This window comes from Odocoileus virginianus, chromosome 14 (genome assembly GCF_023699985.2).
Source record: "Odocoileus virginianus isolate 20LAN1187 ecotype Illinois chromosome 14, Ovbor_1.2, whole genome shotgun sequence".
Classification (NCBI taxonomy): Eukaryota; Metazoa; Chordata; class Mammalia; order Artiodactyla; family Cervidae; genus Odocoileus; species Odocoileus virginianus.
In genome coordinates, this window is record NC_069687.1 from 65,717,204 (window position 1) to 66,293,919 (window position 576,716).

The window sequence follows — 576,716 nt, forward strand, 5'->3', positions numbered from 1 at the left end:
CTTCTCACAGTTGGGGTCCAGGGTCCAATAGTTCCCTTTGCCTGGCACAGGGGCAGGAGAGGGTAAGTACAGAGATGGAGCCAATACTCTGCTCCCGTTCCTCCCTGTCTGTCAGATGCTAAAACCAAAGGTAACAGATGCAGAAAGGCAGAGAAGAAGACAGGAATGCCGCAAACTCACCATGCATCACACCACACGGATCTTTCCTCAAGCACCCACCTCACACCTCGGCACACTCGGAGTGCAGAGAGGCCTGACCCACGAAGGAGTTTACTGTGTGGGCTCTTCTAGAGATGCAAATACTGGGGCCAAGGCGAGGGAGGGGGTTCTTCCATTGCTGATGGGAAAGAGAACTCAGGGAGAAACAGAGGGCTTCCTGAAGGTCCTGAGCATGAACTCCGAGGGTGGACTTGAGTCCCAGCTTCAGATAGGGGCCCTGGGATGAGCCTGGGTTTCCTAGTCTGAGAAGTGGGCCCACTGGGCCTGCCCCTTCTTCCTCAGGCTGGCTGTGAGAGAGGGCTAATGCTAGACATGTGAAAGGGGCTTTGTCCCCGGGAGGGACAGTCTGCACCCTGCCTGCCACATCTCTCAGCCTAAGGGTGAGGCCAGCATTGGAGAGAACGCTCGCGTTCCTCTGTAGGACCAACAGTCCTGCCCTCACAACCCTCAGAGTGGGTGAGCGTGGGTTTCCTCTGAGAGGTATGCTGGCTTCCTATGGTGTGACGGGAGTGCACTTTGATTCTGGGAAATGGATACATGAGTATTTAATATATTACTCTCTGTACATTTCTATGGGCTTCCCTGGTGGCTTAGATGGTAAAGAATCCATCTGTGATGCCAGAAATCTGGGTTTGATTCCTGGGTTGGGAAAATCCCCTGGAGAAGGAAGATCACCGGGAGAAGTAATCTTGGCAGGAAAATGCCATGGACAGAGGAGCCTGGTGGGCTATAGTCCACGGGGTCATAAAAAGCCTGACATGACTGAGTGACTAAGCACACACAAACTGCTCTTTATAAAGGAACAGCTCACACCCTGGTGTGAGAGGGGCCTCCATTCAGACGCTTGCCCCCACAGTCACATCCTTCTGTATCACCCTAGGCAGGGGGCTTCACCTCTGGCTGTTATTTTCCTGAACCGATAAAATGAGGATAATAAGAGCCACCCTGCTGGGCTTGATTAAAGAAGGCTATGTAGCCAAGGCAGGCAGGCGGCGTAATGTGGCCCCGAGTGGTTGTCCCACGGATGTCTGGTCCCTCCCCGGGGGACTGGAGCGCACGCAGCGTTGTGTAGTTCCAGCAGTCACCACCCCCACCCCCACAGGAGTCTCCCCACGCTGGATGCTGGGGTCTGAATCAATGGTCACAGTCACTGCAGTCCATGGAGCTTGTGTCAGCACCAAACACCTCGTGTGCATCACCTCACGAGCCCACTGCCCACAAGCCTGGCAGACTGACTATTATCCTGGCCCTGTGTTTCAGATGGGAAAAGCGAGGCTCAGAGGTCACTCAGAGGTCAGCGGCACATCTGCCTGCAGGGTCCACCTTTAGAGCGGACTCCTTCTGCCCACCGCCACTCCACCCCCGGCCTCGGGGTGGGGCAGGATCCCTGCAGGGCTTCCTAGAATGGGGTGTCGGGAGGACTGAGCCTTCCTCGGGGGACGACCCCACACCCACAGCCCCCTTACCCGGGTCATCCTCGTCGCGGGGCACCTTCTTGAAGCAGTCGTTGAGAGACAGGTTGTGGCGGATGGAGTTCTGCCAGCCGGCCTTGCTCTTGTTGTAGAAGGGGAAGTTGTCGGCCACGTACTGGTAGATCTGGCTGAGTGTGAGGCGCTTGTCGGGCGCCCCGTGGATGGCCATGGCGATGAGCGCCGAGTAGGAGTAGGGCGGCCGCACCAGCTTCATCAGCTCCTCCTGCGAGGGGAGCGGCAGCCAGCCCAGGTCGCCGGCCCCCAGCGCGGGCACGCCGGCGGGCAGCAGCTGCCTCTGCACACCGCCGTAGGCCTGGGGCAGGAAGGGGCTGCTGCCTGGCAGGTAGGGTGGCGGGGTCACGGCTGGCCCATTGAGCCAGAGGTAGGGGTTGGGGGTGGCCCCATACTCCCCGCCACCCTCGAAGGAGGGGGGCCGCTGCGGGCTGGGCGCGCCCTGGGGGTGGAAGAAGTTCTCGTAGTAAAGGTTCATCTCGGGGGGCTCCTGGCCGAGGCTGGGGAACTGGGGGCTGCAGCGGGGCGGGGAGGGCGCCGGGAGGTCGAAGGAGCTCATGCTGGGCCGGGCTGGCCGCCGCCACCTGCCGGGGAGCTGGCCCTGCCAGGTGCGGGCAGGCCCCGCTTATACCGGCTGGCCCCACCCCGGGGCGTCGCCGCCGGCCCGCCCCGCCCTCCTCCCCCGGTGGCCCGAGGGCCCTTCCCCGCGGCCACGGCCACGGCGGGCCGAAGGACACGCTCGGCCGGCTTCCCGGCTGCTAGCAGCGAGGACACAGGCGCCCCTCTGCCTCCTTCCCTCTCTTTCCTTCCTTCTCCTGCTGTCTCCCCGTCTCATCACCTGGCCCCTGCGCCTCCTCCTGTCTGTCTGTCTGTCTCTGCTGCCCTTTCCCTTTCTCTCCTTCTGAACTGTCTGCCCTGGGCTTTCCTGGGCTCTCCTGTATCCTCTCAGCAAGTCACCCTCGGTTCCTCCCCTTCTCTCTGGCGTGGAGCTGTCGGCGTTTCCCTCCCTGGCAGTCCCTCTGTCTCTCTGAGCTTGCTTCCAGGTCTTTCTCCCTCCATCTCCTTCCTCTCAAGTCCTCACCGTCTCTGCTTCTCTCTGCTTCCTTTCCTCTACGTGTCTGTCTGTCTGTCTGACGTCGTCTCTGTGTCTCTTCCCCTTCCCCTCTGTCTCCCTCTTCTTCGCATCCTGACCCCTCACCCAGACTGGAGGAGACACTTCATCAGAAGCCACAGTCTGAGGTTTTCTGAAGTGAAGACACATTTTCTGGAGTTTCCAGGAGAGAAGCTGGCCTTGGAGAATCAGAAGAGCCTCTGGCCAGGTTCAAAAAGGGCAGTCAATTATGGGTGACCTCCCTACACACACACACACACACAGACACACACACACACAGACACACAGACACACACACACACACAGACACACACACACACACACAGACACACAGACACACACACACACACAGGCAGAGAAAAGGCAGGCAGGCAGAGAAAGGCCTGGGGATTCTCCCAGAGTGGCAGCAAGGCTCATAAAAATAACAACAAAAGGAAGAGTATATGAATGGGACCACAGGAAAAAGTGAGAGAGAACTTGTATTCTCCTGGTTTCTTTCTGGCTGCAGGGACAAAGCAGGCTCTGGCTCCTTATCTGATCCAAGTCCTTTCGTGTTTCGGCTTGCAGAGTCCCCCAGGACCCGGGGGCTGGGGCCAGGAGGAGAACCCTGTTTGGGCCACTCTTCTTCCCCAGCCTGCTCTGCCTCGGGCTCCAGAAGTAGGGGCCCCATCCACACTGGTTCCTTTGCGCTTCGTGGTCGGTCCGTCCACCTCCCTGGGCTTCGTTCTCCCTACGGTGCTTGAAGGGGACTTGTCTCAGCTGCTCCTTCATCCCGGGGCAGGCCCTCAGTTTGGGGAGTGAGTGGGTCCCCCTTCTCAGAGCGCAAGAAGCTGCCCCTGAGCAGTTCTAGCAGCACCTGGAGACTTCTCTCCGGGGTCAGAAACGGGAGAAAAGCTCACGTCGATCTCTCTGGTCACCAGCTCCCTCCGGCCCTCCTGCCTCTACATCCTTCTCCACTTTCAGCTTCCTCTCACTTCCTGCAGACCCCATATGTCTTTATGGCCAAAGAGAAAGCTGCTTTACTTGCTTGCTTTCTCTCTTTTCCGGCGGTGCCAGGGCTTTCTCCAGCTGCGGTGAGGGGCTGCTCTCGTTGCGGAGTGTGGGCTCCAGAGCGCAGGCTCAGAGGCTGCACCTCAGAGGCCCGGGGCCCGCAGCACGTGGGATCTTCCTGGACCAGGGACCGAACCCGAGTCCCCCGCCTTGGCCAGTGGCTTCTTAACTCCTGGATCCCCAGGGAAGCCCGTAGAAGGCTGCTTTCTGCCCCAGCCGCAGGGTCCTCCCTCTCCTCCACATCAGGTTCACTCGGAAAACCTAAGTACCATCGAGTGAATCTCATTATTGACATCTTGGTGCCCAGAGGACGATTTGGGTGCCTGAGTGGGATAGGTCCTTCCAGGCTTGAGGAACCGCTTGTCCCCACCTTGGACAGTGAATGAGGTTTGGGTCAGAAAGGGCCTGATTGACCAGGCGAGGCTTGGGAGCAGCACGTTTGTCCTTTCTTTCTGGAAAGCAAAGAGAAGGAGGCTACAATTTTGTTTCGAGTTTCTCTACCAGGTTTGCTGAGGGCAAGGCCCTGATTTTTACAGGACAGTCACACTGGAGCCCACTAAGACAGACCCAAAGCCTGGCAATGAGCCTGGCGATGTCACTTCTGATCATTCATCCTGCAGAATTAAACAGAGCAAGAATTACCAGCACAGCATTATTTATAGTTGTAACAAGCTGTAACTAACCTGAATGTCCAACCATAGGGGATTGGTTTTTTAAAAAAATGAGTATTTTCTGAATGATGAAATAATATGCAGCTATGAAAAATAGTGATATGGAAAATATTACATTCTAATAATTGGGAAAACAGGCTGCAAAATAGTATGATTTTTTGGCAAAAATACATATTATGCATGTACATGTACTATGTAAATATAAATATCAATCTGTCGATTATCATTTCAAGATAGGGAATTAGATGTTATTTTGTTGTTACTTTCTGTAGTTCCTAATTTACATGATTAGAGCACAGGTGACTTGCTTTGGAGGTTACATACAGAAGGCCAGCATAGGCGCTAGAGGAGAGATACTGCAGGCCCCGGCGCTGAGGCAGAAGGATCTGGGTTCAAATCCAGCCTCGCCACTGAATACCTGTGCAGCCTTGACATGTGATTTAACTTTCCTCGGCCTCAGTTTTTCCAGGTAAGAATGGGAGCAATGCCATGAGTTTATGTGGCTGCTGTGAGCATTCTATGACATAATCAATGTAAGTTATTTCACACAGTGGAAAGAGATGCCCTCAAATTTTACTTATTATATAAAAAGTCAATGTACACTTGATACGTACAGTTCAACACTGAGTTTGCTACCTTTCGAGCTGTGTTCTCAGCAGTGTGTGGGCTGGAGGATGGTGTGGCCGGTGGGGATTTACAGAAGCAATGAAGGGTGGAATACTTGGTGGAGATACCAACTCTACAGCCAGATCCCGCCATCGGCAACTGATGGTCAGAGGGTCCCCGAGGCGCGTGACAAGCTCACGGTTGAGCTGGGTTTGGAGCCTGTCTCCCAATCCCTTAGTCCACCCTTTGCCTGTTGTTGCGTCTCCTTCCTTAGAGGTGTTTTTGAGGAATACTCATCTGAGCCTCCCCTCGCACCTGTGCCCCAGTTCCTTTCCCGGGAAATCGGAGGAAGACGGGCATGTCACAAGGCTTCCCCCACACAGAGGCGCTGGCCCAGGCATCCGGTGGCCAAGGAGCCAGCCTCTCTCACCCTCCCATACCCCGCCATGGGGCCAGGCCTTCAGGCCCAGGGCACTCAGCTCAGCCCCAGAGTCTTCATGCCTGACTCCACAAGCACTGCCTCAGCCCTCAGGAGGGAAACAGGAGCTGCCTGTAGGACTCTGGGGGTGGTTTGGGGCTACATCTGGGAAGCCCCCATCATCTCGTCCTAGGGTTTCTGGAAAAAGAGTCAAGCGTCTCTATAAACAATGGTCCTTTTGAAGATGAAATTATTTTAGGCTTTTTGAGTTTTCCCAGAGGCGAAAATCCAAGCCTGAGAAGATATGGCTGCCGTGCTTCAGGGAAAATAGTAAAAGGTTGGACAGGCGGGCCCTGAACCATCTAGGGATGTGGAGCTGCAGTTTGTGACATATTTGCATATTGTGACATATTTGCACATTGTGACATATTTGCTTATTACATATCCAGAAGGAGGCCACATATTCTGAATCCCAGATTGAGATATTTGGGACAAGGCAATAGGACATGAAAAACTTGGACTCAAGTTGGGTGAAGCTGGGATCAAATCCCTGACTTGCTGTTTGTTAACTGGGTGATCTTGACCACATTTCTTGATCTCCTAAGGCCTCAGTTTGCTTATCTATTAAATGGAGCTGCACACAGAACCTGCCTCATATGGATTTTGCATGAAAAACAGCGTGGTGTGTGTGTGTGTGTGTGTGTGTGTGTGTGTGCGCGCGCACGCATGTGCACGCGTTTATCTGCCCAGGCCGTGGCGGCACTGCGAGGAGGAGGATGCTGATGCGCGCACCCGGTAGGTAGGTAGCAGAGGACGGCTCTGACAGCGAGGCTGAGCAGGGTCTCCCCTCTCCAGCCAGGCTTTCCCACTGGCTCTCCCCTTGGGCAAACCTCGACGCTGAGGGCAGTGCCGTGGAGGGGGAAGGCCTCGTCCCTTCTGGAGCACGCACCCAGCGGTCAGCCCTGTGCTCTGGGGGCCGGGAGCCCACACGAGCCCAAAGCCGGCAGAAAGTGCGGACGTGCACAGGCCTCACCCAGCGGGGACACCGCCTCTGGCCTTGACCTTCGGGGGGGCGGAGGGACGTGTGAGGAATCGGGCCAAGGAGGGTGAATAACCGAGGCCCGGGGGACGGGGGGCAGGGGGGTGGTCCTGAACCCGCATCACAGGGCAGGGCAGGGAGCAGGCTCAGGCTCCAGAGCCAGGCTTTTGGGTCTCAATCCTGACGCCCCTCCTTAGGCACGGTAATATCTCAGAGAGCTGCCGATTGTTCTGGGCCTCAGTGTCCTCATCTGTAAAGTGGGGAAAGGCAACTCCCCCCTCCCCCAGGGTTCCTAGGACTACGTGCGGGGCACATAGCACGTGCTCGGTGAATGTGAGCGCTTGTCAGGGGCTCGGGAGCCTGGGGTGAGGGGAGAGGCCCCTGGTCCGGCAGCTGGGACTACACGACCCTCGGCCCGTGGACTTCCCTACCTCTGGATCCTCTTTCACAGGCCTGGCTTCTAGGGCTCTGCTCCTCTCTGCACAGAAAACACAACAGCTCCTGAGTCCCAGGGTTTCTGGGAGCCTGACGGGGTGAGGATTGGTCAGGGTGGGGACTGGGCTTCCAGCCTGAACCTTGCGCTGCCGTTTCCTCATCTATAAATGGGGACAAGAGATCAGTGTTCTGCCGGGGCAGTGAGCTGCTTTCTCCGGGCCTGCTGTCCCGTCCCGCAGCAGTGTTCACCGGCGCCGTGTCGCAGAGCACTCTGGGGTTTCCCACTGCTGGCTTCTCCGCCCCCGCCCGAGCATGCTGGTCCCCTCTCTGCAGCTCTGGTCCTGGTGAGCGTGAGGCTGGGGAAACATGGGCCAACACCGCCCTCTGGTGGCCATCTATTTAAAAGCAGGGAGCCGAGGGCAGAGACTGGGTGACCTATTGGGTCAACGGCCCAGGGTTTCTGAGCCCTTTAAATAAAGAAAAGGGTTCACAGGACCAGCAACAGCTTCAAAGAGGAAACATGCCCCCAACTCTGGAAAAAAACACTTTAAATCTACTGCGAAAGAAATAGAACTGGGTTGGCAATGGGGCAAAACGCCTTAGAAGGCAGCTGGGGCAGCGGAGGTGGGGGGAGCAGTTGGACTGATCTGAATTCAGATTTGACTCCTCCAGTTATATTTCCTGAGTGCCTTGCTGTGGTTTAATTTCTGAGTCTCCGTTTGTTTGTATGAAAAATGAGCATAACCAGGATTACCTCCCTTAAAGAGCCGTTGCGAGAACTGAATGAGATAATATAGGAAATGCCTCTCAAGGGATGCTTAGCAATACTAGTTCATTCTTTCACTTATTAGAAGACACTAACCAACTGTCTCCACAGCAGTAGTTCTGGGTGTGTGTGCAGGACACTGTCGGAGTCACACAGTGTGGAGGCTTACAACTTCCTGATTTTCCCATCTCTATGCGGTGTCTGCAGTTTCAATTACTTATAATTTTTAAATAAGCTCTCACATTTCTTTTTTTTTAGCTAAATAAAGTTAAAGATAAGTTCCATATGATTTATGGGAATGGTTTATCAGAAATCAGTATCATTTGCCATAAATAAAATAGGGAGAATTGGCATTTTTTAGAGCTCACATCATACTGGGCACAGCCCGAATCCTTACCTTGTCATCTCATCCAGTCCTCACCACAATTTTGCTTTTTTGGGGGGTGTACTATAATTATCCCCATTTTATAGATGAGGAAACTGAGGCAGTACCAGCCTGAGCTTGTTCACTCTTTGCTAGGATGTGAGATCAGCAGGTCTTAGAGAGGTGATGAAACACACCAGCCAAGGACTTTCTCATGGAGAAGGCAAAAGCGTTGAAGATAATTGAAAAGGGAGTGATTTTTCTCATCATGTGTGTGACAGGCAGAATAATGACCCCTCTCCAATAATGATTTCCAAATCTCCAGAATCTGTGAATTCTTCCAAGATAAAAGGGACTTTACAGAAATGATTAAGTGAGGACCAGGGAGAGTGATTGTCCTGGATGACCCAGGTGGGCCCAGTGTAATCAGAAGTGTTCTTCTAAGAGGGAGACGGGGGAGATTTAGTCACAGAGCAGGAGGTGTACCAGCGGAGTCAGAGACTGGAACCATATGGCCACGAGCCAGGGAATGCCGAAAGAATGCCTTGTCACCTTTAGAAGCTGGGAGAGGCAAAGAAACAGGAGCCAGGGGAGCCTCCACAAGGAACTATCTTGTGTGTTTGTGTTAGTTGATAGTCGTACCTGACTCTGCGACTGCACGGACTGTAGCCCACCAGGCTCCTCTGTCCTTGGGATTCTCCAGGCAAGAATACTGGGGTGGGTAGCCATGCCCTCCTCCAGGGGATCTTCCCGACCCAGGGATGGAACCTGGGTCTCCTGCTGTGCAGGCAGATTCTTTACCATCTGAGTCACCAGGGAAGCCTACCCGTCATTTTGATTTTGACCCCAGGACTGGTTTAGGATTTCTGACCTCAAGAACAGTAGTAGACAAGTGTGTGTTGTTTTAAGCCACTAAGCTTGTAATCGTTTGTGACACCAGCAACAGGAAGCGAGTATAAATGTACGGGAAGCTGTGACCGCATCCACTGGACACCCTCTCTGGTATCACCAGTGGCCTTTGTGCCCCACCTGGAAAGTCTCCTCAATAAGGAGTCCCCTCCCCCGCCCCCTCCCCCATCTCTGGGGGGAGGGCACCGGTTGGGGGCAGCGGCTCTGGCTGGGCTGCGTCACGCATTCCTTTTCCACTCAGGACTCCGTGGGCCATGTTGGCCACTCTAGGCCTCAGTTTCTCCGTCTAGCAGATGGGGGGCAAAGCTGTGTCGTTTTCCAGGTCCTGCTCAGGTCTCGCCTATGGGTCCCGCCTAGGGGTCCCTCCTATGGAGCTTATTAAAATGCAGTCTTCCCAGGCCTGTGCCCCAGAGACTCTGACGTGTGAGGCCCAAGTGGCACTGGGCATAGCCCTATTCAGGAGCCCCAGTGCACACCCAGCTTAGGGAGCCAGTGGGCTGGGGATCAGGTCATGGCCTGCCTACTATCCTTCGGAATCATGCCACTCGACAGCCTGCTCCTCGGAGCCCAGAACGTAAAGTCTCTGCTCTGCCATTTCCAAGTTGGGTGACTGATGCAGGGCAAGTCCTTCTGCCTCTTGGGCCTGTTTCCTTAACTTAAATTGAGACTGATAATAGCCTGTATTTCAGAGGGGGGTTGTGAGAGTTCAATAGTTACTAAGTGCAAATTGCCAAGAGCATTGCCTGGCACATAGTAGGTACTTAAGCGTGTTGCCTCTCAAAGTATCAGCTGCCCGGCCTGGCATTCCAGGCCCAGCCCGCACGGCTGAGCTCTCCTGTCCCATGGTCCCCTCGGCTTGTGGCCACGTGGCCATCATGTGCCTGCCGGCGGCGCCTGCCTCTCCTCTCCACCGGGACCGCTCTGCCTCACTTTCATCCCACGGGAAGACGGCCTCCACGGCTGGGCCCTCCCACCCGGCCCGCTTTGCTGTGGCGCCCAGTGTGCACCTGACTTCCCTGTGGGGCCCACAGCCTCCAGAGGGCAGGGATGGCGCTTTCTCCAGAGCTTTGGACCAAGCACGTCACACTCGTGACGGGGAGAATAGGCTGTGAGTGCTCATCTTTGCTGTGGTCTGTGCTGTAGAAGTCGGGGCCACAGCAGTGACTCCCCCATGCGTCCCTGTAAATCAGAAATCAGCTCTCACAGTTCTTTTTTTTTTAACTTGATGAATTTATTTTAAAGATCCAGAATCAGTCTCCCAATGCAGGGGACACAGGTTTGATCCCTGGTCCAGGAAGATTCCGCATGTTGTGGGGCAACTAGGCCTGTGGCTGCATGCTCTGGCGTCCATTGCAAAGCAAGAGACGCTGCCACTCCTAGAGGGTAGCTCCCACTCGCTGCACTAGAGAAAACCTGCTTACAGCAATGAAGGCCCAGCACAGTGAAAAATAATTTAAAAAAAATCAGCTGACGCCCGTGTGGCTGGCCCGGGGATCACCTGCCCTCATCTCTTTGTCCCATGGTCAAGGCCGGTGTCAGCATGCTCACTCAGAGTCCAGCTGGATAGACCTTCATGTGACCCATTCTGAAGGCAGATCCTAAGACCCCTGGAAACCACACCTACTCAAGTGTAAATGTCGTCACTTAACAAAACTAGGCAACACCTGTTCATGGAAATCTAACACTTTCCCAAGTATTACTTTGGTGTAATTTTACATTGGTATAAATTTTAGATTAGATTTTTTTTATTACACGTAACACCAAATACGTTATTTGTGTTTAATTTTAAACTCTTTTTAAGGTTTGTGTGAATTTGGGGAGTCTGCCACTGGGACATATTTTTCATAAAATCTACTTCCTTTCCCCCCAATTTTATAAATAGTAAAAAATAATCAAATCCAACTATCTTCAGAATTTTCCCATTAAAGTCATTAAGAGTTAAGTCTAAGAAAAACAGTATGGTTAGTCGTGCTTATTATTATAAGAGTTTGGGTTCACCGCTCCAATCACTATAAGGGTTATTTATTATGGTCGGCTCAGTGAACAGCAGACACTAGTATTTTATGGAAGTCTTCTTCACGGCACCTGCTTGTGGGTTTGCTGCAGTGCCAGCTCTTGCCTTTCCTGCTCTCTGTCCTGACCCCCCGCCCCACCTGTCACAGGGGAAGAATACTTTACCACCGATCCCTCTGTCCCTCACCTGACCTCCTCTTCCTTCCTAAGTCCGCCTCTGGCAAGATCCTATGAGAAACTGGCTTTGGGGCTGGCCCTTGTCTCTCTTGAAACCCTTGTTATCACACCCTGAAATGTCTCTCATTCTGGGTCCCACCGCGCCAAGGGTCTTCCTTTACACGGAATCTGCTTCTCCACCTGCCGCTCACAGGCGTGAAGCCATGAAGATGCTCAGGCTGGCCCAGTCCCTCTCCTCAGGGACCCTCCTCTGCTCACACGCACGTCCCTGCCCCTTTGGAAAGTGAACCCAGCCTGGGCAAAGCTCTGGGCGCTGTCTCACCTCAGGGAATTCACAGCGCAGCCTGACCCCCCATCACCACAAGGACAGAGCTCGGTGGGGGCCTTGTTGAGAAGAAGCTGGACCAGACAAACAGGGTGGGTCTTGGAGAGGGGAGGTGGTGGCTACAGGAAAGGACTGGGGTGGACACAGGCGACAGACGGCCTGGACGTGAAGGTGTCCAAGATGCAGCACCAGGTAACAGCTCACTTCCGGCCCATTCATTCGTTTATCTTTGGCAGTGTCGGGTCCTAGGTGCAGTGTGCGGGATCTTTTGTTGTGGTGCACCGGCTTCTCTCTAGCTAGGGCGCCCAAGCTGAGTAACTGCATCATGTGGGCTTAGCTGCCCCATGGCACGTGGGACCTTAGTTCCCCGACCAGGGATTGAACCCGTGTCCCCTGCATTGGAAGGCGGACTCTCAACCACTGGGCCACCAGGGAAGTCCCCAGATAGCGGTTTGATCCCTCTGTTCCATGTACCAAGCGTGTGGTCTTAGCTCACATCATGTCTCTGTGTCTTGGTTTCTTCATCTAGATAATAACGTAAAGTAGAAAACTGTTAACCAAAAATAAAATATATTTAAATGAACTGAATTCTTGGAGAAGATTCCTGGGGGTGGTATGAACAAGGCAGGCAGATTTTCACTGGGATGGGCTGGAGCCAGGTTTTATAACATCACTGGAGGGCCTGGGCCCGCCTGTCTCCTAAGTGTCCCCAGGTGCTCCCAGTCCAGTCCTGGGCCTGAGGCGTTCGGTTGATGGATCTATGCACTGAGGCTTGCTTGAGTCATGGAATCATTTTTATTGTCAGTAAGAAACAGTAACACTTTGGAGATGGTCAGCTAGAAAAGAGACTGGTTGTATTAAAAATATAAAGTACAAAACTGTTAACCAAAAATAAAATAAAAGAATATTTAAGAGCTGTTCTGTTAAGTGCTAGGACTTAGAAAATGAAACACACCACAAAAATATAGCTCCTTATATCTAATAAACTGGGTTGTAAAAACACATGCCCAGGATGATGGGGAGATATTCTGGGAGAAGGCATCCTTGGTGGTTCCTTGTGTGGCTAAGAATCCAAACGGGGCGTCGTCACCCAGCACCTGGGTGAGTGGCCCTGGTGATGCTGGGTCTATCACCAGTGACAGTGGGGCCCGGAGCAGCCCACTCTCTCTGTGTGAGTGCAGGCCACTGATGGATGGGCTCCCCTCTCTTTGAGGCATCAATGTCCCACTGCCTGTCTCCAATTCCAGAAACCCCCACCCCCGTCTCCCCAGGCACAGCCGTGGTCAGCAGCATCTCACAGGTCGGTGGACATGGAGTCGGAGGTCGGCTTGCCTTCTTCTGCAGGTTTGCCAGCCAGCTGCATGGGAAAAGAGGATGAACAGACACAGCCCGAGATAGGGTTCCCATGAGCCCCAAAGCAGGGCTCCCCACCCCCCTCAGAAAGGCCCCTGAGCTGACCCCTGCCAGGGCCCACTGGGCCTGAGCGGCTGTGACCTCGGCTGACGTGACAGAAAGGCTGTGCCGTGCAGTGGTGAGAGCACAGGCTTTGCTGTTTCTGGGACCATGTGAACTTGGACGGGTTGCTTACCAAACTTGGTGAGCCCGATAAGGGATAGAGGAAGGTCAAACGGGATCACGTTTGGAAAGGGCCTAGCCTGGGGCCTGACTCCATGCACACTCGCAGGGCACGTGCAATTATTACAGCCTCGGGGTTTGGCTTTAGTGGCATCCTGAGGATCAAACTGCTGGGGTGCCTTCCTTCATCTGGAGCAGACTGACAAGCAACAATGGAGACAGGACTTGGAACGTCAGGGTTTGGAAACTAACTTTTAGATAGGATTCTGCATGTAAGTTGAACAGGAAAGTTCTTCCAAAAGAATTAAAACTTAGTGTTAGCTGCAAGGACAGCTGGCTGCCGTGGCTCTGACAGGAGCAACAGAGGACAACTCAGGCAAAGGACAACTACAGGCCCTGAGTTCCCAGGAGCCCGGCGCCGCCCCTGACACAGTCCTGCCGCCCCGCGGGGCCCATCCTGCTCCGGCGCGCCCCCTGGAGCCCACGAGGAGAACGGCACTCTGGGCCTTTCTGGCCTCCGTCCGCACCCTGGGGGCCCGGCCCCCTCCCTGGAGGGGACCCCAGGCGTAGCACACACACGCACCCCGCACAGGTCCCCGTCCCTGGAGGGGACCCCATGGGTATAACACACGCACGCGCACACCCCGCACAGGTCCCCGTCTCCTCCTCCGCCCGTGAAGCCCTCTTCCCTTCCTCCTCCCACAGCCCGGGGCTCACCATTGTCTTGAAGAACTGGTTCACTTTCTTCCTCTTGAGCGTCTTCTTGTCGCCATCTGACAGATGCAGGAAGGTCTGGCTGAGGCGAGGGGATGCGCTGGCCTCGTCCGTCCCAGGCACGCCGACCACCGAGAGCGTGAGGGCTGCAGGGGAGCCGAGAGCCGCCGTGAGGGGTGGGTGCAGGGAGGGCGACTGGGGGCGCGTGGAGCCAAGGGGGGCAGAGACAGGGTCCCGGGGGAGATCGGCCGCGGGACAGGCGGGAGCCGTGTGCGTCCCAGGGCCGCGGAGGCCGTCCGTCTGCTTCGCGGAGCCCTGCCTGACTCCGCAGACAAGGGCCTGCGTCCTGGTTCCATCAAGGCCTCATCTAAGGTCTTCTGGGCTGGAAACAGGGGGCCCAGGGCTGGGGGGAGGCCCCGGCCACTGGAGCCTTCACTTCTTCATGAGCAGGCCCTCTGCCCACGTCAGGGAGACAGTATGGGCGCACGCGTGTCTACCGACACCGACAACGCGGAGTTCCCTGTGGGGAGAGCCTCTCCGGTCAAGGTGTCACCTGGTGGTTAAGGCTCCCCAGCTTGGAGTCACAAAGGCTGCTCTGATCCTTGGCTTTGGCCTTGGGAATGTGGGGGTAAGAGCACAGAGCTCAAGGGAGTTGTAGGCCTTCTGAGGGGACGAGAGTGGAATGACTGCAGGGGCATCCTGCCCAGGTGCTGGGCACCAGTGGGGGCACCGTTCCTGGGGCCTCCACTACTCAGAGAACGGCCTAAGCGGGAGTGAGACATTCTCCAAGCCTCAGCGTCCTCATCCGTACAGTGGGACTAATCACGCGACCTATGTCACAGGTTTGAGAGGAGGCTTAAAGCAGCGGCCCCCAACCTTTTTGGCACCAGACACCAGTTTCATGGGAGACGCTTTTTCCACGGAGTTTTCAGGGGGAATTGTTCAGGTAGTAACGCAAGTGATGAGAGGTGGCAGATGAAGCTTTACTCACTTGCCTGCCGCTGACCTCCCACTTGCAGCCTGTTTATAACAGGCTGCAGACTGCTTGGGGCTTGGGGACCCCTGGCCGAAATGAAACAACAAAGGAGGGGCATTCGGCACGGAGCCTGGCGCAGAGCGGCTGACACTTGAGACTCGCCACGTGCCAGACAGAGCGCTCTCGAGCTGGCCGCATCCCCAGTTAGGGACCCGGGTCCCCATCTGTGAGTTAGCAAAGGCCTTCTATATGTTGCTGATGTCCTCACCAGACAATGAATGAGTGATGGGGGGAAACTGAAGCATCTGTGCATCGAACACTCTGCAACTGTAAGATGTGATGGCAATTTTTGTTAAGTTCTGGAAATAGTCTTCCAGGCCCCAAAAGGAAACACAGGACTGACAGACTTACCAGGCACAGACTTCCGGTCCCTGGAAGGGCCTGGCTAACTGAGAACCCAGGCCCAGCTGGCGTGACATATGGATTCTCACTGAATCCTGAGGTCCAGAGTGACGGCAGGCCTCTGCCCGCTGCCCCAGCCCTGGGCAGAGCCTCTTTGGATGGCGTCGCCCACTGGCGTACCATGAGCGGGGCCACTTCCTCCGGCGTGCTTAGCTGACATTGCTCTGTGGTTGCGGCTCCCACCCATCCTCACCCCTGGCACCTCTGTACCCCCGTGCTGGTGGTGGAGGGCACATACCTGGGATGGTGGGCATGGACTGACTGGCAAAGCTCATCTGAGAGAGGATGGATGCCCTGGGGGCGACGGCCACGTGCTCCGAAAGGTTGGTGTCACTCATGAACTCATGCTTCCTGGAGAGCTGGACGAATACATCACGCACATGTGTACACACACACACACACACACACACACAGGCTAAGCATGACACAGTTCTAAGCTCTGAAAAATCAGTGGTAAGGGATTGGCATGGCTTCTAGAGGCTCAGCCTAAAGTCCATTTATTCTGTTTTGTGTCATTCTATGTCAATCTACACCATAGGCTGAATTCTTTACAACTGTGGTTGTATACACAGTTACATACTGCACATACTATGCAACTGTGGTGGTGGCATTCATTTAGACTATTGTGTGAATGACACCCCCTGGAATTATGAAACACTGTCTTACCTCCAGCCTTTTCCCCCTGGCAAGAGTAGTCTCTGAGGCCTACTGAGAAGTTTGGGGATGATTCTTTCGTCACTGGAAGGGATCTCAGCTGGCCCCTGCCCTTCTGTCTGGCAGCCCTCCCTTACCAGAACGCTAAATCCCTCTTCCTATTCCAGGCTCCCAGAATGCTTTCAACAAACTTCTCTCTTGGGGGGAAGTTGGGGTTGAACCCAGGGCTGTCTGGCACTAAGTATCATATTAAATAGTTATTAGTTTATAAGACAAAAATTCTCCAAGTCAGGGCAGTGAGAATTTCAGCTCTGCATGCCCCTCTGGGCTCTGGGTCCACGGGAGGAGCTTAGGGGAGTCTGAGATGTCAGTGGTTAGACTGGCCCTGTGGCTGGGGACAGAGAGCTGAGAGGTAGGAACACCTGGGCCAGCCTGGGAGGGTGACTGTCCCACACAGTGGTGGACCAGGAGGCTGCTGCTGCCCACTCTTGCAGAGTCTTGTGAAATGGTAGAAAGGACACAGACTGGGTCAAATTCCACTCTGTCACATCCAGGCTGCTGGGGCACCAGCCAGCATGTCACCTCCCCTCAGATGCCTCATCTGTAACCCCATCTCACTGTGAGGCTGGAGCAAGCCACGTCTCAGAGCCCCCAGCACTGCGCTGGACGTGCAGGGGAGATCTGCCTGTGGCATCAAGAGGACCCTGCCCGGCCACTCACCCGCTTCAGGTCTGACTCCGCTGGCGGCTTCTCGTCTGCGAACACCACACTGCTCCTCTTGGCTCTCTTCTTGGACCTCCGCAGCTTGACCTCAGGCAGAGTGCTCCCTGGGGAGATGGGTTCCTCCTGCTCCACTTTTGGAGTCTTGGGAGGTGCTATTTCCAGGTCGAAGCTGAATGGCAAGAAGGACGGCAGTAGAGACTGCAGTTAGAACTTTAGTGGAACTGTCTTGCAGGGACCCAGGCTGACTGACCTGTCATTACAGGGCCAGGGCGTAGATCAGCTCATCTGGCAGAGGTTGGGGAGCTGCTTAATTTGCAAACACTCCAAATACAGGGTAAAATAAAATGGAAGGCAGTGAGCCATAAGACTGGTGACAGGAAGAGAAAACTGGTTAAAAATATGGATCTGGATTTCAATCTATGCCACTTTTGAGCTGAATGACTTTGGGCAAATCACTCAGCCTCTCTGAGGCATGACTGTCTTTTATTAAATGGGGTGTTTGCAGCAACGTTGCAGAGTAGCCGAGAGATGAGACCCAGGAGCCCTTAGCACAGTCTCCTGGGGAGTGCGCCATCACGGGATCTCGGCAGTGCAGCAGCTGAGCTGGGCTGGGTGGAGCAGAGGGCTCAGGGAGGTGGGAGGGCGGAGACCCCGAGTGGCTGAGCAGGGAGACCTGCACAGAGGTGCGGGCAGGTACAGGAGGAGGAGCTGGGGGAGCGGATGAGGAGCCCAGCTGGCTGGTGGAGACAGCCGCGCGCTATGGGCGAGTTCTGCAGGGCGCTCAGGAAAAGCCACATTCCTCTCCGGGCCTCAGCTGACCCCCTAGCAAGGGCACTGAGCCTTACGGGGTGGCTGCGAGAGTTCTAGGTGAGGGAAGGCTTTGTGAGAGACGGGCAGGAAGGTAGAGCGGAAAGCCCTGGGGCAGAAAAGGCAGAGAGGCTGTGCTGGGGGCTGGGCTGGGGCAGGGCTGCATGGGGCCACCTGGGGCAGGCACTGACCTCTCGGAGGTGGCCTTGCTGGGCGTGCTGCAGTCCGAGTTCAGGGAAGCCATGGAGATGATGGACATCTGCCTGTAGGAGCGCAGCATGGACCGGGGCCGACCCACACGCCTGTCCTCGAAGTCGGGCTGCGGGGGCAGGGGGCGCAGAGCAGGGGGTTAGCAGGCAGGCCTGATGTTGGGGCGGGGCACTGGGGTGAGGTGCCCTCCACAGTCCTGCTGCCTTTCTCCTCCACCTGGGCGGGTGGAGCTGTGGGCAGAGCAGCGCATGAGGACAGAAACTTTCTGGGTGGCTGAGCCTCTGGGTGGTTTAATAAAGAGTTCGTCAGGCCTTTACTGCTGGTTCCTGATAGGTGATGTCCAAATCCTTACAATTTCCCCTCTGACACGAATGTCTCTGTTTTCCACCCCTTTTACACTGAGGGGGGGAAACAGGATGGGGGCTGGCCAGACAGACCAACCTTGTGATTACAGGGCTGGTTCTCCAAGCCAGATAATGTCAGCTCGGCATCTGGGGAGAGAAGGGGAACTGGAGATGGATTTCAGTTACATGGCCCAGGATTCATTCAGTCATGCCTATGTAATGAAGCCCTAATAAAAACTCCAGACCCTTAGGCTAAGGTGAGCTTTCCTAGCTAGTAATCAAACATGGATGTCCCAACAGGATAAATATTGACTATGGCCCTTGACTGTGTGGGTCATAACAAACTATGGAAAATTTTTAAAGAGATGGGATATCAAACCACCTGACCTGCCTCCTGAGAAATCTGTATGCAGGTCAAGAAGCAACAGTTAGAACTGGACATGGAACAACAGACTGGTTCCCAATCAGGAAAGGAGTATGTCAAGGCTGTATATTGTCATCCTGCCTATTTAACTTATATGCAGAGTACACAGAGTACATCATGAGAAATGCTGGGCTGGAAGAAGCACAAGCTGGGGAATAAAGATTGCCAGGAGAAATATCAATAACCTCAGATATGCAGATGACACCACCCTTATGGCAGAAAGTGAAGAAGAACTAAAGAGCCTCTTGATGAAAGTGAAAGAGGAGAGTGAAAAAGTTGGCTTAAAACTCAACATCCAGAAAACTAAGATCATGGCATCCGGTCCCATCACTTCATGGCAAATAGATGGAGAAACAATGGAAACAGCGAGAGACTTTATTTTGGGGGGCTCCAAAATCACTGCAGATGGTGACTGTGGCCATGAAATTAAAAGACGCTTGCTCCTTGGAAGAAAAGTTATGACCAACCTAGACAGCATTTTAAAAAGCAGAGACATTACTTTGCCAACAAAGGTCCGTCTAGTCAAAGCTTTGGTTTTTCCAGTAGTCACGTATGGATGTTAGAATTGGACTATAAAGAAAGCTGAGCACCAAAGAATTGATGCTTCTGAACTGTGGTGTTGGAGGATTCGGGATTCAGTTCAGTTCAGTCGCTCAGTCGTGTCCAACTCTGTGCAACTGCTGAAATGCAGCACACCAGGCCTCCCTGTCCGTCACCATCTCCCGGAGTTTGCTCAAACTCATGTCCATTGAGTCGATGACGACATCCAACCATCTCATCCTCTGTCGTCCCCTTCTCCTCCTGCCTTCAATCTTTCCCAGCATCAGGGTCTTTCCCAATGAGTTGGTTCTTTGCATCAGGTGGCCAAAGTACTGGAGTTTCAGCTTCAACATCAGTCCTTCCAATGAATATTCAGGGTTGATTTCCTTTAGGATGGACTGGTTTGATCTCCTTGCTGTCCAAGGGACTCTCAAGAGTCTTTTCCAACACCACAGTTCAAAAGCATCAATTCTTTGGTGCTCAGCCTTCTTTTTGGTCCAACTCTCATCTCTCTACATGACTACTGGAAAAACCATAGCTGTAACTAGATGGATCTTTGCTGGCAAAGTGATATCTCTGCTTTTCAATAGGCTGTCTAGGTTGGTCATAACCTTTCTTCCAAGGAGAAAGCATCTTTTAATTTCATGACTGCAGTCACCCTCTGCAGTGATTTTGGAACCCAAGAAAATAACATCTGTCACTGTTTCCATTGTTTCTCCATCTATTTGCCATGAAGTGATGGGACAGGATCTTAGTTTTTTGAATGTTGAGTTTTAAGCCAGCTTTTTCACTCTCCTCTTTCAGCTTCATCAAGAGGCTCTTAAGTTCCTCTTCACTTTTTGGCCATTAGAGTGGTGTCATCTGCACATCTGAGATTATGGATAACCTATGTATAGTCTTTGGTGTAATTTAAATCATTGCTAGATTACTTATAATATCCAATACAATGTAAATGCTATATTAGTAGTTGTAAATATAAACATGAGGTTAATAGTTGTCAGCATAGCAGATTCAAATTTTGATTTTTGGAACTTTCTGGATTCTTTTCCTCAAATATTTTTGATCCTCCCTTGGTTAAATCTGCAAATAGAGAACCCATGGATATGGAGGGAGGGCTACTTCTTGAGTTGTGTGAAATTATCAGACCTGAAGGGGTGGTGAGAATCTCCAAACCTATAACCAGCTAGTCAGAGGTGCAGGGAACCCTAGTGTCTTGGTGAGGGTGTCTTGTGAAGGACTCTGCCCATAACCTAAGTATGTGGCCTAAGTCTGGGTGGTTGCAATCAGAACTGCATTGGGTATCACACAGTGTTGGAAAACGCAGCCTGTGTCATGGAAAAACTGCTGGCGTGAAGACAAGAGACCTGAGTTCACCTGTGTGCTTTCTAGTATCTCACTTCCTGTCTCTGGGCCTCAGTTTTCCCATCTGTAAAATCAGAGGGTTGGACCAGATGGCCTCTGAGAGACTACACAGCCTTGACATTTTATGATGATACTTTCTGGAGAAGAGATAAAAGAAGAGGTTCTGTGAGCACCAGGCTAATGGCCTCTTGAGGAGACAGAGCTTGTCAGTGGCCAAAAGTGCAGGCTTTGGAGGCCATCAGAGCCAGGTGCAAACTCTGAGCCTCACTTACTTGCTCTATGTTGTTGTCATTAGTCACTAAGCCCGACCCTTTGCAGCCCCGTGGACTGTAGCCCACCAGGCTCTTCTGTCCGTGACATTTCTCAGGCAAGAACACTGAAGTGGGCTGTCATTTCTTTCTCCAGGGGATATCCTGACCTAGGGATGGAACGCGCATCTCCCGCTTGGCACGTGGATTCTTTACCACTCAGCCACCTGTGAAGCCCCATTTGTTATATAGCCTCTAGCAAGTCACTTAACGCCTTGGAATCTTGAGAATAGACACCAGGCTTTAAGAACCACTCCCAAGCTTGTTGTGAAGCCTAAATGATCTAAGTGCTTAGATCAGATCAGCATATAGTAAGTTGGTGCTTCATCAGTGTTGCTTTTATTATTAGCACAATCTCTTGATTGTTCAGGACTCAATTTATAACTGGCATTTATCTGAGATGACGTTTAAGGGACCAAGTTTCCGGAAGGTTCTCTGGATTGGCTGTGGCACTGCTGGTTCTCAGGTCCCTCTCAAGGGCAGGCACCTTTGCTCTGGTCTCTTCACCCTCCCTGCCCCACCCCACCCATCTCACCCTCCCTGGCCTTGGGGACCAGCCGTACCATCTCTCTGACACCATATTCCTTTTCCACCTTCACTTTCAGGTTCTTGAAACATTCCTCCATCCGGTCGTGGAAGGGCCGCAGATTTTCTGACACTCTTCTCTCGTGGATCTTAATGCCAGCTCCCAGGAAAGGGATCTGAGGAGAAAAGTGGTAAATGATGAGCCAGAGGTTGGCCACTTGGCTTCAGGGAGGGCGCTGAAGTCAAGTCCACCTGCTGAGACTGCTGAGGGCTGTAGGGTCTCGACAACCTTTAGCTGGGGTCACCAACCCTGGGAAATGGGAAAATTGCATCCCTGAGGTTTGAAAGACCTCTGACTGTCTTGTCATGGAAGGGTTGCACCCTCTCCTCCCTGCCCCTCCCGTTAGTGGCTGCATGCTAGGGAAAGTTGGCATCTGGTGAGGAGCAGAGTGTGAGACCAGAGGAGTGGGGTCTCTGTTGCTTTGACTTAAACCCTTGTCCAAGAAGTTCTCGGAGATGCAAAAAGGAGAGTGTGACTGTTCAGAGACTGGGAGATAGGAGAAGGGAAGGGCTGAACAGAAAAGGCGTGGGCACAACCGGGTCTTACAACATGTATCCAGTGATAAGACCAAAGAAAGATAGCCGAGTGTTAATATCATGGAGCTAATGAGCCAATAGGGAATTTTTAAAGTGAAAGTTAGTCACTCAATGATGTCCAACTCTTTGCGACCCCATGGACTGTAGCCCACCAGGCTCCTGTGTCCATGGAATTCTCCAGGCAAGAATACTGCAGTGGGTTGCCATGCCCTTCTCCAGGGGATCTTCCTGACCCAGGGATTGAACCCAGGTTTGCTGCATTGTAGGCAGATTCTTAACCATCTGAGCCACCAGGGAATGGAATATTTTTAAAGTGATGTAGAAGTCCTGGGAAGATGAGGGGAAGAGAGGACTCATGAGGCAGTCAAGCCCTTACTTATCAGCAGAGGAGGCCAATCCACACTGCGTGAGTGGTAGATCCAAGGACAGAAGCCAGGCCACAGTGGCTGCTGTAAGCTGAGAACAGCTGAAAAACTTAGCAGTATGATCTCAGGGAAGCATAATGAGGACTGCAAGGAGTACAATACAGATCACTTCGGAGAAAAACAATGTTTTGATGATGATGACCCAAAGACATTTCTGCCTCCTTCTCTTGGAGTGCTCCCCCAAATGGCAAAGTAAAGGAGAAACTGAAATTCAGTAAGACCAGGAGACACCTATGAACCTGGCCCAAAACACGTCAGGTGGAAGGTGGATGGAGGATGGTAACTGACCTTCCAGGACAGAGGAGGAGATGTGGTAAGAGGACAATCTGCCTCTGGGAAGCCAGGAAAGGCTCAGGGGTTAGAGGCACCTGGTATCTCAGAAAAGCTAGAGTGAGTTGAGAGGCTGAAAACAGGGATGGATTGAAATTCTGTGACAGGAGCAGCTGGATGACCAGGTACCTGCAGTTTCATCTGGTAGCGTGTTATATTTTCTCATTTCTTCAAGAAGCAGGAGCTTACCTCTAGAATAATTAGAACAAAGAGCATTGAGCTAAGGGGTACCAGGCACAACAGAGGGCAAGGATGAGGAGTCAGACAGGAAACAGGGGGTTGAGGAAAAGTCTGCATAATGATAAAAGCAAGACCTTCATTTTTGTCTCCAATTGCCAGCAGCACAGAAGCCAGGAGTTGCTTTGCAGGCAATAGCTCAAAGCATCTGTCCTGGAGAAAGTGAACAGCCCGGACGTGTGTGGATTACTCAGTTACCGTATGTAATGCCATCCAGGCGACAAGACCTTCTCTCATGCCCACAGATATTCATTCATTCAGCTTTTTACTGCCCCCACTCTTAACTAGGAACAGATTGCCAAGGATCACCAGGTATTGAAGGAAACTCTCCAGTGTGAAAGACAGTGATCAGAAACAAAAGACAGGAAAGCAAGCAAACACGGAAGAGGAAGGAAAGAAGTGGGGGAGAAGGGAGGAAAGGAAGCATGAATGGATTAATCCGGAAGAAACAGAGAACCAAGAGAGCCTGCTGCTGCTGCTGAGTCGCTTCAGTCGTGTCCGACTCTGTGCGACCCCATAGACAGCAGCCCACCAGGCTCCCCCGTCCCTGGGATTCTCCAGGCAAGAACACTGGAGTAGGTTGCCACTGCCTTCTCCGAAGAGAGCCTAAGAAAACATTATTTAAAAAAATAATTAATGTACAAATTAAGAAAAGATTTTCTATCCATGAAACAAGAAAATTTTATTTAAAAAGAAAGGAATGATAATGGAACTATTGCATAAAACCTACTGAGATAGTGTTGTAAGTGGTGATAAATGTATAGTTTTAATTTTATTAATACATTTTAGAAAAGATAGAAAATCAATTAGCTAAGCATCCATCCCAAGATATCAGTACAAGAGCAGCAAATTAAACACAAAAGGGGCAAAAGGAAGGAAATAATAAAAGTAAGAGTGAACATGAATGAAAAAGAAAACAAACTGACATGACAGAGGATTGACAAGTCCAAAAGTTGGTTCTTTAATAGACGACACTGATAAACCCCTTATAGGGCTAATCAAGAATATACCAGCAGGTACCAATAACCAACATCAAAATTTTAAAAAGGAGTGTCACTGTAAGAAGTATAAGCATTATAAAAAGTCATAAGAGGATATTATAATAACATTTATGTCAATAAATTTAATAGTTGGATAAAATGGACAAATTGTTAGAAAAATACCACTTACCAAAAAGGACACAAAAGAAACAGGAAATCTGTGTACTTTAAAACATTCTTGGCCTGTGTGACTTCGCAGACAAATTCTAGCAAACATTTAGGGGATAAATAAATGCCAATTTTATAGAGACTCTTCAGAAAGGATTTTACATGTGGAATGATTTTCAACTTACTTCTTGAGACCAGGATAACTGTTATAAAAATTTAAGAATATTATTAGAAAGGAAAATTATAGGTTATTATCTCTTTTGAGCATAGATTCAAAAATCCTGAAGAACATATTTTCAAATAGAATCTGGCAATAAATAAAAATGATAATACATTATAACCAACTGGGATTTATGTCATTCATGCAAGGTTGGTTTAATATTCCAAAATCAACCAAAATAATTCACTGAATTAGCAGGATAATGAAGAAAAAAATATGAGTATCTCAATAGATACATAAAAGGTATTTGATAAAGTAAAAGCCCATTCATGACAAAGCAGCAAACCAGGCATACAGTGGGACGTCGTCTTTAAAACACCGCACTCGGCGAGATACTGACTGTCGCCCTGATGCGGGAGACAGATGTCCTCCCTCTTCTTACGCTCATCAGTGCAAAGAGTGAGAAAAATAACTAAACCGTACAAGACTGGGACAGAATGAGTGAAACATTTTATATTAGAGATGACATGACTGTATCTGTAAAACATCAAAAAGAATGTACAAACAATTTGACTTACTAAGTGAACTTAGTAGGATTACTGGATACAATATAAACATGTTAAAAAAAATGTAATTATACTGACAAACAGAAAAAAGTTTAAAAGCAATACTATTTATAATAGTTAAAGATATCAAATCCCTAAAAACAAGTCTAATAAAAATGTGAAATATTTTTACTATGAAAACGACAAAACTTGCTGAGTGAAATTAAAGAGCTAAAGAAAAGGGCAGAGATCCCATGTTCGTGTATTCGAAGAGTCACTATCATGAAGACAAAAATTCTCCTCAAATTAATTTATATGTTTAACATATTTTAATCAAAATCTCTGTGTTTTAGGGGTGTTTAAAATGTGGCAAGCTGATTAAAAAATTTATATGGAAATATGAAGGATAAGAAAGAGCAAGACAAATTTGAAAAAGAAATTGAAGTTCTCACCACTAGATCTCAAGACCGACTCTACAGCTATAGTAATGAGAGTGGCATTGGTGTAAGGATGGACAGACAGACGGATGGGACAGAACAGAAGGTCCAGAGACAGATGGACACACATGTGATCGCTGTTGTCAGAGTGGGGGGAATAACAGTCTTCTCAACAAGTGGCGCTGGAGGGGTTAGAAATCCGTGCAGAAGACTAAGAAGGCCCTTACTGTATGTCAGTCACATCAGTCACATACGGAAGAGCCCAGCATGAAACCATGAAATGTCCCCATAAACACAGGGGAAGGTCGTCATGACCTTGGGGTGCTCAGTTTTCAAGTGGACACAAAAGTGATAATTATTAAAAATTTCATGAATTGGAGCTCATGAAAGCCACAAACTGCTCTTCTTCAAAAATACATTTAGAAAGCAAACAGACAAGCCACAGACCAAACAAAGATACTCACAATGTGTCAAACTACAGTATGTCAAATGCATATATTTGACAAAGAACTCATATCTAGAATATATATGAACTGTTCTGAATTATTAACAAAAGACAATTCAGTTAATAACATAAGTAAAAGATTTGAACAAACATTTCACAGAAAGGTTATTCAATTAGCCAGTAAACACAGGAAAATGCGATGAATGCCATTGCTCGTGAAAGGAAATGCAAATTGAAACTAAACCGAGATGCCCTCACAACACTGGGAAGACTAAAGCTAAAGAATCCCAGAGTGCTGTGTCAGTAGAGTGTGGAGCGATTCGGGCTCCCAGAAGTCGTTGGTGGGAGTGTAAACTGGCTCAGCAACTTTGGAAACTGTGTCTTGGCATCCAGTCAGACTACAGATGAACGCATAACCCAGCACGCGCACTGCTGGCCTGAGGCTGAGGGCGCTGAGCACCGCTGCTCACCGACAGACCAGCGAGAGTGCTCGCACCACGGTCTGCGCCGCACAAAGCCGGAGGACAGCCGCCCTCAGGAGGAGGCTGGACACACACACAGCGAGGGGCTGCTACGTTGTGACAGGCACACAATGGCGAACCTTGGAAACAAGAAAGAAAGCTTCTCTTGCAGGCAACAGCCTGGATGGATCTCACAGACATTACACTGAAAAAAAAGCAGCCAGACACACAGCAACATACTGTATAATACCATTTTTATGATGTTCAGAAACAGGCAAAGTTTCAGAAGTTTGGCATTATCTATTAAAACCAGCTGAGCGCTGAAGAATTGATGCTTTTGAGCTGTGGTGTTGGAGAAGACTCTTGAGAGTCGCTTGGACTGCAAGGAGATCCAACCAGTCCTTCCTAAAGGAGATCAGTCCTGGGTGTTCATTGCAAGGACTGATGCTGAAGCTGAAACTTCAATACTTTGGCCACCTGATGCGAAGAACAGACTCACTGGTAAAGACCCTGATGCTGGGAAAGACTGAAGGCAGGAAGAGAAGGGGATGACAGAGGATGAGATGGTCCGACAGCATCACTGACTCAACGGACATGAGCTTGGGTAGACTCCAGGAGTTGGTGAAGGACAGGGAGGCCTGGCGTGCTGCAGTCCACGGGTCACAGAGTCAGACACGACTGATCAACTGAACTGAACTGAACTGATTAAAGCCAGATATTCTCATACATTATAACCAAGCAACTCCATAGCTAGGTATATACCTGACAGAAATTGAGCATGTGTGTGCTAAAAAGATACATACGAAGCTGTTCAGAACAGAACTACTTGAGATAGCCTCAAACTGAAATCACCCCAAATCTCCATCAGTTAAAAAATAAAACAAAGCAAAATTTTATGGCATAGTTATACAGTCCAGCTGCATAGACTATTATACATCAATAAAAATGAATAAATAATGGTCTTGTATAATAAAATTAATCAATTTAAAAACATAACTTTAAACAAAATGTTAGACACAGAGGAATGCATACTGTGTGATTCCATTTATATAGAGGTCAAAAATAAAGAAAAGTTTAGAAATGAGTGCTTGGATGGTTAAAAAAATACTGTTAAAAAGTGAGTAAATGGTGATAGTAAAGGCAGGATAATGGTCAACCTTGGGGAGAGCTGTCAGTGACCACAGGAAGGCACAAGAGAGGCATCTGTGTGCGAGAGGAATTCTGGGTCTTCATCTGGGGGTGGCCACATGGGTGTACACTGTGATAAATCCACGTGCCGTGTATTTTTGTCATGTCTACTTCTCTGCGTGTAATGCTTCATAACCTGTTTACAAGAAGGATGTACTATAGACATCTTTCCACGCCGCTAGAGAAAAATCTTTACAAAGCAAACAATTAGGAAGCGATCCATCTTGAAATCCATGAAATCTTTAACCCATCATATCCTGTGCGCTTCTAGCTCCTGTTGTGTTGCTAGAGGTACGGGTATAGCTCCCTTTGAATTCTAAGGATCTTGTGTTTTGAGAAAATCCAAAGTGAATCTGGCTTAGCCAAACCAAGAGCCAATCTATAATTAAGCTTCAAGAGGAGAGGCAGGGAGTGGGTCCAAGCCTGGCACACAGTTGGAGCTCAATATATATAAGTTGCAAGAATGAATGGAAAGAAATGAAGGAGGAGGAACTAATCTGCTGTGTGCAATGTTAGAAAGGCCACCCTCACCCTGAGCAGGGCAGCGTCGCTTGAGAATTTAGGATGCCAGCCTCTGAGTGGGAGGGACGTGGTCCAGGGCAATCCTCCTTGGTGGGCTTCCGTCAGCAGTGTGGCAGAGAGGGCGGGGTTGGTGCTAAGGGGAGGGCATGCGCTCTCCACTAGGGGGCGCTGTTGGAGGATGCCTAGCCAAGGGCTCTGAGAGGCTGTAACATCCAATACATGCTTTTAGTCTCCTTTCTTTGCTTGTGGTGCCCTTTACTAATGGAAAGATTTTGGAAAACTTTCCTTAGAAGGCACAGCCTGGTATCAGCCACACTGTGGGGCCACAGTCCAGTCCATACCTCGGGTGCAGCGGATACGGCCCAGAGGGTCCCCTCCCTGGGGATAAGGCACGCCCAGCAGCGAGGCCAGGGCAGTGACATGGATGGAGAATGAGGCCCGACAACCAGACACATTTGTGTGGCATTTTCGCCCTCCTTGGGGTGCCCCAGAAAGGACGGAAGCAGGAAACCAACCAAGGTTGAGACTCCCTGCTTCCCAAGCTGGGCAGGGGGAGGGTGGGCATCATTACTTGAGCATTAAAGGACATGGTGGCCTCAAAAGCTGGGGCCCTTGGGAATGACAAGAGGCCCAAGGTAAGGAGGGAGAGAAAGTTGCAGACACAGAGAATGCACTCAGGAGAGGGCACTGCACAGCCCCTGGCGGTTCATTTTTAAGGCCTCGCTTTTCATAAATTGGCAGAGGCAGAGAAGGACCTGAATTAGGAATTTTTATTTTAAGAAAAGAGGCTGCACCCAATGCTTCGCATTCCTGATTTCCCTGGAGTCACAAAAACTCCCCACCACAGCTCGCCTTTCTTTGCGCTGTGACTGGCAAGAAGGGAGGGCTGGCCGTGATCGAAGCCCCCCAGTGCGCCCTCTGGAGCCCACCCTGGGTCCTGGGGGCTGGGCGGGCCTGGAGAGCAGGGACGTGTTGGGAGGGGGTGCTGCAGGCCCAGGCTGGGAGCCTGGTCCTCTGATCACCCCTGGGGAGGGGTCTGTGGATCGTTTCTTCTCCAGGGAGTGGGAGATGGAGGGAGAGAAAACCCAGGAGAGGGAGCCGAGAAAGAGCAGAGAAGGAGGGAGGGCAGTGGAGAGAGAAGCAGAAGGGAAGCGAAGCCAGGAGTGAGGTGTGAGGGGGAGCAGAGAGGGCCCGAGTAGAGAGGGAAGGGGAGCAGAGAGCAGTTGGGAGAGAAATAGAGGGCGGTGCAGAGTGAGACACAGAGGAGACGCGGAGGGAAGGGACGGAGGGACAGGGTGCAGGGAGGGGACAGACAGACGAAAGACACGCAGGGAGCTGGGGGGGGTTGCAGGAAGAACAGTCTGTCCGAGGCCTGGGGCTGGACTGCCAGGGGCTGACCAGCTTGTGTGGAGGGCAGGCCTTTGACCCCAAACCAACCAAACCAAGGCCTCGATTATGTTTGAAAGCTGTTATCCATCTGAGCATAAACTGCGATAAACTGGGTCAGCCTTAGGAGGAGGGGAGGTGGGAGTGGGGGCTGGAGTCTCCCGGTATCTGATTGGAGGGTGCTGGCTGCAGGGGGTGGTGGTGGGAGGTGTGGGGGAGCCTGGATTTCATCTCGGCCCCACTGGGAGAGGCCACCTCCTGAATTCAGCTCCCCACAGAGCAGGCCCAGCAACGCACACAGCGCAGCACGCCTGCAGAGCGCCAGGCGGCATCCCAAGGCAACGCCCCGAATCCACTCCCAGGATGTGCCCACTCAGGTGAAGACAGTCAGAAGAAAGGTCCAAAGCCAAGGGCAGGACAACAAGGAAAGCTAGGCTATGGCCGCCAGGGGCCGGCGGAGGGCAGGCCGGCCAGCAGGGCAGAGGAGGGTGCAGGGCCGGGCCCCCAGCCCAGCTCTGCGGTACCTGCCAGGCGATCAGGTCCTTGAGGCGCGTCAGCTTGTCCTGGTCCTCTGGGTGCTCCCGGGTGTACTCTTCAGTGAAGAAGGCCTGGGGGGACAGACCGGACATTGGGGGTTTCCTGTGCCTTTGGTGAACCCCACCCCCCATCTCTCTGGCTGGGAGAGGATTCCATTTGAAAGGGGCAGGAGTGAGGCCATTGCTATGTAGATGGGCAACAGTCAGGGAACTCGGGGATTCTTGTCTCCTATTCCCAGGGCTCAGATCAATAGCCACTGGGAAAGGGTCACAAACCCCAGGGAAACAGTTGTTAAATGGGGGGTGGGGACGGTCTCCGACCAGTAGCATCACCACTGAACAAACCCCACCCAGGCTGACTGAATCAGAACCTCTGGTGTGGGGATGGGCTGGGGGCACCCATGTGTGCAGGGGCTTCCACTGCAGTTCAGTGCATCGTCCCCCAGGAAGAACCTCAGTAAGGAGTTTCGCCCGACCGGCTTTCCGGCTCGCCTCGCTGTGGTGTGCACCTCGGCAGCCCAGCTGTTTCTGGGCTCCCGTGCTCAGTATGTGCACAAGCATACAGACGCGTCTTATCACCCTCAAGCGTGTACAGAGGGTTACCAGTGAGGGCTGTGTGGGGTGTCCCAGGGTAACTGGAAGGACTGCCTGGAATTACTGTCCCTGAATTACACTAGAGTGTCGTATTCCTAGTCTTACCTCAATGGATGATACAGAAAAGTTAATAAGAAATTCATCATGAGATTTTTGAGAATGAGTTGACCATTTCTCCCTCAGCATCCCATTAATGTGTGGCTTAGGTGAAAATCAAAGAAGTGCTGGGAAAACCTGTGCCCCCACCCCCACCCCATCCCCGCTTACTGAGTAATTATTTTCCTCCAGTGGAAAATGTGACTTTTATAACCGATGACCTTTCCCTATGAGGCTCAAAAATGAAATCTGTGGCCGAAACGTGTGGGGATTTCTAGAGGGACCTTATGACCAGAATATCTAGATAATAACTCCCTCTTTGGAGTTGATCTCCCATCCCTTCTGGATTTTCACAGACTCTGGGTTTCACTTCTTCCCCTTTGTAGAGGTCATTTCCATCATCTGTAGAGGAGATGGCTTTTCACAAGTGGCGTGGACTTTGATTGGTGGATCCTGACTTTCATGGTCTGGATTATGGTCATCCCAGAGTCTTTCTTTGGCAGAGGCACCTGGATGTGCCCAGCGGGATAAGGGACCTCTATGACCGCTGCTCCTTCCTGCACCACACAGAGCATGGCCTCGAGGGAGGGAAGGAGATGAGGGTCAGGCTGTAGGAACTCTGGGAGGGGCATGAGGTCCGAACCACCTGCAGTGTCCTTCTGAGGGACAGACAGCTGCATGAGGTGAGTGGCCGCAGCTGTCTGCCCGGGACCCTCCTGCCAAGGCTCTGTCCCTTCCAAGAGAGGGGAACCCTCACCTTCTCGTACTTGGCGAACCCTCCCATGACAGCAGGGTCCACGATCCCATTCAGGAGCATGGAGAGCGGGTTAATGGGGAGGGTCTCGTCACTCTGATACTGGTTTATCATCATCAGGATCTTCTCATTGGCGGTGGACATGGTTTCGATGGCATTCTCCAGAGGGCTAATTGTGGTCTGTTGAAAACAAGATCACCAAGAAGAAAGGGCCTGAGCAGGCTGCTTTAAAAACAGGTTTAATTATTGGGATTGATTTCCTTTGGGGTTGGAATTCAAATGAAGCAACGTTCCCCAAAGGGCTGTAGCAGGCTCCCATGGTAATTATTGAGCCCGGGGGGCTGTCTGCTGTCTGGGGAAGTGACAAGCTGAATATCTGCTTAGTGAGAAAAAGATTTCCTTGGGGAAATGAAGTAGGCAGTGGCAGGCACTCTTTGGGGTTTCAGTGGTTGGATGTGCTCCAAGGAGGCTTTTTGTTCTTATTACCTGGTGAGAGACACTCCCATCCAACCCATCTGGTACTGGATGTGCACCTACCATGTGTGAGCCCTGAGCTGGAGATGAGAGCCGCTGATGATACACTCACCAGCCTGGCCCACATCAGGTCCTGAGACTTGTTATATGCGGGGTCACTGCTCCAATGTAGGCTTCATTTAGTTGGGAGATAAAACTAAACACCCTTTCAATACCTCTTAAAAAGCAAGAGAAATAGAATGCTGAGCTTCCCAGGTGGCACAGTGGTAAAGAATCTGCCTGCCACTTCAGGAGACACAAGAGACAAGGGTTCAATCCTGGGGTCAGGAAGATCCTTTGGAGGAGGAAAGGGCAACCCACTCCAGTATTCTCGGCCTGGGAAATCCCACGGACAGAGGAGCTTGGCGGGCTACAGTCCACAGGGTCTCCAAGTCAGACACCACCGAAGGACTGAACACAGCGCAGCAAACAGAATGGCATTAGGTGCTAACTGGCAAAACCGTGGTTCCCACGAGCATAGGATCTAGACAAAACAGTAAATAAGAAGTCTTCAGACTTTCTCTGTGACAGAGCCAGATGCTGTCTGTGGCAACAACTCAACACCATCATTGTAGGAAGAAACTAGTGTGAGAATCAGTGAGAGTCTTTGTTCCATGAAACTACTTACCAAAATAAATGCAGGTGGGATCTGGTTCATAGGCCATAGCTTCCTGACCCTGAACTAAACTAAGCAAATTAAAAATGAGCGCAAATCTCAGCCAGTTTTTCTATCTGTGTGACCTTGGGCAAGTTTCCTAAACTTTCCGAGCCTCAGTTGACTTTTTGGTAAAATGAGAAGAAAATCTACTTCAGAAGGTAGCTGATGGCTGTTATTATTACCTCTTGTAGACATTAGGACAAGGCACAGCATCTGTCCTAAGAAGGGAAGACTCACTGGCAGGGCGGGTCGGGGCTGGGGGGAATGGTCAGGAAGCCTGAGAAACGTTCCTGAAGGAGGGGGCCCTAAGTGTTGCTGTCTGTTGAAATGGTGGTGTTAGCGGGCCTGCCTATGAGTGCACAGCGAAGAGTAGCTGAGATAACATGACACTTGACTCACAGCAGCGCTCTTTACAAGGTGCATCGGCTAGTTACCGTCACTGTGACTGTACGAGGGGGCAAACCCGGCATTCACAGCCTTGTTCTTGGTCATCTTTTTAAACTATTTCCCTAAATCCCTGGGAAATCCTAGCCTCCTCACCCACTTTCCTGGTCTCTGGGCATTTCTGAAGATGGCTGTCTCTTCAAAGGTCCTGCGAGTAGGCTGTCCCTGTGTGTCATGGTCACTCTGCACACGCACACACACATGTGCATGCACACGCACACGCGCACACACACGGGAGTGGGAGGGGAAGGCTGCTCAGCCTGGTGGGGGCAGCAGCCCATGTTCTACAAGCTGCAACCCATGGCCCAGTGTCTGTCTTAGGAATCCTCTGAGCTGCATGATAGAAGCATTATTATTACAACTTAACACTGACCACTGGGGCAGTTCAAGTTCCATCTTCGGGCTTTAGCTTTTTCATAAGCAAAATAATTCCAATGGACGGAAACTAGGGATGTGTTTGCACATTGGAGATCTGTAGGTCAAACTGGGACTGGGTCTGTCATTTAGCCAGCACATGGGTTCTAAAGTTTTTAGAAATTAATTCAGCCTGAAAGAGTTTGCTGCAGCTTCTCCCACTGCCTGTTGTCTTAATGTGACCATTTCACATATTTACAGTATCTTCTTGATCTCTGAAGGTATTCAGATTTGTAGCTCTTGGATTAAATGACTTTCAGTGTCTTTCAGCTTGGAAACTCCATAGTTTTATCTTTTTTTTTTTTTTTTTTTTTGGCCACACTGTGTCTTGTGGGATTTTAGTTCCATGACCAGGAATTGAACCTGGGCCCTTGGCAGTGAAGGGTGGACAGCCAGAGAATTCCCATGAAATTCCATAGTTTTTTTCATGTCTATTTTACAGATGATGAAAACTATGGCCAGAGATATGCTGTGTTTGTCCAACATCATATAGCCTCTTAATAACTAGGTTGAATTTGGCTCCCTGACCCCCAGCTCAGAACTTCTTGTAAAGATTAAGTATTCTCAGGACCAAGAACAAGGAAAGAACTCTCAATAAGCAATCCCATCAGAAAACACCTCTCTGTACAAACTGTACTATAGTCATGACAGTTCATGAAAGAAACCACCAAGAACAAGATACAAACTCTATAACACAAAAACAAATGTCTGGAGAGGAATTCACTCAGCAGGCATGAAATTTTTGTGTCTAAAACATCCTTAATTCTCAGTAACTCAACTGAGAGAGGTTAATAGAGATAAATTTCCTCTGGTCAACTTTTTGGAGGCTTTCCCAACCACTTCTGTCAGGGGGGGATCAGTCAAAGTTGACTATTTCCTTCCTAATTTCAGAATCATGAGTTCATAAAGTAAAGGAACCACTTCAGATATTATAGGCTTCTGCATATTAACTGAGTGACGGGTTGATGAATTTACTTAATAACTATTCTTGAGCACCAATTTTGTGTCTGGGACTATTCTTTGCACTCAAGAGATATGGCCAGGAACAAAATGGACAAAAACCTGTCTTCCTGGAGCTCACAGCCTAGTGGAGCTTATATTCTAATGTTACTATATGTAAAATTATAGACATTAAAAATAAACACACAGGCAAGCTATGTTGTCCATCAGGAGATGAGACGCCCTGGCAGAGGGGCCGGGGCACGTGGGGAGCGCAGGCAGGGATCCCCTGTTTGCCGACAGCCCCGCGGGGACAGTGACGAACAGAGGCACCTCTCTGAGCCCACCAGAGGAGAGGGCATGGCCAGGGCCAGTGGGTGGAGACCACAGCTTAGTGGAAAGTTTCCAATTCCTAACCTCAAAAATGGGGTTAATCATAACAGCGTACTTCACAGGGTTTTGTGGGATTAAATAGAATAACGCTATAAAGCCCTTGAGACAGCTCCTGGAACACTTGTCTAAGCTTATCATACACCAATGTGTCCCTTGAATAAAGGTCATGTGTCGTTTCTTCCTCTCCAGGGCACTAACTCTGGGGAAGGCTGGGGACACACTGAGGAAGGAGAGAGTGACTCTATTCAGATGCCTGATATGAGCAGTTACAGTCAAACGTCACCTCTTTTATTTAAAAAAAAAAAAATTGTCAGTTGATTTATTTCTGGCCATGCTAGGTGTTAGTTTTAGCACTTTGGATCCTCAGTCACAGTTGTGGCATGTGAACTCTTAGTTGCGGCAGGCATGTGGGATCTAGTTCCCTGACCAGGGATTGAACCCAGGCCCCCCCGCACTGGGAGCATGGAGTCTTAGCCACTGGATGACCGGGGAAGTCTCAAACCTCATCTCTTTTACTAACCTTGAACAATCCACTAGCTCACTCAGTACCTGGGTTTCCTCATCTATAAAACGGAAGAATAATAATATCTACCTTGCAGCCTTGTTGAGGGGTTTAAATGAGGTCACACCTATGAACAGTTTAGCACATGCTCAGTAATGTCTGTTGATGTTATCATCTGTCATTCTATTTTCCTAAGGTCTAGGCCACGCCTGTGTAAAGGCGATTGGAGGGTCACCTGGCTTCTAGGGGTGTGGGCCTTAAGGGCTGAAGGGGGACGGTTTAAATGCTGGTCAAACAGCAGCTGGAAATGTCAGTCAGACCGTGTGCCTCCTGTGCGTGGAGCTCCAGTTCCCCCAGTGGAAAAGCCTGAGACCTCGTGGTGCCTACAAGGTCCTACAGCCCTACAGACTGCTGCTACTCCCCCCTCACTCGTTCTAACTCAGTTGCAAGCTTGTTCTGCCCCAGGGCCTTTGCAGTTGCTGTTCCCTCTGCTAGAAGGGATATTCCCTCTGCTTCTCTTGGGTATTTGCATAGATCACTCCCTCACTTCCTCCAGGCTTTTGCTCAAAAGGCATTTAGCCAGAAGACTTACTCTCTCCATGCTGCTTAAAATAACCCCCATTTATTACCTTTCTCTTTTATTTTTCTCCAGACTAGTTTTCTCCAGCTGACATAGAGTATATTTACTCAGGCTTTTTTAGTGTCTTCACCACTAGAATGTAAGCTTGACTGTAAAATCTCCAGGTGCCTGACATGTGTTAGGAACTCAAACATTTGCTGAATGAATAAGTGAATAAGATATCCTGAATACGCCCCTGCTTCTCAAGTTTCCCTAGTCTTCCCTTTGCATGCTGGGAGCTGCAAGATCCTTAGCTATCTGAGAACATAGAGACCCTGAAGTGAGTTAAGAAGCAAAATACATGTTATATGTGGAGCAAAATACATGGAGTTCATACATTTGCATTGTAGTCAGAGCTTTGCCTCTGCATGATTTCTCCGAGCTTTAGTGTATCCAGCTCTGAAACAAGTTCATAGCCAGATTCTGCAAAGGGGTCCCAAAGAACTGCTGTGGGGGAGGATATGAGGAGCTGAATGTGTCCATGGAGTTCCAGGCCCTCTGCTTCACCTGTACCAGCCACAGAAGCTCCCCGCTCATCAGGTTTATTACTGGATTCTATGGTACCTTTCATTTTCCGGGGAAAAAAGTTATCGGATGCTAAAAATTAAAAGAAGGTAAATTCGATGCTGCTTCAGGTCCCTTCCTGCACTGGAATTCCTGGAGTGCTCCCTGGCGGCTCAGACAGTAAAGAATCTGCCTGCAATGCAGGAGACCTGGGTTCAATTCCTGGGTCAGGAAGATCCCCTAGAGAAGAGAAGGGAATGGCTACCCACTCCGGTATTCTTGCCTGGAGAATCCCATGGACAGAGGAGCCTGGCGGGCTACAGTCCATAAAGTCGCAAAGAGCTGGACACAACTGAGCAGCTAACACTTTTTCACTTTTCCTTTCTGCAGCAGCTTTTAACAAAGGCATTGCTCTCTCCTGGTCCCAGGAGACTCCTGAGGCCGGCAGACTCACCTGGGACATGTGAACCACCTCAAACCAGCGCAGGATGCCGGGAAGCTTGTATGCGGTCACGAAGGAGGTCCTCTCAATCCACATCGACTGTCCCATTGGAGGGAGGCAGGGGCAGGAAAGCAACACACTAATGAAACCTGACCAGCAGAATTGGGACCCAGCCAGGCCCCCAGGCCTCCTATCCACCCGGAATCAGAATAAAAAATTACAAGATCCAGAAACACACTCCCGTTTTACCCTGAAGAATCCTTTCCCAATTTGAAGTTTATATTTTCCCTAGATTTAGGTCCAGTATGTTTTAACCTGGGTCTCTGAACAGGCATAATGTTTAGGCACAATTGAATGCATTCACCTGCATTTTCTGGGTGTGTGTGTGTATAGCAATCAATCATCATATTCTTAAAGAGGCAGAGACACCGCCCCCCCCCCCGCCCCGCCCCCCCCCCCCCTGCCAAATATGAAGAATCACATTTGAGGGGAAAGAGCTGAGAGAGACTTGGAGCTGGCCCCTTGTGCCAGCCTTGGCCCTTGGGAATAGCAGACAGGTCCTGGGAAACAGGGACACTGGGGACTGTGAATCCCCGAGGCTGACAGCGGCTCTCACCAGGCCTGGGTTATATGGAGAGTGGAGATGCTCAGGAAATGAGACGACAAACCCAAGTAAAGAGCCTGGAGAGCGGGTGTCATCATAGCAACAGAAGCCAGGCTCCTTCCTGCGGGTTTGGGCCAGAGGCCCTCCCGTTATGCTTCTGGCAGGAGCAAGCTCAGGCTGGCACAGAGGCCCAGGGGAATGACCGAGGCTGCCGAAGGGGAGAGGAGACACTTACGGCAAACTCATTCTCGGGATCGACGGCCCCCCTGCGCACTGGCCGGGAGTAGTGGAACTTTTGCACATAGTTGGATTTGTAAAAGCTGCAAAAGAAGAAGAGGCTGAGACCCCTGAGAGCAAAACCTGACCTGAGCCTGCACTGTCCAGGGAGGCCCTCCGCAGTAAACTCTAGGTCTGGTAGAGCCCTCGCTGTAGCGTTTAAAACCAGGCTTTCCTTCGAAGATGATTTAGAAGCTCGTCAGTCGTATGCCCTCATAAGAACATAGCAGCCCTCAGGGTACCCCCAAAGTTGAAGTTCTATCATTAATACACATATTAGTGCCGGGTCATTGTTTCTTATGATCTAGATGAAGGATCTGGATACATCAAAGGTCCTAGACTAATGGCCCAGAGGTATCTTCTAAGGATTCCTTGAGGTGTCCTGGTACCCCCCATCAGTCTTCCTGAACCTCTAGGACTGTTCTAGCATCAGGGCCAGCAGGGCATGGTGCTGGCTGTGTGCTTGTCATCCCGTGCCCGAGGGGGCCTTACTGAGATGGGGACGGAAGGCTGAGATGCAGGCTGAGCTACATCTGTCCCCCTACCTCCCTAGCATGAGACCACTTCTCCCCCAAAGAGCAAGCCATTCCTCTCACAACTGAGCTCCCGCTCGGACAGGCCCTCCCAGAGAAGAAGCCTCTCCTAAGGCACCCAAGGTGTGAAACCAGGCACCTGGGCTTAAGGGTGGTGAGCCAGACGGCTTGCAGTGGGCACCCTCCACTCACCCTGGGAGGCACTGTTGGAGTGGGCACCACCCACCCTGCCGCCCAGAGATCCCACAGACCTTCTGCTTCGCCGCCTCATTCCTGACCTTGGCTTCTGGTATTAAACTGATCACTCTTGTCTTCATGCTGCTACCTCCAATGCCTCCTTTATTTTATTTTATATTTTAAATTTTCTGGTTTGTGGGGTCTTAGTTTCTTGACCAGGGATTGAGCTTTGGCCCTCGGCAGTGAAAGCACTGAGCCCTAACCACTGGGGGAACTCCCGTGATGCACCCTTTCTAAATCGTAATCTAGACACATCCACCGTCAATGCCCAACCTTCAAAACGCCTAAAAGATGTCCCTCTGGAGAAAGCGCTCAGCCCAAGCATCATGGCCCTATTGCCCACACTCTCCGGCTGTGGATTCCTGGAGCCGCTCCGGGACCAACCTGAGTGACAGGCTCTCCATGTCCCACTCAGTGAAGCCCGCTGCTGCTTCCTGAGGACTCCCCGGCCGCAGGGTGAGCCGCCCTCTTCCTCCCGGCCACCCCTGGTGTCAGCCTTCCAGGGGCAGGGCCCAGAGGGCTCATGGGGGTGATGCTTCTTCCAGGAAGGAAATGGAAAACAGGCTAAGATAGAGGGGTACCAAGACCTGTCCTCCCACCGGCTCTGCTTGCTTGGCAGCCCCACAGAATGTTCCTCCCCACGTTCCTTCCCCTGATCTGAGGGGCTTACTTTATAATCTGGTCAGGCACCGGCTTATTCTTGAACCTCGGGTGTTCATCCAAGACGGGCTGGACGGTGAAACACTGGATGTCTGCCATTCCTGGAGTTAAGAGCTCACAACGTGCTGGTCAGGGGTGGGGGGCAGTTCCAAGCACAGCAGGTCCCAGCTGAGACCCCCTGCCCCCCAGGACAGTCCTCTGGGGCCAAGTTTTTAACGAGTGACAAACTTCAAGATGCTAGGTCCTTATCAGAGCTGCAACCCCGTCCGAGGGCTCAGCCTCTGCTAATGGTTGGTTAGTATTAATAGTCCTTAATGGCACCCCACTCCAGTACTATTGCCTGGAAAATCCCATGGATGGAGGAGCCTCGTAGGCTACAGTCCATGGGGTCACAAAGAGTCGGACACGACTGAGTGACTGAACTGAATCTTTGCTATACTATTATCATGAACAAGAGTAACACCTAATGCATTTATAGGTCTTGACTGATTGCAGACAATGTCTCCCCTTGGTCTCCTTTCATCTCTCTGGTTCCATTAACCAGTGCTGTTAACGTAAATTATACTTTCCAGAGAAAAGGACATCAGGGTCAAAGAAGCTGAACAACATGGTGAAGGTCACACAGCTTGTGAGCACAGAGAAACAGTCTGTATTTGGGTCTGTAACCCTAAGCTCAGGGTTCGTTGCCTATAGTTGGGGCTCCCCTCTGAGCAGCAGCATCGCCATCGCCTGACGGCTTGTTAGAGCCGGTGTCTCCCAGGGCCCACCTAAGATCTAACGAGTCCCAGTCTGCGTTTTGTAGGATCCTCAGGTGATGCACATGCATGCTGCAGTTTGAGAAGCCCTTCTTTAGGACAGGTGAATACATGCCATCTAGCACTCTGAGAGCAACTGCCTGGGGCAGGAATATAAGGCCATGTCCAAGTTCAGTGGGAAAGAGCTCCATGATTGATTAGTGATGCCTGCCATGGGCACAGGCTACACAAGAGTTACGACGTGTGCCAGACTTATGTCACACCTGCTCTAGACCTTTGTTCACTGTCAGTCAATAATGTGGCAAACCAAATAAACAAGGTCAGTCACCACTGGTCCCACCCCCGAACCTTACTTCCCTTCCCAGCTCCCGTGGCTTCCTTACCTTCCTCTCGTTTTCAGCCCTCTGGTCAAATCCGGCTCACTGCCTGTTATTGTACGGCTCCCAGCTAAGAAGAGCTTTTATAGTTTCAATATTTGAAAAAAAGAGTCTTATGTGACATGTGATAACAATATTAAATTTTCAGTGTTCATAAATAAAGTTTTACTGGGACACAGCTACACCCATCCATTTATGGACTACCCATGGGGCGCCCCGAGCACAACAGAGGTGAGCAGCTGTGACAGAGACCAAAATGTGTCCCATCTGGCCCTTCATGGTAAGTCTGCCAAACCCTGTACTGAAGGAGGTTCTAAGCCACGTCAGCTACTTGGTCCTAGAGGAGAACCCAAACCTGTCCTGAAGAAGCCAGTGACATCACCCTCCAATCACATCCAGTAGGCTGCATGGCTGCACCCTCCCCCCATGTGTTAAACGGCAGAGGGGTGAGTGGGGAACAGGAGACACTGACTTACGAGAGCTTTGCTTTCAAGTGTCTTCCCCTACTCGGGTACTGCTTGTCATGCAACACAGGAAGGCAACAGAACACAGCGTTAAGAGCTCAGAGTTTGCAAACATCCAACGTGGGTTAACTCTTAGTTCCATCAATTTCTGAGAACTTGTGGAAGCTGTTTACATTTTTGAGCCTCATTCTTCTTATTTTTAAAATGCAGAGAGTAAGAATACCCAACTCATGGGATTATTATGAGGATAAAATTAAACAATGGATGAAAATGCCTGGCATGCCATCACTTTACAATAGTTAATAGAGAATACTGTTCATTAATCTTAAATGAAAACGATGGCATTATAGAAAGAATGCAGACTTTGAGGCAGACCTTGGAGTTCAAATCTCAACTCCATCATTAACTAGCTTTGTACTCTTAGGCAAACCACCTTACCTCTCTGCCTCATGTACTTCTCTATGAAATAGGGACAATTAATAACCACCTAATAGAGTTTTATTGGGATTGTTACTGTTGTTAGTCACTCAGTCATGTCTGATTCTTTTGTGACCCTATGGATTGTAGCCTGCCAGGCTCCTCTGTCCATGGGATTCTCCAGGCAAGAATCCGGGAGTGGGTTGCTATTTCCTTCTCCAGGGGCTATTCCAGACCCAGGGATCAAACATGAGTCTCCTACATTGTGGACAGATTTTTTTTTTTTACCACTGAGTCACCAGGGAAGTCTATATGGGGATTAGAAAAATCTAGTTACAAGACCTTCAGTCTTATGCATGGCATGAAGAGGACATTGAGCAAATGTCAGCCCTTTCCCTCTCCGCCTGACTCTTGGAGCTGAATCAGAGCTGCGTATGATGACACAGCCCAGTAACACACGCTTTCTCCTCCCAGCACGAGTTAAAAGGCCACATAGTTGTTCAATACCAGGACATCCACATAGCAGGGCCTTAGACTAATCCCATGTCTCGCCTGTAACCAAACTCACATGTGTAACCAGTCAGCTTTGCCACTGGTTACATTTCCTCCTGCAAATAACCACGGTAGAGCAGGCATGAAGGGCAGGCAGCATAATGAAAAGGTTACAGATGAATATGTATCACCCGAGGGGAATATGTTTGCATTAAGGTTCGGCAGACTTAGCAGACCAGCCGTGCAACCTGTCGGCCCCATTTTAAAGGCTGTAACTTAATTTGGGCTACAGGGCGCAACACGGGAGCTGGACTAGGTTCACGCAGCCCTTGCAGCATCAGCTCCTGACCTGCTGAACATTATGCTTCGCTGCACTGGAGCCTTGTTCCCACCAGACCTCCCCAGCCGCACTAGCACCATCTCCTGTCACTTCGACCTTCTGTGTGCCCCATCCATACCTCCCTCCCTCCTACCTTTCTCTAGCTCCCCTTCCTTTCCCCTCTCTCTTGTTTTCTTTCTCTTTCTGATGGCCAGCAAGTGTTTTCTGAGAGCTGCCTTTGAGGATCACTGCAGCAAGCAAGAGTATGGGTCTCTGCCTTCCTGGAGCTTCTGTGATAGTTCTATCTTTTTTTTTTTTTAATCCTTTTTATTGTAGAAAAGACCCTGATGCTGGGAAAGATTGAAGGCAGGAGGAGAAGAGGATGACAGAGGGTGAGATGGTTGGATGGCACCACTGACTCAATGGACATGAGTTTGAGCAAACTCTGGGAGATGGTGAGGACAGGGAAGCCTGGAGTGCCACAGTCCATGGGGTCGCAGAGACAGACATGACTGAGCAACTGAGCAACAACTGTGGTAAAAGTCACATAATGAAACCACGATGTTTTACCCATGTTTAACTCTGCAGCTCAGGGGCACCAAGTGCATTCACACTGCTGTGTGACTCTCAGCACCACCCACCTCCCGAACCTTCCACCTTCCTCAACTCTGCCCTCATGAAACACCAAGTCCCCACTGTGCATGCGTGTGTGCACGCCAAGTCACGTCGGTCATGTCTGACTCTCTGTGACCCTGTGGACTGCAACCTACCAGGCTCCTCTGTCCATGGGATTCTCCAGGCAAGAACACTATAGTGGGTTGCCATGCCCTCCTCCAGGGGATTTTCCCAACCCAGAGACTGAACCCACATCTCCTGTGGTTCCTGCATTGCAGGTGGATTCTTTACCATTGGGCCACTGGGGAAGCCCAAGTCCCCATCGCCCCTCCCCAAACCCCACTCCCTGGCCCCGGCATCTACCAATATACTTTTTGACTCTATGAATTTGACTATTCTAGGTACCTCGTATAAGTGGAATCAAACAGCATTTGTCTGCACCTACTGTATATTGGAATTTATTTTTAATGTTAACTTGATATATATCCTGGACTTCCCAGGTAGCACAGTGGTAAAGAATCTGCCTGCCAGTGCAGGGAGATGCAAGAGACACGGGTTCAATCCCTGGATTGGGAAGATCTTCTGGAGGAGGAAATGGCAACCGACTCTAGTATTCTTGCCTGGAAAATTCTAAGGACAGAGGAACCTGGTGGGCTTTGGGGTCACAGAGAGTTGGACACTTCTGAGCACACACGTATACAGCATATGCCCTATGAACAGATTGCACCTTCTTGTTTTTTTTTCTTTCCGTGGTATTCAGTTGACATATGTACACTACGATGTATGAAGTAGTTTTACACTTGAAATCACAAAAGATAATGACAGATTGAGATCAGTTTGCTAAACAAAAACAAACAGGGGTTGAGACAGCAGAGTACTGAAGTCTTCCAATAAGGTGACCAAGGAAGGCCTCTTCTGGGAGGTGACCCTGAGTTAAGGATTTGATGGGTGAGAAAGGAGCTGAGGGAAAGGCATTCCAAGCAAAGAGAAGAGAAAACACATAGGCGCAGAGGCAAGAACAAGCTGGGCATGTTTAAGGAGCAGAAACAAGATCCGTGCGGCAGAGAAGCATGAGAAAGGGAAGAAAAAGTTGGGGGCAGTGACGTGGGAGACACAGGCAGGGGCCAGAGGAAGGGTAGCCTTGCAGGCTTGTTCAGGAGTTCTGATTTTGCTATAAGAGCAATGTGGCACCATTTCAGTTCTTGGAACCTCAGGGCCTTTGCACACGATGCTCCTTCCCTCTGTCTAGGACATTTGCCACTTCATCACCCACCTTCAACATCACCTTCCTCAAAGAAGACTTCCTTTCCCTCCCAATCATGGTAACCAGCAGGGCTTTCTTATAACACTGATCACATTTTTACAAATACCTATTTAATGATGCTGTAAATGTCTTTCACTTGCTAGACTGGAAGCTCCCTGAAGGTAGGACCACTTTGTGAGTGTAATTTCTGGTTCCCTGTACAAGGAAATGCTTGGAAGAGTCAGAGCTTGATGGTTATCATCACAAAGAAAGAAGGAATGAGTGAGTAAGTGAATTTATCAATGAATGCAACATTTAGTTTCCTGAGATGGGTTCTTTTTGGATCCCGCACTGGACACTGAAATTGGCACCACTGCAGTGATTCTGGCAGCAGTTCCCAGCTCTAGGAAAGGGCTCTGTGGATTGAAGTCCTGGCAGGGCTGCCCATGCCCGGCCCTTGGCAGGGACATTTGTTAAGGATACACTGGCCTGGGGCGTTCTTCACATCATCCCCAGGAGCAGAGGTTGTGTTCATCTTCTCCGCGTTGGGAAACTGGCTCATCAGCTGCATCTGGAAATCTTCTCTTCGCTCATACTCCTTCCCTCGGTAGATGAACACTTTGTTCTGCAGAGAAAGGACATCTGTCAGAGATCCCAGGGCCCAGGCTTGGAGGAGACGGTTGAAACCAAGCTGGGAGGCTGGTCAGGAGCACAGGCCTGTGGGGACAGCCTAGAGATCTCTCCACTCTCTGTCTCCCCTCCAGGGAAAGGATGGAACCTCAGCTCACACACTTCTAGCTGGGCACACCACTTTTTTTAAAGGACTGGTTCTAAAGGGAGAAGAGATCATGGATGCTGAGAACATTTTCTTCCAACCATCCCATGTGCAGCCTCCAGGGAAATTCCTCACTCCACTTTCACACCCACTCTCCCATCGACATGGCCACAGTTTCCCTCCTGCCTTTCATGGACCATATGGGCTGAACCTGTGAGCTGGAAGGGACCAGCATGCGGGTTCTTCATCACCAGGCCTCATGGAAGCACACTTTATCCTTCCCTGATGCGTAAACTTCTTCTAGACCAATACTTTTTAAACAGGCAGTGATTTGCCTCTTAAGGGATGCTAGTTATGTCTGGAAACAGTTTTGATTGTCACAACTCCAAGGAAGAGCACTCCTGGGACCTAGTGGGCAAGAATCCTTCAATGCACAGGATCGGCCCATAGCTGAGCATTATCTAGTCTAAAATATCTACACAGTTGAGGTTGAGAAACCCTGTTCTAGACCCTATCTGTGCCACTGTGCTGCCTCTAATGATCTCTAAGCTCTTCTGTCCAAAGCCATGCCTGTATCAATGCTTCCAAACCTGGATCCTCATTTCAGGCTTTCCTGATAGCTCAGTTGGTAAAGAATCTGCCTGCAATGCAGGAGAGCCCAGTTCAATTCCTGGGTCAGGAAGATCCACTGGAGAAGGGATTGGCTACCCACTCCAGTTTTCTTGGGCTTCCCTGTGGCTCAGCTGGTAAAGAATCCACCTGCAATGCCTGGGTTTGATTCCTGGGTTGGAAAGATTCCCTGGAGAATGAAATGGCAACCCATTCCAGTATTCTTGCTTGGGAAATCCCATGGACAGGAGCCTGCTGGACTATAGTCCATAGGGTTGCAAAGAGTTGAGCATGACTGAAGCAACTTCAAGTCAAGTCAGGATGGGTTTATTCTTGTTATATTTAAATAAGTTGTTTACCCTTCATATTCTGTTAACCCTCCATCAGTTCAGTTCAGTTCAGCTGCTCAGTCTTGTCTGACTCTTTGTGATCACATGAACTGCAGCATGCCAGGCCTCCCTGTCCATCACCAACTCCCAGAGTTCACCCAAATCCATGTCCATTGAGTCGGTGATGCCATCCAACCATCTCATCCTCTGTCATCCCCTTCTCCTCCTGCCCTCAATCCCTCCCAGCATCAGGGTCTTTTCAAATGAGTCAGCTCTTCACATCAGGTGGCCAAAGTATTGGAGTTTCAGCTTCAGCATCAGTTCTTCCAATGAACACCCAGGACTGATCTCCTTTAGGATGGACTGGTTGGATCTCCTTGCAGTCCAAGGGACTCTCAAGAGTCTTCTCCAACACCACAGTTCAAAAGCATCAATTTTTCAGTGTTCAGCTTTCTTTACAGTCCAACTCTCACATCCTTACATGACCACTGGAAAAACCATAGCCTTGACTAGATGGACCTTTGTTGACAAAGTAACTTCTCTGCTTTTTAATATTCTGTCTAGGTTGGTCATAACTTTCCTTCCAAGGAGTAAGCGTCTTTTAATTTCATGACTGCAATCACCATCTGCAGTGATTTTGGAGCCCAGAAAAATAAAGTGACACTCTTTCCACTGTTTCCCCATCTATTTGCCATGAAGCAACGGGACTGGATGCCATGATCTTAGTTTTTTGAATGTTGAGCTTTAAGCCAACTTTTTCACTCTCCTCTTTCACTTTCATCAAGAGGCTCTTTAGTTCTTCTTCACTTTCTGCCATAAGGGTGGTGTCATCTGCATATCTGAGGTTATTGGTATTTCTCCCGGCAATCTTGATTCCAGCTTGTGCTTCCTCCAGCCCAGCATTTCTCATGATGTTAAATAAGCAGGGTGACAATATACAGCCTTGACGTACTCCTTTTCCTATTTGAAACCAGTGTGTTGTTCCATGTCCAGTTCTAACTGTTGCTTCCTGACCTGCATACAGGTTTCTCAAGAGGCAGGTCAGGTGGTCTGGTATTCCCATATCTTTCAGGAGTTTCCACAGTTTATTGTGATCTGCACAGTCAAAGGCTTTGGCATAGTCAATAAAGCAGAAATAGATGTTTTTCTGGAACTCTCTTGCTTTTTCGATGAACCTCCATAACTAGTACTAAATAGTTAACCTTTCATATCCTCAGGATCTTATTCCATGGATTCAACCAATCATGATTCAAAAATATTTGAAAAAAAAAATCTAGAAACTTTCAAAAAGCAAAACTTGAGTATGCTGCATTCTAGCAACTATTTACAAAGCATTTACATTGTACTTAGTATTATAAGTAATCTAGAGGTGATTTGAACCATTTAGGAGATTATATGCAAACACTATACCATTTTATATAAAAGACGTGAGGATCCTCAGGTGTTATTCTCCCCACAGGGTCTTGAAACCAATTCCTGGTAAGTATGAGGGGACAACAGCATTTTAAAACTGTCTCAGTTTTAATTCTGGGTGTCATAAATGCAGATAGATAAAGTCTAAAAATACAGAAGTTCTCTGGGGACCCTGATCATATTTTTAAGAGGCAAAATGGCCCTGACACCAAAAGGTCTGAGAACTTGTGCAATACAGTTCCCGCTGGGCAGCAGAGCTCCCCCGGCCTCTCCAAGAACCTCGTCCCTGGGATGGTGTGCTCACTGCCTCACTAGACAGCCAACGCCGCCGTGTATGTAAGGAAACACAGCAGGTGGCCGAGGAGCTGTTCATGGAGGGCGACTGGGGAAATGCAGGCGAAGGGGACAGCACGTGGACACCGGAGGGTTAGGGTTAGGGATCTGAGGGTCGGGATCTGAGCTCAAGCAGAGCCTCAAAGAAGAGGGAGAGCCGAGAGGCCAGGGCCCCGGGACCCTGGCCTGTGTCCGCGCCACCCACAGACTTACCCGGAGGAACGAGGGGAAACCCTGGCCGTAGTACCCAACAGCAAAGTAGTCTGGCTTCGGTCTGAGGATTTTCATGATGTTTTCATAGAATTTTGCCTGCTGGATCTGAAAGAAGAGAACTCATAGCTTGTAACAACACAGATGTGTATTAAAGGCACATTCAGCTCCAAGGGGTTAAGACGTGATCATGACACCAGAACAAATGTGCCAAGTGCACATATTTGCATATTCACGGAACTGTCATCATAATAGTGATATATTTACAATATACCAGATACCCTGTTAATCATCCTACCTACAGTAACACGCATACTTGCATCACCCTCATAACAATCCCAAGGAAGTGTATCTCTGCTTTGCCGATAAGGAACTGGTATCTCAGGGCATCCAGTAAGTAGGGAACTGAGCCCTGCCGGCTGTTCAGAGCCCCTCCAGCATCATGACTCTGCTCCCAGCGGGAGTGTGTCTGGGGCGGTCTATAGATGGAGAAGTGTTTCTGGATATGGATCTCTTCCTGTGTAGGCACACCCAACGTACTTCACCAGTTCAAAGAGGTGCGTGCTTTTATATTTTAACATCTTTGAAAAGAGTTTGTGTTTTACTTTACACCTAATGGCATCTTCCAATCACTATTAACTGGAGAGAAATCATGATGGGGCATGTAGAATAGAATGGTGCACTCACAGATGACAGCATTTCACACTGAACACAATATGGAAGATAAATGTGTGTGGCCCTGGATGTGAACCTGTGTGATATGGGCTGATGTGGGCCTGGTGCACAGCCGAACACGTCCACTAGTGGATGCGTGAATGTATACTGGCTGTGTGTGCATGCATGGTTGTGCATGGGTGGTGGTAGTGATGGTCTAGTCGTAACACAGGAAATATGTAGTTGTTAGTACAGATTATTTGTTTGTTTTAGTTGCTAAGTTGTGTCCAACTCTTCTGCGATTCCCATGGACTGTAGCCCGCCACGTTCCTCTGTCCATGGCATTCTCAGGGCAACAATATTCAAGTAGGTTGCCATTTCCTATTTCAGGCTCTATAGGTGTGTGTGTGTATGTATGCATATGTACTGCATACATTAGAAAGCATGTGTCCCTCCATACCTGCAAACATCTGTGTGGGCAGACTCAGGCAGACTCTTGGTGCAAGTGGTGTGTGTGTTGACATCATAACCAAGAACACTATATTCCATACTCATCCCCCCGCCAGAACAAGCTATCAATCCTTTTCTAGCACTCTGACCGTCATTTCACAGTTCCCTAGAAAGAGGTGGACTGACTAACCTCTCGAAATGCGCTCAGATGGGGCCCTGGAGTCCTGGGTCTCAGGCCACCAAGACATCGGTGTGGGGAGAGCAGCCTGGGCCACCTCCCCACCAGCCTGGGTCTCTGCTTCCCCCTACTTCCCACTTTCCCCTCCAAATCACAAGCTTTGAGGAGCTAATGGGAATGGCCAGATGGGGAGCACTTTAATGTGATTTATCTGTTAATCAGAAAGCATGAATTTGCTTTTTTATCTAATTGATTTAGTGATTTGTGCGAATTTCACAGCAAATGCGGCACAGTGCTTATTGGGTGTGCACCAGCGGCGGCAGCCCCAGCACCGGGCAGGTACTTAGCACTCCATACGAGAAACTGTGCCTGATGAGCTTTCCCAGAAGACCTCCCTTTGGAAATATTCCCAGTTGGGAGGGAGATGCTCAGCACAGTTTGGCTCAGCTCAGCCCAACTTCAGTTCCTTTCCCGGTATCCTAACCCCACATGGCCTCCTGCCTTGGCTCCCCCTCTCCCCAGCCTCTCTGCCCAGCCAAGGCCCCAGCACCCAACCTCCAGGGCAGTCAGCTCCCCCTGGAGACTCCTTACCAAGTTCTGGCTCAGCAGCTCATAGTCAAAGATTTCCATCTCATACTGTTCTGCCAACTCCTTGCACAGACTGATGGCCTCTTCCCACATCTACAAGGAAGGTCACGGAGACAAAGGTTAGAAGGGCCTCCCAGGCTTACAGAGCCGTTGCTGAGGAAGGCACTGGGGCAGCTCCACACCTGGGACTGAGCCACAAGCCTCCCTGTAGCCCGGCCCCAGCCCCGGCCCCACACCCAGGGAACCAAATGCATCCCAAGAAGCAGGCCTATCCTCTGCTTCTCACCCTGGTTTCCTGATAAATAATGGAACACCCACACACTAGGCTAAGTGCTTCATTTACATGCTCTCTGGATCTTCACAACCCCTCTGAGAGGTGACAAGCAGCACCTGCATTTTCCAGGTGAGAAACAGAGTTCAGACCGGCAGAGCATCCACCCCAGGTCAAAGCCCTAGCCTAAAGCAGGGCCAGGAAGTGCACTTGAGAATGACCCTTGACCTTATGCTAAGCTTTGGTGGGCCAAACTGAGGAAGGAGCATTGACAAACATATACACTACCGTGTGTAAACTAGGGAGCCAGTGGGCAGCTGCTACACAGCACAGGGGGCCCGGTCCAGGGCTCTGTGGTGACCGAGAGGGGACGATGGCAGGAGGGGACGGAGACTCGGGAGGCAGGGGTATACGCGGTGTGTGCACGACGGGTTCACGCAGTTGTGCAGCAGAAACCAGCACAGCGCTGTAAACACTGCGCAGCAACTTTCCTCCAGTTAAAAAACAAACCCCCTCCCTTAGAAAGGGAACGTGCCAGTCCCTCAATCACGTCCAACTCTTTGCAACCCCACGGACCATAGCCCACCACACTCCTCTGTCTGTGGGATTCTCCAGGCAAGAATACTAGATTGGATAGCCATTCCCTTCTCCAGGGGATCTTCCTGATCCGGGGATCAGAGCTGGGCCTCCTGCATTGCAGATGGATCTTTACTATCTGAGCCACCAGAGATTTCCCAGAGAAAAATGGTTCACAAAGAAAATAAGCAGGCAGCGAATTTCTGAGGATAGAGCTGGAGCCAGATTTAGTTCTCTTGATGTTTGCTACTGGGATCTTTTCACTCTGCCAATCCCATCACTTTCTTTTTCCCTTTGGCCAACTTTCCTCCCTTCCTCCCTTCCACCCTTCTCTTTCTCTCACTTTAAAAAACAAATGTGGTAAGAACACTTAACCTGAGATCTACCCACTTAACAGGTTTTTAAATGCATAACACAGAATTGTTAACTATAGGCCCAATGTTGTACAGAGATGTCTAGAATTTACTCATCTTGCATAAATAAACCTTTATACCATCACTTCTTAACTACATTATTTAGGGTGAGTGAGCAATGGGCGGCGTGGAGGTGGAGGAGGTAGTAGTATTTAAAAGAGTGATGAAAACTTTTTAAACAGGTCTTTTGCATCTTTAAAAAAATTCTGAAAAAAATCCTCTGGACAGAGGGGGTCATTTCCATCTGTTCCATTTTAATTGAAACCAATAGATCATCCTTCCATCCTAGATCAAAGGGGTCAGGAACCTCTACAGAGAGGCAGAGGGAGGTGCTGGGTGGGCTGGAGATCTGGCGATCTCAAGGGACACCCATTACATTTTAAATTTGGTTTCAAATGGAAGATGCACCTAAATGGAGAAGTTGGGGGAGGAGGGGGAGGAGAGGGGGAGGTTGCCAAAATGCAGTGTGTGCTTTGTCGGAGAAGTGCTCTCTCTGCATCCAAGCATAAAAATAAATAAAAGCAAGTGCTGAGTGGAGGAGCCACGGCTGTAAACCCATGGACAGCTTAGTGAGCAGCATAAAAATGTTTTACATGCCAGGAGGAATCAAGTCCACAGATGAGTATGGGCTGGTTCTTTCTCCTTAGCCCGAATGAGAAGATGCAGTTAAAGCCCCGGGACTGGGCCAGGGGGCTGTTTGACTCAAGTGGAGGTCTTTGCCAACTTTCCACCATACTATGCCAGAAGTACTCCCCTATGTGTTAAGGGATCAGTGAGGGGCTAAGAAGAGAGACAGGCAGGGAGTCGAATGCCTGGAATGTCCTTCAGGTCTGCCTGCGTGGTCACTGGGACCTCTGCCGGTCACTGATCCCTGAGCCTCTTACACTGGTTACTGAGTACCTGCTGGCTGCTGGGCATGGTACACAGGGATGGGACAGTGATAAAAATGGACAAGACAGTCTCTGCTTTCATGAAATAGGAGTGGGTAAAGCGTACACATAAACAGATGTACTAGTTGGGTTTGAGGGATGTGGAGGAGTCCATCAGGTAATGACAAGAGGACTTAAGGGGCAGAAAGTCATTCCGTGTGTCTAGATCAAAAGTCTCCATGAGGGGAGGTATGGGGAGAGGAAGTCAAAGGGATGCTGAAGAGTCTGGGCTTCACTCTAGAAGCCCCCACAGCGGAGGCACTAGAGGGAGCTACCCCCATCCACTCCCTCCTCTCTGCCCGTGAAGCGCTTTAGTGGCACCCTGTTCCCGCCCTCCTCCTCCCCATTATCGCACAACACCAAGGGGTTACGTGCAAAAAAAGAAGGTGATGACCTGTCTGTGGGCTTTGCCGACTAGTAACACGCCCCTTAGTACCCGGGCTTACACCTTTTTCCTCTCTGCTCAGCGAAGGGTTGGCTGAGTCGGATACGGGCAGAGGACAAGGCCTGACAGGTCCTCTCAGGGTTTTTCCACTGTGACGGACTTAATCAGCCGATAAACCAAGAGTGAGCTCAGACTCGACGTCCAGCAGGACAGGAGGCTCCAGAGAGGGCCGAGTCTCTGCCCTCAAGAGGCTTAGGACCATAAATTATAAACACAGTCTTCTCCAACCCACTCAACGCCTGGGAATTTATAAACCCTTCCACAGACATTACCTCATTTCATTTTTTCAGGGAAGGTGGAGAGATCACACTAAGACAGATGCAATGAACTGCAGTGACAGAACAGGCCAAAAGTAAGTGTTAAATTGTGCCTGATGAACTGTAAGAGGCCTAGCCATTCAGAGGAGAGGCAGGGCTGTAGGTAAGTTGGAGGACTCAGGGAAAGCTTGTGAGAGGAAGCAGGCAGTCAGATGGTGCCTCAAGGGCAGAGAACTGAGTCTGCACACTGCAACTAAGGGTCCGCACGTCACAATTAAAAAAAAAAAATCCTGCATGCTGCTACTAAGACCTGGCACAGACAAATAAATAAATGTGCTCATGCTCAGTCATGTCCGACTCTTTGGGACCCCATGGACTGAAGCCCACTAGGCTCCTCTGCTCATGGGATTCTCCAGGCAAGAACACTAGAGTGGATAGCCATTCTCTTCTCCAGGGGAGCTTCCCGACCCATGGATCAAACCTGGGTCCCTTGCATTGCAGGTGGATTCTTCACCATTTGAACCACCAGAGAAGCCCTTAAAAAATAAATATTTTAAAATATTTAAAAAAAACTGAACAAGTTAGTAGTATGTACCAGGTCTCATAGAGAAGGCAATGGCACCCCACTCCAGTACTCTTGCCTGGAAAATCCCATGGACGGAGGAGCCTGGTAGTCATGGGGTCAGTCCATGGGGTCGCAAAGAGTCAGACATGACTGAGCGACTTCACTTTCACTTTTCACTTTTATGCATTGGAGAAGGAAACGGCAACCCACTCCAGTGTTCTTGCCTGGAGAATCCCAGGGATGGGGTTGCACTGAAGTGACTTAGCAGACATGACTGAAGTGACTTAGCAGTAGCAGCACCAGGTCTTATGCTAAGTGCTTTATATCATTTTCTCACCTAATTGTCACAGTGCAGCTAGAAAGTAGGTACTATCAATATCTCACTATTATGGATGGGGAATTGGAATCTCTGAAAAGCCATGGGGATTGTAGGTGGTAAAGGAATGAGGCTTGAAACCCAGATCCTGAGCTCTTACCCACCTACTATGTCTCCTCCAGCATTTGAGCTGGTGCTTCCTAAAGGGTCAGTTGGAGGCTGGAGGATGGACAGTAACTGGTTTGGCCAATCTCCAGACAAAACATGACAAATCACCCTGTTCTTGCTGTTTAGAGATCAATGATGACACTATGATGTCATTCATACATTCAATTAATTCATTGATTCAACATATATCTTTTGGGTCCCATACGTTAGGGTCTGTGCTAGCTACTAGGCACTTGGCAATGGACAAGACAAATATCTATGCTCTTGGCCTTCTAAAGTGGAGAGCCAGACAATGAACAAGTGAAAACAAAGTGATCCAGGTGATGTCTGACAGTGGTAAGTGCTTTGAAGAAGAAATGAGTATGACTCACAGCAGGGGTACTGCCGTGTGTGGTCTGGGAAGGCCTCCTTCAGGACATGACATTCTTTGCTTGGGCAAAACCCTGAGCTGTGAGAAGGAACTGGCCATGGTAAGATATGGAAGAGAAATGTCCTAAGCTGGGAAAAGCAAGTGCATAGGCCCTGAGGTGGAGAAGAGCTTGGCACAGAATTTGCGAGCAAGAGGGAGCCTGGCAGAGCTGACACGGGAGAGGTAATCAGAGGACAGTCACATACGAGGGAAAGATTTTAATTTGATCTAAGCGTTGGGATGGCTGTTTGAGATGACTGTAAGCAGGACAAAGGGATATATTCTATGGGATAAGTATGTTCTATGATCACCATTTTCTATATGAAGGATGACCTGTTGCAGGGGAATAGAGGATACAGGGCTATTGCATAGGACTCAATGTGTCCAGGTGAGCCATGCTGGTACCTTGTACATATGTAGTAGGAATGGGGATGGAGAGAAATGATCAGACTTAGGGTTGGGCAGGAGAGCTGACCAGACCTGCAGATGGGTTACATGTAGAGTATGGGACAGAACAGTCCTTCCCAGTAGCTCGGGTTCCCACGGAGAGAGGAAGGGCAGCGACCAATTACCTTTCCTTTGTCAAAGTAGCCTATGATGATATCATAGAGTGTCTCCTTCAGCTGCCGGTGGGTCTGCGGGTGCTGCTGGCCTGTCTGCATGACCTGCGATGCACACTGCTCATCTGACCACTGCAGAGAGAGGACACACAGTCACCGGGGGCAGGTGTCTCCCTTACTGCCGAGGAGTGGGAGGAGGCCCTGCAGACACCCCCGCCTGTGTCCTCGCTGCCCTGCGTGTCAATCAGAGAGACGATCTTGGCCTGCAGTTTCCACAGGAAGCACCTCTCCATTTCTGTGGATTCACTCTTATCGACTCTCTGGGCATTCTGTTGGTTCCTGTGTATGGATTGTAGGATTTTCCTCTGAATTCCTGCAAGACATGGCCCCAGCTCTTCAAAACCCAAAGGAAATCCTTGAGACTTTGTCCTGCTCCAGCAGCACTTTCAAGAGAAGGAAAACAGCTCACAGGGCATGCTAATGATTTATAGTTGATGCTTGGATGTTATATAAAACAGTTTGAATGTTATGTAAAACTTCAAGATACATCTCAGGGGGTTGTTGTTGCTGCTAAATGCGAAGGTCACTTGAAACCTTATGTGACCAGACAGAGCAGTGCAGAAAAGTAACCTGCCAGGTTTAAAGTCTGGGGACACAGGGCAAAACAAACTTTATTTGGCTAATTTTTCTTTTCTTTTTTTTAAACTTTTCAACTTGCTGTGAGGGCTCCACGGGAATTTCAGCATGAACCCCCTTCACTGGGAGGGCAGTACCTTGAGAAGCCAGGTGTGGAGAAGGAGTGTATAGGCAGCCTCTGTGTAGTTGTCACAGTCCAGGTGAAGGTCACGGAGTTTGTACAGGTACCTGTTTGGGAAATATGTTAGATCACCAGATGCAGTAATAAGAATGCAGGTGGTAGGGCCAGGCCAGAGAGAGCAGCTGGATACCTCTTGGATTCACAAGGGAGTCCCCGACATTCAGTCCCCTGCATGAGTGACAGCGATAGCACCTAGAAGTTGGGGGACATTGAGGGTCTGACAGGGACCATGCCAAGTATTTAAGTGCCTCTGATCATGTAAGCTCCCTGACACTACCATAAAATGGGTCCACTGTGAATTTTCATTTATAGATAAGAAAGCTCTGGCCTGGAGAAGTTAGGTATCATTCCAGCCAGTATTCAACTTCATACTGAAGACTCTGGCCAACGCAATATGACAAGTAAGGGAAATCAAGGAAGGAGAAGTAAATGGCTTGTTGGAGATCATGTGCTAATGAATGAACTGGAATATGATCCTAGTTTAACGGCCTTCAGAGACTATACTCTAATCATTGTACAACTCCAAGGGCATGGGCAAGTCTGTAAAGGGGAACCTCTACCCTCTCTTCAATGCTCTCAAGGTGTAAAGGAAGTGAAATTTCTGGTAAGTAAAGAAAGGGGTTAGAAATTAGACATTCAGGTGGAGGCATGGGGCTGTCAGCAGAAAGAATCTACAATTCAACTGTAATGACATTCCCATCTCCTACCCTTCTGCAATATGATGATCTAGTTCTGAACCCTAGGATGACTAGGGCTGAAAGATGTTAAGAACAGGACAGGATCAGAGTAAGGGAGTGTCAATCAATTATTTGATACATAATGTGTATTAAGTGAATCAACTTCTCTGTGCCTTAGTTTGCTCATGTGTAAAATGGTGGTGCTCACAGAACCTACCTATAGAGTTTCTGGGCCTACAAAGGGCCAAACAGACCCTGTAGGAAAGGCTCTGGGAATGACAGCCAGCATTGCTACTAATAAATGCCAGTATCCACTGGAAGTGATTAGCCCGTAGCCAGCATTGAGCAGTGACAGCTATTATCTATTATCATTGTGCATCAGGTACTTCTACAAAACATTCTCTCCTGCCACTGTTGGAAACAGAATCCAGAGCCAAAAAGCCTCTGCTCTGGTGACTTGCATGTCATCAGGAGTATTTTTTAAGCCCGACTCTTAGTAATTTGGTGAAGGGAAGATGCTGTGACGCGATGCCCTTGATCCTTCCTCTGAGAGGAAACGCACTATCTGTAATGGTGCCAAAATTCTGCCTTGGCTATCTAACTACAGGGAACAAAGGGTTTCTCAAGCATCTGCACTCAAATCAGGTCTCAATGCTCAGGATTAGACTTCCTGTTATAAGAAAATTTTCTGCACAGAATGTCACCCGAGGAGGAGCTAGGGTTTAACGTCCTTGGCTACATAAAGCATGGCCAGTGGGCCAAACAGAGGCTGCCTGAACTCAGGGTGGGGACTGCCAAAGATTCTGAAGGGGAGAAAGGGCAACTAGTGGTTTCTGATACCAATGAGTGAGTGACCTTTTGCTCATTTATTTATTCCATCAGCAATGTTGAACTGAGCACACGGGCTGTGCCAGGCATGAGAGATAAATGGTGGCAAAAGCAGACCCCATTCATTCTCAGAGGTTAGCATTTATAATTTAGGAGAAGAGACAGGCATTGACTAAATAACCAAAGAGGTAATTGCAAAAATACAATTGTGACCAAAGCTGGAAGGAGAGGTCTACAGTTACTATGAGAGCAGGTGTCATCCAGGTGGGGCTTCTGGAAAGTTTTCCCAAGTATGACACCTGGGTTGGGATCTGAGGATAAGAGGACAAATGGCCGGGGTGGGGGGGCATTCCAGAGAGATAGTATATCCATCCCTTCCACTAATGGGTGCTTTATATATAACATCAATTCATCCTCTCAACAATTTTTCTTTAGATAAGAAAACTGAGACAGACATTAAAGTAGATAGAACTAGAAATAGGTAGAAGCAGGTTTTGACACCAGCTGTTTCTGCCTTTACAATCACTCTTTCCCACTTAACTTTCTGCTGATCAACAAGCTATTGTGAATGTGCAGTGCATGCAGCCTGCACGTAAGGAATGTGGAGCTGTGGTCAGCTTTTAGAAACCCCTGTGTCCACAGTCACACCCTATCCTGTGTCTACCTGCTTGTGCTTGGTCTGTGACCCCTGATGACTGGGTCCAAAAATCTTGAGGAAACTGGTCCGAGGGAGAGCTTCTCTGCTGCTTTCAGCTCCTTAACTGACCGAGATACTCCCTATCCTTTGTCAACTCAAGGGATCAGTGATCAACCACAGAGCGCAATGCAAGACACTCTGATGGGCCTGAGTTGGAGGGGGTGGGGGATCCAAATGCAAACAGATGGCAGAGGGGCAGCTTGAGTGAGGTGGAGGGGATGAAGTCTGCTGGGGAATGGAGGCCATGGGACGCTGTGGCCAGATCACGCCTGTCCCGTCCACAATGCTCCCACCTACCTAGGCGGTGGGCGTCAGGATGTGAGGGCCCTGTGTTGCCATACCTGTCAAGTTTTTCAGAAGAGGGAAATTTTGACTTTTATGTAACATCTCTAGATTTTTAAAATTTGGCAACCAATTAAAAATGTTTTTAAATACTATGCCTGCCAAACAGGACAGATTTTCAGACTATATCTTATTTATAATGTCTGGTTTAGGCAAATATGGTTTTCCTAGATTACTATAGGATTCACATCTATAAAGCTTATGGAAATCTGGGATTCTCCATCTGTGTTTCTAAAATGGGAAGAAACGAAAAGAGATTGGGGAGGGAATCAAGTGCCAGGCACTTTACCTGTAGCATCTCATTTAATCCTCAGAACAGAATGGAAAAATTCTACATGGGTAACCCTAGCCCAAACACATGGAATGATTTTTCCAAGGTGGCAGAGGATAACAAGTAAAGCCCCAGGTCCTTTGGACCCAAAGCACTGACACTGAGTCATGTCTATTGATGTTATAAATACTACCCAAGCTCAGGACAATCCATGGAATTATCTTTTTTCCAAAAGATAGTTCCTATTTCTGGAATAATGCTTAAGTACCTAAAAATATTTGCAGTAATAGCAGAGTGAGTTTGAACATGGAGTCTCTGGTCTTCAGCAGAATGTGTCAAAAACCTCAAAAGGGCCTTGGCGTTAATCGTACAGTCAGTTCCATGCCGCAGGCCTTTGTCTCACAAGGAGATGCATAAAGATATGTCTCCAAGAATTTTGCCATTGTGATATTTATGATAAAAAAAATTGGAAACAACCTAAGTGTTCAACAACATAGGACTGGTTATATAAATTATGGTATATTCTGGAATGAGAATTTTATAGTTTCATTAAAAATTATGTTGAAGTACATCTGTTGACATAGAATTCTTGTCAAGCAAAGAATAAATTATGAGCAATATGATCCCATTTTTTCCAAAAAATAGGCATGCACAGAATTTGATCTGTATATAAATATTAAACGGTCTGGGAATATGTATAGATTATGGTTATTTAAAAAGAGTTTTGTTAACAGAAAAAGAGACTCAGATGTATAGAACAGACTTGTGGACTCTGGGAGAAGGCGAGGGTAGGATGTTTCAAGAGAACAGCATCGAAACATTTATATTATCTAGGGCGAAACAGATCACCAGCCCAGGTTGGGTGCAGGAGACAAGTGCTCGGGCCTGGCGCACTGGGAAGACCCAGAGGGATCCGGTGGAGAGGGAGGTGGGAGGGGGGACCGGGATGGGGAATACATGTAAATCCATGGCTAATTCATTTCAATGTATGACAAAAACCACTGCAATGATGTAAAGTAATTAGCCTCCAACTAATAAAAATAAATGGAAAAAATTAAAAAAGAAAAAAAATAATAAAATTTAAAAAAAAAACTAAAAAAAAAAAAGAGTTTTGTTTTGCCTCTCCATATTTTATGAGGATTTTGGGGGTAATAACTATGCATTATTTTTGTATGAGTAAAGTAATTTAAAAAAACTTTGAAGGAAAAAAATGAGATTCTAAGAGGCACTGACAAGGGAGTTCTTTGCTTCAGGTGAATGTCCCCCTAAAATCCTTCATGTGATTTTTCAAATAAGTGTCTTTCAAATGCCTACAAAGAAGCTACCATCATACATCTTGGTAATTTTTTCCCTTTGAAGTTGGGCTGGCCAATGATCTAAGTATTTGCCTTCCAAACCCTAGACTAGGGCTTCACACGCCAGTCTTGTAACAAATGAAAGTGCAATTCACCTGCACAATTCACAGCAAAACAGCATGGCAGGTCAGAGAACTCCAGGCGGATCTGGGGGGCTGATCGTAGGAGCATGCAAAGAGTCGAATCCACGAAGATGGATAGGAATCAGAACACAGAGGGTCTGAGTGTCAACAAGGTGTGCTTAAATTCTGCTGAAGGCAGTGGGGAGCCATGGATGGACATCTAGTAGAAGAGTGACACAGCAGGTTTGGGTTTTAGAAAACAAAAATCTTACCTTATATACATCTCTTCCCGATTATTATCTTTGTAGAAATTCTAGATAAGGGAGGAAAAACAGTGATGAGTGTTTTTCTTTGCAGAACAGCAAGGGTGGAGGGCATTGTGATGAAGATGAGAGAAAACTGCTATTTACTATCTGGGATAGTAAAGATGAGATGAAAGCAAGAAATTTACTTTCCTGAATGCACCAAACTGCTTATTCTGACTTGAAAGTCGCTTCCCTGATCCTTAGACTATAAAGGGACAGAGGAAGTATCCCAGCCGTCACATCAGGAGGTGCAATCCAGCTACTTGCTGCATTGAGAGATAGGCTTTTGAGGAGACTGGGGAAGTTTACTTTGACAGGGTCTACTATGAAAGGCAGCCCAGCTTGATCTTTAAAAGCTCAGATCCTGCACTGAAGAGAACTTGAGTTGGAATCAGAATAATAGCAATAGTCAGAGTAACAGTAATAGTAATCACAACAGATCCCAATGATGATAACAGATTGTAACTTTTGACAGTGCAGAACTATCAAGAGTTATGCTGAGATTCTACGGTCAAAAACATTTAAACGTGGCAATACCTATTCCATCTCAAGGCTCACGTAGACCAGTGGTTGTTCTGGAATCACATGCATTTTAAAACAAGTCCTTACAGATTTTGAGTCAGGAGATTATGATCTCACACATGAGCCACACTTGGAGAAAATCCAGGTTTAATTCAATGCACCCATGTATACCTAAGGCTCTCAGAGGGTGAGATGGTGTGCTCCAGGGCACAGTGGCTGGCAGAGTCCCACTAGACCTCCAGACATGCCCACCCCATCCTGTTCTTCCTGATATTGTGTTTAAGCCACACTCCAAAATCAACAAGATCTGCTTAAATTCTATGCTGGGCTAAAACTGCTTATAGACATACCTTTCCCAACTTCCTCCCAGGTCAGATTCTGTGAGTGGAAGGCCAGTTTCTTCAGCCAACGTCTACCTCTCCAATGACAAGAAACTGCTAAACTCCTAGAAAACCCCTCCTTCGTGCCCTTTATGTGAAGCAGGCCATGTGGAGTTGTCAGCAATGAACTCCTTTCTGCTGTAATCAGGAATTTTAACTCCCCTTAGCATTTCAGAAAATCAATGGCAATATCTAGGGTGTTTAAAGGGTCCACTTAGGGTAAACGGAGGACACACAACAGAACTCTGGGCACACAATTTATATTTCTGGAGCGCTGGAAGTGTCGGGGGGACTGATGTACTAGATGCCATGTGGTCCTTTGGCCAATCTTACTCATTTTAATCCCTTTAGGGTGGGTTGACCTGGTGAGTATGAAGCACTGTTGCTGCTACGAGCTGTCTCATAACCACATCACAGGACATCTGAGAGGGAGACTGGGAGCTGGCCTGTGGCAGGTCGTGTGGTACAGAGGCGAACAGTCTGGGTTTGGAAGTAACTGCTCTAGTTAGCCTGTCCCACAGTACTTTTCCATAAATCCTAGTTATGAGTAGTGCTTCATTCCACAAGATAAGGAAACTAACACACAGTGAGCACTTAACCATGGGTCAGAACTGTACTCTTGTGCCTGGAAAATGCCAGGGACAGAGAAGCCTGGCGGGTTACAGTTCATGCGGTTGTAAAGTCACAGCTGAGTGACTGGGCCCACCCTCACAGGACTGCATAACCTATGAATTAGGTACTATTATTTTCACCATGTAACAGATAAGCAAGCTGAACCTTCAGAAAATTTCCTTGGGTATTCTATTAATTATCCAAGAGAGGGTGAGAATAGGCTGTGTGACTCCAAAGCTCATACTCTTAACCTCTTTACACTGCTGCTTTCTTTTTCTGTGCTGCCTTAAGTGCCAAAGGAGATACTGCCATCCCTTGATATCTTCAGAGTAACGGTGCCCGGACCACCACAGATACCAAAATACAAGGATGCCCAAGTCTCTTACATAAAATGGTACGCTAATAGTATTTGCATATAACCTACACACATCCATATACTTTAAATCATCTCTAGATTACTTGTATTTACTAAAACAATGTAAATGCTATGTAAACAGTTGTAAATCCAATGTAAACGCTATGTAAACAGTGGCTAGCATTCAGTAAATTTAAGTTCACTTCTTGGAACTTGGTGGATTTCTCCCCCTGGTGCTTCCTGTCTGTGGTTGTTCAGTCAGTGCATACCAAACCCCTGTCCATGGGGTTGGAAAAAGTCGGGGAGAGCTGACTACACTCATCCCCATTTCATACAGATGATAGACTGAGGCACAGGAACACAACAATGATTGACTTCAAGTCACAGAGCTGGCAGACGTCAAGAGAGGGGCTCGCTCTCCTGTTTTGCTGATTTCTAAAGCCCTGAGCACGGCTTCCCATCCACAGCAGCAGCAGAACCCAAAGCCAGACCGGCCCCCGTGACTGCTCTGACTGGACAAGGGGAAGCCCACATACCAGCAGGTTCACAGTGCAGCTCATGCGGTTGTCTTTGCTCTCATCCGTCATGACGCCCCGGTAATCCAGCAGCTTCTCCAGGAGGCCTTTGACCAGGTTCACAAAGTTCTCCACCGACCTGGAGATGGTCGGGTGCTCCGCAGCACACTCCATCAGGCTGCCGCACAGACGGGAGGATGGTGAGCTCAAGGGCAGGGGAGAAGGCACGCTGGGGGCGGGGCGGGGCTAGGGGGGGAGGAGTAAAAGCCAAACAACTCTGTGACTCCAAGTTCCCTTGGTTCACTAGGTCCTTCTCTTCCTTTATTCAGTCCTTATTTATACACTTATTTGGGGCTTCCCATCTAGTCAAAGCTATGGATTTTCCAGTAGTCCTGTATGGACGTGAGAGTTGGACTATAAAGAAAGCTGAGCGCCAAAGAACTGATGCTTTTGAACTCTGGTGTTGAAGACTCTTGAGAGTCCCTTGGACTGCAAAGATATCCGACCAGTCAATCCTAAAGGAAATCAGTCCTGAATATTCATTGGAAGGACTGATGCTGAAGCTGAAACTCCAATACTTTGGCCACCTGATGCGAAGAATTGACTCATTTGAAAAGACCCTGATGCTGGGAAAGATTGAAGGCGGGAGGAGAAAGGGACGGCAGACGATGAGATGGTTGGATGGCATCACCCACTCGATGGACATGAGTTTGAGTAAACTCCAGGAGTTGGTGATGGACAGGGAAGCCTGGTGTGCTGTAGTCCGTGGGGTCGCAGAGTCAGACACACCTGAGCAACTGAACTGAACTTGGGGCTTCCCAGGTGGTGCCAGTGGTAAAGAACCTGCCTTGACAGGTTCAGCCATAACAGACATGGTTGGAACCCTGGGTTGAGAAGATCCCCTGGAGGAGGGCATGACATCCTATTTGGGTATTCTTGCCTGGAGAATCCCATGGACAGAGAAGCCTGGCAGGCTACAGTTCACTGGGTTGCAAAGAGGTGGACACAACTGAAGTGACCTCATGGGCACGTTGACCATATAGTGTAGAAAGTATTTAAAAATTTCCCCCACTGACAAAATGAGAAAAAATAAAAATAAAATTCTAGTGTGGGCAATGGTATGGAGAAATAGTTACTTTTATAGACCCATATTGGGAGTGAATCAGTATAACTATCTGGGGTAGCGATTTTCACAGTATCTGTAAAAACTGTAAAAATACATATCTTTTGATCCAATAATTCTATTTGGGGAATCTATTTTACAGAAATAATCCCATAAGTAGATAAGGGTATATTTATAATACTTAGTGAAGTGAAGTAACTCAGTTGTGTCCGACTCTTTGCAACACCATGGACTGTAGCCTGCCAGGCTCCTCCATCCATTGGATTTTCCAGGCAAGAATACTGGAGTGGGTTGCCATTTCCTTCTCCATACTTAGAATTTGTGTCTAATAGTAAAATAGTTGGAACCATTCTAAATGTCCAATTAAAGTGTATTCACAAAATATGATTCTATGAAGCCATTAAAAAGTATCAGAGATCAATGTTTTGACATAAAAAATCTCTATAAAATACATAGTTGAGAAAATAAAATCTCAGAACAAAATTTGTTTTCTTATTTAACCATCTTACAAAGAACCTACCATGTCCTAGGCATTATTCTAAACATCTTACAAATTTTAACTCATTTAATCTACCATCACAATCTTGTGAAATATTTGCTGATGGGGAAATTAACACACAAAGAGGTCAACTAACTTGTCCAGGGTCACACTGTTGGTAAATAGTAGTAACAATAGTCTAGCTCCAGCAACTGCCCTCACGCACCAAATGCTGTATGTGAGTGGAAGCATGTGTCTACTTAATGTGTCTTTGTGTGTTTATAAATGTGTCCATCAGGAAGGATAAACACCAAACTCTAAAGGCACATTGCTTCAGACAAAGGGTCTAGGTGGAGGAATAGAAGAGGACATTGTTCACTTTTCAGTTTAAACGTTCCTATGCTATTTGAACACGTTACATTTGTTGTAATATTAATATTCTAAATCTTAATAACAAAAAATAGAGTGGTGACATTCCTAAAGTAACTATTAGTGCTAGGCAATATGCTAGAGTGGGGGTGGGGAGAAAGATATAAATATACATGAAAATATAAAGAATTAAGCCTGCTCTTAAGCAGCCCACAGGCTAGGTAAAGAGAGACAGATGGATTAAAATTTTGATTAATGATTACTTCTTAATCACTTATTCTGCACCATGCGTACATGCTCAGTTGCTAAGTTGTGTCCAACTCTGCAGCTCCATGACTGTAGCCTTCCAGGCACCTCTGTGCACAGGATTTTCCAGGCTAGAATTCTAGAGTGGGTTGTTATTTCCTTCTCCAGGGATTTTCCCAGCCCAGGGATTGAACCCACGTCTACATCGTCTCCTGCATTAGCAGGTGAATTCTTTACCACTGAGCCAGACACTGTCTAATCACCTTTTCTTAAGAAATAATAACGGTCATTCTGATAAGTAAAAATGATTCTTCTTATTTTGAAGATGAGGTAATCAAGGCTCAGAGAGGTTAAATGTCCTTCCCAGTATCACTCTGCTAGTAAGCGGTGACCTTGGGAATCAAGACAATCACTTCAGTATTTCTTGCAGAGAAACACTGGTGTGTTCTCAGGCATCTTAAGTAGACAAGCACTTCTCAGGCTACATCTGTTTCTGCCTACTCTGCCCGCAGCAGTTTAGGTCCCAAGAGTTCCTAAGAGGGGGAAAGGAAGGAAGGCAAGGACTCTGGAGGGTCATTTTGCCCAGAAGCCAAACCAGACTGCAAGGAGATGGCATCTCAAACTGTGGCTGCGATCAGACAAATCCATCTTCGCTGTAGGAAAAGCACCTGTTCCCTGCTCTCAAGGAGAGATGCAAATTGCTCTGTGATGTAGCCCTGTCTGCCTCAGTCACAGCTGTGCCTCACTCCTTCTGGGATGGTCACTTCAAGCCTTGTTTTCAATCTTAATGACAGTGCATTGACATTTTGTCCCAGTGTTTGGGGTATGATTTCTCACAGCCCCTCTGGTAGAAGACATCTGAGGGTGTGAGCCCGGCCAGATCAGTGGCTCCCTGTCCTGGCTCATGGTAGAGTCACAAGGGAGCTCCCACAAAACTCACAGTCCACCCCAGGTTGATGCCTTTGTATCCCTGGAGAAGGGAGTCAGTCAGTGAGCAGTATTTTACTTCTTTTCTCTAGGTGATTCTAATGTGCAGCCAATATTAAGAACCATTGGTTTTTCTCTGCTGTTTTGCAGACTTAAATATGCATGGGGGTCACCTGGGCACTGCGTTCATGATTCTGACTCATCGGATTTGGTTTAGGGCCTGAGATTCTGCATTTTAACAAGCTCCCAGATGATGCTATACTGCTGGTTCTTTGAAAAGCAAGGGTTCAGAAAATACAAAGTCTTGGGTTTCTGACTCTATTTTTCAGCCATAAGGTAAGAAGACTGCTCATATGGTCTAGGGTTGGTGAGACGGATGGGCAGGTTGGTTTGAAATCACTCATCCATCCATCATCCATCACCATCCATCTAGCCATCTGTGTGTTCAACATGAATTCTTCTGGGCACTAGGGATTTGGAGATCTCAGAAACAGAAATTCACTGACCTCCAGGAGTTCATGGTCTAGCAGTGAAAGAAGATATAGAAATAAAAACTAGCCATAACCAGCTAAGCTGGCTTTATTGATTATCTTGTTCAATGCTCACATGCTCCTTGAAGTAGGCATCATTATCACCCTCAATTTGTAGGCTAGGTTCGAAGCCCCCATGAGGCTAGGTTCTAATCTTGATCCTGCCAAGGTCACGCATTTTCCTTTGAGTCCAACAGTGGAGTGAGTAACAAGGAAAAACAGCTGCGAGACTCTCAAAGTGATGCAGTAATCCTTCAGTTGGTGGAAGGAGGGGTGGCAGGACACTGAGCACCCTGGCATCTGTGCTCCTGCCTTGGTGGGGATTGAGGGGGCTCATGCTCCCCCCAGAATGGTTTGCATTCAGTACGGACGGTCTTCAGAGGGAGGAGCCCAGGCCCACACCCTTTGTCAGTGCTGGACTGGACTCTCATTTATTCCTTCAAAGACTATGTGTGGTATGCTTCTTATGACAGGTCCTCTTTCGGCTGAACTGGTTTGAGATCTAGGCCCTAAACACACCTTTTCTGTCCCCTTCAGGCTTCTGGCCCCCTTGCCCCTTCTAGAAATATTCCCAGGCAGATGGAATACAGGAGGGTAAAAGTGTCTTGTTATTCCATTTAATGTGGGACTCTCACTTTAAGACAGATGTAGACAAATGGGATTGGGCTCCAAAGACAGCTCCAAGGATGGGGAGGGGCAAGATACTGTGTAAGGCTGTGTACTGCACAAGAGCCTAGGAATACTGAAATTTAGCACCACTGCACACCCTAACACTGGTGCCCTGATTCAGGGTTTCAACTGCTACCAGAGGGAAGCCACGTTCTATTCATAAAAGTTACCAGGTTGTGTGGCCGCCTAACTGTGTCTGCTCAGAGTGGGTCCTGTGTATTAGTGGAGGCCCTGAATGGTGGGAGCAGCTGGAAGAGAAATGATACATAGGCTCATGGCTTCAAATCATTATTTGACTGGGCTTCCCAGGTGGCTCAGTTGTAAAGAAACTGCCTGCCAGTGTAGGAGACACAGATTCAATCCCTGGGTCGGGAAGATGCCCTGGAGGAGGAAATGGCAGCCCACTCCAGTATTCTTGCCTGAAGAATCCCATGGACAGAGGAGGCTGGTGGGCTACAGTCGATGGGCACTAAGCGTCAGACACGACGGAGTGACTGAGCACACACATGCATCCCCTAGATTAAGGATAATAATAGCTACTATTTCCAGACAACCGACAAGGTGTCACAAACTGTAATAAGTACTTTTCATGACGTGTCTTGTTCATTCTCAATAAAAGCTCTAAGGCTTGGATGGTATTTTTATCCCTGATTTGCAGCTAAGGAAACTGAGGCTCAGAAAGTCAAAAGGAAGGAGCAGGGACTTGGTCCCTGGGTGTTCTGATGGGGTGCTGATACTGTGGGTTGGGCTTGATTAGCTTTGAAAAATCATTCACACCTCTCTTTCAGGAGAAAAATAATGAGCTGTTTTTAATTTCCTTGACCTCCAAGGACCCTTTTATAAATAATCACTCAGGAAGGATTTGAAAATCCTGCTGATCATCTGAAGACTGGCTGCAGGGCCCCATCCGCTTATTTGAATGGAAATTGCCAGCACCAGCCCTGGTTTCACTTCTGGTCAATATTTAGATTTTCCTTCCTTGAGCTTTAAGAAAAATATTAACACAGGCAAAATGTCGCCTCCTCCCTGGACAATCAGTCTCAACACCCAGCGAGGAGCAGAGGAAGGTCTCTCCTCCAGGTGAGTGGCCTTTGCTTTCCAGGTTGTTTAGTGAGGGCTGTGCCTGGCGACCGGAGGCGGCACGGCCAGCTGGGGTGGCGCTTCCTGGGACTCAGCTCGTCCACTGGGCTCTGCCTGCTGGGCCGGGGAGGGAGGGTCATGGCGAGGGTCAGAATAAGACCTTCAGTGTGCTTTTGTTGTTGAATTAAAAGCTTCCTAAGAGGATTGGGGAAAGAGTTCAAGATTGACTACATATCAGAGAATCAAACAAATCAGGGAATCTACAAATAGGAGGGAACTTGGGATGTGTGAGCCATATTCCTACACCATAGGAGAAGCCCTCACTTCTCATGGTATCAGAGATAAAACACTGGGAGTTAGGAAGCGGATCAAACAGTATTTATTCAGCTTCTACCTTCTGTGTCCATTCTTCAATATAACCACAGGAGGCTTATTATCCCCATTTTACAGATGGGGCACACTGGAGCCAAAGCTGTGACATGACTGGTCCAAAGTTGTGCGGCTGCTGAGTGGTGGAACCAAGACGAAAATCCTCCAACAGCATACATATGGTCAATGTGCACATGAAAAGATGCTCAACATCATTAGCCATGTAGGAAATGCTAACTGAAATGACAATGGATATCATTTCATATCTGCTAGTGAAGTGAAAGTCACTCAGTCATGTCCGACTCTTTGCGACCCCATGAACTATATAGTCCATGGAATTCTCCAGGCCAGAATACTGGAATAGGTAGCTTTTCCCATTTCCAGGGGATCTTCCCAACCCAGGGATCGAACCCAGGTCTCCTGCATCGCAGGCAGATTCTTTGCCAGTTGAGCCACAAGGGAAGCCCTCGTATCTGCTAGGATGTCTATAATGATAAGAAACATATGAACAGAGGGATATGGAGAAACTGGAACCCATGTACAGTGCTGGTAGGAATGTAACTGGTATAGTTACTTTGGAAAACAGTTTTATGGTTCCTCAAGAGGCTAAATATATAGTTGCCATATGACCCAGAAATTCCACTCCTATTTATATACCCAAGAGCACTGTAAACACGTGTTCACACAAACGTTTGTATATGAATGGTCATAACAGTATTATTTGTGATAGCCCAAAGCAGAGACAGTCTAAATGGTCATGAGCTGATGAATGGATAAACGAAATAGGGTCTAGCCAATCAAAAGAAATGGAATACTGACACAGGCTACAGCATGGATGAACCCGGAGAGCATGCTATGAGAAAGAAGCCACTCACAAACGATTGTGTGTTATATCATTCTATTCATATGAAGTGTCAAGAATAAACACATGCATAGAAACCGCAAAGAAGGGGGACCGGATGGTGACGAAGGGGTATGGGCGTTCTTTCGGGAGGTGACAAAAATGTTCTAAAAGTGATTGTGGTAATGGTTGCACAGCTCTGTGAATACACTAAAAGCCACACTGGCCATTTGTATGTTGCTGGAGGATTTTCATCTTGGGTTCCACTACTCATCACTTTAGGTGAACTGTCTGCTATATGAATTATATCTCAATAAGCTGCTAAAACATTGTCCTGAGCCCAAGTTCAGTGCTCCTAGGTGCTGTCCACTGCCCACTGCCTCACTGGGCCTGTGAGCTGGAGTTTAGCAGAGCTGGGTTCAGTCCCAGCTTGTCCACTTGACTAGCTTGACCTAGTCTCCTTGGACAAGACACTTCCCTGAGCTTTAGGGGCATTGCTATGAAATGAGATCAAACAGAGAAAACTCAACTAAAGGAGACAATACAGAGAGATCACTTAATGTGACTCCACAGATCGTATGTGATCCATATCTGTTGACTGTGATCAATATGTGTCAAAGATTAAAAAAGAAAAAAGGAAAAGACAGCAAAAATTATTCCACAGATAAGAGATAACAAAAGTTAACATCCTGGTGGATTATCTCCCTCTCCCCTACACAGCAAAGCTTCTTTTATCACCTGTTCCACCAATATCAAAGAAATAGCCGCTGCAGAGAGATGTGAGATTTCTTCCCAAAGTGGAGTTTCTCCAACACCCATGAGCCTCCAGACTGGTCTCCAGGGGAGGACAGAGCCCCTGGGGTCCTGCACCCTTGGGCTTCAGGCCTGCCCTCCTGGGTCCTCCCGCTCTGGGTCCTAAACTCACATTGACTCCAGCAGCTGCATGTACTGCTCGTCCCCTCGGCCACCTTCCACTTCATGGTCCAGCTTGAGGATGATCTCGTTTTCAAACTAAAGAAGTAGGAGATGAAAGTCAACAATTACAATGTTAGAAGGCTGAATGTTGAAATTAGTCCATTCAAGACTTTAACCAGGGCTTCCGGGGGCTTTTATCATCTCCCAGGCTTCCCAGGTGGTGCTAGTGATAAAGAACATGCCCAGCAACACAGAAGTAAGAGACTTGGGCTCAGTCCCTAGGTCAGGAAGATCCCATGGAGAAAGGAATGGCAATGCACTCCATTATCCTTGCCTGGAGAACCCTATGAACAGAGAAGACTGGCAGGCTACAGTCTATAGGGTTGTGAAGAGTCAGGCATGACTTTGCAACTCAACAGCAGCAGCAACTCCCAGGTTTAGTGCTGGCAACTGGGAATGCAATAAGAAACAGGATGCTACACTTGCCTTTTAGGAGTTCCTTGGGAGTGGAGAAGAGCAATAGATGGTAAGTGCTGGAGCAGAGGGATAGGCATATGAAAGACAGACAAACAGGAAAGTCTTCAGGGAAAGCACATAGCCCATGTCATTTGACTTTGTTCTCAGGTTTATGTTGACATTTTTCAGGAGAAAGGAAAGAGAAAAGACATTCTAAGCAGAGAGTATGGGCAAAGGCTCTGAGGTATGTGACAGAGCACTGATCTTTAAGAGACGGTATGTTGGCATGATCAACTATTATTTCTGCATGCCTAGCATTCCTTTTTTTAAACTTGGATAATCACATCAGCCTTAATCTCAATTTGTGGGACTTAGGTGGGCTGAACACATCTCCCTAGCTCCAGGTGTGGATACACGACATAGGCCAAGCACCTGATCAGTGTCTTTCATTATCCAGACCCTACAGTTAAGAAGGGCCCTAGCCAGTGAGATTCAAATCTGAGGTTTCACTGGTACTCTTAGCAAAAAGAAGTCTTTCTGCTTAACTTGAAGATTTTAAGCCAGAGGTTGCTGGGGAGGAACACAATGAAGGAGTCTGCCTAAGAATGACACCAATGTAGTGGAAATCAGAGAGGAAGAGATGGGGAGAGATTGAAACCTGGTGATATTTTTGAGCTCCTGAATCAAGCCACACCTGAAGCTAAAATATTTATGTGAACTGATGCCTCAGAGAGTCAAGACTGGTGACAACTATAATAGAGATCAGACTAGCTAAGTGAGGGCTTCCCAGGTGGCTCAGAGGTAAAGAATCTGCCTACCAATGCAGCAGCCACAAGAGATACGGGTTCAATCCCTGGATCGGGAAGATCCCCTGGAGGAGGAAATGGCAACCCACTCCAGTATTCTTGTCTGGGAAATCTCATGGACAGAGGAGCCTGGTGGGCTACAGTCCATAGGGTCACAAAGAGTTGGGCATGACTAAGCATGCATAGTTAAGTGACCTGAAGGCACCTAGACACCAATTCTTGCAACATGGAAGCCAATGTGTATTTTGGCTCCCATATTCAGTGTCAAGAAGCATCTCACCCAGTTGAGTTTAGGGCTTATTTAACATTTTGAAGGGCCATTCAGTGTCTCTTATATGGCTAAAATGCAAAAATGGTTTGCATACTGTATTAGTATCATCCCTTGATGAGTCCATCCAAATCATGCGATCCAACTCCTCACTCATTTTACTGCTAGATAAGAAACTGGCACTTCGAGAAGGGAAGGAGGCTCCTGGTGAAGGTCACTAACATTCAGGGAGCCCTTAGGCATTCCTGGGTCCTAACTCTGCCTCTGTACCTTCAGTCCTCACAATAGCCCCATGAGGTCTGTAAGTCAAGGATCACTTTAAACGCTATCATGCATTGAAAGCAGCTAGCCCCTGCTTGGCATCACCCTCAGTAAGTGTCAGTTTTTAGTACAGATGAAATCGAGGCTCAGAGAGTTTAAATGGCTTGTTTAAAGTCTCAGATGGAAGCAACCTAGATGTCCATCAGCAGATGAATGGATAAGAAAGCTGTGGTACATATACACAATGGAATATTACTCGGCCATTAAAAGAATACATCTGAATCAGTTCTAATGAGGTGGATGAAACTGGAGCCTATTATAGAGAGTGAAGTAAGCCAGAAAGAAAAACACCAATACAGTATACTAACACATATATGTGGACTTTAGAAAGATGGTAATGATAACCCGGTATGCGAGACAGCAAAAGAAATGCAGATGTATTGAACAGTCTTTTGGACTCTGTGGGAGAAGGCGAGGGCGGGTGATGTGGGAGAATGGCATTGAAACATGTAAATTATCATATGTGAGATGAATCGCCAGTCCAGGTTGGATGCATGAGACAGGGTGCTCAGGGCTGGTGCACTGGGATGAGCCTGAGGAATGGGATGGGGAGGGAGGTGGGAGGGGGATTCAGGATGGAGACACATGTACACCCATGGCTGATTCATGTCAGTGTATGGCATAATCAATACAATATTGTAAAGTAAAATAAATAAATTAATTAAAAAAATAAAAATACCATGTAACACGCAAAAAAGTAAAACTGATAAAGAAGTAGAAGAAAAAAGAGACAATATATTTATATAGTTCTCAGAGGATAGAAAACCTGAAAGCAATATAAATGGATATATCTAGCCATTCAAGAATAGAAAGTTTCTATAAGTTAAAAAAGTCAGTATTAGCTCATATCATTTGTAGTTCCTAAAAAAAGTATAACCAATTTTCAACTATTAAAATCTGCAAAGATTAAAAAGAACAATAGCAGCCACTGTTGTTAAGGGGACACTCCAACAACTCTGCTGTGAGAGTAAATTGATACTACCTTTCTAGTGAACACCTAGGAACAATTTATCAAAATCACTAAAAAACACGTATATCATTTAATCAAGTAATTCTACTTTGAGGAATTTAGCCCAAAGAAACAATTAAAAATAAATACAACCATTACATGTATGAATCTGAATCACTGTGCTATATAGCTAAAACTAACACTGTATATCAACTATACTTCAATTAAAAACAAACAAAACAAAAAGTCTCATATGGATGGCAGAAATCTTTAGGCAAGTTCTTCCCAGTGCACAAAGGATCAAGCCCAGTTTAGTTGGTTGGACTCCTTTAGGTGATGGAAGACAGGGACCAGATTCGCTTTCTCCTTGGTTCACATATCGTCTGTGGGATGTTGTTCCCTCCCTTTTGTGTGCTGAGGGCCAGTGCAAGGACCAGAAGCTTGTGCTCGTAGTTTGTGTGGAGGAAGAATCTCCTATGTTTCTGCAGTTGAGGAAGATTTATGGAAGGAGATACACAGGTCTGGAAAGATGGGTAGGACTGTGATAAGCATGAAAAGGAAGGGCACTCCAGACCGGGGAGGTGGGGATGGACTGAGCAAAGGTGTGGAGGTGGGAATACGGAGAAAAATGAGGAGAACAGTTCAGCTGGAGCATAGAGGTCAAGAAAGTGGAAATAAGAACAGAGACGTAGGTATGGAGGCCAGTGAGGTGAGGCTCTGGGCTGCCAATCTATACATGAATCATGCCCCTTATGTGATGCATTCTGTTAAGCCTTTTGTCTATGTCAAGTGTCAGCCAAAGTCAGGCTAGCATGGTTAGACATGTCTACTGTGCTGAGCCCAGGGTGGGAACAGAGAGCCAAGGGGCCACAAGAGCAGGTGCTGATGCTGGGGCACGGGGGTAAACAAGCACCCGCTTTAAACGTCTCCTCCATCTGCTTCACGTCTCCGGAAAATGAGTAGGCCTTTCTAATCCTCAGCTTCACAGTTTATGTCAGGGCTCAGCAAACGCTTTCTTAAAGGGCCAGTTAGTAAGTATTTTAGTTAGGCTTTGTGGGTCAGTCTCTGTCACAACTACTCAACCTCCCTGTCGTGGTACCAAAGCAGCCATAGCTGATATGAAAACAAGTCAGCATGAGTATGGTCCCTTCAAGCTTCACTTACAGAAACAAGTGGCAGGGCAGATTTTGCCTGTGGGGTCATAGTTCGTTGATTCCGACTAATAACAGGCATAACTGTGGTACCTCCTGCATGGGGTAGTTAGGGAGACTGAGGACATGTTATTTACAAAGCACTAGGGGATTTTGGCAACCCACTGCAGTATTCTTGCCTGGGAAATCTCATGGACAGACGAGCCTGGTGGGCTGCAGTCCATGGGGTCGCAGAGTCGGGCACGACTGGGCGACTGACGCTCCCAACGCTTAGGGGATTGCACAGGCTCAAGGGTGCGCTGGGCTTTCTTATCATCTTATGATTGCTGCTAATGTTATTATTATTGCTGAATGTTACTGGAAAGCAGCTCTCGGGGAGAAAACCAGCTTTGCTGAGCTGTTCAGTGGTAAATGTTGGCATGCTTCCTCCTCGTGAGATGAACTTTCCTTTGGAGTCGAGAAGTGGATGGGGTAAATAAGCACTTGTCTCAGGGTCACAAAAGAACCCAGAGGGAGGGAAATTACAGGGTGCCAGGAATGTGCAGAGCTGAGGACGCCAGCCACGCCTGAGGCCTCCGGGGCGGGGTGGAGAGGGGAGGTTTCAGTCAAGTGCATCCCAGGGCAGACTCTGGTCCTTTGGGCTGCTGGGACCAGCGGTGGGCTATGCTTGGGAGTGGCTTTGACCACAACCTTTGGCATCAAACAGACTTGGTTTGGTTCCCAGGTGGCACAGTGGTTAAGTATCCACCTGCCAGTGCAGGAGATGCAGGAGACGGGTTCAGTCCCTGGGTTGGGAAGATCCTCTGGAGTAGGAAATGGTAACCCACTCCACTATTCTTGCCTGGACAATTCCATGGACAGAGGAGCCTATGGGCTACAGTCCACGGGGTCACAAAGAGCTGGATATGACAGCACACACACACACACACAGGCTTAGTCTGAGTCTTGCTCCGACTGTCTCTCCTACCACATGACCTTAAGCAAGTCAATAAGCCTTTCTGAAGCTCAGCTTTCTCATATTTTAAATGGAAATTTAAAGCAGCGCCTATTTTATAGTGCTGATGCAGAGATATCAATGGGAAACACATGTGAAAAGCCTGGCCTGGCATTTAGCACACACTAAGGGCTTGATATTTGTTAGTAATTGTCATCATGACATCATTGACACTGTCCTCATCTTTAGCATCTTAATCTCATTTAACCTTTACAACAGTCAAGGGAGATGGGTATCATCATCCCTGTTTTATAAATGAGGCAACTGAGGCAAAGTGGGACCTTTGTCTTGGGTTTCAAAGGATGATGTACTTGACTTAGGGTACACCCAAGGGGTGTACCTTACACTCCCAAACATATACTACATTATGTCACCGTGATAGGCCTTTTACCCAACATTGCCACTGTGTAGAGGTTAGGGAGCAGCCCCGGCTTCTCCAATCCATTTCATCCACAACTAACAAGATTGCATCACATCACTGATGCCTCACCCACCCTGCAAAGTGGATATTTGCTAAGGAGCATCTGCAGGTTACTTTTGCAGAAGTTAGATGCTACAAGGGACTTCCCTGGTGGTCCAGGGATTAAGAATCTACCAACCAGCGCAGAAGATATGGGTTCAGTCCCTGGGCCAGGAAGATTCCACCTGCCGAGAGGCAACAGAGTTCACACCCTGCTGAGCCACTGGGCCACAGCTGCTGCAGTCCGCGTGCCCGAGAGCCCGTGCTCTCCAACGAGCAGCCACTGCGGTGAGAAGCCCACGCGCCACAGCTAGGCCGCAACCCTCACCAAGCCGCAACCAGAGGAAGCCTGCGTGCAGTAAGACCCAGCACAGCCAAAAATGAATGAATGATAAAAAAAAAAGTTAGATGGTACAGATGCCCAGCCTGAACCTTCAGTGCTGAGGAGAAAAGAAATGAGCTCTAGGAGCTCGGCTCCCTCTTGTGGCAGGGGGACCTCACACGGCCTCACGCTTGCATCACGCCTTCCCGGAACGGCTTCCTCTGTCTCTCCCGACTGCTTTGGAACCTCCTAGCTATTTTCATCATCTTGTTTGCCTACATTTTTTTGATAGGAGCCCAGCCCCACCAAAGTGTGAAATTTAGGGGACAAGAGCTCTTCTTCAAAGGTAAGGTCCTGACTGTGACATGGGAGGGGTCAGAGACGGTGACCAGCTAGGGTGGCAGAGGGATAACAAAGAGGAGAGTGGCATCCATGTGCCAGCCTGGGGTCTTCTTTGCTGCCAGTTGTCCTGGGGTGGGCAGAGCCCACCTGGGAGCAGCTGGAAAGGACAGTGTCATGTGAAGGGGGGATGCTGATGGAAGTCAGAGAAGCTTCCTCGTTTTCTCTAAGCTGTCTCATCTCTTCCTGTTTCATTTCATCCCCCATGAAGCTTGAGTTTGGTATTATGATACCATAATAATGGTATTATTATACACATTTTGTGGATGAAAAACTGAGGCTGAGAAAGTTTAAATAACTTGCTCAAATTTATTCAGCTTATAAGCAGCAAGTCTGCCTGGCGCCAGAGCACACTGTCCAGAAGACAGTAGGTGCTCATTACATATTTACTGAATTGGTTTGCTCTTTTCCACATGCTGTTCTAAGCCATTTGGACCACCAGCTTATCCCGTGCCAAGACTGAGTCTCAGCGGAATCTGCCGAACCGGTATCTTTGAACAGGCAATGACTGAGTTCCTGCAGGGTCCCAGGCACTGTCCCGTGCATGTCCTCTCAGTCACACCCCGCTCTTCGTGACCCTACGGACTGTAGCCCGCCAGGCTCCTCTGCCCATGGACTTGTCCAGGCGAGAACACTGGAGTGAGCCGCCCAGCCCCTCTCTAGGGAATCTTCCTGACCAGGGATCGAACCCACGTCTCTGACGTCTGCTTGCCCACTCCAGGTGGGTTCTTTACCGCAGTGCCACCTGGCGAGCCGAGGTGAAGGCACCGCTTTAAGTGCTGCTGTCAAATGCTGTTGTCTCTTCCTTCTGAGAGAGGGATTCCCTCCTTCCTGCTGAGAGCTCAGACACTCAAGACGATCAGTACATAATCCTGCTCTACAATCTGCCTCATGGGTAGCCATTCTACTCAGTCTCTGCATCACAGGACCTCCACTCCTTCCCACAGCTCTCATCTAAAAAGACCATAGCCTCTCCCTCCACAGAGAATTTGCCAGCAAGACAACTGGTCTAATCATGCCCCTGGGGTTACTCAGGCAGTATGAGCTACCCTCGTTATCCTACATTATAAGAACATTCGCTGGATGTTCCTCTCTACCAAGACTTCCTCTGAAACGCCGTGGGGTGGGGGTCTAAGTGCCTCCATTCACACTGAGAACACTGACGCGGCTCCCATTACATTCACGTCAGGCACTTGACAGGTACTGAGAGTCCCGGGCCTGAGGGAACTGCTTTGGCCCTTAGAGAGCGCACGGTCTTGAGATGGAGGCAGACCTGTGAGCACGCTGCCATGCTCTGGGGCAGAGGTGTGAGGCCTGAGCCCTTCGCAGGCAGGGTGAGATGCATTTCACTTCCACTGCAGCCACAGCGTGGCCAACTCGAAGCCCCTCTTGCTGAAACGTCCCAATCCAGTGGATGTGAATTCCAGTTCCAGGTGAAGACAGAAACCCCTGAGATGGGCTGGGGTGAAGTGATATACTCATGAGGGGTAAAGGGTATCAGTCAAAAGCATCAGCTCTTTCATTGTGGTTAGAGGAGAAGGCAGGGAAATTTGGTGATGAGGCTGCAGAAGGAACTCTGCTCAGACAGGCTGCCTGTGAGCCTCCTCCTCCCACCCCAAGCCCCTTCCTGCCCAGTCCCACCGTGCACCTCCTGCTGGGGCACACCCTGTCTCCTGCATCCAGATGCCCCACTGCCCCCAGGAGGAAGGACAGGCTCCCTCCAAATGGCAGGCCACAGCTGAAGGGAGACTAGGATTCGTCAGGCGAAGAATCAGAGGAAGAGCCCCGCAAAGGCCTGACAGCAAGAGAACTATGAGACACTGGGTGTCAGGCTAGAGGGCCTGCCGTGAGGGGGAGCAGAGGGCTGCCGTGAGGGGAGCAGGGGGCCTGCCGTGAGGGGAGCAGAGGGCCTGCCGTGAGGGGAGCAGAGGCCCTGCCGTGAGGGGGAGCAGGGAGCCTGCTGTGAGGGGAGCAGGGGGCTGCCGTGAGGGGAGCAGGGAGCCTGCCGTGAGGGGAGCAGGGGGCCTGCCGTGAGGGGAGCAGGGGGCCTGCCGTGAGGGGAGCAGAGGGCCTGCCGTGAGGGGGAGCAGGGGGCCTGCCGTGAGGGGGAGCAGAGGGCCTGCCGTGAGGGGAGCAGGGGGCCTGCCGTGAGGGGGAGCAGGGGGCCTGCCGTGAGGGGGAGCAGGGGGCCTGCCGTGAGGGGAGCAGGGGGCCTGCCGTGAGGGGGAGCAGGGGGCTGCTGAGTGCTCCTCTGAGCGCTGCTATTTCCTCTCACACCACATTTTAGAAAGGGAACCCTGTCGCTTTCTGGGCACCTGGTTCTTCTCTTACCTACTGGCATCGGGCACTGCCACAAGGCCGCCCGGTTTCAAACCCCAGGTCTGGGGTGTGATCTGGGTCTGGCCATCAGGGCAGCGTGGAGCTCAGGGGGCCTGGCTTCCTCCCTCCCCTGGGGATACCATCTATATTTGCTTGCTCTGAGCCAGGCAGGGACACCTGGGTCTGCTCATCCCACAGCTGGGCTCTGGCCAAGCACACAGCTGGTGTTCACACGGGCAGCTCCCCATTAGTCAGCCTGATTGTCCTGTCTCTTTTGATAAGGCAGCAATGAGGAGAAGCAACTGGGGAAAGAGTTTACAATGAACACAGGCCTGGAGCGAGGAGCCAGGGGACGACCCCGTTCATGGAGATTAGGCGGCTGCATGCCAAAGGGGTGCCTCAGGATGGAGTCCATTAGGGCAGGACAATCACACCACAGGCAAGCCTCAGAAGCCATGAGGCCAGCACAGGGCTGTGAGGCTGTCACGCAGGAAGGACCCGGGCTAGTGCCTCTCTCAGACACGGTGCAGCCTCAGTACCTGGAGTGTCTCTTTGGCACACCTGCTCCAGGAGCCCGCTGGGGCCCACCCCCCCTGGGGGGCCTGAGGGGAAACACAGTGCCCTCCGTCCCACCCAGGGGGCCCCTCCCATGTTCCCAACCTTCACGGACTTTGCCTTAAAAGGTGGCAGACTCCAAACAACCTTCAAACATCCCTCTGTAGCTGTGCCTTCCACCCTCCCCCACCCCCCAGCCCAGCTGGCTGGTTGTGGTCTCTTCCTCCATCTGCATTCTTCACCTGATTTCTTTACAGGCTCCCTGCAGGTGGGTGGCTGGTCGCCAGCCTCGGGGACCAGACAATGCCTGCCAGTCCCTGAGTTGGAAGTGTACCCTTTTACACCGGGATTGTCACAGCTAACTAGTCTCTTTCCTCTTAGAAGCTCTTTCCTCTTAGAACTTTTCCAAAGTGATTGGCACGTCTGATAGATGTTTCTTGCAGAAATGAATCTGAGGAATTCAACAGGTCTGTTTACTGGGGAATATCTCAGTGCCTTGGCTCCATACGTTATGTACCCTGGAAATCTCCAAGAGGGGTTCCGACATGCAGGGGCTTCCTGAGGTATCTACCCTCCCACCCCTCTTCCCTGGAGCATCTGGTGGAATCGGTGCTCCGTTGGGCGAGGAGGCATGGCTTCAGAGGGCACCACCACCCTCTCAGTCAGCCGCATTTACTGCGATAGGGCCAGTGGCTGAGCAGTGCAGAGAACGAGGCCTGGCTTGGGATCCTAGGGACCTGTGTGCTGCAACCTCCGCTCTGCATCTTTCTTGTATGGCTAAGGGTAAGTCACTTCTCTAGGCTTCAGGCTTTCCATCTTAATATTGGGATGGGAACTTTCCTGGTGGTCCGCTGGCTAAGACTCCGCATTCCTAATGCAGGGAGTCTGGGTTCCATCCCTGGTCAGGGAACTAGATCCCACATGCCACAACTGAAAGGTCCCATGTGCCGCAACAAGGCCCGAAGATCCCGCACGCTGCAATGAAGACGGCCCAGCCAAGTGGAGAAATATATACATGGGATGATAATGCTGCCAACCTCCCAGGGTTGTAATAAGAAGATTGCATGAATTAACATATGGAAAGCACTCACAGGGACTGACACGGAGTCTACCCGGTTAATGGCAGTCTTTATCTTCATCATCAGCATCACTTTTTTGACATGAAGATGAGGAAGAAGCAGGAATGAGTGTAGTGTAAGGCAGTGTCTAATAACAATACTTCAGACAGCTAGAATGACAGAGGAATAGAGGGCAAAGGTCTCTTAAAGGATGAGCTTTGGGGAGGGCTTTGCAGGATTCAGAAGCACATAGACGGTGCTGGCAGGCAGGACCATGAATGTGGCCGAGAAGAGGAAGAGGAAACAGGAAGAGGATGCTCACCAAGGCAACACAATTCAGGTAACAGTAGGGATGCCTGGAGAACAGGTGAGGCGGTGGACAGAGTTGGAGAAAACGGCTGGAACACTGGCTGAAGAAGAGTAAGGAGGACCTGGAATGTAGGTGACAGGGTTTGGACTTCATTGGATGAGGATTAGGGAACCAATGAACAAAGGAAGAATAAAGTCAGACAGGATTTTAAGGAAGAGCAGTTTGGAAACTGCTGCCCTTTAGAAGGCACTTAGATACCTATTTTAAGGAAAATTTTTTGGTGCGGGATGTGGTACAGAATTAGAGGCAGGAATGCCAGGGTGAGAAGGGAGTCCAACTAGGGGAGCACCAGAGGAGGAGGGGGCAGGGAGGACAGAAGGGCAAGACCTGAGGGCATTGCATCGCTCAGGCAGACTTGACAGGACGTAAAGACCAACCTCCCTAAACTGGGCCTGACTTCTGAATGGACCCAGGACCCCGTTGTGGAAACCAGTGCTTACTTCACTGGCACAAGTGTCTGGAGTGGCTGGGCCCATAAGAAGGGCCTCATTCTTCCAGTCCAACGGAATTTTCAATGAAAACATTTGACTATTGGCCCCTGCATTTGCCCCAAGTGGCTCCATCCCTGCATACTGGGGAAAGCCCCACTTCACCCTGTTACAGCTCTGCAGGGCCCTCCTGAGCGTCGGGGCCTGCGCCTCTGCTTGCTGGCAACCTGACACGTGGCCAAGTCTGACGTTCACATCTTCTGTGTTACTGCAGAAGCCGAAGTGCTGGACCAAGGTGGGCGTCCGATGTGTGCAGGGGGAGAAGCAGCCCCTTGGGACTCACCCTGAGGGGGCTCTTCTGTAGGGAAGTAGGATTCCTATACTTTTGAGAAAGGGACCACGCTGATAGCTAGCAAGAAAGTGTATTTTAATCTCGGCCTCTGGCGGGAAAGCATGATAGAACACTGACCAAGTCCGCTCTGCCAGCTCATTCCAGGCATGTGAATCAATGTCCCCAGCCTCCCATCAAGCCTCTGAATGAAGCGCAGGCAGACGGAATGAAGGTATTATGGGGAAATGGGCTGGGGATTAGGGCTGTTGGCCTGAGTTTCCAGCCTCATTTTTTACCTTTTTGAAATCCCCACTCCTTTGATATTCACACAGCATCATGTCGAAGAAGATTGGGATGGTGGCTTTCCGGAGCTCAGCCTCAGGGATAAGAGTCATCTCTAATATGGGTCCCACCATGCCTGGGATGAAGCAGATTTTGTTCTGGCCTGAAAGAGAAGAGGGACATGGGCCCATGAGACCATTTTCGTGATTTCATAGGAGAACCAGACCAAGCCTGGGAAAAGAAAAAAGGGAGGCAGAACAGTAACAACAAAAGTTAACACTTATACAGTTGTTTACCTGGAGCCAGGCACCATTTTGGACACTTTACATATATTAACTCTTGTAAACAGCGCATGCATCATCCAAAACAAGCTCCGTTGTTAGGGATAATAACCCAGGCGTGTGGAAGGCACGCTGCTGTTTACAAGGCTTTTCACCTGCATCATCTCCTTTGCAAATAGGGCCCTGATGGAGTATGTTAGTGATGGCAAATCACAGGGATACTTGAAATGATGTCTGTCTGCAGCACAAGCCATGTTTCTGAGATTGGAAATGTGCTTTTTTACCAACTGTTTTGTGAAAACAAGAAAAGCAAAATTTGCTGCCAAAAACCTGTTATAAAAGTATGGTCAGTGTAACAGTGGGAGTTAAAACATTTTTATGGTCAGATGAACCACAGCTTCGTGTTTCTCCTTCCTCATCTCTAGGCACTCCTGTGTCCCCGCCCCGACCCCTGGCATTGCCGCCACGCTGGCCTGGTTCCAGGGTCACCAGCTCACCAGCCGCCTCTCCACCAGGCCTGTGCACATTGTGCTTCTTTGTTGACATAGTTTTTCCTGCCCGTTCCTCAACATCTGCCCATTACCACCTGGCTTCCCATGGATAGATACACTTTAAAGAAGCTCTGCCACAAGCCCACCCCACCCCTGGCTACATCAGATACCCTGCCCTGGCTAGTGGTCTGTCTCCTTAGCCAACTTGATAACGATGACTTTGTTTGATAGATAATGGCCTCTCCCATGGAGAGCTTCATGAGAGCAGAGAGCATGGCTGTTCTTATTACATCTGTAGCACTGAGCTTGGAGCATACTATAACCTTAGGAAATGTCCACTGAAGGAGGAAATAAATTTGTCTAGCTCCTATACTCACTGGCTATACTTGACTTGGAGATGTGTCATAAATATGCAATTGCAATGCCCACCTGTTGAGAAGACCACATGAAAACATGTCTGTGTATACTTCGTGTGGGCTTCCTTGGTGGCTCAGGGGTAAAGGACACCCCCTGCCAATGCAGGAGATGCAGGTTTGATCCCTGAGTCGGGAAGATCCCTTTGAGTAGGAAATGGCAACCCACTCCAGCATTCTTGCCTGGGAAATGCCAAGTCCAGGGAAATTCCTGGACAGAGGAGCCCAGCAGGGTACAGTCCATGGGTTTGCATAAGAGCTGGACATGACTGAGTGACTAAACAACAACAATAACAGCACTGAGCACAGAGTCTAGGATAGTCAGCCCCAGGGCAGGGGCAGTGTGGCCAAGAGGTGAAGGGCACTGAAGTTAGGTCTAGATTGCCTGAAATATGTAAATATATTCTTCCATCAACCAGCTGTGTTGATGGTAGGCAAGTTGGCCCCTTGAGGCCTCTGTGTCTTCACCTGTAACATGAGAGAATAATAGAGTTTATTTCATAGGGTTGTTGTGAAGAAGTAATGAATTATTATTTATCAAGCACCCTGGACAGTGCCTGGCGCATGGCATACTTTGTATAGTGTTAGCTGTCATTGCTGTGATGTTTGGCCAAAATGAACCATGAAAGGCAGCCTTGTCGAGCAGAATTGAGCAGACTTCTCAGAGCACACACATCAGACGTGGCAGAGAAAGGGAAAGGGAGGGGCGCTCAGGAACTGCGGGGATTTCCTGGGGAGCATGGGCAAGCCCATCCCAGTAACCCTGCCAGTGAAGCTGACACCCAGGTGTTTCATCAGCAGCTGCGTCTTTCTCCTCCTGACGCTCAGAGCCCAAGAAGCCCATGCTGCTTTTCCCCACTGCCAAGGTGCACATTGCATTGGTGGTCTTTGCCGGGGGGAGAGCGCTCCTGGGGTGCAGACACTCAGGCGGCATGGCATACAGCCGGGCACTGTCGCCTTCATCAAAGCTGAGCAAAGGAGCCAAGAGGGAAGCCTGCGATCAAATGAGTTTTAATTCAGCCTAAACGAGGCTTCATGTTGGGGGTGAGTGTTTCCCCAGAATTCAGATAAAAGGGCGTCATCCCAGGAACATCTTCAGTTAGTGAGGATGAAACAGTGAAGGCAGGCAGAGAGGTGAGTGAAATATGAAGACGCTTTTCCAGGATACCAGCTTCATTATACGATGTGTTTGGATTATACTTTGCATTGTTCCAAACAGGAAAAAAAAAACAACCAAAAACCTAAACTAGCTTTCTTGCAGATTTATAGTAACTGCTAATCTAGGTTTCTGATTTTGTCCTTCAAGACCCTTTAAACTCTCAGTGGGGTTTTAAAATTCAAAGTCGAGTGTAATAATAAGTAGCAGGTAGATGGGAAACTGTCAGATAGGCCACCATGGAATGGAGAAATTGCTTATGTGACAAAGGCCTTTAGAATACTGGAGGGCATTGGGTCTGATAAAGATATATTTGAGATGGTTTAAAATAAAGAGCAGACATGCCATAGACTAGGGATTTCCTAGGCACGTCTGACCTGCATTCTTTGTAGTCAGTTGAAGAGATGTTCAGAAGAATAGGGAAAGAGGAGAGAGAGATAATGATGATTTCTAAATGCAGTGTGATCTCAATGGCCCTTACAATGCTCCATAAAAAATTTTATTCATTTACATCAGAAATGGAATTTCAGCACATTGGATTTTGTGTTCAAGTAATCTGAATGTGTGCCTTTATATACATAGATGTGCACACAGGCACACACACAGAGAACATATTTGTGGCTAAATGAATGTGAACTCATTTTGGAAAAAAAAATTCTCATTCAAGAGACATACCTGCTATTGTTCTTGAAAAAAGGCAAAGAAGGGAATGGGTGAGAGGGTCTTTCTCACATAATGGAAACTGAATCTCACTGGGAACAGATACCAGTTAGAAAAGGCTTTTCAAGTCCCAACAAGTCAGTGGGATGAACCCAGATGCCGAGTTGCCCAGGCTCTGGGGAGGCCCTGGCAGAAAGGAGAGCACAGGGGGGAGCTGAGGCGTGTGGGTGGAAAGCCGGCCGCCGTGCTCGCCTTCTGGCCTATGCCAGGCCTCGCAAGAGGAGAGGGGAGGTTGCAGGTGAAGGTCTGAGAGCACTCGGAAGGCAGCCTGACAGAAAGAAACAAGGAAGAAGGGCAGGGAGAAGGAAGGGAGGAGGGTGGGGAGAGGGGAAGGGAAAAGGCGATGCTGTGCACCAGGCTGAGGATGAAGGTGGGAGATTCCCTGACCTCAGGAGGCTGACAGGAGACCTGGGGAGCTCGACCCGAGAGCAGGAGACCCTCTGAGACCCTGAAACGAGCAGGATGAGGCCAAGTTACCACTCTCTGGATTTCAGAGTCCTGCAAGCCTCCTGGGGACTCCGAAATGAAGCTGGGTTGATCAGAAATGACCCCGCTCATTCAAAAGAGGAAGAAGGAACACTGACCTCTGCCTCTCCGTCTCAGGCTTGGAAAATGCCCCTCTTGGTACTGATCTAAGACAGGCAGTTGAGTCTCTCCTTGTGGCCCAGAACGTGCCTCAAGTTCCGCCACTGGCACTCCAGACTGTGGCTTTGTGAAGAAGTGAAGTGTAGCTGCTCAGTCATGTCCGTCTCTTTGCAATCCCCTGGACTAGAGCCCACCAGGCTCCTCTGTCCCTGGCATTTCCCAGACAAGAATCCGAGAGTGGGTAGCCATTCCCTTCCGTGTGGGATCGCCCCGACCGGGGGATGGAACCCGAGTCTCCGGTGTTGCAGGCAGATTGTCTCACCCTCCGAGCCACCAGGGGAGCGTTGTGCCTGTCACTTAATGTCCCTGAGCCTCGCTTCTCTGGTGATCCAGTAGGGAACATTCCATGCTTCCAATGCAAGGGGTGTGGGTTCCATCTCTGGTTGAGGTGTATCAATACCCCACATGTCATATGGCAGTGGCCAAAATAAAAATAAAAAGATTTAAAATATATTATCTCATCTATGAAATGGAGATGTAATCATAATCCCTGCCTGAAGAATTGTTGAGAAGCTTAAAACTAAGGGCTCCATACAGGGTCTGGCTCATTAGAAAGGCTCAGCAAATGCTGATGTCCGGTGGGGGGAGGCCGATGCTGAGCAGCACGATCTCGGCCAAGGGTGAGTTGTGGGAAAAGCAACGTAAGAAGTCACAGTCCAGCCCCATGGCGCCCCCGGGGCTTTTCATGGAACGTCTCAGGCTGGTCAGTTTGTTTTCTTCTAGAGTAAAGGGCTGGCACCAGAAGGAGGTTGGATCATATGTATCTTGTCGCCCACAGCTGACATTTACCAGCCTCCAAACCCTTCTCTATCCCATTGAAACATGCTCTTATCTCTCCTCAAAGATGTCTGACAACCCCAGACTGATCATGTTGGCCACAGCTACAGTCCTTGCATGGGTCCCTTGGTCTGCAAGCCCATTTGGCCTGAAGTGCCACCTCCACACCCTGCCTTCCCCTCCTCAGCCTGCACCCCACCCCATGCTGCCCACTATGTGCATCCCTCCTGTGCCCGACCCCATCCGAGTCCCACCACTGCTGGCCCCATAAGTAAATGCTACTTGTTCTCTATCCAATATGGAGCCCACTTGGCCACATGTGTCTTTGAGCAGCTGGAATAAGGCTAGTCCAAGTTGAGATGTGTGGTAAGTGTAAAAAGCCACTAGATTTCAAAGAAAGAGTTCTGGAAAACAAACCAAAAGAGGTAACCTATCTCAGTAACATTTATGTTGGTTACATGTTGAAATGGTAACACTCTGGAATATGGGGTTAAATCAAATATACTGTTAACATTAATTTCACTGCTTTTCATCTTTTTAAAAAACGTGGATGCTAGAGCATTTAAATTTAGACAGGTGGCTCACAGGCTAGTTGCTTAGGACACCACAGCTCTGGGCTCAGAGCTCCCCCGTCTTCATTGAGGCCACCTTGAGCTCCCTCAATAGGCAGGAGTCCTTTACACACTCTCCAGGTGCCCCAGCTTCTGCTCTCCAGCTATTTTCCTTTACACCCATAATTAAACAGCTCTGCAACCAGAAGGTCACTCATCAGTGCAAGTCCACAAGGCTGTGGGCTGCATCCCTCACTACAGTTGTCTTCGGTTGCAGCCTCAGCCACTATCATAGGGCCTGACCTTTAAGGCTCCTTGTCTTCATTTCCACTTGCTGCTGTTATAAGTCACCACAGACAGTGGCTTAGCACAACACAAACTAATCTTACAGTTCTGGAGGTCAGAAGTCTGAAGTGGGTTTCTCTGGGCTAAAGTCAAGTGTGAGCGGGGCTGAGTTCTTTCTGGAGGGTCTGAGGAAAATACCGTTTCCTTCCCTTTGCCAGTTTCAAGAGGTCACCCGCATTCCTCGGCTCATGGCCCCTTCCTCCATCTTCAAAGCCAACAGTATTGCTTTTTCTAACCTTTCTCCAACTCCCCTGCCTCCTTTCTTCACTTCTAAGGTCCCTGTAATTGCTCTGGGTCCATCTGGACAGTCCAGGATACTCTTACCATCTTCAAGATCCTTAATCATGCCTAAAAAGTCCACTTTGCTATATAAGGTAATTTATAAACAGGTGCTGGGGGTTAGGACTTGGACACCTTTGGTGGGCTATTATTCTGCCTATCACAGTGCTCAATATTTGTTATTAAATGAATAAATGGATGTTTGGTTGGATGGATGGATGGGTGGGTGGATGGATGGATGCCTTTCTAATCCCATTTCCTATTTCTGCCCAGCAGCTTCTCCCCAATTTAAGGAAGTCATGTTTGCTTAGGCTGGTTGTTCGCTTGGCATGGTTGCTGCCCTTTCAGCTCTGACCACCCTGGGGTCTAATTCAAGAGCCGTTGACTCAGTAGAGCCTTCCTCCTCTTTGCCTGAGCTCCCGAGTCTTGACCACACATTTCACATTAAGGAACGTGCTCTTAGTTCGTTCTTCAGACTCTCAGTTTGTCCTATGTTAAGAGCTCATGGTGGGCTTTTCCAGGGAGGGCAGGGACCATGCCTTATATGTCCCCAACTCTCTTATCCTTCCCTGGTGCTTAGTAGTGGGCTGGGCCCTCCATAGATGCTGAAAAAGTGACGGTTCAGTTGCTCTCACAGCTCTGCCGGGAGCAACCTCCCCACATGTAAGGCCATGATGCCAGCCACTCGAATTTATCTTTCTCTCCCATGAAGACTGTTAACGTAGCAGACCAGCATTAACCCCCGCGAATATGGGCCGGTTAAGTACAAAGTCATTTTCACAAAATGTGCATTGCTTTCCTCCTAGCGGAAATCAAATGTTATGATGCTACACTATCAGGGAAAGTCCATTGTATTTGGCATTATCCCAGGATGCAAACGTACAAATAGCATTAACCCTTTAGTGGCTGGAACCTGGTGTGGATCCTTCTCTCTATTAAGGCTTCCTGGCATGCATCTTCTCTCACAGAAGTGCGCGCACACACATACACACACACAAACACACTTGTCTAGACTTTTCCTTGAATAGTCTTCCAGTCTGAGATGATCTTTGCAATTAGCTATCTTATAATCACAGGGCTGCTCAAATCATTCTTGATGAGAAGAAGATGATGATGCTGATGATCATGGTGATGAAGCCCTGATTGCTTTGGGCATTAAAACAAAATTTTAAAACTTAACAGGCATTATGATTTACTCATTATCAGTAGTCTTTGGAAAACATAGTTTACTATTTCACATCCTTTGAAAATATTTTGCATATTCTGGAAAAAAAATATTACTAAGAACACTGGACTTCAGGTCGAGTCTGGCTCTTTTGTCTCATCTGAGTCACTGATTTGCTGTTGACCTTGGGAATGTCCTTGTAACTCTCTGGACCTCAGCGACCTCGCCTATAAAATCAGGGCACTGAATTAGATGACACATCAGATAGGGTTGTAGCAGAAATCTGATTACCACAGCTAAACTGAGTAAGCTCTGTCTAGTTTTCTTCCTTAAAAAAAGTCAAAGAGAGTTAGTCCAGAGCTGCTTCTCCATCCTTAGGGTGTGACTCTTCATGGCTTCAAGGTGGCTACTACACCTCCAGGCATTTTATTCTTTCCCAGAAAGGAACAAAGGGAAAGACTACAAGCAAAAAAAAAAAAAAAAAAAAATGTGTTACGCTCAAACTGTTATGCCCTCCCTTTCATTTTAATTAGGAAAAAAAATTTTCCCAAAACCCCAAGAAGTTTATTTCTGCTGATTCTCATCAGATAGAGCTGGGTGGGTCACATGGCCATCACTAGCTACAAATCATTGTTAACTGGACAAATCCTGATCATGAAAAAAAAAAAATCAGGGATCCGTTAGCCAGGAAGAAGGATGGAATGGCTATTACATGGGCACTCAGCCAGGTTTGCCACCGATAGCTCCCATGTTTCACTCTGTCTTGGATGTTTCACAAACTGCACTTTAGAACTCATCATTACCCAGTGTAGAGTTCTCACTGCATTGGTCCCCCAGGTATACAGTGCTTAGTTCTGGTTTGGATTAGCAGATTAACCTCATTAGCTTGCTGGAGAAAGCCTGCTAATGCCAGCATCTGGCAGAAGACAAAGTAGGATGGGACTGGGGAACCATCCATTCACTCTGCCTCCTCTTTCTGCTCCCCATCCCTGAAGCAGACAGGCAAGGAGAAGGCAGCCAGGTTACTAACAAGCAGCAGGAAGAACCCTTCAGGCCAATATACCTTCCTCTTCCAAGGAGTCCAGGCTAAGAGATGAAGAGATGGCCATCCTTGCAACGGAATTTTTTACTTTTTGTTTTTTCTGCAGTGGACAACTGTGTCTTTGTTTGACTTCTCCATAACTCCGCGAACATTTTATTTTGGGAAACTCTGCCTCCCTTGATGGATGCAGGCTTGGTGGGGGCACTGATGGAGCGGTCACCCAAGGAAGAACAATAGAAAGGTGTCTCCTGGAGACTGGACCTTTAGCAGAGTGATGTAAGGATAGAACATCCTAAAGGCAACATCACACCACCTGTCCTGGATCCTTGAGTGACTCTAATCCTACCCTTCATAGCCCATTTTCCCTTGCCCTTCCAATTAGTACCTTCTCCAATTAGTACCTTTGCCAATTAAGGCAGCCATAGTCGACATCTCTTTCTTGCAACCCCCAAACCCTAACAAATATGTCTTTGAATTCCACTAATTCACCCTCCAGGTACTTGGATACAGCAAGGGATCTGTGACGCTTCTAGATGGACACTTACACCAGTGTACTCGTCCTGCTGCTGTTCGCTGTTCCATTGCTCAGCCACGCCCTACTCTTTGCAACTCCATGGACTATAGCATGCCAGGCTTCCCTGTCTTGAATCCGCCTCTCATCCACTCTGTGATGCTGGACACACACTCCCTGCCTCTCTGTGCCTCAGTTTCCTCATTGGTAAAACAGTGGGTTGGACAGACCTGTAGCTTCAAACTATTCTCTGAAGTGCTTCAGGGTTTCTCCCAGAAAATCTGCAGAGGTCTCCATAGGAGCTCAGGAGAGTAGCTCTACCCACTACCCTCCACCTGCCCCCCCATCCCACTTCAATTAGAACAGCTTGGCTTTCATCCAATTTCTGTACTGAGCAGGATATATATATTTTTTATTGGTCCTCAGCTAAAAATAAATGTTTGAAAAATGCTGGACAACATGCTCTCTAAAGGGCCCTTCCAGTTCTGATGTTCTGTGATCCTAAGCAGGTAGAGTATTTGGTAACATCTTTTCATTCATCAGCATAATTGGGAGCACAGGAGCTCCTGCCAAAACATAATCTATATCTAAATAAAAACTTCTGTGTGCAAAACAACGGCAATGAAGGACATTCAGAAAAGCGCAGGCTGTGCGGAGGAACTAGAAACAAACAAAGCACAGATCCCTGTTTTGCAATCCTGGCAACACTTGGGATGTAGATCTGGGAGAGGAAGCCCAGCAGGGCTTTACCTTGTCTTTGCTGTTGCAAAGCAGGGAATGCAAACTCATCTGCAGACTGAGTCTGGGCCCCTTGTTTCATTGGACACTTTGGTGCTTTTAAAACTTTCAACTAGTTATCATCAATATTCATAAATTAAAAATGCATTTAAAAATTATGTTTCCTGGCTTCTTTTGATAAACTAGAAGCTGTGACAATGTCAGCCTTGCATCCTAATAGGGCAGCACTCACCAGGCAGGACAGCAACTGCTGCTTTCAGCTGGGGTGCACCTGCCTCAGTCTGCTGCAGCCCCAGCCACTCCCTCCTAGACTCCCGCCCCCGAGGCCAGATGCTGGCTACCACTTGCACTGTGCACATTTTTCCTACGGCAGGGTAGTGGTGAATGACATACAAAATATTTCTTTTATCCCTATCATTATCCAAAGTAGAGAAACAAAATGCTGTTCTAGAAAAACAGGGCAGATATGGGATTTCTTTTTGGTAATGGCTTGCAAAAGAGGGGAGTTTCGTACACACACACATACACATATACACATGAACACATACAGAGGATATTTGGTAATGTCTAGGGTTTCCCTGGTGGCTCAGAGAGTAAACAATCTGCCTGCAATGCAAGAGACTTGGGTTCGCTCCCTGGGTCAGGAAGATTCCCCTGGTGAAGGGAATGGCAACCCACTCCAGTAATTTTGCCTGGAGAATCCCATGGATAGAAGAGCCTGGAGGGCTACAATCCACAGACTCATAAAGAGTCAGACATGAGTGAAATGACTTAGCACACACGCATATATTTTTGGTTGTTACAACTAAGGAGGATACTGTTGCAACGGGGTGAAAATGATGACAAAACTCTTCCATGGGTGTGGCCTCCACGGCTTCCCACTCCCAGTGTTTGCTCTTCTGAGCCTCGCAGACAGGCTGGGAGACGGCGCTGTCTCCCCAAGCAGGGCCAGGGTCACTCAGGCCCTGCTCTGAGCCTCACAGTGTGTAAATGACAAGGCAAAGCCCCCGGCAGAGGTGGAGTCTGTTCTGGGCCCGGATGCCCTGCTCTCCCTTCAATTTTGGGAACCAGTCTACGACCCTCTGCTACCAGCATGTGCTCTTGACCTGAGTGCAATGCTGCCAGCAAACACAGAACCCAGGTGGACGTCCACTCTGCTTTCCCGACAAGGAATGAACCTTGCTGGGAAGGGTGAGCAAGTGCTGTCCAGGAAGTCAGGTGGGACTGATAGACACCAAGAGGTCTGGGGAGGTGATTTAGGTTGAATCCAAGAGACAGGCAGAGCCCTGCAAGTGCTCTACTGAAGATAGTCCACATCTAAGACAGCACAGAGCAGTTCAGCGGCGGAGTCACGGAGGACGCACAAAACAGGAGGTGAAAAGAGCTCGCTACTTGTTACTATTTATGCATCGTCTACCCATTCATCCTTTCTGCACAGATTTATGGAGCAGGATTCAGGCCTTGGGCAAGGTATGCAGCCCCCATCCTCGTGAAATCAAAACCAAGCTCTGGGGCTTGCTTCTGTTTCATCTCAAGCAAGCTCCTTCCCTCTGAGTTCCCTGATTGATAAAATGAGGGGGAAATGTTTCCATCTTGCAGGAGGTGATGGAAGATTAAATAAAATCTCCTTGTACAGGGCTGACTCAGACTCTCAATAAATGCTGACTCCATCTCCCCTTCCTTCCTCCCATAGGTACCACTCAGCTTGCCCAGGATTCCTGTAGCTCACTGAAGCAGGGACAGCTTCTGGGGTCACCTTCCAGCTCAAATCAGATCACAGGAGACCCTCATCTACCACAGAATCAATTCTCCCCCATGTGTTTGGAAGGCCTTCAGTAGATCACAACATCACATAAGAAGCAGGCTGCAGAACGTGCACCCATCAGCAGGAAGCACAGGTGGCAGGGGAGGCCATGCATTCCCACAGCAGTCATGCTTTCTCCTTCTTATAAATTCCAGTTTGATTTCTTAACCCCTCATGAGCATCAAGGAGAAGCAGATCCACAGCTGTTTTGGGGGTGGGAGGTTGGGATGGGCACCCTCTCTCATCAGGCACTTATTAAGGACCTGGGGTGTGTACAGTGATAAACTATTATTTCAAGCTTCCTCTGCCGAAACCCCCATGGCCCTCTAACAGATGGTCTTCAAGAAGGAGCCTGGCATGTGCAGATGTGTCTGTCTGAATGCCGGTGCCTACTCACCAAGCTTGTACCACATATCACGGATGGAGAAGCCAATTAGCCGTCTCATGTCCCCGTACCTAGGAGAAACAAAAAAAATGTCTGCTTCAGGCATCACCTCAGAGATTCTCACGAACCTCCCCCCTCCTTTTCAGGAGCTCCAAATGCAACCTACTTATTCAGGATTTTGTTGTATTTGGCGTGCGAGAACTGCTCCAGCTGTAGAGAATCCTGAGTGATAAACGCCACCGCCAGATGAAAATAGTTGTTCCACAGCTGTAAGTGAAAGCATGGAGAACCGTCATGGGGAGGGCTGAAGTGGGGAGCATATTAAACGCTGGGTGATGTGAATAATTTATGAAGATGGCAGAAGACAGAGGCAGAATCAGTTTAATTCTGTGCACTGCAATTTTCTAACTGGCACTGACTCTGAAATTAACATTCCAGCCAAAGGAGGACAATGGATGGAATTCTCTAGGTGCTGACCATGTATGCCCTCTCTCCGACAATAGGATTTGGGCAAGAAGAAAGATTTTAGGGCTGCTCTTTTTTATTGCTGTTGTTTTGCTTCATTTTGTTTTTCTGGAAGATGAATATCTCCCAGTTGGGTGCCCTGGTGAGGTGGTTCTCTGCCCTAGAATTAGGGGGCGATAAGGGATAAGGATTTCAGAGACTCAGATCAATTTTAAAGGAAATCAACCTTGAATATTCATTGGAAGGACTAATACTAAAGCTGAAGCTTCTGGTGCAAAGAGCCAACTCATTGGAAAAGACCCTGATGCTGGGCAAGATTGAAGGCAAAAGAAGGGGACGGCAGAGGATAAGACTGTTAGATAGCATCACTGACTCAATGGACATGAACTTGAGCAAACTCCAGGAGATACTGAAGGACAGGGAGCCTGGCGTGTCATAGTCCACGGGCTCACAAAGAGTTGGACATGACTTAGTAACTGAACAACAACAGCGTCTCTGGAAGTCTTTCCTAATTCACCCGGAAGCAGAGGACCAGCCTGCCACCTATTCCATCTTAGAATATGTCACCTTCTCCTTCCCTTTAGCTCTATGGTTTTGAAGTTTAGTCCTGGACCAGTAGTATCGACATCACCTAGGAACTCGTTAGAAATGGAGATTCTCTGGCCCCACCCTGACCTACTGAATCCAACCCCAGAAATCCATGTGTTCACAAGCACTCCGATGATTCTCATGCTCATTTGAGTTCAAGGACCACTGAGGCCCAGCTGATAAGTAGAATTTCCATAATTTTAACATTTACATGATCTATTGGTGCTAAACGCAGATACTAGAACCCACTCCACCCGCTCATGGTGAAACAGGTCCAGCAAAGTGTGCAGCAGAGGGAAACTGCTCCAACGATTAGCAGCAGTGACAGTGACATTGATGCAGGCTGCAGAACCAAGAGATCAAGACTCAAACCAAGGTATTGTTGAGACTCAGTGAACCCCCTGCAAAGGGGGGGGGGGTGGGGCTTACCTCTGTATCCACTGCAGAGGACTGTGGTAAAGATGACGAGGTTAAAGGGTAAGGATCTCAGTAAGAGCTCCAAAGCTCTGGTTAGCCTTATTATTCTTTTCATTATTCTGCTGACTTCTTTGGTACCAAAGCAAATAATAGTACAAGCTGGTGCCTTCGGTGCTAAAGGGCAATTATTACAAGATGCATGGCTCTGAAAGGAGCAGGTGGGACAGCTTTGATGGACGAAGCCCATCCATGTCCAGCATCCTCTAAACGCTGACTAGCAAGATGGGGGGTAACACCAGCTAGAGAAATCACCTGCCAATGAGGCTGTCATCCTTCACTCAAAGATGCTCACTGGCGGTTTCCAATGGCCAAGACTAAGTGAAAAGCAGCTATACCTTTGGTAATGTCCTTACTGCTGTTACTTTCACATGGGTTTGTGGCTCCTGTTTCAGGAAAAGCAAAACAAGCCCTTTGCTTTACCACAGGCCAGACGCTTTCCCACACATCCCTCCCTCCATCTCTCAAAATCTGGCAGCCGTTATTAGACTCATTTTATAGATGAGAAGAACAAGGTTTAGAGGGGTGAAGTTTTTTGAACTTTTTGAAGTTTTGCCTAAGGTCACACAGCTTGTTATACATATAGCAGAGCTGGGATTTAAACCCAGGCTTACTGATGGGGCTTCCCTGGTGGCTCAGATAGTAAAGAATCTACTTGCAATGCAGGAGACCCAGGGTCAATCCCTGGGTTGGGAAGATCTCCCCCTGGATAAGGGAATGGCTACCCACTCCAGTATTCTTGCCTGGAGAATTCCACGGACAGAGGAGCCTGGAGGGCTACAGTCCATGGAGTCACAAAGAGTTGGACATGACTGAGCGACTAACACTTTCACTTTACTTTTTCACTACTGATTGATACTCAGGCCTCTTTCTACACGAGGCGGTCTGTCTTCGGCAGAGACTACACTGACACATATTCACAGAACGCCTTCAGCGGGCCAAGCATCATCACGTGGGGCTAGGGCAGTGGGTGTGCAGACAGCAGTCCCTGCCCTCATGCACCTTATACTCTGCTGAGGGAATAGCTTTCCTTCTTCTACTTGAAACTTTATTTCTCAGAGTCCAAAAGACCAAGTCTTTCTGGGGTGCAGTGAAATGACCTCCTGGCTTGTGGCCCCCATAAAATCAACTCAGCACACAGAGCCCAGAAGGACAAGATCCTGTCCCTCCCTTCCTCAAAGTCTTCCAAAGGTGGCCCATCACTCTGAGAATCAGATCTCAAGCTCTTCTGTTTCCATGGTAACCTCGCTTCCAAACACAGTGAAGGTCAGGGTGTCTCTCAGCCACTCCAGCTGCCCTTCCTCCTGGTGACCCCATGACTTGCAAGTTCTGACAATGTGTTGCTTTGTTTGCTCAAGCCCAGAGCTCACATCTTGTCCTGTTTAAGACCAAGATATGAAACTACGACCCAAAGAAAGGGAAAACCTGGTCATAGGACATGGAACGGGTTATATTTTAGGGTGAGAAATTCCTGAAATTTGGGGATTTCAAAAGAGCAATCAGGATACAACAGGAAATAGATGTGTAACAAGGTGAACTGAATTGGTATTGCTTTTGAGAAAAATTCCAGAAATCTCACACCTAACATGTTTGAGAACACCTGAATATGTCAAATCTAATGAAGCTTCTTACTAAGTTCTACCTCTATTATACCTGACTTAGTCCCTCAAAAATGTTTTATGTCACCCTATTCCTGATGTTCTTTTAGTTAAAAGTTGAGATATAATTCATATATCATAACATTAACTTTTAAAAGTATACCATTCAGTGGGTTTTACCATACTCACAGGTAGTAAATCATCACTACTACTTAATTTTAGAACATTTTCATCATCCCCCAAAGAAACCTTCCACCCATTAGCAATCACTACCATAGTTCCATCCCCCTCGGCCCCTGGCAACCACAAAGCTACTTCAGTCACTGTGGATCTGTCTCTTCTGACATTTCAGAGAAATGGAGTCATAAAATACGTGACTTTTTGTGTCTGGCTCCTTTTACTAAGCATAATGTTTTCAAGGTTCAGCCACATTGTCACAGGTGTCAGTACTTCATTTATGTTTATTGCTGGATACTATTCTGGGTATCAGTATATACAGATAAACTACATTTTGTTTGTCCAATATGGACATTTGGTTTGTTTCCACCTTTTGGCTTTTAGGGCTTCCCTGATAGCTCAGTTGGTAAAGAATCTGTGTGTAATGCAGGAGACCCCGGTTCAATTCCTGGGTCGGGAAGACCTGCTGGAGAAGGGATAGGCTACCCACTGCAGTATTCTTGGGCTACCCTTGTGGCACAGCTTGTAAGGAATTCGTCTATAATATGGGGGACCTGGGTTCAATCCCTGGGTTGGGAAGATCCCCTGGAGAAGGGAAAGGCTACCCACTCCAGTATTCTGCCCTGGAGAATTCCATGGACTATATATAGCCCATAGGGTTGCAAAGAGTCAGACACATCTGAGCCATTTTCACTTCGCTTCATTCTAAAACTGAAAAAAAAAGTTACAGGAGGAAGATTAAATATTCTTGGGGTTCCCTGATAGCTCAATTGATAAAGAATCCACCTGCAATGCAGAGACCCCAGTTTGATTCCTGGGGTCAGGAAGATCCACTGGAGAAGGGATCAGCTACCTACTCCAGTATTCTTGGGCTTCCCTTGCAGCTCAGCTGGTAAAGAATCTGCCTGCAATGCGGGAGACCTAGGTTAGATCCCTGGGTTGGGAAGATTCCCTGGAAAAGGGAAAGGCTACCCACTCCAGTATTCTGGCCTGGAGAATTCCATGGACTGTTTAGTCCATGGTATTGCAAATTTTTCAGGGCTTCTCTGGTGTCTCAGAGGGTAAAAAGTCTGCCTGCAATGTGGGACACACGCAGGTTTGATCCCTGGGTTGGGAAGATCCTCTGGAGAAGGAAATGGCAGCCCACTTCAGTATTCTTGCCTACAGAATCCCATGGACAGAGGAGCTCGGCGGGCTATAGTCTGTAGGGTCACAGAGAGTCGGACATGACTGAGCAATTTCATTTAAGCTTAAGCTTTGGCTTTTATGGATAATGCTGCTCTGAACATTTACATATGAATTTTTGTGGATGTATGTTTTTGGTTCTCTTGGATACGTACTTAGGATTGCACTTTATTTTCTTTTGATTTCCCTCGTTGAAGATCTTTGTGAATCACGAGACGATAAGTCCAGTGCTTCTTTTTCTCAGTAGGTCAGAAATTATGCCCCTCAGCCTGGATGGGAGGGAGGTTTGGGGGAGAATGGATACATGTATGCGGGCGTGCACGCTGTCACTACAGTCATACCCTATGGACCATAGCCCACCAGGCTCCTCTGTCCATGGGATTCTCCGGGCAAGAATACTGGAGTGGGTTGCCATGCCCTCCTCCAGGGGTCTTTCTGACCCAGAGATGGAACCCATGACTCCTGGAGCTCCCGCACTGCAGGCAGATTCTTTGCCGCTGACCCACTGGGGAAGCCCGGGTACATGTATATGTATGGCTGAGTCCCTTCACTGTTCATCTGCAATTATCATAACATTGTTAATCAGCTACACCTCAGTACAAAATAAAAAGTTCAAAAGAAAAAAAGCAGTAATGGTGCCCCCGAGTGTTTCACCCACAGCCCTGTCCAGTTCTGCCCGTGAGGCTCCGTGGGGCTGACCCTGGCGCTGAGGGGAGGCTGTCCTGGCCAGCGGCTGCAGGGAGGGCCCGGGAGTGAGCAGTGGCGGCGACTAGCCACAGTTGGACACTCGTAGCACCTCCTCTCGGCACCTCCCTGACTCTTGGTCCTGAACAGTCAGAACCAAATGAACTAATCCGGCACTCCAGGCAGTTTCCAATGTTTCCTCCCGCAGCAAACTGCCTATTCCAGGGAGGGGGAGGAGCTGGTCTGTTCAGACTCACAGATACAGTGCGAGCATCTCGGTCCCTGTGGCACTGTTCATGGTGGTTCTCACACCTGCAGCAGCCAAGTCTCATCCTCTCATCGAAGCCCAGCTCAAGACCCACCACCTTCATGAGGCCTTCCCAGCAGGCAGAACTCATCAAGGCTGCTCAGCCCTTCCAGATTTAAGTAGTGCGAGTAGGTGCAACCACAGACGTGATTCATCCACCGTTCCGCACACGAATTTGTGCCCCACTCACTTCCCATGACGTGATGGTCCAGTGGTTCAGAGCATGGGCGTCAGTACCTCACAGACGAGGGGACGAACACCAGTCTCTCTTACTGGCTGAGCTGTTGTTGGCTAGTTACTGGACCTTTCTGAGCCTCATTTTTCTTACTTATAAAATGGAAAAAACCATGGTAACTACCATAGAAAGTTGTTAAGTGCTGGATGAAATAGTATGTGCTTAGAGACATCCACCAGTGCTCCATAGATGGAGCGCTGGTGTTGGCCATGGTGCTGGTTCCTCTGTAAGGTCCACCAGTACCAAGGGTCCTGGCTTCCACTTACTTATATCCTTAATGCCAAATTCAGCACAATGGCTTGAATATAGTGCTCCGAAAAATATTTATTGATTGATCTCCATTTTGCTAGAGAGATTCTCCAGTTGTTTCAGAAGATATCAGGTTTTTCTTTCCTCCCTGCCCCAAGCTGCCTGGTGGCATTTTATTAAGAGCCCAGCTGGATGGCTCAGGGAAGTCACAGGATCTTTGGCAAAACACACAGGTTCCTTTTCCCTGGGGAAGAAGTAAGGTGATTTCTGATTGGGAATTTCATATTTTGAAACCACAGGACAATAGAAGGTTAAAGCTGGGATAAATTTCCAGGTCATCTGATCCAATTCTATTCACAGATGTAAACAGTGAGATCCAGATAAATTAAACAACCACCCGGTCCTACTGCTATTGGGTGTAATTAGAACTCAGCTATTTTAATTAACTCTCAAAAAGTATAAATGTAACATGCACATAGTAAAAAAATTAAATGGTTGAAAGGTTAAATAGTAAAAGTTATTTATATCCTAACTTGGACCCTAGTCTAATTCCCCAGAAGAAAATATTGTTAACAATTTACTAGCTATCCTTCCAAAAATTTTTGTGTATAAACAAACATATATATAGACATCTTTTTTAATAGTCTGCTCTACTTTGCTTTTTTCTCTCATCAATATCACTTGCAGATGTTTCCACATTAGCATATACAGATCTGGTTCATTCTCCTTTATTGCTGCATGGTCTGCTGCTTTAAGAATGCATTTCAATTTTAACTGGTTTCCTATTTAAAGACATTTAGCTTGACTCCAACTTGTCTCTTCTTTAGTATCCATGCTGTAATCAACATCCTTGTTTATACATCTTTATGCATGAGAGACTGCTTTGTAGTATATGTTCCTAGAGGTGGAACTGCTAAGGCCCAGGGTCTATGCAGATTTTGTTATTGTTTGTTTGTTGTCTTTGTTGTTTGTTTTCATAGATACTATCAGGTTGCCTCCCAGAATTCCAATCCAATTACCAGCTCCCTTGTCATGGACAAACTATCCTAACCTTCTCTTTCGACAGTATCTAAAGGGGGCATCCCAGGTGGTGCTAGAGCTAAAGAAGCTGACTGCCAATGCAGGAGATATAAGAGACATGGGTCCGATCCCTGGGTTGGGAAGATCCCCTGGAGGAGGGCATGGCAACCCACTCCAGTATTCCTGCCTGGAGAATCCCATGGACAGAGGAGCCTGCTGGACTACAGTCCATAGGGTTGCACAGGATCAGACATGACTGAAGTGACTTAGCAAGCATGCAAACTACTACCCAGTTTTGTGATCTCAGTCCAAAAATCACTTCCTGGAGAAGTCTTCCCAGCTCGCTTGGACTAAAGTAGATTGACCCTCATTTCAGTCTGTTCATAAGATTCAGGACATATCTTAAGCAGAACTATTGGGCTGGCCAAAGAGTTCATTTGGGTTTACCATGTTACAGAAAAACCTAAACGAAACTTCTGGCTAACCCAATCATTTATTTTGTCTCCTCTACCAGATATAAGTCATGCAAGCAAGAACCTCATCTTTTTATCTTCTGTTATACATCCAGTGTCAAAGATCATGTTTAACCCAGCATATGCTCAGGAAATATTTATTGAATGCATTCATTAATAAGCCCAGCACTTATGCGTGTGTCCTTGTTAAATCCTCCCCAGAAACTGCTATTTGTATTATGGTTCTCCCCATTTTTAGAGAACAGGAAATTGAGGCCCAGGGAGGTTGAAGAACTGGCCCAAGGTTACACAGTTATAAAATGGTGAAGCTGGCATTTGAATGCATTTGAATCCAAGCGTCTGTTTCTCCAGAAGGTCTAGGCTTGAACTACTCTGCTCTTCTGCTGAAATTGCTTTTCTTCTTCTTTCTTGATATCCCAGTAGCCTTTGTTGTTGGTTGAGGTTCATACACTGGTTCATCAGATATCTTTACAGCAGAGACATCAAGAATCCTTGATCCTATGATTCTTTCTCAATGGTCTTGAATTATTATTTACCCCAAATTCTTAATTTAAAAAATAAAGGCCCAATACCCAGGATTGCTAAAATGCACTCAGCGTGCCCTCCCCTGTGGTAGGAAGACTCAGGTGCCATGGCCATTCCGAAGATGCCACTGATTCTGGGAGTGAAAGTTTCCAATTACAGATTCAGGTTGGGAGCATCAATTAGAGGTTGTCTGTGGCCCTCAAGCTAAACAGGCAGGACCACAGAAGCTGTCGCCAGGCACGTGACCACCTTCCTGCCTGGAAGAGGTGTCCTGCCGCGGCCTCCCTGTGGGGAGTGCTAGGGGCCGCTTCAGGGCTTCAGCGAGGGCTGCACTGTGCTCCTCCGCTCACACTTTTTGCCATCTCTGGTTACACTATGATAGAGACCAAGCCCGTCCTCAATCTTCCACAGTGGCTGGGGTATTCTGGAAGGTTTCATTTCACAGGGTCTCCAGTACAGGTTCAAAAATGACCCCAAGATATTTGCTGCCTGGAAGCTGATCCAGAGATGCCTTAAGACTAAGGCTGGAATTACTGAAAGTGAGAGTGAAGTCGCTCAGTCTGTCCGACTCTTTGCGACCCCATGGATGCAGGCACCGCCATCCATGTAATTTTCCAGGCAAGAATACTGGAGTGGTCTGCCATTTCCTTCTCCAGGGGATCTTCCCAACCCAGGGATCAAACCTCAGTCTCCTGCATTGCAGACAGACACTTTACCGTCTGAGCCACTAGGCAGAGCCAATTAGAGCTTCCCAAGTGGAGCGAATGGTCTTAGTAGCAAGCAGATACCTGCCTAAGATGGGGAAATTTACCTGGAGCCAAAGAGCACATCTGGTCCACTGATTCCTGGGCCAGTCAGAGTTTTCAACATCTAGAGGCTAACTCCTGGAGAAGGCAATGGCACCCCACTTCAGTACTCTTGCCTGGAGAATCCCAGGGACGGGGGAGCCTGGTGGGCTGCCGTCTATGGGGTTACAGAGTCGGACATGACTGAAGCGACTTAGCAGCAGCAGCAGAGGCTAACTCCATAGCCAACCACTGTCGAGATCTCCACCCCAGGGCCAGGAAGAGCTAACACGAACCCAGCCAACCACTGTCGAGATCTCCACCCCAGGGCCAGGAAGAGCTAACACGAACCAACAGTGTTTCTGGAACTACCTAGAGCTGTCTCTTAGGTCCAAAAGGCACCCTATTTCTGAGAGATAGTACAGAAGAGTGAAAAGACAGGCCTGGGGTGGAATTCCAGCAGCCCCACTTAATAGTTAGATGACCTTTAATAGGAAAATCAATCACTTCTCTGAAGGTCAGTTTACTCACCAGTAAAATGGATATTTCTCAACATAACAGGGTTGTGATAAGGTTCAAAATGCCCTAAATCAAGGTCTAACAAAAGTTAGTCATCTTCTTCAAAAGCTTGGATGCTAGAAGATGGATTTATAGTGTGCTATTGAGACTCCAAGGTCGTTGAGGGCAGAGCAATGTTCTGCTTTGCTTCTGAATTTCTCGAAGCATACTCTAATAGTCTGGACTCATGAAAATTGCTCTTAAACAAAAATTCTCACTGAGTTAAACTGGAAATCCTCTCTTGATCTTCCTTGACCAGGCAAAGAGATGTGAATGTCAAGGCCCAGTATCTTGAACACGCCTGGGAATGCAGTTTTTTTAGCCCCAAGCAGGAAATGTCATTTTTGTAATTCCCAGGTCTAGTCACCTACAGAATGGCACCCACAGAGCTTGCTGCCTTTTTGCCCTCTGAATCATAAAACCACAGTTACGCAAAAGATACTCAGGCTAATCTCATTGTACTTGCCCCCTCCTCTGGACAGCAGCTGCCCAAGCCAGCAACACTTAGTGATGGATGCTGTTCCTGCTGATATTAAATGCATAATTAATGAAACCGTAAGAAGGAAACAAGGAATGTTCCAGGCAGGGTACAGAGAACAAATCCATTCTCACATGAGTGGGGTGAAGGTAGAACAAAGATAAGGTTGAAGAATGATCCTCTTCTTGAGTGCTTCCCAATAAATATCTATGGACGTTTCATTAGGAAAAGAGACTTATTTCATTTTGTAATGTTGGCCACTTTCCATTTTACAAATCTCGTGGGTGTGGCGGTCCTAGGCAGTGTTGTGGTGCCCAGAAAGGTGGCTCCCTACGGTCCGGTTTGCGGAGGACTAACACAGGGTTCCCAGACCTGACATGTCCAGGGGCATCACCACCATCACCACGGTCATCATCGAAATGATAAGCACTGTAAGGATAATGAGTTAATGCTTATTAAATAGCCACCACGTCCGTGGCATTGTTCTAGGTATTTTGCATAAATTAATTCACTCAATCCTCTCAACAATTTAATAACATCACTACTATTAGTGCCATCATTTGATATGGAGGACAGTGAGGCACAGAGAGATTCAGTAATTTGCCTAAAGTCACAGAGCTCTTAAGTTCAAAGTTTCCAGGTATGAAACCCCCACTTCTCTGGGCAACTTTTAGATGCAGATTTCCTTTCAGGAAAGCTGGATAAAACCTAAAAGAAAGGCATGAATCTGAGCTTCTCTTGGAAAGTATCCCCTTAAGACTATGGAGGAGAGCCAGAGCCAGGAAACCCAGTCTGGGGCTGCCATTACCAACGCCCACGGAAGGAGACGGGCAAACCAGCCGGTGGTTTTACGGCACAAACACGGCCTTGCCGCTGGCCCCGAGGTGTGCTGTCCCCAGCTGCCCTGCAGAAAAGCTGTGGCCTTATTAACTTCCCGGATCACATGCTCATAACTGGAGCCTGCAGGCATCTGGGCCACATTTGGAAGGGGATCAAACACTTCTCCGGATTCAAACAGCCGAAGTGACATGTTTTGTTTCCATGTCAAGGATTTATACCTCTCACCCAGCCTCTGCCAAGCAATCAACCCCAGTGTGGGGGTGAAGCTCCAACTCCAGCCTGTGGCCGCAGTGATCTGCAGGCTCCGGTGCCAGCTGCCGCCGTGTGTTCAGGCCACCTCTGCCCTGACACGCTGTGTGACGCCAGGCTGTCTGCTCATCGCCTGGGAGCCTCGGTGCCCACATAACCCCGGCAGGGAAAATCACAGCCGTGTGACTACCTTGCAGGGCAGTCAGAAGGACTGAGAAAGATAAGGCATAAAGTGTGAGATCCTGCAGGTACAACACTGTCAGAAAATGGCAGCTGTTCTTTTTATCATCATTATCATTCTAGTTCAGTTGCCTGATTTAAATACAAGGTAGTGGGAGAGAATCGTATTCAAAGATAATGTGGTGATTTCATCGCTAAGTCGTGTCCGACTCTTGAGACCCTGTGAACTGTAGCCTGCTGGACTCCTCTGTCCATGGATTCTCTAGGCAAGAATACTGAAGTGGGTTGCCATTTCCTTCTCCAGGGAATCTTCCTGACCCAGGGATCAAACCCAAGTCTCCTGAATTGCAGGCAGATTCTTTACCGACTGAGCCATGAGGATAATATTATTCAAAGATAGCATTTATTGAGTATTTATAGGGTGGTGCTGCCTAGCAGAGTGGATCTCACAGACCTCAGCCCAAGGGTCACCTCCCCAGTTGCTGTTGTTCAGTCGTGTCCGACTTGTTGTGATCCCAGGGACTGCAGCACGCCAGGCTTCCTTGTCCTTCACTATCTCTTGAAGCCTGCTCAAACCCATGTCCATCGAGTCGGTGATGCCATCCAACCCTCTCATCCTCTGTCACCCCCTTCTCCTCCTGCCCTCAATCCTTCCCAGCATCAGGGTCTTTTCCAATGAGTTGGCTCTTCGCATCAGGTGGCCAAAGTGTTGGAGTTTCAGCTTCAGCATCAGTCTTTCTAATGAATACTGAGGGAATATTCACCTACCCAGGGAGACCTACTATGTGCCAGACACAGAGAATAGAGTGTGGCTCATACTCGCAAACTGACTTTCTGCCAGAGGAAAGAAAGAGAAAGGGCACATGGGCAAATGAGAAAGGCGGCAGCAAGCGCCGTGGAGAGGTGACGGCAGGCGCAGGGGCGGCGCGTGGTGACCGCGGGGCTGCGGGGCCTGCGAGGGATCAGGGAGGGGAGGCCTCCTGCAGGAGGAGGTGCTGGGTCAGGAACTGCCGCCCTTCCTAACAGGTGAACTTCCCAAGCAAGCACACATTTCCATTCTGAAAAAACCCCTTCAAAGTAGCAAGGGGAGGTGTTGTGAGCATTTTACAGAAGAGTCCGCTGAGACGTGGACGCAGTCCAGGCCTTGCCTGAGGCTGCTTGGTGGGTCAGAGCCCAGACAGGAACTGAACACCCCAGAAGAGCTGGCAGAAAAAGCTGTTGCCCCAGTTTGCTGGCTACTCCCTAAGCTTGTGCTTGAAGAGATCCCGGGGATCCGGAGCTTCCCTGGAGGGGGGAATTCCCTTTTAAGTATCTTCTCTCTCACACCTCAAGCCAGAAATAGCAACCTGGACTTGTCCACAAGCCTTTGAAGACCTGGTTCTTCTTGCCTGGGCCATGAGCACACGCGTCACTCTGTCTGCCCAGGACCTCTGAAGCTCACAGAGGTCCCAGGTCTCATCTGTGTGCTAAAAGTGATTTCTGGAGGTATCAGAAAGTCAGAGTTTCATCTTTCAGTATCTAAGAATGGCTGCTTTTCTAGGTACTGGGGAATTAAAAAAGTTTAAAAAAAAAGTGATAAATTTTTAAAAGGTAGCACCCACTCTGACAATGAATGAATGCAAGTGTCCTCTTTAGCACAAGATACATTATACAGTCACATTTGCATATGCTTCTCAGTTGATGACTATTTAATCAAGGACTGGGTTTCAAATGCTAAGTACTTCCCTCCCTCCCCAAACCCGCACCACTCTATGGAAACCCCCCGAGGCACAGGCATAGCTCCCAAGTGTTTCAGGATGTGTCTGATGGGCCAGGTTGCTGGAACAGCCCTGCCAGGACAGTCCTAGGCACACCCAGTGCCTTACACTCACCTGGAACTCAAAGTTTGTGTTTTCCAGGAACTTCTGGTTCATGGTTTCTGCAAACTTGTTGATAGCTCTCAGGAAGACCCTGGAAGAGAAGAGAAGGTCACCAGGCCATCTAAGCACGCTACCCTAGATGTCCCTCCCCTGGGCTTCAGCCTGAAGGTCCCTCAGTGAGCCTCCCGAAGGTTGAAGGAAGAGGTCGGCTGACCCACATTAGCACCTGCTCACACTGCGGACCTGGGGCCATGTTTACCTGGCCCTGTCTGGCTTCTTTTAGAAAATTTGTATTGTCTTTTGTTCAAACTGTTACAAGCTTGTGGCAGAAAATTCATGTCATCCAACAAGATAGGAAGAAAAACTGCCTCCCCCCAAATAAATAAACAAACAACACACCAGCCATCCTATCATCTAGGGAAAACCATCCTTGACATTTTGATGAACAGAATTTCAAAGGTCTTCCTAGACGTACATACACAAACCATATTTTAAAGATAGCATTTTGATAAATGGGGTTAAACGATAAATGCTGTTTCACAGCCTCTTTTACTTGACAATAAATTGTGTGTTCCTTTCATGCCAATGAATTCCGATATATATCATTCCTTTTAATCACTGAAGAACATTCCATTGTATGGATGCATCACAGTTTCTTTCATCAGTCTTTTACTGATGGACCTTTATGTTGCTTCTCAACATTTCCTGTCATAAACAGTGTTTCACTGACCACTGTCTTATGTAAGCTTGCGTCTTCCATATATACCTCTTCTCGGCCCTTTTCTTGGAAGTAGTAATGCTGATCGAATCTTATGCTTATTGAAAACTTTTGTACCTGTTGTCAAATTGTGTCTTTTTGAATGTCTTGCCATCCATCTCTTCCTCTCCTTTCCCCCTACTGACTGCCCTCATAGCCTTTAACTCTTGCCCTTTCAACCTCTAGAGTGCCTTGCCCTGTGGGATATCCCCAATCCTATTGATCACCCACTTCAATGGCTCCCCAATGCCCACAGGATAAGTACAAGCTCTTTCTTTTGACAGTGAATGTCCTCCATGACTGCCCCCACCTTCTTTGCTAAGATCATCTCTCATGGTTAATCTGTGCTTTAGGTGGTTTTCTGAATGTATAGCTGTGTTCTTTTGTATAGAATGGCACCTCCTTCTAAATGCTTTAGGACACAGTCTGTTGCATCTTTCAGAACTCCAAAAGACAGTCAGTGCAACTGCCTTTCCCAGACTTGATCATGGTCTACGAGAAGTTATCTGTGTGATTCAATAATGACTGTCTCCTCCACTAGACTGTACTTGCCTTGAAATCAGAGACCCACTCCATAATCTCATCTACTCTCCAACACACATGCTTCTGACTCCCTAATTTGATATCTTCATCCCTGGCCTTTCTCCTGAGCTCCAGCTTGAATTCCAGCTCTCAGCTCTGTGCTCTGACTTGGATGGCTAACAGGCATTTCAGACATACATGTCAAACGCTCAGCTCCTATTACCTGCCTCTTTCTCTTGTCTTCCCATCTAAGTTAACAACAACTCCATTCTTACAATTGCTCAAGGGGTGGGGAGGACTCAGCATCCTTAACTTTTCTTTCTCTTACATCTCCACTTGACCTGTCAGCAAAACCTCTTAGCATCACTTTCAAAAAACATCTAAATTCAATTACTTCTCATTACCCACTGCCCACTGACCTGAACCAAGCCACCATCATTTCTCTCCTGGATTTTTGCAGCTTCCTTCCAACTGCTACATGCCTCACTGTGGCCAAGTCTCCATGGTGCATGTGTTTGCAAAATCTAAGAGGGCAGGGTCCAGACCTTACCTGTACTATAGCCTATAATTTTTGATTAACAGTGGACAATCAGTAATTTCTCTACTGAGTGGCTGGTCCAGAGGAAATGTTTATTTGGTTATCCATGGGAAGCCAGAAAAAGGAAGTGTTTATTAGGAGGTTATTGCTTTGTGTACTAACTGGGACTCAGTTCTGTTTGGGAGCTTCTGAGAGACTGTATTGAACATACCAGAACATAGTAGTATCCTGGGCTGTTCCCCCATTAGTGCCAGCCCATCACTGGTTGAAAGTTGCTCCTAGAGACTTCATGTCCCTAGCACTTCTTGTCTACCCTACAGGTGGGCTGAGCACTCTCCTATAGCCAGAGAAAGCCCAGGGAATGAAGGAAGGAGGAAGCTCTCAGGATGCACAGGCAATGTCCATCTAAGTGGCAGATATATTTTGGGTGGGCCGTGAGTGTGGGAAAGGCAACTATAGCTACATCAGGCATTGTTTGTGTTATATCAGGCATTGGTTGTAAAGAAGCTGGGCCAGGTGTTCATTAAATACTAAATGTTCACTGAACAAAGAAGGTAAATGCATCCTGGTATCAGGATCACGAGATTTGTACACACACATAGACGCACACAAAATTGGATGTGTTTTCTAGCTTTGGTACTTCTCAGCAGTGTGGATTTGGGACATGTTAATATCATGCTTGACATTTAAGTGTCCTTGCTTGTGAAACGGCAGCAGTGTAACCTTCACAGGGTTTCCACAGGGTATAAAGGCAGATGTACGGTCAGTGCTGCGCGGAGCGCGTGCCACAGGGTGACGAAAGCAGACCCCTCTGTGTGACTTCATTCTCCTGCTGGCAGGGACCCCTGACAGCAGAATGGACTGTCAGAGGACAAGCTGCAGCCAGCAGGAGGACATCAAGACAGGAAACAAACATCCCGCAGAATCCTCCACCCCATCAGGCTGCCAAAAGTGAGATCTCCTCGGTGTTGTTATTCTGTCATTTGCTAGTATGCCTTTGCAAAACCACTTACATTTTCTCCTTAAAGATTAGTATCTGATTCCCCAGATGGAAAGGCATTGAGTGGCTGTCATGTTATGTATAAACATCTCAGACTGTCTAATATGATACCAAAATGAGGGGTTTTACGCATCTGCAGCAGCAATGAAACTATCAGGAGTTTCAGTAACAGTTATTATTTTGATTGTCAACCTAAATCTGTCTCTGCCTCGCAAAGGCCAGTCCAATAACCAGGAGTTAATTAGTCCCCTGTGCAGATGGTGGGGACTACTGGCAGATAGGGGCTGAGAGACAGTAAACCAAGACTCCTCCCTCTTTCTGGATCCTTCTGCAGCCATCCTTTGGAAGTCAGAATGTCACTTGACTTTGATTTCCCACATATGGGTTTGGAAAAGCATGTCTCTTGTATTCTCTAAAAAAAAAATTGTGCTTAAAGCCTAAGCATTAATTTGTTGAAGTGGGTTGTAATGAAAACACACTCAATTCTTTCTGTTACTTTAAAAAATGAACTTGAATTGTTGCAAACAAAAAGTTCATAATCAAATATCAACCTAATATTTCCTGCATTTCCTTTGAGATGCTTAGCAGGCTCTAAAAACGTTAATAATAACCACAGTCACAGGTGCCAGCAAGCACCAGTCTCCGCACTAAGTGCTCGGCATGGATCCCTTCCTGTTTGTTTTTTTCTTTTCATTTTTGATTCTTACATTAGCTCTCTGAGAGAGATAACCATTTTCATTTTAGAGACATGAATTCAGTTAAGTTTCCCAAGAAGCCAGCTAAAACATGTAAAAGTAGGATTTAAACAAACGTACAGTAAAGGCTAATAGAGTTTTGCCAAGAGAACGCACTGGTCATAGCAAACACCCTCTTCCAACAACACAAGAGAAGACTCTACACATGGACATCACCAGATGGTCAACACTGAAATCAGATTGATTATATTCTTTGCAGCCAAAGATGGAGAAGCTCTATACAGTCAGCAAAAACAAGACCGGGAGCTGACTGTGGCTCAGATCATGAACTCCTTATTGCCAAACTCAGACTTAAATTGAAGAAAGTAGGGAAAACCACTAGACCATTCAGGTATGGCCTAAATCAAACCCCTTACAATTTATATAATGAAAGTGAGAAATAGATTCAAGGGATTAGATCTGATAGACAGAATGCCTGATAGCTATGGACAGAGGTTCGTGACATTGTACGGGAGATAGGGATCAAGACCATCCCCAAGAAAAAGAAATGCAAAAAAGTAAAATGGCTGTCTGAGGAGGCCTTACAAATAGCTGTGAAAAGAAGAGAAGCAAAAAGCAAAGGAGAAAAGGAAATATATACCCATTTGAAAGCAGAGTTCCAAAGAACAGCAAGGAGAGATAAGAAAGCCTTTCTCAGTGATCAGTGCAAAGAAATAGAAGAAAACAATAGAATGAGAAAGCCTAGAGATCTCTTAAGAAACCTGGAGATACCAAGGGAACATGTCATGCAAAGATGGGCACAATAAAGGACAGAAATGGTATGGACCTAACAGAAGCAGAAGATATTAAGAAGAGGTGGCAAGAATACACAGAAGAGCTGTACAAAAAAGATCTTCACAACCCTGGTAATCATGATGGTATGATCACTCACCTGGAGCCAGACATCCTGGAATGCGAAGTCAAGTGGTCTTAGGAAGCATCACTATTAACAAAGCTAGTGGAGGTGATGGAATTCCAGCTGAGCTATTTCAGATCCTGAAAGATGATGCTTTGAAAGTGCTGCACTCAATATGCTAGCAAATGTGGAAAACTCAGCAGTGGCCACAGGACTGGAAAGGTCAGTTTTCATTCCAATCCCAAAGAAGGGCAATGCCAAAGAATGCTCAAACTACTGCACATTTGCACTCATCTCATACACTAATAAAATAATGCTCAAAATTCTCCAAGCCAGGCTTCAAAGCATGTGAGTCATGAACTTCCAGATGTTCAACTGGATTTAGAAAAGGCAGAGGAACTAGAGATCAAATTGCCAACATCTGCTGGATTATTGAAAAAGCAAAAGAGTTCTAAAAAAACATCTATTTCTGCTTTACAGACTATGCCAAAACCTTTGACTGTGTGGATCACAATAAACTGTGGAAAATTCTTCAAGAGATGGGAATGCCAGAACATCTGACTTGCCTCTTGGGAAATCTGTATGCAGGTCAGGAAGCAACTGTTAGAACTGGACATGGAACAACAGACTGGTTCCAAATAGGGAAAGGAGTTTGTCAAGGCTGTATATTGTCACCCTGCTTATTTAACTTATATGCAGAGTACATCATGAGAAATGTTGGGCTGGAAGAAGCACATGCTGAAATCAAGATTGCTGGGAGAAATATCAATAACCTCAGATACGCAGATGACACCATCCTTATGGCAGAAAGTGAAGAAGAACTAAAGAGCCTCTTGATGAAAGTGAAAGAGGACAGTGAAAAAGTTGGCTTAAAACTCAACATTTAGAAAACTAAGATCATGGCATCCAGTCCCATCACTTCATGGCAGACAGATGGGGAAACAGTGGAAACAGTGAGAAACTTTATTTTGGGGGGCTCCAAAATCACTGCAGATGGTGACTATGGCCATGAAATTAAGACGCTTATTCCTTGGAAGAAAAGCTATGACCAACCTAGACAGCATATTAAAAAGCAGAGACATTACTTTGTCAACAAAGGTCCATCTAGTCAAGGTTATGGTTTTTAGAGTATGGTTTTTACAGTATGGATGTGAGAGTTGCATGATAAAGAAAGCTGAGCTTCAGAGAATTGATGCTTTTGAACTGTGGTGTTGGAAAAGACTCTTGAGAGTCCCTTGGACTGCAAGGAGATTCAACCAGTCCATCCTAAAGAAAATCAGTCCTGAAAATTCATTGGAAGGACTGATGTTGAAGCTGAAACTCCAATACTTTGGCCACCTTATGCGAAGAGTTGGCTCATTGGAATAACCTTGATGCTGGGAAGGATTGAGGGCAGGAGGAGAAGGGGACGACAGAGGATGAGATGGTTGGATGGCATCACCGACTCAATGGACATGGGTTTGGGTGGACTCCGGGAGTTGGCAAGTGACAGGGAGGCCTGGCATGCTGCAGTCCACGGGGCTGCAAAGAGTTGGACACGACTGAGTGACTGAACTGCACTGAACTGAAGCTGCCTTCAGAACCTCAGTATTTAACCACCGTGCTATTTGGTCCACCAGGAAATCTCTGTAATTCTGTTCAATCCAGGCTGTAGGCTCAGTTCATAAATAATGACAATGATGAGGAGATTGTGGTTTCCACGTGTGTACCCTGTGCCACCTGCTCTACAGACATTGTTTCATTTAATCCTACAAACTGAAATAGGTGTTATGGCGGCACCCAGTTCACAGAAGAGGAAACTCATCCCTGGAAATACCAAAAATTTTCCCTACATTCACACAGCCAGTAAGCACCGGAGTCCACCCAGTCTCAGGCTTGCCTTTCTTCAAAGTATCTGCAGTTAGCCTCAAAGATCTTCTGGCTCCCCTGAAGGCCAGCCCGCGTGCTCTCTCAGCACTGGCACGCTCCACCTAGCGCCCACAAGGGAGCCCTTCCCACTGGGTCCGCATCGCCCTGCTGCTCTGCCCACAGCTGCCTGGGCCCCGAACCAGCAGTGGACTCAGGGAAGCTTCCACAGGCTGGCTAGAAGCCCGGGGCTGATCATACGGGCGCAGTGAGGGCACCCTAGCCTGGATGGTAGGAGATCAACTCCTTTTAGGCAGTTGGAAAGCAGAGCAACCAGGGAGAATGCAACGGACCCTGGCCTGAGTAGCAGCCATGAACAGATGATTCTGAGCGCAGCGGAAGCCAGGTACAAGAGAAGTCAGCTGCTGCGAGTAGGAAGAAGCTGGCAGAAAGCGAGCCAAGCTCCAGGCTGGTATCCTGAAAACTGCTCCACACGAAGCCTCTCTGTAGCCGCTGGCCCAGGTTCCCAGCTTCCTATTTCCCTCCATGTATCAGAACAAATCCTCATTCCTGGAGACAACCGCAAGTCCCTGTGGGTCTCATGTCCTGAATAAACCTATGCACAGCATGCATTAGTCCTTGTACAGGATGCAGTAATGGAAGGTGCATGCAGACTCCTGCAGGAGCTGAGCAAGCCTGCATGGGCGCACATTCCCACTCTGCTGCCCTTCCAGGTTGTGGCCTTGAGCGGGCTGCTTCCCGTCTGGGACCCTCAGCCTCCCCCTCTGTGTGATGAGCCGCATGTGAAGATGAAATGAGATGCAGTGCATGAAGCTGGGGGCCTCAGTGCATAAGGGTCCTTAATAAGTGCCCATTGCACTACTGTCATCATCCTGAGCTGCCCAGCCACGTTGCAGCTCGGAGGCAGGAGGACCAGGGATGAGAACGCTCCAATGTGACAACCAGCCCACGCACACTGGTTGTATGATGTGAATATAAGAGGCAACTGGAGGTGGACATGCCCTTTCCAGTGAGAAAGCCCACGGCAGAAAGGGCTTCCCTGACTCCCATTCCCCTTGGTGCTGTGGTTCATGGGATGGAATTGATTCTACTGGTCAAAATTTGAAGATGGAGATAAAAGAGCTGGCCAGGGAAAGGGAGTCCTTCTTCTTCCCCTAGTAGCAGTGAGAAAGCCGTCTTCCCAGAGCCTTTATGTGGCTTCCTGCACAGCACACAAGTTCTTCACAATATTGTACATAAACAAAATGTGCCCAGGAACCTCTTTTCCCCTCCTCCAACTACACTTCGATCTAGGAATTAAATATTTGGGGGTGAGGGTGAGGGGTGGTGTTTGGGGATTTAGACACATCCCTAAAGCTTCTCTAAATGGACTGAATCAACACAAATATATTCCTGGGCATCATGGAACCGAGAAGTTAGAGGGGATCAGAGGATCCCAGTTCATGGTCAGGGCATGGCCCACTCCAAGGGCCCCCCGATGGATTCTGGATTCTAGTTAGGGGTGCAGCAGTCTCCTGGGACTGGAACCCAGTGGTCCAGGTTAGTGTCAGGATTAGATGTGCTGTGCTGGCTAAAAAACCCATGGAGAAGCCTCCTTCTGGGTGATAGGTTTTGGAGTAGGTGGGATCTATAAAAAGGAAGTAGGTGGCAAAAATTAATGATGGTAGGAGACAGGGGGAGTGGGTGTCAGTGATTGTTAGCAAACTGACAGGAGCGTCCCGCACACAGTGAGAACTTGTCTGCTCAGCGTTCCAGGGTCAGCTACTATGACCCCACTGTGTGCCTAGTGTATGCTGGAGACGATATGAGATCTCAGAATTTGTCACTGGTAAGGCAGATGAGATCCAGTCCAGGTGTATCTCTTTTGTGAAATACTGTGGCTATTCCCAGACCATAGGGATGTGAGAGCTAAAACAGTAGCTAACATTTAGGAAATGCTTGTTGTATGCCAAACACTCTTCTAACTACTTTATACATATTATTTCATTTTGATCCTCACAAAAATCTTTTGTGATAGGTCTTATTATTATCCCATTTTACAGTGAGAAACACAGAGTCCCGAGTGATTAAGTAACTTTACCTGAGGTCATGTAACTATTAAATGGTCGAGGCAGGATTTGAACCTGGGCAGTCGTAAATCCTGACTTCTCTGGGCCCACTCTGTGCTCTGAACTCACTATAGTGGCTGCAGCATTTGGTCATACTTCCATGGGCATACTTACTGTCTCACCAACAAGACTGTAAGCACTCTTGCCTTCTGGCACCATGGCGTGGATAGGCCTGTCCACCTGCTAGACTCTGATGCCCAGGACACTCAGTATGTTTGTGTTGATGGACTCCATTTAGAGAAGCTTCAGGGATCTGTCTGAATCCCCAACCCCCACCCCTCACCCCCACTCCAAATGTTGGATTTCCAGATCAAAGTGCAGATAGGGGTTCCTAGGTATATTTTGTTCATTTACAATGTTGCGAAGACCTTGATCATTTAAAAATTAACCATGCCACATACATCAGATCTTACTGAATGTTGCATTGTACCAAAAAGAAAAATTCTCTCACAGGAGGTGCTTCTTGCAGTAGACATGTCACTCTGTCTGCATACACAAGCAGGACACAGTCGAGGAGACATTTAGATCCAGAAAACTCCATTCCCTCCTCCAACAAGCAGATAAATCATAAACGACTAATACACACATACATAATAAGCAACAACAGGGAAATTAGAAAAGCAGAAAATCATAAAAATATATAAGTAATAGGGAAGAAAGGAAGGAGACTGCTCCCCTGGTGGCTCAGATGGTAGAGAATCTGCCTGAAATGAAGGAGACCTGGGTTCGATCCCTGGGTTGGGAAGATCCCCTGGAGAAGGACATGGCAACCACTCCGGTATCCTTGCCTGGGAAATCCCATGGACAGAGGAACCTGATAGGCTACAGTCTATGGGCTTGCAAAGAGTCGGACACAACTGAGTGACTAATACTTGAATTTGCCTGAAATTAAGGAGACCTGGGTTCGATCCCTGGGTTGGGAAGATACCCTGGAGAAGGACATGGCAACCACTCCAGTATCCTTGCCTGGGAAATCCCATGGACAGAGGAACCTGGTAGGCTACAGTCTATGGGCTTGCAAAGAGTTGGACACAACTGAGTGACTAATACTTTCATTTTCAATAGGGAAGAAAGGAAGGAAGTAAAGGAGGAAGGAAGGAAGAAAGAGAAGGAGGGAGGGAGGGAAGGGGAAAGGAAGGAAGAAGGAAGGAAAAGAAGATATTGTAACATACAGGGCAACCAACATATGAAGTGTGCCTTGGCCATATGAATGGATGGAGCTTAGGCTGCATATTTTTAGTGAAGAAAAAATGACAGTCTGGGAAATACTGATCTGGGTTACGTCATGGTGTATTTTCCTTTTGTCCAATTTATGTTGAAACCTTCCACTAACTAGCTGCATGACATTGGGCAAGTCACCTCTTTGGGCGTCTTTAAGTTATCTGAGCCAATAAATAAGCAGTTTGCACATATTACAATGTATTTCATAACACAAGCCTCTCTATTTCACAGGGTAAAGCAGTAGAGACTAAGAACATGGGCTCTTAAATGAGAAATTAATATTAAAATGAGAAATTAATATCAAAAATACTTTAAAAACTCATGTATTTGGAAATTAAATGTCCACTTGTAAATGATGGGTGTATCTAAGAAACCACAACAAGGAAAATTAGAAAATATTTGTAATACAATAAAAATGAACAGAGAATTTACCAGAATTTGTTGCAAGCAGCTGAAGCTGCTCAATGCAATTAAATACAATATGATGTCTTGCATAAGGCATAAAAATAAATAATGGACACGAACATAAAATTTTGTGAAATTTGAACAAAATCTGTACCTTAGCTAATAGTACTGTATCACATGTTAATTTCCTTTTTTAAAAACAACAACAACAGTATTTCAGGTCTACTATATCCTTCCACTTATCTCTACATTCATTCTGTTCAGTTTTGAGAGTTTGATATTAAAACTCCATCTAAAAGTCTCAATTTATCTACTTAAAAATAATTGTAATATGTAATAGAACTAAATATAAGTTTGTTCTGTATTTTCCAAGTCTCCTGTAGATGTGATATTGTATTTTTATAACTTACAAAAATACAATAAGGAAGTAAGCAACGAAAAATAAAAGAACACAGACACATTGCCTGGTTTCGCTTGTTTTCACTGGTAACACAACACCAAGTACTATAATGCTAATAACATCTATTCTGTGTTTCAGTTTCCTCATGTATAAAATGTGGGTTACAACATTTTATCATATCATAAAGTTGTTGCAAAGATTAAATGAGTCAACACATCTAAAGTATTTACAATGGGAGCGTAATAAATCTAGGGATACAATCTAGGTGTGTGATACAGTTAAATACAATATGGTGTGTGTTAGCTATTATAACACTGTACAAAATGCAAAAACTGTGAAAAAGTTTCAAGTGCTCTGTAAATGGAAAGACTCACCATAGTTAGAAGATGTAGGAAGTCTACAAGCTGAGCTATGTGCCTGCAAGAGAAAAATAGTCCTCTCTTCTGGTTGACACCAGGCACAAGCTTCTCTAGTCCAAGGCTATATTTGTTGTCTGCACCTGGAGATGGCAATGCTCCCATTGCTTGAATTCTTCCCAGGTACCAGCAGTGATCTAAGGAGTAACTAGTCTATCCTCACACACACACACACAAATGCCATGAAATGGATATTATAATTATCCCTACTTTGTAGATCAGAAAACTGAGATGCCAAAAGGTTAAATTACTTCCCAGGAAAGAGAAGGTGGCAGAACTAAGTCTGAAACCCAGGCTGTATTTCTCAATTCAACTTATTTTATTTATTTATTTATTTAATTGGAGTATAATTGTTTTATTACTTTGCCAACAAAGGTCCATCTCGTCAAGGCTATGGTTTTTCTAGGAGTCATGTATGGATGTGTTGGACTATAAAGAAAGCTGAGCACTGAAGAATTGATGCTTTTGAACTGTGATGTTGGAGAAGACTCTTGAGAGTTTATTAGACTGCAAGGAGATCCAACCTGTCCATCCTAAAAGAGATCAGTCCTGGGTGTTCACTGGAAGGACTGATGCTGAAGCTGAAACTCCAATACTTTGGCCACCTGATGCAAAGAGCTGACTCATTTGAGAAGACCCTGATGCTGGGAAAGATTGAAGGCAGGAGGAGAGGGGGACAACAGAGGATGAGATGGTTGGATGGCATCACTGACTCAATGGACATGAGTTTGAGTAGGCTCTGGGAGTTGGTGATAGATAGGGAGGCCTGGTGTGCTGCGGTCTATGGGGTCATGAAGAGTCGGACACGACTGAGCGACTGAACTGAACTGATAATTGCTCTATAATGTTCTGCTGTGCAAGGAAGTAAATCAGATATATATAGACATATATCCTCTCCCTCTTTGCCCTCCCTGCCACCCCTCCCCCCATCATATCCCTCTAGCTCATCACAGAGCACTGAGCTGAGTTTCCTGGGCTTTATAGCAGGTTCGCACTAGCTGTTATACACATCATAGTGTATATGTGCCAAACCTAATCTCAAATGTAGGAATTTAAGTATGCAGCAAATCCTTCAGAGATGCAAACGTTTCTACTCAGTAGACGACTCCAGTTTCTGAGGTTCCCTTGCCTGCCTTTCTGCTCAGTTGCCCAGTCCAGGATACTTGCATGTGCTCCGCTTGGCAGAGCATGCTCTGGTTGGCCTGGCACACTCTTCTCCCAACTCCCACCCCAACACTTGCTTTTCATCTCTCAGAGCACAGATATAGATCACATCTTATGGTTCTCTTAATAAAGTACCTCTCTTATATAACCCTGCCATAATTTTACATTATGAGATTACTTGATTAGTCTGTCTCTTCAACTGGATCACCAAAAAACAGTGACAAGCACCCTGAATGGTGTTATCTACAAGTATATGTGTGTGTGCTCAGTCGTATCTGATTCTTTGGGGCCCTATGGGGTTTAGCCCACCAGATTCCTCTGTCCATGGCATTCTCTAGGCAAGAAGTCTGGAGTGGGTTGCCATTTCCTTCTCCAGGCAATCTTCCCAACCCAGAAAATGAACCTGAGTCTCCTGCATTGGCAGGCAGGTTCTTTACCACTGCGCCACCTGGGAAACCCTAGGTCCCTTAGAAAACTATATTCTAATTTTGCAGGTTTAAAGAAGAAAGGATATTGTATTGCCTCTAGGATCCTGTCCCCCCTCAAAAGACTAAAGTCTGTGGCTAGCTGGGTCTTCAGATAGGAACGTTCCTTCAAAGCACTTCCGAGTGTTTCCTCTGGGGTGACTGTTGGCAGCTCAGAAGAGGCGGCTGGCCTGATCAGGGAGGGCCCCACCTCTCTGGGCATCCATCCTCCTGATCCTGTATCAGTTGCGGATGTCTGTGCATTTGTTTGTCTGCTCATCATCCATTTCTGGTAGTAACTCTCAGATTTTCCTTTGAAGAATTACTCCCCCAGCTGCCCCCACCTTTGCTCCCAGACTTTGTAGTTTGGATAAAACTAGCCACAGCCTCCCCACTTCCAAAGCTAAGTCATATGAACCAAGCCTGATGAAACAGCATATTTCATTTTACTGGCCACAGAGTTTTATGGATTGGGATGCAGCTTGAGCCGGATCTTTGAAAATTATCCTGGGAATCTTGCTGTGCCTCCTGAAGGAAAAGCTGCTTCTTTCTACTGGGGCTGCTAATCCAACAAGACATATTTCTGGAATTTCTGCAGCCAGGTTTCTACTGCAAAGAGAGCATCTGCCTTAGAATGCAGCCAACAGAGAAAAGAGCAGAGATAGAGACACAGATTCCCTGCAACACTATTTGAGCACCTAGATATATCCATGCCCACAGCCACAACTCTGGGCTCTTTAAATTGCCTGAGCCCATAAATTCTCTTTCTGTTTGGCAAATTTGAATTGTATTTCTTAAAAAAAAATCCTAATCAGTAAGTACCCATTGTTACCAAATGGGAAACATACTGGTGAGGGATAAATCAGGAGTCTGGGATAAACACATGCACACACAACCATATATAAGATAAATAATCAGCAAGGACCTGCTGCATAGCACAGGGAACTCCACTCAATACTTTGTGATAACATATATGAGAAAAGAATCCAAAACAAAATTAATATATGTAAATGTATAACCAAATCCCTTTGCTGTACACCTGAAACTAACGCAGCACTGTAAATCAACTACACTCCAATACAATTAAAACATTTTAAAAACTTTAAAAAAGTAATACCCACTGGATATACAGAGCTTATTACAAAGTATCAAAAACAGAGCTTATTACATCCATGTTCATGAATGTCAGGTTCCGTGCCAAAAGTTAGAAATGCAGAGATAAGCTGGACCTAGTTCTTGCCTTCGAGAAGCCCTTCTCTGGTGGAAGAACAGTCACAAGAGACAATGACAGTGCAGGGGGCAAGTGCTATAACGTGGGTGCGTGTGTAAACAGAGAGGGGGGAACATGCTCTCCTACCATTCAGGCGGCCCAGAAGGCTCCACAAAGGAGTTACATGGACAAGAATTTTTAGAATGTTCTTGTGTTGAGTTTTGTCTAAAAGGGGGAAGAGTCATAGTTTATGCAAAGTCATAGGAAGTATGAAACAGTATGTTACATGAACAGTTGAGTCTCTGAAATGTAGGGTGAGTCAAAGATGACTCACCTGGATGCTTCATGAAATTTGGCAAAACCCCAAGACATTACTGACCAACTGGCAAAGAGTAAAGGGATCCAAACGCAGTTTGGGAGCTGGCTTCTTCCAAACACAAATGAGTAGATGGCCGCTGCCATGCAGTACTGCCAGCTGCATCGTTTGTTGAGCTCAGTGCATGGTGAAAATGCAAGTGTCCTAGTCCAAAAGTATTAAGAATCCACGATGGTGACAGCAGGGCCCGTTACAGTGCAGGGTCCTCTGTAGCTACACAGGTCGTGTGCTCAGGAAGCTAATCCTGCCACAGGGCTGCGGAGAGACCTGCCTGTCATCTGTGATGTGGCCGGGCCTAATTCCCATCAAAAGCACTGTGAAAGCCAGACTCCCACCTGAGTGATGTGAACAAGGAGAATCAGTGCAACATAAGCCCAGGCTAAGAATTATGACATTTTTGTTGCTGGGCTGATTGTCCTCTTCCCAGCACAAACACCGATGCAGAAACATTTATCTCTTTCTGCCTTGACACACCTCTCCTCCCCTTCACCAGCCCCTAAAGCTGGCCCTAAGAGCAAGTGTGTCTGCAAAGTCACTTTGCTAGGCACACAGGCATCCAGGTAACAGAAGAGCGCTTTGCAGAGGTCAGAACAGTAAGGGGTGGAAGCCGTCTGGGACTGGAGTGAGGTCCTGGGCAAACATGAGATAGAAACTTCAAGACTACAAATTTGAAATTTGTATCTAGTGACAAAATTATTAATGTTTATATTCTTTCCTCATTGCTTCCCACTGAAGAGATTTCTGCCTTTGCTTCTTTAACGTCTCCTCTTCTTCCATCCTCTCAGGACATTTCTGTCTTTGCCAGCCAATTCTTGGCCCTTGGGACACAGAACAAGAGCAATAGGTACAGAAAGACAAAACTTCTTGCCCGTGTGGAGTGGGAATCATGCGTGTGTGCTCAGGTGCTCAGTCCTGTCCGATTCTTGGCAACCACATGGACTGTAGCCCACCAGGCTCGTCTGTCCATGAGACTTCCCAGGCAAGAATACTGTAGTAGGCTGCCAGATCCTATTCCAGGGGGTCTTCCCGACCCAGGGATTAAACCCACATCTCCTGCATCTCCTGTACTGGCAGGCAGATTCTTTACCACTGAGCCACCTGGGAAGCCTTTCCATGGGAAGCACCTAAAACAAATATAAGAGGCCAAAGGAAAGACAGCAAAAGCAGAGAGAAGCCTAGAGGACCCCAGTTTTAAAAGAGTTTGTGGGTAGGAATTGAGAATAAGGTTGTGAGAGAGACTTGAGTAAACCATGAGATAGGAGAGATACAGGAGAATGGAAAAAAGGGAATATTAGATAATATTGCTGAGTTCTATGACTTGAACTTCATTTTGATGAAATGAAACTATTTGAGAGAAAGCATTAAAGATGGAAATTGCTCCCAGTTACTCTTGTCTGTTGGGCTGGACTATGCGGGATCTGAGTTAATCTTGGGTTACACTTGTATTCTATGATATATTAATAAGTACTATATACACATAGGGAGACATGAATACATGCACACCAAATGATTCAAAGTGAAAGTAAATCTGTGAAATGCTGTATCCCATATCTTCCTCTTAAAGAATCCCATAGCATCCCTTAGCATCTTCCTCTTAGAGAATGCATTAGCATAAAGGCTCTGAGAAGTCCTGTACCACAGAAAGCTAATCAAAGCTGCTTAATCCAATGCTTCCTAAACTTATTCTATCATATGTCACAGAACATATTTTATTGTTTTGAATAAATTTAATATAGCACAATTTTAATAAGGCTGATCTTAGGCTCTCCTGTCTCAAGGTTTAGAGAAGGTGTTGTAGATGAACTATATTTTAACTAGTATTGGAAGGATGGGGAAGGTAGGGAGTAGACAGTTCAGTATATAGAAAGGAATGAAGAATAATGAACAAATAGCTCAAGACTGGTGAGCAGTTCCCTGGGGTTTCAATGCAGAGAGAAAGGATCTGTTGCACTTCAACTTATTTTCACCAGGGAGAAACTCTCCCCAGCTCCTGCCTCTCCCGGTGCGATGTCACATGAGTGCTGAGATGCCAGGCTCTCTGGAGGCAGGGGCTGCTCACCTGTTCTGAACCATGCTCATGGCCATCCAGTCCACAGGGTACACATTTTTCCCAATGAGGTCCTTGAACATGATGAACGTCTCCATCAGGAAGTCCTACAACAGTAAAGCAAAGCACACTTGTCATCTTGCTTTATAGGAAATGACTGGAAGGACCCAGATCTTTGTGAGTTGTTCAAACGTTTTCTTTCTTCTTTTTTGGAGGTGCAGAAAGGGAAGGGGGCATAGCCTTTCATTATGTAAAGGCACTGAAACCAATAGAGGTGGATTTTCAAATGAAATCTTACAATTGATTACCAGGAGACTGTTTCACAGATATAAGTGGAACATGAATACGGAATGTGAAAACCCTCTCAAAATAAAGCACTGTTAATTCTGTCTTTGGGAGTAAAGGAGTAAATGTATTCATTGATATGGCAATTTTATAATCATCTTGCCAAATATGTATTTGAGGAGGAAATAATCTACACTTATGAATGCATCTCAGGTCACTGAGCAAACAAACTATTATTAAAGTGAAACATCTAATTGCCCTACTGTAAACACAGCTAATTCCTGCGTCACAGGCATGTGCGTGAGCAAGCTAGAGGAAACAGGACAGGGACGCTCTCCCTCTCCTTTGAGGAGGTTCAAAGTGGCCCTCAGCATGCCCCATCAGGCTCTGCGGTGGGGCAGACTTGTTCCCCACCTCTGGAGAACACAAATTCAAGGCAAATCCAGATAGCAAAGATAAGAATCACTGACAATGGGAGGAAATGAAGCTATCCCATCTGTTTGCTGTGTGTGTGTATGCAGAATCGGTCAGTTGTGTCCAACTCTTGTGAGCCATGGACTGTAGCCTGCCAGGCTCTTCTGTCCATGGGATTTTCCCGGCATGAATACTGGAGTGGATTGCCACTTCCTTCTCCAGGGAATCTTCCCAACGCAAGGATCGACCTGGCATCTCCCACATCTCCTGCATTGCAGGTGAATTCTTTACTGCTGAGCTGTGCATTTGCTATAGGCAAAATTTAAGATCCATAGGAAACCTGTTCAGAGCTCTTTCCTTAAGCCAGTGGTTTCAAATTAGTTTAACAGCAGAATTCTTTGTTTGGAGAAAATCTTACTTGGAACCTAGTGTATAAAACAGATAAAAGTAGAAACAGCTCTGGTTGAAGTATGCATGTATGTATGTGTGTGTGTGTGTTTATGGCAGAAGACAGTGAGGTTGGGAGAAATATGATTTGAAAATCACTGCTTAAGCTCAACTGTAAAATTCTAGAAATGAGATTGGTTCCTTTCCAGCAATGACTGCTTCTAGGGAAATTTACCTCAGAGACTAAAGTCCCAGTTTCCACATCAGCAGAATGGGGATAACTTCTGCCTCAAATGGTTGACTAAGTGCACACCGTCTCTAAGATGCTCCACATGGAGCCCAGCCTACTGTGAATGTTCACTAGATGCTCAGGACAATGGTGAGTGTAACTGCTCATCCTCGGGATCACCTGGGGAGGTGTGGATGTTGCCATAGGCACAGTCCCTTCCTGTGGGAATGGAGAAGACCTCTGTCTCACAGATGGAAAGCCTGGCTTCTGATTGGGAAGGTGCAGCATGGTGTAGGCTTTCCTACATCCTAGCAGAAAAGATGGTAACGACTCTGCCTGAAATGTGGGAGGCCCGGGTTTTGTCCCTGGGTCACAAAGATCCCCTGAAAAAGGAAATGGCAACCCACTCCAGTATTCTTGCCTGGAAAATCCCATGGACAGAGGAGCAGGGCGGGCTACAGTCCATGGGATCGCAAAGAGTCAGACATAGCTGAGCGATGAACACTTCCTTACTTAGCATGGTGTAAGGACTGGAACAGAGGTTCAGATCCTCCCTCTGCCATATACTGCTGTGTGACCTTGAGCAAGCAGCCTGGAGACTTGCAAAATGTGACTGCTAGCACCTCAGCCAGGCTGCTGAAGGGATGGTTAAGAGGTGTATAATTCAATATATAGCCATCTGTTTCCTACCATCCTTTCCACCCTTTCTTCCACTGAGGATCAAAAGTGAGGAATCCATTCTGTCTATTTCCATGTCCCATGACACTGAGGAGGGAGAAAATCTTAGGTTATTTAGATTTCCTTTTGCTTCTTCTTCTTCTTCTTCTTTTTTTTTTTTTTTGTATAACCAGAAAGAGGTTCCCTTTCTTGCCAATCTTACTCCAGGGAGGAGTCCTCAAAGCTAAATGGCTGAAGGGACAGGACATTAGTTTCCTATTGGTTCTCCACTCTGTGCACTTGGCACAATTCTGGTTCCCTTGTGTCCTTCAAGGAGAGGTAAAAATGAGCCCCTGGCAGCAGAACCCCTGAAGCTGGCAGTAATAAGGAGACAGGGGCGAAGGTTCCACACTGAGGGTAAAGTGACTGCTGCACTCTGGGGCAGCTTGGGCTGGGCTTTCTTTTGATGACACCATCTGCCGCAGAGGAACAGCCCACCCGCCACCCGCCACAGCAGGGCCCTGTAGCGAATGGACCCCGAGAGGCCAGAGGAGGAAAAGGCTCACTGTGCGTGTCTTATTCTAGTACAATGGTGGCCGCCTTTTACCGGGCTCCTACAATGTGAGAGCTACTGTGCTCCCACTTAATCCCTTCACAATGCTGTGACATAAATGATATGACCCCCACTTTACAGATGGGTAAACTGAGGCTTAAGCAAGGTTAAGGAGCCCACAGTCACAGCTAGCCAGTGACAAATCCTGGATTCAAACCCAAGACCGTGTGACTCCAACAGTCATGTTCTTGAGCCTCAAAATGTCTATGATTCATCAACAAATATGGTTGCAAGTCCTATGTAGACTAGACACTCAGTGCTCACACCTGACATGGGCTGAGATGTATTTCAGGACTGATATATACAAACCTAAATGGGAGTGAGAAACAGGGAGGCACACGAACATTTCTGCAAACTGAGACCCACACACGTAAGTTTCATGGGGAGATATTCTTGCCCTAAACTCTCAAGAATCTAAAGAGCACAACACGTCTCCCAACACTGCCCCAAAGCATTCTATAGACTCACCACGAGTTCAGAGCTGGTCTGGAAGGTCTCAATGTAGAAGGAATAGTGCTGGTCGCCCATCTGGTTTAAGATGGCTGTCATACATGCTACAAAGTGACTCTGCAAGAAATAAAAATTCCATGAAACAGTGGAGAGGTGGACCATGAGATTCATTTTCTCCGTTTACTTGACTTCAGGCTGGAAAACATCTCTCCATCCCAGGCTAGTATAAACCCTCTCCAGCCCACCCCCTCCAGGGGTGGAGAATTTCTTCTTAGCAGATGAGCATGTGAAACTTCTCTAAGAGTAAATGTCTCTTTATGGCTTATTCATCAGCTCATTCATCCAAAAAAAAAGCATTTATTGAATACATATTATGTGCCTAGGACTATTATAAGAGCTCCAGATATAGACAATAAGGACCCAGTTCATTGCTTCCCCAGTTGCTTTACATTGGGAAAAGAGCACTGTATTGATGTCAGGAGATCCAGCTTGTATCAACATTCTGAAGACAACTGATTTTCTGGTAAATAATTTTACATGTCTAATCTCCAATTGTTCCATCTGTAAAGTGGGACAATAACCCATCCATATCTAACCCCAGAGATGTATCATAAGGATCAATGGCTTCTATGGCGCCTTGAGTACACTAAAGTTCCCTACAGGAGCATCAGTGGTTGGACCATGAATCAGCCAGTGAGAAGCCAGCAGCTGTCAGGGCTAATGTCTGCAGGCAGAACTGACGGGGATCTACCCCGGGAACCTGGTAAAGGAAGAACTGACCATACATCTACCCACTGGGGGAAGGCATCAAGAGAGTCTCCTTTAAAAGTCCACTAGGCTCCCAACTTCATCAAAGAGAGCTCCCTGTCAAGGGCACGCCTGTGGAGCATGGGAAGCTTGGGGTGATGCAAGTGTCTCCAGGGATCCCCACTGCTGAAGGGTGTCATATATAACACACAATAGCTGTGGGTCTAGAAGTGCTGTGTTTGAACCAAGTATTATATCTGTATCACAAACTACTATGTTTGTTTAAAAAAACAAAACAAAACCTCTAAAACCAAAAAATGAACAAACTTCTGCCTCTGTTACAAAAATACAATGTGGAAAAAACTCCTCCCAACTGCAGGTTCACACTGCAGGAGCCGTGACAGAAGGAACAGCCTCGATGTCCCCAGGAAGCTCCTTCTGCACTTCTCCACAGGAAGTCTTTTGGGCAACTGAATGTTCTTCAAGTTCACGTTCCCAAAAGTAACTCCCAAAGATATGGATTCTCAATTGCTTCGAGGTTCTTTCCAATTAGGACCTTAGGGAGAGCATGCTTTCCCAGTCAGCAGGACTAGCTACGTAATTTGTGGGGCTCAGAACAAAATGAAAATGGAAAAGTACCTGTGAAAATTCCTCAGAATTTAAAGAAGCCACAGGGCCCTTCTGAGCACCGGACCAGGTCATACACCGGGGAAGGCAGCTCTGCCTATGGGTGACCACCACACACACGCATCCTAAGTGTTCAGACCATGCAGAGCTGGCAGAAGTGCAAGGCCGGGACTCGCAGGAGCGACGTCAGTGATACTGCTGGGTGCTGGAACCGGGAGCCTTTTCCCTGGGGGCCAACTGCCCTGGCCACCCTGGAGTCAAATCCTCCTGCCTGCTGAGGCCCCCAGGGGGTGATGGTGAGTCTGTGAAATTATCCATCCCTTTCAAACCAGACAGAACGCCACCATCACTGCTAACTTCACTAAGTTCCACGGAAACCAAGAAACAAGTTTATTATTGTTTATCCCTCTGGCCAGGCTGGATGCAAGAGGGGATGAATCTTCCGAGTTAGAGGTGTGTGTGTTGGGGGGGGGGCTGGGCACACACGCGTGTATCTACTCCCTCCATCTCTTGTGTGAGGAGCTTCCTCCAAGAATTCAGCCAGTGGCCACTAGAGGTCTTTCCTTTTCACATGGTAGCTGCCGTGCAGTTTTTTCGGCTTTTTATTTATTCCTACGTGAGCAGACCCACTACACTTCTTGCATATAAACAGTGAAAATTACAACATAAAGGACTTATTATTTCTTCTTTTGGAGTAATTCTGCTGCTGGCCAAAGCCTGGCTCGTTTTGCAAAGAAAGGAAGGACATTCTCTGCAGGTAATTCCACTGCTTCAAGGTAAGAGATCTGGGTAGGTTTTATTTTTTGTGATCCATCATCCTTTCGGAGCAAATGCTATCATTTCTTGGACAATAGTTTACTTTTAAAGCTTGGGCTTAAATGAGCCCTGGGATTGTGAGCTTGTTTGTCTGTGTGTCTGTGTGTGTGTCTCAGAAAATCCACCATGGTCGGAACTGCAGGCTGCCCCAAATGCACAGATACAGATCCGGAATGCTTGTTATTTCCAAAGGCTTGATTTGAATTTGAAGGGGGTGGGGGAAGCAAGCAACAAACCTCAGAGGTCAAGTTGCCTGGAAATTATCTTGAAAAGGCTACTTGTCTTAAGCATTCCGGACAGGAACTTCCATGCTTCATTTTAAATGAAAATAAAGGGGAAGGGGATTCCCGTGCCCGTCTCATTTGGAGAGAGTGATTATTTTATGAAAGAAACCACTATCTTTTTATAAGGACTTGTTCAGTTCATTGATCAATCAAAATTACTTTTACCAGCTTGTTCATCTCTTCATTCTAACTACCCCATAGAAAAACCTGGCTGAGTGCCTTCCAGTAGGATCTGTAGTGTGCTGTGACTGAAGTTTGGACAAGTTACCTGCATTTGGCTGTTAATGAGAAATGACAGTGCTTTACTTCCAACTGGAAGCTTTCCTTCTCTTCTGCTATGGTGTCTAGCCCACGTTAGTATCAAGTCTGTCCGAAATCACCCCCATGTGACTGACTGACTTGTGAAATGGCATGAGACACCAGCAGCAGGTTCGAATTCAGTAAAGGCTCCTGTCATTTAAATTAAAAGCCAAAAGCCCCTGTTCATCATCACGTTGTGTCTCTCCCATATGTATCCCCTCTTCAGCAGAGCCCTCAGCTCAGCAAGCCACCTCTTTGCTCCCTGTCCTCTTCCCCTTTCACAAGTTTGAGACCTTCCGTATCCACCATGTCTGACTGTTTAGAAAGAGCTGTAGGGGCTGGGCGTGGGGGAGAAGATCAGACAGCATTTGCTATAGCAACTCAGACCTTCCTGATGTTGACACTGCTCAAACTTTACAGTGTTGGAGCCCAAACTCCCAGCCCTGCCAGCAACATGGAAAAGCCTGAAGGCAGCCTAGGGAACAGAGGGGTGGACGAACCCCCTGCCGTTCAGGCTGACGAGAATGTCCTTCTTGCCATCCTTGGTGGAAATTTTGTGGCCAACAGATATTTACTACCAAGGCGTGAGGCAGCCACTCATCCATACCCGAGCAGCATTCCAGCTGCCTGGATAGGAAATTGCTCTTAAAACCGAATGGCAGGGGGACCTGCATATTAAATTCCGGAGAGAAATGGTATCTGAGATGCCGGCACAAACCAGGCAGTCACCTCAGCTCCATTCGGGGTGGCTTAAAATGTAGCTAATGAACCACAGCGTGAAGAGACACGGTTTGAAACTAGGTCAAATGTGTAAAAATAAATGCAATCATTGCCGGCACTTGGCTGATGAGGGGCTACTTAGAGCCTTGAGTGGCAGGGCTTATTTGCCATACGGAAGTCTCCTCAGTGATCCACAACATTCAATCCTCTTAATTAATTCACCCCATCAGTAAGCAGGGAGGTCTGGCACACCTGGGAGAGAATTGAAGCTCCAAAGGAAAGCAGTCAGGGTCTCTTAGCTGTGTGATGGCAAGAGAAAATGAGAAACCCAATATTGTGTCATTAGTATTAATTAACTGGGATACTGGGTGATTGCGATCAGGAGAGTAGCCCTTTCCAAATCAATTTACTCCTTTGTGTAAAAAATCATCATTGTGATCCTCATATGACCATCATCATCATCCTACCCTTATTGATAAGGCCCATAGCTTTGGTGCACGATACTCAAACACATCTATCTAACCTCTTCTAAAGCAAACACACCTACACACACGGTTAGGACCTGCAGGGCTGAGTGAGCCAGGAAGAGGCGATCAGTCTGCCCTGCCTTGAAGAGCTAACAAAACACGGGGGGAGGGGCATGGTGGGTGTGAATGCACCCCCCTCCCCACCTGAAGTTAGTGGGAGTGATAAGATCTCAGAGGGAGGGAAGAGGCAACTTCGGGAGCTTGCTACCTACATGCCAGCATTACTATGTGATGCCAGCTGGTGACACGTTGCCATAGGAACTTCAAATAATGTGCTCTACCAAAATGAAATAAAATACAGAGCGCCAAGGAGAGGAAACAAGGGAGGAAAGTTTGCATGCCGAGGGAGATGAAAAGTTTCACCTATGGGGCCATCCATTTCATTTGGAGACTAAGAGTAGCCGGATGCCACACTCGGGTTGCTTCTCCATTCACCCGCACATCTGCCATGTGGTTATATAACAGATTTGATTTTTGGGTGCAATTGGTACTGTCTTTGTGATAGATCCAGGACTGGAGGTGGGAAGCTACGGTATCAAGAAAAACAAGGGCTCTAAAAGCCCTTCATCTTAGCAATTTGTCAGGAAGCTGAGCAATCTTTGGGGAAAGTAGTGTATGCAGTCTGTCTTAGCAACCATTACGTGCTGGGCACTGTGTTAGGTACCCAGGTGCAGCAGTGAGCCGGATGGATAACGTTTTCTCCAAAGAGTCTACATCTGGTTCTGCCACGATGTAGAACATCAGATGGAGACCTAGGAGCCAGACTGCCTGAGTTCAAATCTCAGCTCTATCTATTACTAAGTGTGTGACCTTGAGCAGGATCTTGCATCTTAGAGTGAAAGGGAATAGAAATAGTTCTTACTGCATATGTTTTTGGTGAGAATTAAATCAATCTGTAGAAAGCCCTCAAAATGATCAGCCATTAGTATTATTCCTGTTGTTGCTGACTTTGGCCCTGAAAAACTGTGCAGATTGACTAACTGAAATTTCTGACCTGGACAGATGAAATGAGGACTCTAGCTACCCCTGACTGTCTGTGGATGCATCAAGCACTCAGTCGTAGTTTGGGACACGTGGCTAAGTGTCCTTTGACTCTGAACATGGTTTTAGTCAACAACACATCCAAAGAAAAGCTGTTTAGTAAACAGAGCGTGTGTCTCTTTGAGCAGTGCATGATGGGAGGTTCTTTTTATTTGGGACAGTTGCTGGCAGGTAGGAGAGGATGAATGACAAAAGTGCCCAAATTGCTCAAAAGCCTGAAATGCAGCCGTCTTCGTCGGAAGCTTAGCACTCCAGCCGTCTGGCTTTCGGAAGGGCCTCTCCTTGTGCGCAGGGACATTCTTTGGTTACCCAGGAATCCTGCTGTGTGACAGACTAAACCAAGCCACCTTCCTCCAGGGAGAAGATTCTGAATGGGCACAGATCCAGGGGTTTTGTGTAGCCTGTTCCACGTCAAAGCGCGACATCACAGGAAGACAGGAAGGAGCCTCTTAGCTGCTGTGCCCTCTTGTGCAGCGGGATACATTCTGTCTGCACAACGAGCAGCATTTGGAGCCAGCTCTGTGCACCCCGCCTGGCGCTCTGGGCATCGATGATCAGCTCTCCAGAAACACTAGGGCCAGACAGAACCGCAGGCACAGCGTCTCAGAGAGCGCTTCTCACTGATGAAGAGCAGGTGGGGAGAGGCAACAAAGCCACTTTGAATCCAGGCTGGAAGGGCAGAGTGAACTGGCCACACACTCTTCCTTTGAAATGAACACTTTCTGATCTTGGCTGGAGCCTGTGCAGGTGGCTCTGTAGTGTGGGGTCACTTTAAATCTTCCAAAGGATACCGTGAGGTGTTTAATCACAAAGGGAGGTGGAAGGCAAGCAAATTCTGTTCATTCATTCCTTGGGCTTAGGACTCTACCTTTATCATCTCATTGAGTCATCTCAACAGCCTCATGAGGTCAACTTTATGCCCGTTTTACAAATGAGAAAAGTGAGATCCTTAAAGGTCAAGCAGTTTGCCTAGACAGACATTTAGAACAGGATAGGGCAGGAACAAAAATCTGTGTCTTTCTGACTCAAAAACCTGTGTTCTTTTCGTAAACCCATGATGTTCCTCATCTCATCACTGTCAGCTCCACCTGGGCAGAGGATTCTGTCTTTTATTCACTGCCATATCACCAGAATCTAGAATTGAACTTGCACATAGTATAGGCTCAAGAAATAGTTGTAAGATGAAAGAGTGAACTTCTTATAGCATTCTTCATCTTTCAAAGAATGTTACAGGGATAACTCCCCCAAACTCTGAAAAGTTAGGGTTGTGTGTAGAACATCTTTGCCTTAGGAGAGGACAGAAATGAAAGAATTTTTGCTCTACTCCTGGATTATTATTCTTATTCCATCTAAAGTTATGTTTAATTAAGCCAGAGTGAGATCATGGTTTCACACTTTCTTTAATTTAACAAATATTTCTTGAGCACTTACTATGTTTCAGACATGGTTCTAGGTGCTTTGGACAGTCATGAATGAGACTAACAAGGGATTTGTTCTTAAGGAACTCACTCTCCCACTAGGTAGAGGGTCAGGGATGGGGAAACACACCACGAGCCAGTCAATACATACGTAAGGTCATTTTAGGCAGTGATATCTGCTGCTAATGAAATATTACAGAGAAATGAGATAGAGATGGGAAGGGACTTGTTTTCAATAGGGGAGATGAAGGTGGCCTCTTAGAGAGCTGACATTTGAGTGGAGATCTAATGATGAGAGTTGGTCATGTAAAAATCTGGCAGAACAGCATTCCAGGGCAGTTAAGTAGCAGATGCAAAGGCCCTGAGGTCAGATGTGCTTGGAGGGCTGGAGAATCCAAAAGAGGGCCAGAAGGTACAAAGTGAGGGAAGGCAAGGAGAAGAAGATGAGGTCAGAAAAACATCCTGAAGGCCCCTGAAGGTCAGGGGCAGGGGCCTGGGTTTTCTTCTAAGTGCAAAGGGAGGCGATTGATTTGGGTTTTAAGAAGCTCACGCTGGCTACTGTGTGTTTCAGGAACCTCCCTTTGAAGACGCAATTTGTGTGTCTTCCCACACTTTTCCAAGATGCTGGAGTTGTTTCCAGGTGTGACCATGTCCTCAATGTCAACTCTCCTGGTTTGTGGTAGCATCACACTTCTCAGCAAGCATTTCTCACTAAATGACTATTTTATAGCAGACTCTTGACCTTCCTTCGGCAGGTAAAACTCTAGTTTTACGTGGATCTCAATTGTCTTCAAGTTCACTGGTTTGTCTCCCTGTCATTTAGAGCTGAATGAAAGGGAGGGAGCCTGCTCCAGCATCTCCCAGTCTATGAGAAAGCCATTTGAGCTCATGGAAGTTGAGAAGGCTGCTTGCCAGGAGAGGGACTATCATTTAGGACACCTCAGTTTTTAACTGAACACAAGATGATTTTTCTAAATGTTTCTAATTACATCTGTGGAGGTGTGGGTGGGGAAGTTCACAAATGTGACAGAAAAAGGAATTGTTTCAGGAACAAGGATTTATTCTCAGCACACACAGCAATGATGGCCTTCCAAGCTTTACACTGAATGCCTCTGGAAGGGCTGCACAGAAAAGCTTGTGTTGAGTCCTGGACAGAACAGTACTGTTCTCGCCTCACATGTTCCTGAGAAAAATCAAAGCCAGGAGCACCACTAGGATGCAGGCTCTGCATGAGCACCCTAAACAGCCTCTCACCTCTCCTGCAAACATTTGTATCCCAGTTGCATAAGACACGAAGGTCAACCTTCAGCAGGAAAAATTGTCATAAAAGGATATTATGACTCATAAAGAAGGTACTGTGGGCTGAACGATAACAATAATGACTATAACCTCAAGGGCTAAGTGTGTGTAGGGCAGTGTGCTAAACCCTCTGTTGATCCATCAGTAAGGACATTTTATAGGACTGTGGCCAGGAACGGAAAGAGCCAGGAGAACCAGCATCGAACAGACACTCCCACGTCAGACACTGAGCTAAAACGTATGCCGATGTCGCAGCAGCTACCGTGGCTGAGTGCTTACTATAGGCCAAGCACTGTGTGTGCCTTACCTCAACGAATCCTCCCAACATTCAATCAAAGTGGGTAAACCTATGTGTACTTTACAGATGAGGAAATCAAGGAGCAGGGTGGTGACATGACTTGGCTGGCCCAGCTTAATTCCAGAATATTGTTTTATAATCATTACATCATCTTATTAATATGAAAAGCAATACCTCAAAATATCATGAAGAAAGAAGTGCATGATTTTTCACTCCACCATGCCTTCTGCCTGACCTTGAACACTGTGTGTGCATCTGCTCAGTCATGTTAGACTCTTTGTGACCCCACAGATTGTAACCCACCAGGATCCTCCGTCCGTAGGATTTTCCAGCAAGAGTATTGGAAGGGGTTGCCATTTCCTTCTCCAGAGGATCTTCCTGAACCAGGGATCAAATGTGTCTCCTACACTGACAGGCAGATTCTTTACCACTAGGGCTACCTGGGAAGCCCTAACCTTGAATATTAAGAATATTCAATATTAATCTCAATCCAATAAACATCTAAACGTTAAGGACATTCTAAAATCTCTTATGCCTAACTAGAGATAGAAGGATGGGTGGAGAAATGGATGGATGGAGCTAGGCTGGCAGATTACATAGGCAGATAGACTAACTGGTAAGCGTTGTCACATATTTATGTAAACAAGACCAGCCCTCTTAATGACTTTGCCCTATGGCTTATCAGTCTCCATGATTTTAGGTTCAATTGAGGATAACACCTTCATTTTCTGCATTGTTGGGGTTTTGAAGGCCAAGAAGGGTTCAGTAAGGAATGCCAACACCAAATATTAGGAAATACACGCGGTTTCTCAGAGAAGCAGCTTTCCTGGAATGCACTGGATATACTAGGTACTGGGATCAAATGCCCGCTCTGATCTTTGGACAAGCTGCTTTACCTCTTGGAGCCTCAGTTCTCTGGTCTCTGAAATGGGGATAACAGTGCGGACTATAGGACTGCTGTGAGGATGCGGTAGAAGGTGGGTGCAGCGGGTCCCTGTGGATACTGGCAACCCCAGAGGAACTCAGAAAGCCTTCCTGCAGTGCTCAGCGCCAGCCCTCTTTGCGGTTCTCCAGGGATGGTGAGTTGGTCAGCTGGGGAAGTGTGGACTTAGCTTCTGGCTGACTCGCGGAGGATGATCTAAGCCACCCTGTAGACCTGGGGAGCTGCACTGTGGGTGACGATTGATACAAGCTTTCCCTGCCCTCTTTTCCCTGCACAGAGACTCCAGGTTTCAAGGAGCGGAGGTCAGGCAGACACTGTGCTCACACAAGAGGTTTCAGGAGGGACAGTTACTCTGTGCAGTAAAGGGTGTCTTTAGCTGACCCCTCCTGTTTCCTTCATGAGGAAGGACGACAAGTGAAGACAAGGGAAGAAGGTCTCACACATCGTGTTCTAAACTTCAAGCTCAACTTTTCAACCAGGTCCCTCCTGGCACCTCCCCACAGGCCTAGCTGTCCCTGCCGCGGGCCGCGGGTCAGCCCTGCGCACTCAGCCATGCGGTCTGACGACCACCATCAGGTGTGTGCTGAGGCGGCCTCTGTGCGAGCTCTCCATACTGCTCAACTCAGCAGTGCAGAACGGAGGCAGAGACACCCCTTCCCAAACAATTCCTCATTCCCAGTCAATCAGTCAACTAGCAAACACTTAGCACCTATTACGCGTAAGGAACTATATCACATGTGATCACGGTTCTTACCCTGCAAGTCTCAAACTCATAGGGAAGATTCTTTTTCTTCTTTTTTTTCCTTTTCTTTAGTGTTTTTTCTCCTTTCTCCTCCTCCTTCTTCCTCTCTCTCTCTCTCTCCCCCTGTCTCTCTAATACAGTAGTTCTAACCTGGAGGCAATTTTGTCCCCCAGAGGGCATTGAACAACATCTGGAAACACTTTTGTCTGTCATAGAGAGGGAGAGGGGGAGGTTGACATCTACTGCATAAAGGCTAGAAATGCTGCTAAACATCCTATAATTCACAGTTCAGCCCTAACAACAGAGAATGATCCAGCCCAAAATGTCACTAGTGCTGAAATGAGAAACTCTGATCTGCAGAGAGACACACGTGATAGTGCTGAATGACAGATGCAAAATGAGAATTCTAGTTTTCTCTAGGCATTTAAGAAGTGGGAATAACCTTTGTAGTTAGGAATGTTCAGGAGAAATTTCACAGAGCATGTGGGATTTGAAAAATGACAAGAGTGAAGAAGATGAAGCAAAGAATGGGAAAGGATGACTGCGATAGGAAAAACATTTCATTTGATGATTTGATTAACTTGATTGATTGGTGGTAACTGCCTAAAGATCTGTGAGAGGAATGATTTTAATGCCAAGTTGTAGCCCAGCAGTAGCAATCGATTAGTGATGTCTGCTGTAGTCAAGGGAGGGGGAGGGATAACATTATTACATGTGCTGAGGAATGAGTGCTCCACTTTGACATGGAACGCCGGGAGGGAAGAAGCAGAGGGGAAAACAAGCAAAGTGCTTTGGTACAACAGAGGTTCACAGAGAGAGATTACAGGAGATGCGTGGAGGGCAGACCGGAAGGACCTTAAATGCCAGGCTGAGGGCTTTGAATCTCGATCTGTTGGTAATGGGATGTCATGCAGGTACCTGCCTACTGGGCTGCCTTCAGGCCAGCTCTGCTGACAAGGTCTTGAGAACTAAAGAAGGCTACCAAAATCCTTGCTCTTCATTTCTATAAAGGGAGGACTATTTCATCTTTTAACAGTAAAAACTGGCAGAATTATCATGCTCTGGCTTCTATGAAGCTGATCCCAATGATGAAAAAAATCCTATGAAGCTGAACTCAGAGATAATTTTTGAAAAGCTGACTCCATGGGTTCACATTAATAAGCTCCTGTAAAGCCCTCTTGGATAGAGCATTCCTTCTGATGTTATTCACACAAGAAACAAAACAAAAGAAAACCTCAAGGAGGAGGGGATGGAAGGGAATGGAAGTCCACTCCTGGGGCTCATGTTCCAGCTGACCCCCTGACAAGGATGAGGACACTGCCCTGCCTCCTGGCGTTCCACCTCCTGTCAGTCCACAGCTCCCCAACTGGCCGGCTCCTCCTCAGGCAGTTTCCTCTCGGTCCTCGGAATGATACCTCATTGATTTATTGGTTTGCAATTTTCCAAATGACATCATACTCCTTTTTTTTCATCCTTTCCCTCTGCTCATCTCCCTCCTCTTAAATTCCCATTTGTCCCACTTCCACTTCCCTGTCCTTTGGAACGGTAACAACAACTCCCAATCACCATCCTCCGCAGTCCTCATTAGCTGTCTGCTGGCCCCCTCTCCTGTCATCACTAATAAAGGTGGCACTGCAGCTTGGCATGAGTGCAGGTCCTCCCCCCCGCCCAGCCCTCCCCTTACTGGGAACAGGAGGCTCCCTGGCCATGGAGCCCCTGCCTCTGACACTTTCCTCCTGCACACATCTCCCATCCCTGTGTTCTGCTCCACACTCAATTAAAAATCAAGGGGCCCCATGAAAAATGCCAACCAGAGAGCTGGCCTGCTGGCACCCAGATATCAGATCAACTTACTATAGCCCCGTATCTACTAATTCCATCTAGAAAAGAAAAAAGACGTCGCAGTTGTCTGGACGGATTTGTTCTTTAAAACCCCTGCTGACTCTTTCACCCTGGTAGACCTGGAGAGATCCTAGCAAAAGTCTAATTGAAGTCAAAACTTAGAATTAAGAGAGTTGATGGGAAGGGTGATTCTTGGGAGTCCTTGTAAGCAGCCTCCTTGTAGCACAAATGGGAGAGCCATGGACCAGAGAGGTTAGGTGGTTTCCCCAAGGCCACACAGCCTCTGGAAGTGGCAGAGCTGGTTCTGACCACAATGCTGAATCAACTATACCATCACCTACCAAACACCTCCAAACACTACCCCTTGAGTCTCCAAGTTTCCCACAAACAAAATGACTGTTCTTTCCCACTTTTATCTCAGTCAAGGGGTTGTACTGATTCCCGAATAAATAGACCTCAGCCAAGGCTGATGTTTGAGATAAGCATTCTTCTTTAACTTCTTTACCACTTTGGGGAAGAACAAGCTACTGAGCTAATTTCATCTTTCAAAAAAATTGAAGGGGTGTCTCTATTACCACTGTTCATCCCTACTTTGATCTATTACATTCTGTGCCCAGCATCCAAATATGGTTAAGAACATCAAATTAAAAACCAAAAGATTGATCACTGAAGTCACTCTGTGTAATGAAAATTGTCTGTGCGCTGAAGCGGCCTCAGGGCAGGAACAGGGCTGGCTGTGGGGGCTTTGCTTATGTCACTGTGCCCTGAGATCCCCAAACACACAGCCCGCAGGCCTTGTGTAGCTCATAGAAATGACTTGTTTGGCCGGAAAGGTGGTTTGAGAACAACTGACTTTCTGTCAACATTTTAAAACTAGAAGCTATTGCATAAATTCTGGATTTTCAGCTTCTCCTGGGTAGTCGGCAGATTCAAAGATAACCATTCTCCACTGTGCGCTCCCACGTGGCAACACGGGGAGCTGCCTCCTGAAGTGCAAAGGGCTGGGGTGTGGGGGTGGGTACGCACTTTCCAGGTAGCCACAGCCTGGCCTCACTCAAGAGTGACCAAGTCATCCTGGTTTGCCCAGGACTTTCCCAGTTTTAGCACAGAAAATCCTGTGTCCCAGGAAACTTCTTAATCCCTGGCAAACATCCTACCTAGTTCCTCTTATATATACCTGCCTGGGTCCTATGGGCACTTGCAGGCAAGGCCTCTTCCCTGCTGCTTCCTTCATGCCCCGCTCCTGTCTCCTCAAAATGACATTCAAGGCTCCCACCATATGAATCCTGTTTCTCTCCTTGCCTCTCTCTCCCACTTCCATGCCATGCACTCTAAACTCCTCTTCACTCTCCTGGTGTTTGCCCAAGCAAAGGATGCCTTCTTTGACATACCATGAAGTCTAGTTCGTTTTTAAAGACCTATACACGTGCCATCCCCTCCTCCAGGAATCCTTCTCTGATTCCACCTGATGCTCTTCTGTACAGACAGAACTAGGCACTTCCTCCCTCTGCTCCAATAACACTCAAACCTTTCTCCTTTCATTGGCCTTATCACCATTAAAACAGCATCAAGTGAGTAGAACCTGGGGATGACTTTTCCTAAGGACACACGGAGAATCAGAATTGTAACAAGATAAAAAAAATGTAAAAGTTGTAAAACTTACCTTGAAGTCCAAGTTTGTGGTTGTGAGTTATTCACCTAAATGAAACTTGGAAACCATCCCATGGTGATATTTAGCATTCCAAAGTCCATGAACATCTGGGTCTCCTGAACACTGATACACAACTCTCCTCCTGCCTATAACAGGGAACTGAAATCATACACCCAGGCATCTGTGTTCTCCACTAGCTCTGGAGACAGTGAAAGGCAAGGATCTTCTTCCACATCCTGTACCCTCTATGATGCCTGGCACATAGAAAGTGCTCAGTTAAAGCCTTCCCAAATGGGTGAGTGAGTGAGTGAGTGAGTGAACTCCCGTCAAGAAGACAGGATGACTCCCACTTGCTGTTTTTTTAAAGAAAAAACTCTTCTTGGCTGGCCCAGGGCCCACAGGGCCCCTGTTGGGTTAGCTGATTGCCCTGAGCCGTATTATGAGATAGAACAACCGGTCTATGATTGGAGTCAAGCAGTCATTCTTTTGGTCGTTTCTCATAAGATCATAAGATTACAAACTGCTGACAGCTTTAGGGTCACTTTTGATAAATAAAGAGAATTCCAACAGTCTAGCTTCACACTGAACATTTCCCCTGGGACACGCTATGGGCAGCTCACAGTAAACAAGTCAGCACCGTCCTTCCCTTCTCAGACTCCTCTTCCTCCTCCTGATGCACTCTGTCTCCGAACCACCCACGAGCTCAAGATGACACTCCAGCCCTAGTCCTTGATCCTGCTCTCCACCCCACCTCTACCCCCCCAATCCATAAATCACCGAGCCCTGGAGATCAGACATTTGTCTTGAATGCGTTCATTTCTCTGCGCCCAGTCTCATTGCCTGGTTGAAGCTATACTGTTATCACTACCTGGATTTTACTGCAGCAGCGCCCTATGTGGTCCCCTGCCTCTGACTTTGCCCCCTCTAGTCTATTTTGCAGTCAGAATGTGATCTTACTGAAACAGAAATGAGACCTACTCTCCTGCTTAAAACCTTCAACAGACCCTACTGACTCTTAGAATACAAATTCAAACCTCTTAGCACAGGGTGCTGTTCCCTGCATGATTGACCCCTTTCAGCTTCATTTCTTCCCCTCTTCCTACTCGCTCCTTTAAATTCTACTATGAGGCCACACAGAATGGGTCTTGATTCCAGCCTCAGCATGTGCGTGCGCGCACACGCGTGTGCACACACACACACACACACACAATTTGCCTCATCACCTCTACTGAACTTCATATTCTCATATTTGAAATCACTTCATCCAGAAATGCTTTTGGGATTCTCTGCAGCCCCAGCTGGGTTGGAGGTCCCTCTCTGAGCTCTCATGCCCTGGAATCATCACTCTGATGGCATCGGTCAGAGTTTTGGGGAGCCCTCTCCTCATCTGTCTATCTCTGTTGTAAGACTCTGAAGGCAGAGACTGGGGTAAGGTCCTACTTTATTCTTATATCTTCATCTGCAATATAGTGCCTGGACTTCCCTGGTGGCTCAGATGGCAAAGAATCCACCTGTAATGCAGGAGACCCGGATTTGACCCCTGGGTTGCGAAGATCCCCTGGAGAAGGGACTGGCTACCAGCATTCCAGTATTCTTGCCTGGAGAATCCCATGGACAGAGGAGCCTTGCAGGCTACAGTCCATGGGGTAGCAAAGAGTTGGACATGACTGAGGGGCTAGCACTTACTTACTCACTTACACACGGGTCCTCAAAAAACGTTTGCCCAGTGAATGGATATACGGTCTCAGATGGAAGAGTGAACTGAGACATGGATTGGGAAGGTACCTAAGTGGTATGTGCTTATTTAGATCTGCTTTGAGGGGAAACACAGATGGGTAAAGACCTCTCTTCTAATCAAATGGGTCCCTTGAGGGAACTGGACTAAAGTCTTGTGTCATGGAAAGTAGTTTGCTGACATCACACTCGAGTGTGCTGGCTTGAGCCTGCGGGGAAGGTTCTGGAGTCCTCGCTGTCCCTTCCAGCCTCCTGTCCACAGATGCAGTGGCAAACAGCGCTGGGCCCAGCATCAGGAGACCCTGGTCTCCGCTCCAGGCCCGGCGCTTGCTTCCTGTGTGCCCCAGGGCAGGCTGCTCTTCCTCCCTGGTCTTCATCGTGAATCCAGGCTAGTGAATCAACTCCTTTTCCTGAGTACGGTGTCTCAGGGTCAGCCACAGCTGAATTTGTACCCTGGTTTTCCAATTACGAGCTGCGCAGGCCTCCAGGAAATGCTGGCTTCTTGGGATATTATGTGGATTAAGCGTAATTACACTCCTCAAGTGGCTGCTGCAGTACCGCGCACAGCATAAATGCTCAATAAATGCTCACAATTAAGAACACAGGCACCCTCACTTGGCCAACTTATCAGTGGTTATAAGGTGGCTAAATAGAAACACCTAATAGTTGGGCTTTTCAACTCTAAGTCATGTAACACAGCCCCCACAAAAGGGCCAAGTGCACATATTTATAGCCCCTATATCCTTCAGACAAAGCATTCAACAAAACTGACACTGTGTCATGATTAAGATGATAAATGGTTATTACAGTGAATCAAGCCACAATTATGCTTCTACCCTAGTGGGGTTACATATTTCATTTCGGAATTTTAAACTCCTTGCAGTTTCAAAGCAAGATCTGTCTCATGTGTGTGTGTGTTCTCAGTCATGCCCAACCCCATGCAGCCTGCCAGACTCCTGTGTCCACGGGATTTCCCAGGCAAGGATATTGGAGTGCGTAGCCATTCCCTTCTCCAGAGAACTTTCCCAACCCAGGGATGGAACGAACCCATGTCTCTTTTGTCTCCTGATTGGCAGGCGGGTTCTTTACCACTAGCGCCACCTGGGAAGCCACTCTGTCCCAAGCTGTCACTTAGGATTGGTAGGATGTTGTCAAGGAAAACTTCCCTGTCCTGTGAGGTCAGATCATGTTCCCGTGAAGGGCCCCAGGTCTCGAGCCGCTGAGGTTCTGGCTCCTCTACCCAGACGTGAAGATGGCTTTCCACTGAATACCCTGTGTTCCCGGCATCTTCCTCTGGCATTGGAACCATGTAGGCTGTCACCTTTGCAGCCGGTTAGAACAAGGGGATGCACGGAAAGTGGAAGACAAGAGGTTGAAATTCTAACCCTAACTTTGCCATCAATGAGTTTGGTGATCTTGGATGAATTTGTTAACCTTCACAGGCAGTCATGAAAGCCTATGACTGATACCTAACATTAGAGAGATTGCAAAATAAATCCCCTTCCTTTCTTATTACTTGGATGAGGTCTGGGCCTGGAAGTTGTGGTTCCCAACTTCTGCTGCACACTAGAATTACCTGCTATCCACTTGCCCACACCTTGGGCAATATAAATATAAATAAATATTAAATATAAATATTCTGGGGCAATTCTAAATGTACAGTAAACTTCAGGAATCACCACTCATAGGGAGTCAGGGTAACTCAATAGACAAAAATAAAGCAAGCCACCCTGATTATGGACTGGCCAGTTGTCTCAAACAATTACTCAGTTCCTATGAAGTTACTTTTCCTCATTTCTAAACTCATAAGGCTTTTATAAGCAATAAGAGATAATGTATGGGAACCTAGTGCCTTGTTGTTCAGAATGTGGTCCATCGACAGGCAGCATCACAGTTACCTGGAAACTTGTGAAGAAATGAGGAATCACAGGTCCCAGTCCAGACTTGATGAATTAGATTCTGATTCTAAGTAGATTTCCAGGTGGGTAGCAGGCCCACTGAAGTTTGAGAAGCATAGCTCTAGCACTCACTGCTACCCAATAAAATGTCTCTTTTGTACATCTGCACCTTCCATCAACCCTCCCCTTTCATTCATTCATTCATTCACTGGCACACTATGTGCGGCCAGGCACTGGGCCTTTCATCCAGTGACAGGCACATAGTAGGGCATCACCAGATATTTGGCAATACAATGAATGGATACAAAGAAGAATCAGACCTGGCTCCTGCTCTCAGGGAGCTTGTGGTGCAGGAGGAAAATTAAGACATGAGCCCCAATATTCTAGGACAGGATAACAGTAATGACTGATGAAGGTTCCCCTTTATTTCCACACTTGTTATGTGGCAGATACAAGTTAAGCTATTTATAGGTATTATCTCATTGAAGCCTCACAACAACTTTGAGGTTAGATGCTATCATCAATATGATCTGCTTTTACAAGGGCTTCCCAAATGGCGCTAGTGATAAAGAACCCGCCTGACAATGAAGGAGATGTAAGAGACACAGGTTTGATCCCTGGGTCAGGAAGATCCCCTGGAAAAGGACATGGCAACCCACTCCAGTATTCTTGCCTGGAGAATCCCGTGGACAGAAGAGCCTGGCAGGCTACAGTCCACAGGATCACAAAGAGTCGGGCATGACTGAAGTGACTTAGCATGCACACACACTCACACACCTTATACAAATGAGGAAACTGGCACAGACAGGATAAGCGGCTTGTGCAGAACGACACTCAGCTAGTATGACGCACTGACGAGGCAGGGCAGCCCGAGCCTCACCACTCTGCACCGGTCACTGCGGGATGAAGCACAGGGCAGCTTCTGCCTTAACAGGGCTGACCAGGCCCTGTCGAGGGCAGCCCCCGCCGCCGGTGCTGTGGGGGCGGCTGCAGGCGGCCCTGCAGGCAGCGGTGCTATACGCGGGATTTCTAGTCCCAGCAGAGGAGCTGGCCAGAGGGCGGAAAGCTCCTGCAGGCTGCTTCTCCGACACAGTCCACCACAGCCAGCTGCCCCTCTCCCGGGCCTCTCTCAGGTCACTCAGACATTTCACTTGCAAATGCATCCTGCAGACGATGCCAGGCCTCTCAATGACAAGTCCAGGCAACAGAAAGAAAAATCATCGTCTGAGCTTGTGAGGAGGAGGGAGTAACTTTCAGAAAACTGGCTGATGAGGAGTAGAGGCTGGGAGTCCCACATCAGGGGTCCTGAGCTCCAGGCCAAGGAGGAGCTGTGAATGAGGACAGCCTGTGGTCATCGGGGACACGAGATATAGTGTAAGTCCCCGTGGCCTTTCTCACCAAACAGAAGAGTTGCCAAAAACCTGCATCTAAATCATGTTCTGGTCAATATAATTTTATCATTCAACAGGAGGTGGTCGGTGGCATGGGAATGAATGGAAATATTTATCTGTGTTGCAACTGTCCTGTAATTTTCCATACCTTACTCTTCCCCATGCCTGCATTTCTGTTGGGATGGGAAGCTAGGAACTTTGTTTTCTCCATTTGAAACAATGCTATTACAATGTGGATCAGGCTCCTGGGCGTCACCTGGGACCTTGCTTGAAATGCATATTCTCAGGTTCCACCCCAGACCTGATGAATCAGAACCTCGGGAGTGGGCCTGGGGAGGGGGGATCCGCGTTTAACACGGTTTCCAGGGGGCTCTGATGGGAGAACTGCGGCCTTAGAGGGTTGTGGGCCAAGCAGCTCCAGTGAGCAACTGATATCAGGAGAAAGGAAGAGGGACACACGATGCTGAGAGGGAGGGGAACGCAGAAAGAGAGGGAGGGAATGGTGAAAAGACTGCTGGGACTAGGAGCGGGGTGGTGAACTGAGGTTCTGAAGAGCAGATATCAGTAATTCCTGCCCTTGGCTGTGCCTTTGGTGGCTAGAGCCACGGCCCCAGCAGGACTGGACCCGAAAAGCGCCCCACTCTAGGGACGTGAATGAGCAAGGCTACCACAGCAGCAAGCAGGTGCACTGAGGACCACTGCGGTCTCTAGGGCTGCTCAGTGAGGCTGGAGACCGCAGGGGCTTTTCACTGACTCTCCGGGTGGGGAGGGAGGAAGCTGAGTCTGAGTCACTGTCAGTGCTAAGTCAGGTCAGGGCTGCCCGGGTGAGATTATGTTCATTTAGAGACATCCAAGGGATGATCATCTTCCATCTCATAACAGTTCAGAGATATGAATGTATACCCACTGTGCCTGGACAAACTTAAGGAGGCACTTCCTGGAAGACCGTTCTCAGTCCTTCTCAAACCCTCTCTAGGCAAAGGGAACAGTGCCTCGTGAACACAGCACAAAGGGGTGAGATGATTTATACCCCATACAGACGTTGCAGGGGCGTCTAGGGGAAGAGGCTGCGGCAACTCCATGTTCTGCCTCTGTTCTCCCTGCTTCTAGAGGAGCAGTTTCTCCAGAGCAAATCAAGCCAAGACCCTTCTCATTGTTGGCTTCCTCATGGTGGGTAGCTTCTCTCCAGACCCTCATTTTAACCACCGCAATGCCAATTCTCACACCCTTGGGCTGAACCCACCAGGAGCTCAGGGTCTAGTACCCCGCTGCCTCCCAGCCCTCAGCTGGCAGGTCCTGGTCAGGGAGCACCCCCCGGCAACTGCGGTGCTGATGCCTTCTCTGTCCTCGGTGATGAGAAGTCTTCCTCGGCCTCGGTCTGACCCCCACACCCTCTCTCCACACTCTGAGTTCTCCTTTGATAGCCACTGTCCACTACAGTACCTCAGCGGGAAGCTCTTTCCTTCTCTTTTCACATCATACAGTCCTATTTCTTTCTTTCTCTGATGGTTTTGAAAATCACTTCCAACCCTCTATTGCACTATTTCATACTGTGTCATTTTAAGTCATTTTTAAGTTCCTAGATTTAAGAGGTCAGAGATCATGACCTACATACATCTTTGCATTATGCTCACTCCAGTGCCTGACACAGATCAGGTTTTCAGTAAATATTTAAAGAATGACTCTGTATACACAATTGCCTATTTGACAGCCTCAGGTGGATATCTTACAGGCATCTCAAACTCAAGAGGCTCAACTTGACTGCTTGATCTAAACCTCTTCACTCACCTGAAGTCTGATCCCCTTCCTTATTTTAAGAAATAGCCTCTCCATTTTCCCAGTTGCCTTTATGGATAGCTTCATGCATCTCTGACTATCTCTCTTCCTGGCCACGTCCAATTTTCAGACAAGTTCTTTCCAATTCTACCTATGAAATATGGCTAGACTCTCCATTTCTCTCTACCCCAGTTCAATCCACCACCATATCTTCTTACACTATATCAATAGCCTCCTAAGTGGTATCTGCTTCTAATCTTGCTTCCTCCCTTTCAGGAAGTTACATTTTAAAAACTCCAATTCTCAAATGAAAACAAACAAACAAAAAACAACTCCAAGTCTCATTATTCATGTCTATACTTAGCCACAATAAAACCTAAAATCCTTTCTTTGGGTCCATCTCCCACTGCTCTGCTCAGACACACTGGCTTTCTCTAAGCTATAAAAATTAGTTTATTCTTCATTTTATCCTTCTTAACAAAAATTAATACTTTTTCCCTTCTTAGCACTTGTCACAATTCTTAATTAGGTATTTATGTATGCACTGACTTATTTAATGCCTGTTTCCTTTCCTAGGTGGACCTTCTTGAGGGCAGGGACAATATCTACCTAGTTCACCACTGTCTTTCCAGTACCAACAGTACCTGAATACAAGAATACAAGAGGTGTACAATAAATACTTTTTAGACTAAAGCATGTTTAAATTCTAAACATTATGGTCAACAGGCTATGCTTACCCTTGTTCTGTTGTTAGAGTTGATTAGCTAACAAAGGTGAGACATTCGCCTGATGTAAAGCAAGACCAGACAATTCAATTTATTCCTGCTCAGTGCAGTTGAAGTCATTTCAATTATATTCAATTCATTTTAATTTAATTCAACAAACCATCACAAACACTAGAAATCTGACAGCCTTATGCTAGTAGTAGAGAAATCAGTGATGAAAATTATTTATTCCCTGCCCTCAGGGGGCTTCCCATTTATTGATTCACATCCCAAATCCAAAAACAATTACAAAACATATGGCTGAACTTTCCATTAGGAAATTACAAACAGACTACTGGTCAACCTAAACTGGCTCTCTTTGCCACCATATACCAACTAATGCATTGGGATATCTGATAACAGCTGCAGAGGTTTAAACACTGCACAAGACTAGTGGAAGTGAATAATGAGATGATGACCAAGAATGCTGAATACAATGACTCACCCTCCATCACTGGTCATCTTCAGTGACAGAAATTCTCCAATCCATCTTGAAAACCTGTCTTAGGACTTCATGTTCCTTTTCAATTGATAATGTCTCCCTTTTATTCTATTTCATCTTGAATATATGAGATTTTAGCCTACTCACTTCCCAAAAGATGTGACATGAATGACATTAAGACGTAAGATATATTATCAATGCTGTGAAGTGAGTTCATTTATTACAAGAAGCAGAGATAGTGATTTTCAAGGCACCATCACTAAGCAGATGTAAATACTCAAGGATCTGCCTCTGAGGTCTCTGGAAGTTAAGGCAGAATAAAAAAAGGAAAGACAGCAATTTACACAGTTTTAATTTCGTGACACCGAAGGCAAGTATGTCTTTCTTCAAGGAACCACATTATTATTTCCTCTGTAACTATCTACTGGCAGGAATTTGTTGTGGTCCTTTTAAAAGGACTTAGAGAAGCAGAGTAGACCTTAGCTTAATCAGTTTCACTAAAGCAACAAAGGCAGCTCAACCTGACTGTTCTCATATACACACTAAATAAAGGCTGTTCTTTGAGAGATCGATAGCATGGAATACAACAGTCTGCTTTTGGATGATCTAGCTTTATGTTAGTTTAATATAACTTAACCTCACTTACTCTTATCTGGACCTCAATAGAAACCAAAATATTATTTGCCCTCCTTCCAAGCATCTTGCTCCCTGAGATGTTTGTGTTCTCTCTTCCAAGTCAAATCTTTGCCATACTGTTATTCTAGTTCCTATTTTCCCCTCTGAGTATTCTGCCTAGTCACCCTAACTTGGGAGACAATGAAGAGATGGGAAAACAAGAGCAGGGCAAACAGAAAGTCTGATCAAGTCCTTCTTGATCTTTTTAGATCTATGATGAATCTTAAGATGTAGGAAGCACAACTAGGATAGTATTTGCTAATAAATACCTGACCACAAGTAAAAAACGTAAAGTCAGAGGAGCTCAGAACTGGAAGGACTCAAAGGTCATTTAGTCCAGCCCTCATCCTCATGCCAGATTCCCTCTGAAGCAGCCCCAGTAAGAGATCCAATGACCTCTGCTTGAGTAACTCCAGAAAGAGAGAAAGGTCCACCCAATTAGGTATCCCTGCCCTGTGGACAGTCAGAACTGCTAGAAAGTTCTTTCTTATGTTGGGATGTAAACTTCTTTTTTTATCACATCAGACACACACTGAACATCACTCAGACATTGAACCACTTCTGGAGAATGATCATCTGCTTCCCCTAAAATACACTGAGAAGTTAAAGCTTTCATACAGACTCTCCCCCACTCACTGAAATATTCTGCAATGCTACTTAAATTTTCATATGTTGTTTCTGCCCTGTCCTAGGCTGAAATACTTTGGAAATCAGAATTTTATTAATGGAATCTATTTGATCTGGATTCTAGTAACTTAGTATCATTCTTGACCAAACCTACGAGGAGCTGGTCATGCTGATAAAAAACAATCATCTGAGGGACACAAAGCAGGCTCTATATTTTCCTGACTGTCTTAAGTATTTTTGGCAAATAGAGAAGTGTGAAAAGGTGCAAACCATTAGCCTGAGTCAATTATGAGGTTGACTGGTGGCTGACAAAGGACAGCCCCTTCTGCTCTCTATGGCCGGGCATTGATGGCACAGCAGTTTTGTTTTTTCCTGGCTTTAATACTTATTTAGCAATCTTTAAAAGAGCTCTATGACTAATGTTGAATCTTTAAATGTGACATTGTTCTTATAAAATGAATATTTAAACCACATGCTGCAAATTCATACAAAAAAAGGGAATAATATCCTCTAGTTTAATCATCAGAAGGAAGGGGTGGAGGGATAGAAGAAGAGAACAGTCACCCAGGGTGTGTATAGGACGCAACAGTTTAAATAAGCACATCAGGATTTCAGGGAGAACATTCTTAACCCTCAGTCCTGTTATTCGGATGGTGGGTTTTTTAGACTTTCTGTTTGCCCATCTCTGGGGCTCTTGATTGTCAAGTCCAAGCTTTGCCTGGCAAAGGAAGGTGAAACGGTACCGGTACCTAACAGTCTCAGAGGCGTCTCAGTAACAACAGGAAGGTGGGCAGGGCCAGGGGCCTGCTCCTGTCAAGCAGAGTTTCCGGATTATCTGTAGGTCTACGAGCAGGACTCCTTCCCTGCTGTGAGGGCAGATGCCCGAGCTGACCAAAGACTGAGCTCTGTCCATCTGTGTGCGTGTGGACACCGGCTTCCCATGTGCATGCCCCCCCGCCCGCTCGGGCAGAGAGCATCCACCAGGTGAGCTGTAATGTGCCCGCACTGCTCTGATTTTCAAGAGTGCGACACACAGCGTCCAGCAGAGATGAGCTGGCAGAGCCTGCCCTGGCACTGTGGCCACTCAGGATGGACGCTGCAGTGGAAACCTTCCCTTCCACTGCTTAGCTCAGCAGGTCTCTGTAAGCTGGCCTGTTTGAGGAAATAATAAATGGCAGTGACAGCGGGGGGTCAAGGCGGCAAGGAAGACAGCAGGACTAACTGGAGTCCGGCCAGACCTGGAACTAACACGACCAGCCTTCACCCCACAAGGCCAGGCCACTCTGGGAGCCCAGAAAACCTAAAAGACTTCCATATGCTCCCCAGTATTCTTAGAGCACTGCCTCTGCTGCTCCATCAGCAGTGGAAAGAGACCCAGTTCTACCCGTGACCTCAGTCTGAGCCCTGAGAAGCAAAACTACAGAGGCAGTCCCTGCCTGCATTGCTCTTAGTTTCATTACTGAAACAAACAAAATTCAGAGTAAATGGAAGTGGATCAGAACTCCAAGTTCTATTAAAGCCCCCGTGGGATCCAGGACAAGATATTCCTGGTGTTGCTCATTGAGACATGCTCAGGGAGATGGTGTTGGTTCTACAGATCCCCCAGGGACAGAAGCCAGGCATACTGGCCAAGGCAGAAAGGTCTTGTACATTTTCCTTATGTTTGATGCAAGCCCAGACTTACAGGTTTGCAAGGAACCTTGAGAATGAATTTAATTCATTTCTCTGCCTCTGAGAAAGATTACATTTACACTGTTCTTTGCCAGAGAGCTTCAGCCAGGGAACCTCTTATTTAAAAACCTGGTTAAACAAAGTTTGTATTTACAAACAGGTGAATTTAAGGGCATTCCAGTACCTTTAAATAGTGAATACTCCTAGTGCATTTTAAATAAGATTGATTCAATGCATTTTCTTAGCACACAGCTTTTCAGGAATGCAAAATACACCTGTGCCCAACCTCTCAAGGATTCTCAAGATAGACAGTGGGTTTCTTCCTTTTTGATACTTTCTCATACCATTTAAAGCATTTAAATGAAAGTCTTTCCTTAAATCCAACCTGAACCTTACCTGAGATGATTAAGGCCACTTGAGTGAACTTTCTATCAACCCAAGAGAGAGGGACTTGAGGGAAGAGGGTGGGTCTGAAGTAGATCACAGCCTTGCATTGAGGACTGCCAGGAAGTCTGGGAGAGCTGCTTGGATTAATTAATAGCATCATTTGTGGCTATGTCCTGGCATCATTTTCCTAATTCTGTCTAGCTGCTCCAAGAAACTCAGTCCCTCTCTGAAAATCCTTTCCTTGGAGACACATAGAGCAGCATCTGTAATGTGTGCCGGGAGCAGCTCAGGAAGGGTCTTAGAGATCATCAGGTTCTGCCCTCGCAGAGCAGAGGAGGAAGTTGAGACTCTAGGGACCAAAGTGACTTGACCCTGGATGGGCAGCAAATTTGGCAAAACTGAAATAATCCACACTCCAGCCCCATGCCTAGTGCTCTTTCCATCACAAACCTGAGTCTCCTCCCCTCATCTAATTCTGCTTCTTTAAAGCCCAGAGCTGTGTCTCATGCTTTCCTAGGACCCCCACAGTCCATCCAGATTTGGGCATATTACTACAGCTGTCTGAAGCACATGCTGCTTGCTTTGACTTGAGTGGGTTCAGACAAGACCAACCTGGCCATGAGACATGAAGGGGAACAGAATCTATGGAGCCTCTGTGCTTGTTTGTAAATACAGACTTTGTTTAGCCAAGTTTTTAAAGTGAAGTTCCCTGGCTGAATCTCTCCAGAGAAAAAGAAGAGAACAAATGGGGTCTCCCTCCATTCTTTTTTTACACGTTACTGAATATGCTCAATAGGTGTTTGAGCCTAGACCCTTCCTATTAGAAAGAAGGCCCATTGCTTTTGAGCCAGACGACCTTCCGCCCCTAATAGTCATGGGCAAGGCATTCCCCCTTCCTCTCCTCCAGGACCACGTGGAGCTCTAATCAGAAGGCGGTAGCCTGGCATTTGTGCCCTGCTCAGGGACAGCCATGAGGCTCCTCAGCATTCCATCCTTCCTGAATCTCAGCAAAGTTGTAGGCTTCCTGGCTCTGGATGGCACAAAAGTGCTTAGCGCTGCCCAGGGTCTGCTCTTGGAGGTAGGGTCTTGCTACTGCTCTTTCACTCCCTGGAGCACTCACTCGGAGGTTTTGCCAAGTCACTGTCTGTGATCGGTATCTCTGCTAAGTTTTAACAACTGGTAAAAATACCTGCTTATATTTCATGGACACTCCTCTGGCTGGCGGTTTGTACAAGCTGATATAATTTACTCATCGTGGTGCACACATGTTAAGTGCAGGTGGGCTTGTCCAAGCTTTCTCAGGCACTGACGACCTTGACCATTCATGAAGTCATTCCCCTCAACTTTGGGAGCTCACCCTTAAAAATGTGTTTAAAAAAAAAAGAAAAAAAACCTCAGGGAGGCCCAGGACTCTGGTTTTGGGCAAGTCGCTCCCTTTCTTGGATCTCAGATTCCTCATTCATAAAATGGGAAGACGGGGACAGATGGGTTCATGGGTCCCTTCTGCATCCAGGTCCCGCCTGACTGGGGCTCCATAGCTGTGAGCGGGGAGGCTGGAGGAGTCCTCCCGCCTGTGAGCTGACAGCCTATCACCATTACCTTGCCTGGGGGCTGAAGATTTTTCTTTGCCTCAAAATACAAAAAAAGAAGACTGCAAAATCAAAATGAGTGAATAGTTAATTAAATGTCACATAATGTAACATTATGTAAATGCCATTAATTATTAAACTTGATATCATAAACATTTCATTACATTTTAAAACAATTTGCTTCTTAGAATTTCTCACTTTGAAGGAATTCTCAAATATTATGCCTGGTGATGGCTGAGGGTTTACAGTCATGAGTTACTCTCAGCCAAATCCTTTCCACAGCCAAATTATTTTTTAAAAATTCCTTTTAAATATGTTTCAGCAAAAATATGTGGCTTCCCAGGTGGCACTAGTGGAAAAGAACCCACATGCCAATGCAGGAGACATAAGAGATGTGGGTGCAATTCCCGGGATGATCCCCTAGAGGAGGGAGTGGCGACCCACTCCAGTATTCTTGCCCTTAGAATCCCATGGACAGAGGAGCTTGGTGGGCTACAGTCCTTAGAGGCGCAAACTGAAGCGACTTAGTATGTGCACAAAAATACTAATGTAGAATGTGGGTAACTTTCAACCTGTTTAACAAGATGTGAACTGAAATCTTCTAAAGCAAAAATTTTAAAAACTCTGAAGTCGCTCTAGAACCACTTTTATAATACTAAGAACTAATATTAGTAAGTATTTACTCCATACCAGGCTCTCTTTCTAGCCTTTTGCATGCATTATCCCATTTAATCCCTGAGACCATCTTTGGGGTGGAAACTATCCCCATTTTACAGATGAGGAAACTGACATAGAGGTAAGTCGTCTTTACAAGGACACAGACAGGATGGGAAACCAACAGCTCCAGGGAATATGCTCTTAGCCATACTACCAAACAACACGTGAGACACCCCTGGTCTTTCCAGGGAGGGAAACAAGTGCTGGCGGCGCAAGGAGTAAGGGGTGGTCGCGCACAAAGGAGACGAGCATCGAGCAGAAGTCACGGCGCGGTTGGCCCTGCTGCTACTGCCACCTTCTCTGCAGCTCTTCTGCTCACAAAAGTCCTCTCCAGCTAACTCTCAGCCTCATCTACCTGCTGTTGATGATGGGAAAAACAAAAACCTTTTTAAAAAAGCTGATAGCCATTGACAGCTCAGTCAGTATTTTATACAGCACCTAATTTCATTCAATCCTCATAACAAACCCCATCTTATAAACAAGAGATTTGGGGTTTAGAGACTTGAAATACTTTGTCTGTGGTCACATGGCTTTCTGAGATAGTGGACGTGAGGACTTACACTCTGGTCTTACTCTAAAACCTAAACTCTCTTTTCTGTTAGGCATATACGTATATTGTTCAAGCAATTTGATTGATAAAAGCATAGTGAGTAAAAATGTAAAGCCCTCCATTTCCCACAACAACCTTCTCCTCTTCTCCCGGTGGATTCCCTCTTCCTGTGTTCCTCTGTGAATAGTTTGGTGGGCATTCTTCCAGACTTTTGCTATATATTTATGTATCTATGTAGGAATCTATTCATCGACCCATTCCTTCCTCATTTACTTATTCCCGGGGCTTCACTCTCTGCAGGTGGCAGCTCCCAGGATGGGAAAGGCAGTGGCAACCCCTTATCAGAAATGCTGAAATCCCAAGGGCAAGGCTGCCCGTGATAAACACCCATGAGGATGAGGAAAAGCAGGTGGGGTGTTCATCATCACTCTCCCCCGACCGCTTTACACAGCGTCTCGGGCTCACTCACCAGCTTTGTCCACTCCTGCACGTCTCGTGCGCTGAGAGGGCCCTCGTCATTCTCAGTCCGGGAGCTCTCCGGGCTCAGCTGGCCCATAACCCACACGTGGGGAGTTCTGTGAATGGGCCATCTGAGCAAACTCCAGGCCAGAGTGAAGGACAGGGGAGCCTGGCGTGTGCTGGGGTCGCAAAGAGTCAGACACGACTGACAACCAAACAACAACATCCGCATAAGGCTAGTGGCAAAGGTCTGCCTCGTGGCTGCTTCTCTGTGCTTCGCTTAAAGGGAATCTTAATTAGTTTATCCAGAAGAGAGAACCAGAAGATAGGCTGAATGACTGGGGGACAGGACCGTGCTGCATCGCTGTGTGCATCCCCAGCGTCAGCGCGCAGTAGGTGCTCACAAAATGATTACAGGAAGCAGCTGGTAGAGAGGGAAGAGGGCTTCCTTGTGTTGCATGCGGAAAACTTCTGTTACAGTGAATTTTCTATTTGCAAAGATGAGCAATTTGTAGTCCTCTGGTGTATTTTTTCCTTTTATTTTCACAGCCACAGTTCAGGGGCAAGGAAAAGCTTTTATCTCTCTGAAAGAGTAGGGGAAGCCCATGGGGTTTGGGTAACTTAAACTAGAAGGCTGTCTCTTTCACTTGGTGCAAAGATGAGAATATTTAATAACTGCACCAACAGTGTCGTCTATAAAAGGAGCGACTTCCTGGCTGAGAGATGGTCAAGATAACACTGTACCTCAGAGTGGAGGCTGGGTAGTCTATGAGCTCAGGGCTTCATCTGCATCTGGGCTGTGTGATCTCAGGTGGGTTACTTAACTCTTGTTTTCAGTTTTATCATCTGTAAAATGGGGGTCATATAGCACCTACTTCATGAAATGTGTGGGAAAGGATTAGACAAGATGATATAGGTAAAATATTGAACACAGAGGCTGCTATATGTATATATGCACGTGTGCATGTGTGTATATAATAGGAGCTCAAAATTCTGCTAGCGTTACTAACAATGAACTCTAGACCTTCATCATAATGCTATTCTAAATATCTAAGAACTTGGTTCCTATTGACAGCCATCTGTTGAACAGATGAGCGAATGCACTATACTGAGCAGGGTCTGATGCTGAGCAGGCGTTCCCCCAAACCATCCCTGAATCCCCAGAGATGAGCAAGTGACAGAGAGCAGTCTTCCCATGTGAGTTACCCGAATGTTCCCAACTGAGAAGCCTGAGCAGTGCAGGAGACAAGGGCTCTGAATTTTCACCCAGAAGATCTGGGTTCAAGTCCCAACTCTGCCATTTGTCATCTTACGTGAAACCACTAAGAGCCCTTCTCTCAGTCTGGGGCCAAATGTGCAGCTTCAGAGGGAAAGTCCACAAAACAAACAAGAGACTTAGAGAATACAAGCCAGAAGGGCCTCAGATTCTGTCCCTCACGGGGCGATAAGACCCAAGTCTTCCCATTTTTGATGAAGACATGGGCATAAGAAACACTACTTTCCTGTTCTACTCTATTCTTGGAAGAGTGACGATAAATGAGGGAAGTTGGGGACGCGGGAAGGAGCTGGGCCGAGGACTCTGCCCGTCTAAAGCAGGCCTCTCTCACCAGCCTTAGCCAGTCTCCTCCAGGCAGGAAGGCCTGTTAGTCAAGCCAGTGAGTCTGACATGTGAGTCTGACTTCTGAGCAGCTGAAAATTTGGAGAGTCCTGTGGAATCTTCCAAACTTTGTGTCAATCTAACTCAAAATTAACTTCATAACTTTGAGTGGGCCAGCACCATGAGGGACAATCAAAACACCACGGGCCAGATTTACCCCGGGGGCTGCAAACGGGGTAAATTACCCATAACCCTAACTGGCGCCGCCTACGATGTAAAATATCCAGCACAGAGGTTGGCGATGTATATCCCAGAAGCCCATATCATGTGAGGAGCCTGCCATGCTGGCAGTTAGTCACACAGAGTCAGGGGTGGGATCTAAGCCCAGTACTCCAGCCAGTCTGAAGAGATCAAGTAATACTGTGGCAGAATGTGGCCAATATAAGGAATAACAATGAGATGTCCAGAAGAACGCAACACTAGACAAAATGCTTCATAGGTGAAAATAGTACACTGGATGCTTCCTGTCATAGAAAATCCACAGCCGACTCCGGGTGCGTGAACCAAAACCAAAATAGAAGCTTACATAACCTTCGGGGAACGATTCGTCTGCTACAAGACAGAGCCAGGTGGTGTGCCCCCAAACTCAAGCCTTTCAATCCTGGTCACAGAGCAATTTCCACTCCTGACGACTCAGGCTTGTCTTCGGAAAGCCTCTGTTGTTTTAAAGTCTGAAAAGGCTGTTGTGCTGAGATAATCCTAATATTTAGTGAGCTCTTAGTACACGCCAGACACTGCCTAAGCTCTTTGCATATATCAGTGCGCTTAATCCTCAAAAAAAAAAAACCCATGAGGAAGGTTTACTAGTTCCCCTATGAGGGCGTCGAGGCCCAGAAAGGTTAATAACATCCCCAAGGGCTCAGAGCTAGAAAATAGTGGCTCTGGGGTTTAAACCCAGACAGGCTGACTCTGGAGTCCAAGCTTATAGCCACCACCCATGACGGTTCCTACCTAATCTTATGATACCAGGACAGAGAGAGGGTGGGCAGGATACCACCACCTACTGAGAATCGAAAGACAGGTTATAGGATTCAGTTTGGCTCCAGTGTGAACATTCTCGGGAACAGAGCACCAGATCCCCTAGTGAACACTGTCTGTGATCCCCAGAAGGACAGACCCTCCTCCCCCAAGACTTTTATTTCCCCTTGTGAATGCGAATTCTGCCAGAGGGTAATCTAAATGACTATTTGTTCTTAAAAAAAAAAAAGTTGAGAAAGGAGGGTAACTTGTTAAGTGATGTGAGGATGGATGGATATTCAAGAGTCTATTTGCATTTCCCACTTCAAAACTGAGACCTCCGGCTCTTTTATCATGATGTCTTAAATGACAAGGCGATATCCTCCTCCATTGGCTCCTTTAATTAAGTGAATTCTGAGTTGTTGCACCTCTGTGTACACTCAGAAGCTCTCCTACTCTGTTTCCTTTCAAGCTCTGTAATTTATTTTAAAGATCACATTGAACGTGTTATTTGCTCTGTGAGACATGACCCAGAGAAATCAAATTCCAACATGATCACAGCATTCCATTCCATGTGGCCCCCATCATTAAAAAGGTGCCATGCCACCCCACCCTCAGTTACCATGGCCTCTGAATTAAGTGTAAACTCAGTCTGCAGTCCCAGGCTCCAGCCACCTTTCCCAGTTATTTCCCACTTTCATTAGCTCATTCTCCTCCCCTTTAGCTAAACTGGGCTGCTGGTTGTGATCTCCTTCCAAGACTATTTAAAAAACTAGCCCTCAGGCAGCCCTCCAGCACGGGGGTTCTCACCTCTCCTGGGTCTCCCTGAGGCCTCCCAGGCACCTGCATTTATAAGGCTACTGACGTCAGAATCTGCACTGCCATCAACTCCCTCCTGGGAAGGATAAGCAACAGAAGGGCAAGGATGGCACTGTCAATGGTTCCCTGGCACGCGGCACACATAGTAGGTACGCAGCAAATGCTTCTGAAGTTGGTCATCTGGGAAACTGCTTCATGAAGGGAACACTCTTGACCTTTTGTGTTTATGCAAAAACTACCACAGGCCTCTAAACCTTTTATCTGCATGCTCTGGTTTTCCAGGAGTGATAATCCTGTCGGGAAACTCTGATGCTGAGATAGGGAGGGACCTCAGTGGCTTCTAGGGCACTCTGGAACTGGACGCATATGAAACCAGGGACGGGGACATCTTCTGATTTGGTAACTTAGCACACACTTACGGGCGCGTGCTCAGCTGCTCAGCCGTGTCTACTCTTTGCGACCCCATGGACTGCAGCCTGCCCAGCTCCTCTGCCCGAGGCAAGAACACTGGAGTGGGTTGCTGTTTCCCATTCCAGGGGAGCTTCCTGACCCAGGAATTGAACCCAAGTCTCCTGCACTGTCAGGTGGATTCTTTTCCACTGTGCTACCTAGGAAGTCCAGCAAACACCTGTAATGCCTGCCTTATGCTGAGCGGTGTGGAGACCCAGAGGAGGAGCCCAGTGCCAGTCTCTGACAAGCCCCTTCTCAGCAAAGGAAACAGACAAAGGGCCCTGAGAATCTTGCCCTGAGTGGGTGGCCAACATTCTCTGCAGAAGGAAGGAATAATGCAGTGGGGAGGAAAGGAGGAGGGCAGGAGACCCAGGGAGAACACAGAAATGCACGCGCGTGTGTGTAGGTAGATGGTAGACAGGCGGCAGGCAGAGGGTGGATGGTGCGGGTGATGGAGGGACGGGCAGCTGTGAAGAAGGTGAAGAGCTGTAAACAGTCACTTTCCCCCTCCACCCTAAGTTTCTCCGTACCATTATCCTACTTTAACTGTTTAATGGCACTGATCACAACCTGAAATTTATTTACATGTTTGTTCATTTTCTTAAAAGAAGAATTCTGACTATTCCCTACTAAAAGGTAAGGTCTGTGAAACTAGGGATCCTACCTGTACTGTTCTTCACAGTCTCCCCAAAGACCAGGCCAAGAGACAAATGACTATTTGTTCAGTGAGTGAAAAAAAAAGCAGCTGTCAGATAGCATCTTCACACCTAGAATTTAGACTGGAAAGTAAGGAGGGTGGGTGTCGAGTGGCGTCCTGACTCCTCTCTTGGTGCCATGAGGGGAGCTCTCCAGGCCTCTCTGCGAGCGGGGTCAGTCCCGAACTCAGGAAACAGGCGTGGCAGCTGCTGACCCTGCTTCTAGCAACTGCGAGGACTCCCCACCTGCTCTGAACCTGGGCACAATTTTTCAGAATGCTGCACGGCACGGCTCTTACTTTTTATTTATGGAATTGCGTGTGTGCTGATGTCAACCCAGCAGGCACCATGACACAGGGGGACCCACCCCTGCCCCCCTCCTCTAGATAACAGGCAGTTTGAGGGATAATACAGGCATGCCGACAGCTCCCTCCCCACAAGACAAATGCACTCAGTCTTAAGGTTTTATCATAGGGGGCGATTTTCATCTCCCTTTTCAGATGAGGAGAAAAAGAAACAATGAAACAAAAGGAAGCAGTTTAATGGGGAGGGTTGGAAAAGCCCAGGTCCCTGGGCAGACAGACCTGAGTCCTAATGAGGACATGCTCCTGTTAGCGAGTGGTCTCGGACTTATGCATCACCCCTCTGAGCCCAGCTTCAGCACCCTGAGAGGGGTGTGCTGACATCTACCTGAGGTGGGAGGGTGGTGGGAAGGATGATCGATGACGGAGTGTGTGGCCTGGGGCTTAACTCCACCTGGGCACCGTCAGCAAATGCCAGCTCCTCCCACCTCCCGTTGGAAAATGCTCAGTGCTCGTCCAAGGTCCATCTCCTTGTCCCAGTCTCAGCTCGGTTTGTTGATTCAAGTGAGTGGGTCCTCAGTGACTATCTCATATGCCAGTTCGAATCTGGTTTCATTCTGAGGGGGTCCAGGTTCAAGTCCTGGCTCTGATCCTCGTTTGGCATGTGGCCTTGGAGAGCTGTGTCATCTCTCCGAACTCCAGTTTCTGCAGCTCTAAGAGCGGGCAGTGACAGGGCCTCGTGGAGTTGTGTGAGAATTAAGCGGATGCTGCAGGTGAGGCGTGTGGACTGCTGCGGGAACGTGACAAGCGCCTTCTGTGTGAGCACACTCTCTGCGCCCTACAACCTGTCTGGCCTTCTTTCTGTCCTAGCAACATGACAAAACATGCCTACGCCGGCCCCTCTGCCTGGAGGCCCATGCCCCCAGATTCCCACATGCTGGCTCCATCTCCGCGTTCAGGACCTGCCTGAGGGCCCTCCCCATGGTGTAGTCTCTGCTGTCCCCTCAGTCTTAGCGAGCCACTCTCAGCCCTGACATTCTCTATGACAAACTCCTATTGTGTGACTTTCAGAACATCGATTGCCATGTGAAGTTACTTTTCCTATTTGGTTTGCTTTATTATCTTTTCTCACCCCCACCACCCACTAGAAAGTAGTTCCATGAGAGCAGAAACCGGCCTTATTCCTTGAAACAGTGCCTGATGCTAGTGAGTCTTCAGTAGATTTGGGAGATGAAGAAGTGAGTGAATGGATGACAGTGAATGAATGAATGAATGTGCCTTCAGGAGAAAGGCAGCTGGATCACCTGATGCTTGGCAGTGTTTTGCTGGGGGTTGGCTCACGTGATGCCCCACACAGGAGCTGTGGTAAGGGCCAGTTTCCAAAACTCCTCTGTGCTCTCCTCCAGATAGGAAAGCTAGCTAATGCTGCACTTGATGAAGCCTAAAGATAGCTCCTGGGAAAGCCCTCTGGGGCTTCCTGGGACTAACCACCCTCCATCAGGCAGTGAGAGGAGCTCACCCTCGCCTCCTGATGCAAAAGATCAAGCGGGATGGGGGCTGGGACACGTCTCCCCCACCCACTGTCTTCCAGAATGACCCCATGGGGCTGGAGACTGCTCTTCTCTTCAAGAGACAAGAGCTTGGGTCTCCTTCTCCCTCAAGAGCAGGAAAAGCGTACAGTTATGCCTTTCTCACGCTCACTGCCGCTGAGATTGCCTGTGGCATGATCCGGGTCCTTCTGGGTGAACACAGCTTTGGGTCCAGAGAGCCTCACTTAGCTGATGGTCGGTGAACAGACGGTGGGCAGGGGCAGGGAGGGGAGGGCCTCAGGGCTGCACCACGGCTGGAGCCTGCCTGCCTGGCTGGCCCATGTGGCTTCTTGGAGCTGGCAAGTGGGGAGATGTTCACCTTTCTGGAAAAGAACCACATCAATATGCTGGGTGACTCTTATGCAAATAAGGACAAATCTTGGGGCCTGAAGCCAGGAAAAAAATAGGCCACACAAAGGACTAGGGAGGTGAGCCCATCAAAATAAAAAGCGAACACCAGAGGTAAGGCTTTGGGGACACAGTGGGGGGAGGAGAGGGTGGGACGGATTGAGAAAGTAACATGGAAACATACATATTACCATATGTAAAATAGACAGCCAGTGGGAATTTGCTTTATGACTCAGGAATCTCAAAAGTCAGGGCTCTGTGACAACCCGAGGGGTGGGAGGCAGGAGGGAGGGGACGTCTGCACACTTATGGCTGATTCATGCTGATGTGTGGCAGAAACCAACACAGAATTGGAAAGCAGTCATCCCCCAATTACAAACAGACAGACAGACAGACAGGGGTGCTGGCTGCTGGAGAAAAGGCTTGAGACTGAGGCTTCCAGACGGCAGTTTCCTGCGGGGCAGGAGCACCCCCAGCGCCCTCGCTGCTCCTTCCTAGTGTGCCTGTAACAAGGCTGCTGCGGGCACAGCCCAGCTCGCCGTGAACTGAGAACCCTGGGCAACTTACTTCACTTCTCAGCCTCAATTTCCTCACCTGCGAAACGGAGGAATAATACCTCCTGATTCAGTAAGAACCTATGGGCAGATTAAATGAGACAACACGCACAAAATGCTGGGCACAGAGCAGCAACTCAATAATGGTGCCGATTATGGTGATTTCAGTGGCACTAACCCCCACAACTTTTCCACACTAAGACACACAAGAGTTCAAATGGGTTTCACTCTATCCTCCTGATCTTTCTTGCACAAAATAGCATGCCTCCTCGAACTGGAGGAGGGAAGGGAACTAACACTCATGATGCACCTGCTATGACATTACTAGGGGATTACTGCCCCATTATATGGATGATGACACAGTCCCAGGGAGATGAAGTGACTTTCTCAAGTTCACATGGCTAGTAAGTAGCAGCCAAATGGCTGTCTGGCTTGAAACTGTTTGCCATTATTTGAACAATGGCAAAAGGTTCTTCCTGAGTCAGAAGAAAGAGAGGGGGACTACAGAGTGTTCTCTGATCTGGGAATGGAGGGTCCCCATGGAGGTGAATGGTTTTTGTCCTGGTTATGTCAAGAAGACATAATTATAACTCTGAAGTTATAATTGAGATCTAAAGCCTCCTAGAGTCATTTGCCAGACATTCTCAGGGAAGACAGACCCCAGAGAGGAGGTCTGAAAGGAAAAAAAAAGAAAAGGGAACATTTGACTGATGGAGACACAGCGATGAGACAAGACAGCTGGGAAGTGAAGGGCTCTGAGCGAGTGGGGCCCACGGGGCTAAGTGAGAGGAGACACCCTCCCGTGGCTGGGGACTGCTCAGCCTCCCCATCGTCACAGCCAGCACCACATGCGCTTCCAGAGCTGCCCAGGGAGGGCGACGATGCCAGTGCTACTGATTGCCACCCTGAGCCTTCTATAAACCTATGTGCTCATTTATCTCTCTCGATCATTGTGAAGCAGGGATCACTGTCCCCATTTCACAGACAAGGAAACTGAGGACCAGGGTTGCTGAACGTTCCCCTAGGGTCACACTTCTAGGGATGGAGCCGGGGTTCCACTGGGGATGGGGCAGGGGCTCCAAAACCTCGCTGGTGTTCACTTCCCTAGGCTGTTTGTGCTGCCTCCCTCCAAGCCTCCTTACAAGGAGCGATTCCTCCAGCATTCCTCCTAGCACCACTCCCTGCTCCTTTAACGGGCATGGGAAGGCCACTGCTGCTCTGCTCTGTTCTTTATCATCTTCCCTGCTCGGCAGAATACGCCTCTGCCCGCCTTGCAGGGTCAGCCAGCTTTGTTCTGAGGTACCGGTCGCAACACTGGCATTACCTTTCACACCTCTCAGGCAGGCATGCGCCAGGAAGTCAAGGGCATGCCAGCTCTCCCAGTGACATGGAATCAGGGTGCTCTGTGGCAGGCACTTTGGCGTGTCTTCTCACTTTTCTGTGCCTCGCTTTTTTCTCTATGAAGTGGGTCCACAAAGGGGCCATGGCAACAAGCAGGACTAAAGAACATCATCCACATGAAGTACAAAGTCCAAGTCCTGGGATGCAGCAAACACTCTATAAACGCTACTTAGTCCACACACACGAATAGTACAGTATCGCTCTGTGCCGATGCCAGAAGTCTCCTAGAAACTAGTCCCTGACCCTCTTGCTTCGCAGAGAAGATAAATACAGTGCCCCAAAGTAACACAACATTGCTAACGTTTCACAGCCAGTGGCAGAGATGATGTGAAAACCAGTCAGTCCCTTCACACCCAAGCAGGTGCTCCAGGGCAGGGGTCACCAACGTAGCCAGCATCAGAGTCACCAGGGGATGGGCTGAAACACACCTGGGCCCCATCCCGCACCTTCGGGTTCAGTGAGTCGGGGCGGGGCCTGATAATGTGCATTTCAGTCAACCTCCCGCAGGATGTGGGTTCTGCGGGTCCCGGGACCCCACCTCACAAAGCGCTGCAGCAGGGTCTGCAAACTCTGATGCCTGGCGGGGCCGGGTGGGTTGGCTACCTCACCAGGCGAGCTGGGGGCTTGGGATGACTGCAGACCAGGCCCGGTCTGGTGAGAACGGCTGCTGCTCACCAACACAGGATGGCGCTGTGCAGAGATGTGGGCCCTGTGTTCCCAGACCTTCTGTTTTCTCAAGAGAAGCCACAAATCTGTCCTTTCATGTCAAAACTCCCAGAGCTTAAATGTTAGCAACTATTTTGCATTTTTAAAAACTGTTTCAACCAAGGAATCACATTCCTGTGCTGGGGCCTCGATGCATTGCCCTGCACAGGTCTCCTAGATCAGGGGGCGGAACCAGACCCACTGAGAATGGCTGTCCTCTTTCCCCTCAAGGGAAATCTAATCAGAATTTGTGGGTTATACCCCAAGAGGGAAGGTAAGAATGAAGAGATTCTAATCCGTTGACTCCGTTCACAGTGTCCATGCATTCTCCAAAGCTGAAACTTAACTCCGTGTGTGTACATCACTGAGCAGGAACATTTGATCCGGTGGTTTCACTTGTTCCTGAGCCCACGTGGTCTCCCCTATGCAGAGGGAGGCATGTCCTCTATTTCTCTGTTCCCCTTCCAAAGCCAAGGTCAGCCCCTGGCTGCCTTGCATCATCAAGGCACAAGAGCAGAAGATGGTGGACCCAGCGCCATCTTGGCGACAAGTTCCTCGTCCTCACCGGAGAGGGAACTTGGGGAAGAAAATTACACTTTTCTGTAAAATGTGGAAATAGATGCTTACAAACGAGTTCAGATTTATGCTAATTTCCCAATACCTCCAGACTTCCCACTTGAACATCTGTGTGGTTCATGGGCGAGTGCATGAACTGTTGCTAATCAGAAATGAATTGTGTCAGCTCCAGAGACCCATATTTCTTGCATTTTATGAATTCTCTGCTACTGTTCAGTCTTCCTCTAAGTTAATTAGACCTTGGGAGAGGCATGGATGCTCTTCCACGATTCAGAGTAGCCAGAAGTCACCGGGGAGGGAGAAGAGACTAAGGAAAATAGTGTTTTTCTTGCCTTAACAGTTGATTTTTTAACTCCCTTCTCCATCACACATACTGCCATAAGTAAGATATACTACAGACTTTCTCAGATGTCAACATCTTAATGAGAGAATCTGCTTTCTGACACCTTGGAAAAGGTCACTAAAGGAGAAAGAGATGAAAGACAGGCCCACATGCTTCCATGTCAAACTCCCCCGCTCACGCAAGCGGCAGCAGCGGGACCGCCACGCTGCAAGTGCAGAGCAGCTGCGAAGCCAAATGATGCGGCAGTTTCATTTTCGAATGGTGCATATTTTTAAACTGGGGGAGAGGATGGGCTTGACATTTACGGGCGACAGAGTTCCTGTCGCACAGAGACCCCGCTGTTGAGCACAAGCTGAAACAGGCGGGGCTCTGCTCCGGAGGGGCCCCCCCCGCCCCCACCTTAAAGTCTGCTGCTGCCCGCGGCCTCGTGGTCCTGCCAGGCTTCTTCCCCACAGCAGTCAGAGTGACCGTTTCCAGCCCGGTGGAATCACGTCGCTCCTACTGAAGACTCCATGGTTCCGCCCATGGCTCTTACGATCACGTCCAGAATCCCTGAGAAGGCCAGGAGCTCTTCTTGGCCTGGTCGCCCTCTCTGTCCTGCTTTGCGCCCTTGGCTCTCTCCACTCCAGGCCCCAGGCTTCACACCGCCACTCGCCCGCACCCCCGGGGCCTCTGCGCCTGCAGTGCCTGCTGCCGCCTTCTGCAGCCTGCAGACCGCAGCCTCGCCCCGCTTCCCAGACAAGGGGCCCTCCGCACAGTCTTCCTCGACACTGTGTGCTTCCCCTTCAGGGCATTTCTTCAGTTTGAAACCAAAGCCTCTGCTGTGGGAGCCCTGAGATCTGCCACCCTCCTCAGCCATGACTCCGCAGGGGCTGGTTCTCTTCTCTGAGTTTGCTCCCCTCTGAACAGTTGAGACTTGGCATAGCCAGGGTTCCTCAACCTCAGCATAACTGACATTTTGGGTCAAGTGATTCTTCGCTGGGGGTGTGGGGGCTGTCTTGTGCATCGTAGGATCAGCAGCAGACCTGCCCCTACCCATTAGGTGCCAGGAGCATCCCTGAGGTGTGAAAACCCAAAATGTCTCCAGACTTTGCTAAATGTTCCCTGGGGGCAAAGTAACCCAGCTGAGAATCACTGAACTAAGGTCTGGTGCATAGCTGGCACTTGATAAAGATGCATCCATTGTCCACAGTCCTTTGTACTGTCCTTTTTATTTATGTATGTATTTAATTGGAGTATAACTGCTATCCAATGTTGCATTGGTTTCTGCTGTACAATAATGTGAATTAGCTATATGTATACATACACCATAACTTCATGGCAAATAGATGGGGAAACAGTGGAAACCATAACAGACTTTATTTTCTTGGGATCCAAGATCACTGCAGATGGTGACTATAGTCATGAAATTAAAAGGCACTTACTCCTTGTAAGAAAAGTTATGACCAACCTAGGCAGCATATTATAAAGTAGAGACATTACTTTGCCAACAAAGGTCCATCTAGTCAAGGCTATGGTTTTTTCAGTGGTCATGTATGGATGTGAGAGTTGGACTATAAAGAAAGCTGAACACCAAAAAATTGATGCTTTTGAACTGTGGTGTTGGAGAAGACTCTTGCGAGTCCCTTGGACTGCAAAGAGATCTAACCAGTCCATCCTAAAGGAGATCAGTCCTGGGTGTTCATTGGAAGGACTGATGTTGAAGCTGAAACTCCAATACTTTGGCCACCTGATGTGAAGAACTTTTTTGAAAAGACCCTGATGCTGGGAAAGATTGAAGGTGGGAGGAGAAGGGGACGACAGAGGTTGAGATGGCTGGATGGCATCACCAACTCGATGGACATGAGCTTGAGTAAACTCCGGGAGGTGGTGATGGACAGGGAGGCCTGGCGTGCTGCATGGGGTGGCAAAGAGTCAGACAAGGTTGAGCGACTGGACTGAACTGACACACACACCCCTCCGCCGTGAGCCCCATCCCGCCCCCTAGGCTGTCACGGAGCGCTGGGCCGAGCTTCCTGTGCTGCATGGCAGCTTCCCACCAGCTATCTGCTTTACACATTGTGTGCTCGGTTGCTCAGTCATCTCTGACTCTTTGTGGTGCCATGGGCTATCCTGCCAGGCTCTTCTGCCCAAAGAATTTTCTAGGCAGCAATACTGGAGTGCGGCGCCATCTCCTACTCCAGCATTTACACATGGCAGTGCATATATGTCAATGCCACTCTCTTAATTCGTCCCGTCCTCTCCTGTACTGTCCTTTTTAAAGTAGCAGATCTCCACCTAAAAATCAGTAAGATAACTGAGAGAGAGACCGGTGGACCAGGCTCTGCTCCACGGGAGAGATCAGGGCCCTGGGACCCGTCTCCTCACCTCTCACCCCCCAGCAAAACCACCCAGGACTGGAGAACACAAACCCCGGGGACTGTAAGAGTATAGGTTTGGGGGCAGACATAAAATCAACTCTGCTGGGTAACGCCGAGCAAGTCAAATGCTCAGGACCTCCAATTTTCCACCTGTAAACCGAGAAATGACAGTGAGCACCTTACAGGCTCGTGGTCAGCAAAGCATCTCACTCAGTGTCTGATACACAAGAGGAGATCGCCATAGGTTTACTTTTTCCCCCTTCCTTCTGTCCTTTAGGGATCTTACCAGAGAGCTGAGTTCCTTACAAAAACCTTAAGTATCTTCCTAATTTTGTATGAAAACAAATACTTGGACATGGAGATCCCAGAAAGAACCATTTATTTTAATGCAAAAAAAAAAAAAATCCCCAAAAAAGAAAAACAAAGAATTTGTTTAAAATGGCAGTCACTCTGGGTAGCTCTGTAAATATTTCTAGGAGAGACAGTTAGCTTTAGAGATGTAGGTTTGCGTCTGTAGGCATGGCCTCCATGGCTGGTGAAATACAGGCACACAATACTGTCAGTTGAATAAATAGACATCTGGCTATTTCAAAATCTAACAGTTCCTGGGATCTCAGAATTTTAGTCAGCCTGAGTTTTTACTACTGGAAGTCCATGGTGATGCCCCTCCTTCACACCCCACTGCAAAGGACAAGAGAAGCTGGTCTGAAAGATGAAGAAGGGAGATTAGACTGGCAAAGTGGAGAAGGGACCCTCCACCATGTCAAAGAAGAAACATTTGATTTCATGGTCATGAGTGACGGAGAGTAGAATGATTGACACCCCGAACCTGCTGGTTCCAAGCCCCAAAGGTCCAGTGATAACGAGAAGCATTCACATCTCGCCCTTGAACAGTTTACCACGGGTTCAGGAGCTGCTGCTGGGCAAACGGAGTAAATACAGGAGGTAAAAAGAAGAAAGTTCAGAAGAAACAGAAGAAAAATAAGAAAGTAGTCTTTTTTCATCTGCAAAATCAAAATACTTATAATAGCTACCTCCTAGAGTTGCAGGAATGAAGTGACTTGATATATTTAAAGAACTTAGAACAGGATCTGCCACATAGTAAGCACTCAACACAAGTTACTGTTATTACTATTGCTACTATTAGCTTTAGCTTTTTATTGAACACCTACTATGTGCCAAGTACAGGTAAACATGTGTCATCCTTCATTCTCACAGCCTCAAGAGACAGAGTTTAGATTATCTTCACTTTGCATTTAAGGAAACTAGATTAAGGGAGATGGGAAAGGCCTTTCTGATGTCACAGCCTCCGGGGACATGGATCCCGAAAGCAGAACCAAGTTGAGGGCTTGGCAAACTTTTTTTTTGAGGTTTTTTAAAAAAATTTTATTTATATTGTTTACTTTTGGCTGTGCTAGGTCTCTGTTGCTGTGTGCTTGATTTCTCTAGTTGCGGTGAGTAGGGGTTTCTCTCTAGTTGTAGGCTTTTCCAGTCTTCAGGCTTCTCATTGCGGCATCTCCTCTTGTTCCCCAGCACAGACTCTGGGCAGATTTGCTCAGCAGCCGCAGCTCATGGGTTCTAGAACATGGGCTCAGTAGTTGTGGCACACAGGCTTATTTGCTCCTTGGCATGTGGGACCTTCCCAGACCAGGGATCAAACCTCTGTCCCCTGCATTGGCAGGCAGATCCTTAGTCACTGGACCCCCTAGGGAGGTCCCAGCAAACATTTTTAAAGGGTCAGATTTTTCTTAAAGGGCCCAATAACAAATCTGGGGGCTTTTCAAACCATAAAGTCTTTGCTGCAACTATTCAACTCTTCCACTGCAGAGGGAAAGCCTTCGTAGGCAACATGTAAACAAATGGGCACAGCTGTGTTCCAATAAAACTTTATTTTCAAAACCAGGCAGCTGGTCAGTAGTTTGCCAGACCCTCTAAACCACTGCCATTTACAGTGTCTCAAAAGACACTTCCAGCTGAACCTCACAGCCAGAGCTGTTAAGACTGACATAGGGCCCAGAATGTGGGCTAAGGCATGGCCTTAGAGAACCAATTCTTCTGCCCACTTGGCAGCCCCTACTTCATGGTCAAGTATCACACCTCTCCTCCCAGAGTGTACACGTTGTTGTGTCTGCAAAGCAGCAGTGGGTGAGGTGGTAGGAGATCCAATCAGTGATGGAGAAGCTTTGTTTGATTTCTAAGTATGTTTGAATTATTAAGTGTCAGGCTCATTAAGTGAAGGGTTCTGTTATAATTCTATTGCAGGAAACAAAATTGCTATTTAAATTGAGTTTCGCCAATTTAGCTAATTTAGTAAGTGGGCCTTGCCCCATCTTAATTATTATCCTCAGATCACAGATTATTCATGGGGATGACACAGTGTTGGTGCATCAAGTCTATATCCTGGAGTGTACCCCCATCGGAGGTTTAAGCACCCTGGAGGATGTTCCTTCCTGTTGTGGACTCATTCCTCCAATGGTGCCCAAATATTTGCTTATTCATAAAGATAAGGAGTCCCATAATTGCCACGATGAAGATCTGCTTATTCTCCCTACCCCCTGACAAAAACACACAGAGGATGGAACAGGTGTCACTGCTGGCTGGGTTTCTCTCCCTCTGTCCTGGGTCTGTTCCTGAGCAGCCATGAGAGCTTTGATGGGTCACTGCGCCTCCGGGCTTCAGTTCCTCCCTGCACTTGCAGACAAGTTCAGAGTTGGCCCTGAGCTTGCCCCAGCCTCTCTCTTGTAGCTTTCTTCAAAGTTGCGCTCTGGAGCCCTCCCTTCTGCACCCTCGCCCCAGCTCTGCCTCAGATGCACAGGCATTCTGTTTTCTGTAAAACGATGGCCCACAGCCTTATCATTCTTCCATCTCTTAAAAAAAATAAAAATTCTGTGCCTCTGTGGATTAATTCTTTGTGTACAGTCAAGATGCAGATTTTGTTCCTTGTTTTCTACCTCCAGAAGGACAGATCGGTGGCTTTGTAACATTTTCAGACAATTGGGGAACTATTTAGCTCTTACTTGCAAAAATACTTAGGAAACACAAAAATGCTTCCTTAAAGTTGCTTGTTTTTGTTTTTTTTCCTTTGAGAAAAAATTCCTGCTAACCTTCTAAAGGCTGTCTGCTTGGCCTTTTTATTAGTTTTATTTAGAGGTGTGAAGCTATTGCCATTTAAAGATGTAGCTGATAGAGAATGCTGTTTTCTGCATGCTCTGCTGAGTAAATGTCATTCCTAATTATTATTTATCTGCAGGACTTTTGAGTTACAATGTCTCGTTCTACCAGAATCTTCTGATTTTCCACATTTTAAGAGAAACCATTTTTTCTCCCATGAAGTTAGTATACTGTGCACAATTTGACAAGTTTTAAGACAAAATTAGCCACTGGAGCTCTAAGCAAAATAATGCGCTGATGAAGGATGACTTCCCCCATCTGCAGTGTCCGTCACTGCCTCACTATGAAGACCTTCATTTCACTGCCAAGTAGGCAGGCCATCGTAAAGCGCTGACTTCTCAACCAGCATACATTAGCGTCCACTCCTTAATACAGTCTCCCAAACCGTGACCTGATACTCAAATGGCTGCCATCCAAAGGTGCAAGTGGCTTTAGAAACTGGCCCTCAATCTAAACTTATCCACCCAGTTGCCCTCTGAGCACACAGCAGACCTTGGTGACTTAGCAAGAAAGAAGGGAGAGAGAGCAGGTATGGTCCAGTCTTCCGTGACAGCTCAGGAGGATCAGGACACACCCGACAGACATGCAGTTTCCCTCCTGGCATGAGAGTCAAGACCATCTCCCCTGCTGGTTTTGAATTTTGACCCAATAATGCATGGGAGAAGAGACGTTGGCTGTGACTCGCAGATCCCGGCTCTTGCAAGCGGCGAACAAACGCATCAGAAGTGGCAGCGGCGCCAGGAGCCACAGCCAATCAGAGGGCCCCTCGTCCCGCAGCACAGCCCCTGCGCAGAATCTCTGCGGGCTTGTCTTGACGGCGGCTCAGCCGTCCACCCGACAGTGTGCACCCGCTCCAGCGCTCTTTCTATTAATGACTGGAACCCCACGAGATTACACTCCCCGTCTCAGAGGCCAGTGAGCCCGCAGCCAGGCCCACATCCGGCCCACAGGGGCCGGCTTAGTGCCGCGCAGCGCTTCCACTCCACAAGCCACTTTCCGTTTTTGTTTTGTTTTGTTTTAAGTCAGAATTAATATCAAAGCCAGATGGTTAAAGCTGTTTTGGCAAAGCATCACACTTTATTTGCCTATTTGCAGATGATGTTAAAATTAACTTATCACACATACAATAATGAAACTAAGAATGAAAACAACGGCAGGATAACTAACATTTATTGAGTCCTGATGCTGTGAGTAGTGATGAGCAAAAACTTTACATCCACTACCACCTTTAATACTCATTAGTATCTGAATGTGTAGGAATTCTCCAGGCAAGAATACTCGAATGGGCAGCCACTCCCTTCTCCAGGGGATCTTCCTGACCCAGGGATCAAACCCAGGTCTCCTGCATTGCAGTTAGATTCTTTACCATCTAAGCCACCAGGAAAGCCCTGATATCACTAGTGCCACTCTAGAAATGAGAAAGAAAGCTTAGCACAGGGTCAGACAGCTTGGAAGTCAAAAGCAATATTTAGATCCAGGACTTCCCTGGTGGCCCAGACAGTAAAGCGTCTGCCTACAATGCAGGAGACCCAGTTTCAATCCCTGGGTGGGCAAGATCCCCTGGAGAAGGAAATGGCAACCCACTCCAGTATTCTCACCTGGAGAATCCCATGGACAAAGGATCCTGGTTGGCTACAGTCCATGGGGTCGCAGAGTCGGATGTGACTGAGCGACTTCACTTTCTCTCACTGTGGATCCAGTGTGCACGCTCAGGTCAGCAGAAACGGGGATGCTGACAAGCACCGGGTCCTGACATATGTGTCAGTGTTCACTCCTGTGTGACCAGGGCGGTGACCGGCTGGGGCCCCTGCCCCTAAGGGTTTGTGTTTAGTGGGCCTGGGACTGGTGAACCCGTCGGGACAGCCCAGGGATACTGCCTGTGACCTGCTTCAAGGGCAACTCCCAGAGCATCTAGGAGCAGGGGTGAATCAGCCCTGGTCTAAGAGGCCTTCCTAAGGAAGGATGGCAAGGGGTGGGGGTTGGGAGTCATTCTAAGGGATTCCCGGTTCTATCCCATTTCTACTAAACGTAAAGTAAAGCATGTGACGTAGCCCCTGCCCCAGTTCGTGGCTATTGCCACCCTACAGCTGGCACCCACTAGCCCCCTGCCTGGGCGTCTCTCAGCCTCAGAGATACCCACACAGGTGAGACAAGCTGCAAGTGTGATCACCGATCAGTGTGCAAACGAACAACAGGAAGACCGAGGAAATCTAACGTCATTCACAGACTCTGGTCACACTGCGTGAAGAGAAGGCCGCAGAGCGGGTGAGGTCCGTAAGTCAGCATCACTAAAGATGACACCAGAAAGATGCTCTGGAAGTGCAGGCACCCCCTGAAGCACACTTTGCTCATTCTTCTCCGCAATAGCACAAAGTCTGGACTCCAGCCTCCCCCGCTTCATTTCTGCCTCGTAAATCTGCATGTTGAAGAAAATCCAAGAAGGGACTGGAAAGGTTGGCAACTGCCGGGAAGCTGGACAAGTGGAGGGCTGACCCCAGCACTGCTGGAAGACCAGGGCACACAGGTGCTGCTCCAGTGTGGCCGTATCTCCAGAACAGAGGCCAGCAAGGTCTCTTCTTGTCCACATGCATTGCTCATCAAGAAGATAAAAAGGGAATGAATTGGACTACAGATGCCTTGTTTCTGAAGGTGGACAAATGAGCAGATTGCTTCCCCAGCTGAATGTGACATCAATATTAAAATATAATGCAGTGCTGAATTCATTTATGCTGACTCCTGAGTCTTAGGATAATGGCAAATTTACCAGAACAGGGAGAAGGGGCCTACAGCAGTGGCTCTCAACCTTTGCCTGCACATCAGAATCACCTGGGGAGGCCCGGCTGGCACACAAACGGATGAAATCGTTATTGTTGGGGGTGCAGCCCCCAGGTGACTCCAGCATGTAGCCAAGGTTGAGAACCATCCTACGGGCTAAGACTCCACACTCCAATAGCAGAAATTGCTAGTAAACGGAACCTGGTTTCCATGGCAACGTGCATCTCAGCCCCTCTCCCTTTCAGAGCACACGGAGAGGTGAGTTATTTAGTCTCCTGGTCCCATCCCTGCCCTGTTTCAGGTGACAGGGCCTCAAGTGGCAGGGCATCTTTCTTATTCAGTGATCGGAGTATTGGCTAGGGGCCATGATATAATCTTGACAGTAAACGTCTGCTGGAGAAACCATTTCTTTGTGAAGAGTGTGGGCTCACGTGGAGTGTGTGGAGGAGTGGTTAGGACATGATGCTGGGGGCAGGGGGGAGGTTTTCAGTGAGAACTGCTGTCTGTAGTTAGTCTGAGGATATAGCAGCAACACAATAATGTTCTGGTTATCCTTCTTGGGTTTGGTCCCTAGAGAACTATGACATCAGGGCTCTTATTTAAAATAAAAGAGAAGGAATTTGGTCCCTGGAGAACTATGACATCAAGGCTCTTATTTAAAATAAAAGAGAAGGAAACTGCTGTTTATTTTTAAACACTAGGCATGTGCAATGTTTGTATGTTTATAACGAATGATCAGAAAGGGTACACATTTTACTTTTAATCCGGATCTCACTTCTGGAGATTGGATTTTGGGAAACAGTGAAAGGGATGAGAGCTTTTTACTTTACACTTGTCTATAAGGTTTGGGTTATTTAAAATAAAGAGCATAGAAATGCCGGCTCTTTGAGCCAAACAAGTCAGTTCCACACCAGATCTAAAAACCCCAACATCTAACTGCAAGAGCATCAGCGAGTTATGCACATTTTTGCTAAGGACTTCATAAGCAGGCCCAGGATCAGGTCACATCACCTGGGAAATTTATGGCACCTTCCCTCTCTGGTTCTCTGCATGTCTGCCCATGCAGTAGCCACCCTGCACCCGTTCTTTCTCCTCCCGCTCTCCAATCCAGCTCATTCCAACCATTTCCACTTCCTATATCTGCTCCCACCCCCAGTCTCATCTCTTCACGTTCTTTGTCCTCCTCTGTCCTTACTGTGTGCATGCATGTGGCTTTGTGTGCAAGTATGATCTGAAAAATCACATACGAGCTATGAAACTTCCATCACCTCCATCAGATCCCTTCAGCCTACTTTTTCTGTCCATAAAGCACTGATCACCATCTAAAGTTATGTCTTAATTTGTTTATTGCATCCGTGTCTACCTCCCCACTAAAGTATCCTGAGGTCAGGGCTCTTGTTCACTGCTGTATCCCTAGCCCTAGGAGCAATTCCTGGCATGCAGAATGCTGTCAAAGGTATTTATTGAATATACGAGTGAATGAAGAATGAGCGAACGAATGATATTGCTCTGATCCACAATAAAGAAAGAGGAACAAAAAAAAAAGGCAAGGCGGGAAAGAAATGATGGAAAGATAGGTTCCCTGGAGGAAGTTTCCGGAGCTGTTTCTGGGGCTAGCTGGGAATTGTCTTTGGATTTCTCGGCTGTATCTGTTGGAACCACAACTCTGGCCACCTTACCACTTACAAGCCACTGTACTAGAAACCTCACAGTTTTCATGTATAACCCTTGCCGCCACCCCATGAGGTGGTATTAGCTGCTTTACAGATCAGGAAATAGGTTCAGAAATGTTTGTTTGTCTGTTTGTTTTTTCAGAAATGTTTTGTCACTTCACTAGTCTAATAGCCAGTAAGTGACAGAAATGGGATTAAAACTCCAGTCAGTCTGATCCCAAAGCACTTTCCACAAAACCACACCATCTCATAAAATAACCAAATCTCACTTCATATGCCAAGGTCTTAGTATACACCTGGGTGGGTGAGAAGGGAAGCTTGAAACCTCAAGAAACCGAGTTGGGAATTCTTTTATTGTTGGGAGATGGCAGTATCGAGCCAGGCTGGTGGGGCAGCTCTGGTGTTTATGATGTTCTTGCGGTCCCACTGTAGGTGGCACGGGGCTTTGGCTAGCAATAGGGCTGAGCTGAGCCAAGTCATCCTCACTCTCCCCAGATCCCCTTTGGGATGCATTTGTGGAAGATGGCTGTCCAGGACAGGGCTCTGCTTTAGGGAGTCGTGGCTGAAAGCATCCCTGCCTTCTCTGTCGCTCAGTGGTGTCTGACTCTTTGCCACACCATGTCCATGGGAGTCTCGAGGCAAGAATACTGGAGTGAATTGCTGTGCCTGCCTTCAGGGAATATCCCTGACCCAGGAATTGAACCCGCAGCTCCTGCATTGCAGGCAGATTTTCCACCTCTGAGCTACTGGGGAAGCCCCATGCAAGGCTTAATCCTGAGATCAAGGACGTCAGCAGCACAGTGACCACCAAATAGGCCCACCAGCCAAAGCTGCTTTATCCTTCTCAGGAGAGAAATGACCTCCACGAATTCACTTTTCCAAGCTTATGTACTCCCTCTCTATGCCATGGCTGTGCAGGGATGCTCATGAAAGAGACCTGAAATTAAATGATACTTTCTCCCTTGTTGTACTAGCACTTATTTATATAGCTAATTTGTTGCAAGTGTGGGAAGCAAAACAGAAATGGAAACTTTGATGAAGAACTGAGAGCAGAAGAAAAGAGACCAAGAGAAAAGATTGTTCAACAAATTAGGAAGAGAAGCTCACCCATTCAGTGCTTCCCACTGACACTGGAAGGGCGAGGAAGATGTAGATTTAAGAGAGAGGAACAACACTTCTCGAAATTAATAATTCAAGGCAAAATCACAAAACTTAATTGCTCCCTGTCAGCCACAGCTCATCCCTGTCTTCCGTTATTTTGCACAAATTGATTTGGCAGCATTAAACAGTCACCACATTCATTTTTAAAGGACTTTCTTGTTATCTATAGCCTGTTAATATGTTCATCCTTCAACCCCTTAAGTAATTCCGGGCAGATTTTTTCTCATTTGGAGTGAATGAAGCTCTTGTTTGACAGGAGGAGGGAAATCGTCCAAGCTGAAATGTCATCCCAGAGGAGCCGCATCACCCTGAGAGGCTCCGAGGCCCCCTCAAGCCCAGGCAGAGCCCCAGACGGAAGTGCATAAGGAGTGGAGGATGGCCCGCGTGTCTTCTCAGCCTGGGCTTTCTCCACCGCCCATGTGGGCTGTGTAAATTTCTATTAATTAAATTTCAGAGAGGCTAACCTTTCTTTTTTTTTTTTTGGCAGTCACATTAGCTCCACATGCTTGATACACATGTGTGGCTAGTGGCTACCATGCATGCATCAATGCTGAGTTGCTTCAGTCATGTCCAACTCTTTGCAACCCTATGGACTGTAGGCTGCCAAGCTCCTCTATCCATAGAATTTTCCAAGCGAGAATACTGGTGTGGGTTGCCATGCCCTCCTCCAAAGTATCTTCCCAACCCAGGAATGAAACCTGTGTCTGTTATGTCTCCTGAATTGGCAGGCAGGTTCTTTACCACTAGCACCACCTGGGAAGCCCAGTGGCCACCATATTGGTAGCACAAAGCAGGATTTCTGTTATCTCAGAAGGATTTATTGGACAAAGCAGGTTCAAAGCTTTCAAACTCTGATAGGCCTCTTACTGTTTTATCTCATCCCACAATCAGATAAACTACTAACAGCCGCTCTGCCTATAATTGACCACAATCCACTTTGCGGAACACCAGATGGGAAAAGTTAGGGGCGCTGTTTCTGCTCTTACTCACGTGGGACGATTTAGTTGGTGTCAAGAGTGCAAGGAATGGGGCATGTTTATCATGTAGCCGAGGGGGGATGAAGCAGAGAGGGGGAGACATGGGCCTTGGCTTGCGAACGTCTCCTGCGCAGAACTGAGAGCATCCCTCACCCCCCTGGGCCGCAGTGCCATTCGCCCCCATGTTGCAGGACCTCCGAGCCTGTGGGGTCTCTCTGCATAGGCGCCCAGTGTCCTTTTCAGAGCAGAGCACAGAGGAACCTCTGACGTTCGGGGCCAGTTTTGGACTCAGGTTGACTTTGAGCACTCCATCTACTCTTCCCTGGGCACAAAGAGAAAAGGAATACATAGAGCCACCATATTTGGCCTTTAGTCTATCTCCAGGCAAGCCTTGGCCCAATTAATAGTGCAGTTATCTGCCAATTACTGCACTATTCAAGCGGGACTAGAAGTACCCGGGGCGCAGAGTGAGCATCCTGTGCACGGTTAGTCATTTTCAGCACTCAGTTACTCGTGTAGTATTTAATCTAATAACACTAGATGCACATTGTTGGGCTCTGATTGCTGTTTTCTTCCATCCGCCCACTCTTGTATAGCTATTCTCTATGAACTTGTCATGGTTTGTTGACAAATCACATTGGGTTCTTTTTCCTAATTGCTTACACTTTTCAATAGTTTGGATGTATCTGGGCCTCTCCACTTCTTTTAAAACGTTCTCTCCTTTGGCTTCCTTGACACTGTCCTTGCCATGACATCTTGGCCTCCCCTGTAAGCTGGGCCGTGCTTCAGTCACTCACTGCTTTTGTCTGCAGCCCCGCAAAGCGGCTCTAGCAAGCTGAATGTGGCGTCAGCAGCATCCACTGGTGGGGGTGGGGGTGGGGAGAGGAAGCCGTGCTCTGGTGGAAGGCAGGCTGGGAGGCCTGACTGACTCCATGCACACAGGAAAGCGTTCTGGGGTGGGGCAGAGCAAAGGCAGACCTGCTTCATGTGGGCGGACAGAGGGTGTCCCGGCTCAGGATCACTGGTTGCAAGAATTAGTTTCTTTCTTTGTTTTTTCACCATAGGATGCAGAAAGTAGACTCCAGTCTTCTACAGGGTAACACAGAGAGGGGATGGCAAAATCAGCTGGCCTATTTGCTGGTGAACTGAAGCTGCTGCTAGTCCTGCTTTGACTGTGGGCTGGCAAGTCAGCAAGGTGGATGGCCTCAAGTCTGCAAGGGGGAAAGTTTGACTGGGAAGGCCTGAGGGAACCCAAGGCTGACAGTCTCATATTCCTGCCTCTCTGCTTCTTCCCCTAAACTTACACCCTCTCCACCATACCCACTGGTAAAAGTCATGAATCTCTGAATTGTGCATCCACTGAAACCTATGGAAGAGTTCTGCTGGACACGCCGTCTCATTGTCCAACCCCAACTAAAGAATTTTTCCTACATATTCTATCTCTGATCATATGGGATTGTACTTCTATAATTATCTTTGATTGATTCCTTTCCCTCTTGAACCCCACACTCAGCTGGTTGCCAACCAACTTCTTCCAGTTCTTTTAAATGTGTTTCTGAGACGCTTCTCACTGCCTCAGAGCAGCGGTTCTCAAAGTCTTGCCTAGACCAGCAGCATCAGGACCACTTGGGAATGCCTCTGAAATGCAAATCCTCAGGTAACACCATGAGAATCAGCATCTCTACGGATGGGCCCGCAACCTGTCTAAGGTGCCCTCCACAACTGATTCAAGTTCGAGTTTGAGAACTACCACCTCGCTCACAATTCAACCTCCTGACTGTGACTTCCAAGGCTCTAGATGACCTGGTCCCTCCCTACTTCTCCAAACTCATCTGAAGCCACTCTGCCCCATCCTGACTTCCCAGCCACAGTGGCCTTCCTTCAAGTCCTAGAAAGACCCAGGATCTTCCCACCTCAAGCCTTTGCAAATTCCTCCACCTCCAATGTTCTTATGCTCTGTGCCCTTCTTTCTACTTTTCACACGGAATCTCCTTTTAATCTTTTCATTCTTAGGAAAAATGTCACAGAGATTTGACACTGGTCTCCCCACCTAAAGTGCCTAATTTACCTGTATACTCTCCTTTACTGGTTCCCTTCCTCTGCTCCTTGGTTGGTTGTTTTATATCACAATTTACAATTGTTTTTCTGTTTACTGGTCTTTTTTTTTTTTTTTTTTTAATTTAGAGCTAGGAATGTTCATCCTTGTGTTTCTGCTTCTGTTCACCCTGTATTTCCAGCATAGAGTCTGAAACACAATAAAAGCTCAATAACTAACCAGTTGTAGAATGAATGCACCCAACCTGACATTATCTCTGCTTACAGAGCTGCAAGCCTTGGGGGCCTTGGTTTGTTTATCTTCAAACGATCTTCAGGATCCCCTCTGGCTCTCCATCACAGAATGATTGGTGAAATATGATATAATGTGATGTACCCAGCATTATTTGCTCTGATTAAATCCTAGTTCCTCCTGCCTTGGTCAGCCTTTGAGTCAGGTCACTGCTCCCAAAGGTCAGCCTCATGCAGCAGCTAGATTCATCTTCCTCAGTCATCATTTTTACCATGCCTTCTTTGGACTTGGCCATCAGAACTCATAGAAGATTAATGTGGACCATTCCCATTCTGAGGCTCATGTGATTAGGAAGAAATGCATATTTGTTAACAGTAATGCCAAGGCTTACATGGCAGTTCAAAAAAAGTTGATGATGAATGGTTCATTTTGCAGATACTCATCATAAGTAAGAAAAGTGCCCTTGTCTGTGAAGTGACAATGTTCTTTTAATATCAAAAATGGAGCAGGCTGCTAGGACAAGATTTGCATGTGGCATGTGTGGGACCATGAGATGTGTGACCTCCCTGTGGTTCCAAATCAGGGCCCGAGTCCACAGCGTGGCCCTAGATCCCCGTGGCCCACATGGATTTCCAGACTCATGTTTTTCCAGAACATCCCATGCGGCTCTCAGATAGAGATTCCCTTTGCCAAGGTCAGCTCTAAGCAATGGACCCAAAGACCCGAGATGAGGATGCCCTGCGAAGGCATGAAGACCATGGTGTAGGCACATGGTTATGCTTACAAAGCTCCTTCAGGAACTTCATAGTTTGTCTTTGGGGACATGTGAGACCTAAAGCAGGCCTGCTGGCAGGGGAGACCTCTTTCTCAGGGACAGAACTTGCTAAATCCACGAAAAGCAACAGTAACAAACACAGATAACATCTTTGGAGGACTTATTCTATCAGTTTGGCAGTCTGAGGAGCACTTTACATGAATGATCTGTTTTGATCCTTCCAACACAACCCTATAAAACAGGTGCCACTACTGCCTTGCTCTGTAGGTGAAGCAGCTGAGACACTGAGGTCCCCATGGGTCATACAGGCAGTCAATGGCAGGGCTGGGATTCCACCCAGGACGGAGGCCTTAACCACGACCCCCCCTTGCAGCATTCCCACTCCCTCTCATGAGGTGGGTCTGCACTTGTCCACTTTATAGAAAAGGAAACCGAGGCTCTACCAGAGCTGGCTGCACCCGGGCTGCACCCAGGCCCTCATCTCCTACTATAAAGTTCAGTGTTTTCCCCTCTTTGCCATATGTTAAGCTTTTTTGGCCTTCTGTAAAAAGACAGATGGATGAAGGGCAGGGGAGAGTAGTAAGAAAAAAGTTATCACAGAGGAAAAATATTTTAAAAATTGAAAAGAGGGAGTCTAGTGTTACAGGTCATTAAATTACTCAAGCAAAAAAACAGTCTGAGAGATAATTAAGAGCGACTTGTTAAGACTGAAGCCCTTCCAGGAGGCTTGGGAGGGAGTAAAGTGCCTGCACGTCGACTCTTCATTTTCAGTTCTAGAGGAAGTTCTGGAGGAAGCAGTTACTTGCAAAGTCCAAAACTGAGGAATTCAACCTGGCCCTCAATAATATGTCTACCTACCTATACGCCAGGCCAAAGAGAAGATCAGAATCCTCCAAACTGATGAAAAGAAAAAAAAGTTCAGAAATATGGTTTTGTTAATTATTCACTTTTCGGCCCTCTTCCGGAGAAGCATCTCCAGTCTGCTGTAATGGCAGAGAGGAGGCTCCCCATTTGTTGAGCAGGATGGGGTTGCTGATAAGAATTCTCAGTCCCTTCTAATGAACTTCAGTGTGACTGAATGGAGCTGAAGAGATGAAACAGGTGTTCGATGAGAATCCAAATTGCTATTCAAGAGGCAGCTGAGAAATCAGCAAGATTTTCTCGTCCTAATTCTTCTTGGGAACAAATGAATGAGAAAAGTCTGCCCATACTTGAGACAGCACACAGGGAAATCTGGACTTGCCAACAAGATGGTTGAAGGAAGCAAAAATGGGTCACTGGGCACCAAGCAACGACAAAACAGAGGTTGGGTTTTGGGGAAGAAGAGGTGGGAGGGAAAGAAGATGGGGGCAGAGAGCTCCTATTTTATTAAAACTATTCCTTGCCCAAAGCCTGATGTCTTATAGGCCTGACCTCATATCCTCCTAGCCCAGGGTGCGGGGCCAGAGCTCATTCGGATGGATGGTTTAGCTCTCAGCCCCAGTGCTCACTCAGTAGATGGCTGCAGCCCTCTGGGACTTCACGGACACCATGAAAGGAGCAACGCGGGAAGAGTACGCAGGTGCCTCTGCTTCTGAATTCAAGGGCCACAGAAAGAAGGGAGAAAGAGGAGAAATGGCAGGAGACAAGGGAAGGTCAGCTAATTACCCATCACCAAGCCCTTTGCAAACACAAAGGCTCCACCTGAATGATAAATGTTATTACTGCAGCTTCATTTTGCCAACTGCAATGTTTCTACTTGCAAATTTAGAGAATTCTCCAAGGGAGCAGCAGATTGCTTACCCCACAAAACTTCCACCCTAGCTCACATCCTGACTGGCTATGGCTACAGGGTAAAATTCTTTCTGGCACACTCCAAAATACACGTTGCATAACATCTATGCAAATAATGGAGGATGGAAACTTTTGGAAACACCTCATACATATCTACCTGAACAGACTCATTTACATTTTATAGCACTTTGAAACTTACAAAGTGTGTGCACATCCAATGTCTCACTTAGTGTTTCTATTCTTACAGGAAGTAGTGTTATCTTTCGCTTATCAGATGAGAAAACAGCAGCTCAAACATGAAGAGATATGCCCAAGGTCACCAAAGGAATGTGTAAAAAGGAATGAATAGGTGCTTAAAGACAAATTTCCTGGTTCAAAATTCTCCTTGTATGGATGTGTGTTCATGCCTGTGTGTGTGTGCATGCATGTGTCTGCTCATGTGTGTTTGCCAATACATTTTTCATCACCTAGGATAAAGTTGCAGCCTTATGCTAGAGTAATGTTTCTTATATATGCTTTTTATTATTATGAAAGGAACAAACCAATACTACTGAAATTTGGCAAAGATATGAAAGAATGCATAACAAACTAAAAAAATCTGTTTAAGCTTACCAGCTAGGCACAGCATGTTTAGAACAAAATATCTGTCAATCACTCAACCTGATTTTCCTACCCAACCCTACACTTGCACAAACAGGGGAGGTGACAAGAGACGGTGTAGTGATGAAGAGCACAGACTCTGAGGTCAGAGAGCCTGTGAGCAAATCCTAGTTCTGATAGACAGTGGCTCTGTGTCCTCAGGCCAGTGACTTAGCCTCTCTGATTGCAGTTTCCATGTCTATAGGTGCACGCTAAGTCACTTCATTCATGCCGAACTCTTTGTGACCCCATGGACTGTAGCCTGCCAGGCTCCTCTGTCCATGGGATTCTCCAGAAAAGAACGCTGGAGTGGGAAGCCATTCCCTCTTCCAGGGGACCGTCCCGACCAGGGATAGAACCCAGATTTCCTGCATTACAGGCAGATTCTTTACCATCTGAGCCACCAGGGGAGGCCTAAATAAAAGGATTACCCAACCTCAACATACTAATTCCAAGATCCTTTCCAAATGATTCTCTTTGAAAAAATCTCAGGAATGCGTCAGATACTCAAAAGAGAGAGATTATGTCCAATCAAACAGCTCTGCCTGAGAAGCTCTGTGGAACGAAACAATACAATTTAAGGATGACACAGTAGGTTATGTTCTGTTTCCAGTTCTGCTATGTATCAGCTGTGATACATACACAAATCACTTAGCCTCTCTGAGTACATAAATTTGTAAATTGAAATAACTCTGCCATCCGAGGAAATTAATGTAGGTGATACTATAAAGTATAAAATCCTTAATGTGAGGGGTTGATTTTCTCATTCCTGTTATTATAAAAGTAATGGCCAATATCAACCTTGTTGAGATGATTCAACATATCAGGCCTGGTTGCAGATACAATACTAAGGGCATTAAGAAAGCTCTAACCTTACCAGGTGAACTAGTTCCAGGTCATCCAGCTAACAGATGTAGTTTGTGGACATTATTGATATTATCTCTACTTGTTAGCGTTATTTCTAGGTCTTCTAGGTGAAAATTAGTATGGTTCTACCTGCATAAATTAGGCCTCATCTTCTCTGAAGCTCTACCTCTTAATCCATAAAATGACAGGACTCACTCTTTGGAAACAACAAATAGTGTAGGCAATACAGATACTGTACTAGAATTTTCTTTTTCGAAAGCTACCTCCAAAAGCTGCACCCCAGCTAAGCAAATACTGAAGAGTGATATTATTGCAACTTGTGCTAATGTTTTCTCTCAAAAGTAGAATGACATTAAAGCTAAAGAAATGAGTGAAGTGAACAGAAAGGTTGTTTGGTTATGCCAAAGCTCTCAGATCACAGTTGCCTAGTCCCAGCATGTACGTGGAATTCTGATTAGACCCGGAAAAATTCTTCCAACTCCTCTGGGGCTTTTTTTTTTTTTTGAAGATCATTTTTCCATCCACAAGGAGGTATTTAATATCGCAGTATTATTAAGCTCCTTGCAGCAAAGGGCAAAATACTGTGGTTGTGCACTATCCAACTGAGGAACTTACAAGTTCAGTAAAGATCTTGGGTAAAGACTACCATCAATATTGTTTATAACCTGCTCTGAACCGTGAGCTCTAATTGTCAGCAAAGGCAGTCATCTCCATGTACACTGTGGGTGAGGAGATGTAATCCTATTCTCTGAGGCAGCTTCTCCTGAGGACTTCTTCTCTACGGGGCTACGTAACAGCTATGATAAAATGAGTCTGGAACATACTGGGTTAAACAGGCGTCTTTACTGGATGTCAGAGTTCTTGTCGCTCTTTTTACTTTTTGAGGAGGTGACATTTTTAAATTAATTAATTTATTTTTAATTGGAGGGTAACTGCTTTACAATACTATGTTGGCTTCTGCCATACATCAATATGAATCAGCCGTATGTATTATATGTCCCCTCACTCTGGATGTTGGAATTCTCAGAGCCTTTAATGTGTATGTCAAATTTCTAAGAGAGGGATAAAAGAGGCAGAGTTTCCATGTGAACCTGATCACAGAACTGTTGATCTGTGGGCCTGGGTTTCCATGAACTGAATATGGAAAATTTGGCTTGTACATAAACCTCATTTTGAAAAGACACTGTAACAGTCCTCAATGACTCAAAACTCCGGGCTCACTGGTTTTCCTGGGTAGCCTCTTGAAATGATTTTAAGAAAGCAGAAAAAATAAAGACTATGTGGTGTTAAGGCAGGTGGTTAGCTTGGTCCACTAGAGCAGCATGCTTACCAAGTTCCTTATTAGGAAGTGATTCTCTTCAATGTCACAATCCAAAACCTCCCATCAGAAGCAATATGGATTTAGTTCAAATCTCAAAGATGGTTTCCCGAGTGCTTCCCCTATTTCAGACAATTTTTTTACTTATATTGCATTCATTTCTGTTGACCATTATCTGACATGCTTTTCCTTTGTGGCAGTGAAACACTGACACTGGGACTCTTTTTTAAATATTTGTGGAAGGAACTGGAAAATAAAAATAAGAGGGATAAATAAGATACTTGCAAGGTAATTGAGAAAGTGTTTCTACGGTCTGAGTGAAGACCTAACAAAATGAGTCTTAGTTCACTTAGCAAACTGTTTAACTACATATTTTGACAAGAGCTGCCAATCTCTAGGAACAACAGCTTTCTGCTCCTGGGCTCGGAGAAGCTCCAGGAGTCCTCGGGTGTCAGAAAGCTGAGAAGAGCCTTCCACGTAGATCACGGTGAGCTATGCCTTTCAGCTCTTTTGCCATAAGCCCAAAGGAAGGACTAGTCCCAGCTATATATTAAATCTGTGGAAACGGGAGCAAGAACAGAGCTGATGCGCTCTCAAGGGTTACACTGTCCGCCACCTGCCACTGGGGCTGGGCTATCTCCTTTTATGAATTCTTCAGCTGAGTTACAGCCACAGCCTCTGACCAGATTCAGTTACTGTCAGTTACTCAGTAAGTGATGTATGAGGTTCCTGAGTGGTGTGGATAGTGAGGTCTTAAGTTAAAATATGAGTTCCAGCCAGCCAACTGTGGCAGCAAGAAAGAGGGGGCACGGGAGGCACCTTTCCAGCTTTGCCCAAACCCACCCATTTTATGGAATTCTACTAACAACTCTCAGAGAAGGTGGCTGTTCCCCCCTTGGCATTTCTGAAATCAAAGTATGCAAATGAGTCCCCACACAGCTAATTCCATATAAGTATCTCTTACACAATATTACACTTTATTGTATTACATTATGTATTTTGTACAATCATAATAATTACATAATTGTTACCACAGGGCCGCAATATGGTCTGATGGTGAAGAGCTGAAATCAGAAGCGGGATTTGAACCTAACTCTATCTGCTACTCTGTGATCTCCTCCAGGTTGCTGAACTTTGAGAAAACAATCTTTTTCTCAGTGTTCTAATCAATGAAGATAAAAATGTCCTCTATCTCATAAAGTTATTTTGTGGATTAAATGACATAATTCACATAAAGTGTTGGGTTCTAAATTCAAGAACATGGATGACAATTATTACCAGGATGCATATTCATGATTAACAGAAAGTATGGTCATTTGGTGTAATTTCAGGAAAATTAGGAAGGCAAAAAAAAAAGTTCAATAAAATCCTTTTCACTAATCCTTTCCATTAATATTAATCTGCTGGTTAGTGTTTAAGCTTCTGCCTTTAAAGCACCATCAAATTTAACTTCAGGTCCTGATCTCAGTTCACATGCAAACACTTGAGGGAAGAATCCTATTTCAGCTGCTTTCAGTTGCCTACATGATAGCAGGTGTCACCAGGTCTCAAAGAATTGCTGGGGAGGGAAAGACCACTAAGCATACTGTTGACCTGGGGAAAGATGATGACATGAGCCAAGGTGGGTGGCCCTGTGGTATTTTTTAATCTGGGTGAGAACTTATTCTCTTGTCACTGGAGCCACACCTCAGTTTGCAAAGGGGATATTTCTGTCCCATGTGTGCATTGAATAGCTGTGTCCCTAGCAGAATGCCTAATTGAGAAGGAAGTTAACTTCATTTTAAGGACCAATGCTTTTACAGTTCAGGGCCAGGCCTCTGAGCAGTCTTTTCCTTCAAAACCCAGGGAAAACAGCCCAACTTGTCAGCTCCACTTCTTGGCCTCTTGGTGCTGCTCTGATTCTTCTCCAGTAGTACGATCTGGCTAATTGTGGATAATCTGTGCCATTACACCAAGCTGTCCAACCCTGGTAGCTGTAGAAACACACCTAAGCTATGTGTTTTTATTTATTGTAGTAGAAACACATCAGAAAAATCCTATTTGCCATACATTTGCCACTTTCTTGAGCCATTAATGACCATTTTAATGTTTGTATCAAACCATCACATGTTGGAAATGAGGGTCAAAACACAGCAGAGGGCAGACTCCACATAAGAAGTCAGGTAGCTACCAGTCAGGGCTAATGCTTATGGGCTTAGCAGCACTGGCTGTTACTTTGTAGTCTGGGCTTAAGAGGAAGTAAAATTTGATGAGCATGGTTAAGTTTGTGTCCAGTCATTCATTTCCATGGAGTTAAGTCGATTTAGTAAATCTTCATCAAACTTGGAGGCAAGCATAGTCCAGTCAGAGAACAAGAAACAGGATGTCAGGAGATTCATCTGGGCCTCAGCTCTGCACCATATTTATAGTTCGTGACCCTGGAAGATGTGTGTGGCTTCTCTGGCCCCCAGGTACCTCAATCTCAAACAATGGGTTGAGTGACATCACCTCTAGAATATTGCTTTAAGTTTAAAATTATATTTAAAATCAATGATCAGTGCCACAAGAGATACGAAATTATTGTATCCTTGTGAAAAAACTGAAATGTGACCATCAATGTCAGCCCTAACCACCATTTTAAATGCCAATCTATGCTCCTATCCAGCTTAACCCGTTACTAGTTTGATGAATGTCCTTTCATTTTCTGTCTTTACATTCTCGTATGTGTGGCCTCTACAATATATTTTAAATTATAGTTTGCATTTTTAAAAATAATTATCATATTGGACTATATTCTGAAAATTGGTTCCCCCTTCCTCCTGGAGACATATTAAGGAGACCTATCCATTTCAGTACATACAGATCTAGCACATTCCTTTAATTGCAGGATGGTGCTCCCTAGGATGAATGTCATTTTCCTCCTAGAGGGCATTCATGTAACTTTCTGTGTTGTAATATCACCAACAGAGCTGCAAAGACCTTGTGCATATATGTGAGTAGCTTTCTAGATTTGATATTGAATAGAGGAATCACTGGGGTATACTCAGAATATTATTTATCATTCAAATATTGATATTTTTAAAAGATTTTAATTGGGAATTCCTTGGCAGTCCAGTGGTTAGGACTCTGATATTTCATTGCCGAGGATGTGGGTTCAATCCCTGATTGGGAATCTAAGATCCCACAAGCCATGTAGCATGGCCAAATTTTTTTTTAAAAGATATTCATAATTATACCAGAAAAACAGGCAGAAGCTGGGACTACCCCTCCGGCAAACCAGCATGTATGATCTCCCTAAGCAAGGAGCTTGGATTTTTTAGAGTTTTAATAAATAGTGACAAAAGCCATCAAAAGCAAATTGAATGAGATATTTTTAAGCTTTCAAATTCTACTATCTAAGGTTTGACTTTTTTCTCCAAAATGAAGGATAGAATATCAAAAGCTTATGCTAATCCTCAGATGCCAGCTAAACACATTTCCTTGCTGAAAGGCAGAATTCATTGAGAGGACATGCATTAGGGCAGAGTTCCTGTCAATCCTAGGCCTGATCGTCTGCAAGCCCTCTGCCCTGGAATACAGTACCATTTTTCATTTAATGTCTCATTGCAGTTTCCAGAATGAAAGTACCAGTGGAAGGGAAAACTTGGCTTTATACAATTGTTCCTTAAAATTATCAGTCTTATCTTCACTGCAAAATCATTTTCTACATTGTTGGCCAGGATAAGGCCCTTTCTGAGTCTGGCATTATGGTTCCTGTCATCTTCAATGATTTTTCCTGTGGCCTACTCCATGAACACATTCTCTTTTCTACTCTTATTTAAGCATATCTGATTTCTTTGGTACTTTCTAATCTTTCATGACCACTAAAATCCACCAAACAATCAATTAAATAACCAGTAAACAATGCTCAATTTTCACCTTATCCTACAATTACCTTGATGGGAAATCAAAGATTATCAGCAGAGCCTCACACTCAAGAGCTTTCTTTGCAGATATAAGAGATATGATGGTTTCATTATCAAGTAATTTGCTTCATTGATATTCACAGGAATTAGAGAGCACTAGAGCTCCAACTTTGCATCAAAGGGAACTCTAGAATGCCTTCCTTGACTACTGGAAAAATCTATAAGCAACAAGGATTGTTGCTATCAGGGAGTAAAACAAATGGAACCAATTCATTTACTGGTGTTCACTGAACTTCAGTGTCCAGCACTTATGACTGTCGTGGGAGATTAACAGTTGTACAAACATGGCCTAGTCTACCAGGAGTTTATAATACAGTTGGGAAGACAACACCGGTGAGAACAACTGAAAACAAAGTGTTAAGAAGCACCTGGATAATTGCTTTACAATACTGTGGAGGCTTCTGCCATACATTAACATGAATCAGCTAAAGGTATACATATGTCCACTCCCTCCTGAGACTCCCATCCATCCACCTTCCACCTCATCCCACACCTCTTGGTTGTCACAGCACACCAGGTATTATCCCCCAATTAAACATTAAAAATAAAAGAATCATGAAAATTTGAGAAAAATACATTATTTCCTAGTTGTATAAAAGAAAACAAAGCTATCTAAGAAGCCAATGGCAGTAGAAGTAAAATAAAAGCATAAACTTTCACATTAAAAAAAAAGAAGCACCTGGAATCCATAGCCAAACTGGTTGCTGTGGATTTTCCTTTATTAGAGAGGCTCAGTCTTCTGTCCAAGGAAGAGCTGTGCTTTGATGCTTGACTATATCAATATCACTTACTTTATAATAAGGTAATAAGGGAACAATACACGCACCCATCTTATGCCCAGACTCCCAGAATCTGGCATTCCTGCAATGGATAAATTCAATCTTGGATTTGGAAGAGTAAGAACAAAGATGGTTTGCATAGCTTCTGAGGAAAGAGCATGGTTCCACAAATTGAAGTCTGCTTTCAAGACCTGGTTTCAAGTTTGGTTTCCATTATAATCTGGCTTCCCATGCACCACTAGTGGTAAAGACTACCTGCCAATACAGGGAACATAATAGACGTGGGTTCGCTCCCTGGCTCGGGAAGATCCCCTGGAGGAGGCATGGCAATCCACTCCAGTATTCTTGCCTGGCGAATGCCATGGACAGAGGAGCCTGGAAGGCTACAGTCCATAGAGTCGCAAAGAGAACACAAGTGAAGCAATTTACACACACACACTTAATACTCTGTGAAAAGTGAAAGTGATTCTGTAATTTGGGCATATTAATAACATTTCTACCTTTCACTTTTCTCAACTGAAGATAAAGATAAAACAGTATTATCCTGTATCTTCTGTGTATATTTCTCATATTTTCTGAAGATTAAATAACCTAATGTAGGCTAAATTGTTGAACTGATTCAGGCACATACAAGGTCTCAACAGCCTCGTTGTTATTATTAAAACCAATATTTCATACTTCAGAATGTTATTTAACAAATTCTAACCTAATTTAACCCACACGGTACTGGGTATTATTTTAAGCCTTTTAAATGTACTGATGTTTTTGATCCACTAACAATCCTACAAGAGAGGTACTAGCATTTTCCTCATTTTATAGATGAAAGAACCAAGGCACAGAAAGACTGCCCAACGGCTAGCTGGGGGCAGAGCCATGGTTCAAATCTCAGGCTCTTCACCTCTGCACTATCCTGCTCTCAGCACTCAAAGGGGCACTTGGGAAGGTTTTCCCAGGTCTACAACAGGGATAACTGGGAGGGTCAGGAACACAGTGTGACCACAGAGACATTGACCAAAGGCTCTCTCCCAAGAGACTGGTCCCTTAGATCCACATGTATGCAGACATGGATCATAAATAAAGGGTTCCGTTTTGACGAACGAAACCTAGAATTATTTCACTCCACACCTGGGCATCAGACAGCTTGTTTACAATGGATTCTTTGTGACTTAGCCTCTTAGAGGACACTCTCCTCAAAATTTCAGCAGCTTATGTCTCAGCATGGCAGAGTATAACATGAAAGTCAGAAAGACCTCAAATCCAATTTGAATTTTCATTTACTGCCTGGACAACCCTCTGTTCTGCCTTAAGAACTTCCCATGGTATATTTGAGTATAAATAGGAGAAAATAAGGGAGAATCAAAGATGTTTTTTAAATATTTCTGATCTAGTGTGACATGTTTTTTTATAATTTTAGAGAACTCAGCAAAAACATTTTTTGGAAAGGTAAGATTTGCCCCAATAATTGTTTTTTTTTAAACCAGATTATATTCTTTAATCAGTTTACTATGAGGATCAAATCTCAGATCACTAAACTTGCCATTTCTTGTATTTACCAGCTCACTTTTGGTGTATCATCTAGTTCCCTGTGTGAATTCTTAAGTAAAACACCTTGATCACTGTCCCTTGGTGGTTAAATATAGCTGAATTGATCAGAATGAAAATTTTTATTAAATATTGAAAATAGATCTATTTAATGAATGCAAGTAGGGAAAGAATCTGCTCAACTCCTGACAATGGGAGTTCTAGCTTTGTCTGTAGAAGTTGGACACTAATTGTGTGTATGTGTGTATCTATGTGTTTGACCTCTGTCAATCCCCCACATCATTTCTCCATATGGTCAGGCAAGTTAAGAAATGAATCAAAATCATTAAGACATTCGAGTGGCTCAATACATTAGTTAGATGACCCTGGACAAGTGATTTAATTCCTTGGGTCTCAGGTTCCCATCTGTAAAATGAGAGCAGTGGGTTAAATTAAAGGAGGGAGACAACACACAATAGGACTGAAATTGGTATTAGCTATTGTTCCTGTTGCTTTTGCTACTGATTTTGAGTCAAGGTTTTCAAAGTGCCAAAGCCAGCTTTAAGAATATAATAGTCAATATTAGTTTTCTCAAATATTATGCAGCCTTTATTTGCTTGTGCTCAACAGCTCTCTCTTTATTCACTTCTGATTCATCTGGCTCTTACCTGAGTAATTTCTAATTTTCTGGTTTTGTTGGTTTTTTAACTTGCACTAAATCTCCTGAAAAGTTCAAATAGTGGGGCCTCAACACCAAGGCCTGGAAGAGATAGTAAACAGCGCCGGGGTGGGACAGCTGGCTGCTGTCTGGAAACTGATGTGCTCTGGGCTCGCCCTGTGATGGTCCAGTCTCCTCTGGGTCCAGAGAGTCTCTCTGGCTGGCTGCTGGCTCTAGTTCAGGAGAGGCCACAGTGGTGCCAAGGCAAGCCAGACAGTCACAGCGGTGCCAGGATCATTTTCTCCAAGGCCTGTAACATCTGAGATGTCTACAGGGCCCAGCGGATCATGTGAGTGAGTCTAGCCTGACGGCACGAGAAGGTGTGGTGGAGGCAGGGGTGGTGAAAGGCCCCACCCCATCCACGGGGGGGCAGAAACGTTCGTGTCCCAGGGACTGTGGACTGATGCCTCACAGGGATGTGGGCCCAGGCCACTCCCTGAGATGCCAGAAATCCAGATGGTTTTCTGTGTAGAATCTCCTGGTTTGAAAATGTTACCAATTCATTTAATTTTTCAGACACTGTATAGGCCAAAGCAAAAATAACCATTTGACACATCTGCAAGTTTCCACATTCTGATTTAGCCTTGGTCTTTTGAATTTAAATGCAGTTCTTTCCAGGAAGGTCTCCCCGACAGTGTGGGCTTCACAAAGCAGCACCCTGTCAGTCTGGCTCACTGCTGTGCCTCAGGAGCGGTTCCTGACTCAAGAATGGGTGCTTGAGTTCATCTCCTTTCAGAACGAAGGAATCAATGAGATTAATCTAAGAAAGGTGGGGAAGAAAAAGCCATCGATACAGTTTATAGAAGAACCAGAAAGGATGGCGTAAGGTTACTTGAGCTTTAGAACAGCTTAGCATGAGGGAAGCAGCAGATCACGGACGTTGGAGGAAAGCAGGTGAGAGAGAACAAGGATCTTGGCTGAAGGCAATTCTTGCTTCAGAGGACCGCCCTCAGGGGGTAAAACCCAGAAGACACCCCAACCACAGGGCTTCTGAGAAATGAGGGCACACATTTGGTGTTTTCATTCAAAAGCTTCATTTGAAAGGGCATCCTCAGAAAACCTAAGACGTCAACCAACCTGTTGTGTGGTAGGTTGGTTGTGTGATATATATGTTTTCTGAAACTATTTCCTCATCTGTAGAAATGGACATGATCCTTCTTACTTTATCATTTGGCAGTCCAAACTGAGGATTAAAAGATGATGTTCTCAGAGCTACTTGCTCAATACACAAAAAGTCCTTAAATGGGATCGACATTGTGGTTATTATTTATAATATCTAAGCATCAAATCCCTCAATGTTAAAATGAGACAGTGAAAGCAGTGACATCATTCCTAGACCTATGTTGGGGCTAGAAAATGTCTAAGTAGAGACCATGATAAGACCATGCCATCTGCACTGAACTCAAAACCAAAGTTAGAAATATCTCTGCTCATAAATTAACCACTCCCAGAAAAAGCCACAAAATCATAGGGAATTTCAATATGCTTGCTGGTTTTTGTTTTATTTCAAATTTTCTAGAGCTCCTTTTAGGCAATACATTTAGGTGCCATCTTCTAAACAGTCAAAGAAACTGGCTGGAAAGAGGACCAAACTGTACTCTCTGTCAGGGGTTTCCTTGGCAAAGAGGTTGCTCTATTCCCAGGGAATTTTGAGGAAAATAAGAGGGCAGAGGAATAGTAACCAGGTTCTCCCGAGACTCTGTGCTATCCTGGCCATACATCAAACTGATAAACAAGACTTAGGAGGAGTGGAATTTAAATGAAGCTACTTTGTATACAACGAGAAAGGTTATCTCTACTCTTAGGATGAGTACAGCCAAGTAGTTCCTATCAGGAACTGCAAAGCTCTGTAAACTTCAGTGGCACATTCCAACTCCCCTAGCACACCAATGAAACCGTACAAGGAGAGCTGTCCTCTAAATGTTTGCGTCTGAAGTGACAACCTGCTTCAAAGGACAGGAAATGGAGGACAACATTTTAATGGGCATGAAAGCTTCAGAAAGAAGCCTGGGTGTCTAATGAGAGTTGAGAAGGCAGCACAATTGAGGAACAATTTACTACCAAGAAATCAATTTGAAAATTCCATACAAGATTATCACCCATTAAATTGTCTTTCTTCAAAACTGCAGGCCCTAAAATGCTACTTCTGGACAAGGAATTTTACAAACAATAAATGCTCATTAAGTAATCTATTCAAGTGAGTTGATTGAAAGAAAAAAGGAATTACCTCCCGTGGAAAAATCTCAACACTCCAGTTATATTGTTGCTGTTGCTGCTGCTTTTGGTCTTCCTTTCTTTACAAAAAAACTAAGAGACACTGGGCAGTTAATGGACCACTCCATTTCCCAATCACCTTCCCACACTATGGATGTAATGTAATGTGAATGACTATACACACACACACACACACACACAATCTCCACCACACACAGTGGCACATAAACAATTCTGTTTCTGATGTAAGAATTTAAGTAGATAGAGACAGTTATATAGCATACTCCATAGTTAAAAAGGTGGAAGAGAATCTTGACATCTGAAAAACATCCAATATAAAAACACATACTCATCATACAGTGTAAGACAAATTTGTGTGGGGCTAAGAGTAAGACCCTTGCCAAACAGAGGAACAATCCTGAAAGCCAGCAGAAAACAAGATTAAAAAAGGGCGTGGAAATAAGATGTCCCCCTTCAGCCAAGGAAACCAATAGGTTTTGTGACCAAAAATAAAGCATGGCCTGGCCTACAGCTAAAACAAAAAGACATGGAAGCAGAGGAAAGCATAATCACTTTTCTCAAGTCCAGGGTCCCTCATAGCAAGTCTTTCAGTAGATGCTGTTTTCTAAAAGAGCGGGGTGTTTCACTTAGTTTTTCCTCAGCTTGGTGCACATGGGTCCCCAGCTGGTCAGGCCTTCTGATCTCAGAGACCTTGGATGATCACACCAGACTAGAGAAGACTCCAATTCTGACCCAGAGAACAGCATGGGAAAGAAAGCAAAAAGACCTTTAACAGCCTTGTTGCTCCTTGGAAGTAAAGACAACGGGGCATTATTTCCCCACCAGCTGATGAGAATGCACAGCCCTCTATTTCCTTTCCTGGTGTCTGTGCTTCCTAGGGCACCTGTGGATGGAACTGGTGACTCCAAACACCTCCTATCTTGTGTTGGTTTTGCCTTTAGGCAAAGGGCATGAAGTTCATTCTTACCAGTTGTGTAGCACCCACTTCTTGGCTAATTATGGGAACGTTTCACATTGTGCCTTTTTACTTGAAGATAGACAGAGAAGGATTGAACATGAGCATTGATTTAACATCACGGGAAATTAAGCCTGAAGGACATTATGTCCTCATAAAGCATAATTACTCCTAAAGTTTTATCTCAAATTGTCTCAGAGGAACTTTCACCAGCAGGTCATAAACAGACTTGGAATGGCTATATTAAATATCCCCTAGTCTGGACAGGGAGGGCAATTTATGCACAACTAAGTGGGGTAAGACCAGCTCTTGGTTCTCAAGGCTCCATGGCCCTGACAGCTTGTGAGCACCACAACATGAAGGCGGAAGAGGAGAGAGGATTCTCTGATCAACAGGAGTTTGTATGAGATCTGTATGTGTGCAGAATGCAACATAGCTTAATAAGGATCTGAGAAAGGCATACAGCTTTTAAATTAATAATAATCTTTCTTTTCAAATCCTTCACTTCTAAGCATAGTACATGCCTGACCTGTTACATAAATTAACCAAAGAGGAGACATTTTGTCCGTGTAACATAAAATGAAACAAGAATACTAAAGTGAAAGTGAAGTCACTCAGTCGTGTCCGACTCTTCGCCACCCCAGGGACTGTAGCCTAGCAGGCTCCTCCATCCATGAGATTTTCCAGGCAAGGGTACTGGAGTGGGTTGCCATTTCCTTCTACAGGAGATCTTCCTACCCAGGGATCGAACCTGGGTCTCCCGCATTGTAGGCAGACGCTTTACCCTCTGAGCCCCCAGGGAAGACTAAGGAAGGAATAAATCCAGAAAAGAAATGAATTCACTGAGATACCAGCGTCAGGACCACACCTGCGTGAAAGTTTGCCAGTGAGTACCAAAAAAGGTATAGATTCTCCAGTAGTCATGCATGGATGTGAGAGTTGGACTATAAAGAAAGCTGAGCACTGAAGAATTGATGCTTTTGAACTGTGGTGTTGGAGAAGACTCTTGAGAGTCCCTTGGACTGCAAGGAGATCCAAGCAGTCCATCCTAAGGGAGATCAGTCCTGGGTGTTCATTGGAAGGGCTGATGTTGAAGCTGAAATTCCAATACTTTGGCCACCTGATGTGAAGAACCAACTCACTGGAAAAGACCCTGATGCTGGGAAAGACTGAAGGCAGGAGGAGAACAGGGGACGACAGAGGATGAGATGGTTGGGTAGCATCACTGATGCAATGGACATGGGTTTGAGTAGGCTCTGGGAGTTGGTGCTGGACAGGGAGGCCTGGCATGCTGCAGTCCACGGGGTTGCAAAGAGTCAGACACAACTGAGCGACTGAACTGAACTGATCAACAAGAGTAGAAATCCTTCCTGAGGGGAAGGACCTGAGGGGTTCGCCTGTCACTCTCGACTTCAGGTGACTCCCAATATACGAAGGGCTCAGAGACTGTTCCTTGTCCAAGATTTTGCCCAGGGGACAGATGGCTAAACCACTCTGGATGATCAACACTGTGAGCACCAGACAGGGCCTATGGCCCGAGAAAGAGGCCAGAGACAGAGGGACACCTGGCATGTTCTCTGCTGAGACCCGAAAAGGTCACAGCCATCAGTCCAAATCCCCAGACTCTGCTTGAAACTGCCTCTTCCTCCCCTTAGTACTGTAGCTGGAGGTGTGATGGTTCAGTCTGGGGATGTGGTTATCATGCTCCTCTCTAGGTTATCTGCTGTGAATGTGGAATACAGTTTTTACCCAGGGCTAAACACATAGGCTACAAACCTCAGAGATGTTCCCTAGTATACAGAGGAATGGTGCTGAAAACAGGTCAGTGGTGTTTTATGAATTAGGCCTGAGAAAAAGTAAGCATGTCTCCAACTATAGGCAGCACAATCAATCTGCTGATCTTTTTTAAAAAGTTAAAAGAGTAAGCAATAAATCAACAGTGAGGGGCAAGTACTTCACCATCGAACTCTCTTGAGACGCAATTCTAAATGACTTCGTAGTGACCTTGCCTACATAATTTCAGGGCTCAAAAGACGTTTTCCTCAGACCTTCCAAGCAGCAACTCTCTTGGAAAAGTGTCCCACTTTCCTCAGCTGGCTACTTCTAGCAATCAGATGCCTGTATGAAGACGTTCCTCTATCTTGTAAATGGACAGACTTGGGATATGGATTTTTGATTGTAATTATCTGAAGCTGAGAAAGCCATCTGGGCCAGGAAGATGTATCATTAGAACACATGGTTCAACTAACACTAGGCTGCAGACATGGAGATAAGCGTGGCTCTAGTGCCATTCAAAGTCCCTTTAAGTGTCATCACTGCTGCTCTGTGGCAAATCTGATCCAAATGCTGAGAGAAAGGCACCCTGTAGGCTTGTAGAATCATAAAGAAACAATGCTGGTGCAGAGTTGAGTGGCATTTTATAACTCAAGCTGTACAAGGGGCAATTGTGTGATAGGAAAGAAAAGCACAGAGGATTAGGCCAAGGAAAGAGCTTGGTGATATTTAGCCTAAAATATGTCTTGTGAGATTCCGCTATTGTTTATCCACTCAGTTCCTTCCAAAGCTTCCAAATCTTTGGAGCTTCCAAAGCTCCAAATCTTAACGATAGTAATCCTTGTAAGTGATGATTCTTCAGTGTATCTTATTCAGTGCGTCTTATTCACTGACTTTGGGGTAGACTCAAAGTCCTTAACTTTTATCGAGGACTCATGACATAGAATAGAGTCAATGTATGGGTTTGAAGAGTAGATTTGAATTTTGAGTTATTGCTCTGCTAGTTAGAAGATGCATATGTTGGCTAAGTAACTAAATCTCAGTTTCTTCATCCATAAAATGGGGATAATAATACCTACCCTGCAAGATTGTCATAAAGATTTGCACAAGAAAACAGGAGTTTACTCAAACTCATGTCCACTGAGTTGGTGATGCCATCTAAACATCTCATCCTCTGTCATCCCCTTCTCCTCCCACCTTCAATCTTTCCCAGCATCAGGGTCTTTTCAAAAGAGTCAGTTCTTTGCATCTTATAATATGATATTATCAACTATAATCACTATGTTATATATTAGATCCTCAAACCTTATTCATCATATAGCTGAAAATGTTTACCCTTTGTACCAGCCTCTCCCTATTTCTCCCATCTCCTAAATCCTAGAAACCAATTTTCTATTCTTTGTTTTTGTGAATTCAAGCTTTTAGACTCCACATGTAAGTGATATGATGCAGTATTTATCTTTCTCTATTTCCTATTACACTTAGTATAATGCCCTTCAGATTCATCCATGTTGTTGCAAATGACAATATTTTCTCCTTTTTAAGGCTGAATAATATTTCATAGTATAGACATACCACATTTTCTTTATCCATTCATTTGCCAACAGATAAACAGACTCTTCCCTTACCTTGGCTATTATGAATGATGCTGCTATGAACATGGGAGTACAGATATCTCTTTGAGATAATGATTTTTTTAACTTGGATATATATCCAGAAGTGGAATTGCTGGATGATATGGTAGTTCCATTTTTAATTTCTTAAGGAAACTTGATGTGTTTTCCCTACTGGTTGAACCAGCTTACATTCCCACCAACAGTTCAGTTTCCCTTTGCTCCATATCTTCACCAATACTTGTTAGTCCTCATCTTTTTGATAACAGCCATTCTAACAGGTGTGAGGTGACATATCATTTGGTTTTGATTTGCATTTCCTTAATACTAGTCATGATGAGCAACTGTTCATGTACCTGCTGGCCATCTGAATGCCTTCTTTGGAAAAATGCCTATTCAGATTCTCTGTCCATTTTTTAATTGGGCTATTTATCATTTTGCTCTTGAGTTGTATCAGTTCCACATGCATTTTGGATAGTAATCCCTTATCAAATATGTGGCTTGCAAATATTCTCTCCTATTTCATAGGTTTCCTTTTCATTTTGTTGATGGTTTCCTTTGCTTTGCTCTGCAGAAAGCTTTTAGTTTGATGTAGTAGCACTTGTTATTTTTATTTTTGTTGCATTTGCTTTTTCAATTTTTCAAATTCAAAAAAAGCATTGCCAAGATCAATGTCAAGGAGTTTATCCCTTACGGTTTCTCCCAGGAGTTTCATAGTTTCAGGCCTTATGTTCAGATCTTTAATCTGTTTTGAATTGATTTTGGGGTATGAAATAAGATGTGTGCTTAGTTGCTCAGCCCTGTCTGACTTTTTGCGACCCCATGGACTGTAGCCCACCAGGCTCCTCTGTCCATAGGGATTTTCTAGGCAAGAAAGGGAGGGCTGCCATGCCCTTCTCCAGGGGAGCTTCCCAACCCAGGGGCTGAACCCAGGTCTCCCCCATTACAGGCAGATTCTTTACCGACTGAGCCACCAGGGAAGCCCACGAAAACTAGAGTGGGCCTTTCCCTTCTCCAGGGATCTCCCCGGCCCAGGAATCAAACCAGGGTCTCCTGCGTTGTCAGCAGATTCTAGAAAAAGAAAGTGAAGTCGCTCAGTTGTGTCTGACTCTTTGCGCCCTACCAGGCTCCTCCGTCCTTGTGATTTTCCAGGCAAGAATACTGGAGTGGGTTGCCATTTCCCTCTCCAGGAGATCTTCCCGACCCAGGGGTTGAACCTGGGTCTCCCGCATTGTAGGCAGATGCTTTACCATCTGAGCTACCAGGGAAGGAAGTCCAGGTAGATTCTAACATGGGTCCATTTCATTCCTTTGACAGTGGCCATCCAGTTTCCCCAACACTATTTATTGAAGAGACTGTCCTTTTCCATAGTATTTTCTTAGCTCTTCTGTCAAATTAATTTTGAACATATATGCATGAGTTTACTTTTGGCTCTCTAATCTGTGCCATTGATCTCTGTGTCTATTTTTGCTCAGACACTGCTTTGTTTCCTGTGGCCTTTAATAAACCTTGAAGTCAGGGATTGTGATGCTTCCTGCTTTGTTCTTCTTTATAAAAGTTTCTTTGGCGATTTGGGAAATTTTGCAGTTCCATAAACATTTTAGAAGTCTTTTTTTTTTAATTTATTTTTTATTGAAGGATAATTGCCTTACAGAATTTTGCTGTTGCATTGAACCTTGTAGATTGCTTTGGATAGTATATGCATTTTTGCAATATCAATTCTTTCAAACCATGATCAGAAATTATCTTTCCTGTTTATTTATGTCCTGTTCAACTTCTCTCATCAATGTCTTATGGTTTTCAGCATACAGATCTTACATCACACCCAAAAATCAAGCAGAAGGGGGTGGCAGAGGATGAGATGGTTAGGTAGCGTCACCGATTCAATGGGCGTGAATTTGAGCAAACTCTGTGAGCAGCTGTCATAAAGAAACAATGCTGGTGCAGAGTTGAGTGGCATTTTATAACTCAAGCTGTACAAGGGGCGATTGTGTGATAGGAAAGAAAAGCACAGAGGATTAGGCCAAGGAGAGAGCTGCTGCCACGCTGTAGTTCAGGGGGCTGCAGAGAGTTGGACACAACTTACTGACTGAACAACAACAGCGGCTTCCGGTTTAGCTTGCTCTTCTTCCAGTTCCTTGAGGCGTAAAGCTGTTGTTTATTTAAGACCTTCCTTTCTTCTTAATGTAGCCACTTATCACTATAAAATTCCCTTCAGAACTTCTTTTGTTGAATCCCAGTAAGCACTGGATCAGACATTGTGCTAGGTACTTCCTACCCATCTCACTTCTTATTCTTTACAGTACTTTGAGGAAGTTATTATTGTTATTTATTATTATTATTTACAGATGAGAAGACTAGGTTTCAGGGAGGTTTAGCAACTTGCTCATGGTCATATAGTTAATCAACAGTGGAGTCAAGATACAACCTCAAGGATGTCTTACTCCTAAATCTGTACTCTTAAAACGTCTTCTGTATTGACTCAATAAAATGCACTGGAAGTGGAAAACAAAAACAAACAAAAAAATCACATAAATTTTGTTATGCTGTGTTTCCATTTTCATTTGTTTCAAGATATCTTTTAATTTCTTCTTTGACTCACTGGTTGTTCAGAAGCAATATTGTTTAATCTCCACATATTTGTGAATTTTCCAGTTTTCTTCTTGAGGTTGATTTCTAGCTTCATACCATTGGTGGCTGGAAAAGATGCTTGATATGATTTCAATCTTAAATTTATTGACTTGTTTTATAGCCTAGCACATGATCTATCCTGGAGAATGTTCCACAGGTGCTTGAGAAGAATATGCATTCAGCTACTATTGGATGAAACATTTCTGTATATGTCTGTTAGGTCCATCTGGTATATGAATTTCAAGTCGAATCATAATTTCAGCTTTCAATAAGTTACTCTTCTTAAGGGGAAGCAAAAGCACTATCTAGGACCTATATACTTTGAGGACTTTTTTCCTGTTAGCATATGGGAATTTATTTGTGTTCCTTTCTCTGTTACTTCCAACCTCATCTCATAACTTGGGGACCACATTCAGAAGACCAAATGTTCTGATTTGGGAGTCAATTTTAAAGCATAGAACAGAAGGAGGCATATTCTTAAAGTTTTTATGAATATGTCTATATGTCTTAAAGGTTTTATGAATATGTCTATATGTCTAAATCACAATTATATTTGCAAATGGCACAAGAATCACATGTGCTTATGTAATGTATTGATTTTCCTCAGCTGTTAAAAATACCTTAATAAATCTAGTTGCTATCAAAGGACCAGTTCTAAAAATAAAGCCCAGCTTAAACTAAAGGCGACGTATTAAGGTCTGTCCCGCAGCCCGTGGCCTCTGTGAGCCCTCCCAGCATGAGTGGACTCAGCCCTCGCCTGATGTGGGGCCGCAAGCCCGCTGTGGCTTGCCCTCTTCTGCTGCTCACTGAGAGTTTTCCTGGAGGTGGCCTGATCGAAATCGCTCCACCGCAGGTTCTTAGATGAGCAGAGTAAACAAGGATGCAAACACAGCACTTCATCAAAGATGGGATATTTTACAGAAGCAAAATGCTTCAGAGAGAAGCTACATAAGGGGTGCTTAGTGATGGAGACAGGGCACTGGCATGCACTGACGCTCTCTACAGCAGGGTTTCTCAACTCACGTCTATTGGCGTTTGGGGCCGGATAATTCTTCCCTGTAGAAGGCTGTCCCGTATATTGTAGGGTGTTTAGAATACTCCAGCCAGATGCCAATAGCAATCACCTCCCAGTTGTGGCAACCAAAGATGCCTCCAGACTTTCCAAAATGTCCCCTGGGGTTCAAAAATTGCCCCTGGATAAGAACCACTGTTCTAGAGACAGTCAGGTCTGGTTCAATTCCCCCTCTGCCATTTTCCAGCTGTGTGACCTTGAGCAAGGATTTGACCTCTCTGAGCCTTAATTCTTTCATGTATAATATAGAGATAATTGTACTTTCAATTGTATTGGGTTGCTTGTGAGAATTAAATTAGATAATGCAGGCAAAGCATTTACTATAATGTCTGGTAAACACTCTTCACTAAGTGGTAGTTTGGTAGTTATGATTATCATTAACTACTTTCTAAAATGTTTCAAGCAAACAAGTCAGACTCTAGCTCCTTCTCTGCATGAGCCCAATTATTAGGCACTTGGTCCAAAGAGAGTAAACAAACAAGCAGAACAGCCAAAAGAATCTCCCTCCAGGAAATGCACTGTTACTGCCCCCAGAAAAAAGCAGCCTCTTCCATGATCAGGCTTGTTGATAAGACCTGGACACCCATGATTTATCATCAGGATTCCTAAGAATGGATGCAAACCAAATGCAAAATCAAGTTGCCTGTCAATAAAGCAAAAAATGATTTCATTAGTGACCAAAGTGCCTCAATGGCCATCAGATGTGGCCCCCAAAAGCATTTCCAGCCACATCTTTGGCTTCATTTTTAAAATTTTTATTTACTTATTTATTTTTATTTTTGGCTGTGCTGGGTCTCTATTGTGCATGGGCTTTCCCTAGTTGCGGTGAGCCAGGGCTACTTTGCTTTAAGGTGCACGAGTTTCTCACTGTAGTGGCTTCTCTTGTTACAGAGCACAGGTTCTAGGTATGCGGGGTTCAGTAGTTGTGGCACGTGGCCTAGCTGCTCCTGCACATGTGGGGTCTTCCTGGACTAGGGATTGAACTCGAGTCACCTGCATTGGCAGATTCTCAACCACTGGACCACCAGCGAAGCCTTGCTTCATTTTGATGGAGTTTCTAAAACCTCACATTTACATGTGCACGTCTTCACCTCTGCAGGACTGTGACAGACGGTAAACTCCATGAGGGAAGGGACTCTGCTCACTGCTCTGTTTCCAATGACAAGGACAGTGTCCATCTCAGAGAAGGACCCAATAAATACCTATTGAACGATGGTCTTTCCGCCCAACCAGCATTTGTGTTCTCAGCAACCTGAGCACTGCCCTCTCACACACTGCAGCAGGAGAGAGCTGGCTGGGAGTCTCAGCCTCTAAATCACCTATAATCTTTACAGAGCACTGCTCCTAATTCTTTCAGACAGTAAAGCAAGGAGTTTAGGATGGTTTGCCTCTGGAAGGCTGATCTGGCAAAAAGACAAAGTGTTTTGGTGACTGACTGATCCCAGCCCCAACATTTATTGGGTGTGTGACCTTGGACAAGTTAATGCATCACATTAAAACTTGCTTTCTGGGACTCCCTGGTGGTCCAGTGGCTAAGACTCCATGCTTCCAAAGTGAGGGATGCAGGTTTCATCACTGGTCAGGGAACTAAGATCCCATGTGCCACATGGCATGGCAAAAAAACAAACAAAACAAAAAAGCACTCAATTTCCTCTTCGGTTAAAACTGAGGATGACAGGAGCAGCCCCAAAGGTCGTGGCAATAACTGAGATGAATGATCCCATGGTGGCTAATATTTACTGAATGCTGGCCATAAGTACACACTGCCTGGTGTAGTCCTTTGACTACCATACGCGTTAGCACTGTTATCATCCCCATTTTACATACGATAAAACTAAGGCTCTCTCTCAGCAAGCCACAAAGCCTTTATCTGATCTCAGAACTTTCTGACTATCCAACACCCCTTCCACAAGGCCTAGTATGTGGGAAACACTCAGTATTTATTGAATGGATGAATGAAGGAATTAATTAAGGAAAAGAAGGTCAAATTCAAGCCTGCTTAGTAACTCTTTGTGTGAGAAAAACATCTTCATATTCACTAGCAATTAGTATTCCATCTACTTCCAACGACCCAACGCCTGCTGAGATGTTAAACCTAGTAGAAAAGAAAATGCTTCTGGGTAAAACACAATAGAGGCTTTCTGAAGACAATAGACATTTTAGATATAGTCAGGTTCAAGGGAGTTGATTTTAGGAAAACGATTTGACTCTGCAAGTGAATGTTTAGCTATCCTCTTGTCAGAAAGTAAGCACTCCCTGACTGCTGTAGTTTCGCCAAAGTGTTCTCATTTCATTCAAGTCTGAAAAGGACAGAAGAGCCAAGTCACAGCAGAGGTGGGCATGGCCCCCACGAGTGACCTGGACCTCCTGGGTGTAGACGCCACCATCGTGCTGGCCACCTCCCGAGGGACCCTCTGCCACAGCATAGAACACAGCACATGTGTTCAGTCCCTGCCTGCATCTCACCACTTCAGTCTGATTCTGGACATCACATAAGCCCAAACACAGGACCTGAGCAATGAGTCGTACGATTCTGGAAGAAGTGGGATGTTTCATTACTTCCAACCTGCCAGAGACAGAATTGAGCTCTCAATACACTTGGTGCCTGGCAGCCTGGAGTTACTTATATTTAGAACTCAGTCTCAAGTCAGAACTTGCAGAAAGGAGAACCCAGAGATTGCAAAGGGGCAACTTTCAGATGATTTGGCTTGCCCCTCAAATTATTTAAAATTTTAAATTAGTAACTACCCATTAAAAATTGGAATATTTAGTACTAAATTCTGGCGGCTTCTGAAAAAATCCTTGGCTCTAATAATGCAGGACCTGAATATCATTTAACAATGAAGGCTGACACTGAACAGCAGCTGTGTCCTGGGTGTCATTTTTCTCTCTTCCGATCTTTCTCTCAAGCTGCTTCATTCATTTACCCTGAAGACATCTGAATTTGTAGTCTTTCCTAAAGCCATCACAAAAAATAATAACGATAATGGTTCCTCACATCTACCAAACACTGCACGGGGTCACTTGATTCTGACCAAAGCACTGTGAGAGGGTTATGACTAGTATCTCTGCCTTGTAAATAAGTAACCAAGGCTCAGAGAGGTTCAGTCACTTGCTCAGGGTAACACAGCTGGAATCAAACTGTGTCTCTCTGGTTCCAGAAGCCAGTTCCTTACCTAACACTGAACTGCTTTGGCTGGGAAACAACCCCAAAGATGCCCCGGGCCTTTGAGCGGGCATTCTTACCCGAAGACAGACCTTCATCAGAAGCGGTTTGGGGTTAATAAGCCCACAAATTAGCTCCATAACATGTTGCTGATGGAAATTTCAATGTGGTTAATATACTTCATGCTTGGTGAGCTGAGGCTACCCAAGCATCTGTATCAGACTACTGCTGCCCCCTTAAACGATGGGGAGCTTTCTTAATTGATTGAAGAGCGCTCCCAAGAGGAAGAATCAGTTGGGAGGCTCCCAAGTGAGTGAGAAAGGATGAGGCAAGGGGGTTTCTGGGGTCACCAGCACCCTAAAGGCCCGTGATCCCTGACGACCTTGCCCCGTCCCCTCCTACAGACTCTCCTCCTGCCCACTTACATCCCTCCCCCACCACTCCCACTAAGGACAGGCTGCCCAGAAATGAGACTTCAAGCTGTGTATGTACACACTGGTAGAAACCTCATAGATGGGCAGATGATATAGAGGAGCAAGGAGTTCTTTAAAAAACAAAACACACCTCAACTACTTGGCAAGCTCAGTGTAAAAAGGAGAGACAGGTTCTATGAAGATGCAAGGGAAAACCTTCCTCAGAGTCAAACCACTTCCTGGGAGCCAGATCATCATGTTCTTGCTAAAGATGCTATCAGCACATCACAGTCACCCAAGACTTATACACAGGATCAGACTGCCCCAGACAGCTTCTTATTAATACCTTCTATTCCCCTCAAACCCAGGGGGGCTCTCATAGTCCTCAGGATGCGATCTGAACTCCCTGATGATCCAGTTCCTGTCAACTTTTCTCCAAACTTCTCTCTGTTCTCATGACTTCCCTAAGTGCGTTCTTCCCACCAGCTCCTCTAAAGAACCTGCTGTCTTATTTCTGGGGTTGGAGGGTGTCCTGTATAATGTTTCTGGAAGTGATTTCCCTCCTCACTGCCCCACTGCTGCCCCCCCGCCCCCAGCCCTTCACCTGGCTAAGTCCTACTTTCCATACTCATTTTCCATGCTCATACTTAACGCCCGGTCCTTTGAAGAGACTCCCCTACCCTTAGTATCTCAGACTCAAGCCACCACAAAAGCATATCAGGGATGCCTGCCAGTCCCATGGACACCTACACCTTGTGGCCTCTTCATGCTGGGTACTTATCACGCCATACTTACTTTTTTTTTTTTAAGATTTTTCTTGATGTGGACCATTTTTAAAGTCTTTGTTGAATCTGTTGCAATATCATTTCTGTTTTATGTTTTGGTATTTTGGCTGTGAGGCATGTGAGATATTAGCTCCCCCACCAGGTATCAAACCCACAACCCCTCCATTGGAAGGTAAAGTTTTAACCACTGGACCACCAGGGTAGCACCTGCATTTTCTTTTATGACTCTCCCACTACACTGTGAACTCTGGGGGGACATTTCAACTCACTGCTGCCTCCCAGTACCCATCACAGTTCCTGCAGATCAAAGATGCTTGAAAGGAATTTGAGGAAGGAATCTGTGAACAGAAGGAAGGTTCTCCACTCTCTAAAACAATCAATATCACACTAAGAATCTTAGTTCCCAAATGACCCCCCCACCCCCGCCGCCGCCCCACAGAACCTCAGTAGCATGCAACCTATAGAACAGTTGAGACTCAGTATTTCCTACTTTTCTCCACCCAGGCCATGGCCTCTCCCTCTAGGGAGCCACTCCACCTGACTTCATCACACAGAAGCTAAGAGCATGAGCTCTGAATAGTTAAGTCTCTGGGTTCAAACTCCTTTGTGCTACTTACTGCTGTGGGAGCTTAGCAAAGTCACTCAACTTCTCTGTGTCTCAGCTTCCTAAAACGGGGCTTGCTGTGTAGTTTGAGGATTAATTGAAGCAGCACTCACAGCCTTTAAAAGAACACCTGGCACGCAGTAGGTGCTCAGGGGTGTTATTTATTAGCATGCCTCTTCACTCCTGTGAGAACTGGCCTTCACACTTCGTCAGCTCCATGGTGGGGGAGCTAACGCATGCTTGGACTAACTTGCCAGGACTCTCCTATACTTCCCTGGGTCATTTTAGTGTTCTTGTGGTGTTTGCCCCGATGGATGGCATAATCGGCAAAGGTCAGGAACCACTCCCATTTGTATCACGGCTGCCGCAGCTGCCCTGCATAGAGAGTTGGAGAACCACACGGTTTGACTGACTGCACATCTGGGCGATCCCTGTCTCCTGGAGGCTGATGCCTCAGACGGAGGGTGCGCTGCCAGCACGCATGCCCTAAACACGAGGGCAGGAGTGGACGGCACTGCCCCCAGCAAACTGCCACCCCGCAGAAGAAGGGGGTGACTCTTCTCAAAAGATGTAAGCACACACGGTGGTTACATCATAGCTCATGGCTGAAATGATTCAGAAAATCCTACAAATGTCCTTTGAAAATCCTGATTTGAAGCAGTTAGTTTGTCCTTGTATAAACATTTTTTTCTTAGAACTAGTAAATTTCTTTTAAAACAAAAATGCTATGCTTCTTTCTCCCTTTTTTCTCTGTCTTTCTCACACACACACTGTTTAAAACTCCTGTTTTCAGAATCAACTGAAAGACTTAACACGACCTTCAGCATCAGCATTGCTGCTCCTGCCTACCTCCTCAGGGCTAACCTTGACCCACTCCCTGGGCTCTGGCCATGAAGGACATTCTGGAGCTATTACACAGGCCAAGTACCTCCTTGCCTCTGGGCCAGTATACACAGTATTCTTCTGCCTGAAACACTGCCCTTCCATACCCATCTGCTCACTTAGATAACTCCCCGCATCCCTCCCGAGCTCAAACATCACTGTCTCAGAAAGTACTTCCTAACCCAAATGTAAATGTGGTCTCCCTATTCTCTCTGAGGACTCCATCTTTTCTCACAATACTTAGCACATCTTATAATTATTTGTGTGTTCATCTGCTTAGCATCGACCTTTCCTACCCAAAGCTAAGTTCTGAAACGGGCAGGACCATGACTGTTTGCTATCACAGGTTTATCCCAGGGTGGTCCCCAGTGCCAGACACTGGTGAACTCCTAATCTACTATTTTCTTGTCTTTATCAACTTCCTTACATTAAATTCCAGAACAGGTTTTATGTGCATCTTGATGGTCGGAGATAATCTTTTTCAGTTTTTTTTACCATCAAGATCTTTTGTGTTGCTTCCTCTCTCCCAACAGACTGCATGTATTGAAAGACAGTGGGTAGCAACCTCTACATATTAAGTCATAATTAACTTACTTTACCACCGTACTCATCAAAGGAGTGCATAACTGTTAATTAAAGCTCTAATTAGTAACAGTGGACAAAGGAGATGGCATTCTTGACGTAATTACGGCCAAATCAGAGAAATAGTAGCTCTAGAAGATCTGTTTGTCGATAAAGTCCTTCATGCCCTTCCTGCTACAAGCCAGTCTTCCTGACAATTGCCACATGCCCTTGTCCTGCCAAGTAACTAAGTTCAGGTGGAGGGAACAACATTTATTTCCCTGTCCAGACTAGACATAATTTTTAGTCTGCTGCTTCCTTCATCTTCACCTGCTTGGACTCCTACTCATCCTAAAAAGCTCAAGGATCCCCTCCACCAGGAAGTATTTCCCCATTCCAGTAACAGGCAGGCACTCCAAAGGTACATTTCCACAGTGGAAAGTAAAAGTCACTCAGTTATATCCGACTCTTTGCGACCCCAAGGACTGCAGCCTGCCAGGCTCCTCTGTCCATGGAATTCTCCGGGCAAGAATACTGAAGTATGTACCCATTCCCTTCTCCAGGGGATCTTCCCCACCCAGGGATCGAGCCTGGCTCTCCCGCATTGCAGGCGGATTCTCTACTGTCTGAGCCACAAGGGAAACCCCTCATTTCCACAGTACCCCGACCCTGCTTAGAGCTGGCCTCTTATCATACTGTCTGTAACTTGCCCATCTCATCCTTCAGACCTGAGAACATTAAGGTACTCCTAATGTGCCACACAGTATTTGGCACATAGCAGATGTTTAATAAAAGGAGAGAAGGGAATAAGGAAGGAAGGAAGAAAGAAAAGGAAAAGAGAGTTTATGGTTTCTAGTCTTGGGGGGGAAAGATAGGATCTTTTGGGAAAATCCCATCATCTTAGTGGAGAGAAATGACATAACTGAAAATCAGTACCAATTAGTATATGATTAAGGCAGAGACCTGATAACATTAATTAGGGCTGTTGCAGTCCCGAATATTTTTTCTGGGAAATCTGAGACAAAGAAAGACAAAACTTCTGACATTTTTAAAAATATCACAGTGTGAACATAGGAGAGATTCCCTGCTTAGGAAGTCTTCATGTGTCAAAAAGGAATAGAGAGGGGCACAGTGAGCCTACCTTTGACAGCAATATCTTCCCTGAACAAAATGTGATACGCGGAGACATGCTTTCCTAGGACACTAATCTCAAACAAAAGCAATTTAAAGTCAAAGGGCTTCTCAGACCTGCTCCAAACCCAAGTCTCCAAATAGCTATGCACAGCCCAAGACAAAAGTTCATATTCTCCATTACTGATCTTTTGTCCCCTCTAGCTATTTACAGACCCACTCAAGGAGGGCAAGACCGGCTCATTTCTGACACACACGGGGATTGTGGCCATTGATTTTGGTGCTGACTTAGCATAATATTTCTAAGTAGACGATACGTGGGCTCTCCCGCCGTGGTCTTATTCTACCCGTCTCTTCAGGGAGAAAGCCAGGAATACTGGCTCCATTCATGGATAAGGAAACAGAAGCCTCAGGGCAGGGTATCAGCCACTCTCCGCATCAGAAGCCCTTGTTCTACCTTGTAAGCCATTCTAGGAGGGTATCCTCAGTGGTAGGGGAGGATGTTCAGTTTCCCTTAGTTCAGTTTGGCAGTCACTTTGGCGTCATCATCCTCATTACTAACACTTACTGACATCTTATTAAATGCCTGGAACCATGTCTTACCATCTCTTCTCATCTACACATCAGTCATTTCAGGTAGGTCCCTTTTACTTACAGTTTTGCATTTTATAGAATTGGAAACCAATGCACATAGACCACACACCATTCACCCAAACGAGATTTTAAACTCAGACCTTTCTGACTCTACATCTCGAGTTCTCAACCACTGGGCACTGCTGTTGAAACCACCATAATTCCACTGGGTTTCTCTCCTGGAGTCCCTGTGCTTGCTTAAGCTTTCCATCTGATCATCTCATTTACCGCTTCCTATGACCACAGGGATTGGCAAACCAGGGTCTACATCCCACTCACTCCCTGTTTGTGTAAATAGGGTTTTATTGGAATACCAGCTCATTCATTTATGTATTATCTACAGGTACTTTCATGCTGCAATGGCAGAGTTAAATAGCTGTAACAGAGACCTCCAGAGATGCAGATATTTGCTATCTGACCCTTGCCGGAAATAGTTTGCTGACTTCTGATACAATAGATAAGGCCAACACTATGCCAAAAGCTGAACTTTTATTATCTCTTCAACATACACAATTGTGTGTGTGTGCGTGCACATGTGCACGCACACACAGAGGGTACTCTAATCGATCCCATTCTACAGATAAGGAAACTGAGGCTCAGAAAGCTCATAACTAATAAATGATACAGCTGGAATTCAAACCCAGGCTGTCAGGCTCCAGAGCCTATGCACCTAACCATATGCTACAGCTATTGACTGACTATGTGCCGGGCACTGCAGAGGCACTGGTCATGCATGTTAAGCAAGATATGGACCCCAAAGGAGCCCCAGTGAGGAAGGAGATGGTGGCAGCCCCACTGATGAATGCCTGGATGGAGGAGAGCAGGGCTGGGGCTCGGGAAACCCCAGGGATGTGCATTTGCTTGTGCTGATGGCAGACGGGACACACAGAGGAGGCTGGTGGCAAGTGACGCTGTCCTTTCTGAAGGAGGGACTGTTTCCCCAAACCTGCTGACATTTGCTTGGCCAAGTGATTTCCTAATAGTCTTTATCTCGAGTAATAATTTCAAAAGTGGTTTGGCTGCTCTAGCAGCCTGCTACTGGATTTCTAAGATAGCAGCATTGTAGGAAATGGGTTTTGTTTTAGCTATTAATCTATAGGCAAAGGAGAAAAGCTCATCTCGTCTTTGGAGTATCTACCGCTGTATTATGTAGGCCTGGAAAATATGAAAGTGGCCTGGAATGTAGGAGTCATTTCTATGCTCCCTGACAGAGCCGTGAGCTTCCGCACATGGAACTGAAGGTTGGCCACCCAGACAAACATTTGCAGGGCAGGGAACTCATGACGTCACAGCTAGTTCACTATGTAGTGGCATCACTTGAGTTTGGAGGAATTTTTGTCTTTAGCTGAAACTCAGTTTGCATCCTTGAGGCAGGCCACCAAGGAGTTCTGATTCTTTTTTGAGAATCATCACAGAAATATGTTATCCCCGCACTTGATGTGGTAGTGGCCTTCAATGGAACATCATGCCCCCCCTTTCCGCCCAGTACCCCCTCCACACACACACCCCATTTCTCTTATCCAGGCTAAAGAACTCACATCTCTTCAACCAATTTTATTGTGATAATACCAAAATCTCACTAGAATTATCTTTTCTCCCAGAGGTTAGACCTGAAACTTTAGATTTGAAAAACATTTATAGTGAATATTCTTGATAGATTTTTCTTAGAGCCCAAGACTAAGAAAAAGGCCACGACTTGTAATGAGATGACATATTTTATGCACGAAGTAATGACAGTGACACGTTGCACTTGGTTTCCCCTTTTGGCCGTGGCTTACCAGGAAACTCACACTAGAGTCTGTGCTCAGTGCTTCTCCTCTTTCCTGTGTTCTGCCTCCTGTCTTTGGTTAGTTACTATTGCTTTTGGTTTTACAATATCTGCTTTTTATGATAAACTGTCACAAGCATTTACTTCTATATCAGTCAGTTCTCGAAACCACTAGGTACAGTAGGTAGGAGGGGAATACATACGTTTGATAGATTAAATACACCTGTTTTGATAGATGGGCGTCTGAGCAGCATGACTGGTGAGTGATGTAAATCTTTGTTGTTTCTCAGACTTTGATAATAACAATGGTGGTGATGATGCTAAGGGTACTAACACTATGAATGATAACAGGAGCCCACATGGATTAAGTGTTTATGGCCTGATGGGTAACTTTCCTGAATGCTCTACAAGTATGATTTCATTTAAACCTTACAGCCAACTTATGAAGTAATGTTATTAGCCATGCATTACAGATGAAGAAACCAAAGCACACAGAAGTTAAGTAATTTACCCTGAGTCGCAGATTCAGAAAATGGCAGAGCAAGAATTAAAACCTAGGCAGTCCATTTTCAAAATGTATGCCCTAGTCCACCATGCTATACTACCTAAATGATCAGACCTCTCTAAACAGATTCACATCTGGTATTTCAGATGAGGAGAGTCATCCACAGCAGCTCTGGCCTGTGAGGCTGTGGACCTCAGCCTAGAGCCTCTCAAGGTGAGCTTCGGGGAGCCGCCGTCATCATCCGCTCCCGAGCACAGCAGTGTGTCTGGCTCCCTCTCCCCGTCCCAGCGCACCGGGTGCTTCGGCTGATCCCAGGGCCTCTGTCCAGCAAGCCAGGCTCAACATATGACCAGCCAGGATGGCTCAGGGTGGCTAGGGCCTGGCTGAAGATCATATCATTTGTATAAAGGTCTCTGTGCAAGCAAGACAAGGCCAGGGGATGGACGTGGGGCCATCGCGGGACAATGTTCAGCCCAGGAAATAGGAAAGGAGGCAGGAAGGGAGCCAAGAGGTCTGCTGGCTGATCCTTTCTATCCCTATTATGTGCCAGACACTTCATTACATAAGCCAAATATTCTTTTCATTCTAAAATGAGGAAACTGGGCTCAAAGAGATCATGTGACTTACTCTAGGTCATTCAACAAGTGTGAACCTGCGAACAACTCTTTATTATGAAAAAGGTCTCTCTAAATAACTACCTGTATTCAGTCCCAGGAGATGGAATGCCACCTCACCCCTGGGGCCTGTGTTACACCTGGGGACATGGGGAGAGTGCGGGAGCCCTAGTGGCTGGAGTCTGGGGCACACATGGGGCTCCGGGAAGCTCTAAGCAGGATGGGATAAGTGAATTCAAGCTGCTTCTCTCCAGGGTGGGGCAGGCGTGGAGATTCTGTGGACTGCAGGTGACTAAGAGTCAGCACCCTTGGGCCCGGGGACAGGGGTCTTCCCAGCTCAGTGCTTTTCTCTGTCTCCTGCCCTTAGGGGTAGGGAGGAGGCTTGGGCTGGCACTGACTGGGTGGCTGCCCAGCTCTCTCTGCTCACATGCCCTTCCCCTCACAAGAAGGAAGGGAGAGATGGAGGACGGAGAGGAAGGCAGAGAAGGAAAGGAGAAAGAAAGAGGAGAAGGGAAGACATTTAAATGCAACGTTTTATCCTTTGTGATTTGACCAATTATCAGTAAGTCACAGAGCATCCTTGTCATCAGGCCAACATCGTGGGTCCACCGAGTGAGAGGTAAGAAAAGGTGTCCTCACTGGCCTGTGAGGTACTTGGGAGACAGACGGGGTATCAGAACTAGCACTGGCAGGGACGGTACGGGAGGTCAGACAGGGACGCTGACACCAGCAATGGTCTGAGGCCCGGGGCAGAGCCAGCGAGGAGGAAACGAACAACAAAAAGCACGGAGACATCCCCAGGCTCACGGAGAATACCCAAACCAGAGGAGACGTCTGATGCATATTCTCTTCAAGTTTACTGTTTTTACTTTACTGTATTCCTTAGTGTTACTTAAGATTTGCTGCAGCTCCCAGCAGGGACCCTTACACCCCGGGCTTCTGTCCTCTGACCTCTGTCTGTGCAGGTAGGGACCCAATGCATCATGGTAAAATCATGGTAAAAATGAGAGCAGTGACAGCTGCTGATTTGAGCACCTACTACATGTTGTACACCTTTTGCTTGGCTGCGAATTGAGGGCTGGACTCTTTAACACCTCGGCACACTGCTGGCTGCCTCTGAGTTCTCGGTTCATCTGTGATTAGATCAGACCATTACCTTCCCTCCTTCCCTTCTCCTTGTGAAAATTCTGCAGTGCAGGCAGGGATCCAGAAGCCAGAAAGCGTTCACTGCAGCTGCCTGCCAAGGCTTTGCGGTACAAGGGAGGGTGGAGTGCTGCGGAGTCTGGGGCCTGACAACTGTCTGTTGTGTGTGTCTATGTCGGGGAGTGGGCATCCTCAACAAGTCTATGCTGTGAGCCACATCAGCTGGCCTTCGCCCAAGGTGCCTCTGGTGGGCGCTGGACTTCCTCTAGCCCCACTGGACACTCCCTGATCCAAAAAGTTTTGAGGTTCCCTTTGGCCATACCAGACCACAGTCTTGGTAAACCTCTCCCCTCCCTTCCACAGTTTCCTCATTTGCAGGAATGGGAGGGATACTGCCTGGTCTTGACAGTACTTGGTGTGAGGGCAAAATGGACCAGTACATCTGGAAACTCTTTGAAAACTTTAGCATTTCTATTCAAGGCCAAAGGGTTGTTGGCATCATTCTTATTTCTAGTATTAGTACTAGAATTTTAATCAGCCAAATGCATTTGGCTGGTTTACATGGGAGTATAGGTCCCTTTTGAATGGGAAGACTTTGATTGTTTTATTCATAACATCATCAGACAATTGACAGAATGAGATTACCAAGTGCAAACTCAGACTAATTAAGAAGGAGGCAGGTGCCATAAAACCATAGAAGGTGTTGCTGACACAGGAAAGGCGCTTCCTGCCTTCTCTTGCTAGAACTGAGCCCCACCCCAACCCCATTTGAAACAGGAAGTAGGGACAGCTCCACAGTGAAAAAGAACCTAGATGTGGCCTAAGCCAACTGCTTACCCTACAAATGAATTTATTTAAAGAATGCAAATCATCGTTGCCTAGCTTCTTGCTGGCTTTCCTGGACTTGAGCAGATGGAGAAGAGGATTGAGACCTAACCACTCAACCTGTGCCTGCACTTCCATCTGACACAAAGTTACTCCTCTGATGACAAACACAAAAGGAGAAAGATTCTTCTGCAAGTCTGTGCAGGCAGCTCTCCAGTGTCCAGCCCCAGGAAAAGTACATCAAATTCTTTAAAATTCCAAAGAGTATAACCTTTAAAATGGTAAGAAAATGTCCCCAGTGATGTGGTGAAATAGAAATGCAGTGAGAGAGATCTGGAAAGCTTTCTGGAAAAAATTCAAAATGCTGAGTAAACTATAGAGATGTATCAGACTATGGCTCTTTTCTTTATGAGAAGAAGCTGGAAGAAGTGACTGGCAATTGCATCTGAAGCTAGTAAAGCTTCTACCCTGGAGAGAGCAACCTGGAGGTGACCTTCCAGATGCAGCAGCAGAAGCAGCCAGTGCCTCTAGCTGAAAAATGTGTGGACCAGAGATCTGTCAACCTGCAGGGCAGGTACCCTAAAGTTTGCAGGAGAGGCAACTCCAAGAGATACTGAGTTATCATCCTTGACACTAAACAGCCAAAGGAATGAATCACTGACCTACAAGTTCTTCTTGAAGATGCAAGGGAGAATGAGAAGGGACTGGAGAGAAAGAAAAGAAAAGGAGAAGGGGAGAAGGATGAGGAAGAAGGGTGTAACAAAGACAATGCAAGAGAGTTGAGGAAGGGATGGAGAGGGAGCTGGAGGAGGAGAAGTGCAGGAGAAAATGGAAACAGAGGGCAAGGGTGAAGACAGAAGAGGGGAATAAAAGGAGAGAGGAGAGGCAACCAAGGAGGAAGGCTTCGCTGGATTTGTAGCATTTTCTTTCTGAAGCTAGGTTGGGGGTTAACAGTGATTGCTATGTTCACTATATTCTCCTCTGTGCTGCTTTGCATGCCTGAAACATTTCATAATTTTAAAAAGGAAGAGAAGTGAGAAGAAAGAGAATAAGAATAAAGAAGTGGTAGATGGCAACTCTGGGCTTCACTGATGGTTCAGTGGTAAAGAATCCGCCTGCCAGTGCAGGAGACATGGGTTTGATTCCTGGGTCAGGAAGATCCCCCGGAGAAGGAAATGGCAACCCACTCCAGTATTCTTGGGAATATCCCACGGACAGAGGAGCCTGGTGGGCTACAGTCCATGGGGCCGCAAAAGAGTCAGACATGACTTAGAGACTAAATAATGACAACAAAGACGGCAACCCTGACTTCCCTGCTTTCTTTGACAAGCGCAGCCTGTGGGCTGCAGCAGCAGAAGGGGACTAGGAAGCTGATCTCCTCCACTAGGTCTGTTCTAAACGAGGCGCCAGATCCTGAACCAGATGGAAGCCATGGTCCCTCCATCTCGCTGCTGCGCTGGAGAACAGAGGCCGAATGCCTGGCATCCTGCTCTGTTTCTGCCTTCAGCGTGGTGTCAGCTCCACAGCTGCCTTCAGCAGTTCAGTGGTGCCCCAACAGCTCAACAGATGTGCCCTGGGTTCCTGCTCTGTGCCAGGGACCTTTCTGGGGCCCAGGATACAAACCAGTGACCCTGCATTCTCAAGGACTTTACAGGTAGACAAGAACTGCACAGGGCCTAAGTTTCACCATCTGTACAATGAAAGGCTTTATCTCAGTGGTTTCCAAACTGGGCTCACTTGGAACCCTAGGGTTCCAGGGCATGGCTCAGAGTAACTGTGGGATCACTGCATCCCACATTTGTCTAGAACAGTGTGACTTTATTCTGTTTTAGATGTTGGGCTTGGGTTTCAGCTTGGATTTGGAAATCTGATTCCAGGGCTAGAGATTTGAAAACCACTGAATGAGATGCTCCTCAAGGTGTCAAATTTTAAAGTTTTCTGTGCTATTTCTAAGGTTGTATGACTCTTAAGAATTCATTCACTCATTCATTCAAAAAATGTCTATTGAGGTTCCTCAATAAAAGGGACAGCGACACTCAATAAAAATAATCACATTAATAGCATAGGCCACAGCTGCACACAGGGACATGGAGGATGGAGAGGAGGTGAGCGGAGGCCTCCTGGAGAAGACACCCTTGGACCTGAGGCTTGATGGGCAGAGAGACCAGCCTCAGAGAGACCTGGGGGAAGAGGTGCCTAGACAAAGGAGACAGCCAATGCAAAGGTCAGATAATAAGAATGAATGTGGTGTGTCCAGGGCCAGGGGGTCCAGGCCATAAGAAAGCAAGGGGAAATGTGGTCTGAGATGAGATGGGGTCAGGAAGGTAGACACGGCCAGATAATGCAGGTTTTAGCAGATTTTGTAAAGATTTGAGATTTAATTTAAATTCGGTAGGCTACCTTTGGAGCGTTTCAAAGAAGGGCCTGATGTGACCTGATTAAATTTTATAAAAATGGCTCTGGCTGCTGTGCAGAAAATGGATGGTAAAGGAGACAAGTATGCAGACCTCTCTTTTGGTGGCACAGATGGGAGATGATGGAGACCTGGCATAAATAGCAGAAATTGTGAGAAAAGGTCAGACAGGGCACAATGAAAAATGAGAAAAGGATTTCATGATCACTACAGATCTAGTATCTTTCTAGAGTCCAGATATATGAGGCCTTAAACTGGCTTTTCAGTTCCTAATTCTGCCTTCAAGTATACCTCTGCTTCGTAATTCCATATGGTAAAAGACAGTTAACTTCGACTTCTTAACCATTTGGGGGCAAGTGTAGATTAAGACAGAGCCAAAGTATTTACTGCCCTCTTTTCCTTATGGAGAAAGCTAGTGGGGCAATTTTCAAATTGAAAAGACAAGCAAAGGCTTTGATCACAAACATTAACTCTTTTATTTCAGATAGGTAAGCAGTAATGCTTGCTGACAGATTCACCAACAACTAACTGAATACAGATGGAAGGGAATGGAAACTTTGATAGGAAGAACTATAAGACCCAGGGGTGAGAGATCAGATCCCACAAACTCAGCACTGTGTCTCCTACACTGGAGGATGTGAAGGGAGTGTAAGACACAGTCCTGCCCTTTAAGGATGCATCCTCTAGCTGAGGAAACACGACCAATACATAAAATGGTTAGACAGCCGGCAGGCTAAATGGAGTGTGTGTGTGTGTGTGTGTGTGTGTGTGTTAATAGTGGTGGTGGTGGTAGGTTCATGAGGTCTCCATTAGAGTCCTACTCCTGTGACTTAGGATGAGCCATCTAACTAACTCTTTCGGGTCCGATTCCTCCTCTTGGAAACAGGGGCAATGCTTGTGAATGCTGTAAGGAGGGATTACATGGGATTTGAAAATGCTTTGTAAGTTGTAAAGTGTGGTATAAATAGTAAGAATTATTATTACTGACTCTGAATACAGAAGGAGAAAGGAAATGGCAGCATGTAGGCAAATGGGAGCTTTCTCTGAAAAACAGAAACATAATCAAGTGCCCTTCTCAAACCCACCAATGACTCCACATTGCCTAAAGCCAGGGGTGGGCAACTCTACCCCACTCCTTAGGCCAAATCTGTCCCATTGCCTATCTTGTACATTTCAGTTTTATAGGAACACAGACACAGCCATTTGTTGATATACTGTATACAACTGCTTTCTTGCTACAATGGCAGAGTTTGAATAGTTGCAGCAGAAAGCTTATGGCTGGTGAAGCTAAAAATATTTACTATCTGGCCTTTTATGGAAAAAAGAAAAAACCTGCTGACTTCTGGAACAAAGGACAAAGTCCAAACCCCATCTGAAACATAAAGCACCTTTGGAGCACCTTGATATGGCAGGATTTGAGTACACAAAATGAATCAAGTGTCCTCCTCCAAGTCAACCCCAAGTCTGTACCACTTCCCAGGGATTACTTCCATATAACACGTCATTACCAGGTGCCTTCTTAGTGCTATGATAGAGCTTAGATCTTATTCTTCTTTATAATCTCCACAGTGTTTATCACAGTGTCAAGATCATAACAGATTCTCAATAAAGTTTAACCGAATTGAATGTGAGTCACAAACAGAGCAAGCATAATCTACTAAGGGACATAGTTTATTCATCACAGAAAACTATTGAAAATATATCATTGATAATATATCATTGAAAAGGGAAGCAAGTTAATTTATTTGCTCTTAGTTACACAAATATTTATTCCACGTGTGCATGCTAAGTCACTTCAGTCATATCTGACTCTGTGCAACCCTATGGACTGTAGCTCTCCAGGCTCCTCTGTCCATGGGATTCTCCAAGCAAGAATATTGGAGTGGGTTGCCGTATTCTCCTCCAGAAGATCTTCCTGACTCAGGGATCAAACCCGCGGTTCTTACGTCTTCTGCATTGGCAGGTGGGTTCTTTACCTCTAGCACCACCTGTACTAACTACAAAACTATCATCTGCCACAGAAGCTAAGGCAAATGAGAGCAGTATAGGATTATATCCATTCCTTTGACAAGAGTTTACTCAGCACTTGTTCTGTGTCAGGCTGGAGGCAGGAGCTCGAGTGGACTGTGCCCACTTTCCTTTGTAGTCTAACTGAGGAGACTGAATGTCATCAGGTAGTAGCCGCACACGGAGACGTGAAATGCAGACATGGCCCAGAGAGACGGACAGAATTCCTGGGGATGCCATCCTTGAGCATGCTCTCTTATAAATTCACCTGAAGTTTACTCTCCCACAGGGAAGTGGATGGACCCACATTATTTATATGAGATCAGGGTCTCCAGTCGGTCTCTGTGTTAGAAGCTAACCGCTGGTCATTTTATGTGGTTTATCTCTGGTAATCCTCACAACCACCTATGTGGTGTCATGAAGGACAATCACTTATTTCAGATCAACAGTCAGAAAGTGGAAAATTCTAGTCAAAATCAGTCAGAGTGAAACTTATGCACCTAAGCCTTCACTGTATAGCCTAAATACATGCTAGAGAAGAGACCCGGGAGACTATTTCAGAAAAAGTCTAAAATTGAAGATCTACGGAGATAGGACTAAGTGTCTCTGTACTTATTAAGTTGACACCAATTTCATGCGGAACATCTGATATGATTTGTGTCAGTAAGTCAATAATCAAGAGAAGAGAGAATGAAACATTGCAAAGATCTGCATAGACCTCCAGCCAGCTTAGGGAACAATTCTGGACCGTGGCCAGGATATCCAGTAAGCCCTAACTGCCAAGGCCCAGGCAACCCCCTATCAATTAAGGGCCAGCTAGGGGCCTGAGACCTGAGGGCTACAGAAGGCCTTTCTGTTTAGCCAGCTATCCTCCTTGGGACACATCTGTGCAGAGGTCATGGTGTGTACGGGGGGCAAAAGATGCTAAGTTGCTTCGTCGTGTCCAACTCTGTGCAACCCCATGGACTGTATCCTGCCAGGCCTCTCTGTCCATGGGATTTCCCAGGCAAGAATATTGGAGTGGTTGCCATTTCCTTCTCCAATGTAAATATGCAGTTTTTTAAAGGTGGAAATGTTTATATTTGCTAAGCTTCCTAGGTCATGTCTAGGACACAAGAGTTTTCACTCCTGTGAAAGCTTAATTGTTCACATTGTCACTTTCAGTTTTTCATTCTTCACCTATACGAAATGTAGTATAAAACAAAGAAGCACATGGAAAATGCCCAGTCTTGAGTAAGTCCCACAGTGAGAATGAGATACTCTCCCATTCTATTAGTAATGATGAAAAACAACATCAGAAACTGACCAAACACAGTGACAAAGAGGCTCTGGTGAAAAGGCTTTCTCACACAGCCAATAGTAGGGCTGCCCATTGGTAGAACTTTCTGGAAGGAAAAGAGGTAATATCAATGAAATGTAAAATGTCTTTAATCCATGAATTCTTCTTTCACAAATTTATCCAAAGAAAATAATTAGACAAGTGCTCCAAAGTTCACAGAGATAAAAATGTTATTTATAGGATTATTAATAATATCAAATATTTAGAAACAACCTAACTATCCACAAAAGAATATTATTTGAATAGATCATGCAACAGACAACAGAGTGCTATTAGCCTACTTAAAATAAGGGTACAAATCTATGTGCCATAATGTGGAAACTTCTCCATGTTGTTCAATGGGAAAAGAAAGAAGGCCTCCTCTAAATCTGCATGTATACACTGTGCCTGCTGTGAGTGCAATCACCACACAGCCAAGTGCCGAGAATGCCCTTCTCCAAACCATCGGGCCAGAGTGGCACTTTCTGATAGTGAGATATCAGGTGATTTTTTCCTTCCTTTTTTATCTACGCTATTTGATTTTTTGCAATGAACCTGTAATGCTTTAAAAATAGAAAACTGTCTTTAAAGATTAAAATAAAACATGTCAGGGATGTATACATTTCCTAGAGGAAAAGCAGGGTGAACACCAGAACAGTGGCTGACTTTCAGAAGGAAAATGTGAAAGGACTTCGGGACCTGCCTGACCGCCTAACAAGATGAGCCCTTCCCTGGCTCCGGAGGAGGCGGGAAACCCCAGTGGTGAGGGGCGGACGCTCCAGGGGCAGTCCTTGGGTTCACAGGGTGAGCGACTTGGGACAAATTACTTAACCTTCTGTGCCTCAGTTTTCTCGTTTACAAAAGGCGTGACTGACAGTGCCTGCCTCTAAGACTGTCATGGAAATTATTAAGGACAAAAATAAATGGACACCTATGACAATGCCTGGCACAGAGCCAAAGTTCAGTAGATACTAGCTCTTACGAAAACCAGCTTCAGACAATTGTAGCCTAAGTGATCTGTGACCTGAGCTCCGTGATGAGGACTTTGAATGCACTGTCTCATTATTTCTCCCATCAGACCCACATAAACGCAGTGTCTATGCTCTATGTCATCTCCATTTTACAGATGAAAACCATGAGGTTAGGAGAGAATAAATACTGTCCCAAATCCTTCAGCCAGGAAGGGACAAGGATTTGAGCCCAGAATGTGAGGAGGAATTCTAGAACCTGATGACAGGTTGACAACTTATTAGCATTAGATGAACCCTTTCCTCTTTCAGGACCTGCCACCACCTACACCAGCCTCACGAGATTAGCTGGCCCTCTCAAGGTAGCTGGGACCTGGGTAAGTCAAAATTGCTATAAGCATCATCTAGTAATTCCTGGGAAGAGCAGAACACTGAGAATCAAGGCTTAAGCTGCACCCACAAAATGGGTGCCCCCACCAGCAAGCGGAGAACATCTTGGGAGCAAAGCACCCACGCTTAGAGAAGCCAGAGGTTTTGATCTTTATGATAAGGCTGAGTGCCACAGACAGAATATTCCCTCAAAGACACCCAAATACTGATGGACTATTTTATCCTCTCATTGTCTTTTAAAATCATTTGTTCAACACACAAAGGCTTCACACTTGCCTCATTTCACCTCATACTTGAAACAAACAGATTCACCTGCCCCGGACAGGCCAGGGCACAGTCGCCTGCATCTCGAAGACCTGCACAGGTCTTCAAACTCTACATTCAAATCACTGCCCTGAGTACCAGGAAGATCCCAAGAGGACAAAATCATCACCTTATGGGTAAGAACCTGGACTTTGGAATCACAGACTCCTGGGTTCATCTCTCAGTTCCTCCACTGGGTACTTAATATCTCTGAGCCTCCGTTTCCTCATCAGTCCACTGGGGATCATAAAACCTCATAGTTTTGTTCTAAGGATTAATGAGATAATGCAGTATTGGGAAAGCAGTAGAGTCAGAGTTTAAGAGCACAGACTCTGGTGCCGGACTATTTAAATTCAGACCTTGGCTCTGTCACAAGCTGTATGTCCTTGGGCCCTAGCATATTCAAACTGTAAAATGGGGATTATAAGAGCATCCACTTTTATAGGGTAGAGAATGAATGAGTTATGGCTTTGAAAGTGCTTAGAACAGTACCTGGTGCATTAGTGAGTACTTGATAAACAAGGGTTGTAATGAAATGCAAGTAAAGCCCACAGCACGATAAAAATAAGTGTTCAGTAAGTAGTAACTGTTACTATTACAAGGTACACTTTCCATGGAGAATTTTATGCACATTCATCTCCTAGAAAGCAATTAAAAATGAAAAAAAAAAAAACAGGTGAAAATCTCATTGTCTAGCAAGTGTTTCAGTCCTAGCAGAGAGAATTCACCATCTGATTGCCCTAGCAGAATACCTTAGGATCCCCATCCCCATTCCCGGGCTCTTCTTGGCTGTATTCAGCCATCCTCTCTTTGAGTAAATGCTCATTACACACTCACAGTAAGCCTGAAGGAGGGCTAGAAACACCTAGCAGTAAAAAAAAAAAAAAAAAAAGGCTTTAGCCCCTGACACCCTGGAGCTTATAGGGTAGGGGGGGAGATGCACATTAAATAAATACATAGACAAATGATTATTTAGGGATAATAAAACTTGTGTTTTAAAGAATGTGATACAAATATATTGAACTAAGGGAGGTCCTGATATGATCTAGAACCAGAGGTGTGTGTGAGGGAGGAGTCATTAGAAAGACATTTAAGCTAGAGTTTCATGGATGAGCAGGAGTTGGCTGGGTGATGCCTGGGAATGAAAGGAGGAGATGATCCAGGCAGACAGGCATTCTGCTTCAAGGCCCGGTAGCCACAGGTGCCTGGCTCACTGGGGGATCACACACAGAGGCAGCAAGTTGACTTACCTCTAGTCCACCCACTCAGAAGCCCTCAGCTGGGAGACTGGAGTCTGGAGAGAAGCCCCAGGTCCACAGGAACTGTGTTCTCAGTTGCATCTTTTTGTCTTTTTCTTTTCAGACTCCCTTTGTGTGCTGATAAAGACTACCAGGCCCCTGACCCCAAGCCCAAGTGAACAAAGTTTCGGGCTCAAATACCCAGAGGCTGCTAATGTGGCTCACTTTCCCCACATGTGAACTTCAGCCACGACGGCACAACAGGGACTCTGCCCTCTGAATGCCCCTGGATGTCCGTGTCACACCCCACTGGGTTCTGTGAGGCTATTTAGGAAGTTTTGCTCACAGAAGAGAAAGGAGACAGCATGAAAGAAAACAATGGACTCAAAGGAGGAAGCTTTGATTTACATAAATAGGGATGTTCCATTAGGAGCATCATGTACCAGGAAAGAAGCCAAGCCCCGGGTCACTTATTTCTCCACCTGTTTACATGTGATGGAAAGAAGATGTGTTTAAGGTTCCTGTAGTTTTAGACTGGGAATCGATGCTCCCAGAAAGGAAGCCGTATGTTCCAGACGTAGCAGGTTTCTTTTGGAATTCACACATTGGGAGTCTGGCGCTCTCCTCTAAATGGTACTTTTGTTGTCTTTTTGTTCAAGATCGCAAGCTTCTTACAGGATCAGAACTGCCTGCCAACCTACCTTGATAAACAGCCCACCAGCTCTCATGGTAGATCAGAGGATTAATAATTAGCCTAACTCCTTGTTTATCTAAGTGGTAACTACCACTGCAATGGAATAAGATTTTAACTGCAGGGGAAGCCTTACGGAGAGCCCTCTCCCCTTAAGTAAAACCTACTGGCTGGGAATGGCCAACAGAGCTGCCCATACACAGAGGCAGATCTCTGTGTCTGAGATGCTGTCATTAGATGCTGCTCCAAAGACCTAAGGAAATGTGCCCAGGAGAAGTGTATGGTCCTAATCCTTTCAACTGAGACTCGATGGCCCAGCAAAGTATGAAAGTGAGGCCTGTGCTTCTGAAACGTAACAGTCTAGAGTCTGTGGAGCTGGTGAAGCAACCTCACCACCGCAGGAGCAAATCTCAGCAGGTCCGATTCAAGGAAGATGGCACCAGTAAGACTCCACCTGGCCTAGCTGAGGTGGATGTCCAGACATCCGAGGACCCGGCTGTAATGGGCAAGACTCAGGCCTCCAGGCACCATCACCTCCCCACCTACTCACTCTCCTTTCCCAGGTCCCAGAAGGCAGGGGGCTTTCGGAACATCGCGATCCAAACGTCCCCCAGTCTCAGGAAGCATTTCCCAGTTTTTAAAAGGAAGAGACTCACAGCCAGCAAGTCCCTGGTGGAAATGCCGACAGCATCCCAAGATGCCATCCAGGTGAACGGCAATCTCTCTGAGCAGGACATTGTGTCCTCTGACCTTGCCTACTTACGGCTGGCTCAGCATCTTGAGGATGGGCCTCGAAGGGTCAAGGTGTCCCACCCGTTTCTCCCTAGAATGTCCAAGGTGCAAAGCAATGGGCCTGTAAGCATATGCTTTGAAGCTGGGACATGGAGAGGCTTGGAGAAAGTAACAGCTGCCATTCAGGTCCCAGATGACATTTACCACAGTCCTACCTGGGGAGGAAGGGAGTCTACTTTGAGCCCAGACGGGTCTGCTGAGATTAGCAACTCCATACCCCCTTTGGTTGACCGGCGTCCAGGTGACGGAAGAAGAGAGCTGCCACCAGATTCAGAAAGAAGCCCACCCTGCTTAAATGCCCCCAGGAGAGCCAATCACACGCCTGGCACAGGGAAACTGCAACCCGAACTGCTTTTGCCCAAAGATAACTCCGATGACAAAGACCTTGGCCCTCTGTCATCTAGGTCAAAGGAAAGGTGTGCTCCCTCACATCCATGGACTCACAGCTCCCCTCCTCCTGGCTCCCACAGCCAGCCAGCCCAACCGGGGGGGGCTTCAGACTGTTCTTCATCCAGTAACAATTACCAGGATCTGCAGCCACTCCAAACTAACAGTGAGTCAGAATCTGGCCCTGTGTTCCAGGAGCAGACGGCAAAGAACCCCATCAAGTCAGACATCCCAGAGCTTCAGAACTGTCCAGGAAGTGGTTACCTCCCCTCCTCTCTCCCGAAAAGGGAGACCAAGCAGCAGAGAGTGACTGGGGGGATTACCCCAATTCACCTGGCGCAGGGAGAGCTCTGTGACCTCCAGGGCAGGCTGCAATCTGTGGAGGAGTCTCTGCACTCAAACCAAGAGAAAATCAAAGTCCTTTTGAATGTAATTCAAGACTTGGAGAAAGCGCGAGCTCTCACAGAAGGGTAAGGTGGATTTGGGGGAGCGGGGGCAGGGTGGAATCATTTGGGAGGATAGGGGCAGAGACAGAACCTTGCCTTCCATTAGAAAAATGTCTCCAAAATGTTCGAGATCCTATCATTTCCCCAAGTTATAAGCAATGGTCTCCCTTTGTTCGGACCGGGTTTCATTGGGTTGTAGGCTTTGGTGAATTTCCCCGATGACTGGTTTTTATTTCCAAATGACAATAGACTGGAGAAAGGGGACAATGAAACAGCAGGGTCAAAAGTTACTTTTTATTAAGATGTGGGTACAGGCAATAAATGATAGAGGAGAATGACAGTATGCGGGTCTGCCCCAACCCTGTCCCTGTAGGGAGTTACTACATTTGTGTGGTATTTTAGCTATTTGTGTGCTTGTCCAGAGGACTTGAGGTAGCCACTAGGCTTACTGTCGACCTTGCCCTCCAATAACCACTTTGAAGGCTTGAGCCAGTCCATCATGGACCAGCTAAGTAGGGACTGAAATGAGATCATAATTCCGCAAAGAGAAAGAAGCTCCAAAATGCTTTCCTGGGTGACTCAGCATCCATCTGAGGACAGGAAGGCAGTTATTTGTTTAGGTGTGGGATGCTCCTTCCTTGAAACAGAGCTCCCTAAAGACTGAGAAAAAGGGATAGTGAAAGCTAATCAACAAAAGGGTAGGGAAAGGAAGAATTAATTACCTGGCATTTGCTGCTATGAATCAGAGTCAGCAGTGCCTTACAAGAGAGAAGCACTGTGACGAGACAGGGAGAAACGTACTGACCTAAAGGGATCAGGAGTTTTAATCATCTTCCTCTACTCATTTGCAAAGTCCTTCAGTTTCCTCATTTATCATGTTGGGGTAAGAATAACTGACCCATCTCAGAGGATTACTGTCAGCATGAAGAAAATCCAGATCTCAAAGGGCTTAAACATCTATAAAGCATTCCAGAAACATGAGATCCTACTAATACGGATTTCTTGTTTCTTTGTTTGCAATGGTCATGAAACTTCAGACTTTGGAAATCATGAGAAGGACATTGCTGTGCTGCAGGAAATGAGTCTGTAGAATGTGTGCATCCCAGGGGGCGTTTGCCCATAGATTTATCTAGCAAATGCTCTATTTTGCAGGCGCAACTTTTATCGAACTGGCCAAGATCTCAACAATTGCAGTACCTGCCAGAACACGGCGTGCATCATATACAGGTACCTGGCCACAACTGAGACCTGCTCTGTAGAGCACAGAAGTTGCGGGGTCCATGGAACACTCTTGTAATCTCTCTCAGATGCAGAAAGTCAAGAAAGGGGCAAAGACAGAAGGCCTTTGGATACATAAGACAAAAAAAAAAAGGTTGTTTGACTATGAAATGTTAACATCTGGCTTCAAAGAAGGCATTGCTTTGTTTCCTCACAATAAGGTCTATGAGCAAATCCTTTTGAGATCATCACCCTTCCTCTCACTGAATACTAAGCACAGGCACCTTGCTAAGCTCTGCATGTCCGTTTGTATCTCATTTCACAGTATACCTCTTGAAGTAGGTGTTCATGTCCTCAGGGAAGTTTAGTGGGCCAAAGCCCCACTCACATATAGCATTTTCAAAGAGCTGAAGGGGATCTCAAAATCAAATATTCAGAGACTCAGGACTCAGGTTCATATCTTTCTGATACCAACCCCTATTTATGATCCTGATCGCTGTGCCACGCATCCTGTTCCTCCACAGTAACTACCACATGCCCAGCACTTAGACTGTGTCAAGAGCTGTGATAAGCACTGTATATTCAGTTCTAAGTACATTGTTTCCAGCAAGAGGTAAGGCTGCTGCATTAGAGTGAATGTTTAGAAGAAATAGAAGGGAAACGTCATACAGTGGTAGGAGCCCTAAACTAGGAGTCATAATCCCCAAAACTACATCTGCTAACATGTGTGGTTCAGTCTCCTCGTCTGCAGAGTGGAGACAATTATTCCTCTTGAGAGTTGCCATGAGGAATAAATGAGAAAACACATGTGAATGCCTTTTATAACAGTAAACTTATGTACCAATCAAAGGGCTTATTCCTGTTATTACTGGGACGATCAATGCCCATTTAGCTGGCAGTCTACTTTCAGTGGCACAGTGGAAAAGTGGTCAAAAGCAGTCATTCAGGTGATGGCATCTAATTCTGTTTGATTCTAATTCTGTGTGATTTTCTCTATTACTTTTCTCTCTCGATGAGAAAGGCAGTGAGGGTCTGAGCACACTGAAGCCCGACTGGGTTGCCTGTGTGTGTGTGTTTGTAATGTCTCATTCTCTGCAGTAGAACCCTGAGATTTCACCCTAGCAAGGGATGGGCACCTGGAAGTCAGGGGCTCCCACCTCAGCTGAGGTCTTGGACATTTTCTCATTGAATTGTCAATTCTTTAAACCCAAAAGTCACAGGACCACAAAGTGTTTTCATCAAATACCAGGAGCTTCAGGATTGCTCACAAAAATATGTCCTTTACCTTAGTGTGAAATATCTCCTCTTAAAAGGGAGCTCTGGAAAAGGCTTGGGCATTGGAAAGAATAATTAAGGAGTCTCATCAATTGCTTACCTTTGTTCCTTCTTTTTTTTTTTTTAATATTCCCTATCTTAAGCAAATTTCCTATCACTAGGAGGACAATACTCATTAAACGTCTAGATTCAGGGAGGACAAAATCTTTTCCTTCTAAACAACAAAAAAATATTTTTAAATAACTTCCATTTAAAGTTTGAAAAGTCTCTTGTTCCCAGCAGCCAAATGATATATTTCCTATTATCTTAAGATGAGTTTCTATTTAGCTTCTGTAAGTTAAAGGGACAGATGATTATTTTCCCATCTTCTGTGAGTTTCATGCCCTGGCCTTGGGCAAATCCCTTCTGGCATCTGAGCTTCCTTATCTGAAAAATGAAGGCCTTTGATTAGATGGTTCTTATGGTCCCTTTTGGATCTGACATTCTGGTGTTCTAGGTTGAATTAAAAGTGGTAATATTTGCCTAAACTATAACCTTCCAACCAGTATGAGAATATTTACATTTTCCTAGTACTTACTTCAAATGTCCCAAGCAGACAGTCTAATCCAGCCCTGAATGGGTTAGCAAACCTCCATCTGCACACCCCTTTCCAGGTTTCCAGGAAGGGCAGCCACTGTGTGTGTCTACCCCTCATTGCCGGTCAGAGCCAGACTGCCCTCCCAGACAGCATCTATATCGTTCTATCGAGGCCATTGTGAAGGGACGGGCAATTAGTCTGATGAAAGCAAAGAGATCAGTACAACATCCCTGTCTTAGTAACAGAGGGAAGATGAGAGCTGTCATTTTTTTTTTCTTTTTTAACATTTCAAATGACTTCAAACCCTGTGTTATGTTCTGGACAGTCAGAGCGTGCAAACTAATAAATAAGCAATGTGAAACAGTCATCTCCAGGCTCTGTGCAGCTGCAGGCTCTCTCCCTGATGATGGACGGACGCCCAGTGCACGTCACTGTACATAAAGCACATGGGCGCATCATGGACTGCCTGCGGGGTCTTCTTCCCTGGAGATGTTGTAGCTAAGTTAGCAATCCATAAGGTTTTCTAAGTGGCTCCATCAGCTGAAGGCTATGGCTATGCTACTTGCTTCCATCAAGACAAGAGGGGTCAAGGGTTCCATCCGAATCATTCTCTCAGCTCCAAGCAGAGTCTTCTGCCCACTGCTCCTCAAAGCCTCATTGGCTTTCTTCTTTCTCAGGTTCACTGTGATAGATCCTCCCTTCCCAAGGAGAACAGCACTAAGACGGATGCCCAGAGATCTCAGGTGTGACTCTCAGGACCTTCATACACCAGGAAGGATAAACTCCTTGGAGCCCTGACTGCTGTGGGACCCAAGGGAAGGGGGTAGGAATTGGCTCTATGACTCAAGCTGGCTCCAGGCTGTTTTAGTCCCCAAACACTCTCCTCACCCCTCCTTAGCATTACTCCTAGGACAAGTTACTGAGAAGGTTTCTGAATGCCTCCTGTGGTACTCAAAATTAAATAGCATGGAATTACTTAGTGAGAAGGTTGTTCTCTTTTCAAATTGATTTCAATTCTTCTGATTTACCTAGAGGGAAAAATCTGAGTTTGGTGCTAGAATGTCTTCAAAACCTTTCTAACACTTACTTATCACAGTTCTTTGCTAACAGTGAGCATGTTTCAATTTCATAGCCATGGGCAAGCAACAGTTCCCAACCAGAATGTAATCATTTCTAATTCTTTATGGAAGCTTTTAACTTTCAAAACTAACCCTCCTATATATTCACTGTTATGCAGGTCTCCATTTTCAAAAGATATATTGCCTGTTTTGTACACATGTTTTTAGTCTAAAAAGTGAATTGATTTAAGGAGAAAAAATTAAGTACATAATTGTGCAAGTGGTGTGGGGAGTTTCACAAAAACCCTGGAGGTGATAAACATTGATTGCAATTTGGGAAAACAGTGCCCTAAGGAATCCTCTTCCTTTCCTCTTCTCAAGGTCGTGAGCTCTCTCCAAGCCACATCCCTCCTCCTTCTCTCAGTCCAGTTTTCACTCCTCCAGCCACATCTCCCTGCACTTCATTTTCACAGTCACTTAAAAAGAATCGCGGAGCCTCTTTGGAGGTCTTTGACTACACTGATCATGCCTTTACTTTATGGATGTAGCTCCCAGGAAAACGTCTACCTGGTTTAAGTTAAAATGCCTCAAATGTTTTAAGGGAAAAGAATTGGAAGTTTTGCTCAGAAAGAAAAAAATTTCTCCTATCATCCAGGTGTGTTTCTTAGGAAATGGAAATAAAGAGCAAGCAGCAAACTAAACCATTCTGAATGGGCGAAGGGAAAGACTGGCCACATAAGATGTGAAAGGTGCTAGAGAGGAGATGACAGAAGAGTGCTTGCTTGTTCAGTGGTTTTCCTGGACCGGCTGTCTCCTCTTCTTCTGCTCAGCCTCTGTTCATGGCGTCAGCGGCACTCACAGATTTTAATATCAGTGACATCACCTTCCTCTATTCTTTTCTGAGTGCTCTCTCTTTTATATATATATATATATATATACACACACACACACACACACATATACTACCTATGAATCTTATCTCAAATGTACCTCAAATTATCAAGTTCACCATATACCAAAATACATTTCATATTTTCCTTCACAAAATTCTCTTCCTACATTTCTTATTTGTTCAGCACTGCTGACCATGATTTCATAAAGAAACTGTGGTCCACGTTGTCTCATTCTTCTCCTTTACAACACACATCAAACTGGCTACTGATTCTACCTGCTGTATCCAGCCCCTTAGCTTCATTCCCTTCATCTCTGGTCCATAAAGACCCTCATCACTTAAATGCTAACTGACCTTTCTGCCATAGGTCCCTTTCACTCTGTCCCAAGTAATTCTTCACACAGGTTGCTGCTAACTTACTGAAAAGTAGAATCTGATCATGTCACTGCCCTGTTAAACAATTTTGTCCCACTTCCTGTTGTTTCCTTTAGCTAGTTTTTCAAGGCCCTTTGAATGTGACACTAACCTTCTTAACTGCTGGGTCTCCTATCTCTTCCCAGCCACAGTGAACTACTCAGCTGGCTTCAAATACTGGGTGTTCTATCATACATATGTTTCTTCATTTCCCGGAATGCCTTTTCTGCCCTGCTTCATCTGGAAAACTTGTATTCTTGCAGCTTAAAAGCCAGTTCCTCTGAACTGCCTTTCACTCCTTCCCAAGAAACAGCCCCTTGGCACGACATTCCTCTGCTATACCATTTCTCTTATGACGTTGCAACACAGGTTTATGAGTTTCTTTCCTTCAGCAGAAGACCAGTATCTCAAAGTCATGGCCAGTGTCTAATACATAGTGAGTGATCAGTAGAACCCTCAAAGAAGGGAATAGCTACACTGACTGGGGTGGGGTGGAGGATGAAAAGCAGTGGCAGGCTTGAGACAGCTATTTAGATGGTCCTAAAGTCATAGGGCAGAGAGTGAAGAGGAACTAAAAAGACTCTTGATGAAAGTGAAAGAGGAGAGTGAAAATGTTGGCTTAAAGTTTAACATTCAGAAAACTAAGATCATGGCATCTGGTCCCATCACCTCATGGGAAATAGATGGGGAGACAGTGGAAACAGTGTCAGACTTTACTTTTTCGGGCTCCAAAATCACTGCAGATGGTGACTAATGAAACTAAAAGACACTTACTCCTTACTCCTGAAAGGAAAGTTATGAGCAACCTCAATAGCATATTAAAAAGCAGAGACATTACTTTGCCAACAAAGGTCCATCTGGTCAAGGCTATGGTTTTTCCAGTGGTCATGTATGGATGTGAGAGTTGGACTGTGAAGAAAGCTGAGCACTGAAGAATTGATGCTTTTGAACTGTGGTGTTGGAGAAGACTCTTGAGAGTACCTTGGATTGCAAGGAGATCCAACCAGTCCATCCTAAAGGCGATCAGTCCTGGGTGTTCATTGGAAAGACTGATGCTGAAGCTGAAACTCCAGTACTTTGGTCACCTCACGCAAAGAGTTGACTCACTGGAAAAGACCCTGATGCTGGGAGGGACTGGGGGAAGGAGGAGAAGGGGATGATAGAGGATGAGATGACTGGATGGCATCACAAACTCAATGGGCATGAGTTTGAGTAAACTCCGGGAGCTGGTGATGGACAGGGAGGCCTGGCGTGCTGCGATTCATGGGGTTGCAAAGAGTCAGACACAACTGAGTGACTGAAGTGAAAGTCAAGCTGGGCTTCCCAGGTGGCACTAGTGGTAGAGTCTGCCTGCCAATGCAGGAGATGTGAGAGACTCAGGTTCAATCCCTGGGTCAGGAAGATCCCCTGGAGGAGGAAACGGCAACTCACTCCAGTATTCTTGCCTGGAGAATTCCATGGACAGAGGAGCTTGGAGGGTTACTGTCCATGGGGTCACAAAGAGTTGGACACGATTGAGCGACTAAACAACAACCAAAGTCAAATCAGTGTGACAACTTCTGTGTGTCCCTACCCTTGGGTGGGGAAACAGAAGGTCTTAATTAATCAAATAATATAATTAGGGAAGGAAGGCTTCTGTGCAGCAGGTCTTCAGTAGATCTTTTGGAACTGAATCAACAATAACTGAATGTAGTACATGGACTGCCAATTTTCAAATACCTGGAACACTACAAGATGGAACCTAATCAAGTCTTCCTGTGATGACTCACAGAACTTGATGCAATTCACAAGACATTGAGATCCTTGTTGATCATGGACTTCCAACACTCTTGCCCAGTACTTCTGTACCGACTATGGTCGGAAAGCAAAGTCTGATTTGTGGAAAACTGAAAACTCCATCCAGGCTATCCCATCTCCCTTCCACAGTATCTGAACTACACCAGTGATCTCTTTGGAAGAGGGAACTCAGGCACTAGGTCTGCAGGTCCTCTTAGTAAAATATCAAAACCCAGTGTAGTAGATAGAATAATGTCCACGTGAGATGCCCACATTCTAACTCCTGGACCCTGTGAATATATCACCTCACCTGGTAAGAGGGACAATGCAGGTGTGACTAAGGATCTTAGAGGACAGGATGAGTAGCCTGGAGGGTCCAGGTGAGCCTAATGTAATCTCATGGACCCTTACAAGGGAGAGATGAGGGCAGGAGAGGGAGAGCCAGAGAAGGTGTGTCAGCAGAAGCAGAGGTGGGAGTGGCGCGGCCGCAGGTTAAAGCAAGCGGGCGGCCTTTACAGGCTGATTCCTTCTGGAAATGCCGGAAGGAACACAGCTCTGCTGACACCTTCATTTACAGTTCTGGAGGACTTCTGACCTCTGGCTCTCTAAGAGTAAAATTTGTGTTTTTTTAAACCCACTAAATTTGTGGTAACTCATTTCAGCAGCAGTAGGAAACTAGCACACCTGGATTAAATCCTCATAATTGATAAACTACTCACATCTAATTAGAGGTTGGTTTCTTTGACTTTGATGATTTTTACAACTCTGACAGCTAAGGGAAGACAAGGATCTGTTGGGATGAAAATAAGGGAAAAGAAATGAGAGCTGTCATTTACTGGGGTTTGCCAGTGGCACTACTGTTAAAGAATCTGCCTGCCAATGCAGAAGACATAAGAGATGTGGGTTTGATCCCTGGGTCAGGAAGATTTCCTGGAGGAGGGCATGGCAACCTACTCCAGTATTCTTGCCTGGAGAATCCCAAGGACAGAGGAGCCTGGTGGGCTACAGTCCATAGGGTTGCAAAATGTCAGACACGACTGAAGTGGCTTAGCACGCACACACGCACCAATTATTGGTCATTGTAAATGCCTTTTGTTTTCATATCTGATCCCAACAACCAGATGAGATAGATAAAGACACTCCCATTTTACAGGTGAGGTAACTGAGGTTCAGGGACTTGCACGTTATTCATGTTAGACAGTGGAGACTGAGGGTAAGAGAGGCACTTTGAAGCTAATAATTGGCGATATCAAGGTTGGAACTTCGTCCTCTCTGCCTGTTGGCCAGATTCCACGGCATGCTGCCTTCAGAGGCCAGGCCTGCTTGCAGGGTATCAGGGCTCAGTGGGACGTTGTACGGCTGAGTTCTCCTCAGCCAAGTGCACAGTTAGGGTTTGTGTTTATGATGCAGTATCTAAATGATGTTCTCCAAGGGTGATAGCAGGCCACCTGCAGCGGTCTCCTAGGTATCTGTGAATACTTGTTGCTGGCCTTCAAGCCCCAAACCTGCTGGCTCAGAGAGGTGGGGAGGAGGATGGGAATCTGTAAGTATAGCCAGCCTTCTGGGAAAGTCTGATCCCGAAGAAGTTGGAGAAACATTCAACTAGGTAAAGTCAGAGTCTTGAAAGGAGGAGGTGGCAGCTGATTTCCTAGAAACGCTTGTGACATAGAAAGCTCTTGCTGATGAACTAGCCCAGAAACTAGCTTTTGTTTTAAATGCATCATTGGAGAGATGCTTTACCTTTCTGCTTGGCTTCAGTTACAGGGTTAGTGGTCATGAACAGACCTAACTAAAAGGCGCAGGTGAGGGTGGAGGGAAAGGGGAAGGGAAAGGGAGAGGGGCTTGCTCATAGAGTAAGTGTGTCTTATGATGCCTCCTATTTGCAATGAGAAGAGAAAACAAGCTTCTGCTGGTCCATGTCGGGGCCAGGCTCTCATCTTGCATTATTTAGGGGGTTAATTTGTAGTCTCTCCTTCCTCCCACACCTCCCAGCTCCTCAGGCCTCATCTGAGAGCAGGAACAGAATGGTAATCCCTGCTTACTTTCCTCCTCCAATTAAGGTGCAGGCCAATTAGAGCCCAATTCTGTTCCCAGGCCAGAAGCCTGCACGCTAGGAACTGCCCCCTGGGGTGGGCGTGCAGAGTGCCGTCCAGCCCCACTTACCCCACTTCAGGGAGGGGGAGTCATGCAGGCAGGCTCCTGACCCAGGGCATGTGCGTGAAGCATCCTCTCATTTCCTCAAACTCTACAAACCACAGGCTGCCTTTTTTTTTTTTTTTTAATCATTACTGACTCCTCCACTGCTATGATCCTCCGAGCTAGGCAGAAGAAGTTAGGGAGATACACAAGGAGCTTTGCCACCAACCTCCCTCTGTCCCCGGAGGCCACCATCCTGGTTCTTGCACCCCCTCACTGTTTTGACATTCAGAATTTATCATACGGAGTCTCTCTGGAACACAGGGCAAAGCCATAGAGCTGTGCACCCTGTAGGAGAAAGGCCAGCTAAGGAAAGAGGCTCTGGAGACCTACATGAGTCACCTGGGGTCATGCGGTCAGAGGTGCGAGAACCTGCTTGGGTTTCCTTCGATGGTTAATAGTTTGGCCACTGGGCCTTGGCCTTGCCTGCCACTTAAAGCTATCACCTAACCAGAGAAAAAGACATTTCACTAGAAATGCAATATACCTAGGTCCGTGAATTTGTTTAAGATGCTCTCCCAGCATGGAGCCACGGGAACTGTGACAGCCTCATCCTGCAGCCGCAGTCCTCTGTCTGGCCAGCAGTGAAGTCTGCAGGGAAAAGTAATTACAAAGCACACAGCATAGCATAGTAATGTGTGTTCTTTCTAGTAATCACAGATGCCTGCGCTGCTGTCGTGTCATTGCAGTATGGACTGATCAGTGTTCAATTCAAATGCAGGAACATGAATGTTAATGGCGGCACTTTACAGCACCCTTCAAACAACTGCCACCAAACAGCTCAAGCTGTCTCTTTTGAAAACAGGCAAAAAGTTTGGGGGATGTTGTGGAAACTTCTCTGAGCCTTGACAGCTTGGTCCCCCAGACATTTGTCATTAGCCCCCATTTCTCTTGGCATGTTTTACCCCTTCTTTTCCCTCTAATGGAAGGGGAAAGAAGAGGATTTATAGCATCAGCAATTTGTCTGCAGTAAAAATGAAACCTATTTTAATGTATTAATAGCTAAACAGGCTGAAACATGCCATAAATATACCATCAAGCAAGCTGAGAATTTCACAGGAATAACAAATGGATGGCTGCTGGCGTGTGGGTCACAGTTGACCACAGAATGACCCAATCTTTATTTCTCTGTCAAGTTAATGCTACAATCATTACTATTTGTTGATCCAGGCACTGTGCCAGGCATTTTACTAAACAGTGTACATGTATCATTACTTTTCAGACTCCCAAGAACCCTTAAATATGGGTCTGGTTATTATTCCCATTTTATGGATGAGGAAACGGAGACTTGGGCAGGCCATGTGATTTGTCCAGGATCCACCAGATCTAGGGCTTAAACCAGTCCCTTTTTCAGAAGGCATTCCTATCCCTTCCCCTCTTACCTTCTGACCTTGTACCAACAGTGAGTATTTGTACTACAGTTCTCTGAGATGGCCTTCTCTTTCTGAGGACTTAATGTGAAGACATTCTCAACAGACAGCCACGGCACCCAGAGTGCAGACCTCTCCCACAGATGGTGATCAGAAGGGAGATTTCTGCAGTGTGGCCCTGCTTATTTATGCACCAAGAAGAGAACCTGCAATTCTCCGGGGACTTCTCAGCACAGATGCCCAAGGAGAAGGGGCGTGCTTGCCGGCTTGAAATGGCTGTGATCTGTGAAGCTTAAAATTGTATCCTATAAATAATGAGCACACTGGTCATTAGGAGGAAGTTTTAGGAACAATATTCCTTCCAGGCTGGGGAAAATTAAAAAAAAAAAAAAAAAAAGCTAACTAAAGTTTCTACTTTCCTGGACTGTGATTCATCCCCAGAGACACTTTCCAAAGTGGTGTGATTTATCCAAGTGGACAGGAACCCAACCACCCTCGCAGAACCCATTGATTCTTACAGCTAATTCTTTTAAAAAGAAAGTTGCAGGAGGTCAATAAATCTGTGGTGCACCTGGGTTCTGTGGTGAGAGGAGCCACAGAAACACTCCAACAGAGATGAAGAGATAGACAGAGACCTGCAAGTGGTTTTGTCTTCAGGATGATGCCATGGATCATTAGTTTCTCAGCCAACTTGCTTGGAGTGTCTGGATTTATGGTTCATCACCATGTCTCTAGATAAAAGAGCAAGACCCCCCTTCTGAGAAGGATGAGCAAAGGGCTACTGCAGAACTCAGCAGTCTACAGTCAGACCCGACACAGCGGAGCCAGACACTACCTTGAGTATGCAGCCTCCTACGGGGTGCCTACCTTCTCCAAGTACACAGTCTCCCTGTCAGAGCATCCTTGCAATCGGGAAATACTATGGCAGGGCGGGCTGGTCAACTGGATCATGAAGGATCCTCCAGTGACCCAGCCCACATTGAGTCTTGTGCTGCAGGGAGATGTGAGGTCATTTAGGTGCACTAGGTTGGGGTCACCATCCCATCCCACATTCACTTGGTGACCGGGATCTCACACATATTGAATACTACTGTTCTTTCAGCACTGTGTGTCTTAGTGCACAAGCTTTGGAGCCAGATAGTCTAGGCTCAAATCCTTGCTCTGTCACTTACTAGTATGTGCCCTTGGCAGAATATTTAACCTCCTCTTGCCTCAGTTTCCTCATTTGTAAAATGAAGATAATGCTTATCTCATGGGTCTATGAGAATCACATGAGGCATGAGAATTACTAAACTTGTAGTATGATGTATGCAATAGAGTTCATTCCATAAAAGGTAGTCCTTTTTCTTCTTTATATCCAACGTCTTCTTCATTTAAATTACCATGTGTCCTCACCTAACACGACAAAGGTTCAGTTCAGTTGTTCAGCTGTGTCTGACTCTTTGCGATCCCATGGACTGCAGCACACCAGGCTTCTCAGTCCCTCACCAACTCCCAGAGCCTACTCAAACTCATGCACATTAAGTTGGTGATGGCACCCAACCATCTCATCCTCTGTTGTCCTCTTCTCCTCCTGCCTTCAATCTTTCCCAGCATCAGGGTCTTTTCCAATGAGTCAGTTCTTTGCATCAGGTGGCCAAAGTACTGGAGTTTCAGCTTCAACATCAGTCCCTCCAATGAATATTCAGGACTGATCTCCTTTAGGATGGACTGGTTGAATTTCCTTGCAGTCCAAGGGACTTTCAAGAGTCTTCTCCAACACCACAGTTCAAAAGCATCAATTCTTTAGCACTCAGCTTTCATTATAGTACAACTCTCACATCCATACATGACTACTGGAAAACTATAGCTTTGACTAGACACGACTTTGTTGGTAAAGTAATGTCTCTGCTTTTAAATATGCTGTCTTGGTTGGTCATAGCTTTTCTTCCAAGGAGCAAGTGTCTTTTAATTCATGGCTGCAGTTACCATCTGCAGTGATTTTTTTTGGAGCCCAAGAAAATAAAGTTTGTCACTGTTTCCACTGTTTCCCCATCTATTTGCCATGAAGTGATGGGACCAGATGCCATGATCTTTGTTTTTTGAATGTTGAGTTTTAAGCCAGCTTTTTCACTCTCCTCTTTCACTTTCATCAAGAGGCTCTTTAGTTCTTCTTCGCCTTCTGCCATAAAGATGGTATCACCTGCATATCTGAGGTTATTGATATTTCTCCTGGCAATCTTGATTCCAGCTTGTGCTTTATCCAGCCCGGCATTTCACATGATGTACTCTGCATATGAGCTAAATAAGCAGGGTGACAATATACAGCCTTGACGTACTCCTTTCCCAATTTGGAACCAGTCTGGTGTTCCACGTCCAGTTCTAACTGTTGCTTCTTGACCTGCATATAGATTTCTCAGGAGGAGGTAAGGTGGTTTGGAATTCCCATCTCTTGAAGAATTTTCCAAAGTTTGTTGTAATCTACAGAGTCAAAGGCTTTGGAACAATTAATGAAGGAGAAGTAGATGTTTTTCTGTAATTGTCTTGCTTTTTCTATGATCCAACAGATGTTGGCAGTTTGATCTTTGGTCCCTCTGCCTTTTCTAAATCTAACTTGAACATCTGGAAGATCACGATTCATGTACTTTTAAAGCCTGGCTTGGAGAATTTTGAGCATTACTTTACTAGTATGTGAGAAGAGTGCAATTGTGCGGTAGTTTGAACATTCTTTGTCATTGCCCTTCTTTGGAACTGGAATGAAAACTGACCTTTTTCAGTCCTGGTGCCACTGCTGAATTTTCCAAATTTGCTGGCATATTGAGTGCAGCGCTTTCACAGCATCATCTTTTAAGATTTGAAATATCTCAACTGGAATTCCATTGCCTCCACTAGCTTTGTTCGTAGTGATGCTTCCTAAGGCCCATGTGACCTTGCATTCTTGGATGTCTGGCTCTAGGTGAGTGATCACACCACCATGATTATCTGGGTCATGAAGATCTCTTCTGTATAGTTCTTCTGTGTGTTCTTGCTACCTCTTCTTAATATCTTGTGCTTCTGTTAGGTCCATACCATTTCTGTCCTTCGTTGCGCCCATCTTCGCATGAAACGCTCCTTTGGTATCTCTAATTTTTTTGAAGACCTCTCTAGTCTTGCCCATTCTATTGTTTTCCTCAGTGCATTTATCACTGTGGAAGGCTTTCTTATCTCTCCTTGCTATTCTTTGGAACTCTGCATTCAGATGGCTATATCTTTCCTTTTCTCCATTGCCTTTAGCTTCTCTTCTTTTCTCTCCTCAGACAACCATTTTGCCTTTTTGTGTTTCTTTTTCTTGGAGATGGTCTTGATCACTGCCTCCTGTACAATGTCACGAACCTCCATCCATGGTTCTTCAGGTACTCTGTCTATCAAATCTAGTCCCTTGAATCTATTTGTCACTTCCACTGTATAATCAAAAGGGATTTGATTAGGTCATACCTGAATGGTCTAGTGGTTTCCCTACTTTCTTCAATTAAAGTCTGAATTTGGCAATAAGGAGTTCATGATATGAGCCACAGTCGGCTCCTGGTTTTGTTTTTTTGCTGACTATATAGAGCTTCTCCATCTTTGGTTGCAAAGAATATAATCAATCTGATTTCAGTATTGCCCATCTAGTGATGTCCATGTGTAGAGTTTTCTCTTGTGTTGTTGGAAGACGGTATTTGCTCTGACCAGTGCATTCTCTGGGCAAAACTCTGTTAGCCTTTGCCTGCTTCACTCTGTACTCCAAGGCCAAACTCGCCTTTACTCCAGGTATCTCCTGACTTCCTACTTTTGCATTCCAGTCCTTATGATGAAAAGGACATCTTTCGGGGTGTTAGTTCTAGAAAGTCTTGTAGGTCTACATAGAACTGTTCAATTTCAGCTTCTTCAGCGTTACTGGTTGGGGCATAGACTTGGATTACTGTGATATTGAATGGTTTGCCTTGGAAATGAACAGAGATCATTCTGTCGTTTTTGAGACTGCATCCAAGTACTGCATTTTGGACTTTTATGTTCACTATGATGGCTACTCCATTTCTTCTAAGGGATTCTTGCCCACAGTAGTAGATATAATGGTCATCTGAGTTAAATTTGCCCATTCCAGTCCATCTTAGTTCACTCATTCTTAAAATGTCAATGTTCACTCTTGCCATCTCCTGTTTGACTTCCAATTTACTTTTATTCATGGACCTAACACTCCAGGCTCCCTTGCAGTGTTGCTCTTTACAGCATCGGACTTCCATCATCAGTCACTTCCACAACTGTGTGGTGTCTCTTTGGCTTCATCTCTTCATTCTTTCTGGAATTATTTCTCCACTCTTCTCTAGTAGCATATTGAGCACCTACCGACCCGGGGATTTCATCTTTCAGTGTCCTATCTTTTTGCCTTTTCATACTGTTCATGAGGGTCTCAAGGCAAGAATACTGAAGTGGCTTGTAATTCCCTTCTTTAGTGGATCACGTTTTGTCAGAACTCTCCACCATGACCCATCTGTCTTGGGTGGCCCTACATGGCATGGCTCATAGTTTCATTGAGTCAGACAAAACTGTGATCAGTTTGATGAGTTTTCTGTGATTGGGGTTTTCTAGCTATACTCTCTAGTTACATCATTTTCTTCTTAGAGTAGACCCTGGTAACAGCTAGGCCATGGGCTAAAACATCTGATCTCTTTTTAGGAAAGAGAGGACTAGGAGTCAGGAAAGCAAGCTGAGATTCTGATCGTAAGTCATGATGTGACTCCCTTCACTAACTCACACAGGGAAAACAACATTCCTAGATTCCTGAGCTATCATGAAGATAAAATGAAAATACAGACCTGGTGTGTTTGCAGTTTGAAAGTGCTATATAAAAGTAAGAGGTTTCTATTGTTTATTTCTATCTAGACTTTTATCTTCTTGTGTCTCACCCAACTTCTCTTTGCCTAGCCAAGATGCTATATGCAGAATCTGACTCTTGTTTGCTTTATGCATTTACACATTTACCTACTCTTTCCTTCTCACTAGTTTTTCTTCCAGACAAGCCATGACTTAAGCCTCTTGCTACTTCCAATTACCTAGAAAAACATTCTCCAGCTTTCCACCTGGCATGATGGCTGAAGCATTGATCTGTCAGCTAGATTAGTGAGGTGCCCTCAAGATGGAAAACTTCAAGCTTGCTTGCATTCTTGGTTTACACACATCTCACTTTCTAAATGCAAAGTGGCACCACGCACAGACCTCTTGTCTGGGAATGGCTCTAAGACTGCCCAGACATTGAGCTGGGCAGCCCTGGACAGGGCTCAGGCATTCCATGTGTCCTTAGAGGACCAACGTTACAGACTTTGAAAGCTCCAAACTACCCCAATGGTTCAGGCCTGAGTCCTATATTGTCACAATTTCTTGACCACCATCTGCTACCCACACCCTGCCCCCCACCACTGTGAGTCAGAGTTCTCTACAAACTAAGCACCCAGCACTTCCTGTGGATGGAGAAGATGATAAGGGAGGGAAGGTAGGGAGAGAAGGGGGGGATGGTTGGGAAAGTCATGGGTGTTCTATCTTGATATCAAACCCAAGGCAGGCCGTCATTCCCCAGAATCTGCAGATGATACTCTGCTAAAAGTTTGCTTGAATTCTCTCAAGCAGGCATTTTAATCCCTCTTTCAAGAGGTTGTTGAATATGGTGTGGGTTAGCCAGGTAGGAAGTTGAGGGGGATCTCCTCTTCTCTACCCAGCCTCAAAACGAAAGACAGATGAGAGAGGGCACTGCCCCTACCCATTTATAAGGCAGCTGCGACCAAAATAAAATGTATTCCTTCTCCTCCCTTCTAAACTAAACAGTAGTTTGTCAAAAGGATGGGTAAGAAAAAAAGTGACAATTTTCCTTTATGTTAATAAATTACTTTGGCCTAAAAAACATTAATCAATTTCTTTCCAAAGGACACATGCTTCTCTATACTCTGTTATTTGCCTGGCCTTGAAAAGAAAGTCACTTTCAATCCCCTTTAAATTGTCAAGACCAGTGGGGGCAGTCTGCGAAGCTCCCTAAGTCCCAGTGATTATAATGGAATCCTGTGGTGTTTCCATAGAAATATAAAGAGTGTATTCTTCCCGGAATGTACATGGGGGGGGAGGGGGTGAAGACTGATGTTTCTGGCAAGGTATACAATCACTGAAGGGCCAAAGGCACGAGTGAGGAGGTGAGGCATTCACTCCCTGAGATAGGAAGACAAAAGACTTGGTGGAGTGGGCAGAGACCCCATTCGACATGAGGACTCTCCCCCTGTTATTGTTCCCCTCTGTACAACTACCTGGTAAGGTCACTTCAGAACCTCTATCTTCATTTGGGCCTTAGAAAGAAAAGCAATTTGCCCAAGGTCGCCCAGCCAGTAAGTGGCACTGCCTCGGTTCAAACCCAGGAGAACTGCACGCAAGAGCCCGTCTCTGAGCGCTCCAGTGTGCTGCTTCACCGTGTGAGCTGAGACAGACGTAACATTCCGTCTCCTGGCTCTCCTGTCTCTAGGCCTGCCAGTTCTATACACATGTGAACATACCCAGAGCAGTGTTGTTTTCTAATCAGTATTAGGACACTGTTAGGAGTCTTGACACACTCAGGTGCTTTGTTTTGGCTGTTTGTTACTTGAATTAAGAAGTCAGAGAAATGTCACACATAAGGAGAAGAAGGAAGCTGGTTTGTGTGTATGTTCATATAATTTGGTAGAGATATATGGATGAAGAGCTGGAGAGTAGGGGTTGTGAGATATATAAAAGACAGATTTTAAAGCAATTGTTAGTTTAATCATCTGTATCATACACTGGGAAGCTACATCCACAAAAGCAGCATCCACATCTCTCTATCTCATTGTTGTGTCCCTATAACTAAGCAAAGTGTCAGTCCTAAAACAGGATGGATGGTTGAATGCATGGATAGATGAAAGAAGGGATGGGTGGTGGCTATATGAATGAATAGATGACTGTATGGATGAATGGATGGTTGATGAATAAATGGATGGTTAGATGGCTGGCTGACTGGATGGATAGAGAAATGGTTTGATGCACAGATGGATGGATGATTGATGGTAAGATGAATGGGTGGGTGGAATTTCCTATCTCTAAAAGCTGAGGAAATTCCTAGAATGAGCAGAGGGTGCCTACTTTCTTTGGCTCTAACCCATGCTCTAGAATGAAGGTAATTTTTTGCCTTGGTGAAAGAGGCAGGGTTATTTCAGGAGTCAGGAGAACTATGAATGTGGATGTTCTCTGCATGTGAATTAATACAAGAGAGGGTGAGAATCAGGGTTTGCAATTAACTGTTTTAGATTCCTTCCTTAAAGCAATAAGAGGTTGCCAGAGACAATGCTTCCCCAGCCTCTGACCCCATCTCCTTAAATTCCAACTGGGGAGAGGGAGCTGCGGGTAGTGGTGACAGAAACCCAGCCCAGCTTCAGGAGTGACAGGGGTGCATGCTGGGTAGTACATCCTGGAGGTGGGAGCCTTAGCGTGTGTCTGTGGATACTTCTCTTCACTGATTTGGCAAAATTCTGAGCTTTGGTTAGAAGATCTCTAATAGCTCTTGATATTGGCTAGCATTTACTAAGGACACAGAGTCACTAGTTACCAGTGTGAAGAGGCCAGGGATAATGTCTGTCTGTCTGTCTGTCTGTCTGTTTAATACTCCACTTCTGGTACCTAACTGAGGGCCTGCTGCATGGGAGATACTCAATAAATGTTTGCTGAAAGACTAGCTGAATATCACTTGATGTTTGTTGGTATCTATCTCTGAACTGAGTGTTGTATATGCATTCTATTGTTTATACATCACTGAGATCCCATGGGTAGTACCATGCTTACTCTTCAGTTGAGGAGACTTTGGCTTGAACATGAGAAATGACTTTGCCACAATTTCACAGTTAATCAGTCAGTCATGGAGCTTTGCTTAGAAAAACACGGCCTGCATTACACATCCATTATATAAATCACACACCCAAGAGGATGTCCCTATAGAGGAGACCAGGGAGGCACAGAAAGTGAAAGAATGTAAGCCGAAGAGAAGAAAATCTGGAGGAAGCTTATCAAATATACAGAAATAATCAGACACCCATCCCTGATGGTCCCTAAGCATGGTTGTTAAGCCCCTATTGCTGTTATTATTATCACCACTAATGTTATTACTATTAATATATCTTGCTCTTGGCTTTGCTTCTTTACTTAACAATGAGCCTTGGGGAACCTTACACTTGTGCTTACTTCATATTATTCCTTAATACAGGCATATTTAAATATTCTCCTTTAATGGGCATCTCTTGATCTCCACTTCTCTTTCAGTTACTTTATATGTATATGTTGGAGTGATTAATGTACAGACTCCATTGTCTCATCTGTACACAGGTCTGCGAGGTAAATATGACACCACTGGGGACCAGGGTCCTCAGGGGCTGAGAGAGTCGGAGGCTGAAGAGCCAAAGCTCTGGCTTGGGTGGGTGCTCAGGCACCCCCTGACCTTTGAGGGCCTGGGAATCAGGCCCGTGGGCATCAGGGATGGTCAGCCTCTCTTATAAGTCTGGCTCAGCCTTCTCAGAGCCTGGAGAGCTGGGCCACAAAGACTGACTCCTGCAGACATCTCTGCAGACTGTGTATGGGCTGCCTCTGCCCTTAACTGTCTAGGAGATATACCTACAGAGGAGCTGCCAGAGCCAGAATGCTTGTGAGAAGGCTCTTAAGCTTGTAGCTGTGTTTGTTACCTGGTTTCACACTAGAACTCTCAGAGGCCCAAAGATGAGCAACCAGCGTGGGAGTGTGGGAGGTGGGGAAATGCAGAGTCACAGAGATGGTGCATTCTTGTTTAGCAAGGAAGAAAAGGAAATGTCTCACCCAGAAGAGGAAAAACCCTGTACTGGTTTGTGAAGTGTCATGACTGGTCAAAGCTTCCTACCCAGCAAGGGCTGAAAAGGGGCTGTTGTTAAACAGACACTGAGCTGGTCTGCTATGCCCACATCACCTCCCAGAGACCCAGCATCAGGGTCGGTGCTGCCGAAAAGGCACATCACGATTGTCACATGTGACGAACCAGGCCCCCAAACAGCACCTTGTCACTGGACACCCCAAGGTGGCTCACTATCTGCCAGGCACTGCTCTAAGTCCTTCCTTTACATTCTCTCACTCAATACAGATTTGTTGTTGTTCAGTCACCAAGTCATGTCCGACTCTTTGTGACCCCAAGGACTGCAGCACACCAGGCTTCTCTGTCCCTCACTATATACATGTTAATTCCAAAATAAGCCTTTGAGGCAGGGGCCATCATTAGATCCTCTGTATGGACAAGGAAACTGAGTTGTTAGTTTTATCACATATTTCTCTGCATTACTTAAATATTGTATTATGAGGCAGTTTTATGCATAAAATGTATGTAAAAATAATGAACAATGAGGAGCATTAAATAAATGTCAGAGAGAGGTTGGAACAATTTTAACTGGCCATCTACTATTAGGCTGGAATGTTATGTGCTTCATTTAAACTTAGAAACATCCCTAAGAGGAAGGTATTACAGATGCCAATTCCATCAATGAGAAACTGGAGATTCAGAGAGACTGCACAGTTTCCCCAAGGTCGCACAGCCAGCAGGTACCTCAGCATTTGGGACTTGATCCCAAAGCCCAGGCTCTTCTCTGTCTGTTGGACACTTGGTGACGTTCAATCAGTATGTGCCGATTGGAATTTACTTTCCTTCCTTCCTCTCCGTGTTTTTCAGTGTAGAATATGATTTCCGGCAGCAAGAAGGCAGGTTCCACGAAGTTCTACAGAGTCTGGAGGAAGCGGAGCCAGCTGAGGAGGCCTCTCCCCCACCGAAGTCTCCTGGAGGGCCTCCGGTTCCCGAGAAACAGGACTTAAGGCGGAAAACCAAGAAGGTGAAGAGGAAGTGCTTCTGGTGGATCTGAGCTCTGGGCACCATCCCCCTGCCCTCCCCAAGGTGGGGACCACTGCCCTCAGGCTTTCCCTGCTTCCCAGCGAAGGCCCCGGGCTGCCAGCCACTCCACCTGCAAAACCAGAACGACTTCTGGATGGTTGAGCTGCTGCCGGACACCTGATCACAGTCTCACCTGAGTGCGTGCCCTGCTAGCTGAGGATTTCATGGACCCAAGTTAGCATCTGCCGAGCTTCCTGTCATATATCCTAGTTTTTGAATCTAGATTCCCACCAAGTGCAAAACCCCCACTGCACTTTCCTACAACTCAGTGATGCTCAGCACTTCTTGTTCATCCTGGGTTTATCATCCCAAAGAAAAGAAACAAAAATGTTGTGCAGAGCAGGGAGACAGAGGAGGGTTATAAGCAGATACCCAGAAAAACATCATATATCTAAACTGGCAGTTTTCTAAAATATTGACACTTGTAAGTACAACAGAAGTGGGCAGGACATAACAATGCAAGATCATCTGGTAGGCTGAGTCATTTTCATTTTTGATTAGCCCCTTGATCCCAAAGCTAGGATTTGTCATCGCACGCTGTGTGTACCTTAGAGTCTGCAGCCGAGTAAGGACATCATAGGGTAGAAGGGACTTGTGAGGATGACTGTCCTGCAGCTGCAGCTACTCCAGGGGGTACCTTAAATCACCCTGCTTCTCAGCCTGGGGCCTGAGACTGCTTGGCAGATGGATGGGGTCTTGTTGAGGCTTGAATTTTAAGATTCCACAATTAATTTCTCTGCAACATTTAAGATCATGAAATCCAGCAGCCTGTCTGTCCATTTCATCTTACCAGAAACATATATAAGACTAAGATAAAACACGGCATTGGTACTTGCCCATCCACCCTTGCAGCCTTGTAGATAAGTTCACAGTCTATTAATCTTCACACTGTCCCTTCCTGGTGACCAGACCATGGTCACCTGATTGAAGAAGCAGGACTGGGGATGAGGATAGATTTTTTTCCATCTTAGTATTAAATGCCTTTCCTTCCCAAAGTCTGAATTCCTTTAAAGTCTGGCTCATTCTTTTGATAAGACCCCATACATGTGAGTCCAGTCAAACTTGCATGGCTGAGCAGACTACTGAAATAATATAATTAAGTAATTGCTACACACTGTTGGGGATGAGGGGTGGGTTGGCAGGGCTCCTATTCCTTCTTGTTAAACTCTACCAGCTTGTGGTTTGATTGAGGCTGCCCAGAAAAGAGATGGTAAACTCAGTGAACATTCAGTGAAGAAGGCATTTCATAACCCCGTTTGCTGAAGATTGAGTGTCTGCATTAGTCTTTGCAGAGTGAAGCACTCTGTGTGAACGTGGGCTGCACATTCCCCACTGCAAATTGAGGCTAATTGAGCAAACCACTCCAACAGTTTCACCTTCCCTGTCACTGTGCTGCAGTGCACAAAGCTATTTCAGTGAGAGTGAGAGGGAAATTTGGCAAGGAATCTCGGCTTGCACTATTTAAATCTGGGAATGTCATTCAAGATGTTCTTGTTCTGTTTCTAGTGTAATGTTTAAACCCACAAAATGAGACTGGAACACTTAACATGAAGTTAGAATTAAGACAAATACACCTGTCATACTTAAGAAGCCGCATTTCAGTAAGATATGCTACCACTGGCTGAAAGCCATGAATCTATCTGTATCCACACAATCGACTTGCAGTTGGCCCCAACAACGGAAAAGAACAGCACAGAGGATAATCCAATAAAGTTAAATCACTGGGGTCTCTTATATAATTTTATCTTGTAGTAGAGCTTCCATCTTAATTTGCTTTGCTTACACTAATTTTCAAATTAATTTATGTTCTTGTGCAGCACAATAGAATGGAAATAATCCTGTTCTCAGAATTAAGAGACCCAGGCAACACAGCAGTCTATTCCAACAACCTTTAGCAAATTGTGTAAATTTTCAGGGCCTGTTTATCCAGTCTCAAGTGGAGAGAGAAACACCTACTCTACCTGTTTTACAAGGTCTGTGTACATTCCAGCATCAGACGCGCAGAACCACCCAGAGCTGGCCAGGATCACTTGCCAAAGTTGGCCTGTAATGAGGAAGAGATGTCTGGGAACACAAAATGGACAATCCAACACTTAGATGACTAAGAAGGGTACGTTGTTATATACATATTTTGAGTTGGAACCTCATAAACCCTCAATTGAGTTAGATGATACCGCGGTCAGAAAATGTTGACCTTTCTAGAGAGAAAAATCAAGCGAGGCTACAATGATTCTATACCAAAGCACAACACAACATTGCTCAGGCCACCAACCTGAAACTGGACACTCGGTCTCTTCTGAAAATTGAACATTTAAAATTGTTATGGGGGAAACAATTCAGTAAAACCTTCCTGCTAAACAAAAGTGATCATCTCTGTGTTTAAAAAAAAAAAGTATATGTATACCAAAACTCTATACTCATCTACTCATGTGAAAACTGCTTCTTTGTAAAATATTATGTAACCTCTACCATGATCTCCTACAGAAATGCTGTACTTGAGGTTGTCTGGTTTTATGGAGAGATATTAATTTAGCAAAAGTTACTTTTATAAAATTGAAAGGAAAAAGACTGGTACATCAGCGTAAGTTGCAGGAGTTTATGTAGCTGCTTTCTCTGTAGTTAAGAAAATGTGTACTCACTACCCTTGGAACTTAACACCAGCTCATCTAGAGAGCACCTTCTTAAAGACTGTACTAATGGAAGGTTTTGTAAATTTCTAAACTTTTAAATGGGATATTATCTTTTGCAATAAACTTACATATTTTTCCTAGGTTTTAAGACTCCATGACTAGCTTGGGTTAATTTGGGTTATAAAATTTAAACTTAAGAAGGATGTCTCCATGGTTGTAATGACAGGGATTGTTGCTGTTGAGTCATTAAGTCGTGTCCAACTCTTTTGCAACCCCATGGGTTGCAGCCCACCAGGCCCCTCTGTCCATGGCATCTCCCAGGCAAGAATACTGGAGTGGGTTGCTACTTCCTTCTCCAGGGGATCTCCCCACCCAGGGATCAAACCTGCATCTCCTGCAATGGCAGGCGGATTCTTTACCACTGAGCCACCACGGAAGCCCACTGGCAGGGATAATTCTCACTATAATCGCTTCTATATCTTTCCCAAGGAAACAAATAAAAAAGAGCGGATTCAGAACTTAGCATGGTGGTGATCTGAAGGCCCACATGTCCTGGAAGCCCAGGAGGCATTGTGAATCAATGATGCAATTCCCAGTTTCATTCAGATGGATTTTTATTACTCATGATTTTTATCATTATTATACCCATATACCTGAAATGTAATTTATTTAAGATTTTTATGTAATTACTTTCCCCATAATTTTCTTCTGAAAAAGGCAGCTGTGTATCACCACCAAGAGAAAAACAAGTACGATATTCCAAAAGTAAAAGTTGAAATCAAAACAATTTTTTAAAATCCTTGCTAGAGACTGCTGAGTGTCACTGGTGCTGAGCCTGAGACCAGCTCTCTTTGTTGAAAAGGGAGATTAGGAAACATGTGCTAAAGCCAGTTTAACACAAAATGCATTTTCTACTTGACTAATCAGGATGTCTGAGAGAGGATTGAAAAGGAAACAACATTCCCATCATGTGATTTAATTCTTTTCCCTGTATTGTCTGTGAGCCATCTAAAACCAGCCCGTTTACCAATTTGGGGGGAGGGTGGGGAACCTGGACATAGAATCAGCCACCTCAGGTTTGGTATTATTCTGCTACGCTCTTTTTTTGGGATGACCTTGGGGAAAGTTAACCTCAGTGAGCTGCTGATTTCTTTTCTTATAATGCAGAACATCACCCTTGCCTGACAAGTGTGTCTGACAATTAAGTGGGAGAAAACCTTGAGCATCATGGAAAGCACACTATACGAGCTCAATAAATGTGTATTTATTCCTTTGTTGACTGAAATAAACCAGAGGAGAGGAGGGAAGACGTCTTGAAGGGACTGCAATGGGTTTTCAGAAATAGTTTAAGGTTTTTCAGGGCCAAGAGTAGCGTTAATAAGGAATAAACTCTTCCTGGCCTCATTAAAACCTGAAATCATGGAAATGGATGTTAAGTAACAAATCTGTGATGAGTCAGAAGAACACACAAGCCTATCTAATGCACCATATCTAATGCCTTCTGGGGGATGAAGGACTCTTGCAACGTTGACTCAAATCCCCCAGAGGTGAAAGACACTGCAAGAGCTGGGTGTCTGCCATTTGCATCATGAGGCAACTAAGAAAGGCTAGATGGCATGTCCAAGGATATGTGGCCGTCACGAGGGCAGCAGTGCTGGGAGCAGCGTGGTGGGCGGATGCATCGTGTGATGATCTACCACATACCAGGGCCCAGCACAGTTCCAGGAACCACTAGCGCTAGTTACTTTCTTTCTTAGCTGAGCAGAGGCCTCAATACAGCCTTTGCTTGAAAAGGATCTCATTTCGAGCACCTCAAGGCAACTTGCTATATGCTAAGAACATACTCTTTTTGAGTTCCAAGAAACATTGGTGTTTTGTGATCATTATGCCCATCAAGCATGGCTTGCAATAAAGAGAGTCCAAAGATAAATCCTCAACCAACACTGTTTGCCTTTGATGCAAACCATGTTTGACTGGCTTCTTGCTCATAACCTCTTCATCTCAACTTCACCCCCATTTTCCTTCTACCAGTTTACAGCCTGAATTCCTATTGCTCACCTCTACCACCCCTACTCCTGAGGTTTCCCAAATGTGTGATTTCTTCCCTCTCTTCCAGGATCCTCAGCCTGTAAAGAACAACTTAGAATCTGGTTTTCTCACTGCCAGGCTAAGCCAGGTCCCAAGGCAAGAGTGCCTCTCCACCACCAGCGTTCTGTTCCAAACCCTCATCTCTCAGCCAGCCCCACAGAAGCATGCCATGCACCCTTCCCTGCGCACGCCAGTCCCTTTCATCACAGAGCAACAAAAGCAGTCATTGCTGGATTTACATCTGACCCGGGTCATGCTCTAGCTGTCACAATCTGGCTTCCTGATAAATGTGGGAAGTAAGACTAGGTCTGTGGCTGTGACTCAGAAGGTCCCACCCGGCTCTCCTGTGGAAGTTCTCATCAGAGGCCCTTCCACTCTCTGCTCCAGAGTGACGCTGAGTCACCTTTGTTCCTCAGGACCACCGTGCTCACACTCCTAAAGGGTCTATGCACACTTCTCCTTCAGCCTATAATAATTTCCACTGCGCCCCCACCTCACCAAGTTTCCAGCTCTGCTGGGGTTTCCCAGGTAAGGCTTTCCAAGACCACACCACCACTGCCCCAGATCTCACTAAATATCCCTCTTACACACTCACTTGGCACCAGGGATCCTTCCATCAAAGTCCTAGGCACAGATGACCTTGAACATATATTATGTCATTCTTTGATGAACATATTTCTCTTATCTGTCTGATTATCTTCCTAAGGTAAGAATTCTGCTTAGTTTTGCTCACGTTTATATCTCCAGCACATAGTACAATGAGATTCAAATATGTGTTGCAGGGATAAATTAAAGAATGAATTTTATTTCATGGAGAGACAGGAAGAAATGATTCCCAGTTTTTCCTCTTGTTTATGTACAGGCTCTGGGCTTCCCAGGTGGCCCAGTGGCAAAGAATTCACCTGCCAATGCAGGAAATGCAAGAGACACCTGTTCAATTCCTGGGTTGGGAAGATCCCCTGGAGTAGGAACTGGCAACCCATGCAAGTATTCTTCCTTGGAAAATTCCATGGACAAAGAAGCCTGGTGGGCTACAGTCCATGGGTTGGCAAAGAGTCAGACAGGACTGAGCATGCATGTACAGGCTCTATCTGTGCTCTCAGGAGCACCCAGCCTTCCACTGATGGGGGCCATCAGGAGCTAATGTGGCCAGGGCTTCTAATTCCACTGTAGTCCACACGGCATTCATGACCCAGGAACACCAAGCCACTACCATCCCCCCTCACCCGTTTATCTTGAATGTGGACAGCCCAGTTTAACCTTGTTTCAGAACAAATTGCCATCATAATTAAATCCCAGTGCATTTTGCACATTTTACCAAGATACTGCCTTACAGTATGAAAGAGAAAATTAGTTTTGAAATTAAAGCAGATTGTTAACTATTTTTGCTGTAATATTTCCATTAAAATGCCAGGATTTATTACATGTGACCTAGTCCATTTCAGACAAAATGCAATTTAAAGGAGACAGGATCAGTGTAACTAAAGGAGCATTAGGGGCAGAGCATTTTGTCTTGGCTTAAACCACAACTAAAATGAAAAGACAATAAGCATCACACCAAAGGATTATTTGCTCCAGAGAAAATAAAAGCTTTATTATCATGAAAGGCTTTCACAAACTCTCAGAATCCATAACTATGGTATATTAAATTTCACTCCAGTGAAACCCACATTTTTGTCTCCAGGCAAAACCTCAACATGTGGTTCTTAAATCTTCAGCCAAAACACAGTGACCTCACATCTGAGCTTGGGCCTGGTTTCCCAGGTAGCGCATGCAGTGCTGTGATACCCTGGTTATGCTGATGGAAGGGCCTTCCTGCCGAGCCAAACGGGCTGTGGCATTTTAACTGCTGAAACCATGAAATCAGGAGGGGTTCACATAGCTCTTCCCCCACACGCCCAGCACAGCGAGCCCCACTGAACCTAATCCCACAAGCCGAGCTCTGATATAGGTGATGGATGAGAGAAGTTAATGGTTGTCCTTGTTTTTTGTTTGCTTGTTTGTTTCAAGGTAAAAACAATATGCTTTCTGTAATTAGGGATCAAAGAGAGCAAGATCAAAGGTGTGCAAAGCATCAGCATTTGCAAACTCAGTTCGCTGACTTGACTGGGTTTCTTGGAACTGATCCCTCCTTCTTCGCCACTATAACACTACCATTGACTCCAAGGAAACTTTTCATATGAGCCTCAGTCCATAATCACTTTTTCCCAATAAACAGATATAGATTCCCTTCTCTGTGCCAGGCAAGAAAACTACAGATGCAGCCCTGGCCTCAGAGAGCCCTGGCTTCACCTCAGTGAGGGGTGGGGAGGGATTCCAACAATAAGCCATGTCCTTTTCTGATTTACTACCTGAAGGATATCATCCCCCGCTCCCCACCCCAGTCCTTTTGACCTTCTGAATGCTGTCCTTTTTATTCTTTTGTGATGATTATCTGTCTTGAATTACAGCTATTTTGTTTGTTTTTGCCTGCTTACCCTACTCTATGTAACATCATGAGAGTAGAAATTGCTTTTCTTTCCTTGTAAAGGACATCTTAAGTCTAAGACGTCTTTGTTTAATTGAACTTCCTTGGTGGTTCAGTGGCTAAGACTTCACTTTCTGATGCAGAGGGTGTGGGTTTGATCCCTGGTCAGGTAGCTAAGATTCTACATGTCTCATGGCCATAAAACCAAAGCATAAAACAGAAATGATATTGTAACGAATTCAAATTCAATAAAGAATTTAAGAATGGCCCACATCAAAAAAATATTTAAAAAGAAAAGGAAACTAAAGACTTCAACGTCGTTGAACCCTTGTCTGTTCCATATGAGTCAACACACTGGTCTTCAAAGTTTACTTTCCTTACAGTTTTCCAGCTCCTTTGGATCTAGTCTCCTTCCAGCAGCCTGGGAATCTCTCTAAGACACATATCCAGCCATGCCATTCCCAGCTTTTCTATCTGCACCCCACCACCAGCCAGAGCATAAAACTCCTCCCAGAGCAACAAGGCTCCCCCCCCCACCAATCTGATTCCAACCTGGTATGTACAGCCTAACTTCCTCCCACTCCACATTACTCATTTCCTTGCGTGCATTCATGTGTGTTAAGTCGCTTCAGTTGTGTCCAACTCTTTCTGACCCTATGGACTGTAGCTCGTCAGGCTCCTCTGTCCATGGGGATCCTCTAGGCAAGAAGACTGGACTGGGTTGCCAGGTCCTTCTCCAGGGGGTCTTCCCCACCCAGGGATTGAACCTGTATCTCTTAAGTCTCCTGGATTTGCAGGTGGGTTCTTTACCACTAGCCTTACCAGGGAAGCCCACTTACCTTCTTGATACCTTCTAAAGCACATCAGAGGATATGACATATCAGTGGCTTAGCACATGCTGTTCCCTCTACCTGGGACACTGTTCCATTACGTATTTACCATGGGAAGTAACTTCCATTTGGGAGAATGAATGAATAGTAGCCATATCACTACTAACCATGATAATAAAGGCTCTGGTTTCTTGAAGTTAAAAGGCACTATTATTAAATGTTTGCTTTTGTTATCTTACATATTCTGCAAAAAATTAACAAAAGGTAGGTAAATGATTATTCCTGTTTCCCAGAAGAATAATCAAGGCTTGGAGTGAATAAGGTGAATAAGTAATTTGTTCAAGTTCAGAACGATGTGATGGTGAAGGATGGAGTTCTTTCAAGGTCTGTCAAACTTGAGAGCTTGGGTTCTTAACTTCTATGCCAGACAGCAAGTTGCAATTTAAATGTCAACTCCTCTCTGCAACTTTTTCTGATCATTCCCCGCCCCTGCCATGGGATTAGTCACTCTATCCTCCAAGTACTTGTGGCGTTTTGTACAGACTGCTGCTTATAATATCTGGACATTTCTTTTGTAAATCCCTCACACTCATCTCACCAGGGAGCAAAGTCCCGGGGGACAGGAATTGTCATCTGCATCCCTGAGACCCTCCAAGTGTTTATCATATTGCCTGAAGAGCTGTAAATGTTTCACATGTTTGTTGAATGAATTTAGAGAAAAACATGGAAACATTAAGAAGAGAAACAGTTCAGGCTGAAAAGACCAGAACAAGACCAGGAGTTCTGACTTTAGCCTCTGATTTTCTGCACTATTCTGAACAAGTTCCTTCACCTCCATCCCCCCACCTCTGTCTTCAAAATAAAACCATCTGCTTTTCTGGCTTCACAGGCTGGTAAGAAGAAAAGTGAAATTATATACATGAAAATGTTTCAGTAAGTTTGACTATCTCATTAATTCCTATTTTTAAAGAAATAGTGTTTGAGGGTGTTTTTTTTTTCCTGATTATAAAAGGAAAGCAAAATCATTTTAGAAAGAGCAAAACTGCAGAAATATACAAATCATGTGTCCTTTAAGCAGGAGATACCAATATTGTTTTAGCTTCTGAACAAGGTCTGTGGGTCTGACCTCTAGGAGGTTCAGAGGCTCTGGTGAGGGGTCACATTCCTTACCTGCTTTAACATTCATGGCCCATGACGACTTCCTTACTGTTTTTTTTTTTATATTTCTATAATCCTCTCAAATTTAAATTTTAGAATTTCCTTATGTTAAAAAATTATCAAGAATACGTAATGGCTACATAAATTCATCACTGTGTGAATGTAGCATGAATCTAGGAAAATGGAACTGATTTCCCTTAAGTCACGGAGAAGTCCAGTGCTCTGGGAGGGACAACACAGACGGGGCCCTGCAGGGAAGCCTGCTTCATTTGCGGTTGTTTAACAGCGTTTCTCCGTGAGCAGCTTCGTCCCTCACAACATGCCCAGGCAAGGTGCCTCCATGATGAGATTTTTTTCCTCCCTGTCTGGGATTCGAGACTTTGTGGCAGACATCTGGTGGCTGGTTTCATTTCAAGGTTGAGAGGTGGCTATGTTCACAACCCAGCTGTAGCAACAGCTTAGTAACAGTTCACAGCCCCAGGAGCTATCCCAAGTCAGGGCCATAAAATAACTTGGAATCTGACTCCTAACACTAGAGTCAAAGTAGGGAGAACATATAGCACAGAAGGGGGTGGGTGTGTGCTCAGACGTTCAGCTGTGTCTGACTCTTTGCAACCCAATGGACTGTAGCTTGCCAGGCTCCTCTGTCCTTGGGATTCTTCAGACAAGAACACTGGAGTGGGTTGGCATGCCCTCCTCCATGGATCCTCCCAACCCAGGGATCCAACCTGCACCTCTTATGTCTCCTGCGTTGGCAGGCGGGTTCTTCACCACCAGTGCCACCTGGGAAACTGCAGCACCGGAGGGGGAACAATGGCTCTTAGTCACTGAGGTCTGCTCTGTGTTCCAATCTGGGCTGCGAGCCTTAACACATGTGTCCCAGTCCTCACCACGGGACTGACAGGTGATAACCATTATCTGCCCCGTTTCACCAGGGCTTCCCTGGCAACTCAGATGGTAAAGAATCTGCCTGCGATGCTGGAGATGTAGGTTCAGTCTTTGGGTTGGGAAGATCCCCTGGAGAAGAGAATGACAATCCATTCCAGTATCCTGGCCTGGAGGAGTCCATGGACAGAGGAACCTGGTGTGCTACAGTCCATGGGGTTGCAAAGAGTCAGGCATGACTGAGCAACTAACATAATAACACACAGCCTCAGACAAGGAAAGGAAACTGAGGAAACTCACACAGACAAGGAAACTGAGGAAGCTTAACTGTCATGAGAAGACTTCTTAGCTATGAGATAAGGTTGCCTCACTCACTGAGAAAAAGAGGACCAGTTCCCAGCCAGCAAAATCCTTCCAAACTCCATACCATGTGCCCCAAGCCCTATAGTCCTTAGAAAGCAACATTGGGTGTGAGGGTGCTTATCAGGGCCTAAACGGAAGAACTGCTAAAGTCTGCAAGGTTCGCCAAGGATGAGGTAAGACCAGCCTTGCTTCTAGCACCAGGAAATAGGATAGGCGATATGGTAGAGTCTACCCTTTAAGAACGCACTTAAAAGTACTTATTCAAAATCGGATGGGGCCAGCTCCACTGACAGAAGCCAAAAGACACTGAGATATTTGCAGGCAATTTCATTAGGATAATGATACACCGGTCCTGCATTTCCTAGTACTCCCTGTACTGTTCCCAAACCTGGTCTCTGCCTCCCTCTCTCTGGGTGCTGCCAATAGCAGCCCCTGGGGTGGCCAGGGGAGGCCATAGCTTTTCCAGGGTCTGAGCTCACCTGCCCTGCAGAACCACAAGGCTCGTGTTACTGAGTCACGTGTGAAACTGTCAAGGCAGCAGCGTGTCTATGATCTAGGGGTGCTCTTACCTCCTGGTAGAGGTCTGTTCAATTGGGTGAATCAGAATGCAATGGCTATTTTTTAAAATTTAGGAACTTTTGGTGCTTCTCTGGTAGTCCGGTGGTTAAGAATCCACTTGCCTATGCAGAGGGCACGGGTTCGATCCCTGCTCCGGAAAGAGCCTGCGCTCCACAACAAGAGAGGCGCCACAGTGAGAAGCCCCAGTACTGCAGCTAGAGGAAGCCAGTGATGAAGACCTGGCACAGCCGAAAATAAAAATAAATGAAATTTAGGAAAAAATTAGGAACTTCACAATTCCCATCATGTGACTTAGCATGCAACAAAAGGAAGCTTTGGAAATGAAGCTGGATTTTTATGCTCCGGCTCTCAAATTTTAATTTGTCTAGAAGAATGCTACTACACAAGGCCAATAAAGTATTTGGAATTTTATATATGTACTCAAAACAGATCCTTAAGAGAAAGTCTGGCATGAAAGTAATCTTTTCTCATCTTTTTAAGTCAGAATTTTTTTTAAAGCTAATGATTTGTGCTTTCAGCTAGCTTTGTTCTTTCCATTCATTCACCCTCGTGGCTGAGATGAGCACCTCTACTTGCCATGCTCTGGGCCAATGGGCAGGAACCTCCAAGAGGACAAAGTCCTTTTCCTCAAGTATCTTGGCCCGCTCTGAAACCTAGATGGGTGAAGAGGAAGTTCCACATGACAGGGTAATGCCGCAACTGCAAAACGGAGAGAGGACAATGCGGTCACTCAAGAAAGAGGACCATGAGGAATGACAGAGTTTAACAGACCAGGAGCTGGACATAAGGCAAGAAATGCTGCTCCTCCTTATAATCCTTTGTCTTCACCTGGTCAAATTTTTCATGTCATTGAAGAACTAGACCCAACTTTATCATATCTACTTGGGTAACTGATGTCAGCCCATATACACTATGGGTTCCTAGGTAGTTGAGACCCTAATTCACCTTTTGCATATGTATTTTAGGCCAAGTACTCACTGATATGAAATTACCAAAATCCTGATTAAAGCAAGGCTTGCCTACCCACTGGATACAAAGCCCATCCACATTACCCTACCAAGCAGCATCCAAGCCACCCCTGACTCATGATGTCATATTTTGGTTACCAAATGGAAATTCAGATCTCTTTATACTTTTTTTTTCCCCTTTCTTAACCAGATTTCCCTCTAACACACACACACATAAACATTTCCTTTCCATTTGGTCCAGTTATTCAATAACAATTATTTTTCTTCCTTATTTTCCTAGTTTAATCAGTCACAAAAGTAACAGTAGTAACACTTGTATAAGGGTAATGCAAATAACACATGTCAAGGGGAACAAAATGATGCGTGGTATGTAAATAAAATAGACAGCAGGAATCTTTCATTCCTTCAGCAGGTATTCATTGAGATCCTCCTGTATGCCAGGAAACAGTTGTTCTAGAGATGCCAAAGTGATGAAGACAGGCATTGTCCTGCAGTTGCTAGGAAAGATGCTCTCATGGCAGTATGATGAATACACGAGGCTGGAGAGAGTGGAGGGATCTCAGCTTGAGGGGAATGTGGGTCAAGACCTGAAGGGGGAAGAGGAGTCGGCATGGCCGAAGATCTCGTCCTGAGAAGAAAATTCGGAGGGATTCTTCTAGACCAGGGGTCCCCAACCTCCAGGATCTAATGCCTAATGACCTGAGGTGGAGCTGCTGGAGTAATAGTAGAAATAAAGTGCATAACAGATGTAATGTGCTTGAAACATCCTGAAACCACACCTCCCCCTCATCCACGGAAAACTCTTTTCTAGGAACCTGATCCATGGTGCCAAAAAGTTTGGAGACTGCTGCTCTAGACAAAGGGAATGGCCTTCAGGAGAATGCAGAAGGGGAAAGGAGCATTCTGGGGGCAACAGAGCAGCCCCCTTGAGCTGGCACAATGTGGGGGTCAAGGGCATCAGGGAAAGGCGCAGGCTGCACTGGGTGCCCGAGAGCCATGCTGAGCAGCTGGGCCTTCATCCTGGGAGACTGGGGCCGGCGGTGCTTTATCTCCCAGAAACTGCTGCTTTAGAAGACCAAGTTGGCCACAGTGTGAGGAGTTGGAACAGAACGAGAAAGGAGGGAGTGTGTCTTATTAGAAGCTGTAGCGATGGCAGCAGTGAGAGGCGGTGATGGCCAGACCCAGGCCGGTGGCACCAGCGGGAGAGAGAGACAAGCGCTTCCGTCTGAGAGGCCTTTAGACCAGAATACGCAGAATACGAAGAGCTGTTCGTGGGAGGAGAAGACGCTCCCTCCTCCCAAGGCCCTTTAGAATCTCCTTGTCTCCATTCTGCGGTGTCTTCTGTAAGAACTGCTATTTCATAAGCACCAACATTCAAATAAACAGAAAAATTTTCTGATTTCACAGGTTTTATGGTTCAGTCACCAGAATTGAACAGCTTGATCCTAAAGATATCATTGCCACCATAAAACCACCAATATTTTATGCCATCTTATAGCTTTCTAAAAGTTACCACACAGATCATCCCATTAGGCTCCACGGTCTAGGCAGAAAAGCAGCTGGGTTTAAGGTGCTCATTATGACCTTTAGAGTATTTGATGCCTAAATAGCAATTCAAGGTATTAATAGTGTAGGAGTATTTAAGTATATTCTATTTAAGTATATTTAAGTAATTTAAGTAATATTTAAGTAGATTTTATTTAAGATCAGGGACTCTAGCAATGGCACCTGTTGGGTTCAAATTCTAGCTCTTCCAACAAATAAACTGTGTGGTTATAGGCAAGTTATATAACCTTTCTACGTTTGCTATTTCATTTGTAATATATGAGTACCTGATGCAGATTAAGTGAGGTGAAACACATATGGTGACTTAACTTTCTGCCTGGAACACCGATGTTTTCTCAATAAATGAGAGCTTTAGTATACACATCATTTTTTAATGAAGTGTTAAGTCACCAAGTGAAGGTCAAGAGTCAACTGACCACTTCCGGTCGAGACCCCCACCTCCTCAGGTCCCGGACTGTCCTCAGACGAGCTCTCCACGGGACGGGCTTGAGCGTGAGTGGGGCTGGCACTGCCGCCTGCCCCGCTCAGGCCGCCTGAGTCGCTGGGCTCACAGGTGGGCCATCTGTCATTTGGAAAGCAAAGTCAGAGCTTTGAAACCCTGGCTCTCTGATGACTCAGGTGCTTTTTGAGGGATGTTTTCCACTCTTTTTTTTCCCCTTTTTGAATAAATTGCTCTGAAATTCTGGAGCTAGCCTCATCTCAACTGCATTTACCTGTATTTAATCACTCAGTAGACTCCTCTGCGAAAACTGGGGTAATTAGGCCCAAAATATATCACCAAGAGGCTTATTTTAGCTACCTAAAATAAAGCTAGATCCTAATTTTGACAAAATTACCAGATAATTTCCCTTCCAAGAACTTCTGGTGGTGCTCAGGATTCCTGATTCTCTCTGTGGGATTGTCCATCGTCAGCCCTGGGAGGCCAGAGGCTGGGTACAGCCTTTTCTAGAGCAGTCAGCAGCAGGACTCATCAGCCCTAGAGGGGTTCCCTGATGCCCCCTCACCTGTGTAGGTGAACCTGGACATTTCCCCCCACACTTCAGACCTGGGAGACAACACTAGGTACATGTGGTCTGATGTCAGTGGTCCCTGGGTTCACATCCCATCCCGCTACTAGCCATGTGACTTTTAACTATGACGCTTCCATCTTTGGAAGCTCAGTCAGTCTATTCTCCTGACCAGTGGGAGAGGATGACACTTACCTGTGAGCCTCAAAAATGAACTCCATCACACAATAGGGATTTTCAGTCAAACTTTCTTTATATTTTAGCAATCTTTGAAGATTACAATCAGTGCAATAATAAACCACCTTGCTGCAGTTTAATCGGTAGCAAGATCTCTTTCTAATGAGATCATAAAATCATGGTGCATCTTACACTGGATAAAATATGACTGTAGCACATAGAAACCATTCCCTGGTAAAAATGCACACTCTTGGATTACTGGCTTTTTCCATTGCATGTCTGCTCTTACACTACAACCTTCGTAAAGAGCTAAGAATATGTGAAAGGGAATATTGGTTATAAAGGAGCTTTTGGATTGGGCCGGAAAACACCAGTTACTTCAGTCAATACATATATTTGTAAGAATCTTGTATACATTACTGTTCTCTAATCTTATGCTTATAACAGACATCACTAATCAATTCAGCACTTCTTCCCACTGAGCCAAGATGTAGCCTAAGAATTTTTTTCAACACAGTACAACAGGCAGCCATTGCCAACCCACCAGAGCTGGCACACAAAGTGAAATCTATTTTCTGTCCCTGACTCAGGGCCTCAGAAGGCAGGGAAAGAGAGAAAGAGGATGGGCATTGGCCAAATTAGGAAACTTAGATATATGACAAAGATCTCAAAAAATAATACAGTTCATTGTGCAAGGTCTAGACTGGAAACTTTCTCGACTCTCCCTTATCCAAAAGGTCCTTTCTACCAAACCCTGCTGCCTTTCTCAGCATCAAAGTCGAAATCTTTGGTCATTTAAGTACATAAACATTTATTTATCTGACAGATTAGACTCCAGCAAAGAGGAAGAAGAGAGAGAAGCAGACATGTAAAAATTTGTTTTTCTTTTTGTAAAAATTTCCTTTTGCTCATTTGTTACCATCAACATTTCATTGTTCAGGCAGATGGTCTACAGAGAAAAATCAGGAGTGGCTATTTCCAGCAAATGATAATTACAATGTGCTGCACATGAGAATCAATCCATCCTAGCTAGGGTTTCTGTAATTTTAATAGCTAACACCTTTTATTGCAACCTTTGTACTCCTACAAATAAGAAAAGTCATTATTTAATCCCACATAGTGATACAAGAGCAACTCAGCCTACACCCAGTCGGGCCTCTTGGGATTTCAGAACTAGATGCTTCTGGTTTCTGTCGTAAATATTGATTGTTTAATATTCCCAAGTAATGGAAACTAGCTAATAAAAATCATATCTGGAAAATTTAAAGTGATGGTTGGAATGGCAATCTCGTCTCCTTGTCAAATTTCAATTTGAATTTAAATTGGGCCTTCAGTGCTAAAACAGAAACCCCTGAACTCTGATTAATTACTTTCCAATGTAATTTTCTTTAATTTGGATGAGAGTGTTCTAAGAATTGCTGGAAAGGCCCATTTTTATGAAAATGAAGCTAAATCTTAGGAAAGACCTGTTTATTTCTTTCTTCTAGTTCAGGCCCCTGAAGAAGAATATGGCAATCCACTCCAGAATTCTTGCCTGGGAAATTCCGTGGACAGAAGAGCCTGGTGGGCTACAGTCCATGGGGCTGCAAAAGAGTCAGACAGGACTTAGCATCTAAACAACCACGAGTTCAGGCACATCCCTGTTCCAGTGAGGTGTGCTGGCTACACACCTCTAGTGCCCCTGCGCAGCACTCTCGTCACTGTAATTAGAAGCAAGCCCAAGAGCCACTGAGACTAGTGACACAACAGAACTTCTGCAAGGCTCCGAGCACCAGGCCGGAGTGAAGTGAAGTGAGAGTCTCTCAGTCATGGCCGACTCTTCACATGGACCCTTTGTCCATGGGATTCTCCAGGCCAGAATACTGGAATGGGTAGCCTTTCCCTTCTCCAGGGGATCTTCCCAACCCAGGGATCGAACCTGGAGTGCAGGCGGATTCTTTACCAGCTGAGCCACCAAGGAAGCCCAGCATCAGGCCTGGGCAGGGCAGGGAAAGGCTGAACAGGCAGTTCTTTACACTCTACCCACACTTCCTCAAATGTGGGTTCCTGGTATTCATAAAAAGTGTTCCCTGAAAAAGGAAAGGCAATCTAAATTGAGAGAAAACCATATACAAAAATATAAAGCTATGGTATAGCACCACACTTTCATTCCTTTGCTCAACAAACATTTATTGAGCACCCATAGTAAACCAGCTACCCTGCTAGGTGAGAAGGATAAAAAGGATAAGTTAAATGTGGCCCCTGTCCTCAAGGCAGTCCATGGAATGTATGGGTCATGAACACAGAAATCAGAAAACCTCCTCGTAAATGACTAAGTGTGGCAAGCCTGGTGACTGAGTGCGTCACTAGGGGCGCTGAGAGCCAGGTGGGGAGTAGGGTGGGGAGGGACTGAGGCCAGAGGTGCTGGAAACAGCAGAACTTAGTGAGGGGTTAGAAGTGGCAGCGGGCAGAGGGAGGGGTCAAGGGCAGTGCCTCAGTTCTAGGAGGTCAGTCCCATAAGCTGAGATGGCGAATGCTGGGAGTGTGCAGGAGACTCCAGGGAGTTCGTGATGAGCTGGGTTTGGGATACAGTGAGTGTGAGGTACTTGAGAGGTATCCCATTGGAGGGCATGGTTTTCCTGTAGGCCCAGACTCATTTCTGAGCCTTTGTGCTGAGTATATAAGAGGCTCTCAGAAAATACTGAATGAGTAAACAAACGAATACTATGTAGAAGAAACACATGTCCAAGTGCTCCTCATGTATTACTACATTTAATTGTCACAGCAACTCTAGGAAAAAGGTCTGTTATTACCCCCGTTTGACAGATAGGTCCAAGTCTCAAGTCTTGTGATATAAGAGAAGAACTATAGATGTCAACTTCACAGATGAACATGACTTCAAAACAAAATAGGCAGAGCAAAGGAAACAGTCACTAGATAAATACAGATGAAAACCACAATGAGATGCCACTAGAATTGTTAGGAATCCACTAGAATTGTTTTAACCCAAAGGATTGACAATATCAAGTGTTGGTGAGGATGTAGACAAACACAGAACACCCATACACTGCTGATGGGAAAGTAAATGGCAAAAACATTAGGGAAAAGAACTTGGCAGTTTTTTTATAAAGTTAGACATATACTTCCCGTAGGTCCCAGCAATTCCACTCCTATATTTCTACCCAAGAGAAACTGGCATTTGTTCACACAAAATTTACACGTAAATGTTCACAGCAACATTATTCACAATAGCCAAAAATCATAAACAATTCAATATCTGTCTACTGAAAATGAATAAACAAAATGCAATATATTCATACAGTGTAATACATTTCAGAAATTAAAACGAATTCATACTGAAATACCCTAAAATATGGATAAACCTCAAAAAAACTATTCACAAAAAGAAGCCAGATACAAAGGGCCTCCGACTGTATGATTTCAGCTATATGAAATTTCCAGAAAAGGCAAATCTATAGAGATAGAAAATAGATTAGTGGTTGCTGACCTAGCTAGGGTAGGGATAAAGCGGTAGGGGTGGGCTGCAGAGTTATTGCAAACAGAACTTTTGGGGGTGAAAAAAGTATTTTAAACTAAATTATGGTTATAGTTGCACAACTGTATGCATTATAAAAGCTCATCAAACTGAATACTTATAATGGTTAAATTTAATGGTATGTAAATTATATCTTAATGAAGTTGTTAAAAAAAAAAAAAGATGAGAGAACTGTGTGATTTAGAAGAATGGGGAGATCTCAACCAGGTTGATGAGGTTCGGGCAGCTTTACAGGGGAGTCAGTTTGTGCTGGACCTAGAAGACTAGGTAGAATTTCAACAGATTAAGATGGCACACAAAGAAATTCCAAAGAAAGCAGCATGAACGTGAACAAGTGCTAGGCACGTTTGGGTAACATCAGTTCAGTTCAGTCCGGTTGCTCAGCTGTGTCTGACTCTTTGTGACCCCAAGGACTGCAGCGCACCAGGATGCAGTTGGGGCAATATACTGATACCCATTTTGGCCAAATACTGTGGATGGATAAAAGTAAATGAAAAGGCTGAAAATTTTGGTTATAGCCAGATCACAGAAGCTGAGAATGGCCAGACTAGTGCATTTATACCTTAATTTGGTAGACAGTAGGGAGCCACCGAACATTCTAGAGCAGGGGAGTGTCCTGGCAAACATTAACAGACCAGCAGGGAGCAGCGTGCATTGGAAGGGCAAGCAACCAGGACACAGCACCAAATAAAAGTCTCAGCATGGAACGGGGCCAGACGCGGCCCACTTGACTATGCTGCTAATGTGCAGGGACAGAGAGACACACTGCACCAAATGGGAAGCAAAATAATAACAGACACCAATTATTTGGTGCTTTCTACGATCCAGGCACTGTTTTAAAGACTCACTGCTCTAAAAAAGAGACTGAGAGTTAAGAGCCTGCTATATATGGAATGAGCCAAAGGGACTGTTGATCGTCTTTAGGTCTGGCTCCAAAGAGAAGGAATAAAGATTAGGGAGGTCATAAAAAGCTTATCTAAGGTGCATTACGGGAACCACAGATGTGGAAACTTGTAACGGAATAAAAACTAATGGTGATGCTTTAAAGGTGGAAGGATGGACAGACGGCAGAGAATGATTCACATGGCTCTCTGTGCCAGAAGGCAGGAGCGCCTGGGCCCTGCTGGTGCCCTCCATGGATGTCACCACTCCTTTAACTGTACATACTGCGCAGTAAGGACCCGAGCACCCGCATGAGCAGACAGGACTGAGTGGGGAGAAAGAAGACTGTGACACTCAGCTGCTTCTAAGTGGCGATCAAATACCTGCCCAGCTACTGCTGGAATAAACCCTCAGCACCACATGCTCTGTATCCACGAAGCAAGGCTGTGGTTATCGATAGTCAACAACCCCAAACCTGGCTCACACCATGCTATTTTAAAGTAGAGATCTCAAACTGGCTTTCTGAAAGCTGAATCCAGATGTCTGGGGATCATAAAATGTTTATAAATATTTTTAAGCAGCTGCCGACAGTTAAACATCAGGAAATTTCACATAAAGTATGGGAATTTTCAGCTTCTCTCGAGAAGTTGGGAGTTCTGACAGCTGTATAGCTAATCCCACATTGCCGGGAGCCGGCACATGAGATCCCACCCATGACAAAGTCATGAGGAGAAGACCTGACAAGCAAGGCAGATCAGGACTTCAGGGATTTCGAAAAGCTGCCCCAGCACTCACCTTAAAGATGATCTCTGTCTTTCTGATGCTTGCTATATTAGACTACTCCCTAATTTCTGTGACACAGGTAGAAGGCCTTCCCCGATCTCTTTCCAAACAGAATCAACTTAGAACTTTAATCAATATGTCCCCCGGACGGTGGTATCCTATAAGATTATCCAGGATGAAAGGAGTGTTTCAATTTAGACCCCTTTGCTGGCATTCTAGCCTGCTTGGCAAATGCGTACTAATGCACATGATTGCTCACAACACCTTAATCATGAACAGCATAAAGAACCTGATCACACAAAAGGCCCTAATAGGCACAGAGCCCTTCGGGGGGTGAGGAAGCCCTATTAGAGAACACAAAAATATTATTCCAGAAGTGGTTATAGTTAAAGATTTAGAAAAATAAGAGTTTAGAATTGTTAATTTTAACCAGGAATGCTAAACAGGGGCTGCCTCAGCGGAGCTGTAGAGTCTTTGTGTGGTAAACCTTTTAGATAAATTTAACTGATAACTTCTGCAAAAGGACTGACCTTTGTGTTCATTAAAGAATAGATTACGGAAAACAGCTTTGCATTCAGCTAGGTCATAAAATGTCAATAGGCCCCAAGGCCAGAAGATAATGTACAAGACTCTCACAAAGAAGTTGCAGGAAACACCCTGGTTTCGTGAAGGATAAGCTGATGTAATATTAAACTATCTTCCCCTTAAAAATGTACTAACTTAGAATATAAAAGCTACAGTAAAAAATAAAGATTTGCCAGACTCTGGTGCACACCCCCAGTCTGGTCTCTCTCTCTCTCTCTCTCTCGCCAACGCCGTTCATTCTGAGGGTACCCCTGGATCCTGCTGAGGCTGGACCCCAGCACCACATAGTTTCAGTAAATCAAAGCTGAGTAGTACTTGTCTCCATTAAACTTTATAGAGTTCCTGCCTGGTACATTTCATGTTTTCCTTCACTCATTCATTCATTCAACAAGTATTTATCAAGTACCTACTATATTCCAGGCACTGCTGTAGGGTCTGGAGATGCAAATGAACAAAACAGACAAAGATCTTTTCATTCTTCAGCTCATATTATTACAAGGAGAGCCAGCCAATAAGCAAAGAAATTAAAGAATACACACACACACACACACACACACACACACAGAGATATATATCACTTATATAGTGATAAGTACTAAAAGAGTCCCTTGGACTGCAAGGAGATTAAACCAGTTAATCCTAAAGGAAATCAGTCCTGAATATTCACTGGAAGGACTGATGCTGAAGCTGAAACTCCAATACTTTGGCCACCTGATGCGAAAAATGGACTCATTGGAAAAGACCCTGATGCTGGGAAAGATTGAAGGCAGGAGGAGAAGGGGACGACAGAGGATGAGATGGTTGGATGGCATCACCGACTCGATACACATGAGTTTGAGTAAGCTCTGGGGGTTGGTGATGGACAGGGAAGTCTGGCGTGCTGCAGTCCATGGGGTTGCAAAGAGTTGGACACAACTGAGCGGCTGAACTGAACTGAACTAAGAAACATGAAGGAGTAAGGTGTAGAGATGGAAAGCAGATGGACAAGTGCTGGACACTGTGGACAGAGCAGTCGGGGCAGGGAAGTCTCTCAAAAGGTGGCACCTAAGCCAAGATTTGATTAACATCAGGGCATAAGCAAGAAAGAGATAGGCCAAGCAGAAGGAATAGCAAGTGGAATAATGTTTTATGTGTAGGAGAAACACATAAAGGAACCATCAAGGGGGAGAGGGCATTTCGAGCTCTAGCAGTGGTTTGGGCTTTATTCTGTGTGAGATGGAAGGCCACCGTGAGACTGAGCAATGGAGGGACAGTTGGCCATGCCTTAACTACACAATCTTCGCTCTGGCAACAGAACTTTCCAGCATTGACGAGGACGTTGAGACTGAGAGGCCCCACTCACCTGCTGCGTTCACCTTGGCAGACACGTCTTAGGTCTGCTTTTATCTTAGCGACTCGAGTTAACTCCCATGTTCTCCCAGCCCACACAGCAAAAATCTGACCTCTATAATCCGAAACAAAGCAGCAATTGTTGCTGGGCGTTTCACGTGACCGATGTTCCAGAAAAGTCATTCCTTGACCCCAAACAGTTTGGAATGTTTGACAAGAGGAAAAGATCTACTCACAATCAGAACATGATCCCGCCCCATCGTGATGACTGTCCGGTTCACCGTGCGAAGCAGCTGGACCATGATTTCTTGGATGTGGTGGTAGGTGAAGGCCTGTAACACAGAGACATCTGTGTGACAACCAGGGCACTGTATGAATGCCGGCACACCTCTCCCAGAGGACACACAGCAGTGGTAAAACAGGGTGATCGCCAGGTCCACCGCCACCAGCACCGTCAGCAGCAGCACCAGCATCGCCGTCAAATTCCCCTGCCATCACCAGCTGCTTGGGGCACCAGGAACGTCACTAACCACCCTAAACAATGGTCAGCGATTAAGAACTTAAACTCTGGAATCAGAAACTGATGGTTCAGAGTACTAATCCCGTCGAGAATTATTATATTATATTGGGTGAGTTACCTAACTTCTCTGAACCTTGGTTTCTTCACCCGTGTAACAGGATCTAACCTGGAATAAGAGGGAATCTAATGCAGGAAACTGGTTAGACAGGTGATGAAAAAGCTGAGACACCAAAGAAGGTAACTGAGGGATTAGCAATAGGAGGCAGCCACTGTTACCTGGAGAGACAAATAAAAGAAGGCAGTGTTTCTGTAGCTGGGGCTGGGGTAGGAAATGAAAACAATAACTGTGGGAGAGCTTGTGCAATTTAAAGTGCTTTATCCACTTTGGAGGAAAGAAGTCGACAATCAGCCAGGTTGTAACATTCATAGGGTTCTGCCACTTTAAATACAAGTCCCTGAACCTTGGGTAGGACTTGCTGATGGTTTTTGAGCACATGTTACAGTAGGGAAGTGTTTTATGTATGTTTGCCTATGTCCTCAGATCCCTTTATCAGCACAGACTTAAGGCACAGAGTTTCACTCATGTACACTTGGGAGAACAGTCGTGGCCAAGTGGAAAGGCTGTGGGATTGTAAACTCAGTAGCTCTGGACCTGAGTTCCAACTTTGCCCTCACCTGCTGTGTGACCTCACTTATCATCTTAACCTTTCTGAGCTTCAGGTTCCTTGTTTATAAACCGTGAAACGTTTTCTAACCAGTCTTTCAAGGTTGATGTGAACATAAAAGTGAAAAATGCCAATTCTGGAAAAATTCACTCGCCTAATTCCACTGCAGGAAAAACTGTAGGTCTGAGATAAATCCTGGACACCAGGGATTTCTGAATTGCCTGTGGGTTAGTCTGATGGCTGAGAACCATGACACACACAGTGAAGTGCTAGAAATGAAGGCTTGGATTTGGGAACATCCTGTGACTCCAGGCCCTAACAATAGCCTGACATGGAGACAGTGATAAAGAAATGGTGGCTGAAAAAGCAGATGACCACTCACTCATTCATAAAGCACCTTATATATCGTTGCTGCATCCAGCGTAACTGTGGTTTATCTCTTAATGTAACAAATGAATGGGAAAAAGGTTCACAGTTGTGAAAGAGAGAATAAGAAGACAAGAAGTGCTTATTAAAAAATGCCCTTCCCTCCCCGTGTGCCTTCAGTGACTCTTGGCACTCAAAGATGAATAACCCAGAGCTTGCTTTCTCTCTCTGCCCTACACTCACTTCTACACGCCGGCTAATCCCCGATTCCCCAGCCCCGTGGAGCCAACTTCAGGAGCCCCTGCCACCAGGGCTGCCATCAGAGCATGTGTTTTACAGAAACAACTCTCAGACTCCATTAAGTTCAGCCAGACCTCAGTCTCTGGCTAGGCTTGAGCTCCCCCATTATCCTGCCTTTCCCCACATCTGACGTTTTCCTCCTGATGCTCAGGAGTGGGCAAGAGAACATCTCCCTTTACCTCTTGGCTACAGGTGAACGTTTCTCCTGATTTCCTTCCCCTTTGTTTCTTCAAGCCTTTTTACTGGTTTACAACCTCCTATTTCTTGCACCATGTGAGCATGATGCTCATAGCTTACTAAATCCTGGCACAGTGCTTAAACACATTAGTTCCTCTCACAACGAGATGGATGATATTATGATTTCCATTGTTCAGATAAGGAAACTGAAGCCAGAGAGGTCAAGTAATTTGTCCAGAGATACCGAGCTAGAAAGTCAAGGAAAAAGGATGCAAACCCAGAAGTTTGGCTGCAGAACCTTCCCCTCATCCAATCTCACCCAGACTGGCTGGAACATGGACACAGATCTCTGGTTGTTACTTTGGAAACCTCGTTAGCCTCTCTTCTGTCCATCAAAATGGACAGACTCTGCCTTCAGTTGAGCCAGTTTCCAACTGCCCTCGGTCACCTCTAATCTTTTCTTTCCCTTTAAAGAAATCTTCAGTGCTTTTCTTTTCATTACTCCCTTATCTTCTCTGTATTCCTTTGCCATTTGATCAACTTAAGCCCATTGCAAATTTATACGATAGTTTCCATTAGATGTTATTTTTTTCTAGGATTACATCTCTTCCTTTACCAATACAGATAATAAAACCCTTTTCTCTTGCCCTCCTGCCCCCTGCTTCTTTTAAATAGCCATTTTTCTTAATCCAAAGAGCATCAATTAGACTGCTCAGGAAGTCTGGTATTTAAAAGTGGAAAACTGTCAAATTCAATTCATTTCACTCTGAAAGCTCCCAATAGGGGAAGTTGTGTAGCAGAGTGTCTTGGGATCAGACAGATTTGGGTTTGAATCTCAGTTCTGCTTATTTGAGCCAGGAGACCTGGGGTGAATTACTTTTCCTCTTTGCATTTCAGTTTTTTTTTTAGTTACAAAATGTGACAAACAATAAAAACCTCAACGTACTGTTTTGAAATATAAAGTCCTGCAGGAAAAGTACTAAGGGTCATCACGCAGTAAACCTTCAGTGAGTGGCGGCTGCAACTCCTGTTCTCCTAGGTCTGCAGTAGCATTCTGGCTCGGCTTACAGATTCCCATCACGCAGCAGAAAGTGCAGTACAAGGCAATGCACAATCTAAACTCTGAATGATATCGAAATGTCACCCAAAGAATGTATAGCATATATGCAAATGGAAAACTTTCAAGATGATAAACCTGCGCTAAGCAGGAAAACGCAGCCACAAATCACCCGCCGTTAATTGCTCTGCTGCAGGCAAGAGGAGGGAACCTCCAGCAGTGTGTCTTACAGGCTCCAACTAAACGGTGGCTTGTAATTGAAATGACAGAGTCAGTCTTCCTGTTACGGCCCTGGCAAAGAAATTAATCCTTCCAACCTAAACACATTGCAAATTGTAGTGACTTTTTTTTTTTTTTACTAATCATAAGCTGTGAGATCTGGAAGGAACTTGGAGTCCTTTCTTTAAATGAAATGTTATGCTTAAACCTACTATATCACATAATGAAAGGAGAGCTCAAATGGGGGTGGGGGAGCAGCCCCTGTCTTCCTGGCTCATCCTAGTCCTGATGTCAGCCCAAGGACTCTGTGGAATGAGATTCAAAACTATTGCTTCCCCACAGTGTCTCCAGCATTGTGATAGGGCACAGCATATATGAGACAATTTTAAGTAGTAATACACAAACACAGCATTTCCTAACTTTGTATAAAACTATGTGAAAGGTATCCCCTTCTTTCAAATTTTTGAAATTTTTCAAATATTAGAAAGGGTTACATTAACCCTTTTGATAACACCAAGTAGAAAAATCTCTCTTTAATGCTAATATGTCTTTAACACCCCTCTAGTTCATGCAAGATTCCTTTTTTAACAAAGAGGGTAAGTTTTTTTTTTTTTTTTTTTAACAAAAAAGCTTTTTTAACAAAGAGCAGACAGTTCACAGAAGCATCTAGTGAGAACTTAGTAATATTCTTTTATTTTTAGTGTTTACTTTTAAAGTGAAAGCTTATTTATGGCAAGTGTCTAGGGAAAATATCCAAAACTTGGAAATAAAGCAAAATGAGGATGCATGTTTTTTTAAATACAACATTTCTGACAAGACCGTATTGGAAAAGAGGGGAGCAGTCCTCTTAACATTCTCAAGAAATGTAGTTTTGTTTGATGACCATCCACATCATGGCATCCGGTCCCATCACTTCACAGCAAATAGATGGGGAAACAGTGGGAACAGTGACAGACTTTATTTTGGGGGGCTCCAAAAGCACTGCAGATGGTGACTGCAGCCATGAAATTAAAAGATGCTTGCTCCTTGGAAGAAAAGCTATGACCAACCTAGACAGCATATTAAAAAGCACACATTACTTTGCCAACAAAGGTCCGTCTAGTCAAAGCTTTGGTTTTTCCAGTGGTCATGTATGGATATGAGAGTTGGACTATAAAGAAAACTGAGCACTGAAGAATTGATGCTTTTGAACTGTGGTGTTGGAGAAGACTCTTGAGAGTCCAGTCCATCCTAAAGGAGATCAGTCCTGAATAGTCTTTGGAAGGACTGATGCTGAAGCTGAAACTCGAGTACTTTGGCCACCTGATGCAAAGAACTGACTCATTGGAAAAGACCCTGATGCTGGGAAAGATTGAAGGCAGGAGGAGAAGGGAATGACAGAGGATGAGATGGTTGGATGGCATCACCAACTAAATGGCCTTGAGTTTGAGTAACCTCTGGGAGTTGGTGATGGACAGGGAGGCCTGGAGTGCTGCAGTCCATGGGGTCGCAAAGAGTCGGACACGACTGAGCAACTGAACTGAACCAAACTGAGCACAGTCTGTTGCCTGAACTGAACTTAACTGACCTGAACTGAACTTAACTGAACCATCCACAACTGATTAGAAACCAGAAATATTACAGCTCTATGAAGATGAAAGTTAACTTATAGAAAAATAACCAAATGTGAGTTTTGTTTTTTGCTTTTTGCTAATTTGCTAAAGGTTCTACTGATTTGTAGAATTTTGTCTTATATGTAAGGATGATTTTCTACAGGCATGTGTTCTCCCACACAAAAAAAAAATCAATTATCCTAAATACTCTTAAATCAGCTCTTTCATTGTTCAGCTTGTACCCTAGTTCATCAAATAAAACTCTGCCACTTGCTATCTAATTACATAAGATGATATTAACAGGTATTTATTTATTTATCTATTATAAATAAATGTATTTATACATTTTATTTATAATTTTAATAAATTATATATAATTTTATTTATAAATTATATATAATTTATAAAATTTATTTATAAATTATATATATATAAATAAATTATATACATAATTTTATTTATAAATTTTATATATAAATTTACAAATAACAGATATTTATTAAGACACGCTGCACCACGTCTTAATCAGGGGCTTCCCTGAAGGCTCAGCAAGTAAAGAATCTGCCTGCAATCTGCCTGGGACGATCCCCTGGAGGAGGAAAATGGCAAACCCACTCCAGTCTTCTTGCCTGAGGAATTCCATGGACAGAAGATCCTGGTGGGCTGCAGTCCGCGGGGTTGCACAGAGTCAGACACGGCTGTGTGACTGATGCAGGCGCCACACGTGTGATCTTCAGTCTTCGTTGCAGCATGCAGGATCTTTAGTTGCGGCATGTGAACTCTCAGCTGCTGCACGGGAGAGCTAGCGCCCTGAGCAGGGACGAAACCAGGGTCCCTGCACTGGGAGCCTTAGCCACTGGGACACCAGTGCAAGTCCCCGAAGCTGATGTTTTTAACTGTTTGAGGACTCTGGTGCTGACTACGTAATGACAGTGATATAAATTTCTTATTTTTATCAAAGTCACAAATGTATGTAGTTTAAAAACATTCTCCAAGGCTCATTAAAAAAACAAAACAACAAAACAGCAGTGCCTGATGTTCTCCTCACCAGGGGAACTTCTTTACTTCTCTTAGCTGCTGAAGTTGTTATTTTGGTATTTATGACTGTGTTGCCAAAAACATGCTTGCATGACTCCTTTTTTAAACAAACGTTTTCTGCCTTTTGGTGCTATCTGCAAGTTCTCCACCATATAAGACAAGGATCTCGCTCTGATTGCTGTCTCTCCCCCATTAGGCCCTTGCGTCCCTCCCATTCCTCCTTCCCAGCCAGCTGTAGTGCGTGTAGTTTTGCTTTGATCCATATTTAGCATGGGCTTCCCTGTGACTCAGTGAAGAATCCACCTGCAATGCAGGAGACCCAGGTTTGACCCCGGGGTCGGGAAGATCCCCTGGAGAAGGGAGTGGCCACCCACTCCAGTATTCTTGCCTGAAGAATCTCATGGACAGAGGAGCCTGGTGGGCTACAGTCCATGGGGTTGCAAAGAGCTGGACACGACTGTCTAACACTTTGACATTCATAGTTAGCAGTTCAAAATGTTTTGTAAACTGTAACCAATTTCCATTCTAGTGTCAGCCGGGAAGCCCAGAGCTCTTCCTTAGTTCTCTTTAACCAGTGGTGATATGATCACATTTCAGTGTGGGTAACTCAAAGGCTGGTCGCCAACACGGGGCTGGGAGGAGGACTGGTGGTCTGGAAGCTTGACTGCAGGGTGATCTGACTGGGGAGCTAGTATGAGAAGCTCAGGTATCAGAACACACAGTTCCTTCTTCTGAGCTGGTCTGGGCTGGTCAGATTACACAGACAGGACTTTTCTGATCTCTTGTCTGAAGGGTCAAGGCCTGGCTGCCAGCACTGCAGAAGCTGAGTGGGTGAAAGTGCTGGGCCTGTCAGGCTCCAGGATGCATACTTCATTTTGTTTGTTTGTTTGTTTGTTTTCAGGATGCATACTGTGACTGAAACCTTGATTTGAGTGAGACATCACTCCTTTCGATTTTGCCTGGTGTCTCCTAGTCCAGATACCCGCTGTTTTATCCTCTTTACAGAATGAACGTCCAGTGACCCAGCTGCTCAGAGTCAGGCTGCTTCTTACACAGACTCGCAACCGATCCTCCTTGTTTGAACTTCTCTCCTTCATCCTACCTCCAGGGACACTCGGTACCACCATTTCCTCAAACTGTGGGGGCAATCTTTGCTTTAGACTGGGTGAGTTTTCAGTTTTCTGCACTGCCGGTTTATGAATCATGTCATTTATTACTTTTTCACATGATACTATCTTCCTTTTATAAAACTCCCTTTAATATTTTTTCAGTAGGCTTTTAACAGGGAGCAAAATACATAATTATGTTTCATCTACCACCTTTTCAAAGATGTCTACCCTAAAATTTCATGTTTAAATATTTATAAGTGAGTGGATTTAATTAGAAGAATTACAAGTACATGGGTCAATGTTTAAATAACAAAAAAATGAGATTATATTATATAATACAAATGTCTCAGGTTTCAAAAAGAATTTTAATGTAGCTCCTAATTTTACAGAAAAGAAAACTTCAACTTTCTTGGGAGGGTGGGTGGGTGAGTACTACAAGGTCATGTAACCAGTGACAAGTCATGTCATTAGAGCTAGAATGAAAAATCAGTTCTACCAAGCAAAGTCCAACTGACTGCTCCCTCTGCTCCAGCATGCAAACAGCCTTGGGCCTTGTGTTCATGCCAAGGACAATCCCAGTTCCTCTTATCGGGTCACAGTTACAGAGTTAAATCCAAAGACCTTCTTTGTTTAACAAAAGAGTAATAATGCATATTCTGACCATAACATCCAAGGACACTAATGTTTTTCTCTTCTTTGTGTTCCTATATAAAAAGTCTTTTCAACTTCTTTCTGATCTCAAAAGCACCACAAACACTAACCTAGAAAGAAAACATCCTAACTTCCAAGACAGTACCCACTATCACCTAAAGCAGAGTCATCCTGTCTCTTTGCTCTGGCTCCTGGAGGTGATGTGATTTTCTCATGAGTTTAATTCTGGGTTTAATGCTGTTTTCTTTCCTCCTACATGAATTGGTTTCCATTCTGAAAGACCTGACTTTACCACAGAACAGCTCATTGTGGGAAGCAAGTGAAAGAGTCACCTAGTGATTGAAGAGACATGGGAGTCAGGATCAGTGAGGTTGGGTGGGGGTCTTTGTTGCACCCCATCATCTCTGCCTCTCCTACCCATGAGTAACCCCCACTTTCTGGCTAGGACTTGGGCAATGCCTTCTTGCGGTCATGAGTGTCTTTGCACTATAGGTTAGTTTTCTCTAGAGGGGAGAATTCTAGTTGGTGGTAGAGGGAGATGATAAAGGAAAGGAAGATGTGGGTTCTCACTTTCACACTACTATTACCTGACAACCTCAAGGTCATGCTATAAGACAGGAGCTGTGCATGTAGACTTGACATGCATTTCATTTCCTTATCTTAAAAACCCACTGAAGCTCCAGATGTGAAATACAGGGATCAGAGAGGCTTACACAGGAATAATAATTCCACTTGCTCAGGAATTATCCATTGATTGGTGGCTAAGTCTGAACCCGAGCTCACTTCTGTCTAATTCTATCTCCTTCCATGATACAAAGTATGATGGTGGTGCTGAGGTGGGAAGTGCTTTAAACCCTCCAAAACCTCTCTCGTAATGATTTTCAGGATTCTAAAGATATAGTCTCACCTTGAGAGATTATAGAGCTACTATGTTCCTTCCTTGAGCCTCAGTTTCTTCATCTGTGGCATAACGGCACCCACAATACCAGAATTACCTTGCAAACCTAATGGTTCTCTGTAGGTATTTCCAACACATGATTGCTAACATTTTTTGAGCTTTTACTACATATTATGCACATATTTGCTGGGAAAGACTGAAGGCAGAAGGAAAAGAGGGCAACAGAGGATAAGATTGTTGGATAGTATCACCAGTTCAGTAGACATAAATTTGGGCAAACTCCAGGAGATGGTGAGGGACAGGGAAGCCTGGAGTGCTGCAGCCCATGGGGTGACAAAGAGTCAGACACGACTGGGTGGCAGAAAAACAACATGCATGTATTACCTTAAGGAATTCCGAAAGCCCCTATGAAAAGAGGGAAATACTTTCATTATACAAGATTTACAGATGAGGAAACCGAGGTTCTGGCTGTGGTCACATGCCACTTAAATACTGATTCAAACCCCAACTCAAGTCTGTCTGACTCCAGAGTCCAGGCTTGTAATTGCCACTGCCTCCGTTTTTTAGGATCACAGACACGAATGGATGTCGCAGCATTTTGTAGATGATACATCATTCTGTATATGTGTCCAAAGTAAATAATAACACAGACATTTGTGTGCACAGCTGTTTATAGCATATTGTATCACTTATAATATCCAAATGTAGCAAGTAAGATAAATGTCCCCAAATCGGGATCCTATCATATAAACGATGGCTTATCCACAAGTGGAGTAAGGGGAACATTGATACATCTTGATTTGGAAAGATATCCTTAATGTATCAGTGCAAGCAGACTACAGAGCACCACATATGATATAATTCAACTTGTATTTTGAAAAATATTTTTCTATGGCCAAAAGTTCTGAAGAAATTAATAAGGAACCATTAACAGTGATAATCTTGAACAGGGAGGAGAGGAAGAGATATGAGGTTAAAGGGATAATTTACTTGCTAAGATTTGTTGGACGTTTTCACAATAATCATGTGTAGTAATAAAGAAAGTAGAACTACTGCCCAACTGGAACAAACTGGGAGTCAGTCCACACACCTAGGGCTTCCCTTGTGGCTCAGATGGTAAAGAATCCCCCTGCGATGCATGAGACCTGGGTTCAATCCCTGGGTCAGAAAGATCCTCCGGAGACAGGAACGGCTACCCACTCCAGTGTTCCTGCATGGACAGAGGGGCCTGGCAGGCTATGGGCCATGGGGCTGCAAAGAGTCGGACACGACTGAGTGACTAAGCTTGCTACACGCATGCTCCACACCTAAGGAACCATGTTCACAGAGACTGGGTGGACACACACCGGGGACTGCAGGGCACTGCAGGCAGCTCTGTGCTCAGAGGTGAGGGTGCTCCCCCTCCGGGACAGCACTCACCCTGTGCTCCTGCGGGGGCCACAGAGCCTCGGCGCTCACACGCAGAGGGCTGTTGTCAATGTTACTGAGACAGCGAGGGCAAGAAGCACTGCAAAGTCACACAGGCCAACCCTTCTGCAAAAAGGCGCAACTATGAAATACTTTGTTCCATTTATCAAAAGCTTTTAACCTACATTTCATGGCAAGTAAAACAATCCACTTAAAGCAACAAGAAAAAAGTAACAAAACTATCACCTCTCTCTCACACACACACACAAACACCATTGTGCCTAGAGAGAAATGTTGCTTTTATTCAGATTCTGTAAATTGCTTTGTGGGGGCTTTATTAATACTGGAGTCTCCAACACCACAGCCTAGAGTGCAGAAAGCAGAGCCTCCCGAAGCCTAAGAGTCCCCGTCTTAGTGCTGACGCAGGGGGGCTGGCGGGGCCACTGGTGAAGGTGCGCCGTGGAGATCCGCTACTGTCATGTTTTGTTCTTCAAATCGGAAGGCACTTACGGGGCCTGTGTAAGGAGTAATGAGTAAAGAACACAGCTGACATCTGCTGAATTCACAGTGTGCCGGGCAGCGCTGTGCTCGGTCTGGTTCAGTCCCGTCGCACAGTCATATTTGACTCTTAGCAACGCCATGGACTGCAGCACGCCAGGCTTCCCTGTCCATCGCCAACTCCCAGGCTGTGGGCTTTGTATTTATTTTGCTGCATCTTGACCAAAACCCCAGGGATAAGTGTTATCCTATTTTAAGATGTAAAATAAGGTCCATTCTAATCTAATTATTATTGTTGTTCAATATATGTTGAGTACTTAATATATGCCAGATACTACTACAAGGTCTTTATAGGAACATCTCATCTAATTCACAGAATAATCTTATCAATCTACGACACTGGTTCTCCCCATGTTACAGATGACAGAATTCAGAGGCTTATTAAACTTGTCCAGAATCACAGAATAGGTGATGGAGCTGAATTTGAATCTGTGTCCTCTTGGTTGCAAGGCTCCTGTGTTATGTGCATGGCTCTTTATAGCAATTTTGTATTACTTATAACATATACATGTAACAAGGAAGATAAATTAACAAATGGCCAACCAGAAATGGGCTCCTTTAAGGTTTCCACTTTAGAAATGGGGCTTGTGAGCTATTTATATTTTTTTTTAATTAACAGAAATTGTACACTAACTCATTTTCAGTATTATTACATTGTCTTATGGCAATGTCAAAATGCCTTGTTTGAATAAGATAAACTCCATATAGGAACCCTGTTAAACTCTGTTGGTCAGAGAATTCATAAGGTACTTATATATTACCCATTTGTTTAAATAAGTATATAAATTATTTAATGTTTAATGCATTTTGCTTGTTCGTGAGACAATGTATTTTATGTATCCATAAGAATATGATTTAAAAATATGATAAGAAATGGTGAAAAACCCTGGTGGTGAAAATCTTTGCTATTTATCCAGAAAGTGATTTAAATACGGTTCCATCCCTCTGTGTCCTGATTACCCAGAGTCTCCCCCGCCCCTCCACTCCTGACTTCTCTCTCTCTCCTCCTCCAATGGGAGTCCAACACTTCTTCTCTGTCTCCCCCTGCTTTACGCCACTGCTTCACCAGCCTTCATTCACAACCCTGCAACGGCTTCAGGGAAAGAAGGTGCCTGTACAGACTAGAATGATTCTCCCCCCACAATCCTGCAAGTGATTTCTCAAATATACCTCAACTATTTGTTGGTATTTGCAGTTCCATGAATAAAATGTCATTCTTTGACTGAAGGCTAATTCTTTCCTGTTAAAAGGAGGCCCTGAATGAGAGCATTAGAATACTAGACTACAAGCTCCTCTGAGGTGAAAGTCATGGCGTACCCAGTCCTACATGACCGCGCTTCTGTGGCTGAACAAATAGATTGTGAATCCTCTGGGAGGTCCTTGAGGATAAGGGTTAGACTGTCATTATTTTAGGTCCCACACTCAGCACAAATGCCTGACACACAGTAAGCAATCACATTTTTAACAAGGGGATGTAGAATTCATGTCATTAATTAATTAGAAAAGCTAATGTGAGATGTCACATAACTGTTGTAGAGAGTAAGGAGAGATGCTTAGATAAGGGGATGGAGTAAGAATGTAGAATCAGGAAGCTTCTGGCCATGGAGTTCCTCAATTGTATGGGCCACACAGCTTGGCCTAACACAAATGACTAAGGGGTTCTTAGACTAGGGGAGAGAGAAATCAAAGTATATACACAATCTTCTCCCCTCTTTCCAACAGTGAAAATGTCCCTAATCCTCCAGACAAAGAATATAGGTATCAGATGGCTCATTCAGTGATGATTGATCTAGTTTCCTCAGCATGGTCTCCCAAAATCAAAACTCTACTGTCCAATTTTTTTAAATGGACTCTCTCCCTCCCAAATCAGGCAGACATAAAACTGAGTTCAGAGACAGGTCTCATGAAACATCCCAGGATCCTGTGTCTCAGCCAGAATTCAGAGCCCGCACTTACTGATAAGACTTAAAGATCAATTATAACCAAAAACTTTAGAAAAATTACTACTAACAGGAGCCTTTAAAATCTTACCCTTGAACCTCTGTGCTTTGCCCAGAAGGGATGGAGAAAGTAGGCTAATCTTAAATACAAGAGGATTGGTCAAAAAAGAGCAATAAATCTGAGGAATGAATGTGTATCTTCTGATCTATGTGTGCAGTTATATAGACATCAATGCTGTCTTTTCAGTTAAGACTGGATACAATTAAAACTCTTCCTGGAAACTCAGCTCTATAAAGAAGCAACATGGAATTTGTTCTGCTCTCCATGGTGCTGATAAAATCCTGCCTCCTAAAACAAAGGCATTCTCCTCACCTGGAGAAGTCAGAGTTCATTCTCTCTCTCCTTCCCTCTCTCTCTTTCTCACCTCACTGACCCCTAGAGCGTGTGTGTATGTGTCTGTTTTCATGTTCATAAAGCTTGCATAATTTTCTTCACTGTTCCTTAATTGTAACGATGATTTTAAATAGTTTAAAAGTTCTATCACATATCTAATGTTTACTATCATCCCCAGTCAACTCTTTTCAGATAGGTTTCTTACTATCTCTCTGTGGCAAACCTACATATCTCCAATACATCTGAAAGAGGAAGAACCAGTTCATTTTTCTGATGAATTCCAAAATTTCCAATTTGATATATGGTCTCTGGTTGCTTTCTGGAAAAGAGGAAGGTCTTCTATTTCCTGGTCTCCATAAAATACTCAGCACCCTCCATGTTAATCCACGGCTCTGATCCCTTTCTGACCAGTTGCAAGCAGAAAAGTCTTCTTTCTTCTGAATATTCAGTCCCTTTTTATTCTCAAAGAGTAAGAGAGGGGCATAACTGATTACATAACCAGTCCATCTTGAACTAAATGCATGTGTTTATTCTTGAAGTGCACTGAGCTGCTTTCTGATAGGTGTGCAGCGCTTAGAAGCAGTCCTCTGCTTCCGTGCTTCTAGGTCTGGGGTGATTTTAATCTTCCCGCTGTGTTCATGAAATGGAATTCACCTCACCTTAGCCTTAAATTGCAACCAACTCCTTCAAGGAGTTCAGCCTTTTGGGTCTGATGCAGTTCTGTTTCTCCCAAGTCCTAACCCAGCCACCCTTGGTCAACTCATCCTTCCCAGAGAGGACACAGAATGGTCTGAGAGCAGCCCCTACCTGCGTCTGAGATGCCCTGCTCTCCTTGTCTATCTGCCAATCTCCTACTCAGCAGTCAAAAAACCCAATTCAATCATCACCTTTGCAAAGCCTTTTCTGATTCAATCCCTCTAAACTCCCACTTCACCCCAGACAGTATTAGTTGTCTTTCTTTCTGGGTTCCCACAAAACCTTATTTATACTTCTCAAAACTAGGAAACCACATAGTTCAATTCTGAATTACCAAAGTGCGGCATCTTCTTAACAAAGAGTAAGCACAGAATTCTGTTGTTTAGTTGCGAAGTCTTGTCTGATTCTTTTGTACCCCTTGAACTGTAGCCCTCCAGGCTCCTTTGTCCATGGGATTTCCCAGTTAAAATACTGGAGTTGGTTGCCATTTCCTTCTCTGGGGATCTTCTGAACCCAGGGATCAAACCCACGTCTCCTGCACTGCAGGCAGATTCTCTACCACTGAGCCACCAGAGAAGACCAAGCACAAAATACATGAGTAAATATATAAAGTGAATGTATCAGCAGATGGAAGAATGGTGGACAGATGTATGCAAGGATGAACGCATGAGTAAACGACACTGCCTAAATTTACTTTAGGCCTTCCCTGGGGGCTCAGATGGTAAGGAATCTTCCTGTAATGCAGGAGACCCGGGTTTGACCCCTGGCTCAGGAAGATCTCCTGGAGAAGGGAATGGCAGCCCACTCCAGCATTCTTTCCTAGAGAATTCCATGGACAGAGGAGCCTGGAGGGTTATAGTCCATGGAGTTGCAAAGAGTCGGACATGACTGAGCAACTAACACACTTAAATTTATGTTGCATCTTGTCAATTCAGAGTTTGTTGCAAAATAACAGACGTGCTGTCTATTCTCAAAGAGCAAAGATGCTGGTGATTTCTTTCTTCCTTTTTCTTTATGCAGACACCATCTCCTCTTTTCATTTCAACTTCTAGCCTATAACCAAGAGGATGTGGTGTTGTAATTTGTCTTCTAGAACAGATTTCAAGCAGATAAATATTTAGTCTTCTTGGGACTGTTTGAAAGTTTGGAAGATTATAACTATTCCTCTCCAATCTTCCCTGAATCATGTCATTCCTTGTCCCCAGAAATGAAAACATCCCTTCTGTTCTCTAAAGACTGACTCTACTCACATAAGAAAAACTCTATTTCCACAGAAGTTCCTTTCAGATTCTGCCCATCAGATTTCTAGTGCCTGTCATAAGATCCCTTGAGGCACAGCTGTCCTTTGTTACCTGCCCACAACCACACGGGGACATGTCAAGCCAGAGGGGGACACAAAAAATACCAACTCTGCCTACATTTTACATTTCTGATCCCTCACAGAAAAAATTATGTTAGAAAAATTATGTCTAACAAAATCAACTATCTCATTATCCATTCAGCACATTTCTAACTTACGCAGAGTAGTTTTTCAAGGTTATTATTTATTGTAGAAATACTAGCAGAAACAAACTTCCTGCCCAGCAACATATCTCACTTTTTCTACGGCGTCTTCAAGCCCTCATGCCTGAAAAGCCTGTCTGCAGCTTTGCAGACAATCTGTGCTTTGCTTTTTCCAGTTAACTTGGCATAGCATTTTTATTAATATATTTGATGGCCAAGGGAAGTCAGTTTTTACTTCCTTGAGGAAGTGTAGGGAAAAGTTTAGATTCAGACAGATTGAATTCTGGCTTTGTTACTAACTTTCTATGTAGCCTAAATCTATTGATTAATTAATCTATTGATTAAAATCTATTGATTAAAAGTCCTGTAAGCCTTGTTTGCTCATCAGTAACAGGGGCGTGATAACAGCTTAGTCACAGGATTACATAAGAGTTGATTTCTATATATAAGGTCTTTCACACAGTGTTTGGCTTATAGTAAACATTCATTTATGGGAGACTCACAAATAACAGTAACACTTTTAAAATATGGGTCTATCGTGAATTAAAAAATAAAGCACGCATGAATAATTAAGATAAAACATGAGATTGAATTCAAATAAATTCAACTTTGGGGAACATCTCCAGAATACTGAGAATTTATATTCATTCACCTAAATTTAGAGATACTTAAGTGGAAAAGCTTGAAAATAATTGAAATCCATCGACTTTTCAAAGATATGTTTGAGTGACCTGCTTCAGATCACACAGACTGCCAGAACTAGAGCTAGAGCTGGAAATAGAACTCACATGTCCTCAAAAATGGTTGAAAGGCTCTGATACCAAAAACCACCTTCCTGTCACCACCACCTCAACCAGTACAGCCCAGGAAGCAGACATCATTAATCAAATACTTTTGGGGAGGGGATTACATCAGGGCAAGAGGGAAGGAAAGAAAAAAACATATATTGAGTATCAGCATGGTGGCCATGACTACAAAACGTGGAAAGGTAAGCCAGGCTCAGGGCGGACATATAACGTCCCATTGAGCACGCAGCTAGTGAGTGGTGAAGCCGGGATTTTAATCCATGGTCAGTGTGTCTCCAAAGTTCTTTCAACTAGGATTTGACTCAATGAAAACTAATTTTTTTTTACTATCCAACCTGCATGGGTATTATGTTAGGACACGACAGTGAACAACACAGATGCAGTCTTTGCATCCATGAAGCTTAAAGGACACTTCAAAGGTGAGCAAAATGTAATAAGAGGCAGGTAAGGTGAAGTACGTACAGTCTCTGTGAACTATTCATGTAATGCCAACAAGTAAATATGAGCCTCTGCTCTCTGTCCAGAGTTCATTTACACTATAGGTTAAACAGGCTCAAACAGGCTGGCCTGGAAATTTCACCACCATTAGTCTTCCCCTTGATTTCCATCAGAAAATGCATGCTGAATTCTAAACTGATGTATGAACAGCTTTAGGAGCACAACAATACTCAAAGTTAGTACCTGCTTTTTATATGAAGCTTATTTACAACCGCAGCTGCTTTACCTTTCTCATTAGATTTTGCTGAATACAAAAAATAAAATTAGTGTCAGCATGTATTTCTGGAAAGTAGACTAATTGAAGATGAGCGAATCAATCAAACCACAAAGATTAATTATTGAGTATCTGCTCAGAATTTGGCACTAGCCCAGGCAATGTAGAAATATAGGCAAAACATAAGACTGAATCAGCCCTGTCCATGGAGAGTCTGTAAACCAGATATGGGGCATGTTCATAAGAGCACTTCCAGTAGGTGGTAGTCTACGTCAAAATTCTGGGAGACTGGAGTAAATATATGTCTTCAAAATGGGCTGGAGCAGGGTGGAATGGGGGGAGGGGTGATATCAGAGATGAGGGCAATTAACTGAGGTTTCCAAATAATTCTGTTTTGGATATTCAGAGAGTTCATGATGGCAGTGGGAGAGCTGAGAACCATAGAGAAAGGCATAGGACAAGTGTGCCTCCCAAAATGCATAGACCACTGACTCCCCAGACTAGAGCTGGACAGTCCCAGGAAACAGGTCTCAGACGTAGTAAGTAAGAGCACTTTGTTTTAAGCACCTTTGCCTCCCACCCCTATGCCTAGAACAGTGCCTGACAAACAACAGATGTTCACGTTCAAAGAGGTGGAAAGACACAACCTTCACTGCAAAGAGAAATAACAAAAAACAAAGTGCTGGTCCTGCTTCCACACATGCCAGACAGTCCTAATATGACAAGAATAAACATAACACTGCACACAGCTAAGTGCTAAACTCCAGGATAAACCAGCAGTGGTCAGCATGCTGCAGGGAAAGTGGCCAAGGTTGGGCACAGAGAATTGAGGATGATTTCTTAACAGGAGGGAAACTGGGTTGGGCCTATCAAGGCAAGGTTTGGCTTTCAGATGTCACAACTGAGATACGTAGTGGGTAAGACAGAAACGAACACATGGGAATCCAGACAAATACATCAGGAAACAGCAGGAAGAGACAGGACTGTGATTTGTAGTAAGTAATCTGGCAAGCCAAACAAGACACATCTGTGAGCTAGATTCAGGCTGTGAACCACCAGTTGAAGGCCCTCAGGATCAGAAGAAGGAAGATAAAGAATCCCGAAAGATGGAGGGAACAGGCCAAGGACACAGAGAGACCAAGAAGCAGGAAGGCTCGGTGGAAGCGTCAGAGGGGTCTCCCCAGAACCCAGAATGCCGCTGAAAGTGGCAGGAAATGTGGTTGGACAGAAAAAGCCAAGCTGAGTTTATATTCCTGGTACAGGAAAAGGTAATAAATAGAGAGTGAAAGACAAATTTAGGATGCTATGCTGCTTGGAGAAATTGTGCTGAAATTTAACGCTTTTTCCCTCCTAATCTTGGCTGCTAAATCAACTGTGCTTATCTCTAAGACTAATGTTATCTAAAATCACCCTGAGAAAATGTCCATTCTAGAATTCTTGGGTTGTTTTCTGGAAATTTCCCTGGTGCAGTCACTGGTAGCTGTCCCCACACTGCCTATGACAGCTGGGACTCTATAGACAGAGCTGTAGATCAAAAGCATCTTCAGAAACAGCACTTTCTTCCTCACTTAACACATTTCACTTAAGGATTTACATTTCTAGCAGTTGAGCAAATCAAAGTTATAGTTCCCTCAGTAACTGTAACCTGGACCAACTATAGTGATATTTTTCTGCTGCTGAGCGGTCTTTTAACTCATGCCTCCCAGCTGTGAACAGGAGATTTAATTCAAGCAATATATAAGAAATGTTTTTTGGAAAACAAGTGGCTGGCCCAGAGAAGGTTTAGTGTAAACGGCTGTTCCTTTCAACTTGTGCTTTTATGCAATTGTTCCCTACAGAGAAATCTTCACAGTGTCCTCCACAGTCTTCTGAACAGGTCTGAACAGAAAGGTACCTTCTCTACTCTCGTAAGTTGCCAACTTGCCCATTCATGGGTCAAAGCCCACATTTGCCATTGCAGGCAGCTGGTGTTGACTGAAGGCTCCATGAACAGCCAGGACCGAGATGAGAGAGTAAAGTAATCAAGGCTCTTACCCAGGAGACAACACTGCAAGAGCGTCAAAAAGCTCTTTAATCAAGGAAAATAAAATTTAATACTGTATTTTTAAAAAATACAAATTAAGGCAGAAAATTACATGATGAACAAAATCTTAAAATACTGGTTTTTTAAATGTTGCATTGAAATACAGCTTTTCTTGATTACTGAATTTTGGGTGCCCAATTATACTTTGTCCCTAGGTTCAGGCAAATGCATCACTTGCCCAACCCTCATCTAGGCCCTGGGAAGCAGTTGGGAGAGAACCAAGAGGACATAGTGAATTTAGTTGCAGGTTAAAGTGCTGCACTCAATATGTCAGCAAATTTGGAAAACTCAGCAGTGACCAAAGGACTGGAAAAGGTCAATTTTCTTTCTTTTTTTTTAAATTTTTTTTCATTTATTTTTATTAGTTGGAGGCTAATTACTTTACAATATTGTAGTGGTTTTTGCCATACATTGACATGAATCAGCCATGGATTTACATGTGTTCCCCATCCTGAACCCCCCTCCCACCTCCCTCCCCATCCCATCCCTCTGGGTCTTCCCAGTGCACCAGCCCTGAGCACTTGTCTCATGCATCCATCCTGGACTGGCAATCTGTTCCACACTTGATAATATACATGTTTCAATGCTATTCTCTCAGATCATCCCACCTTTGCCTTCTCCCACAGAGTCCAAAAGTCTGTTCTATACATCTGTGTCTCTTTTTCTGTCCTGCATATAGGGTTATTGTTACCATCTTTTTAAATTCCATATATATGCATTATTATACTATACTGGTGTTTATCTTTCTGGCTTACTTCACTCTGTATAATGGGCTCCAGTTTCATCTATCTCATTAGAACTGATTCAAATGTACTCTTTTTAATGGCTGAGTAATATTCCATTGTGTATATGTACCATAATTTTCTTATCCATTCATCTGCTGATGGGCATCTAGGTTGCTTCCATGCCCTGGCTATCATAAACAGTGCTGTGATAAACACTGGCATACACGTGTCTCTTTCAGATCTGGTTTCCTTGGTGTGTATGCCCAGAAGTGGAATTTCTGGGTCATATGGCAGTTTCATTTCCAGTTTTTTAAGGAATCTCCACACTGTTCTCTATAGTGGTGGAAAAGGTCAATTTTCATTCCAATCCCAAAGAAGAGCAATGCCAAAGAATGTTCAAACTACAATTGCACTCATTTCACATGCTAGCAAGGTCTTGCTCGAAATCCTTCAAGCTAGGTTTCAACAGTACATGAACTGAGAACTTTCAGATGTACAGTTTGGATTTAGAAAAGGCAGAGGAACCAGAGATCAAACTGCCAACATCTGTTGGATCATAGAAAAAGCAAGGGAATTCCAAAAAACATCTATTTCTGCTTCATTGACTATGCTGAAGCCTTTGACTGTGTGGATCACAACAAACTGGTGAATTCTTAAAGAGATGGGAGTACCAGACCACCTTACCTGCCTCCTGAGAAAACTGTATGCAAGTTAAGAAGCAACAGTTAGAACCCAGCATGGAACAATGGACTGGTTCCAAATTGGGAAAGGAGTACGTCAAGGCTGTATATTGTTAACCTGCTTATTTAACTTATATGCAGAATACATCATGTGAAATGCCAGACTGGTTGAGTCACAAGCTGGAATCAAGACTGCCAGGAGAAATAACAACCTCAGATAGGCTGATAATACCACTCTAATGGCAGAAAGTGAAGAGGAACTAAAGAGCCTCTTAATAAGGGTGAAAGAGGACAGTGAAAAAACTGACCTGAAACTCAACATTAAAAAAAACTAAGATCATGGCAACCAGTACCATACCTTCATGGCAAATAGAAAAAGTGGAAGCAGTGACAGATTTAATTTTCTTGGGCTCCAAAATCACTGTGGACCATGACTGTGGCCATGAAATTGAAAGAGACTTGCTTCTTGGCAAGAAAGCTATGACAAAACCTAGACAGCATATTAAAAAGCAGAGACATCACTTTGCTGACAAAGGACCGCATAGTCAAAGCTGTGATTTTTTTCAGTAGTTAGTCATGTAAGGATGTGAGAGTTGGTCCATAAAGAAGTCTGAGTGCCAAAGAATTGATGCTTTCAAATTGTGCTGCTAGAGAAGACTCTTGATAGTCCCTTGGACAGTGAGGTCGAACCAGTGAATCCTAAAGGAAATCAACCCTGAATATTCATTGAAAGGACTGTAGCTGAAGTTCTAATACTTTGATCACCTGATGCAAAGGACCATCTCTTTGGAAAAGATACTGATGCTGGGAAAGATTGGTGGCAAAAGGAGAAGGGGGCAACAGAGGATGAGATGGTTGGATGGCATCACTGAATTGATGGACATGAATTTTGAGCAAACTGCAGGAAATAGTGAAGGAGAGAGGAGCCTGGCATGCTGATGCCCACCGGGTCACAGGTTTGGACATGACTCAGTGATTGAACACCAACAAACTCTTTGTTGGAGGAATACTGAAGAACACCTTGAGAGTTATTTCTAGCTGGTACTGAGTTCTAATCAATCGTCAACAAAAACTGTCTACTAATTTTCCAGGTGGCTCCCCTGACAATAAATGACCCAAAGACCATCTAATAAGTTATGCCAAACCATCTACTTGCTAAACTTGCCAAGCAAAGATCAGGTGACATTCAGGTGCCAAGCGCTGGCCTAGGAATTACCACACAGATAAGGCTGACAAACAACCCGGTGAGTGCTGTCACAGGCAAGGTCCTCGTGACCAGGGCAGGCTGCAAGACTCCTCCATATTCCCAGTCCCCTCAGCTTCACCCTCGGTTAGTGCACACTGATACGGCTGAGTCAAGTAATTACCCAATAACTCACTTTAGGAGGTTCCAATCACCTCCAAACAGATTGGGGCAGTTAACAGAGTGGAATCCTCTAGTAAGGCTTGTCATTTGTCTGTGAGTTTTGTCATTTTGGCTGAAAAAAGCAGAGAAAACCCATTATGTATCAGCAGCCCTTCACACTGGAACAGGTGTACTTTGGGACACTGCTCACCCTCAAAATGCATTCTTTGGAAGTGAGCAATCCTTCCTGAAACACTTCAAAGTAAGCTTATTAAGAAAAATAATGTTAGGCCTACAGAAAAGTTGCAAAAACAGTAAAGAAAATCCCTACATACCCTTCATCCAGCTTCCCTTGATGTTAACATCTTAATGATAGTGTAATCGGAGTGCAACTATCAAAGCACAACGTTTCTGTCAGTCCAGGATTATTAACTAATCACAGTTCAGTTCAGTGGCTCAGTCGTGTCCGACTCTTTGCGACCCCATGAACTGCAGCACACCAGGCCTCCCCGGTAAACTCCTGGAGTTTACCCAAGCTCATGTCCTTTGAGTCAGTGATGCTATCCAACCATCTCATCCTCTGTCATCCCCTTCTCCTCCTGCCTTCAATCTTTCCCAACATCAGGGTCTTTGCAAACGAGTCAGCTCTTTGCATCAGGTGGCCAAAATACTGGAGTTTCAGCTTCAACATCAGTCCTTCCAATGAACACCCAGGACTGATTTCCTTTGGGATGGACTGGTTGGATCTCCTTGCAGTCCAAGGGACTCTCAAGAGTCTTCTCCAACAGAACAGTTCTATTCTAATTTTGCCAGTTTTCCTTCTAATGTCCATTTTCTGGTTCATGACCTAATTCAGGATCCTACTTTGAATTCAGTTGTCACATTTCCTAAATCCCCAGCAATCTGTGACAGGGCCTTGGTACTTCCTCATCTTTCATGACCTTAGGTTCTGAAGAGCACTCACCTGCTATTTTGTAGAACACTCCCTGCTGGGGCCTGAAAGCTTTCTCATTATCAGACTGAGGCTGTACGTTCCTGAAAGGAATCTCCAGGACACCAGTGCTGTGTCCTTCCCAGCACAGCTTCTCAGGATGCACAGGGTCCTGACGTGTCCTTCCTGGAGATGCTCCCTTTCACCACCTGGCTAAGGGGGTGCCTGTCAGGTTCCCACACTGTGAACTTACTGTCTTTCCTTGTGTTATTGGTAGGTGGATGCTTTGGGAGGACACTCTGAGACTATACAGATACTCTGTTTCTCATCAGGCGTTTGCCCATCACCTTTACTATCCATTGGTGGTTCTTCCTTGTAACAATGATAACCGAAATGTCTGCTTAATCAAAAGAGAGCTTTTTATAATCTTTAAGGACCCAAAGACCCAAAACTACTGAGTTGAAAGATAGTATCCTCCCCATCAAATGTGCCTTTCTCACAGCCGTATGGCTTAGAGATCTGGTTTAGGCATGGCACTCAAGGCTTCATCCCCATCCACTACCCATGCAGGGGTCTGGGCTCTCATCCTCACTGGCCCATATAGGCCTTCAAAATTCTCCATACTATAAGGAAAGAAGTTATTGCTAAGCAGTGAGAATTGCCATGGGAAATGAAACAAATTTCTTTATCTCTGTTCTAGGTTGGGTGTTTAGTTTGTCTTTAAATTGCTACTTCCCTGGTGGCTTGGAGGGTAAAGCGCCTGCCCGCAATGCGGGAGACCCGGGTTCAATTCCCAGCTCAAGAAGATCCCCTGGAGAAGGAAATGGCAACCCACTCCAGTACCCTTGCCTGGAAAATCCCACGAACGGAGGAGCCTGGGAGGCGACAGTCCGTGGGGTCGCGAAGAGTCGGACATGACTGAGTGACTTCACTTTCACTAAATTGCTACATCCCTGGAGCATTCTTTCACTGGCCAGTCTCATGAGAACCTTTAGACACAGCAGATCCAGGATCGCTGGGGAAAACAGGACATACACAGGCAGCCCCCCTGAACCTGTGAGATTTTCTCATTTCTTTGAATTTCTTTGAATTTTCTTTGAAATTATCTTTGAAATTTCTTTGAATCCCAGACAGTGGCATGCTGGTAAATGTTTATCAATTGTCTCTCCAGAAAGAGAAAAAATAAAAGTCTGGATATTAAGCATTTGTCAATTTTCTGGAATGAGTACTTCCTTCATGGTTGATTTCAAGCTACCAATAATGACACTGCTGAACACAGAATTGGGAAGAAATGGGCTGCAGCATAGCATTAAATATTAGCATCTGTAATATTAAATATCTGTATGTATTTCTACCATACAGACACAACAGATGTAAATAACCTCAAGCACATAGATAAGAATAAAGTATGGTAAGATAATTGGGAAGTGATATTCCTGAGTATATATTTATTACCTTTGATTTCAATATCATTTATTAGCTACAGATATTTATATAAAATTTTAATGATGGCTGTTATTTAACAAATAGCTCATAAACTTCCTGAAACTTTAACGCTTGGTTCTCACAGGCCGGTACAAGCCAGCTCCAGTACACTGCCCCACACAGTGGCTATCCTGAGCCCCATAGTTCTGGAACACCCCAACGGAGCCCCTGAGGCGCAGGCTGACGCCCCTCTCCAGGCCCGCTAGGAGCCCTGGTGAGGGCCAGGTGCCCGCAGGCGACGGCCCTGCTCCAGCAGCGGCATCTGCGCTTCTTGGCCAGGCCCCTGTGGTGCCTACGAGGGCTCCAAAGCTTCTGGCTGCTGCCAGGGCTGCTTGAGGTCTGCCTTCAGTGCTCATGGCGTACCGAGTTCTCCCTAAGCCTGGGACCTGTTTGCCATTCTCCCAGGAGATCACTTGGCCCTTAACAGTTCTTTTTTTTTTTTTTTCTTTAACAGTTCTTAAAAGAATTACAGGGATGTTTCAGAAGCACCCCAGAACAGTGGAAAGAGAATAGGAGGGAAGGGAACTAGTGAAGGAAGAAGCAAAGCCACGTGGATCCAGTAGAGATTATCCACCGAGTACAATGCTACATGCTTTCATAGATGTTCTTGTAATCCTGGCACACCCACCCAGGGACACTGCAACCCTATTTTTACCAGGAGATCACATGACTTCCCAGGGTTCCCCAGGTAATGAGAAGCAGAGTAAGCACACGTCCCAGCTCTGCTCACCCCTATAGTTTCAGCATGTGGGGTAGCATACATGGTTCTTTCTGTTGTTTGTGGGATGGAGGCATGACTGCTAACTCCAAAGCTCGCGCTCTTACCTCTACCAGGGAAACGACGCTAGTAAAGTGTTAACTGGTGGTGTGTCAGTGAAGCCACGGAAGACACGGTGATGGGTGAAAGTCTGACTCTGGAGTGAGACAGGGTGAGTCCCTGCTGCCTCTGCCTTTACTAACTCTCTGACCTTAGGAATGTCACCAAGCTTCCCACTCTATGCCAATAGAATGGGGATAATAAAACTGACCTTGCCATGTGGTGGCCAGAAACAGAACAACTGTGATGTATGAGAAAGCACTTTGCAGGTTGAAGGGTACCCAGAAAGAAAGCGTCCCATATGCCACTGTCCGTGACACCGCCATGCCATTCCACTGGCCTAGGAAGAGGACATTTAACAGCACAGATGCACAGGAAGAGCAGGAGGTAAATAAAAAATGGCCTTAGACACAGCAGAAGTATAGGATTCTCATCTATTTCAACTTTAAGTTTAGAGCTTAATTGGCTGTTCTGTTTGGAATGCCTCACAGACAAAAGAATTTCAGCAACTCTTGTCTTCCTGCCTTTCATGTGATATATGAGGGAGCAGATAGGTTAGAAGAAAACCCCACTGCTTTTGCAGGGTGGTATTGATCCTGGGCACTAATTGATAATGCAGAGAGCAGCATCAGCCTCTCTTCAAGCCTGCATCAGGCAGGCTGCCTGGGATTCACAGGAGCCCAGAATTCCAGAGGAAGACAGCCAAGCACATGGGGGCAGGGCCTGCTTCCATCACACAGGGAAGGTCCAGGAGCACGAGACCAAGAACATCCCAGACAGACAACTCGCTGTGCCCGCCTCAGCGCCCCCGCCGCCCAGGGGACCTTAACAGGACTGAAGATGCTAATGTCCTTTGGCAGTCAATGTCAGCTCCTCTGTAAAGAAGGGGCGTGCGGGTGAGTGGATGTGCTTGTGTGTGTTAAAATACATGCACCCAGATTCGCACATGTGTATTCAACACAGTAGCTGAATCGCCTGAAGCAGGTAGGGAAGGTAGGGGAGTGGAAGCAAGAGATAAGGGCAAAGGTAAGAAACACACACAGACATGAAACCAGAGAGGGCCTTGCAAAGACCAATGATGAAAATGTGTCATAAACTGTGTGATTAATCAACCTCTGCTTTTGATATCCAAAGGGAAAGTTGCTCTATAGTGTCTGACTTTTTGTGACCCCATGGACTATACATCCATGGGATTCTCCAGGCAAAAATACTGGAGTGGGTAGCCTTTCCCTTCTCCAGGGGATCTTCCCAACCCAGATATCAAACCCAGGTCCCCCGCATTGCAGGCAGATTCTTTACCAGCTGAGCTATCAGAGAAGCCCAAGAATATTGGAATGGATAGCCTATCCCTTCTCCAGTGGATCTTCCTGACCCAGGAGTCAAACCAGGGTGTCTTGCATTACAGGCAGATTCCTCACCAGCTGAGCTACCAAGGAAGACAAAAAGAGGAAGGAGCATGCCCTCTCAGCACTCAGAGTGGAAGACCCGATGGAGAAGTCAGGCTCTGCCCCTGATGTGGACAAGTCATATTCATTCATTTCTCCATTCCTTTAACAGATAGCCAGGCTTCACACAGAATGTGCGAGGGGGAGGGGAGGGCTACACTGGAGGGCAGGGCACTCCCAGTTACAAGACAGATGGGTCCACGGAGGATGATAACCCTGGCATGAGCTCTATGGACCACAAGAGACTGTGGCTATGGAGGAGGGCTAGAGAAAAGTTCCCAGGGAAAGTGACATTTCATCTGACTTCTGAACATGAGGTAGGATTTAGCTAGGCTAAGAGAGGAGGCAGTGCATTCTGACAATGCAGACTGCACACACAGCAGCCTAGCAGAGAGAGTGTGGGCACTTGAGGGGCTGAAAGAATTTTAACGGAGAGGAGGCTGGAGAGTAAAAGTGGAATCGGCAAGGGGCAAGGCAGGAAGTGTAAGCTCTGTGAGGCTGAGGGAGTGAGGCTTGCTCTCTGAACTTTGGTGCTCAGAGCCCGGCAGGAGACACAGCAGAAAGCAGAACACAGAGCAATCAGTGCTGTCATGTCAGTCTGAACACAGAGAAGGACGTCCTCACACCTGCCTTAGGATGAGGGGGAGTAGAGAGGACACGAAAGTGAGACTGCAGACAGGGATTATTACCTGAGCTGAACCTAAAAGGAGTTTGGGATTTTACTTACATAAAAGGAACAGGAATAGGAAAGGACATTTCAAGCATGAGCAAAACCCTTCTCTACCAGTGTCTAAGTTGATGAATAAAGACAGCATAAACCCAAACCAATCATGACTATCAGAGGGCCTTGGTAAAACTACTCAGGTTTAGTCAATGGGCTCAAAAGGCTTTGCTTTCGTTTTGTTTTCAAGCTGATTCTGCAGGTTTTCTGCCTTCATGATGCAGATACACCCAACACAATCCCCTCTTCAGAATCAGGAGTCATCTTTACCCACTTAGTGATCGCTACGCAGGGTACAACATGACGACTCTCCAGTCTGTCACAGAAATGAAACATAAAAATGAAACACCTGATTTAAGTGGGGCAGTGGGGGGGAGGGCAGCCAACTCCTCCCAGGTCTGGCACAAGATTGAATTTTATGAGTTACTTGGCAGCTGGCAAAGCACAGAATGAAGCCAGTTTGAAACCATCTTTCAAAGTAACCTAACTTGACAACTAAACTTGCTCAGGCGAGGGGAAGGAAAGGAGTTAATACGGGACTTAAGGCAGGAGTCAGGCCTTTCCTCATTCACCTGAGCCTGTCCCTCTCCTGTGTTAAAGTGCAACTCAAGCGAGCTGAGTGAGGGAACGTAACAGGATCATTAGGAAACATCAAGGGGCTTCCACGGCGGTCCGTCTGCCTGCCAACGTCGGAAACATGGGTGTGATCCCTGGTCTGGGAAGATGCCACATGCCACGGGACAGCTAAGCTCATGTGCCACAGCTGCTGAGACTGCGCACCCTAGAGCCTGCGCTCTGCAAAAGAGGAGCTGCTGCAATGATGCGTGCGCGCATTCGTAAGAGTAGAACACGCTCGCCACAACTACAGAAAGCCTGCATGCAATGAAGACCCGGCACAGTCACACTCACACACACACACAAATATATATATATATATATATCCAGACCTAAGCTTAGGCAGACAAACCTTCCTGAATCATAAGCCACCCAGGGTTACAGTGAAGAAGGCAGTGATAGGAACACATAGCTTCCTCATGCCAGGCCCACTGTGCTGGGCTGTGGTTACACAAATAATGACAACCTACTGAAGACAAGCATTCTTTCCCATTCCTCAAACACACAAGGTCCCCCAGAAAGGCAGCTCGGCAGCCTGCGCTGTATCACCCAATTTGCACACGTGGCCCTGCCCCTTGGCAGTGGTTCAGGAGGTAGGTATCGCCCATGTTTGAGCTGGAGAGACAGGCCAGTCCATGGTGCCAAGAAAAAGTCAGTTTAAAAATAGATGGCTATGTTGTTATCAACACAGAGGATCCAAGCAACCAGAAGAAAAATCCAGGCATTTACCCTAGGAGTCTTTCTCATTTTTTTCTTCCAAATTTCCAACTTTGAGAAGTTGGTGCCTGAAGAAACCAAAAGCACATCTGATGGTTTGGATTTTCAAAGTCAGATCTTCAGACAGGTCATGTCCCCACTACCACATAAAAATGAGCTGATGAGCACAAATGAATGTGTTTGAAGACTTTGCCATTTTACGGTTTATTAAATGCCGTATTGGAAGAGGAGATGGTTTATAGACTGGAAAGGGCTCTTCAATTAAGAAGCTAAAGAACTGACGATGAGCCCAACTGTTCTTCCATTTCTGGTGAATAGTGAAGATTAAAAAAAATTAGGTCATATTAGAGCAGTGGTTCTTACAGTGTAGTCCTTGGGCCAGCAGTATCCATATCATCTGGGCATTTGTTAGAAAAATAAATAATCAGGTCTTGAAGCAGGAGGTGGATGCCTCCCACCCCCACCAAGTGAGCAATTGGAGTCCATTCCCTGCAGACACCAACTCCAAAATATCAACAGCAGGACAATCAAGGCAGGGGAGGGCAGACAGGTTTCAATCCCTGGGTCAGGAATATCCCTTGGAGAAGGAAATGGCAACCCACTCCAGTATTCTTGCCTGGGAAATTCCGTGGACAGAGGAGACTAGTGGCCTGGAGGACTACAGTCCATGGGGTCAAAAAGTGTTGGACACAACTGAACAACTAAACAACAACAACAGGACAACAACAATCAAGAGATGAGGCTGGGCCCTGCCCAGATAAGAGACCTCATATTTCTCATTCTCAAAGTCAAGGAGACCTTCCCAACTAGAAAGTTCCTTGGAGGTCAAAAAGAGCAGTATGCTAAGCTACCAATAGGCCTCTTCGCTGGAATCCATCTCGGCTGAAAGAGGCATGCATGCGCACGCGCACACACATACACACACACAAGAGGACCCTGAGACAAACCAAATAAGGACTCAGAATCAGGCAAATCAAAATGACTGACCAAAGGAAACCTGGAAGAAATGTCCCATGTAAGTGATTTTAAACACCACAAGGGAGTGACTCTCTCCATGGGTCTGCCTGCATCTATCCGCATGGACTATACTCCTTCCTCCTAATAAACACTTTACTTGTTTCACTACTTTCTGTCTTTGTGGGAATTCTTTTCTGCAAAGCCAAAGGACAAGGGCCTTGTCACTGGCCACTGGCCTAGTGGCTAGGATTCAGTATTCTCACTGCCATGGACCAACCTCACCCTCTGGCTGAGAACCAAAACTTGCTTCAAGCTGCTGCAGGCTGGGGCGACCCGAGATCAGCCCCATCCTCCAAACCTAATGATCAGAGCCCTGTTTTCACAGCTCCTCCAGGTCACTGGGATATACACTCATGTCTAAGACCTTTTGCACTAAGGCTGTGGTCGTCCACCCTGGCTGCCCATTAGCATCACCCCATGAGCATGTTATTGCGATGCTCTGGCCAACGCCAGTCAATCAAACCACAACAACTAGGAGTGGCACCTAGGCACAACTACTTTTAAAGCTTCTCCTGTCATGTAACGGTAGCCAGAGTTGAGAGCTTCCATGTCCTGGAATAAGAGAGATTTACATTAGGTACTTTGGGACTTCTGACTTTTGGTTTAACTCTAATAATGGTTACTGAATGGATCTTCTTTGTGGAAGAAAACGTTTTTGAGAAGAGGAAGGAGAGATTCCTATCCTCATGAGCCGGAGAAGTTAGATGTGAAGCTCACACACTATGCCAACATTGTACCTAACCCAATGGTAGCAATACTATTTGCCCTCTCACCAGCAAACACAGCTGCTCATCCTGGGAAAGAGGTGGGTGAGTCCCGTGTTCAGAAGCCATTACCAAACCAACATACTCAGAGGCCCTGGCGAGTGACACTACATCTCCCACACACCTCAAGTCCAGCTGCCACAAGCCCCCAAGGGGGCCCGGGGCCTCCCACTCACTCTCTGCCTCTGAGGTCCCAAGCACTTGGGGTGTGTGAGGGAGCAGCCTCTTCTCACCAGTGCCTGGTGTTAACCAATGTACAAACTGAGGACAACCTGTCAGGATAGGATTCTAGGGGCCCACTTCCCTGGGACAGGCAGGGCCTAGCACTGCTGCTTAGCAACTGGTTTGTGAACTGGGGCCATCCCTTTACCAAATCAGGAAATTGACAGAACACATGATAAGTGTATGCTCAAACTGGGGTACACTAGCATAAGCCCAAGTAGCTAGAATTTTTCCCTATGAAAAGGGACCTGAGCACTACTATATGAGAAACATTGGAAACTTTTTCAACAGGAAGAAGCCATATTCTTTGGGAAATTTCTGGAGATATAGTGGGCCAATGGTTATATTTTTTTTACATTGTGAGAGTAAGAGCAAACATTCCCTAAATTTTTTTTTAAAGATCAAATAGCAAAGACTGGAATCAGTTCAACAGCTGGCTAGAGAACATGCTGATGAAAACAACACCATCATGATAACGTTCTCACAGAGTGAATTGTAGGTACCCAAGCTTTGGGGCATTATACTCACTCTCCCCACAAAAAAGACAGGATAGAAAAATACACGAGGGAAAAGACCACACTTTTCTATACTTAGTGTCTATAATTATGCAGACTTTGGAGTCTGACAACCTGGGTTTGAATTTTCAGCCTTCTATTTATTTGCTGTGTGGCCTTGAACTTTTAAGTCTGTGAATTTCAGGTTTTCATTTGTAAAATGAGAGTGATAATCTTTAGCAGTGATCAATGTGTGAAAAAAGAAGGCTTGGACTGCATTTAGCAAGTGTTTACAGAACAGGAAATAAAGTAGCAATGGTGATCATTATTTAATTATTCACTTTTGAATAGTGAAATTGAAGCTTTCCTTCTCTTGAGAAGGTTTCCTTGACAAAAATGTTTACACACACGCACACATCTGTGTAGTTCCAGTTCCGAGGATGTGCCTAGATTTTAGTCTTTGTATATGTTGTCACTTTTTCTTTATATATTTATAAGTATTTTCTTAGGAAAAAAAGACATGTCTTTGTGTGCCAAATGCGTGGCACATACCTAGTACGTCATATGTACAAATGAATGAATGAATGAAGCTAGCTACATATCTCATTTACCTAGAAATGAGACAAGAGAAAACAACCAGGATGGTAAAAGTGGAAAAGACAAGACAGAAGAGAGACATACTAGGAAATTGATAATAATGGTTGACTATTGGATATGAGCAGGAAAAAATATTGTTTTGCAGTTTTCTAATATAGTCAATCATCTAGAAAGCCCTTCTCAGTGAATTTGAAGGGAGGAGAGGATGGTCACACAAATACTTAGGGAAGATTTACTGGTTGTTTGGGTCTACCTAGTGGTCTGAAAGCAGCCCTTCTAGGGACAGATACTCCTGGACATTATTCAAGGATGAAGTAAGGTTTGCAAACAAATTTGAGTCAAACCAAGAATGTTTATCTCCATCTTCAAGTCTCAAGAATTCTAGTCCCACGTTTAATCACTGCTTCCCAGTCTTTACTGTTACCACCACTCCATCTTCCTCGTTGTCTTCTGCGGACTCTGCCCTTTGGAAGCCCTCTACTTACTCCCACCAAGGCTTTCCTTTTGGGCTCAAGCTTGCCTAGTCTCTGAATGATGTCAACCAGTATACACTGGCTTCACTGCCACGGCCATCTCCCTAGCACCATCTTACTCCTCAGCCTACCTCTAGAGTCTAGGCCTGAGCAGTCTGTTCATCCAGAAAGAGTCTTAACCATCTCACCACTGTGGGAGGTAAATGAAGAGGGAAAACCAAAGAAAATCAGCCCAGAAAGCAGGTAAGTGAGTTTTCTCACTTGTAGGCATAGAAAAATTTCCTCATTTCCATCCCTACAAGTCAGGGTTTTAATAAATGAACAATTCATCTAAAAAGTCTGCAATATGTCCATACCCACACCCTAAGAAAGCCTATCCAAAAAGAAATATGGTGACAAAATGCTACACGCTTAGCTCTAGTCCCCAAGCCGTCTTTAACAGATGGGAAGTTAGTCACTGGAAAAATAAGCCCGCTGAGCAAGCTACTGACTTTTATCTTTAGACTTCAACTGCTATTCATCAGCATCAATATTTTAGAACTTAATCAACTGAGCGCTAGTCTGAGTTCAAGACGTCTACATCATCATGAAGACTCACCGCGTCCTGACAGCTGAGGACCTCCAATATGCTGTTGAGTAATTCGACACAGTACTTCTTCTCCTGGACCTGGTGTTGCATATCATCCTTCTGCTCCAGTAGCTCCTTCAGTTCCTTGGTGATGACAGGAAGCAGAATGTCCCGGCATTCTGGAACGAAGGCAGTTCAGAGGCATGTGAGCGCCCTTGTTTGTTTTAATTGCTTTTCTTTCTTTTCTAGATAATGTTTCATTACATAAACAATTCATGAATACATCCTTCCTGTAAAAATGTAAATGCTAGAAATTAGGTTACTATTTTCTTAGAAAATTATTCACAATTCTGGCCTTCTCCCAACTCCCACTCTCAAGAGACAACCAACCAGTTATTGTATTCTATACACATGTATGTGTATATACATATAAAAATGTATGTGTGTATATGTGAGTGTATACTGGTATAAAATATGTAGCATCTTTTTGATTTGGCTTTTTATTTAAGTAAAACATATCACACTATGATGATAATCCTTCAAGGTCATTTTTTTATGTTTTATCAGTATAAAAAGCATAGCATCATTTTTGTTTTATTTCCTTTTTATAAAAGAGGACTATACTGTATGTATTGTTCTGTAATTTGATATTGTTTTAGTCACCAACAGTTTTTGGAGCTCTTTCTATATTATTATATATAGGGATCAACATTAAGTTTTTGCAGCTGTTTTACAGTATGGATATATTTGTTTAGTATGGATATATTTGTTCATTTGTTATACCCTTATGGACAGACATTTTCACTAGCATAAATAGTAAAAACAACAACAACAACAACAACAACTACCTCCCACTTCCTTATGCACCATGGCTTTCATTTTAAATAAATTAAAACCTTTGCAAAGAAGGGTAACTCTCTTGGCACTGCTGTCTCAGGAAATATCTGGAAGGTTCTGAAATCCTACACAGCTTTCTTTCTATATTTCTCTTAAAACCAGCAAACCTTGAGGGAACTGAAAAATTCAAAAAATTCCAAGTCATCCCCACCTAGATGCTTCTAGCACTGAAATGTGAATCACAAGCACCGGTTTTATTTTAATTCAATACAGCAAATAAAGAGTTGAACATCTCTGATGTGGAAGGCACTGTATTTCTGGATGTACAGGGATAATATATGGTTCTCACCCATTAGATACTTAAAACCTGACATAAGGAGTCAGCAACAATACAAACAGCAAAGGCAGAAGGCAGAATAAGGTAAAGGCAGGACGAAGAAGACACCATCTCTTGTTCTGTTGGCCCCAGATCCACACCTTCTTCTGGCATAGCATCCTAGTCTCACCCTGGGAGCCAATCTGCAATGGAATATGATCTGAGAGACATTGTCACAAGGCTCCCTGCCTTCCTCTGGACAAGGGTCACGCTCAGTTCAGTTCAGTTCAGTCGCTCAGTCATGTCTGACTCTTTGTGACCCCATGGTCTACAGCACATCAGGCCTCCCTGTCCATCACCAACTCTCGGAATACGCTCAAAGTCACGTCCATCGAGTTGGTGATGACACCCAACCATCTCATCCTCTGTCATTCCCTTCTCTTCCCACCTTCAATCTTTCCTAGTATCAGGGTCTTTTCCAATGAGTCAGTTCTTTGCATCAGGTGGCCAAAGAATTGTAGTTTCAGCTTTAACATCAGTCCTTCCAATGAATATTCAGGACTGATTTCCTTTAGGATTGACTGATTGGATCTCCTTGCAGTTCAAGGGACTCTCAAGAGTCTTCCCCAACACCACAGTTCAAAAGCATCAATTCTTTGGTGCTCGGCTTTCTTTATAGTCCAACTCTTACATCCATCCATGACCACTGGAAAAACCATAGCCTTGACTAGATGGACCTTTGTCGGCAAAGTAATGTCTCTGCTTTTTAATATACTGTCTAGGTTGGTCATAGCTTTTCTTCCAAGGAGCACGGGACCCTATTTAGGATATCCCCTTGATTTGAACATCGAGGAAATTTTAAAAACAGTAATTGCCGACACTGCTAACATACAGAGTGCCTACAATGTGCCAGGTGTATTTTAAGAGTCTTGCACAAACTACCTCCATTAATGTTCCCAAAGCCTACAGGAGGCAGATAGACACTGTCATTTCTCCCCGTGTGCTGATGAGGAAACAGAGGGATGTGCCCCTGCCTGCACGGAGAGTAGGTGGTGCCTGCCGCCTGGCCGCAGAGCCTGCGCTCTCAGCCCCAGGACAGAGGCCGGTACCCCTCCGGGGCTCACCCGTCTGCAGGGAGGCGCCCCAGGAGGCTGCCCCCGCCAGCCGCTGCCTCCTCTCCCACGGCCACTCTGAAGCCTGGCTCCCCAGCGTTTCCTCTTATTCTTGGGCTACTCCTTATTATCGAAACGCACTAATTTTTACCTAAATTTACTAGAATAGGTTTATGTTGCTCACAGCCAAAGATTTCAACTGGCAGAGTTATCAAATGCCAGGAGGGCTTCAGAAGAGAGAAATAATCTATGGCTAGAAGGTGCATAGAAGCTTCATAGGCTCTGACAGAATCACATCGCCTCTCTCAGAGCACCAGACTCAGTTTGTAATTAAGTTCTAACCAGTGTAATTATCCATTCATCCATTCATCCAACCAAAGTGAAAGCTTCGTGACAGCCAAATTAAATCTCCAGTGTCCAACACAGTATCTGGATCATAGTAGCTATTCAGTAAATCTTGGTGGAATGAATGAAAGAGGTGTCTTTTGAGATGGTCACTGATGAGTAAATAATATTGCCTTTGGTAGAGTGGAGATTTAGAGAACAGAGAGTGATTTAGACTACATGGACCAAGATATGGTACTACATACAATGGAATATTACTCAAACATATAAAAGAAGAAAACAGTGCCATTTGTAGCAACATGGATGCAACTAGAGATTGTCATACTAACTGAAGTAAGTCAGACAGAGAAAGGCAAATACCACATGACATCATTTACAAGTGGAATCTAAAATATGGCACAAATGAACACATCCACAAAACAGAGACGTAGAGGACAGACTTGTGGTTCTGTCACAGATGTGTTGAATAGACTATTATATGTAGGACAGACAAACAGCAAAGTTCTACTACAAAGCACAAGGAGCTATACTTGTGATGACCCACAATAGAAAGGAATATTAAGGAGAATGTGTGTATAACTGAGTCACTGTGCTGTGCAGCAGAGGCTGGCACGACACTGTGAATCAGCTACACTTCAGTAAAAACTGTAAAATAAATAATAGAGTCCACGGACCTGGGTAAGTAGAATAGTCTCTTGGAAGTGGAATAATAGGAGATAATACTGAAAAGGAGAATTCTTAAATTCAATGGTAGGCATAGAGTTATAGTGTGTGTTAGTCACTCAGTTGTGTCCGACTTTAGCGATCCCATAGACTATGGCCCGCCAGGCTCCTCTGTCATGGGCTTTCCCAGGCAAGAATACTGGAGTGGGTAGCCATTCCCTTCTCCAGGGGATCTTCCGGACCCAGGGATGAAGCCCAGTACTCCTGCATTACAGGCCAATTCTTTACCATCTGAGCCACCAGGGAAGCCCTAGAATAATAGAAGATAATATTGAAAAAGAAAATTCTTAAATTCAGTGGTAGGCATAAGGTTATAGTTCTATTGAAAAAGAAAATTATAGGCAACAAAATTTTGATTCAGCTTTGTTCAGTACTATAGATGTAATCAAAGGTTACAAGTTAATGGTACTTTATTTGGACTTAAGAAATGGTTGACCTAAGGACTTTTGAGAATACAAGATGTTGAGTTAGCCATTATCCTTTGTTTAGAGAGATAAGAAAAAAGACTGCATAACATCTACATACTAATTACCATAAAATTTAAGTTAAATCTTTGCTTATTCCATATCTTGTCACCATAAAGTTGAAATTTTGTCCAAGTCTCTTTATTAAAATGGCTAAAGAAATTTCCTGCAACATTTATTTAACAATTTTTTTTAAAAGTTACCTTCTAAAAGACGTTAACTTGTAACTTTGAAACTTTTTTGTTTGTTGCAGGAAATTGTATTTGTAAGAATGCTTGATATATTGGGACTTTGCTGGTGGTCCAGTAGTTAAGAATCTGCACTACCAAAGCACTGGTACAGGTTTCTTGCCTGGTTAAGGAACTAAGATTCCATATGTCATGAGGCACAGCCAATAAGTACATACATAAAGGACCACAGAAATGGTGTATCATTGATCCAAGATGTCATTTACCTAGTGTTTGAATGCAGACCAAAACCTAATTGGCATTATAAGCAACAAGAATCAAAGAGTAACCTTTAATCACTATCAATACCCAGAGAAATCGTCTTTAAAATAGAAATCTTCTTTAAAAATAAAAGAACCATGCTATAGGTAAAACTGAGTTCATTTGAAGTTGCAAACTCTTTGTCTTTGGGAGATGGGCCTCACCAACTTCATGAAAATTAACTTCCTTCACTGATGATGTCATAATTAAACCCCACCAGAAGAAATGTTCTTTCTTTTATTAAATGAGGTAAGGATTATAAAGTCTTCCTTTTTGAAAAGTTAATTTTGCTTGTAAAATCAAAAGAGATTGCAATAAAGGAAATCTAAAACAACAAAAATCTTGTTCTTCCACACTTCTCTGGGCAAAGGGAGTCATAACAATATTTTTTTTAAGATGACTCATGTCACTGTGGGCTTCCCAGGTGGCACTAGTGGTAAAGAACCTACCTGCCCATGCAGGAGAAATAAGAGGTGAAGGTTTGATCCCTGGATCAGGAAGATCCCCTGGATGAAGGCATGGCAACCCACTCCAGTACTCCTGCCTGGAGGGTCCAACGGACAGAGGAGCCTGGAAGGCTACAGTCCATGGTGTCACAAAAAGTCAGACACGACTGAAGCAACTTAGAACACACACATTCCACTGTGTGCAGAACAGCTGGAGGCAAAAAAGGCCAAAGAGCAGAGACCAGCAGAGAATACGCTACTGCAGTAGTCCAAGTGATGGCAAATGAGAATAAAACTGCCTGATCCTATCTCTCTGCTTTCCTACCCTCTGACACAACATTCTTATTTTCTGTTGAAACTAAAGATTTGGTAAGAGTTTAAAGAAAGATCTGAAGAAGGAAATGTATGGTCTTGAGTTTAAAGCATAAAAAAACCATGTTTTAAAGCCTAAAACAACAGACTTTTGTGAATCAAGATTCAAAATCATTTAAAACCTCCACATCTGTAAATGGGAATTCCCAGGTGGCTCAGCGGTAAGGAATCCACCTGCCAATGCAGGAGACATAGTTTTGATCTCTGGGTTGGGAAGATCCCTTGGAGGAGGAATAGGCAACCCACTCCAGTATTCTTGCCTAAAAATTCTATAGGCAGAGGAACCTGGTGGGCTACAGTTCATGGGGTCGCAAAGAGTCAGACACGACTGAGTGACTAACACACACACACACAGGATCTACAGAAAGGAGCTTTGTAAAGGTAGACAAAATTGAGACAACTAAGTAACTCATTCCTTCCCTTCACTTAGTCAGTCTGCCATGTATTGAAGGTTCCCTAAGTGCCAGCCTCTATTCTTGGGTGGGAGAGAATGCCCATCAGAGCAACAGAGATAAGAGGCAGACTCAAGCAGACAAGAAAAAGCTGATGCCTTGACTTTCTTGGAATGGCAACAGTCACTGGCCATAAAACAGAGCAGCAAAGTAGTAAAGGTCAGATTTTTCCTTTGAAATTCATTCTGGGAATTCCCTGGTGGTCCAGTGTCTAGGATTCTGCACTCCCAATGCAGGGGGTCCTGGTTCGATCCCTAGTCAGGGAACTAGATACCACATGCCACAGCTAAAGGTCTCGTGTGCCACCAAGACCCAGCACCACCAAATAAATAAAAAGAATATTTTTTAAAGTTCATTCTGCTGGTACTCTAGTTGAGATACTTCAGCCAGATCTCCTTACAAAGATATGAGTGTAAGGGAAAGGGCCAGTTGAAAGATTTTAGGTATTAATGAAGACCTCCTTGAGAAGTACGAGGCTTTACACTCTACTTAAAATGGAGCTAAATTAGTAGCTTCTCATGAAAAAATATAACAGTGAGTTTTCCATCCCCAGAAATATTTTAAAAGTATGTAGCTTAGCTGCTCCTGAGAACTCCCCTAGTGGCTCAGATGGTAAAGAATCTGCCTGCAATGCAGGAGGCCCAGGTTCAATCCCTGGGTTGGGAAGATCCCTTGGAGAATGGAATGGCTACCCACTCCAGTATTCTTGCCTGGAGAATCCCATGGACAGTGGCCTGCCAGGCTCCTCTGTCCATGGGATTGCAAAGAGTCAGGCATGACTGAGCAACTAACACACACATAGCTGCTTCTGAGAAGGAATGATGAAGAGCTATTCAAAGTATCAGATGCAAGGTTAACAGAATGACTGTTAAGGCCTCATCCAAAACTCTATGATTCATAAAACAGAGTTTGAAAGGAAGGGGTGGGAAGAAAGATATCTTTGCTAGGTGGAAAGACGGTGGATGTTTGCCTTGTTTACAAACCACTGGAGCTGTGGGCACTCCAGACCAGGCCGCAGCAGAATCCGTGGTTTCCAATCTGAAAGTCACCTACTTTACCGGCTATCTAACCCAGCAACCCCACAAGGTGAGGCCTTGGTTCTGAGAGTCAGCAAGACTTTAGCTGAGGAAGCCACTAAGAGTGTGACCTGCTTTTCAGAAAGCACTTTGTCTTCTCGTTAACCATGATTTCTCAGAAATGTCTGGCTCCTCTGTTTTGAGATGAAATAATTTTTCTCATTTGTAATTGCAGCTGTGAAATCATATTAGTCTGTAAAGCCTCAGGAAGCAGCATTTCTAAATTGTGACTTGATTGTAAAGCAAACAAACAGAAATGATTTAAAAGATAAATATTGCAGAGCCTTAAATCAATGTTTATATGAAGGGGCAATGAGGATCAGGGACCTGCAAACCCAGCCTGGGAAACTGAGTCCAAACAAGGCTGGAGGTCTGCCATCAGGTGATGACAAGTTCAAATGGTAATTCAGACCAGGCACTTAGGAACCCGCAGAGCTACTCAACTCTGTATTGCCACAGAAAGGAGTTTTCTTTTGTCAAAGTGACTTGCAGAGACAAAAATGCAGTGTTTCTGGGCTCTGAATTCTTCCTTTTCAGAGAAAGTTTTATCCTTTGGCAGAAGGTGCCACTGCCTGAATTCATAAGTCTCTTGAAGTGTGATATGTTTTTGCAATAATTTCACAACTCAGGGACACTTCAAATAAGATGGTCTTTTTCATCGCCTCCTTCTTCCCGCTATCAGCTCCATGGAAATATCAAAATGGATCCTTTGTCCACTTTGGAAAACCACCTTGTGGTGCATCAGGTCACAGATATACCTGTGATCACAGCCACAGCTGCAGCCCCAGAGGAAAATGCTCCTAAGAACAACATCTGAACTCGCTATCTTCCCCCACGAGCCCGCTTCTTCTCCTGTGCTCACTATGAACAAACACACCCCCAGGCACACAGTCAACCAAGCAGACTTGATTTCTTCTTCTATCCCCAACATCTTCTCCATTGAGAAGTCAAATCCATCTAACCCCCAGACCAACTTTCTGTATCCTCTATTCCAAGTCTCCCAAACTGACCCCCTCTTCCAATCTCAGCAGCAGGGATTTCTCAAAACTCAAACCTGACCATGGGACTCCCCTCCATAGGAGCTTCAGGAGAGCCTCTCCAAGGGCCCTCGGCTTTGGCAGAGCTAAAGGCCCTCAATGGGCAGGCATCACTCGCCCCTCCAGCCTCCACCTCCCACGCCACTCCACCTGCGTCTGTTTTCACACATTGTTTTCTTTGCCCAGAATGTACTTATCCCATCCATCTTCCCCTGACTAACTCCTCCTTGCCTCTGAGGGTTTAACTTAGCTGCCAAATCCCCTATGTCAACATTTCTGACACCCCAAGTCTAACTTGGGTAACCCTGTTCTCTGCTCCAGTAGCACCCGCGCTAGACTTGGATCTTCCCATTTCTCATGCTATGTGACCATGTCTATGTAACAGGACAAACAATGAGATTCTTATTAATATCCCAGAAATGAAGCTGAAGCCCAAAGCTGAGGACAGAATAAACCCCACATTCTAAATTCAAATTGTCTCCAGTAGTTGTGGTACACCATCATCTCTCACGTACAGGTGCAGTCAAAACCACTATGGATGGTGACTGCAGCCATGAAATCAAAAAGATGCTTGCTCCTTAAAAGGAAAGCTATGGCAAACCTAGACAGTGTGTTAAAAAACAGAGACAATGCTTTGCCAACACAGGACTATATAGGCAAAGCTATGATTTTCCACTAGTCATGTACGGATGAGAGAGTTGGTCCATAAAGAAGGCTGAGCACTGAAGAATTGATGCTTTTGAGCTGTGGTGCTGGGGAAGACTAGAGAGTCCCTTGGACTGCAAGGAGATCACATCAGTCAATCCTAAAGGAAATCAACCCTGAAAATTCATTGGAAGGATGGTTGCTGAAGCTGAATCTCTAATACTTTGGACACCTGGTATGAAAGGCTAACTCATTGGAAAAGACCCTCATGCTGGGAAAGATTGAAGGCAAAATGAGAAGGAGAAGGCAGAGGATGAGATCGTTAGACAGCCTTACTGACTCAATGGACGTGAATTTGAGCAAACTCCGGGAGATGACGGACAGAGGAGCCTGGCTTGCTACATCCCACAAGGTCACCAGGAGTCAGACACGACTTACCAACTGAACAACAACATTATCCCTCGTGGTCTTTTCAGAGGTACCAGTTCAGTACCAGTCTTCCCTGGTGGCTCAGTCGGTAAAGAATCCACCTGCAGTGGGGGAGACTGGGTTCGATCCCTGGGTCAGGAAGATCCCCTGGAGGAGGACATGGCAACCCACTGCAGTATTCTTGCCTGGAGAATCCCATGGACAGAGGAGCCTGGCGGGCTGCAGTCCGTGGGGTGGCACAAAGTCGGATATGACTGAGTGACTGAGCACATTTCTGTACCAGTCCTATACTGACCTGTGTACACCTCATCTCAGAACTCAGGGAGGGTCTACAGAGGCCTTTGGATAAAAAGCAATGCCCATAAAAAGAAGGCATGACCTCTCCTCTCTGAAGCTAAGGTAGAGGGACCAAGAGCCAGAAAAATCACACATGAACATATGAAGATGAGACTGGCACCTTACAGCCCTACTAGGGACATGTTTGCTGATCTTCCAGCCCAGGTACATCCTGCTTCCACCAGCAGACTTGAGAACATTCAGGAGGCCCTCTCTCTGTGGAGAAAGGTTAAACACACGAGGTATCTATATCTGGGCCTCAATCCCATCCTCAGTGTAGTTACCCCATTTCTAAGTCTGCCTGTGGCAGCCTTCACTTGGAATTTCATTCCACTCAGAGCCAGCCCCTTACTTTGTCACCTGTGTAGGCTAACGGACTCTTCAATCCTGTTTGATTTTTCACAGGCTTTAAGGTGAAATTCGTCCTGCTTCGGTCAAGTTCCTACTGACTGAGAGGCAGATTCAGTTCAGCTCACCCCTCCTGGGGGACCGTGAGGAGCTTGAGGTGGTCAAGGCTTGCCCTGCTCTCGTCCCCTCCCACCAGCCTTTGAGCAAGCAGGGAAGACCCCTAGTTGAAACCCAGCATTTACCCAATTTGCAAAGCTGAGCGGTGCCAGCCCAGCTCCGCTCAGCTGTTTCCCTTCTGCTTGGTGTGGGCAGCATTTGCAGGTGTCAGAGGCCACTTGGTTCCATCAGCTGGACATGCAGGAGAACGACCACACACAGCTCTAGCCTGACAGCAGACGGTTCTCACAGCCTCCCTCCTCTAGCCGCTGCGTCATGAAGAAAAGTAATTCCACCCACTGGGAAATCAATAACCACCCACCAACTTCATATTGCAGATCAGATTACAAGGCTTTTACAACTCTACCAGGCTTGTCCCCCAACACAGTCTTCAGCAGCCCCTCGTGATTCACTCTCCTCACCTTCCCAGAAGCAGGCCTAATTACAACATCAGAGTCACCCCTCACTCTCCTCCAGTCTCCCTCCACCACAACTCCCATCTCTGCTCTATGAACCCTGAGTCAGGCCAAAATCTCTCTCCAGTTCAACACACACAGCCGATTTAGAGAGGTCGGAATTTAGCAACTGTTAACATTCTTGCTGGGTATCTTAGAGGGGTGAAAATATAACTAGGCAGTAAATCCTAAAGAAAAAACATACCTTCAGAACTTTATTCTAGGTATTCACCTGAAGTCCAAACCAAGCTATTGCTTTTGCCATATTATCCTTTATATTTAACATAAAACATGAAAATCTACTAAACCTATATGTGAGTCCCCTGTAACAAGGTAGTGTTTGTCATTCAGAAACATAGTGAGGGCAGGAAGGGTAGGTTGATGTGTAATGGCTGGAATTTTCAAGATGATGTATGTTTATGTCCAAAAAGTGTCACACTGGTTATAAATATAATTTGTAATCTCTATATGAATATATTTCTATCCGTAAACATGTACAGAGATGATTACTGTAACAGGCACTGTTCTCATGGATATTATGTTCTAATGGAACATCAGAAACTATTTAAGAAGATAAGAACTGTCTTAGTTTGGACTCTCCAGAAGCAAACTCGGAGATGAGGTTTGGGTGACGGTGACGCACTTATCGGGAGATGTTTCAGAAGACCCTGGAAGGGAAGTAGGGAAGCGGGACCAGCCAGGGAAGGAGCCAGGAAGGCCGCAAGTGTCACAGAGGGACCTCTGGGGGCAGCGTGGGCCACAGGGTGAAGTAGCTGCAGTATTTAGACATCGGCCTGGGCAGTCCCAGGCACTCTGGCTGTTCTCAGTTTCCAGGCAAAGGAGGCCTGCAGCCAGAGGGCAGCTGGGGAAGGCAGGGCTGGCTATTGGGAGGGAGAGGCCTCCATCACGGCTGCAGGAGATGCGGACAGAGCCCTAAGCACTGATGCTAGAGCAAACAGTACCAACAGCCACCAGCAAGCCAACCAACTGAGTACCTGAGAAAGAGTCTTAGGGTGCAGGAAAGACTATTCCACGTGGAGCAGTTAAGAAAGGTTCTGAAATGGAGAACCTAAGCTGATACCTGAGGGTGAGAAGGGAACAGCCTGCAGACATCTCAGGGAAGACCGTTCCCAGCAGAGGAAACGGTATGTGAAATTCCTGGGGTAGAAATCTGCTTAATATGTTGGAGTAATCACTGGAAATACGTGTGGCCAGATTATGGGAAATGGAAGGCATAATATCAAGCTTTGGCTGGGGCCACGTGTCATCAGGCCCTATGGTCCATGTAAGCAGTTTGATTACTAGGTGGAGATAAACATACTTCTTTTTGTATTTTCAGGCTTCTCCAGTGGCTCAGCAGTAGAGAATCCACCTGCAATGCAGGAGATGCAGGAGATGTGGGTTTGATCTCTGGGTCAGGAAGATCCCCTGAGGAGGGTACAGAAACCCGCTCCAGTATTCCTGCTGGAAAAATCCCATGGACAGAGGAGCCTGGCAGGCTATGGTCCATGGGGTCACAAAGAGTCGGACACAACTGAAGTGACTGAGCATGCATTTTCAATAGAGGATAGGGGCAGGTCTAGAGAGGAGGATGAACACCAAGGAGGCATTTCCTAGAGGTGAAGAAGTACAGTGTTTATTAAGCCCTTACTGTCCACCAGGCATCCTGTCTATGAAGAGGTATTTTACCTATTTCATGGATGAGGAAACTAAAACTCAGAGAGGTTCAGCAACTTGCCTAATATTGCACAGCTAGTGAGTGGCAAAGCTGGGATTTAAACCTAGAAAATGTGATCTCAGAGCCCATTTTCACATCTACTAAACTACCCTCGTTCATTACAATAACAATTAAAGGGGAAAGAAGATGAAAACTTGACTCATTTGTAGTTGGAGAGACCAAGGAAAACGGACAGACTTAGGTTACAACTCCGAGGCAGGATCAAACTTGCAGATGGGTTAGATGTGTAAGCATATGCATTGTGAACATTTGAGTGAGAGACTAATACACTTATTTTAGGGTTTATCAAATTAGGATCTAATCCTGGAGCCCATTTCATTGCCTCAACTAGCAAGTAATGAAAGACTAAGACTCCCATCAACATTTCTCTGATTGTGAGATCTCTGTGGCTGCAGAAGACGCCCATCATCACACCTTCTGGAAGCTATTAGTGCATAATCCGTGTGTCCTGGCAGGTGACCTCTTTGCGCTTTCCAAGATCATCTACACTGCCACTGCGACCAGCCTCCTCCCAACCAATATCCTCATTAAACCACAATCTAGCTCCATAGAAAGTGCTTTTAGGACAATAAAAGAGCAGATATGGCCAGTTGAGTAGCAACCTAAAATTTGATTTGCTCCCTAATGTTTATAATGATTACCTTCATGATGCCACACCAGATGAGTGTAGAAGACTGTCTCACCCACCTCCTAACCCCAGCTAATGGAAGGAGAAGCAAATGAAATGCTTGGGATTGAACCAAGTGGCCTCTACACTGGACAGTCCAGGCAGTCTTTAAAGGAGGATTCTCATCACAGCAATGTGCTCCATTTCAAATTCATGCAAGAGAAGAAATGGGTCATGGTAGCTTTTTAACTGGAAGAGCTGGGTCTTACATCCTTTGCCCTCATTTTACTCCAATTCAGTGACATCTGAAATTCAAATCCATTTATAAGCACTTAGGGAACCTGTTACAACAGTCAGTGCCACACAGAGCCCTCCAGAGCTTGTCCTCCTTGACCCACCGCCTCTCTCCTGCACCATGCTACACAGAGTCTTCAATCCCTTCACTCCAGCCCCGGCTCCCCTGGAGACACACAATTCCCTGTCTCCATGAGTTTCAATCTTTACTTAACTAGAACTCTTTCACCTTTCAGTTTTTCTGAGTTAATCTGTGGTCACATACTCAAATAGAGTTTTCTCAGCAGTAGGAGTCATATTTTAATAAGGGGTAGAAACCATTTGTCTAGAAATCCAATGAGAATGAAAGGGAGCAGGAGAGTGAAGTACCAGGGATGAGAGCTAGGTTACATATGTTGAACTCCTACTGGGTTCAGGGTACCATATTAGAAAGTTACTTAATCCTTACCAAATCCTCTTCTGTATATGGCATTGTCTAAATTTTACAGATGAGAAAATAGGATCTCTAAGTAGCCTGCTCACAGTAGGATCAGTTAGCTAGTGTGACCCCAAGAGAGGCAAGATTTCAAGGCAGACCATCACGTGACTCCAAGGCCAGCACTGTTTCAACTTCACTCACAGACTCACGAGTGCAAATAACTGTTTCCAAATTCTGGACTCCGCAGACTGGAGGCAGACACCCTTTTAATTTGTTAGCTCCCTTAAGCTCGACTTAAACAGAAAGCCCAAGACCCTGGCTAGTTGGTTTGTTTAATGGCTCATTGTTTTGTATGTTTTAGTGAAAGTTACAGTATCTAAGACTAAAGGGACTAACACAAACAAATCCTAATCCTAGAATCATAGATTTAAATAAAAATGAATATCTATCAACTCGGTGATTTAGTCTTCAGCTTAGTCACATACTTCTTTCATATTTTAAAATTCAACCAATCATTTATTCCACTCCAATTGGTTGAGCTTACCCATCTCACTGCAGTTGGCTAGCAGACAGCAATCACAGCCTTCAAACCTCATTCATATTCCCCAGAAAACAGTGAGAGCCTGTGGTGAGTTATCTAATCTTGGTCAAGCCATGTCTCCTGCAGCTCAGAGCACAATGCCTGTCACACGGTAGGATCCTAGTAAGTGTTAGAAGAATGAATGAGTGTTTGCAGATGTCAGAGAGAGAGAGCCCTGTCTGCCTATACCAAGGGCAATTCACAGAAGCAGAAACCTACTTAGCGTTGGGTTATTTCAATATTCATTATCCTGTGCTGTCCTTGAAGAACGCAGATGGCAGTAGCTGAGGGCTGGAGGAAAGGGGATCGGGAGAACAACATGTGTGTTTCTTCACCTTCGCCACGTTACTTGAGCAGCCACTCCTGTAGCATCTTCCCATCTTTGACTTCACCTGATCTCAAAGGCAGGGATGGGGAAATGGGCAGAACTCTGGACTGAAGGTTCAGAGACCTAGGTCTGAATCCCCAACTTACTACTGCCAGGCTGTGTGATGTCAAATATATCATTCTACCTTGCTCCCTTCAAAAATGGGGATTAAAATGCCCATAAGAGGATCCAAATAAAACATACAAGTTCAGTTGTAGCTATAGGTGTACCTCAGAGACACTGCAGGTGCAGTTTCAGACCACTGCAAGAAATCAAAATTCTGCAAGGAAACAAGTTGCATATTTTTTTTTGGCTTCCCAGACATATGAAAGTTATGTTTACACTACACTGTTGTCTTTGGGCTTCCCAGGTGGCGGAGAGGTAAAGAACCCACCTGCCAGTACAGGAGACGCAGGTTCGATCCCTGGGTCAGGAAGATTCCCTGGCGGATGAAATGGCAACCCACTCTAGTATCCTTGCCTGGAGGATCCCATCAACAGAGGGGACTGGTGGCTACAGTCTATGGGGTCACCAAGAGTTGGACACCACTGAGCAACTGAGCATATACCCTAGTCTATTAAGTGTGCAAAAGCATTATGTCTAAAACAAACATATATCTTCATTTTAAAATGCTTTATTGCTTAAAAAAAAAAGCTAACCATTATCTGACAACACCAAGTTACTGTAAGTTTCCAATTTGTAAAAAAAAAAAAAAAAGTAATATCTATGAAGTGCAATACAGCGCAGCACAATAAAATGGGACATGCCTATATTAAGTGTGACGAGGCAGGGGGATCTGATGCTACACCCTAAGAAGTCTTTCAGTCCAGAGCAGGACATATCAAAACTTCAGAAGTTGACATGTACACTTGACAAAACTCCTGGTTCGGGCACACTGTAATAAAATGGACTAGAAGCTATTGTCTGCATCATTCAAACAAAGCATGCTTTTATCTGGAATATCAAGCTCAAAGAATTCATCCCTGAGAGGAGGGAATGAATTGAAATGATTGGGATATATGCCTCAGATTTCCCTGCTCCGTTTTGAATATGGATGGACTAAAAGAGGGCTTGGGCAAGCTTTCTCTGAACACCCTTTTACATTTCTGCTTGTGACTTAGAATAATAATGTCACTTACCAGCAATCCTCAAGCTACATACGAACAATCCTATATCGCTGTCATCACAAATCTCACAGACACCAAAAAGAACAAAAACCAACAGCAATGTTTTGGATCAATATGAGCAGCCAGCATTCCACTTCTGAGAAAAGCACACTCTGAAAGCCTCTTGTTTGCATTTTAAGGCTAACAGAGGGGTCCTTCATTTTCAGACAATTAAATGAGAAAATTCTCCTGTATTCAAACATTAGCAAAACGGAATGTTGTGTGATTGTTTCTAATCATCATCTGATTCTCTCCTTCCCTCACCTTTCCTTCAACAGCTCCAGAGGCAAGAAAACTGCAGTCCCTCTCATTTACAGCCCCACACATTTAAAATCTAGTGTTGTTGATCACAAAGGGAAAAAAGACAAGTACAATAGCTTTCAAACAAGCTGAAGAACAGGAAGCAAACTCCAAAGCAAGAGTGGGAAAAAAAAAAAAAGATTGCTATGGCCCCCGCCCAATCTCCAACCCTGCCCAAATAAAAATGGAAATGGGAGGAGTTTCTCCTTCTGGCCTGGTTTTCTTTTCTAGAAGCACTCAGCTTAGAAGGTGGAGAAGAAAGACCGCCCCCAGGAGCAGGGGTTCTTGCCTGCTTCACTTCTCCACTCATGCAGCAGAACCAACAGAAGTCCCCCGCCCCACCCCGCGCCCCCCCTCCCCCGGGGAAGGCCCAAAGCAAAAGAGTGATTTTAAGAAATGAATCACACACTTAGGGCCAAAATTTAAAGGGGAGGACCAAAAAGATCCTGTTTCGATTCTGAAGCCAACAAAGAGTAAATTGGGAAAGTGTGAGAAGGGAGAAAGTAAACAGAATAAATGTCAGCCAGCAACATGTAACAGACTTTCTGTACAGAGGGAGAAGGATATATGGGCCTCACTCTCAGGGCAGACCCAGCATAAAAAAGAAGAGAACCAGTCAATCGATGGGAACAGTATAAAAACCACGTAGGATGAGATACACAGTGTTTCCAATTGTGTTCAGTTCCTGCAGATGAATCTCAACTTGTACTCCTATGAAACTGACAGTATTTTATTTTAGGCAGTACACCTTGATATAATTATTCTTCGTTATATGTACTCCTTCCTGTGTTACCTAGTTCCAAAGAAATACAAAAAGGAGATGACACGCCAATATAAAAGATAACATAAGTGCTCCAGTTACCAATAAAATGTAGTTCCTCACTTGTGTGATAAACTATCAGGACAACAGTGGAAATCACCCAAGTTCTAGAGTGTGTAAACCTCTGAGGTAGAAGAGAACCAGTTCCCTGAGAGAAACACAGCCTTTTCTGGCAGTATATTTTTCAAGAGTTTTTCCTTTTTTGTATTTTAAGTTTTAATATGAAATGCTCTACATTAAGTTTAGGAGTGAGTACCTGTTTTTGATATCAAATTGTGGAATCTTAGTTCTAAAAAGAACCTGAGCAAAGCTAATTGTTTCATTTGATTACTTGATGTCCTCACATAAAACATGAAAACAGTGAATGGAGGAGGGTTCACGACAGCATGCTTGTCCTTACATGATACCTTCATTTATTAATACTTTTCATCTGGATGAATATTTATGGAGTGCCCAGCAAATGCCAAGCATCATATACAGCACAAAGGTGTATAGGACCAGGACATAATGGTAAAGATGGAAGGGACCAGATTCAGGGCATGTATGGGAGATATTCAAAGGCCTTAGTGATTGACTTGGAAGTGAAAAATGAGGCACAAGAAGATCTGAAGGCTAATTCCCAACAACTGGCAGAAAAACAATGGAAGAGGAGAAGGTTTTCATGAATAGAATGAATACAGTCTTGGAAATGTTGAGTTTGAGAACCTGTAAGACATTCAAATGAAGATGTCAAAGGGATAAAGGTCTGAAAACAATTTCATATAAATGGTAAGCATGAATTCAACTATACGAAAGATACATTGTACATAGCCTCTTCCCATAAAAAATTTTAATAAGCTATTATAGTACATTTAGCAGGGAACAGCCTATTAAAGTTTATTTAGTGATGATCGTGAAGATCACAATGAAATGTAAAGAAAGGAAAAGGAGGGGAAAAATACAGAAGACAAAGATGAAAAGAAGGAAAAGGAACTGGGGGCTAAACAGGGACTGATTGGGGATACATGAACATAGGAAGCTGGGACAAGGGAGGTTAGAGGGGCTTGGAAGCATGAGGGGTTTCCACTTGAAATTTTTAGCTCATCACAAAGACAAGGTTTAGGCAGTCTAGAGATGGATAAGCAGCCACACGGCCCTGGTGATCTGACCAGTAAATGTGTCAACACCGTCACTTTACCAAATAGAGCCAGCTGAGTAGGAACTGGAGGGCAGCGTCCGCAGGGAACAACAGTCAAGCTCTATTTCCAGAGCACCTGCGGCTCACTGGGCTGCTGAAACTGGGGTGGGCCAGTAGCGAAAGCCTGGTCTTTTCCCTTGAGAGCTCTCCTGCGAGAGCATCGTGCAGAGCCTGCTAGCCCAAGACAAGGTGAAAGGAGGAGACGGACTGTGAAGAGGAGGAAAGGAAAGAGCTGTCAGATGTGAAGGAGACTTTTATCTCATTCTTCCAACACAATGAGTACCAGGCCACATGATAAGCCAGAGCAGAGGGTGGACACTAAGACCAAGAACCTCAGTTCCTGTTTGTGTGAGCCCAGACAAGTTATTTAATCTCTCTGCATCTTTGTGGTTTTGTCTGTAAAGTGGAGATAATAAGAGCATATCCGTCACAAGCCTGTGAGAATGAAATGAGCATGTGAAGTACTTAGAGCAGCACACGGGACCCCTGGGAAGCTCCATGAACGCGGAAGCTTGGTGCTCCCTTAGGTCCAATGGCGAAGACGCCGTGCTTCTAGTGCAGGAGGCCCAGGTTAGATCTCTGGTGGGGGAACTAAGATCGCACACCCTGTGATGGAACCAGTAAAAAGAAGCTACTATTATTAAGTTTTAAAAATAAGAATATGTAACTTTCTGGGTAACGGAAATATGCTTTATCTTGACATGGAGGGTGATTGTATGGGTGTTTGCAAATGAAAAAGAAAATTTACTGAGCTGTACACCTCAGACTTGTACATTTTACTATATGTAAATTATACCAAAATTTAAAATATTCATGCCATCAGGCAGGTATTCTTATTTGCCCTGTTTGATAGGTGTACATACTGAGGCTTGAGGAAGTTAAGCAAATTGCCTAAGATCCTGCTCCAGGTCTCACTCAGGCATTCACACTCCAGAGGCTCTGCTCTTAAAGCTTGGGCTTGGGTTCTTGTGCAGTCTGAGCACTGGTCCTCTATCGGGCTCAAGACTGCAGTTACCCAAAGCTGCTGTCCCCAACTCTACACAGAGATCTCTTGCATGAACAGGGAGCAGTTCTTTCTTCCTCTCTCCCATTCTTTCTCCCTCCTTCCACACTCTTCTCAAATCAGTTCAGTTCCACTGCCTCATTAACTATTAAAACCAAAATCCACGCCAAGTAACCTGGTGAGTGAAGAAGTGTGCACATCCCAGCAGGGGAACACCCAGCAGAAGACTGGCAGTGATTAAGGACTGAAGGAAACTCACATCAGCTCTCCAAATTCCTCCAGGGCACAAGATGCCCCGCTAGGACCTGAAGTACACCCACTCTGAGTACATGTGCCATTCTTGCCAAGACAAAGAGCATCAGGCAAGGAAGACTGAGTGATCATAATTTATGAGGTGCTGTAGAAATTAATTTTGTATGCCTCCTCCATTAGCAGTGTGTCTGAATTAACTTTAATATGCAAGTTATCATGTTAATCTTTGATACTAAAAAAGAATGTATCATCATTAACTCTCCTAGCCCTGAATTTAGCAATGCAGCCTTTTTATTAGCCGTAATAGAAGTAGCATATTTCTTGGCATCTGAATACCCTACCACTCTGTATGCAGTTCCACCATCCACTCTGTAAAATCTCTGCTGACCAGAAGCCCATTTCTCAAACATTTGACTGTAACTGCCCATAAGTCACCAGAAGTTGACTCCACCTTCCTTTCTTTTTTTTTTTTTCTCAGATTCCTCTAAATGAGAATAAATTTTCTGCTGAAGGAGCATTCCACAAAAAGCACATAATGGCCAGCAGAAGGAGGCCCACAGCACAAGGGGACACTAAGTTCCCTGTGATACTGATGAAAGGAGAGCTCATGTCAGGCTAGGAGTAACTGGTCTTCTGAACTCCAGCACCTCTGGGTAAATAAATTACAGAAGCAGGAGCTTTTGTTTCAGGGAACGGGAAAAAAATTAGGCAATATTAGAAGATCAGTTGTCAAAAACAACAGGAAAATCACCCAAAGAGTGTAACCTAGTACATCTTTGTCTCCATGTATTCATTTCCTATAGGCAAATTATAAGTGAAAGCTACCCATATTTCCATTTGATGAATAACTTTAAAATTTCTATTCTATTCACCTCATACATTCTACCCTTTAAAATGTGATAATAGTGGGAAAACACTTGATAAACTGCATTTTGCCACCTTTCTCTTTTATTCACACCTGTTCACTAAACAGCAAGGTAATCAGAAATTAAAGAAGTTTTTAACTTTTTAGAAGGGAAAACAAGACAAGAAGGCAGTCTAAAACAGAATTTTAAAATAGGACATCAGTCCCTGAAAAATTAAACCAGTTTCTATTCTCAACAAATGTAAAGTATATACAGTTCATAATTAAAAATATACATAAAAATATATACATGCGCATGTGTGCTAAGTTGCTTCAGTCGTGTCCAGCTCTTTGCAACCCTAAGGACTGTAGCCCACCAGGCTCCTCTGTACACGGGATTCTCCAGGCAAGAATACTGGAACAGGTTGCTATTTCCTCCTCCAGGGGATCTTCCTGACTCAGGGATCAAACCCACATCTCTTATGTTTCCTTCATTGGTATGTGGGTTCTTTACCATTAGTGCCACTTGGAAAGCCCAAAATACATACATACTGATACCAAATTGGCTACCAACCCAATTTTTTGGCTTGCAGGAAACTTATCAATAATGAAATCTTCAATATATCTCTGGTATACGAGTAGTTTTTATGTTCTCCTTTTCAATCTAATAATTGCTTTTCTGGCTGCTACATGGAAAAGACATGACATGAATAAGAAGGAAACTGGGATTCAGCCACATCTCTTTTCAAAAGGCTTAGGGCCTTCTAAAGGACAGAATAAAATATTTCCCAAGATTTAGTTAACCATTATTTTTAACAATGTAAAACCTACCCTGTTACTCCTCATAATTTATAGCCTATGCTGTTGTTTACTTAATCTTTTTCATAAAGTAGGTCCATTCTAATCTGTTTATATTTATTTTAAAAGAAATTTTTGGTATTTCAAATGGAAAACCAGTATTGCTTCCCATAGATAGAAGGTAAGGTGAAAATCAATACTAGGAAAACAAAACACTTTTATTAAATGCTAAGAGGCACTTAAACCTGAGGTCTGTTCCCTCTGTGCTATCAAAGGAGATTAGCAGAGAAAGACTAAAGACAAAAAAGCAAAGGTATACAATCCTTGGCGTAATCAGAAAGATTGAAAGGGACTTGAGAAAAAACAAATGATCTGCTTCTGTGACACGGTACTTATCTGTGCATACTTAAAACTACCCTTCATGCCAAGGAAAATAATTTAGCATGTAGTGATACATATCACACTTTGAGAAACAAAAGTAAAAAGAAAGAAATCAAAATCAGATCCAAGGCTTCCCATCTCTGCAACTGGCCCACGGTGTGACCTTGAGCAGGTCATGTCTACTTTCTGGATCACTTTCCTCAGCTGTAAAATAAGGCAGCTAGAATCAGCAATCTCTCCAAGGAGCCATTCAACTCTACACGTCTGTGTTTTATGAAATTTTTAAACAGGTTCTAGAATATTTCCTCATCATCTAAAATATGTGGTTGTTAATTGCATTTATCCTATTATCTGCAAGTCTTATCTGGAAGAGATAGCAAAGATTTGAAAAGATCAGCTACTTTGGGGCGAAAGAGCCTTTTGAAGTTGTTGTGTTGAAAGAAATCGATAAAATCGACTGCAATCCAAGCACAACTGAAGCTGACTATCCAGGATATAAACCCGTGCTTCAGCTTTGGAAGCCAGTGGCAAAGCATTGCCTTTAAACTGGGCTTACAAACCATCACGTCATCGTTTGCCTAGCTCAAGTGGTACTGTATGCCCAGTGAGTAAAAAGGGTGCTGATTCAAAACACCAGCTTTATTCATGGTAGACTGAGGGGGAAGGAACAGATCAGTAGTTAAGCACCAGCTTAGTAACTGCGAGCTTGCTTAGTAACAAGATCTGGTGTAGTAAAGCAGGTCTCTCCATCTGCAAAAGAATGGCAGCACCTACTTTTATAAGGTTTCCACAAGAAATTATACAACGTTTGACTGTTACCATAATTATGGTAGTACATATGTTTACGTATGTTTCTCATAGTTTTTTTCCTGTCTTGATATTCTGTAAAAATCAATTTAAGCAACATTTTATTTTTTGATGTCTTACTTGGTTCCAACTCTGAACTGATAATAGTGAAAATGAATATAATAATTACAAATGAATAATTAATGAAAATAATAATTATACTTATATTAAGTTTAAGCTATCATTTAGGGAATATTGTCTGCCATCCAGGAACTGCACTAAGCATTATTTAATTTAAAATTCACATCGATCTGATTATTATCCCCATTTTACAGATAAACTGAGAACCAAAGAAGTGATGTGACTCTTCCAAAGTCACTGATGGAGACAACTCAGAGATTATGAAATCCCACAGTGATTATGATCTAGACAAAATCTAAATCTTGACAAGCCTTTGGTGAGGAGATCATCCAAGAAGTCTTTTTTTATACCCTTGGGGTCAAAAGCAAATCATAATAAAAAAAGAAATAAATCAGAGATTCACAAAATTTAGTTAAGTAAATTGAGAAAGGCTGAATATTCACAATTCTGAAGCTCTGATATTTCTTGTGGTTTAAAAAATTTTTTTTTAATTTTGTAAAAATCAAGAAAGACTTGAATGAACATCATTTAGCTCTCCTTTAAAGTGCCATGGCACTTGGCTTATGTCCCCACTGTGGAATGTTCATCTTACGTTTAACAGAGTGCCTCATTTTGTAAATGAAGGCAAGCTCCTTGAGGACATCACCATATTTTTTGCCAAGTTTGTATTTTCTAAATGGGTATCCAATGTTTTGTTTATAGCAGAGGATCAATAAACATTTTCTGAATTGGGAAACCTGTTCTCAACATTGCCTCTCTTTGTTAAAAAGGTGGCCCCATCTATTCTGTATGAATTTGAGATGTTAGAGGGGCAAAGATATGGGTACTGAGGTGAAAGCAAAGACATGGATTAAGATTAAGGTTGGCATCTGTAAGCACCGAAATGCCACTGAGCCACAGAGTGGGTGAATTCCCCTAGGCAAGAGTGGGCAGGGCAGAGCTGGAATGAGCTGAGAACCAGAGCCCTGAGAGCGGCTGCGCAATGAACTGAGCTTGCTCCAGGGCAGTCCTGCTCCTCCTCTCTCGGGCCCCTCGTTCCCGACCCTCTCAGGCAAGGAAAGAAGCAGTGCATCCCTACTACAGTGCACTCTGAGAATGCTCCCATTTCCGGGGACCAACCAGGAAACAGAAACAGTGCACGGCTCCCCAGCGTCGCCCCTAGGTGGGTGAGAGAGGAAGAAAGGGGCGACTGATCAGATTTAGGCATGGGAAGTGAAATCCTGTAAGAAGCGTGGCCACAAGGAAGGAGCCTGAAGGCCAGAGTTGGTCTCTCCCTGGGAACAAGAGCAAGAAAACCATCTCCCCTGCTCCACTCCACAAACCTAGGGGTCCATCTCTTGATGTACACATGGCCCAGATTTCCTGACGAACAAGGAAGAGGGAAAAACACATCTCACACTCAGAGAATTATTTTATCCTTCTCCTGCTGAACCACAGTATGAACCACTTTGCTGTTCACAGACTGGTGCCACCATCTATCAAGATTTATAACTCGCTATAGGCCTCCGAGACAGCACAGATTTTCCTGAGAGATACCTGGGACCTGTTTTCTCAGTACAGGCCTCCAGAAGACAGCACAGCGCTGTACCTCTTGCTACCTGGACTGTAATTGATTTTTAAACCTGCAGCTGCAATCAGAGGAGAGCCCTGAATACCAATAAACCAAACCAAAGAAAACCAAGCCCCCCACTGCACCCTTAGGTTCTGGCAAATCAGGGGCCCTGGCAGGGGCAAGCCTGACAAAAAGCAATTTTTTTAGACCTATAGAAATATTTGCATGGAGAGAAAACTTCAACTGAGCAATTGGATTGCTCCCTCCTTCTCGAGCGGTTCAGAAGACTGGTAAGGCCCGAGGTCCCTCTAGCCAGGAAACACAGAGCCAGTTCATATAAACCTATCAATGTCAGGCCGTGGATTCACTATGGCCTGTGTGGGCAATACACCACCCAGAAGACATCTGAACACAAGGAGTCCATCTGTGTCACTCATGTCAAGCTGATACCAGGACCCTCAAAACCCCAGGATAACTAAATGCTTTCTAAGCAGTGTTAATCGTACCTGAAGTTGCTGCCTTTTTTTCCATGCTGTTCTATCAATACAGACTCGCCCACTATCAGAGATGGACAGGCTACTAGAGGTTCAACTCTCCAATGATACACATGAAAAATGGAGCAGCCTGGAGAGGTTCAGTGGTTTGTCCCAGGACATGTAGGTCATTAGTAGCTTTCCTGGACTAGAGTTTAAATAGTCCAACTCACAGTACAGTGCTTCCTCCAATAAACTATGTTACTTCCTTCCTTAAGTTAAGGTTCCTTCACCCTTTAAACACTTACTGAGGTCTGACAGAATGTGGTCCAGTGGAGAAGGGAATGGCAAATCACTTCAGTATTCTTGCCTTGAGAACCCCATGAACAGTATGAGAAGGCAAAATGATAGGATACTGAAACAGGAACTCCCCAGGTCAGTAGGTGCCCAATATGCTACTGGAGATCAGTGGAGAAATAACTCCAGAAAGAATGAAGGGGTGGAACCAAAGCAAAAATAATACACAGTTATGGATGTGACCGGTGATAGAAGCAAGGTCTGATGCTGTAAAGAGCAATATTGCATAGGAACCTGGAATGTTAGGTCCATGAATCAAGGCAAATTGGAAGTGGTCAAACAGGAGATGGCAAGAGTAAATGTCGACATTCTAGGAATCAGCGAACTAAAATGGACTGGTCCGAAATAAATCACAGCAGGATCCTCTATGACCCACCTCCCAGATGTTTGGAAATAAAAGCAAAAATAAACAAATGGGACCTAATTAAACTTAACAGCTTTTGCACAACAAAGGAAACTACAAGCAAGGTGAAAAGACAGCCCTCAGAATGGGAGAAAATAATAGCAAACGAAGCAACAAAGGATTAATCTCAAAAATATACAAGCAACTCCTGCAGCTCAATTCCAGAAAAATAAATGACCCAGTCAAAAAATGGGCCAAAGAACTAAACAGACATTTCTCCAAAGAAGACATGCAGATGGCTAACAAACACATGAAAAGATGCTCAATGTCACTCATTATCAGAGAAATGCAAATCAAAACCACAGCAAGGTACCATTACACACCAGTTAGGATGGCTGCTATCCAAAAGTCTACAAGCAATAAATGCTGGAGAGGGTGTGGAGAAAAGGGAACCCTCTTACACTGTTGGTGGGAATGTAAACTAGTGCAGCCACTATGGAGAACAGTGTGGAGATTCCTTAAAAAACTGGAAATAGAACTGCCATATGACCCAGCAATCCCACTCCTGGGCATACACACCGAGGAAACTAGATCTGAAAGAGACACGTGCACCCCAATGTTCATCACAGCACTGTTTATAATTGCCAGGACAAGGAAGCAACCTAGATACCCATCAGCAGACGAATGGATGAGGAAGCCATGGTATATATATACACAATGGAATATTACTCAGCCACTAAAAAGAATTCATTTGAATCAGTTCTAATGAGATGGATGAAACTGGAGCCCATTATACAGAGAGAAGTAAGCCAGAAAGATAAAGACCAATACAGTATACTAACGCATATATATGGAATTTAAACATATGGTAACGATAACCCTATATGCAAAACAGAAAAAGAGACACAGATGTACAGAACAGACTTTGGGACTCTGTGGGAGAAGGTGAGGGTGGGATGTTCTGAGAGAACAGCACTGAAACAAGAATACTATCAAGGGTGAAACAGATCACCAGCCCAGGTTGGATGCATGAGACAAGTGCTCAGGGCTGGTGCACTGGGAAGACCCAGAGGAAGGGGATGGGGAGGGAGGTGGGAGTGGGCATCAGGATGGGGAACACATGTAAATCCATGGCTGACTCATGTCAATGTATGGTAAAAACCACTACAATATTGTAAAGTAATTAGCCTCCAACTAATAAAAATAAATGAAAAAAAATTAGGCTGAAAACTAAAATGAATGCACGTATAAATGAAAATAAATAAATAAAATGGACTGGAATGGGTGAATTTAACTCAGATGACCATTATATCTACTACTGTGGGCAGGAATCCCTTAAAAGAAATGGAGTAGCCATTATGGTCAAGAAAAGAGTCCGAAATGCAGTACTTGGATGAAATCTCAAAAACAACAGAATGATCTCTGTTGTTTCCAAGGCAAACCAATTCAATATGACAGTAATCCAAGCCTATGCCCCAACCAGCAATGCTGAAGAAGGTGAAGTTGAACGGTTCTGTGAAGACCTACAAGACCTTTTAGAACTAACACCTAAAACAGATGTCCTTTTCATTATAGGGGACTGGAATGCAAAAGTAGGAAGTCAAGAAATACCTGGAGTAACAGGTAAATTTGGCCTTGGAGTACAGAGTGAAGCAGGGCAAAGGCTAATAGAATTTTGCCCAGAGAATGCACTGGTCAGAGCAAACACCCTCTTCCAACAACACAAGAGAAGACTCTGCACATGGACATCACCAGATGGTTGACCCCAAAATCAGATTGATTATATTCTTTGCAGCCAAAGATGGAGAAGCTCTATATAGTCAGCAAAAACAAGACTGGGAGCTGACTGGCTCAGATCATGAACTCCTTATTGCCAAATTCAGACGTAAACTAAAGAAAGTAGGGAAAACCACTAGACCATTCAGGTATGACCTAAATCAAATCCCTTATGACTACACAGTGAAAGTGAGAAATAGATTTAAGGGACTAGATCTGATAGACAGAGAGCCTGATGAATTATGGACGCAGGTTCGTGACATGGTACAGGACTCAGGAATCAAGACCATCCCCATGAAAAAGAAATGCAAAAAGGCAAAATGGTTGTCTGAGGAGGCCTTACCAATAGCTGCGAATAGAAGATAAGAGAAAAGCAAAGGAGAAAAAGAAAGATATTCCTATTTGAATGCAGAGTTCCAAAGAATAGCCAGGAGAGATAAGAAAGCCTTCCTCAGCGATCAATGCAAAGAAATAGAGGAAAACAACAGAATGGGAAAGACTAGAGATCTCTTCAAGAAAATTAGAGATACCAAGGGAACATTTCATGCAAAGATGGGTTCGATAAAGGACAGAAATGGTATGGACCTAACAGAAGCAGAAGATATTAAGAAGAGGTGGCAAGAACACACAGAAGAACTGTACAGAAAAGATCTTCATGACCCAGAATATCACAAGGGTGTGATCACTCACCTAGAGCCAGACATCCTGGAATGTGAAGTCAGGTGGGCCTTAGAAAGCATCACTATGAACAAAGCTAGTGGACGTGATGGAATTCCAGTTGAGCTATTTCAAATCCTGAAAGATGATGCTGTGAAAAGTGCTGCACTCGATATGCCAGCAAATTTGGAAAACTCAGCAGTGGCCACAGGACTGGAAAAGGTCAGTTTTCATTCCAATCCCAAAGAAAGGCAATCCCAAAGAATGCTCAAACTACTGCACAATTGCACTCATCGATTTCCCTGGTGGCTCGGAGGGTAAAGCGTCTGCCTTCAATGCAGGAGACCTGGGTTCAATCCCTGAGTGGGGAAGATGCCCTAGAGAAGGAAATGGCAACCCACTCCAGTATTCTTACCTGGAAAACCCCATGGATGGAGAAGCCTGGTGGGCTACAGTCCATGGAGTCAAAAAGAGTCGGACACGACTGAGTGACTTCACTTTAACTTCACACGCTAGTAAAGTAATGCTCAAAATTCTCCAAGCCAGGCTTCAGCAATATGTGAACCGTGAACTTCCAGATGTTCAAGCTGGTTTTAGAAAAGGCAGAGGAACCAGAGATCAAATGGCCAATATCCGCTGGATCATCAAAAAAACAAGAAAGTTCCAGAAAAACATCTATTTCTGCTTTATTGACTATGCCAAAGCCTTTGACTGTGGATCACAATAAACTGTGGGAAATTCTGAAAGAGATGGGAATACCAAACCACCTGACCCACTTCTTGAGAAACCTATATGCAGGTCAGGAAGCAACAGTTAGAACTGGACATGGAACAACAGACTGGTTCCAAATAGGAAAAGGAGTACATCAAGGCTGTATATTGTCACCCTGCTTATTTAACTTATATGCAGAGTACATCATGAGAAACGCTGGGCTGGAAGAAGCACAAGCTGGAATCAAGATTGCCGGGAGAAATACCAATAACCTCAGATATGCAGATGACACCACCCTTATGGCAGAAAGTGAAAAAGAACTAAAAAGTCTCTTGATGAAAGTGAAAGAGGAGAGTGAAAAAGTTGGCTTAAAGCTCAACATTCAGAAAACTAAGATCATGGCATCTGGTCCCATCACTTCATGGGAAATAGATGGGGAGACAGTGGAAACAGTGTCAGACTTTATTTTTGGGGGCTCCAAAATCACTGTAGATGGTGACTGCAGCCACGAAATCAAAAGACGCTTACTCCTTGGAAGGAAAGGTATGACCAACCTAGATAGCATATTAAAAAGCAGAGACATTACTTTGCCAACAAAGGTCCATCTGGTCAAGGCTATGGTTTTTCCAATGGTCATGTATGGATGTGAGAGTTGGACTGTGAAGAAAACTGAGGGCCAAAAAATTGATGCTGTTGAACTATGACATTGGAGAAGACTCTTGAGAGTCCCTTGGACTGCAAGGAGATCCAACCAGTCCATCCTAAAGGAGATCAGTCCTGGGTGTTCATTAGAAGGACTGATACTAAAGCTGAAACTAGTACTTTGGCCACCTCATGCAAAGAGTTGACTCATTGGAAAAGACCCTGATGCTGGGAGGGATGGGGGCAGGAGGAGAAGGGGACGACAGAGGATGAGATGGCTGGATGGCATCACTGACACGATGGGCATGGGTTTGGGTAGACTCTGGGAGTTGGTGATGGACAGAGAGGCCTGGCGTGCTGCAATTCATGGGGTTGCAAAGAATCGGACACGACTGAGCAACTGAACTGAACTGAGCACCTACTAGGTGTCAATTATTTGGAATAGAGAAAACACTCTTTACCTGAGCTCCAGAAGGCTGTACTAAGCAAATATAAGGAAAATCTGAGAAGTGTCAGAAGGAGGAGAATCTCTCAGACCAGAATATGTGGATTCTCATTGCATTTGTTTGACTTGTGATAAAGCTAAATGTGAACTAGGAAGAAAACTCCTATGTGGCCAGAAGCTTGCCAGTGTACCAGTGAATGAACGTGTCTGACTCTTTGTGACCCCACAGACTATACAGTCCATGGAATTCTCCAGGCCAGAATACCTTCTCCATGGGACCTTCCCAACTAAGGGATCAAACCCAGGTCTCCCACATGTCAGGCGGATTCTTTACCAACTGAGTCATCAAGGAAGCCAAAGGTACAATGAAATGAAGTGAAGTGAAAGTCACTCAGTCGTGTCCAACTCTTTGAGACCCCATGGACTACAGAGTCCATGGGATTCTCCAGGCCAGAATACTGGAGTGGGTAGCCTTTCCCTTCTCCAGGGGATCTTCCCAACGCAGGGATCAAACCCAGGTCTCCCACATTGCAGGTGGATTCTTTACCAGCTGAGCCAGGACAGAAGCCCACCTTCTGTTATAGTAAAGGTACTATGCTGGGTGCCAAATCCTTCTACCTCATCATCATGAGAGGAAGAGTTCAAACTTTTCCATCTGTTTGGGAGAACCAGCAAAGATTCACTAGAGGAAGATGTGTTAGAATGACCCATGTGTTAGATGTGTTAGAATAAATTAATGTATTTTAATACATTAAAATATATATTATATTTTATATATATAGCTTCCCTCATGGCCTGGTGGTTAAGAGTCTGCCTGGCAATGCAGAAGACACTGGTTCCACCCCTGATCTGGGAAGACTCTACCCTCTGCAGAACACTAAATCCACGTGCCACGGCCGCTGGGCCCCTACTCGAGGGCCTGCCAGCCGCAGCCCCTGAGCCTGGGGCCCAGAGCCCACGCACCGCAGCGAGAGAGCAGCTCCTGCCCGCCGCAACTGGACAGAGCCGCACGCGCAGCAACGAAGACCCAGCATAGACAAATAAATAAATACATCTTTTCAAAAAGTAAAACAAAAAATACACCTTCATTATTTGTAGGGCGGTGGTTAGTGGTGCTTAAAATTTAAAAACCTAATCAGGGCTGACCCTGTCCCTTGTGGGTAACAGAACCAGTTGCAACCAGAGTAGAGAGGCAACTGTCAGGACAAAAAGGGCTCAAGCTGGATGAGAAAGAACAGAAAAATAGTGTAACAGTGCTCACCTTGGCAAGTGTGCCTACATCTTAGATGACCCAGAAAGAAAATTGGCTGTAGCTCTCTTTGGGAGGGAAAATGACACGGGATGGCCTCCTACAGCCCACACTCTCTCTGCGGGGCCTCTAGTCCATCAGCACCCCTACCACACACTCTGCAGCCCCAGGGCACGGCAGAGGAGAGCCTGGCTAAAAATCAGTGAGTGCCTGAAGCAGGCTTAAAAAGAGGAGAAGGGGCAAGGTGGGCTTCCTCCACCATGGAGTTGAAGAGAGTAGATTTAAAGAAGAAGCTGCCTGGGGAAGATGGAGGGTTGGGGTGGGAGAAAGGGACAGAGAGACGGAAACACAGACAGGGAGATGTTAGACCTGCTTGGCTGGGAGCCTGTGGGCAGTGGGGTGGGAACAGGGAGCCTGAATCACCACCTCACCATTTTGTGGTTCCTCCAGATGGGGCCTCAGGAAGTTATCCCCATGGCCAGCTCACAGGGTTTTGTGGCAGGGCAGTGATATTGAGAGCCACCAAAGATAAAGTCCCTCAATCATGGGTACAGGCAATGAAAAGGAATTCATTCCCTTGCCACCTCCATAAGGCACCAACATGTGTTCTTAAACCAGAAAGAAAAAGGACCCAACCATGCTAGAGTCCCACTTCCAGTGATACGGTTGGTGTGTGGACAACTAACTGACCTTGAAAGAACCACTTAACCTTCCAGGGCCTTTCGCCCCATCCTCTGCAAAATAGATGGTATGAGAGGCAGATCAGTTTGTTTGTGTGCTTGTGTGTGTGTTTGTGTGTTTACTGCATTTTTAATACTTTAAAACTAGGCTTTATTTTTAGAGCAGCTTTAAGTTCATAGCAAAGCTGAATAGAAAGCACAGTTTCCGTGTACTCCCTGCCCCACCCATGAAACAACAACCTCCCTCTACATGCTATCAGCATCCCTAATCAGAGCCAGATTAATTTTCCAGAGATTTCTTTAGATATAGAATCTTTTATTTAAGTCAAATAGTCTTGGTTAGAGACAGAGAGGCGGGGAGGAGAGGGAGAGGGAGAGAGTAGGGTGGGGAAGGAGGGACAGCAGGTGGAAGAGGGCTTGGGCGTATGAGAGCGTCTACTGCTCTTAGGAAGGAAAGGGAGAGAGCAGCTAGTCTGGTAGATGCAGCAGGGAGTCAGCCAGCTTGCTGTACATGCAAGTGTGAACCCTCTGCAGAGGTTCTCTCAATTGCTGCATTGGACCATCTCTGGGCAGCTGGTCGTTAAGATCCATTCTAGCTCAGACATTTGATCCACCCAGTGGTGCAAAGTTCTTTAATGTACATGTGCATATATAATCTTTCAGGTAAATCACAAAATAACCCCACCTGCCATGTAGAGCAAGTGTTTATCAGTCTCTATGTTAAATGGAGCTGAGGTATCGGGAGCTGCCCCCAAGGTCTAAGTGTTTACATCTGGGAGGACTGAGTAAAGGAGACAAGTGTGCAGTGTGAGCACTGCCCCACGCTTCACCACCGTCCCTGCTGCTCAGAGGCCTGGAAGGCAGCCAACAAATGCGTTTGACGCAAGTGTACGCTCAGCCACTACCCTGAATGCTGTGACACGCAGGCAGTTAAGTATAGAATGGACCTCAATAACCTCAGATACACAGATGACACCACCCTTATGGCAGAAAGTGAAGAGGAACTAAAGAGCCTCTTGATGAAAGTGAAAGAGGAAAGTGAAAAAGCTGGCTTAAAACTCAACATTTAAAAAACAAAGATCATGGCATCTGGTCCCATCACTTCAAGGCAAATAGATGGGGAAACAATGGAAACAATGACAGACTTTATTTTCTTGAGCTCCAAAATCACTGCAGATGGTGACTGCAGCCATGAAATTAAAAGACGCTTGCTCCTTGGAAGAAAAGCCATGACCAACCTAGACAGCATATTAAAAAGCAGAGATATTATTTTGCTGACAAAGGTCCATCTAGTCAAAGCTACAGTTTTTCCAGTAGTCATGTATGGATGTGATTTCCTGAAGGAAATCAGTACTGAATATTCACTGGAAGCACTGATGCTGAAGCTGAAACTCCAATACTTCGGCCACCTAATGTAAAGAGCTGATTCACTGGAAAAAATCCTAACGCTGGGAAAGACTGAAGGCAGGAGGAGAAGGGGATGAGAGAGGATGAGATGGTTGAATGGCATCATCAACTTGATGGACATGAGTTTGAGCAAGCTCCAGGAGTTGATGATGGACAGGGAAGCCTGGCGTGCTACAATCCATCTGTTGCAAAGAGTCAGACATGACTGAGCGACTAAACTGAACTGAACCAGGAGCCTGGGGTTGAATCCCAGCTTCCTGTCTAAGTCTCAACCTCAGTACCTGCAAAACAGGAGATAACAATAGTGCCTATAAGATGCGGGGACAGAAGGCTCCATGAAGAGGATAATATATAGTTCTCAGCACATGCAGGTCCTCAAATCTCCAAGTAGCCTCTTATCCAAGCTTCTCATTTGAAAGACAAGGAAAATAAAACTCAGAGATTCATTCACTTCTAAGTCAGAGTAGATAGAAAACTGTAGAACAGAGAATTCAAGTCTCCTGATCTCCAGTTCCGTATTCCACATCTAACAGTTCTGCTGTTAGATGATTAAGAATACTGGTAATACTAGTAATGGTTACTGGTGGCAATGAAACTCCATTTATGAGTCCTCACTCAATGTCAGACCCTTCCCAGCCTCTCCCAGGCATTATCGCATGTAATCCTCACAGTAAACCAATGAGATAAATGTCCCAGATTGTTCCGGTTTGACAGATGAGGAATTGGATGCTCTAGATATGAAGTGTCTTGCTCAAGGCAGCAAAATTAGGACTTGCTCCAAGACTTTTGTTTTGAACAACTGCTCTGGACTGTATCTACTTCAGAAATGAGATGTCTCTCCTCGAATACTTTTATCCTCTTTAGCTAAAGCCATAGTTAGAGCCTCATTTGCCTTTGGATGTTTGGTTTCCCTCTTTACTCTGGTGGCTGTCTCCTCTAGGGCAGCCGCTCCAGCCCGCAGGGTGCCACGCTCAGCAAATCCACTCTGGCTGCCAAGGCTGATGCGGGGTCTCAGCATGGCTGCACTTAAGGGCCCGGTATTGAGGAGAAGGTCCAGGAACAGACACACCCCCGACCACCCAGGATGACGGTGGGGCTGTGAAAACATGGCATTCCCAAGTAGGAACATGCTACTGCAGCTTTTTAAGAGGGGACAACATGGCCTGCTTTGCACTGAGTCTACCACACAAGGAGGAAGAAAACTCCTGTGTGTGTATGTGTGTGTGTCTGTCTGTCTGTAAAAGGAGGAAGAAGGCAGAGTCAAAATCTTAGGCAAGCACTAGGTAAGCTGGGTTCATGAACAGGGAAGACATAACAAGCACAAAGGACATCCATTTGTTTACCAAGACAATGAATTCCAATACTTCTGTCTAGCACAAAATTAAATGAACTCAATGTCCCTAAATAGGAAAATAGTGAAGTCAATTATAGCCCATCTATACAACAGAGTGTAAAGTCCTTAAGATGGCATGGGAAAAGGTTCCTAATTATCCTCCATGAAAGAAGCAGGTTAAAAGCCTGGTAAAACATTATCCCAGTTATATATAATATGATACAAAAGAGAGGAAGACTAACAATCATTACTCCAAATCATGAGTTCATAGGGGTTTTTATTTACTTCTAAATGTTGTTTAAAAAACACACAATATTTTGATTATATTAATTTATATAAACAATAAATGTCATTTTTCCTGCACTGGTCCAGCATTCCCAGGAGACAACATAATCGGAGCTCGTGGTGTGATCCGAGGCCCTCATTAGTGAGGGAATATGTCAGGCAGGGATGAGCCTGGGGTTCTCTTAAGGCTTGAAAGGCAGGGGTCTGCAGTGAGACGGTGCTCTGGCCCTGTCTATACAAGGTCTTCCCAAAGACTGCTCTCTGGAGACGGCCTGTACCACTCTCACTAGCCCTCACAACTCAGCTGACACCCTACCTCTTCTTGTCCCCAACATTCCAAAAGCACTACTCTCACTGAATTCCAGTAGTCATTCTTAAGGGATTATTTGTAAATACCCCTATAAATTTATAAAAGTTTATTAAAACCCTATAAATTATTAAAAACCTTGTAAATCATAAATTTACACCAGACACTGCTGTGCTAGATCCATAGGCAGATTTTACTCAGCCTGAAAAATAACATTTAAAAAATAAATCACCAAGTTTTCCATTAAAAAACCATTTGGGGGACTTCTCTCTCTCTCAAAAAAAAAAGATTAGGTAGCACTGAGCCCACACACTGACCTGCTAACAGCCACCTGGCGTTGATTCCCAGCCATGCCATATGCCCAACTACAGGCACTTCTCCAGTCCTCACCACTCCCTACTGCTCCCCACTCTGAGATGAGCGTGGGTTGATCATTTCCACGTGCATTTCCTTAGCAAATGAGTAAGTAAGTAAAGTGGCTCAGTCATGTCCGACTCTTTGTGACCCCATGGACTGTAGCCTACCAGGCTCCTCTGTCCACGGGATTTTCCAGGCAAGAGTACTGGAGTGGGTTGCCATTTCCTTCTCCAGGGGATCTTCCAGACCCAGGGATCGAACCCGGGTCTCCTGCACTGCAGGCAGATGCTTCACCATCTGAGCCACCAGGGAAGTCCCATCTCCATAGTAGTAAAGAAATTCTGTATACTTCTCTCTCAAAGGCGGGGAATGAATGACGGAACAAACGGCACTGTGTTTCAGGGGAAAAAAATGAAAGGAATCATATTTCTTTGTGAAATAAAGTTTCATAAGTTTACTAGGCAAATGGAAAATCTGTTATAAAAAATATAACTGATGATGACATTAATTTTATGTATATATGTATGTGTATATTAATATAATACATTTGCTTAGGTTCTATAAAATGCCATAGTAACTATCACTCTGCACCTTCATTTCTGTTACCTTCATGACCTATGTAGGCTCAAGTTTGAAGATCTTTAGGGTAAGCCTTTTCTCTCCCAACTGTAAGCTCCCTGCTGCTGCTGCAGCTAAGTCGCTTCAGTCATGTCCGACTCTGTGCGACCCTATAGATGGCAGCCCACCAGGCTCCCCCATCCTTGGGATTCTCCAGGCAAGAACACTGGAGTGGGTTGCCATTTCCTTCTCCAATGCATGAAGGTGAAAAGTGAAAGTGAAGTCGCTCAGTCGTGTCCGACTCAGCGACCCCAAGGACTGCAGCCCACCAGGCTCCTCCATCCATGGGATTTTCCAGCAAGAGTACTGGAGTGGGGTGCCATTGCCTTCTCCACAAGCTCCCTTATGGAGCTTATGGACAGAAAAGTTTTTCTTCCAGATGCTATTTTGCACAGAAGTTTAGATAGTTCATGTTGAAATCAAACAGACCCCATCTGGAATCCTGGCCTTTGCCATGCTGCTTGGTTTAAGACTCTTGGCAAGTTTCTCCACCTCTCTAACCTTCAGTTTCTTCACCTGTAAAATGGGGATACTGTTACCTACAGTTTACAGGGAAGTCTTGATAATAAGATGAGTTAATGTGTGAAAACGCTTAGCATAGCACCTGGAACAAAGTAATGGTTAAATAAATGGCAACCATGACATTATTTATTATGTACTTCTTTCACATTTCCCATAGCACAGTCTTACCACATTTTTAGGTTTTCAATAAATATTACTTGAACTGAAATAAATCTGCACCTAGTCTTCAACTGTATCATGGTCATAAGGAAACTTTCTCCTATTCTAGGAAGATATGGAGAAAAAACCCAGCAAAATCAAACAGATCAACATAAAAGTCTGCAAACATTCTGAAACCTGCCTCACTATCATTCAAACCACCTCTAACTGTAACTTCACAATGAAAACAAATAAAAACATTTGGAGTAAACATACAATTTTTTAAAGATTTATATAAACTCCTTCCTTTCCTGTGTTTCTACTTATACAGTCATTGCAAAATTGGAAAATATCCCATGGAACATGAATCAAAAGGTATAAGAACAGTCTGATTTTGCTCTTCTCTAGTTTTAATGAGGGTAATTTTTTTCTTAATTGCAGAAGAGTTGATTTGGATTGTCATTAAAGAAGTGATCTGGGATTCTGGGCCCCACATCCCCGCCCTCAATTAAACTGTATTCCGTAATGTCATTAAAAGCTGCTATTCTAAGTATTTGGGGAGGTTCAAGAGGGACTCTTTTCTTTGATTGTATGCCAACATTTTTTTTTTTTCACTTCAGCAAAAAAAAAAAAAAGAGAGAGAGAACAGTTTAATAAATGTCTCTTGGATTTGTTCTGCAGCTTATTAGATCACTGTCTTCTCTGATTCTGGATCTGAAGGTTTCTTTCTGAGACTTAATTCTGCTATCAGTCACACTGAAAAGGAAAGAGATGTGAGCAGCAGCCCCTTCTCAGATCTCCAAATGCAGAAGAGACACTCTGGGACTGGGGGTGGCTCTGTAACACTGTAGGTGGGAGGGGCAAGCCCGCCTCCAAATGCTCGGAGGAGAAAACCTTAGATCCTCAGAGCTCAGTGGCTCTTTCTTGAAAAAAAATAAATTGGCTCCAGCAAGTAAATTATTTTACCGTTTTCAGGATTCCATGCTTTGCTGTGTGATCTTCAAGGCATCATGCCATTTTCCTACATCTGTTTAACCTTCTATAAAATATCCTCATCCCTCACTTTCAGCTCAAGGAGGACATTTAGAAGTTTTAGGAGCAATATATAGGAGAAGGTGTTTTTAGGCACTAAATGGTATTAGAAAGATTCAGCAGTATGGTCTCTGTCACTCAGGGAATGACTTTTTAAATCATAGATTTTCATGTTGGCAGAGCTCTGAAAAACCTTGTCAATCTCATGATTTTATAGATGTTCTACAGCTCAGTGAGCCATCGGAGATCACACAGCTGTGCGGTAATGAGACAATGCCCATTTGTTGTTTTTTTTTTTTATTCTGACAATGCCCATTTGTGCTTGCTGCAGTGCCTAGTGTATACAAGCACTCACTAAGCCTAACTACAGTCGCCACTAATGACATTACTGCTGCTGCTGTTATTCAGGCCTCCTTACTCTCAGGTCCATGTCTTTCTATCAGATACCTAAAGAAACTTAAAGAAGTTTGCCCCATGGGCCCAAGAAATTTCTTACTATAAGAAAAATGATTAGGCTTCCCTGGTGGCTCAGTGGTAGAGAATCCACCTGCCAATGAGGGAGACATGGGTTCGATTCCTGATTGGGAGGATCCCACATGCCGCGGAATAACTAAGCCCACGCGCCACAAGGACGGAACCTGTGCTCTGGAGCACAGAAGCTGCACCGGCGGAAGCCCGTGCACTCGAGAGTCTGTGCTCCACAACAGGAGACGCCGCCGCAACGAGCGGTCCACAGACCACAGCTAGAGAAAAAGCCAACGCAGCAAGGAAGATGCCCCAAAGAAACAAATGAAAAGAAAACTGATGGTTTCAAGAAACCACCTCATTTTTTTCAAAATTGACAAGGTCCAAACCTGGATTATGTCTGGGTACCTAGTTTGGAAAAGACCCTGATGCTGGGAAAGATTGAAGGCAGGAGGAGAAGGGGATGACAGAGGATGAGATGCTTGGATGGCATCACCAGCTCGATGGACATGAGTTTGAGCAAGCTCTGGGAGTTGGTGATGGACAGGGAAGCCTGGTGTGCTGCAGTCCATGGGGTCACAAAGAGTTGGACACGACTGAGAGACTGGACTGAACTGACAAAGTTCCCAGGATGCTAACGTAACAAAGGAGCCTAACCTGGGGCCTGCTTCCCTGGTGGCTCAGATGGCAAAGAATCTGCCTGCAATGCTGGAGCCGTGGGTTCGATCCCTGGTTTGGAAAGATCCCCTGTAGAAGGGAATGGCTATCCACTCTAGTATTCTTGCCTGGAGAATTTCATGGACAGAGGAGCCTGGTGGGCTATAGCCCACGGGGTCACAAAGAGTCAGACACAACTGAGGGACCAGCACTTTAGGAAGCGGTGGTTACCCCTTTTGCCAGACCCTTCTGATGCTTCCACACTCAAGTTGTGCTAGCACAGAGAAACCGCACACTGTGGACCAGGGACTGAACTCAGCACCCCTGCCTCAAGTCCCCGTGGAAGAGCAACATTGTGGAAATGCAAAATCATGTTGACACGGAGAAAGAAAGACTGCCCAACACACGAAACTAGGAACACTATGTGGCCAAATGGCAAAAAAGACAAAATCAGACTTCTACCTCACACCATACATAAAACATAAGCTCTCTAGATTGACTGAGGACTTGTGTATCCAAAATAAAACTGACTTTCTTAGAAAAATTACAACTGAAAATCTTTCAGACTGGGATTAAGAAGTATTTCTTATACATGACACAAAAATATTTGACTATTAAAATGATGGATAAATTGATATTAAGAGTAAGAAATGAAAAAAATGTTAAGTGAAAAGACAAGTTGCAAGCAGGAAGAACTTTCTCATAATACATAAAATCAGTAAAACATGACTATGAAGAGTATGTAAGATATCCTGCAAATCAATAAGAGAAATACAACCAACCTCCCCCCTCAAAATGGACAAAAGATATGACAGACATAGCATAGATATGAAACACTAAAGGCAAAGAAACATAAGGAAAGATTTTCAGTATCATTGGTGATCAAGAAACTGCAAATCAAAACAGGGATGACATATTTTATACCCATTTTATTGGCAGATTTTTTAATTGGGACTATATCAAGTGTTGAAGAGAATTCAGATCCACATAATAATCTCTCCTGCATTATTGGTGGGAGAGTAAATTAATGGAAAACAGTTTTGCAGTATCTCCTGAAGTTAAATATTCAGATTTCCTATGACCAAGCTGGAGAAGGAAATGGCAACCCACTCCAGTATTCTTACCTGGAGAATCCCATGGACAAAGGAGCCTGGTGCGCTACAGTCCATGCAGTCGCAAAGAGTCGGACACGAATGAGTGACTAACACACATGACCAAGCAAATATACTAGTAGTTCTGTGCCTCAAAGAGACTCTTGAACATTTACAAAAAAATGTACAAAAATGTTCTTAGTAGAAATGTTTACAATTTAAAAAAAGTCAAAACAATCCAGGGGCCTAAAACTGAAGATCTTAAAGGGATTGATGGAATTACTAGTTAGTGTATCTAGGGCTGGGAGTAGGGAATGGACATGGGTATTAGAAGGTATGCCAGGCAGTGCTGACGAAGGAAAGAATCGTGGGAGGGCATGTGTGGTGCCAGGAAAGAGGAGGCGAGAGCATGTCCCTTGAGGAAGAGGGCTTATTCCATACTGCCCTTTCCTTCACAAGAGTCTTACTGCCCAGCCTGACATGGGCATGCCACGTCCCCGGCAGCATGCCTATGCCGCATGTCACTGAAGGAAAGCTGTGCTTCAGAAACCTGCACTGGCATCAGAGTCCCATCTCCTGCTCAGGCAAGGGTCCCGGTGCACAGCGTCAGAGAGGTGCCCAGCCTGTGGACCAGGGGCAGCGAGTGAGGAGGAAAGGAAAAAAGTCTCTCAGGAGGAGCAAGGAGGCACTCATTTCTAACATGGAAAGTGAAGCATTTCAACAAGAAAATGAACACATCTTCCTGTTTATTCACTATAAGAACAAAGCATGATATAGCAGAAAGAAAATGAGCTTTCATATTCAAATGATTCGTGCCCCAGATCCAGCTCTTCCACTGCTGCCCATGAGTAGCAGAGAGAGACAGTAATCAGACTCTGTGTGCTTCCCCTCACTTCCCAGATTCCTTCACAGCTAAGCTGGGAACAAGGGTGGGTTCTGGGCAGTGGGCTGTGGGTGAAATCTTGGGGTGTCATCTTCAGGTTGAGGTTCTTGAGAGTGGCTGTGCTTTCTCCCTCCTCCTTCTCCCTGTTGCAGACAGGTCAGGGGTACCACTGGCATAGCTTCACAAGGGACAAAAGGGGTATGACCTTCATGACCTCTATCAGAATTTGAACAAGAGAAAAATAAACCATTGATATTTGGAGATTGATTTGTTACTCCAGAATCACATACTAATCACATACTAATATGCCAATACATCATACCCTAGGTCTCACTGGGATAAAATTATTTGACTCTCTAGGCCTTGGTTTGCCCACTATAAGACGGGGATAATTATACCTGTGTAACCTGGATGTTGTAAGTATTTAATATATGTTTATGTCCTATATGGGCTTCCCAGGTGGTACTGGAGGTCAAGAACCTGCCTGCCAGTGCAGGAGACATAAGAGATGCAGATTCGATTCCTGGGTTGGGAAGATCCCCTGGAGAAGGCAATGGCAACCCACTGCAGTATTCTGGCCTAGAGAATCCCATGGACAGAGGAGCCTAGCAGGCTACAGTCCATGGGATCACAAATATATGTCTTATACAGCAAATCATGTATCAGTTCAGTTCAGTCACTCAGTCGTATCCGACTGTTTGTGATCCCATGGACTGCAGCACACCAGGCTTCCCTATCCATCACCAACTCCTGGAGCTTACTCAAATTCATGTCCATTGAGTCAGTGATGCCATCTAACCATCTCATCCTCTGTCATCCCCTTCTCCTCCTGCCTTCAATCTTTCCCAGAATCAGGGTCTTTTCCAAGGAGTTAGTTCTTTCCATCAGGTGGTCAAAGTATTGGCGCTTCAGCTTCAGCATCGCTCCTTCCATTGAATATTCAGGACTGATTTCCTTTAGGATTGACTGGTCATCACCTGCAGTGATTTTGGAGCCCCCAAAATAAAGTCTCTAATTGTTTCCCCACCTATTTGCCATGAAGTGATGGGACCAAACCTTCCTCAGCGATCAATGCAAAGAAATAGAGGAAAACAACAGAATGGGAAAGACTAGAGATCTCTTCAAGAGAATTAGAGATACCAAGGGAACATTTCATGCAAAGATGGGTTCGATAAAGGACAGAAATGGTATGGACCTAACAGAAGCAGAAGATATTAAGAAGAGGTGGCAAGAATACACAGAAGAACTGTACAGAGAAGATCTTCATGACCCAGAATATCACAAGGGTGTGATCACTCACCTAGAGCCAGACATCCTGGAATGTGAAGTCAGGTGGGCCTTAGAAAGCATCACTATGAACAAAGCTAGTGGACGTGATGGAATTCCAGTTGAGCTACTTCAAATCCTGAAAGATGATGCTGTGAAAGTGCTGCACTCAATATGCCAGCATATTTGGAAAACTCAGCTGTGGCCACAGGACTGGAAAAGGCCAGTTTTCATTCCAATCCCAAAGAAAGGCAATCCCAAAGAATGCTCAAACTACTGCACAATTGCACTCATCGATTTCCCTGGTGGCTCGGAGGGTAAAGCATCTGCCTTCAATGCAGGAGACCTGGGTTCGATCCCTGAGTGGGGAAGATGCCCTGGAGAAGGAAATGGCAACCCACTCCAGTATTATTCCCTGGAAAATCCCATGGATGGAGAAGCCTGGTGGGCTACAGTCCATGGAGTCAAAAAGAGTTGGACACGACTGAGTGACTTCACTTTAACTTCACACGCTAGTAAAGTAATGCTCAAAATTCTCCAAGCCAGGCTTCAGCAATATGTGAACCGTGAACTTCCAGATGTTCAAGCTGGTTTTAGAAAAGGCAGAGGAACTAGAGATCAAATGGCCAAAATCTACTGGATCATCAAAAAAGCAAGAAAGTTCCAGAAAAAACATCTATTTCTGCTTTATTGACTACGCCAAAGCCTTTGACTGTGTGGATCACAATAAACTGTGATTATAAACATCTGGTCCCATCACTTCATGGGAAATAGATGGGGAAACAGTGGAAGCAGTGTCAGACTTTATTTTGGGGGGCTCCAAAATCCATGGTGACTGCAGCCATGAAATCAAAAGATGCTTACTCCTTGGAAGGAAAGTTATGATCAACCTAGATAGCATATTAAAAGGCAGAGACATTACTTTGCCAACAAAGGTCCATCTAGTCAAGGCTATGGTTTTTCCAGTGGTCATGTATGGATGTGAGAGTTGGACTGTGAAGAAAGCTGAGTGCCGAAAAATGATTGCTTTTGAACTGTGGTGTTGGAGAAGACTCTTGAGAGTCCCTTGGACTGCAAGGAGACCCAACCAGTCCATCCTAAAGGAGATCAGTCCTGGGTGTTCATTGGAAGGACTGATGTTGAAGCTGAGACTCCAATACTTTGGCCACCCCATGTAAAGAGTTGACTCATTGGAAAAGACCCTGATGCTGGGAGGGATTGGGGGCAGGAGGAGAAGGGGACGACAGAGGATGAGATGGCTGGATGGCATCACTGACTCAGTGGACATGAGTCTGAGTAAAGACCGGGAGTTGCTGATGGACAGGGAGGCCTGGCGTGGTACGATTCATGGGGTCGAAAAGAGTTGGACACGACTGAGCGACTGAACTGAACTGAACTGACGGGACCAGATGCCATGATCTTAGTTTTCCAAATGTTGAGCTTTAAGCCAACTTTTTCACTCTCCTCTTTTACTTTCATCAAGAGGCTCTTTAGTTCTTCTTCGCTTTCTGCCATAAGGGTGGTGTCATCTGCATATCTGAGGTTATTGATGTTTTTCCTGGCAATCTTGATTCCAGCTTGATGAAGATCCAGACTGGCATTTCTCATGTTGTACTGGGCATATAAGTTAAATAAGCAGGGTGACAATATACAGCCTTGACATATTCCTTTCCCAATTTAGAACCTGTCTGTTGTTCCATGTCCCATTCAAACTGTTGCTTCTTGACCTGCATACAGATTTCTCAGGAGGCAGGTCAGGTGGTCTTGAAGGTCATCTCTTGAAGAATTTTCCACAGTTTGCTGTGATCCATGCAAAGGCTTTGGTGTAGACAATAAAGCAGAAGTAGATGTTTTTCTGGAACTCTCTTGCTTTTTCTATGATCCAACAGATGTTGACAATTTGATCTCTGGTACCTCTGCCTTTTCCAAATCCAGCTTGAACATCTGAAAGTTCAAGCTGTTGAAGCTTGAACTGCTGAAGCCTGTCTTTGAGAGTTTTGAGCATTACTTTGTTAGTGTGTGAGATGAGTGCAAATGTGCAGTAGTTTGAACATTCTTTGGCATTGCCTTTCTTTGGGATTGGAAAGAAAACTGATCTTTTCCAGTCCTGTGACCACTGCTGAGTTTTCCAAATTTCCTGACATACTGAGTGCAGCACTTTCACAGCATCCATCTTTTAGGATTTGAAACAGCTCAACTGGAATTCCATCACATCCACTAGCTTTGTTCGTAGTGATGCTTCCTAAGGCCCACTTGACTTTGCATCCAGGATGTCTGGCTCTAGAATGATCATATGTCTCTCCCTTTAGGATGCTGTTGATGTCATTGTTATTCTTGTGGTTATCTGTCACACAGTGGATGCAAGAGATGTCTTTATTAAATAAGCAGCAACTGTGTCAGGCCCTCTGGTAGTTGTTTAACATGCATTATCCTAATTCATAGGTAAAGAAAATGAATGCTCAAAGAAGTTACTTGTTCAAGGAACACAGCGAGTAAGTGATCAAGCCAGGATCACAAACAAGGATTTCCTAAATCAAAAGTTCATATTCTAATGCCCACATTCCTACTCACACTTTTCAGATGCGGAACCTGGAGGCTCAGAGATGTGACAGAAGTTCACCAAGCAAAGTAATCACTGTTAGAGTGAGACTTTTCTCTACTCCAGCCCAGTGTTGCTGCGATATGATAATTAGAAACGACAGCCGCCCCCTCAGGGTGCTGGATGGGGTGTCTGCCCCTCCCACCACAGAGACCCACTGTGAATGGGGGTCCCAGCAGCTCCAGGTACTGTGGGCAGCAGATAAAAAGAGGGGGGAAGAAGGAAACCACATCTTCATAAAAGAAAAACAGGATGCTTGAGTTCAGAGAACGACTTCTCAATAAAGTTTTCAAAGAAAATTCCAGTCACTGAAGACAAACACTTGGAAGAGTTTCCAAATGTCTGTCAGATCTCCGTCAGATCTCTGTCTCCCTGTTGGTCTCACTCCCGTCTCCTGGCCCCCGCCCTGTCCCTCTTTGTTTTGGAAATAGAGGAAAGCCAGCAATGTGGATCCCAAAGCAGTTTACACTGAAGCAGATGGCGCATCCGATTAGCATCAGACTAAAAAGACACATTATTTAGAGATTAGGTTCTCACAGGGACAAATCTGTTCCAAAGGCACAGAAGGTTTGGTTTTCTCGCAGACTCCCCTCAAGAGTTTTCTTGGGGCATACCTATTTATCCTTTCTCCCATCATCACCACCAGGCTAGTCTGGAAGCAACAGGAACTTTGTCTCCGTCATTTCCCAGTTTTCCTCCCACTGAATCCTGAAGTCACTCGCACAGGGCGAGCCCCTCCCTGAAAGACCTTGGATGCTGGTGACCCCTGAGGCCCTCACACCCCAGGATAACAGGTCACATTATGCCACTGAGGCTGCACAACAACCCAGTGAGGCTCACTTTGGTTATTCCCACTTTACAGATGAGGAAATTGAGGCTTGAAAGGAAAGGCTTGAAATTTGCTCAGGGTCACAGGTCAAATAAATGTTGAGGCAAATGGAGGCTAGTTGCCTCCATGAAAGAAGGAAGATTTAAAAAGTGTGTGTGTATACACTTGCACATATTTTAAAATAGCCCCAAGGAGCTTCTGAGATGGCGCTAGTGGAAAAGAATCTGCCTGCCAATGCAGAAGACTCGGATCTAATCCCTGGGTTGGGAAAATCCCCTGGAGAAGGGCATGGCAACCCACTCCAGTATTCTTGCCTGGGAAATCCCGTGGACAGTGGACCCTGGCAGGTTACAGTCCATGGGGTCGTAAAGAGTCAGACACGACTGAGCGACTGAGCACACAGCGAGCAAAGCGTCACAGAGGACGGCTGCTCGGCGTCCCAGACCACGTAACTGCACTGGGGCCCGCTGCAGGGCGGACAGCGAGGCGACAGACCACAGACATCTCAGCCGACCCGTGACTCCAGGTTCATACCACCCAGGCCCTGTGCAGAAACACTCTAGGGAAATGAGAAAAAAAACTGGAAAAACCAGTAAAGCCAGGATAGGAAGTGCATACACATCAAGTCCTTATATTCATTCAGTCCTATGTTTCTCAGACCCTACAGAAAAACATACGGCTTTCAGGGGAACAAGGAAACGTAACTTAGGGTTTCGTGACTATCAACTATGAAGGGATGCCCTTATTGCAAAGAATCTGATGGTTAGAAGTTGGAAAAATAAAAGGAGAGGCAGAAATAATATCCACAACACCCGTAATAACAGTGCTCACCTAGTATGAGATATTACATTGCTTTGGTAAGCATTTTAGATGAACTGTTGGTCTCGTCAGTCCACATAACAATCTTCTAAGATATTGCTATCATTTTTCCCATTTTGCAGATAAGTTTACTGAGGAGCAGAGAGGTTAAGTAAATTTCCCACGGTCACCCAGTTGATAAGGGGCTGAACCAGGAATCCAACCCAAGAACCAGAGCCCTTAACCAGTAAACCTTCGCCCTCTTTTCCATAGGATCTTCCTGAAGAAAAGCCAATAGGATAGTCTGCCAACATTTTGGAAAGTGCTTAAAAGCCTCCTGGCTCCTTGTATTGGTGTCAATACAAGTGTTCAAGGCTGTGAGTACAAGCTAACATCACTGACAACACTCCCGGCAGTCTACACATCTGGCAGTTAAATAAGTGCAGGCTCAAGGGAAACTGTGTCCCTGAGGCACAGTGCACCTTCCAGGGGGAACAACAGGAGGGATTTCATTCTAGTTCAGACCTAGCCAAGGAATCACACTCACCTTATTTCAAGGCATAAAGGAGACATTCACCCAAGAGCCACAGACACCCAGTGAGTGTGTGCATATGAAATCAGAGTGTTTTGATTTGGAACCTGAGGACTTAAAGAGCAGCCTGAGCTGAAGTTTCCCTTGGGGTTATTGTTTTAATTTATGCTTACTTTTTAAATTGAAGGACAACTGATTTACAATCAACTATACTTAGTTGTATTATACCTGTATTAGTTCAGGTGTACATAAAATGATTCAATTCTATATTATACATATATCTATATATATTCTTTTTCAGATTATTTTTAAACTATTAATTGATTTATGTGTGTATTTGTTTGGCTGTGCCAGGTCTTAGTTGCGGCACGTAGAATCTTCAGTTGAGGTGTGCAATCTCTTAGTAGTGGCATGTGGGATCCAGTTCCCCGAGCAGAGAGTGAACTAGGCCCTGCATTGGGAGTGTGCAGTATCAGCCACTGGACGACCAGGGAAATCCCTCTGTAAGAGGGTTCACTTAGCAAATAAACAGTGGGAGAGGAGTTACCCTTAAGCTGTGCATAACACCACATTGCTTCCACACCTACTCCAAGGAGGGACTGACGGATCATACATTGCAGCCTCTTTGAGATGGCTCCCAACTGGGCTCTGTGCTCACCTACTTCCAGTCTGTGTGCAGGTAAAGGTGAGGGTTGTGCGTTGCTTTTGTGACTGTGTCCAACCCTGGGGCGGGCCTTCTGTCGCTCAGTGTGAACGAGCGGGTTTTACTGACTCAAACGCAGGGACCCAGCAGGACTGGTGGGCAGCAGCTGTCCAGCCTGCCCTGTGGTTACGCTGATCCTCAGGGGTCACCACCAGCCCAGGGGATGCGTCCCCAGTAAAGGGATCCCTCTGACTCCCAGCAGGCTGGAGCTGACACCATACGCCCAAACCAGGACAGCGCTGCCGCCCCATCTGGCCTGGACGCTGAGCGGGGCGCTGACCACAGCAGCTCCGGACAGTGAACAGGAGCCGAGCAGCTCTGCTCCCTGCTGCCTGGGCAGCACCATCTGGAGCGAGAGTCGCCCTCGTCTCGCCCCTCGGACGGGACTCGATTCACCTCTGCAGTGACACCTGAGAGCCAAGAAGGGGCTGCCGGAAGGGGTAGGCGTATTTCAACGCTTTCAGCGTGAGGGCAATTCATTCTGACGTGGAAATCAGAAGGTGAAACCTGAGAAAGGCTCACTTGAAAAAAAACAAAACAAAACAGTAATACAAGACATATAACTAGTCTTAGCAAGAATAGTTTCCAATCACCTACACAAAGCACCTTGCACAAACAAACCACGTCACACATCATCTAAATGGTCAGCAAGCTCTAAGCATAAATAAACATCACAAGATCATCCTTCTTCCCATGCCCTTCTCCTACTCTTTATGGGATGGGAATCAGGCAGCAATTCTGGATGCGCCATGTTAGCCAGGCATTAGGGGGGAAAAGTCTTTACAATGAAGTGGTTCCTGAGTGTTTCTGTGATTACCCGGCAATTTACATAAATATTCAAGCCTCACTCTGAATAAATCCCAGATAGGTGATGACTGATCCTCTGCTTTTTAAGACTCCTTGTTCCTTGCACAGTTTGATTCTCATTGTATCACTGACACCAGCATGAGCAGAAAGGAATTTCAAACTGGAAAGCCTTGAGATGAGGGTACAGAGAACAGAACTGACCCTCAAAAGTCATCTTTTTCAATCTCACAAAAAGGAGTGGTGTCAGGAAATCATGAATATTGACATATAAGCCCTATGTACTCATAGCTGGAGGATGTGGGGCCATCCAGTTCATCCCCTCAAAAGCAGGGAGCCCTGAGGCTGGGGGTGCTGGCTGGGGACTGATGGTCACCAGAGATCAGTTTGGGTGAGTTCTGACTACGACCGCTGCACAAGTCCACTGTCCTTCCCCGCTCTCCAGGAAACACCATTACATGGAGAAAGGCAACGTCCAGAGTAGCTGTGTAACACGCTCCTGTGAGAGTAATGACATGAGACCAGGAGACTCTATGGTATATATGTGTTTGCTTCCTTATACAGTGAGTGCCCCTGGAAGCAAACACAACAGGAGACCAGAGGCACTGGTGCCTCTGTGAAGGGACTGGAAATTTACCTACTTCCTCTTCTGTAGAGTAAAAACCTCACAGCAAAAGAGCTCCAGATTTGACTTCCTAGTGTTTCAGAGGTTTAGACTCCGTGCTTCCAATGCAGGGGTCGGGGGTTTAATCCCTGGATGGAAAACTAAGATCCCACATGCCACATGGCACAGCCAAATTGAAAACAAAAATTACATGAAAATGACTCCAGATCTAGCCTCTTATTAAACCTTCTCAGGAAAAACAAATAGCACAGCCTATGTTTTCTTTAAATTAGTTTCAATTCTGATATTTAAGTTGTCAGCTGCTTTCTACTCTCCCCCTTCATTCAGACTAAGGGAGTTCTTAGAGAAGAAACATTTGGTAACTGGGCAGCATGTGATGGGCACGTGGGGGTTCAGGCACCCCCCACCAGCCAAGATGTTTCACACTCACCTTGTTTTTTAAAGAGATTGCTCTGGACTATCTCATTCATGGACTGGACTTTCTGCTTCTGCAGCTTCACGGGGGGGATGCACGTGTAGAATTCATAGAGGAGTTGGCTAAGGGCAGGAAAAACAGGAGCACGGAGAAGTCGTCAAACCAAGCCCTGCCACCTCCTGACCAGTCCTCCCCAGCCTGCCGGCTGTGGAAGCAGAAACAGCACACACCTTGCTCCCTTCACCACCCCTCCCCCTGCCCCGTGCGTGATATGCCTTCAGTAAATATGCATAGTTGGTCTTGATGTTGAATACTAATACCAACAAGCACTCAAAAAGGTGTGAAAATCGGAAAATAATATCAAGAACCTCAACCTCAGGTACATGTTTTGCACTTGACATCTATTGTGCCATGGAAACATCACAACTTTATGAGGCAGATCCAATGCTTATCTCAATTTTACAAGTGGGAAAAGTAAGGTTTAAAAAGATTAACTTTTCCAATGTTACACAGTTAAGGGATCAAAGAAACAAGGGTTTAAAACCAGGTTCTAATTTCATTTCCATACCATTTTATTTTTCTAATGTTTTATACTTGGTAATGTTTTAGATACCTTAAAAAGGTCCTAATTTAAAAAAAAAAAAAACTGTGAAAAGTTGTAGATTAGAACAAGTTTGGAATATGAAAAAGAAGACAGCTCTTTCCAAATAAAGTGAAAATAAAAATGCCACTGAAACAAAATTATAACCCCTGTCAGCTTTCCAAAATAAGCTCATTGTGTTCATTTCTTTCAAATCCTCATTAAGCATCTATTTAATATGTGACAGGCAATGTGCAGGACAGAGGGGATAGAATAGAAACAGACTTGGTCCCCGTTGGCATGGAACTTACATTCTAATGAAGGTCAATGTACAACACAAAAGCAAGCAAATCGGTACAGGGCCAGATATGCAATGAAATGAACAGGGGGTTGTAAAGGTGCAGGGGTTAAGGGAAGAATTTAATTTATTCACAGTGTTCAGAGGTAGCTTCCCCAAGAGGACAGCATTGAGCTTGAGACCAGAAGAATGAGAAGCCAGCAGAAATCTTCATGTGAACAGTGGAAAAGCTGATGAGAGCTGAATAAAGTCTGGAAAGCACTGAATAGAGTCATGCCAATGTTAATGTCTTAGTTTCGGTAACTTTACTGTAGTTGTCTAAATGTGAATAAAGGGAGCTTAGTGAGAAGTATGTAGGAATTCTCCATATACTATCTCTGCAGCTCTTTTCTAAATCTAAAGGTATTCCAATATAAATGGTTTTTAGGGACTTCCCTGGCAGTCCAGAGGTTAAGACTGTGCCTTCCAGGGCAGGGAGAGTGAGTTCAACCCCTGGTTAGGGAGATAAGACCCCACATGCCACACAGCATGGCCAAAAAATTTGTTTTAATTTTCTATATGGTATCTTGCAACTTAAGTGAATTTGGGAAAAGGAAGAAGAGGGTATATCTGGCTCAGATGCCCCCAAATGGCATAAGTATATTCAGATAATGTGCTCCTCTCCTGAAAGGAATAGGGTGAAGGAGGAAAAAGTTAAAGGGAGCCCATCTCATTATGCCATTACGTATGCTTCGGTGGTCCTCTATTTGTAACCACAGGGCTTACAGGGCAAAGACTGGAACCCCAAAAACCTTCAAGCCCAGGTGAAAGGGAGACATTTCCACTAAACGTAAGTTTTTTAACCTACATGTTTCATATTCTGTATCACTGTGCATGCACGCATGCTCAGTCGTGTCTGACTCTTTACCACCCATGGACTGGAGCCCCCCAGGCTCCTCTGTCCATGAGATTTCTCAGGCAAGAATACTGGAGTAGGGTGCCATTTCCTCCTCCAGGAGATCTTCCTGACCCAGGGATCAAATCCATGTCTCCTATGTCTCCTTCATTGCAGGCAGACTCTTTTAAGCCACCAAGGATTGATATCAATGATACAATTCTTTATCATTGGTATCAATCAAAAAAAGATGTTTATTTTACAGCTAGTTTTCCCCAAATCTGACACAAACGAATGAAAATACGACAATCCCACACTGAAGTCCCTGGAGGAAGCTCTGCCCACCTGCTCCCTCTGTCCCCATGCTGAGTGCCGTCTGGAATGCCCCACAAGAACCCTCCTCCCTCTCTGCATCCCTGGCTTGGCCACAGAGTCCAGGAAAGGACAGCGTCAGCTCTCACCTGAGTAACTTTGCATCAAAGACGGTTTCTACATCATGGAGGACAGATGGGATGTACTTCAAAGCTGCCACCTAGGTAGAAAGTAAAATAAACATGAGTTATGTCCACGGCCAATGGCTCTGCCAACGATTCTGCCTGGTGGGGAGGACGCTTTGCAACAGGACACAGATCAAGGCAGAAGGAGCCTACACCCTGGGCACTGCCACAGTGACTCAGACTCTACATGTGGACTGAAACCTTAGATGCATGAGTTTCTCCTATCTTCAAGGGCCTAGAAATATATAGTAGAACAATCATAGGTTTGGAAGTTATATACACTTACAGTCAAATCCTGCTCCTACTCCTTAGTAGCCATGTGACTTTGGACAAAACACTTAACCTCCCCGATTTCTCATTTTTCTTGTCTATAAAATATAGGAAATAATGCCTATTTTGCAGGATTGCAAAGATTAAAAATAATATAAATGAGGCATCCAGCAGAGAGCCAGGCACATTTTGGATGCTGTGTAAAGGGTAACGTCTATCATTATTGAAAGACAGTGTGCTTGAGTTGTACTGTTGGTGGTAAGGATGGCATGGACTGAGTTCTATTTCTAATTTCTCTCCTTGGCCAATTTGAGAACAATTGTGGGCACATTTCTGACTCTACTAGCTGGATTAGGAAAACTGGGCATTATGGTGGATGGACTTTTTCCCACTGTGTGAGGTAACTGATGCATCCAGAGGTGGGAACACATCCAGGGCCTCATAAAACAGCACCATTTGCTAAACAACAGAGTAGACTGTAATTTCTATAAAGAGTTGTAAGTCACCTATTTGGAAAAGAATGTTTAAAAATCTGGTAGGTGTATGCACTGTATATTTTCTTTCTTTTCTTTTTCTTTTTCTGCATATTCTAAATGTTCTGTAGTCAACAAATGTCATCCTTTAGGGCTTCCCTGGTGACTCAGTGGTAAAGAATCCGCCTGCCAATGTAGGAGACACGCGTTCGATCCCCCGGTCAGAAGGTGCCTTGGAGAAGGAAATGGCAACACACTCCAGTGTTCTTGCCTGGGAAATGCCCATGGACAGAGGAGCCTGGGGGCCTACAGTCCATGTGGCCACAAAGAGTCAGACAGGCCTAAGCGACTAATACAGAAACAATCACTGTTTTACAATTAAACCAAAATTAAAACAGTGAAAATTATTTTTTTAAATAAACTCTTCCTCCTAGCCATATACAGTTGAGTTTCTTAGTGAACATGGATAACCATTATGACTATGCTACACTGAATGCTCTCAGAGAAGACACCATGCTGTTAGATAATTTTATTAAACCCTATTTCCCCCCACAAGGGACACACTATTTTCATAGATCAGGAACCTCTAGGGCATCAAGATTTAATACCTAGGTCACAAAGTTAGCAAGTGGGAGAGTCAGACAGGCTGCTTACAGAGCCACTCCTTGTAACCCTCAAGCTACACGCCCACCTCACTCAAATAGCAACTCTCTCTCTCCTTGCCTTCATGCTTATTCTTCTTGTTATTTATGAATTTTGCATGTCAGACTTATAATGGTTGTTATTTTAAATTTCAGATAAGTATTAGTAGGAATATTATCCCTGAAGCCCTGTATCTCCATCTCTGCCCCAATCCCTACTGCTCAGCTCAGAAGAGGTCACTGTCAATGTTGCAATGAGTCCTGATCGCTTTCTATGCATGAACATGTGTGTGTCGTATGTGTTGCATGTATGTGCCTGTGCATGTGTGTGTGTGTGCACAGTTCTATAACTTGCTTTTTGCAGCTAACCATGTACCACCAGGATTTTTGCCATCATTTCATAGAGTGCACTCTTCATTTCTCACCACTGCATAACAAGACTCATGTGGGTACGCCAAGTTCTCCGTACTAATGGACTCCATGCTGTCTTGGGCTTCCCTGGTAGCTTAGACGGTAAAGAATCTGCCTGCAATGCAGGAAGATCCAGATTCAATACCTGGGTAGGGAAGATCCCCTGGAGAAGGAAGTGGCAACCCACTCCAGTATTCTTGCCTGGAGAATTCTATGGACAGCGGAGCCTGGTGGGCTACAATCCATGGGGTCGCAAAAAGTCACACACGACTGAGTGACTAACACTTTCACTGTCACACTTTCCCTGCTATCTGTAGTTTCTCTTTATCATAAAATAAATGACAAGAAAATATTAAACACATACATTTGTGTGTCTCTGAGAATCCCAATGGGATGGATGCACTGTTGAAGAGGAGCTAGTGCATCAGATGTATGTACACACATGCAAATGTACACACAAATGTATATACATATATGTTTCAGGAGAATCTGCCATATTACCTTAGAAAGAAGCAGTAATCAATTTCCTTAAACTTGCTAACACTAGTATGCAAATCTGTTTAATTTTGTCACCCTGATATATAATTTGCAGCTTGTTAACTGCAACTCTTTGGGTCTAGTGCAGGCGGGCACCTTTTCTATATTTATTGAACAACTCTACTTACTATTGGCACAGTGGTAGAGAATCCACCTGTCAATGGAGAAGAAACAAGAGATGCAGGTTTGATCCCTGGTCTGGGAAGATCCCCTAGAGAAGGAAATGGCAACTCCCTCCAGTATTATTGTCTGGAAAATTGCACTGACAGAGGAGTCTGGAAGGCTGCAGTCCATGGGGTTGGAAACAGTCGGACTTACTGAATGAGCACATATGCAAATATTTACTATCTACTTGCTTGTATTCTTTCTCCATTTTTATTTTGGGTGATTTTTTTTCTTATTGGTGTGGAATTCTTATATATCATTAATATTAACCCCTTTGCAGTAACATATTTTGTAAGAATTTTCTTTTACTCCCCCTGTAGTTGACTGTTACTTTCTTTTAGCTTTGTTTATCATATCTTTCATTGCACAGAAGGATTTTAATTTGTATGTTGTCAGATGCATCAGACCTTTTCTTTACAGTTATTGCATTTTATGTCTGAAGATATATTCTTTATTCTTTCAAATCAAGATGACAAGAGATAACAAGGTTCCAGAGCAAATGTTTCTAAAACTAGGCTCTATTGGGACACCCTTGTCCTAAAGGATGGTGTTAGGTATTCTGTGGGAGGGAAAGGATTTGCAATCAAACAATTAGGGGAAAGTTTGGTTTAAGTGAAGATAAGCCAGTAAGGTGCATTTTTTTAGTTTTGACACTTTTTTTTTTTTTGGCAGAACTTCTCTGAATTTTAATATGTTAAGTTGCACTATGACATTCCTCCAGGCAATTATCATATACAGTGCCTTCCAGTCTAGTTGGTCAGACCATCTGTATCAGGAAACATCAAGATACAGCAAAAGCAGATGCCTGCAGGGCTGGGCAAGCAGCAGACAGAAGTGAAAGAAGAGCGGGGGCCAGTGGGAAGTGATCAGGTGTGCGGAACCCACACTCTAAAGAATGAGGCATTCTTGCTCTCTTGTTTTAACACTGCTAGCCAAATCAAACACAACTGCGGGCTGCACTTCTCCCATGGGCTGCCCCTTAAAATCTCCCCATCCTAAAGAGACGCCACATGCTGAGGCACATGCCCTGATGAAGGCTGGTCTGAGCATTCAAACAAACTGTTCCTTCCTTCCCTCTTAGGCTGAGGAACATAGAACGTAGTTCCTTCCTTTACTCGAGCCCGCAGGGACCTGAGGTAGGGGGGTTCCCAGTGCTCCGCCCAGCACCTGCAAGCACCTAGGGCCGTCTCCTCATGCCCCAAGCCTCAGCATTTTCATGTGGGGCAAGTGAGAGAAGGGAATGATGGCAAATCAAGCATACCGCGCACCTACTGTGAAGCCCAGCGCACAGCGGGCCTCCAAAAGCTTGTGTGCTCTATCTCCCACTCCTCACTTCTCTGCCACCAGCCAGCTCACTACCCAGCGCCTGGACAAAGAGTACTGTGGGCCCATCGATTAAGAACATAACTAAGACCAAAGCGAGGGAACAAAAACAGAAATGAAATCCGCAGCAAGTCAGGGAAAGCCAGGACTCCGGTGTCTGTGGCAAGTTGCTGGCTTTCAAGCGCTGCAGGTCATCCCAGGGCTCTGGCGTGATTCTCGAGAGCAGCAGGCACCAGGCATGTGTTCGGACACTCATGCTTTGGCGCTTCAGCTGTGAGTGAGGAGCAGCTGGACGGGGACGAGGGTTACTTCGGAAGGAGCCCATCTTCCCAGCCTCCCAGCCCTGGGCTAGTGATAAAGTAAAACAAACCGAGTGCTTCACATCCTGAGCCTCCAAGGGTGTTATCACCTCGGCTGCGGGGTATTAAACTTCATCTGACCCAGGCGGCCTCACAGAGAAGTGGCAGGCCTGTGGTTTTCTTTCCCAACGGGGATGGAAGTTTGCCAAGGCCGCTGTCCTAGTCCTCGGGGGGCCTGCCTACAGCCCTCGCCCTCACACGGCCCCGACACACCTGAGCGTGTGACAGCAGGTGAGCTCAGCAGGCGCGACCACCACGCACCCCGGGGAGGCAGAGGGACTCAGCACGAGTCCCAGCGGGTCTCCATCTGCTGCAAGTCTCTAAGGCCTGGGAACGAGAAACAGCCTGGCTTTCTAGACCCGTTGGCCTCCTGGGACCCAGGTTACTCCCATGTTGTTAATATTTTTCCTCTCGTTAATAGTACTACCACACATAAACCACTACTGTTGTATTATTGCTTTCATCTCACAGTGGCAAAACATGAAAGTGTGAGTCACTCAGTCATGTCTGACTCTTGGCAACCCCATGGAGTGGAGCCCACCAGGCTCCTCTGTCCTCAGAATTCTCCAGGTAAGAATACTGGAGTGAGTAGCCATTCTCTTCTCCAGGGGATCTTCCCGACCCAGAGACAGAACTCAGATCTCCCACACTGCAGGCGGACTCTGCCGTTTGACCCACCAGGGAAGCCCTATCTTACAGGATATCTCCCCATATCATACATAATATTTAAGAAAAACACAGCAGGGGTGTTCTTACGCATAGATGTGTGCATATATATACATGTGTATGAATATATATTAATCCAAGTAGCAAACCATTAGTGGAAACTTTATCCATGCATGATCTCACTTCATTTTTACAACTACTCTAGGAATAAATACTGTCATTCTGCTAGAGAGGTAAAATAACTTGCCAGAATACACACAGCTAATAAGCCACAGCCTGATAGCTCAGTTGGTAAAGAATCTGCCCGCGGTGCAGGAGACCTCGGTTAGATTCCTGGGTCGGCAAGATCCCCTGGAGGAGGGATAGGCTACCCACTCCAGTAAACGTGGGCTCCCCTGGTGGCTCAGCTGGTAAAGAATCTGCCTGCAATGCAGGAGACCTGGGTTCAATCCCTGGGTTGGCAAGATCCCCTGGAGAAGGGAAAGGCTACCCACTCCAGTATCCTGGCCTGGAGAATTCCACGGACTGTACAGGCCACGGAGTCGCAGAGAGTCGGACACGACTGAGTGACTTGCACTTTCAATAAGCCACAGCAAAGATACATACCTGATTCTTCCCAACTGGCTTCTGGCCAGTATGCTCTGCTACTGCCTACTCGGCTTTAGGAAAATTTCCATCTTGGCAAGTGGGGAAGTTCTAATAGAGACAAAGCTGAACTCAGGGAGGAAGTAGATGGAGAAAAGTCTCCCCATTAAGAGGAAAACTTTTTAAAATGCATGTTTATTTTGGCTGCGCCGCATCTTCACTGCTGCCAGGGATTTTCTCTACTTGCAGTGAGTCGGGGGCAGCGACTCCTGTTCGGGCTTCTCGCTGTGCTGGCTTCTCTCACTGGAAGCGGAGCACGGGCTCTAGGGCGTGAGGGCTTCGGCAGTTGTGGCCCCAGGCTCTGAGAGCACAGGCTCAACAGTTGAGCCACATGGGCTTAGCTGCTCTGAGGCATGGGGGATCGTCTCCGATTAGGGATCGAACCCAAGTCTCCTGCATTGGTAGGTGGATTCTTTACCACCAAGACATCAGGAAGCCCTATGAGGACGGCTTTTGAAAGAAGATACCGTTTCTCTGATATGCCTCAAGAGTCCTTCTCACCACATACATGGGGGTTACAAGAAAGGCCCCCAGGAAAACATTTTCCAGATCATTAATTAGTTTATAACGTGGCTCCAAGTGAATCTCCCAGATGAATCACCAGTTCCAAGTCCCTCTGCCAGAAGCCAGGTACAGCGCTCAAGAAGAGAGCCAGACCCGAATCAAGCAGTAGTGATTTTACTGTCCCAAGGGGAGTCATAGAACACTTGTGATGATTTCTATCCAGAAGGACTTCACCAGAGCTGAAAATCCTGGGCTGCAAGTGCTCAGCAAATGTTTCAGAATAACAAGAAAAATCAAAACCACACAGCTGCACTCCCTCAAACTCAAAGGGAATTTATCTTCTGTTTCTAGACTCCTCATCTATCATCCTCTCTCTCCCCTACCCCCTCTGTCTTTCTTTCTCTCTCGGTCTGTCTATCTTTGTCCCCCTCTCCTTCAGAGTAAGACTGCACAGGACTGGTGCCAGGAGACAGACTTCCAGTGCAAAAGAATATATCTTGCAATGATGCAAAGTTATACTAGAACACTAGGCATCTTCCTCATTCAAGAGCTCTGACAATATTCCCATCCCACCAATTTACAATCCTTTTATTTTAGTCAAATGATGGACAGTCAAGGTCCCTGGAAACTGGACAGGCACTGTCACATGGATTCACCATAGCTGACCAGAAGAAGCAGTCTTCTTAGAGATGCTGAGCTGGCCCTGAGGAAAATACATCTACTCTCCCCAGACATTCAACCCTGTCACTGGTCTTTCAGATGGACTTCACCAGAGCTGGTAATCCTGGGAATTATCATCAAGGCAAGGGAAGAGGGACCAACAGGTTCTGGGAGACACATGTCCCCATGCTTCCCGTGACCCAGAGCTGTGCTGGCCCCTGAAGCTTAGCAGGAAGCAAGAGAGCTCAGTGTTTAAAACGGCTGACTGAAGAGGCCAAGGTCAGATCCGAGTGGGTCACTGTTATCTGCCTGTCCTTGGGGAAATTCACTCTCTATGCTCCAGGTTCTTCATCAGGAGACTGAAGGGAATAAAGCCACCTACTTTATAAGATTGATGTGACAACTGAATGAAAAATGTGAGCCATCAGTATGACTCCAGCAGCCCCTTTGGAACAAAATTTCACCTATCCTCCATAAATCCCACATTCTCAAACACCACCTCTAAGTATGCAGCAGACGGTGGAAATAGGACAGCATTCCAATCATAAACAAGTTGAGGGGAAACTCCAGCTCTTGCTATTACACATGAGTCTCACTTCTCCTACTGCGGGCTCAGCATGCAGCCTGCAGGCCACGTCCCAAGAATGAACCACATTCTTCCCTTGCTTCAGACTTTTGGATATTTTACAACAGTTAACAATGAAAAGGGAGGAAAGAAAGAGGCCTTGTTAATTAGCTCGAATGTGTAACTACAGACCAGACATCTGCCCATCTGTACTGCTGTTTATGGAGCTTATTGCTTAACCACCTAGCATTTTGCCAAAAGATTCAATTCTTTAATGAAGCCTTACTTTGCTTGGTGATTAGGAACTCAAGCTCTGGACTATACAGCCTAGATTCAAGTAACCTGCTACTTCTTAACTGTGATTAAGTTACTCAATCTCCCTAAGCCTCCATTTCCTCATCTGTAAAGTAGAGATAAGAAGAGTATTTGCCTAATAAGGTGTTTGTTATTTAAAAAAAATCAAATGAGCTAACTATATATAAAGCTTTTAGCTCAATGTGTCACACATAATAAATGCTAAAACATAAAATAGTGGAAGCTAGTATTCATTCTTTCATTGTTCCAGCTGAAAGGTATGTAAGTGACAGTTACTGCTTCAGGTTCTGGAGACATAAAAGGCAGAGGTCTCTGCTTCCTGGATGCTCCAGTGGCTATATTAGCATGTGTGACAATCAGAGTGGCCAAGGGAGCAGACTCTGCAATTGAGTTGCTTATGTATTTCCACTCATACCATCAAACTGGAGAACGATGAAGAATCACAATCTAAAGGACAATGGGTCAAACGGATCTGCACAACGTCACCAAATGGCCATGACTCACATCTGAGCTGCATCCAGTTCACAAGTGTCAGATGTTGACCATCTCACCCTGCCACCAGCTTTATCAACAATGTTCACAGGGCTGCCACACACGGGGACTTCTGAGCATACCACCCATTCCAGAAAGCCCTGACCATACCCATTCTTTGTGGATTAGAAAATATTAACTTTGGCGTTAGAAGACCTGGGTGGATTGAAATTCTAGCTCTACCACCATGAATAGGTACACTTTAGGATGAATTATTTAACTTCATGAGCCTCTGTGGACAATGAAGACAACGATTCCTTGCAGACCTCTGGCAGGACTGAAAACAATGCATGTGAAAGCTTGGTTCATGCCTGATACACAATAGATGCTCAATCAGTGAAAGATGTTTTTAATGCTCTTTCTACCCTCTTTGGATGGCTGGCTTTAAATTCTCCAGTTTCATGTGAGATACTGACATGCATCTCTGAACAATAAGGAAAACTACAGAAAGCAATTGACAAAAGCCAGATGAGCCTCAGACATGAGAAATAACTAGCTTGGGTCCGAGAATTCACATGGGCAAAGCTGAGACTGAACGTGATGGACCTAACTCTGAACTCAGGCAGGCATGAATTAGGGCTTCCACCTAAGCCACTACCCAGCTGGAAGTGTAAGGTTTGAATGGGAATGTCAATCATTGGCATTCTCCACGCTCTCTACCAAAGCTTATGGCAGACATTGCTAGTAGATTACAGCACTCTTTCCTACTCTACCCCAGGCAGGCTCAGAATCAAGACTCCAGTCATGCTGTCCTATTTCACTGGTGAAACTCTGCCTTCCTTTCTTATTTTTTATAGAGTCAGTTCTTGAAATCTTATCCTCCTTGAAATTTATATCTGTTTCTTGATCTAACAGAATAACTGGATGTCCTAAAACTGCTTGACTTCATGTGACAAGGCTAGGAACACAAATACTCCCTTCCATATTCCACTCTGTTGATAATGCCCTCAAGGCTCCTGTTTTATGATGAAGTAAAGGAGGAAGAGGTATACATGACTAAAAATTATTTAAACTGAACTATGTAACAGGCTTTACCCACCATGCTTTACATGCATTACTTTAATCCTCTCAATAATCCTCTAAATTAGACAGACATTAGGCTTCCCATTTTATAAAAGGATAATTGAAGCCCAGGATACTGAAATCATTTGCCCAGTGCTACGTGCCCAGGCTTGGATGCCCCATTTCCCACTCAGATCTCTTGACATCCAAAGCTCATTCTCCTGTAGTGAATATCAAAGTCTGCAGAAGACCCCTTGTGTGAGGTTTGCTGACATCATATGGCCTTGAACCCTCTCTCCGCATGCCCTAAAACAGCATTTGGTGCTTTCAGATGGTACTGAAAGAACTGAACTGAAAGTTCTTCATACTTGAATATGACTTTATATTCTTCTTTGATAACCTTTCAACAACCATAGGAATAGACAGAAAACATCATTGATTTCATCCTACAAGCTAAATCTGGCCCTTAGAGTAAATTTTTAAAAAGGCAAAGTCCCTTTTCATGGCTCTTGGGGTGGAAATCTATGAGGAGAAATCAGCATAACCTGGCCCAGATCCCAGGGAAAACAGACGATTTTGTAACACAGCTACCCAGACAATCAAAACCTGGGTAAAAAGACTCATGCCAAAGCCATAATAATCCTATTAGCTCTCTGCATTTGCATAGTATTTTATAATTGGCTCTTTTGCAAACAATGGTTATCTGATCTTCACCCAGACACTAAAGTTTATTGATGAGGAAACAGAGACCTTGAGAGGTTAAATCCAGCATTAAATCAGACAGCTTGATCAAAAGGAAATATTTTGTTGACCCAGGTCCTCTCAGAACCAGACATTCTCACTGGCTCATCTTTCAGCTTCCTTTTCCTTTCTTTCCCTGCCTTTGCCTTCCCTTTAATCATTCCCCCCAAATGCAGGTCACTCATCACAGGGAAATAGGTGCTGAAGCTGGAAACGATGGCTCTGGGACGACGCACTCCCCTGTTTTTCTCAAGGTCACGTAGTCCCTCTCTGGGCACCTCTGCCTCTCTGGGGCATCGACTCCTTTCTCCTCCCCACCAAGCAGTTCCTCTGTTTGCCCCTCACACTTCAGCTTCCCTGGAGCCTATTTCAGACCTGATGCAATGTAAGAGCCTCTACAGACCCCATGGACTGCAGCCGCCAGGCTCCTCCATCCATGGGATTTCCCAGGCAAGAATACTGGAGCAGATTGCCATTTCCTACTCCAAGGGATCTTCTCAACCCAAGGACAGAACCAGCATCTCTCATGTCTCCTGCAGTGGCAGACGGGTTCTTTACCATTAACACCACCTGGGAAGCCCCATATCCCCAGTAGGTACTAAATGTGTAGTGTACAGAACAGTATAATGTAGCAGCTCATGGTCCTTAGAGCCAGGCAGGAAGAGATCTGAATCCTAGCTACACCCCTTAGCAGATAGGAGCCCTTCAATTTCCACATATAAGAAACAGAGATCTTAACACCTATTCTGAGGATTATTCATTTCACAGATATTTATCAAGTATCAACTATATACTATGACTGTTCTATATGCTGAGGATACAATGATGAACAAGACAAAGCTCCCCTACACACACACACACACACACACAAACACACACTCTCATTCACACACAGACATTACCAACATTCATTAAATCAAAGGAAGCCATTACATTAGCAGAGTGATTCCCAAACTTCGAAAATCAAATGGGGAGATGTTTAAACTCCCTTTTCCCTGGTCACACTCCATACCAATTCCATTAGAATGTATGCTGGTGGCAATTAGTCATCAGAGTGTATTCAAGATCCTCATGTGATTTCACTGTGCAAAGTTTGGAAACCATCACGTTAGCAACAGACACTCCAAGACTTCTGCTTTTGCATCCTCACCTGCATTCTAGCTAAACACCAGCACCTCATTCATTCTAACCAGAGGCCAGGCAATGCCAGGCATAGCTAGCTAGTGGGCATTTAAGTTCGCAATTAAAAAGATATCTTATCAAAAGAATGGGACGTCGTGTGCATTGACTCACTGGTTTAGATCAATCGCACTTGAGTTTTCTTCTTCACAATTCATGAGGTACTTGTGAATTAGTGCCGTGATAGTTATGAAGGTCAACCTGAAACAGCCTCTTTACTCAGTCTCTTGGTTGCTAAACTCTTTCTCAAAAGTAGGTTTCTCAAAGACTTACAGAGTTTGTAGATATGCGTCATGAACCACCAAATCAGAGGTGGTTCTCTCTCCAAATTATCTCTTGTTTATTGAGGAGACTCTCAACCCCAAAGGGGATCTGAGTTTACAGTGTTGAGATTAAAAAGTGGACAATTTCAGAGACTGACACCTTAACTATTCTCACCACTAAAAATGGATCAGGTTTGACCTATTTCCTTCCAGGGAGCAAAAGCTTCAGAGTTATTTAAGAAGAAGCACTGCTACTTTCATGGGAAACAAACAAATAAGCCTTCTGCTGTCCCGAGGAGCCCTTGGGGTTCATGATCCTTATACCACGTGGCCTGTCCAGGCCTTCAATTAACACAGGGCTGTGCCCATTCAAGCAAAAGTAGGCATTATCTCACCATGCTGTTTTCTATCAGATGACCAAGGGAAAAGACAGATTTTTTTTTTCTTTTGTAGTATAAACCAACCTGCAAAAGGATGGTTGTTTTACATTGACTTTTCATCAAGTTGTTGATGGATTCAAAGAGCCGTCTCATGGATTCTTCAAACTCCATCTGCTCCTTGCCTTCGTAAAGCCTGAAAGAAGACACATCTGAATCATTTCTCAAACCAACAAGCAATACCTTTGAAAGAATGTGCCAGCTACAAACTTGATTTGAAACTGAGAAAGGGGTGGAGATCTGGACTTACGGGGCTGGGGCTGGTTCAGCAGTGGCTGCTTGCATGATCCTCTCAGGGGGAACCCAGGTCCACAAACACAACAGGTACCTTTCAACTAACTTGACATAATAAATCATCCCCCTCCTGCCTTTTATTTAAACCCTGAAGAATCTCAAAGGAATGAAACTCCTCCAAGCTGAATGGACATTAATAACTTCATCCTTCTTGAAGAATCAGAGGGAGACTTGTCATCAGGTTTTCAAAGTATTCTGGAAGCATCGAGGAGAAATATTTTCAAACACGCTGCCCTCCCCCTTAGCCTCTGCCCACTTGTGGGATGCGCACGGTCATGCCTCCTGTATGTCAGGGGATATCATTCTCCCTGCCCTCTCATTTCAGGAGTGTACTGAGGACCTAATTTAAAACTTTTGTTCCTCTGATTATAAACTTCCTACATTGATATTGTTTTTAAAAAAATGCATTACTTATGAAGTGAGATTCCTCATCAACCCTACTCTAAAATTAGCAATTATTAAGGGTGATCCTATCCCTGGATCAGGAAGATCCCCTGGAGAAGGAAATGGTAACCCACTCCAGCATCTGTTGCCTGGAGAATTCCACGGACAAAGGAGCCAGGCGTACTAGAGTCCATAGGCTGGCAAAGACTCAGACGTGATTTAAGCGACTGAGCATGAGCACAAAGGCCGGATACCCTTGCAGAGATTCTCAAAGTCTGTCTGATGTGCACAGGTGACTTTTTACAGAAACAATCCCCTGGTCCTTAGGCCCCCGGGTCTCAGCACCCTTGTGGCCCAACCTTGGCATGTTGTTCAGCCCAAGGCCTCCCCACACAAGCCTTTACCACCAACTGGTGAAAAATCTGCAGCCGAGTCTGTGGCATGCTGGGCAAGACGCAGAGCAGGGCGCGCCTGTCCCCCGCTCAGATAAAGCGGTGTCCCGTCACAGCCATCCACAGCCCAGCCCAGGGCTGCCCGCGGCCCAGGAGGCGCCTGCCCAGGTACACCCGGCACAAGCTGCAGGGCTCTGTCCCCTCCCGCAGCCACAGGCTGGGCAGCCGCCGCCACCTCGCTCTGTCTCCGCTCCACGCTCGCCCAGCCTCTCACCGGCTTTTCTGCAAGCTCCTGTTTTATTTCCTTTCTCGTCTCAAAGTGGGTGTGTGTATTTTTCTTCTTCTGGGTATCATTCGCTCTCTCTGTCAGCCTGTATGTTTATCTGCTTTGCTCTCTCTCCTGACTTCATCACTCTTTTTAGTCACTCTCTCTGTCTCCTTCTCTTTTTCCCTAAGTAGCCCCTTCCTAAAGCCTCCTGAAGTAAGAAGCTTAAGGGGAAGCCAGAATGCTTCAATCCAGCACAGGGATCCAGAAATTGCTGCTAACTTTCTAGGTATCTAGTTCAAGGTCATAGCGACAAGGCTGTGAGAGAAACCAGCAGTTCTAAGGCTTCCCTCCTTCGTGCTCCCTCACCCTCCCCTTCCTCCTCTTCTCTTCCCTTTTGCCCTCTACTACACCTCTCAGTCCTGAATCACAGAGGTTCTGTTATAGAGAATATGTTTTGCAGTCAGTCAGCCTGGGTTCCAATCTCTAATCTGCCCAGGACTAACTGAAGCCCTCATTAATAACAGCAAACATAACAGCGCATCACTCTGCCTCCAGGCACTGTCTGTGTTACTAACTCACACACCTTCATCCCACACTATGGTAAGGGACCCATCCTTATCCCCACTTTACAGATCAATGACTTCAGCACATGCGCAAGGGCTCCATACCAGAAGTTCTGGAGCCAGAATTCAGACCTGGCCATTGGCTCCTGGGCCTGGCCACTCCATCACTTTGTCCACCACTGGACTGGATGCCTCACTACTGGTCTTAATTCCTTAATTCCTGTACAGCTTCTCACCTACAAACGCAGGCTGTACCAGAACTGCGTCCAAGGACTGTGAGGAGACCAGCTCACACATGTGACCTGCTGGGCACACGCTGGGTCCTGGTTAAGTGTCAGCTGCTGTTAGTTGTTGGAATAGGAGTATTGTACAAATAAAGACATGAACTCTCAATAGATTGAACGCTACCCAAATCCCATCAAAGTGGAAAAGATGAGACAGGGTCTGGCAGGAAGGAAGGAACTGTGTGCATAGTAAGTCGCTTCAGTCATTTTAAACTCTTGGTGAGCATATGGGCCATTGCTCACCAGGCTCCTCTGTCCATGGGATGCTCCAGGCAAGAATACTGGAGTGGGTTGCCATGCCCTCCGCAGGGGATCTTCCCAACCCAGGGATAGAAGCCGGGTCTCCTACATCGCCTGCACTGACAGACGGGTTCTCTACTACGAGCACCACCTGAGAAGCCTGGCAGGAAGGAAGGCAGAGTCCTAACTCACAGCGGGGGTACTTTCCTTATGAGATGGTACTATGAGACTTTCTTTGTGCCTAAAGCTAAGCTAACGGATGGTCCTTCCCCCAAGGCTTTTGCCTTGAAACCCCTTACTCTTTCCTCTAGCCACAGCTGCCTGAAAACATTTAATAAATGACATTGTAAGTTCTGTTACTGGTCTATGGTGTCTTCCTCCCACATTTAACACCCAGATGTGGCTGTCCGTGGTGAGCATATCATTATTCACATCATTATCTACTATATATGGCCTCCTTTAAGGCACACGTATTTGTATGCTTCTGGGCGCATGTGTGTGCGGGGGATCCCACCAGGTCCTCTTCTTTGGACCATGTGTACTGCCCACAGCAATGGCCTCCAGCAGCGTCCTCCTGCTGGTGGACCCTGCCCACCCCCACCCCCTCCCACACTGACTAGTCCATGACAGAATTCATCATTTTTAACAGAAAAACACAGAAATGGGCTGTGTTAGGAGTCATACCAGGCAGTGCTCAAGGGGTAAGTTCATGAACTCTCGCTGAAGAGATATTTGAGGGTACCCTGATTCCGGGCATCCCTGTGTCTAGTTATTTAACACATTTTGGATTTTATGAGCTGCACAAACTATTCTTCCAATAACTCCCTATTTTACTTAGATTAGCCCTGGTTGGGTTCTCCAGTCAGAATTCTGCAGGGTGAGAGAGGCATCTGCCTGCAGCTCCCTGGGGTTCTAAACCAAGAGCTGCTGGGGAGCCAACAAGCACTGGGCCCACGCTTCCTACTGTGCAGATGACGGGACTGAGGGTCTGAGTGGGGCAGAGACCCAGCTTTGCCACCATCCTGTAAATGTCAAACAGACTTTTAGGTTGTAAGACGAAGTCAAGGCCTTCTACTCAGATTTCAGCTTTGTGGGAAACTTGAATTTTGTTTCTACCAGCAGGACAGACGTGATCTGCTCAGGGTCACAGGCTGCACCAGTGGCAGGGCTAGACCAGAACTCAGCACTCTTCTCTTTCCACGCTCTGAGACTCTAACAGGACAGCAGAGATGACACAGATCTCACAAGGCCAAGATTGGGGCACCTGCCTCCATGGGAATTTGGGCTGCTCCCTGCTATTCACCTTACAGGTTAAGCACCTTAATACCACGTTCCAGTCGAGTGGAAATACAATCTACAGGTGCCAAAGTTTTACAAAGAATAAGAAACAATCCTGTGGGGAAATGGCTTGCATTTTTTAAAATTTATTTTTGTGTGGAGGATCATTGCTTTACAATAAGATCATTTGCTTCTGCCATACAACAACGTGAATCAGCCATAGATATACATATGTTCCTTCCCTCGAACCTCTCCCCCGCCCCCCACCATCCCACCCCACTAGGTTGTCACAGAGCACCAGGCTGAGCCCCCTGCATCATACAGAAACTTCCCACTGGCTATCTATTTTACATATGGTAATGTGTACGTTTTAGTGCTAGTCTCTCAGTTCGCCCAACCCCTTCCTTCCTCCACTGTCCGAAGTCTGTTCTCTATGTCTGTGTCTCTATTCCTGCCCTGCAAAGAGGTTCATAAATACCATTTTTCTAGATTCCATATATATGCATTAATATATAAAATTCGTTTTTCTCTTTCTGACTTACTTCACTCTATATAACAGACTCTAGTTTCATCTACCTCACTAGAACTGACTCAAATGTATTCCTTTTATGGTTGAGTAATATTCCATTGTATATATGTACCACACTTCTTTATCCATTCCATGTTCTAGCTATTGTGAATAGTGCTGCAATGAACATTTGGGTGGGAGTAAAACCTAAAGAGACATTTCTCCAAAGAAGCCATGCAGATGTCCAACAAACACATGAAAAGATACTCAACATCACCCATTATTAGAGAAATGCAAATCAAAACTACAATGAGGTACTACCCCACACCAGTCAGAAAGGCCATCATCAAGAAATCTACAAAGAGTAGAGAGGGTGTACAGAAAATGGAACCCTCTTGCACTGCTGGTGGGAATCTAAATTGATACAGCCACCACGGAGAACAGAACGGAGGTTCCTTTAAGAAAACTAGGAGAGAAACTACCACATGGCCCAGCAGCCCTGCTTGTGGGCACACACCCTGAGGAGACCATGAACGGCTTGTGTCACACAGGGCTACACCGTCGAGCCAGACCGTCGCAGTCTTATCAGTCCTGTCTGTCTGTGTGCGTGTGTGAACTTTTAAGCCTGGGCTTTTATTTGGTGGGAATGGGAAGAACAGTTGAAGAAAATGACTACAGTTGGGAAGAAGAAAGGAAGTAAAAAACTAGTAAAGAACTTTGCTGCCTAGCTAGACTCCTCCACAGACTGGTCGTGTAGCCTCAGACAAACTATATCTCCAAAACTTAACCTTTCTTGTTGATAAGAGACATGATGCCCATTCAAAGGGTTATTTTGAGGTGAAAAAAAGTGAGATGATGTCTCTCAAGTGCTTAGTATTGTAGCTGGCACTTAATAAATGTTAAGTAAATATCAATAATTCCTGGTGTTGATTTCTGAGCACAGAAGTGATCATATTGGCAAGTTCTCTGATCTGAGTGCACATAAATAAACTTTCTTAGAAAGAATAAGGAAAAATGCATAAAGGTTTTAGATTATAGGGAAGAAATTAAACTGATGGGGATGCAGGGGCAGGGCACATTCAGGAATGTGGGTCCCCTCCTGAGAAACATGAAGAGAAAAGAAAAATAATGCCTCATCTGTCTGCAAGGTTTGAATGTAGCCTTGAAGTCAAGGGCACAGCAGATGTAGTTTCAAGGTCCTTCTTTAGCATTTGTTCTCTGTATATAGCTTCAGGAGGGAAACATTTTTTCTGGCTTCAGAACACCTAGAAACCAGCTGATTCTGCCAGGGAACAAATTATTGAAGGGCCCGAAGGCCCTGACCACGAGAAAAACTGGAACAACCTGCAAGGCGCTGTTCTGGGGCGAGTCTGGTCGCAGCAGGCACTCAGCTCAGGCACTCAGCTCCCAGGGCTTGGATAAATATAGCGACGCTTGACTGGCATGTGACTCGTTAAGGAGACACAGTGCACAGCTGAGCACTCACCACATGCGAGTAGGGCCCCATATGGTGCGTACAATGCCCCGCACCACCTCCTCCACGCAGGTACACAAAGCCTCAGCCGAAAACGGGGATGCCAGCCTCAGGCCAGCAGCCCAGGGAAGTAGAGCTGAACCAAGGCAACCTCAGTCTGCAGAAAGCCAGGAGGAAGATTCAACTTGGAATCCAGGGTGGAGGGTTTCCTGGGCCCTGGCCCCTTTTCATTTCTATACCTTGCACCTCAGCCACTTCCCGCTCATCTAAGCCACATTCCCTGGCATCCTCCTGACTTCCTACACACCGCTGGGAAGCAATATAGACACTTAAGTAAGACTGCATACTTTCAACCCCTGCTCTGCCATTTACCAAGTGGGCGATCTTGGCTAAACTTCTTCATTTCTAGAAGGTTCAATGTTCTCATTAGTAAAATGATACTAGCCCCACACAGTTGCCCTACCTTAAAATAAAACATGTAAAGCAATTAACAGAGTGCCTAGTACACAGTTAACGATAAATACTAGCTATTGTTATGTAGTACCTCCGTTTTCTTCTGGAACCACTCCTTTTTGCTACCTAAAGCCGTAGGAGGAAGAAACCAGAAACTTCATAAAAGCAACTGCTGATGTTCGAGCCCCTACTATGCGCCAGGCACTGCAATGGAGATAAACAGAGTGAGACTCAGTCTCCACCCCTAAGAAGGCATGAGGCCAACCGATAGGTAAATAACGCACTGCTGTGCTGTGAGAGCGACTGAGCGATGAAAGCTTAATGTTACTCCTAAGCGACTCCTAAGGGCCAGGCACTGCGCTCATTTTTTCACGGGGATTCGCTGCTGTGACAGAGGTTATTATTATCCACATCTTACCCAGGAGAAAGAGAGAAATTAAAGAGGCATGAAGAGGGGAACGGAAGCCGAGGAGAGAGAATGGGCTCCAGCGGACACTGAGCCCAGTGGCCTCCTGCCAGAGGCCCTCTCAGTCCTCATTACCCTGCCCCAGCCACGCCGTCGCCACGGCCTGCCTCCCGCCTCCCTCCCCCAGAAGTCCCGGAAAGGCCCAGGGTTAGACCTGCTTCCCTCACCAGGTCACATCTTTTGCCTAAATTTGCTCTTGGCAAGACACACACCTAACTCATTTCACAAGTACCTGGGAGCAGAACCAGATTAATTAGAAGGTTTTTAAAATGAAAACTTTATTTTAAATGTCTCTATGATCTTACATGAAACTGGGCAAAATTACTCAGATGAGTAAAATTACTTAAGCAATGAGGTTTAACACCACACCATACAAATTAAGACACTTGTGTGACCCCAGTGATGCGAGACACATGAGGAATACTGTAGAAGGGAGGCCATTAATGCAGTGAGTTTCCCTAGATGAATGGTATGCACTGCAACAGCATTTAATGCAGACTGCCATGGTGAGCGAGGTTTCCTTGTTCAAAGACGTCATTCTTTATCATTACTATGTGCCAGTGTTCACTGGAATGTAAGACCCAAGCAGGCAGAGATAAAGGCTAAGTTTGTCATCACATCCCCATGACTAGCAATAGGTTTGGAACATCAAACATGAGTTTTAAATACATGGATCAGAAAATGATAAAATTACTAAATGAATAAACCTTAGCACACTCAATGTGGCTATACAGAATGTCATATGAATCCAGGTTATAGCAGTTCAGCTGATTCTAATGGTACCTAAACAATAACTTAAGGATGGTATTAACAGTCAACTTCTGCTACACTGCCTTTATTATTATTACTTTTACCACTAAGACAAATAATGCTGACAGTAAATACCATTTATTAAGCATTCACCATGCACCAGGCACTCTACTAACTCAGCTAGTAAACGGCAGAGTCAGAATTGGAGCCCGAGGGTCTGGATCCAAATTTCACTCCTTTAACCACTAGGCACTGGGCTTCCCAGGTGACGCTGATGGTAAAGAATCTGCCTGCCAATGCAGGAGACACAGTAGATGCAGGTTGGGAAGATCCCTTGGAGAATGAAATGGCAATCCACCCCAGTATTCTTGCCTGGAAAATCCCATGCACAGAGGAATCTGTTGGGCCACAGTCCACTGGGTCGCAAAGAGTTGGACCCAACTGAGCAGAGAGACCACACCACCTCTAGGTAACACTGCCTCCAGGAACAGAGCCAAGTAAGAGCAGGTTTCCGGGAACCTGAATAAGTCACAGTAGACAGGATAGCATCATTCACCCCTAGGATGAGTTCTGGGACTGTCTAGGGAAGTTAGATGGCTGGCTCTAACCTTTTTCTGTTCAAGCCCTAAATCCAAGCTTACCTAACTGATGTCCCTACCCAAGCCAATAATTCAATCTATTGCAGGGGGTGTAAATTAGTGACTCGACAAAAACAACCATTAAGCCATTCATAGTTTCAGAAGAGTAATTACTCTGAAAAATTCACAGCCCTCTAGGACCAGAACCTACCTACCTCTCTGTCTCTGTCTCTTGTCTCTCTCTCTCCACTCCCCCACAATCTGGGATAAAGAAAAACGGCAGGCAAACCAGCGGCTGAGTCTATCTAAAAATCATCCTTGCATTTATTGATCGTACTTATAGAAAGAAATGCTTCAGTGCACTCAGCAGTCACACTGCTGAGTGTGACTTTCAGCAACAGAGCTGAAAGGGGATCATGAAGAGATGCTCCTCTCTCCTATCCTGCTGTTCCCCACATGGTCATCACCACCATCACTACCCCTTCTCTTACCATCAAGGTCTATGGATCTGAACTGATTCATAAACTGCAGATTAAGACATGGAATTTTTGTGTGATGAGCCTGGAGTCAGTTGTCCAGCTCAACAATGACCACGGAAAATTTTGTTCTAAGCGTACCAAAAGTTGAAATGTAAGGAGTTGTTCTCAGAAGAGAAAGAAAAAAGCTGTGTTAGAAAGGAACTCTATGAGGAAAGGCTGGATAACTCTAAAGGAAGGGCTAGGAGTAGGGCCAGGGTTCAACACAAAGTAGCCAGTGTGAACTGTCAAGCAGCTCTGGCGGCCAGAGTATTCATGCAGACTTGACTGAATTGAGTGTAACCAGCTGTCCATAGGCTGGGCTCAGACTGGTTCCTGGTGCCCATCCTTCTGTCGTGGACAAAACTCTTTCTGCTCGAGCTGCTACTTCTCCAGAATCTGACATTTGAGAAGGGACAGCCCCTTAAAGCAAACTGCAGAGAAGTTTCACTGAACAGGTCTCTTCCTGTCAATCACCCCAGGGGAAGAATGATTTGTGGATAAGTGGGGAAAAAAAAAAACAAGCTCAACATGTGGGGATCCTGTTTTGAAAAATGTCTAGAGTGAATGCACACAAATTAATGCAATCACTGAAGAAAAACTGCCTCAGGTAGAAGCATAAACAGCCTAAATTAAAAAAAAAATAGAAGTCAACAATATGGAAGAAATGAAAGAAAAACAATCTATCTAAAACATTCACTTTACTTTTAAAATATGGCAACCCTGTGTAATAAATTAATAGTAAGTAGGTAATAAAGTGCAGGCAAAAGCCTTGAAAAGAACTCTAAGCTATGAATAGAGTGTGATGTGTGCCCTGTGTCATCCTTCATTCTACTGAGAGGAGCTGCAGCCTTTACATAATTTGGCAGAAAGAACTAAGATGCATAAGTCTGCACTTAGGTAAATTTCTCCATTAGCATGGAAAATGGTGTTCAGGGTCTCTTCCCTCAATACAATTAGAAATTGAGTGTTCCCAAAACAATGTCCCTAAGGATAGAAATAAACACACACACACAATTTTCCATGGTTTCAAGACATATAGAGAAAATATACATTACATCATTTACTTGAAAGAGAAGCTAATACTCAGCAAAGTTCTTCCAGCTCTTTCTCTCAGGCCAAGTTGATTTAAAAAGTTTTGGTACTAAAGAGAAATTAGGTCTTGACTGCTTCTGTTACCGTATCCTTCTTTAGTTTCTTAATGACCGGGGAAGTTTTCCTTGAAAAAGATACCTTTTTTCAAAATTTGATTAAAATGTAGTCGAGTTACAATATTATGTTAGATGTACAACATAATGATTCAGTATTTTTTGCAGATGATACTCCATTAGAGATTATTACAAGACAATGGGTATAATTCCCTGTGCTATGCAGTATAACCTTTCTGCGTATCTGTTTTATATGTAATGGTTGTGTCTGTTGATGCCATATCCCTGACTTGTCCTTCCAGCGCCTCCCTCTCCCTTAAGTGACCATGCATTTGTTTTCTATGTCTGTGAATCTGTCTTGCAGATATATATTCACTTGTATTATTTTTTATACTTTACATATAAGTGATAACATATAGTATTTGTCTTTCTCTGAATTATTTTGCTAACCTTACTATTCTCTAGGTCATAACAGAAAAATAAGTTGCATAATGATTATACACATGTGCACACACACACATGCTTAGTAAAGTCTATACATTAAGTTGATCATTTCATTACCTCTTAGAAAAGGAATTCTGTATATCAACAATCCCTTTATACATTTTGATATTATAATCTGATTTTATAACAAGTAAGTATCACCTTTAATTTAAGAAGAGCTATCTACTCTTTGGGGGTGGGGAGGGCGAGTGGAATGTTTCTTGCTTTCCAGTTCCTTTCTATTGTTACAACAAACCTTTTCCCCAGAGTCTTTCCTGAATTTTCTCCTTCTCATCATGGGAACTGGAGATGGAGCAGGAGATTCAGTTCAAGACTACACACTTGGAGGCAGATATCCCTTCACGATCATGAGATCAAGATGCTGATTTCTAACCTACTTCTTGGTTCATGGCATGGACTGAAGCTAGAGAGATACTTGCCTGAGAAATGTCAAGCAGTATTACTCTAAATGGTGATCATGCCAAAACCATTTGGACTTTGCCCTTTTAGTCTGTGGCTTCCCGAGAAGTATGATTAACCCCAGATTAACCCCTGATTAACAAGATTAACCCCTGCTCTTGTTCCACGAAGAGCCTTGACATTTGGTGTGTAGAGTTAAATAGAATTTTTAACATTTTCTTTACTAACGGTGCTGGTTTTAAAAATGCATGTGCAGTAAAACTCTGTTTTGAAATCTGAGAACACCTGAGGAAGTATCAAGTGCAAACACTCCAAGGGTCATGTTCCTGGGGACCTCACTGAGTGGTAGGAAGGCTGAGGGCCGGGCAAGGTGCCAGGAGAGGGCAGGGTGGCAGAAAGGGCTGCTGCCTGAGTCCCCGGACTGAGCTCTAAGCCAGAGACCTTCACAGCTCACTTCCCTCCAGCACTGGGCCCCAGCACTCCCCCCAGCACCACCCTCGTGTGGTCTGAGGAGACCACACGACCACTGAGGGAAACCTCCGGGACTCCTAACTGGCTTCTACTGTCAAAGAGTCAGGATGGGGTATGGCGGCCATCCAAGACCAAGCCTGCTCACACTGCCCAGGCCCCCACGCGGCAGGGCTGTGCCGCTGCCCAAGTCAGAGCCTGGAGGAGGCAGGGGTGGGTCTTCAAGAGCCTGAGGGTCAGTCGGGCACCAAGTGCTGGTTTCTGTAGTTTTACTGAATATAATCAACATATAAAACTGTGTCAGTTTAAGGTAAACAATGTGACAACTTGATACAAGTATATGTTGTAGAAGGACTGCCACAATAGGGTTGGTCAACACATTCACAACCACAAAATTGTGTGTGTGCGTGTTGAGAACATGTAAGATCTGCTCTTTCAAGTATATAATACAACAGCAGTCCCCAACCTTTTTGTCACCAAAAAGAGATCAGTTTTATGGAAGACAATTTTTCCTTGGATTGGGAGGTGGAATGATTTAATTTTCACCCACCACTCACCTCCTGCTCTATGGCCCAGTTCCTAACAGGCCACAGATGAGTACCACCCACGGCCAGGCGGTTGGGAACTGCTGTGATACAATCTTGTTAACTATAGCCACCAACGCCATTTACTACTCTTCATCTTCATCAGCACCATTTTCATCCAAGTCCCCTTTAACCTCTCATCTGTAGAGGTTTCTGAACCACCTCCCTTCCTTCACTCTTAATCCCTTTCAATCCATTTTCTACACAATGGTCAGAGGGACCACTCTAAAAACATAAATGCCATATTATTCTCTTGTCAAAAATCCTTTAATAGCTCCCTATTTCCCTCAGAACATTGTCCAGATTCCATGGCCCGACTTTCAAGGGTTGTCAAGGTCTGTCCCTTACTGTCCTTCTAGGCGATCTTCTGCTACTCTAATGCTTCCATCACTGAACTCTAGCCACTCCACCTTTCCACAGCTCAATTGAGCCAAATCTCTACTGTCTCAGGGGCCTCCTTTGAGCTTTCTCTTTACCTGCCAGTTGCTACTCATCACTCAGGTCACAGCTTGGACAGCACTTCCTCCAGAACACCTCCATGACCTCATGATACGATTTGATTGTTACGTGCTCTCAAGGCATCTCATACACACACCTCTCTTAATTTCACATTCACCACATGGCAACCTGCTTAATGCCTCCCTTCCCACCTGGAGTAAAAATCCCATTGTCTCCATGATTCACTGTCATATTTCCAGTGCTTAGCAGAGTGGTCTAATGGCTATTCAATAAATATTTGTTGGATAAACACTTAATTGCTAATGCAAACCAAACCTTGACCACAAGACACATTTTTCAACAAGATGGAAACGTTCATTATTAAGTCAAGGGCTTAAAAAGAAGAACCAGGTTTTATTGCCCAGCATGGCTGAGACAGGTATAAAATGTGCTGGTGCTGAATGTAAGGAAGAATAAATGCTGAGTTACAGGCCTTTTAGAAGCTGCAGGCTCGGAAGCAAAAAGTTGACAGATACCCATGTACTGAAAACCTTTTTACTGGCTTTAGATTTCCAGGCCTGAGAAGACCTGTGATTTAATAACAAGGCACACATTCCTTCTGCCCCATGGACGCCTCCAAAAAAGGGGAAAATGGCAAAGTCTCAGATTCAGAGAAGCAAGACATGCAGTGCGTGCAGCAGACCAAGGCTCCCCAGACAGGGCCTTCAACATGCTGTCTGTTGGCTTCTAGGGTTTAGGAGAGGCTGCCTTCTAACATTTATTACAATGGAGGAGCCACCAGATTACTACATTCAATCATGTCAGAAGGAGGAAAATGTTGATCACAGAAGAGAGGCTCTGATCTACACGGGTGACCTTTAAAACCCAGGCTATACTGCTGACACAGCTGTGCATGCCTGGCCTAAAACCTAGAGCAGAGGGTTTCAGTTACTCCAGGAAGTAAGTCATTAAAGACGAGGGAAGGGAAAACTAAAAAAGTAATGGAGTCTCTAAAACCTAGAAGGAAAAGTTTTACTTGGCTTGAGCAGGTATTAGAAAATTTATTCAACTAATAAATATTAGTTGAGCACCTACTATATACCAATAGTGCTGTCAAGGAATCTATAAAAGGAAACAAAAATCAATACCCAGATATGTAAAATGGAAGCTGTGATAGGCATTTGGGTGTCAATTTTTATTTCTCTTTTCAAATTCCTTGATAGTACAGTGATCATCATATAATAGGGGCTCAACAAGTGTGTGTTTGTGGTACATACTTGAAAACAAATGCATGGACAATGAGAAAATAAAGAGATTTGACCCAGAGAAGGACAGGGAGAGGTTCCCTGATAGAGTGATGCTTGAGGTGACCCAGGAAATGAGAATAAGAGAAAATGAGGAGAAAGGAAGAAGGGGCATTCCATCCCCAGGAAAGCAGGCACACAGGCCCTGCAGCAGAAGGGAGCCAAGTGAGTCAGAGAGACCGAGTGGGGGCCCCTGAATCCAGAGAGGAGAGAATCTGGGTAAGCTGGGTGAAGCCAGGCTGGCAGACAGCCAGGGACCAGACCCACAGACCTTCCCAGGTCATGTGAAGTTTTGCCTTCATCCTAAGAGCAATGAGAAGAAATTGGAAGATTTTGAGAAGGTGAGCACCTCCATCAGACCTGAAATGTGGAAAGACCATTCTGGCTGCAGTGGCATTAAAAGATCTCCACTTTTGGCACTGTATTGGAGACAGCGCCATGGAGAGCCTCTCGGTGAAAATGACCACCAAAGCCGGATCTTTTAAATGAGGCTGTGAACTGTTGACAAAGTACAGAACCCACAGAGAAGGAACACACTCACAGCAATGAAGGCAGCTTCTGCCTCGAGGCATTGGCTCAACCCTAGCTTCCTTAAACTCCTGTGCAGATGGCTGCTTAGGAAGAAAGGAGTGAGATCAGTCCTGGAGCCTACATACTGGATACCTCAGCAACAAACTGATGTCCCATGTTGCCACACCTTCCTATAAAGAAGGGTGAGAAATAAATCTATTGTATAAAAAAAAAAAAAAAACAGTAAGGAAACTTACTAGTGTTTGGTGGAGAAGGAAAACACATCTCCACTAAGATTTTTTAACCATAAGCCAGTCCTCACCTGGATTTTGTTTATTTGTGGTTTTGCTTTTTCCAAATTCATGTGGCTCACTTGGATTGTCAAGGAGAAATTTTGACTTAAAGAGGTCTCTGGTTGTTAATGCCCCCCAGGTAAACCACGGAAAGAAGTTTTTATTTTCTTTGGAAAAAAATAAAAACTTGAACTCAAGGCTAAAAATACCTAACAACTAACAAAGTTGAAAGGGAAATAAACTTAAAAAAATAGTAACAAGGACTTCCCTGGTGGTCAGTGCTGAAGACTTTACTTTCCAGTGCCGGGTGTGATACCTGGTCAGGAAGCTAGGATACCACAGGCCCTATGGCCAAAAAATTAAAACATTCAGTTTTAATGAGGTAGATGAACCTAGAGCCTATTACGCAGAGTAAAGTAAGTCAGAAAGAGAAAGATAAATATCATATATTAACACATACATATGGAATCTAGAAAGATAGTGCCAACGAATTTATTTGCAGGGAAGCAATGGAGAAATAGACATAGAGAACAGACTTATGGACGCAGGAGGGAGTGGGAAGGAGAGGGTGAGATGTAGAGAGAGAGTAACATGGAAACTTACATTACTATAAGTAAAACAGACGGCCAACGGGAATTTGCTATCTGACTCAGGGAACTCAAACAGGAACTTTGTAACAACCTAGGCGGGTGGGATGGGGAGGGAGATGGGAGGGAGGGTCCAGAGGGAGGGGACATACGTATACCTGTGGCTGATTCATGTCGATATTTGGCAGAAAACAATAAAATTCGGTAAAACAATGATCCTTCGATTTAAAGAATAAATAAATAAAATCAGGAAAAAAGATAAAGAAATAAAGAAAACACAAGCAATATTGCTACAAATTCAATAAAGACTTTTAAAATGGTTTTCATCAAAAAAAAAATCTTAAAAAGATAATAATGACAACAAAATGCACAAGGAATCATGATCACCCAAAACAGAAAAAACAGAATTAGCCTCACAAACACTCTCCCTATAGGAATTATCCAATAAAGAATATTAACTTTCATATTTAATATGTTCAAAATATAGAAAGAATGCTTGAAATACGATCAAGAAACAAAAAAACTTTAAAAATTATATTTGAATAAGAATCCTATGGAATTTCTGAAAATAAATAATATAATGATTAAAATAAAAAATTTCATTCAATGAATCAAACAGTATATTAGATGTTGTTAAAGAGGAAAACTGGTGGACTGGAAAATAAGTTCAAGGAAATTAACCAGAATGAATCCCCAAAACCAAAAAGAATAGAAAATATGAGAGTTTATGAGACATAGAGAATATGAAGTCTAACATACACTAGTTGATACTTCAGAAAGATAATAGGATATATGGGGAAAATACAAAAGTTGAAAAGAATGATGAATGAGATTTAAAATTGGTATTAAAAATACCAAACTCCAGATCCAGGAAAACTAATTTCTAGCTGTGTAAACAAACTCATTCCGAAGCATAACACTGAGAAATACAGGAAACCAATGAAAAAGAGGTGACCTCAAAAGCCAACAGAGAGAAAAGCAACAGGACGCCCATAAAGGAGCGACAGCGAGACTGAGCGGTAGCCCTTAGAGCAGTCACAGTGAAGAAAGAGCCAGAAGTCTACGTCCAGGGAGACTTCCTTCCGAGTTTCAGCATTAAATCAGAGACTCTACCAATAAAATTTCCTATGATTGATAATAAAGGCTTACCTGAAGGAGAAGAAAAACATACGGAAGATCAAAGGTGACAGGAGAAGTGGTAAGTTATTTCCACTGTGATAAGAAACCACAACATGAAATCTGGCACCTTAACTACTTTAAGCTAAAGGGCAGCAGTGTTGATGGACTTCTATCAGTAAAATCATATGGATAAATACTGACTGCTTAAACAATCATAATGTCTAATTTGTGGAGTTACCAGAGAAAAAGGCAAAACTGAAATATCACACAATTCTAGCATAAAATTTAAGAAGGAAGTGGCAGTGTCTTTTAAAATCCTTTATTATTCAGAAGGACTGTGAAGATATTAACTTCAGATTTTTATTAAGTTAAATATGCATGATAGAATATCTAACTAGCCACTAGTAGAATCAGATATAAAATGTATAACTTTCAAAGGGGAAAAGGGGAAAAGCAAGTGAGAAAACCGAAGACAATCCAAAAGAAAGAAAGAGAAAAGGACGGAAAAATCAGAGTCTTGGGAAAGATGCACATCTAAAATGACACAACTATGTTCAAAACATCAGCAATCACAATAAAATGTAACACTGATGAACATTATTGTCAAGTTAATAATAGAAAGGTACTACCTTACACTGATTAAAGGCATCTAAAGTATTTTTTAAATCTGATACATAATATAGATCACCATTTTTATTCAACATTGGTCTAGAATCCTAGTTAAGGCAGTAAGATAAGGAGAAAAAGAATTAGAAAGAGAGAAACAAAGCTTTCTATATTTATAGATATTGTCTACTTAGGAAATTCAAAGGGCTAAAGAGCAAACAGACTCCACGAGGACACAGATGGGAGCAGCAAGATCACCAGGGTGTGCCAACACAGTGACCCAGGTGTGAGGTGATGAGAGCTGTAAATAGGAAGCTGGTAGTGAAGATGGAAAGGTGTGGATGAATCTGAGAGACGTTTAAGAGGGGAAAAGATCAGGACTTGATTGTAGATTATATGGGGGAGAAGGCCCACAAAACATGAAGTGTCAAAAAATCCCGCTTGTCCACCTCAAACAACATGCTGAGCTACTTACTGGTCAGTGAGAAGAAGGGACGTCATGAGCTGGGTTCTGGCTATGCTAACTTTGGTTGCCTTTGAAATACAAAATATACCGAGTAAACTATCAGATACACAGATCTGGAACTTGGTGAGGAGGTCAAGCTGGATTTTCGCGTGATCTGCACAGAAGCTATAGCTGAAGAAATAGGTTTGAATTCAGTCACCTAGGGAGAGGGAGTCGAGTTAAAGCAGGATTGGGCCAAAACGAGCACTGAGGACCTCCAAAGGGTCTGAGACGTATAAGGGATACAGAAGAGTTCTACGCTATAAACGTCAAGGGGAGAAAGGAAGAGAGAGAGGTTAGCAACATAAAAGGCTGTGGCTCATGCTACCTGGGATATTCTGAACTGTGGACATAAAGATGTTACCATCTATGGCTTGTTCACAAAATACATTTATCACCCCTATGGTACCCAAGACTGGCAGCTCTGCCCTCCCTCCAGAATGCCCATCTGGTAGGAAATCAGGAAATAACAATTAATGATACTATTTAGCTCAGCAAACTGTGATTTGGAAAAATATTCTGAGGACAATTTCACCTGTACACAAGAATGCATATCAGTGTAGTGCACTCTGGTGCTCAAATCAAGTGACCGACACTATCTGCAACTTAGGGTAATATGCGTCTCTAGACTCATACATTAACAGATTGTTGAGCGGCGACTATGTATTTTTAAAAACTTGTCCAAAACTGCAACCAATAATTCATGGTTGCTAAAACATATATGGTGTTAAAAAAAAATATTGTGACTGTAGAACAATAACACTTAGCAGAGATGCTATACTGAAACAAACAAACAAACCTGAAGGGATTACTCAAAGTGAGGTCCTATAGGCTGTGTGTTCCCTCACCCAAGTAAATATGGGTAGTTTATGTCTTTGAATCTTACAGGAGGTAACCAAAAAGGGTTGTGGGGGTTTATGAAACACACGTGTTTCAATTTCAAATACGGCATTACTATAATCCAAAACACAAATGCTTTGCAGAACAATAAGCACTCTGCTTGTACTCGGGGTCCTTTACTCCTATCCTGGGTTGTGTGGTTAACTAACTCAGCGATGAGCAATTCTGTCACTCTCCACTGAGCTGCCCGTTTCAGGTGGCCCTGAACAGTCACAGCTCCCTCCACGGCTAGCTCTACACGCAGCCTCAGCGTCCTCCTCATCAGACCAGGCAGCTGCCCCCAGTCCACCCATGAGGTTCATGGCACAAGTGCAGTGACAAGATACGCCCCATCCAGGGTAAGCATGCTACCTCCCATGCAGGCACCTTCAGTTATATGCCTTTTGAGGACTTCGCAATACACTTAGAATGAGCTTTGCGAGGTAGGCGCTGCCTCTCCCTTCAAATTAATCTTTCTCCTAATCTCCCCTGTGCTCTCAATACTTCAGCCACACTAGTCTTCCCTGTCTGTGCCCATGAGTGTATTCAGTTGTGTCTGACTCTTTGCTATCATGTGGACTATAGCCTGCCAGGCACCTCTGTCCATGAAGTTTTCCAGGCAAGAATACTGGAGTGGGTTGCCATTTCCTACTCCAGAGGACCTTCCCCACCCAGGGATCAAACCCGTTTCTCCCGAGTCTCCTGCACTGGCAGACAGATTCTTTACCACCACATCACCTGGAAGTCCAAGTCTTCTCTAACTTTCTGGAAAAAAAAAAAAAGAAAGCACTCTTTGAAGGTGCTTTCTCATCCAAGCTCACTTGCTCAGACTCTCCCTCCCTTAAAGACGCTTCCTTCCCTCCCCGCGTGGCTGACTATCCCCATCCTTGACATCTCAGTGTAAATGTCACTTCATCAGCATCTCCTTCACAATAGCACTGTGAAGTAATCCCAATTTTAGATGAGGAAACTAAGTCACAGAGGTTAGGCCACTGGCCCACAATATACAAGCAGTTATTGGAATTATTTACTGTGGCACTGGACCACCTATCTCAACTACTTATTTAACTCCCTTACCAGCATTTATCACGGTTTGCAGTGACTTGATGTTTAATTTTTTATTTATTTTTTATCCCCCATGGTATTATATAAGGGAAGTACGGGGGCAGGGCTACACCTGTCTTGTTCACCGCGACATACTAGCCTAGAACTTCCAAACAGTAAGACTCAAAAATGTTTACTGAATGAATGAAAAACAGAACTGAACTGAATGAATGTCTTTGCACCTGGCTGCGTTAGGCGAGTAGATCTGAGACACAGAAGAACTAGTTTGGAGATCTGAAGGAAAGTGATCTTATGCACCCCATAACTAAGTCCTTTTTAACTTCCCATCCATCCCAAAGACACAATAAGAAACAACTGAGTAACGTATTGGGTTGGCCAAAATTTTGTTTCAGTTTTTCCACACAATCTTACTATTATTACGTCCTGTTAAGGGAACAAGTTCTATTTGGGGTGACGCTTGCCGTCAGTGTATGGAAGGGATCATGGAGCACACCAAGTCCTTTGACTCAGTTCAGCATGCCCAACAATTAGGGGAGCCTTGTGAACTTCACCCCTCTGGCAAACTAGACGCTTTCTTACACTGCATGTTCATATTTAGTTACCAGGGATTTGCAAGCACATTTCATAAACCTACATATTTACCAGTAAATTGATCTACCACCCAAGTCACTGTCTGAGGAACTGTCAGCCTTAGCATTTGACATAAACAGTTATTTTTGTGCAAATGCAAAGATTCTGTCAGCAAGCCAACTCCTAGACTTCTAACGAGGAGTTAACAGAAAAAGGAAATCTTTTACTGCTTCAACCTGAAAGAACGAAAATGCTGTGTCCTCATGGCTTTTCCTTAACTATCTACAGCATCTTGTTCTGCAAAATTAAACCATTTCAAGGGACAATGGAAGCAAATAAGACCAGCATTTTACCCTATGCTGTAACCAGAGTGTGAGACTGGAAACAAACAGGAAGCAATTGGCTCAGCTTCTGAGGGATGGTGGGGGAAAGGCAGTCCAGAAGTATACCCTGGCAAAGAGCAACCCACAGTGTAAGTGATTCACATGCAGATGCCTGGAAATCAGTCAAAGCCTGATCCCTCTGCCCACAGTGGCCTCCTGGTTGGATATTAAGAAAGAGGCTAAACTCTGGGAGAGGTTTGGCTGATTCACCAAAGATCTCCTAAATGCGAAATACCTTGCTTTGATTAGTTATCAGTTCCCAGGACCTCATAATAATGGTTGATACTACTGACACGCCCTCCTGGAAATGTTCCCTTTCCTGGCCCCTCCCTGTAATGCCAATTCTTCAGGTTTCCTTTCCTCATCCTCCTTCCCCAGAACTCTCCCCTCATCATCCTTCCAATATGCTAATCTCCTGCATTTCATTCTGAGTTCTATAGCATCGCTCACCTTGTGCTACAGCTTCAAATGCCTCTTTCTACTAAAGGAGATCAATTTCTACCAAAACCGTATCTCCATTCTCACTCCCCTGAACTCCAAATCTGTATCTAACAATCTGCTGTGCATTTCCGTCTGGCCATGCCAGTAAATACCACCAGTTTCACATGTCCCAAACACCTCGTCTTCTCCCCCAAACCTCCTCCTCCCTTCACTCATCATGCTGATGAGCAAAACCTGACAAAACGGACCACAAAGTTCAGTGTCAGATGAGCTGATGGTCCTCCTCCATCAATTTCATTCACATGTTCAATCTGTCTGGGCAATCCTGCCATCTGTAAACTCTTACCTTCTTGCTTCCCTTCTTCTCCAGCCTCACTGTGACTGTCTCAGTTCAAGCCCTCTCACCTGGGTTACTACAGTAGCTTCATTATTGATCTCCTTCCTCCCCTCCTCCATCGCCCATGTACTAACCTTGTGCTATGTTGTGCTTAGTCGTTCAGTCGTGTCTGACTCTTTGCAAGCCCGTGGACTGCAGCCCGCCAGGCTCCTCTGTCCATTGGGATTCTCCTGGCAAGAATACTGGAGTGGGTTGCCATGCCCTCCTCCAGGGGATCTTCCCAAGCCAGGGATTGAGCCCAGGTCTCCCACTGCAGGCAGATTCTTTACCGTCTGAGCCAGCAGGGAAGCCCTCGTACTAACCTTCTTCTGCACTAATCCTTCTGGAACATTAATCTAATCATGTTAGCCCCCTGCTTTAGGATGTGACGACTCCCCACTGCCATCAACAGCAGTTTCCAAAACTGTTCCTATGAGAAACAATGTTTAAGCATGATTACATGCCTGTTCATATATAAATTATATCCACCTACTATTCTAAGTCAAGTGTTTATAAAGTTTAACTTCTTCATCTTGGGGCAAAATTAAGAAGTTTTAATATTTTCATCTGATCCCAGGGGATGAGTTTGTACCCTCTCACCCTGGGGTAGCACTCTGCTCTCTGACTAAGGAGAGCAGCATCTATGCCAAACCCCCAAGCACAGAGGGTGATGTCAGACTCCTTTGTCTGACTTTCAAGGTGTTTCATGATCTAGCTTCAACTCCTCACTTCAAACATATCCTCCCTCCTCCACCACCGCAGCTTCACCCAATAGCCATGGTTCCACAAAAGTGCTGTTCATTGGTGGGCACAGGATAAAATAAAGAACTAAGACTTTGATGTCAGATCCCTCCCTGCCAACTGCGTGACCTAAAGTCCCTTTCCGTGCCTATCTGGGTCTCAATTTTCCTTTCTGTAAAATGAATATAAAATTAATATAATAATACTGATACTTTGCAGGACTGTCGTGAGTATTCAGGGAGGCACAGTGAAGAATGATACACGGCCATACACAGAGAGGCTTTATAAAGGGTCCTGAGACTAAGTTCTATATCATACGTTGCTCCTTCTACTTGGAATTCTTGATTCTCCTTTCTTCCATGGGCAGGATTCATAAATACCTTTCAATATCTAGTTTAAAAGATCACTTCCTTGAGAAGAATGACAGACCTTCCTAAGGCAGAGTCTGTCATTCAAACCTGTCTGCCCCCAGGAACCATTTGCAAGCTTCCGCGGAATCATTATCTCTGCTTATTCCAGGCATGCTGGCATTTGATTGCTGGCATGCATGTCTGTCTTGCCCACCAAACTGCCACTACATGAGGAAGTTTGACATTACTTTAAGAATTCCCCACACTTAACAAAGTCCTTAGCACATAATAAGTGCTCAGTAAAAATTTATCAATATCTCCATATACAAAGAAGAAAGAAAGCTGTTTTAAAGTGCATGTATACGTGCAATTTCATGTTATAATAAGGACAATTTACTTAATGATTTTCAAAGTGCTTTCACATATGTTTGTAAGAAACAGGCTGTTACCTCCCCTCTGCCCTGTAGAAACTCATTAAACAGATAATAAATTAAAGAAAAGTAACCGCTTGACGATATCCCTTTGATGACAGTTTTCTCCATTCTGATCTGATGCCAAGTTAATGTTATCATAAAATAATTCCATTAACTGCAATTGTGAAGTTTACTGAGCCATTACTGTCATCAGAAAGTGAAATTATATTCAAAGCTGAAAACCAAAGCTCACACAGGAAAAAATGGTATTAATATTCAAACAAATTACATGCAAGAGAAACAGGAACAGCAATATGACCAGCATGCCGACCCATCCTCAACATAAACAGATGATTACATTTTAATATTTATTCATATGTGAACAATGAAAACAAATCACACTGGCAGGTACCTTTAAATTCATATTTGTTTAAAAAGGCAGAGGCTTATGTATTCTCTCTGACTGCAGGCTACACTGGGCATGCCAGAGCTTTATGCGTACAGCCTTGCTGCCTAACATATTCATGACCTGGAGGATAGACTAGTATATAATATTTACACAAGAAGAGATTGAACTGGTGGAAAGATGAGGTGGAGGCGAGGGAGGAGCGGGGAGGCCAGGACAGGAAGAATGAAGCAAGATGCAAAATGAACAGGCAAAAGAGGGCATCAGGGGGCATGGAGTCATCTGCTGCTGCAGGCAATTAGAGAAGGGCAAGGACGCCACACAGCCAGGCTGGCGGGCGTCTGCTCGAGGTGAGAGCTGCGCTCCTCCCAGCCTGTGTTAACGGCGCCTGCCACGGCCAGCCTTCCCAGGACAGGGGACGGCTGGGGAGCAGGGAGGCCCCTGGAGACCCTGCTGCTCCTGTGAGGATGCTCAGTGCACTCCTCTCTCCCCGACTTGTTCCCAAAGTATGTGCGCTCGGCTGGGCCGGCCCCACGACAGCTTTCCTTCCTTCTTAGGAGATCACACAGACAAAGCCAGGGTAGCAGGGGAAGCTTCACCATGCTGGGGGACACCCATCCTGAAAACTCCTGCTCCAAGTCATCACTCTCTTCGCTGAAGCCCTACTGTGCTTCAGGGTGGTGACTGCACTTATGCCCACACAGCCTTGCGCCTCTCAGCAGCCCCAGCAGCTCACAGCAGCCGACCCTTCCGGCCAGAGCTGCGCCCTGTCAGGACAGCTCCTCCTGGCCAGCCCCACTCACACTTGCATGGTCCAGTTCCAGTTCTTGAATCTGCTTATTCAGTTGAGGTGGAATGTGAAGCCTGCCCTACTGATTCTTGGCTGTGTGACCTTTGAGCTTGAATCAAGCCCTCACTTCCTCATTTGTGAAAGGGGGGTAGATGTGCTGTCCCATTTCTTACTGAAGGAGTACCTCTTATGTGGGGCTTCCCAGGTGGCGCTAGTGGTAAAGAACCCGCCTGCCAATGCAGGAGGCACAAGAGACATGGGTTTGCTCCCTGAGTCAGGAAGATCCCCTGCAGGAGGGCATGGCAACCGACTCCAGTACTCCTGCCTGGAGAATCCATGGACAGAGGAGCCTGGCGGGCTACAGCCCATGGGGTCGCAGAGAGCTGAACATGACTGAGCGACTGAGCACACCTACCATGTGCTGGGTGCTGTGCTCGGTGCTTGGAGCAAAGTATTCAGACTCGTGGAGCTGACACTCTAGCAGGGACAGGGCTAGGATGTCGCAGCTTAAAACGCATTGGTTCCCTGAGGAGGAAACTGACAAAGAGCGGAGTGAACAGGAGGGCAACCAAGACTGCCAGGGGCAGAGGTTGCCACCACACACAGGGGAGTGAAGGACGCATTTGAATAAAGCTGTAAGGGAGGTCAGGGGTGAGCATGTGGCTGTGTGGGGAAGGGTGCAAACGCCCTGCAGTGGGAGCTTGGGGCCACAGCAGGGAGGCCTGTGAGGCGGGCATGGGGTGAGAGACAAGGAGATGAGGTCAGGAGATGAGCATGTGTGTGAAGGCTGATGGAAGTAACGGGGGAAGTGCACCATGCAGGGGACCAGAGCCAGGAGCAGCTGCCAAGCAACAGGCACTGTCCAGCCGCCGGACGCTCGTTAGTTCATCCGTTTGCACAACCACCCTGAAAGGCTTGTTCTTTGTTCAGTGCATGCCTGTTTCATGCACAAGGAAACTGAGCAGATTAAGTAAGCTGTCCAAGGTCATAAACCTCAGTAATCGGTAGTGGTAGGATTCAAATGCAGAATTCAAACCCAAGCAGCCTAGCTCCAGACATGGTGCCTTTAACCCCAGAGCTGACCGCCTCCCCAGCCAACGGTGTGGATGAACGAGGTGAAGGAGGAGCATGTGACGGCACAGCAGCCCTCGGAGAGGGCTAAAAGGAGGAGGAGGAGAAGGAAGCAAGAACTAAGCAGGTCTGTAATGAGAGCAGGAGACATGATGCAAAAGAAAACACTAGCAGAGCAGGCAAGGAACAGAGAGAGCCAGGTACACAGCCGCTTGGGCCAAAGGGGCCTGACCACACTCACAAGGGAAGTGGGAACTGCAGACCCAGCAGGGGCCATGCAAGGGGCCAGCAAGAGATGAGTTCATGGGGCTGTAACTATTCCCTCCACTGTGGTCCTCAAAAAGCACTGACAGCTGGCAAAGTGTCCCCTCTTCCTAAAAGTTAAAGAGCAAGCAACATTTTGTTCGGCATGAACAGTAAAGCAAAGTCTGAGCATGAATCAAGACACAAAACTTCTACTTTCCACTTTAAATTTGAGTGTTTGAAACAAGAACCCTTTCTGTCTCTACTAGGTGAAAACATAATAACAGCTAACAGATTTATTTTGCTTGTGGAATAAATATCAGATACTTATAGAAACTTTGTGCATATAATCTCATTTCACAATCAAAGCACTAGGATAAAGCTGGTTTATCCTCATTCACAAATGAGGAAACTGAGGCTCAGAGAGTCTGGGTCACTCACTAAGGCAGGTGCTTATGGGGACGGAAGTGTGCAGACTAAGCACTGCCCATCACTAAGCCAACACTGCCCAGGACAGAGTGACCATAACCACATCCCACAGCGACCCCTTTGCTCCAGCCTGCAGCCGGGCTAGGCTTCACAAGCAGCGCAGACACGTGGAAGCCAGTGCTATTGTAGACCTGGGCTCCTGATCCTCTTCCGTTTGAGAAGTCAGGCTCACAGGAACGCTGCAGTCTGTTTCTTGTGCCCGGCCACAGGGAGGGGCGCTCTCACGGGAATGTCCATCACGTGCATAAGGGAAGCACAGGCTACTGCAGACTCTAACTCCACAGACTCAGAAACCCTGGGGATCTGCTCAGCTGGCTGTCTGAGCTTCAGGATAAAAGTCACTGCAAGGGGTTTTGTGGAGAATCTCAACGCCCAGAACAGAATCACTTCAGCTCCTTCTGAGTATTCCTCACTATGCACGATACCTCCCAGGGGCTCAGTCGTTCAAGAAAAGCCCAGTGGATACTGGTCACGTTTTTGGCCACTCAGCATTTTTGGACACATTTCCTACAGTTTAGAATTCTCCACATTTTTCCTCTGACAGAAGCTCAAACCTGCTCGGCTGTAACTATGGTACAGGCAGACGCCAAAGACACCCACCCAGACTGACTCAGGAGCTAGTGACACAGGAAGAGGGGACAGGAAAATCATTTTCTTTGGCTGATACTGAAGGTGAAGCTCCAACACTCTGGGCACCTGATGCAAAGAGCTGACTCACTGGACAAGATCCTGATGATGGAGAAGACTAAAGGAGGAGGAAAAGCGGATAACAGAGGATGAGATGGTTGGATGGCATCACCGACTTGATGGACATGAGTTTGAGCAAGCTCCAGGAGTTGGTGATGGACAGGAAAGCCTGGCATGCTGCAGTCCATGGGGTCACAAAGAGTCAGACATGACTGAGCAACTGAACTGAACTGATGTGCTAGAAATGAACAGTCCTTTTAAAAATTCCAGTCCTTCTCAACAAGTTTTCTTCCTCTCTTACCCAACTGCATCCTGCATATTGATACAGGAAAATCCCTAGCCCTCGTAAATGCTCGTGTGCAGTATGCACAAAGAAAAGATGGTAAGAACAACTAATGCATCAGCTATAACTGTGCACATGTGGAAAGAAGACAGAAAGGAATAACAGGAAACACAAACACAATACCAGACACAAGAAACTCGGAAAGCAATAATTATATTAACAATTTCCTACCAGCTGGCTTAGAAATCTCAAAGCACTGAAACAGCTATCTACCATTTGGAAATAAAATGTCCTCCTAGTTTGCAGAAATACCACCATTACTTCCCAATGTCCTTGAGGCCCTGCTTAAGAGAATTCATCATGAAAGAGTCTAGAATGAGCAAGACCTACCTTACCTCAGCATGCGGTCCTAGACACTCCAAGCTGGTCAGCCTATATTTCTGTTCATGAGAAAGGATTCAAGATTATGTCTGGGTCACCTTAGAGACATCTCCTAGTCCCCAAAATGCACTTCATCCAACAGACATTTTTTGAGTATCAATTATGTTCTATATACTCTATGCTGGGAGTACAGCAGAGAGTAACAGATTATCCCTCTTCTTAAGAAGCCAAAAATCACTTAGAGTTCCAATAGCACTGAATTTGTACTGAATCTGGGGCCTCCGAAAGATGAGAGAGCTTCAGGTAGAAAAGAAGAAGGCAAATGTACAAACGCCCTGTGTTCCCCTGGGAGAAACAGAGGAGGACTAAGAGAGGTGAGATAAGGGAGGGAGGGGGGGAGGGAGGGATATGTGTTCCCCTGGGAGAAACAGACATAGACTAAGAGAGACATGATAAGGAAGGAAGGAGGGAGGGAGGGAGGGATATGTGCTCCCCTGGGAGAAACAGACATAGACTAAGAGAGACAAGATAAGGAAGGAGGGAGGGAGGAAGGGAAGAGACATAAATTAAAAGGACAAACTGAGGCATAAGTTATGACACATGGAAAAAATGTTCTTCCTGTAAGATCTAAAGTTCTCACCTGGAGATGGGATAAGATATCATGGCCTAATCTGGAATTACAATGTTTGAATCATTGAACACTTCCAAGACTCACAATTGTCCCCTGCTGTTTTTCAAACACTTGACAAGTATCTCTTGAATTTGGAAGAATACCCCTTACATGATCTTCACCTTGACTATCTGACAAAATAGAGGAATTGAAACAGATCCTTCAATTTTAAAATAGCATATGTCTAAGTGACATATGCTTTGTGACATGGTTTAAAACACTCATCTCTTTCTATTCATCAACTGAAATATCAAAGAATTCTCCTAAAAATGAGAATCTCAAATGATTACCCATTTCAGCAGACTTTGAGTATGAAGCTTCCATAACTCATCCAGCGTCTTGGTCAAAATGATGAGTTACAGACTTCTACTTGGGGGGACACCATCCTCTAAGTAAACAAGTTCATACCATAAGTTGTTTACATGACCCATGGCTCCAGAGGTGGACATGAGACTATAAAGGCACAATTTATGTATTCATTCCCGTGGTCACACTATTTAAGATCTTAGCACATGATCAGATAGTTCTTGGCATAGGATTTTTTTTTTTTTACACAGTTTTTTTTTCCATTTATTTTTATTAGTTGGAGGCTAATTACTTTACAATATTGTAGTGGGTTTTGTCATACATTGACATGAATCAGTCATGGATTTACATGTATTCCCCATCCCGATCCCCCCTCCCACCTCCCTCTCTACCCGATCCCTCTGGGTCTTCCCAGTGCACCAGGCCCGAGCACTTGTCTCATGGCATAGGATTTTGTATAACAACAGGGAACCTAGAATTGCTTAAGCTAGTAGAATATGAATCTGAGGTTCTGGTAGCTTCCACATTGGACAACTTGCCTCAGAAGGCAACCAACAAAAGGAAAGCAGAGCCAAGATCTAGAGAGACAAAGCTGAATGGCACCAAGCATCTGGATCCAGCCATACCTAAGGCCAACTACTCCTGAGAGTTTTCAATAGTGCAAAATAAAACAAAATTGTTTCCCCCTGAGTCAGCTTGGTAAGAATCCAGGTGGTACGTTTCCTGTATGTTACTTCTTATTTCCCATAACACACAGCCAACTTAGTCATACACACAACCAATACCCCGCCCAACTTTGCCTTGTAGCTAGTATGAACATAAATTGTTATTTTGCAGGTCGCATTGGAATGACTCCATCTCTGAAGTCTTTTAAAAGGGCAGCTAACCTCTGTGATACTGACCATCACATATCATATCTAACATGTCAGCTCCCTTTTTGGCCACTAGGATTTCACAGACAGGCAGCTCAACTGCAAATAACAGCTCATCTTCATGCACATCCTTCTAGAGCCAAATAAATGTCAGGTTTTCTGAATTCTGCCTCCCTATCCCCATGGAATATAGATTCCTGGAAAGCTTTCATCATATCTCAGATTAAATGAAGAATGTTAGGTGAAATGCAGAAGAGCCTCATATCACAGATCATATTCACTGGAGGAAACATAACTCTTCAACACATGATTTCTTTTTTTTTTTTCCTCTCCAAATGAACTTGGAACAATTATCACCTATTCATAAATCTCTAAGTTGGATTTTTAAGTTGTTTTTAATCAATGGCTGACTGTAATTTTGTGAAAGTTTCTCCAATGGCACAAATACTGTTGTGTCCCAGAGGAACTGCAGAGCTAATCAATCAATCTTACAGAACAAGTACTCACTGTGAAAATAATGTCCTTGACCGAACAATGAACTTGAATACATATTCCAAAGCTTTCAGTGTTCTTAGGATTGGTTCACATTGCTCTCCTCTGCTGGAGGTGTCCAAGTAAGTCTTCAGCACCGTCATCAATTTCCTGAATAAGGAATTACATTTTCAAAATACATCTCTTTTCAGCCCACAGCATGGTAATTAGTTTGCTTAGTAAATTACAAGGCATTCAATCAAAGGTTAAAGGTGGTAGTATAGACAAGCTCACTCACTCATTTACATCATAAAAATAACTCTGCTTAAAAATATACATTTAATACAGGGAATGAATAAATATTTCCTGCCCATAAAAAGCCAGCAAAGAAAAAAAATCCAATGGGGAAAAAAAAGCTTTTCACTGGGAAAACCAGCCACAATGAAGTTGTGAGTGGGGATGGTGGTGGTTATGATGTTCTTTTCAGTTTTTTCTTCCCACAGAAAATGTTCTTTTAATATCATGGAGCTCCTTTGCTTGGGAATTTCCTTTGTTTCTTTATTACCAGCAGGGTAGACTTGGAACTATGTGGCCTGCTTTTCCAGGCTCCTTCACCTTTTCCAGCATCATCTCTGATCTCTAGCCTTCAGCCCTCTATATATAAGCAATACTGAGTCACTTGCATATACACTTTCTTTTTTCTAGCCTTGAGTATCATAAATAGTTGTTCAATAAATGATAGCTAACTGAATGAATGAATGAATAAGCAAACACTGCCATGTACTTCTGCCACCATAAAATATTCATACCAACCTATGAGTTTGCATACTTTTATTTAATCCAAATAACACAGGCCAAATGGGGTTTTGTCAGAAAATGTAGAACTCACACAGTCTGGTGACAAAAGGAAACTATTCAAGTTTCTTGTGACCTAGGCACCCTAGCAGGATAAGTAGAGGGTTCACAGTTACTTACTTGTAAGCTAGGGTAGCACTGAAATGCTGTTGAATGTAAGCCTCCAGGACGGTGTTGAAATGCTGGAACTTCCGGTCAGCAATGAGACCTATTATGTAGATCTTCAGAAAGAGGCAAGGAGTCAGTGTTTGGGGGCAGACCCAGGACAGGAAGTCATATTCACATAGTACAACTAAATGCCTATCAAATTCTTTTGCCCAGGAATTAGTTCACTAACGTATCTTTAGTCCTTTACATTATGGTAGCATCTCTTCTAAAAAGGGTTTCATAAGATAAAAGGGTTTCACAGCCAGACAAGTTTGAGAAATCTCAAGTTATCAATCTTAGACTACCTTCTTTATTGCAGGACTTATCAGAGCTTTCTACATGCTTTTGTGCACTGTAAATCTCCAAGAGAGTTGGGCAAGGTTCAGCACTTCCTGAGTTCTCAAGTGAGTGTTCTTCAGGAAACATTTCTCCTTAAGGCTAGCTTTGTAGGAAGCCCCCTTGGGAAGCAATGGACTAAGTCACAGTTGTCTCCAAGTCAGTCCTTTAAAAATGTAAATGTCACTGTCACAAAAGGTTGACACATTCATACTTTGTTGGTCACTGACTCTTAATGTGGATGTTTCTTATGTTTATTTTGACATGACACTGAAAAGATGTGAGCTGGGACAGCAAGAAGAGGCAAAGACCATTTCAAACGACGGTAAGAAGACAGATCTGAATGGTGTACCACCCACTGAAAGATGGCCTAGATAGGCAGAGGAGTGTACTGACTGCTAAACTGGAGACAATGAGGAGGAAGAAAGTAAAAGAGTTAGGAAACATCTGGGGTGCTCTACAACCTGACCAAGGATTCGCGCCCAGAATTCACGGACAGCCCAAGCGAATATTCATGATATTCGGCTTTATGTACTTTCAACCAGGGCCAAACCACCATCAACATTTGAACACTCTCATTTTAATCCCTCTGCCCATGCTTTCAAATCAACTCAAAACTAACAAGGGAAATAGGAACTCCTTTATTGGCCTGGTCGCTGAATGTTACCATGCCTCCAAAAAAACTCATGGAAAAGTCCACGTGGGCCATAGTTCTCCATGGTCTCACAGTGAGACACAATATTAACGCCCCTAATGTCACAAAACACTGGCCCCCTCTCTCTTACCAAAGCATCAAAGACGAGGATGTCATACTCATTACTTTGAGAATGCTCCATCATGATGTTGAAGAGTGCATCCAGAGTATCCTGGAGAAACTGGGCAAAATAACAGAGGTCTCATAAGAAAGGTTCAGGTGATGCAGAAGTCCCACCCCTCTGTGTTTACCCAAGAGAATATAGGCACACACCATGTGCCATGTTCAGGAGGGTCAGGTGCATTCCTCACAAAAGCCAGAAATTGGAGCAAGTCAGCTGTCCATCTTCAGCAAAGTAGATAAATACAGGGTGGTACTTTGGTATTACAGAACATGCCACAGCAATAAAAGTGAGCAAACTACTTCTATGTAGAAAGATGGCTATAACTCTTGTGAGCATTTTACAGAGTGAGATAAGTCAGATGCAAAATGCATGTTTATTATCACTCTATTTTTATGAAATTCAATAACAGGCAAAAACCCATCTATGATGATGGTAGTCAGCTTGGTAGCTTAGCATCTACCCTTGAGTGGGTTACTGACTAAGAAGAGGTAAGGGAGACTCTACCGCGCTGATACAAATGGACTCTATGTTGATCCAGGTGGTGGGTACACAGTTGTGTTGCTGTTGCTATTCAGCTGCTCGGTTGTGTTAAATACGTTGTGACCCCATGGACTGCAGCATGCCAGGCTTCCCTGTCTTTCACCATTACCCAGAGCTTGTTCAAACTCATGGCCATTGAGTCGGTGATGCCATCCAACCATCTCATCCTCTGTCGTTCCCTTCTCCTCCCACCTTCAATCTTTCCCAGCATCAGAATCTTTTCTAATGATTCAATTCTTCACATCATGTGGCAAAAGTATTGTAGCTTCAGCTTCAGCAGCAGTCCTTCTAATGAATAGTCAGGATTGATTCCCTTTAGGATTGAGTGGTTTGATCTCCCTGCAGTCCAAGAGACTCTCAAGTCTTCTCCAACACCACAGTTCAAAAGCATCAATTATTTGGTGCTCAGCTTTCTTTATAGTCCAACTCTCACATCCACACATGACTACTGGAAAAACCATAGCTTTGACTAGATGGACCTTTGTTGGCAAAGTAATGTCTCTGCTTTTTAATATGCTGTCTAGGTTGGTCATAACTTTTCTTTCAAGGAGCAAGTGTCTTTTAATTTCATGGCTGCAGTTACCATCTGCAGTGATTTTGGAGTCCCAAAAAATAAAGTCAGCCACTGTTTCCACTGTTTACCCATCTATTTGTGATGAAGTGATGGGACCAGATGCCATGATCTTTGTTTTTTGAATGTTGAGTTTAAAGCCAGCTTTTTCACACTCCTCTTTCACTTTCATCAAGAGGCTCTTTAGTTCTTCTTCACTTTCTGCCATAACGTTGGTGTCATCTACATATCTGAGGTTATTGATATTTCTCCCAGAAATCTTGATTCCAGCTTGTGCTTCATCCAGCCAGACATTTCGCATGATGTACTCTGCATATAAGTTAAACAAGCAGGGTGACAATATACAGCCTTGATGAACTCCTTTCCCAATTTTGAATCAGTCCACTCTTCAGTGTCCGGTTCCAACTGTTGCTTCTTGACCTGCATACAGGTTTCTCAGGAGGCAGGCAAGGTGGTCTGGTAGTCCCATCTCTTTTCCACAGTTTGAATTTTCCACAGTTTGTTGTGATTCACACAGTCAAAGGTTTTAGCGTAGTCAATGAAGCAGAAATAGCAGAAGTAGTTTCTCTGGAATTCTCTTGCTTTTTCTATGATCCAGCAGATGTTGGCAATTTGATCTCTGGTTCCTCTGCAGTTATATACATGTGTAAAAATACACTGAACTGTACTTTTAAGATAAGTGCTCTGTATTCTTAAGATTTGTAGAGTATATGTCTTTTGATAAAAGGAAAAACAGAATGCAAAGGAAGACAACAGAATTGCCTTTGAGATGACTTTTCCAGCTGCCTAAAGGTGACAGACCTTGTAAAAGAATGTCTGGAGAATTTCTCTACCATTGCTGAACTGGGTAGGTGGGTCAATGGTGCACAATTAAAGCATTGATCTTGAAATTCGAACCTTGCTTCTCCTTCTATGGGCAATTAAATGAAACTTGATACTCCCCCCTAAGACATGTGTCGATATTTCCTACAGCCAAAACACAGAGCTACTACATAAAGATGTTCAGAGTTTCCAACTGTACCGAGTTCCTGAAAGAAACAAGATCACCAGGAAACACTTGTCCCAATTCATGATGCTGGAGAGAGGGTTGCTTTAATTAGATTTGTACTTCAGACACTATATTCTCCACCACCATGTGGACACAACAAAACATCTAACATCTGCATTGTTTTCTGCTTGTTTTACTTAAAATGTGAGCATTGATGGTCTTTCCTTTTCTCATGTTTAACACGTAACATTATCAAAGAAGTGGAAACAAGAATACTTTTTATTTCTAACAGCAACATGTAGATAATACTGAGAGATCACACTACTATAGCAACTTATAACAACAAAAGTAAATATTTACTCCTTGTTTAACCTTGTATGTTTCATACGCTTTAGTTCAATTATTGTACATTGTGTGTAAGAGACTTGCTGAGTAATTTTTAAATATTTTTCATCTTGAAAGCTCATAACAACTCTGCCAAATACGTCATATTGAGAATAGTACCACATGAAGTTGGCTAGTGTTGGAGCTGGGATCTATACCAAAGTTCATCTATTTCCAGAAACTGAGCACAGCCATACTTTTCTCCTGCTCAACATTCAGCGTCACTGAACCACATCATTCCCCAGCTTTATCAATAAAGGCTTCTAATGCCAACTTGGGACACTGTCTCCCATTGTCAGAAGAAAATGTGTCCTGCCTCCCTGAACACTTTATCTCTTCCTGGAAGCCACTCATGAGTTAAAGGTCTGTCCCTGGTGGATGAAAACAGGCAAAATGAAGTCCCACTTACCTTTACCACTTCTTCTCCATCAACAATCTTCAATTTTTCTAAATTCTCCTGTAGCAGCTGTGGCTTCATACGCCACTTAAGCAAACCCAGCAAGCCCACTGAAACAGAGTCCAGACAAGCAGAATTACTACTTACTGGCCTGAACTGTCTGTATCAGGACCTCCCCAGGCCTGACCACACATACGCACACGCACACGCACACACACGCAGAGCTCCCAGCGGTTCCAGTACCATTCTGGGTGAGCTTTGTGGAGCACACCAGTGTAGATATGGAGAAGACATCCCGGGAGCTGACAGACAGCCCCCCAACACTGCTGGAGCTTCGACTCAAGGTGGCCCCCTTGTTTTCCACGTGGTGTCGGTAAGAAGGAAGCGTCAGGTAAGAGCTGGCGTCCTCCATTTTCTTGCTGTCTCCCTGGAAACAACACCGTCGTTACTGCCCCAACCGAAGGTACACACCCATTGCCACCAGAATCTGCAAGGCCAGAGTACACGCCGTAGGCGGGGAGGGCCAGAGCCGCGAGGAACGTCATCAGCGGAGCGACCCACGGCTGGTGACGTAGGGCTATTTCTCCACAAGGCGGGGAGAAGCCAAGGTCACATCAATGGGAAAGGGGTTCAACGTTCACAGATTTGAAGGCTCTATAGACTTCATTAATGGCACAGAGGAAATTGAAGAGTCCCAAATAGCATATTTTAGTTCATTCTAAGTTTCATAAGATCTTAATACAAACAAGCCCACCAGCGGGATAAGGAATCAGATTAAAGAGGAAAGGCACTGGATTCTGAAAGTGATGGGATTTAGACCCTATCCTACTATTCACAAGTCTGTGTTATTCTGAATATGTCCCTTTGTCTCTCTGTGTCTCGTTTTTCTCTTGATTAAACTGATTATGAAGCACATTGCCTATGCTTCATAGCAAATTCTAGAAATTTTGGGTGGACTAGATGGCAAAATGCGTACAGAAGACTTAGTGAGATGACAGAGACATAAGTCCCTCGCATGCTGAAGTGAATGGCTGGAGGGAGGCTGTGCAGCAGGCAACAGGTGTGGAGCCCTTACTCTGCATTGGGTGCCGCAAAAAGTGCTCTTCACGCTTCAGTGGACATCATTTAAGCCTCAGAGCAGCTGTTACTGGTGGGGATACTGGTAGCATCTCCAGTTTACAGATGAGGAGACCAAGGCTTAAGGAAGGTGACCAAACTGAAAACTGACTGCAAATGGTACTATAAATCTATTGAGGAAGAATGGCCTTTAAGCCAAGAACTACTTGGATGCATCACAAATGAGAAAACAAGCTTACAGAAGAAAAAAGGAGTGTTCTGGAAAGTCACAGAGACTCAGAGAAGAGTACCATGTGATGAAGATTGGATGAGGCTGTCTTTGCTATCCAGACCAGAGCAAAAGGGCAACCCCAGCCTCCAAGGCTGAGAAAGTCAGGGGCAAGAGTGTGATCTCTGTGATCTCTGTGATCTTTGACCGCTTAGCCTTTCCCTGATCCACAGCCACACCCTGTGCCTCCAGCCAGGTGCCAACAGAGGCATGCCACTGTCATGAACAGGGCTGTGGGGGAGCATGTAAGTCCAGAAGACACCCCCACTCCCAGAGAACAGTGCAAGTCTCATAATGCAAGAACATAGTGACAGCTACACTCTTCTACATGGTCCTTCTGCATGGGTCATCTTATGGTCATAAACATGACCATAACCGTTTGAAAAAGAAAATAAGTCTCAGGAAGACGCATAAGATGACTCCAGGTTAATCAACAGCAGGATTAGAACTCTAAATGCTAATATTTTTTTCCATTCACTATAGTGATGAGTCTCTCAAATATTTCTTGCTGGTCTTCTGAACACCCCACAGGTGTCTTACAGAATCAAAGCCCATTCTGTGGGTGACAACCTTCCATTTACTGAGAGTTCCATGCGCCCATCACTGTCATGTTTACATGGAATAACTCTTGTGATTCTCACACTCACTCACTGAGGGCTCACAGATGAGGACACGGAGGCCCAGAGAAGTCCAGACTTTGTACCAGGTCTCACAACTGGAGAGCCCTGATGCGTGTCATTGGGGTCCCTGCTCTCATTTACCAGGCAGTCTTGCCATATCCCCCTCACTTCGTACACGCTCCTTGCTGCAGAGTTGATCTCAGTTCATGGGCTTCCCTGACGGCTCAGCAGGTAAAGAATCCACTGCAATGCAGGAGCTGCACGAGACACTGGTTTGGTCCCTGGGTGGGGACTAACCCCTGGAGGAGGAAATGGTGACCCACTCCAATATTGTTGCCTGAAAAACCCCATGGACAGAGGAGCCTGGCAGGCTACAGTTCACGGGGTCACGAAGGGTAGAACACAGCTGAGCACAGCACAGAGACATGGTACCTTTAGGACAACCAAGTCATGGCATCCATCATGCAGAGTGGTCCCATCTTCCTTCATCAGCTTCACGTAGGACATGGCAAAGTTTTTTTCTCCTTTGTCTTTAGCTAAAAATGGCATTTTTGAGGTTAGGAAAGAAAAGGGTACCTGGGCCACCCACCCACTACCAAAAGGAGTGATCCCACCCCACTGCTCTTAGGGCCGTGGAGATGCCATTTGGTACTCACATTCCAGGGATGACCGATGTCGAAACATGAATCGCAGGTGGATCCGCTGCATGTCTTCAATAGGGACAGCCACCTCAGCAGGCAGAAACCAGAGCTCAGAAGACAATGAGTTAAATGGCCCTCCCCCCAAAAAAGGCAGCCTGACCATTTAACTGAGAGTGCTGTGTGCTGATACGTCACCCATTCATCAAGCCTGATGAACTGTAAATAAATTACATAAGAACTAGCAATGAAGAGAAAATAAAGTACCAAATGTAATCCATTTGGCAAATTGCATTCCCAGCCAATGAAAAGGGATCTGTAAATTATAGTGAGGAAAAATGAATCTCCCCAAATTGATATAAAAGTCACATAACTTTAGCGCAGGATTTGATGCACTGCAAACTGTACGATGCACATTTTCCTTACACACTCCAGGAGTTCAGGCAATTGCAGCAGGGCTTAGCAAATTAGCAATGCCCATTAGGGGGCTTGCTGGAAGACTGTCATTTATGTAAATTAATAAAAATGTTTGAATCTGATCATATTTGAGACATCCTAGGGTTCATTTCATGGGAATCTTTGGTTAGAGACATGTTCAGATGCTTGTTCCTCCAAGGACACTGGGCCAAGACCATCACCCCTTGGTCACCCAGTTTCACCGTCTAGTGAATGGTCTTTGCTGTATCCTTGATGGAGGTGCTTTCGGCCTGGGTCTGGACTATCCCACCACCCAAAGCTCCACAGCAACCTCTCTATTGTGCATTTCAGGCTTAGCAACCTGTGGGAAATCCACTCAGGCTCTCAGTGGGCACTGCTCCAGAGAATGAAATTTGAGCCCCCTCCAAAATCACTTGTTATGCGTCTCAGAGCAAAAGAACTGAGAGTTACATGGGCAGCTGTTGTTCATTCTTTCACTGCACATTGAATCATTACTACCATTATGTGAGGCACTGGCCAGGCTGACATTAGACAGTGTCCTTGCATCCAAAGAGACTGCAGCCTACACGGGGCAATACATAATTATCACGATGTGATGAGAGCTCACAAAGAGATATAACTGGGGTGCATGAGAGCACAGAGAGGAGAAAGCAGCCTGGTCTGATGGTCTCTGAGCCCAGAGATGGGTGGGCCATTTGAAGAGAATGAGTGCAAGGAGACCCGCTGGGAACACAGAAATGCCGCGACAAGGCAAGTACCACTGAGGCCTGAACAGCTCCCCCAACAAGGGGAGCCTCACCATGTCTTCAGTTTGGGTTCAGAGCACAGGGTGAGCAAAAACTGCTACTAATCACAAGGCAGAGATATCTGAAGCTGTGATCAAGCTTCACTGTTCACTAAATTAATTCCATACCCTATTTTTAACACACACTATTCCCTTCTGCTATAGCGCGACAATCTGGTAATGCAAATATTTGTGGTTGATGCCATTTCCATCTGGGGTACCCTCTCAGTAGGGGATCTTCCAGGCATTAAATAGCTTTTTACAGCTTCACATTTGCTCCCAAGCTCCATCACTCCTCACTGATGAATAGAAGGACACAGCTTGCTGGCTGGTGCACAGTCTATGAGACCATCTGACAACTCCAAGGCAACCAGGTCCTGACCAATGAAGGGTGAGCAAGAGAACTAAGGCACTCACCCACTGGGCCACTCTTTCCACTGCCTGACACACCACCAGACAAAGGATAGGGCATTGTTTCAGGTCTTAGGGAGGTGTCTTAGAGTCCCTAGATTCATGTTTGCAATTATTATCATTGTTGTTATTGTTTATTATTATTATTATTATTACCTTGACTGTTTCCATCCACCGTGGCTGTTTGACTTGATAGTATACAACGGACCGGTATTCATTCATAGGCTTGTCCCCAGCTCCCACACAAATTGCATTCTGACCCAAGAAAAATGAAAAGAGAAAACACTATAGAATTGTCATTTTCTATGCTTGGGCAGTTTTGGGCCAAGGCCAAGGCTGGCCATAGGGCCTGAGATAACCCTTCCTTCTTTAAGCCTTCTGCCAGGTACCCTTCTCCATTACGGATTTACCCATGAATGTGCCTGGCCCTAGGAGTGACAGCTGCTTACTGCAAAGATTCTATCCCTTGCGTTCTGGGAGTCACTGGAGCGCAGTAGGCGCTGACACGGCTGCCCTGTTGTCCCTGGTAACAGGCCTTGGAGTTGCTGCATGCTGCCAGTCTTCTTAATCCTATTTGTTTCCTATATCTGAATTGCACAAAGCTTACAACAGACTCAGGTCAGCCAGGCACCAGCTCATTCCAATGGATTTCTGATGCTCACACATCAAGGTCCCAGCAGAAGCTGGGCAAGCGGAGGGAGATCAACCTTCAGACAGACACATGGGCAGTGGGGGCTAAGGAAGCCCACAGTGAGGGAGCATCTTCCAGACACCATACCAGGCTAAGCACTGGGATATGGGCATGAGTCAGACAGGAAACCTGACATGAGGGCTCACAGTGTGGTGCAGGAAACATCATATGAGCAGATAAATCACTAGGCAACATGAAGTGATGACAGACACATGTAGCCAGTTCCTTGGTATCCTTGGGAGCTTGATTCCAGGGCCCCCTCTTTCCCATTGCTGATTTTAAAAATCCATAGATGCTCAAGTCTCTTATATAAAATGATGTAGTACAGTTGACCTTCCTATCTGCAGATGCAGAACCCATAGGTTTAGGTATGGAGGGCTGACTGTGTAATACTATGGAGCACTGAGAAAGGTCACTTCAGTTCTCCCTAAAGACTCAAAGAATATTTCTTAGAGGTAATGACAGTTGAAGATCTCAAAGAAAGATTCCACAGTGGGTTTGAGCAGAAAGGCAGGAAGGATACTCTGAGAGAGTGAGAAAAGAGCAAGCAATATAGGGTATTTATTCTTTGCCATAAAACTCACCCTCACAGTAACAAGGAATTCTCTTGCAATAGACTATGCACATGTGTATGCTCAATCGCTTCAGTCATATCTGACTTTTTGTGACCCCATGTACTCTAGTCTGCCAGGCTCCTCTGTCCATGAGATTCTCCAGGCAACAATACTGGAGTGGGGTGCCATGCCCTCTCCCAGGGGATCTTTTCAACCTAGGGATCGAACCCACATTTCTTGCATCTCCTGCAGAGGCAGGCAGATTCTTTACCACTGAGCCACCTGGGAAGCCCTGCAATAGACTATGAAAGTGAAAGTGAAAGTCACTCAGTCCTGTCCGATTCTTTAGGACCCCACAGACTAGGCAGTCCATGGAATTCTCCAGACCACAATACTGGAATGGCTAGCCTTTCCCTTCTCCAGGGAATCTTCCCAATCCAGGGATCGAACCCAGGTCTCCCGCATTTCAGGCAGGTTCTTTACCGGCTGAGCCACAGAGTATGCCAGCCCCAATTCTATCTGTGTTCGTTCCAATTGTTTGGTCCCAAAACAAGATCTAAGGTAGGGTCACCCTGAAGAATCTTGAGGTTGATTTTTAAAACAGAACAAGAGATTTTAACCTCAAGTCTTCAAAGATCTAGGGACATGAGAACTGGTTTTGCAGCCCCAAGCCCCCAAATTGCAAAGTGTGTCTCTGGGCTTTTTATGGTGTAAGGATCCATGCTTCTCACTAGATTCCATCAGATCTCTAGTAGATCCCCTACCAGGCTGAATGACCAAAGCTGGCCACATACTTTCACTTTGGGTCCCCTGGTGAAGCAAGCTAAGCTATGGGAAGTTACAATCCTGTCCCTCTTACTTGAGAGCCTGCTCCATACTTCTGAGCTATCGGGAAAGAATGAGTTTTGTTTCAGTACAGACTGATGCTACCTACAGCCAGATTGAAACCATTTGAAAAGGATATAGCAGCCTTTCAAAACTTATCCCTAAAAAACAAGGACAACCATGGAACTGCAAGTGAGGGAAGACACGCAACTCTCTTTTCAGTGGGATGGATCCTTTCAGAACTTCTTAGGTACTGAACTAAAAATATGCTTCCAAAGTTCTCCTGACCACGTAGAGTGCTATGTGACCAGTGCCATGCTGTGCCTTTTATACAGACCGCCTCACAATCACCTCTGACAGCTACTGCCATTATCCCCATTGCAAAGCTGAGCAAACTGAAACCCCGAGAGACTAAGTCACCCGCCCCCAAAGGGGGACCCCCAGGACCACATCTCACACCTCTAACCCCTTGTCCAGTGTTCCCGCTATAACAGCCTAGATGCCTTCTACTTCCCAAGATTTATATCTCATGACATTTATGGGCTTAGCATTTCTGTAGCTCCGGTGAATCCCATGTAGCTTATAAAAACTGAAAACATACGTATATTTCTGGTGAAAGGAAAACTGCTGCACAGCAGGCAACTGAATCCCACGAAATTATCTTGATGATGAAAATTTCTGATTGCCTAAGGCTGAGGAAAACATTATTTTGAGAAAGACCTATGGCAGTGCCCTCCCCATAGACACTTCAGAGATAAACCTGAATGTCACCAAGTGTATAGAGACAGCATGGTAACCAAAAATGGGACCCAGTTTTAGGGAAAATATAGATCTGTATATGTCTCCAGGGAAAATATAGATCTGTGTATGTTTCCATAAAGGAAGCTGAACACCAAAAAATTGATGCTTTTGAACTGTGGTGTTGGAGAAGCCTCTTGAGAGTCTCTTGGACTGCAAGGAGATCAAGTTACTCCTAAAGGAAATCAATCCTGAGCTGAAGCTGAATCTCTTTGGCCACCTGATGTGAAGAACTGACTCATTTGAAAAGACCCCGATGCTGGGAGAGATTGAAGGCAGGAGAAGGGGAGACAGAGGATGAGATGGTTAGATGGCATCACTGACTCAATGGCCATGAATTTGAGCAAGCTCCGGGAGTTGGTGACGAACAGGGAAGACTGGCATGCTGCAGTTCATAGGGTCACAAAGAGTCGGACGTGACTGAGCAACTGAACTGCACTGAACTGATGTCTCCAGTGAGTCTAGACGATAACTTTCCCCCGCTGCCCACCCCCATGGCTCCCAATTAGCAACAAGTGCCCCTAACTGGCTTCAGGTCAGTAGAAGGAAGCCTGGAAAAGTTAATGCCAACTTGTCCTTGGTGGACACGCTGCAGTGGGAGGAAAAATCAAACTCCAAACACAAACGCTGTTTACCTCGTAGGAATCACCTGAGGAACAGAGGACATCAGGGTCTGAACACACTTTGAGCGTCTGAAAGTACTCTAGCCTGACGAGGTCAGTCTTATCATGAGAAGATGCCAGTCAGTGTCCACAAGGTGGTAATCAAGCCTGAGATGGCTCTCAGTTCAGTTCAGTCACTCAGTCGTGTCTGACTCTTTGTGACCGCATGAACTGCAGCATGCCAGGCCTCCCTGTCCATCACCAGCTCCCAGAGTCCACCCAAACCCATGTCCATCGAGTTGGTGATGCCATCCAACCATCTCATCCTCTGTCATCCCCTTCTCCTCCTGCCCTCAGTCCTTCCCAGCATCAGGGTCTTTTCCAATGAGTCAGCTCTTCGCATCACATGGCCAAAGTATTGGCGTTTCAGCTTCAGCATCAGTCCTTCCAATGAACACCCAGGACTGATCTCCTTTAGGATGGGCTGGTTGGATCTCCTTGCAGTCCAAGGGATTCTCAAGAGTCTTCTCCAACACCACAGTTCAAAAGCATTAATTCTTCAGCGCTCAGCTTTCTTCATAGTCCAACTCTCACATCCATACATGACTACTGGAAAAACCATAGCCTTGACTAGACGGACCTTTATTGGCAAAGTAGTGTCCCTGCTTTTTCATATGCCTGTCTAGGTTGGTCATAAGTTTCCTTCCAAGGAGTAAGCGTCTTTTAATTTCATGGCTGCAGTCACCATCTGCAGTGATTTTGGAGCCCCCAAAAGTAAAGTCAGCCACTGTTTCCACTGTCTCCCCATCTGTTTCCCATGAGATGATGGGACCGGATGCCATGATCTGAGTTTTCTGAATGTTGAGCTTTAAGCCAGCTTTTTCACTCTCCTCTTTCACTCTCAAGAGGCTCTTTAGCTTCTCTTCACTCTCTGCCGTGAGGGCTCTGCCTTTCTGCTACTAGAGAACCTCAGTGAACACCTATTGCGTAGGTCACCTCAGCTGGTGTCACTAGGGTAAGCTTCCACTGCTCATCCTATTTTCAGGCAGACTCCCAGGTATAGAGAGATTATGTAACTTGCTCAAGGTCGTCCGGCTGATTCAGGCTGAGCCGGGCTTTCCGCCTGACATCCTGGCCTCTGAGGTTGTGTCTTAACCACCGCACAGCAGTTACCCCCGTAACCTACCTCCACCCCAGTAAACTGGCTGGTCTCAGAGGAGCGGAGGCTTCTCAGCCCAGCATCTGAGCACTTGTACTTAAGCCTGTTTCGGGTATCTACGTTGGATTGTCCATTTGACCCCCTCAAGTCCTTTCCAGGGCCTCAACCTGCAGTTGGTCGCTGTCTCTAAGTGCTACCTCCTTCCTGTTATTGAGTATTTACTGCCTGCCAGGCTTCCCAGGATTGGAGCAGAAAATGACAACCCACTCCAGTACTCTTGCCTGGAAAATCCCATGGAGCCTGGTAGGCTGCAGTCCATGGGGTCACAAAGAGTCGGACATGACTGTGCAACTTCACTTTCACTTTTCACTTTCATGCACTGGAGAAGGAAATGGCAGCCCACTCCAGTGTTCTTGCCTGGAGAATCCCAGGGACGGGGGAGCCTGGTGGGCTGCCATCTATGGGGTTGCAGAGTCGGACACGACTGAAGCGACTTGGCGGCAGCAGCAGCAGCAGGTTTCCCAGGTGGCTCAGTGGTAAAGAACCTGCCTGGAATGCTGGAGATGCAAGTTCAATCCCTGGGTCAGGAAGATCCCCTGGAGAAGGAAACGGCAACCTATTCCAGTATTCTTGCCTTGAGAATCCCATGGACAGAGGAGCCTGGTGGGCTAGAGTCCATGGTGTTGCAAAGAGCCGGACATGACTGGTGACTAAACAACAACAAGCTTCCTTACAGATGCCGTTTTCTATAAACTGCAACCCCATGAGGAAGAGATTATTATTCCTCTTTGGGTGATGGTTTAGTTGCTAAGTTGTGTCTGACTCCAGGGACCTCATGAACTGCAGTCTGCCAGACTCCTCTGGTCCATGGGATTCTCCAGGCAAGAATACTGGCTATTTCCTTGCCATTTCCTTCTCCAGGGGATCTTGCCAACCCAGGGATCGGACCTGGGTCTCCTGGGCTACAGGTGGTCTCCTGCATTGCAGGCAGATTCTTTACTGACTGAGCCACCAGGGAAGGCTTTTTTCCTCTTTCACAGATACATAAACTTGCCCAAGATCACAGAGCTAATTGGAGGGAACGCTGGGATTTGAATACTGGCAGGCTGATCCCAGAGCCCACCCTGTTACCTTCTCTGCCACAGGCCTTCCTGACCATGGTCATTAAGACTTCAAAGTGAGCCGAGGACATGTCTAACATACTCTATCCACTAACCTTGCTCCTCCGACGAGCAGGAAGAGAAACTGATGGCCCTAAAGGGGGTTGTTCCCACAGGAACCCACCAGCACCAAACAGGGATGTTTGAGTGTGCTGTCTGACACTTAATTAGGCAGTAATGTTGTATTTTATTTCAGCAGGTAAAGAAAGAAAGGCTTCCTTAGCAATTTTCAATAGTCAGTCAACTGAACTCCCCCGTAACTTACCTCACAGATGAAACTATAAATTATCACTGTGCCTGCAGTTACCTCGCCATTTCAGTCTCCAAAATATCTGCTTATATATTCATCTTTGATAAGTGCATCTATTCAGCCTGGTTGGATATGACTTGAAAGGGTAGCATAGGTGGAAGTATTGATAAAAATGTTTTAGAAACAAGATAAGGAGCCTGCTTTTCCATTACTGTCCCTTCTAATTTGTCCTCCAGCAACACTGAAGGCAAGTGGATCAGTGTTTTAAAAAATGAAGCTGAGGTTAGAGTTCTCCAACAGGTAGTTGGATAAAAATGACTTCAAAGCATGGTCTATACATTTGTGAAATGCAAATTCCCTTTCAGATAAAAACCCTCTGCTCTTCCTTTGTGTTTCTTTGAGCACAGTGTTTCTTACTTATTTTATTTTTCAGAAAAGTTTCACAATCCAACAAAAAGAGGATGACTTAAATTCTTGGATTTTGGTTAACTAGGTATTAATTAATGGAGCCAATCTTTTCCAACAAAAAGGCAATTGTGAGGATATCTTTAAATTTAAAAAATAATTATAAATCTTCCTAGAATTTGATAGAAGTGGTTATTAGCCTAATTTTTAAACTGATAAATAAATTGGAGACTTTTCTTTTTAATCTATAGGTATTATTTGTTGTTGTCTGCTGTTTAGTCACTCGGTCATGTCTGACTCTTTGCAACCCCATGGACTGTAGCCCACCAGATTCCTCTGTGATTCTCCAGGCAAGAATACTGGAGTGGGTTGCCATTTCCTGCTCCAGGGTATCTTTCCAACCCAGGGATTGAACTTGCATCTCCTGCATTGGCAGGGGAATTCTTTACAACTGAGCCACCAGGGAAACCCGTTTAATAAGAGGGCCTAGAATCTTAAATCAAATCCCATCTCTGTCATATACTAATTCTATGACCTTGGGAAAGTTATTTCACTTGACAAAGGTTTAGTTTCCCTCTCTGTAAAAATGGGGGAAATAATAGTACTGCACCATGCTTATCATATGGTGGTGGTGTTGTCGTTTACCAGCTAAGTTGCCTGTGATTCTTTGCGACCCCGTGGACTGTAGACCACCAGGCTGCTCTGTCCGTGGGATTTCCCAGGCAAGAACACTGGAGTGGGTTGCCATTTCCTCCTCCAGGGGATGCTTACCACAGTCTCTGGCATATAGCAATGCCTCTGTGAATGCCAGCTATTCGTAGGTAGAGGGTAAAAAAATCTGCCTGAGCTATAGGCCCCCAAGCTAAAGCAGAACACCTATCCGTACTCACACCCCCATCTCCTGTGCTATCTGATCACCTACTGTGTCCTAAGAGGAATATTTGCCCATGCCGAAACTTCTGCTGAGAGCTGATTTTATTTTCAGCTAAGTACTCTGAAAGGAGAAATTGAAAAGCAAAACCCTCCCACACACTGGACATAGCTGCTGACAACCTTAAAGGAAATATAAGTAAATAAATGTAAACACACATGACAAATATTGTACAGGACATATGCTGCATAAATATTTATAGCAATATGCTTTGCATTCCTGAATACACTCTGCCCGCCCTCTGGAGACCAATTTACGGGTAAGGCTTTCCACCAGAATGTCTGGCTGAGCACTGGCGAGTTAGATTAAGTGTTGGCAATGTCTGTTTTGAGGACATTCTGTGTCTTCACACCAGCCCAAGGCTCTCTACTGTTCCTTTTTTCTGCCATGTATTTTCCCTGAAAAACTAGCTCAGGTTGCAATGAGAACAGCATTTTGACTGCAAAAAGCTAACATATAAACTAAAGCCTAGCAAGAAAGGAGTAAGAAGAGGTCATGAAAGGAAAGGGACAGACACTGAAAAGCCAACTGCTTTGCCGTAAAGAAATAACAACACACCAGGGCTTATTATGGGCTACCAGGCCAGCCAAACTCTAAAGGTGTATATTATGCTACTCAGCACCACCCCCGAAGGCACCCGGCATTTAGAGAGCAGGATCAAGAATGGAAAAAGCAAATCTTTACGAGCAGAGGCACCCGAGGAGGGCCCTGTCACCCAGAGCAACAGCAGGGTCCCTTACAGGCAGCGTTTTGCCGTCCTCTGCACACACACACATGATCACTTCCACGTTCCTCTGTGTGGTCTTGTTGTACTTGTCAAAGTCGCCTTGTAAGAGAGTGATGTAGATGTCATTCCTGACGTCCCCTGAGGCAGAGGGAGAGAGACGAGAATTGGAGTCTCTGCAGCAGGAGAGACGTCAAACAGAGGGCGCGGGGAGTGGGGGGTTGGTGGAACTGCCCCACCTTGATGTCTGTTAATGACACTAAAATCAGAACTACTTGGAAAAGCATTTTTACTTCATCAGGGAGACTGGAGCAGTAGGTGACAAGAGGATGGAGGAACAGTAGGAAATCAGTTGCAAAAGGGGAGGTGGTCACAATTGGCCATGTTTTTCTCTCCATTAAAAATCATTTAATTTTCATTCTCTAGTGACACCTTCTGGTAAGGCGAAGTAAAGCTTCAGTTGGATTGATCTTGGTGCATGAATAACAACCACGGACAGTTCTCTCCATGGGTCTTTTACTGTGCAGAAGGAGACAGAGTGACTTTCCACATGTGTCCAAGTAACACAGACAGGGTCAGGGACAAGGTAGGGAGGGTCTTCAGGAATTAAGGGGGTGGTGATAATTGAAAACCCTGCAGGGAATGTACAGGAACTGATGTCTTAGTAAAGACAGGCATAAATAAAATATGACTCCAGTGGACCACAGGTCAGCTGTGGAAAGAAGGGGTTAGTCGGTGAAAGCGGTCATGGATGCAAGTACTAGACTCAAGTTTAAGGCAAATAGGCAAGTTTCAAAAGAGTATTAATATAGAATCTCATTTACTTTTTTTTTTATTACATACACATTTGGAAACTACATATAGTCGTGGTTACTTTTGGAGACAAAAGATTTAAGAGAGCTTTTACTGTTTCACTGTATTCCTTTTTCATGTTATTGGACACTTTACTTTTTTATTTCTGTAATAAAAAAAATGGCTTAACAATTTAAGAAAATGACCATATTCACCCCCAGAAAGAGTGAAATTATTTCACATGAAGTAAAGTGGATGTCCATGGTAAATTATTAAGTGATAAGTCAGTCACAGAACACTGTGCAGAGTATATCAAGTAATGGGACAGAAAGTATATAAAGTGTGATTCCATTTGTGAGGAGAAGTGCATGTGTATATATTCATGTATTTATGTTTATAATGTAAATGCATATATTTTTTGATATACAGATGTTTTCAGCAGGGAAAGACATAGAGAAAAGCAGTAGAAAGGAAAGGAGCTGGCTGTTGAAAGACAAAATGGATCAGGGAACCTAGACCCCCCCTCGACCCCTCCCGGCGGAAGGAGAACCTGGCATGATGATCTCTGGGAATCCCAGCTTCCTGGCCACCACGGTGGTCCTGTCCACGAGGTGTGGGTAGTCCTTGCGGATCTGAATGATGTCACCCACGAGCATCTTCATGGTCACCCAGAGGCCTGGAAGGGAGCACTCAAGATGAAGAGCCAACTTCAAGGTGCTCTCTCAGCCTCTCCCTCCCATGGTCTCTCCCCTTGTTCTCTCCCCGGAGGAGATCGTGGAAGCAGAGACAAGTGGCCACAGATGCAATGACCCAGCCCTGGGGGGGGACGGAAGTTGGGATGCAAAGAGCTCTGGAGTGAGACACCTCTGATTTGAATCCCACCAGTTACTTCTAGAGGGCCAGCTTCTGTCACTTCATCATACCCCTCTCAACCCAACCTGTGTAAAGTGGGCTTGATCCCACCTATCTTATAAGACTGTAGGAAGGAAGGAAGCAAACAAGGAAACATTTCAGTGCCTGACACACAGGAGAGAGTCAGGATGCACCAATTCCTCTCTCCCTTCCAGCACAAGAACAGGTCTCCCTTCTGTTTCTCGGGCAGAGATTTCCATCTCTGTAGATCACGAGACACCACTCTTCACAATGGCCTGTCTGGAAGGAAGGCTATGTCTCCCAGAGTCTAGGGGTTTGATCTGGTTGCTGTAGAACCAAGGGAGCCCAAGTTGAAGTCAGGTCTGGCCTGTTTGGCCAGCAGGCACTGTACCTTGCCCTCCGCTGTCCCCCTTGGAGGCGGTGACTTTGCCCAGCAGGGTGTGCAGGAAGTCATTCTCAGCTGTCACCCTAGACAGGAAAAGAGAGCACAAAGTGCTTGCATGATACCCTCACAGGCTCCCCCCTTGTGATTTCAGGGGCTCCAGAAAGTTGCCCAGGTATTCTACACACCTTAGGTGAAAAGGGAGCCTGCCCGTGTCAGCTCAGAGGGTACCTGCCATCAAGAAGCACATCTCTCTCTTTCACAAAGCAATATGGCCCTGAAACTTGGAGAATACCTAGGCTACAAAGTAGAGGCCATTTGTATTCCTAGGAAGATTCTTAAAAAGAAAGGTTCCCCAAGCCCTCAAAGTGCATATCTGCTCAGCAATGTGGCAAAGCTTTAGCTGCTCATGCTAAGTCCTAATCACATGCTAAATCCAAGTCACTGACCTCATTATCTGTTAAAAAAAAATCCTCCTTAAACAAATGAGGACGATATTCTCAAACTTGGGGTCTTATTCTCAAACTTTTTTAGATCAAGGAAAGGACGTTTACCTTCCTCGCTGCCTCCTTTCAAGGCATGGACATTTGTGCCCATGAGGATGAGGTCCTGATTCCCTGTTATAGGCCCTGATATGCTGCTGCTTCATGGTCCCGGCCACATTTGCACTTGATGCACTGACCTGTTGTCACCTACCCTTTAATTCCCCACCGAAATATAAGCTGCATGAAAACAGCCACGTCGACCTTGTTCACCACCACATGCTCTACGCCTAGCAAGTGCCCAGCTCTCTGCCAGCTTTCAATCAAAGCTTGTTAAATAAATAACATCTGATGAATGAACAGGTTAAAAGCTGGATGGATTTGAATGCCGAGGCACTGAGACCATCATTCTTACCCTTTCCTCTTGGAAGGTCCTAACTGGCTATTATCAACTCAAGGAACCAGTTCATCCTGCTTCTGAGTGGCCCTCAATCAGGAAAAATGTGGTTTCAGAGAATAGAAAGTAATGGGAAATCACTCACGGGTGAAAAGGAATGAAGTGCTGCTTTTCCTCATCACTTTCCGCTTTCCCCTTGATGATGTCTGTTATATCCATAACTAGAAAGAGAAGAGAAATGACTTAATGGTTTAAGCCCTCTCGCCCCCAGGAAGGGATGACAATGGGATGAGATAGTAGGGCAGGAAGCTGGGACAGGAAAACTTAAAAAGGCAGGAAAGCCAGCATCAGCCACCTGGCAAATGCCTTTGGGTAAGCTGGGCTGGGAGGATGGCAGCCAGAGAAATGTTTAAGAGCCAGAGGCTTAGCAGAGGCCTAGGGGAAAGAGTCAGAGCCACGCCCATGGAACTAAGCAATTAGGTTTGCTTCTGACATGTTTCTATTAAAGGTCTACTATACTGACAAAATCCAAGCACAGTGACTCCCTGTAGGATCTGAAGAGCTAATCACCCTCTTATAAACGTGCTCATATTCACAGACACGTATCTGGGGATCCTTGAACCCTACATTTCCAGAGGGATCCTGGATCTTCTGAAACTTCTCCTTAAATCAGCCACTGAAGGTCCATAAAACCAAGGTAAAGAACTCTTTCCCCAGAGCAGGGATTATAGAAATGGGGGCAGGGGGAAGAGCATTGAGACTTGCTAGCCAAATAGGGCCAAAATCCTAGTAACAAGAAATTCCTCAAACACTCCAGGCCCCCATCAGGGAGCCAATAAAACTGCCTGGGTAATGATCAACTAGTGACTGTATCTAGATCAAAAGAGGAGTTAGGGAGCTGAGAGAAAGAGGGGAAACTGTTACTTGAACCTGATCAGCATCCATTCTTTCTGATAAACAGACACTCCCCTCACCTATTCTCAGTGAGCTATATTTGGGTAGAACAATCTCCCTCTGGCTCCAGAGTTATAGCCTGGGGGATCAAGGAACCAAATCCCCCTGCCCAGAAAAGTACTTTGGGGATGAGCAAATGACATATATTTTAGCTCCTGGGGCTTCTCCTGAAATTAATGGGCTGCTAAGCAGGTAGGATGCAAACTTGGAAGAGCTAGCCAACTAATTGGACAGCCACCTTCAGAATAAGTCAGCAAAACGACACAGGAGCTGAGAGATAGAGAGATGAAAATTCATTTGAGTTCCTGGATCCAGCAATGCCTGAAGCAATCTATCCCTAAATCTTTCATTTACACCAGATTGCAGTCACTGGAAACCAGAAGAGAAGGCTAGCTACAGCTGGAGACAAAGACACACTTTACAGTAAGGCCCTCGCTGCTTTAACAGGCACGTGGTGAGGTCAGGAGTATCCCGCATACAGAAGCAGAGCATTTAGAGCAGGTCGTGGATCCACCAGGTCCAAGTCCCTCATTTTGCAGATAAGGAAACTAAGGCCCTGGGGATAAAGCTTGTCCAAGATCACCTATCTAGCTAGCTGGCAATAATGCCAGTTTAAACACCAGTTAGCTCAGGATAAGCTCATTTCTCCTATTCTGCCACTTGGCAAGAAGTGCCAGGGGACTTGTTGGAGAACCAGCTGATTTGTCATGACAGAAGATCTGGGTGTCCTCAGGAGAAACCTGAGACATTGGGTTTAGATATGGCACACAGGGATTATAAATGTTACACAACTAAAATGTTGTATTTTAACCAAAAGAAGTAAAACTGGCATACAGAATTGCTATTTCCATGGGTGTCTAAATTGCCTTTTAAGGAAAAAAAATGTACTTTAGCTTAAATAAAGTGAGTTAATTAAAAGAAAATATATTAGGTAAATAATACGGCAAGTGATAGTCAAATATAATAAAAGCCATAAAATTGGGACAAGAATAATGAAGCCTTGGAAACTCCCAGGAGAGCTGAAGCTTGGAGAGAAATGCAGGGGTGATGTTTATCTCAAGCAGCCTCACTCGGTTGTGCCAAACGTCCACGTCCACCTGGACCTGAGCTGTGTGGTTGGTGACTCATCCTGTGTAACTGCACTTCCTGTCCTGGGTTGGTTTTTTTTTTAAAGATGATTTGTTCCTCACGATTAGATCCCGCCCGTATTGTTCTTCCTTTTCCACCATGCTTGGGAGCGAAGATGCCAATGGCTCAGACGGCTCCGTGGTCCCAGCTCTGCTCCAGATGTGGGGATTTCATTATTCACCATCTTTGTCATGATTCTGGACTTAGTCATCAATTACTTTGATTTAATCTCAAGAAATTTAAGTATTAGGGGCTGTCTGGCATAGGTTTTTGAGCAAGGGAGGGCAAGGAGGAGAGCGAAAGAAAACATCTGTGAAGTGCACTCCCCTTGGACACGCGCCCCAGGAACAGGAGGTGCTGTGTGCGTGCCCTTACCTGCCACCCCAAAGGGCCGCCTCAGTCCCTGTGTGCACTTCTTTGTGTTCGTGTCCTTAAGGTCCATCTTCCCAACTCGGACTATTTGACAGATTAAGTAAATTTTGTCCCTGTTGAGGTCTTTGTTTCCAAGATCCTGTAGGGCAGGAAGTGAATAGTTACATATTGTGTCTGATGAACAAAAAGTAGAAAAGAAAACCTAGTAATAGAGAATTTGGGAAGGGGGCTATCTTTTGCACTTAGTATATGTGACATAATTGTATCATACAATTAGTCCTGGAAAATGTGGAAAACCAAGCTATCACATCCATTTCACACATAAGAAAGGTGAGTTTTGGAAAAGAAACTGGTGACAGGACTCTGGTGTTCAGTCCCGATTCTTCCACCTCAAATAGATGAGAAAAGGAGGAGAGAGGTGCAATGTCAGCTATACAGACAGCAGTTCCTACATGCCAGTGGATGGATCCAAAAATAGCATCAGCTACAAATGACTCCATCATGCTCAGCATCTCTGAGGGAGAAGGCAGAAGGGAGAAGGGAAAACCCTAACAATTGCTACTTGCATGCGTGCTCAGTTGCTCAGTCGAGCCCGACTCTTTTGCGACCCACAGACTGGAGCCCAATAGGCTGCTCTGTCCATGGGATTCTCCAGGCAAGAATACTGGAGTGGGTTGCCATTCCCTTCCCCAGAGGATCTTCCTGACTAGCTACCCACTCCAGTATTCCTGGGCTTCCCTGGTGGCTCAGATGGTAAAGAATCTGCCTGTAATGTGGGAGACCTGGTTTGATCCATGGGCTGGGAAGATCCCCTGGAGAAGGGAAAGGTTACCCACTCCAGTATTCTGGCCTAGAGAATTCCATGGACTATATAGTCCATGGGATCCCAAAGAGTCGGACACGACTGAGTGACTTTCACTTTACTTTACTTAATGTATGTAAATCACCCAGGCATCAAATGACCCCAAGATCCCAGAGTTTCTAACACAACAGAGTTGGCTCCAGCTCAGGCTACAGGTCCAGTACAGACGGGCAGGGACTCCATGCACTCACTTACTCTGGGCCCTGGCTGAAGCACGACCTATGTTTCACAATAGGTGTATCTACTATCCCCAGAGCATGGGAAGGGACTGTGGCAAGACACTTACCGGTTCTTAAAACTTCCACCCAAAAGAGAGGCATATCACTTCCACTCCTGTTTCACTGGCCAAAGCAAGGGCCATGGCCATACCTAACTGCAAGGGGGACAGAGAAGTGTACTGAACTGTGTGCTCAGAAGGAGGAATGCAGAAGCTGTGAACACACGGATGTCTCAAACACCGTGAGAAGGGTCTCACACGTCGTTGGCTTCTTTGAGTCTTAACAGCTCTCCAAAGTTCTATCATGAATACTATTTGTTGTTTAGATGCTCAGTCATGTCCAACCGTTTGTGACCGCATGGACTGTAGCCCGCCAGGCTCCTCTGTTCATGGGATTCTCCAGGCAAAAATACTAAAGTGGTTTGCCATTTCCTCCTCAAGGGGATCTTCCCAATCCACGGATCAAACCCACATCTCCTATACTGGCAGACGGATTCTTTACCACTGAGCCACGAGGAAAGCCCAATACTATTACTGTAGTCCAATTCAACATATAAGGAAACCAACACACAAGGAAGATAAAGGTCTTCCCCCAGGACATGACCTTAGTCCTTAGAGACACTGTCCGGTCACTTTGACCCCAAAGTCCATCAATCGAAATGCCACAATGTTTCTCCATTAACCCAGATGTTTTATCATTGGTGCTGTATGTATGGAGAAGTCTTGAGGCTACTGTAAGAATAAGACTGAAAACCAGAGGCAAGAGGCTAAGTCCAAAATCTGAGAACACCAGAGAACTCCTGACTCCAGGGAACATTAATTGATAAGAGCTCATCCAAAAACCTCCATACCAGCACTGAAACCAAGCTTTACCCATGATCCAACAAGTTCCAGAGCAAGACATACCACGCAAATTCTCTAGCAATGCAGGAACATAGCCCTGAGCTTTAATATACAGGCTGCCCAAAGTCACACCAAACCCATAGACCTCTCAAAACTCACTACTGGACACTTCATTGCACTCCAGAGAGAAGAAATCCAGCTCCACCCACCAGAACACTGACGCAAGCTTCCCTAACCAGGAAACCTTGACAAGCCACTCGTCCAACCCCACCCACAGGGAGGAACCTCCACAATAAAGAGGAACCACAAACTGCCAGAATACAGAAAGGCCACCCCAAACACAGCAATCTAAACAAGATGAAAAGGCAGAGAAATACTCAGCAGGTAAAGGAACAGGATAAATGCCCACCAAACCAAATAAAAGAGGAGGAAATAGGGAGTCTACATGAAAAAGAATTCAGAATAATGATAGCAAAAATGACCCAAAATCTAAATGCCACAATGCCTTTCTTTCACCATCCAAAGGTGCACCGGAGGGAAACCCACCAGCACCACCCCAGCATTCTAGTGGCCTGCTCAAATCTGAAAGCTTCAGTGTTCCGGAGCCCCTCTTCCAGCTGAGATTCAGCTGGAGAAGGAGAGTTGAGGCACGTTGTTGGCATCAGAGCAGAGATCCCCGGTTCTGGCTTCACTAGAGAAGGGTTACTTCTGTTCCAAGTTAATTTTCATGCAGGCATATGTTTGGGAACAGCCTGTCTGCTGACATCAGAGCCAGGGCCTGGTAAAGCAGTCATCCCCGGCTTCTCACTATGGCTGGTGTGGGATAAAGAGGGACAGACATACAGCATTTCTGGGAACAAGACATGGCCTCAACATGGTCCACACTTCCTGCTTGGGGGCTGTCACACGGTTACATTTTATGTGTCAACACGGAGAGGCTATGCTGCCTAGCTGCTTGGTCAAACACTAGACTGGATCTATGATGCATTTTGTAGGTCTGATTAGTATCTAAAATCAGTTGACTTTAAGCAAAGGGCATTTCCTTCCATGATGGAAATGGGCCTCATCTAATCAGTTGAAGGTCTTAAGAGCAAAACTTGAGGTTTCCCAGAGAAGAAGGAAGTCTGCCTCAAGACACTGCAATGTACAAATCCCCCCCCGAGCTTTCAGACTGCTGTCCGGCCCTACCGATTTCAGACCTGTGAGCCCCTCACAGTCACATGAGCCAAATTCTTAAAATAAATTACGTATTTATGTATCTTATTGGTTTCATTTCCCTGGAAAACCCTTCACTGACACAAGGTCTGGCCTCTCACAGCTGGAAGAATAGACTCTTCTGAGTCTCCCACTGGGAGGACAGAGAAGGACGGGACAGGCGGCTTTCCAACCACAGAAGCCCCTCCCCTCACTCGCATTTCTTGCCTTGCTCAGGAGGCACCTGAGTTTCAGCTGCCAGTCATCTCACAGCCAGCCAGTGGGACAGCCTCTTCTCTGGCCTGTCTGGCGCCTTCCTCCAACTCACCCTGAAATCCCCCTGAAATTCATCTTTAGAGGCCATGTTCATTATTTCATTTCTCTCCCCGATACAATGGTAATAGCTCTCTATTTCTTACCCTGTTAGTGTTCATTTTCCCCAGCTGATGTGAAAGGTCCTAGACATAATATATTTCCAGCTATCCTATCCCACTGATTCCCCACTATTCTCTGCATGCAAGCACTCTATTTTTGTCACAGAGATTTCTTTATCGCTCCACAAACACACAATGCTCACTTTCAACTCTAGATCTTTCTTCCTAAGCCCCCCGTCTGTACCTCTGCCTCTAAAGATTACCTCTTATTCCTCTATATATCCACATCCTTCCCATTCTTGAAAGCTCAGGTCCTGTTTCCCTCATAATGATCTCCATCCTTAATTACTTCTCCCCTCCCATGAGGAATTTTTTATATTTTGAAATATCTATGTTGGTATCTTTCAGAGTCATTTCAGAGCCACAGAATCCCTGTCACCTGACAGGTCCCTTCCTAAATGTTACAGGATGAATTGTGCCACCCCACCCCCACCCACCACCAAACTCTTACGTTGACCTCCCATGTCTCAGAACATGACTGTGTTTGGAGACAGGGAGGTCAGAGAGGTGATTAAGCTAAAATGAGGTAATTAGGGTAGGCACTAATCCAATAAGATTGGTGTCCTTCTAAGGAACCTGGGACACAAACACAGAAGAACGAGCGAACACTCAAGGAGAATGTGGTCATGTGTAAGCCAAGGGGAGAAGCTTCCCAAGAAACCAACACTGTCAGCACCTAGGTCTTGGACTTCCAGGCACTGGAACTGTGGGAAACTGAATTCCTATTGTTTCAACAAAAACACCACCCAGTGTGGATGTGACTGGTGACAGAAGTAAACTCCGATGCTATAAAGAGCAATATTGCATAGCAACCTGGAATGTTAGGTCCAGGAATCAAGGCAAACGAAGCGATCAAACAGGAGATGGCAAGAGTGAAAATCAACATTTGAGGAATCGGCCAACTAAAATGGACTGGAATGGGTGAATTTAACCCAGATGACCATTATATCTACTACAGGGAGCAAGAATCCTTTAGAAGAAATGGAGTAGCCATCACGGTCAACAAAAGAGTCCGAAATGCAGTACTTGGATACAATCTCAAAAATGACAGAATGATCTCTGTTCATTTCCAAGGCATACCATTCAATATCACAGTAATCCAACTCTAAGCCCCAACCAGTAATGCTGAAGAAGCTGAAGTTGAATGGTTCTATGAAGACCTACAAGACCTTCTAGAACTCACACCCAAAAAAGATGTCCTTTTCATTACAGGGGACTGAAATGCAAAAGTAGGAAGTCAAGAAATACCTGGAGTAACAGGAAAATTTGGCCTTGAAATACAGAATGAAGCAGGGCAAAGGCTAATAGAGTTTTCCCCAGAGAATGCACTGGTCACAGCAAACACCCTTTTCCAACAACACAAGAGAAGACCCTACAAATGGACATCACCAGATGGTCAATACCAAATCGGATTGAATATATTCTTTGCAGCCAAAGATGGAGGCACTCTACACAGTCAGCAAAAGCAAGACCAGGAGCTGACTGTGGCTCAGATCATGAACTCCTTATTGCCAAATTCAGACTTAAATCGAAGAAAGTAGAGAAAACCACTAGACCATTCAGGTACAACCTAAATCAAATCCCTTTTGATGATACAGTGGAAGTGACAAATAGATTCAAGGGATTAGATCTGATAGACAGAGTGCCTGAGGAACTATGGATGGAGGTTGATGACATTGTACAGAAGGCAGTGATCAAGACCATCCCCAAGAAAAAAATGCAGAAAGGCAAAATGGTTGTCTGAGGAGGCCTTACAAATAGCTGTAATAGAAGAGAAGTGAAAGGCAAAGGAGAAAAGGAAAGATATTCCCATTTGAATGCAGAGTTCCAAAGAATAGCAAGGAGAGATAAGAAAGCCTTCTTCGGAGATCAATGCAAAGAAATAGAGGAAAACAAAAGAATGGGGAGGCTAGAGATCTCTTGAAGAAAACTAGAGATACCAAGAGAACATTTCAAACAAAGATGGGAATGATAAAGGACAGAAATGGTATGGACCTAAAAAAGCAGAAGATATTAAGAAGAGGTGGCACAAATACACAGAAAAACTATACAAAAAACATCTTCATAACCCAGATAATTACAATGGTGTGATCATTCACCTAGAGCCAGATATCCTGGAATGCAAAGTCAAGTGGGCCTTAGGAATCATCACTATGAACAACGCTAGTGGAGGAAATGGAATTCCAGCTGAGCTATTTCAAATCCTAAAAGAATGCTGTGAAAGTGCTGCACTCAACATGTCAGCAAATTTGGAAAACTCAGCAGTGGCCACAGGACCGGAAAAGGACAATTTTCATCCCAATCCCAAAGAAAGGCAATGCCAAAGAATATTCAAACTACCACACAATTGAACTCATCTCACATGCTAGCAAAGTAATGCTCAAAATTCTCCAAGCCAGGCTTCAACAGTACATGAACCGTGAACTTTCAGATGTTCAAGCTAGATTTAGAAAAGGCAGAGGAACCAGAGATCAAATTGCCAACATCCACTGGATCAAAGAAAAAGCAAGAGAATTCCAAAAAAACATCTACTTCTGCTTTATTGACTATACCAAAGCCTTTGACTGTGTGGGTCACAACAAACTGTGGAGAATTCTTCAAGAGATGGGAATACCAGACCACCCAATCTGCCTCCTGAGAAATCTGTATGCAGGTCAAGAAGCAACAGTTAGAAATGGCCATGGTTCCAAATCAGGAAAGTAGTACATCAAGGCTGTATATTGTCACCCTGCTTACTTAACTTATACGCAGAGTACATCATGAGAAATGCTGGGCTGGATGAAGCACATGCTGGAATCAAGATTGCCGGGAGAAATATCAGATATTTTAGATATGCAGATGACACCACTCTTATGGCAGAAAGTGAAGAAGAACTAAAGAGTCTCTTGATGAAAGGGAAAGAGGAGAGTGAAAAAGTTGACTTAAAGCTCAACATTCAGAAAACTAAGATCATGGCATCCGGTCCCATCACTTCATGGCAAATAGATGGGGAAACAGTGGAAACAGTGAGAGACTTTATTTGTTTGGGCTCCAAAATCAACTGCAGATGGTGACTGTAGCCATGAAATTAAAAGACACTTGCTCCTTGGAAACAAAGTTATGATCAACCTAGATAGCATATTAAAAAGCAGAGACATTACTTTGCCAACAAAGGTCCATCTAGTCAAGGCTATGGTTTTTCCTGTAGTCATGTACGGATGTGAGAGTTGGACTATAAAGAAAGCTGAGCACTGAAGAATTGATGCTTTTGAACTGTGGGGTTGGAGGAGACTCTTAATAGTCCCTTGGACTTAAAGGAGATCCAACCAGTCCATCCTAAAGGAAATCAGTCCTGAATATTCACTGAAAGGACTGATTCTGAAACTGAGACTCCAATACTTTGGCCACCTGATGTGAAGAACTGACTCATTTGAAAAGACCCTGCTGCTGGGAAAGATTGAAGGTGGGATGAGAAGGGGACGACAGAGGGTGAAATGGTTGGATGGCATCATCGACTCAATGAGCATGAGTTTGAGTAAGCTCCGGGAGTTGGTGATGGACAGGAAAGCCTAGCATACTGCAGTCCATGGGGTCGCAAAGAGTCGGACATGACTGAGCAACTGAACAGACTGAAGTCACCCCATCTATGGTACTTTGTAACAGCAGCCCTAGCAAATTAATACACTAGATAATCATATAAGTCTCCTAGGTTAAGCCCCCTTTTTACCCCTTTTCTATGAGAAAAAAATTCACTTGCTGAAAAGAAGACATCAGATCTTTAAGAGCTGTCTCATTGGAGACCCTTGGTATTATAAGAACAAGTAAAAATGCTTGAACACAAATCATTCCCTGGAGGGTGTAAAAACAAGCCAGTTCAGAAGTAGGCTTCAACCTCTGTTGTCTGCCAATCACTTTTACTTTGGCCTCACAAATCTCAGACATTTGGGGAAACCGAGGCAGGACAACAAGACGGCAAACACGAGTTACCCGATTTAGTAATTCATTCATACTCCTTCAGGGCTTCCCTGGTGGTTCAGAATGTAAAGAATCTGTCTGCAATGCAGGAGACCTCGGTTCGATCCCTGGGTTGGGAAGATCCCCTGGAGAAGGGAATGGCTACCCACTCCTGTATTCTTGCCTGGAGCATCCCATGGACAGAGGAGCCTGGTGGGCTACAGTCCATGGGGTCGCAAATGGTCAGATACGACTGAGCGACTAACACACTAATGTTCACATCGCCATTTGGCCTTGTCCTGTGTGTGTTAGCAGCAACCCCTCAGCTGGGGGAAATCTGAGGAGCCTTGCGTACAGGCTCTTTTTCTCTTACAGAACCAGAGGGTGAATGCTCATGAGGCAGACGGACAGGAAATCCAGCATGTGCCCACCCCATGTGCCAGCTCCTTGGGCTCTGCCCCTAAGGAAGAAACTAGGAAGAGCTGACACCCAGAGGCAAGAGAAATGAGGCCACCAAGGCACATGCCTGCCAAGTCACATCTCATCCCTAACTTAAACATCATCTCAATTCCCAACTGGACATAATTCCCAGTCAAACACCATCACATCACCCAGTTTTAATTATGTGCATTGCATGGATGGCCTCCTGACATCCCTCTTGTTTATTTACTCATGTAATTACTTTCTGAACTCCTCACCCCTTAACACCCTGAGCCCAGGAGCCTACCAGTTCACTTGTTGCTGTATCCTCAGCATCAAGCACAGAGCTGACAGATTGTAGGTGCTCACTGGGTAGCACATGAATCAATAGAAGAAGCTAGAGCACCATGACCTTTCCTGCCCTGAAATGAAGATTCCCATCATTTCAAGAGAGGGAAGCGTCACCAGTTAAGCCAGTCAACCAAAGTTCTCAAGTTCATCTGCTGTGGGAAGAAGAGATAGAGGCACAGGCAGAATTCCACTAAGGCAGGATCACAGTCTCATTATTACTGAGTGACACAAACTTACCAATGCCCTTTTCTGCATGTTCACATCATGAATTGGTTCTCTGCAAAATGAACCACTGATTGATTCCCTGTCTCTCTCCCTCTTGTGAAACATCTGTCTCCTGGTTTAAGCAGGAAGCTCCATGGGATTCTCCTATTTATCAAGAAAATAAATAGGCTCCTCCTTCTAACTAATAATAGATAAAGAGCATTGAGGCACATTTATATATGCCAAGAAAACTTTGTCTAAGCAATTAGGATCTATGATCTTATTCCAGGCCTCTGGCCCATTTTTCAAGGACTAACAAACAAAATAAATCAGCTGCGCTCCAATCTAATTGCAACACAACATAATACATAGAACTTAATGGGCTGTAACTGGAAAATTATTGTGGAGCAAGGTAGGTTAATCTAGCACGTTGGTCACTCCTGGATCAAACCCACAGGTTTGATCAATGTCCAGATCTCTCCCCAGTTCCTCCTCTGTAATCTCCCTTTTTCACATGCAACACAGTGGAAAATCTCATACATGTTCTTCTCCCCAAAGACACTTGCAGAAAACACCAATATTCTTGGATATTTTAAGATCATACTCTAAACACACCTTGGTGTAAATAGGGAAAGAGTGGGTTCCTGCAGGAAATGATAACCCTTATCTCCTTCTTTCCAAGATTTCTCCTTTCTAGAACTAAAAGGCCAGGTCACTCTCAGAGATAAATCATCCAAATAACAACTGATTTCAACATTTCTACCTGCTGAGTATTGGTATTTAGCAGGATGATCCCAGGGAACCATAAGATTCCTAGTCATCTATGACTTAATTATGTTCAGAATATCCAATTTACCAAGGCAGTCAATGTTCTAGAAAGGCCCTTATTAATATGAAGTATTTTGTAAAGGATTTTCAGAGGGTCTGAACCAAAGACAGGAACTCATGTTAATTGTGAATTAATCTGAATCTGTTGTATCTAGTTCACCTAAACATTATTGCTGGAAGAGGTGTATGCTTGTTTACACAGCGCTCTTCACTGTGTGCACACAGGTGATAAAGAGATAGGGAGTGAAGAAGAGGGACCCAGGAGGAGATCCATCTTCCCAAGTTTCCTCTTGGCAGAGACCCCAGAACATAGCTCTGCACCAAGGCCACGCTTCTTCCCAAGCACTGACCAGCCTTGTTTCCAAGACTGTGTGCTGGTGAGTGTGGGATGTGGTACCCAGAGGACTGCACACACCTACCGTGAAGACCACCTTCAGGTTATTGAGCATCTCGATCTCCTTCGGGAAGCCCCTGCTGCCCCATCGCACCAGGTAGTTCTCACTGTGGGAAGAGGAGTGTCAGGCAGCCCATTACTGTCAGGGGTCTCAACAGTCATTCAAGATACCCACTGAGCCTCTGCTGTGGGCCCGACACCATGCTGGTTGCTGAGGACATGAGAGTGTCTGAGACAGCCTCTCCCTGTCTGTCCCTCCCTCCAGGAGATCACAGTCCCATCAGAGAGGCAGACGTGAGACAAGCCGGGCCATGGAATTACTAACATGTGTGTGTTCACAACCTCTTTCCCTCTCCCATCCAGCAAGCAAATTCTAACCCAGCTGCCTAATGTTTTTGAAGAGCATCAGTGTTCTCTGTAGAGGTGATAAAGAGTGGCAGAGGGAAAAGATCCTTTCCTCTCAAGGGAAAGGCTTTTATGTGTTTTGTTGGACATTAAGAATATACTGATGTGCAGCCAGGTCCTTAAAAAGTTAAACATAGAGTTATCATGTGACCCAGCAATTCTACTCCTAGGTATCTGCCTAGGAGAATTAAAGACATATATTCATACAAAAAGTTATACATGGATGTTCATAACAGAGTTATTCATAATAGCCAAAACTGGAAATACCCTAAATGTCCATCAGCTGATGAATGAACAAACAAAATGTGATATATCCATTCAACAGAACTTCATTAATCCATATAAGTGGATACAGTACTGATTGACAATTACTATAACATGGATGAATCTTTAACAGGTTATTTTAAGTGAAAGAAGACAGACACAAAAGGCCACATATTATATGATTCCATATATATTAAATTTCCAGAATAGGCAGGTCCATTGAGACAGAAAGTCGATTAGTGGTTGCCAGTAGGGTTAGGAAGAAGGGAACTGGGAGTGACTGCTAACGGGTACGGGTCTTATTGTTGGGGTGATGGAAATGCTGTAACATTAGAAAGTAGCAATGGTTGAACAAAATTAAAAATATTAAAACCATTGAATTGTATATTAAAAAATGGCAAAGTTTCTGTTATGTGAATTATGTCAATAGTAATAATAAAAAAGAAAAAATCATTAAAAAACAAGCAAAAAGAATATATTAAGAATATGTTAAAATTTCCTGGCAGTCTAGCGGTTAGGACTCTGTGCTCTCACTGTTGAGAGCCTGGGTTTAATTGCTGGTTGGGGAACTAAGACCCCACAAACCATACAGCACAGCCCCCCAAAAAAGAATGTATTTGCCCTTCCCACCCTATTCCCTTTTCAAGACTGAGTAAAGATTTGAATGATTTTAAGTAATCCATTGAGCCCATTGGATGTAGGACCATTTCCCTGAGTGAATGTCACACTGTGATGGGCCCCAGGGCCTTAGCCATTCTCTAACATACACTTAAGTAACGATTTACATGCAGTCATGATAACTATAAGTTTACACAATGATGCTATAAAGAAAACGTTCAGGATGCTGTGAGGATGTACATCAGAAGAACCAGTCCTAGGCTGGGTGGCTAGGGGAGTCTTTGCTGAGGATATGACATGTAAATAAAGCTGGCCAAGCAAAGAGAGTGGGAAAGCAACAACGTATGCAAAGGCCCTGAGATAGGATGGAGATTATGCATCTAAAAAGCAGAGCCAAGGGAAAAGTTGTAAGAGAAAACTTAGAAAGATAGGCCAGACCATGTAGGCCATATAGGATTTAAGGATTTTGGCTTGATTCTTACAGTAGCAAGAACCCACTGACAGTTTGTATCAAGAGCAGTCACACAATTCTGACATCTGATCATTTATCAGCTAATATATTCTAGCAGCAATACATCATACACACAGCCCTGCCTGGCTCATGCTGGTCAGTCTAGCTGCATCAGCAGGGTCAGGAAATCTAGCACTGCTCTTCTTTTTTAATTTATTTTTATCGGAGTATGTTTGCTTCACAGTATTGTGCTAGTCCCTGCTATACAGACAATGAGTCAGCGACACGTGTACAGATTTCTCCTCCTTTTGGAGTTCCTTCCCATTCAGGTCACCGCAGCACATTAAGTATTGATTATTGATTAGTGCCCTGTGCTTACAATAGGTTCTCATTAGTTATCTATTTTATACATAGCATCAACAGTACATATATGTCAATGCCAATCTCCCAGTTTCTCCCACCCCTCCGTTCACCCTTGGTATCCATACTTTTCTCTTTGTTCTCTTTGTCTGTCTCTATTTCTGCTTTGCAAATCTGATCACCTATACCGTTTTTCTAGTACTTCTTTAACTTAGGAGAAGATTAGTATAGTTTGCTGAGTTGATTCATTCAGTTTTTCATGCCATCCAGGAGCATACCGTTGGTTCTAAATAAATGCCCATTATCTTGAATTGGGATATAAACAAAATAAAACTCAAAACCAAGTCAGCCCAAAAGACATAATAAGAGAATTCAGCAAACTTAAAGCAAATCACCTTCTTTTTTGAAAAGTTTGTTCTCTCTGATGTTCTGTTCTTTTCTCTCATTTTACCTCTAGAAGGCTAATAACAGTAGTCTGAGCAAAGTTCATTGGAGAAATAGAACGTATAACAAAAAGAACACAGCATCAGATTAACCAATGGTTAAAATGTAATCAAGTTAAAGGAACATTTTTTTAGTAAGATCTAAAAATTTAAGTGGAATTTTCATCAAAATAACCAAGAAGCCTCCGAGACTCCATATACAAAAAATATTTTATCATTATTTCCCATTGGTTATTTCTGGACCACCATAGTGAAATACCTGGGTATTTCTCAGAACCTTTAATCATATGGGGCTTCCCTGATAGCTCAGTTGGTAAAGAATCCGCCTACAATGCAGGAGACCCTGTTTCGATTCCTGGGTAGGGAAGATCTGCTGGAGAAGGGATAGGCTACCCACTCCAGTATTCTTGAACTTCCCTTGTGGCTCAGCTGGTAAAGAATCTAAAGAATCTTCCTGCAATGCGAGGGATCTGGGTTCAATCCCTGGGTTGAGAAGATCCCCTGGAGAAGGGAAAGGCTACCCACTCCAGTATTCTGGCCTGGAGAATTTCATGGACTGTTTAGTCTATGGGATCACAAAGAGTTGGACATGACTGAGCAATTTTCACTTCACCCCACTTAACCACACATAGCATCCCCAGTAGAGAACTAACCAGCCAGGTCTAAACACCAGGCACCAGAAATTTTCTTCTAAGGGAAATAGAATCATAAATAGGAAAAACAATCTAGAAGGCTGATCTGGCCCCTTCCATCTTTGCCCAGGGAGATCTGAGTGGTAAATATGAAGGCCTACCTGGCATTAAGACAGGTAAGACCTCTTCCATAAGACCTCTTCTCCTCAGGGGAAGGGGGAGAACCATTCCAACTCTTTCTTGAGCTTCTTTTGAAAGTGAGTTTTGCCCTGGCCTGATGCCTAAGCTGCTTGCTTTTTGTCCTACAAAAACTTACCTTAAGTTTCCCAAACCAAATCTCTGCAGACATCCACTGGAATCTCATTCCATTCATCTCAATATTAAAATATTCCATTCATCTCAATATTGAAAGGTTGAAAGTGAAAGCTGCTCAGACATGTCCAAGTCTTTGGGACCCCATGGACATAGTCCCTGGAATTCTCGAGGCCAGAATACTGGAGTGGACAGCCTTTCCCTTCTCCAGGGGATCTTCCCAACCCAGGGATCGAACCCAGGTGTCCCGCATTGCAGGCGGATTCTTTACCAGCTGAGCCACAAGGGAAAAGTTGATCACAGCCAAATTCTCCCCAGCCCACCTCTGGGCCACACTGCTGATGCACTAACTTGCCTGAGGCTCACTGTAGGCACCTCCTCGCTAGGGCAGGCAGGAGTGGGGCAAATTGGTTTCTTAGGGAAATAACAGCTACCCAGCTTCAGACTGACACGGGGAGTGCTTCCCAGGTCCCCGCCCCTTCCCTGTATGGTGCCTGCTCCCTTCTCTCCCTGTCTTCTACCCTTTTTTCCTTCATTCTCTGGCAGAGGGTGGGCTCTACCCCCCATCCCTCCCTCTCCTGAGGGCTCCTCTGTGTCTCCAGCACTCTCAGAGGCATCACTCAGGCATGCCCTGTCGAGCACATCATTTGATGTGGCACATCAGGGAACAGAGCTGCCATCTCACTGATCCATTGCTTCCCTCCCCAGAGCTGGTTCAGGCCATCCATCACTTCGATGAGCCAGTAGGCCAGGCACCCTTGTCAATTCAGCTATGAGGAATCCTTGTGTTTTTTCGAGAGGCAAGGAGCACTTTCATGATCTTTGTCACAGGTGTCTTGCGAGCAGCTGGCAGGGAATAGCAAGGAGCCTATGACATGCCCAGCATCTCAAGGCGGGTGTTAAGGAAGCAGGAACACTTGCTCAGTGTCTGCTGAGGCCTAGCCAGAGGAGCTGGACTGATTCTTTAAATTAGGGACTTAAGTTTGCTATAAAAAATAGCTTTCCACCGTACAGTGCTAAGACCCTGGTGAGACCCACTGAGTATATCTGATACAGCTCTTTCCTTGGACTAAATTGGAAACTAGCTTATATTTGGAGTTAGAGGGGAGAAATCTCACCTCTGCCATTTTATAAATATATGTGATCTTGAGCAAGTCATTTGACCTCTCTGAGACTCATTGTCTCATCCAAATCATATGGAATAATGAGGATTATATAAGATCATATACAGACCTCAGTTTAATCTTCTTAGATAGTCGATCTATGTTTCATAAATGTCTCCAGGAGGGCTATTATTTTCTAAAATGAATTTTGTAAGTTACTAGGAACTGTATGGGGCTTCCCAGGTGGCTCGGTGATAAAGAATCTGCCTGATAAGCAGGAGACACAGGGAAGATCCCCCGGAGCATCTTCCTGGAGAAGGGTTGGGAAGATCCCCTGGAGAAGGAAATGGCAATGCACTTCAGTATTCTTGCCTGGGAAATACTATGGACAGAGGAGCCTGGCAGGGTATATAGTTCATGGGGTCACAAAGAGTCAGACATGACTTAGAAATTTCATCAACACAATCAAGGTAAGAAGATATCACATTCTCAACTGAAGCAGAAGGCTCATGCTCCAGCTCCAAACTATTGAATTAACTGGGATCTCAAATATGGGACTGTGTGTTGGCTCAAAACCCCACTGGAGGGGACAGGCAGTGGTCACCTGAGAGGAAGGATGGACTGAGCCACAAGTAGAGGCCAAGGCTGGCAGTGGGGGCCAGAGGTTTTCTCAGGAGATTCCCAACACTCTTTGGCCTTCCTCGAAATGAGGTGCCCAGAAGTTCCCTTACCTTTTCCATTCCCAAGAACAATTGATTAAAGTGATTACAATAATAGCCACTGCCACGTGGAGCACCATGTGACAGGCCCTGTGCTTCATGTGCTTTTTCTTATTAAAAACCTGTGACCCTGTGCGGTTGATGCGTACATTTTACAAATGGGACACCCAGGCTTAAGAAAGATTAACTTGCCCAAGCCTAAGAAGGAGTAAGTGGTGGGGCCACAGTGTGAACCCACCTAGATTCTAGATTCCAGAGCCCACACTCCTAGCCTGTCATTGACATTGAGGACACGGCATTTTCACCATTCATTTATTAACTCTCTGTTTTAAAAATATATTTTTATTCTATCTAGTGCTACCTGTTTGAATCTTGTTATTTCCGTTGTTTTCCATTAATCAAAAATTGCTTACAAAACCCTATTGTACGATGTGGATAAACCTAGAGTCTGTCATTCAGAGTGAAGTGAGTCAGACACAGAGAAACAAACATTGTACAGTAACAGGCACGGACTAACGGACTGGCTCAAAGTCGGGAAAGGAGCACATCAAGGCCGTATATTTTCACTCTGCTTATTTAACTTATATGCAGAGTGCATTGTGCAAAATGCCAAGCTGCGTGAATCACTAGTAGGACTCAAGATTGCCAGAAGAAATATCAACAGCCTCAGGTATGCAGATGATACCACCCTCATGGCAAAAAGGGAAGAGGAACTAAAGAGCCTCTTGATGAAGGTGAAAGAGGAGAGTGAAAAAGCTGACTTAAAACTCAACATTCAAAAAACTAAGCTCATGGTATCCAGTCCCATCTCTTCACGGCAAATAGATGGGGGAACAGTGGCAGATAGTATTTTCTTGGGCTCCAAAATCACTGTGGACAGCGCCTGCAGCCCTGAAATTAAAAGACACTTGTTCTTTGGAACAAAAGCTATAACAAAGCTAGACAGGGTATTAAAACCAGAGACATTACTTTGTTGGCAAATGTCCTTATAGTCAAAGTTATGATTTTTCCAGTAGCCATGTACAGATGTGAGAGGTGGACTATAAAGAAGGCTGAGAGCTGAAGAATTGATGCTTTCGAACTGTGGTGCTGGAGAAGACTCCTTCGAGAGTCCCTTGAGCAGCAAGGAGATCAAACCAGTCAATCCTAGATGAAATTGATCCTGAATATTCATTGGAAGGTCTGATGCAGAAGCTGAAGCTTCAGTATTTTGGCCACCTGATGTGAAGAGCTGACTCACTGGAAAAGACCCTGATGCTGGGAAAGAAGGAAGGCAGGAGGAGAAGGGGATGACAGAAGATGAGATGGTTGGATGGCGTCACCTACTCAATGTACATGAGCTTGAGCAGGCTCTAGGAGAAGGAGAGGGAAGCCTAGGCGCTCAGTTCTGGGGTAACAAAGAATCAGACATGACAGCAATTAAAGAACAAAAACACACATATACGGAATCTAGAAAAATGGTACTGTAGAGGAGATGCAGAGAACAGACACAGCAGGGGACGGAGAGGATGGGACATATTGAGATGGTATCACTGACATATAGACACTAACGTGTGAAATAGACATAGCTGGTGGGAAGCTGCTATACAGGGACTTAGCTCAGTGCTCTGCGATCACCTGGACAGGTGAGGGAGGGGTGTGTACGCATACAGCTGATACACAGTGTATCTGCTGATACAGCAGTGTAAAGCAATTATACTCAATTAAAAATAAAAATACACATATAATATATTTTTAAAAAATTTTTTAAATCCTACTATGTAACCATAACTCTACTTTTAGAAAAAATGCCATGGTAAGTAATATTTCCACCTGACTCCCACACCCAAAAGAAGCTATGTCCACATTCTCAGTTAGGCTGTTTTTCTACTGGGTGGGAGTTTCTCCACAAGTAATAGTGGAAGGAAAAGATGCTCAGAGCTCTGCCAACCCCCACCTCCCAAATATAGGCAATGCTGAACATACTTACCTTATGACCATTTGCTTGTTGGGGTCATAGAGAGACATGAAGAGCTCAGCATCTTCCCCAATTCTGCACACAAAGTTTCTCACAAAGACATAGAGGCTATGGGTAGGGGATGAGGAGATCCGGGAATACATTCCATAATCAGGCTGATCTTTTGACTGAGGTGGAAGGGATAAGAGAAGAAAAGAGAAAATTAGCCCTGCACCACTTAGGACAATGGAAAGTGGGCCCAGGATATTGAGAACTATGTAGGTTTTGAGCCTAAAGATTTCAACCTTATGTTCAGGTCTTCCACCAAAAGCATCTTTTGTCTAAGTCAAGTCACTTTGACTCTCTTGATCTTGACTTTGGGGAATACCGCAAACAATCTAGCCTTCCTCATAAAATTTAGTGTCATAAAAAGCACAAACTATATAAAAGAAAAAAATGCTTAAACAGACTTTATCAAGACTAAATATTTTTCCCAGGTAAGCACTGGGAGAAAATATATTTGCAGAACATACATTTGATAAAAAAAATCGCATCTGGAATATACAAAGAATTCTTGGGGTTGGAGAAGGGGGTTGAACTGCAAAGAAACGCAAAGAAACTTTTAGATGTTGGAACTATTCTATACCTTGATTGTGGTAGAGTTTGCCCAATACTATATATTAATAAGATTCATTAGATTGCAATTTTAAATGAACTAACTTTATTGTATGAAAATTATATCTCAGTAAAGCTAAAAATAAAATTGCTTTCAAATAATGCACAGTGGTAAAATACTTTAAAAACTATAAATCAGATTAGGTTAACATTGTAAAGATTATATTTCCTTGGAATCTTTTGTTGGCTTCCTACCACAGTTGGAATAACATCTTATTCTTTCCCATGACTCTTAGGTCCTGTAAGAGCTGACTCCTACTACCTGCCTCTCCAAAGTATTGCCTAAACTCTTTCACTGCTCTTTAGGCCCCATCCATACTGGTCTTTCTACTTCTTGAACATTCAGAGCTCAGTCCTACCTCAGGGCCTTTGCACATGCCGACCACCCCACCCGCCCCGATCCTGCATTGAACATCTTATCCCCAAATCTTCCTAGGCCTGTTGCCGTCACATTATACAAATGTCATCTCAGATGTCCCTCCTGGGAAAGGACTTTCCTAATGGTACCTTTTAAAATAGCTCCTGATTCACTCTGTTTCACATAACCCTAATTGATTGCCTTTTAGAAATTCATCCCCATCTGGAATTAATTACTCAGTTACTTTTTTTTACATTTCTTCTTTTTTCCTCTCTGGAATAGAAAAGCCTGGCATTAAACTTCTCATGGGCTATCTGTAGAATGAATCAAAATCTGAGTACAAAACACAATAAAACGCATGTTGTTACTGATCATCTCAGGTCATAGGACAGATGTCCCTTTGAATAATATACAGTCTGGTTAATTAGATTATTTTAAGCTTATGGTGTGCTAAAGCCTGCTTCCTTTGGCCAAACAAAGTCTGTTTCACAAAGCTCACCATCTCTTCTTTAATACGCTCTGTGATTTTATCAGTCGCTTCTTCATGTGCATGGAACAAGCTGATGACACTGGTATTATCAGGGTCCAAGATATTTCCGTCTTCATCTCTGACAATCAGATCAAGCTCAAGGATTCTGAAAAGCAAGAATGTGAGATGAGGATAAATCAAGGGAGGTGGAAGCCTATAGAACATTGGTGAGAAGTTTCCACCAGAAAGTTCACATGATTTCTGACAGTCATAGTCTCCCTTGGGACAGCTCTACACAGATAGCCTTGCGTGCAGACGGGAGACATAGTGATATAGCTCAGCCTTTCTGGGAGGTATTATAGCAGTGTGTACTGAAAAAATGTAATGCATATTTCCTGTGAACCTAGAGATTGAACAAGGATGTGTGTGCATCAGCAAAGCATTAAAAACATAAAACTGACTTAGTTAGCTAGTTAACACTAAAATGTCTGTCAAAAGAGAAAATGGCTAAATAAATCTGTAATGGAATTCGTAATGAAATTCCATGTAGTAGGCTTTAAAACTATGACATAGTTTTGATATGTTTCTTTATTTCTTATTTGGTTGACCCAGGTCTTAGCACATGGGTTCTTTGATTTTCATCTTGGTATGTGGGATATGTGTTCTTATTTTTTAGTTCCAGCATTAGTTGCAACATGTGGGGTCTAGTTCCCTGACCAGGAATCAAGTCTGGGATCCCTACCTCAGGAGTATCGAGTCTTAGCCACTGGGCCACCAGAGAAGTCTCTAGTTCTGATATGTTTAATGATACAGATTACTGGGGGTGAAATCAAGCTTGAAAAGATGCATACAGTGTTTTCAGTGAAAAAAACGAGCAAGGCAGGTATGTGACCTGCGTGCATGTGCAGAGAGCAAGGTATGCACATAATGCACCAACACTGGCAACATGCATGTCTGCGAGCACAGGCAGGGCCCCGGGACCAGGAGGGCTGGAGGGGTCACAGGAGAATTTTGCCTTATCTCTTTTTGTTTAATGCTTATCTGATAGAACATAATGCAGTATGATATGTGATACACAATGCAGGGAAGGTATTCATGTACAATTTATTAATAATATTTTGAAAATAGTTGTTGGGGGTGGGAATCTCAGATATATCATTGTTACCCATGGCTTGCTCTTTAACTCTGTGACTTCAGGGTCACAAGATTTTCCCCTGTTTGGTATTGATTTGTTTCAATTGCAGCTGCCATTCTGATTGGCATCAATGATACTAATAACAGCAAGATACTCACACAGCACTTTCAATAAGCTGTATATTAAATTGCTCACACATATTAAGGTCTTTAATTTTTATAACAACTCTATGAGGGAGGTACTATTAATACTTCCATTTTACAGATGAAGAAAAGACTGAGGATAATTTCTTCATGTCACATAGCTAGTAAAAAGTAATGTGGCAGCTTTGTTTGCACTCTTTTTTATTTTCAGTGCATTAAATTTACTCATAAAAAATTCTAAAACGTACAATTTTTCCTTTTTAACAAAGTATAATAAAACATAAAAAACCCCAAAACAGAACTCTTGACACTTACAATTCAAAATCAAATTAGCAGAACATTAAATATCTACAAAACTGTATGTTTAAAACATAGTTATAGAGAACAGCATCGAAACATGTATATTATCTAGGGTGAAACAGATCACCAGCCCAGGTTGGATGCATGAGACAAGTGCTCCAGCCTGGTGCACTGGGAAGACCCAGAGGGATCGGGTGGAGAGGGAGGTGGGAGGGGGGACCGGGATGGGGAATACATGTAAATCCATGGCTAATTCATTTCAATGTATGACAGAAACCACTGCAATGTTGTAAAGTAATTAGCCTCCAACTAATAAAAATAAAGGAAAAATAAATAAATAAAAATAAAGTGAAAAAGAAAAAAAAAACATAGTTATAAAGTTACATCCAATTTTGTAGAATTGGCATAGAAGAATGGCTCAAAATGCACCTTTATGGTACACTTTCTAGTTAACAGGCTTGTAGAAGCAGTACCGGGTTGGGGGACGGGGTGTACGTGTGCACAGGTCCTAACTTAAAGCTGCCTTGGCACTTGATGCTGACGTGGAGGCACTCCATTGTCCATCCACAGAAAGGAGAGGGAGACTCTGAGAGCAACAGCAGTGGTCCTGCCTAGGGAACACAATTAACTACCATCCTGGGAACAGCAGCGTTTTCAGCTCTTACTTGAGAAGTGGATTGAAAGGCACATCTCTCCTCTCAGCCAGACGCAAACAGGAGGGAGCCAAAGCTCACGCGTTTGTCCACATTCATTAGGAAATTAACTTCCAACTAGATGTGACTCGTAATGCTGCTCAGTCAAGCTGCTGAAGGGGCAATGCCGAAGGGGAATAAATGCATCCAACTGATGCTGAGCAGAGCCTCCCAAGACCTCGGAGAAGACAGACCATGGCCAATACATAATTCAATGCCAAGATCTCTTTAGCTCCTTTCTCTTCAAAATTTATCAAAGTGGATTCGGCTCTAAAAATGTATAAATAAAACAAACTTCTCCTGGGTCCAGCTGTTTTGGGACTTGAAGGATTCATTTGAGGATTCCTCATTCCTTAGATACCAAAGAGCTTGTCCATCACCAGTTTCATCTGAAACCTGGAAGCTTCAGTCACCAAGGGGCAGGACTGAACCAGGGTCAGGAGAGGCTGCTTCCTGCTGGGACCTCAGGCCATTCACTTCGGAGAATAGAGCATTTTGACAGTTTTTCCTTAGGGAGTAAGCCCGGCAGCTCTCCTCTGCTCCAGAAAGTGATCAATGAACCCAGGACAGAGAAGGGTAGGGGAGGAAGCCCTCACTGTATGCGTTTTTCAAAAAATAAATATTATTTTAAGGTGAAGAAAAGAGAAATAACTTTTTCTGTGGCTCCCCATCACTCTCTGGACAAATCTGAATTTTCCTACCTGGCACTCAGACCCTGAGGTTCCAGCCACAGTCATGCTCATCTCTCAGCTCCTCTAAGCTTCTCTCTCTCTCTGAACTCTTCACCTAATAATTCCTACCAGACTTGTTCGATGCAGAGCAAGCGTCACCCCCTGCCCTGCCCCCTCCACCCTGTCACTGCTGCTTCCTCTTCTCAGGAAATGCATGACTTCCTATGCAAGAGTCTGTTTACTTCCTCTTACTGACTCGCATGGTCCTCCAGGAGGCAGTTGAAGACAGAGGTTAAGTGCTGGAATTCTGGAGCCAAGTCACCTGGTTCAAATCCCAGGGCCTCCTGGTCACAATGACCTAACTGACCTGTGGGTCTCAGTTTCTTCATCTAGTAGAAACAATGACAGTACCTGCCTCAAAGCGGTGTCATACGACCTGGCTGAGCTAAGGCCTGAAAAGTACTCTGAAGTGTACCTGGCAGATAGTAGGCACTCAGAAACTTATAATTAGTTCCCTTCCCTTTTATGAATGCTGTGTCCTGAGTGCCTATCAGGTGCTCAATAGAAGTCTGATGACTGAATGAAGGAACAGAATCTCTGAGGAAAGAAACAGGCTGATGCCGACCAGTCCTCCAAGATTCAGAGTCCTGCTCCCTGACTCTCACAGCCTGAGCTGATGGTCCTCATGCTATTCCTGATACTTGGACCAGAAATATGGCCTTTTGGCTTTCAGAAAGGTATCCATCCCATTTCAGAGCTCTGAGCCCCTGAGACATCAGACCTGCATTCATTTAAGGTGCTCAAATCTCTCTCTTTCAGCTGAAGTCGTCAGGGAAGCGAAGCGAGAAGCAAAGGGCCTCAGCTCAGGGCCTCGGCCTCTGAGGGTGTCTCTCACTTCCCCAAAGACAGCTGACTGAGACTGAAAGCGCAGTGCTGGCCGGGGATTCTGCAGGGGGAGCTGATCGAGGGGGGACCCTGTCTCTCCCTTCCCTACCGTTCACCTACTGGGCCCAGGACATCAAAATGGGTCTGCCTTAGAGGAGCTCCCAGCACAGCCCCGAAGGCAGGCCACTACGGAGGTAGTTAGTCTTCAAGGTGTTGAGGGCCCACAAAAGTGCCTAATGCAGCAGGGATAGGTGGAGGGGAAATCAAGGATGGCTTCCTGAGAGTGGTGACCATTTTTTTCCATCCTTGTCAGAAGTCCCCATGAGGAAACATCCAAGGTCACAGGTGCCATTGTTACAAAGCAGCAAAACTCCCTCCATTCCCACATCCCAGCTGTGCCCACGCTCAGCGAAAGATGACACTGTCCCAGTGGCGGCCACAGCTGCAGCGCAGACCCTTCCTGTCGCTTTGGGGTGACGAGTGTGGGCATCGTCAGCAGGTTTGGACTCGCCTGCCAGCTGCCAGCAGCGGAGCCAGCAGAAGGACTGTGCTCTGGGGTGGGAAGCAGCTGTAAGGTGAACCCACTGACTACCTTTGGGTCATCTTCCTAGTGCAAGTGACAAAGGTAAGGAAGCCTGACTGAGAGGAAAAAAACACTTTTTATTCCCACTGCATAGACTCTTTCTACTTCCTCCTCAGGCCCTATGTTCCAGGCTTTGGACCCACTTTGCAGTCTTCTGAACATGCTATGTTCCCTCATGCACTCCCACCCTCCCTTTATTTAAAGCCTACTTGATACTTCTTTATCTTTCAAAATTTAGGTCTGGTCACCTCCTTTAGGAAGCCTTCCTTGACTTCCTTCTTCAAATTGAATTAAGAAGACTCTTGCCACCTAAGCCATCAAAGTTACCACAATACATATCAATACTTTGCTTGTGGCTCACTCTTAACGACTGCTGTGCTCTTAGTGTATGGGAACTTTTATTTCTGTGGCCTCAAAAAACCTGGCAGGAAATCAGGCCAAGTATAGGTGCTCAACGGGCTTCCCTGGTGGCTCATGTGGTAAAGAATGTGTCCACAAGGCAGGAGACCCAGGTTTGATCCCTGGATCAGGAAGCTCCCCTGGAGAAGTGAATGCAACCCACTTCATGCTCTGGCCTGGAGAACTCCATGGACAGAGGAGCCTAGTGGGCTACAATTCATGGGGTCGCAAAGATTAGGACACTACTGAGCAAGTAACAGTTACAAGTGCTCAATACGTGTTTGTTTTTGAGAACAAACACTAAAGAAATAGGGAGGATGTCTGGAGAGTATTCACTTAACCAGGAGGGAGGGGAAGCCTTTACAATTCTCAGATGCTATCCAAGTAGTATAATGGTGAGGTCCACAGACTCTGGAGACAAACTGCCTGGGTCTACATTCTGGTTCTGTCTTTTACTAACTATGTGATTTTGGACATGTTACTTAACTTCTTTAAGTGCCTCAGCTTCTTCATTTGAAAAAATCAGGATATTAAAACTGCCTACCTCATAGAGTTGTTATCAGAATTAAATAAGACAATGAATGTGAAACCCTTAGCTTAAGACTGGTGCACAACAAGCTTAGATTAGGGGTTAGTTATAATCAATACCATTATTAGTGCATTGACCTGCATCAAAAAATTGTAAGACCTTCTCCTCAACTTCACAGCATTCAGAATAACCAATTTCTGCTTCTTCCCCTTTGAGGAAATGCTTTTGTAACCGTGCATTTGAGTTAGCCGACAGCATGTGGCTTAGATAATTTAGGATGGGGGAAGGGACATAAAGTCTCACACTGGGATTGAAGAGGGGGCAGTTGTAAATGCAGGAATAAAATAACAACTAAGCCAAAAGTGAACCAGCATGACTGTACTCCCCAGATCCTTGAAAGTAGGTTAACTGAGTGTCCTAAATCTCTAGCCTGCTAATAACCACTGCATAAGCAAGCCTCTCTCTGCTTGTGTTTCCCCGGGTCCCACAGGGGTGATTACAAAGGCACACAATCATGGGCCTGTTGGTAGCTGCTGCTGCTGCTAAGTCGCTTCAGTCGTGTCTGACTCTGTGCAACCCCATAGACGGCAGCCCACCAGGCTCCCCCGTCCCTGGGATTCTCCAGGCAAGAACACTGGAGTGGGTTGCCATTTCCTCCTCCAATGCATGAAAGTGAAAAGTGAAAGTGAAGTCGCTCAGTTGTGTTTGACTCTTAGTGACCCCATGGACTGCAGCCTACCAGGCTCTTCCGTCCATGGGATTTTCCAGGCAAGAGTACGGTAGCAGCTTCTCCCAAATAGAAAGTGGCAAACTCACCACTAAAAGTGAAACCTAGTTTCTCAGAGGGTGAGAAGGAAGAAGGGGGGTGGGGGTGGGGGGAAAAAAAGCCTCTTTTTGGAGGAAAGAGAGGTTACTTGTTGCCATAGTCAATTTTGGACGTGACTTTCTGCTTCAGTTCCTTTAGCTCGTCCTTGGGTAAAGTTCCTGAGAGGAGCTGCGACCGCCACTCCATCAAGTCGTACATCATGGACTGCACCTGGAGAAAGCGCTCCTTCTTGCTGGCCTAGGAGGAAAAACAGGAAACAATCCACGGTCACCTGCACCAAAGATCTGGGGCGTCTCTGGCAAACTGAGCCAAAGTCAAGCATGCGTGCTCATGGGCCAAGGCATGAGTGCCTGCCTGGCCCCTGCCCAGCGCTGAAGTGGTTGGGTGGTGGTCTTTGTCATTGACATGTTTCCTTCCCTGGGGCCACAGGGGTCTCTCAAAAGCAAAAGTAGCGATCCTAATCACTTCCTGGTTTAAAAAAAAAAGGAGGGGTTATTTCTGACTCTTATCCAAAAAGATGCATGCTGAGCAGGAATGCCATGAACATCTGCTGCAGTACAGATCTCAGAAGCCAGCCCCTTTAAAGCTAAGAACCAGGGCCACTTCTCTGTTGGAACAGGCCTATTTCTAGGGCAGTGTTCCCCCAAGTGTGACACGTGCACAGACCATGGGACATAAGATGGTTCTTGGTGTTACAAAGACACAAGGTCACACGTTAGGGATACAAATGGTGATTCTCCTCTACTCTCCTCCCATCCCTCTGTTTAGGGGATGAGAAAGTTGCAGTTTCTTAGCAATATGTCTTGAACTCCTCTCTCACATTTGTTAATTCCTTTTTTTTCAATGAAAGGAGAGAGACATTCTTGGGCTCAGAGCTTTTAACAGGTACCATAGGAAACACTTAATAACACTGTTTTGTTTTCACTGTATTTACTTGAATAATACATATGACTCTATAAATATAGTCTCTCTCTCTATGTGTGTATATACACATATGGCTGCCCTGGTAGCTCAGACAGTAAAGAATCTGTCTGCAATACAGGAGACCCAAGTTCAATCCTTGGGTCAGGAAGATTCCCTTGGTGAAGGGAATGGCTACTTTCTCCAGTATTCTTGCTTAGAGAATCCCATGGACAGAGGAGTCTGGTGGGCTACAGTCCATGAGATTGCAAAAAAGCTGGACATGACATAACAACTAAACCACTGTCACATATATGTATCTGTCTGTGTGTGTGTATACACACACACACACACATATATATATATGAGTAAGAGTAGGACTTTCCTGAGTTTTGTGAGTTGTTCTAGGGCTCATGGAACCTGAGGCTAGGTTGGAGGGAGTGTCATGGGAGTCCCCGAATGTGCACCAAGTTGGACAGAAATGCAAGTAGCCTGAGGACCTGGCACTAGCAGCTGGCATCTGAAGTGAGGGCAGTCTTACAGAATTGAGCCCTTACACCTGGGTGGTCAGTGTTAGAACTACATTGAATTGTATTATAGGGCATCCAGTTGGTGTAGGAGAGTTGGAGACTTGTTCGAACGAGACAGCATATTGTAAAATTCCTTGTGTAAGTCATTTAAATTTACTGAAAAGGAAGACAATTTAGCTATTAAGTAAATACTTAATGTGCAGTATGCAGATATGACAAGAATCATGGAAGAATAAGAATCACTTTGGTAGGTAAAGGTCATGATGAACTTGCCATTCAAAGATTTCTTAAAGAAAATGTCAGGCTTCTATGGTGTATGTGTAAAAGGCGTGATGGACATAAATAACACATCACTTTAGCCTTAAATCTGCTGTTTGCCCCATAAACTTTCCTAACAACTTTTGGGAAACTTATGGAACGGTAATTGAAAGTGCCCATTACCATACAGTGTGAAATAGCCACATAGGAGTCAACATTCATGACCATAACAGGTGAGCATACAAATAGCACAGAGCGCCAGCGAGTGTACAGTATGCTGTGACAAATATGCACGAAGCCTGGGATGACACTGTCACTCTCAGTTTAATGGTTTTCTTAGCTAGCCACTCTCATTAGGAGTTTTAGAAGCATCAAAGGAGGATTTAAAATTAGATTTACTTCAATACAGGGAAAACCATGCAAAATACGCTCTTAATTTTTCCAGGGTCAAGTTGTCTCTTAGATCTGATGACAATAGTCATTAGTTAATTGACACATGAGAACAATAGTTTTCAAGGTGTTATCAGCAGACCACCAAATCAAAATCCCTAAGTTTATTAAAATGCAGAGTCCCACTGAACGAAGCTTTACTTTCAATAGCATTCAAGGTGATACTTAAGCACATTCAAGTTGGTAACTTTTTCATTAGTTTAAAAAAAGAAAACAAAAACAGAAGGATCACCCCAGATGCCCATTTACTGTGACTCTGTCACTAACTCACTGTGTGGCTCTGAGAGTCACCTAACTTCTCTGGGCTTTGATGACCTCATACTGTTTGTTATACTATGTCAAGTCTACATTCCAAATCTGAACCAAGCCAAAAACTGTAAGCAGCTTCCATCCCAGGTTTGAGCAGGGTTTCAAGTCTCACCACATAGAGCTGTTTCCAGATGCTGCCCCATTCCCAAAGTGTTGTTGTCACTTCTTGTGCCAGAGGAATTTCTGCAGGAATAATGTTCTCGATATTTCTATTTAAGGTGGGAGAGAAAACGGTGTGAAATTGAGACCCAGGTGCTAACATGATAAAATGTTGGCAAATTTGCATTAAGCTGCAGCTGCTGAGAGGGGCCTTGCTGGCAGGAGACTAAACCACTTCCAGTAGCCACACCAATTACATTATGCAAATGCAAAGGGCTTTCTTTTTCTCTGTCCTCCTGCATTGAGGTGGGCCCTGCAAGCTCATTATTCAGGATTAACCTACTTTAATTCAGTTCAAAGGCAGCTGCCAGTGAAAACTTTGATCTTCCAAATGTACTAATACCCCCTCAGAATCAGATGCAAACACGAATCAATTTGCATTGGAGACAAACACAGGCACGAAGAAGACAGATCCTTCATATCTGCCAAGTCAGGTTTCCAAAGCAGACAGGATGCGGGCATCACAAGCTACCGGAGAGTCAGGTCTGGGGGAAGATGGCAAATACCTTTTTCTCTCCACTGTCACATCTTTGATGTAGATAAAGGATTTTGGAAAAATGCCCTGTTGGGGATAAGATAAGATAAGATGAGATTGGATGACTTGTCCCTGTAGAAAAAACTGACCCCAGGTCTTCATGATTTTTCCAAAAGCTACTAACTGGTAAAAACCTCGAAATTCACAAGAATAATTCCAGTTCCACAGAACAAGTGGTGGGTGTTAAATTCACTCATTTAGGCTTAATCCCTCTCCCCTTCTTCAGCAGTTGCTCAGGATCCCACAATAGCTCTAGATTCCAAAGAATGCCCTAACCTCACTGCGATCACTCACACTATCAGATGGGCAAGGCAGGAGTGCTTAAGAGGTTCACTCTAAGGGAGAAAGGTCTTCTGTCTTTCCCCTCTCCTGCCTAATTCTGGGAAAGCAGCCACCCTGTACTGTTAGAGAAGGTCAGGTCCTGAGGAAACAGTGCCCCTGGTTAGCATGTGGGCTGCTTTGATCTTCTCTCTGGATTTATTTGATTGTTCTCTAGAGAGGAGAGAGGGATCACGCCTTCCAATACAGCATGTCAGGGAGGAAGGAAGGAGCATCTACTATTTCCTTTCTCCATAAGCTTGGCTTAGCTGACAAGAGAAGTTGAGCAATAGCTTCATCAGTTTAGCCAACGTGTACACTGGGGACACCAGGTAACTGTGCGAGGTACCGTGAGCTGTCAGGAGATGAGCAAAGCACGTGCATCTCCCATGGAGACGGCGGTGTGGTGTGGGGCTAGGGCAGAGGAAGCCCCTGAGGGCTGAACTGGACCTGTCCCTCCCGAGTCATGCTGGAAACAGGGGAGGAAAGGACGAATGCCCCAAGCCAGCCAAAGAAAGACAGTAGAAGATGAATTTCAGATAAAAACCGCACGAGTCAATGGGACTGGAGAAATCACATATGGCTGGCATATTAGGAAAATTTGCAGGGAGAAGAGAGCTCTGGAAGTCGGCCTTAAAGAAGGAGTGAAGGGGGAACGGATCAAGGTACAGCAAAGAAAACCCTGGACACAAGGAGACAGGCATGAAATCAGTTTGCAGAGCTTTGCAGAGCAACAGTGGGAAGTAATTGCCCAGGGGACTGGCAGGGTCACGCACAGACACCCAATATTGTCCCAAATAAAAACAAAATTGACCTTACCTGTAACATTTTGTGCTTTACAAGGTATCCCCTATACCAATCTGCAAAGAGAAAACAAAGAAACAGGTCTTTCATCTATTCTTACAAGTCCCTTGCTGGGGTTTATTGGTGTTGCTGTTTGTTTTTCACTAGCAAAGAAACTGCAAAGTGTTTTAGACCTTAGGTCGAGATCAAAGCCCTAGGATTCAACTCATTCTATTGAATGAGTTGCCAACATCTCCAAAAAGTGACCCAAAATCCAGGGATTTCAGGTAAAAATGCAAATTTAATCCTTTAAAAAAAACAAAAACAAAAACAGGAGGCCCTGAGATGGTGACAAGTGCTCCCGATGGCTGCAGTTGACTAGCGGTGAGGGGCAGCTAGTCTCATCAGACAAAAGGAGGCGTCTCCAACTCACCAGCCTCTACCCAGCCCCTCTCTTCTTTCCATCAACTGCCTGCATCCTTCTTGTGTTCATACGCATGTTTTCAACCTCTGCTTTAGGAACATAGAAAGGCTGAGAATGTCTGAGGAGTTTGGCAAACACCCTACAATAATGCCCACAGTTCTAACAGCAGCAAATTGTGTCTAACACGTAATCTGCAGAAGTTAGTCATTACAAAACAGACAGGTTCAGGGATGGGTGAAAGGACAGGAGTTTTAAAAGATTCTTCCCTTTGAAGGAATATCAAGAATGATTCAATGAACAGAAATCCAAATTATATACACAGTCCTCGGACAAAATGAGCCTTGGTATAGCAAGTATTGATGACTATAATGAGCCTACTCGCCTTTGAAATGATTCAAGCACAGCCAAGTAGTGGCATTTGTTATCTTTGTAAATAAAAAGCGGCTGCCGGGAGGCTTATTAGCAAATCCTCATTACTGGGCTGACAGATTGCTGTCAAAATATGTTCTCAACAGACATAAGTGCAAGCTCCAAAACAAACATTTAAAATGCAAAGTCACCCCTCACAGTCATGAGCCAGCTAAAGAAAGTTCTAAAGCAACAGGGGCCCAAAGTGGTTCCTATTTTAAGAGACAGAAAGGTAGAGGATGGAGAGAGAGTGGAAGGAATGGATAATGGAGAGAAAGAATCTCAGGTTTGGAATAAAGTATCATTCTAAGTGGGCTTCCCCAGTGGCTCAGGGGTAAAGAATTCGCCTGTAAAGCAGGAGACACAAGTGGGAACCCTAGATCAAGAACATCTCCTGGAGAGACGACCCACTTCAGTATTCTTGCCTAGAGAATTCCAGGGACAGAGGAGCCTGGCAGGCTACAGGCCATTGTGTTGCAAAGACTGGGATGTGACTTAAGTGACTGAGTGTGCACGCGCACGCACACACACACACACACACACACACACATGCCACACACACCATTCTAAGTATCCTTCATATATGAAGCCTTCTAATCCTCACAACAACCCTATAAGGTGGGAAATGCAACTGTCCCATTTTACAGAAGAGTGGCTCTCTGGAGGCACAGAGCAGTTAAGTAACTAGCTCAGTCACACAGCTAATAAGTAGCCATCACACTGGGCTTCTTGTCTAGTGGAGGCCTAATACTGCCACCCTCCCAACATCTGAATCCCCAAAACTACATCCCCACTAAGTACTTCCAGTGGTGGAACACTTTCTGGTTCATAAAGAACCATATTCTAGTTTCACACTCTAATCATTTCCCCATTACTATTGGTAATAATTAACTGTTAAAATCAGTGCTTTTATTAACAATAGGGCTTGCTGTGTGCCAAGAACTCTGGTGAAGCTTTTTGTTTTGTTTTTCCACATTATAAATTGATTCTATAAAGTAGGTACTATTATTGCCTCAATTCTGCAAATGAAAATAGAGAGGCACAAAGAGATGAAGAACTTGCTCATCGTCACACAGCTAGTGAGTGATGCATATAAATGATTTAAATCCAAGCGTCCGACTCTGGAGATGATCCTCCATAATACTATACTAGAACAGCTTCCTTTATTTGCAGTTTTTTCCCATTCAACCAACTTCTCTGTAGCATTACTGTTAATAGCTACCATTTATTGACCGCTAAACGCACACAAAGCTGTGCATGTTTTCTCTCATTTAACCCTCATACCATGCTGTGAGTTAAGCATCATTATTCCCATTCTGTAGATGAAGAAACTGAGACAAATCAGTGAAGATGCTAGGCCAAATCACATGCCAGGGTTCAGGGGCAAGTCTGTGTGGCTCCAAGCCAGCCCTCAGAGTGGTTTCACCACACTGCCCCCACCACACTGCCCCCATGTGATGAGCACAGACACAGATAATGTTCTCTTAGAGTGCACACACAGTCAACGTTCTCTTGGTTACAGTGACCTGAATCCACCTTGCTGGCCAAGGCTACCAGACTCCCCCAGGAAAACGGTCAAGGGACTCCTAGCTGCTCACATCTGCCTCTGCACAACAGAGCCTCCGTCAGGGTCCCCTGACTTCCTCTTCTAGCAACACCACCCTCTTTCACCCTTGGTAACCAGTGACTTGCCACCCCTTGTAGGAATCCCGATTCTCAGAACTTCAACTCACTCCTGAGCAAGAAATTGACTGATGCTTACCCTTAGCATCCACATTCTGACTCCCAGATTTTAAGTTCAAGAAATACTGACTGTGCTCTATTCTGTACACAGCACTGATCTAGGTGCCTTCAGAAATAAATCACCAGTGATCTTTGATGAAACGGCCTTACCACCATCTCCACTTGCTAGATGATGATGAAGCATCAGCTTCATCAGATCTGTCCTTACGACTTTTTCTGACAGTCCCAACTCTGCTGAATTGGTGACCTCTGTGACCTCTGATGTGTGCTCCGAAACCTGGTCACCAGTCACTATATCTGGCTGTATGCCGAGACCGGACAGGACAGATAGCAGTAGTTGACAGGCATAGCAAAATCCATGACGACAGGCACTCTGATCAAAGCCAGGCTCTCGGTAACAGAGCACTGACCACATCCCAGGCCTTATCCCCTGGCTTAATGCACTTTCAGTTAAGTAACAGGGAAGGCTTTTTTGTCTAACCCTATCCATGAGACAGGAACTTTTTAAAAATAGAAAACTCAAAGTACATCCTGGGAAAGATGAGAAAAGGGAGTTTTCTTTTGTTTTGTTTTAACCATTCTTATGGAAAATGATAAACTCCAACTGTCCTCCTTTCCCACAGCCCAAATATCAAAATGAAATGTACCTAAATTCTCCAGTGACCCAGGAGTTGTATGGGGAAGGGGAGAAGGAGGAGAGATTAAAAATATCCCAGCACATCAAAAAAGGATCCACATCCTATTTAACAGAAATCCAGTCCTCTCTCTGCCACCTGAGGGCAACATGATCTTTGGTCATATCACTTAAACTTCATTATTTTCACCTGTCAAATGAGGGCAATAACACCTACCACACAGAGTGTTAGGTGTTAGTTGCAAAACTATTTTTTAAAACAGAATTATGAAGGTAAACACATCTGATAAAGATACAACATCTTAGACTGGAAGAACACATACCAATTTCAGGAGGAGCATCGCCTGAGGAATGGACAAAAAGACAAGAATGGAACAGGGGAGGGTAAGCAGGGGACCTCAACTGATCTAAAATATTTATTTCTTTAAAACGTATATGAACTGAACACACAAAATGTTAACAATGCTTTATTTGTGTGGTGAGTGTCCCAGTGTGTTTCACTTTCCAGTTTGATTGAAATATCTACTAATGTTAAGAAGAATATGACAAAAGCTAGTATCCATCAGTGCTTAAGAGCATGAGCTCTGAAATGAAAGCCTGAATCTGAAAGAAGATCTGCAACTTCTGAGTGATCTCTGGCACATTAGTGTATTTCTCTAAGCCTCAGCTTTCTTATTTGTAAAATGTGAGCAATAATAGCGTCAGTCTCATACGCCTAAATTAGACAAGAAATTCAGTTTGTACAGTGCCTTGCATATGGTGTTAAAAAAAATTAGTAAATGCCATTCTGTCTTTTAAAAATCCATAATCATCATCATCAATCAGGGAAACAGGCATATTTTTCGTTTTACTTCCAGAACCTACAGATTTTGAATATTGTTTGTTTTCCATGCCATTATTTCAACTTATTTTCATGACAACAAAGTAAATGACACATTCTTCAAATTCAACATAATGGAAGTTTATTGATGTTTTAGCTTCACCCACAATCAAAACGGAAGAAAACTTAACTTATAAACTCCCCTTAATGGAACAGCCTTACTTCAGAAAACAGAGCCCCTTTCTTTTTTTTTTTGGAAATGTTCATGACAGCTTTATTCTTTTTTTTTTCCATTTATTTTTATTCATTGGAGGCTAATTACTTTACAACATTGTAGTGGTTTTTGCCTTACATGTCGATGTATGGCAGAGCCCCTTTCAATACCAGCCTGTCTCTAGGCAGACAGGACCACCTCTCTGCAAAGTGGCACTTTTGAAAATACCATCTTAAGTCCTTATAATGCCCCCTTCGTGCCCTAAAACAAAGGACCCGGATGGGTCAAGATCACTCTCGGTGGAGCTGTCTCAAGAGAAACTGCGGCGTGGCCCTGGGTGTGCCTCAGTCTCTAAGTGGGAGATTCCAACCCTTCGTCCAGAGCTCTTTGCAGCTGAACCAAGGCCACGCTGACACGTGTGCCAGCTTAGAAAGAAATGTTTTAAGTGAGAAGAGCAAATCTCAGAACAGTTAGAAAACACTGACAGGAAGAGCCAGGTCTTACCATAAGGAGGTTAAGCTATGCCAACTTCCCCCTCATCCCTCCTCCTTGTTCCATGTTACACGGTAAGTGAGATTCAAAAGTTCCTTGGAAACCTCTGTCTAGAAATCCCATTATCTTCACCACCAAGACTGAGCTCCCGTGGCCTGGGCAAGCGTGCGTATCAGGAAGTGGAAGGGAACCTTCCCTGGTGTTGTGGAAAGCAAGAGTCGGGGAGCAGATAACTGAGAGTGAAGAAGACATGCCCTCTGCAGGGCTTACAACGAGAGTCTAGGTGGCCCAGTGGCTGAGGACCTGCCTTCCAGGGCAGAGGATGAGGGCTTGGCCCTTGTTCGAGTAGCTAGGATCCCACACGATACGGGGCAGCTAAGCCCACACACACTGCGTACCACAGCGAAGATTCCTCGGGCTGCAGCCAACACCGAACAGCCAGAAACTAATTCAGCTAATCATTTTAATATTAACTGATAAAATATTTTCTAAAACAAGGGTCTCAGTAAGCTGGGCTGCCCCCAGGGAACATCCCCCCACCGCAGTGTAAGCAGTCTTTTTCAGAGGAGGCCGCTGTTGCCTTCCGGGGGCATGGTATGGCTTTTACCCCAGAACCAAATCCAAACGTAGGGGTGCCACCCACAAGACTCACTCAGAGACACTGGGGGCATCTGGCTCCTTGTTCTCCAGCTACATGGCTATTCATGCAGGGCTAGCTGACCTTTGGGCTTGTTTGTTCAAGACTACAGAAAACTGGAAAGAAAGCACCCCAAACTGCTTCTACCCTCAGCCTTGTTTAAGCTGGGGAAAGGGAAGGAGATTAAAGGAAGATTAAGTTGGACATGGTATTGGAGTCTTCTGAGATGTTGTTAAGTATCAAGAAAGATGTCAACCAAATATAACTGAAGGAAGTGATGGGAGAAAACCAACACTCCGTTTTTATCTTTATTCCCCCACGAGGAGTTCTGACTGCTCAATGAAGACTTACATGTGTTTTCCACATCTGAGCAGGACATAGAATGTTTATGCTGCCTCTGGGTAGAAGAGGCAGCCTGAGAGATGTAATGTGGATAAAGAAATGAGCATTAGGATGTCTAAGGCTCAGCAATGGATGCCCTTTTGCAATGTTTGTGTTTTTAATCACACACACACAAAATGTTATCTAAAAGGAAATACTAAAAATGCTAGTGTTCTAGTGAAAGGAAATTCATTCATGCCCAAGGTTTCAGCTCAGATTTTGTTTTCTCCATCCATCTGACTGCATAAGTTCAGTACACAGGCAAAAAAGGGCTAGCCTCACCCATTCCAAGACATCAGAGGGCCAGCTTCTGGGTTCCTGGAGCCAAATTCCTAAGATACATACATACTGGCCAATCTCAGTTTAATTCTGTATAATGAGGGTTGGGGAGAGATGGAATCCAACACAAAGCACCTAGAAGCCAAGCATGGTGCTAGACAGCGTCTCTACTTCTCTTACTTTATCCTCATAACCAATCCAGGAGCAAGGTGATGATGCTCCATTTTGCAGGTGAGAAAACGGAGGTTCACCTCCCTGAGGTCACTCAGCTAGTGGATAAATGGAGCAGAGAATAACCTTTTGATTAAAAAATCCATGCTCTCTCTATGTTTGCATCTCTATGCCTGCCCTGCAAGTAGGTTCATCTGTACTGTTTTCCTAGACACAGAGGGAGGAAGGAGAGGGTGGGGTGAGCTGGAAGAGCAGCGCTGACATGTACACGCCACCCCGAGTGAAATAGGCAGCTAGTGGGAGCTGCTGAATAGCGCAGGGGTGCAGCTCATCGCTCTGTGATGGCCCAGGAGAGCGGGGCTGCCGCGGGCTGGGAGGGAGGCTCAGGGGTGAAGGGACATCTGTGCACACACGGCTGATTCACTCCGTCACACAGTGAGACTAACACAGCACTGTAAGGCAACTATGCTTCGACAAAAACAATGTGAAGTCCGTGCTTTTTCTACTTCTTTCTTTTTTTCTTTTTTTTGTGGAGGAGAAGGGAAATTTAAAAATTACTGCAAAATACAAAATAAAAATATTCACATTTCTATCACCTAGAAGTAATCATTGTGATATCTAAAGAAATACACTTTGAGTCTTCAAGATTGTGTCTATTCTATTCCATTCCCCTCTAAGCTTCTCAATTTTATTAGTTTTTGTTGTTGGGGGGCAGTTACATTTTACAGTTTCCTAACAATGACATTCTTTTTGGTAGTCATAAATATTATTATATCTTTTAATACTAATTTTTACTAATCAATTCACTTGGACTCAATGCTTGCCAGTATTTCCTTCTATCGCAGCTTTTCAATTCCTGTATTTTAACATTTTGATTCCTCTATCAATTGGCTGGATTTTATTTTTTTGAGTAAGGTTTCTACAAGTGGGTTACATGGGCACACCCATATTTTTTCTACTGAGTCATTTTGACTAATTTTTGACTAACACTGTGGTTTTCACTTTTTATATATATATCTGCATAGAGGAACAGTTTTCAATTGGAATCCAAAGCAGAACTACCCATCTGCAAAAAAGACAAGACCAGGCCTGATCTCTGAGCCCTTAGCCATCCAAGGCCCTCAGGGACTCTTGGGATCCTATAAATTCCAGTTTGAAAACTCCTTATGGGTATCAGTGCTTGCATGAAAAAGCTAGTCATTTTCATACCAATTCCTCAGATATCTGGAATCAATCTAACAGACTTCCAAATAGGGTATTTTCAAAGTATTCATGAACTGGCAATCATTTGCTAAATTAACATGCCCAGACCTTTCCAGAAAATTATTGTGGCTGCTTATTACAAAGATGCATTAAAATAAGACTGATAAGTCAAAATTTTAAATGAGAAGCCAAAACTCAAAGTTTAGGAGCAAGGAGATTAATCCTCAAAACAAAGGTGGCTTGAGTCAGACAGTGAAGCCTTTTTGACCATCAAGCTCCAGGCCAGGCAAAAGAAATGCTCTGATTATGTACAAACTGTGTGGTCAATTTTCTGCCCTGAAGCACTTTCTCCAGGAAAACTACATGAAAACAAGAGAAACACACTCATCTCAATTTCAAAATGTAGGATGAAGAAAACAGTCTGAGGCTTTTTCACCTCTTGGTAGGCAGGAGGTGGAGGAAAGGGAGCTCGTCTTGACAGGAGTGGAGAGAGCAACCCCCGACTCATGGTGTGATGAGGCTCTTCCCTGAGCCTTGCTCCCTCACCTGCAAAGCTAAGGTCTCTGCCTGTTTCTCAGGATTAGCACTCAGTAGCACAAAAGTGACACTGAGAGGAGTCATTTTGCCTGCTGCCTTTATTTTTATTCTTTGCCCTTGTAGGTTAACCTAGAGTTTGCTCATCTGCCACTAAGCAGAACTGCATTTGTAAAACATAGGGTTGTGCTATGGGAAAGGGAAAGGGTGTTTGTAATCAGATCTCCACCCACCTCCCCCAGTCTCACTCAATCTGCATGTAAAATAGGATCAGATTGGGAACTTTAGAGGCCTGAATACTGAAAAGTTCATAGCATCTAAAATAACAATAATACCAAAGAGTAAATGTTAGGAAGGTGAACAAAATTCTCATTTCCCCCACAATGACTTCTGTTAAGCTGCTTTGAAATATCACAGTCTTTCTCCCTCCAAAAAAAGTTTTCTGTTTGTTTGCTTATTTTGGTTTGCATATGTGTGTGTGCGTGCATGCACATATGCAAGAGTACATGCACCCCTACACAAATATGCAGAGTTGGCTTGTTAATCACATACAGCTAATCTTGGGCTGAAGATGCTACCTGTCCTACAGGTTGCTATGAGGAGCAACTAGCCTAACATGTTATGGGAATAGTAGTTCCGCCTATGAGGTGAGAACCCACAGCTGGCAAGTTCTGTAGGCAGCCTCCTTTCCTCTGACCCTCTATTTCCACTTGAGGGTGGCCTCGTTAACAGGAGCACACCTGCTTGGTGCCCATTTGCCCCCATCCCAGCATGGGACAGCCTAACCTAAGGGATTAGCTGGGAAACAGGGACGTAGCCCACTCTGCCCTTCCTTCTCTTTGCTCTGCCGGGACACAGGAAGGACACGTGGTACATCCTCCACACAGCAGGATTACAGGCAGGCCCACGTGGGGGGGTCAGTGGAGACCCAGCACGGTCCAGTTGGGCAGTGAGGACCAGGAGAACCTGCCTGAATGCAGCCATCATATTAGTAATTTCAATCAACTCTTACACCCATGCCATGGTCCCTATGTCAATTTTATCAGTGACACAGTTGATACATTGATTTCTAATGGTCTTCCTCATGAGTCCAAGGCCATTAACCTTAGTGCAAAGTTTAAAAAAGTACCCACTGCCACCAATACCACCACTATGATACTATGGATACAGCCCAATAGACACGTGGCTTCATGAGAGACGGCACCTCTGTGGGAAGAAAGAGATGCCACCTTGCCCAAGACAGGGCTTCCAGCTGGAAGAAGGGCGTGAACACTGCTCTCTGACCCAGACCACACAGCTATGCACCATAGTCCTCCTGAATCAGGAGGACTGATTTTCTAGACCTTTCAAAACCCTGATAATGCTGATATTTCTTTATAATGGTGTTTAAACTAATAAAGAAGGTGGTGTCACAGTCCCTAACAGCTCCATGGCACAGCAAAAAGCACAACAAATGTCAAACCACCTAGTCAGGCCTTTGCTTCTCAGTATATATTCCTGCAATAACAAAGCACTGTCTTTAGTAAATTTGAATGACTAATATCAGCAAAATGTATTTAAACAGAACACACAGAGTTGCAAGTTCCAAGAAAGGGCTGGAGCGGCTGGGTATGTACTAGGGGTGTCCCAATACCATTAGCCAAGCTCCTGGCGTCCCAGGATCACCTGGGTCAGTGACTCACCTCCACAGGTCTCCTGTATTCGTACCACATCACCGATCTGCAGGGAGAGTTGGGGGGTCCCACTCCCTTGGAAGTTGTATATGGCTGTGAAATGAAAGAGAGAGGCATGGTGAGACCTCTGGATACCAAGAATCTCTGCACCTTCCTTTCTTGACTTTATCTGATGCCCATGAAGCCCTCATGGGCTGAACAAAACCAGCATACAAACCACTTCTTGCCACAGGAGTCAGTACAGGCCCAGTCTGGCTCCCAAAGACGTCTGCTCATCAGTCAAACACGGCCTCTCCCTAGCCAGGCTCTGTGCCCCAGTCTGGTGATAGGAAGGGTGTTTATGTCATCTCCCAAGCTTGACTTTCCACGGTACACCCACTCTATCATCCCCTTGTTCCATTCTCACAGCAATCCTGTGAGGAGTCAACTGTGATCCCATTTCACACATGAGGAAATGGAGGTGCTGAGAGGTTAAACAGTTTGGCCAAAGTCATTAGGTTAAGAAGTGACAGGAAAATCAGTATCTAACACCTCTATTCTCAGCTGCTATCACGGCTACTTGCTGCTCCCCAGTTACTCCACCCCTAGTGACAGCAGCCTAAAATACCAGTCTTTCCACCACTCAAAGACCAAGCAGCCATCACTGTCTAAGAAAGCCGTATCTTTCTCCTACCCAGCTCTAACCAACCTGAGTTCCTCGATCTTAAAATGCCTGTTTCTTGGTCTTTCCCAAAGCAAATCTTTCAGGCAAGTCCTATTTTATCCACGAGGCACTCCTTGACTTCTCCAGGCCACATTAACCACCCACCCCCATCTCCTAATAGTTCGTAGGACTCTTATGAGTACCTAACATTGAAGAGTGTACTCTGATTTCCCATTTACACTGCCAGTTTCTGGGGAGCAGCAGTTGGCTATGAAAACAGAGTCCCCCCTGTGCATCAGAGGCCTCTGACAGCTAATCCCCTGGACTGTGAGATTACACTATATCATTACAGTGCCTAGCCCTTGCTCAGCATAACTTAAGTGAGGACCAGGCCACAACCTTAACCTAGGGATGAAGCTTGTTCAAGGAATACCCAGCTTGGGAGGTCTTCAGGAAAAGAACAAGTGATGTTTGATTTTACACATGAATCAAAATACATGTGGTTTGATTTAAGGAAAGACCCTCAGGAGGATGGATGATCTGAACCTACAAGGCTGGCCTCATTCATTCAGGCAGCAGGTATTTGGTGTCTACAATATACCAGTATGATCTTGCTCTTTTGGTGAAAACACAAATAAATATAAGGTTATAAAAAATGATACATGTGATGGAAGAGACAAATATGGCCACCTGGTAGGTGACTCTCCAGGTGACACAGTTGGTAAAGAATCCACCTGCCAATGCAGGAGATGCAAGAATCACAGTTTCGAACCCTGGGTTGGGAAGATCCCCTGGAGTAGGAAATGGCAACCCACTCCAGTATTCTTGTCTGGAAAATTCCAGGGGCAGAGGAGCCTAGCGGGCTACAGTCCATGGAACCCATGGGTCACAAAGAGTTGGACACATCTGAGCACACACACATACAAGAGAATAATAGGGGGGCACCCACTTTTCCTGGGGTAGTTAGTAAAGGCTACTCCCTGAGCTGATTATAGACGGAGGAATCAAACAAGTCGGCTATGGGGACAATGAGTGGAAGGGCATTTCAGGAAGAGGAAACTGTGCTCAAAGGCCCGGAGTGAGGAAGATACTTGGCACAGAGAGCATCAGGGAAACTGCTAGGTGTGGAGTATGCTGAGAGGAGGGAGAGACACAGACAGGCTGGAGAGGCAAGAATCAGGTCACGCAGGGCTTCCTGATGAGTTTAGGCTTTATTCCAAGAAAATAGGAAACTGAAGAGATTTTAGTTATTTGATAATAGATTTATTCAGATACAGTTTGTCCACTTAAAGTAGGTAACTCAAAGATTTACTCACAAGTTGTGAAACCATCACTAAGATTAATTTTAGAACATTCTCAACACCTCAAAAAGTTCCCCCAGCCACAAGCAGCCACTCATCTACTTTCTGTCTCTATAGATTTGTCTATTCTAGACATTTCATATAATATGTGGTCTTTTGCAACTGGCTTCTTCTGCTTAGCACGGGTTTTAAAGATTCATTGATGTTACAGCAACTATCATTACTTCATTCATTTTTGCTGCTGAATAATACCCCATTGTGTAGAGACATCGGAGGACGGAGGCTGAAAGGGAGTGATGTGATCCCATAACACTGACTATCCCTCTCGCTTCCATGTAGAGAGTGGATAGAGAGGCAGAGTGGATGTGAGGAAGCCCATGAGGAGACCCTGGCTTTGTCTTTCTAATCCCAGAGGTCTCTGGACCAAGGAGAGACAATGCTGATGAGCCATGTGACAAAATGGAAGACAGATTGAACTGAATGAGGAGAATCCTGAGTCCTCTTGGTAGTCTTACCATTGACTCAGTTCATTCCCTCTCCCTTTGGTCCTCAGTCTCCTCACTGTCAACAAATTGCATTCAAAAACTTAGAGCCAAATCAACAAAACATGGTGAAGTAGGGAATTGCAAGAACAGGTGCTTGCAATGAAAATCTGGCAAAAATGGTCAGAACCAACTTTATCAGAACCCTGAAAAACAGTCAGGAGTTTACAGCAAGCAAGCAAATACTTCCTCAAGAAAAAGGAAACTGAAGCCTGGTAATGTGTCATAGCACTTTAACTTATTCTTACCCCATTCTCTTTTCCCCATCTTAGTGGCAGTCTTGAAGACGGTATTCCATGTTCGTGGTGTGGATTCCCAAGGCTGGAGGGAGCAGAGCAGACCTTGTCCCAAGAAATTGTAGTTGTTTGTTTTGATCTGTCTGTGGGCTTCCTGAAGGACTAAAGCCTCTAGTTTGCCTTTATTTCCCTGATTTGGGACTCTCCTAAGGCAGAGATGCAGTCATGCAAAGGGCATTAATCAAAAACATTAAGTCAAAAGAACTACCTGCTACCATAGAGGGCAAAGAAAATAAGTTGGGGCAAACGATAACCCTACCTGTAAGCCCGGGAGGAAAGGCTTAGCATTGAAATACTGTGGAGAATAAGAGCTTTGAAGAGTACCATATATCACTAGGGATCTAGAAGACCACGTAGAGTTGGACACATGTTGAGAAAGGGTGTGAGAAAGCCCACATCTCAGCTCTGGTTGACTGTCAAGCTCCATGCATGCAGGAAATGCAGGCTAAGGCAAAGTTGTAAATGGGCTGGCTAAGAGTTGAAGGTATGTCCAAACACCCACACACAGCTGCAAAGACTAGATTGTTTTCTCTCAGTTCCAGACATTTAGAGACTTCTGTGACCACATGCGACAAACAACACGGTCTTAACAAAATGCTTTAGAAAAGTCATTAATCAAACCAACTGCTACAATCTGTATGAAGGAGTGACAAGAAGCCCCGGCAAGGAGGGAGGCTCTGATGTCCAAGCTAGCACATCATAATATTCAAGATATCCACTTTTCAACACAAAATTATGAGGATTGTAAGAAACAAGAGAGTATAGTCCATCACAGAGAAAAAAGGGAAATTAATAAAAACTATCCCTGAAGAAGGATAAGCAATGGACTCAGGAGACAAAGATTTTAAATCAATTATTTTAAATATGCTCAAGTAGCTAAAGAAAACTATGGACAAGGAACTAAAGGAAACCAGAAAAATAATGTCTCCAAAAATGGCGAATATTGTTAAAGAGAGATAAATTTTAAAAAGGAATCAAATAAAATAAATCCTTTGCCCAAAATGAAACATGAGAGGACTCTCAGGGGACTCAGTTTTCTCCTGCACAAAGATGTCCTGTTTCTCCATTTCCCTCCACACTTGGCCTGACTTCGAGCCCTGCCTCCAAACAGGCTGCTGGCATTTGGACACTACAGCTTTTTGATGCCCTAATTCTGCAGATTCTCCACAGTCTCAGAGGTCTGGCTGAGGACACACCTGACATGGGGCTGGGCAGGGCCACAGAGGTAACTGAGATTTCTAACAGAGGAAAACCATCCATAATGTGTCTCCCTCTGGAGCACTAGTAAATTAGGCCTGTCCATCAGATATTTGAAGTTCAGAGCAAGACTCTTATTTTGTTCCCAGACTGTAGCCTTCCCATCTTTCCTTAGGACTCCTCTCTTCCTCCACCTCTGCCCAGCTCTATCAGGTGAGAAAGTACCAACCAATTGGCTTAAGAAGATATCTTGGACAGATCTTGAAACCTGATATCCAACTTCAAGGTCAGTATTCATTCCAAAGCCTCACATTAGATGAAAATGAAAGTAACTGACATTGCCATTTAATTTATAAATGTATTTCTGCCTTTGCATGAGGACCTCTGTTCTCAAGGCTCCATTTGGGGAAAAGAAGACATTACTTGTCGACAAAGGAAGTGGCTTTGCATACCAATACCCAATTCTGTTAAGTTTTCTAAATGACTAACAGGAAACTTTGAACCAGAATGCCACCCTTTGCTAAAGTTTTATTGCTTATCTATGAATCTCACTTGAGTTGTTTCTGACCAGTGTCAGAACAGGTCATCTTGTCACCACTCCCTGCAGGTCTAGCCACTCTCAAGTTTTAAGTGAGTGATGGAAAAGGCAGAAAAACAGAAGGAACCTACAGGAATAAGTAAGAAGTAAAAATCACTGAAATCATAGCCCTCCCCACTCTGGCCGTGTCCATCCATGAAAGATAAACAAGTGGTGGAAGGATTTCCATAGACACCTATCTCAGCTTCCCCTTTTTTATGAAGTTTCTGTGCCTTGGAGAATATTGGTAAAACCCAACAAAGGATCTGACCTCTCCCTGTATTAAAATACTATACTCAGCAGCTAAGGCAGCAGCTGGTTACTGACAAGCCTAACCAGACCAAACTACTCATGGCTGAGGGTCAAAGGGGCATTTCAAGCACCAGGGCCATCTGAGGTCACTGAACCCAGTGAGGATACTCATGCTGGAAATCCTAGACTGTCAAGCCAGGGGGAGCAGCTACTTTAAGACAGGTGGGACTCCCAACAACCCTGGAAATCAAATCCACTGATTAGCTACAGATTTTACTTAAATGTATTGAAATAGGCTGCTCATCAGGAGCCTAAATCAAGAGATTAAGGAAAAAGCAAGCATACACTGTTACAGCATGCAGCTCACAGAAATGAATAGACAGGGGTCTCTGTGCTTTCTACAGTGTTAGGAGATAAGTACAATATTTCACTTGGATTTATAGATGAGGAAACTGAAGTTGAGAGAGAGTAAACAACTTATTCTATCATTTCTAACTAGTAAGTTGCTGTTGTTTAGTCGCTAGATCATGTCCAACTCTTTTGCAATCCCATCGACTGTAGCCCACCAGGCTCCTATGTCTGTGGGATTTTCCAGGCAAGAGTACTGGAATAAGTTGCCAGTTCCTTCTTCAGGGGATTTTCCTGACCCAGAGATCAAACCTGTGTCTCCTGCATTGGTAAGCGAATTCTTTACCACTGAGCCACCAAGGAAGCCCAACAAGTAAGTTAAACAGAATTACCCAGAAATCTGGACTGTTCCCACTTCATATACAGCTTGGTCCCTCCCCTCACAATGCTAAATATTTACTGACCACATATTACATACCAAGCACATGTTATTTTTCAACAAATATTCACTTGACACCAACAGCGTGCCAGAAACTGCTCTGGCTATCTGGGTTACAGTGACAAATAAGACAGACAAAATCCATTATATATTACTTGTATTAGCTCACACACACACACGTGTGTGTGTGTGTGTGTGTATACTAGACTTGATAATTTCCCGTCTTCTTCAACCTCAGCCAGGGTGGAGACTGAGCCTTCTTGGTGGCCAATGAATTCCCAGTGCTGAGAACAGCATCTGACTCACAGTTGAAGTTCAATCAGTATTTACTAAACTTTAATAAATACTTGTTGAACTGAAGGAATACACCCATGCAGGGCAGGTATGTCTCTTCTCCAAGGTTTTTCTTGCATTTATTGACATTATTTAATGAGATGCTGAGCCAGCTGGATTGCCAATTTTGATGGCAGCCATCAAGTGCCCTGTGACCCTTCAGGATGGATTTGTACCTCATCAGGACCCTGCCACTTGCAGACAGGTTGGAAAACAAAAGCTTCAGCAAACACCAATTGTTAATAGGGTTTGTACAAGCAGCCATGTAAGGGAATACAAACAGTATTGATGAAAAAGAATATAATTGCTTGAAGCTCATTTCTCTAGTCTCTGATCTGGGCTTTGGAGGGTCTCCATTCCAGGAAGAAATAGAATCAGCCAGCAGGTCCACTTTGGATTCAAAAGAAACACACACTTTTATTAAAATATACAAGCAGTTTGCCGGGAATCTCTGGGCTAGGTGTTGGTAGCCTCAACACCAAGGCAACAACCTGACGTTGCATCAGGAGGGTGAATGCAATGACCCAGCAGAAGCTTCCAGCAGCAAGGCCAGAGCTCACACCTGGTGAAAGTTGTCAGTGGATGAGGCAGAAGAATCACAGCCAGAGGGAATCAAGGAGAAGATGTCTTCCTCCAATCAGGAGAGGACAAGAATCACAACCTCTGTGAACACTTCTAGGTATCAGACTTTCCGATGACTTGACCCTAGTCACCCATTTAATCCTCTCACAATTCTCGTGGTGGGTACACTTATTAGCATCTCTATCTTACAGATGAGGTCACTGAGATAGTGTAAGACGAAGTGAACAGTCCAGGGTGACCCAGATGGAAAGGAGACGAGCCAGGATTTCACCCCAGGTGGGCTGTCTTCAGAACACACCGCCTCAACCATTACACCGCACTGCCTCTGGCTAAAGGGTGTGTATTTGGCACCCACTCTCTGTCAGGTGCTTTAGGACCCCTACTGAATCCTCCTAAAACCTTACAGGTTGCCATTGGTGAGCCAAGGTGACATACTCAGCCAACAAGAAGAAAGTAAATTCCCAGGAGTTCTCTAAACAGTGACTCTCAACGGGACAAATATGGGGAAGGGAACACTTGTCAATGTCTGGACACATGCTTGGTTGTCACAATCCTGGGGGTGGGGGAGGCGAGGCATGGGGAGTCGGGGAGCTCCGAGCATCTAGCTGGTGGAGGTCAGGGACGCTGCTAAATATCCTACAGTGCACAAGACAGCCCCATAACAAGAATGATCTGGTCCCAAATATCAACAGCGTCATGGTTGATGAGTCCTGCAAAAACATCATGCTGGGATTCACTCTCTTTTTCCCAGTCCCCCCAGTATAGGTATATGCACACACCCATGCACACACTGTCTCACACTGTTCTGCGTTCACACACTCACATACTAGAGCTGGAAGAGAGGCTTTATGATGAAACCAAGGGCTGATTTCTCAGTCTCCAACCTCCAGTGCGGGAGTGTGGTACACTGCTGGGCTCTGCAGAAGGTTAGAGGAGGGTAATAGAGGCTGAAGCCTGCTGTCCTGGAGATTTCAGGAAATCTAGTTCAAGAGATAAAATGAACACACATGAAATGACAGGCTATCTTTAAAAAAAAAAAGGGGTGGGGGTGGGGGGGGCTAAACTGTGGAGATCCAACCAGTCAAATCCTAAAGGAAATCAGTCCTGAATATTCATTGGAAGGACAGATGCTGAAGATGAAACTCCAATACTCTGGCCACCTGATGAGAAGAACTGACTCCTTGGAAAAGACCCTGATGCTAGGAAAGATTGAAGGCAGGAGGAGAAGAGGACAACAGAGGATGAGATGGATGACATCACTGACTCGATGGACATGAGTTTGAGCAAGCTCCAGGAGTTGGTGATGGACAGGGAGGCCTGACGAGCTGCAGTCCACAGGGTCTCAAAGAGTCGGACACGACTGAGCGACTGAACTGAAATGAACTGAAGCTGTGAAGCACGGCACCCGTGGTCTCTCAGGAGAGAGATCAAGAGAATCCCCGTGAAGGAAGTGAGACTGGAGGAGAGGAGAGGGCAGGACAGGGACAAGGGGGAGAACTGGGGTGAGAGCCTTGGAGAGGAGGGTGGGAAGGCAAGGCCACAAGGGCAAGGAAAAGAGAAGGAAAACCAACTTGATGGGTGCAGAGTTCCAGTGAGTCCTGGGGTGAGAAATGTGGGGCTTGGTGCAGGGATCCAGGTATTTAGAGGAGAGTCCAAGAATGCCTCAGTTGTGTGCTCTCTCACAGGACTCAGCCTTCCGACAGGAAAGGAGCTAGGGGGTAAGGGCAAGAGGGGACAATTCATCTGAGCCTCATGAGGCTACTAGAAAATGTAAAACCTTCAACCTCTATTCCCTGTTCATGCCCCACCTTCTGCTCTCTCATTCACTCACCAACCCATCCATGCATCCCGTCAACTATTCTGTGCTAGGCATTTTGTGCTGGAGAAGAACAAGAAACACAGTACTGTTGCCACGGCGTTTACATTCTATGGAGGAGCCAGACAATTCTACACAAGGCCACAGTGAAATCTGACAGGGTGATGGCAGGAGACATAGTGACCTGAAGCAAGGGGTGTACCCATCTCTAACCTCAGAGATGGGGGCATTAGTATTAGTAACATTGTTTTTTGCTGCCTCAAGCAAAAAGGAGAGATGACTACTACTAGCCCATTACCTTCCTGAGAGCAGAGACTGTGATTTTCAGCTCTGCACCCCAATACTCAGCCCAGGACCACAACTTAGCATGGATTTATCGGACTAAATCAATCTGAATAGGCTATAAAAATAGTTTTCCTAATCTTGACCACTCCCAGATCTAAGAATTCACACTTTGGGCAGGGTGCCTTAGCTGTGTCTATTGTGTCTAGTTACTGAGTACATTTTACCAGGGTCCATAACTGGCTTCCATGAATGGGCCTTAATGAAACGGCAATGCAAAAGTGGACATGCACATGTTTTTGTAGGAATAGGGTTTATAACTTCCACTGGATTCCTAAGGGTCCCACGTCACAGTATCAACGAGACTCTCTGACCTACCACATTTGTGCTAGTACCAGATGGAATCTGGTTCCATCAAGAACCAGACGGAATCGAGGTTGACCTCCAACAGAGCTCAGCCCTCAAACAATAAGCCATGCAGTGGGGGAGATAATGCAGTCACATAAAACTAAAAGGCAAGGTAAAAATGATTTCAGGACACCAGAAGAAATTTCTTCCAGGGATGAGGTGTAAGAAAACTGCTGGAAAGAGGTTGCATTTCAGTAAGAGTTTGAAGCTCTCTGCTCTTCAATTTCCTCATCTTTGAAATGAAAATAAAAGGACTCATCTCTCAGCATGGCTGTGAGGGTTCAACATGAAACCACAGTGCTTTACAAATAGACTGGGTTGAAAAAGTTGACGCAATGTTATTATTTATGGCAATAATGATGACAACTTAGACCAGGGATTAACAAGGAAGTCCTGTATGCAATTCCATTCTTCCAGCTGCTCAGACCAAAAACAACAGTGTCACTCCTGATTACTCCCTTTCTCTCATGCCTACATCCAATCCATGAGGAAAACCACATTTGCTCTACCTACAATACACACACAGCCAAGGACATTTCATCTCCTCCCCTGCTATATCCCTGGGTGCCCCTCCCCGCCATCTCTTGCCTAGATTATTATAATAACTGCTGTGGTGCTGGCTCCCTGCTTCCACATTTAATTCCCTTCTATCTACTAACCATAAAATGTCTACAATGATCCTTTTAAAGTAAGACAGACAGTGGTCGCCAATGGGGAGGGGTGGGACAGGGATAGGCTGGGAGTTTGGGGTTAGTAGATGCAAACAATTACATGTAGAATGGATAAACAACAAGGACCTATTGTCAGCATGGGGAGCTATATTTAACATCCTGTGATAAATCATATTCACTGGAAGGACTGATGCTGAAGCAGAAGCTCCAATACTTTGGCCATCTGATGCTAAGAGCTAACTTATTGGAAAAGACCTTGATGCTGGGAAAGATTGATGCTGAAAAGAAGGCAGGAGGAGAAGGGGATGACAGAGGATGAGATGGTTGGATGGCAATACCGACTCAATGGACACAAGTCTGAGCAAGCTTCGGGAGACAGTGAAGGACAGAGAAGCCTGGTGTGCTATAGTGCATGGGGTTGCAAAGAGTCAGATACAACTTAGTGACTGAACAACAAGTGTGTGTGTGTGTGTGTGTGTGTGTGTGTGTGTGTAACTGAGTCACTTTGCTGTACGGCAGAAATTAACATGTAACATGTAAACCAACTATACTTCAACTAAAAATTAAATTTTAAAAAAGACAAAACATACTGCAATTCTTCTTAAATCCTACAATGCCCTATCCCCTTCCATTCAGACTAAAAGCCAAAGTCTTATAACATGTGCCAGGCACTGCTCAATACAACCTCTGCTCAGAGCACTCATTTCTGACCGCTCTGCCCCTGGCTTACTCTGCTCCATCCACACTGGCCTCCCACACATCAGAGAGGTTTCCTTGGCTGTTTATTCTACCTGGAACACTCTCTCCTGAGACAGCTCCCTTACAGCCACCACCAGGGAGGCAAGCAGCAAAATCCCACTTCCTGGCCAAGTTGTCCAGGTCTAGTTGGCACCAGGTCTGCACCTTGCTGCAGCCTAGCACACCAGTCATGGTCTCTGAAACCTGGCATTGCTAGCGCTTAATCCATCCCAACAGATGCCTGCTCAGCATTGGCTCCGTTCACACCCTGTGCTGGATGCTGAGGCACCTATCCAAGTCACATTGCCCACCTAGGTCCTCTTCACCATCCTGGTTTAGGCTTTGACCCAAGGAGCTCTGTGTTATCAGAGGAATTCTGCGTGCCCTGGGCAATGTCTGGAGAGGGGTTTGGAAAGGTGCCCACACTGTCAGTCACACCCACCACCCGCACAGCTTCTTTAAATCAACGCTGAAGATGACAGCGTCCTAATGGGGTTAGAGGAGCAAGACATGCATGACTTTTTCTAAGAGAACTAAAAACCAAGCAAGACTTCAGAGGTTGACAAACTCAGCCTGGCTGTTTTTTAACTCACATCAATTAAAGAAAATGGAAAGAAAGGAGACAGTGCCTATTAAAGGGAACATTTGTGGTGCCTCCACAACCTTCTGGAGTTGGTTGGCAATAAGCATTAGCATTCCCCATTTGCAGAACATTTGCCACAGAACACAGACTGTGGCCCCCATGTGTAATTGGCCATTAAATTAAAGGCCTATAAACCTAAAAACAAAAAACACACACAAACCCAAAAAGAAGTCCAAAGGTCCAGAAATTAGCAGAATATTATGGTGACTACATTGCCTGTCTCAAAATTCAGCAGTAAGATAAGGATGCTGAACTCAGGAGGAAGCAAAGCTTAGCAAACACATTCTGTCAAGGCTCATTCAAACACAAACATTATAGTTGGGGACAAGCTGGCCACTAACAAACGTAGTTCCCATAAACCGAGGGATTAGGACAATCTCCATAAATGGACTCGAACAGTCAGCCCAGCAGGCACTCTTCAACAATCCCAAATTGCTGAAGCATCAGAAAGGAGGAGGACCAGACACTTAAGAATTGGTGGCAGGAAGGAATTAGATTTCTATTCATGTGTTTTTATTGCCCCAGACTAACTTCTGGAGACAAATCCAAAGATACAGTTTGCTTCCACAGCAAAAATAGGATTCCTCTAAGCATTTCCTTTACAATGTTTTCCCCCATTGCTCCTGAGACCATCCAGTTTAAGATTCCCTCCCTCTAATATTCTCATTCATGAGGCAGGCTCTTTTCTTCACAATAGCACATATCATAATTTGTTCAGTGATATACTTATTGATTTTCCCACAAGGTGCCTTTAATCTTCCTACTAGACTATAAGGTCCAAAAGGGTAGGAAAAATGCTGGCCAAATTCCAGTAATTTCACTATCTAGCACATAGGAAATGCCCAATAAATACTTAAGAAATAAATGAAGTAGGAAGGAGTGAATGAGTGAACAAACTGCTGAGTAAATGATGGTCTCTGTCTTTCCTCTTTTACTATTAAGTCTGGCAATAAGAGCAGCAATAGTGGTCCCTCTGTAGTGGAGTTCTCCCTGGGTGTGTTTGGAATGCATGTTTGACTCATGCCTCCTATGCAAAGACTCTGTCCCCACCCACAACTCCTGCCAGCCCCATCCCCCTAGCCAGAGCATATTGGGAAAGGCAGAGGCAGCATCCTGATCAGAGTGGGGCTCATTCTTAGCTTGGTCAGCATGGCCTTTCTGAAAATGTCAATCGATCCAATCAGATCTTCTCTCTCAAGACCGAACAAATAAACACAGAGAGGAGATTCAGAAGGTACCAGAACTACAGAGGCATGCTAGGTTGAGGCGGGTGGCCTGCTGGGGCCATCAGGCTGGGGCCATCTAGTGCTCAGAAAATCAAAGTCAGGAAGAGGAGGAGAGAACTGAGCTCATAGGCTTAGAGCAGCTGGGAAGCCATAAGAAGACGGGCAGAATTTTCTAGGGCTCCCCAGTCCAGCTCCTTCTGGAGGACTGCTGCTTATGTTTCTTGGATTTGTTTGATTTCCCTTGATACTTAAAACACACTACTTTCCTCACATACACATACACACCGCACACCTATTAACTGAACTCCTTTGAGTGAATTTTGTCCCTTGTAGTAAGAGTATGTGCTGCAGGGACGCAAGCGCCCATTGCCCACTCGGCATCTGTCCATTTCACTCTGGACCACCCCTGTCCAGGGAACAGCATCACCTGCCTCCTGGCTCAGAGAGGGATCTCAAACTCATCTGTATTTCTCAGTCAGGATGCAAAAGAGATCCCATCTCAACTTTGGAAGATCCTGTCCTGTCATGGTTTGAGTTACACCACTCCCCGCCAAACAAATGATACGTTAGACTCCTAATCCTCAGCACCTCAGAATGCAAGCTTGTTCAGAGGTACTCTTTTCAGAGGTAACACAGTTAAAACAGGTCGTTAGGGTGGGCCCTCACCCTAACGGGACTTCCCTGGAGGCTCAGATGGCAAAGACTCTGCCGGCAGTGTGGGAGACCTGGGTTCCATCCTTGGGTTGAGAAGATCCCCTGGAGAAGGAAATGGCAACCCACTCCAGTATTTTTCCTGGCGAATTCCATGGACAGAGGAGCCTGGCAGGCTACAGTCCATGCAGTTGCAAAGAGCTGGACACGACTGAGTGACTAACACTAACTGGTGTTCTGATTAAAAGGGAGAATTTGGAGTGAGATACGCACATACAGGAAGAATGCCATATAAAGACAGACGCAGAGCCTGAGGAAAAGGCATGGGACACCAAAGACTGTCAGCAAACCACCTGAAGCTACTAGGGGAGAGACTTGGAACAGACTGTCCCTCATAGCTCTCTGAAGGAGCCAAGCAGTACTGCCCAACACCGCAAACAGGTATGTAACCATAACTACAGGTGACTTGTGCAGACAGGAGGCTTCTGAGCATAACTGAAGCACCACACATATCCACCCAGCAGGCCCAGCTTCAGGGTAAACAAAGCTTTTCCTGCACTCACCTTCCGAGAGCCCCTGCCCTGAAGCCTTCTTTCACCATCCCTAAATATCACATCGCAGACCACAGGTCAACCAACTGTTAAGGGTCCAACTGCTGCCCCCACTAGTGCTCCAAATCCATATGCTAAGTCCCATCTTGAGATCAGGTCTGTGCAGATGTGATCAGTGAAGCTGTTAGCATGCGGCCCTAATCAGACATGCCTGGCACCCTTCTAAGAAGAAGATGGCTCACACAGGTGGCGAGCAAGCAGAGAGACATGAGCGTGTGAGGACAAGCAAGGAGAAGGCAGCTGTCTGCCGGCCCAGGAGACCTCAGGAGAAACCAACCTCCTAGCACCTCGGACTTGGAATTCCAGCCTCCAGAACTGTGAGAAAATAATTTCTGTTGTTTAAGCCGCCCAGTCAGTAGCTTTTTGTTATGGCTGCCTGAGAAAACTAATCTATCATTCCTAATACCCTTATTTCCCTCCTTGCTTAGGCATACTGGATTTTCAGCTGGGTGCAAGACTGCTTACACTGAAGACTGCATTTCCAGGTTCCCTTGTGGCTAGGTTCAGTCATGTGATTAGGTTTTAGCCAATAGGATACAAGAGGAAGTGTCAAGTGGGCCTTCACGCAAGTGACCTTAATGAAATGGTCACGCCCTTCATGTTCCCTTTGGTTCTTCTTGCTGCCTGGAAGGTGGACCTGAGCTTAAGAAGCCAGTTTGGTTCAAAAGGCAGAAGCCTTGCAAGGAGATCCAACCAGTCCATCCTAAAGATCAGTCCTGGGTATTCACTGGAAGGACTGATGCTGAAGCTGAAACTCCAATACTTTGGTCACCTGATGCGAAGAGCTGACTCATTTAAAAAGCCCCTGATGCTGGGAAGGGTTGAGGGCAGGAGGAAAAGGGGAGGACAGAGGATGAGATGGTTGGATGGCATCACCGACTCAATGGACATGGGGTTGGGTGGACTCTGGCAGTTGGTGATGGACATGGAGGCCTGGCGTGCTGCGGTTCATGGGGTTGCAAAGAGTCGGACACGACTGAGCAACTGAACTGAACTGAACTTGTGCCAAGGAAGCAGGGCAGGAAACAGAATGAGCTACTCTACCACTTCTTCAGAGACCCTTTCTGGGCTTTCTATATGAGAGAGAAATAAACTTTTATTTTGTAGATTTTCTGTCATCGATAGGAATTTGTTACTTACTCTTTTTTGCCTTTCCCTTTTCTGTCCTCTGTTCTCTCTCTCAAGGATAAAGCTGTCATCAATGACAAACGTCTCAGGCAGAGAGGATTAAGAGAGTAAAGGTCAAAAGGAAATGTTAATTATATGTGGAACTCCTGCAGGATTAACCAATCAGACAGTCAGTAGACAGGAAAATTGTCACCCACTGCTGTTCCATTCTGTGTCCAACCCCTGCCCCTCTCCAAGGGGTTAAATTATCTTCTTACAGGTGAGACACCTGCTCAAAACCTCCACTGCTCACACAATGAAGTCCAAACTTATCAGCTTGGTACGCAAAGTCCTTCACAATCAGGCAGCAACCTACGTCTCCAACTATTTGTTTTTTCACTACAGTCATTCACTAAAATCAAAGAGGACTATTTATTGTTTGACCCAAATGCCAATACCTTCCAACCTCCTGCCTTTGTCTATGACATTTCTCCTTCCAGTTTCCCTCCTAGTGTTGTACAGAGAGCCTGGTGTCTGAAGACAACTGAATCTAACGCCCAGCCCAAGCACTTCCAAGTTATGTGAACTCTGGGAGTCTTTGTCTATAAAATGAGAATAATAATACACTGTCTCACATAGGTGTCCTGAAGCCAGACAAAGATATTGCATGAGAATGGGTCTTGTACTATACTTACTCTTATAAAGCATGACTGTCCTGAACCTGGCCTAAGGGTGCATCTGTCTCTCTTGGCTCAGCAACTATTAGGTTAGCCCCTTGACCTCAGTTGCTAACTTTCACTGACCAGTCTCATTACTAAGTGATTTTCAGGTACTACCTCTATTCGACCCTCACAACAGTCTCAAGAGATCCATATTGTGCCAGTTTTACAGATGAGGAAACAGGGTCAGACATGAACTCACAGTGCAAGCTTCTATATCTTACACAAAACTTCTCAAGGGCAGAGGCTATGTCTTTTCTTACGTTATAGCTACACTACCTGTCTGTGGAAAGTCTACCAAGCGTCCTCTCTGGAACTCTGATGGATCGCCCTTTAAAGCTCCGTCAGCAAGTACAAAGAGCCTGGCCAGGGATCTACATGAGGCTCACTCTGGGTGCCCACCACATGGTGAGCTGAGAAAGAAGCCAAGAGGTTCTGGTATGAAGCTGCCGCCAGAAAAATCAGCTCCCCAGACAGACAGACACCAGCAGCCCTCGTCAGCTGGGCCAGAGGAAAAGGAAACCGAACAGGAAAGCAAAGCTCAGGAGCTCCTGTGCTGGACGGGCTGGGACTCCTGAGATGTCCTGGGGACTCCCGAATCCTTATGTGGCTCTAGCTCTTTGTCTTCCTCCAAGCCCCATACTCATGATCTCAGGTGCTCTTCATAAAAGAATGCCTTGAAATAGAAATGTATTAATATCTAGACTTACAGTGAGGAAACTAAAGCACCGACCTGTCTGCAAAAATGACGGTGTCAGAACTAGAACCCAGACTCCTTACTCTCAGGCCACTGTTCTTTCGGCTGGGTGACTCCAGTCCCCTGTCTCCTCATAACCCAAAGCCAAAAAGCCTTGCTTTTTCATTCCATCTACCTGGAGTCTGCAGAGGAGGGCTGGAGAATACCTTTCTTACCTCTGCCATTCAACGGCAGAGAAAAAAAGATCCTCTGATAAATAGATACCTACCAAGTGCTCACTGGCCCTCTTAAAGGTCATTCACCCTCTGAAATCCACACCCAAATAGAATTTTCATAGGTAGGTGTGAACAACGTCAGATATTCCATCAGAAGAAGCCTCTGGGCCTAGAGTCTAACAGAGTTTCTAGTCTCTGAGCACACAGGTGGGGTTTCCTCTGCTAGGGAGGGTGAGACCCTACTCCATCCTGTAGGCCCCTCCCATCCTGTGACGTCATGTCCTGAATTGTGCGCCCATGCAGAAAATAAAGACTAAAAACCAGCATTGATAAACTTTAATGAGGCTCTGTACAGCTGCCATCTAGGCACTGCACGTGGGTTGATTCCTCTTGTCTCCGACAACCCTGAGCAGCAGGTGCTGTTACTGCTCCCGTTACACAGACGAGGAAACTGAAGCCTGGGGAGAGTTCCTAAGTTGTCTAGCTCAGAAGGCTGGGAAGCACTGGAAGTTGGAATCCAAGAGCAGGAACCAGAGTCCATTCTCTTTGCCCTGCAGCAGAGTGCCCACCCTGCAGGCGCACACTGCAGCCTTCAGCCAGAGGGTGGGACTCTTCCACCACCCTCAGGCTCCCTAATTAACTGCCCTGGTTCCCCCGGGCTGCCAGTACCCGGCCGTGTGCACCACCCAGGCACCTTCGCTCTTCTGCCCACCAGTCTCCGTCCACGCTGACTTCAGAGCATATCTCATGTCCCTCCTCTGCTCAGAAGCCCTCTATGGCCCCCACTGCCTAAAACTGGAAAAAGTCTCAACTTAGCATAGCATTCAGAGCTTTCCAAAATATGGCTCCAGCTTAACTTTGTGCACCCTTCCCTTCAATGCACCCTCCCCTCAAGGCAGAAGAAGCTACCACGTTTTTTCTCTGGATGTGCTCTTGTTTTCCTGGATATTCCCTTCATGTCCAGCTTTCGCCTCCTAGATTGCATTGGTCCCTCCACCTATAAGGGTCTGCTCCATTTATCAGTCCCCATTTTCCCCTGAGCTAGATAACCTGAGCCTGATAACCTGAGCTAGAAGGGCCAGAGTTAGAGAAGCTTTAAAGGTGAAAAGTTAGTGAGTCTAGTTCAATGTAGGTGGAGAAATTGACCCCCCTTCAGGGCATGGATTAGTATTTGTCCTCTGGCTGGGGACCATTCACCTTTAAACACGCCACAGCGCCTGAAGCCTAGTAATGAATGGCTAACTGGTGAGCCCTCCAGGACAGTGCTTCTCCAGCAGCGGCCCTGGGATCCCAGCATCTAATCACTCTCGGCCTTGGGTCCTCCAGCATCTGACCTGTTCAGTTCTCATCTCTGAGGGCGGTATCTAGTGTCTGCCTGTGTAGCAAGCCACAGAGAGGTTTTTAAATTCACACTTATCTGAAAACCACACTGAATCTATGGGGATTGCACCACAGGTGCCATTTAGTAGAAAGACTCCTAGTACCTGAAGCTTCCCTTCCCCCAGTCACCACTTCCGCCCCTGAGCTTGAGGCAGAGGCCTCTGGGAACTTAGATGGCTGAAGCTGATGAGGCGGCTTCTTGGATGTCCCTGTATAACCTGGTGCGAGACTTTCTCCCACAGACTCTCTGGGGCTGAGTGGAGGGTCTTGCCCTCCAGTCCTACACCCTAAGGATGCTCTGCCAAACAAGGGGGTCATCTGACCCAGGAGGAACAGGCAGGGGAAGCAGGTGGATGGGTGTCGCTTAGGGCAAGGGTGGCGGGAGGGACATGGGGTCAGGCAAGGCCCAGCCAAGAGAGAGAACGACGCTCGATGCTCCCTCTAAGAGGACAAGTCTCCAGAAAGGGTGAGGGAATCCCTGCAATGCCAGGAGCCTGACACACAGCCAGGTGGCTCCGCGCGCTGCTGGAACCCATCTGGGCAATGCACAGGCACCTAGAGAAAGAGGGCAGCCCTGTGGCGGTGGGCAGGCAGGAGAGGGAGCGGGCTGGGTGTGGCCTGCTGGGTGAGGTGCCCACCTTCTCTCCCCCTGCCTCCCTGCTCCTACCCCGCTGGCCCCAGAGCAGCGGAGAGAGCCCTCCGAGCTTGAGTCGGCGCTCGGAGCCTACGTCCACACCGCTGGCTCCCCAGCACCTTCCGGGACGGCTATCTGGCCACCTGCCCTTCTCCTGCCGAGAGCCCGAGGCCCAGTCTTACCCACTCCATGTCGCTCCTTGTCAGTTTTGCGCCAGGGGGCCATGGCTCGGCCGGGACCTGCAGGCACCTCCAGTCGTCCTGTGGGGAAGCAGCCAGGGGTGGCTGGGCGCGCTGCTGGGCCCCACTTCCTTCCTCTTTTCAAACTCCCTCTGGGCCCGCCCTCCCCTCCTCAGGGCGCCAGCTCCTCCTCCTGCCCTCCCTTTGGGCAGGGGCACAGTAGAAGCGTAGTGGTTAGAAGTCCAGAAGTCCTCCACAAAGCTTAGGGGCCACCCTCCACTCGCCTCCTCCCAGGCAATCGGGCAGTGGCCGAGCAGGTACCTGGGGTCACTCAGGCCATCACAAGGGCAGGAAGCTCCCTGGTAACTGAGCCTGGCGATTAAACCCAGCTCCCGCCCACCTTCCCAGGTGGCTCGAGTGGTAGAGAACCTGAGTGCAATTGTGTGGTAGTCTGAGCATTCTTTGGCATTGCCTTTCTTTGGGATTGCAATGAAAACAGACCTTCCCCAGTCCTGTGGCCACTGCTGAGTTTTCCAAATTTGCTAGCATAGTGAGTGCAACACTTTCACAGCATCATCTTTTAAGATTTGAAATAGCTCAACTGGAATTCCATCACCTCCACTAGCTTTGCTCCTGGTGATGCTCCTTAAGACCCACTTGACTTCACATTCCAGCATGTCTGGCTCTAGGTGAATGATCACACCATTGTGGTTTTCTGGGTTGTGAAGATCTTTTTTGTATAGTTCTTCTGTGTATTCGTGCCACCTCTTCTTGGTATCTTCTGCTTCTGTTAGGTCCATACCATTTCTGTCCTTTATTGTGCCCATCTTTGCATGAAATGTTCCTTTGGTATCTCTCATTTTCTTGAAGAGGTCTCTAGCCTTCCCCATTCTTTTGTTTTCCTCTATTTGTTTGCATTGATCGCTGAGGAAGTCTTCTTATCTCTCCTTGCTATTCTTTGGAACTCTGCATGCAAATGGGAATAACTTTCCTTTTCTCCTTTGCCTTTCACTTCTCTTCTATTCACAGTTATTTGTAAGGCCTCCTCAGACAACCATTTTGCCTTTTTGCATTTCTTTTCCATGGGGATGGTCTTGATCACTGCCTCCTGTACAATGTCATGAACCTCCATCCATAGTTCTTCAGGCACTCTGTCTATCAGATCTAATCTCTTGAATCTATTTGTCACTTCCTTTATCCTTTTGGTGCCACGACCCATTAGGAAATCTGATAAAAGCTCTGGAAACTCTCCTCTGAAAATATACAAGCACAGAACTTATCAACAATGCCAGGAGGTCCAGGGTGTTCTAACAGCCAGCAACAGTGAGCCCTGGGAAGTGAGTCCTAGACTTAGACTAATGGAGACATTTCTCAGAAATACTCTGGGAACAGATTCTGTCAAGAAGCAAAAAGCTCTCTTTGATCCACAATGATAAGACAGAATTAAAGTCTTCCTGAATTTTCTTTCTTTATTCATAACTCTCACTACCCCTTTCTGCCTTGCACTAGAGAGTCAATAAGACAGATTAGGCAATATCACAGCTGACAGACAGCTATGGCAAACTATTAATTTCATTTTATCTAAAGTTATTTCCTTTTCAGTTTTCTAGCAGCACAAATTGGGTAGTATTTTTTATAGAGAGCAGTGAGTCAGTCAGGATTCCACCAGGGAAACAGAATCAGCTGGATAGATATGTGTGTTGATTGAACGATTGATTGCAAGGAATTGGCTTGTGTGAGTGTGAAGCTGGCTAGGTAAGCCTGAAATTCAGAGGACCGACTTCCAAGAAGTGCCAGCTGAAAACTCTAGGTAGGAGCTGTAGTTGCTATCTCTAGGGAGAATTTCTTCTTCATTCAAGGAAAGTATAGTCAAGGACTTTGAACTGATTCATTCCCATCTACTCAGATTGTTGAGGATAATCTCCTTCAGTTAAAATCAACTGGTTGTAGATATTAATTACATCCACAAAATACTTCCACAACACCACCTGGATTGATGTTTGGTTGAATGATTAGGATCTATAGTTTCATCAAGTTGACTCATAAAACTAGCCATCAGAGTAGTATTACAAACTGGACTCAACATCAGAAGTTGGCAAACTTTTTCTATAAAAGATCAGATAGTAAATATTGCAGTCGTTTCAGGCCAGGATGAAAAATCAAGGATATTATGTAGGTACTTCCCCAACAAGAGAGAAAAAAGCTCCCACAATTTAAAAATGCAAAATCTGACATTAGTGACTGAGTCCATTCTTTTGTGACACATGTCTAGTAATGGGAAACATAAATTTGTGGGTTAGATCACATTTCACTCCATTAGAGTTCAAAGTTAGTGTTCTCTTTGATCAAAATTGACTGCAACTCTTCATCTGCTAATGGTGATCTATAATGATATTTTACATTTCATCATTGAAAATGCTTCCCACAGGTGGTATGTAGTAAAGAATTAATTTTGCCCCAGATGTGGTCTGGTATTTGTCCTCAGCTACTGGGAAGTGATCTCTTGGAATGTCATGGTTTGCCAGGGGAAATGGGGTTACACTGGGCAATTTAAAAATATGACTTAGGGTCTAGGTTGACCATTTCAAGAAGACCAACAATGTGATATGTAAGCGGGGTTTTGGGCCACATGGTGTCAGTTGCCCTGAAGGTTGAGATCAACCACAGGGGCAATTATGGAGAACAGTCTTACCTACATGGTAGAGCCCCAAGAAAATACTTGGACACCAAGGTCTGGATGAGCTCTGCCCATTGGCAGTATTCTACACATACTCACACGTTGATGCAGTGAAAGTACAGCATCCTGACTCCACGTGGAAGGGCAACAAAAATGTCTGATACTTACCTGGACTCTGCTCTATGTACATCTCCCCTTGGCTGAATTAGCTCTCCATCCTTTACCGACAACAAATGAGCATAAAAATTTCAGGGAGTTCTGCAAGCCCTGTTAGTGAATTATTGACCCTGAAGGTAGTTTTGGGAACTCTTCCAAACTTGCAATTGATGTCAGAAGTGAGGATGGTCTTGCATGAATTGTGCGCTCTCTAAATTTTATAGCTGGCTAACTCTTGAAGTTGGCTGAAACACTCAAAGGAAAGTACTGCCAAACACTGATATCAATCCCTGTACATAATCTTTTATTAAGCATTTTCATTGCTCAGAAGGCATTTATAAAATTCTATTAAATATTCTCTTGATGTCTGCGTTTTAACACACCATTTATTATATTGCTAGATATAGAATTGCTGAATGGAAACCCTTCAATTGCACAGTTAAATGAATTTGAAATTTAAAAATTACTTTTACACTTGAATTAAGGTCTGAAAACATTGTTAGAACTATAGTTTGAGGCTGGAAAATATATTCATTAAAATTTTTGAAGGAATGGTGATCTCACTTTCTGTTTTAATTTTTGACATCACAGCAAGTTTTATACACTGCTTCATGTTTCTTGTGATTTAAATATTAATTGTCATCAAAATGATTTTATCACTAGGTTCGACATATAATCATTGTTTTTCTCTGTCATTTTGGTTGAATCCATTAAGAAACATTATGAAGTCTGCAGCAAAAGCTAATTTTCCAGGTCAACCAATGTTCAATAATAGTGGTTGAGAGCTGTTTTTAAGAAAAATTTCAATAGCCATCCTGAGCTCAAAAACTCACAGATGACTTATTACTGTTAAGTCATCAAACTGCTATGTAGGTGATAGGGCAAGTCAGAATATTCATCTTCTATTTTTGATAAAAGTTCACAAAACAGATAATAGTTAAGTCCAGAACAGATAATGATCACCTTTGTCACAATTCGTTCAATAATGCACAATAGATTCAAACATATTCCACAAAGTACCTTCTGATGAATATTATAATCAATTAGTAAAGGTTTTAAGCACTTCATGTTTTCATAAGCTTTGTAAATTTGTCCAAAAAGCCTTTTCCTGCTCATTAACAGCTTAACACATCTTAGCAGATTGTATTTCAGGCAGCATTTAGTGTTTCCTCATTTTTCTTAAAAATATTTTTGACCATAGTTTTCCCACACAGATTATTCATAGAAGCTTACTCTTCATTCACTTCAACCTCAACATGAGGACTTGACAAACAAGTGAGCAGTATTGGTCAACTTAATCAAGAGCCGAGGAAAACTGTTAGAGATCATTTGCCATGGTTTGAAATTGATTATTGATGTTGTTCCCAAAGTTTTCAACTCTTCAAACAGCTGTCACCAAAAGGCTAATAGCCTTAAACGATTTTATTTTCTCTAGACACATTTCATCTGTTGCTACAACCAAAACTAATTTAATCAACTCACCATCAATAAATGTCTTTCCTTGTGTGGTTAGTAAATGAGTCACCAGGACACTTACATTGGTTACAGTCTCATTTTCATTTTTCATGGCGAAATTGTGCTATTATGAGATATCTGGTTTAAATTTTCTAATTTTTCCGGCCGCTCCTTCTTTGCAGCTGGGAATGTTGTGATGAGGGCTTACTCTGTTATGCCATATTCTTTTAGCACAGTTGTAGTGTCACTATACAGCAAAGACACTGCTTTCCTGTCCAATTCTTTAACAAAATAATCCACACTCTACTGTGACTTAAAAGCATGACATTTCGGATCCCACTATTCTCTTCTTTTTTTGGTTCAGTTTGGTTGGTTTTGACATGATGGTTATTGTGCTGGTAAATAAAATATAACAGCATTTCTGTAAAGTGATATGCTTGGCACTTGAAACAGTGGTATGATGGCCACATCCCTGAGGTCTGCAGGTTGCTGCAAAGCAATATGAGCACCATCCACAGACAGTCTTTGCTGCACGTCCACAACTCTGCCACTGTAGTGTGCAAGTCTCCATACAAGTGTGTAAATGAATGGGCACAGCTACGTTCCAATAAAACTTTATTCATCTGCATTTCATGCAATTTTCACATGTCATGAAATATTTTTCTTCTTTTGAATTTTAAAAATGTAAAACTATTCTTAGTTCATAGTTCATACAAAAACAGGCGGTGAATCAAATTTGGTCAATGAACCAAATTTTTTGTCTGCCATCCCTTGGAGGAATCTAAAAGATGCTTGTTTTTTCATCTTAGATTTCTGATATACATGCAGAGAAGTTCATAACTACAATGTGATAAGGTACTTGATGGGGGAACAAAGGTAGGTAGTGATTCCAGAAGGTAAATAAGGTTGAGATTTGAGGAATATTGAAATTTTCTCCTCCATTTAGTTTGTGACATGGGAATCTGGATTTTTTAAATAATGTTAAATAACAAATTATTCAACATATTAAAAGAGTTGAAAATTTACTTGTAGTTGAAGGAGATGAAATTTAGAAGGTTATTTTGAGTGAAGGTTAATTAACTTCTTAATGGGATGGTTTCCAATAGAGAAATCTTAAAGCTTCATACTGACTAGGATATGGCTTTTATATTTATTTGAAACATAGGAATTTTATTATAATGATTTTATGACACTGTGGGAAATTTTTGGCAAGAGAGATTGATGGTCAAATATAAAGATATAACTAAAACCACTTAAAGAATTTACAATTACCTTGGTCACACAATTTTATTAAATACCATCTGCTACACACTTGTAAATTAGGTAGTGCACCATTGATGACTATAATCTTGCATAGACTCTGAGAGATGATAGTGGAAAGAAGGACTTCTCCTGGCAAGACCCCACCCAAGGGTCAGGCTCATGTGTCCAACTGCCTCCAGGACCTCCCTTTCCCACCCAACATTAATGTCTTCAGTTCTGAAACTAAACTCATCACCATAGCCACACCCCAGACCTATCACCCCTCTGACTGTTTCTATTAATAATTTATTTAACAGTTGACATGAGTAAACTCTGTGCTCCAACTGAAATGCTAGAATTCCTACTCTATCACTTACATAGCTGCTTAGCTTGGAGAAGTTACTTAACCTTTCTAAACCTCAGTTTCCTGAAGAGAAAAGTTTCTAACATTTATTGAACACTTACTGAATGCCGATCCTTGATTTAATACTTTACACGCATTATCTCATTTAATCCTCAAAGTAGCCCTATGAAGGGCATGCATTCTAAATCATTTCAATTGTGTCTGACTCTGTGACCCTATGGACTGTAGCCCACCAGGTTCCTCTGTCCATGGGATTCTCCAGGCAAGAATACCACAGTGGGTAACCATGCCCTCTTCCAGGGGATCTTCCTAACCCAGGGATCAAACTTGCATCTCTTACATCTTCTGCACTGGCAGTCAGTTTCTTTACCACTAGCACCACCTGGGAAGCCCGAGGTAGGTACCATTATGATCCCCATTTTTGTTAAGAAGTAAACAGAGGCCAGGAGGCTGAGAGTCTTTATTTGTAGCTGTCAACCATTATAACTGCCTGCAAATGATATCATCACCCTCTACTTCACCCTTTCTTTCCCTGCAGATGATCGTTTCAAAATGATCATCTCTTAGATATGTCCCTTCCTCCACATCACTACCTTGCCAAGGTCATCCTCATCTGAAGCTTGTGTGTGAGTTCTCTGCCTCCAGTTTTGCCTTCTTCCAATCTCTTCATCATGTTACTTCTAGGATGCTTTAAAGCCCCAATGATTGTGGCCACCTCAAACTCACAAAGTAAGCTAGAAAATATAAACAAATCAAGTTTTAGGTAACTTAAGAGATTTTTACTACCTTTGTGAAATCAAGATATTGCACATTAAAGTGCCATGCAAAGCCTAAAGTGCAGACCAAAGAAATCCATCCAGGCTCAGACCCATGTTTAGGAAGATCACAGGAACCTCTTTCCCTAAGGCACAGCAGAAGGATAAGACTGTATTGTCCAGCTTTCTCAGAATCACAGATTCAGGACTGAGATTTTGTTACAGTTCACTAGTATGGCTGTGTGTGTGTGTGCAGTCTCTTCAGTCACGTCGACTCTTTTCGACTCCATGGACTCTAGCGTGTCAGGTTCCTCTGTCCATGGGACTTCTCCAGGCAAGAATAGTGGAGTGGGTTGCCATGTACTCCTCCAGGAGATCTTCCTGACCCAGGGATCAAACCCATATCTCCTGCATCTCCTGCATTTCAGGTGGATTCTGTATCACTGAGCCACTTATGGCTGTAATGATTATTAAATATTGAAATATGAGTTGCTCAGGGCTTCTCCGGTGGCTCAGCAATAAAGAATCTGCCTACAATGCAGGAGCTGCAGGAGACACAGGTTCAATCCCTCAGTTGGGAAGAGACCTTGGAGGAGGGCATGGCAACCCACTCCAGTATTCTTTCCTGGAGGATTCCAGGGACACAGGAGCCTGGTGGGCTATGGTCCATAGGGTTGCAAAGAGTAGGACAGGACTGAAGCAACTTGGCAAGCAAACAGTCACCACCAACAGTGCCTGAAGTGCCCTCCTCCCACCCTTGCCTTGAAAAGTTTTCACTGGGCACCGCTGGGGTCACTATGATGGTGCTTCCAGCTTGTCCTCTATAATTTGAGAGGATGGGCCCCCTCCCCTGGGTGCCTCCCTGATTCTAAGCCAAAGGGAGGAGGAGAAGTGGATGACAGAGGATGAGATGGTTGGATGGCATCACCGACTCCATAGGCATGAGTTTGAACAAGCTCCAGGAGTTGATGATGGACAGGGAAGCCTGGTGTGCTGCAGTCCATGGGGTCGCAAAGAGTTGGACACGACTGAGTGACAGCTGACTGCGAGAGATGTCTGGAGGTAGGACTGGTGAGTCGGCAGGTGTCAAGAGTCTCCTGGTCCACCCTCCACCAGCGCCCACTATGTGAAGTCCTTTGAGAACTGCAGCCTCCACAGTATAACATTTTCTATCATGTCTCTCTTCTTGTCTTACTCATAGAGTCACGGCAAATGGCTTCTATGAGTATGCTATAAGCAATTCAAATAGTTTGGAGCTAAAACATGTACTTACCTTTTAGTAACAGGAGGAAACTTTAGGTCCTTATCAAGGCCAGAGATGCTCTAGGGAAGAAGACATGAGTGCCCAGAAGTGATCAGCTGCACTAGGGGAGCAGCATCAAAGACCATCTGTAAATAGAGGTAACTTTTATTTTAAATAACTTTGCCTTAAGGTAACAGTCAAATCTCTAGAAGTGAAGGTAGGAATGGGAGTTGGAGATGAGGAAGAATCAAAAGGTTTCCTGCATAAAAGAACTCACTCTCATCCATTAAATATTAATACCCTCAACCCTTACTGCTAATTAACATTACCCAAGGCTGCCAGGGCGATCTGTCTAAACTGCAGGACTGAGATGTCAAGGCACTAGTTAACATCTCTCAGTGCATCCTCCACACCCTTTAGGATACTAGTTAGCTCCTAAGAGCACTGTACAGAGCCCTCTTGGTCAGATTCTAGCTCTCTGCTGTGCCTTCACTTCCTGCCTCCTGCATTGCCCCTCTTATAGCCACACTCCCCTGTCCCACACACACACTCGACCACATGACACAGTGCTGTCTTGCCACATGGTACTGTTTGAAGTTTCCCGAAAGTATCACAAGCTCTCACATTTTGCTCAACAGCATCACCCCTTCTTCCTCTCTAGACTACACTGTTCTCTAGAGGCAAGGGAAGTCATCCTTGGTAATCAGCACCCCCACCTCCAACTTCCCATCTAGACAAACAGCCCTCTTGGGTACCCACAGCAGCCTGTTCTCATAAACTGCTATCCATATTCTTTAACTGCCTGCTCTGTCCCGAAACTGCCAGAATTCACACTGTGTGCACAGCGGTATCAACCCTGTTCCTTGTTCATATCTGATTAGCACTGACTGATTCCTTGTCTACATTCAACAGAGGTCCAACCCCAGAAGTCCAAACGTCAAATCCAGATGATGACTGATTTGTTTAACAAGCACATTTTATTCTCACAGTGATTTTTTTTTAAATTGCGAACAATGAACAACTGAGAAACTTCACCTAAACTTCTGGTTTTTCTCAAAATAAATGTGAAGATCTGGCAATTAGGTTCTGTGTTTCCACACATGTCCTCCAGACATGCCCTGGAGGTGATTTTAGTGGCTGTTCTCTAATCAGAGCATACATTCTAGTTTGCCACAGTCCCCAGCATTCTCTCTCTTCCCCAAATACTGAGGCCAAGTCTTAACTGCCATTTATCATTAGATTTATACCACTACTTTTCTTAAGATAGGGCTTCCCTGATATCTCAGTTGGTAAAGAATCCACCTGTGATGCTGGAGACAAGGTTTGATTCCTGGGTCAGGAAGATCCGCTGGAGAAGGGATAGGCCACCCACTCCAGTATTCTTGCACTTACCTTGTGGCTCAGCTGGTAAAGAACCCACCTGCAGTGCGGGAAACCTGGGTTCGATCCACGGGTTGGGAAGACCCCCTGGAGAAGGGAAAGGCTACCCACTCCAGTATTCTGGCCTGGAGAATTCCATGGACTGTCCATGAGATCAAAAAGAGTCAGGTGACTGGGTGACTTTCACTTTTCTTAAGATAAAGACCAAAAAAGAAAAACCCAAAACAAAACAAAAAAAAAAAACCATACTACAACTCATGTGCCATCAAAAGTGAGAACACGAAAGAGACCAAGAGGGTATACGTTTTAAGAAACATGAAAGAGGGTCTGTATGTGTTCAAGATGCAGATCTGAAGAACTGTCCTAGATGCAGACCTGCGTCAAAAGAGTTCTTCCTAAGCTGCCGTTAAAGACAAAACAAAACAAAACAAAACAAAAACCACAGTTTATTTGAGATGCCGGCCCAGTTCCTAGAGGCATTTGAAGTGTGATCTTTGATAAGTGTGTTGGAAATGGAGGTGGTTAACATTTTTCTGGTCAATGAGAAGACTTTGCATTGGGTGACAGAAAACCAATGCTGTCAGGTTGCTCTTGGAGAAAGCAAACTTCTAGAAGCAAAGGAGCCCTTGAATAATCTCAGTCTAGGACAAATCAAGATCACAACAAGTATATGGCTTAACAGGAGACAACAGATTCTTCATAAGCACTTGTGTTATGGTTTTTCCAGTTGTCATGTATGGATGTGAGAGTTGGACTAAAAAGAAGGCTGAGCACCAAAGAATTGATGTTTTTGAACCGTGGTGTTGCAGAAGATTCTTGAGAGTCCCTTGGACAGCAAGGAGATCCAACCAGTCCATCCTAAAGGGAATCAGTCCTGAATATTCACTGGAAGGACTGATGCTGAAGCTGAAACTCCAATACTTTGGCCACTTGATGTGAAGAACTGACTCATTGGAAAAGACTTTGATGCTGGAAAAGATTGAAGGTGGGAGGAGAAGGGGATGCCAGAGGATGAGATGATTGGATGACATCACCAACTCAATGGACATGAGTTTGAGTAAACTCTGGGAGTTGGTGATGAACAGGGAAGCCTGGTGCGCTGCAGTCCATGGGGTCACAAAGAGTCGAACACGACTGAGCAACTGAATTGAACTGAACTCTGGCACCAAGCCTCAGACAATTCAGTTGTGTCTCCTCCCTAAGAAGTCCTGTGCACATCTGCATACCATACTGAGCTGTTGACTTACCCTCCATCCATCCCGAGAGGCGGAGTGTTTACTCCACCAACATTTATTGAGATCCCTGCATGTGAAAAGCGATGTGGTAAGCACAAAGGTATACTTTGGTCAATGACACAGACCAGATTCTTTCTCTCATGAACTCTGTAGCCCATGAAGGATGGAAGAAAATCAACAAGTACACAATAAGGTTTAATGAGGATAATAAAACAGAGAAATGATATAAGGAGTGTCTTGGGGGAGTAGAAAAGGCGAGAGTGAGGGAAAGGCTCACTGAAGAAGTTATATTTGAGAAAGGACACTTGGGAAAAGATTGTTTCAGGGAGAAATGTACACAAATATAAAAGTCCTGAGGGGAGAACAAGCTTTAAGCATTTGAGAAATTAAGAAAGAACCAGTATTATGGGGCTGCAGTGACTGTGTAGCAGGAGATGAGCTTGGAAATGAGGGAGGAACTGGATCATGTAGGACCTTGAAGACCATGGTAAGGAATTTGAATTTTACTCTAAATGGACAGGCCAGTAAGAAAGAGACAAGCAGGCCCTGGTACTCACAGGTTGTGGTGGTCTGTTGAACAACAATAATTCCCCAGAACATTAACATCAGACAAGGCTAATTTGTGGCCATGATGGATAAAGACAAAAACAGGATGCAATCATAATGAAACACAGAAAAATATGGATACTGTAAAAATCACAAACATGATCAAATATCTCTCTATCACGGTTAATGTGTCTGCTTTTTTCTTCTAATCAGTTTCAACTTTAGCTTCATTTTATTCTTCTAATCTTTAGATGAGATTTATTAATATATCTAATCATAGAATTAAACTTGCTTCCTTAAATACTACCTTAAATACTATCATCAACATAAGCCCAAATCCTATAACAAAGTCCCTTCTGATAGACTCTATGGCTCCCCATGGTCACAAGCAATAAACTCAATTTGTTCTATTTTATGTATGTTGCTGGTGGTCTTTTGATAAAAGGCACTGAAAAATGTCAGTGGAGGATTTTAGGTGGGAGGTGATATAATATTTTTTTAAAGAAAACTATTCTCATTGGAAAATAAACTCTATAGGTCAAGAATAGAAGCAACAAGACCAATTCAAGGCTGTTTCAGCATCCAGGGGACAATGATGGTACCTTGGGTCAAAGTGGTAAGGCAAAACAGTCAAATTTGATATATTTCACAGGTGGTGTCAGCAGGACTTGCTTATGAAGCGGATGGGTTCATAGAGAAACATAAGTAGACAGTCAAAGACAGAGATCCAAAATAAAATTAGCCAAAACAAGATAGAAACATATTTCTTATCACATAAATTCTCAGTTGTCGTCGCAGATCCATGAATTAGCAGGGATGCAAGCTCCATCCTTCCTACTATCCCACCATCCCTCAGGTTCACAAACATTAAGTGCAAGACCCAAAATTACTTACCGCCACGTCCCCATGCCAGCCTGCAGGAAGCGAGTCGGGGAAGAAGAGGACATATCTGGGAAGTAGCACTCATCAGTTCTGCTCACGTTCCTTTGACCAATATCTGGTTTCACGGCCACAGCTCATTGCAAGGGAACTTGGGAAATTTCTAGCCTTTATTCTGCATGGTTCATACGTCCAACTAAGGTTTCCCTGGTGGCTCAGAGGTAAAGAGTCCGCCTGCCAATGCAGGAGACGCAAGTTCAATCCCTGGGTCGGGGAGATCCCCTGGAGAAGGAAATGGCAACCAACTCCAGTATTCTTGCCTGGGAAATTTTGGACAGAAGAGCCTGGCAGGCTACAGTCCATGGGGTCTCAAAAGAGTCAGACATGACTTAGCAACTAAACAACAATAACATGTCCAACTAAATGGTCTCTTACTGTGGAGAGTAGGAAAACAACTGTGGAGACAGTGTAGAGGAAAGACAAAGCCTGGTTGCAGTTAGTTAAGGAGAAAATATAAGATAAGAAAACAGAATGGTGAGCATAAGCAAATCTTTTAAAGAGTTTTACTGGAAAGAAGAACAGATAAATGAGGTGGTAGGTAGAGGAGACCATAGAATGAAGAAGTTAAAAGAGGTGTGGTGACCATTACCTTTCAAATTTCCCACTGTGAAGAACACAGTTGACTACAGGCCCAGGTTCTGTGTTCTGAAAATCTTTCTTCACAATCGTAAGACTATACTCTTCCATGGGCTGCTCACAACCACTGACCAGGAGTGGAGGGAGAACAAGATAGGCACGTCCCTCCATGACACAAGACTCCTCTGACTAGTGGCTTTAGCCTAAGGACTCCCCCCTGGGGGGTATCGCCAACACTTTCTTAGAGTTGCAGTTCAATCCAAGGCATTTCACTGTCTCTCTTTCCTTCCTTCTTTCTCTCTCACCTGCCCAGGGGTCATATCTGCATCATGATCTGATGGCTCTTCTGATTTTCTTCCCATCTTCTCTCACAGGAGCTCTGTGAGGAAAGTGCCATTACAACTTTTGCATATCTAGTTCTGTCTTGGACTTTGCTTCTTGGAAGACTGAAATGATTCAAGAAGAGATGTTGGAGCATTTTTGTAGCCTTGTGGAAATGAACCCAGCATAAGGAGTCAATGTGCTCATGCTTAAGGGAGAGGAGGTCATTACAGGTAGATGAGATGGAATGGGAAGCATGTTTTTAGATGGGCATGCACAGAATCAACTTCATAATATGGGGAAGGCAGAAGACATGAGCGCAGGTTCAGATTAAGGGGCAAATGCAAAAGAAGGAAACAAAGGCAGTCCTTTCTGCTTTGTTTCAGCATACCACGGGAGGCAGTATTGTGCGGTGGTGACAGGCGGATTCTGTCGTCACCCTGGCTGGATTCAAAGTCAAATTTCTGTCAGCACTAGCTATGTGATTGTTTCTGTTTCCTCATCTTGAAAATGGAGCAACTTTGCAGCGTCTACTTCAGAGAGTTGAGAGAACTACATGAATTAATACTTGAGAACACATGTAGAGCATTACTATTTAACACATAAGCATGAAACAAATGTTAATTATTATTTTCTTAATAAAATGTAATGGTCATCGGCTGAGATAATTAAAGATATTAAAGGAAAAAGAAGTGAAAGTCATCTTGAAGAATTGCAAACAAGCACTCACAGGTCGTAATATTAAAGTGACAAAGTCAAGATGATTGAGTGGTTTTCTTCTGCCACGTTCAGCCATTTGGGCACAGACTTAAATTAGACCAAAGATTCACCACTCTGGCTACAGTTAGAATCACCTGGGGAGCTTTTAAAGTTTAACTCAAGGACTTCCGTTTTAAAACCTGACTCAGGTCCAGTGGCTAAGACACCACACCCCCAGTGCAAGGGGTCTAGGCTCGGTCCCTGGTAAGGGAACTAGATCCCACATGCCGCAACTAACAGTCTGTATGCCACAAGTGAAGATCCTGCATACTGCAATGAAGATCAAAGATCCCACATGCTGCAACAAAGACCCAGCAAAACCAAATAAATAAAAACTTAACTCATATCTCAAGTCCTCTCCCCACCACCCATCCCATTCTGATTAATTTGGTCTGGGGTGGGAGTCTAGCAGACTTAAAGATACCCAGGTGACGCTCATGTGCAACCAGAGCAGAGAAGTACTGAAACAAAGGACGAGTTTAACAGAATGAAACTGACTGGGGTTTAACCGAAGTTTATGGTTTTTCCAGGGGAATTCAGAGGAGAGATCAAGAGAGTGATTAATTATGGATAACAGAATCTAAGTTAGTTAAGGGAAAAATTAAAGACTTTCATGATGTAGAGTGAAAAGCTGGTAGAGTCTAGGGCTTGGAGTTCCCACTGGAGTTGAAGTGTTAGTATGGAAGGGACTGTGAAGCTGAAACAGTTTATGATTACATATCTTTATCCCAAATGCCAAACACACTTACTGCCCTCACGTGTTCTACCATATAAACACCACCAAAATTTAATTCAAGTACACCATGAGAATTATTGTCTTTTTGATGACTCTTTTTCAAAGTCCACTACCAGAACTTATTATTTGAATCTAATTGACCTAAAGTGCTTTTGTTCTAAAAGGATCACCGTGTTGGAAGCTCAAATGTAGAGGACAAAATCTACTCTAGTTTAAGTAGGAAGTAATGCATTACAGAGTATTAAGCACATGATAGAACTGATGAGGGGCTTGAAGCAACAGATACTGGATTTCTAGGAATGACTACTTACCAGAGCTACACTGTGAAACTAGGCTGAGCAATTTTTATAACTGTCAAGGTTGATGTCCTCCGTCTGTGGTGAATCAGTGAGATAAAGAGCAAAGACCAACAAATAAGAGAGGTAACTAACGCAGACCAATGTAATCCTAAATCATTCGCACGCTGCTTCTTAAGTGAGATGGAAAAGTGCTAATAAGTGTTTGAAACTATGTTTTATTGTATAAGATGTCACAAAGTCAAGAAACATGCAATTTTATTTCCAAGAGTTATTGGACAATAAAAATGTTTAAAAATAACAGTTTCCTAAATAAATAAATATGGCAATAAAAGAGTTATTGGTTACTTTGTCAAATAATATGCTCAATATATCTTTGTTATCCTGATAGCTTTTCAGGTTGGGTATCTTTAAATTTAAAACAATGGGTCTAATTGTTAATCTAAAAAAAATACAGTAAATACTATTTTCCTTGTTATTATGCTTCTTTTTCCAGGTCAGCACTTAGATCCATTGCTTTAAATTTTAGAATATTTCACCTGAAATTTTATGGAACATTTTAAAATGTAACTAATATACTGTTTATACCTAAGTTTTTCCTACGTTCCCCAACTTCTTTGGCAGTTTTCATAGTAAAAACAGTTCAGGCCAACTCTCTTCTCTTTACTTTTATTACCCAGAATCAATGTGAAGGTATTTTAAAATGAGGGGGAGGGAAGGTTTCACAACCAGAATCTAGAGAAAATGTGAGTAACAGATTATTCACATTAAAAAATTCATTGTAACCAGCTAGAAAAAAACAAACACTATTTCAAAGAATTATCTCTTCAAATAACACAAATCACTTTTTTTTTAGGTTATAAATTTCACCATACTTATTCTCTTTTGAATTATTCTTTGCATGTGCTTCCTTTTAATTTCTTCTTAACTTTTCTTTGATTTTTTTTTTTCTTAATAGATGTGTCTCAAGGCTTATAGGAAGTACTATTATTAAAAAGAATACTAGAGGTGGGGTCAAATTTTCTGGATTTAAGACTGAGTTTTAAAAGAAAATTACCTTGCCTTATATTTACATCTGCAATATACTTAGAACTGACATTTGGGTAAGGTAGGTAGAGATAGGGATCAAAATTTATTTTTTTCTCTGTATGTTATGCAAATTGAATCAGCTTCAGTTTTCAAAGAGTCTACCCTTCTCCTTTGTATCTGTAGTCATTTTTTTGGCCACAAACCAAATGAGCAAACGTATCTGGCTCTGTTTATGGACTCTTATTCTCTTCCTTTGATAGATGTCTCTATGTTTGCATTCATATTGAAAGGTTGTTGCTGAACGATAAGACGCCGGGATTCTTGGCCTCCGGAGGAGACGAATTCAATGCAGGGCCAGAGACGAGGCTGGATCGCTCAGAGCTTTTGTGTAATAAGGTTTTATTAAAGTATAAAGGAGATAGAGAAAGCTTCTGACATAGGCATCAGAAGGGGGCAGAAGGAGTACCCCCCTGCTAGTCTTCAGCTGTAAGTTATATAGTCACTCGCAATCTGTTAATGAAAAGAAAGGAATGTCTTAAAATTTAGAATGGCACCAGATAATTCATCCCTGGCCATAAAACGATTGACTTGAATCTTGTAGAAGGGCAGATTCCCACACAAATAGTTTCGTTTACATAGATTAGGGAACAATACCTGAGTAAGTAGGTTGGGCCATTTGGTGGAACTTACAGAGTCTGGGGTAAATTAACATATCTTAAGACAAACATTTCCATTAAAAAAATGTATTGGTTAACTCAAGGTTTGAGAATAGTTAGCTTCAGGTGAAATCGGGTGTCGTGGCAACACAGCATTTTAAGAGAAACCTCCTTTTAAATTTGTATAGAGAAGAAAAAAAAATATCACTGGTTTGTTTCTTCCCGCCGCTTAAGAGAGATAAAAATGTCTGGCACTTGCAGCCTATTTCCTCTGTCTGGAGACCCCTGGCCTTCCTGCCTGTTACCCTCTCAATATCACACTGAATTGATTATCATCTTATAACAAATCTCTGTACCTGATAGTATAAGTCCACCACCTTTCTTCTCCTTCAAAATTTTCTGGTATATTCTTGGCTTTTTTATACTTCCATATAAATTTTAGTATCAACTTGTCATGTTCCAGGACAAAAAATAGCTTGCAAGGAATTTTATTGAAACTGTGTTGAATATTTAGATCAAGTGGAGAGAAGTGATGTCTTTATTATGGGATCTCACTGTTTATTTAGATCTTTAGATTTTCTCCATGATGTTTTGTCATTTTCAGTGTAGAGGCTTTTTTACATCTTTTCATTTACTTTAGCTCTAGGCATACGATAAAATTTATGCTATTGTAAACAGTGCAATTTGAGCTTTTTCATTTCTATTTGTTTACCTGGTATAACTGGCTTTTTAAAAAATTGATCCAGTTTTCAGTTATAGTAGTCTATCTACAAAGCATTTTATTTTTATTTTTTTTTGCACATACTGTCATTAACATCTTAAAATAATGACATTTTAAAACCTCTAATTTTAACAATTTCAGACTTACAAAAAAGTTTCAAGAATATTAAAAAAAGTACATTCTTTACCCAGATTTTCCAAATGTTAACATTTAACAACATTTGCTTAATTATTTCCTTTTTGATGTATATACATGTTCTTCTGAACCTTTTGAGAATAAGATGCAAAACATAATGCCTTTTTTCCTTAAATATGTCACCATGAATTTCTTAAAAACCAAAGCAGCACAATTATCAAATTCAAGAAAATAACATTGACAAAAATGTTAATAAATGTCATACCATCAGCTAATCAAATGCCACTTGTCCCATTAATGTTTTCTATTGCAAAAGAATATTTCATGTGGCAAGATGTATTCACGTGTAATATGTATCCTTAGTCTCTTTAAATCAGGTTCAGCTCCTCCACCTTTACTTGCCCTTCATGATCTTGGCATTTTGAAGAATATGGGCCAGTTTTTGAAGAGAATGTCCCTCAGCCAGGCCTTCAGAATATTTCCTCATGATTGGAAGCAAGTTATGCAATGTATGGCAAGAATACCATGATTGCGATGTATGCTTTCCTTACTGCTTTACATCAGGAGGTACATGCTATCAATTTGTCTTGTTACTGCACCAGCAAAACCCAGTGGGTCCCTGGGAAAGGGAAGATGGGATCTAGGTGAGAAGACAGAGTCTACCTCTTCTTTGGGGCTTAGTCCAGTTTCACTTGCCTGTGGGGGGCTGTGTGCACCTAGCCCGTCAGATTAGAGCTCCTAGTGCACAAACCACCAGTCCTGACCCCTGAATTTGGTGAGCTGTGTGTAGAAGCACTGTGCAAGGCACTTCAAGTCAAGATGGCAATGCAGGCAGTGTGCAGAGGCGCTGCGCCTAGCACTGCAGTCTGAGTTGCCTTGAGCCACACAAGTGCACCTGCCTAGGAGGACTCCGGCCACTCGCCCCCGCTGACAAGAACCCTAGGGTGCTGCCCCACCGACGGCCTTTCGGGGAGTATATGTACTCTGCAGTGCTCCCCAACCCTTTGACACCAGGGACAGGTTTCATGGAAGAAACAAATTTTTTTTGGGGGGGGGTGATATCAGGATGGTTCAAGTGCATTACATTTGTTGTGTGCTTTATTTCTAATCTAATGTGAGGCACCAGTCCATGGCCTGGGGGTTGGGGAGCCCTGCTCTGGAGTGCAAGTTCAAACCTCTCATTCTCTGATTAAAGACTAAAGACTTCCTTTGCTTCTGAACCAAACTTGGTCTCATTCTATTGGTTCCAAAGACACTGGGCAGGAGAACCCTTGTTGGGACGGACTTGGGAGTGTCAATGCCAATTTGGGCACCCCAGAAATGACAGAACATGGCCTTTTCCCCTGCACCTATCCCGTAGTCTCTGGGCTCAACTTGCTCCAGCCGGAGAATGGCGGAGACTTTGGGAGGGTCAGATGAGGATGACTGCCTCTGATCTCTGAGCTCCCTCTTGAGGGGAGGAGCAGCTTTATTCAAAGCACTCTGCCTGGAAACCGATGCCCAGGTGTGGTGTATACACAGTGCAGCCCCGAGAGTCACCTGGATTGCGCCCCTTGAAATGGTCACACTGCCACGTGTCTGAGCATCAGAGACTGAAACTCATGCGTGCCTGCCCACTGCTCCTGCTGGCTTTTCCAAGGTCCCAACGCCGGCTGACAGTGAGGGACAGGAGGGAGACACAGCAGTCTTGCATGCTGACTCAGCAGCAGTGCTGGCCTCTTGGCCTCTGTGCAGGCAGGAGAGGCCACGCCAGGGCCGCTCTCCCCACCAAACTCCAGGGCCACAGCAGCAGCATTCCCTTTGTCACTCTGAGCTTGGTAAAGGAAAGGGGACACTGATCCTTTGAGGACTCAAGCCAATGGCACAGGGCCAGTGTGCTTACAAAGAGGACACAAGTTCTTGGGTAAGCTCTCAAACTCAACGAGGGGCCAGGCATCCCAATACTTAGACAGTGCCAAGGTGAGGGGCTGTGTTACCATAAGAACTTTGAGACCAGATCCAAACTTAAAGTTTACAGTCAGACCATTACCCGTGAGAAGAAGCCACAATGCTCCAAAAGAGCCAAAGGACTATGAATCATGGGGGTTACTGTACTTATGGGGGATGCTAGTGACCCAGGCCGGGGGGACTATATACATATGAATATATATATATAAAACCCTGTGTATATTGTCCACAAATACACACAGTACTATATTTAAAACACAGTGAAGTAAGCCAGAAAGAAAAACACCAATACAGTATACTAACACATATATATGGAATTTAGAAAGATGGTAATGATAACCCTGTATGTGAGACAGTAAAAGAGACACAGACGTTTAGAACAGTCTTTTGGACTCTGTGGGAGAGGGTGCGGGCGGGACGATATGGGAGAATGGCACTGAAACATGTAAATTATCATATGTGAAACGAATCACCAGTCCAGGTTCCATGCATGAGACAGGGCGCTCAGGGCTGGTGCACTGGGATGACCCAGAGGGATGGGATGGGGAGGGAGGTGGGAGGGGGGTTCAGGTTGGGGAACACATATACACCCATGGTGGATTCATGTCAATGTATGGCAAAACCACCACAATACTGTAAATAAATAAATAAAAAAAACTGAAAAAATAAAAATAAAAAGGGCTTCCCATCCCATGGACAGAGTCTGGTAGGCTCCAGCCCTCTGGGTCATGACAGAAGTGACTGAACACACGTACATATTTAAAATAGCTAACCAACAAGGACCTACTGTATAGCATAGGGAACTCAGTTCAATAGTCTGTAATAACCCCAATGGGGAAATAATTTGTATAAGAATGTATACTGGTATGGGTATAACTGATTGACTTTGCTGTACACCTGTAACTAACACATCCTTGTTAGTCAACTATACTCTAATATAAAATTAAAATAAATTAAGGGAAAAAAACCCCAGCCTCCATAATAAAAGTAACAGCCACAGTGGTGACAGTGCCCATGACACTGGCCTCAACTTCAAACTGTTAGAAAAAAAATTGATACCTTGAAGTAGGCCAGGCCTTTAAACCCCATACAAAACTCCGCTGACCACCGAACTGCCCTAGATTATCTGTTAGCTGACCAGGGAAGGGGTCTGTGTGCTCCACCAATACATTGTGTGGCTGTTATGTCAGTGCAGCGGTCCTGATTGGGGAAAGTGCAGACAGGCCACTGGAAAAAGCAACTTGGCTAACAGAAGCCCTTTGAACAAACTCCGAGTGAATGAAGCAGGTTCTCCCCAGCCTCAGTTGGTTTCTACATTTCCTGAACTCCTTAATAACCATTGTTCTCTTGCTGATATCTGGGCCGCGCATTTTAAATTGTCTGGTCCTTTGTTTCCAAAAGGATAGCATCTGTAAAACTCCAGATGATTTTTACTCAGGGATGTAAACATTTAGGACTAAAGTCAGTGACGATCCAACGTATCTAACGGTGGCTGGAGGAAGTTCTGTTCCTCTCCCCGGGGTTAAGACTACACCCAAACACAGCAGAAAACAGTAACAGAAGACGGGCCATCACCGCCCCCCAACTTAGTGTCCCCCAAGAATGAGGAGCGGGACACGACGGAGAAGGGGTTTCTCACCAGCAAATCTAGGTAATAAGGTTTAACCTGTTCTTTTGGGCTTAGTCTAGTTTCACTTGCCCGTAGGGTGCCAGGTATGGAGGCCGGGCGTCTAACACTGGATTAGCGTTCTGGGTGTAAAACCGCTGCTCTGGACGTGTGAGCGCCATGAAACTTGCGCGGAAGTGCTGCAGGCCGCGCCTCCAGCCAAGATGGCGGAGCAGTGCGGTGAGCGCCCAGTCAGCCCGGCCCGAGAGCTCCACCCCGCCCTTCTCGGGCTGAGCCTGCGACGCGCCCGCTGAGGGCCTTTCCTCGGAGCGCGTGCTCCAGAGCTGGAGCTCCTATCTCTCCATTCTTGGATCAAAGAGAAACCTTTTTTTCTTTTTGCTTCTGAGCCAAACTCAGTCTCACCCTATTGGCTAGAACACCAGGTAGGACACTTGCTGGGGAAAACTGGGAGGGTGAGTAACATTCCTGGTGATGTTTACACTGATCATTGATTAGGGTGATGTCCTTTAACTTTTCCATGTGAAGGTTACTGGTTTTCCCCTTGTAAATATTTTGTATTTGTGGAGAGATGCTGTCACTTCAGTTCAGTCACTCAGTCATGTCGGACTCTTTGTGATCCTATGGACTACAGCAGGCCATGCTTCCCTGTCCATCACCAGCTCCTGGAGCTTACTCAAACTTATGTGCATGGAGTCAGTGACGCCATCCAACCATCTCATCCTCTGTCATCCCCTTCTTCTCCCGCCTTCAATCTTTCCCAGCATCAGGGTCTTTTCCAATGAGTCAGTTCTTCACATCAAGCTATTGGAGTTTCAGCTTCAGGCTCAGTCCTTCCAATGAACATTCGGGACTGATTTCCTTTAGGATGGACTGGTTGGATCTTCTTGCAGTCCAAGGGACTCTCAAGAGTCTTCTCCAACGCCATGGTTCAAAAGCATCAATTCTTTGGCACTCAGCTTTCTTCATATTCCAACCTACAACCCATAGCTTTGAATAGATGGACCTTTGTTGGCAAAGCAATGTCTCTGCTTTTCAATAAGCTGTCTAGGTTGGTCATAACTTTTCTTCCAAGGAGCAAGCGTCTTTTAATTTCATGGCTATAGTCACCATCTGCAGTGATTTTGGAGCCCCCCAAAATAAAGTCTCACTGTTTCCACTGTTTCCCCATCTATTTGCCATGAAGTAATGGGACAAGATGCCATTCTTAGTTTTCTGAATGTTGAGTTTTAAGCCAAAGTTTTCACTCTCCTCTTTTACTGTCATCAAGAGGCTCTTTAGTTCTCTTTGCTTTCTGCTCTAAGGTGGTGTCATCTGCATATATGAGGTTATTGATACTTCTCCTGGCAATCTTGATTCCAGCTTGTACTTCATCCAGTCCAACATTTCTCATGATGTACTCTGCATGTAAGTTAAATAAGCAGAGTGACAATATACGGCCTTGACATACGCCTTTCCTGATTTGGAACCAGTCTGTTGTTCCATATCCAGTTCTAACTTGCTTCTTGACCTGCATACGGATTTCTCAGGAGGCAGGTCAGGTGGTCTGTTATTCCCATCTCTTGAAGAATTTTCCACAGTTTGTTGTAACCCACACAGTCAAAGGCTTTGGCATAGTTGATAAAGCAGAAATATTCTTTAACTCATCATACTTTTAGTCCACTAGTTTTAGTATCATTTATTGACAGTTCTTTACTGAAACACTTATTATAATAATTACCAAAAAGAGATTTTTAAAAGTCTATCATTCTTTCCACTTTTATTAAATGGGATTCTACTGTGAGAAAAAGCTTTTCCTTCATTATGTATTCATTCATGGATTTATTCATTTATTTAAAACAATATGGGCTCATGATTTCCTATTTTATACAATAGTCTATAATCTATTACTATTATTCATTGAGGGCTCTCCTGGTGGCTCAGTGCTAAAGAATCCGCCTGCCAATGCAAGAGACATGGGTTCAATCCCTGGGTCGAGAAGATCCCCTGGAGGAGAAAATGGCTACCCACTCCAGTATTCTTGCCTGGGAAATCCTATGCGCAGAGACGCCTGGCAGGCTACAATCATGGGGTAGCAAGAGTCTGACACACTTAGTTATTCAGCAACAGTCATTCATTTTGATGCTCAAATTGTCCTAGATTTAGACAGCAGGAGTCATCGTGATGCCCCCATCATTCTGTGACCATTTTCCTACTTTTTCAGAAAAGATGTTTAGGGTGCATCTCATTCATTCTCAACCTAATCCTGAAAGTAGCCAGTTCTGAAAGAAATGGTTCATATCAGTGCAGAATGACATTAAGAAACCAATATCTATATGCTAAATGTGTACATGTGCTTATTGCTACTGAGATGTTATCGCTTCTAGGGTTCAACAGATAGACTTGGAAATATACAAACACTTATGTGTAAGTGTATATGTGTGTGTGTGTGTGTACTTGCATATATGTATGTGTATATGTAATTGCATATCTTCACTCTAATTTTTAAAATCTATCTCTCCAAAATCATGAGTTCATATCGACACCTCCAATTCCAATCCAACATCACAGGTTCACTTTTAGCCTCCTTTTTCATTACTCTAGCTTCCCCCTTCACTCATTTTCACTTCTTTGCCCAACAGTGAGAAATATGTCCCTAATTATCCACAACACATTGTTATTTGTTCAATCCTTTAGTCCTTTTGCAAATGTTTCCCCATTCATCTTTTGTTGGATGATCCTCAAGGAGGGTTTATAGGCACAAAAATCACTGAATTTTAGCATGCTTAAAATTGTTTTCCTTTGGTCTTGATGCCTCAAGAATAGATTCAATGAAAATAAAACACTTAGTTCACACATTTTTTTTTCCTTAAAAATTTTTTTTAAACAATATTGAAACATTTTTCTGAATGCTGTTATGGGAAAGTATTATCTTATCTCTGTAAGTTGATATTTTCTGCTTGAGTTCTGAAGAATTTTTCTCTATTTAAAAACCCTAACAGTCTGTTCTAGATCAGTTTTCTTAGTTTTGAGTGTTGTGTTATACTTGCTTCTCCTTCAAATAGCTTTTGAGAGGGGGAGAACATGAAGTTCATGAAGCGGTCTTGTTTCATTTCCTTCAAATAGATTTTTACAGTTTTAGTCTATGTCATCAAAATTCTGGAGTACTTTTACAAAGTTCCTAGTCAAAGGGTGCCCCCTTCTGTCAGTGCAGTGAAGTTTAAAGTCTTTCATAAAGAATTTTTGTTCTCAGTGATGGAGGAATCGAGAGGAAGTTCTGAATCCAGTAATATTATGGTTGTTCAAGTTGATCAGGCTGAATTTAGAAAATGCAGAGGAACCAGAGATCAAATTGCCAACATCCATTGGATCATTGAAAAAGCAAGAGAGTTTCAGAAAAATATCTACTTCTGCTTTATTGACTATGCCAAAGCCTTTGACTGTGTGGACCACAACAAACTGTGGAAAATTCTTAAAGAGATGGGAATACCTGACAACCTGACCTGCCTCCTGAGAAATCTGTATGCAGGTCAAGAAGCAACAGTTAGAACTGGACATGGAAAAACAGACTGGTTCCAAATCAGGAAAGGAGTATGTCAAGGCTATATATTGTCACCCTGCTCATTTAACTTATATGCAGAGTACATCACGAGAAATGCTGGGCTAGAAGAAGCACAAGCTGGAATCAAGATTGCTTGGAGAAATATCAATAACCTCAGATATGCAGATGACACTGCAGAAAGCGAGAACTAAAGAGCCTCTTGATGAAAGTGAAAGAGGAGAGTGAAAATATTGGCTTAAAACTCAACATTGAGAAAACTAAGATCATGGCATCTGGTCCCATTACTTCATGGCAAATAGATGGGGAAACAGTGGAAACAGTGACAGACTTTATTTTTGGGGGCTCCAAAATCACTGCAGATGGTGACTGTAGCCATGAAATTAAAAGACGCTTGCTCCTTGGAAGAAAAGTTATGACCAAACTAGACAGCATATTGAAAAGAAGAGACATCATGGATTTTGTCATAGTAGCACTTTTGAAAATAACAGTTTAAAAGTTACAAATCTATACTTATTGTGCAAACTAAGAAAATGCAGAAAAACAAAGAGAAAATTAAAAAGCAGAGACGTTACTTTGCCAACAAAGGTCCATCTAATCAAAGCTATGGTTTTCCCAGTAGTCATGTATGGATGTGAGAGTTGGACTATAAAGAAAGCTGAGCACTGGAGAATTGATGCTTTTGAACTGTGGTGTTGGAGAAGGCTCTTGAGAGTCCCTTGGACAGCAAGGAGATCCAATCAGTCTATCCTAAAGGAAATCAGTCCTGAATATTCATTGGAAGAACCATTGCTGAAGCTGAAACTCCAATACTTTGGCCACCTGATGGGAAGAACTAACTCATTTGAAAAGACCCTGATGCTGGGAGAGATTAAAGGTGGGAGGAGAAGAGGATGACAGAGGACAAGATGGTTGGATGACATCACTGACTCAATGGTCATGAGTTTGAGTAAACTCTGGGAGTTGGTGATGGACAGGGAGGCCTGGCATGCTGCAGTCCATGGGGTCGCAAAGAGTCGAACATGACTGAGTGACTGAACTGAAGTGAATATTATGGTGCTTTTGTCTTTGAAGGCCCCATGTTTTACCTTTTGTTTCTTTTCCCCTCATTTTCCAGTCTGCAAAGGGATCCCATCTCCTTTTTAATGATGGGGAGCTTGGCTAACATGACAGAGTAGGAAGACCCTGAACTCACTTCCTCTCATGGGCACACCAAAATGACAACATTTACAGGGCAACCATGGATAAGAAAGATCAGAGTCTGCCAGAAAAGACCTTCTACAACTAAAGAAGGAACCACAACAAGACAGGTAGGATGGGCAGTGTACAGGTAGACTCAACCCATATCTGGGAAGACCATGCACAAACAGGGAGAATGATTACAATCGCAGACATTCTCCCCAAGGAAGAACGGGTCTGAGACCCACATTAGGCTCCCCAGCCCAGAGGTCCTTGACTGGGAAGAAAAGACTACAGAATGCTTTTGCCTTAAAGGCCAGTGGGACTTCCTTTTGAGAGACCCAGAAGGCTGTGGGAAACAGACTCCACTCCTAAAGGGTGCACACAAAATCTCGCATGCTCTAGGACACAGGGCAGAAGCAGTAATCTGAAAAGAGCCTGAGTCAGACTCAACTGCTGATCTTCGAGGGCCTCCTGGACAGACAGGAGGTAACTGGAGCTCACCTGGGGACATAGACACTGGAGGCAGCCATTTTGGGGAACACATTCTACCACATGGACACTGGTGCTGGCCGCCATTTTGGAGTCTTCCCTCTACCTTATTAGCACTGGGACCCAGCCCCACCCACTAGCTTATCCTCAGCAGTACTGTGACACCTCAAGCCAAGCAACTAGCTGGGCAGAAGGCAGGCTGCCTTAAGAGACCCCGAGCCTACAGCCACATCAAGAAGCAACCCTGTCCACCAGAGAACCCAGAACTTGGCCCCAAAACCTGGTGGCAGGCACTAGCCCAGGACCCCAGGGCCCAGCAGCCAGACCTTGGGACCCAGTTCCGCCCCCTAGTGGACAGGCACCAGCCCCAGGACCCACTCACCTCCAGCCCTGCCCACAAGCAGACTGACACAATTTTATAGTAATTTTCAAAAATCAGGTAGTACATGTTGTCCAACTTTATTCTTCATTTTAAGTTTCTCTGGTTGTGTCAGTTCATTGCATTTAGAATCACATTTTAAATTTCTATAATAAAGCCTGCTTGAATTTTCACTGACATTGTATGGAATCCACAGGCAAATTTCAAAATTCAGGTTTTTTGCTTTAGATGTTTTGAGACTCTCTTGTTAGGTGCCTATTTGTTAATTGTTCTACCATCTTGACAGATTGACACTTTTCCCATTATATAATGTCTTCTTGATATGTAAATTCATCTAATAAGGGATCTTGGGAATTTGGAGGCTAAAGTAGAAAAAGATAAGCCCATGAAAGGCAGTAACACACAGTAAGCTTTATTGCATGGCACCTGGACAGGACTGCCTGAGAAAGTTCTCACAGCATAAGACTATCCAGAGGCTACAGGTCAGGAGCCACAATCCAGAAGGGGATAGCAAGGGAACTCCTGGGGAAGAAGGGAACTGGAAAGAGCCCACATGTTGAGATTATGTTGTTAAGCATAATAACATGGCAGCCGTCTGTATGTCTTCCTTAGGAAAATGTCTGTTCAGGTTTCAGATTGCTTTTTCTCTTTTTGTCATTGTATGGTTTCTTTATATGTTTTGGGTATCAGTGCCTTATCAGACATATGATTGCAAATATTTCCTCCCCTTCAGTAGGTTGCCTTTGCATTTTGTTGATGGTTACATTTGCTGTGCAGAAGTTTTTTAAATGTGATATAGTTCCACTTGCTTATTTTTGCTTTTTCAGCATCTGTTGAGATGATCATATAATTTTCATCCTTCATTTCATTAATGTGGTATAGTACACTGACTGATTTGTAGATGCTGAACCATCCTTCCATCCCTGGAATAAATCCAACTTAATTATCTTATGTGATCCTTATAATGTATTGAATTTGACTAGTTAATATTTTGTTGAGGATTTTTGCATCTATGTCCATTAAGGATGGCTTCCCTTATGGCTCAGTGGTAAAGAATCTGCCTGCCAATGCAGGAGATGTGGGTTTGATCCGTGGGTCGAGAAGATCCCCTGGAAAAGGAAATGGTGACCCACTCTAGTATTCTTGCCTGGGAAATCCCATGGACAGAGGGGATTTGGCAGGCTACAGACCATAGGGTCCCAAAAGAGTCAGATAGAACTTAGCAACTGAACAACAACAGCCACAGCCGTCACAGATATTGGACTGCAATTGTCTTTCCTTTTTTCAAATATGCTCTTGTCCCTTTGTCCTCTTTTTGGGATTCCTATCATGCATATGTAGCTATCTTTGATAGTGTCTGGTAGGTCTCTTAAGCTCTGTTCATATTTTTTCATTCTTTTCTGTTCTTTAGACTAAATAATCTCAATTGGCCAAATTTGCTGCTGAGTCTCTCTAGTTTCTCATTCATTATTATACTCTTCAACTCCAGAGCTTTTATCTGGCTCCTTTTAAGGCTTTCCTGGTAGCTCAGTGGGTAAAGAATCTGCCTGCCAGTGCAGGAGACACAGGTTCAATTCCTGATCCAGGAAGATCCCCTGGAGAAAGAAATGGTAACCCACTCCACTTTTCTTGCCTGGAAATCTTCATGGACAGAGGAGTCTGGTGGGCTACAGTCCACGGAGTCAAAAAGAGTCAGACTCAGAGACTGAATAACAACTTTGGCTTCCCAGATGGCATTAGTGATAAAGAATCTGCCTGTCAACGGAAGAGACAAAAGAAATGAAGGGTCAATCCCTGGGTTGGGAAGATCCCCTGGAGGAGGGCATGGCAACCTATTCCAGGATTCCTGCCTGGAGAATCCCATGGACAGAGGAGCCTGATGGGCTGCAGTCCATAGGGCTGCCCAGAGTCACACATGACTGAAGCGACTTAGCACACACACACTTTAAATAATTTTCTCTCTTTGTTGGTAGTTTCTATTTGGCACTGCTGGTCCTTTAGATCTTTGTGCATGCCTTTCATTAGTTCTTTGAGCATATTTTAAATTGTTGATTTAAAGTTTTTATCTAGCAAATCCAATGTCTGAGCTTCCTCCTGGATGGTTACTAATTTCATTTTTCCTGTGTATGGGTCATACTCTTGTTTCTTGCATGTCTTGGGACTTTTGTTGGAAGTTGACCTCTTTGACCCACTTCCTGGGTCAGGAAGATCCCCTGTAGAAGGAAGTGGCAAACCACTCCAGTATTCTTGCTTGGGATATCTCATGGACACAGAACTATACTGTGACCATGCTGGAAACCTGATTCTCCTCCCTCCCTAGTTGGTTGTTGCTCCTTGTTGTAGTCATTGCTCCAACTTTTAAAATGATTTTTCTGAACTGATTTTGTCAGGTCTGTGTTTTTTGCTGTATTTCGCCACTGAAATCTCCATTCCATTAGCTTAGTGATCACCTGGTGTTTCCAGGAGATTTCCTGGAATGCCCAGATTCGGCTGATTTTTCTTTTATTTTTATTTATTTTTATTCGTTGGAGGCTAATTACTTTACAGTATTGTAGTGATTTTTGCCATACATTGACATGAATCAGCCATGGATTTACATGTGTTCCCCATCCCGATACCCCCTACCACCTCCCTTCCCATCCCATCCCTCTGGGTCTTCCCAGTGTACCAGCCCTGAGCACTTGTCTCATGCATCCAACCTGGGCTGGTGATCTGTTTCACCCTTGATAGTATACTTGTTTCAATGCTGTTCTCTCAGAACATCCCACCTTGCCTTCTCCCACAGAGTCCCAAAGTCTGTTCTGTACATCTGTATCTCTTTTTCTGCTTTGCATATAGGGTTATCTTTACCATCTTTTAAAATTCCATATATATGTGTTAGTATACTGTATTGGTCTTTATGTTTCTGGCTTACTTCACTCTGTATAATGGGCTCCAGTTTCATCTGTCTCATTAGAACTGATTCAAATGAATTCTTTTTAATGGCTCAGTAATATTCCATTGTGTATATGTACCACGGCTTCCTTATCCATTCATCTGCTGATGGGCATCTAGGTTGCTTCCTTGTCCTGGCTATTATAAACAGTGCTGTGATGAACACTGGGGTGCACGTGTCTCTTTCAGATCTGGTTTCCTTGGTGTGTATGCCCAGAAGTGGGATTGCTGGGTCATATGGCAGTTCTATTTCCAGCTTTTTAAGGAATCTCCACACTGTTCTCCATAGCGGCTGTACTAGTTTGCATTCCCACCAACAGTGTAAGAGGGTTCCCTTTTCTCCACACCCTCTCCAGCATTTATTGCTTGTAGACTTTTGGATAGCAGCCATCCTGACTGGCGTGTAATGGTACCTCGTTGTGGTTTTGATTTGCATTTGTCTGATAGAGTGATGTTGAGCATCTTTTCATGTGTTTGTTAGCCATCTGTGTGTCTTCTTTGGAGAAATGTCTGTTTAGTTCTTTGGCCCATTTTTTGATTGGGTCATTTATTTTTCTGGAATTGAGCTGCAGGTGTTGCTTGTATATTTTTGAGATTAATCTTTTGTCTGTTGCTTCATTTGCTATTATTTTTTCCCATTCTGAGGGCTGTCTTTTCACCTTGCTTATAGTTTCCTTTGTTGTGCAAAAGCTTAATTGTTTACTTTATTGCTGTGAATCTTTGATTTCTTTTCCAGAATCTAAAAAATTTGGTTCTGACTATCCTTGCCAGTTTATTATCAGATTTTGTAGAGGGACAGGCTTTTGTTGTTTCCTATCCACAAGTCTTCTCTGATATCACCCACTATTTTATCTAAGAAAAAGAATGGAGATTCTATCTACCTACTATCTACATCTGCTATGTAGAAAGACAAAAAAAAAAAAAAGAGAGAGAGAGAGAAAATAAACCATGAAATTTAAATGGTTCCTGGTGGGAGGAGGTAACAGTTATAGAAGCTAGATTTCCTTAAATAAACCTCTTATAGATTTTATTCTGGATCCACATATTTTGTTGTTGTTATTGTTTGGTCGCTAAGTCGTATCCAATTCTTTTGTGCTCCCATGGACTGTAGCCTGCCAGTAACCTCTGTCCATGGGATTTCCCAGGCAAGAATACTGAAATGGATTGCCATGCCCTCCTCCAGGGGATCTTCCTGATGCAGGGATCAACGCCACATCTGTCTTCTGTATTTGCAGGCAGGTTCTTTATGACTAGCGCCACCTGGGAAGCCAGAGTTGTAGTTGTTCAGTCACTAAGTTGTGTCCAACTCTTTGTGACCCCATGGACTGTAGCCCACCAGGCTCCTCTGTCTTTTGCATTGGCAGGTAAGTTATTTATCACTGAGTCACCAGGGAAGCCCCCACATATTTTAAATAATTATAAAAAAAATTAAAGGATTACCTAAACAAACTATTCTTTGAGTCATAAACTTGCTAAAGTCTAACATTTATGTGGATAAGTTGAGATTTCAACTCAAGCAGTTGAATAACAGATGCTACAATAGTAACTATTATTCTAAACTAGATAGTATTGAGAAACACAACACAGGCAAATTACCTAGCAAATCAATAAACATTAGCACCCTTCCACCAATACCTTAGGGGCTTCCCTGGTGGAGCTAGTGGTAAAGAACATACCTGCCAATGCAGGAGACATAAGAGAAGCAGGTTTGATCCCTGGGTCAGGAAGATCCCCCGGAGGAGGGCATGGCAACCCACTCCAGTATTCTTGCTTGGAGAATCCCACGGAGAGAGCCTGGTGGGCTACAGTCCATAGCGTGGCAGAATCAGACACTACTGAAGCGACTTAGCACGCATGGATACACCGATACTTTACTTGAAGCAAGAAAGCATAATTACTTTGTCATCTTTGTTCTAGGCCGATACACAGGGCTTATTATGTCTAATCAGTGAAAACAATAAATCAAGGCTAGGAGTATAAACATCTGACCCTCAAGCCACCTCTGACTAATGATGAGAAAAAAAAGTGCCTATTATTAATAGTTATCTTAGTTTCACATTTTCTATATAAAAATGAAGGTTTGGAAAACATTATTTTCGATCATGTAAACGTACACGAACACTTCCCTAGACTCCCAACTTGGAGACCCCACAGGGACCTGAATAAAAGTGTTCATCAAAATTGAAATACCTTCCACCCCTATTTTCCGTTACCACATAACTGATTCACATGTAGCAGATATATCCCTTTCTCCCAGAGAACCACACCCGCAACTCTTCACCACTTTGTTTCTTTAAATAATATCTCAACTCCAATGACCACTCTGCATTTTCACTATTCACATTTGTTATTTCCTACCTGGTCTACTGAATGGCCAAACTAGTTTTTTTCAGCCTCCATTCTTTTCTAAATTCATTTTCCATTATGCCCCTAGAGTATTTTTACAGAAAATAAATTGAGCATTCAACCTTTTAAATTTGTTCAGTAATTGCTTTGCTTCTATCGATTATTCAGTTGCTTTTTGTCATTTAGTGTGCCGATTTCTCAAAACATTTTCCTAAAAGACTCAAGACTCAGCAGAATCGTTTCAGTCTCCATGGGTGATAAGACAATAGCTGGATGGATAAGGTTCTCGTCATCTCTGTTCTTCAACCTTCAAACACACTTGCTCATTTTGTTTATAAATCTTTGTTTGTAAAACAGATTTCCCTAACTTACACTCTTCATGGTTTTGCTCCTAGCCATATCTTCAGATTCTGTCTACTGATACAATTTCCTGTTACAATTTTCTTCACAAGCCCTATACACCCAGCCATTTCAGTCTTCAGTTTGCTGAATTAAAGATAGTTTCATACCTTTATTGGTTGAATAGCTATTTCTTCCATTTGTAATGCTATTCTCTGTGGCTGAGGAAACCTCTGAAGTAATCTCAGTTTAGAAATGATGAAAATTAAAAAAGCCCCAAGTCAGTTTGTTGTTTTCCTATAGCACTCTATACACACTCGTACAATGTCTACAACTCGTTTCATTATTTACTAACACTTGTAACCTTGGAGCACCAAAGAACTGATGCTTTTGAACTGTGGTGTTGGAGAAGAATCTTGAGTCCCCTGGACTGCAAGGAGATCCAACCAGTCTATCCTAAAGGAGATCGGTCCTGGGTGTTCATTGGAAGGACTGATGTTAAAGCTGAAACTCCAATACTTTGGTCCCTTGATGCGAAGAGCTGACTCATATGAAAAGACCCTGATGCTGGGAAAGATTGAGGGCAGAAGGGGACAAGAGAGGATGAGATGGTTGGATGGCATCACCGACTCAATGGACATGGGTTTGGATGGACTCTGGGAGTTGGTGATGGACAGGGAGGCCTGGCATGCTGCGGTTCATGGGGTCAGAGTCAGACACGGCTGAGTGACTGAACTGAACTGTGGCCTTGGACAAACAACCTCTTTGATACCTTGATTTCCTCATCTGTAAAATGAGCATCAGTAGGGTATAATATCTAGCTCACAGAGATGATGGAAAGGTTAAATGTGGTAATATGTGGAAGGGTTTAAACAAGTGCTTGGCACATTAGATATATTCAAATGTTAGATATAACTATGATTACTAGTAATACCACCAACTACCACTATTCATCTATATGGGTCTATTAAACTGTGAGCTCTGAAGGCTTATTCTTGTACTACTAGCACCTAACTCATGACAAAAACTGTGTTGGAAGGAACTGATCTGTACTCTATAATATGCAAGGAATATGGTGGTCATTCACTAATATCCTCAGGTTAAAATCATTTGTTTTCTAGTGCCTTCAGCTACTTTTTATAAGAAATATTTAAAATGAAACTTCTAACTTCTTTAGAGTATACTTTTTGTGACGAATTAAAATTAGTTTATTATTTATTTAAAAGGGAGGGGCAATTTCCTTTTACCTAATATATTTCAATAGACTTATCTAATTAACCCAACGTGATGGTTAAGGATGTGTGAATTTGGTTGAGCTATGAAGCCTAGAAATGTCAAACATCATTCTAGATGTTTCTGTGTGTGCTTTTGGATGAGATTAACGCTTAAATCTGTGGCCTCTGAGTAAAGCAGATTTCCCTCCCGAATGTGGGTGGGCCTATGCATATAATTAGCTGAAGCTCTGGATAAAACAAAAGGCTAACCTCCCCTGAAAAAGGGAAACTTTTGCAGCAGACAGCTTTTGGACTTAACTGTGACATCAGCTCTACTTTGGGTCTGCTACCTGAGAGGCCACTCTGTAGGTTCTGGACTTGTCAGCCTCCTTATTTTCAAAACACAATTCCTTAAAATAAATCTCTCTTCTCTCAATTAATACACCATCAAATGTATACATGAAATTAAGTTACAGACCAGGCTGTAATCACTTACAGGAAAAAAAGTTTTTATTTGGAAAGCTGAGAATTGAAAATATATATTATGTGTGTATGCATATATATATATATATATATATATATATGCATACACACAAAACTTATATGTACCAGGGAATTAAGAATCCCTGGTTTCATTTTTCTTCCTTTATTCCCTTTGATAACATACTATAATCTATATAGACTAAAAAAACAAAAAGGAGATAAAATTATAGCAGCTTTATTTTAAATTTCAAAATTGTATTTTTCATGTAATCGAAACAAAAATCATGTAGATGAATACAAAGATGAACATACATGCTTTAAACACTGACAAAATCTAGTTACAATATATTTTTAAACAAAGTTTTCTATTTTCACAACATAGTGAAAAACTACATTCATAAAAATGTACATAGGAAAATATAATAATGTGTTCTCTTTTCAAGTATATATGGCTCTGAAGGTACTTTAATAATCTATATACAATGCAACCAACAGATTTATAATAACACTTTCCTTCAGTTAATAGTCTATTCAGTGTGATTCACAGTTCATCACTTAAGGAACTCTCCTGGTTAGAATCACAATCACATTTTGAATGTTTGGTCAAAGCATGAAAATACCGGTTCCTGGCGCAATGAGTAGAAGGAAAAGAGGCTGCAAGAAGGTATCCTCAGATAAAGACAATATTTAAGCTCCAGAGCAATCTTTGGGGCAAGTGGTACCTTATTCTCATAAAGGAAAAGTCTTTACTGCTGAGGGCACTGGGTCTCTGGAGTTGACTTGGAGGATACATATACAATAGGGTGTGATTTCTTACAAGCTGCTTTTTCCAGTTTGCTTGCAGTTTCTTGTTTAACTTCTGTTTGAAGCCTTGATTCAGCAGCTAACCTACAGACATTAAAGCATCCATTCTGAATTCAAATGTGGTCAGGAAAAATTAAAGAAGAAACAATCCCATAGTATAATGGATCTCTTAATGAGACAAGGTGATTTTTTTTTAAGGTATTTAAGAAGAAAAATTACAGTTGACTCCAATACCATTAAAAAGAACTAAATCACTGCCTCACTAAAAACATTTTCTATCAATAGGCTTAATTTTTCAAATGTTTCAAAGAAATATCTTTAAGGCTGATAAAAAGTCATGGCAAAGTCTAAAATAAAGAATTAAAATATAATGATACCTATCATGATAAACATATCTAACAAAATGTTTAATGCTAGAGCACTGTATTAATGTTAACATGACTCAACAAAAGGCAAATGCAAGACAAAAATTAACAAGGAATCCTGGGCTGCATGAATAGATATCTAAATATCTCATTAAAAAACTCTAATTTCAACTAGCAAAATAATAGTTTAAGAAAAAAATAAACAATGAAGAAATATTTTAAAGTGCCTATACAGATATTTTATAGCAAGAGCATCAATTAAATTTATAAAGCATGCAACAGTGAATCTCCTAATAGAAGCCATGTTTATTATTATAATATTACCATAGGATTGTGTGTCTAAATTAATCATGCAGAGGGCAAAAGATTGGAAACATCTGAAGTTAGCAGATGGACTCACACACACACACAAAAACAAATGTTTTGCTATTTTATTTGTTTTTGTTTAACTAGCAAGACAAAAAAATTTCAACATGCTATTTGAGTCAAACAAGTAGCTGAACATTTGCTTGAATAATTTTTATTAAGCAAAAGGCAGAAGAAGAAATGAAGACAACAAAGTAAGATTTGCACTGATCAATTCTGGAAATTCACCTCCAGAAATATACAATGGTCAAGCACACAAACACAATGAATCACATATACACAAGCTTAAGTTGAATTCAATTCACAATTAGTCAAAACCGTGTGTGTGTCAGATAGCATTCATTTAAAGGTACTTTTTTCCTTAAGAATATTAAGCTTTTAGTTCAAGTGACTTACAGGTTATAATGCTATTACATAAAAATTCGAGAAGTGGAGTAATACATTACTCCAATTAACAATCAAAGCTGCACTACTACTGAAATGCTGTCATTGTTGACTACCACATTCAGTAAAACGTAGCATGTCTCGTTTCGTACTTCTCCACTAAGACTGATGCGGCACCTTAAAGACCTAGTAGCACCTGAAGGATCTCCTTTCATAGCAGACAATCTAAGCTAACCATTTTCATACCAATATGCTTAATTTTAAAAATGTCTATTTATTTTAATTCCACTATCATTCCACTGCATAAAGACATCCTTCATCTTTTATCATCCTTTTTTACCTTCTCCATGTTCCTCATTCTCTTCTTTTTTGTCCACCCTTGGTTCTGCTACACACATCAAGAATGTGTTTGTTTTTACACCACCCTAACCTCAGTCACTGTACCTGCCTTTCCCTTCCACTCACTTTCTCTTACCTTCTTTCTGGTCTCTATTATTTTAAAATTTTTTAAAAAAGGACAAGGACCTTAAAATGTTAATTCCTACAGACATGTATGTCTGACACCTCCTCTTTTTAGTCACAAACTCAATTATGCAGAAACTAGAGGCTTTGAAGTTTGGGTGTAAATTGAAAATGAATTACCTTTGATATTTTAAAATGTCAGAATAGGTATTAAAGCACTTGCTTGAAGGCTTAGAATAAATAATTTCAAAAGCCATAAAAAAAATTTACCTAACAGTTTTTTGGAAGGCTGAAATTTCTTAAGCCTAATTAGAAAGCCCTTTTAGGGGGTAAAGTATTTTTCTTTCAGGTCACTCCTGAGCCAGGAAAAAATAACTACGTTTATTCAAAACAACAGACATTCAGAGATGTACTGAACTTGTGACACAGAGAAGTGTTACTGTTTAAAATAATTCCCCTTTTCAGTCTTTTCCCCTTGCAATCATCTTAGTCTTTCTTAAAGTTTTAGAAAATTGGAAGGTAGGTAGATGAAACTGGGGAATTACACTGCATGCAATACTAAGAAAATAGATTAAGAAGCAGATAGCACAGTTCATGCAGCGATAGAGACGAGATGGAGAGGGCTGCTCGCTGCCTTGAAGGAAAGATGACACTGACCTGGGAGAGTTAGGGGTGTTTCCACTTCTTTCACTTAAGGCTTCCGAGTCAGCGGGAACTCCTGTAAGTTTCACACACTTCTTTTCCTTTCTTGGCTGAATATCCATGGGCAGATTTTTGTAAGGAGAGAGAATGACTCCTGAAGTGCTCACAGAAACTGTCTTTTCTAGCTGCAAGTTATCTTCCAAACCATCAGAATCGGCTTGTGCCTCCTCCTTCTGTGGTGGTAACCTATGAACTCCTTCCCCAGCAGCACTGGTAGTACATACAGCATCAGGGGCGGTTACATCCACAGGCAGGACCTCACGTCTCTTTTTGAGTACAGGCACTTCAATTTTCTCTGAGAATAAAAACAATTGAAAAATGTATCTAGTCAATATATCAAAGATAAATCAACATAAGGTAGAACTAGCTATAAATATATTTCTTTTCCTTTGTTTTCCACTCCTGTTTCTTTAAAACTTATTCATCTCTTTACTGAAATACACTGTCTTTAATTCTTTCTTTTTTATGGATTCCATTAACTATATCTTTTCAAGGTTATCTGGCGATAAATTTTTCCTTGGGACCTCAATATATTTGACCGCAGGAATGAACACTTAAATGTTTTCTTCTAGGCATACAAAAAAGATCTTCATGACCCAGATAATCACAATGGTGTGATCACTCACCCAGAGCCAGACAACCTGGAATGTGAAGTCAAGTGGGCCTTAGGAAGTATCACTACGAACAAAGCTAGTGGAGGTGATGGAATTCCAGTTGAGCTATTTCAAATCCTAAAAGATGATGCTGTGAAGTGTAATACTTAATATGTCAGCAAATTTGGAAAACTCAGCAGTGGTCACAGGATTGGAAAAGGTCAGTTTTTACTTCAATCCCAAAGAAAGGCAATGCCAAAGAATGCTCAAACTACCACACAATTGCACTCATCTCACATGCTAGCAAAGTAATGGTCAAAATTCTCCAAGCCAGGCTTCAATAGTACGTGAACTATGAACTTCCAGATGTTCAACTTGGATTTAGAAAAGGCAGATGAACCAGAAATCAAATTGCCAACATCCGTTGGATCATCAAAAAAGCAAGAGTTCCAGAAAAACATCTACTTCTGCTTTATTGACTGTGCCAAAGCCTTTGACTGTGTGGACCACAACAAACTCTGGAAAGTTCTTAAAGAGACAGGAATACCAGACCACCTGACCTGCCTTCTGAGAAATCTGTATGCAGGTCAAGAAGCAACAGTTAGAACTGGACATGGAACAACAGACTGGTTCCAAATAGGGAAAGGAATATATCAAGGCTGTATACTGTCACCTTGCTTATTTAACTTATATGCAGAGTACATCATGCAAAATGCTGGGCTGGATGAAGCATAAGCAGGAATCAAGATTGCCGGGAGAAATACCAATAACCACAGATATGGAGATGACACCATCCTTCTGGCAGAAAACAAGAACTAAAGAGCCTCTTGATGACAGTGAAAGAGGAGAGTGAAAACTTTGGCTTAAAACTCAACATTCAGAAAACTAAGATCATGGCATCTGGTCCCATTACTTCATGGCAAATAGATGGGGAAACAGTGGTAACAGTGACAGACTTTGGGCTCCAAAATCACTGCAGATGGTGACTGTAGCCATGAAATTAAAAGATGCTTGCTCCTTGGAAGAAAAGCTATGACAAACCTAGACAGCATATTAAAAAGCAGAGACATTACTTTGCCAACAAAGGTCCATCTAGTCAAAGTTACGGTTTTTAGTAGTCATGTATGGATGTGAGAGTTGGACTATAAAGAAAGCTGAGCACCGAAGAATTGATGATTTTGAACCATGGTGTTGGAGAAGACTCTTGAGAGTCCCTTGGACAGCAAGGAGACCCAACCAGTCTATCCTAAAGGAAATCAGTCCTGAATATTCATTGGAAGGACTGATGCTGAAGCTGAAACTCCAATACTTTGGCCACTTGATATGAAGAACTGACTCATCTGAAAAGACCCTGACGCTGGGAAAGATTGAAGGCAGAAGGAGAAAGGGATGACAGAGGGTGAGACGGTTGGATGGCATCACAGAGTCAATGGATATGAGTTTGAGTATTGAGTTGATGATGGACAGGGAGGCCTGATGTGCTGCAGTCCATGGGGTTGCAAAGAGTTGGACATGACTGAGCAACTGAACTGACTGAACTGAGGTTATTATAAAAGTTGCATGGGGCTTCAGCATGGAAATTAGGAAGAATATAGTGGATAAGAGTCAAGCTATCCAGGTACAAATCCCAGTGCTAACAACACTCAGCATCTGAGTGACCTTGGAAAAGTACTTAACCTCTCTGAGCCACTGTTTTCTTTCTTTTTTTAAAGTTTGAATAATAATAATCATTCACTGATCAAGTACTAAGTACAAAGCACTGTGTTAACGGCTATATGCTTTTATACTTAATCTAAAGCATGAGCTATGTTTTTGTAAACTATAAAATGGGAATTAAAAGCACTAATTGAGTGAACACTCAGTGTGTGTTATAAGGATTAACATAACATCATTCCATCCCTATGCAGGTTGAGATATACAGTCACAGAATAATGGTCCTAAAACAGTTTTTTCTGTTTTCCAAAACTAACATGTCTTTCATTTTCAAAATCAAAATATTAATTAAGTTGGAGGAACCACAGTTGACTGTGGGGCTGGTGTTCCTGCTCTACAGTATTGCTTTTAAATCATTATTTTTCCTTTCTCTTGCACTGCTCCTTTGAAATCCACGCCATCGATATTTACTATACTTCCTTTTGCTTGCACTGTTTAGTTCAGCAGACCTTTGAAATTTGAAATGGATAACTCTTAATCAGGACAGTCTATTAATCAGAGAAGGGGAAAAAGATGAGAGAAAGAGAAGCCTTTTTAAACTATAAAGAAACCTTATTATTGCTGACAATCTCCCCCCTATTGTTGAGAATAACTCCTGTCCCTGAAATAATGATGAAGAGAGAGTTGTAGGCATGTGAACGGTGTATGGGCAAAAATGGCTGAAAATGTATAACCTAGAACATGTAACAGAACTTTTTTTGGCCTAAGAACAATCACATTCTTAGACTCCATTCTTTTAGGTTTTCTATGAACAATTACTATTAACTAATATAGCTCTTAAACATCGGTTGCCTCAACAAAACTGAACTGTTTGGTTACATAAGATGCTGCAAACCTAAATGGAAAAGGCTCAAATGTTAAGGAATACTCATTTTATTCATGCACATCCAGTACACAGTTCTCTTTCCTACAAATTCTGTAGCAATACATTTATTTTATTAAACATAGATACATAGTCACAAATTAGTTTATAATGAGGTTTGCATAAAGCTGTAGAAAGAAAAAAATTTGATATGATTTCTCAGAGCTTCTCATGATATAAAAGACAAAATATATGATACATTCATACCTTCAGGTTCATACTTCAGTTTCAGCTCATCTAATTTAGCTCTCAGTTTCATATTTTCACTTTGGGAAAGCTGGAGGCACCTTTCATTTAAAAAAAGTTTACGCTCAATATCCAGAGCCCGCTGGCTCTCAAGTAATGCTTTCATTCGCTGGATGGACAATTCACCTTTAGTGTTTTCATTTTCTTTGCTACATTAATAAAAAAAAGAGAATCAAGGAATACTAACATAACACATGGAATACATAGTTTTTAGTACAAACTATTTGTTTAGTTGCTAAGTTGTGTCCAACTCTCTTGTAACCCCATGGACTGTAGCCTGTCAGGCTCCTCTGTCCATGAGATTCTCCAGGCAAGAATACTGGAGTGGGTTGCCATTTTCTTCTCCAAAGGATCTTCCCTATCCAGGGATCAAACCCACATCTCTTGCATCTCCTGCACTGGCAGGCACATTCTTTACCACTGACCCACCTGGAAAGCCCACAAATTGTTTACTATATTATATATTTGAACTCTTAGTAAAACATATTTCCCTGGTGTTTTTTAGTTAATAAAGAAACAATAAGCAAAATAAGATTTAACAATAGCAGTTTCAAATAAAAAAATCTCATGCATTTTTCAAAGGAAATAGACAAAGAGGGGCATACCTTCCACATTTACACATGTATAAATAAACTTAAGTTTTAAATTACGTGATATTTATTCCTAAAAAAATTTGGTTATAAGAACATTTTCTAAAGTTCTTTATACTTGCTAATTTGAAAGGCTTTGGAAAAAACAAAGAACTAAAAACATTTAATTATTCATTGAAAGTATTTGTCTTCAATAACCAGTACGAATTATATCTTGAATAAATATCATTTGCTGTACAGAGGTATTTTTTTGTTGTTGTTCTTTTCTGGAACTTTCTTATGGCAATGTAAAGACAAAACTACCACCACTTATTATTAAGCAAGTGAACAGAGTCTCCGTCTTTCTAAGCACCCAACACTTACTTTAAGTTGTCAAGCTTTATTTGAAGTAAATCTGTGTAATAGGTGACATCTTCCAGAGGAACAGAGTTGGCTGAAGGCTTAGATTCCATACTTTCATATAAACTCTAAAGAAAACAACACTTCTTACTACTTAGATAATAAATTAGGTTAGCATAGGTTTATTAATAATCAGTTACCACTACTAAATGCTTATCATATGGGAGGCAGGCACTGTGCTAAGCACTATCCACTTAACTCACTCACCTTCTGAAGCAGGTATAAGGAGCATTTCTCTCTTAGAGATGAGGGAACTGGCTCACAATACTACAGGCAAGTAGACTGAGAAGAGAACCTGAACGCAGCTCTGTCTCCAAAGCCTATGCTTCTAATCACACCTGTGTCCTCCCTCTGGTTCCTCTCTCCTGGCTTTTAATATGGAAGAAACAAATACTCACTGGGAAAGTGCTACCCTCAGTATGCCAGCAAATGTGCAAAACTCGGCAGTGGCCACAGGACTGGAAAAGGTCAGTTTTCATCCCAATCCCACAGCCTTAATTCCCGCCTTATGAAAAAGCCATAAATAACAAAAATATGAAAAAGAGTGGAAATCCATATAGTTATTTTCGGTGCCCGCTCTTCTGAGATTCTGAAGGAATCTCTGTACAATTTCTCTAAGAAAAAAAATGTAAATCTGCTTAAAAATATGTAAACAAATTCAGAGATTGCAGGTAAAAGTCCTTAATTTAAAGCCATAATTTTCAAAGTATAGTGCAGAGTCTACTGGTGAGCCACATACACCTACCAACTGATGTTTTTTTCAAGTTCAACCAAAATTGCAGTCCTTTCAACAGTTCTTGTAAGAGAAAGAAAATTACATAAACTTAAAATTTTATACTAATAGCTAATTTTATAATAAATAGCTACAATTTAGAATGTTGAAGAGATTATTAATGTTTACAAAGTTTGTCATTTATAAGCTGTGATTAATTCTTTAGTGAGAAGATAGATATCTGTGCTCCCTAAGTTAATTTATAAATTCAATGTAATCCTAATAAAAATGCCAACAAACTTTTTTTTTTGAGCTAGACAAGATGTTCATCGGAAAAAACAAACATGAAAGGACAGAAAAAACGCTGAGAAAGAAAAGCTATGGTGGGAGAAGTGCCTTACCAGACAAAATATAACTATAAAACCTCTAAAATTAAAAGTATGGCACTGATGTGCAGAAAAGTAGGCCAATCAAATAGAATGGAAAATCCAGAAATAGACTCAAGCATATGTGAAAATTTGATATATGATAAAGATGTTATACTAAATCACTGCTATCGAGACTAACTTTTAAATAAATGATGCTGAGACAACTGGCTAGTTATTTGGAAAAGGTAAAATGAGATTTATATCTCACCCTATACACAAGAATAAACTTCAATTGAGATCGGGTCTCTAAATTTAAAATGTGAAACCGTACAAACACCACTAGAAAACATGCATCAGTTTCTCTATATACCTATGCAAGTAAATACACCTATGAAAACACGTTAAAATTCACTCATTATTACAAAAATAGAAATTAAGACTACAGCGAGATACCATTTCTCATCTATCAATCCAGCAAAAATTTAAAAAAATAATACATTCTATTGGTGAGGTGACAGAGAAATGAGCACTATGATACAATGCTAGTTTACTTTGACTCAGCAATTGTACTATAGGAATTATTCAGGATGATACATCTATAATAAGGAAACACACAATACATGCAAAATACACTTTGTAGCACTGTACATAATTGAAAAATACTGGAAATAATCTAAATACCCAGACAAAGGAGAACGTATGAGAGTCCATACATCAGAATTCTCTCTTGCTGTTAATTAGGAAGATCTTTCTAAACTAGATGAAGTGATTTCCAGGTTAAAATAAAAGACTATCTGTGTTATGCCACATTTTGTTCAAGAAATAAAAAGGGAAAATAAAGCCTGCATAAAGCTGCTCTTTTTGCAAAAAGGAACAGAGCATGAGTAAATCAGAAACAAACTGGCTACCCAAACCGGTGGGGTGTAAACAGAGTGGAAGGAAACGGGAGACGGGCAGAACTCTACAGTTCTTACTTTTAGAACCATGTTCATGTTCACACACTGGGAAGAGTACATAAATTCAACAAGGATGGACAAAACCTGACTATTTCAGATGAACAACACACTCATAATTGGTAAGGGAAAGTGCTCCACTCAATATGCCAGCAAATTTGGAAAACTCAGCAGTGGCCACAGAACTGGAAAAGGTCAGTTTTCATTTCAATCCCTAAAACAGGAAATGCCAAAGAATGTTCAAATCATGTACAACTGCACTCATTTCACATCCCAGCAAGATTATGCTCAAAATCCTTCAAGCTTGGCTTCAGCAGTACATGAACCGAGAACTTCCAGATGTACAAGTTGGATTTAGAAAAGGCAAAGGAACCAGAGATCAACATTCGCTGGATCATAGGAAAAGCCAAGAGAATTACAAAAAACCCATCTACTTCTGCTTCATTGATTATGCTAAATCCTTTAACTGTGTGAATGACAACAAACTGTGGAATATTCTTGAAGAGATGGGAATACCAGACTACCTTAACTGTCTCCTGAGAAACTTGTATGCAGGTCAAGAAACAACAGTAAAAACCGTACGTGGAACAATGGACTGGTTCAAAATAGGGAAAGGAGTATATCAAGGCTGTATATTGTCACCCTGCTTATTTAACTGTATGCAGAGTACATCATACGAAATGCAGGGCTGGATGAAGCACAAGCTGGAAACAAGATTGCTGGGAGAAATACCAATAACCTCAGATATGCAGATGATACCACTTAAATGGCAGAAAATGAAGAGGAACTAAAGAGCCTCTTGCTGAAGTTGAAAGAGGAGAGTGAAAAAGCTGGCTTAAAACTCAACATTCAAAAAATGAAGATAAAGGCATCCAGTCCCATCACTTCATGGCAAATAGATAAACAGTAGAAACAGTGTCAGATTTCATTTTCTTGGGCTCCAAAAATCACTGCAGATAGTGACTGCGGCCACAAAACTAAAAGACGCTTCCTCCTTGCAAGAAAAGATATGACAAATCTAGACAGTGAATCAAAAAGCAGAGACATCACTTTGCTGACTCTAAGGTCCATTGAGTTAAAGCTAAGGCTTTTTCAGTAGTCACGTATGGATGTGAGAGTTGGACCATAAAGAAGGCTGAATGCAGAGGAATTGATGCTTTCGAACTTTGGTACTGGAGACAACTGTTGAGGGTCCCTTGGATAGCAAGGAGATCAAACCAGTCAATCCTAAAGGAAATCAACCCTGAATATTCACTGGAAGGACTGGCGCTGAAGCTGAAGCTAAAGCTCCAATACTTGGCCACCTCAGGTGAAGAACTGATTCATTTGAAAAGACCCTGATGGTGGGAGAGATTGAGGGCAAGAAGAGAAGGGGGTGACAGAGGATGAGATGGTTGGATGGCATCACTGACTCAATGCACGTGAGTTTGAGTAAGCTCAGGGAGATAATGAAGGACAAGGAAGCCTGACATGCTGCAGTTCATGTGGCCGCAGAGTTGGACAAGACTTAATGACAGAACAACAACCAAAATTTATGAACACAGTATTTTGACTATATACCCTTAAGTTAAAAACAAAAAGAACTGCAAACAAATCCTGAACTTTAATGAATAATTTCAAAACCATACATATTTTAAGAATGAGTAAATAAGCAAATATATTAAGGACAATAAGAGTCAGGTTTTTCACTGTTGGAAAAAATGGGGTAGGCAATGAACCCTGTGGCACTGGACTCAAACTGGAGCTATTAAGTATGAAATGAAGGTTTTATTATGTGTTTATGTGTATATATATGCATGTAATACACAAAATTGTTTACATGAAACATTCCTACACATGCATATAACACATACATAAATACACTAAAAATATGGACATAGACTTCCAGTTCTGTCTGCTAAAAGAATCCAGAAGTGATGACATTTCAGTAGCAATAAGCACACTCAGTGCCCAGATCTTGGTTTCTAAGTACCCTTCTTCATTGAAAGGAACCTACGTTCCTTGTAGAAATGTTGATTCCAAGGCTAGGAATATTTTGTTGTGCCAGAGTAAGGAAGTACTCCCACTGGTCAAATCTGGGACAGAGTAAATAAGGAAGTTATAGACTACAGTCCATAGGATAAAATAAGAATTTATAAGACTGTGATATAAATAAGGGAGGAGAACAGTTCTTTTTAACTCACTATTCTAACTGAAATTATCATTTGGCAATCACCACAGTAATACCTGTTTCAGGCAAGAATCATCAATGGATGTTTAGTATAAGGGGAAATAGATATATACCTGGCCTAAGTAACTCCCTATGAAATATTTAAGGTTAATATTACATGTTACAGTACAAATAGACATCATGTGCCATCTGATGTGACATATTGAGAAGTATAATAATACTCCTGGAGTATTCCCATCAAAAATACATTGTTGTTGTTCAGTCTCTGAGTCGTGTCTGACTCTTTGCAACCCCATGGACTGCAGCATGCCAGGCTTCCCTGTTCTTCACTATCTCCTTGAGTTTGCTCCAACTCATGTTCATTGAATTGGTAATGCCATCCTACCACCTCATTCACTTCTGCCCTCTTCTCCTCCTGCCTTCAATCTTTCCTAACTTTAATTATATGGACCTTTAGAGACTTTAAGAGATTTGACAATTAAATACAACACATGGTCACAGACTGGACCCTAGAAAGGAAAGCATTTGGTCATTTTTATATTCCAGGAAGGACATTAGTGGTAATTCCTAAACTGTAAAAGGTAGCTCAGCTAAAACTATGTATCAATGTTAGTTTCCTGATTTGACCATTGTACTATGGTTATATAAAAGATAAACTTCAACACTGAGTAACAACTTAAGGGTAAGGGGATACCTGGTTTGCAACTTACTCTCAAATGTTTCAGATAAAAATATATATACATGGAGAGAGAGAAAATAAAAATGCAAATATGGTGAAACTGACAACTGAGCAATCTGCATGAAGGGTATGCGGTAATAATTTTACAACTTTCCTGGTGGTTTGAATTTCAAAAATTTTGAAATAGTTTACTAAAGACTTGTATAAATTCCAGTTGCCATGTAATACTGGACAATGTGACAAAAATCTTACTTTGCATTCATCAAAAAATAAAGGTAGAAAACACCAAAAAAGAATTACTGGTAACACTTGACAGGAGGAACCAATCTCACTGACATAATGTTGAGTGGAAGACAAAAACAAGCGTACGTAATGAATGGTTTCATTTATATGAAGTTCCAGAGCATCTGCACATGTAAAGCTGGTACAAAGTCAGAAGGTAGGAGTACTCACTCAAAAGGGACATGGCAGGACTTTTTTGGAATGCTAGAAGTATCCTATACCATGAGCTGGGTAATAATTTAAGGGGGTATATGTATGTAACACTCACTGAGTTGTACACCTAAGATATGGGCGCTTTGAGTATAAATGAGTTAAAATTTACAATAACAACAACAAATATGGGGGCTCGATTAAAAGAAGCAGTAGTCTAAACCACTGAAAAGCAAAAGAAACTGGAAGAAAAAATTAAATATTGGTAAATCTCAATAGAAACTATAGATTAATTACATAATAAAGAAACCCATTCAAGTTAAAAGTAGCAAGATATTCAAACAAAAAACTGTTATTTTTTTTAAAAGGTGTTTACACATACCTTAAATTTCTCCAGATTCCTAATTTCACCTAAGAGATGTTTAATTTCACCATTCTTCTGCTCCAACATGGCAAGCAACCGTTCCTGCTGTTCAAATTCAGCTTGAGACCCTTTCATTTGTAGCAATGTAGCGATCTGTAACTAGAAAAAAAAAATTCTCCCCCATAAAATTGAGTGGGGGAGAAGATTCTGATAACTATATTTTTGATACAATTCATATTTTGTACTATACTACTTTGGCTTCATTTTAGAAGCTAAACAAATTAGCTGTGCCTAGTTTAATACTCTTAATAAATTGAAAATATTTATTTCAGATAGCCTAGTTACAGACATAACTCTTTAGTACTTATTTCGACTACTTATGCATTGGTATCTGAAGTCCATAACAATTATCTGTAATTCTGTGAAACATAGTTGAACTGTATGGCTGTGGTCTAGAAGTCACCAGTTAAGTGGTAAAGAAACCTGGTGGAATGCCATACTGTACTCACCATATGCACTCTCATTTAAGGGTCTGGTGCAGTTCCTCAAAAATTTTAATGAAATTCAGTAGTATTCAGTGGGGGAAATTATTAAGCTACACACATTCACAAATGTGAGTTTTACAAAGGACAAGGATGGAAAGCAAAGGTAAAGGGCAATCTAAGGATCTTGAAGCAAACTTCAATATAAAGTTATTTTTTAAGAGCAGCCATCAACCTAATTATGACTCCACCTAAACTTGGAGTTGCACAGCAATCAGAAGGAAATTAGCTAAAACCTAAACCTAGCATTCCTTTCTGCCTTTGGAAATTTCTGCAGTTCTAAAAAGTGTGAATTAGTTAAAATACATTTTCGAGTACAGCAATGATATGAAGTTGCAGCTATGGTTATAAGTAAGAGACGAAGACGACTTTTAACATTTTTAAGGATCCACTTTTCGCTCCTGCTTCACACTGGAATTCCCCGGTGGCTCAGATGGTAAAGCATCTGCCTGCAATGCAGGGGGGCCAGGTTCAATCCCTGGGTCGAGAAGATCTCCTGGAGAAAGAAAGGGCAACCCACTCCAGCACTCTCGCCTGGAAAAGCCCATGGACGGAGGAGCGAGGTAGGCTACAGTCCCTGGGGCCACAAAGAGTCGGCCACCGCTGAGCGACTTCACTTTCACCTTTTCACTTTCATACTGGAAGCTAGACACATCGATCCCCCCAAAATTCAGAGCGCTACCTGTGTCTAAAGATAGTTTGGGGTAGCAGAACTGAGAGAGATTAATAACAAAAGCCCAACAAATACAAAAAGAAAACAGAGCAAATATGAGAAAATTTACAAAGAAGTAATACCCAGACGGGGAGAGCCAAGGTGAACCAGACAGCACAACTGAAACCCTCAGAAATAAAAGGCACAGCTCTCGTCTGTTAAGTCAGCACTGTCCTATTTGCCAACCTTGTAAGCACGCTGCTGTGCCTTCACTTAACTCCACGGCGACTCTTAAGAAGCAACTTCCAAAAATAAACATACTTGTCCAAAGTCACACAGCTAACAAGTGAGACTAGGATTCAATCCCAAGTTCATCTGATGCCAAAGTTTAATCACTGATCTTTCCTATTTCTTTGGTAGATCTCATCATCCTTAAAAGAGGCAGGAAACCTTACAGACTTCTATTAAGCATTACCACTTCAGGAGAGCTAGGCACAACAGATCAGGAATCTAAGGGTTAGCACAATACTGGAATCTAATTTCCATATGCTTTTCTGTCACCAGCCATTCGACAAAAATGATGCCCAACAAACCTTAAAATTAAAAGGGCTTATATGCATGACTTGAGAAACTCCAAGGAAAGGAAATTCAAACTTCAGTCTATAAATAAGCCTTTGTGGGAGAACTGAAGAATGGTGAGAGAGCTAGTTTTAGTTGAAGTAGACATTTCAGGGCTACACTCAGAAAGAAACCAGTCCAACAGTACAACAGAAAAATTTTTTAATACTTGATTTTTCCCATTACAAAGAAAGAGCTAATGGCAAGGCTACTGAGCAAGAATTAAAAACTCAAGGCTAGTGAGTAATACTTAAAAACTCAGTCAATCCATTGATGTTACATATACCACTAAAAGCTACACAGAATTAAATGTTTTTAAATAAAATATAAAAGGGATCTCTCTTTCAATTAAAAACATTTTTTCTAAGGTCATGTAGTTCTAGAAATAATCATGTAAGTGTATTACTTGTACAAGTCATACTGATACAAAATAAGGTTTAATAAATCTTACACTAATTGTTACCTTCATTCTTTGCATCCATTCTCTATTAAATGCATTTTGCTTCTTTAGTGACTGATACTTGACTTTCATGCTGATAAGCTGACGTTCCATTGCTGCCCTTCGATCCTCGACCTAGAAAATAATAACATGTTTAATTATGCTTTTATTAAGTGAAATGCCAATTTAATCAATGGAATATTTATATGTACCTCTGCAAACAAAGAGCTGCCTTTACTGTTAGGGTCCAAGGCTTGCTGGAGGGCCTGGTCTAGCTGCACCTGAAGGTCCTGTTTCTCTACACGAGCTTTCTAAATTCAAAAGAGAAAACAATTCAGCTTCTTGAGATAAGATTAGCAAGAAAACAACTTATATAAATTGGAAAACAACTTATATAAATTGGTATTACTATAATCACAATACCTCTAAGGCATTATAGTAAGAAACCGCTTCTTTCTCTCGCTCTTCTTTCTCTCCTTTAAGCCGGTCTACCTGGCGCATTAAATTAGCATTAAGAAGTTCGAGTTGTTCTTGTCTGTACTGCAGTTCATTCACTTCTTCTTGGAGGGTGGTCTATTAAACAGGAATTGAAAAAGAAGAAACTCTTGAATAATCCTTCAGTTAGCAGCAGTCAGTTTATCTATCAGCAGAGGTTAACACTCAAAACTAAAACTAATAACTAGTCAAAGATTATTAAAGTGCATAATAAAGAAAATAGCAAAATTCTGTAAAGCAATTATCCTTCAATAAAAAAAAATAAATTTTAAAAAACAAAAAAATTTTTTAAATTACTTTTTAAAAAAGTGATCAAATAAAAGACTCCAGAGACTGTTTCTTTTCTACAAATTTAAAATTTTTCATTTTTAAGTTAATTTTAGCTTACAATGAAAAAAATTATACTCATGTATCTACTTCCACTGTATGGATAACAGCAAACTCTGGAAAGGGGTACCAGATCACCTTACCTGCCTCCTGAGAAACTTCTATGCAGGTCAAGCAGCAGCAATTAGAACCGGACGTGGAACAGTATATGGGTTTAAAATCTCAAAATTAGTAAGTCAAGGATGTATATTGTCACACTGCTTATTTAACTTATATGCAGAGTACACCATTTGAAATGCCAGGCTGAATGAATCACAAGCTGGAATCAAGACTGCCAGGAAAAATATCAACAACCTCAGATATGCAGATGATACCACTCTAATGGCAGAAAGTGAAGAGGAACTGAAGAGCCCCCTGAAGAAGGTGAAAAAGGAGAGTGAAAAAGTTGGCTTAAAACTCAACATTCAAAAAAACGAAGATCATGGCATCTGGTCCCATGACTTCATGGCAAATAGATGGGGAAAAAGTGGAAATAGTGGCAGATTTTATTTTCTTGGGCAGGAAAATCACTGCAGACGGTGACTGCAGCCATGAAATTAAAAGATGCTTGTCCCTTGGAAGGAAAGCTATGACAAACCAAGACAGCATATTAAAAAGCAGAGACATTACTTTGCCAACAGAGGTCCGTATAATCGAAGCTGTGGTTTTTCCAGTGGTCATGTACAGATATGAGAGTTGGATCATAAAGAAGGCTGACTGCCGAAAAACTGATTCATTTGAACTGTGGTGTTGGAGAAGACTCTTGAGAGTCCCTTGGACTGCAAGGAAATCAAACCAGTCAATCCTAAAGGAAAACATTGGAAGAACTGAAGCTGAAGCTCAAGTACTTTGCGTACCTGACACAAAGAGCCGACTCACTGGAAAAGACCTTGATGCTGGGAAAGACTGAGGGCAGGAGGAGAAGGGGGTGACAGAGAATGAGATGGTTAGGTGACATTACTGACTCAATGGACATGAGTTTGAGAAAACTTTGGGAGATAGTGAAGGACAGGTGTTAGGGAAATTAAATGGTCTTGTTTAGGCTTCAGAGACAAAGCAGAGCAGGCCTCTGACCTTGCTTCTAGCCTGCCTGGACACTACCCTGACTGTGAGTGACGGCCTGCTGTGAGTGCAAGGCATGCAGCACCACAGATAAGATGGGGAAGAATTTTGAGACCTTGGAGGGACCCTGGCCAACCAAGCCCCGGCATAACAACATTCCAAGTTTTACAAGACAAAACAAACAGCATTAACATGAAACCAGGCTCGCAATTTGGTCACAAACTGATGATTATACCAGTTTTCATCCTGGGATTATAAGCGGGAACCCTGAACTGCAATTTTTTGAAGTCTAACCCAAGGAGCGGACATGCTGCCTGGGACCTTGGGACAATTGGGACACCAGATGTGCTCTGACACAGGACTTCCCAGCACCGCTTGAGTCTGGACCTTGGTAAAAAGCCAATTTGGTGACATATCCTCTGTTCTATTTCTCTTTTCTTTTAATGTTAGTATATTGAAAGTAAGCTAGATAATTCTCTAACAAACATTTGTATTATTTATATAGAACAAGTGGCTTAATTTGTTAACAAATCCTTTGAACCTGAGACGAAAGTGAAAACTTTCGGCAAAACAATAGGGTGCTGCAGTCCATGGGGTCGCAGCAGTCAGACCCGACTGAGCAGCTGAACAGCAAATCAACTTCTGCTGGACCAACTTTTATATTGGGCTTTTATGACACAAACTAGAATCAGAATAAATGTCTAAATTCTTCCAGAGGTTCCATTAATCTAAAAGTATTAATAATACTGCCTTACATAGTCATCTAACCTAAAGCTTTACTGTATTTGAAGGAATCCATTTAAAAACTTATTTAATTAGATCAAAGTTAGGCAAAAAAATATTTCAGTCTTAAAAATAGCTCATAAGGATTATTACAAAAACATGAAAAATACACAGTCAGAAAAAGGAGAAAAGTCCATAATACACATGCCATAAAAATTACCTTCACATTTTCCATTTCAGTCAGCTCAATTTGAAGAGCCAGCATCTCTGAAGACATACTTTCATGTACACGTTCAGACATTATTTGCATTTCCTTTGATTTACTAGAAAGGAGTTCCTGCTGATGATCCACTTTGTGCTTCAGCTGCTTTTCACTTAGCCGAGCTTCATCTAACTCAGCTTTCAGTGTTTCTAACTAAAAAAAAGAAAATTCACAATCTTATATAGTAAAAGGTAGTAAAGGTCATCAGAACATACAATTGCAGTACAAACGGTTCTGGTACCTGCAGGACAACTATTCTGGAAGGCAATCAAGCTGAGCAAAATTATTTAACCCCTTTTCCAAACACGTCACGTTGCTTCAGCCTTGGAAAACTAGCACAGGCACGCCTCGTCCTACTGCGCTCTGCTTAACTGCACCTCCCAGACACTGCGTTGTTTTCACACATGAAAGTCTGTGGCAATCCTGAGCCAAGCAAGTCTTTTCAATAGCATTTGCTCACTTCTTGTTTCTGTGCCATATTTTGGTAATTCTCACAATCTTTCAAATCTTTTCATTATTTTATTTGTTATAATGACCTGTGATCAGTGATCTTTGATGTTACTATTGTAAATGCTTCGGGGCATCACAAACCACACTCCTTTAAGAGGGTGAATTGAATTGACAAATTGACTGCTCCCCTGAATGGTCATTCCTCTCTCTCTTCCTCTCCTGCTGCTGCTAAGTCGCTTCAGTTGTGTCCGACTCTGTGCGACCCTAGACGGCAGCTCACTAGGCTCCTCTGTCCCTGGGATTCTCCAGGCAAGAAAACGGGAGTGGGTTGCCATTTCCTTCTCCAATGCATGAAAGTGAAAAGTCAAAGTGAAGTCGCTCAGTCATGCCCGACTCTTAGTGACCCCATGGACTGCAGCCTACCAGGCTCTTCCGTCCATGGGATTTTCCAGGCAAGAGTACTGGAGTGGGGTGCCATTGCCTTCTCTGCTTCCTCTCCTAGGATCTTCCTATTCCAAGACACAATATGAAATTACGTCAATTACTAACCCTATAATGGCCTCTGAGTGTTCACACCTCTCACTTTAAATCAAAAACTAGAAATGATTATGCTTAGTGACAAAAGGCTTATTGAGAGTCGACAGGCTGAAAACTAGGCCTCTTGCGTCAGTTAACCAAGTTGTGAATTGAGAGGAAATGTTCTTCAAGGAAGTTAGAATTGCTACTCTAGAGGACATACAAATGATAAGGAAGCTGAAGAGTTTAGTGCTGATATGGAGAAAATTTTTGAGGTCCAGACAGCAGATCAAACCAGAAACAACATTCCCTTAAGCCAAAGTCTAATACAAACTGTCTTCAATTTTATGATGGTTGAGAGGCAGGTTGAGAGGCAGAAGAAAATTTTGAGGCTAACAGAGGTTGGTTCATGAAGTTTAAGAAAAGAAGTTGAAGCCAATGCTCATTAAGCATTCTAAAAATCCTAGGGCCTTAAAAATTACATTTAATCTACTCTGCTTGTGCTCTATAAATGGGACAACACCTGGCTGACAGCACATCTGTTTACAACATGGTTTACTGAATATTTGAAGTCTACTATTGAGACCTACTGCTCAGAAAAAAAAGAGTTCCTTCAAAATATTACTGCTCACTGAAAATGCACCTGGTCACCAAAGTGAGATGTAGAAGATTCAGGTTGTTTTCGTGCCTGGTAACACAAGATCCACTCTGCAGCCTATAGGATCAAGGAGTAATTTTTGACTATTAATTCTTACTACTTAACTGCTGCAATTTCATGATTAAGTGTTAACAGATGAGGAGTTGCTTCTTATGGATGAGCAAAGAGAGTGGTTCTGAGATGGAATCTGCCCTCGGTGAAGATACTGTGAAGACTGCTGAAATGGCAACAAAGGATTTAGAACAGGACATAAACTTAGTTGACAAAGTAGTGACAGAGTGTGAGACTGGGCTTTCCAGGTGGCACTAGTGGTAAAGAATCCACCTGAAAACGCAGGAGAGGTAAGAGACGTGGGTGGGTTTGATCCCTGAATTGGGAAGGTCCCCTGGAGGAGGAAATGGCAACCAACTCCAGTATTCTTGCCTGGGAAATCCCATGGACAGAGAAGCCTTGCAGGCTATATAGTCCATGGGGTCTGAGGCATAAAGGTTGGACACTACTGAGCATCTGAGCAGCAGCAGCAGAGTTTGAGACAATTGGGTCCAATTTTGAAATAAGTTCTACTGTGGATAAAATGCTATCAAACTGCTTTGATGCTACAGAGAAACTGCTCATAAAAGGAAGAGTCAATTGATACTGTTGACTTATTTTAAGAAATTGCCATAGCCAACCCAACCTTCAGCAACCACTGCCCCGATCAGTCAGCAGCCATCAACATAGATGAAAAAAAAAAAGATGACTTTTTTTTTGAAGTCTCAGATCATGGTCAGTATTTTCAAGCAATAAAATATTTTAAAATTAAGGTATACACACTGCTGTTTTTAGACCCAAAGCTATTGCACACTTTAAAAGACTACTTTGGAAACTAAAAAATTCATGTGACTCACTTTACTGCAGTGGTCTGGAACTTTTCCTGCAGTATCTCAGAGGTATGCCTATATGCGTCACATCCTCCTTACAGCAGGAGGATGAAGCTTTAGGGTCAGGTCAAGGTTTAACTTGTCTCACATTCCTCAAATGTAAGACTATAAGTGATTCTACCTGCGTTGTTGTGCAGCTCTCAACCGAGATTGGGTGGGTTAAACATTCAGCATCACATCTAACATTCACTAAATGGTTTGTTGTTAATAAAAGTCTTTTACTTGATGTCCAGGGTTACCATTATCATCTGTATTGAATTATATTGAATAGGGTCTCAACATTCCGAGACTATATCCTGATATTTACTATTTAAAAAATAAAAGAGACTTCTATTTTCTTTTCCCCTTTCAATTTTATCATGTGAAATAAAAATTTCAGCTGATTGATGTATGTTGATATGTGTATATCCTTCTGAAAAACATCACTGAATGACCCAAACTTACTGTATGATATGACTGGGATTTCCTATTTGGCCAAAGCTAAGCACCTTTTAATAGGCAGTGACGTGCCTTATTTTATAAGCACACAAACAATCCTTACACGTAATCAGAGTAGGTCTGGACTCCTGGCCATGTTGCCGCCGTGTGAAAAATGAATGGCATGACAGCAATAAAGGAAACAGGCTACCTGGACAGTGGTGGAGAGATGATGGTGAGCTGCACTACAGAGTAGCAGAGACAGATATTTTGTAGCTTAAGTTCTTAAGAGCTTGTTGATGTGAGAAATGCGAGAAATAAGTGAAAGAAAGATGGCAAGTAAAATTCCAAATTATTGGTACAAGTAATCTGAGAACATAAGTAAGACTGAAAATATTTTTTGAATGATTTAGTCTTTACCAAAAAGCCATCTCTATAAATGGCCTCACTTTAGACTCAATATTTCGTACATTACTCTTTTTTTGTTTAGGTACTGAAAGTTATTGCTAAACTGAAAATATACATGAAGAAGAAAAAAAGCATCCATATCAGTTATTGGTGTCTCAACCTGCGTAGCTTCAGACAAGCTGGATTATTATTTGTCAGAGTGGTAAGCAAGATGATTCTATGCATTGCATGAAAGCATATTTTGATAGTTATATTTTCCTGCATATTAGGAAAAAAAAATTACCAGCTCAAACATATTTCATTGATATTGTTACTTAAAATTAGAGAACATTTAAAGGAGAGTCTATTTAATGAGAATTAACTAACAGCACAGGTGGTACATATATAAAAATCTTAAAAGATGCTACATGAAACACAATGAAGCAGGCTTTGAAATAAGAGAACTAAAATTTGACTGATAGTCTCTAGTTCTATAATCTTGTCCAACTTTACTCAATCTGTTTAAACATTGGTTTTCTCATGCTATATGGAGATAATAATGGTACCACTCTTAAGGAGTTGTGTATGAACTGGATCATATGTATTAGTTTATCTTCAATAAACAAACTGTAAAATATACATTTTATAGTTGTAAAATATACAACTCTAATGCACATTAATTTACCAAAAACTATTGGTTTCTTTGCAGAAGTATGAAGTGCACCGCAAGTTTCAGGGAAGGCTAGGAAACTAGTCTTTCTGAAAAGGGACCGGTATCCTGAGCACTCTCAAGGAGGCCTTGCTGATCAGAGCTAAAGCTCCTTCACAAATACGCAGTTGCTAAAATTAAATAATTCAATTTAACTACTAAAATGTTATTCAAACAAACCGCTAAGGTAAACTACTGTTTCTCAGTGTTTCCACTCCTCACATTAAGATGATGGAACCCCTCATCTCAGCTATTTTGCATAGATGGTAGTAAGAAAATCTTTCATCATCTAAAGTTTACAAATGATTGCATGAGCATGAGATACTTCTGCTCCAAAATGCACAGGTCACAGACCTTTCTTTTCAGTTCATTCACTTCCTGCCCGTGGCCTCTGCTCAGCGTTTCTTCCAATTTCTCCAGATGCATTTTCTGTTGCTGTTTAACAGCTTCACATTCAGAGCTCAGACTTTCTAACATTCGACTCTTGAGCTCAACTTCTCTCTGAAGAGTGTATTTTTCTTGTTCATAGCTCTGAAAACACATTCAATTATAATTCAGTTACATAAAAATAAAGCCATCACACATAAGCAGGTTTCATCTTTGAATCATTCCTATTTCACACATTTGTTGCTTTCTAAGTAACAACCACATGTTAAATCTGGAATAACTATAGCTAGTATTAATGTAAAAAAAAAACCCCTGAGAGGCGATTTGAGACTAAATTAAAGTTCATGCTGGGGATACAGTAATTGCTTCTATGTCCTGCAAAAGAAGTAAAAAGTGATCTATGGCTGTCAAGTCAAGTAGTCGCTGCTAGGAAGAAAAAAAAAAAATTAATAGCACTTAAGTTTTCCTAGTAAGAATTATTTGGTTTCATAACAATATTCTCTACTTGTAGCTCTAAGTAAAATGAAGAAAATGTCATTAGTTCAAACATCTTCAACAAGCTTAAAAAAATAAGATAAAAATAGATTTAAAAGGAAAAAATAACAATAAGGGTGGTCATTAGTTTTTTTAACTGCCAGTTTAAATTTGGAGATCAAAGTTTAAATACATTACTGAGCATTTTCTAAGTAAAACTGATTTATTCATTCTTTTAATAAAAGCATGTCAGATATTAGGGATGCAGCCGTGAACAAGAGAGACAAAATTCCCCTCTCTCGTGAGGGTGGGGACAAATAACTCAGATGGAGGCAACAGCTCCTGTGGAGCCCATAAGGCAGGACTAATATAGTTAAGAACAGGGGAAAGTAATTCATAAGATAAGGTCAAAGGTTGAGAGAGGTTACGTTACATGGAGATCTACAAACCCAGGCAGAGAATTCAGGTTCTGTTGTAGATAAAACGGGAAGCTGCTCTGTGCTTTCAGCAGAACTGTGACATGATTTTTCATGTGCTCCTCAGTGACCGCCCGGCTGACGTGTAAAGAGTGATTGGTGTGAATGGCAATCTGGGAGACGGGCAACCTAGTCAGGAGGCTATGGTAACAGTCCAAGGGAGAGATGATGGTGGTCTGACCCAGAGCACCAGATGTTCTGTAGGTCAAGTTTTGAGAGATTACTAGTGGATTAAATATGAGAAATATGGGACAGAAAGATATTGAGTAAAACTCCTAGATTTTTGGCTCAAGTAACTGGATAAATGTTTCTATAGTTACCAAGTAAGGTAAAGAATTCTGCAAGAGCATGTTTGGTTAGTGGGTAAGGAATCAACTATTCTGTTTATGTTAAGTCTGAGATGACCATGAGTGGGCAACTGAATACAAAAGTCTAGACTTTAGGACAGAACTAAAGACTTGGTGTAGCATCAAGACAAACCAAAGTCTAAAATTCAATATGGAGTAAAGAAAGAGAACATATTTTTCAAACTCAGAACAGAGAGTCAGAAAAAAAAAAATTAGAGATTTATTTAGTTCATTTCCCTGCAGATGGGTGGGAATTAGATCTAAAATTTTCAGAAAAGAAAAATATTACATTAATAATATTAATGACTACTGGACAACAGCAATCTTCAGTGGCTAAGCACAAGCTGGTGAGCAGAGGAGTCCAGCGTCCTACCTCAGCCAGGGCCGTCATTTCATTACGGCATTTATCCAGTTGATTCTGCAGTTCATTCTGGCTCTCCACTAGCTGTAAACCATACTGTGCCGCTTTCAGCCGCTCTTGTTCAGTCTCTTTGAGTTTGCGCTGAAGATCTGCTATTACATCTGCCTCCATGATTTTCTTCCTGTCTACTGTAAATAGAAGAAATAAAAGTATCTAAACTTAAACAAAAAACTTTATGTCACTAATAAAAGACACAAGTGTGTTGCGTATGTATGTATACATTCAATATGACTGCCACATGAAAACACAGTATCGAAGATTTTCTCTTTGACTTTTAAATGGTCAAATTTGCCTTCTTGTTATGAGTAAGGTCTGACTATTTTGTTACCCAATTTGAGAACAAATCAAATAGAGCAAAAAAAAAAAAAAGAAAAGATGAATACAATTTAATTTTGCTTCTAAGGAATACAGTATTAGGCAACTATTCAGTTGTTGTGTGCTAAGATTTCTTAAATGCTAAGGTAGGATGATCTCATAATTATATCACTATACAGGTAACCAAGTTAAGAGAACAGCAACAGAAATCAAGAAACTTCATAGTAGCGTAACTTCTACTTAAATATAAAAAGGTACCTTTGAATAAGATTGATAAGGTAAGGACTAGCATGTCCACAAGTTTTCACAACAGTGTTAACTTCCTGAACACATTAAATTTGCCACATTAAATGTACTTTATTAAAAACAGACTCACTAGCATTTTGCTAGTTATTCATAAGAACACATGCAAAACAGACACCATGTTTACAATAATTAAAGAACAACCTCATTCTAGATTTTCAAGCAAAGACTTAAACATTTAATATAGAGCACAACCTCACTCATCATTCTTCCCTAACTGGTTCCAGGCTCCTAGGCTAGACTTAACTCAGCTTTGAATTCAAAGAGCAACAAGTCATTTTTAAGGTATTCTCCCATGTCTGCAGTCGATGGGAGTCATTCATTCAACAAACGTTTCTTGAATGCCTATGCGCCAAGCTCCAACCCGGGCACTTCAGATACCTCAACCAGCGGTCAAACGGACCCCGAAAAGGCTCTTCGTTCATAAAACTTACCCTCCAGTAGGAGAAGACAAGCAATAATAATATAATAACTAAATGCACTAGAAAGTAAAAATGGAAAAAAAATAAAACAGGATAAGTGAGCTTGAAAGAAGTGGCTGTATTCTAACTAGAAAGAAATTAAAAATGTGTTGAATGGGGAGCCCCTCAGGTGACTTCTGAACAAAGCCTTGCAGCGAATCATAGAATTAGCCATTAGGGAAAGCATGACTGAAGCGACTTAGCAGCAGGGAAAGCATGTTCCGGGTAGAGGGGCAGCGGTACAGTGGAAGAAGTCCAAAGAATGAACAAGATAGAATATAGGTCAGAGGAGATAGCAGAGGAGAATATGGAGACCAGGCCATTGTGAACAAAAGCTTTGGCTTCTACTCTGGGTGAAATGGGAAGTCACTGCGAAGTCTGGAGTAGAGAAAGGCTACGTTTAAAAGGGTCATTTTGGCGGACAAGCTGACTAGTTGGGAGGGAAGGAAGTTGAAAGCAGAAAGATGAGGTGGGATGACCACTCACACCAGAGTGGCTGCCACAGAAGGTGATGAGATTTAACATGTATTCTGAAGGCAGAGCCAACATGATTTTCTGACAAATGGAATGTGTGATGTGTGAAAGAGAATCTTAAAAGGCCTCCAAAGCTTCTGGCTGAGCAACTAGTAGAATAGATTTGCCAATAACTGACACATCAAAAACTGTGGGTACAGATGTTCTGGAAAGAAAATGAGAGGTTTAAGTTTTAAAACATGACATATGTCAAGTAAGTAACAGCTCTAAGAGTAAGAGAAGGCTATAAGCTGGAGGTATAAATTTGGGAGTTATTAGCATAAATTTTTGAGTTCTCTGTTCATCAAAGTATGAGCATAATTAAAGAGAAGAGGACAAAGGATGGAGACCTGTTATGAGGTGGGAAAGAAGACAGCAAAGGATACTCAAGCACGATCAGTGAGCTAGGAGGAAAAGGAAGAGCATGTGCTGTCTTAGGACTCAATAAACAAACATGTATTAAGGAGGTAGATGATAAACTGCACCAAATGCTAAATGAAATAAGGTGAACACTGAGAACCGGCTGTTGGATTTAAATTCATGGAGGTCAACTAGAAGATGACCCCAAGAATAGTTTTGATGGGGAGACTGGGGCAAAAGCCTGACTGGAATTAATTGGAGAGAATGGTAGAACAGTAGATAGCAAGCACAATTTTGCTGCAAAGAGCAGATAAACAGTGCAGTAGCTGGAAATACAGTAGGGTCTTTTTTTTTAAGATGAAAAACTCTTTAAGAAAAAACAACAGCAAGCTTGTATGACAAAGGAGAGATCACGCAAAGAAAAACTAATGATATAGAAGACATGGAGAACTACTGGAGTAATGAATGTGCAGGGTCTGATTTCTGGACAGGTACATGAATGTTTCATCTGAATTAAAGGAAAGGCTGGTGCACTGGGAAGACCCAGAGGGATGGGATGGAGAGGGAGGCAGGAGGGGGGGATCGGGATGGGGAACACATGTAAATCCATGGCTGATTCATGTCAATGTATGGCAAAAACCACTACAATACTGTAAAGTAATTAGCCTCCAACTAATAAAAATAAATGGAAAAAAAATGTATTTAAAAAACTGGGAAAAAAATAAAGGAAAGTAAAGTATATGGGTACAGACACTGATAAGTAGGTAAACAGTGTTCAGCGTCTGCATGAGTGCCCTTCTGATTCAGTTTATCAGTAAATTAGGAAGGAAGGTCTTTGAGAATGAAGATGGAGGAGGAAATATAGGGTTTTAGAAGAGGGGGTTAAAAAAAAAAAAGAATCCTATGTTATCCAGGACTGGCTATCACTGCTCTAAAATGCAAGACCTCTCTAAAGCCTGTACATGATGGAGCCAGGCATTAATTGTTGAGCTGTTAATAATAATTTGTATTTGCTAAGGATTTAACATTTGTCAGGCAGAAGTGCTTCAAATGCACTATCACCTTTACTTCTCTTAATGGACCTGAGCTAAGTACTACTGTCATCAGTATTTACCAAAGAAGATATGGGACTAGCCTCAAGATATCCCAGCCATTAATGTCCAAGGCAGCCACAAAATTAGCTCTCATTCACTTTAAAGATTTGCTGGAATTCCTACTATGTGTCAGGTACTGTGCTGTTGCTGAGGACACAATGTGACCCTCAAATCAGACAATATGCCTGCCTTCTTGAATCTTACAGTCTACTACTGGAAAGATGTTGAATAACTGATAATGTAAAGTTACAAGAGTGGTAAGTGCAAGAGGGAGAGTATGGTGCTATCTGAGCCTATAACTCATGGCGACAGTCTTAATCTGGGTGGTGGCGTGTGGCCAGGGTCAGAAGAAATAAGGACAAGAAAGATTCCCCTGAGGAAGTGACTTTTTAACAGGTTTAATGAAAGTCTAAGAGTAACCTATCAATCTGCAGAGAAAGGTAGCCAGGGTTGAATAAAAAATATAGCTAATATGTACCAGATATCGCACTTGATGCTTTGCAAACATTATTACTGCAAACTCTGGAAAATTCTTAAAGAGATGGGGATACCAGACCACGGGACCTGCCTCGTGAGAAATCTGTACACCGGTCAGGAAGCAACAGTTAGAACTGGACATGGAACAACAGACTGGTTCCAAATAGGGAAAGGGGTATGTCAAGGCTGTATATTATCACCCTGCTTATTTAACTTATATGCAGAGTACATCATGAGAAGCGCTGGGCTGGAGGAAGCACAAGCTGGAATCAAGATTGCCAGGACAAATATCAATAACCTCAGATATGCAGATGACACCACATTTATGGCAGAAAGCTAAGAAGAACTAAAGAGCCTCTTGATGAAAAGGAAAGAGGAGAGTGAAAACACTGGCTTAAAACTCAACATTCAGAAAATTAAGATCATGGCATCTGGTCCCATCACTTCATGGGAAATAGATGGAGAAATAGTAACAGACTTCATTTTTTTTTTGAGCTCCAAAATCACTGCAGATGGTGACTGCAGCCAAGAAATTAAAAGATGCTTGCTCCTTGGAAGAAAAGTTATGACCAACCTAGACAGCATATTAAAAAGCAGAGACATTACTTTGCCAACAAAGGTCCATCTAGTCAAAGCTATGGTTTTCCAGTAGTCATGTATGGATGTGAGAGTTGGACTATAAAGAAAGTTGAGCACCGAAGAATTGATGCATTTGAACTGTGCTGTTGGAGACGACCCCTGAGAGTCCCTTGGATAGCAAGAAGATCCAACCAGTCCATCCTAAAGGAAATCAGTCCTGAATATTCACTGGAAGGACTGTTGCTGAGGCTGAAACTCCAATAGTTGGGCCATCTGATTCGAAGAACTAACTTCATTTGAAAAGACCCTGATGCTGGGAAAGATTGAAGGCAGGAGAAGGAGATGACAGAGGATGAGAAGGTTGGATGGCATCATCGACTCAATGGACATGAGTTTGAGTAAACTCTGGGAGCTGGCAATGGACAGGGAGGCCTGGCGTGCTGCCATCCGTGGGTTGCAGAGTCTGACATGACTGAGCGACTGAACTGAAATGAAACATTATTTTATTGAATCCTCTCAACAACCCTATGAGATAAAAGGGTCACCCCTCCCCCCAAACCATGGACTGCAGCATGCTAGCCCGCAGTCAGTACATGGGGTCTCAAAGAGTCAGACACTACTTTGGCGACTGAACAACAACCCCCCGCTTTTACATAGGTGCAAACTGAAAGGTTAAGTAACTTGCCCAGGGTTATGAGGTGATAACCTGATAACAGGTGATAACACTGATAACCCAGTGGCTAAGTGAGATGGGAACAGGATTTGGTTCCATAGCCTGGTGCTCCTAACCACTTTTCTGTTCTGCTTCTTAGAACAAAAAGGAGCATGTAGCAGACAGGGAGCTCAGGGGATCAAACTGCTTGAATTGTCACCCCACCTTCAGTACTAACTGGCAGCATCAACTTGGACAAGTTCTCCAATGTCTTGTTTCAGTTCAGTTCAGTTCAGTCACTCAGTCGTGTCCGACTCTTTGCAACCCCATGAATCACAGCACAGTCTCCCTGTTCATCACCAACTCCCGGAGATTACCCCAACTCATGTCCATCAAGTTGGTGATGCCATCCAGCCATCTCATCCTCTGTCGTCCCCTTCTCCTCCTGCCCTCAACCCCTCCCAGCATCAGGATCTTTTCAAATGAGTTAGCTCTTTGCATCAGGTGGCCAAAGTACTGGAGTTTCAGCTTCAGCATCAGTCCTTCCAAAGAACACCCAGGACTGATCTCCTTTAGGATGGACTGGTTGGATCTCCTTGCAGTCCAAGGGACTCTTGAGACAAGAGCCTCCTCCAACACCACAGTTCAAAAGCATCAATTTTTCGGCTTTCTTCACAGTCCAACTCTCATATCCATACATGACCACTGGAAAAACCATAGCCTTGACTAGATGGACCTTTGTTGGCAAAGTAATATCTCTGCTTTTTAATATGCTGTCTAGGTTGGTCATAACTTTCCAAGGAGTAAGCGTCTTTTAATTTCATGGCTGCAATCACCATCTGCAGTGATTTTGGAGCTCAAAAAAATAAAGTCAGTCACTGTTTCCCCATCTATTTCCCATGAAGTGATGGGACCAGATGACTTGTTTGCTGCTGCTGCTAAGTCACTTCAGTCGTGTCCGACACTGTGCGACCCCACAGACGGCAGCCCACCAGGCTCCCCTGTCCCTGGGATTTTCCAGGCAAGAACACTGGAGTGGGGTGCCATTGCCTTCTCCGAGATGCCTTATTTAGTCATCCATAAAACAAGGTCAGTAACAATAGGGTTTTTGTTTAACGTTAAACCAGCAATGGGTAAAAAGCAGCTAGAGCGGAATCCTACACGCAATTTGTCTGAGCAGCGCTGTCCAGTAGAAATACAGTGCAAACAAGACATGTTGATTTTCAATTTTCTAGGTGCCACATTTATTTTAAAAAGTACTGGTGAAATTCACTTTAACAATACGTTATTTAACGCAATATATCCAAAAGATTATCATTTCAATATGTAGTCTTCATATTATCGAGAGTGTAGTCTTTAAAATCCAGAGTGTATTTCACATTTGTAGCCTTTCTCGAATCGGACTGCCACAAGTGTCATACAGCCGGCCGTCATACAGCCAGCGCAGATCCACTGTTCGTTATCCCCCAGACCCAGGCAACGGACCCGACTTTCCGTATTTACGCAGAATTCCCGGGAGAAGTCAAAGCGGCCCAGCGGAATATTAAGGCCGGCTCGGAACCTGGTCTGTAAGAGCTGAGTTCCGCCGAAAAAGCTGCTCCAGCTAAAAGCTTGGGCGGGGACCTAGGCCCCAGGTATTCCTAGGCCCTGCCCTCCTCTCCCTAGGAGCCCTTCTCTACGCCGCCCCCGTGTTTCCCCCTTCAAACGCACCTCGCTCCGGGTCCCTGGCCCCCACCTCTGCCCTCACCTCTTCCCCTGCTGCTGCACCGCTCCGCGCTCAGATTACCGACGTTAACTCCACGGCGGCAGCGCACAATCACCGGCCCACTCACTCGCCGAACACTCGGGTAAGCGCCAGGGCTTTTTGAATGCAATTCCCGCGAGAACTCACGTCACGCGATACTTTCCGCCCTAGCAGCGCGTAAAGGGAAAGGGGGAAGGAACGCCTAAGACAGTGCCACGCCCCAGCCACGGCGTGTTTGGCGCAGGCTCAAACTAGCTCTGTGTTTCGTCAGCCTTACTCCGGTTGGTTTTCTGGATGTTTTTGGGGTTTCTTGGTCTTCGTTTTCCCTAAAGACAGTGCTTTCTGGAGGGATAGTGTCGCTCGAGGGCGAGGCGGCGGGGGAATTCCCTCGTGTGCTGGCTTCACAGCGCGTTGGCCGGTGTGCATTTGGAAGGCTCTGCTCTGTGGTGCCTATCTTAGGGTTCCAGAAATTTCAGTGAGTGTGACACTGCCTAAAAGCATCATAGGCAGAATGACAGTCTCGTTTATAAGACAGAGTGCCAGTTAATTTTTACACAGATCATCACATTTAAGCCCGCCAACAGCCTTATGAGGTGGGTGCGTGCTAAGTCGACTCAGTCGTGTAAGACTCTTTGCGACTCTATGAACTCTATGAACATCGGGCTCCTCTGTCCATGGGATACTCCAGGCAAGAATACTGGAGTGGGTTGCCAGTGCCCTCCTCCAGGGGATCTTCCCGACCCGTCAAGGAAAACTGGTCTCTTCTGTCTCCTGCATTGGCAGCCGGGTTCTTTCTCTCTAGCGCCACCTTGGAAACCCTATGAGGTTCTACAGAGGAAGACAGAGTCCCAAGAAGAAAGATACCTTAAACAAGTGGTAGAACTAGAATTTGAATTAATACAGCCTGCTGTGGTGCTGGAGAAGACTCCTGAGAGTCCCTTGGGCAGCAAGGAGATCAAACCAGTCAATCTTAAGGGAAATCAACCTTGAACACTCGTTGGAAGGTCAATTACTGAAGCTGAAGCTCCAGTATTTTTTGGTCACCTGAGGTGAACAGCCGACTCATTGGACAAGCCCATGATGCTAGGAAAGATAGAAGGCAAGAGGATGAGATGGCTGGATGACATTACCGATGCAATGGGCCTGAACTTGGGCAAACCGCAGGAGGTGGTGAGGAACAGGGGGGCCTGGTGAGCTGCAGTCCTTGGGGTCACAAACAGACATGACTGGGCGACTGAACAACAAGTCTGCTAAAGTCCAAGCTCTTGTGTGTGTCTTTAAACAGTTATTTTATATTTTGTAAACCTGATGCCTATTCATTATTCAAAATTTTAAGCAATCAGAAATAATAATAGCCAACATTTAGTGAGCACTTCTGAATCCATTAGCAACCGTAGTACAGATCAAGTTTTGCTTTTGAGCCCATTTTTTTCTTGCTTACTTGAGGGCTTGGCCATACTTGCTTTTTTCTTCATCAGTTTCCCCCCCCCGGCTGGATCTTCCCTATCAACAAATAAACATGCTGTAATGACTTCCATCTGAAAAATAATACTAACCTTCCTTAACCTCATTGGGCTTCCCCGGTGCTTCAGTGGTAAATAATCTGTCTGCCAAGTAGGAGACGTGGGTTCAGTCCCTGGATTGGGAGGATTCCCCTGGAGAGTGAGATGACAATCCACTCCAGTATTCTTGCATGAGAAAGCCCATGGACAGAGCGTGGTGGGCTACAGTCCACGGGGCCGCAAAGAGTCAGATACAGCTGAGCCACTCAACAAGGAACAGTCAACCTCAGTCAGTTTACCACCTCACTATTTGCTTCCCTTGATAAAAAAAAAAACATTCTGGGAAAAAAGGCTATACTCATTATCTTAATTTTCTTATTTTTTATTCTTTTTTTCCCCACTTTAGGTTTTGGTTTCAACACTCCAGTGAAATGGTTCTTCTCAACATCACCAGTGAGTACTATCTTGCAAAATCCATTTTTCAGCCCTCACTTAACAATTAACAATTGATAGCTCTCCTTGAGTCTCCTTAGGTGTTGGGATATACCACACCCTCCCTGCTTTTCCCTTTTCAATTTCCTTTGCAGGCTTCTATTTCTGACTGAGATAGGCCGCACTAAATTAAGGATTGATCTGGGTTCAAAGACTGACAACAGTGATGCCTTCGTGTTGTTCACAGTATAGCCTAGCAAATGCATTTGGGGCCTGAATTAGCCAGATACTCCTTCATTTGTCATCACCCCCAAGTTCTTGAATAAATGAAACCTGATTTTCGTTTTCATTTGGCAAAGATTTTTCAACTCAGGACTCGGGAAGGTACCATTCTAACTTAGTCCAATCATGACTGGCTGAAATTAGGTAGTCTATAATGTATCTGAACTTTATTTTTCTCCTTAGTTACATGAATACATAGGCCTATGTTTCATTCACGTCTCTTTCAAATTTAATATTTTAGAAATATTTTAAACTTTTATTTATTATCTTGTATTGGAATATCATTGCTTTACAGTGTTGTGTTAGTCTTTGCTGTATAACAACATAAATTAGCTACATGTATACATATACTCCCTCATTCTTGAACCTCCCTCCCACACCCTCTGGGTCATCACAGAACACCAAGCTAAGCTTCCTGTGCTATACAGGAGCGATCTGTTTTACACATGGTAGTGTATGTATCTTAATTCTGCTCTCCCAGTTCATCCCTGTGTCCACATGTCCCTTGGTGACCTCAATGTGTTAGGCAGAATGCAAGGAATTTAGAGAGATGGCAATTGCCACTTGACTCGGGAAGATTCTCACAATGTGGTGGGGGATTAAATAAGAACAAATTTAAATAACCATCGGGCTATGTATGAATGTCATGTCAATGGTGTATACCCTACAGTAAAGACACGTGAAGGGAGGGGTCAGTTTTGTTATGGTGTCCCTTTAATGTTTCACTGTGCAGGTGGCATTTGAGTAGGGCCTTGAAAAACGGCCAAGCTGAGTGAGGAGAAAAACGCTCTAGGGAAGTAGACGGCATTAGTAAAATCATAGTCGCTACCTATATCAAAATTAAAGTCAGTTTTTAGGAGCTGTCTGGATAGGGTGCTGCCTATACCACCACTGGACACTAGATGTCACAAGTGAAATAAATTCTAGATTCTCCCTGCCTGGATAATTAAGATTCAGGGTTCCAGATGCAGATCTGCCTACCCAGGTGAGGTCCACATACCATGTGCTAAATGCCAAGGGTCAGGAAAAAAAAATGCATTTGTCACTTTTTAGTTTAGGTAGTAAGAGATGGGATTTTTGCCTCCTCATGCAGAAAGTGTGAGGAGGCACACATCAAGCATAGCAAGGGAATTTAGATGCTGGAAATCAGTTCTTAATATTACTATAATATTACTTCTTATAATACTACTAATATTTCTAATTGTATAATTCTTAACATTATAGCTATTCAAAACTGGGAAAGACTGCTGTAGTAAACTGGCCATCATTCCTTAACTATGACTGTTTAGTGGAAAAGAGACAACTGGTTATCAAAAATGGTGTAGAAGGGAGTTACATTGCACTGAAAGCTGTGCATATTTTGACATGAACTTACTGAATGATCATGTTTGTTTTGGTACCACAGGTGAATACTCTCTGCCCTCAAGGAACTTAGTGTTTAGTGGAAGGGGCATTTACCAAACAATAAACCATTATTCAGAGTACAGCTTGAGATTTTCTTGTTCCTTCATATTAAGCTTTGGCCTAAGAACTGGGGGCCAAAGAAGAACAATCCCAGGACCCTAAGACACAGAGTTTTGCAAATAAGAACTGGATTAATTTACAAAGCTCCATGACTCATAAGATGGACCAGAAGATGAAGTTTTGGAAGTTACACTTAAGGTTGTGGTCATTAACACATGGAGAATGACTGAAGTCAAGAAAGAGGTTTAGAGAGAGCAGAGAGATCTGTGTGCAGGACTTTGGTCATTGTCCTAATCTATGGAACAGGAGGAGAATAAGGATCCAGCAAAAGAAACAGAAGAGCCATCCGAAAAGAGATCAGGAAATTGAATTGTCACAGATGTCTTATGATGATTTGATATCAAAGTGAATAATTGTACTGGGTGGCAGGTTTGACAGTCTAGTGTTAATACTGACCGTGGCAGCCTAGTCTGCAGTCTCTGTTGACTCTGCTTTGTATAGCACCAGCTTCAACTCTTCATGAGCCCTACTGCTGCATTCCTTTCCCCACAAATAGCTGTAGTCCTCACTCAGGCAAAAGTGCCTCATCCCAATATCGTGGACATTTATTAGTTGAATTTTTAGCATCAATTCCCTCTTCCTTGTCCTGCCCAAAGCATTCTGATTATACTTTGGGTAAGTCATCTTTCTTTCTATTTTCAGCCATGTGGACTGCTTAAAATTGATCCTGTCCTTCAACTCTTGGGTCCCTCTGGGTATAATTGGTTCAGGGATATACATGTGACTAAATCCAAGTGGGTGAAATAAGACGAGGTATTCACTGAGACTGTTGGAAAAAATTGGATTTTGTTAACCCCTTCTGTACTTAGACTTTGTAGCCTAGAGCTGCCAAGTGCCATCTTAGGTCCATGAAGCTTAAGTTGACTTGAAATGGAATCGAAAACAGAGCTGACAGAGAGCGGAAAAAAGCTGCCTGGGTCCTACATCAAGCTTCTCTTGAAGCTAGAGATACCCTTGAACTGTTTAGTTTTTGCTCATATAGCTTCAATCTGAGTTTTCTGTTACTTGCAATATAATAATTATTTACCAATACACTCAGTAATACTTATATCTGAGACTTCCCTGGCAGTCTAGTGGTTAATAATCTGTACTTCCACTGCAGGGAGCACTGGTTTGATCCCTGGTCAGGGGGCTCAGATCCCGCATGCTGTGCAGTATGGCCAAAACAATAAAATAAAATAATACTTATGTCCAAACTTGAATGGACTAGTCAACTTCAACCTGTCAACTTCTCATTCTACATTTAGGAGTTTATGAGACTAAAATTGAAAATTACTCACTTCTAAGGATAGAATCTAGTGTTGGCTCCTCTGAGAAAAATATCTTAGTTGAACCAAAAGGAAGGTTTATCCTAAATGAAGGGGCCTAGTCTAGAGTAAAGGAAAATAAGGATCCAAACAGCTTGTAAGTAATCCCTTTCCTGGCACCACTTCACATTATCATTACATCCCTGTTAAGCTTACTTCTTCAGATGATTTTAACACCTAAGCCAGTTAGAATTAAGATGCAGTTACGGTTTTTACTTTCCAAGAATAGTACCCACTCTAGTTAGTTCAGGGTATATCTGCATATTAAAAAAAATCTAGCGTCCTGATTTTTTATAACCATTTATAGAACTGTAGTTTCTACTTATGACTTTCTATCTTCCAGTGTCTATCACATGTTCCTTTTATTTTATGACATACCTCAGCCAGTTGGAACCCTTTATCCAGCACTGTGAACCAAATCTACATTGCTGAATAAAACATATTCACTAGCTATGATATATATTACTCACTATACTGCTAGCCCAAATTTATTTGGCCTGACTCAAAATGGGATGGTTTAAATACTGTTCTTTCTCTGAGGGCCTGAAACTGTCACACTATTCTGCATGGAAAGAAGTGGTGGTTGCCTTGATGTTGCAATGCTCAATTTAATGTATTTTATTCCTTGGGGACAACTTGGGAATGCACACAAAATACATTGAATTCACCTGTTCAGTGAATTCACTGTGAGCCACCTCCTGCCAATTGCCACTAGGTGACAGTCTTTGAAAATATTTTGTCCTACAGGCCTTTCTGTTACAGAAATTAGATTTTGTCTATAGATACGGTTATTGGACTGCAAGGAGAACCAACCAGTCCATCCTAAAGGAGATCAGTCCTGGATGTTTATTGGAAGGGCTGATGCTGAAGCTGAAACTCCAGTACTTTGGCCACCTCATGCAAAGAGTTGACTCATTGGAAAAGACCCTGATGCTGGGAGGGATTGGGGGCAGGAGGAGAAGGGGACGACAGAGGATGAGATGGCTGGATGGCATCGCCAACTCTATGGACATGAGTTTGGGTAAACTCCGGGAGTTGGTGATGGACAGGGAGGCCTGGCGTGCTGTGATTCACGGGGTTGCAAAGAGACACGACTGAGCAACTGAACTGAACTGAACTGATGGCTATTATGCTAGTTGCAGCCAGAAGATTAGCCAAATGCACATATATATTACAACCTGTACACTTAGTCTTTTGAGGTCATAGTTAATCCCCATCATTCTCCTACCTAGTTTACTCCATACTGTAGACTGAATGGTGTCTCTTACAAATTCATATGTTGAAACCCTAACCTAAACACGGCTATGTTTAGAGATACGACATTTAGGAGGTGATTATGATTAATTGAGGTCATAAGGATGAGACCCTAATCCCATAGAATTGGTGGCCTCTTATGAGAAGAGTTGGAGAAAGAGAGGTGTCCCCTTTCTTTGCACCAAAGCATGAAAGAGCATAAGCTGTAAACTGACAGTAAGAGAAGCATCTGAAGACTAGGGAGAGAGCCCTCACCAGGAAATGAGTGGGCCAGCACCTCAAGCTTGGACTTGCCAGCCTCCAGAACAGTGAGAAGTAAATTCTCTGTTGTTTAGGTGCTTCATTATTGCAGCCCAAGCAGACCAAGATAAACACCATTTCATCTTTTTCACTAGAGAAGCCATGTGACTCATGGTTAAGAATACAGTACATGTTCTGCAGTTAGCATCTGGGTTCAGTTGCAGGCTCTGTTACTTCCTCTGACTGCCTTGAAGAAACTGCTTAGCCTCTCTAGGCCTCAGTTTCCTGGAATATAAAATGGGGTAATTAAAGTGTCTAATTCAGTCATTTGCTGTACAGTTTAAGTGATCCAATACTTTTTAACCTTTAGCATAAAGTCAGTAAATAGTAGCTGTTATTATTTACAGCATTAGCTCAAATGCCACTCCCTCTGTTCTGAATCTTTATCCTCAGGCATGTCCTCTATGTACAGTTTACAGCACCCTGTGCCTATCCTTTGAAACAATTAGAGTAGTTTGTGGTAATTTACATCTGCTTCCCTCACTAAAAGGTAAGTTTGCTCAGAATGGAAATGGCCAATATATGTTTTGCTCCCTATGGTTTCTCCCAGCAAGTGCTTGAGACGTGCTTGTTGCTAAAGTCATGTTTGATGACTGCAATTCATTCATTTAAATGAGGGGATCTATAAACTCTTCTTTGAGGGATCAAAGTCAAATAACTTATTTAAAAATTACCATTCTGAATCCTAAATGAAAAGTGCTAAAAATGTATGAATCAGTTTACATGAAACAGATTACATGTCACAGAGACAGTACACTGAATAAATAGGATACTTGATACCCTCTGAACTTTTTATTGTTGCATTTCCCTATGATGATGTGTGTCCCTCCCTTGAACTAATATTTCTTCATTCAGAATTTATGTATTGATGTAATTTCTATAATTAAGGCATTTTAAATTGTACTAGGGAACTTGGCATATAAAATAACCCTATTGGAGAGGCCTGTAAAGCAAAGACTCCTTGGCTAAAGTAAATGTTCACTTTTGTGTAAATAGAGACCCTCATGTGTTGTTTCCTTAAAGGAAAAGCTGTTCTCGACAAACTTAAAAGTTTTAAAACTCACGTTTCTCTAATACTTTATTATGTCCCAGACAGGTTTATCTATTTCCTGCAAAATATGGCTGGTACATGCTGTCCTATTACCTTTCCCTAATAGAAAATATTAAAAGGAGTGTATGTTTCCAGTAACCTTTAACGTTCTTTGATTATGTAAGAAGACTCAAAAGCATAGTAACAAGAAATGCTAATTATGTGTATTTAAAAGATAATTTTCTGTTTTCAAAGTTCTCTCAAAATACTAGTCATGATAAAGTGGTTTTCAGGCGCTATGTACCTTATGCAGATAGGAAAAGCTCCCTTTCTTTCTATTGCAGTGATAAAACCTTAGGCAGCTCTGATATTAGATGTGATCCTTGCTTTGCGTTAATCATTGTTTTACCAGTTACTTGCCTCTCCATTATCAGGCAGGATACTCAGAGTCTTGCTTTATCACACATGAACCCTATCCACTCCCCATGATGCGCTGCGTGCTGGCAGTATTCAGCTACTTTTGATAAATTGGTCAGTCTTGTAAAATACTTCCCTAAGCTCGAGTTCTGGAACTCGTCAGGTGTCCTCTCTGACAGTCCTGTCTTCCCTTGGCTCTCAGATTACCCCTCCAGCTGGGTTAAGGCCCATATCCTCCCATAAACCGTGCTTCTTTGGAATTCAGATCTATTGGCGTTTGGCACTAAAAAGCAATGTTCTTGCACTTTCTGTCAGATCAGGGCTGAATAATCTCTTGGGGGTGAGTAACCTTTTAAATGTTGGAAGACTAACAGTTTCAGGGATCAGTGTGAGCTTAGCAATTTGTAAGGAAGATCAGAGAAATACATGTCCCTTTTCTTGAATATAGCAAAATCCAGATTATTTTTTCCTTTTTGCAAATCAGTCTGGAGGTTGGCATCACACTCTCCCCGACCCCATGCCAATCCATCAGTCTGTGCATAGAGCAAACCTTTACAGACAGAGGTATGGCTTCTGAATTACACTGGCACTTAATCAGTATTATTGCATATGACTGAAGGCAGGGAGTTATGAAAGTGTCTTGGGGACAGTCCTCCTCCCACCTATAAAACTCCTGGCAAAGGAATTAATAGGCATCCTATAAACAGGCAGAGTTAAGCTCTTAAAAACAGCATATCATTCATAGGGTTTAAATTTCTCAGCCAACATGGAAAAACTAGGTTGAAAAAGTAGCATCTAATTTATTCTTAAATATAGTTGGAAGGTTTGATTTCATTTCTGCTCCCACAAAAGTAATTAGTGCTGCTTCCATCCTAATCAGTTCAGTTCAGTCACTCAGTCATGTCCGACTCTTTGCGACCCCATGAATCGCAGCCTTCCTGTCCATCACCAACTCCCAGAGTTTACTCAAACTCATGTCCATCGAGTCGGTAATGCCATCCAGCCATCTCATTCTCTGTCGTACACTTCTCATCCTGCACCCAATCCCTCCCAGCATCAGGGTCTTTTCCAATGAGTCAACTCTTCGCATGAGGTGGCCAAAGTGTTGGGAGCTTCAGTTTCAACATCAGTCCTTCCAATGAACACCCAGGGCTGATCTCCTTTAGGATGGACTGGTTGGATCTCCTTGCAGTCCAAGGGACTCTCAAGATTCTTCTCCAATGTCATAGTTCAACAGCATCAATTTTTTGGCGCTCAGTTTTCTTCACAGTCCAACTCTCACATCCATACATGACCATTGGAAAAACCATAGCCTTGACCAGACGGACCTTTGTTGGCAAAGTAATGTCTCTGCTTTTTAATATGCTATCTAGGTTGGTCATACCTTTCCTTCCAAGGAGTAAGCATCTTTTGATTTCGTGGCTGCAGTCACCATCTACAGTGATTTTGGAGCCCCAAAAATAAAGTCTGACACTGTTTCCACTGTCTCCCCACCTATTTCCCATGAAGTGATGAGACCAGATTCCATGATCTTAGTTTTCTGAATGTTGAGCTTTAAGCCAACTTTTTCACTCTCCTCTTTCAATTTCATCAAGAGGCTTTTTAGTTCCTCTTCACTTTCTTCCGTAAGGGTGGTGTCATCTGCATATCTGAGGTTATTGATATTTCTCCTGGCAATCTTGATTCCAGCTTGTGCTTCTTCTAGCCCAGCATTTCTCATGATGTACTCTGCATATAAGTTAAATAAGCAGGGTGACAATATACAGCCTTGACATACTCCTTTTCCTGTTTGGAACCAGTCTGTTGTTCCGTCGTAATAAATAGAGGTATTTAAGTTTCAAAGAGTGCCCCCCCAAAACTTTATCGTACATGTAAACACCTGAGAAGCTTTTATAACACCTGGTGCCCAGTCTATACCCAGCACTAATTGAATTGGAATGCCTGGGGGTGTCTGTCAGGCATCAGTGATTTTTAAAGATCCCCAGGGAGAAGGCAATATATGGTAAAGTTTGGGACCCTGAGTTTAAACAGTCACACTCCCTACCTGCTCTTCAGCTTTTCTCCCTTGCTTCTTTATCTCAGTAGTCTCAATCTGACTGCTCGTTAGAATTAGGAGGCATCTTGAAGTGTTCCATCCCGACCCGTTTGGTCTCGGGCTGGGTGTAAGCGTCAGGAATGCTTTGCTGTTCCCCAGCTGGCTCTAATGTACAGCCATGGTGAAAAAATCACTGGGCTGGCCATAAGGTGGGTCCTTTAGCTTTTTTCTTGCAGTAAGAACTTTATGCATATTAAAATTCCTATCCACTTGCTTTGTTGAATGAATTTTTTTCTTCAGTTCACCAGGCTCTAAATTTCCAACCATTTTCCTAAAGCCATTGGTAGTAGATTACCTGATAAAATACAGGACAGCCAGTTAAATTTTATTTCAGTTAAACAATAAATGTGGTCTTCTGAAATTTAAGTTTAACTAGTGTCCTATATTGACTACATCTACCAGCACTGACTGGTGGGAGAGCATGGCTCATTCTTAGAAAAATTAGCAGCTGAATTTGGGGAAAGTCCCATCCTTTGAATCTTCAAGGTTTATGGCCTTTTAGTTCTTATCCTTTCTAGCTGCAGAAGTGGTAGATGAAAGAAAGACATGAGTGATTTGGGAATTAAAAGCTACTTAAGATCTCCCAGTGAGCCAGGAAGACCCACATTTTCCTTTTACTTACAGTGTCATTGGCTGACCAGCAGGCAAGGAGTATCAGAGAGGCTGGGTGTCATGTGCAAGAAGACAGAGCATAGAAAGAGGTGAAGATTTCAATATATGCTTTAGTTGCAGGAACCCTGCTTCTGTACTCTCAAAAGGATTGCCATTTTGAGCTTTTTCTATGACTTTCAAGTAGTTCAGACATGCCTTTTCTTTTCTTTTCTTTTTTTCATGTTATTTCTTTTTAATCTATCTGAATATTAGATATTTGACTGGAGTTGAGATAGTTTCCAGGTGAAACTGTTCTCATAGCATACTGCATCTGAACTAATAGAAGTTTCAGGAGTCCCTGGAAATTTTGTAAGAACCCTCTATAATCTCAAGAGGCTTCCAAAGCAGTCTGGATGCCTTTTAGCTTCATCCTCTGGGACTGTTCACCACTAGCTAATTCGTGAAATTTCCTTCCTCCTCACCTTCCCCAAATAGGCCTTGAACTGTAAATAAAAGTCATAGGTGGCTGCATTTCTTGACCAATAGAAGGCTCTATACAAAGAGAAAAGGAGTGAGATTTCACAAGAATTCCCAGAAAGCAGATATTATAATGACTTTACCAAATTTGAGTCTGACATTTTGATGAACAACTCTTGAGCACCCCTCATGATATCCTCCATGGAAGAGATAGGCCGACAGGTAGTATGTCAAATCACCCTTTGCTGGTCCAAGTTTACTAATGGAAGGAAGTGAAACAGGTGAAGCACATTAACTTTTAACCTGTTAATAATGATCTTTTTCACTAAGCATTAAATGTTTAAAAGGGAAATGCACACTGGCAGAAAGGAGACAAGACAAAGGGTGATAGGAAGGGGCTGAAAGCTGCATCATGGAACATATTTGCAAGCCAGCTGGGCCCACTTTGTGCAGATGTTTTTATAGGAACCAGAGGGAGGGGCAAGTGTTCTGATGTTAAGCACACCAGCAAAGCATCAGACTATTTCCCTGCATAAGGCCCCTTTCTCCTGGCTCAAGAGAGGGGAGGGGGTGGGGCTCAGAGGCTTTGGAATAATTTTATTATTCAAACTGAATTCAAATAAATGACATACATTGATGGTAAGACTTTTTTCCACGTTCATTTAAAAGAGATTAAAAATCATCTTAGGACTCTGAAAACCAAAGAACTGTATGTTTATCCACCTGTGAGTAAAGCAATCCAGTCATCATCAGCTATTTTATTCATAGGTGAGAAAACATGTAGCTGTTTGGAGAAAATACTTCCAAAATGGATCTCCTTGGTGGAGAGGAGAACTTCTTTAAGCTTTAAGGCAGTGTAAATAGATCAAACTCTGTCTTCCACAGATGGTTGGCTTGGCCTTCCACTTTTCGCCTGACTGCTTCTGTAGCATGTCTATGCAGTGTACATTCCAGAATATGCAGGGAATCAGAATTTTTATACAGGTTGGAGGTTTGCAAATTGGTGGCCCACAGTTTTACTGTTTGACCCACATAGTGCAGGGGAGAAAACAGAAAGCAAATTTGAGCCAAAATTAGAAACTTGGAATTGTACACACGCACATGAATCTGGGTTGCCAGCTTCTCTTGAAAAATCAAAAGATTTAACTCTGCTGTGCTCACATTCCTCCTGCCAGTAATCTGGTAGACCTTTGTCTTTTTCTGGACACACTTTTTCCAGTTTGCTGCAGCCCCTCTCTCTCTATCATTGGGTTTATTCATTCAGTGAAATGAGACAGATATAAGGAGACATTTATATTATCTGTTTATGTGGTCCCTACATGCATTTGAGTTTGTGGTCCATGGTATAAGGCAGGGCTAGATTTTGTTGTTGCTCCAGTGTCTTCCAAGCTTCTTCTGTGGACTTTCTGTTTTGTACAAATGGAGTTCTTAATATTGTTATAGATTATCTGATACTTTGCTTGAGGAAAGAACTTGACTATGCTACTGCAGTTCTAAAAGTTGTTTCTGCCTTATTTCAGTTTAGTCTTAGGGCACAAATGAATTTGTGACTAAAGAGTAACTCAAGTTCATTTTCTTTATTTGGTAGTGTTTTCATTGATGGAGAATTAAATTGATCTCATCTATAAGATGAACTCATCTATAAGTAGAAAGCAGAAATTAGTAATTTCATTATCAGAGATGGTTGCCTGTACAGGTCAAATCTAGCAAACAGATGCTCAATTGTTGATGTTAATCACCTGTTAATATCAAACAACCTGAACACAGGAAAGGACTTTAGGGTTTAAAATTTGATCTCTTCACTTCACAATGAAAAAGTGGAATTTCAGAGAGGTTAAGCGGTCTTTTCTTTTTTGCTGGGAGGAGAGCCTCTGTTTATTGTCCAGAGTCTTGAATCGCCCCTCCCCACTCCCCTCTATCTGGTGCACCTGAAACTAACATCTGTCAACATGTGATCCTCAGAGTGTGGGTGGGAATGAAGAGGTACACTTCTTTGGGTGCTGTGCACCTCTTTCTTGCTTTTCCATTTAGCTAAGGCCTTGCTGGAGTTCTTGATGAGATGAATCTGCTGTGAGCCTTTTTCTCAAAGAGCCCCTTTGGTGCACTGGGTGCTCACCTTCCTATATGTAGGAAAGAAGAATAAGGTGATCTTTTACATCACCATTATAGAATCTCAGCTGGGCAATTAGAGGAAATTCAGTATTCCCAAGTAGAGTTATCACAGGTTTGGCTTAAAGCAACCTATTCTTAATTACACTACAGGTTAGTATCCAAGCTGAGACCTAAACCCATTTCTTTTGACTTTAACCAAGGCCTATGTTATTTATATTATCCTTCGTGTTGTTTAGTCACTAAGTCATGTCTGACTCTTGTGACCCCACGGACTGAAGCCTGCCAGGCTCCTCTATCCATGGGATTCCCCAGGCAGGAATACTGGAGTGGGTTGCCATTTCCTTCTACAGGGGATCTTCCTGACCCAGGGATCGAACCCAAGTTTCCTGTATTGTGGGCAGCTTCTTTAACTACTGAGCCACCAGGGAATGCCTATATTATCCTTATTGCTTCTAAAATTATATAGATAGTTTCAGGTTTATTTCTTAGCTTTCATTGGTGCTTATTGTTTATTGCAGTAGCATTATTTGCAACAAAAATTGTATTAACATTGCCATAACTATGTTTATAATTATCAGGATCATGTATAATGAAACTGCAACTCATTTCATAGATATGTTTTTTAAAAATGTGAAGATGGCCCTTAGTAATGAAAAATTTATAATTCATATTTTAATTAAAAGGCTTCTGAACCACAGGAAATGTTACCAGTAGTTGTCTTGCATGACTTTAGATGACTTCTCCCACTTCTTTCCTTTTCTTGTCTGTGTTCTGAATTTTCCATGAGTCTGTATTACTTTTATAATTGCTAGAATTTTTAAACCATTATATATATATATATATATATATATATATGTATATGTATGTATGTATAAAAAGGCAAATCCACTGTGATAAAGACATGAAGCATTTATGTGAAATTAGAATGTTCTCACACCTCATTCATTCCTAAGAATGGAATGTAAAGACCATTTCCTGTGACTTAAATATGCCACAAAGAAAAAGGATTTGACACTTTCCCACAGTGAAAGAAAAATGTCTGGTGGCTGTGATTGTAAGGGACATGCGCTGAGGGCTGAGACCTCGGATGCATTCCGGGCTGAATAACACCAATGTTAAAATTAAAAATCCAGCAGTTCCAGCTTCCTCAGTGATGATCCCCTCACAGTATCTAACTAGTCGACTTAGGCCAATCTTCTGGGATGAACTTTTATTTTCTTAGAAATTCTGAAAGCTGAGAAGAATTCAAGTTTTGATTTACCTTTGTCTAGTGTTGGGGAGCTTAAAGAAGGGGAAGACCCGACCCCTCTCCCAAAGGCTACTGCAACAGCTGCGCAGGGGAAGAGTTTCTTGGATGGAGAGAGAAGATACTTCTTTATAAATAATCTGCTTTTACTACTCCCGCTTCTGGGAAACTTGATCCACACAATGCACCTATGAGTGTTTGGGGTCAAGTTCCAACTGTTTTTATTAAATATTTGACTGTTTTATGTGTTTGTAATTGAGTTTGAGATCCACATAATTAAGGAGCCTGGTGTAAGGAGCTTGCCTCTCTGTCTTTCTTCTCTGTCCCACTCTCTATTTTGAAAACATTAAGTGTTTAAATATGGCTCAGTCTGCTGTCTCGTGTTCCTTAATCTCAGTATTTCAATTTTCTTAGAAGGTGAAGCATCAGAGAACATTGCGTAGCGCATTGCTGATCAATCCTCAGTCCTTTGACATCCTCTTGCAAAGCTGGGGTGCTTGAGGGAATACAGTGGACAAGTAGAGCCGATGTTTTGTGTCTGTGAGTCAGGCACTATTTTACTTACTTTCCCTTCATTCCCTTTTGGGAGGGACTCTACGCAGTGCAGTATTCTGGCCTGGAGAATTCCATAGACTGTATAGTCCATGGGGTCGCAAAGAGTCGCACATGATTGAGCGACCCTCACTCACTCACAAGCCTGTTTGCAAAAGGATGTTTTAGGATCTCAGAGAAACAAGTTAAATTGAAATCAATAAAATACTGCATCAACTTTTTGTATCCGCAGTTAACTCTTAGAGAGACTGCTCCCTTTTAAAAAGTTTGCTGTTTCTAGATAAGTCATGACCTCTGTTAACTTCTAATCAGCATGAACTGATCAGCATGAAACACACACACACACACACACACACCCTCCCTCTCCTTAACCTGCATCTATAAACGTTCCTGTTACAGTTGGGATGTGGCACTCCTGCTACTGATGGAGCTGGAAGATCCCTTCAGACAAGGCCTAGTGATACTTCAGTACTTCACATGGCCTAGGTATGAAATCCCCCTGCTGTTTGTCACTAAGTATTTTGGTAAATTATACTTTCTCACTTCCTCTGAGTCAGGAGTAATAAGCCATGCCTTCAGACTGAGTAGCTGAGGCTCTGACTCAAAAAAAGGGGAGTGCTTAGAAGTGACAAAGAGCACCTCTGTTTAGAAGGGAGAGTAATTGAAAACTCCCCATCGGCTCCCTGTGCTTCTTCTCAGGTCATTCCTGGAAACAAATGTTCATAGTCAACATCCCTCCTCACTCATGAGTCTTTTTGCTTCTCACCCTGAGATGGTGCAGGTGTAAACTAAAGGACAGTTCCAGTTGAGGAAGCTGGTGAGGAAAATTCCAAAGCGGAACTTTATTTTACCACAAGTTTTAGCTTCTTTTGAAAATAACTTTACAAATGGTTGTCGGTTTAAAATGCTAGTTGGTGAATGAGTGAAATTGTCCTCTTTATAGTTTAAAGCACTTAGGGTACATTATATTTCTTAGCAGAAGAGTTGGAAAACCCAGTGGAAAATTGGTTGTGGCGTTTAGTCATATCCCTGGTAGAGTGTGGCATATTAATTGTCAATACAAGGTATATAAATTTGGGAGGAAAAAACTTGGACAGGCAAGGGACTGAAAGATTATGACCAGGGAACCACCCAGCTCCCAAAGTCCCAGGCTGCCACTGTGGAATGGTTAAGTCCTGCCAATGGAGAAAGACAAACTTTGATTCTGATCTCAGCTTTACTTCTTTGTTAGGCAGTGGTCTAAGAGTGGAGTCTTTGGAGCCACACTTTTTGAATCTATATTCTACTTTGTCTACTTATTCTGTGACCCTGGGCAACCCTTTGGTGTTTCTCATCTCAGAATGGAGATTATAATACCACCTGGTGCATAGTGTTTGATGATTAAGGGGTAAAATGTTATGCAATGTAATTGGAAAGGTGCTGGCACATTATATGTCTTTAGTAAATATTAGCCTTTATTACTAAATGTGTCACCTTAGCAAAGGCCAGTGACTGGCCCCTCTCTCAGCGTCCCCATATGAGTGGAAAAGCAAATTATATGGGTTAATTTAGAGCATGGGTTTTGTTAATTTAATTTTAACCTTTTTATTTGAAAAATTGCAAACACACACCAAAGTAGAGACTACTGTGATTTCAATTTCCAGTTGCAAATGTAAGGAGCTTAGAAGTTGTACTCTATCCTAACAACAAGTAACAAGCCTAACACTGAAAAATTAACAGCTAATCTTGGATCTGTAAGAGAAGGGAGGACACAGGACAAACTGTTGCCCCCAAGATTGGAGAGACAGAAGGTGAATACACAGAGGCCTGGCTTCCTGGAGCAGAAACTTGCAGGCAGGTCTGTAACGGCTGAATTGCTGGAGGCTCAGTGGGGACAAGTCTCAGAGTTCAAAACTCCAGAGGGACCCTGGCTTGGGAGAGGGGACAGCATTGTGAGATTTATCTCCAGGAACTGAAGCAGGTTCCCGTAGTAAATGCCAAGGAAAATTCCCCTCATGCTTCCATCAGGGGAGCAGGAAAAAACATACTATGTCATGTGCCAGAGCTCTTTTCTTCTTTAACAAGGCCTGTCCTCAGGAGAAACTAATTAACCAGAGCCTCACCTGTTGGGGTATTATCAGAGCCTGACTCACCTGGGGCTGGGAAATAGTCAGCTCCAGCCTACTATGGCCACCTTGTCCCACCTAAGGGGGGAGAAAAACCTGCAGTCAACTTTCCAATCCAGAGACATAGGCTCACTAAAGACTGAGACCTGATCACAGGTCTGTCGTGCACTTCCTCTCCTCCCACCACCATGTGACGGAAGGCCTATTTACAATGGTGTATTTTACCTGGTATATCGTGTTTGGCTATCCAGAAAATATACAAGGCGTACTAAAAGTAAAACAAAGCAAAACACAAACCTCAGAATTTAAACAGACAGAGCAAGCATCAGAACCAGACATGGTAGAGATGTTGAAATTATCAGACTGGGAATTTAAAACAACTGGTTAATATGCTAAGGGCTTTCATGGACAAAGTTAGATGGCATGTAAAAACAGATGGGCAATGTAAGCAGAGAGATGGAAATCCAAAGAAAGAACCAAAAAGAAATTTTAGAGAGACTAGTGTAAATACAGTGAGCCCTTGAACAACATGAGTCTGTAAGGGTTCACTTATACGTGGAATTTTTAAAATAAATACATACTATAGTGTTATGTCTTCTGAGGTTAGTTGAGTCCAAGGATGTGGAACCGTGGATACAGAAGGCTGACTGTAAAGTTTTACAGAGATTTTTAACTGCCCCTGGGGGTCAGTGCCTTAAGAACTGACTCTTTCAAGGGTAAACTAATCCTGGGTGCCCGTCATCAAGTTTTAATGATGATCTTTTTTTTTGTCGTTGCCATTTTTGTTTCAACTATTGTCCCATCAGTTTTTTTTTTTTTTTTTGAGACTTTTTGAGTAAATTACAAAAATGATATTACTTTAACCATAAATTCTTCAGCATGTAGGTGCAGTAGATTGTTTGCAAGATGACTGCAGTAATTCTGTGTGCAATTTCTTTGTAACATGACTTTGTGGCTCCTCCCATTAGGAGGTGGTCTTGTGACATGCTGTGACTGATGAATGTGCAAAAGTGATGATGTGGGATTCTAAACCTATGTCTTATAATTCCTAGATAAAGGAATTGTTCAGCTGAGTCCAGTCCAAGTTGCTGACCTTACAAAATTGTGAATAAACAACACTGTTAAGTTTGGGGCAGTTTATTATGCAGCACTAGATAACCTAACACAAGGACGTGTTTTTTAAAGTGCCTAATGCAGGTCTGCATACATAACAAACATGTTGCTTTTACCATCCTGACCAGGGGACTAAACTTACAGGGCAGGAAACGTTTTAAAACTCTGAAGGAGAGTGTCAGAATATTAAGGTCAGGGTGGAAATAGTATTTCAAGATATTCATTCAAACTGTGAGCCTTCTATGGCTGAATTGGCTATTCCAACTTAAGGCCCAAGGAATGTTGATACTTGAACAAGCTTTACTGGGCTGTGGTCTCTTGAGTAACTGATAGAACATTTTCATAGGAAAAAAATGCATGGGTATACAGCCCTCTTGTTTTACACACACACACACACACACACACACAAATAAGAGTTTGCTTACATCACGGGGCTCATGAACCAGTTAATGTGTGGATGCATGTGTTAGTTGCTCAGTCGTCTCTGACACCAGGCTTCTCTGTCCATGGAATTCTCCAGGCAAGAATAGTGGAGTGGGTAGCCATTCCCCTCTCCAGGGGGTAATGTGTAGATACAGTTAATGAACTCTGACCTTGGGTGAGCAGACCCCTTACTTGAATCCCAGTGCTAATAATCAGCTCTAAATGCCAAAGAATCTGTGTATGACTATTTGCCAAGTATCATTTCAGTTTCTGTTATGTTGGAGCTACTGATGAATGAAGAGGAATTGTTGGTATGAGTTTCTGGCTTGATTTCAGGTTTAGAGTATGAAAGCTTCTCAACCAGTGCTTAGTTTAACCAGATTTGTTTCAAAGCCTTTCAGAGCTTTAAGCATATTCTTCCCACTCCCAGTCCTGATCTTCCTTTAGCCTGAGTTCTGTGCAATAGAATGTTCCAGAACTTGGCAGCTCCTCAGCAGACCCTCAGCAGCTGCCCCTTCGCTTGCTGCTGGCACTGTCCAATGTGCTGGATGCTTCCACAGGGTTTGGCAGTGCTTTTTTTTAAAGATTGTAGTTGGTAATTTTTTAGGCTTGTGCAGGCTATAAATATTTGCCTTGGTTCTTGTTTTACCACCGCCTGATTATTGTCTTTGCTGTTTATCACACACTAGTTTGTTCATTATCTTATCATAGCAATGGCCAGTCCTTTGGGCTATTGAGTCTGTCCCTAACTGATACTCTGTAAGGCCCAGCCTTCTCCAGGAATAGGCAAGGATGGAAGAAAACAAGGAGATACTGAAGGATAGAGTCAGCCCCAGACTCAGGAGAACTGAGAAACGGGAAGTCCTCTCAAACTGATATTAAAATAATTTTATTGATTATAAGAGAGAGAAATAAAAGGGATTTATTATTAATTAAAGTAATACCCACTCTATATCACTCATCACCCTCTTTCTCCTTACTTTGCTTTATTTGTAATAGCACTTACCACCTTGCCTAATGATACATATTTGTTTATTATTTGCCTCCTTCTGTTTTAATGTAAACTCCATTAGAACATGTAATTTGCCATATCCCTAGGCCAGTGGCTGGTACATAGAAGGTGCTCAGTAGCTATTTTAATTACTTTTTAATGAATAGCTGATCTATTGAATGAAGTGATCTTAATAAACTGACATCTTCTGAAGTTTTTCCAACATTGATATTTTTAAGAATCGCCTCAGGAGAGCTTTTAAGAGTCAACTATTCAGTCTATATCTTTAGAGACTCTCATCATTAGCATGGAAATTGAACTCCAGAATCAAGTATTTATAAACTTTCGAAGTGATGCTGAGGCAAGTGGTCCTAGAAAAGGTCCTAAAAAAGCTGCCTTGTGTGACTTATATTCCCTCTAAAGATGTACAATAGGGACACTTAGTAAAACAGTATAGTTCCGTCCTTTTCCCCTGGCAATTTGGGGCAAATCAAAATATAATCAAAATTTAAAAAATAATCAAATAGGTAGTTCAGTAACTCATTCTCATTTAAAATAATTTCTTCCTGTTTTTTTCCTCATCTTTTTTTCACTGTGTGCCTTCTTATAGGTTTTCCTGAGATATACATCTAAGTTGAAAATTTCTCTTGACCAGATATTTCTTCCATACTGAGAAAAATTTGGTAGCAGGTATTGACAATATAAGAAGAAATGTTTGGAGAATTGGGAGACTCATTTTTGCCCCTGGAGTCCTTAATTTAAAGAGCATATGGGCAGTCAATACCTACAGCAAAAAATCAGTTAAGCCTTGAAGGATATAATCAAGTAATTTATTAAACAAACAAAAGGAACATAAATGGTTAAAAATATTTTTAAGTTTTAAACTTTTTTTTTAACTGATCAAAGAAATGCAGATTTAAAGAGTAATAAAATTTTTCCCTGACCAGTTTAGCAAAAACTAACACCCAGTGTTGGAGACGGTGTGGAGAAACGAGCACTTTTGTGCCCAGAAATACGCACTTCTTCGTGGCCAGGAGCAAGTTTCCTGAAGGGCAGCTTGGAAATAAGCATAAAAATTTTAAATGTGTATGTCATTAGCCCCAACAATTCTATTTGATAGACTGTATCCTTCGAAAATCATTGGACATGTGTCTGAAGATGTACCTCAAGGATATTAATGGATGGGCCATTTATAAAATAAAATATTTTAAAACAACTTGTTCACCAATTCAGAATGATAAAATTAGTTGACACATACATTAAAAGTAACTGACATTTACTGAGCACTTACTATTACATATTATTATATATATATAATTATAATATTTTTAAGTTTTAAAAATAATTTGTAACATTGTAAATAATATGTAATAATTATCTATACTTACTATTACAATTACTATTACTATACTATTACTATATTACATATAATAATATGTAATTATTATTATACTTACTATTACAATTACAATTATACTATACTTACTATTACATAGTAAGTGCATTATACATATTGCTTGCTATGTAATATCACATATTACATAGCCTGATGCTATGCTAAGTTTATTATAGGGGTTAACTCTTAATTTTCACAATGATCTTCTGTGTAGATAGTATTATTGTCTCATTTTAAAGTTGAGGAAAGTGAGACACAAAAAGGTTGAATTAGTTGCATGAATTAGTTGCATGTGCAGCTGGTAAATAGTAGAGTTGGGAATGACACCCAGTCATTCTGGCATGAGTCTGAACTCTTAACCCCTATGTGTGGAATGTAACTAAACAACTATGTGGAAAGGAGACAAGATATGTTCAGTAGAGGAAAGTAGATTTCAGAAGAAGCTGGCTTAGTTACAGGAGGAATAGAGTGAGGAAAGAAGAATATGTGTAGAATGCTTAGGAAAAACATTTGAAGGGGCGAACGCCAAATTTATTATATCGGGGTTACTTTCAGGTGATTTTCATTTTCTCCTTTACAATTCCTTACAACCTAAGATTCTTGTTCAATAAGCTTATATTTCTTTTACAGTCAGAAAAGATATTTTTTAAATATTGGCCAACTTTAATCATAATTAGTTTTTATACATGTTGAGACATTCCTATTTGACTCAAATGGTGTTGGTTTTCTCTTCTAATGTTTTCTACATGCCGGTTCCTTCCTAAATTTAATGTATTCAATAGTTTAATGTTTGTTTCATATCTTTATTTTAGTGGAACCATTGATATAACTATCCTGAGAGCTATAATTAAGGAGATACATAGGGAAATGAAGTTGTTAAATTGGAATGATTGTAACAGACATGGGCACTTGGCTGGCCCAAGAGTCATTGAAGAGGTCTCCACCCTGCAGGCTGGAGATGCTGGATACTCACTCTGCAGCCACTGTTGTACCTAGAGTTGGCCATGTGATCCATGAGACCAAAGGCACTGGCTGTGATGTGAGATTCTGTCAAAGTCTTTGATTTCCTGGTAGGAAGATCCAATCTAACTGGCAATGCTCTCTTCTCACTTGAGCTGTTCAGCCAGCTGTGAGGATATGAGTTTTGCAGTTGTAGCAGCTGTTTTGCAAAGTTGAGGATGCAAGTGAGGGAGAGATCAAGGAGAATCTGACCCTAACAGGTGGTGCTGCTGAACCAAATTCAGCTGAAGCCTACCTGCAGACTTCTTGTTTTGCTGGAAAGAGAGTACCTTATTTGTTCAAGCCACTGTTGACTCTTGTTCTAGTTGCGCCAAGCGTATTTCCAAAGGACACAGTGCTCAAAATGCTCAGGTATTCTTTCTTGCATTTAAAAAGTGTTTTCTGTTTTGCCTTGCATAGAAATATTTGTGAGTCATTTTCATGGAATCCTAAAAGACACACACTGGAACTAAAATTAGAATTTATTTAGAATTAGAGTTCATCTGGTTAAACTTTTTGCTTTTTACATACAAAAAGTTGATATTTATGGGAGGTAAATGATTAGCATAAGGTTATGTATGTGTGTGTGCTCAGTTGTGTCCAGCTCTTTGAGACCCTGTGGACTGTAGCCTGCCAGGCTCCTCTGTCTGTGGGATTCTCCATGCAAGAACACTGGAATGGGTTTCCATTTCCTCCTCCAGGGGATCTTCCTGATGCAGGGATCAAACCTGAGTCTCCTGTGTCTCCTGCATTAGCACATTAGCAGGTGGATTCTTTACTGCTGAGCCACCTGGGAAGCCCCTTAAGGTTATGTGACTAGTGGTTAAGTTTTTAGATCATTTTTAGAACTTTGCATGGTAGCACTTTCAGTTGGCTATTTCTGTTGCCTATATGTCATAAGTCATAAGGTATATGAAGTTCAAGATGATAGACTATTAACATCCTACAGTATCTCAACAGATAAACTGCCTGACAAGAACTATGTGTGCTTTTTACCCTGAGCGTGAAAACTGCTGGCTGATGAATTTGCAGAAGATACGAATGGAAGAATGCTTTCCTGGGTGTGTTAGTAGCTGTTCTTCATCATAGACACTTAAAGAGTCATTTTGTTGGATGATTTTGGTCACTGATACAGGCTGAGATGTGCAAGCCTATGGAAGCCAGCACAGCAGTGAACTCATTATTTTTGTCTGAAAGGCCAGCATAGCCTCTGCAGGAACATCTTTTTGGGATTTCTGCATCACTCACAGCTAATGGGTCTGGACTTGCCACTTATATTTCCAAAGTGGATTCCAGTGGTGTAATATCACTTTAGAATAAAGCTTAAAAAGGAAGAAGATGGACATCAAGGTCATAATATAGAACCCTAGCCATAAGATGTTTATTCTAATAACTGCATTTGAATGTGTACCAAGGATATCTTTTTCTCCTGGCAAAGTCATAAAATGACCCTGAAAACTGAAGACACAGCCATATCCTAAACACTTGTGAACCAGCTCTCAGCTCAAAAGTTACCCCAAGGAAACATTCCCTGATCCCTCAACTGAGGCAGACCCACAGCCTCTCTAAGGTATCTCACTCCATTTTAACTTCTTCCAGGCACTTATCAACATCTGACCATTATTTTATTAACTTTTCTCCTTCTTCGATTTCTCTCTCCCTTTTCTAACTAGGATGTTAGACTAGGGGCAGCGGGACCCGCTCTGTCTTGTTCACTGCGGCATACTCAGCCAAGATGCCAGGTCCCAGAGTAGGAGTTCAATAAATACTGGTTGAATGAGTGCTGCTCTGACTGTCAATACTTTGGCTACTTAGTCAGTTCAATAAATTGTCTTTTAAGGATGAGATGGAAGATGGATACTTTCTTTTCAATTTGGTGATGGTATTGATTTATGTGTTAACCAAGCATGTGTGTACCTCAGCCCCAAGAGTTACAATGTAAATATGTGGAAAAAATATTGGAGCAGTTAGAACTGGCACATGTGTCAGTCACAATAAAATGTGTATTTTGTGTGTGTGTGTGTGTGTGCACATATAGGCCAGGCTTGTATAACTTGGCTTTGCCTAAGTAGCCAGTGATCTGGGTTAGCGAGGAAAAGCTAAATATTTTTTACATTGTTCCAGGATTATACAGATGTTTTCACATTTCATGACCTAGTATGTTATACGGATATTTTCACAACCTTCAGTTGATCCTGTGCTCTAGGCATATGTACACATTGTTCTGAGACCCCAGTATAAAAAGCACTGAAACCAGGCCAGCACTAGCCTTGCTCAGGAGACCTGCAGGGAGCTTGATTGAAAGGAAACCTAGGCATCTGCAAGCACTACATAACAAGAACAAGAGCTTGAAACTGTGTCTAAGAGAAAAGAGCCTGTAGAGAGCCCCGGAGCACCCCACCCACCCTCAGGATGGAAAGCGTGTGGGATGTGGTATAGCAGGGGCATTATTCAGCTCCTAAGAGCAGCTAAGCTGCCAGCGAACTGAATTTTCAGAGTAAGATAAACGTTAATTACAGATGTCAAGATTAGAGTTTGCTTTTTCTGCAAATTCCATGGGGTCTCTAAGCAACTTGATCTTTGAATTCCCAAGGTACTAAAAATCTGCACAGAAGAGATTATTATCTTAATATTGCAAGAATCCTCACCTTGAGGGCTGCCAAGTAAAAATCTAGCTTAATGACATAGATTACATGGAATATTTCTGGGTATTTTTTAGGGGGCTGACATTTAAAACACAATTTAAGCTGATAATTATAACTATAAACTCTTCCAAAATTCTACAAGTATATAAGGTGCCATGCCTGAACTTAGAGAAACAACTGTGTGATCATTAAAATAGGATTTTGATTTTAGAAGCTTTCCCACATGCTCTGTTTAAAAGGTATTTGTTACTTTAAAAGTGTCGTTTTAACAGAGAAGCACTTCCCAGATACTTTGCTGACAAAGGTCTGCATAGTCGAAGCTATGGTTTTTCCAGTAGTCATGTATGGATGTGAGAGTTGGACCATAAAGAAGGCTGAGTACTGAAGAATTCATGCTTTAGAACTGTGGTGTTGGAGAAGACTCTTGAGAGTCCCTTGGACTGCAAGGAGATCAAACCAGTCAATCCTAAAGGAAATCAACCCTGACTGATTGGAAGGACTGATGCTGAAGCTGAAGCTCCAGTACTTTGACTTCCTGATGCCAACTCAATTAGCTGGCTTGTTGGAAGAGACCCTGATGCTGGGGAAGTTTGAGGGCAGGAGAAGGAATGAGATGGTTGGATGGCATCGCTGACTCAATGGACAAGAGTTTGAGCAAACTCTGGGAGATAGTGAAGAACAGGGAAGCCTGTCATGCTGCAGTCCATGGGGTCACAAAGAGTTGGACATGACTTAGCAACTGAACAACAATGATGACTTCCCAGATAAGGAATTTGGCTGCTGGAAGGCAAAAAGCTGAGTCCTCATATATGATATTCATAAATGTGAAGTCACCTTCTCCTCCCTTCTTGCCCCAGTCAATTAATGCTGATGGCAAAGGATTCTTGGGAACAGGATCCAGATTAAATTACAAGTGTCTGTGGTTTGAAATATTATGAATATCCAGGCAATATCTGTTTGTTATGTTGGTGTTCTGATATATAGAATCTCAGGCCACAGAAACATGGGTATAGACGAAATGTAACACTTTAAAAAAAAACACACACTGATAATCATCTCAATGTTACCCTCACTCTATTTCTGTTGAGCAACATAAAATACAAAATTATTCATTTGTGGGTAAACTCAGATTTTCCAAGTTTAAAATCAGTAAGTTGAGTTTCTTTCTCCTTCCTTCTTCTGGGAGTAGCAGATCACAGCATGGCATCGGGGAGATGAGCCCACTGCTGGCTGTTTACAAATCCCCTGAAGCACTGGCAACGATGCGGACCTAGCTGCTTTGCTCTGCCATGGATAACGTGGTTAGCTCTGTCTTGGGTGACGTGATTAGCTGTGTCGTATCCTCTTGGCCCTTAACACTCCACACAGCCCTGTTTACCTTGTTCCTCCAGGCAAGGCTGCTGCCTCCCAGGAATCCAGATGGAAAGAGGGGTACAGGTCCCCTGTGCTACCACATCTGAGCATTATATCTTTTGTCCTTTTGCAGTAAGCACCCCTTTGCTGAAAGCCTTTGATCAGCACCTCACTATTTTGCTCTCCTTTCTGATTCTTTCTCACAAAATTAACACAAAAGTGTGTTAATTTTGAAAACCTCAATCTTCAGGAAAGTTGTTAAGATTAATGTAATGAATATCTGTCCAAGTTTCTGTCTAGACACATCAACAATTACCTTTCTGTCTCACATTATCTCTCTGTCTACACTCACACTCACACACACACACACACCCCCACATACGTTGTCTTTGTCTTCTCACACACACACACTCACACACACATGTGTTGTCTGTCTACACACACACACACACACACATACTCCCCCTACTTGAATCAATGAAGAGTTAGTTGCCTACATCATGCCATTTAATACATGCCTGAAATACCATGTATCTCTCAAGAACAAGGCATTCAATCTTATCACATTTGGAAGTTTAATATTGTCACATACCTTTACTAGTATTTCTACTTTCTGTGTCCAAAACTTTCCAGTCATCCCCTCAGTGTCCTTTACAAATGTTTTTCCCTCGCTAATCCAGGGTCCAATTCAGGATCACTAACTGCATTTAGTCATCAAGGATCTTTACTCGCCTTTGATTGAGATTATCAGCTCAGAGAATTGTTACCTTGTTCAAGTATATGAAAAGAGAGGAGGTTAAAGTAGGGAGGGAAGAATCGGGTGGAGAGGGAGGTGGGAGGGGGGATTGGGATGGGGAATACATGTAAGTCCATGGCTGATTCATGTCAATGTATGACAAAACCCATTGCAATGTTGTGAAGTAATCAGCCTCCAACTAATAAAAATAAATGAAAAAATAAAGTAGGGAGGGAAAAATTCACTTTGCTCTTTAGCTTAGCCCTTGATTTTTAAAGTTCAAAAGCCAAGAGATCAATTCTTTTGTCACTCTTCATTTTTGCTTCTAGATGCCTAGCCTGTGTGCTATGAGTGCCAGCAAAGGAAGGCTGAAGGAAGGATAAACCATACTTGTTAATATTACACTTCACATTATTATCTTGCTTCAGTATTATTACAAACATGAGTTTTTGTCTTCCATTAAAGTGCATTTTCTCCTTGAGAATTTTTGATCATTCCTCCAGTGTCATCTTGTTCTTCCTTATGGAACTCAGTCTTAGAGAATGACATTCTTCCCTTTTGTCTCTCTCTTGCTCTTTCTCCTGATTCCTTTTTCAGTTCAGTTTAGTTGCTCAGTTGTGTCTGACTGTTTGCGACCCCATGGACTGCAACATGCCAGGCCTCCCTGTCCATCACTAACTCCCAGAGTTTACTCAAACTCATGTCCATTGAGTCAATGATGCCATCCAATCATCTCACCCTCTGTCATCCCCTTCTCCTCCTGCCGTCAATCTTTCCCAGCATCAGGGTCTTTTCAGATGAGTCAGTTCTTCACATCAGATGGCCAAAGTATTGGAGTTTCAGCTTCAGCATCAGTCCTTCCAATGAATATTCAGGACTGATTTCCTTTAGGATAGACTGGATCTCCTTGCAGTCCAAGGGACTCTCAAGAGTCTTCTCCAACACCACAATTCAAAAGCATCAATTCTTCGGTGCTCAGCTTTCTTTATAGTACAACTCTCACATCCATACATGACTACTGGAAAAACCATAGCCTTAACTAGATGTACCTTTGTTGACAAAGTAATGTCTCTGCTTTTTAATATGCCATCTAGGTTGGTCATAACTTTTCTTCCAAGGAGCAATCATCTTTTAATTTCATGGCAGAAGTCACCATCTGCAGTGATTTTGGAGCCCAAAAAACTAAAGACTGTCACTGTTTCTCTTGTTTCCCCATCTTTTGCCATGAAGTGATGGGCCCAGATCCCATGAATTAATTTTCTGAACGTTGAGTTTTAAGCCAATGTTTTCACTCTCCTCTTTCACTTTCATCAAGAGGCTCTTCAGTTCCTCTTCACTTTCTGCCATAAGGGTGGTGTTATCTGCATATCTGAGGCTATTGATATTTCTCCTGGCAATCTTGAGTCCAGCTTGTGCTTCATCCAGCCCAGCATTTGGCATGATGTACTCTGCATACAAGTTAAACAGGCAGGGTGACAACATACAGCCTTGACGTACTCCTTTCCCAATTTGGAACCAGTCTGTTGTTCCATGTCCAATTCTAACCATTGCTTCCTGACCTGCGTACAGGTTTCTCAGGAGGCAGGTCAGGTGGTCTGGTATTCCCATCTCTTTAAGAATTTTCCACAGTTTGTTGTGATCCACAGAGTCAAAGGCGTTGTCATAGTCCATAAAGCAGAAGTAGATGTTTTTCTGGAACTCTCTTGCTTTTTTGATGATCCAGTGGATGTTGGCAATTTGATCAAGCTGGTTTGTCCAGCTTGAACATCTGAAAGTTCACAGTTCACGTACTAGTGAAGCCTGGCTTGGGAGAATTTTGAGCATTACTTTATACTGTTTTATTATTGCAATTGATGCCACAGAGAAAATATGTTCAGTTGGTGTCTTGAAGGTACATTTTAGACACTGACTAACTTTAGAAGGACAGTTGGATCAGGTATGAAGTCACTGATGGAGATGAAAATCTAAAGGACCCTGTACCAAAGGAAATTGCTAGCTAAAAGCATCAGTAGCAGCCTCAAGTTTAGTGTAGCAAGTTAAGACAGCCTTTACATTCTGGTAGTCTCTGAGGCTGTCTTTTGGAGGATGAGCTCAGTTTATTCATTAGAGCTGATAACTTGTGAACTTTAAATCAGTTGCAGATTTTCAACATGACAACCTTGCTTCTTTTGAGAGGCTGACATCATAAAGCCAAGAATTTTATGACAGTGAACTCAGGGCTTTTTGTGCTGTTCTAGGCAGTATTTTACTTAACATTAGGGAGATGTTGTGCAAATACTTCAGTGATAGAAATACAGAAGAGTAATTATTCTTGTTCAAATAATAGCATAAACAGTTGAGCTCAGATTCTGGGATTTACTCAACTAACCCTCAGAACATGCTTGCTGCTGCTGGAAAGTGTGTGGAAGTTGCTTAGTCGTGTCCAACTCTTTGCAGCCCCATAGATTGTAGCCTGCCAGGCTCCTTTGTCCATGGAATTCTCCAGACAATGTTACTGGAGTGGGTAGCCGTTCCCTTCTGTAGGGGATCTTCCCAACCAAGGGGTTGAACCCAAGTCTCCCGCATTACAGGTGAATTCTTTACCAGCTGAACTACCAGGGAAGCTGGGATATGTAGAAAAAAGAAAAAAAAAAAAAATCTCTTTTTTTTTTTGAAAGACAAGTCACAGACTGGGAAAAAAATATTCACTATGCATCTGTATGATAAAGAAGTTGTATTAGAATATATAAAGAACTCTAACAGTTCAGTAATAAGAAGGCAAGCAATCTGATTAAACATGAGTAAAAGATACAAGCAGACACTTTGGTTAATGTAGACAAAAGGTGCTCAATAACACCAGTCATTAGTGAAATATAAACTATAATGAGGTACTACTTCAGAACCACTAGAATGAATAAAGTTTAAAAGACTGCTAACACCAAGTATGAGCAGCCCAAATGTCTATCAACATGAGAATACATTTGTATGTCTGTATAATGGGATACTACTCAGAAAAAAATAGAAAGTAATGAAGCAACAACATAGATAAATCTCAAAATAACTATACTGAGTGAAAAAGCCAGGCAAAGAAGAATGTACGTATTGTATGATTCCTTTCATATAAAATTTTAGAAAATGCAAAGACAGAAAGCCATAATAGTAGGTGCCTGAGGATGGGACTGTATTGCAGGAGAGTGGCATGAAGGAACTTCGAGAGATGATGTATTTGTTCAGTATCTTGATTGTGGTGATGGTTTCACAGGTGTATAGATATATCAGAACTCATCAAATTGTACACATTCAGTATGTGCGGTTTATTGTATGTCAGTTATACCTCAATAAAGCTGTTTTATCAAAAAGAAATATAGATTGGGAGAAGATATTTGCGATATATAAAACTAAAAAAGGATTAATATCCACAGGGTTAAAATAAAAGTTTCCACAGATCAATAAGAAAAAAAGCAACTCAACAGGAAAATGGGCAAATATTGCTAATGGCATACATATGTAAAACCACAACAGCAGGAATGTAAGAAAGCCGGAAGAAAGTAAATGGTTTTACAATATTCTAACATCCTTAAGTTTCTTGGGAAGTGGGAAAGTTCTCATTATATTAGATTTAAACTCATTAAGAATGAATATTTGTAATTTCCAGGAAAATAACTATAATATTAAAATGTATGACTGACGAGAGAAAAGTGAAATGGAATAAATACCTTTTTTTTTTTTTAAAATGCTTCCCATCCCCAAAGCTCTGAGGTTAAATCTTTCCTATCTCTCTCTATCCCTGGTTCACTGTTCAAAACAAGACCAATCTGTGGACTGTTCAGGTCTCTTACTTTTTGTTTTTTTTCTTTTTTCTAGTTTGTGGTAAAAGGTGTGTGTATATGTAAACATAGCATTTTGTTTTTTATTTTTGCTGATGATATTTATTACTACTGCTGTTATTACTGTGACCAGTTATTTTCCCTATGCAAGAGAGAAAATAGTGAAAGAAAATTTACTCTGCTGCTTACCCAAAACCAATGTAAAATGCTTAGCTGAGGAGTTTGAATTTGTAATTTAGATGTACAGTACATTTCTCCGGTGCTCTGTTTGTGCTGTCATGGTGTCCTTTACAAGTAGATAGCTGAGAGTTGGCTTTTAAATTTGTTACAGGCACAAAGACAGACTCCCATCCCACTTAGATGCCTTCGCTGCTTAATGCAGGCTCCTGCCCTTCGTGCACCTAGTCCTGTTACTGCTCAGTCGAGCGTCTGGACTGCCAGAGTCAGGTGAGAGACCTACGTTTGCAGGCCTAAACCTGCAGGATCTCCACAAAGTAAATGATTACTGTTCTATCAAGTTAATATTTATTCACATGTTTGCTTCTGCTATTTATTAATATTGCTTCCTGGCTCTCTGGTGCTTCAGTCTGGCATCACTTTCCTTCCACTTTTGAATAACTTTATTTTTTCTTTTATGATGAGTCTGCTGCTGACAAATTCCCTCAGTATTTATTTATATAAAATATCTTTATTTTGCCTTCATTTTTAAAGGATATTTTTATTGGGAATTGAATTATTAATGATAAATGAACAGTTATTTCCCTTCAGTGTTTTCCAGAGATACTTTCATTGTCTTCTCACTTCCATCATTTATGTTGTCAGTATCATTTTTGTCTCTTTCGTTACTAATGCATCTTATTTCTTTGTCTACTTTTCTTTTTATTTTAAAAAATTCAAAACAATAGAAAACTTGAAAAAAGTATAATGAAAACCTGTTATTTTACCAATAGAGACCAATTTTTTTAACATAAATTTATTGATTTTAATTGGAGGCTAATTACTTTATAATATTGTATTGGCTTTGCCATACATTGACATGAATCCGCCACGGGTGTACATTTCCACATTTATCTTCTCTCTCTGTCTGTATATTTGTTGGGAGAAAGGGGGAAAAAAACACACATACACACTTACATGCATATGTGTGTGTGAGTTTGTATTAGATTTTTAGGAATATATTGCAGATTACGTCATTGTTGAAGTTTGGTTTTGTAGGTTGGATTTCCTGGTAAACTGACTCTGAGGGCTCTGAGACAAAATTTGTTATGCAGGATGTTTACTATAGGGTTCCTTTGTAATCAAGACCTGCGAAAGAGGAAAAAGAAGTAGGGGTAGGAAGAACAGTGACCTGAAACACGCTGTTTTGCCAATGCTGGAAAGTGCGAATCAAACTCTTTGAGGCTGGGGATTCTGTCATAACTGTCAGCAAGGAGTCTTTATTTTCCAAGTGTCCCTTGCCTTACAGAGTTGCTTGGGGAAGTAAAAATCATTGTAGAATTAAAGTCTTCAATTAATATTCAGTAACAAGCAGACCATATTTATCATCACTCAAAAATCTGTTCTTCTTAACAGTAGAATCTGTGTGTCCTAATCCATCTTACCAACTACTCTGTTCTTTTTTTACCAACTGTTCTGTCAGCTTTTTTGGATTGAGAGATTCTAATGCTAGGCAGGAGTCTTCTCAGAGGGCTCCTGAGTCTGAAATTACAGTTTTAGCTGAGACTGTGACCTCATGAGACTTGGAGTCTTCTTTCAAACTCATTTGTTGTTGGCAGGATTCAGTGTCTTGTGATTATAGACTATTACCCCCATTTATATAATCCCTCTGGTGTAGTCCCTTCTTTCATGCTTGTTGTCAGCAGAGACAGCTCTCAGCTCCTAGAGGCTACCCTCAGGTGCTTGTCACATGTCTCCGTCCTTAGCCAGTTCACACGTGGCTGCTTGCTTCTTCAAGGCCAGCAGGAGAATCTCACTCCTGTCTGCTATGATAGAGTCTCATACAGTATAACCTAACTGCAAGAGTGACTATCCCATCAGAGTTGCAGTCCCCATCCACATGCACAAGGAGGGGATTATACAGCACATGTTCATGAGCAGACGAGAATCTTGGGTGCTGTCTTAGAGTTCTGTCTACTGCAGCAAGATTTAATGACAGTGATGAAAATGATGTTTGAAGAACTGCTTGATTCCCAGATCATAGGATTGAGTAAACTGCTTAACAAATGAAAAAAACAAAAAACAGATAAAGATGGTAGTATTTCAGAAGGGAATGATTTAACTATCAGGGAATTAAGAAATGCCTTTGGAAAAAAAATTGTTAAATACCCTAGGTATATATTTTTTTTTAAAGCAGTTCAGGTAATTAGCCTTGAAATAAGTTTCCCTGGTGACTCAGACAGTAACGAATCTACCTGCAATGCAGGAAACCCAGGTTCATTCCCTGGATCAGGAAGATCCCCTGGAGAAGGAAATGGCTACCCACTGCAGTATACTTGACTGGAGAATGCCATGGACAGAGGATCCTGATGGGCTATGATCCATGGGGTCACAAAGAGTCAGACTCAACTGAATGACTTTCACTTTCCACTTTACAAAGGATATTATATTATGCTTCCCTAAAATTAGTTAGAGAAATTTTGTGTCTCTAAACGTAGTGAAAAGGCAATTCATTCTTTATCCTAATAATTAGAAGATAGTTATAACTTAAATTTTGTAAGTTATAGAAATAAAAATGGGAGGAGGAGCCAAGATGGCGGAGGAATAGGACGGGGAGACCACTTTCTCCCCTAGAAATTCATCGAAAGAACATTTGAATGCTGAGCAAACTTCACAAAACAACTTCTGACCGCTAGCAGAAGACACCAGGTGCCCAGAGAAGCAGCCCATCATCTTCGAAAGGAGGTAGGACAAAATACACAAAATAAAAAGAGAGACAAAAGAGCTAGGGATGGAGACCTTTCCCGGGAAGGGAGTCGTAATAGAGGAAGTTTCCAAACACCAGGAAACCTTTTCACTGGTGGGTCTGGAGGAAGTTTTCAAATCTCGGAGGTCAACCTAACTGGGAGGAAAAGTAAATAAAACCCACAGATTACATGCCTAAGAGCAATTCCCAGCAGAAAAGTACCCCAGACGCCTGCATCTGCCACCAGCAAGTGGGGGCGTAATGGAGAGGAGAGGGCAACGTTGCTTAGGGTAAGGACTGGGCCTGAATGCCCTGAGGGCAATCGGAGGGAGCTAACATGAGATAGCAACTTAAACTGTGGGATAGCAAGAGAGAGAGAGAAAATTAACCAGCCTGAACACACTGCCAGCCATTTGCAGAACAAAGGGACTGAGCAGTTCCAGAGAAGAGCTAGCCGGGGACCGGCCCATCCCTCGCTGGAGGCAGGAAGCAGGGGGTAGGGGAAAGGGGCAAACTCGGCCCCAGAGATGGCACCCCCTACCCAACTGCAAACAGGCCTCCAGTTTCCAACCAAAGACTTCCTGAGATTCTGGATGGTCGACATCCGCCGGGAGGGTCGTGGCTAGAGGCCAGCTCCTGAGGACAGACACAGGCACACACACCCAACTGGTGCCCGTGGAAACTGAGGCTGGGACCGCGGAGGGGAGAAGGCGCACTGCACCCGGGGAGAGTGCGCCCGTCAAGCTCCTGGCTGCTTGAGTTGCTTGGGCCGAAGAAGGCACAAAATGCAGGCCCAACCGAGTCCACGCTTTTGTGGAATACCTGAAAACTGGAACCACATGCAACGCAGGGCCCACTCCATATAGAGCAGCCTGGAGCCTGAGCAGTGTAGACGAGGAAAGCACACACCCGTGAGTAGGGCAAACCCAGTGTGGCCGGAACACTGTGAGCGCTCCCCACACACAGCGATATCTGGCTGCAGCGCCCCTCCCACCCTGCAGCAGGACTGAACCAGCGAACCTAACCAAGAGACCACCTCCGCCCGCCTGTGTCAGGGCGGAAATTAGACACTGAAGAGACTGGCAAACAGAAGCCAAATAAACAAAGGGAACCGCTTCAGAAGGGACTGGTGCAACAGATTAAAATCCCTGTAGGTAACACCGACTACACCAGAAGGGGCTTATAGGTAGAGAAGTGTAAGCTGGAACGAGGAGCTATCTGAAACTGAACCGAATCCATACTGACCACGACAGCTCCAGAGAAATTCCTAGATATATTTTTACTTTTCTTTTTTTAATTAAAAAAAAAATTTATTTTTCTTTTCTTTTTTTATTCTTTCTCTTTTTATTTTCTTTTAAAATTCCCTATTACTCCACCATTACTCCTTAACTTTCATTTTCATTTTCATATATTTTTACTATTTTTTTAAATTAGGAAAAAATTTTTTTTCTTGTTTTATTTTTTTCTCTTATTTTCTTTTAAAGTCCTCCATTACTCCTCTATTACTCCTTAATCTTCATTTTCATTTCACTATAACCTTGCAAAAAAAAATAATAAAAGGAGAAGCCCTATTTTTAAACCGAACTTCATATATATTTCTAAAATTTTTGTGTTTTTGTTTTTAATATTATATTTTTAAGAGTCTAACCTCTACTCTAGATTTTTAATCTTTGTTTTTCAGTTTTTGATATCAATTTTGGACATTTAAGAATCCAATATTCAGTACCCGTTTTTACTCAGGAGTGTGTTGATTACTCTCTCCCACTTTTGACTCTCTGTTTTCTACCTCATATCACCTCTATTTCGTCCCTCCACCTTCTCTTCCCAATCCAATTCTGTGACTCTCTGTGGGTGTCTGGGCTACGGAGAACACTTTGGGAATAGAGAACTGTGTAGATCTGTCTCTCTCCTCTTGAGTCCCCCTTTTTCTCCTCCTGCTCATCTCTATCTCCCTCCTCTCTCTCCTCTTCTTCGTGTAACTCTGTGAACCTCTCTGGGTGTCCCTCATGGTTGAGAATCATTTCACCATTAACCTAGAAGTTTTATTATCAGTGCTGTATAGTTGGAGAAGTCTTGAGACTACTGGAAGAATAAAATTGAAATCCAGAGGCAGGAGACTTAAGCCCGAAACCTGAGAACACCAGAAAACTCCTGACTACATGGAACATTAAGTAATAAGAGATCATCCAAAAGCCCTCATACCTACACTGAAACCAACCACCACCCAAGAGCCAGTAAGTTCCAGAGCAAGACATACCATGCAAATTCTCCAGCAACGCAGGAACATAGCCCTGAGTGTCAACATACAGGCTGCCCAAAGTCACACCTAACACATAGACCCATCTCAAAACTCATTATTGGACACTCCATTGCACTCTAGAGAGAAGAAATCCAGTTCCACACACCAGAACACAGACACAAGCTTCCCTAACCAGGAAACCTTGACAAGCCAATCGTCCAACCCCACCCACTGGGTGAAACTTCCACAATAAAAAGGAACCACAGACCACCAGAATACAGAAAGCCCACTCCAGACACAGCAATCTAAACAAGATGAAAAGGCAGAGAAATACCCAACAGGTAAAGGAACATGAAAAATGCCCACCAAGTCAAACAAAAGAGGAGGAGATAGGGAATCTACCTGAAAAAGAATTTAGAATAATGATAATAAAAATGATCCAAAATCTTGAAAACAAAATGGAGTTACAGATATATAGCCTGGAGACAAAGATTGAGAAGATGCAAGAAATGTTTCATAAGGACCTAGAAGAAATAAAAAAGAGTCAATTAAAAATGAATAATGCAATAAATGAGATCAAAAACACTCTGGAGGGAACCAACAGTAGAATAACGGAGACAGAAGATAGGATAAGTGAGGTAGAAGATAAAGTGGTGGAAATAAATGAAGCAGAGAGGGAAAAAGAAAAAAGAATCAAAAGAAATGAGGACAACCTCAGGGACCTCTGGGACAATGTGAAACACCCCAACATTCTAATCATAGGAGTCCCAGAAGAAGAAGACAAAAAGAAAGGCCATGAGAAGTTACTCGAGGAGATAATAGCTAAAAACTTCCCTAAAATGGGGAAGGAAGTAGCCACCCAAGTCCAAGAAACCCAGAGAGTCCCAAACAGGATAAACCCAAGGCGAAACACCCCAAGACACATATTAATCAAATTAACAAAGATCAAACACAAAGAACAAGTATTAAAAGCAGCAAGGGAGAAACAACAAATAACACACAAAGGGATTCCCATAAGGATAACAGCTGATCTATCAATAGAAACCCTTCAGGCCAGAAGGGAATGGCAGGACATACTTAGAGTGATGAAAGAGAATAACCTACAACCTAGATTACTGTACCCAGCAAGGATCTCATTCATATGTGAAGGAGAATTCAAAAGCTTTACAGACAAGCAAAATCTGAGAATTCATCACCTCCAACCATCTCTTCAACAAATACTAAAGGATCTTCTCTAGACAGGAAACACAGAAAGGTTGTATAAACGTGAACCCAAAACAACAAAGTAAATGGCAACGGGACCATACCTATCAATAATTACCTTAAATGTAAATGGGTTGAATGCCCCAACCAAAAGACAAAGACTGGCTGAATGGATACAAAAACAAGACCCCCATATATGGTGTCTACAAGAGACCCACCTCAAAACAAGGGACACATACATACTAAAAGTGAAGGGCTGGAAAAAAATATTTCACGCAAATGGAGACTGAAAGAAAGCAGGAGTCGCAATACTCATATCAGATAAAATAGACTTTCAAATAAAGGCTGTGAAAAGAGACAAAGAAGGACACTACATAATGATCAAAGGATCAATCCAAGAAGATGATATAACAATTATATATGCACCCAACATAGGAGCACCGCAATAGGTATGGCAAACGCTAACGAGTATGAAAGAGGAAATTAATAGTAACACAATAATAGTGGGAGACTTTAATACCTCAGTCACAACTATGGATAGATCACCTAAACAGAAAATTAACACAGAAACACAAACTTAAATGACACGATGGACCAGCGAGACCTAATTGATATCTATAGGACATTTCACCCCAAAACAATCAACTTCACCTTTTTCTCAAGTGCACACGGAACCTTCTCCAGAATAGATCACATCCTGGGCCATAAATCTAGCCTTGGGAAATTAAAAAAAAATTGAAATCATTCCAGTCATCTTTTCTGACCACAGTGCAGTAAGATTAGATCTCAATTACAGGGGAAAAAAATTATTAAAAAGTCAAACATATGGAGGCTAAATAACATGCTTCTGAATAACCAACAAATCATAGAAGAAATCAAAAAAGAAATCAAAATATGCATAAGAATGAATGAAAATGAAAACACAACAACCCAAAACCTATGGGACACTGTACAAGCAGTGCTAAGGGGAAGGTTCATAGCATTACAGGCTTACCTCAAGAAACAAGAAAAAAGTCAAATTAATAACCTAACTCTACACCTAAAGCAACTAGAGAAGGAAGAAATGAAGAACCCCAGGGTTAGCAGAAGGAAAGAAATCTTAAAAATTAGGGCAGAAATAAATGCAAAAGAAACTAAAGAGACCATAGCAAAAATCAACAAAGCTAAAAGCTGGTTTTTTGAAAAAATAAACAAAATTGACAGACTGTTAGCAAGACTCATTAAGAAACAAAGGGAGAAGAACCAAATTAGCAAAATTAGAAATGAAAATGGAGAGATCACAACAGACAACACTGAAATACATAGGATCATAAGAGACTACTTCCAGCAGCTCTATGCCAATAAAACGGACAACTTGGAAGAAATGGACAAATTCTTAGAAAAGTATAACTTTCCAAAACTGAACCAGAAAGAAATAGAAGATCTTAACAGACCTATCACAAGCAAGGAAATCGAAACTGTAATCAGAAATCTTCCAGCAAACAAAAGCCCAGGACCAGATGGCTTCACAGCTGAATTCCACCAAAAATTTAGAGAAGAGCTAACACCTATCTTACTCAAACTGTTGCAGAAAATTGCAGAAGAAGGTAAACTTCCAAACTCATTCTATGAGGCCACCATCACCCTAATTCCAAAACCAGACAAAGATGCCACAAAAAAAGAAAACTACAGGCCAATATCACTGATGAACATAGATGCAAAAATTCCTTAACAAAATTCTAACCAACAGAATCCAACAACATATTAAAAAAATCATACATCATGACCAAGTGGGCTTTATCCCAGGAATGCAAGGATTCTTTAATATCCACAAATCAATCAATGTAATACACCACATTAACAAATTGAAAGATTAAAAACCATATGATTATCTCAATAGATGCAGAAAAAGCCTTTGACAAAATTCAACATCTATTTATGATTAAAACTGTCCAGAAAGCAGGAATAGAAGGAACATACCTCAACATAATAAAAGCTATATATGACAGACCCACAGCAAGCATTACCCTCAATGGTGAAAAATTGAAAACATTTCCCCTAAAATCAGGAACAAGACAAGGGTGCCCACTCTCACTACTACTATTCAACATAGTTTTGGGAGTTTTGGCCACAGCAATCAGAACAAAGAAATAAGTAAAAGGAATCCAGATAGGAAAAGAAGAAGTGAAACTCTCGCTGTTTGCAGATGACATGATCCTCTACATAGAAAACCCTAAAGACTCTACCAGAAAATTACTAGAGCTAATCAATGAATATAGTAAATTGCAGGATATAAAATTAACACACAGAAATCTCTTGCATTCCTATACACTAACAATGAGAAAACAGAAAGAGAAATTAAGGAAACAATTCCATTCACCATTGCAATGAAAAGAATAAAATACTTAGGAGTATATCTACCTAAAGAAACAAAAGACCTATACATAGAAAACTATAAAACACTGATGAAAGAAATCAAAGAGGACACAAAAAGATGGAGAAACATACCATATTCATGGATTGGAAGAATCAATATTGTCAAAATGGCTGTACTACCCAAAGCAATCTATAGATTCAATGCAATCCCTGTCAAGCTACCAACGGTATTTTTCACAGAACTAGAACAAATAATTTCACAATTTGTATGGAAATACAAAAAACCTCGAATAGAGGTTGAGAAAATCTTGAGAAAGAAGAATGGAACTGGAGGAAACAACCTGCCTAACTTAAGACTATACTACAAAGCCACAGTCATCAAGACAGTATGGTACTGGCACAAAGACAGAAATATAGATCAGTAGATCAGAATAGAAAGCCCAGAGATAAACCCATGAACCTATGGACACCTTATCTTCGACAAAGGAGGCAAGAATATAAAATGCACAAAAGGCAACCTTTTTAACAAGTGGTGCTGGGAAAACTGATCAACCACTTGTAAAAGAATGAAACTAGAACACTTTCTAACACCATACATGAAAATAAACTCAAAATGGATTAAAGATCTAAATGTAAGACCAGAAACTATAAAACTCCTAGAGGAGAACATAGGCAAAACACTCTCCGACATGAATCACAGCAGGATCCTCTATGACCCACCTCCCAGAATATTGGAAATAAAAGCAAAAATAAACAAATGGGACCTAATTAAACTTAAAAGCTTTTGCACAACAAAGGAAACTATAAGCAAGGTGAAAAGACAGCCCTCAGATTGGGAGAAAATAATGGCAAACGAAGCAACAGACAAAGGATTAATCTCAAAAATATACAAGCAACTCCTGCAGCTCAATTCCAGAAAAATAAATGACCCAATCAAAAAATGGGCCAAAGAACTAAACAGACATTTCTCCAAAGAAGACATACATATGGCTAACAAACACATGAAAAGATGCTGAACATCACTCATTATCAGAGAAATGCAAATCAAAACCACAATGAGGTATCATTACACGCCAGTCAGGATGGTTGCTATCCAAAAGTCTACAAGCAATAAATGCTGGAGAGGGTGTGGAGAAAAGGGAACTTGCTTACACTGTTGGTGGGAATGCAAACTAGTACAGCCTCTATGGAGAACAGTGTGGAGATTTCTTAAAAAACTGGAAATAGAACTGCCATATGACCCAGCAATCCCACTTCTGGGCATACACACCAAGGAAACCAGATCTGAAAGAGACACGTGCACCCCAATGTTCATCTCAGCACTGTTTATAATAGCCAGGACATGGAAGCAACCTAGATGCCCATCAGCAGACGAATGGATAAGGAAGCTGTGGTACATATACACCATGGAATGTTATTCAGCCATTAAAAAGAATTCATTTGAATCAATTCTAATGAGATGGATGAAACTGGAGCCCATTATACAGAGTGAAGTAAGCCAGAAAGATAAAGACCAATACAGTATACTAATGCATGTATATGGAATTTAGAAAGATGGTAACGATAACCCTATATGCAAAACAGAAAAAGAGACTCAGATGTACAGAACAGACTTTTGGACTCTGTGGGAGAAGGTGAGGGTGGGATGTTCTGAGAGAACAGCATCGATACATGTATATTATCTAGGGTGAAACAGATCACCAGCCCAGGTGGGATGCATGAGACAAGTGCTCGGGCCTGGTGCACTGGGAAGACCCAGAGGGATCGGGTAGAGAGGGAGGTGGGAGGGGGGATCGGGATGGGTAATACATGTAAATCCATGGCTGATTCATGTCAATGTATGGCAAAAACCACTACAGTATTGTAAAGTAATTAGCCTCCAATTAATAAAAATAAATGGAAAAAAAAAGAATCTGTATGAATTAAAAAAAATAAAGACATTCAAATTAAAAAAAAAAAGAAATAAAAATGGAGGCAATTTCATTTTAAAAATTTAATTTTGTAAAGTAAATTCCCCAATCACATTTAGCCCTCACTATTTACTCTGAAATTTTGGTCACGGTTTTTAATTGATTTACTTTATGTGGGGTTTTTCTGAGTTCAATTTCCCTTGGGTAATGAAGGCCTGCAGTTGAGAAAAGCATCACGGCTGGGCAGATGATCAAATTTGGTGTGTGACACTCAGAGACTATTGCCATCTAATGGTTAGCTATCATTCAAAGATGCTGTGCAGTTATGGAACTAAGCTATCATTTTAAATATCTACAGATATTAGCTCAGCTGGTTTGACTACTCATGAAAGTATTCATTGAGCCATAGTCTTAGTTTTTCCCAGGGATGATATTCAAAATTATTTATAATCAAGAAGGTATGGGCACTGGCCAGTCAGAATGAATGTTTTTCATAAACAAATGGTAGGGCCATACTGGGGCATTTTATGCAGATAAACAAATAGCACCGTGATTTGGATACTGCATTTCACCCTGGTTTAGTCATTACTGCATTTTTAATCTCAGCTTACTTTATACATGACTATACTAGCCAAAGGAAGAGGGTAAATTCCCGTCAAACTGTATGAGGGTCTAAAGCTTAGTACTCAAGCATTTAAAGAGACTCGTGAAAACTCTTTTCTTCCCCCTCACAAACAATCTCTCCTTTTTTGTTGTTTTTTGTTTTGTTTTGGTCAGGCCAACTTTCCCAAATAGAAGAGTGATAGCTAGGAAAAGAGTGGGACTTTAGTTCAGTCTGCATTGTGGGAGACTGCACCTAGGATGCATTAGACTTAAATTCCAGGTGGTAAAAATCAATGGTTTAAAATCAGTTAAGTTATTTTTTTCTTTAAAATGGGAATGAAGAGAGAAAAAAGTCTATACTATATAGTCCAAGACACTGGCTTTGTATAGTATTGGCTGCTAAGGAGCAGGCCCTGTGATGTTTTCAATGTAATGTTAGACCAAGGCCAGGCCTAAGGATTGTGCAAGTCCTGGCCTTAAAAGTGAATACCTCCTTCAGTTTTTGCACTAGCCACCTACTTATCTTAGTCTTGTCCTGTGCTAGATCACTTCCCTTTTCCTTGGAAACTCGGATTGTTAAAACACTGCCAGCATTCACTTGTTCAAAGTCGTTTTCACTGTTCTTTTGCTCCTTTACTTGCCTACTGTATTTTCAAAAGGATATATTTTGAAAGTACATAAGTAACATGTAATTTTGTGTTTGTAAAACAGCTTGTCAAGTGCAGAATATAGAGGAAGAAAGTGAAGATCTCCTTTCAGGTCCTTCTTCCATCCAGTCCTATTCTTTCTCTAGAGATAGTTGTTATTGTCTGGTTGTTTAATGCTTTCTTCTGTGCATTTATATATACACAGATGTGTGTTTGCCTGTATACACTAAAAATTAAGAATCACCCTTTACATATTGTTCTGCAGCCTTTTTTTTTTCATCTCATAGTTCACTTTGCAGAGTGTTCTATGGCAGGAATTAAAGCTGTATTCTATTCTTTTTATTTCTTTCTGTCTATTATTTTTTTATATAAATTTCAAGTGTACACTATTATAGCTCAACATACAGAGTAATCAGCACCACAAGTCTAGTTACCATCCACCACCATATAGTTGACCCCTTTCACGCATTTCACCCACCCCCACATCCCTCTTCCCCTCTGGTAACCACTAATCTGCTCTCTGTATCTGTTGAGTTTGTTTTTATTTTATGAGTTTGTTGTTTGGTTTTGTGGTTGCTGTTGA

The 576,716-nt window shown here is 44.3% G+C and overlaps 4 protein-coding genes across 12 annotated transcripts in view; 1 reads left to right on the forward strand and 3 right to left on the reverse strand.

Moving 5' to 3' along the window:
- Nucleotides 1–2,262, reverse strand: part of FOXI1 (forkhead box I1) — a 3,765-nt gene extending 1,503 nt beyond the window's left edge. The window contains exons 1-2 of one of the 2 annotated variants that reach the window (XM_020875061.2): nt 1,686–2,262; nt 1–41 (exon numbers count right to left, since the gene is read on the reverse strand). The exon at nt 1–41 is cut by the window's left edge and continues 1,503 nt beyond it. In XM_020875061.2, coding sequence (XP_020730720.2) covers nt 1–41; nt 1,686–2,262 — 618 coding nt within the window. The remainder of the gene's footprint in view (nt 42–1,685) is intronic. The other variant, XM_020875062.2, reaches the window with a different exon arrangement.
- A 10,101-nt stretch (nt 2,263–12,363) lies between these two features.
- DOCK2 (dedicator of cytokinesis 2) lies at nt 12,364–469,032 on the reverse strand. Of its 2 annotated transcripts, none has more exons than XM_070476853.1 (52): nt 468,911–469,032; nt 450,430–450,513; nt 440,844–440,884; nt 439,678–439,733; nt 439,125–439,221; nt 436,654–436,802; nt 430,433–430,568; nt 428,934–429,088; nt 421,683–421,764; nt 411,981–412,116; nt 409,669–409,744; nt 408,654–408,730; nt 407,940–408,065; nt 406,614–406,738; nt 398,655–398,753; nt 396,884–396,956; nt 396,660–396,763; nt 394,506–394,689; nt 394,275–394,372; nt 391,350–391,439; nt 390,202–390,302; nt 389,263–389,397; nt 360,455–360,563; nt 348,705–348,775; nt 346,507–346,613; nt 298,262–298,410; nt 266,161–266,256; nt 124,064–124,162; nt 121,023–121,117; nt 104,939–105,017; nt 92,164–92,264; nt 92,010–92,068; nt 80,709–80,857; nt 69,236–69,321; nt 61,700–61,856; nt 59,262–59,302; nt 54,714–54,804; nt 53,953–54,072; nt 49,035–49,124; nt 47,165–47,269; nt 43,976–44,117; nt 38,821–38,902; nt 37,340–37,424; nt 36,513–36,599; nt 31,076–31,252; nt 29,617–29,700; nt 21,250–21,387; nt 17,690–17,817; nt 16,689–16,860; nt 15,553–15,673; nt 13,880–14,022; nt 12,364–12,944 (listed from the first exon to the last, which is right to left on the reverse strand). In XM_070476853.1, exons 1-52 carry the CDS (start codon nt 468,951–468,953, stop codon nt 12,882–12,884), a joined length of 5,493 nt encoding a protein of 1,830 aa, XP_070332954.1. In that variant the 5' UTR covers nt 468,954–469,032; the 3' UTR covers nt 12,364–12,881. The 2 variants fall into 2 exon arrangements, with proteins under 2 accessions (XP_070332954.1, XP_070332955.1); XM_070476854.1 differs by lacking the exon at nt 468,911–469,032 and adding an exon at nt 453,155–453,188.
- On the forward strand, nt 125,971–246,865 carry INSYN2B (inhibitory synaptic factor family member 2B). 3 transcript variants are annotated; one of them, XM_070476856.1, is made up of 5 exons: nt 125,971–126,195; nt 216,671–216,799; nt 221,185–223,400; nt 224,529–224,603; nt 243,877–246,865. In XM_070476856.1, exons 3-5 carry the CDS (start codon nt 222,061–222,063, stop codon nt 244,061–244,063), a joined length of 1,602 nt encoding a protein of 533 aa, XP_070332957.1. In that variant the 5' UTR covers nt 125,971–126,195; nt 216,671–216,799; nt 221,185–222,060; the 3' UTR covers nt 244,064–246,865. The 3 variants fall into 3 exon arrangements, with proteins under 3 accessions (XP_070332957.1, XP_070332958.1, XP_020730709.2); XM_070476857.1 differs by having other exon boundaries at nt 243,882–243,968; XM_020875050.2 differs by lacking the exon at nt 216,671–216,799.
- Nucleotides 469,033–502,822: 33,790 nt separating the features above from the next.
- On the reverse strand, nt 502,823–533,741 carry SPDL1 (spindle apparatus coiled-coil protein 1). Of its 5 annotated transcripts, XM_070476862.1 has the most exons (12): nt 533,590–533,740; nt 527,041–527,216; nt 525,338–525,514; nt 520,885–521,079; nt 518,442–518,591; nt 518,231–518,329; nt 518,043–518,153; nt 515,786–515,926; nt 510,054–510,157; nt 509,062–509,249; nt 505,642–505,981; nt 502,823–503,491 (listed from the first exon to the last, which is right to left on the reverse strand). In XM_070476862.1, the coding sequence occupies exons 2-12, from the start codon at nt 527,197–527,199 to the stop codon at nt 503,350–503,352; spliced, it is 1,806 nt and encodes a 601-aa protein (XP_070332963.1). In that variant the 5' UTR covers nt 527,200–527,216; nt 533,590–533,740; the 3' UTR covers nt 502,823–503,349. The 5 variants fall into 5 exon arrangements, with proteins under 5 accessions (XP_070332963.1, XP_070332960.1, XP_070332959.1 ...); XM_070476859.1 differs by lacking the exon at nt 502,823–503,491 and having other exon boundaries at nt 504,880–505,981; nt 527,041–527,213; nt 533,590–533,741; XM_070476858.1 differs by lacking the exon at nt 502,823–503,491 and having other exon boundaries at nt 504,880–505,981; nt 533,590–533,741.
- Nucleotides 533,742–576,716: the final 42,975 nt, after the last annotated feature.

Bases quoted from the DNA above. Each gene is read 5' to 3' on its own strand.
- INSYN2B (XM_070476856.1), top strand. From the start codon at position 222,061: ATGGCCCAGCAAAGTATGAAAGTGAGGCCTGTGCTTCTGAAACGTAAC. The intron at 223,401-224,528 runs GTAAGGTGGATT...TCTATTTTGCAG, and splicing joins GCGCGAGCTCTCACAGAAGG to GCGCAACTTTTATCGAACTG. The intron at 224,604-243,876 runs GTACCTGGCCAC...CGTGTTTTTCAG, and splicing joins ACGGCGTGCATCATATACAG to TGTAGAATATGATTTCCGGC.
- DOCK2 (XM_070476853.1), bottom strand. From the start codon at position 468,953: ATGGCCCCCTGGCGCAAAACTGACAAGGAGCGACATGGAGTGG. The intron at 440,885-450,429 runs GTGAGTCACTGA...TTCTCTTTGCAG, and splicing joins AATACAGGAGACCTGTGGAG to ATTGGTATAGGGGATACCTT. The intron at 29,701-31,075 runs GTGAGGGTTCCC...CTGTCCCCCCAG, and splicing joins GGTTCGCCAAGTACGAGAAG to GCCTTCTTCACTGAAGAGTA.
- SPDL1 (XM_070476859.1), bottom strand. From the start codon at position 527,199: ATGGAGGCAGATGTAATAGCAGATCTTCAGCGCAAACTCAAAGAGACT. The intron at 525,515-527,040 runs GTAGGACGCTGG...ATGTGTTTTCAG, and splicing joins AAATGACGGCCCTGGCTGAG to AGCTATGAACAAGAAAAATA. The intron at 505,982-509,061 runs GTATGAATGTAT...TTTTATTCTCAG, and splicing joins ACTGAAGTATGAACCTGAAG to AGAAAATTGAAGTGCCTGTA.